General features: G+C 42.0%; 5 protein-coding genes across 13 annotated transcripts; all 5 read right to left on the bottom strand.

The window, feature by feature from the left end:
* Positions 1-3,153: 3,153 nt before the first annotated feature.
* On the bottom strand, positions 3,154-412,787 carry grm8a (glutamate receptor, metabotropic 8a). Of its 5 annotated transcripts, none has more exons than XM_070549009.1 (15): positions 411,896-412,787; positions 407,621-407,779; positions 406,707-407,467; positions 252,198-252,414; positions 125,147-125,282; positions 124,360-124,514; positions 121,108-121,245; positions 90,939-91,142; positions 59,270-59,409; positions 45,647-45,793; positions 44,804-45,225; positions 44,150-44,516; positions 12,328-12,468; positions 9,660-9,765; positions 3,154-5,082 (listed from the first exon to the last, which is right to left on the bottom strand). In XM_070549009.1, exons 3-15 carry the CDS (start codon positions 407,241-407,243, stop codon positions 5,033-5,035), a joined length of 2,760 nt encoding a protein of 919 aa, XP_070405110.1. In that variant the 5' UTR covers positions 407,244-407,467; positions 407,621-407,779; positions 411,896-412,787; the 3' UTR covers positions 3,154-5,032. The 5 variants fall into 5 exon arrangements, with proteins under 5 accessions (XP_070405110.1, XP_070405109.1, XP_070405107.1 ...); XM_070549008.1 differs by lacking the exon at positions 411,896-412,787 and adding an exon at positions 411,325-411,839; XM_070549006.1 differs by lacking the exon at positions 407,621-407,779.
* On the bottom strand, positions 296,153-300,635 carry LOC129166748 (sterile alpha motif domain-containing protein 3). The gene is made up of 9 exons (XM_070549015.1): positions 300,517-300,635; positions 299,355-299,550; positions 299,106-299,267; positions 298,540-298,627; positions 298,285-298,449; positions 297,794-298,000; positions 297,186-297,354; positions 296,945-297,024; positions 296,153-296,449 (listed from the first exon to the last, which is right to left on the bottom strand). Exons 1-9 carry the CDS (start codon positions 300,608-300,610, stop codon positions 296,153-296,155), a joined length of 1,458 nt encoding a protein of 485 aa, XP_070405116.1. The 5' UTR covers positions 300,611-300,635.
* Positions 412,788-414,626: 1,839 nt separating the features above from the next.
* Positions 414,627-476,014, bottom strand: znf800b (zinc finger protein 800b). Of its 3 annotated transcripts, none has more exons than XM_015958070.3 (12): positions 475,923-476,014; positions 432,228-432,332; positions 427,859-428,174; positions 423,690-423,785; positions 421,812-421,955; positions 419,096-419,267; positions 418,823-419,003; positions 418,569-418,731; positions 418,113-418,477; positions 416,850-418,037; positions 416,647-416,755; positions 414,627-416,354 (listed from the first exon to the last, which is right to left on the bottom strand). In XM_015958070.3, the coding sequence occupies exons 2-11, from the start codon at positions 432,282-432,284 to the stop codon at positions 416,654-416,656; spliced, it is 2,784 nt and encodes a 927-aa protein (XP_015813556.3). In that variant the 5' UTR covers positions 432,285-432,332; positions 475,923-476,014; the 3' UTR covers positions 414,627-416,354; positions 416,647-416,653. The 3 variants fall into 3 exon arrangements, with proteins under 3 accessions (XP_015813556.3, XP_015813548.3, XP_054595626.2); XM_015958062.3 differs by lacking the exon at positions 475,923-476,014 and adding an exon at positions 453,793-454,385; XM_054739651.2 differs by lacking the exon at positions 475,923-476,014 and adding an exon at positions 452,017-452,103.
* A 26,818-nt stretch (positions 476,015-502,832) lies between these two features.
* atxn7l1 (ataxin 7-like 1) lies at positions 502,833-552,786 on the bottom strand. Of its 3 annotated transcripts, none has more exons than XM_070549011.1 (12): positions 552,566-552,786; positions 552,085-552,159; positions 543,805-543,909; positions 524,180-524,378; positions 523,592-524,031; positions 518,851-518,933; positions 510,468-510,727; positions 509,790-510,006; positions 507,352-507,473; positions 505,757-506,278; positions 505,419-505,668; positions 502,833-505,342 (listed from the first exon to the last, which is right to left on the bottom strand). In XM_070549011.1, exons 1-12 carry the CDS (start codon positions 552,756-552,758, stop codon positions 505,325-505,327), a joined length of 2,484 nt encoding a protein of 827 aa, XP_070405112.1. In that variant the 5' UTR covers positions 552,759-552,786; the 3' UTR covers positions 502,833-505,324. The 3 variants fall into 3 exon arrangements, with proteins under 3 accessions (XP_070405112.1, XP_070405113.1, XP_070405115.1); XM_070549012.1 differs by lacking the exon at positions 552,566-552,786 and adding an exon at positions 524,866-525,016 and having other exon boundaries at positions 552,085-552,160; XM_070549014.1 differs by lacking the exon at positions 552,566-552,786 and adding an exon at positions 524,866-525,020 and having other exon boundaries at positions 552,085-552,115.
* A 10,166-nt stretch (positions 552,787-562,952) lies between these two features.
* On the bottom strand, positions 562,953-574,195 carry sypl1 (synaptophysin-like 1). The gene is made up of 6 exons (XM_015958032.3): positions 573,594-574,195; positions 573,336-573,512; positions 564,798-564,916; positions 564,481-564,685; positions 564,080-564,271; positions 562,953-563,373 (listed from the first exon to the last, which is right to left on the bottom strand). Exons 2-6 carry the CDS (start codon positions 573,405-573,407, stop codon positions 563,242-563,244), a joined length of 720 nt encoding a protein of 239 aa, XP_015813518.1. The 5' UTR covers positions 573,408-573,512; positions 573,594-574,195; the 3' UTR covers positions 562,953-563,241.
* Between the last annotated feature and the right edge of the window lie 853 nt (positions 574,196-575,048).

Raw genomic sequence — 575,048 nt, forward strand, 5'->3', positions numbered from 1 at the left:
TGTGTGTGTGTGTGCGTGTGTGTGTGTGTGTGTGTGTGTGCGCACATTCTTGTGATGGACTGATGACCTGCGTGCCCCACCGTACACCTGATGACCACTAGAGATCGACCCCAGCTCCCCTAAACCTACTGACGATGATGCAGGTTAGTTATTGGATGGATGGAAATGTTTCCAGCATACAAAGTTCAACGGTTGACAGTTCAAACAGATGCAATTGGTCATACAAAACACACACACACGCACGTCAGCCTACTAGAAGTTTGTTCAAAAATCACATCATCTGTTAAGAAAAGAAAAGAAGATAAGGGTCAGGACAAGAGGGCACTCCAATAAAGCCCCAAAGGTGACATAGAAGAAAAAAATACATTATTAAAATCAGTTTCTTGTGCCCACTTGTTACTGCCCGGTGAACATTTTATGATGGTCACAAAGTACCTGGTATACATGAAATAGCATGTGGTGTGTAAAATATTTCCTTTTGTGCACAAAATAAAATGTAGTGAATACAAGTTTGTGTCTGGTGAGCTTAAAATATTTTTTGAAATGCAAAATATGTACCTGGTGGACACAATGTGCACAAGTTAGTACCTAATGTCAACAACTATGTGGTGTGCAAAAGTTATGATCTGATGTGCAATACACTGTTATTATTTATTGCATGCCTCCTTGGGGACTCTGTGCAAACAAAAGTTTATCAATTTTTATTTCAGTAACATCCATGTGAAAACAAAACCCTGCATAACATCAGTAAATTATGAATATTTAAGAAAGAACAAACACCCTGCAAAGAACTGGCTGTTTTAACACTATGTGTTGTGATGCAAGTGATGCTAATTTGCATTTAAAGTGGTTTGGGAGAGGTGCCTTTTCTAAGCGTTCTCCATAAACACAAAAACACATAAAAACAAAAACTAAAGATTAAAATGTTTTTTTTACAAAAAAAGCAACTAATTAGAAAAAAAGTGGCAAAACAACAAATTCCTTGACATCGTTGTCATTAAATAACAGCATTAGGGTTAATGTTCTTGGCCAAACAAAACTACTTCCAGGGAAACAAAATTACAAACTTAGTGTTAAAGCAAGCTGCCAAAGATGAAGAAAGGGCCTCCATTTATATGTTTGCCTCTCTGCTCATGAGAGGTAATTGAGGAAAAAAATATGAAAAAGGAAACATATTCTAAATGTAATTTTGTGTCCAGGCTTGGGCTTGTTTTATGTATATTTATGCTCTCCTTGTAGGCACAGCTTCTAGGATTGAAGAAATCATTGTCATACAGAAGAGCTTCTGTTGGCCTCATAGATGAGTTTCCTCCCACGTCTCCAATCAACTGTTAGGCATGGAGCATCATCTTCAGCTGCTGCTTTTAAGTACTTGGAATTCCTGAAGACAGTATGACTGCCTGATTATTTTCTCTAGATGCTCTTCATCCAATTATCTTATAATGTCTTTCTGCACAATAAGGAGCCTAAAACTTCCATTTTATAGATAAAAGAACAATAAAAACTAAATAATAAGAGAAAGGTGTCGTTTTAATATACTTATATGTGTGTGTGTGTGTGTGTGTGTGTGTGTGTGTGTGTGTGTGTGTGTGTGTGTGTGTAAAAACCATCTTAATTTATATTTAACTGGAGTTTTTAAGAGTGATTATGTGAGAAATTGTATAAAAAAGCCTAATCACTTATCTTTAACTGTCTCTGACGTCAGGTCTGGATACCATGGCAACAGCATGCAAGAAGCTGATCACCCCTGTGGCACCGGAACATCAACTCTCTATTTGCAAACAATTCACACACTTAAACAGTCGTTGTTAAAGCTGAGAGTAATTTTGCCCTTCTGTTTTCGGCCTCCCACTTTTTCCTGTTATTTTGGTCACACTGGCAGGAACCTGAGAATGGCATTAAGAAAATCATGAAATACAAATAAATATTAGAGAACCTAGAAATATGGTTCTGCAAAGAAAAGAGTAAGAGTGCTTTATGTTTCTTTAAGTTTAGAGTGCAGATTTTGGCATCTGGAGTTTATGTTTATGTTTATGTGCTTAGCCGACGCTTTTACCCAAAGCGACTTACAATTTTTTTTTTAACCTATGTTGTGATCTGTGGGGGAAACCGGAGTACCCGGAGGAAACCCACGCATGCATGGGGAGAACACGCAACTCCACGCAGAAAGGCCGCAGTCGAGTTTCGAACCTGCGACCTTCGTGTTGCGAGGCAACAGTGCTAACCACTGTGCCACCATGCAGCCCAAGTTGAAGCTGCAATGGCAAATTTAGAAAACAAGTTAGCTTAAAATACATTCTAACATAGTATAGCTATATATATATTGTGGAGATTAAAAAAAAATACTAAACCATTTTATGGAGTGGTTCTATTGCATTTGTCTGAACCTCCGCTATTAACACGTTTCAGACCAAAAGTAACTATTGGACCATCTAGCTGTCGGTCTCGCTGAACCATCGCATTTCCCTGGGTCCCCCATTCATTTCACTCTCACATATTTAACAGAACACCACTGGTGTGAGAGGTTCTCCACTCAATAATGTCAGAGAAGTGCCTGCTACCACTTCAACTTTAGGACAAACTACCAGAGTCCCCAAAAGTAAAACACCATTTGAAATCATGGACAACAAAAGATGTTTGGACCTAGAAAATGGTGACTGGTGTTTAGCACCATCCCGTTCCATCTTGGAATGTGGGTGTCCAGTTCCGGCAGTTGCGTCTCAGGGAAGATACCCGAGGGGAGGTGTGGGTGTTCCGTTAACGTGTTTGTGTTCAAAATCTAGCTTATTCTGTAGATTTTCTAAAGCAGCTTTACGATACAATTTTTTTAAAAAATCTCCACAGATTTGAAAATAACTCATTCAGGTCAAAGACATGTTTGACACAATCCAAAAAATAATCCAGCAACTCTTTTCTTTTCTCAGCCTTAAAGTGATGATGTGTACTATTGCTGGCAATGGGGGCAGTAGATACCTAAATCACAGCAAACAAGCAGTACTTTTGTGTTGGAGTAAGACCTTACTAACGGATGGCCATTAGGGCCAAAATCCCTGGGAGTGCAAACTCCAGCAGCATGACGAGCACAACAGATTTCCTTTCATCACTGGCAATGAGCGAAGAGGTAAATGTGTAAAACAACGTTTATGAACGGTGAAAGTTTTATGACCATTTATTCCAAATCGGGAAATGCATTTTGTCATTGGCTCCCATAGAAGAAAACACAGCTTAGACTTAGACCCACTCCCATGTATTTTAGACCCGATTTTCATGGTTACATGTTGTCGAAGCACCAATATTTTTTCAACAACTGGGCATTATTTCATTCATTTTCAACAACTTTGATTGATATTACCAGAGTACAAACTACACAGTGTCTCTTTAAAAAGACTAAAATAACACCACATTTAATCATCCAGAGAAATGGAAAACGTTTGATTATCTGTTAACTTTGAATCCTCATTTGAATTCCCATTTAAATCATAAAGAAATAAAGAAACGTTTGTGGTTTTGGGCTGAAGGCTTGCCATTCACTGCATCAGTAATGGAATCTTGCATAGTAAGAAAAAAAAAGAGTCAGATCATCTGAAGTAGAATTTTCTCTCGGGCTGGAGTTTAGGCATCTTGGTGTCTTGTTTGCCAGGGGTGGAAGACAGGATCAGGGATTCATCATTCATCTTCTGGTTTCAGCGATGATGAAGGAGTTGAGCAGAAAACAAAAGCTCTTGATTTAGTCAACATCCCAACTCTCATCTACAATAAAAAGGTTTGGAATGCTGCCTCATTACACTCCGTCTGAAAATAAAACGGCTAAATATCAGAATTTCAACAGCAGAAAGTGTTTAAGTATTCGCTGATTACCAGAGTGGGTTCACTTTTCTACATCTATTATTATGAACCGTTAGATGCCGCAGGGCTCTAATTATTGGTTATTGAGAACAAAATGTGTGCGTATCTTTTAAAAACATACACTCCCTCACAATAGAGGGTAGACGAGAGGGGTGGTGTCTCACTAATGATCTAAAATCATATTTCTGGCCAATAGGAGGTTAGTTAACTCGTGTGGTTTAAGCAAAGTTAAGCAAAAGAGTGTAATTCAATGTGTTTCAGTCGATTCTTTGGCAGGACATTATGACAAGTGCGTGTTCTCCTAAAAATGTTATAAATAAAAGATACATTTCATTAATACAAACAGGAAAATATCAATTATGGCTACAACGTTAAAGTAGGAGGCATTCTTATAGCAAATTTCATTAATAGGCAAATGGAAAATGTCATATTTCAAAAGTACGACAACAAATCTACCCATTTGCAAAACATTCCTTTATTATAAATAAATCTCATTTTTGTATAAAAACTGGCATGCTTCAACCATGGCATTATACAGGTTCACAACCCAAGGTTACAACCTGGTTTGCCAAGACGGCAGGAGGAAACACACTCATCTCATTAAGCAAGGGCGATCCATTAGACAACGGTGAGACAAGAATGAAAAAATCGTCACAACCACAAAAATACTTACAAGTAGAGAACAACAACAAACAGGTTCGAGTCTCGTAGATTTTCTCTTATTTCTCTTTTTAAATATCTTTTAAATGTAATTTCTTAAATCCCTTTTCCAGCCCCACTCTTGCCCTTTTATATATAATGTCTACACAGTTTTTCAATACCTTAATTTTTTTTTTCAAACTTCTCTTTTTATAGTTTCTCGGTCCATTGTTCTGTTTTTAATGTTGTTTCTTTTTTGTTTTGTTTTATTTTGTTTCAAACAGGTAAGTTCATGGCAGGACCAATGAGCTGTGAGTAGCAGCAAAGCAGGCACACTGATTGGCTGTTTACGTGGTCCCACCTCTGTGGTTTGATGGGCAACAATACAAAATGTCTCATGCTTGGATTCCGTTGGGGCGTCGTTTGTTCGTCAGTTCTTCAACCATTTGGCTGCGAATCAACTCCTCCTCCTCTCTCGTTTTGCCCCGCCCCCAAGGGACGTCCCCCTCTCCTGCCTCCTGTCCAATCCCATTCCTCTGCAGTCTCTTCAGATGGCATGATTACTGTAGCTGACATACGTCGTCTTAGTTGATGAAGCTGCGTCGGCGGGTGAAATGAAAAAGGACGTGGGTTTTGGTGGAAGCAAAAACAGAACCAAGGATGAAATTTAGAGAAACGGATGTGAAATGAGGCACAAACAAATGAGGAGAAACATGAAAAAAGAGAAGATAAAGGCAGATTAAAGCAAATTTTGCTGCAGGGGATTAACATCGCTGTCACGTCCGTAGACGACTGGAGTTGCTCAAGCTTCAAATTTTGTGATATTTTCTGTCCCCTCAAGCATCCTCTTGTAAATGTCAGCGTCTGTGCAGTCTAACTCCACCACTCCCACTTACTTTTTCCATACAAGCTGCTTTATTATTGTTGTAATAAAGATACAAATTTTAGATACAGTTTATCTGGAACGCCAGCAACACTGGAATAAATTGTTATGCAAGATGTGGAATATTGTGCAGACCTGCTGAAAACAGTTTAAAAGAGATGAAGAAGTTTTAGAAGGACCGATTTAAGGCAATGCAAAAGACGTGCTGAGAGGAGAGCACCGTTTTATTTCAACTGTCTGCAGTTTGCACCGCGTGGCCAAAAAAGTGTTTAAACTCGGTTCAGAGACTTTATTTTCCTTCTCCCAAAATGTTTATGATGGAACAGTCAGGCCTCGACTCACTCAGTGACATCAAGGCCTGAACTTTTGTTTGTGTTTGTTTGTTTTTATGCACCCTGAAACCGTTTTTTTATGATTTAACCCCCATTCACTCTGTCACTGCCATTAAAAAGCTAACATAAACAAACTGTCACTGCGTATGGACCAGAAGCTTGAACAGACAAACTGAAGCAACTCCAGACATTAAAACCTTGTTTCACTCTTGAATTGACAGTTTGCATATTTTGAAGTGAATATCAGAAACTCTTTGGAAATGTTCTGACTGACTCATATAAAGTTAAAGTCATCATCACACACTGGTGAATTTCATCTCCGCATTGGACCCATCCTCAGGGGGAGTGTTGAGGTGCAGCTGTGGCTGCGCTCGGGAACTATTTGGTGGTTTAACCCCCCAATCCAACCTTAGTGTCAAGCAGGAAGGCATTGGGTCCCATTTTTAAAATCTTTGGTATGCCCTGACCAGGATTTGAACCCCGGTCTCACTTGGCCACTGAGAAGATTATCTTACCAGTTGTAGGTAGGGTTAGGGTTACTTGAATGGTTTCAGCTTAGAGAAACAGCTTCTTCCTGATTGGATTCGTTTTATTGCTTCTACAATGTCAGATTTCAAATAGCATTATTTTCCCTAGAATAATTCTTAATAGGTGTGTTTCCACAACCAGAATTTTAGGGTATATTTACAGGAAACTCACGACATGCGCGTGTCTCTACCTGACCAGGCTAGCCATTTTCCGGGCCATTTTAGGAATCTTGATCAGGGGTAGGATCTCAGAGTGGCCCGGTAAAAGGCCTGGTGCAGTTGATGGGTGGGAACGCTGCCGATTGGTTGTTACGCTATCAGAAATTACGTCAACTTAGTAGAAAATAAGAAATGCATACGGGGCAGAGAACCAGCATTCAGGAAAACACAAATTGTTGACACTTTTGGCAACTTTTGCGTGTTTTGCACCAATCGATGATGTAACTCACAACACAGGGGTCGCAATGTGCTGACGTTTTAGCACAAGACAGCTAAGAGGACCAGGCCTTCGGATCTCCCAATTTCCCCTTCGCTGCATTTACCCTGAAGTTCTGATGATGGAGACGCCCCCTTAATAAATCTCAGTAAGTAACCATGTCATCTGTAATAAAACTTCAAAATATCTGAACTACCATTTAAATACAGGCAGCAAGATGTTTATCGGTTAATTTATTCACCGTTTTATCTACTAGTTGATTGGCCAAGCACTTATGTAACAAAGCAGTATATTGTTCATGTTGTGACAGGGCCTAAACATGCACAAATGCATTTGAATTAAATTAAATTAAATTAAATTAAATTAAATTCAAGTTTATTTATATAGCGCCACATCACGACAAGAGTCATCTCAAGGCACTTCACATAGTAAACATTCCAAATCAGGTCAGTTCATTAAGCCAATCAGAAAACAGTTTCCTATATAAAAAACCCAGCAAACTCCATCGATCCTCATATATTTAGAGCAATCCTCATACTAAGCAAGCATTTAGTGACGGTGGAGAGGAAAACTCCCTTTTAACAGGAAGAAACCTCCAGAGGATCCTGGCTCAGTATAAGCAGCCATCCTCCATGACTCACTGGGGATCGAGAAGACAAACACACACACCAGTGGTTCTCCTCTTATCTTTCTGAGCGTTCCTTTTCTGTGGCCGTCTCCAAGTTTAGGTCCTCCACCACCTCTCTTGCCCATGGTGTCCCACAAGGTTCTGTGCCGGGGCCTCTGCACTTCCTCCTCTATTGCTTCCTCTTCAGCACATCCTGAGCTCCTTCAAAGGAATCTCCTACCATCTTTATGCAGATGACATCCAACTGTACATCTCCTTTAAGCCCCATAAGATGTCTAAGCTGCAGCTGTTACACACCTGCTTAGACTCCATTAAAACCTGGATGGCTGGGAGCTTTCTACAGCTGAATGAAGATAAGACTGAGATCCTCATCTGTGCCCCAGACAAGCTGGTTCCCAAAGTCAGAGACTCTCTTGGTCAGCTTTTTTCTCAAACCAAACCCTCTTGTCAGGAATCTTGGCGTGACCTTTGACCCAGCTCTCACCCTGGATTCTCATGTCAGTTCTCTTGTTCGCTCTTCCTTCTTCCATCTCAGGAACATTGCTAAGCTGAGTCCCATTCTGTCCCGCTCTGAACTTGAGACAGTTCTCCACACCTTCATCTCCTCACGCTTAGACTACTGTAACTCTCTTTTCACGTGTCTGAGCAGAACCTCCCTGAACCGTCTACAGGTGGTTCAGAATGCCTGTGCTCGGCTTCTGACCAAGTCCTCCAAACACACCCACATCACCCCACTTCTCCTCCAGCTTCACTGGCTGCCAGTCAACTTCAGGGTTCATTTCAAGATCCTGGTTCTGGTCTATAGGGTCTTACATGGACAAGCACCATCATACATTGGTGATCTTCTTAGTCCCTACACCCCCAGCAGGTCCCTGAGGTCCATTGATCAAAGCCTACTGGTTGTGCAACGCACCAGGCTAAAGACCAAAGGTGACAGATCATTTGCTGCTGTGGCCCCCAGACTCTGGAACTCTCTCCCCCTGAGCCTGAGATCAGTGGACTCAGTGGTCTCCTTTAAAAAGCAGCTGAAGACTCACTTGTTCAAGCTGGCTTTTGTATGACCTTCTTCACCTCTCTCTTTTTATTCTGCTCTCCCCACCTATTCCACCTTCCTCAGGATCCACTAATTTCCCTCTTTCCTATTCACTCTCTCTCTTTCTTAAAATTTTTAATCACAATTATCTATTTTTTACCCATTTTAAATATATTTTAAATCATTTTCTAAATTCATTTTTACATTTTTTGTTTTTGTGAAGCACCTCGTGATTTTTCTCTTGAGAGGCGCTATGGAAAAGATGACACACACACACACACACACACACACACACACACACACACACACACACACATACACACACACACACACACACACACACACACACACACACACACACACACACACACACACACACACAACATTTACATGCACCAACTCCTGCACACTAGTGGACTTTTTCCGTATGCATGCTTAAAGTTGACACACATCTGCAGAGTCAGGACACAGACCAGCTCCTTGTGCTTCTGTAGCAGTGCTTCATTGCAGTTGGACTTTGTCATAAATGTCAAACAACGAACCACAAATCTCAACGCAGATATTCCATGTAAACATCTACTTAGAAAAGAAGGAATTGTTTGTTTGCTTGGTGCAAATCTGTCATGACACGCAATGATTAAATATTTTAATTGCAGGGTAAGTGCAGTGAATCATTTGATTTCAAGCAAATGACCCCACATAAGGAAACAGTTAGCTGTGCGTTTATTTGTAACTGTAATACATTTTTAAATGCAGTTGCATGTAAAACGCGTTAGGTATGCTGTATAAAACGTAAGCACCATGTAAATGCAATTATTTAGGTTTTGAAGTTAATCGAACCAACTTTCTCAGCTGTGTTTGACGTGTTTTTGCTGCCAAATCTAATTTAATTCCTAAGCATGATCAAAATTTTTTACTCATTTATTATCTGATAAAGTCCAACATTTCTTCACCCCTCAAGCTTCAATCCCTCCACATTCCAATAACTTTAATACTTCTGCTTAAAGAAATTATGTCGTTAAAAACTGGATTATCGTGTTAAATAACGTATGAGTCATTTTTCATGAGGCTTGAATGCATGGACGCAATTTGGGGGGGGGACATGTCCACCTCACTTTTTCCAAAGTCAAGTTTTGACCCCTGCACTTTTTACCATCTGAAAACAATATTACGCTATATTAAATTGACACTGGTTGAGCTCTAGGACCAAGCAGAAAACAACTGTTCGTGTTGAAGCCTGTTTCCCATCAGAACATACTGTAAAGATCCCCCCCCCCCCCCCCCCCCCCCATGCTTGAATGTGTAATTAGAAAAGTTTGGTGTTCTCTTACTCACTGTTGGTCTCCATGCTCTCACACAGCTCCGTTTTAACCTCTCCGTTCGGCCGGTCCCCTCCCTTCTGGCTCAGTTTTCCCGACATGGTGGCGGCTGTCACAATCGCCTGTAAAATGATGCAATCAGAAGACCGCGAATTAGAAATGAAGACTATCAACATGGTTTATATCTGCAAAGTCATTTGAACTCATTCACTGCCAGCCGTTTCCTGATCACTAACGGCCTTCGCTGCCAATGTTTCTCACCGTTTTTACAGTTTTTTTAAGAGTCACAGAACGTTGCGCGCTAGGATGATGTCGACGCCAAAACAACCAAAACAAAGAGGAGACTCACCTCTTACATCAGGAAGGAGCCGCGTGTTTCAAGCGTTACCCGTTCTTTCATAATCCGTTGTCGAATTGTGATCGGCAGACGCTTTTCCGGTTCGCGCCTCACTTTTTTTTACAGGAACGGCCCAAAACGATCTCCTAATACATGGATGGACTGCTTCCTGATCATGTGATCTGTGACGTATGCAGATGAAGATCGGCTTCAGGGCTGAGATGTTTGTTCTCTCAGCGCGGGGGCTCTTTCCGATGCTCAAACAGTAAAAAAATGCAAATGACGACTTTAGTCGTCATTGGCAGTGAACGCTTGGATCTAAAATGACGACTTTAGTCGTCAATGGCAGTGAATGAGTTAAACAGTGGCCGCACCCCAAAAAAGACATGGATGCAACAGAAAATGTTACAAGATTAGCATATTTTTGCAACAGCTCATGGGGTGTTGTTCTCATTCCTTCTGCTTTTCCAAAGTTTCACCTTTTTTTGTTTGCAGACAGGAATGTGTCCAGGACTGCTTGTACTGGCTGTATCACTCTCCTGTCTGCTGCTACATCCTCACTCCTGCCCCACGTCTGTCTCAGTGACGGACTGGACCATCTCCCTGGTAGGTGTTTCTGTCCAACAGCAGCAGTGGTTCCAACACCGGTTTAAAAGCTGAAGCTAATCCATCATTATAGACAGCTACATTTCAGGTGAGCAGCTTTCCTCTCTTGTGGTTTTTTCCCCCTCCTTCTAGTCCTTAGGTTACCTCCTTTCAATCAGTTCAGAACGACTTATTGGAAACATGCTAGGTATAATACGTGTATGTTGGCTGTTAGGATTAGCTTTTTAAAAACATTTTGTTTTATTTTTCTAGTTATGTTGTGACAAACAATGCAGTCTGATCAGATTTCCGCTTTTGTCTTTTTTGTCAAATTTCAATGTTTCAGATCATCTAACAAATATGGGCGCAAGTCAAAATGTCATTTTTAATTTATTTAATGTATTAAGGGAAAAAGCCTTTCCAAACCAACCATGTCCCACGTGAAAAGGTAATTAACCCCCGAATTTGCTCTTATTAACCACATTACTTCAGTTTCACTCACCGTGCCCAGGCCTGCTACTGCCAGACCTGTAGAATAATAAAATCACTTCAACCTAAATACATATCAAAAACCAACACAGCATGCTTTGTTGTAAAGAAATTCAAGGAAAAGATTGTCTAAAAATACTTCAGAGCGCTTTTGATTAAGGTCAAAGGTCAGACCCCTTTTTGCTCTTTCTAATGTCTACACATTTTTTACTAAATCTTTATTTATTTTCCAGAAATGGAACTTTTGGGAAGGTGTGTCTGGTTAAAAACTAACACTGCATGTAAGACATGAAAAATCAAACATGGTGATGGTTTGGTGATATTTTGCTTCCTCAGCATCTGAACCACTTACATCGGGTCCACACTGTAGGCCTCAACGTGCAGAACGGCAGCGGGGCGGTTTACTCGCATGCTTTGCAGCATGACAGTCCACAATGGGGGGAGTCTCAGCCGCGGAACGGCATCTTCACCGGCATCCTCGCTGGACTCACAAGATAACAAATCCCTTGAGACTTCATTGTCACAGTTTGTCTATGCCATCCACCGTTAAATCAAAAGAAAGACGAAGGAAATCACGTTTGATATCTCTGATATATAACACGACTCCTTTCTGCTGTCAGGATTAAAGCCATGAAAAACACACCACTGCACTTCTCGAAAGATACTGGGAGTAAATAAGCCATTGGGTCACATCTATTGACGTAATCTACACAAAGAATCCGCATTGCTGCGATATTTTATTTCAACAATTGCCGGCGATTTTAAACTGATACCGTGTGTGATCTCCTGTCTAGTCGTGTTAAAGCGGAAAGTGATGCATCTCAGAAGTGGGCCTGTGGCTGGTTAGGATCAACCCAATAGACCATAATGGATTCCTTTGGAAGCAGCGACGTTCCGCTGCCGTCCTGCATTGCTGATGCCTCCAGTTTGGACTCGGCTTTACTGTAATTGATGCAACCATGGATTCTGACCACTTCAAATTCCTCCACAATGCTCTCATTTAATTGTTTCAAAACAGTTTATGTACTTATTCAAGATTTAGTTTCATATAAAAATGTGTTTTCTGATCTGAAACAAAGAGGTGCGGCAAAAAGTGCAAACAGACAAATTCTGCTTCAGTACAGCAGATACAGATGTGACATATCAGGCTTATGCTGCACTCAACAGCAGTCTGACAAAGTGATCCAATGGAAGGAATCTTAAACATGCAGCCCACTGAGACCTGATTACCAATTATGGAAATTGTTCTAGTTTAACTCAAATTCCATCTCACCTTAAAACTACGTTTTCGTTTGGGGACATTCTGCTCAGGGTGGAAGAGGATGATGTAGACCTTCGGCATGTAAAGCATCCCCAGTGAGACGGACGCCGACAGGCTGAGGGAGATTGTCAGTGTGGTAGTTTGGATGTACATCTGAAACCAGAGAAAAAGCAGGAAAAGAGAGGAACTTATCAGATTTTAAGTTGTATGGAACAACAAAGCTTAGAAATACCACAACGCAACAGGATGACCTGGGTCTAGGATTTTCTGTGTGATTCGAATGCATTTAATGACACTTTTAGATGCGTTTCTCCGAGTTTGGACAAAGTTTGGCATACACGAGTCCTAGCTAGAATAGAAAACCTTCTCTTTCAGGGACTGAATTGTTCTAGGATTCTCCAAAAATATGCACCTTTTTTATTTCTTCAGCTGAAAGGTGACCGAAGTAGCATTGTCAGGCAGATAACCAGACAGAAACTGTCCACTAAGGTGAACCAGGTGGCAGCTACTAGTTAAAGGGTTTAGGGGACGGAAATGATGACCTGTCCTGTTGGCAGGCAGTGGAAATTATTACCGTAGCCTACTAAATGTGTCAGTTTCATTAAATTCTATCAATTCTGCCAAGTGGGTTGGAGCATAAACACACACACACACACACACACACACACACACACACTGGTGTGGACTGAGAACTACCCACAGGTCTTCAGTGAGTTTTCAGAGTAGTTTGGAGGAGGACAGATGTAATGACGGGCTTCACCCACAATCCTGACACAGCTGACAAGCTCTCAAGGCACGGGGATTTTCAGGCGAGTGCTGTCCTCGCTGTATATAGATAAAATAAAAAACTAAAAACGAGGGAGAGGAGTAAAACACAAGAGCGATAAACACAGAAGAGGATGGCCAGGAGAGGAGAGTAAGAGTTGTGGAAGGAGGGGAGAAACGTGACCTAAAAATTGATGTTTTGGGAAGAGAAGGAGAAGAAAGCGACGTGTGGTCACGCTGATCAAGAGAAAGAAAGGAGCGACCAGAGAGATGATGCTCAATGTCGTCGGAGAGCACACAGATGTGGTGAACGATGCACTGCTTGTGACTACATCCTTGTGACAGTTAGAGGGAATAAATAGAGAGTGCTAACTCAGGCATTTTCAATATCTCAGTTTTCCATTTTACTCATAAGACTTGAACTCAAGAAGGTGGAGGAAGTGGTTGATCACAAACCAGAAATCATTCAGAAGTGGAATCAGCCGCCAGTTCTTTTTTTGTTTACAGCTTAATCCAGTCTTCATGAGGCTGTGACACTAAATCTCTCCAGAACAGGAAGCACATGAAGCCGTGTGTGGGAATTTTTACTGAACGTGAAGAGATGACCTCAAGTTTCTCAGAGATGACCCGTCCTGGGCTGTTTTATTGTGACAGTGTCCAAATAATTAAAAAGTTTGATAAAACTTCAAATATTAAAATACCGGAAAAGGGAGACAAAAGTGGTAAAATGTGTAAAGCTTCATTTAAAAAACTCACACGCATATGAGAACATTTCTGTAATTATGATTTAAAAGGAAAGCGCAGATCTTTGGAAGGAGGGGTTGTTGTTTGTTGTTGTTGTTTATGTGCTTAGCAGACGCTTTTACCCAAAGCAACTTACAATATTTTTTTAACCTATAGGGCATGTTGTGATCTGTGGGGGAAACCGGAGTACCCGGAGAAAACCCACGCATGCATGGGGAGAACACGCAACTCCACGCAGAAAGGCGAGTTTTGAACCTGCGACCTTCGTGCTGCGAGGCAACAGTGCTAACCACTGCGCCACCATGCAGCCCTTGGTTCTGTGGAATAGGTATAAGCAGTGAGAATGCTACCTGGTCAGTGCAATGATCAGAGAAAATCCTCAGTAACCAAGCTAACGCAAGAACAATACACGTTCATAACTCTTTATCTATAGATAAGTGACCCACACTAGAATAGCACCTTTCTGAGTTAGAGGACTTCAAAGAGCTTTGCTCTACAGCAGGGGTCACCAACATAAATAAATACAAATGTAAAATTTGCTGCCATTATTAATTCACAAATGCATTCATATAGATTTTAAAACAACTATTTTCCTCCAAAAACATGAAAATATGTTTATTATGCATGAAATTTAGTTTCACTCTGATCTATTGCAGTTCAAATGCCAGCATTGTATAAACCTGGTAGGCCTTTGTATGTACCGATAGCTCTCAGCTTTACAAAGGTGGGTGACCTCTGCTCTACAGTGTATCATTCATCCATTCACACACACACACATTCATATGCTAAATAATTAATGAAAAGTTGTGATTTATATTCTCACCCGTCGTCTACATTTACATACACTGAGTCCGCATCTGTTTGGGAATAATTTCCTTGTGGCTCTCCATGACTTTTTCCTTCTTTATTTTTTTAGTTCTGTCTTTATAGACATACCCACTTCAGTACTCCCACACACAGTTCAATCAACCACAAGTTCAAATTAAACCAGGCAAGGTTCAAGCGAGAACTGGATTTTGACTAGGGATGAGCCGGATACTCGTTTCAGATGAGTATCCAGTACGGGTAAAGCATTTTTGATGAAGGCGAGCATGAAATGAGTAAAACTCGTAAATATCTTTAATGGTGCTAAAGGAAAATCCTCGTTGGGTAACTGACTGTCTTCATGCTCTGTGATTGGCCAGTCACATCGAGCACCCGTCCCTCCCCACAAACAAAACTCTGTAGCCGGGAGCGCAGTCCGTCCGGCCCATCCACACACACACACACACAGTAATGGATCTCTCTGTGCTTGCTTCACTGTTGCTCACGTTTCTTCAGTCCTCCCTAGGTTTTCCTCAGCTCGCCTCTTTTTCAGTTTAATATTTAAAGTTACTTTTTTCGTAACATACGTGGTGCATTTGACAAGACAGAGCTGAAAACGGCTCGTGCTATGTCGGTCACTGCTTCCGCTCCGGTCTTTATTTTACTTTTTATTTTTACTTTCCCTCTCTCCTTCTCTCTCTCTCACTCACACACCTTAATCAACAATGTTTTGTTTAACGTTGTGTGGGGAAAATGCCAAGAGCGTTAGAAAAATATCAGTTTAATCTAATTAAAATAAAAAAAATGTGTCTGGTTCTAGTATTTCATATTTCCTAGTTCCTACTGCATGAGTTCAGATGTATTAATTCAAGCGCTTTAATATTAACGTTCTGATTTCATTGAAAAACTTGTTCTGTAATAGTTTCTTTACTATTGTGATCAAAAATATTTAATCTCAGTTCTGAGGCTGCTCTGTAAATAGATTTCAAATAACCAATACACATAGCAACTTCTGATTAATCCATATCAATTTCAGACTTAAAATAATGTATTGATGTAAACCACACCCACTTCCGGTTAAACTACACCCATTCCTGGGTTAGGCCACGCCCACTCCGAGTACAGATAAAGATAATTTAGATGGTTGAACCGATACAGACAGTGGTGTACTCGCTCATCCCTAATGTTGACTCAAAGATCTGATTCAACAAAGACATGAAAACTATATGAAAATAAAATGTTCATGAGCATCATGATGAGGCAGTACAGTTTTCATAACATTAGATGAAAGAGCTTTTGAACACCCAACATTAAATCAGGCCATCTTCGGGGCTTGTTGCACCAAAGGTGTGAGGATCACACTGGCAGCATCCAAAGGGGGGAGAAATTACAATTCCAACATTAAAGTCAAACTGATGTGAGCAGAAACTTTAGAGTGTGGAAATATCAGTGTGAACTCACATGAAGAGAATATAAAAAATAATGACATTTTTAACAATTATTTATTCATCTTTTACCCCCGGATGAACTTTCTTTTATAGAGTGACATCAGAGAGAGTGTTAAACCGAGGTAAGGAACCCAGTCTGGAGCTCCCCCACAAGCTTTAACAACAGGAATCAACTTCTTATAGGTGAGAAAAAAGGTCATGAAAGAAATGGTTCATATGTGCGTTTATAATTTCAATTAAAAATATCTATTTCCATTCAAGATTTTTAGTTTAAGGTCATGGGGCAACGGTGGCACAGGAGTTAAGTGCTCGCTCTGCAATCGGAAGGTTGCAGGTTCAAGCCCTGCTCAGTCTGTCGCTGTCGTTGTGTCCTTGCGCAAGACACTTAACCCTCCTTGCCTGCTGGTGGTGGTCGGAGGGACCGGTGGCGCCTGTGCTCGGCAGCCTCGCCTCTGTCAGTGCGCCCCAGGGCAGCTGTGGCTACATCGTAGCTCATCCCCACCAGTGTGTGAATGAGTGTGTGAATGGGTGAATGACTGATTGTGTTATAAAGCGCCTTGGGGGGTTCCAGGAATCTAGAAGGCGCTATATCAAAAACAGACCATTTACCATGAGGAATCCTGTTTTTATTCCGTGTAAATGGTCAGTGAACAGTGTGCCGAGAACACCAACCTCCTGTTTGTTTTCATATCACAAATGGTGAGAAAGCTGCTCATTGAAGAGCATTCATCATTTGGACAACCTGTTATTTTCCCATTAAACCTCATTATGTTGTTGACTATCATCATTTCTGTCTGTAAGCACAAATCACAAAACCGACGGATGAATTTGAGCGGGACTAGTCTGTTTTCATCGCCTCTCTTGGGGGAAAAGAGGGATCCTTCTTTCCTCCTCCTCCTTTATAGTAGCTACTGGCACCATTAGCAACCAGACAATTTCTCTGAAAATGTGTCAGAATGATGTTTCAGTAAATAATAAGCACCCCTCAGTTTACCCTGCTCAGCAAAATCCACTAACCCATGTAAAACCTGGTAGGGAGGAGCTAAAACCACTATAACTTTATTATGAAAGATAAAATTACACTTGTGATACAGGATCATGTTTACCAACTCTCTAATCACCTCAACCCATCATTTCTGGCTGAAGATGCACTTCAGTATCAAATCTAATATTATTGTTATCATATTCTGTTACATCAGCCTAACTACAGATGTACAATTAATACAAATTACATTTTTATTTGGGCATCAAATGATCATAAAAGTAATTCAGTGATTAAAATATACATTTTTATTATTTAATCATGTTCTGCATCACGAGCATGCTCCTATTTTGAATGATGCACACTTCCACCCAATCCAAAGGCTCAACTCACAAGCGCCTTGAGGTGGGGGGGTTAAAAGTAAATGTGGAAGAAAGTGAACAAAAGACAAGGGTGACTCACTAAGTAAAATAAAACATTCATTATTCTCAATTATGACCTCCACAAATGGACAACCCTTAAATGGATTTATTTATAGTAAACAGACACAAAAAAAGCTTTTTTAGCATCTTACTCCCTGCTTGGACATCCAGGCTTCCATTGAAGTTAGGGTTTCTGCTTTGACTCCAAAACATGAACAGTAGGATAATTGAGTTTAAATGATGCCTACATGTGTTTTAAGTCTGAATGTTACTAACATATTTATTTGTCTGATGTAAGGCACATTTAAATGTCAACTTTACTCATACTTGCAGTGGTCTCTAGTAGGAATGAGTGCCTATTAAGTATTTCTGGGGGAAAAAAAGCCCCACTACATCTGTTTGAGGATGTAGAAGTCAGCAGGAGAATGTAGCTTCAGATTGCAGGAGTATTATTTCCTGATATGGACATCTTGCCTCTGATTGGCTAACAGCAACGTGACTCTGTACCACCAACTCTGTTTGCTCTGCAATGCTGATGCTTTATCTCCATAAATAACACACGCCTGGAGGAGTTCTGCTGTGTAGCGGAGTTGCTAACGTTAACGGTTAGCTTCTACTAGTCGAGACGTTCTCTGCTGTTTCCTGGACGCTAAACCAACAACAGCCTTCTCCGTTGTGAGCCAAAACGCGTTAACGTTAAGTGACAGTGTGACGTAGACCTGTCAGGCTTTTCTGAACCAAGTCTGTTCAGAAGCTAATACCAGAAATAGGTGTAGCAGACATTTACCACATAAACTCATTCACTGCCATAAGGTCATCATTTTAAATACAACCGCTCGCTGCCACTAATGACTCAGTCCTCATATAAACCCTATGATCTCTATTAAGGTAGCGCGACTCGGGTTGCGAATGACCACAGTCACCAATTCTTGTCAAATGTCTATGTATGAATGTCTGATCTCAGAATTGTGTGTACTGAAACTCTAATTTCCCTTTGGGATTAATAAAGTATCTCTGAATTGAATTGAATTTGAATTGCATTTTTTTAACGGGGCGGGCTTGGGAACAAGCTTGTGCACCTTGAGAGTAAACATCATGGCTCTAAAACTGATCTTCAGCCGTGTGTTTCACATGTCACGTGATCAGAAAGCAGACAATCCATAATTTAGGATATCCTTTCAGGACGCCGCTGGCAGTCAGGGGTTTTCTATTCAGAAATGGCCGGCAGTTAATGAGTTAAGCCTGTATCTTAATCTCAGTGACTGATTACCAATTACTGGCCAACCCCTTTCTACTTCCTGAGCTGCTGCCGCTCTTCTTAATCATTTAATAACCATAAAACATAAAAACTCTGCCACCTGTTGACATAACTTGGTAAATGTAGTATTTTTACTTAAATTTTTATCTACTGCCTTTAAAAGTTTTTTTTTTATCAAGCTCATTGTTAATTATATTTTTAAGTAATTAATTCAAGCCTATACTGGCTTGGCATTACCTATAGCCTATCAAAATGGAAAACAGATGAGCTACATCATTTGGCTCAGAAGGAGGAGAAAATTCCCAAACTGATGAGTAATTATGTTAAATAAAATAACCATTTCAGTTTTTTCCAACATAATCCCGCTAACCTAAATTAGGAAGATTGTGTCTCCAAGTTTATTATTTACACCCAAGAAAGCCACAAGCAGCCAAACTGCCTTGGTAAAACACACTGACAGAACCATGATGGCTGGTTGCCATGGTAACAGCAGCTAATAAAGAATGACATTGCGCATACCAGCATTCAAAAGCTTGACTGTTGCAATCCTCACTATCTTTGAGCCACACAGAATATAAAGCATGTCCCTCACCGAGTCTTCAGTAATTCACACATGGCCGACTGCACAGTTTTGACCACACATTAACGGCCAGAGAGAGGAACGTTCTTCTCCCAGCTGACTTGATGATATGATGGCTGAAGCCTTACAGCTGATGTGAATGATCAGTCTGGATTAACTGTACTGAAAATGTCACTCTGGAATGTATCACACGAATAAAAAAACCACATCGAGTAGCGATTAAAGCTAATTAGAGTCACTTTCTGCAGACACTTCAAATTCTAAGAGCTGAAGCTGAAAGGATGAGGCACTAAAATGCAGAATTTTCTCTTGTTGCATGAAAGAAAAGTCTCAGAAGTTTGAATGTAGGTAAGTTTTGGGTCTGTAAATTGAAATAAAAGTAGTTTCCAAATTATGCAATGTCACGGCAAAGAAACTCAGAAGATTAAATATTGTTCAATCACTTTGATCAAAAGCTAATCTGTATAATAGTCTTATTAGGGCTTTATTTGTTCTTAAAGCCATCCTATGCAGGAAAAGCAGAATGCAGCTCAGGTGGTCACAGAGGTAGAAACCCGGGAGTGCGAGGGGTTTGGTGAGACCATGGAACAATAATCCCATACGATTTAAGAGATTCTGGTCCACCATCCGGCGCATCAACATAGTTTATAGTGAGGATAGTGTGCTGCTGACCTCTACTCATGATGTTGTGGATCGGTGGGTGGAATACTTCGAAGACCTCCTCAATACCAGTGAGGAAACAGAGTCTGGGGACTTTGGGTAGGGCTCTCCAATCTCTCGTGCTGACATCACCGAGGTTGTCATAAAGCTCCTCAGTGGCAAGGCTCCAGGGGTGAATGAGATCTGCCCAGATTTCTTTAAGGCTCTGGATGTTGTAGGGTTGCAGGGTTGCATGGACATCGGGGGCAGTTCCACTGCATTGGCAGACCAGGGTGGTGTTCCCCCTATGTAACAAGGGGGACCGCAGGGTGTGATCCAACTACATGGGAATCACACTCCTGAGCCTCACTGGTAAAGTCTATTCAGGGGTTCTGGAGAGGAGGGTTCAACAGATGCTACTGCCCCCACGACCCTAACCCAGGTAAGCGGTCGAAAATGGATGTATAGACGGACGGACGGATGGACTTCAGTGTTGCCCATCCAGTCTGTTGGGACTAAGAAAAATTGAGCTGACATACCTGGCACTGCAGTCTGGTTCCAGCATGTTTCTTGCATGTTTTAGATCATGAACACAGCTGATTGATTTTAATTTCTGTTTAATTTAGTGATGAATCACTCCTGTAGACACTAATGTAACGCACCAAAAGGTTACATTTTTCACCATCTACAATGACCAACATAGTGACCTTTAATCTGGGGCGACGGTGGCACAGGAGTTAAGTGCTTGCTCTATAATCGGAGGGTTGCAGGTTCGAGCCCCGCTCAGTCTGTCGCTGTCGTTGTGTCCTTGGGCAAGACACTTAACCCACATTGCCTGCTGGTGGTGGTCTGAGGGACCGGTGGCGCCTGTGCTCGGCAGCCTCACCTCTGTCAGTGCGCCCCAGGGCAGCTGTGGCTACATCGTAGCTCATCACCATCAGTGTGTGAATGTGTGTGTGAATGGGTGAATGACTGATTGTGTTGTAAAGCGCCTTGGGGGGTTCCAGGACTCTAGAAGGCTTCGTCTTCGTCTTCGTCTTCCTCCGCTTATCCGGGTCCGGGTCGCGGGGGCAGCATCCCAATTAGGGAGCACCAGGCCGTCCTCTCCCCGGCCTTGTCCACCAGCTCCTCTGGCAGGACCCCAAGGCGTTGCCGGACCAGATTGGAGATGTAACCTCTCCAACGTGTCCTGGGTCGACCCGGGGGCCTTCTGCCGGCAGGACATGCCCGAAACACCTCCCCGGGGAGGCGTCCAGGAGGCATCCTGACCAGATGCCCAAACCACCTCAACTGGCTCCTTTCAATCCGGAGGAGCAGCAGTTCTACTCCGAGTCCCTCCCGAATGTCCGAGCTCCTCACCCTATCTCTAAGGCTGAGCCCGGCCACCCTACGGAGGAAACTCATTTCGGCCGCTTGTATCCGCAATCTCGTTCTTTCGGTCATTACCCAAAGCTCATGACCATAGGTGAGGATTGGGACGTAGATCGACCGGTAAATCGAGAGCCTGGCTTTCTGGCTCAGCTCACTCTTCCCCACGACAGATCGGCTCAGCGTCCGCATCACTGCAGACGCCGAACCAATCCGCCTGTCGATCTCCCGATCCCTCCTACCCTCACTCGTGAACAAGACCCCGAGATACTTAAACTCCTCCACTTGAGGTAGGACCTCTCCCCCGACCCGGAGGTGGCAAGCCACCCTTTTCCGGTCGAGAACCATGGTCTCAGATTTGGAGGTGCTGATCCTCATCCCAGCCGCTTCACATTCGGCTGCGAACCTACCCAGCAAGAGCTGAAGGTCAGAGCTGGATGAAGTTAGGAGGACCACATCATCCGCAAAAAGCAGAGACGAGATTCTCCTGCCACCAAACTCGACACACTCCACACCACGGCTGCGTCTAGAAATTCTGTCCATAAAAGTGATGAACAGAACCGGTGACAAAGGGCAGCCCTGGCGGAGTCCAACCCTCACTGGGAACAGGTCCGACTTACTACCGGCTATGCGGACCAAACTCACGCTCCTCTGGTAAAGGGACTGAATGGCCCTTAACAGAAAGCCACCCACCCCATACTCCTGGAGCGTCCCCCACAGGGTGCCCCTGGGGACACGGTCATAAGCCTTCTCCAAATCCACAAAGCACATGTGGATTGGTTGGGCAAACTCCCATGCCCCCTCCATCACCCTTGCAAGGGTATAGAGCTGGTCCACAGTTCCACGGCCAGGACGAAAACCACATTGCTCCTCCTCTATCTGAGATTCAACTATCGATCGGACCCTCCTCTCCAGTACCTTGGCGTAGACCTTTCCAGGGAGGCTGAGGAGTGTGATCCCCCTATAGTTGGAACACACCCTCAGGTCACCCTTCTTAAAGATGGGGACCACCACCCCGGTCTGCCACTCCCTAGGAACTGCCCCCGATGACCACGCAATGTTGTAGAGACGTGTCAACCATGACAGCCCTACAACATCCATAGCCTTGAGATACCCAGGACGAACCTCATCCGCCCCCGGGGCTCCGCCGCTGTGTAGTTGTTTGACTACCTCAGCAACTTCTGCCCCCGAGATCGGACAGTCCATCCCCAGGCCTCCCAGCTCTGGTTCCTCCTCGGAATGCGCATTGGTGGGATTGAGGAGCTCCTCAAAGTATTCCTTCCACCGTCCGACTATAGCCTCAGTTGACGTCAGCAGCTCCCCATCCCCACTGTAAACAGTGTGAGCGAGTTGCTGCCTTCCTCTCCTGAGGCGCCGGACAGTTTGCCAGAACCTCTTTGGAACCGATCGATAGTCTTTCTCCATGGCCTCACCAAACTCCTCCCACGCCCGAGATTTTGCCTCTGCAACTGCCACTGCTGCACCCCGCTTGGCTATCCGGTACCTGTCTGCTGCCTCCGGAGACCCACAGACCAGCCACGCCCTGTAGGCCTCCTTCTTCAGCCTGACGGCTCCCCGAACCTCTGGTGTCCACCAGCGGGTACGGGGGTTGCCACCACGACTGGCACCGGCCACCTTACGACCACAGCTAGCAACAGCCGCCTCGACAATCGCAGAGTGGAACAAGGCCCACTCGGACTCAATGTCCCCCACTGCTCTCGGGACGTGGTCAAAGCTCTGCCGGAGGTGGGAGTTGAAGACCGTCTTGACAGGTTCTTCTGCCAGGCGTTCCCAGCAGACCCTCACTATGCGTTTGGGTCTGCCAGGTCTACGCGGCATGTTCCCTTGCCATCTGATCCAACTCACCACCAGGTGGTGATCAGTTGACAGCTCCGCCCCTCTCTTCACTCGGGTGTCCAAAACATACGGCCGCAGGTCAGATGATACGACTACAAAATCTATCATCGACCTGTGACCTAGGCTGCCCTGGTACCAAGTGTACCGGTGGGCATCCTTATGTTCGAACATGGTGTTCGTTATGGCCAAACTGCGGCTTGCACAGAAGTCCAATAACAAAACACCGCTCGAGTTCAGATTAGGTGGGCCGTTCCTCCCAATCACACCCCTCCAGGTCAAGCTGTCATTGCCCACGTGAGCATTGAAGTCCCCCAGCAGGACAATGGAGTCCCCTGATGGAGCACTATCTAGCACTCGTCCCAGGGACTCCAAAAAGGGTGGGTACTCTGAACTGATATTTGGCCCATAAGCACAAACAACAGTCAGGACCCGTTCCCCGACCCGAAGGCGCAAGGAAGCTACCCTCTTGTCCCCCGGGGTAAACCCCAACACACAGGCAGAGAGTCTCGGGGCTAACAAAAAGCCAACCCCAGCCCTCCGCCTCTCACCCGGAGCAACTCCAGCAAAGTAGAGTGTCCAACCCCTCTCCAGGTCTCGGGTTCCAGAGTCAATGCAATGTGTCGAGGTGAGTCCGACTATATCTAGCCGGTACCGCTCAACCTCTACCACAAGCTCCGGCTCCTTCCCCGCCAGCGAGGTGACGTTCCATGTCCCAAAAACTAGTTTTCTTGTCCGGGGATTGGACCGCCAAGGCTCCCGCCTTGGTCTGCCACCCGATTCGCATTGCACCGGACCCTGTGTGAATGGGTGAATGACTGATTGTGTTGTAAAGCGCCTTGGGGGGTTCCAGGACTCTAGAAGGCGCTATATCAAATACAGGCCATTTACCATTTCAGCTACAGCATAAATCCACTTTCTATTTGGCCTTCTAATGTCGTCAACATTCTTCACTCTGAATAAGTGAAGACTCCATGATTTTACAGTTATAAGTTAAATAATCATATGTGATGAATGAACAAGATGTTTAAATCAAATGTTTGAATACTATGTGTTGAAATCAAGGAATATGAAATTAATACTGTTCTTAAAATGATCCATTCATATCATAAATCACCATGTGTTTAATCTGACAAGTTAATCATTGTTTACGGTCATACGCATTACAATCAGCTACGCATTAAGGTTAATGTGCACCTCACATAGGAGTTTTAAGACATTCTTATTCACATTGTTAAAAACATCTTTGTATCTGCAAGAAGGCGTGGCTTTCTGAGGGATGTTGGTAAATACTCAGAAACGTGTCAAATTCTGATTTGCCAAACTTGGCCAGAAATCATAACAAAGTAGTTTAATAAAACAAGAATTACTTCCCGATTGATTCAGTTTCCAGCTGACCCTCAAACCGACCAATTTGGGAAAGAAGCCTCTTTTGAAACCATCTTCTCCTTTGACCTTCTGTCAAAGCCTCTCGGCAACGCTGTGGCTGATGCCAGACAACCGGCTCTTCTAAGAGCCAAACATCAACCTTAGATGCAAATAAGCATTCCAGCTTCCTGCCTTCACCTCGAGGGATCTCAGACTGGACGGGTCTTATCGGAACTATCTACGGGTTCCTGATATCAGAGGTTCACTCCACCGGCAGTAACCCGCAAGACCCCCCGGATCGAATGAGAATCTCCACACCAAGGATGCGTAGACTTGGCACGACAGATTGCATCTGATGCTGTTATTAATAAACAACTCTCTAGTTTGGAACCAAACAACAAATTATTTTACACCCAGATTTCATAATTTCTCTCAGATCCAAAAAATGGTTGCTACAACATCTAGCTTCCATCACAACACCTCACATCCACCACACCACATCATGGTAGATTTCTTAGTGAAAAAAGACAAGGACGATGCAAAAGAAACAAGAAAAGGATCCAAATACAAGTAATACTGGGATTCACTGTGACTGAATAGAAGACTAAACACAAAAAGCGGTTTCGTAGCAGAAATCCAATGTTGCACCAAGTTAATGGCAATGCCCTAAAGCTTGCCTCGTGTTCAACTTTCGGTCACTGTGATCTCTGTCCAGCCATCTTTTCCCCCCTCAGCTCGTCTCCCAGATCTCATTTGAAATAAATAACTGCTGGCTACTTTGTTTCATGTCTCGAGTGAGCGAGCAGGCGGAGAGAAACACGGTCGAGAGGAAAATAAAATCTAACAGCAGGCTGAAAAAGCACTGTTTATGACAGGTTCCATTTCCAGAGATGTCCTCCATCTTTCCATGTTTTCTTCAGAATTCCCTCACTGCCCATCCAATCCATCATGATCGACGGAACTCTGCTCTACACTCCAAACTGACACTTCTCTCAGTGGAGTGGGTTCTTATTACCCTTTCTGTGTGTGTGTGTGTGTGTGTGTGTGTGTGTGTGTGTGTGTGTGTGTGTGTGTGTGCGCGCGCGCGCGCGTGTGTGTGTGTGTGTGTGTGTGTGTGTGCATCTTCTTCATCTATTTGCTTTGTCTTCATGCTGCTGCCCTTGTCCATATTCTGCATTTGTTTAGTGCTGCCTCATTAAGTAAGCGGATTGACAAGAAGTTGATGAAAATCAGTCCTATCCCAATTATTTTGAGAGGAAAGGGACTTTTTAAACCATCAAACAAAAACATATCATTGCTAAATTACTTTGAATGCTCTACATTTATAATTCAAAATTTAAAATAATTACACTAAACAGAACATTCCCATCATTGCAAACCGGGTTTTGAATGATTGACGAGTCAACTTCATTACATCAGGAAATTATATCAAAGATCCATTCACACACGAGCTCAAGCCTACTGACAATTTAGAGATTTTCATCTTTGTTAAAACTATCCAATGTTGAGGAATGGCTGTTACTCCTTAAGCTGTGAGGTGCTAAAGGATGAAATACATCTTTTTAAAAAATTGTAAGTCGCTTTGGGTAAAAGCGTCTGCTAAGCACATAAACATAAACATAAACATTAAATAAAATGTGAGCGTACAGTCCCATTGGACTGAACGTTTTTATGGAAAGGCTTTATAAATGTTCAGGAAAGCTGTCATCTCTGATTACTGTCAGTTCAAACAAAGGCCCTAAAGGTTAATGTTCATGGGCCTCATTTATCAAGCTTGCTTACGCACAAAACGGGGTCGGAAAACTGCGCAAGCAACTTTCCAGGCAAGCTTTGGGATTTATGAAAGAAAACTTAGCGGAAAAATGTGTGCAACTTTAAGTTGACTAAGGACCTGGCTTATGCACATGTTGGACATGGAGAGCACCTGTCGTGCTGCTGCTGAGAAGGATACAATTATGAAATCCTGCAGCATTATCACTTGTACTGCTTCGTTTTCACACAGAACAAGACCCCCCCCACATGCACACACACACGCGTGGGCAGGCACACTCACACACGCACGTGCGCACACTCACACGCACGCGCGCACACACAGCCTGAAGAGCAGAATACGGAATGCAGAATATCAGCAGGGGGACAGATTGAGACTAATATGGGCCATTCCCGTCTGTACCTGGTCGGCCCTACCCGGATAGCTCCAGTCGGCCCCAGCCTGGCCCCGTTGATTCCAAACTTCCTTGCTTAGGTATGCAAGGAATGCAGTCAAGAGACATTTTCAGCTTCTAGGTAATCAGCATGATGATGAATGATAATGAATTGAGCATGCCTTAAGCCCATGTGGGCTGATTCTACCCACCAATCAGAGGCTTGCTCTAATGGAAGGTGTGAACTTGCTGACTGATAAGCCGGCTTATCAGTCAGCAGTGGTTGTGTTGGCCCTGGTCAGCCTGAAGCAGACCACCTCAGAAAGAGGGCTGAAAAACAGTCTTGTTGCACCCTGAGAAAAAGGCAGGCCACCAAGATATGTAAGCAAGCTATGCTATCCGGGCCGGGCCGACCAGGTACAGATGGGAATGGCCCAATAATGTCATGCGTCTTTGACAGTGTGTCCTGTCACTGTGACCCGATTTAACATGTGCCCTGGCTACTTGTACAGGGGAGATCTCCATTTACTGACTGGTTAGCGCATGTAACTTTCACCCGGCAGTCAGGGGATCAAATCCCGATTGGACCATTTTTTTTGTATCCGCCACAGATCTCACTGAAGAATTCACAACACTGACGGCTTTTGCAACGCTGTGCCACTCTGTGGATTTTCTCTTATTTGTTTTGCAAAAGCACTTCCTTTCATTTCTCCACCTCACCCACAAGTACCTCAATGTCTGCTTCTGTGTAATTGCACTTCCTTGATCTGCCTTTATCTATGGTCGCCATGTCATTGGCGTCATCATGTCAAGACATCATCACTGACGCGTCCGCCCAGTTGGAGGCGTGTGAGTCCTTACTTGTTGCTTGCTACTATTGTAAACAGCGTGCTCAGTCTCGTTCATGCGGCTTCAGCTAATCTATTATTTATGTGATCGGTTATATTACACAACTTTAGTAAATCGTTGTGTTGTGGGGTGACACACGTGATCACCGGGTGAGTAAAGGTGGAGAACAAGCTAACTTTTCACAGTTTTCCTGCTTAGAGGCAAAACCATGGAGACCAAGTATCTAGCTTAACAAAGTGACGCCTGCTCGGTTGGATCGCAGCTATATGGTGACCAAACATCACCTTCTGGAGCATTTTCATTTCGGTAAGTTACAGATGGTGTACGTTTTTTATACATTGTTTCTTTCCTTCAACTGCAACATGCACACAAAACACACACACACACACGTACCGGTGAGCTAATGCGGGTGGGCTAATACACAACACAACTTATCTTGCTACACTTCTTCTGTGGTAAGACAATTTTGATTATTTGACTAGAAAAACCAGCAAATTAAACGTTTACCTCTCATCCGGACGTTTACATCCACTCACACCACAAACAAGAAAGCCGAAAATCTATGTTATGCAGAACTGTGGCGGCAACAATATGTCATCGGTGCTCCGGCCTTGGGTCTTTCATGTGGATCAAAACCATTTATGACGTTGATTTTGTCCACAAAACCGATCCCCGACGTCTTTATTTAACCTTTCCCTGTATGTTCCGCATCCTTTTTTGGGGATTTTATAATGTTGTTTAACACTTTCTTTCACCTAAATCCGCTTCTTCTCTGCGACAGTACCGCTTGGTTCACAGTGTGTTTACACTCGTCAGCCTTCCAAAATGGCCGCGCACATCCCAGAATGCTATGCGTTGTTACAGATCCTGGACTCTCAGGCCCAGCTCTGCTCTCTTTTCAGATCAGGACCTTGGACAGGTCCTCAGTCAGGCTGGCTTTCCACCTCTTCCTGCCTTCACCACCCCAGCTGCAAGCCATCAGCTGATGAGAGCTGATGACTTTAAAAGACAGCAGCTGTCAGTTCTCAAGGAGAGAACCTCAGCTTCACACCCTGTCCTTCTCTCCATGCGCTCATGCACGTGAGCGTGTTGTGAGGTAGCGTTGTGATTTTGCACTACTTAGGTGTAGCCATGAAAAACGTAACTAAGTAACTTTTACTTTGACTACATTTTATTTACAATACTTTTTACTTTTACTTGAGTAAAACTTTTGGCAAATACTTTTACTTGAGTAAAAAATTATCACTGTATTGGTACTTGTACTTAAGTAGGTACATTTAGTACTCTCTCCACCTCTGGAAGCGGCACGCCACGCTGCCAAAGATAGGATCAGATCTTTGCCGCGAGCCGCTTCTGGGATGCAACAATTTCTGCAGTTAACATAGGGCTAGACAGGAAATCACACAGTGTTTCAGTGTAAAACCCCTGGTAATTTTCAAAATAAAAGACTATTGCAGCGATGTGATTTCATGTCTATGTAGATTACACCACTACAAGTAACCTAACGGCTTATTAGCATTGTTTGAGAGACGTTACAGTGTGTTTTTATGGCCTTCATTCTAGCAGTGGAGAGGAACAACATCCTATATGACAAAAATCAATATCAAACATGAATTCCTTCTTTTTGGCTTAATGACATAAACAAACCGTGACCTTTGAAGTTTCAAGGGATTTTGTGATCTTATCAGTCCAGCAGGCTGAGATTCTCCTGGTCTGTATACTGGCACACAACGAAAGTTGCGAGTAAACCGTTCCGCCGCTGTTCTGTGCCACTGAGTCAGTAGTGGTCTGACTCAGAATTCTCCAAATCATTTTTCTGCACTCCCCCCCCCCCCCCCACCCCCCAAATAACTTCTACTTCCTGAAACAGAAGCCACAGAGAATTTTCCCTAAAGAAAATGATTCACAAAGTATTTATTCTTACTAGAGACCACAGCACATTTTTAAGCAACAACTGTAGGCCTACTTTAAAGCATTTTCCCCTACAGTCCCGTCTATAGCCGTCCTATTTTGCTGCCACTGTTGGGCGCCGGTGAAAAGATCAAAACCTTCAGTTTATGACCACACTGGACAAAAGGAAGAAAGAAGTTCCAGCGACAACAGTAACAGCTCGATTTAAGCTGCTACTTCCTTCTGTTGAGAAGAGTATCATTCGGGCAACCGATTTTGCTCCAAAAATGACTCAAAGGTGAGACGTTTATGTGATTTTCTAAATCCTTACATGTGGAGGAAACTTCACCTTTGAGTTTCTTTTTATCTGGAGCTTGTTAAAACCTCAAGCTAGACTTCTTCTCACACATGCTCATCAAACAACACGAACATGATAAAAAAAAAGTTGTGACACACAATTCTCTAACAGTGTTTTTACTTTGTGTCACCGCAGCTTAATTGGGCCCATGCTCAGAGGCCACAAGCACCTCGTTACTCTCTGAAAAACAGCACTTGAAGACTTGTTTTTTATCCTCTGCATCTAATCCATTCTCATTTTAGAGAACCATTTGCCATTAAAACGGATGAAGTTACTTCATATGACTCAGTTCCTGCTGTTTTTCTTGTTATATCAAGTTATTATTGACTTACAAATATGTGCAAGTTTCAGCTAGAAGCCTAAATATAAAGGAATCTTGAGCTCTGTTGTTTTCAAATGCTTAAAGTAAAGGTGGCACAGCTGGAAAAAAAAACTTTTTTTTCTTTCTTTTATCAACCTGACATTGACCTTCTATGCAGAACGTAGCCCTCTGTTGGACTCACTGTGTTGAATGTAGTAACAGGATGTGGTTTCACCTTTATAAATACGATTGAGATTTATTTAGATGAGTAGCAATCACACACTTCTATGTTTATGTGCGTGCTCACACGGGTGAGTGTTGCAAATAAGTGTTTTGTTTGTTTCTGAACTAAAATCTTTACCCAAGTGGACTCAGCATGCAATCAGAAAAATAATAATTTTGCCTCGAACAAAAAACAATTCTTTTAAAAGTACAGAAGTGAATAATCATTTCTAGGAAACCACTTCACTATAGTTGATCAAGTGTTTACTTTTGTTTAGATTTTGGATTATACACTCACCAGTTACTCGCTTTTGCTTTCAGAATGGCTTCGTAACGTTCTTGGGTGTGCCTCCATGATTAAAATCTCCCATTAAACAACATCTCAAACTTTCACGACTAGATCCAAATCTAAGGGGTAGGGTTAGGGTCAGGAAGCCATCGGAGTCCAGAGAACTCATAGCCATGTTCAAAACATGTTCAAAACTGTCAGTTAAGACACAATTGGCCAAAAATCCCAGACCTTAGTTGGACTTAGGGCTGCACGATATTAAGAGAACTTGCGATGCGAAATAACAGTGATTAATAATGCAATGACGATATAACTTGCAATAAAAATAAATACTTAAGTCATAATAATAATAATAATAATAATAATAATAATAATAATAAAATCAAAAACAAAGATGGAGAAATGGTTACAAAATGGCTACAAAATAACAACAAAAATGGGGAAAAGCAAAAATTGTGATCAAAAAAGGTAAGGAAAGGGAAAAGGAAAAAGAACAAGAAAAGGATCAGTGGATCCCAGGAAAAGCAGAATAAACAGAATGAGCAGGATGAAGCTAACTCAGGTGTTTGCTAACATGGCATCTAACCTATAAGAAGAATACTTTATTTACAGAATCAAAATCCATTATATACATAAAAGACACACATACTTAACACACATATTTTAATGATAATAATAATAATAATGCATTGAACTTATATAGCGCTTTTCTAGACACCCAAAGACGATTTCACACACTCTCACATTCACACACTGCTAGTGATGGTAAGCTACTTGTAGCCACAGCCGCCCTGGGGAGGTCTGACAGAGGCGAGGCTGCCATTTGGCGCCGTCGGCCCCTCTGACCACCACTAACACAGGCAAGTTGGGTGAAGTGTCTTGCCCAAGGACACAGCAGCAGGATATCCCTGGCGGGAGCTGGAATAGAACCCATGACCCTCCGATCATGAGGCAACCCGCTCTACCACCTGAGCTACTGCTGCCCTAATGATATTGCACATCACTAAGCCCAGGATCAGTCAAATGCTTAATGATGGAGTTACCCGTAGCATTCAGCCGACACATACATTTGTAGATCATATTTCTCATCATGCCAGGAAATGCGTTGACTCTAGCTTGACAAAACGCCTCAAGAACCCACCTGATTGGCCAAATGGGTTAAGGGCTCCATTTGATTTGTCAAAAACGGCATGCTTCTGTTTGATTAACAAAATACATTATGTGCAGCAAACATTTGAGCCGACCATTTATTGCGGTTTCTTCTGTTCTTTGAGACGCGCGTGTTACGCATGCCGACATTGCGATGGCGATACAGTTGTGATGTATTGTGCAGTCCTAGTTGAAACCATTGGTTATTGTACCTCCTGTTGCCTTTTCTAAGATCTAGAACCGGTCTCCTCCTTCTCCTCTGACATCAACAAAACATTTTTGAAAACACAGTTGCTTCTCAATGAATGTTTTCTCCTTTCAGTATGATTTTTTTTAGGATGCTCGATATTGGCTTTTTTTTTTACTGATACCCAACATACTGATGTTGTCGACTCTTCGTTTCCGATAAAACCGATACTGATATATGTTGTGTCCCCCTCTAAAAAGAAAAGCTCAAATATTTTTGGTTACCCACCCCATATCTCTTACAATACATGCTTAAACGCCAACTCAATTTAGTTACAGGAAACAGCAGCTGAATCTCATTCTGCCTTAGAGTGACCCCAAGATGTGTGTATTAGTTAGTCATACATTTGTTTTTCTTTTTCTATATATTGCTGCAGTTATGGTGATAAAACATTTATAAAGATCTTCAGATAAGAAAAGCAAGCCTTGGGTGAATATTCTTGTCACTATAAAGATGACTATTCGGTTTGAACTGGAGAACTTTTGTAAGGACAAGCAAATCCTAAGTACAGGAAGATTTTAAGTTATATGCAGCGATCAGAGGTGTTCTTTCGGTTTGAAATGTGTCGTGATAAACATTTACTGTTGCAACAAACTGAAAAAGTATTTTCCATCGTAGTATTTTCCTCATAATGCTTTAGCCGAGTTAGGACTGATTTCACAGGGAGTGCTACTTTGTTCCACATCTAATGCTGCTAGCATGTCTTATTACTGAGAATTGTGGCCCAGAGCTATGAGTCACTTAAAAGAAGCAGCTGCTGTGCTCTTGTTACAGCTCTCTACATTTTCCTTGACTCCTGCATAAAGAGTGAAATGCCCACTTAGGCATCAGCAGTAGGGGTGGGGGGTTCCTATAGAAATAAATGCTACTTATTATATTTAATGTAATCATGGTGAATTAAATCCAACCAGTCTGTTTATAGGTGTTGTGATCCATTATTGAAAGTTTCACATGTCTACATGTCTCATGCCTTTTGTGTACTACAAAAGTAACTGATGCACATGCTCCATCCAGGGGCGGATTAAGGACTGAAGAACATCCGGGGCTTAACACATGCACACACACGCGTGCGCACACACACACACATGCACGCACGCACGCGCGCACACACACACACACACGTGACACGCACTAGTCAACATCATATATGTCTTGTACCACATAATTTTTAATCTGAAGCTACATATTAAGCATATTCAGGGCAGAGTATTGTTCCTGTTAGTGTTTAGTGTGAGATGATAGTAAATATTCCCTTTCTTTCTCCAACAACTTTACCTGATAGTAAGCTAACTTTAGGCAAACCAGCAGCACAACAAATATTTTCAAATAAGACTCACATACCTGAGTCAACACCAGTATCATCAAAGCTGGGGTTCTGTCGCCGTACTTTTGGTCTAAAAAACATCCTTATGTCCATCTTCACTCATGCGTTTCAGGCAGAGACTGTAGAAGAAGCCGGCTACTGAAGGGCTTCTTCTTCAGTGGTGGAGGCTCAGGCAGGCTGTATACAAACTACTGCCAGCTGCTCCCTCTCTGTTGGACTTTGGTACTGCATGTTACTTCCGCGATTGAGATCCGGGGCTTCAGCCCAAGTAGCCGGGCCTAACGCCGCCCCTGGCTCCATCATTAAATGATGTTTACCTACTATCTTACTGAATGCCTTAGCTAAAAACATTAAGTTGAAGTTGCAGAGAATGCAGAGTTCATCCTGAATTTGATAAAATTCACAGGATAAAACAGTTGCCAACAGAAGATGTTTATAATACATGAACACGCTATAGAATATCGTCACAAAACTACTTCAGCCCACTTTTGGCCTTAGGTCAGCAGTAGCTCAGGGGGTAGAGTGGGTTGTCCAGTAATCAGAAGGTTGCAGGTTCAATCCCAGACGAACTGTTGTGTCTTTGAGCGAGACACTTAGCTCACCTTGCCTCCTGTTGATGGTCAGAAGAACTGGTGGTGTCTGTGCTTGTAAAGCTTCGCCTCAGTCAGTGTGCCCCAAGGCAGCTGCAGCTACACTGTAGCTCATTACCAACAGCGGGTGAATTTGTGTGTGAAAAGGTGAGTGATTGTGTTGTGAAGCTCCTTGGGGGGTTGTGGAACCCTAGAAGGTGCTACACAAGTACAGCCCATTTACCATACAGCTTTGTCGATATCAGCATTTATTGTGTTTGATTTTGGTAAAAACCAAAGCATCATCACCTAAGAGCTAAATAGAGAAACACTTTTCCATTAAAGGGTGTACAATAATGCCGCCAAAATGACACTGAGATTTAGTGTTAGCTTTGCTCGCTAACAGAGCTAGCATAATATCATTACTGGATGTGCTTTCAAATATCATGAAATAATTCCAAAAGTGTTTTTAATGAGGTGGAGTAAGAACAACAATCCCGATAAGCTCTTCTTGGAACAACAACTATAATGTGACTTGCATACATTTTTAGCAGCAAAAGAGACCGAGACAATCATCAGTTTGTCTTCTGTTTCTTAAGAATATTGTCAAGTGGAGTTGCCATCGCTAAGCTGTGTACCACAGAGGGCAGTCCCGGTTCATCAGATCAAGAACAAGAACACAGTAAAACAGTTTGATTCTGTAGGAAATTAGCCTGGTAAACTTCTGAAAAAATGACAGCTTTAAATTATTTGGATATCTCAAACTCATCCTTTTTAGAGAAAAACAATGTTGCTTCTCTCTTTTTTACTTTATGGCTTTGTGATCTGTTGTTTGACACAACAGAGAATGAACTGAGTCTGAACAAGTTAGTTAAAAAAAACCTAGCTCAGTTCTGGGCTGCCAATTAGATTCAGTTGAGAAGATGTGTAAAAGAGGATGGTGGTGAAGATGATCTCCATCTTGGAAAACCCCTCCCACTCACTGCATTTCACTGTGAAGGCCATGGACAGCTCCTTTAGTGGAAGACGGAGACATCTCATTGATGTAAAACAGAACGCTACGGTAGGTCATTCATCCCCTCTGCAGTAAGGGTGCATAACTCCTCAGTTTAACTGGTACTGGCATTATCCTGGTACACAATAACACCAATACAATATTCAGTATGTGTTCAAAACCTGTGAAATACCAGATGTAGATTAAGTATGGCTGTGTCCCTCATGCTGCATAGTTCTGAATAATAAGAAACCCATGTTGTCTTATTATTCGTTGTCTTTTGTGGTTGAAGGTTACAACAACAGCTTACTGCCTTTGTGTGTTTACCTGTAATCTTATTATTTATCTTGTTCCTTTTCTCTAGGGGTATGTGCTGCTGTAGCAAGTGAATTTCCCCACTGTTGGATCAGTAAAGTCTATTCTATTCTATTTGTAATTGAGCCAAACATGTGAAACATGATTTCATCCTGCTGTATTATGAATCTTGAACATGAACTCGAACTCGGGGTCTACAATGACATGGCCTCACTACAGTGATGGCATTTTGTACAAAGACATTTTAATGGATTTATCTGTGCAACGACAGAGCAACAATAACTGGCCAATATGTTTCCCTGGCCTTCAAACAGAGTGGTGAAGAGGATTAAAGACACAGCAGAACCCCATTGAACAGAATGTATGAAAGGAATCAGAGTCAGGCATTGTTCCATATCTTGAATGATTTTGACATTTCTCTGATCCCTCTGATGCCTGTACATCCCACAGTCTCTCTCTGTAGTGCTCTTTTGGTTTACACTCTGATCTATGATCCACATTAATCACTTTTTGTATATATTAGCATGAATTTCTTTTATTGTCTTACATGTTTGATCTTTGTGTCCATGCAACACCTCCGAGTGTCTATAGGCACTCCCTCTGCACATATGTCCAGCGATCTGTTGTTTGACGCAAGTAAGTGAAGTTTTCTCATCATTAGTTTTTCCGTTTTCACTCATTTTTGAACACACCAAGCACACCTAAACCGTTATATATTCTTGTATTTTGAGTTTATTTAACACATCACCCCCTTTTTAAAAATGAGCCTTGGCAAGAGCAGACACTGAATATGTGTTTTATTATACACAATTAAAATTAAGGTCAATGACAAAAGAAGTGAAATTTAGAATTTGGTTTTATAAAATGTTTCAGTTTTCAATAAGGAATACATTACATACTTTTGTTTAGGTCTAAATACAGGGATCCAGTTCTTAAAGCTGTTGAACTCTTATTTAATCAATCCTGTTGTCTCAAGTAGGAATGAATGCCTTGTAAGTCGTACTCTAGGGAAGAAAAGCACTGCTGCACCATGTTCTGGAACTAGAGATGAGCTACATCTCAGCTGATTTGGAGTCCTGTTTTCTGATTTCAGAACATCTCACCTTGGATTGGATAACAGCAATGCGACTACCTGCACTTGCACTTGCAACATCAATGTTTTTTCTTCGCAAATAACACAAGCCTGGAGGAGTTCCGCCATGTGGCGGAGTTGCTAATGGAAAGGCTAAAATGGTTAGCTTCTACTAGCCGAGACATTCTCAGCCTTTTCCTGGCCGCTAAAACAACAACAGTCTTCTCCATCGAGAGTCAAGATGGGGGAGTCTATGAACATTAAGTGACAGCGTGACATAGATCAGTCAGGATTTGGAAATCCAAGAGCTTCACCATCTTTTTTCAATCAGAAGCTAAAGCAGGAGATGGATGTAGGAGTCTATCTTCATATTTCAAACTGAGTGACATAATAATCTGACAAAAGCATACAACTTTTTTTTCAGTGTTCCACACCTTGAAGCAAGGTGACCTGTTAGTTTCCCAGCTGAAGCATCTCTGATGAGTTAGTACGTTCTCCACATGCACGTGTGGGTTTTCTCTGGTCACATCTGCTTTCTTCCTGCACACCAAAAACACACCTCATCTTAAATGGAGACTCTTCAATGCCTCCAAGTCTGAGTGTGTGTGTGTAGGGCTGTTTTCTCTCTGTGTGGTCTTGTGATAAACTGGTGACTGGTCAACGGTGTCACCCCGACTCAAACAAATTGAGTTAGGAATCAGCTATCTACGTGGGAGTTAGCAGCTAAGATGCTGATTTGCACGTTGCTCCAAACCAGAATGAATTTTCTAACATCATGCAAGTTGTCATTGTGTAATTTCTGTTAGAATTATTTTTAAAACTTTTCAAAAACGCAATTTAGCTTTTACTCCAGCAGGTTTCATTGCTATAAGAGTTGTGTAAGTAAATCTTGTCTGAGACAGTATCTTTGGTAGTGTTCTCTCTCTGGGTCATATTTCCACGAGCTCGAAACTAATGAAGGATAAAGAGACGGGAGAGTCATGTCAGCACTTTTTGTTTGTATGTGGTCCCCTTAGGCTCTATTTTTGAGAAGTATAAAATGACTTTTCACTGTTTCGCTGATGACCTTCAGATCTATTTGCCACTTGGTGATGCCAGGTCAATTGGCTCATTACTGGAATGCTTAAAAAGCGTCAGAAGGGCGAGCACTTAACTCCTGTGCTACTGTTGCCCCAGAAGCAGAAACCATCACTTCTAAGGAAATAGCAAACATCTGATGCTAAATACAAGTTTGCAAAAGGTCTTTTACATTTATACACTTTATGTCATAGCAGGAATTTCAATTAAAAAATAAGCTTGTACCCTGAAACTGAACTAGAGCAGAGAGATGCTGCTCAGTCAGAAGCACAAAATAGGACAAATGTCTTTTTGTGCAGGCTTTGCTAAATTACAAGGAGGTGCAACACTCTAAATAGTACTTTCAAAAGACATAATAATAATAATAATGCAATGAACTTATATAGCGCTTTTCAAGACCCCCAAAGACGCTTTCACACACTCTCACATTCACACACTGCTAGTGATGGTAAGCTACTTATAGCCACAGCCGCCCTGGGGAGGTCTGACAGAGGCGAGGCTGCCATTTGGCGCCGTCGGCCCCTCTGACCACCACTAACACAGGCAAGTTGGGTGAAGTGTCTTGCCCAAGGACACAACAGCAGGATATCCCTGGCGGGAGCTGGAATCGAACCCATGACCCTCCAATCATGAGGCAACCCGCTCTACCACCTGAGCTACTGCTGCTGCACTCCATTTGCTTATTTGAGCCCAAGTTTGTTGCAGCACTGCTTTCACTTTTATGGTCTCTAATAATGACAAGTAAGTGTAAAACGTGCAAACATGCTGTTAAAAGATGCACACACAAACTCAGAGGAACAAAAGTTAGACACACACACACACACACACACACACACACACAAAGTGGATTTGCTGGTTGAAGCAGAATGGGTTCCTCTCCCGCTGTAAGAGTCAGGAGGTAAGTTGATCACATTAAAAACATCTGCAGAACAGGAGATGTAGCTCACGGGGAGAAAAAAGGGAAATTCATACGAAGAGAAAAAAGAAAATAGACAAGGGTGAAGAAAAAGGGCTTCTGTCCATTGCATCAGCCAAAGGACTGATGAGGCACATACAGAGATGTAGCCGAGGACAGCATACGCCCTGTGGTTAGGACTCTCCAACAAGCAGAGAAACACATGGCTGCACCACACAACCTTTCATGTGTCTGCAGGCTGCAGCACAAGCTCTGTGAAACCAACTTCCTCTGCATGGTAACATTATCCATTTCAAAACAATACTGGTCAGTAACGGTTAAAAGGAAATACACTTTCACCCTTTCAGGATTCAACTCATTATTTTCCCATCTCAGTTTGCTTTGATGTCTCTTTGAAACTTTCTTTCTAGTTCTGTTTATCTTCTGCCTTTTAAGCCTTTTGCTTCTTTTTTTCTTGATGCCTGCTGCGACTCAGAGACACGCTGAGTATTCAGAGGAGTGTTGGAGAAGAGATCAGTATGGAGACCACACTGGCTGGTGACCACACACCCTTTGCCCAAAGGTTGCAGTTGAAGAAACTTTAAGAAAACCCACAGGAAGCCCATGTCTCTGCAGACGGACCACTTTTTTTGCATCATTTTGGGGCCATGTAGCAGCGTGTTGTACTTTTAACAAATATGGTAGGAAGGGACTGAACCTTTTGACAGGTGGACACACCTTTCAGACCTATAGTCACTTTGTCAGTGGAGGGCAAAAACTGTGAGTCAGTTGGCTAAAGGAACAACATTCCTGCTAAACCCCTGTGCCAATCAGGAGTTAAAATGCATTCACAATTAATGTATTTATGATTTTATATATTTTATAAATTCAGATTTTACAAGCACTGACTGAATAAAATTAATCCATTCTGTTAATACTTAAAAATCTCTGCCACCAAGGTGTGGATAACACAAAAAACTAACAATTTAGTATAGTTTTTTTTGTGTTATCCACAATCTGTCCAATCATATAATTTAGTCTATATGATCTGAATGTAATTCGGAAACACCTTTACTTTATGTAACAAATGAGCATTCTGTAACATAAATCGTATCACAATATCCAAGAGATCCCATTCAAGTCTCATGAAATTCACTAAAACACACAAAAAACAAGACCTGTTTTATATGTTCATGTGCTGTTCTTTGTTTGTTTTGCCTGCCTTGTTTAAAAATGTCCTTGGGTGTCTTGAAATGTGTGTTTTTTTTTTATTTTATTTTGTTTCCAAATAAAATACATTATTATTGTAAAAACAGGATAGAAAGTGAATATATTTATAGCGGTCTAGTGAGTCTAAAGCAGAGTTAAACGTGTGGTTCACTGATGAAAACATTGTTTTAATGATTACTGATGATTATAATTGGTCAATGAGTTTTTCATGAAGGCTGAACATAAAAATAGACTCCTCCACCTATCTCCTGCATTAGCTTAGAAAGAGAAAATAAAGCGTAAATGGCCTGTATTTGTAAAGCACCTTCTTACGGTTCTAAACCCATCAAGGCACTTCACAACACAATCAGTCGTTCACCCATTAACACACACTCTGGTGATGATGAGCTACAAAGTAGCCACAGCTGCCCTGGGGTGACGGAAGCGAGACTGCCAAACACTGGAGCCACCGGTCCCTCCAAACCACCACCACCAGGCAAGATAGGCTAAGTGTCTTGCCCAAGGACACAGCAGCATTCTCTAGCAGAAGCCGGGATCAAACCTAAAACCCTCTGATTACTGGAATAAAAACAGATGGTGAAATTCTAGGATTTGAAAAACCTGACTGATCTGTCGCACTGTCACTTAACATTATGGAGTCACCCATCTTGACTCACAACGGGAAAGGCTGTTGTTGGTTTAGCATCCAGGAATCAGATGAGAATGTCTTAGTTAGTAGAAGCTAACTGTCAGCAGGAGCAGCTCCACCACACAGCAGAACTCCTCCATGCTTGTGTTATTTGTGGAGATCAGCATTTTAGAGCAAATGGAGTCAATGGTATAGTCATGTTGCTGTTAGCCAATCAGAGGCAAGATGTCCAAATACCAGGAGTCCAAATCCTGCTGTCTACCGATTACTTTTTTATTCTTGTAACTCAGTCACTAACTCTAACAGTAATTAGTAACTATAACAAATTACTTAAGCAACATTCCGAACACTATACACAACCTTATTAGTACAGATAATGCTAAAGCATTCAAAGAGAACAACAATCAGTTGCACATAAATATTTCCAAGAGTTTTGGTGGTAAATTGATGATTAAGTTAATCGAAACATAAATGTTGCTGTCACCTAATCCCATGTAACCTCGCTATTGCCACTTTTCCTCCCGTCTTTCTAAAAACACAAAGACAAACCTATGCACTCAGCAAACCCCTCATTAAAGCCCCATCAGCAAGTCACATCCTTACCTATTTACTCCTTTCTCCGTTAGCCAACCAGCTGCCACACACTCCAGAGGATATTCCAATTAGAAACAACACACGGAGACATGCTAATGTGCACTGGTGGATATCCCAATTAAAACTAACACACCGCAAACGCACTATAGTGCAGGAATGCATGACGTTGCTGGCGGACATGCTAATTAGCAAAGCTAACATGACATGGGTGCTACATTTAGTGACATATGCTCTTATAAGGTCATAAAAGTGCACGCAAATGGCTTCACACATGAACACACCCAGCAGCAGCCATGATGCATCAACACCCATAAACGGTACTAAATATAAAATAGTGTAGAAAGTCGGAGGCTTGCTTTGTCTTTCACACTCAGTGGCTTAAAGGTTAAAGAAGCCGCCAGCAGCAATGACAGAATCTGTTTGAAACCATTAACTAGACGAAGCAAAAGCAAACAAGTGACCCCATTATCATCTTAAACTCGTCAGACTCTACTGAGTAGATATAACAACAGTCACTTCAGGGAGGGGAGTAAAAAACTCATTTCAAAGTTGGACACAATAACTTCCTCTAACTCTCTCGCTTCTAGTGGAGAAAGAACAAGCAAAGGAAAAATGCTCTGAAACAGCCAGCAACTGTGTGATTTCCCTGATGTGTGATTAGACAGGATCACTTTGATGTGAGCTTTGCCATTCAACTGAGCCTGGCACCCTCCTTGAAAGGAAAACAGACTCAGACGTGGGCAAAGGCAGAAATGAAAAGTGCCTGACTGACAAGAAAACAGAGACAGATAGAAGAGTTCACGCCTTTTTTATTCGTGGAGAGGAGGGGCCAACCCGATCAGAAATGTGTTTGTATGGAAGTGAATGACAAAAACAATCAATGGTGTTTAATAGGGATGTACGAAGCCCGCCTCAAGTGAAGGAGTTTAAGTATCTCAGGGTCTTGTTCACGAGTGAGGGAAAACTGGAGCGTGAGATCGATAGGCGGATCGGTGCTGCATCTGCAGTGATGCGGGAGTGGTACCAGTCTGTCGTGGTGAAAAGAGAGCTGAGTCAGAAGGCAAAGCTCTCGATTTATTGGTCAATCTTTGTTCCTACCCTCACCTATGGTCATGAGCTTTGGGTAGTGACTGAAAGAACGAGATCGCAGATACAAGCGGCTGAAATGAGTTTTCTCCCTTCTTCCCAGGGTGGCTGGGTTCTCCCTTAGAGATAGGGTGAGAAGCTTGGTCATCCGGGAGGGGCTTGGAGTAGACCCGCTGCTCCTCCACGTCGAGAGGAGACAGTTGAGGTGGCTCGGGCATCTGGTCAGGATGCCTCCTGGACGCCTCTCTGAAGAGGTTTTCTAATCACGTCCAACTTGGAGGACACTCAAGGGCAGACCCAGGACACGCTGGAGGGACTATGTCTCACGGCTGGCCAGGGAATGCCTTGGGATTCCCCCAGAAGAGCTGAATCAAGCAGCTGGAGAGAGGGAAGTCTGGGCGTCCCGGCTTAGGCTACTGCCCCCGCAACCCGACTTCTGATAAGCGGCTGAAAATGGATGGATGGAAAATATCGATATGGCAATATGTCTAAATTTTTTCCTGCGATATTATATCAAATTTTTGGAATTTTCAAATGCCGTGTATCAAATTTTTGGAAGAACTTACATGCAAACATTTGTTTATTTTATTTTATTTCGGTGTAATTCAAACACCAACCACTAGTCAGCAGCAGTATGCAATGGGTTTTGTTTCCCCCATTGAAATGTAAATCCCTCTATTATGGTTCAGATGCATCTTGTTAAACGTGTTACGAATCAGTTTGGGCCGTTTATTGAATTTTCCCACAATTATTTCTGTCTAAAAAATAGCTAGTATTGTCTGACTGAATGTATCACAATATTCATATTGTTTTCCCTGTGCCGTGATACATATCATATCGCCAGAATTTCACCAAGACACATCCCTAGTGTTTAAGAATATGTTTATAGACGTGCCAGGGACAAACACTGATGCTACACGCTTTGATTTCATGCAATTTCTTCTTATCTTGGTGCAGTAACGTGTCAAAATGTGACCTGAGAAACACATACTAGCATCAGCCTGTTTATCCTTGCACCTGTGCATTAATTTACTTCTCATCCTTTTACAAAAGCAACATGTTCTGCATTGAAAAGCACCAGAAAATGACATCAGCAATCAATGACCTGCTATGAATCCCAATGAGTATGTGCGGAGTCTTATTGTTAAAACCTGAACAGTCACACTATGAAGAAACAGAATCAATAAATCCACTTCAGCACTAAAAGTGGTGGCACACAAAAGCTTGATGTTATGTATCAAATTGGCTTTATTGATATGTGCATGCATCATAAGCTGCATTACTACACTGTTAAATCCAAAGGGCACCTTCTCTATGTGTGAGAGAACATTGCAGCATTTGTTTGTGTGCAAGTGTGTTATTTACAGTCTATTAGGATCAAGTGAGAATACCATGACTGCTTATAACAGGCTCTAAGGTCAATGTGGCTGATAACATTTAAATACTCTGAGCTCTTCTTAATTATGAAGAGGAGCACATCTGTAAATCACAAAGCACTAAATTATTATTAAAGCTTGAATATTTTTTGGAAAGAAAAATAAAGGTTTTCCTGATCATACGAGTTGTGCTATTTTGTGAAGTTAAACATATTTTGATTAACCATAATATTAATTAATTATTAATTATAATTTTAACTATTATGTCTATCCATGTTCATACTGTTCAGCACCTTGGGCTTCCATTAAGGGGCTAGAAGGTGCTATACAAATAAATTTGATTGATTGAATGAACCATAATATTAATAATATTAATATAACATGTGACTGTTTTAGTTATAAAAGCCTATGGCATATAAAACAAGTTCATAAAGTCATTTGCATAAAAATTCCAAGACTAAAAGAGATTTTAGCAGTTTTACTCTCATCATTTTCAGTACCTTTCAGAATGGGCCGTTTCAGGGCTCTGTCATTTTAAGGAAAACAAGCAGGAAATGGCCACACCCACCCCACCCTCACTCAAACTGCTAGAAGCTGAGAGGCTCGGATGTCTGGGATGGGCTCAGAGTAGAGCTGCTGCTCCTTTAGCGTCAACAGATGAGGGGGATTTCTAGGCTACTTTTCCTTAGTGTGACATCACAAACAGGAACGTTTTTTAACGGGTCATTTTAGGCATATAATTACAGTGTTCATAGATGCAGTGGAGACCCACATGACAGCACAATTAACATGGAATAGGTGAATTTTGCTTAAGATTTCCTGTAAAAATCTGTTAACAAGTGACAGAAATATAGTAGATCTGTGGATTACCTCAGCAATTTTGGGTCCAGAAACTCAAGAACATGTTGGTTTGACTTAACCAAATAAACTTGTAGATTATATCTCTGATACGATGTTCGTTATATGGATTCATCTTGAAACACAGATACTCACTCTTTCTGCAGATTGTGATGTGCCAAAGAAGATGGGAATGAATGCCAGCCAGATGATGCAGGTGGTGTACATAGTAAATCCGATGGGCTTGGCCTCGTTGAAGGTTTCGGGGACGCCTCGTGTCTTGATGGCGTAAACCGTGCATGTCACCATGAGCAAAATGGAGTAACCCAAGGAGCAGATAAGGGACAGGTCCGAGATGTCACACTTGAGGACACCTCGTGCCGCCATGGGGTCCTGGGTCCGTTGCTCACCGTAGTCCACAACAATGTGTGGAGGGTCTACTGCGAACCACACAAAGACACCGAGGAGCTGAACCGAGATCAGGGAGAAGGTGATGACGAGCTGAGAGGCAGGAGAAATGAACCTGAGGAGACAAAGACAACAGCAACCTTAAAGCAGCTGTCACGTGATTAGCATTAACTAGAGAATGCTGTAAACATAATAACTAGCATCTTGAAGCAAAATATGTCACAGAGGGACAAGGATCTGACTTTTTTTATTTTTAAACATGTAATTACATTTTAGGCACACTGATGTTCTGCAGGATCACACTGCCTGTAAAGAGCATGACGGGTGAGTGGAGGACTGGTTTGGGTAAATGATGTATGAAAAGTGCAAGCAGCTTAATAAAGAGGGTGTTTGTTTTTTCACCTGGGTGCCGTTACAGATTTCTTCCCCTGTTCAAAGATGCGATGTATCCTGTTGGTTTTGGTGAGCAGTGCTGCGTAGCTGAAGCACATTCCCAAGCCCAGGAAAATCCTCCTCAGGGAGCACACACCCACATCCGGCGTCGCTATCATCAGGAACGTTATGGCGTAGCACAGGAAGATCCCAGTCAAAAGCACGTAGCTCATCTCTCGGCCGGATGCTCGGACGATGGGCGTGTCGTTGTACCGGACGAATGTCACGATGACGAAAGACGTGGCGATGATCCCCAGCATGGAGATGAAGACGGGAAAGACGGCCCAGGGAGAGTGCCACTCCAGCTTAATGATGGGGATGGGAACGCAGCCGGTGCGGTTGGAATCAGGACGCATCTCGTATGGACACATCTCACATGCAACCTCTGAAACCTAAAGGAGAAAGAGGAGATGGAAGGACAGGTGTGTTTGTTTTTCCAGCGTCACCTGCTGCTGTTTGGTTTCCTGTTTTTCTTCCTGAGCCACAAAACTCACTCCTCGTTGGTTTCTCCAACTTAATAAGAAGGATGATGAGCTGCCAAACTGTCCCACAGATATAATCATCATAGGAGACACATCTTGATAATGTGGGATGAGACCCCTTCCCTCACCTCATTTCATGCACCTCCATTTGCTTTAATAGCATCTGTGGGCTTCTTCCTGCATGTATCAATTTTAAATTGTCCTCTTCAATTCAATTCAATTCAAAAATACTTTATTAATCCCAGAGGGAAATTGATTAATTCAATTGATTGGAGAGCTTTTCTTTTTGCATTGCTTAAAATAGGATGGTTGTGTATTTTAATAGAGCTACCTGAAAGTAATATCCCTCGCAGCGCTCGCAGTGCCAGCAGCACGGTGCTCCTTTCACAACCTTCTTTCTTTCACCCGTGCGGCACGGCATGCTGCACACAGACGCCGGCAGGGACGGATCACCGGTTCTCCAGCGCATGGCCTCCACCTGAAAGCAGCACACGTGTGTCGGGAATTGTTCTTGTGTAGAAACGGAAACATTAAACCTCCATTCAGTTTTCTGGAGGAAAATAAATGAGTTAAAACATCAACAGCTATCTAACGCTAGAATGTGTTAACAATTCCTTAACCTTCTACAATAACCGTATCTTGAGAGGTTCTTGGAGGGGAATTAGGACAAGCAGACCTTCTGATCATTTTTGCTGAGAGCCTCCAAGCCAAAAACGAACTCGTCTGGAAGCCAATAATCAGATCTGGCGCTAATAAACCATCTGTATTTCCCCCAGTTCGTGTGTGTGTGTGTGTGTGTGTGTGTGTCTATGTGTGCATGTTGTTTGTTTGCGCTTGTGCCGCTCTGGCATTGCAGCAAATCCCTGAGCTTTCCGTATGTCTGGTCTATGTGAGTTTGGAAGTGTGCATCATCTAATTTGTGGTTATGTATGCAAGAGTTTGAGTAAAAGTCTGTTAGCACACCGACTCCCTTGAGCTCCATCGATTGCCATGAATGTTGAGGAGAAATGCTGCATTTCTAGCAACAAAAGCACTGATGCCAAAAAAATAATAAATAAATACGAAACGGGGATAGAAAAGTGGTTTTAATTTGATAGTAATACAACCAGTGTTTATTCACCAAGATTGGTAGACAACTGTTGATTGTTTATTTGAATTCAGACATGGAAAATAAACAGAATTTATGACAAAAACAATAAATTATGTGGCACCCAAAACAACTCATACCAAGTGTTTACCTTGCTTGGTAAACACTTGCTTTTCATGCAGCTATTATCATTATAATAGCTGCATGAAAAGCCACAGAATGCAGAAAATGTATTATTTGACGTTCATTGAAGACATTTCATGTTTAATACTGTTAGGTGCAAAGCTAATTCTTTTTCACCCCGGGAGCTCACTTATATGACTGAGGGATTGAGGGTGGAGCAGAAAACGGGGGCGTGGCCACATGTTACACCCATTTTCTTCCAATTATACAAGCTGGTGGAGATAACAGATCCAGGAGAGACACCTAGATAACCCTCTTACCAATTACACTCTCCAGCTTCTCTTCTTCCCAGGCTAGAGAGAATATATTAGATCATTTGCTGCTGTGGCCCCCAGACTCTGGACCTCTGTCCCCCTGAGCCTGAGATTAGTGGACTCAGTGGTCTCCTATAAAAAGCAGCTGAAAACTCAACTGTTCATGCAGGCTTTTACGTGACCTTCAACACCACCTTCTCCTTATTTTGCTCTCCTCACCTATTCTGTCTTCCCCAGGATCCACTGATTTCCCTCTTTCCTATTCTCTCTCTCTCTTTGCATTTTTTAATCACAATTGTCATTTGTTGCTTATTTTAAACATATTTTTAATAAATTTTCAACATCTTTTTTATATTTAAAATTTTTTGTTTTTGTGAAGCGCCTCGTGATTTTTATCTTGAGAAATGCTATAGAAAAGATTGTTTTCTTTCTTTTATTATCCCTCCAGTAAATTTTACGTCTACCCCAGGACCACGCTACCGGTCAGCAACAAGATGGCGCATGTGCTTGGCTTAGCTGCGGTCACTGGCCACTTTTTCAAACTTTTCTCCACTAACCTCCTCTTTTCCACCTTGCTCCTGTCTGCGATCCTCTTCAGTAGTGTCTCTGCTACCATCTCCTATGATCACCAGACTCTTTTGTCGTTCCGTTCTTTCACAATCGCCCAAGATGCACCGAGGATGTACCTCCCCATTTGTTTACCTGAGTGGCGTGCTGGCCTGGAGCCAAATGATTCCTACCAGGACACCTCCAGCGATGTTTATCCGGTCCCGGGAAAATGTCGGAGGAAAAAATGTAAACGAGCAGGAATCCAGGTGAGAATAAGACTTCTCCTAAAGCGTGGTTTATCTAGTAAACAACAGCATGATCTTCTGGCTTCTTGTCCTTTGTATGGTGACTTGAGCACCACTTCCGCATTCCAGTTTCTCCGTCCAAGTTTTTTAAGGTTGGTTTATCCTCATTCTTCAGTGGCGTCTCCTCCTGTTCCCACCATAAGTGGTTTTTATAAACACCGTGGATCTAACCCTGCTAATTTACGTCCTCTAACTCCAGCTGTTTCTGTAGTTTCTGATTCCTCCACCTCACTCAGCATGGCTCTATTAAAGACCCGCTCTGTTAACAATAAGTCTTTCCTGCTCAATGATTTAATTCTCTCTAAAAACCTGGATTTTCTGTTTCTGACTGAAGTTTGGCAGCAAACATCTGATTATTCTGGTCTGATTGAACTTTGCCCGAGTGGTTATTCTTTTCATAGCCAGCCCTGGGGTTCTGGTCGTGGTGGAGGCCTAGCTGTTGTTTTCAGAGACCATCTTCCATGTAGCTCTACAACCTCTGGTCACGTTGCTTCCTTTGAACTGCAGCTGATTAAAGTCGGGCATAATGACCCGTTCTACTGTGCTGTGGTCTATTGTCCACCTGGTCCAAACAGTTCTTTCCTTCAGGAGTTTAGTGACTTTCTATCCTCCACTGTGAAGCTGTCCAGACTGGTGATTGTGGGTGACTTTAACATCCACATTGGTAATCCCTCTGACCACTTTACCATGAGTTTCTCCAGCCTTATGGACTCCTTCGGCTTTACCCAACATGTGTCTGGTCCCACACACACACCAGGGGGCACACTCTAGACCTTGTTTTTACCCTGAGTCTAAATGCTGACAGTGTTTGTCCTGAGGACGTTTATATTTCAGATCACCATTGCAATTTCTTTAACTTGTCAGTTTCTGCGTCCCCACCTCCTGCTCGCCATATGGTTAGTTCTCGTTTTCTTAATGAGAGCACAGCTAGCAACTTTTCTGCTGCTTTTGATCCACCCTGTTCTTCTGATAACGACCCAAATTCCTTAACTTCTCAGTTTAATGAGCACTGTCTCTCCATTCTGGACAACATCTGTCCTGTCAGAACCAGATCAGTTCCTGCAGTGAACCCTACTCCCTAGTTTAATGACAGCCTTCGCAGCCTGAAGTGCCAATGCAGAAAAATTTAGCTCTTGTGGAAGAAAACCCATCTCCACATCCATCTGCTGCACCTAAAGGATCTTCTGTCATCCTTTAACTCTGCAGTCAGAGACGCAAGGGTTTCCTATTTTTCCAACCTGGTGTCCCAAAGCTAAGGGAACCCCAAGGTGCTGTTTAACACCATCAGCAGCATTGTCTCTCCTGCCTCTCCTACAGCCTCCATCCACTCTGTTGCAGACTGTGAGAACTTTCTGTCTTTCTTTGTGGACAAAGTCAATAAGGTTAGATCTAGCATCTCTCTTTCAGCCTTATCTCTGCCTCTCCCGACTCCAACCAGGCCCATCATCCTAGATAGCTTTGCTCCTGTTTCTTTGCCCTAGTTAACCAAACTAGTTAACTCTATGAAGACCTCTGCATGCCTCCTCAAAATCTTACCCTCATCTTTGTTTAAAAGTGCTTTTCAGTCCATCGATCCCAGCGTGCTCTCCATTATTAATGCTTCTCTGGTTTCTGGTCAGGTCCTTGCTTACTTTAAGAACGTTGTAATCCATCCACTTCTTAAAAAAACGAGTCTTGGCGCCTCTCTCCATAGCAGCTTCAGACCCATCTCTAAACTTCCATTCATCTCCAAGATCTTGGAAAAGGTTGTGGCTAAACAGCTCACAGCTGTTCTTAATCAACATAACATCTATGATAGCGTCCAGTCAGGATTTTGTAGAGATCATTCTACTGAAACAGCTCTTCTTAGGTTCTCTAATGCCCTTCTGACTCACAGTGATGCAGGGGACTGTTCTGTTCTGGTCCTGCTGGACCTGACTGCAGCCTTTGACACTTTTGACCATCACCTGCTACATGAGAGGCTGAGAGACTGGGTAGGCCTATCGGGATCTGTTCTGGAGTGGTTCTCATCTTATCTTTCTGAGTGCTCCTTTTCTGTGGCCGCCTCCAAGATTAGGTCCTCCACCACCTCCTTTACCCATGGTGTCCCACAAGGTTCTGTGCTGGGGCCTCTGATCTTCCTCCTCTATCTGCTTCCTCTTCAGCACATCCTGAGCTCCTTCAAAGGAATCTCCTACCATATTTATGCAGATGACATCCAAATGTACATCTCCTTTAAGCCCCATGAGATGTCTAAGCTGCAGCTGTTACACACCTGCTTAGACTCTATCAAAACCTGGATGGCTGGGAACTTTCTACAGCTGAATGAAAATCAGACTGAGATCCTCATTTGTGCCCCAGACAAGCTGGTTCCCAAAGTCAGAGACTCTCTTGGTCAGCTTGCTTCTCACACCAAAACATCTGTCAGGAATCTTGGTGTGACCTTTGACCCAGCTCTCACCCTGGATTCTCATGTCAGTTCTCTTGTTCGCTCTTCCTTCTTCCATCTCAGGAACATTTCAAAGCTGAGTCCCATTATGTCCCACTCTGAACTTGAGACTGTTATCCACACCTTCATCTCCTCACGCTTAGACTGTAACTCTCTTTTCACGTGTCTGAGCAGAACCTCCCTGAACTGTCTACAGGTGGTTCAGAATGCCTGTGCTCGGCTACTGAGCAAGTCCTCCAAACACACCCACATCACCCGCTTCTCCTCCAGCTTCACTGGCTGCCAGTCAACTTCAGGGTTCATTTCAAGATCCTGGTTCTGGTCTATAGGGCCTTACATGGACAAGCACCATCTTACATTGGTGATCTTCTTAGTCCCTACACCCCCAGCCGGTCCCTGAGGTCCAGTGATCAAAGCCTACTGGTTGTGCAGCGCACCAGGCTAAAGACCAAAGGTGACAGATCATTTGCTGCTGTGGCCCCCAGACTCTGGAACTCTCTCCCCCTGAGCCTGAGATCAGTGGACTCAGTAGTCTCCTTCAAAAAGCAGCTGAAGACTCACTTGTTCATGCTGGCTTTTGTATGACCTTCTCCACCACTCTCTTTATTCTGCTCTCCCCACCTATTCCACCTTCCTAAGGATCCACTGATTTCCCTCTTTCCTATTCACTATCTTTCATTACATTTTTTAATCACAATTGTCTATTTTTGCTCATTTTAAATATATTTCAACAGTTTTCTAAATTATTTTTTATATTTTTACATTTTTTTTGTTTTTGTGAAGCACCTCGTGATTTTTATCTTGAGGCACTATATAAATGATTTCTTCTTCTTCTTCTTCTCCTCCTTCTCCTTCTCCTTCTCCTTCTCCTTCTGCTTCTTCTTCTTAAACTTCCACCAGTGACATGTACCTAAGAAACCTCACCATCAGATGCCCAAATCACCTCAGTAGTCACCTTTGCATGATAAGGAAGATCAGTGGCTCATTTCCGAGCTCCCACACAGCGTATTCCAACCAAGCTCATCTCTGCTGCTTTATCAGGAACCTTGCTCATTTTATTTTGTATCCCAATTTTTGTAGCTAGTTGGCTGATATACTTTCACCTTTATCTCAGTTTTTTGGGTTGAGTTTTGACCTCAGTTTTGGTACATGCTCAACTCTCACATCATTTACTGGCACATTCACTACTCGACCATTTTCAGTCTGCTTTTAGGCCAAATCATTGCACCGAGTCTGCACATATTCGTGTGTTAAATGACATTCTGACAGAAACTGATGCTGGTTCCTTTGTTCTGTTACTACTGCTAGACATATCAGCGGCATTCTATACAGTTGACCATAACATTCTGTTAACTAGGCTGAAATCTTTTGTTGGAGTCACAGGGACTGTGCTAAATTGGTTTCACTCCTATCTGTCTGACAGGAGCTTCAGCAACAACATAGGCAATTGCTCTTCTCCTTTTGTCCCACTCCCCTGGGGAGTTCCCCAGGACTCTATTTTAGGCCCACTCCTCTTTTTTATTTATATTTTGCCACTGGGAAATATCATTGCTAAACACGGCCTACATTATCACATATACGCCGATGACTGTCAAATTTATATCGCTTTAAATCAACTACGTTCCATTACCCAGCTCTCAGAAATTAAAACCTGGCTAGCTTCCAATTTCCTGAAGTTCAATTACGATAAGACTGAGGCCATTCTATTCAAACCAAAACATAATCTGCATACTTCTGCTGCCTTTGATCTCTCCCCCTAAACCTTAATTCATGTGTAACCAGCCTTGGGGTTAAACTGGATGTGGACTTATCAATGAGTGCACATGTAAATGCCACTGTTCGATCCTGCTTCTTCCAGCTTCGTCGCCTTGCCCGACTAAAGCCCATTCTTAAGAGGCCGCACATAGAATCAGTGATTCATGCATTTATCACTTCTATACTCAATTTTTCCAACTCGGTTCTAATTGGTGTAAATGTGTCCGTCCTAAATTGTCTGCAGAAAGTCCAGAATGCTGCAGCCAGATTTCTCTCCAATGCAAATAAACGCTGCCACATCACTCCCATTCTGGCAGTCTACACTGGATTCCTGTTCAATTTCGAATTCAACACAAAGTTCTAACTTTTACTTATAAAGCCCTGAATGGTCTAGCCCCCTTAAACCTCTCAGAGCTGCTCACCCCCTACACCCCCCACCCCCACCCGGTCACTAAGGTCTGCTGATCTTCTATTGCTCATAGTCCCTAAAATGAAGTATAAAGCTCGTGGGGAGAGTGTGTTCGCCTTTGCAGCTCCCAGACTTTGGAACGCACTCCCTCTGGTGGTACGCCAGGCTTCTTCACTGGCACAGTTTAAATCCAGCCTGAAGACACTTTTTTTTTTTTTTTTGGCTTTTGGTCATTGATCGGTCTTTTATGCTGTGACTCTTCTGTTTTACTGACTTCTGTTTTTATTGACTTCTCTTTTAACTGGCTGTTTTATACATTTGTATTGTTTTTAGGTGTTTCTATTTTATGACAGCTTTTATCTGTGTTTAATGTGTATGTATGTGTATTTTGAATGGCTTTTTAGGTTTAACTCTGTGCAGTGCTTTGGTCAGCTGACATGCTGTTTTTAAATGCACTATATAAATAAAATTGGATTGGATTGGATTGGATTGGACCTTGATTAATTGTTTGTTCTCATTTTAGTTGAACTGCTTTTAAATGTTTGTTATAATTATTTATAAATGATTTCATCTCTATTGTTTTATCATTGTTGAGGAATAATCATGGCTAAAAGTGACAAGATTTTAGCCTGCAAGCCTAAAAGTCTGCAAGCCAACCTATAGTCCAGCCATGACCATTGTCATGGGGCGGGATCTACGGTTGTCTTTTAAACAGTCTCTGAACGCTATTGGATAACAAACAAGGTGACATACTCACAGCTAAATGTCAGTCATTGAGGCAGTCCTCCACACACCATCGAAGAAAACACAAATGCATACTTTTTCTGAATAAAAGACTTTAAGCGACAATGTGTATTTTCCCTTGTGATGGGGACAATACACACCTAAATCATTGCAAGCAAGCAGAATTTTTGAGTTTGAGTAAGACCTTACCTAAGGGAGGTCATTAGGGTGAAAAATCTCTGGGAGCGCTATTTTTAAATGAGTACTTCATCAGATTGTTCAACCTCCAGCAACATGATGAGCACATTGGACTCCCTTTCATCACTGGCAACAAGCGAAGAGGTAAATGTGTAAAACAACATCGTTTATGAATGGTGAACGTTTTGTAACTGCTTGTTACAAACCAGTAAATGTGTTTTGTCCTCATAGGCTCCCATAGAAGGAAATATGGTTTCTAATATGGCGTCGCCTAGAGACTTAGACCTGCGCCCATGAATTTTAGACCCAATTTTTATGGTTATATGTTAAGAAGCCACCAATAGTTTTTCAACAACTGAACATCATTTAATTCATTTTCAATAACATTTTGATGGATATTTCCAGAGATTGATGGGAAACACTACACATTGTCACTTTAAGTTACTCTATCTGCTCTTGACTCAAAGAAAATCCAAAGTCTAAATAGTCCAAAGTTGATGCTAAAGTTGTTTCAAAACAAAAAGTTGTTGTCATCTTAGTTTTGCAGAGCCTTAACAGTTTAAACCAATGGAGCGCTGTGATTGGACTGCTACGGATGTCAGTCAAGAGGGAAGCCTGCCATGCACAATCAAGGAAGCCACAAATACTTCCACTATCTAAATAAACTTAAGTCTATCTGCTCTAGAGTGAAAGAAAACCTTAAGTCTAAATAGTCCAAAGTTGATGCCCAACAGCTGTTTCAAATGAGCAGTCGCCAGTTTCACCCAGTCGCATCATCCTGCCCACCAATAGAGCACCGTGATTGGCATGCCAGCAGACTGGTCAGGGCTGTGGAGTAGGGTTGGGCGATTTGTATAACTTTTCCCACCGCCAATCGTCAGTCGAAAAAAAGACGATGGACGATTTATTCGTGCATGTGACATCATGACTCACGGACTGATTTGCGAACACAGAAGAAGCCCAAAACATAGATTTTTTTAACACAAGCACAACACATATGTTTGCTGGAAGAGAAATTTATATTTTTCTTTTTGTTTAATTTTGTATTTGTAGTCTGATAGAGTGACATATAAACGGCCCATATTAAACACAGTTAAAATGTTAAAAAGCCTTGTCTTCGTTTCCCTGTGGTGCCCACTGTTGTGGTACTTTATTTAAACAAAATGTGTGTTCTTTCTTTTATAAGTAGGGGATGGAATAAATCACTGCTGCGTTTGGACACACTCTGAGGAGGCAGCTCGCTGTCAGAGGTCACATGATCCATTTATCCCCGTCACTTTCATCTTTAATCCATCCATCCATTTTCTGAACCCGCTTTGTCCACGCAGGGTCGCGCGCGGGAAGCGAACCCCGGACCTTCTTGCTACAAGGCAACAGCTCTAACCACTGTGCAACTGCACAGCCCTACTTTCATTTTTAAAATAATGAATAATCATTCGTTAAATATAATTAATATTTAGTCCAATCAAGCTGATCAGAATCACCCAGTAACGTGAACAATGCAATTAATCGATTTCACTTAAATTAGGAGCATTTCATCTGCTGCGGCTCAAACGCACATTCCTCCTGCGCCGGGCCGTCTAAGCCTGAACCTGCAGCTTGTGTGTAATCAGTTCTAGACTTTTGCCTCAGACTGAGTCATGGCTGTTTAAATAATGTTCTGGATAGATCTGCGCTCTGCTGAAACTCAAAGCAGGTGCTGAATAATGTCGAGCGCTACTTCAGCCAAAGTTTTAAATAGGAAGCATTTCTCCAAATGAAATAACCAGAAGTCTTCCAGACTCTGAAAGATAGAAGGGTTTCCACTTTCCACTCAACGCCGCGCTGTAGTGCACGATGTCGAGTGCGTCACAGACGCTCTCTCCTCAGCATGCCGCTTGCGCGTGCACTGTCAGCAGCCAGAGGCGGAGGAAGTGAGAAAAGGCTCAGATGTACTGATGGAGATCTTTTCTCGATTGTTACCTCCGCGATGTTCTCTGTGCGTAACGTGTACAATATTTGTCAATAACAAACAAATAAATAAATAAACAAATCACCTGTAAAAAACCGTAACGGCTCTGCCCATCACCGATGGTCGATTCATTCATCCCATCGCCCAACCCTACTGCGGAGGCTACACTGGAGCGTGGCTAGACTGACATCATCTGCTACTGTCAGTCTAGATTTCTAGGCTAACAAGATTTAGCATAAATATGCTAAACCTGAAACAAGTCAACCGTGTTCCACATGCACTTGCTCAGAAGCTAGTGTGATCATGTGTACAACCCTTGTGACTTTAAGCCTAACTGGATTATCAACAAACGAATAAAATAAAAAAAACAGACATCTGTTGATTTTTCAGCCATCAAAGTGTCCAATCGTGTGTGTCCTGACTGCATGGACAGCGCCAGACTCTCCTTCACTCTCAGTCTGCCGGCACGTCCATCAGCCGAGGAGCATTTTGTGTCTATTAGTCTTCTCATCTGTCATCTGGCTTTTCTAATGAAGTCCTGGGTGGATTTATAACACAGCACTCCAGCGTGCCAAAGGAGTTTATGTGCACACTTGTGTGTGAGTGTTCAGTCTGTGACTAAGAACCTGAAACAGAGATTTCAGCTTGTTTGGGCATTCAATCTGGAGTTTATATAAGTTAATGCTGTACACTACAGATGTAAACACTACAGAACATATTGGGGGGGACTCAGCTGGAGACCTGGACTCTGGAGAGCATCTCTGCAGAGGCCTGAAAGCAACCATGCATATGCTGAAATGAGCTGAACAAATGTCCCCAAGAAGGTGTGTTGGGTTTGGAGGATCGCGGTAAACAAAGCAGCTATATAGGGCTGCAACAATACATTTGTATTGTGGTGGTTTGGGTGTTGCAAAAAACAAGTACACAACAAATACATTTGCCACTGATTATTTTTATCTAGAAACAGGCAAACCTTTTAAATAGCTGCTTATTTGGTAGCAGGTGTGACAGAAAAAAAGACTAGACTGACAAGCCATCCTATATATGTGAATAGATGGTCTGGCCACAATCCAAAAATGTCTCTCAGTCATGGGGCGGGATCTACGGTTGTCTTTCAAGCTGCTACTTACCAAATGACCAGATTTATAATGGTTCTTTCCTCCTGTGGGAAGTTTGCTGAACTCGCAGCCCTTTTCCCTCAGTTTTCTCCATGTCTGGTTCGATGACGTCACTTTCGTGAAGCGCATTTGTAGTCCTGAACTTATGTTCACACAAAACCTAAAATATCGTTTCCCCCTGTTCGAAAATAAGTGTGTGCTTGGTATCAAAATGCGTCTTTAACATTCACGGACGTCATATGTGAAATCCATGGCACAAAACAAGCGGAATTAGAAAATAGCGTTTTTAGCCCCATTGACTTGCATTCATTTGTTCATTCTTCCAGGGACCTGTGGTGCGGAAGTAGGTGGGCGTGACTTAGGCTCCGTCTTGGTTTGCAGTAACATCCCGCCCACCTGGCTGATAGAGCACTGTGATTGGTCCACCAAACCAACAGTGTGCTGTGATTGCTCGGCTACAGATTAACTACAAAGCACATAAAGCAACATAAAAGAATTAATTTTGTGTGGAATTTAGTTTCAAATTCCTTCTTTCAGTTCTTTTTAAAACACATAAAAGGTTTATTTACCTGCAACGTTTCGTTTGCGGCTGCAAACATCTTCAGGCTGACGCCGATGGTGGCGTCACTTCCTTCGTTAATCTGTGGGCAGCAGAGGACGTTGCCGCCCTCTGCTGCCCGCTCTCCCCTCTCCGATGATGCAGTCCCATGTGCGATCCAACGAGTAAACTCCATCATCCCTGTTCATGGTCCCACATCCCCGTCTCCTTATCTCGATTGCTTCTTTTATCCATCTTTTGTATTTTTTTTGTTCGGTGTTTACGATCCTTGTTTTGTCCCAGTCCATTATGATCTGTTATGGCTGACTTCTTTATTGTGCTTTCTGCTTCTTGTTTTGCTGCTCTTGTGTGTTTTCGACTTGTTTCTTTCTCGCACTCCTTTCTGTGTTCTATTGTTCGTGTGTTGAGTTGGCGTCCGGTTTCTCCTATGTGTTTTATTGCAGAGTTTGCATGGGATTTTGTAAAAGACTCCACACTTATGTCCAGCTGATATCTTGTCTTTTGGGCGAACTAGTCTGTTTCTAACTGTTGTGTATGGTTTTGTTGGTGTGTTTATGTTGTGTTTTTTCATTGTTGCTCTTATTTTTTCTGTTATGCCTTTGATGTATGGTAGGGTTATCACTGGTTTTTGTTCTTGTCTTTTTGGGTTGCTGGTTCTTTGCTTTGGTTGTTTTTTCTTTCTGTTGTTGTTTGTTGTTTTCCTTTGTTTATTGCCCATGTCGGGTATCAACAGGTCTTTAAAGCGCGTTGTTTGTCCTCTTGTTTATGGACTCTTTCTTCTGTTACCTGTTTGCTCAGTGATATAATGTTCTGTTACTGACATTTTGTGTATGGTAGGGTGTTCTTATTTCCATAATAAATATTGGTCTGTGTGTGTTGGTTTCCTATATGTGTTTATGTTTAGGGTCCCGTTGGTCTGCCTGGTCATTTTCATGTACATAAATGCTATACGGCCTTCTGTTTCTGACTCATATGTGAACTTTATGTTGCCTGTGTCATCAATGTCATTCAAGTGTTGTGTTTGTGTTTGTCCTTTTGGTATGATTTCCAGTATGTCACCTACGTAGCGTTTCCATATTTTAGATTAATTTTGCAGTTGGGGGGGGGGCAGTGGCTATGGCTATGGCATTTTGTTCTAAGTCTTCCATGAAAAACTCGTGCAGGCTGGCTGATAACGGGTTACCCATGGCAAAGCCTTCCAGTTGTTTGTATATTGTGTCATCGTATGTGAAGCAGAGTTAGCTACCAGTCCTATCAGTAGTGCTATGTCATCTGCTGTGAGGTTTGTTCTTTTGTGTAAAGTTTTGTCCTGTCTGATTCTGTTAACTATTATGCCTATGTTTGTTGGGTTGGTGTTTTTGTGAACCGGGATGTGACGTCATGTGAGACGAGTATGTTGTTATCTTCTATTGTAATCTTTCTTACACACAAGAGCAGCAAAACAAGAAGCAGAAAACACATTAAAGAAGTCAGCCGTAACAGATCACTGCTTAAGAGAAAACCATATAATGGACTGGGACAACACAAGGATCGTAAACACCGAACAACAGAAATACAAAAGATGGATAAAAGAAGCTATCGAGATAAGGAGACGTGGATGTGGGACCATGAACAGGGACGAAGAAGTTTACTCGTTGGATCACACATGGGACTGCATCATCGGAGAGGGGAAAGCGGGCAGCAGAGGGCGACAACATCCTCTGCTGCCCGCGGATAAACGAAAGAAGTGACGCCACCATCGGCGTCAGCCTGAAGATGTTTGCAGCCGCAAATGAAACGTTGCAGGTAATTAAAGAAATGTTGCAGGTAAATAAACTTTTTCTGTGTTTTAAAAAGAACTGAAAGATGGAAAAATAATGAATTGTTTTTCTACATAAACACGCTGTGTCTGGTCAGCCACAATACTGGCCGGGCTTGCGGAGGTTCCAGTAGAGCATGCCTAGACCGACATGCAAAGCTAAATTATTTTGCTTCGGCAATAACCAGATTCTAGGTCACCAGAAGACCATATTGAAAGTTTTTCAATTCAGTTGTGTGAAAAAAGTTCCCCGTTGATCTGCAGCAGCTGAGAAACAAGGTGCCGATGTGGTGACGAGTTATGTCAACATTCACCTCGCTGACAAGTTTGACGTGAATGCTTCTCATTTCATCTCATTTGTGTGTTGTCATTCATTTCTTATTATTAGTAATCATTTGTAAATGTGACTCAGCAAATAGAGGAATCTTGTAATGATGCAGCATGCACAATCATTCATCAGATAGTATTTTACATTCACCTCATTGACTGAATATCTGACTAATAATTCATTTAGTGCTTTTGTCAGGCTTTTTTCCAGCAAATGCACAGTGTGTGTGTGTGTGTGTGTGTGTGTGTGTGTGTGTGTGTGTGTGCGTGTGTGCGCGTGTGTGTGTGTGTGTGTGTGTAAAAATCTTACTTTGAGATGTAGTTTATTTGTCCAGGAGCCGATGACTCTGTACTCAGCGGCGGATCTGTTGGTGATCTGGTACTGGAAGATGTCATATCTTCCTGGAGCATCTCCATTCTCATTAAACATCACAGGTGTACTAGCACTTCCTGTTTAAATAAAAAGAAGATATAATTAAAATAGAGATCCATTGATTTGGTGTCAAGTGGGATACGTTTTAATTGACCAGAACAAATAAGATGAGATTTTGATCCTGCTCTGCTGAGAACAGCAAAACTAACATACAGCATGCCCATACCGATTTATTAAGGTCATATTTCTACAGCCAGCTTGTTTATGAGCTATGAAAACCAAACCATAATCGCCTTTAGTCCTCACTCGGAGCTGGGCTGTACCTGCTTGTGCCTCTGCAGGCTGCATGTGTGCACGCATCAACAAATTTAGATTACACCTCAGATTTGGTTTTCTCACCTTCAATAAGGCTTAACACAAACCTTTATGGTTCTCTCGGTCTTACTGGCTGCCTTTTTCTTTTATGTAGTGATACAATCAAATTATATTGCTGAATGTAAAATAGCATAAAAGAAATCCAATTGGAGTGTGCATGAAGAGAAAGCAAGACCTTATGGAAATTCCTTGGGAGCGAGAAGGTTTTGGATGACTGGCTGATGAGGAACACAAAAAGTTAGAAAACAAAGTGGAAAAAGTGTGTGGGACTGGAAACCGTAAGAGGCAGAATAAATGATAAGGAATGAGAAAGAAGCAAGACATAAATTGAAGAAAAGCTCAAGGAAACACAAAAATAAGTCTCAATTTCAGAGAAAATGGTGGGATATGCTCATAATGACTACAAAAGAATAAGCAGGAAAGATAATGAAGCTTACTGAGTGACTGAGATTAATTAAGGCAGAAAGAGTTGATTGTGAGGTCTCTAGTTTTAAATGATCTTATGAATCAGGAATGTTTCTGTGATAAATGTGCGTTCATTTCCCCTCCTACTTTAAATTCCTTCCTTAAACGTATGAATAAAGAATGATGTTGATTCTTCGGTCTCTATTGTTGCGCATGAATGAAACATGACACTAAATCACATCAGATAAAAATCTAAAAACTGAAAAAGTCAGTGAGTGAGTCAGAGGAGCCAGTGGGTTTGTCATTTAATCCATCCTCTACACTCCCAATAAGACCCCAACCAGTTGGAAGATTTTAGTTTGCCTTTAACCTTTAAAAAAATAATCATTCCAGTCTGTATTTATTGTTTGTGAAGGTTTGGCCTGTGAGCTTCCATAGTTAATGACCAAAATCAAATAGTGGAAGTAAAAAAATGGTACTCTAACAACTTAAATAATCCATATAGACAACACTGAATGATTACTTTTGGGTTTTTAACTCGTTCACACCAGTCAACAACTAACTGAAAACAATAAGATTAAAGAAAAAACATCACTTTGGACTGGTTACACTAAAGCGGTGACAGCCCAACTTTGGTGAACATCTGAACATGTATTAAATTGACATGATTAGTAGAGTATTTAAACTCTATATGCTAGAACAAAATACATAGGCATGAAAATTGTTTAAAAAAGTGATTTTCCTAAAATTGGCTTTACTAAACATAAGGTGCGCCTGCCTCAAATGTCCAAAATTTTTAAAAGTATAGAACAATTAACCATTCATTCTGAAAAGGAATAATTAACATAACATTTGTAAAGCATTTATAAAGGAAGCCTCAGAGTAAAGTGAAACCTATATATTTTTATTTCTTGTCAGATGTGTCTAAAACATAAAGAATTTAAGCAAAATGAAACATTTAAAGGGTTAAAATACTAGAAAAACTAATAAGAGGTTAAATTGTTTTTAAAAAGTATGGCTTCAAAATAAAATCAAAGAAATAAAGAAATGGCATTTTAAAAAGCAGTAACTGACTATAAAAAAATCAGTAGCTAAAAGTAGATTGTGACATAACTTTGCAATGCGTTATGGGAGATATCCCTAGACAAACAAGCGAGCATTTTGAGTGGTTGTCTATGGGTCTGAGTCACTCCCACACAAAGTCACAAAGTCGTAGTTTCATCTCCTAAAGATGTTCAAACGAGAAGGAACCAACCGCCAGTCGTTTTGTATCTCTTTTCCAAATCCTGCAAGCTGGAAACAAAACAGGCCAGGCTAAAGTAAAGTGGTGGCAGTATTCATGTGGACATTTTCACAGATTTTCACAGAGTGGAGCAGATAGAGGGTAGCATGGAAATTTGATCCATGGCAGCGGTGTAAACGAAGGGGCCCAGCTGAACGTCTCGGCCAAACAGCATGCCTACCCAAACGACAAAAAAGGCTTTTCACGTAGTAACACAAATAATTACCTAAGTAGGAAAAAAGTACTTATATATATATATATATATATATATATATATATATATACATATGTACAATTAATATAATTGAATTTTGTTTTTTGCCAATTAGCAAATGCTGTTTAGATCAGTCCTCAGCAGCACTTGCACGGTGACGTATAAAGTACGCTAGTGATTTTTATTATGTTATGTTCAAGTCCTATGATACCTTTAAGGTCAACAATAATTTAATATCCACAATAATTGATGGTATGGGGTTACATATCAGGTAAACAACCCATAAACACACCCATCATTATGTCTCCATACAATTCAAAACACCCTCCAATTTAGGAAATGTTATCATTTTGCTCATAAATGGAATGAACCAAAAGAGTAGACGCATACCAGCGCATGGGAGCTACACCAGTTTATGCAGAACAAGAGCAGCCCGTTTTCTCTGAACGCAACAGTCCCTTTGAAGGAAAAATATTATCACCCCACAGAAAGGTGGATTAAACAAAAGAACGTTTTAAAGCAGCAGGACATATCAGCAAACACACACAGCACACGTAATGACAGGAGCTTACATTATTGAGCCAATGTGTTGTAAAAATCCATAAGTGACAACTTTCCATCTGTGGCACAGTTTGAGTTAAGATATGCAAAAAGATGCTTGCTTGCCTAAGGGATTTCTGTGCATACATTTAACATAGAATTATCTTAAAAAGTGAAGGGTTCACTTCTTTTTTCCTGTACAACAGCTGAGCATACGACTCCTAAACTGAACAACAAACTCCTAAAGATTACAGAGACTGGAGCCTGTGCTCAGATGCAGTGCTCATTTATGCACACAGGCCCTCTTTAATCCCAAGGAACTACTTCAGGCAGTGCCTTTAACCTTTATTATGCAGGTCTTGCATGAATTAATTCCTAATAACACTCAAAACTATTTTTGAAGTGCAGCACTGTAAAAGACTTTCAGCCTGAAGTAACAAAAACGAGTCCTTTAAAAGTTTCTTTTTTATTATCGATACAGAGTAACTCGTTCCTCATTAAGAAAACTAGCCTCACCACTTCAACTCTCTGCAGAGCATTGATCACCAGTTGGACGGAGGACACAAAAACATCATCAGACATTGTTAAGTCCTCTTTAAATAACAATACATCGTCTTTAAATAACACCAGTTCTGCACGTCGTCTGATCAAAGCCAACTGTTTTTACATCTAGGATGAGATTCTGGTTCATTCAATTATTAGAAAACCAACCAAACTAGGTGTTTTACTGTAAGTTCAGTGATCTGATTTGTCCACAACTGCCGTTATGTATGGTTTTAAAATATATATACACTACGGGTCAAAAGATTTAGAACGCCCCAATTTTTCCAGTTATTTATTGCAGTTTAAGTCTTTCAAGTCCAATGAATAGCTCAAAATGGAACAAAGTTAAGTGGTGAACTGCCAGAGGGTAAAAAATAAGTTAAGGCTACTCAAAACTGAAAAATAATGTACATTTCAGAATTATGCAAAAGGGCCTTTTTCAGGGAACACAGCTGTTCTGCAGCAATGGAGGTTGATCAAGCCTTGAAAGCTGGTGCTACTAATTCCCACAAGTGTACCAACTTTTCTAGATTACTTACAACCATCTGCCCTCGGTCTGCATAAAACCAGTGTTGGAACATACTGTGGTACCATACCCTCGTGAGCATCAGTTGAAAAGTATTGTACTGCAGATAATAGTGTGTTGCCACAAAAATGGCGAGAAAAAGGCACTTAACAATGGAAGAGAGACAGACCATTAAAACGCTTAAAAATGTAGGTCTTTCCTACAGAGAAATTGCAAAGTCAAGGTGTCAGTGAGTACAGTTTCCTTCACCATCAAAAGGCACTCAAAAACTGCGGCAAACTGACAGGAAGAGGTCTGGCAGACCCAAAGCCACAACTGCATTCTGAGAGTTAACAGCTTGCGTGACAGGCGGCTCACATGACAACAGCTTCAAGCACAGCGTAATGGTGGTCGGAGTAAGCAAGTCTCAGTTTCAACTGTGAAGAGAAGACTTAGAGCTGCAGGTTTGACAGGAAGAGTTGCAGCAAGAAAGCCACTGCTAAGTCATCAGAATGAGAGAAAGAGGCTTGCCTGGGCCATGAAACACCGCCATTGGCCCACTGAAGACTGGAAGAAGGTATTATGGACTGATTAATCGAAATTTGAAATCTTCCGTTCATCACGCACAATCTTTGTACGCCATCAAGTAGGTGAAAGGACGGTTCCACAGTGTGTGGCATCAACTGTCAAACATGGAGGAGGAAGTGTGATGGTCTGGGGCTGTTTTGCTGGATCCAGGGTCAGTGACTTGTACAGAGTGAGAGGCCCGCTGAACCAAAACAAGTACCGTAGCATTCTCCAGCACCATGCAGTACACTCTGGCATGCGTCTAGTTGCAGAGGTTCATCCTACAGCAAGATAATGACCCAAAACATAAGTCCGAGCTATGCCAGGACTACCTCGGGAAATAAAGAACAAGATGGTAAGCTTGTAAACATGGAGCGGCGAGAACAGTCTCCAGACTTAAACCCCATCGAGCTGGTTTGGGATGAACTGGACAGAAGAGTGAAAGCAAAGCAACCTACAAGTGCCACACATTTATGGGAACTTCTGCAACAGATATGGGAAGAGCTTTCTGAAGAATATTTGATTTCTATTGTAGAAAGTATGCCACGAGAGTGTTCAGCTGTTTATGTGCTAAAGGTGGCTACTTTGATGAGTCAAAAGTTTAGAATACATTTTGGTCTATAAATTGATTCCATGGTTTCTTTTTTTAACTCCAATTGTTAATTTGTGCTATGCTTTCATTTTCAATGTGACATTAAACTGCATATTTTCCAATAAAATAAAGGCAAAACTGGGGCATTCTAAAACTTTTGACCGGTAGTGTGTGAGTGAGTGTGGGTGTATATATATATATATATTTCCTAAGTTAAGAGATCACTAAGATTTGGAAAACCAACCCAAAAATATGAAAATCTCTGTAACACCGGTGTTCTGATAATCCAATAGTATGTCTTAGAATACCATCCTTAGAGACACTGTTAAAACGTTTATCACCTTTGATAGAAAGAAACGTAAATGTTTCAGTTACATTTGTGCGCACTTCTTGTAAACTCTTCTGCTACCATTTTCGCTGCTGTAGATTCTGAGCACTGACCCCTACTGGTTAGAATTAATTTAACAACCCTGCTTGTATTGCCCTTTTAGCTGATCAATTTTAATCAAGGCTAAATCTATACAACAAAAACTATTTCAAGGCAGTGCTTTAAGTGAGCTGGTACACACTGGTACGCAGTGCCAGGACTTTTATTCATCACCTCTCAGTGAACCAGCACTTATAAGGGGAGTACTGGCAAATTTTTCCTTTTCTAGCAATGCTTCATGGGGATAAAACATGCATATTTTCATGCAGCCACGTAGGTCTCCAGTGTGTCTACAAACACCCTAAACAGGAATCAAAACTGAACATTCATACTCTGTCAGTGTTTGTGTAAGGAATTATAAGTTTCTACAAGCCATTTCAAAAGTTCCCTTATTGTGACATCACAATACGAAAACGTACCATAACGTTCCCCATCACCCATCAATCCTTAGAAAAGCTTGCACTCAGGACATAGAGGAGCAGCAGCTCTACCTAGAGCCTTTCCTACATCTCCAAACTCTTCACCTCATTGCAGCCAATCAGCGGTGTGGTGGGCGTGGCCTGCATCTAATTTGATTAAGAGTGACAGAGCCCTGAAGAGGCTTATACTGAAAAGTACTTAAACTGGTGAGGTCACTTTATGTGAGAGGGATTTTTTGCAGTGGCTTCATGCATATGTTTTGTTTAACCAAAGAAAAATTATAACTTATTTTTAAAATGTTTTGTGTCCCAATTAAAGTGCCCTAAACCCAAGGCAAATGGTAATAATGTATGAGGTACAGTTTTAGGATGCCTTCAACAGAATTATATAAGGCTAACTGTGGACTAGTTCACCATTTGCCTGTTTGAAGAAATAGGCAGAAAAGTAAGGAACTTGACTGCCAACAAATAAGGGTGACATTGACTCTCTGCTGCTTGGATGTTAGCAATAGATCCACTGGGTCTGCAGAATTGTGGGTAGGTATTTCTGTGGATTACAGCTGCAATAAGGTCCCATCACATCGACATTTGGGGCATTTTAAAGCACAGTGAACACCTCCTTTATTTCTTTTCGGGGAGACATTTCTAAGCATTCGTCTGGGGTTTATGGCTGCAATGGTAAGCACATGCTGTTTAAAAATAAGTCCAATGGCTGGCAAGTGTCACTGTAACACCCATAAAAAATTTAAAGATGCAGGTTTAGTCAGCAAGATATTAAAAAGGACCAAAAATAAGGAAAGTTTTACCGTCAGTGGTTTAAATGTTAAGGCTGATTGATGCTTGGGTAAAAATAAAGTCAATGACATTCTCCTACAGTTATACTTCGTTATTTAGCATCTTCACGTGAAGGCACATTTCTATAAATCTGTTTTTTAAAGTACCATACTCATCCTCACACACTCGTGAAATTACATCTCTGCATTTGCCCCATCCCCGTCGGGAGCGATGAGCTGTAGCTGTGGCTGCGCTCAGGAAATATTTGGTGTTTTTTTTTAGCTGTAAACTTTTGAAGTTTTAACCTCACAACCAACAACGAAATACAAACTGATAATGAATTTATGAAAAAAAATATTTGTTCTTATTGTACTTTTTAAAAAGTGAAGTTCTTAGGCGCAACCATTGGCAATGTTGAAAGTTCACAAACAATATCAAAAATACAGATAGATCTGCTTTTATTATATTTGAAAAAAAAAATAAAACTCTGGATGTTGTCTTTTATATTTTATTCCTCCAAATATAAAAAAAAGTTAAACAACAACATGTTTCAAACTTCTTTGTAAGTCACTTAACTAAAAAAAAGTGAAAACGCGAATATTATAGGGTTTTGGTTCAAAGTAGATTTTTATTTACCAACTTACCAAACATTAAATACTTCTAAGAAGGAGAAGGAGAAGGAGAAGAAGGAGAAGAAGAAGAAGAAGAAGAAGAAGAAGAAGGAGAAGAAGAAGAAGAAGAAGAAAGCAATAAAAGAAGATGCAAGAAAAAGAAGAAAGAAGAAGAACAAGAAAGAAGAAGAACAAGAAAGAAGATGAAGAAGACAGAAAAAAGAAAACAAAAGAATTAAAGAAACAAAAGAAGATGCAAGAGAAAGAAGAATAGAAGAAGAAACATGTTCCTTTATGTATTCTGTTTGCATGTTACATTACATTTTAGGGAATTTGTTTATTTAGAAATTCATCGATAAGTTCTGCCTCATCTTTTATTACCAGGAAAACAGCAGCAGCTGCTTGCAAACATTTAACAGCAACCAGGTTGAGTTTTATACTGATATAAAATAACATTCTTCACTACCTCGTGGTTTAACAAAGACAACTTTTGTTTGCTGGCTGAGATAAAAAAAAAAACATTCTCATTATGAATGTGTTCATTTACTTTAACTGCCCTGTTGTGGATGTAGGAGCAACTTTCTACAACATACTGCTTAGGTTAACCTTGAAAAGTGATTCATCTGTCACCCTGGCAACACATCTCCACCACATCCTGAAGCGACACCAAATCATTCTTCTGAAAGGATTCTTCTGCACTGGAGAAAATGTTTGTCATCACCAACTCTCAAAGACTTCAACTTGATCTTTCCATCTTCTCATGCATTTATTTTGTCAACTGACACTATTGAAGCGAAACATTTTATTGGTTAATAGAAAGGAAAACCCCTTCTTCTGATGATGATGTCACAATGATCGTCACAATTTGCACCACCTCGAGCTAACCCTAACCCAACTGTTACAAATTAATTTCAATAGTTTCATTTCCAGATAGAGCTGCTTCATCTTGGTGAGGGAAAAACTTTTTCTTTTGCTGATAAGAAAGAAAGTGAGTGAAAGTGAGCAAGCCAACATTTTCTGGGCTTATTTTAACTCTGCAGGTTTTCTCCGAGCAGCAACGAGGCATCATAACGACAAAAGGCTCTGCTGAAATGGTTTTGAGCGAGAAACCAATCCCTGCCTGCCAGAGGCACAGCTCTGTAGCGTCGACACTGAATCCCGCTCTCCCTGAGGGTATTACCAGCAGAAAATCACAAGAACCACAACTTTCTTAAAGATTTGCAAAATAAACTCATGGGTCTTGACCTTTTTTTCTATTCAACAAAAAATGCAGAATGTATCAAATGTTTTTATACATTTTATAGGAAGAATTAAAGACAAAGTCTGAATAAAGGCAGAAACAATTAAATAATAAGCGTAGAAAAAAACCTAGACAACACATTTCTTTATGGAAACTAACAGAAAGCGAAACATTCCGATCCAAAATGGAAGGAAATCGTTTGCTTTATGGTTTCTAGTGAATGTGTTGTGTGTTTGACATGTATGTATAAAAAAGCTCTGAATTCCTGAAACATGTCCAGCATATTAAACTGCGGTGCTTGCCCACTGTGCTTTGCTTTGTAGCCTAGAGGCGTTCTTTTCCTTAACATTTCACAACCAACAATTTCAGTAATAATGTATGAAAACAAAACAACCAATCTCTTACACCTGCATAAATATAACCTTAAAGTGTGTTTTAAACCTGTGGAGCTTCAGGCTGATCATATCCCAGATAGTTTGCAGCGTGTTCAGTACAGATTGTAGACTCAACAAAAGGGCTGTTCCCACCAAACAGCTCCAGGTTAGAAGCACAACAAACTAAAATTACAATTATCATTATTCCTGTCGAACACTGGCTCTCCACAAGGATGTGTCTTAAGCCCCCTCTTGTAATAACTACTCCTAAATGATTGTTGATGTCTTTCTGGCAATCCCATGGAAGTATTCACCGATGTGGTTAGTTTGATCTTCAATGAGGAAAAATCTTTTGACTGGAACAAAGGGAGAGGAGTTTGCTGGTGTAAGATAAAAAATCTGAGCATCAATGTAAAAAATAATAAACAACCAATGACCTTACTTGGGCCGCTAAACAGTCAGAATAGTTAAAAATCCTCAACAGCTCGTCATTTCAGCAGAGTGAGTTCAAGCCATCAGGAAAAGAGCCACTGGGCTATTTCCGAGTACCTACCCCAGTTCAGCTACTTGGTTGGTCTATGACAGGGGTAGTTAAGCCTGGTGCTGGAGGTCCGGTATCCAGCATGTTTTAGTGGTTTCTCTGACTCAGCACACTTGATTCAAGGCAAGGCAGCTTTATTTGTACTGCACATTTCAAACACAAAGGTGAATCACTTGTGCAGTAGCTCCTCAGGCTCTTCAAAAGCCTGTTAATCACCTGCTGATTGAAATCAGGTGTTGAAACAGTTAAAACTAAAACGTAATGGATACCGGACCTCCACGCCCGGAAAAGATAACCCCTGATCTACGAAACTGCCCACGATGCAGCCCTTTCAGGCCGGCCTGGTGTAATGGAGACACGTGCATGTCGCAAAGGTCTGGAAAATTACCCAGAAGTTTAGATAGTGGAAGCTAGCCTTATTTTGCAGGAGATTTTGGTACATTTCCGGGGCCGCCACCCACACTTTACACTCCAGTTTCCATTACACACATTACACTTGAAAAGTAGTACCTTGCTGTAAAGTTGACTAAAGCACTATTACACTATATAAACCAAAAGCTGCATTTAACAAGTGGAATTAAAGCAAAATTGCAACATTATGAAACTTTGCTTTTTCTACATATAGAAGCTTGGGAAATGGAGGAACCAATACGAAATGTGTGAGATTAATTAGCATTGCCTTTAACCTTCCAGCTGACAGAGACAGTAACAGGCAGATGGCAGCGGAGGACCAAAAGGACAAAAAGAGTACGTAAAGCCTTACACCACCTCCTGTGACTGGAGCTAGAGATACCGAAAGACAAAAGCAAAGAGGAAAAAAGAGAGGTGATAAAGAAAGGGCGGGAGAAGAACATATAAAGGCTTCAGAAGCCATAAGCTTTGCCTGGTTCACTTTAAAAACATCCATGGTGAACACCTAGTTTTCACAGGGACTAAATGTTTATGACGTGCAGATGCAAGAGCTCCACTGCAGCGTGCATTAATAAAACATGGATCTGTGTGTGTGTTCTGACTTTGTGCCAACAGGCTTCCATCTGTGTGCAGTGCATCCATGGCACTAATAGGGAAGAGCGACAAAGACGGTTAAAGAAACGCAGAAAAGAATCCAAAATGACAGATGAAAAGTGAAAATGAAGCCTGAACTTATGGCAAAGAAATGCTCATTTTGCAGCAGTCTCCTGCAGAGGAGAGTAACTAAGCCTGAGCAGCTGCTTATATTTAGTCACCACTACTTACTGATATTCCTCTGGTGCCTCCTGTCCAGAATGTTCTATTCAATAAATTCACTTTGAGTTTTGCAGAACTCTCATTTCTCAAGACTGATCTTAAAAACGATTCTCTTTGACAAAACTAATCTCCTTCCATAACAGCTGCTTACTTTTCCTCTCTAATAAATTCCTGTACTGATATTTTAAAAACCATTTCAGTCCTATTCAAAATTTCACACTTTCTTTGCCTGATTTTACCTCAGGGATGTTTGATAACGGCTAATACCCATTAGGCCAGTATAGTCTAACTCTTAATTTCAGATACAGATATACACGATGTAAATGGGGTCCTCGTAAAACAATTGAAAAATGTATAATTTAAGGTAGCCAACATCAAAAATATCTTAGTAAAATATAAACATCTGAGCAAAACATGAAAATTCTTCTATTTAAAGGAGCAATATGTCAAATAAAAAAAAGAAAAAAGGGACATAGTTACTGTTTACAATAAGTGAGCATTTGTAATTCAACACCAGCAGGCAAACAGCAAAAACCAAAGCCAGTATAAAGGAGCGACCCAGAAGTTATTTCTTGTAAATCAAGATTCTTTCGTTTTACTTTAATATCAGGTGAGGCAGGCTAGAGGCTAAAGATGAGCTAACAATGCTAACGGTGAATTAAATGCAAATAGTCAGCCCTAAATATATTTCTAGCTACTTCAGTATTACAGTGAAATGTATGTGTGAAGTGAATAATGAGTCAAACGTAGCGTTTTACTTTCTTCAATGAGCCTTTCAGAACTGGTTTATGCTTGACGCATTCACTTTCCGCGCGGTGATGCGGCTCGCGGATGGAACGCGCTTCACAACTCGCAGTGTTTATGGTTCGTGCGGCTCGTCTCTGCGGTGAGTCAATATTCTCCCAAACTGAACGGGGCAGCATGGAGCTCTACGGCATGCATCCAACACTACACCATAGTAGAAGTAGAAATTACTGTTTACAACACGGCATTTCAGCATTTTTAACAGCGTTCTCGTCTTTTCCGACAGTGCGAGTTATATCTCTCCAAGAATTATTAACAACATGTTGATCACGGTGATCTTTGAGAGCTGAAGCATACAAATGTCTGTATTTACGAACCTCTGCCGTACTAGTTCTTGCCAGTCCGCCATGTTTTTCGGCGTCCATCCGTCCGCGTGGTTAGAAATTTTCAGAGGTGCACGGTGCGGAAATTCTGGGCCGTGCGGAGGTGCGGTGGAGGGGCGTGGTTGTTAAAATGACGCAAAATGACGCAACTTTTCCGCACGGAGCCTGCGGACCTCGCGGATGCGTCAAGCATAAACCAACCTTAAAAGCAAGATGGCAAACAACTGCATTACCTCTAATGCCAGAGACACATTACTGTAATAACTGTAGTAAGAGCTCCCTACCGCCAAACACCCAAGAGGGATAACATCACAAATAATCAACTTATCAACTTACTGCATATGACTTACAGTATCTTTGTTAGTCATCTACATTCTTCTGAGGCTGATCTGTAACAGCAGCCATGAAACTCATGAAACAGTACTGAGAAAGGGATTTTTCTTTGCTTAGAAAATAGACTGCAATACCCAAATTTGACCACAGGATGTCAACCTTACTCTATTCCTACATATTTAACCTTTAACACACACAAAGATATCACAAAAACAATACGACAGATCTGTCATGTTACTGCGTGTTGAGTTAGAGGAGAAGTAACTGAAGAGTTTGATATATAAGTTGTGTCATAAAAAGATTAAAAACCGACACCAATAATTTCTGATATTGCATTTTTATGCAGAAATTGGCCAATTAAAAGGGTGAGTAGATATTATCATCGGACATCCCACAGCAGCTAGGATGCAGATCAACGCTTCAGAGGCCATGAACATTTGGGTTGGGAATGAGTCTCTGCTCCAGGGAGAGATATTCTAGTAGCTCAAGATCTGATTCATATGTGATGGAAAAGCGGGAGATTGATCGGCATCTTTGGACGACATCTGCAGTGATGTGGATGCTGTACTGAAGAAAATGTGGAGTTAAAAGCTACAGAGTGACTGGGCACAGACCTCCACAAATATGCAGAGCACAAGGTGGGTTTGCAATTTCAAGTAATTACAGAAAGCTCATTTATGGAGCCATGGTTTGTGTTGTGATTTGAAGAAAATAAGAGAGAAGAGCAATAAAACAAAGTGTGTGTGTGTGTGTGTGTGTGGGGGGGGGGGGGGGGGGGGGGTTCAAACGAGCAACCATGAAGTTGATCAAAAGAGAAACAAAAGCATGGATGCACTGGAGAAGAGGGACACACAGAAAAAAAGGCATGTGACCATTTCTGGTAGATTAAAGGCGGTGAAGAGTTTCAGTGTTTTGTGTTGCGAGTGAGCTAAACACACACAGATGATTCATTCATGTAGAGCAGTTTCTACTGCAGGTATGAGTGGAAAGTTGCAGTTAATCGTTCTTACAGCTAACCGTCTTGCTCCTTATTTGAGCCAATCACCCTCAACAACACAGTCTTAAATAAATAAAAACAATCAAAAGAAAGATGATGCAACATTTTGGCCTTTTGAGACGCATGCCAACAAATTATTATTCTGGTCTTTCTTTTCCCAACGCAGTTCAATTTAAAAGTTTTGATTCTTTTGTTTCTGTGTAAATATACCTCTGTCTGCTTGCTTTTCGTGTGATTGCTTCCAAATCTACCTAGTCTCACTCTGTTATCTAAAATTACAGCCAGCCAGTGATTCCCCTGCTGAAATTAGCCTACTGCAGAAGAAAGACAAAAGACTGAAGATAGCTACTCAGACTAAAAAATCCTAAATAATGGAAGACAGCTTCAACTACCTGTCCAAACGTTGTTTAAGTTATTATATTATGGTACGTTGCCCTCTATTAAAATGTACTGTACCTTCCAACACATTTTCCAACAATTGCTAAGTATGAAGCGTTAGCCTGCAGCTAATCTGAATCCTGAAGCCTAATGTATACTCAGTCACAAGGGAGAGACACACTCGCTCTCTTTTAATTCAATTCAGTTTATTTATATAGCGCCAAATTCTCCTCCACCTCTTCACGTGGTGGCCACCTCTAAACCCATGTTTCCTGTCATTTCTGTTGATGAATAAAAGTGTTGCTCTGTATTTTGTACTCCTTCAGTCACGGGTGGATAAAAGCTCATATTTTTGGACTTTTTCCACAATGTGTTCTTCAATCTGTTCTGTGTATGCTGCTAAATATCTTTTTACACTTTAACAAGACAATGGCAATGCTGTTGCTGCATTTACAGGAAGCAGCGTCCTGACCAATCACAAGCTTGTCTCCTTCACTTTGACAAATGTTTAAATATTTGGGCATGTCTCCGTCACCCTCTGTCGGAGAGTCCTTGCACCAACGCATTATTGCGTCACGTGTCTTCGTACTGACGCGGACTGAGAAGTGTTAATCAGCCTTTAGATGTGTGAACTAGAACAGAGTTAAATTGTGGCAGTTAAGTTTTATCTTTTTTTTATTTTGAATGGTCGGCAAACACCAAAAACCACCATATAATATTGGTGAATTTTCTTAACTTTCTGACAAAAAGTCAAAATATCAGTTCTCAAACTATGAAACAGCAAATTGGTAAGTCTTCTATTTAATTTTAGGTTTACACCAATGAGAAATGATGATTTAAAAAAGCCGTGTCATCTAAATCTCAGTTTCATGTTTCGGATGTTAAGCAGGGTAAACATGTATGTTATAAACATGAAATTATTCTAAGTAGGCCAATTAGTGAGTGTGAGTATGAATAATTGTCCGGTGCATCTCCGTGTTGGCTCGCCGACGGACTGGCGACCCGCCCAGACTCTATGACTGAATAAACGATTGGAGAATTGCAGCCAATGATACCAAAAGCAGAATGAATGAAAAAGAAAATGAATAAATCAAGAGTTTCAACAGTCACGTCAAAGCAGAAATGTACTAAAAGGCTGCAACAGGAGGTTCAAAGAGCTCGTCATAATCAAAAACCTCAAAGAAGAAAAACAAATACTTCGATGTAGTGAAAAAATACTTATTTCACAATGAATCAGAAGATCTATCAGAAAAGGACTAATTCATTTAGTAAAGGTGGTGTTAAAATGCTTCAAAGTTTCTGCAGCTATGATTGTTTATCCCATTCTTCATATGCACCTCGTTTTCATGTTTTTGGGTCTTTGTCAAATAAAGAGAACAAATAAACTTTCTTGTGCATCTGACCCATCGACACATAAATATTGGACAATGGGTTTCCATAGTCTCCAATAATACGTCTTTGTGCTAAAATGGGAGGTGGCCACCACCGCCATTTTGACCATGTCACGGGTTCCGTCAAGTCCAGACAATTCCACAAAAGGGAAGAGAGGTGGAGCTGAGGGTGGGGCTGTAAGGCTGGGATCAACTGACGACACCCGGTCGAACTAGCTACAATCTAACCTGAAGCTAACCCAAAGCTAACGCGGAGGTGGGAGCTAAGCTAACGGAGGTAGCAACCTAGCTACAACCGGAGTTAACTGTGCACAACACCAGAGCTTCTGAGTCAGAGATACGCCGGGCTGACCGCTGGGTAAAACCGGGTGGAACACAGAGGTCTCCAGAGAGCTCCACAAGCCGGCAGCTGCACAGCAGACAAGCGCCGCTGCGATCTGAGATGCGCAGAGGTGCCGCTGGGGAGAACTGGGTGGAAAGGTTTCCATCCCAGAGCTCCACAAGCCGGCAGCCCGCGCAGCAAATGGGAGCCGCGATCAGACAGAGATGCACCGAGCTGCAGGGAGGGGAGAAGAGTTCTACAAGCCGATAGTCGGAACCCAGCTCCACCAACATGTTATATTTCAACCCATTTTCTAAAGTGCAGCATTATGTTAAATGCACTGGGTTTTACCCTATTACATTTAAATTTCATGGTTAAACAGTACATGTTAAAATCTAAGCTCAGCTCGGCAGTGACCTAAAATACATAAATATAATTTTACTTACTGAAAAAAATGAAGTGGAGACTCCTTGGACGCTCTATTAGTGCAATTAATGCCACAGCAAGTCATTTTGTCCAACAATTGCACAAATAATATCCAAAACAGAATACATAAACACAGAGACTCAAAATCCTGGAGCAGTTTCCAGGCCAGACCGAGGCTCTACTGAGGCCTTTCCACGGAGCTAGCTCTGTGGTCACGTGGGTCTGATGCTCATTAATTATACAGAATTTTAGGCTTTTAATACACTTAAACAGAAGAGTGAGAAAAAAATTCACCCCCCTCAGAGTTGTCATGAGTGTAAACTAGATAATTTAAACAGAAACATGTTTTGGAACCAGGCTGTAAACATGTTTATTTCTGCTGTGAAATTGGTATTTTAAACATGGGAGTCAATGAGGATTTGCTCGCTTCTGACACCAGCCCCCAGCGGATGAGGGTGGAACTGCAATTTTTGGTACGCCCGGGATTGCTCCAATTTTTGAGCCGCATTGTGGGTGCGTGATCTGACCAAACGCTTGCTTATTTTTCCTGCTTCAGAACTTTATTTGTCTTGTATTCCAGCAGATGTCCACATTCTCCTTGCAGTTTGCTGCTTCTCTCTTGTTCACCTGTGTCACCTCATCCATAGACTCCCTGCTCTCTGTGACCCTCTCTTAACCTTTGCTCTCTTTTTCTCTCTCCAGGAAAAAAAAATTTCACCAGCTCTGACTTAAGTTACGCCCCACACACTTTTGTCCTTTCACTTTCTCCCCCGAGGTCATTATGAACAGATGAACTTTACCACCCCCAACTGGTTAGTCCTTTCCTCTCATGATCACAATCCCTCCCCGTTTATGCATACTCCCAGGGCTGTTCTGCCGCGCGTAGAGATCATCATCTCCAAGTCAAGCCCCTCTAATTAGCAAGAGCGGCTTCCACTGGGAATGTCCATCTTGTTTCTCCGCAGGAGTTACGATCCGGCTGTGAACAAAATCAATTTCACTGAATGACAAAATAACACACACCTCCATCTGCATGAAAGACAAACTAGAACTTTTGTTTTCTCTCTAAACTCTCATGTTGTCTTCACATTCCAAACCCCCACCATCGCCCTACGCCCATGGGGTCAAAGGTGACCCATGAGAAATGCAAAATCTATTTGGCATGAAAAAGAACCTTTAATTCTGCTTTTGACAGTAAAATGAGATTGTATTCAGTCGGTGGATACTACTTGTTTTTTTTTTCAACCCAGCTGTCAGCCTGCTTTAATTTCTTTAATTTAAGTGAATGTTAAGTTTTCTTCCATAAATTATTTTAAAGTTGATAAACAATCTTTTTAATTGAGAGGTGGTATCTGAAGAGCCCAAGAGAATGACAACGTGTACTGTAGAAAGTAATTTCTGCAGAACTGCCTAAAGGTATTAGCATATTCTAAAGTAGCTAGTGAAGTAATGTTGCAATGCATTGTGGGATGTAGCCCTAGACAAGCAAGCGTGTATTTTGCATGGAAGCACGTGGGTCTGAATCGCTTTGCTCATCTCAAAGTTGTAGTTTAGGCTCCTAAATATGTTCAAACGAGAATGAACCGCTGTTGCTAATCTGACTCTAGATGACCAGATGTTAGAGAGGACATTTTTTTTTTACCCTTTTTCCAAAGCCGGTTAAGGTCCGCGACAACTTGGGTCAAGCCAAAGACAGACAAAGCAAAGCAGTGCCAGTATATGTGTGGAATGAAGAGATGAGCATTTATTTGTTCTACACATTTTGCCAGAAGAGGTGGGTGGTATGTAAAACGTAATGAGTAAGAAATGAGCTCAAAGAAACTGTCATTTGAGCACTGTGAGCAACTTTTTGAGCATAAAAGTTAGAATTTTGTTTCTGTCTAATAGTTTTTATCGACGTCCAGGCACTCTGTTCGAGTCTTTTCAATTGGCTAAACGCAGCTTGTTTTTCTAACACCAACACCTGTACGGTGAAATCAAACACTGTTCTGAAGAAATTCAAAATATAAACAATATGAACAGGTGAAATGTTGGCACAATGACTTCAACAAAGAAAACAGCTGATCTGCTTAATTTTCTGAAATTTGGTGTCGCCAAGCATCTATGGTTATAGATCATAGATGGTCATCATATGGTCATAGAGATGAGAACCATGTCGCTATTATCTTAACAGACTTGTTTACTGGACAACCCGCTCTACTACCTGAGCTACTGTTGTCCCAGATATGAAAGTAAAAGAGTAAATTAAAGAGCTGTACAGACTAATGGTCCATGAAATGTGCTCGCATGGCTTCAGAGAGAACTAATGGTACTACCAGCTGACTTTAGATATGAAGTATTTGTAAACAAAGCTCTCAAGAGGTCCTTCACTAATAAAACGTTTTTTTATGCAGGCTGAACATGAAAATTGTCTCCTACATCTACTGTATCTCCTGCATTAGCTTCTGATAGAAATTAGATGCTGAATCTCTAGGATTTGAAAATCCTGACGGATCTAAATCATGATGTCACTTAATTAATTCGCTGCCAGCCGTTTCCTGATCAGTAAAACCCTTCCTTTCCAGCGTTTCTCACCGTTTTTACTGTTTTTTTAAGTCACAGAACGTTGCATGCTAGGATGATGTCGACGCCAAAACAACCAAAACAAAGCGGAGACTCACCTCTTACATCAGGAAGAATCTGCGCGTTTCGAGTGTTATCCGTTCTTTCATAATCCGTTGTTGAATTGTGATCGGCAGAAGCTTTTCCGGTTCGCGCCTCACTTTTGTTACAGCAGCAGCCCAAAACGATCTCCTAACACATGGATTTTCTGCTTCCTGATCACGTGACATGTGGCATATGCGGATGAAGATCGGCTTTAGAGCTGAGATGTTTGTTCTCACGGTGCGGGGGCTCGTTCCGATGCCCACACAGTAAAAAAATGCAAATGACGACTTTAATCGTCATTGGTAGTGAACGGTTGGATTTAAAATGATGACTTTAGTTGTCAATGGCGGTGAATGAGTTAAGATTCATGAACTCACCCGTCCTGACTCACCACAGGAAAGGCTGTTTTAGCATTCAGGAAGCAAGAGAAGTTCTCCACATGTAGAAGCTAACCATTAGCATTAGCACTGCAGAAGCTCCTTCAGGCTCGTGTTATTTTTGGAGATAAAACGTTGATGTTGCAAAGCAAACGGTCAGTGGCAGAGTTGTGTTGCTGTTAGCCAATCAGAGGTAAGGTCTCCAAAAATCACCAGATCCTGTAATCTGAAGCTAATGTGTCCTCTGGCTGAGTTGTCTGTGCTTTTGGTCCACAGAGTACAACTTACAAGGCATTCATTCCTACTAGAGATCACTGCAAATGTATTACAAATATGAGTGATGGACTTCTTTATTAGTTGTGTGAAATTGAACTTTGACTGTTGGAAAGGTGAAGCAGCAATATGTTTTAGGGTTCTTAACAGTTCTAAAATTGTCAGGGTCAAAACTGAAAGGAAAAAAACAAAAACTGAGGAATATTCTCTGCTGTTAAATGCAATTTTGAGTCAACTTTGAGTGTCATAAATGTATTTAACATTTACCTTCAAATCTGCATGCATAATGCCTTCACTACAATGGCTGCTTCTAGAAATACAAATAATATAAAACTCCAACCAAGAGCTGACAAGTAACCGGCTCAGAGAACTTTAAACCCACACTGAACGGATCAAACTCAGAGCCAGGCATTCAAACACAGCTCTCACACTGAAACTGACAGCAACAATATATATTCTTCCTTATTTCCATTCCTGCACCTGCACCTCTTTCTTTTCCTGTCACTGCTGTGAACTGTTAGGTTAGACTTTGCAAGTTAAGTTGGCTTGGTGTAAATCCAGCCAGAGAACAATCCCTGCCCTAAGAACTCAGAACCGTCCCTCCCACTCGCTGTGTCGAGCTCACTCAAACAGCCGAATCGGTGTGGATCCAAAGCAGCAGCGTGATGAAACAACACACCTGCAGATACAACCATTTTCTCATTGGCTGTTGCTTTTTTCTGTCTCCACGGGAAACCAGCAGTTAGAGCGCCCCTCAATATTTAGCTTTTGCTTCTTTGGAGTTATTAATGTCATGTCAACCTGAAATAGATCGATAACAAAAGCATCCAGCAGACCCCGAAGCGCTTCCTCAGACACTTACACCAACACAACACAAGCTATTTAAATATTAACGGTCATGAAGGGTTTGGTAAATTGAGTGCTTTCAGAGCTCAACAGATTTATTACCTCTACTTATGACCAATAAGCTGTGATACTCTTATCTAAATATAGAATATCACCCTGCCTGGTCCTTATTGTGCTTTAATCAGACGATTCTAGGAGTCTTTATTTATTAGGGGATTGTACACACTTTGTTTTGATTCAGAAAAGAGTCAGGTTTATAAAAGTAAGAATTTATTTTACTAACAATTAAAACATGACAAGTTAACTAAGCATCTACTGTGATGGATGGAACTAGATGTGATGTATGAAACCTATGTGTGAATGCGATGTTAGTCAGAACTTCCGGATGTAGGAGAGCTGAGTTCTGGACGTAAAAGAATTTGGTTTGCGTTAAGCTATTTCAGTGGGGCAAAAAAGTATTTAGTCAGCCACCGATTGTGCACGTTCTCCCACTTAAAATGATGACAGAGGCCAGTAATTTACATCATAGGTACACTTCAACTGTGAGAGACAGAATGTGAAAAAAAATCCATGAATTCACATGGCAGGAGTTTTAAAGAATTTATTTGTAAATCAGGGTGGAAAATAAGTATGTGGTCACTTCAAACAAGGAAAATCTCTGGCTCTCACAGACCTGTAACGTCTTCTTTAAGAAGCTTTTCTGTCCTCCACTCGTGACCTGTATTAATGGCACCTGTTTGAACTCATTATCTGTATAAAAGACACCTGTCCACAGCCTCAAACAGTCAGACTCCAAACTCCACTACGGCCAAGACCAAAGAGCTTTCGAAGGACACCAGGAAAAGAATTGTAGACCTGCACCAGACTGGGAAGAGTGAATCTACAATAGGCAAGCAGCTTGGTGTGAAAAAATCAACTGTGGGAGCAATTATCAGAAAATGGAAAACATACAAGACCACTGATAATCTCCCTCGATCTGGGGCTCCACGCAAGATCTTATCCCGTGGGGTCAAAATGATCATGAGAACGGTGAGCAAGAATCCCAGAACCACACGAGCCGCAGGCCCCCTTCCCCGTGTGCGTGTTCAACATGTCCGATCTCTCTCGTTGCCAAACTCAAACTGAATCATGAACTGAAACTTACCAAACCCTGTTCTCTTCTCAAAGCAAACGTGTGCGTCAGAGCAAATGTGTTTTGGAGTTTACTGTGAGAGTTTGTGTGTGTGTGAGTGTTTGAGTAAGTGTTTGAGTGTGTGAAGGTCGTTACCAAACATCCTCAAAACATTATTTAATTAAGCATTGATTCATTAGTTATTATGATTAGCTCCTCCTTGAACCGTCACCTTATCGTGGTGGAGGAGTTTGAGTGCCCTAATGATCCTAGGAGCTATGTTGCCTGGGGCACTTAGTGCCCCTGGTAGGGTCTCCCATGGCAAATTGGTCTTAGGTGAAGGGTGAGACAAAGAACGGTTCGAAGGATCTTTCATGGCGGTGAAAACGAAGAGTCGGAGTACCCGGCCCGGAGGGTTACCGGGGTCCCACCCTGGAGCCAGGCCTGGGGTTGGGGCCCGTGAGCGAGCGCCTGGTGGCCGGGCTTTCGCCCATGGGGCCCGGCCGGGCCCAGCCCGAACCGGATACATGGGCTCGTCCAACTGTGGACCCACCACCCGCAGGAGGAACATGAAGGGTCCGGTGCAATGTGAATCGGGTGGCAGACCAAGGCGGGAGCCTTGGCGGTCCAATCCCCGGACAAGGAAACTAGTTTTTGGGACATGGAACGTCACCTCGCTGGCGGGGAAGGAGCCGGAGCTTGTGGCAGAGGTTGAGCGGTACCGGCTAGATATAGTCGGACTCACCTCGACACATTGCATTGGCTCTGGAACCCGAGACCTGGAGAGGGGTTGGACACTCTACTTTGCTGGAGTTGCTCCGGGTGAGAGGCGGAGGGCTGGGGTTGGCTTTTTGTTAGCCCCGAGACTCTCTGCCTGTGTGTTGGGGTTTACCCCGGGGGACAAGAGGGTAGCTTCCTTGCGCCTTCGGGTCGGGGAACGGGTCCTGACTGTTGTTTGTGCGTATGGGCCAAATATCAGTTCAGAGTACCCACCCTTTTTGGAGTCCCTGGGACGAGTGCTAGATAGTGCTCCATCAGGGGACTCCATTGTCCTGCTGGGGGACTTCAATGCTCACGTGGGCAATGACAGCTTGACCTGGAGGGGTGTGATTGGGAGGAACGGCCCACCTGATCAGAACTCGAGCGGTGTTTTGTTATTGGACTTCTGTGCAAGCCGCAGTTTGGCCATAACGAACACCATGTTCGAACATAAGGATGCCCACCGGTACACTTGGTACCAGGGCAGCCTAGGTCACAGGTCGATGATAGATTTTGTAGTCGTATCATCTGACCTGCGACCGTATGTTTTGGACACCCGAGTGAAGAGAGGGGCGGAGCTGTCAACTGATCACCACCTGGTGGTGAGTTGGATCAGATGGCAAGGGAACATGCCGCGTAGACCTGGCAGACCCAAACGCATAGTGAGGGTCTGCTGGGAACGCCTGGCAGAAGAACCTGTCAAGACGGTCTTCAACTCCCACCTCCGGCAGAGCTTTGACCACGTCCCGAGAGCAGTGGGGGACATTGAGTCCGAGTGGGCCTTGTTCCACTCTGCGATTGTCGAGGCGGCTGTTGCTAGCTGTGGTCGTAAGGTGGCCGGTGCCAGTCGTGGTGGCAACCCCCGTACCCGCTGGTGGACACCAGAGGTTCGGGGAGCCGTCAGGCTGAAGAAGGAGGCCTACAGGGCGTGGCTGGTCTGTGGGTCTCCGGAGGCAGCAGACAGGTACCGGATAGCCAAGCGGGGTGCAGCAGTGGCAGTTGCCGAGGCAAAATCTCGGGCGTGGGAGGAGTTTGGTGAGGCCATGGAGAAAGACTATCGATCGGCTCCAAAGAGGTTCTGGCAAACTGTCCGGCGCCTCAGGAGAGGAAGGCAGCAACTCGCTCACACTGTTTACAGTGGGGATGGGGAGCTGCTGACGTCAACTGAGGCTATAGTCGGACGGTGGAAGGAATACTTTGAGGAGCTCCTCAATCCCACCAATGCGCATTCCGAGGAGGAACCAGAGCTGGGAGGCCTGGGGATGGACTGTCCGATCTCGGGGGCAGAAGTTGCTGAGGTAGTCAAACAACTACACAGCGGCGGAGCCCCGGGGGCGGATTAGGTTCGTCCTGGGTATCTCAAGGCTATGGATGTTGTAGGGCTGTCATGGTTGACACGTCTCTACAACATTGCGTGGTCATCGGGGGCAGTTCCTAGGGAGTGGCAGACCGGGGTGGTGGTCCCCATCTTTAAGAAGGGTGACCTGAGGGTGTGTTCCAACTATAGGGGGATCACACTCCTCAGCCTCCCTGGAAAGGTCTACTCCAAGGTACTGGAGAGGAGGGTCCGATCGATAGTTGAATCTCAGATAGAGGAGGAGCAATGTGGTTTTCGTCCTGGCCGTGGAACTGTGGACCAGCTCTATACCCTTGCAAGGGTGATGGAGGGGGCATGGGAGTTTGCCCAACCAATCCACATGTGCTTTGTGGATTTGGAGAAGGCTTATGACCGTGTCCCCAGGGGCACCCTGTGGGGGACGCTCCAGGAGTATGGGGTGGGTGGCTTTCTGTTAAGGGCCATTCAGTCCCTTTACCAGAGGAGCGTGAGTTTGGTCCGCATAGCCGGTAGTAAGTCGGACCTGTTCCCAGTGAGGGTTGGACTCCGCCAGGGCTGCCCTTTGTCACCGGTTCTGTTCATCACATTTATGGACAGAATTTCTAGACGCAGCCGTGGTGTGGAGTGTGTCGAGTTTGGTGGCAGGAGAATCTCGTCTCTGCTTTTTGCGGATGATGTGGTCCTCCTAGCTTCATCCAGCTCTGACCTTCAGCTCTTGCTGGGTAGGTTCGCGGCCGAATGTGAAGCGGCTGGGATGAGGATCAGCACCTCCAAATCTGAGACCATGGTTCTCGACCGGAAAAGGGTGGCTTGCCACCTCCGGGTCGGGGGAGAGGTCCTACCTCAAGTGGAGGAGTTTAAGTATCTCGGGGTCTTGTTCACGAGTGAGGGTAGGAGGGATCGGGAGATCGACAGGCGGATTGGTTCGGCGTCTGCAGTGATGCGGACGCTGAGCCGATCTGTCGTGGGGAAGAGGGAGCTGAGCCAGAAAGCCAGGCTCTCGATTTACCGGTCGATCTACGTCCCAATCCTCACCTATGGTCATGAGCTTTGGGTAATGACCGAAAGAACGAGATCGCGGATACAAGCGGCCGAAATGAGTTTCCTCCGTAGGGTGGCCGGGCTCAGCCTTAGAGATAGGGTGAGGAGCTCGGACATTCGGGAGGGACTCGGAGTAGAACCGCTGCTCCTCCGGATCGAAAGGAGCCAGTTGAGGTGGTTTGGGCATCTGGTCAGGATGCCTCCTGGACGCCTCCCTGGGGAGGTGTTTCGGGCATGTCCTGCCGGCAGAAGGCCCCCGGGTCGACCCAGGACACGTTGGAGAAGTTACATCTCCAATCTGGTCCGGGAACGCCTTGGGGTCCTGCCGGAGGAGCTGGTGGACAAGGCCGGGGAGAGGACGGCCTGGAGCTCCCTAGTTGGGATGCTGCCCCCGCGACCCGGACCCGGATAAGCGGAGGAAGACGAGACGAGACGAGATTAGCCAAAGCATAATAATCATTCATTTGATTAAAATACATTTATAATGAGTAAAATTGTAAAATGATTATTTAGCATTAATAAACAAAGGAAGTTTAATACTTTGTTATGTTATGACTACATCCATGAGAACAACATCTTCTGGCACTGCAGGTGTTCAGATGTTATGGTTTGCAGCAGACTCTTGCAGACTTCATGTCGGCAAAAGTGGGTTAAAGTTCTGCGCGACCCAGCTTTGACCCAGCCGAGTCAAATGAAACCTTTGGCACAGAAAACCCATATTTCCTCACGTTACAGGAGGAAGAAGGATACTGAGTTTCATCCCAAGAACACCATACCTACTGTGAAGCATGGGGGTGGGAACATCATGCTTTGGGGCTGTTTTTCTGCTAAGGGGACAGGACGACTGATCCGTGTTAAGGAAAGAATGAATGGGGCCATGTATCGTGAGATTCTGAGCCAAAACCTCCTTCCATCAGTGAGAGCTTTGAAGATGAAACGTGGCTGGGTCTTCCAACACGACAATGATCCCAAACACACCGCCCGGGCAACAAAGGAGTGGCTCCGTAAGAAGCATTTGAAAGTCCTAGAGTGACCTAGCCAGTCTCCAGACGTCAACCCCATAGAAAATCTGTGGAGGGAGTTGAAAGTCCGTGTTGCCCGGCGACAACCCCAAAACATCACAACTCTCGAGAAGATCTGCATGGAGGAATGGGCCAAAATACCAGCTACTGTGCGTGCAAACCTGGTAAAGACCTATAGTAATCGTTTGACCTCTGTTATTGCCAACAAAGGTTATATTACAAAGTATTGAGTTGAATTTTTGTTATTGACCAAATACTTGTTTTCCACCCTGATTTACAAATAAATTCTTTAAAAATCCTGCCATGTGAATTCAGGGATTTTTTTTCACATTCTGTCTCTCACAGTTGAAGTGTACCTATGATGAAAATTACTGACCTCTGTCATCATTTTAAGTGGGAGAACTTGCACAATCGATGGCTGACTAAATACTTTTTTGCCCCACTGTAGTTGATTATCAAAAAGCACATCAGATGCCATCTGTGTGTCTACATTACCCATTTTCAGAGACCCTCTTGGTGGATCTGAAGGTCAGGGAAGTCGGATGACCTCTGGCACCGAAGGGCTGTAAAATACCGTGGCACCGACCCTTTAGTCCAGAGATGTCTCAGGTCACGACAGACATATGGAACCATGCATCTGAGACTCTGAAGGAAACTAAACAATATCAGCTTGTTCTGCCGGAACTGTTGCGGTATCAGCTTTGCAGGTGCAAAACGGCTTTGACGACGTGTCAAAAGCTTTGATGGTTAAAGAGGTCTTGCTTCAGATGGCCGGTCTGAAGCTTTTCTCAAGAACTGAGGAATCCCAGAGTGATCTGGTTTTAATGTTCTCATGTTATGATTTGTGTAGCCAATCAGAGGTTGACAAGTTTGAGGAATATTACCAAGAGTCTCAGAAACACGCCTTCTTTGATACCGGATGCTCTGATCTGGGGTAAAAGTTATTTATGAGTCATGAGTTTAACTTTACTTTGTCCTTGTGTGAGTGCAAATTGTTATGACCTTGTCATATTAACATGCTGAAACATATAGTATTGAGCACAGATTAATGAACATTTCATTATTTTATAATTATTGTAAGTAGCAATAAACAAACGTTTATTTAATGATTATTTAACTTTATTAGATGTGGAAGTTCATCTTTAATTTTAAAATCTTTTTTCTTCTGAAGCAACGAGACTTAGATAAAAAGGTGCTCTGTGCGGGACCTTGAGGAGAGAATGTTTATTGATATGATTTCACTATCTCTGTCAGAGCTGCAGGCTCTGAGCTCCAGCTAGTGGGATGAAGGCAGGCTGATTTAAAGGGAACACATGCGGTCTTGTGTCTCCTTTTTGACCAGATGTTGAATGGCCAAACTGTACCTACAAACTGACCATTTCTGGACGTTACAGTTTGGAAACATTAACTATTGGTAAAACGAAAGGGATAAAGCATCTGGGATCTATTAGGTTCAAATGTTTATAATAATAATAATAATGCATTGAACTTATATAGCGCTTTTCTAGACACCCAAAGACGCTTTAACACACTCTCACATCCACACACTGCTAGTGATGGTAAGCTACTTGTAGCCACAGCCGCCCTGGGGAGGTCTGACAGAGGCGAGGCTGCCATTTGGCGCCGTCGGTCCCTCTGACCACCACTAACACAGGCAAGTTAGGTGACGTGTCTTGCCCAAGGACACAACAGCAGGATGCCCCTGGCGGGAGCTGGAATCGAACCCATGACCCTCCGATCATGAGGCAACCCGCTCTACCACCTGAGCTACTGCTGACTTTATGTTAAAGGCCTAAAAACAGTTACATTGAGGAGAAAAAAATAAGTATGCGCCAAGTTCTCTAAGAACAAGAACATTAAAATGAATTATTTTTATGCTTCCAAAACTCGTTTTAATGGTAAACAAAGGGTTACAGATATTAAATTCTTCTAGATTGTCCAAAAATCTGTATCAACAAAAGTCTAAGTTCTGGAACTATTGGGATGAATTCATCCAAATCTAATTAGTTTACATTTTTTAGATAAATCATTTGCATCTACATAAAATAATTCATTAACTCAAGAGTTTTTTTTCTGCTTCACTTGATATAAACTTAACAGCAAATTATACCTTTTCAGAATAAACTTGTGGCAGAAAACATGCACCATATGTGAACATCAGATAGCCTTAAGTGTGAAAGTTACATAAATCTCTTGTATTTGACCTTTCAAGCATTTTTCGATTGAAACTGAAGTATTTTAGAGATTAAAATATTGCTTTTATACACACTGTTGTGCACAAATGTATGGTGAAAAGTCTTAGGTGAGTTCTTGCTGTGTCGTATCTCTAATTCCATGCGGTAGTTTTTTTTTTTTTTTTTTTTTTTTGCGTAGCAGGAAAACAGGTAAACAAAACTGTTCTGTGTTTTAAAAAAGAACTACAGCATGGAATATGCTGAAAAGTGTTTGCAATGTTGGCTAACATGTGAGGACCCCATATGAGGATGCTCCAGCAACAAAATCGATCCAGATACAACAGATCAGAAACAACTGAAATTTAGGGACATGAGTCAGATTAGCGAGTCCAGCTCGTTTTTTGAAAACTAAAGAGCTTTTTTTAATGTTTACTTTAAAAAAAAGGGAAAATAGGAGGAAGGAGAAGGAGGGGCGACTCTGAAATTAAATGTTAGGTCTCTTCTGCATATTAAAATGTTTGAGTTTCAGTGTAAATTTAGATTTTGGAAGTGACTTTGTTCTTTATCTATTAAGGCCTGCAACTCACTCTGACTACTTCTATTTGTCAAATGCAATGGAGAGCACATGTCTGTGATTGGTCGACCCAACTACCGCCCAAGATAATTTCGGACCTGATGCCACATTGCTCCTGTTGGATTTTTTTTTTTTTACGATTTCATTCCACGGGATCAAGCTGTTCCAGCTGAATGAAAACTAGCTGTCTGTTGGCCACTGCTTCTTGCAATCACAAGCGGAAGTAAATAAACACTCATTGACCAGAGACATCATTCTAATGTTAAGAAGAGCTGCCGGAAAATGTCTAGCAACACCGTTACAGTTCCAGCATGACGATCCTGGACAGCGCTGTAACATGCCTCTGCTCTCTAATATAAAATACCGTCTTTCTCTTCTTCTGTCCATATTCAGCACCACGGACAGCGCTCCTCCTCAACTTGTTCCAGCAACATGGACAGTGGTGTAACAATGTCTACCTTGTTTCCCCCCCCCCCCCCCCACACACACACACACACCACCCCCGCACACACCCATCCTGCTGTTGTTTGCACAGCTGATCCCAATCAGTGACCAGCAGAAGAGTCTTCAAAAGGCTCAGAAGATCAAACCTGAGTGGGACTCATTGGAGCTCGGAGATCCCTAGATCACTTTGAGCATTTTCGGTGCTAGTGTTCTTGTTTTGCCATGACATTGGTTTTATTGACTTCTTAATGTGGAAATCTCATTGTGTCTGATTTTGCCAAGCTACAGAGCAGTGCTGACAGTACCTGAGCTTTAATAGTAGACCGTATTTGTGGTTAAGTTGTCAGTTGTTAAGGAGTGTTTTAAACTCTCCTTCTTTAGGTTATTAAGAGTGTCAACACCCAATAAGGGCTTTTGGGTCTGTACTAGTGTTTTGTGTTTTTCTGAGGTCGCTGTTGATGCAGTAGGCTTTAGTTAAGCTCAGTAACTTTTTGAATAAGAACTTTACCTAAAAAATACTTTTCTTTGTTTAACCGCTCCACCCTCCTTCATCTTACCAACTCCAGGTCGTAACAAACACCAAGGGGAGTTGGGGCATGTGAGGACACAGTGTTTTTTTTTTTTTTTGTCCTTACAAGGAACAACACATTTGTTGTTTTTTAAATTATGCAAGTGGAAAATGTTGGACTGCTGTTCAGATTGTAAAACTTGGATTTAATTAATAGTATCCTATTTAAGTGATAGTGATTTAAATCTCAGTCACAGTTGCAAATTTAGTTCGATTATTCAAAGTGTCAACAACACAACAGAGTAGCAAGCCTGGAGAGGGCGACAGAGAACACATATCTGTAAAGTTCAGGAACGTGCCTTTAAACATAACTTGTGAATATCGATCATATCAATGCTTTATGACATAATTGACTTTTTTGACACCAGCATGATTCAAACTATATTTTCTCACTCTTACTTAACTCTCAAGGACAAATTTCTTCAAAGAATGTTTTATTATTTCATTCCAGGCTGTATAAAATGATTATGTGATAAACTAAAATGCATTTTTCTATCAGAAGGAAGCATCAGCTTATGCAACAAGATAACAGAGTGACCAAAAAGTGGAATTCTTGTATTATTTTACCACTTTAATCTAGTTTTTACTTTTGCAGCTCATACTGGAAGCGTTCAGTGATTGGAGAGGTTTTGAAGATTCATCCTGGGATTAAGTTTGTGACCTTGCGTTTATGGGATGATTTATTTCGCCTGTAGGTCAGCAATAACTGAGCGACACACCTGAGCATAAACCTGCTCTGGAGTATGAAAGAGCAATCAGTGTCTGCCTGTGAATTGCTTTCTGACACTCCAAGCGACGGCGAATGAACGGCTTGGGAAACAACAAACATGACACAGATTTCACATACGTTCCCACACAGACATATTCATGCAGTTTTAATCTTACATCTAAATCAGACAAGTCTTCGTCTAATCTACACAATGCAAAAACCTTTCCATAGGCTCCCTGGCTTCGTAATTAATCCGATTTTATGTATTCCATGCAGTACTGGGCAGAGGTACACAGGAAATGAAATGAAGGAACAGGCGCATGGAAGGGAAAAGAGATTAATAAGAGTGTTTTCAAATAAAGAGGCTGATACTAGTTGGAAATTAGCAGGATTTGCAGGAAAATCTACGGACGATCTAGTTTCACCCCTGACTACCCCTTTGGGGAACCACTGGTATTAAGAAATGAATATATCAACATAAAAGCAGGACAGCTGGTAATTTACTTTGACATTTACCATTATAACAATAAGCCTGGCAAGCAGCCACTGCATTAAGAATCATCCCCTAAAGAAATAAGCAAACAAACACTTGTTACTGTTTGGAAAAAATGAATCATTAACCTCATCATTTGCAGCTGGGAGCCTCTGAGCCATAGCCCTCTAAAGAAGAACGTATTTCACACAAACTCTTTGTTCCTGGTTCCTCTCTCCACCACTATGCCCAGAACGACGTATTAAAGATGTCATTGATCCGTCCAAAGCTAAAGCTTAAATGTTTGGAAATGTGGGTGGAGAATCTCTAAAACCTTTGCAGAGGACTCATTGTGTCGTTGTGAACGTTGGCAAACCCATTAGGGTGACATCATCACACACAAGTGCTATGTCGGCTCCCCTGCCCGTCTCCAGAGGGAAAATTCAGCACAACCATTTTTCTGATGGCATGTAAACATAAAGAGAGCCCGTTTGTGCAGGTGAGCTTCTTTAGTGCATTCCACTACAGCATTAAAAAGGGTTTCATATCTACGGCTGAACCAATAGTAACATGGAAGAATTGGGGGGGGGGGGTAAAACCACTGCTTTTTGGATTTTAACATTCATTCATCTTTTCTCAAAAAACAACTTTTCTCAGTAAATTTGTTTTAATGCCCAAAGGCAAGATCTTCACATGCTACAGCAGTGAACCTCAATTGGCGGCCCACGGGCCACCGCCAGACCTTAACACTTTGGGATCAAATGGGGGCCAGCTCCTCTGGGGGAATCCTAAGGCATTCCCTAGTCAGATGAGAGACCCTTCAGCGTGTCCAGGGTCTTCCTTTGGGTCTTCTCTCCATTGAATGTGCCTGGAAACCCTCACCAGGGAGGCATCTTCACCAGATGCCACCTCAAATGGCCCCTCTTGATGTTGAAGAGCAGCAGATCTACTCTGAGCCCCTCCCAGATGACCAAGCTTCTCACCCCATCTCTAAGGGACAGCCCAGACACCCTGAGAAAACTCGTTTTGGCTGCTTGTATCCGCAATCTTGTTCTTTTGGTCGCTACCCAAAGCTTGTGAGCATAGGTGAGGGTAGAAACGTTGATCAACCAGTAAACCGAGAGCTTTGCCTTCTGACTTACCTCTCTCTTCACCATGGACCGATACAATGCCCACACCATTGCAGACGCAGCACCGATCCACCTGTCGATCTTGCTCTCTCTTTCTCTCACTTGTTACACACGTTTAGTTCATTTACTAAATATGAACTAAAAATGATTCAATGACAAATTTATCAAAAATTACTTTAAACAAACATCTCTCCAACGTTAAGGTCTAAGATTTATCCTCCAAGTCTTGAATCATGCTTTGCTTTATGTGGCACTGTTATTTATCTGAAAAGCCCATTCTTCTCTGCAAATTAACACAGCAAGAATTTGAGACATTACTGCAAGCATTATTGTAAAAGTGAGTGGAAGTCATCTCAGCTTAGACTTATTGAAATGCACTGAATGAATTGCAGCTCTCAAAAGTCAAATGGATGTAAGAATAATGTATGCTATCCATTTCCCTGACACTTCCAGCTGGCATTTAATTCCATTCAAACTAACATTCTCAGGGAGCTAGGGAGTGAACACAACCTACCATTGAATTTGACAGCGCGGATGTGTCCAAGCAGTTCTTTGCCATCTATGTTGTTGGCCATGCGTGGGCAGAGTCCCGGGTATCCGTAGCACAGCTCCCGGTGCATGCGGTGCAACGCATGCGCCATTGCATACACGGCATCCATCACAAACTGGACCTTCCCTTCCTGTTCGTAGCTGGAGTCTCTGCCAACTTTTTCTAAACCTGTAAAAGAAGAAAAGGATGTTAAAGGTTCCATATCATGCCATGTTCAATGCAGAATATAGGATCAAATATTACAGTTGGCACTTTTGAGATGTCAGTTATCTTAAATACGAGCAAATATATCCGTAACTCCGCCCACGTCCGCTATGACAAAACATGCTTACAGCAGTGTTTTAGGCAAGTCAGTTTCTGTATTGCTATGGTAGTCCCGTGGTTAAGGTGTCTGCCTAAGCACTAACCACTGGACTACCAAGTCTGCTACATGGTATTAGTCGCCTAACTCGCATATCCTGTGCTGGCTGCTGATGACGGGATTAGTTTCCACTGAGCTTTTACAGGATTTTCAAAGTAAAACTCAAAATTTACAGCTGAAACAGGAATATTCTTTAATGCAGTATAAAAAAAGGGTTGTTTAGTTGTCATGAGGAAATAACATCACATAGTAAAAAGCTCCAGAAAGTGATTTTTCCATTGCATGGCCACTTTAAAAAATAAAAGCATTAATTGTGTTTATATTTATTATGAGGGACGATCAGTGTCAGGAACTTTAATCAGAATGGGCACTACTGAGAAGAAAGAGGAGGAGAAAGACGTGAAAATGAAAAAGAACTGAAGAGAAAATACTTTATGGGCAAAGAAAGAGATGAAAATGTTCAAGACAGTTTGACCGGCAGACACCAGCGAGGCACTCAGCCTGATGATGACAAATAACTCCTCTCAGTCCATTCTCGCCCTGGTAGCAAAGTTACAGGAGAAAGAACAACATGTTCCTTTTTAACATCTTCTGAACTGCTGATAATGGCATTTCTGTGTCTGAGGGAATGGTCAGAAAATGTCTGGAGGGGACACGAACACTCCATACTCTTTCAGGTCTAGGGCGGGTTGCATTTTGCCAGAAACAAGGAGAAAAGTTAGCTCATCTTCTTGCTACAGCCCAATTAGAGAAATGATTTATTTGTTCAAGGGTAATGAACATTTACACGTTTACACTCGGTTTTATGCTTCTGCGACGAAGGCTTTGCAAGCACCGGCACAAAGTGATGCACGCCAAAAACCTTCAATTACAATTTCTAAAGCAGGATTTGAGTGTTATTAAAAAGAGTGAAAAGAAAACCTCTAATGTGTTTAGATGGAAATCAGTAAAAGTGTAGCATTTATTTTCTGTCTGGAGTCACCGATATAGTCCGTTTTATTTCTGTGTCATTCTCTAGCGTGGCCTCTTCATCTCTTTCTCCTCTTCTGTATCTTTCTTGCTTCTATTCACCCATTTCTTACAAAGCGGCAGTCACCTTCGGGCGACACAAACTGCATCTAAACCCATCTGGCTGGAGCTGAATTAACAGGACCAGAGGCACCTTGAATCGATATGAGCACCCATAAGGAATTAATGAGGTCCCATGGATGAAATGCAATCCCCTGTTATAGGCAGCAGCCTGGCGCTTCATATGCACGGCCATTTTCCTGTTTGTTTGTGACAGCGAGGATTTCAGAGAACAGGAAGCTGGCCCTTACATTTGATGAAAAAGCAGAACGCGTGTCAGGAAGTAAAACCAAAGCCTACGTCAAAGCGTTCAGGAGGAACTGTTTCAGGTGAAAACTTTTGCTGACATTTTCGCTGTGCTGTGATTGATCCTGCAAAGTGGGAAGCACGTTTTGGGAAGCAACACGTTTGAGGCTATTCGGACTCTCATTCTATCACAACTAAAATCTGTAAACTATTTGCACTTATTACTGACTAAATAAAATTCATTCTAGGCAGCATAGACAGGACCATGGTCCGTAGACCTAAAAATGAACATAAACAGGACTATCTACCAAGGTACGGTAATTAATATTTTTCATCATACAGAGAAAAAGTAAAAATTTAAAGGGATACTTAGCAGTTTTTTTTATTTTAATTTAGCACCCCCTAGTGTTCATTATTAATTATCTGTGGACAAACTGAAAATGAAAACCGTCTCTTCGCTGTGCGTTTGTCTTTTTAACACCTTGATCTAACAGCTGAAATGTCTCCTCGGCATTCATTAGTGTCTACAGGAGTGATTCATCACTAAATCAAACAAATCAGCTGTGTTCATCATCTAAATAATGTAGAAAATTTGCTGGAAGCAGACAACAGAGCCAGGTACGCAAGCTCTTTTTTTTAAGTCCAACAGATGGCCTGCCACACTGAAGTTGCAAGTGCGGTATTCTGGCACACTGGAGTTGCAAGTGCGGTATTCTGAAACACTGAAGTTGCAAGTGCGGCATTCTGGCCACAGAGGACGGTGGAGGTCTGAATGGCATTTCAATCACCCTGCAAAGGGTCATTTTAGCACATTTAGGCTCAAGAAAATAATTTGAAAATATGAAAAGTTGCATATATATATATATATATATATATATATATATATATATATATATAATCATCCAAGCTGTTCAACCATCACTCTGCTGTCTTGTTAAAAAACCTGCAACATAAAGGACATTAACCTTTATTTTGGCTCAAAAACTTCTCTATTTTTATCACCAACCTCGTCATTATTTAGATTCATACACGTCCACAGCTCAGCAGCTTTTCAGCTTTTCTCATTAGTACCTACATTTTGGCCACAAGCCCAATGTTTGAACTCACACTGAAATCACGTGTTCAGCTGTCTCCATTCTTGCCAACGGCAAGCGGAGAAGAAAGTAATCTTTTTTGACTTACTTTACATTTATTAGAATAGGTTCTGACCTACAGCTTTATTTGGACAGGTCAAATGGCAACATTAGGATGGGAACAGAAATGATTGACCTTTTCATGAATGGATAGGTGAATGATCACCATTTTGTGCCATTTGTGCAGCACCAGGCTAAAGACCAAAGGTGACAGATCATTTGCTGCTGTATCCCACAGACTCTGGACCTCTCTCCCCCTGAGCCTGAGATCAGTGGACTCAGTGGTCTCCTTTAAAAAGCAGCTGAAAACTCACCTGTTCAGGCTGGCTTTGAATAACCTTTATCACCTTCTCCTTATTCTGTTCTTATTCCGCCCTTCCCATGATCCACTGATTTCCCTCTTCCTTAATCATTTTCTCTCTCCCTTTCATTACATTTTTTCTTCTTTTAAACATCTCTTTTAATCATTTGTGAAATCTTTTTGTTTTAGTGCAGCACCTCATGATTTTTATCTTGAGAAGCGCTATATAAAAGATTGTCTTCTTTTTAGGGCTGCATGGTGGCGCAGTGGTTGGCACTGTTGCCTCGCAGCACGAAGGTCGCAGGTTCGAAACTCGGCTGCGGCCTTTCTGCGTGGAGTTGCGTGTTCTCCCCATGCATGTGTGGGTTTCCTCCAGTTTCCCCCACAGATCACAACATGCCCTACAGGTTAAAAATTGTAAGTCGCTTTGAATAAAAGCGTCTGCTAAGTGAATAAACATTAACATGAACACATTTTATTATTTTTTAAAACCAGCAACAACCATAGACAAATAAAAGACAAGACATCTTTTACTTTTCCCTTTGTTGAAAACTGAAGCCAAAGCCTGCGCATCAAAGATGAAGGGCAGAAAGTTCCACCTAATCCATCAACACAATCATGGCATTTCTTTAAACATCCATTCATCCATTTATTCATCAGACCCACCTAAAACTGAGTAAGGTCACAGGGATCTGGTGCCTATCTCTGGCAGTCACCAGGCGAGTGGTGACACCCTGGGCAGGCCATCAGTCCATCACAGGTACACATAGTGTCAAACAAGACAAGCAATCAGTCACCTAGTGACAATTTATTCACTAATTAATCTAACATGCATGTTTTTGGTCTGTGGGAGGAAACCCATGAATGTAAGTGGAGAACATGCTAACTTAATGCAGAAAGACCACAGCTAGGATTTGAACCTGTAACCTTCCTGCTTGTGGAGGCAACAGTGCTACTCAACCTCCTTACCACGCTACACTTCATTAAGCATCAAATAACCAACTAAAAATAGCAATATTTTTATTAAAGAATAGTTGCACTTCTAACATCAGAACTGTGTGAATTAAAGAGTGAAACGCTGGGGAAAGTGTAATTTAACTACTTTTTCTCAGTCGGGACGATGAGATTTACATAGTTGGGCAGGTTGCGATTGAACTACTGCAACTCTGTTCTATTCAGTGTGAGCAAGGGCTCAATAGCCAGGTTGCAAATGGTCCAGAATGCTGCTGCCAGATTTTTAGAGGGCAGGCGCAAGTTTGACCACATTACTCCTGTCCTGGCTGCGCTTCACTGGCTGACCGTTGATGTTAGGATTCATTTTTAAATACTTTTACTAGTTTTTAAAACGTTAAATGGTTTGGCCCCTCCTTACTTGGTGTCACTACTTCAACCATACACCCCTTCACGGTCACTCCGCTCGGAGAACCTTATGCTCCTCTCGGTCCCAAGAACACATCTAAAGACGTGTGGTGATAGGGCCTTTGCTGTGGCAGGTCCTAAGCTTTGGAATAAGCTTCCTCTGGGCATAAGGGCCTCCACCTCTGTTGCGGTTTTTAAGGCAAGGCTAAAAACATATTTTTATGACCTGTCTTTTAACCTTTCTAACTAGTTTTATTGTTTTACTTATAGCGATTTTACTCATTGTATTTTTTATCTGTATCGTGTGATACAATGTTTTATTTTCTGGACTTAATGTTTTATGTTTTTATTTGATCAGTGTAGCGCCTTGGTGGCATCTTTTTGCCTGTAAGGCGCGATTTATAAATAAAGTTGAGTTGAGTTGATTAGTCCTATACCGGATACAGCCACTAGGAGGACTGTTGCTTTGATTGGCTTCAATATTCAGGTTTCAGGTGGCTGTCTAGTAAATACTTCAAAACCACCTTCATCCAACCAATACATGTAGCATCTGCATTCAAAAATTAAAAAAAGCCACATCAGCTCAACACAGAACCGTCCCAGATTCAGAGACACATACCTGATGAATTCTTCTTGTAAGCCAAAGATGAGAATGAACATTGAGGTTGCTGATGGCATGAAAATGAATGGTTGTCATGCTCTAGGTTGGTTCTGATATGCGAGGTATGCTATGTTTAAGACAACCTTTCCTGAAAAATCAAGTGCCTTTGTCTGAGTAGCCTGCTTGCAATGCTAATTTAACATTTTCCAAATTGCAGAAACTGTGGTTTGTCCATACTAAATGTTCAAAAGTTTCCAAAGGCCCAACATTCATGTCACACCTTGGCATTACTATGGCAACACTCTCAATAATGTGATTGATGATGCCGAGTCAGGTTAAACTCGTTTTCCCAGCATCGTGAGGTGGAAAGTGCTTTGTTTTGGGGAACAAACAGCATTAGAGAGGAGCAGTGCTGTGAAGTTAATATAGCCAAGTGCCTGAGAGTTGTGAAGGATCTAAATGAGATCCAGTTTACTGCTTTTGTGGCTAATCTCAAAGCAATCGCAGCCCAGTCTGGTGAATGTAGATTTCAACTTGAATCAAGTTTATACACGTCTGTTTCCAATGTACTCCAACACCCAAATCACCTAAATCTTCAAACCAGAGAACCAGTTAAACCGAACAAAAGGAGAATTTAATATGAGGGTTGGCAGATCTCCACTGACTATTCAACATGCGTTACTTGAAGTAACGCAGACTGCTGACGCTCCGTGTGTGTTTTTATTTCTGCAGCGAGACAAACTCACCTCACACCATCAAGAGTTTGTTCTTAAAAGCTTCTATTAAATCCACCATGTTGACGTATTTTAACAAGTTTTCTCTACGCTGCAGGAGTTAAAGTTTACTTTACGGAGTAAAAGTTCGGCAGACGCGTTTGTTTATATCTGGGTGGGGGGAGGGGGGACTTGGTGCTGCACATAGACAGCTGGTGTGATCAGCTCTGAATAGAGTTGATAAAAATTTGCAGATCACGTTTATTTTTCACGGAGATCGGCCGCGGATTCCTCTTCCGGTCTGCATTCTAGGAATCAAAACTAGGAATTGAAAAAAAAAGTAACTTTGAACAATTGCGTGAAAACTAACAGTTGGTCCAGGTTCCAATCGATGCTCGATACCCGATGCCCAACGCCCAACCCCAGTTACCTCCTCGTTCTCTTAATCTGAATCTGTTTGAACAACTTTTATCACAAGTACTTTTTGGGGAGACGTGTAAAATAGGAGAAAATATGCAACAATTACATTTTCTGCATTCTGTGGTGCGTTTTGATGTCATGATTATTGCATTCAAATTATTTCATTTTTTTCAATTAGGGTCACGTGCAAAGCTGATGTGATAAACTACTGTAGTTGCGGTTCCTCTATTTGTGACACAGTTAAACATCTTGGATGCTTTACTGTACAATGTTGGATTTAGAGATTCTGAAATATTCTGTTTTAAGATCTAAACTGATCAGTCTGAGGGTTGTTGCAGTGATTGGATGCCTGGAGGTTGGGACTCATTTTTTTGAGTCCTGCTGTTACTCAGCCCCGCATGCAAAAAGGTTGTAAAACCTCTTCCTACTCAGGATGAAGTAGATTTAGAATCAGCAAACTCTCCAAGCTCCTGTCTTGCCCTGAGGATATTACAAACCTACAACCTCTCATGTCATGACTTACTTCAGACAGCCAGACAGATATGGGCTACTCCCGAATGTAGGGCTGGGAAATCCACAATTTAAAAGTAAGAAAATCAGGAGAAAGAGTAGACCTTGGGAGAACAGCAGCAGCCTGATCTGAACAGGCATCAGTGGAATCGATAAAACCAGGCACCAAACGTCAGCAACAGAGCATCAGCAGGATTTTGCAGCTACAAAGCAATAAACAAAAGCATTCAAACAGAGGTCAGCAAGTGAGATAGCAGAGGGGGAAACTGGCACTGGAGCAAGAACCTCAGCTAGGATTAAAGATGCTGGAAGGGAAAAATTATTTTAAAAAATCAAACATATATAGGAGGGCTGGAATTTATTATGAAACAGACACAATCTTCAGAAACACCTTTATAGATCATTAATGAAATTACTGGCACTCTATTTGTTTTTGATTCCAGTTCAGCTTTTTGGCGGATTGGGCGAGCAAAGAAAAGATAAAAAAACAGCTGATGCCAGCATGTTTTACAGTTTATACATCTGTATTAAACGCATTGGTAAAGAACAGTTCCATCTGAGCCAGAAGAATTGCGTAGAACGCTGCACTCAGAATAGTCTTTATTCTCTCTAATAAACCACGGTGCCTGGAGATGTCCGTCTAACGCTCAGCCGCAATCACAAACCTAATTATGCTAATGGTCCATAAAAAATGCAAAACAAGACACTGATTAGTGAGTCATTTCACAATAAAGAATACTTTTACTCAACTCAAGGTTAATACTGATGCTCTATGACGTCCTTTTAGCCACTATGTCATGGATCATAACTGTTTTGATTTTGCTAAATAAAACTTTTTCAGAGGCAAAAACAGTCCGAAGACAGGTGTCCAAATGTTTAAATGCACACACACACACACACGCACGCACGCACGCACACACACACACACACACACACACACACACACACACACACACACACACACACACACACACACACACACACACACACACACACACACACACACACACACACACACACACACGCACACACGCAAGGACTAGGAGGCCTTTAAGTTTTGTGGGATTTGCAGGGAACACATTTTACTGGGTAAGATTAAAGTTCATATATTTCATGAGGAAGACGGGGGCTGACTGTGATGGACCTGAAAGGATAAATGTGATGTGTTTATATTACTTATTCAGTATTCACAATCCTGTATTTCGGTACCGTTCACAATAGTGAATTGCGAGATTATTATCTAGAATATTATTGTTCAGTTCAGGATTACATGGGTTAAATTTGTAGTATTTGTTTTGTAAGATGAGAGTCGCTGTTAAAAGATACCTTGCCTCACCCGGGTGTGTGGGTAGGATCTGAACCCGGTGACCCCACCAGCAACAAAAACCGGTAGGGATCCAGACATTTCAAAGCTTTGTTCAATCAGCTCCAATGTAAAGTGAAACGATGTTTATCAGATAATGTTATAAATCCAGTGGGGTGAATTCTGGCAAAGTCTGTAACTTGTATTCCGTATTTTCCGGACTATAAGCTGCTACTTATTTCCCACGCTTTGAACCATGCGGCTTATAATGAGGTGCGGCTTTAGTCAACCAGAAAGGATGGATGCTGGAAAGTCTAATGAAGGAATGGTTAAAGGAGTGGTACAGAAAGTGCCCAGGAGGACTTTTTTCACAGTAAAACGGCGCTGCTTGTTTTCCCAGCTTCACCCGGGGATGATGACAGCAACACGGAGAGCGACACTGACATCGCCACAGAAAAGGTATGTGACGAAGCTCTTCTGAGGCTGTTCAACTCCGACACTGAAGATGACTTCAGTGGTTTCAGTGCGCAGGAGGATGATGAATAAACTGATCAATAACTTTTCTGTTTTGTTTGATACTGATCAGTTCAGTTATGTTCAGTTAAACTACATTTTCAATTCAGTAGATATCTGCAGCTTTTAGCCCGGTGCGGCTTTTTTGAGGTGCGCTCTATAGTCCGGAAATTACGGTACGTTGGTAAACAGCACAACGTAAGCTAACGTTCCTTAGCTAGCTAACAGTTAACTACCACTCACGATGAGCACCACCTAGGTGTGCCAAATCTTCCCACAAGTGAACTGGGATTGAACCTGTAGAAACCAGGATAAACTGGCAACATTTTTTAATTAAAAACAACTTCAGTCACCACACTTCCTCTCTGTTCAATCCTCCTATAATCCTCCTGTGCTATTTCTTCTGATAGCTGAACAGGGCTAGTTGAAGGTGTGCTAACGATTGCAACACAACAGCAACAACAAAAAACAATCTTAGGTGCTAATTTTCCCCTTGTTTAAGAAAGAAAGAAAGCTAATCTTTTACACTGCGCCTCTCATGATAAAAACCACGACTAGCTTTAAGAAGGACAAAAATATATTTTTTAATGATTTAAAAAACGAAAACAAATATCGTAAAAATGAGAAAAACACAAATATGCCATTGAAAAATGCAAAGAAAGGAAAGGAGAAAATGAATAAGAAATGGGTAATCAGTGGATCCCAGGAAAAGTGCTGGATAAGGAGAAGCAGGGCCGTATTATGATTGTAAGTGCCAACAAATAATAATAATAATAATACATTTTATTTCAAAGCGCCTTTCAGGACACCCAAGGTCACTTTACAGAAAACACGTGATAAAATACAGTAAAACAATAATAAAACCCAAACCAGAAAAAACAAAGAGAGAAACAGTTCAATAAAATCAGAGGTTGTAGGCAGATTTAAACATGTGTGTTTTGAGTTTTGATTGGAAAAGGGTAAAACTGTCAATGTTCCTGATCTCTGGAGGAAGTGAGTTCCAGAGACGGGGAGCAGAGCGGCTGAAAGCTCTGCTCCCCATGGTAGCGAGACGGGCAGAAGGAACCGCAAGATGGATGGAAGAAGAAGATCTGAGTGAACGGGATGGGGTGTGAATACTTATAAGGTGTGAGATATATGGAGGAGAGAGGTTGTGGATAGATTTGAAGGTATGGAGGAGAATTTTGAAGATGGACGTGAATTTAACTGGGAGCCAGTGAAGCTGCTGGAGAACCGGGGTGATGTGGTGGAAGGAAGGGGTTCTGGTGATAATACGGGCTGCTGAATTCTGGACCATTTGCAGTTTATGAAGGAGTTTGTTGGGGAGACCATAAAGAAGTGAATTGCAATAGTCGATACGGGAGGTGACGAGGCTGTGGACAAGAATGGCGGCAGTGTGAGGGGTCAGTGAGGGACGGAGACGGTTTATGGAACGTAGATTGAAGTATGCTGACCGAATTATGTTATTAATGTGAGCTTGAAAAGAAAGTGAGCTGTCAAGAATGACACCCAGACTCTTGACGTGAGGGGAGGGGGAGACTATGGCGCTGTCAATAGTTAAAGAAAAGCTGTCAGATGTAGAGAGGGTGGAGTTAGTGCCAACTAGAAGAAGTTCAGTTTTATTGCCGTTGAGTTTGAGGTGCACAATGCCCACCACAAAGTGCACAATGCCCACCACCTTCCTCGTCACCCCAACCCCCACCCCACCCCCTACGCCCATGCGCGAACTGATTCCTTAAAGCATCAGATACTAAATGGGAAGTAAACACCAAGTGAAAATGTGTTCCTTCTACATAAGAAATAAATTAATTTCAATAATGTGAATATTACCACAACTACCTGTAAAAGTAGTCATTTGAGATTCCTCTGTTTATTGTATTAACAAAGTTTCTTGGACTGGTACAGGACCATAGAATCTGCTGGAAATGCAACATAAAATTTAAATAAACACTGGAAAAGATGATTGGGGTATTTGGTAAAACATGTAACTCAAGGCTCAGCCCCTTCATCTTTATTGCTACCTTGTATTACTTTTGGGGTAACACTAGGAAGCCATTAATTATTTCAAACGTTAATGTTAACAGGCCTGTTAATTACTCATTAATTTCAATCAGGTGTGTAGGAGCAAAGAAACTGCTAACATGCACCGGATCTTCGCCCTCAAGGATGGGAGTTGGTGACCCCTGCTCTAGAAAAACTGCTTCCAGGCTTTATGACTTTTTCAACTCATGAGCTACTTTTGAACTAAGCAGCTCATGATGCCCATTGGACAATATGGCATTGAGGAGAGGGTGGTGATGAAAGTCACACAAAAGCAGCCTGAACAGGTGAGTTTTCAGCTGCTTTTAAAAGGAAACCACTGAGTCCACTGATCTCAGGCTCAGGGAGAGAGAGGTCCGGAGTATGGGGGCCACAGCAGCAGCAGCAGCAAATGATCTTCAGCCTGGTGCTGCACAACCAGTAGGCTTTGGTCACTGGACCTTAGGGACCTGGTTGGGGTGTAGGGACTAAGAAGATCACCAATGTAAGATGGTGCTTGTCCATGTAAGGCCCTATAGACCAGAACCAGGATCTTGAAATGAACCCTGAAGTTGACTGGCAGCCAGTGAAGCTGGAGGAGAAGCGGGGTGATGTGGGTGTGTTTGGAGGACTTGGTCAGAAGCCGAGCACAGGCATTCTGAACCACCTGTAGACAGTTCAGGGAGGTTCTGCTCAGACACGTGAAAAGAGAGTTACAGTATAAGCGTGAGGAGATGAAGGTGTGGAGAACTGTCTCAAGTTCAGAGCAGGACAGAATGGGACTCAGCTTAGCAATGTTCCTGAGATGGAAGAAGGAAGAGCGAACAAGAGAACTGACATGAGAATCCAGGGTGAGAGCTGGGTCAAAGGTCACGCCAAGATTCCTGACAGAAGGTTTGGTGCGAGAAGCAAGCTGACCAAGAGAGTCTCTGACTTTGGGAACCAGTTTAACACTCATGTCGCTCACCGTTTACTTTGCTTTCACCCTCCAATATGGTGGACCCACGTGATCAGGTGACATAGGTGCAAATGGTCAATATGGCTGCTCTCTCAGAGTTCTAGTGTTAAAATAATGGATACAACTTTTTCTATTATTTGAACCAGATTTGTAACCCCATCACATATAATGTGTATTCTTTTATCTTACTGAATTTGAAGGTGTCTTTTCTGATGTATGAGACATGCTGACAATTGTTTGCATTCAACGTTGGTCCCATTCAGCGGAAAAGCAGACCGTACAGAGCATAGAACAGTCAGCCATAGATCAAACTGGTGTGCGATAATGAGAATTTCTCTCAGCGGTTCTTATGAGATGTGAAATGACATGATGCATCATTAATCAGCATATCGCAAGAAAATGCAATCCAGCCTGTAGACAGCTAAACGACTGGTACGAGTGGTGCTAACTGGCGAAACACACTAGATCGGTTTCCTGAGATTACATCAGGTGGTGAAATTGGAGCAAAGAGTACATTTGGTTGTGTGAAGAGTTCACTACAACCCAGCTTTTGTTTGAGCTGTTTGTGCCCCGTCTGCGCTCTGTAGTACCATTAACACGAGTTTTTATAGATGAGCCAAAAAATATAGCTTTGGCTTTGTTACAAAAAAAACTAACATTCAGTCTCAATTATAGTGTCGTCACAGACATAGATACGAAAGACTGTGAAAAATTCAGGCAGAGTTACCGAGATGAACAAATTGTTTAGTTGTTAATATGCACACTTTGGGATGTATGTGCATTGCACTCTAATCCTTTTCCGAGCCAGCAGCTGCTAAATGAAATTCAGCCTTTCAGCTTTCTGTTAATGACATCAGAAACCACAGGCAGCGTGGTTGGTCGGCTGCTTAGTAAGAAGGAACTTGTACGAGAAATCTGAGTGAAAAATAAAAAGAGAGAGAGATAGAGCGGCAGGCAAACTCCAAGAATGAGATGAAAAGTGGCTTTCATGTGTCATAAAAGTCCTGCAAACCAAAATCTGCATGAGGAGGCGATCATCTCCATATCTGCCTCCAAGTCATTTTCACATTTTGTGGTTGATTACTTGTTCTTGTTGCAAAGGAGTGCAGGCTGGGTGCTGTGATCTGGTTCTAAATGCATTACACATCCTGGTTCTGTACGGGAAAAGCCACAGGGGTGGAGAAACTTGTGACATGATCAAAGTTTTGATTGAAATTTAAAAAATCGCCTGGTTTCCCATTCTGATATCTGTCATTCTAAATGAAATACAGAAGCATGAAGTAATAATGATGGATACATACTGTTTTGTGATATTTCTAAACATTTCAAACATTAAAACGTCCTTTTGAAACAGTTGTTCAAATGTAATTTATACTGCATAGCGACCCTCATGAATCTTCTGACTTACACTTCTGCACTGCTGCAGAGGTGGCAACGCCATGACTCACTCTGGCAAACAAATTAGAATAACAAGAAAGAAAATTCACCTTTTACCCTTTTTGGATGTAAACTTATTTTATTTGCAAGTGCAAAAATATTTGCAACTGGAAATTCCTAAATCAAGATACATAATAAAATCTGTGGAACAATCAGTCACACAGCCTACTGTTTAAAATTACAGCTAATCAGACTAATGATTATCTTTAACCAATGGCTTGTCTTTTATTTATTTTTATGTAATGTGAGCATGTTTGTCCAGATCTAAGGCCACAGTTCTTGCCTGGAGAGGTGGAATTCTTGTGTGGATCATCATCACTGAATAAGGGCTTCATTTGATGTAATCAGAATCTACTTTATTGTCAATACCACAGCATCCTGAAGCATGGAAATGTGTGTCTGCAGTACAGCCTGACCAAGGTTAAACACACAAAACATGTAGAACAACAACAGATACAGGCAGACCACAAGAGCAGCCGTTAAAGGCACTCGTTCGAAGTTAGATAGAAAAGGGTTACATGAGGATAAGAGGGGGGGGGGGGGGCATTTCAGAGTAAAGCCTGATTCATGCTTCTCCGTCAACTCCAACAGGGAGAGACACGCACGCACGGACAGAGATGTTTTGCCCTCATACTTCTCTGTCTCCTGGGGAGTGTTGCAAAGCAATTCCCCGCCAGGACAATAGAAGAAAGAAGAAGAAAATATCATTTCTATAGCGCCTCTCAAGATAGAAATCACGAGGTGCTTCACAAAAACAAAACAAATGTTAAAATATAAAAAAGCATTTAGAAAATGTTTAAAAATATATTTCAAATGAGCAAAAACAGGCAATTAGGATTTAAAAGAAAAAATGTTAAGAGAGAGAGTTAATATGAAAGAGGGAAATTAGTGGATCCTGAGGAAGGTGGAATAGGTGGGGAGAGCAGAATAAAGAGAGAGGGGTGAAGAAGGTCATACAAAAGCCAGCTTGAACAAGTGAGTCTTCAGCTGCTTTTTAAAGGAGACCACTGAGTCCACTGATCTCAGGCTCAGGGGGAGAGAGTTCCAGAGTCTGGGGGCCACAGCAGCAAATGATCTGTCACCTTTGGTCTTTAGCCTGGTGCGTTGCACAACCAGTAGGCTTTGATCACTGGACCTCAGGGACCTGCTGGGGGTGTAGGGACTAAGAAGATCACCAATGTAAGATGGTGCTTGTCCATGTAAGGCCCTATAGACCAGAACCAGGATCTTGAAATGAACCCTGAAGTTGACTGGCAGCCAGTGAAGCTGGAGGAGAAGCGGGGTGATGTGGGTGTGTTTGGAGGACTTGGTCAGAAGCCGAGCACAGGCATTCTGAACCACCTGTAGACGGTTCAGGGAGGTTCTGCTCAGACACGTGAAAAGAGAGTTACAGTAGTCTAAGCGTGAGGAGATGAAGGTGTGTATAATTGTCTCAAGTTCAGAGCGGGACAGAATGGGACTCAGCTTAGCAATGTTCCTGAGATGGAAGAAGGAAGAGTGAACAAGAGAACTGACATGAGAATCCAGGGTGAGGGCTGGGTCAAAGGTCACGCCAAGATCCCTGACAGAAGGTTTGGTGTGGGAAGCAAGCTGAGGGCGTAGCACTGTTCTGTGGTATCCTGTCATGTATCCGGTCCAAGACAGTGTGTTTATATTTTCTTTTTATATAAAAGAGACTTAACAGACAAATTTGTCTCTCATCCTCCTCCACCTCTTCATGCGCTCGCCACCTCTAAACCCACATTTCCTGTCATTTCCGTCCACAAATAAAACTCTTGCTGCACATCTTTTCACTCCTCCAGTCACAGGGAATTAAACGTTCATGTTTTTAGAGTTTTTTCGCGAGGTATTCTTCAAGCTGCTCCATGTCTGCCATTTGTTATCCTCGGCTCTCTTTGTGTTTTTGAGGACGCGATGGCGGCGGTGTAGACGACAGCGGCGTCCTGACCAATCACAAGCTTGCGTTGTCCGTCTCGATGGACGGATGTTTAGAAAAGAGAGCTCGACTCCATCCGTCCTTGCGGAGCTCTCCAGCAGGCCCGCAAGGACAGATAAAGGCGTTGTGTGTCTCCGCACTGACGCAGACGGAGAAGCATGAATCAGGGTTTACTCCCGAGGGGGTAGCTTTTCTATGCAAAAAACACCTCTACACAAAAGCACAACATATCTCCCAGCTAGAGGCTACCAGGGCGCAAGATTTGGATGAGAACCGCTTTGGGGCAGGCAGAGATAAGTTTAAGCTGCCGTGCAATGACTTTCTCCAAGATCCCATTTTGCACGTTAACACCGGGATCGCAGCTAGAACCTCTAGGTTGCGATTCACCTTGAGCAGTCCTAGTCTGAGCAGTCTCCACATGGCTGAGACTTTCCATGGGTACAGGTGGCACTCCAATCGCCCCTGACTTCCCAATTTTCCAAAACAACAGAAATCCTCCCACACCAAATGGATGAAATCCAGTAACTATCAGGCCAAAAATCCAAGTGTCTTTGATGTCCTCCACAGATAGCTGGGAAAGGCATATAATATTCCACTCCTTCCAGGAATCCAGAATATACCTCACTGGGTGCGTTCCATCCGGACAAGTTTGAGCCCCCTGTTCCGTTCTCAATGTTGAAAAAAATCTTGTCAATAGTGTTCAATGACCAGGTGACCAAATCCATGATTTAATAAAAAATTTGTTTTCAGAGGAGAAGCAGAGAAGCTCTATGTAGGCAGACAGGACAAAAGCCTTTGGAAAAAGACAATGGAGGAGAAAAGAGAAGTGTCGGCACTCTCCTTTAGGCAGAGAAGAAGAGGATCTTGTTCTTGACTGTTGTGGTAAAGATGGTCCTTGTTTCACTGGTTGAACCTTCACCTATGGCAGGAGTGGGGAACCCAGGTCCTCGAGGGCCGGTATCCTGCATATCTTTGCTCCAACACTTCTGATTCAGTGGTTGGTTCACCTGTTCTGCAGCTCATCAAGATCTACAGAAGCTTGTTAATCACCTGCTGATTGAAATCAGGTGTGATGATGCAGCGTTGAAACTAAAATATGCTGGATAGCGGCCCTTGATGGACCAGGGTTCCCCACCCCTGACCTATGGTCATGATAGGTGGCTCAAGACTAAAAGTGGCTGAAATTAGTTTCCATAGGGTGGCTGGACTCTTGGTTGTACTGCCTCAATAGAACTTTGGATAGAAGAAAATGCTGTGGATGGATGTGCACATGGATGGACTTTTTGTATTTCTTTTTTCCCTTTCCATGTTTATCATTTGAAAAAAAAAAGTGTAAATTAGGTAAAGCTAATTAAATGATACATTTTAGATTGCATTTGATTTTTGTTTTCTTGAAACAAAAAATGTGTAAAACGTGCACACTTCAACCTACCTCCATTTCAAACAATGTTGATTGTTACACATTATTTTATTTACTTTAATTGTTTAATGTTTGAAATAAATAAATAAACAAACGTCATGAAAAAATTTGGTCAACCATGAATGATTTTAGATTTCCTATTGAAATAAACATTGACTTGATTTGCCTGAGATAACAGCATCTAGCGTTGGGTTATCTGTAGTCATGGATTTCATTCTATTGTCATTTTATCTTTGGACACCCAAGCCATAGAAAACTAACATCAGACTTTTATTGTCTCTTTATTTGAGCACACTGAGTTATTCATGTAAGAAGTTAATGTAAGCAAAAAGACCTGATATGCCTTTTGAGCGCCCCGTTATAAGTTAAATTGGACTCCCTCATTTAAACTTTTAATTGCGTTAACTAAAATGTTCTACTTCACACCAAGATTCTAATATGTTTCCTAACTAAAGTCTGTGTCTTTAATCCTGCTTCACTGATGCAAACAAGCAACACTTACACACCTGCAGAACGTGGCTCGAATCTGCTGGCTCATTTACCAGAAGGATCCACGATGAGCTTGGTGCCAAACAAAACCAATGAAAGCTCACGCTTCACTAAGACTGCCTGCACTGCTGTATCTAATACATACACAAACCAATACACCGAGGCAGTGAGGTAAGACTAATATTACGAATGCTGAACGGCTAAGTGCTTTGATGGATGCCTTCATGGTCCGATGTGTCCGACAGAGTTTACATATACGGTGATTTATGGCACCAGAGATGACAGACGGACTAATGATTTCTACAAGTTCCCCTAATTAAACAGAGATTTAGAGCTCATTTGTTCCCTCCCCCCCGACACCAAAGGCAAAGCCCTTCTTGTCCTTTCTTAAATTAAAACTTATTTATAAGAAACAGAGTCATAAACCTCAGATTAATAGAAAATCATTTTTGATGAGCATTTTTATAGCAGCTCTTTAATTAGATTTTACCTCATTAGTTGAAGACAGCTGAAGGACATTGCTCACCATTATACATCACAATTCAACCCAGGTTTACAAATCTTTTTTGTCTATTTGAATTGACACATCTTCACTTGATGTGCTTTAGGATTAACCAAAAGGTAAGCCACCAATACACACCAGCCCCCAAATAACTTCTGTTCTGGTTCAGGGCTGGTTTTAAGGCTAATCTGCAAATGAACAAGTGGACAATCAATAAAGGAGAATAGAAAATGAGCAATGGTCTGTTACTGGTGCCAAATTTTGTAATTACATTTGCATTCCTTACTGTTTAAATGTTTTTGAACGTGGTAAAGTACACCTTCCCTAAGTCATACATCTAGCCAATCATGTAGTGTGACATCATCAACAGGCGCAAGACCCTGAGCCGGCCAGAAGGAAACACGGCGTCTAATATGGCGTCCCCTCCCAAAGACGCTAGACCCGCACCCTATGTACTTTAGATTCAATTTTTATGGTTATCTTTTATGAAACCGCCAATATTTTTCAATGACTGGACATCTTTCAATTCATTTTCAACATCTTTCGATGGATATTTCCAGAGATTAACGATGTCGGTACCAGATCGGCTCTGGGTCTGCTGATGAGTTCACATTCCAGCAAATCCACTCGGCTTTCACACTTAAGTTTTGGAAAGACATCAGCAGTTTTGTTAATAAATTTGTGTTCGTTACTACCTGCATGTTTTCTTCATAAATGTAATTTGTTAATAAAACACCATATTATCTTTGTTTTGTAAAGAATGTGAAACTACATCAAACCAACATCAGACTGCCGAAAAAGACAAAAGTTCTTATATGTGAAGCCATATCTCTCTGTATTAATGTGGAACTCATCTGCATATTTCCTTAGTTGTTATGTGAATACATTCACTCATTCATTGAAAATGTTGCTTGTTTTCATCAGAACCAAGAGCTTCTGAGGGTCACCGTTTATCAGTTGATATCTTTGCTCTTATTTTACATTTCCTTTGGAAATTCAAACATATTTTCTCTGAAAAGTGTTGAGTTTTGGACTACAGGACTGCAACCGTCTATTCATTCTGACCAATCAAAATCCTCATTGTCAATGTGCAAACGTAACTTTTACGAACGTGGTATCGTAACTTCCCCAAGTCTTCAGCCAATCATCTACTGTGACATAATTTGACGAACGCAGGACCCCGAGTTGATCTGTCTGCCCGAGCAGATCTGGTACAGACACCGGTAAAACTATACATTGTCACTTTAAACACAGCTGATCACATCAAACAACAATAACAGAAATGTTTTTCCATACATGGAAGGGATTCAATTCTTTTTTTCCTCCAAACTGGTTTATTTTTCTTAAAATGAAGAACATGTATGTTTATAACAAAACTTAACTGCAGCAGTGATGCGGACGACTAAAAACCTCGTCACAAAGACTGGCAACCCTCCAGTAAAAGTGCAGGTTTTCAAACTTTTTAGAAATAAATGTACTCAAGCTGATTTCTCTTTGGTTGCATATTTCAAAATAGTTTTTTAAATAACTACAAGTCTGTAGAAAAGTTTGGCAGCAACACCTCGAAAAAAGCTTCAATCCTCAAAATGTTGGAGGCAAAAAAAATATGTAAAAAAAGGTTTTTGGTAGCAATTTAAATGCTTTAAAGTCTACAGTTGAATAATCCCAACACTTAATACATTTAACTCTACTTCATTATTTGTGAGATTTCCTCTACCATGTTGGATTTTGTTCAACCAAAAACAAAAAGATGAATCATTTCCTAGCTCTGCTTTCCTAATAATAAATAGAGTTGCAAGTCAGTAAAACCTCTAGTAATGGTGTCCTCAGACCTTAAGAGCAAGACAGCCTAAAGCTTTTCCTGTGTTCCTTTTAATGCTGATTCATTAAAGGCTCTTCACAGTTTTACTACTGAAACCAGCTGAGAGATTTAATGATCACCGATGATGGCAGCATCCTCAAGAGACTGTTGAGGTTGGTGCAAATGTTTCATCTCCACCATGTCTTTGGACAAAAGAACCAACCGTGTCTGACTGTATTTTTTTTTTATGTCTCCCGGTTCCAGGTAGGAAAAGCGTGTTTGTTCTGAATCTTTCTGAAAATGTCCACCAGGTTATTCTGTGTGAACCAAGCGGATGCTAAAGTGTTTAATGAAACATTAAAGTTTGGTTTATTTCAAAGCACGTGAAAGATGATTATTATTTGTTACAGGAAAATAAACATTCGTTTATAGGAGGGGTAGGGAACCCTGGAACTGGAGAGCCGCTATCCAGCACGTTTTAGATGTTTCCCTGCTTCAGCACACTTGATTCATCTGTTCAGCAGCTCATCAAGCTCTGCAGAGGCATGTTAATCACCTGCTGATTAAAATCAGGTGTGGTGAAGCAGGGACACCTCTAAAACGTGCTGGATAGTGGTTCTCCAGGTCAGGGTCCCCTAACCCTGGTTTATACTGTAAAATGTTTTACACAGGTAATTGTGAAATCTGTAAATCATTTAGAGAAAATCTAATACTGTTTTGCTAGCTCTGCTGCAAAAGAAGCATGGTGTCTGACGGTTTTTCTTGATATGTCCTGGTTCCAGTTACAGTTCTGGTTCGAGTCGTTGTTGAGTCCAGTTTGGTACCAGGGTGTAACACAGGCTGAACATGAAAATAGTCTCCTACACCTATCTCCTACATTAGCTTCTGATAGAAAATAGACTGTGAAACTCTGGGATTTGAAAAGCCTGACAGATCTACGTCACACTGTCCCTTAAGATTCATGGGCTCACCCATCTTCACTCACGATGAGGAAGGCTGCCAGGCCAAGGCTGTTTTAGTGTCCAGGAAACAGCAGAGAACGTCTCGACCAGTAAAAGTTAACTGTTAGCATTAGCCACACAGTAGAACTCCTCCAGGCTTGACTTATTTGTGGAGATAAAGCATCAACGTTGCAGAGCAAACTGAGTCAGTGGTGGAGTCGTGTTGCTGTTATCCAATTTGAGGCGAGATGTCCAAATATCAGAAAATAAGACTTCAAATCCTTCCGTGTTAAGCTCCCCTCTGATGTGGCAGCTAGTTCCTGAAACAAGTGCATGTGAGCTATTGCCCCATCCCCCCCCCCCCCCCCCCCCCCCCCCGAGTATGACTTGCAAGGCACCCATTCCTTCTAGAGACCACTGCAAATGTAATAAGTGAGGCACACTTTTAACATTCCTCGCCTGTTGGACAGGGTCAGAGGGACCGGTGGTGCTTGTGCACAGCAGCCTCGTCAGTGTGCCCCAGGGCAGCTGTGGCTAAAATGTAGCTCATCGCCACCAGCATGTGAATGTGTGTGCTTAGGTGAATGGCTGGATGTGCTGGAAAGCACCTTGAGGAGTTGTGGAACCCTAAAAGGCACTATATCCCAAACAGGCCATTAACCATTCATGACAGGTAAATTTAGGCATTCTTGATCATTGATTTTGGACCCTTTATCAAGCTGAATCACAAAGCCGCTAGTAATGACCATCCCAAGTTCCAACCACACAGGTACTGCTGATGCTAAGTCCCAACAGTTGGGTTTGTTTCTGGGATTTCTCTAACATAACAACAGGATTGACGGGGATGTAAAAAGGGTATTCTATAATATCGGCATGTTTTCAAACAAGACAAGTTTATAGAGATATAAATAAGCAACCACTCAATTTTAAGAGTTAACCTAGCCTAGTGAACTAGACCATTCTTGCTTTGCAAAGATTGGTCTAGGCATGCTCCATTGGAACCTCCGCAGCTCCTACCAGGACTCTGGCTAGCCAATCACAGCTCTCTAGAGGGGTTTCAAACACATAAAGAGCTGTGATTGGTCCATAATGGTGGCCCAATCATAGTGTTCTATCTGCTTAGTGAACAAATCACAGAGCTTTATCCGCTTTGTGGGCAAATCAGGGCACTCTATATGCCTGGTGGGTGGGATGATGCAGCAGAGTGAAACAAGAGTATGTCACATTCATTGTCCAGTGGAATGCAGAGATCATTTGAAAGACAACGGTAGAACCCGCCCCACAACCGAGAGCCGTCAATGGAGCATGGCCAGACTAAATAACACATTTATTTAGTCTGGCTTGCCAGGCTAGAGTTAACCAGCATGCCTGGCTCCCGCTAGCTTGCTGCTTCACGGTCATTGACTGTAAACGGTAATCATTGGTTAAAGGGTCAATGTAACAAACAGAAATTTCCCCCGATCACACACAAGAATATCAGGCAGTATAGATTAAATATTGTGTTGTCTTTTCCCTGGAACGTTATGAATTTTTATAAACTATATAAATATTCTCCCAGTGAGGTCAGGTCACACCGCGGCCTCGGTACTCCTCACTTAGCCGTCCAGCAGCCCGAATGTTTCCTGTATTAGAGAGATTGATTTCCTGCAGAACACCACTTTTCATGAATAATGTGAGGGCACTGACTTATGTGGCTAATTTACAATATCTCTGAATTATTACTGATGCATATCACTCCTGATAGTTCTCAGCAAATGTAAATTATTTATTCGTCATTATTCATCTTCTGCTGGATCACTTCCCTGCTTTGATCTGATAGTTCTTCATTTATTTTCATTAATCCACCCCTCCTCCTTCCTACTGCTGGTGAACTTTTTATATGTCACTGAAGAAATATTTACTTTTAGTCAGCATAACTTCCATCTCACTATTCTTGCGCAAACACACTCCCAGAGATGGATAAGGAACAAACAGACGCTGATAAAAGGCAACAAAAGGAAATGATAAAGGTGGTGGGGAAGAGAGAGTCAAAATTGGATCCAGCAGCCTGAAAAATAGAAATGGAACTAGAAGAAATAAGGTTTTGACACTTTACCTCTTAGGGCAAATTTATGAACGTGTGGGAACACACTCAAATGTTCATATGTATGTGCATGTAACCACGGCATGCAAATATACGGCAACACATTTAGATCAAACTTACAGTTAACAGCTTTAAACGCTATATCAAATACAGGCTGTTTCCCATTTAAAACAGTGAACTCATCGTTTAATGGCAAATCTTTCTAATAAAGTATAAAGTTATCTACATGTGAGTTTTAAAAAAATACATGTCACTTTGCATGAGACAGATTTCATTTAGCACCATTTCTCAGCCAAATTACATCTAAAATGATTCACTGCTGAGCACAGACACAATGATGGCAGGTATCTGGAGAACACGGAGGAGGAGGGTTTACCAGGTAATTAGAACTGGTTTTCTGTAGAAGATGATAGAAATACTAAATATGGTAAAAAAAACAATTTACCGTAAATCCTCTAATACAGGCCTGCATTCAATTAATAGCCGGGTCTCATATTTTGGCCGGTGTCGGAGTTGGCGGAGGTGAATAATGGCCGGTCTCTTATTGTGGCCGGGTGGAATGTGGTAACAAGCAAGTACGGGGGTTGGTTGTGTCATCGTCTCACTTTTGATTTGCCAGTGATAGACCGCGAGGGTAACTTTAACCGTGCGGAGACAAAGAGGAGGTGAAAATATTATATCAAGTTCAAAGAGAACATGCGCTGCAGAACACTGGGGAGCAGTAGCAGGGGTTGTATGAACTAGTCGACTTCACTATAGTGACTTTTTATGCCTGTCATCGACTAGTCACTGTCACGTGATAATGACCGGCAAGATGCAGCCCTCGGAAAAGACAGCAGCCTGCTGTCAGCAGGTGACAAGCTCCTGCGCTCGGGGGGGCAACGCGCTGTGCCAGAGCGTCGGTACTGACACGCGATCGTTCATGTCGGTTATTTTCCTTTAATGTTTTCTGTCTTTTATTTGCGCCTGATGTGTTTCACTGCTGTGGAGCGGGGCACATCACCTTGTCCTTCGGTGACGCACCGATCACTGATGCGGCCGCCAAGCAGGGAGCACTCCGCTGTTTTTGCGGTCGGTAGATCTGCGTCCTGAGCACGGCCACAGTAACATTATCAAATCAGGTGTCGCCACCTCAAAAACTAATTTAACACGTGATCATTCATGTCGGCTCATTTCCTTTTATGTTTTCTGTCTTTTATTTGCGCCTGATGCGTTTAGCTTTGGAGCGGGGCGCATCACCTTGTCATCCGGTGACGCACCAATCACTGATGCGGCCGGCAAGCAGCGAGCACTCCGCTGTTTTTGCGGTCGGTAGATCTTTTAGAACTGCATATCAAAGGTAACATGAGGTGAATATATATGAACCCAGGTAGCAGTTTTTCTTTAGGATTGAGAGGAGATGCACGAAGATAATAAACAGGCAGGAAAGAAAAATAGTCAAATAAGAACAAGTTAGTTTTTGTACCTGGTGGTTGCAACAAACAGACACCATTGAAGGTAATCAGAAGTGAGGAACAGAAAATGAAATAATTATTTTAATGTTTAGAGCAGCAGGAACTCCCAGAGGCTGCAGACTCATCAGTGAGTTTGCGGCCGCTGCGCAGGGGGAGGGCTGAAGCAGAAACTACCGTTGTTAAAAGAAATGTGTTTAACTTTGAAAATGTGGGCGCAAATTTAATTGTCAAAAACTCCAGCGAACCATTAGTTCATTTTGCTCAAATAGAAATTGAGGCCTGCCTCTAATACTGGCCCTCCTTCCAATAAAGGCCTGAAGTTTGATGAGCTTGAGTCAAATACAGGCCCCGGCCTGTATTAGAGGATTTACGGTAAACTAGCTTTAAGTAGCCAGAAATATTGCTCTAAGTAAATAGTCCTGTTGCTCTGTTAGCTCTGGGTGACGCCAGGTGTGAGTGCAGCGTTATCTACTCCTAGCAGGCAAAAAGTGTCAAAAATCAGCTTTTTAAACCCTCTTAATAACATAACAGTTAATCAGTGCAGTGTGGCTGGTTTCTTTTTGTAATGATTTAAGAGCCTCTGAGGAAGTTTATTTAACCAGTATGAATTGGTGTGTGTTTAACTCAGCATCTGTGTCTGTGATGGTAACCAGTGGTTTCAGATCACACCCAGTCACGCTGTCTACAGAAAACAACTTTATTAAAGTCTCAAAGTCACAACTGCCACCCTGAACCAACACCCACACATCTGCACACAATCAGAGGTCATCTTAGCAAGAACAAAGCCACTTCACTGCAGGTAAACGTTTAGCACTTTATCTGCTTCCCGCAGAAAAACAAGTATTTTTGTCTCTGAGTACCACCACTACCTTCAGTGGCTTCTACATCTTTGCATCCATCTGACGTCCTTTTCCCAGTGACAGAAGCAGTTTAGTCACCCTGCTGGCCTCCCCTGTCTGCCTCCCGAGAACACGTGAAGCCATGTGCCTGTGCACAGCAGTAAATGTGTGTGAACTGGACTAAGACAGGACGTGATCAACACATTGACTGGTGGTGCACATTTCACCGAGACACACCAAATCACAAGTTATTGAGGAATGCTTTGCAGCATCAAACCCATAGTTTTTGCTGAGTAAGAAAAGCTCTGGCACGTCCAGACAGCAAGGGCATCAAACGATCACTTAGTAGCCTTTAGAAGACAAATTCATCATTAATAACACTCTGTGAGGTTTCAATTATTTATGTGAAACTAGGGAAATGTAGAGCTCTTTTCAAGTGTGTGTGTGTGTGTGTGTGTGTGTGTGTGTGTGTGTGTGTGTGTGTGTGTGTGTGTGTGTGTGTGTGTGTGTGTGTGTGTGTGTGTGTGTGTGTGTGTGTTGGCAGACATTTCATAAGACTGTTTGGCTATGAGGAAATAAGTTACAGGAAAAACTCCCAAAGATGAAAAATAATGTAGAATCTCAGTGGAATCATGATAATGAGTGAAGGCCGACCATGACGTTGGAACTACACACACATGACCTCAAAGCCCAAATTTCATTTGGGAAAATGTTGAAAATCTATGTTATTCAACCTGTTCTAACTTCATGGCTTCTGAATAAGTGCTGGACCTGTTAACCCAACCTACAAAACTAGTCATTCATGAATGACATGCATAGTAAAAAAAACCCTGATGATGACTCTTCATAAGGATACATCATCATCATCATCATCATCATCTGCATTTGAAACATTTACAGTTGGAAAACAGAAAACATGACAAGATGCTCTCTGTAGTATTTTAGTTCATAAAAGCTTGCAAATGATATTGTTCAGAAGTTTGATTAAAAATAACTAATTGTGTCATTTGTAGGTAAATCATCACGGGGTTGCTTGTTTTAAAGAGCAAGTCACTCCAAATCAACATTTTCTTGCTGATAAACTATATAAATGAGTGTCTGATCGTGCTGCAGACACGTGTAGTCAATAATTTGGCACTTTAGTGCATCTTAGTTCAAATTTAAATTTTCTGCCTAAAACTGTCAGCGATGCACCGTCGTCAGGTAAAAACTCAGCACTGCATTCAAATTTAAATCTGCCATCGCTATTGGCTAAGAGGTACACTATGATGTTAGATGGTACATTGTTGCGAGTCCCACATGCCAAAGACAGTGGCAAGTACGGGGTCATAAGGTGAGCCACACTGGACTGGCTTGTGCGAGCAAAATCAGCCAGCCGACAGGAGCTGGGCTGCAGGTCAAAAAAACTGTGGTCAGAAACAAGGGTCACACAAGGGTCACAGGGACGAGAGGACAGAACTAGGCAAAAGGTCAGGTTGACTGACCCAACCTCTTTGCCCCACCCCTGACTTGGAAAGATGGGATTGGAGGAGAACAGAGTGAAGACAAGCCCATCAGATCCAGAAGCCCTCTCGGGAACATTGGAGAGAAACTGAAGAATGCTGCAAAAGATGATGTAATGACCTGTGTTAAGAAGAATGCTGCATGTAGTGAAAATGACACCAAATGTTTTGTGTTGAGCTACAAAGTGTGTATCTGGTAAATGACCCCATGACCTTAAGCTGGCCCAGGAAGGGTATATAAGAACAGCTCTGAACAGCAGAGAGAGAGATTGGGAGAGCGGACAGCAGCTGGGGCAGAGGACAAGAAGAGACAGAGCAGGCTTGGAGGGGTCATCCCCTGTCCCCCTGGATGGGGGATGACAGGCAGATTTTTTTATACAGGACTCTGGAGAAGACTTGGGAGAGTTCTTGGGGAGATTCTGAGAAGACAAGAGCTAGTGTAAACTAACTCTTATTTAATCATATTGAACTAATTCCTCCGTGGGGGATAGCAGTTGTTTTTCACTTTACCCATTTTTGTATTTTGATTTTGTAATAAACCTTTTTTGAAAAAGAAACATAATCCTGATTCTTTCAGGTTTTCTCTAAAGCTTCACGTTTGGGGCCCTGGCCATAATTGCACAGAGGTAAGCACATTAATTATGGGTTCTGGAATTATCAGGACTTACTTCACGGTTTGTGACAGATTAATATAAAGAAACCTTAAGATAACGGGATTGCTTAAAAAGAAGTGAGCTACTACAGAAGGAAAGGTCTTACATATTATTTCACCTTTAAAATAAAAGATATGATTCTAACTTAGGACGCCCAAACCAGGATCTAATACTATAATACTCACCGACATCCCCATCGAACCCTGATGGATGCACCGTCTCATAAGTTCTAACGGAACTGGGTTTTAAAGGAACCGGTAAATGGGACGGGCACGCGACAACATTATGATGTCACAATACTGTGAGTGTGTGTGTTTGTTAGCGGCTCTGCCCTCTCGGTCTGCTAGGCAACAGCATTTGTTGCATTTTTCAAACAGGAAGTGGGAGTTGAGTAAGAATCTGGTAGGGGTTGACTTGCTCTTTAATGTGTTTTTGTTTTGTTTTCAGAAGATCTTTTGAACCACTGGACATGTGCGGCTACAACTGATTATTTATGGCGTCAACTCAATTCAAGATGGCTACCAACAACCTGTTTAGCAGACAAAATAAAGGCATCTATCAATTTTACAGATACTGAGCTTAAAGCTCCTGTTTTTGATAGTAATCACCAAGCTCGGATCTAGCAGGATTGTGATTAAAGTTATTTTTATTAAAAAATATTAATGCAACATACCTACACTGTGTTGACAGGCTTTGTGCTAATTGATTTATCATGCTTCAGCAAATAAAAGGTTCATTTTGTTACCTTGTTAAAGTTTCAACCAATAAAATCAGTTTTCAGAATTCTTTTCTGGGTTGATGTTTTCCAATTATGTTCCAGAAATAGAAAATAAAACAATCGCATTAAAGTATTTTATGAATGGAAAAACCAGAAGTGCACAAAAAGGGACAAACACCATTGTCCTGAGACTGCACACGTAATGACAGCAGTGTAACAACATGGTTTCCCCATCCATTCCCTCTTTCCACCTGAGGCTAACCTCTCCTGTCACCGTTAATGCCGTCCACTGGTGCACTGGATCCATCAACATGTCCATGTGGGGAAATGGGCACCAACATTGTGTGGATGAGCTTTTTCCTGCAGCAGAGCGAAGCTTCTGCTTTCATTCAGGAGTTTATCTGAAGCCACTGGAAACACAAACGTGTGTGTGAGCATGAGTTATCTGTAATCTGGTGTCTGCCACAGTTGGCTTCCCATCATGCATCAGTCTTACCTGGCAGGATGTTTTCACTCAAACAACTTTTATTCTAGCATCTCAATCGACCAGTCTGTGAGCCGTGTCTCAGGGCCTTACGGTTGTTCATTGTGCCAGCTGTTGTGATGATATAAGTTGAAAAAAATAATGTGCTCTCGGAAAATATATATATATTTTTTATTATCTTTATTTCATTCAATAAAAAAAATAACACAACAGATACTAAACAATATTCAAAAAACACAATGTATATTTGAATGAAAGGGAGCAGATAGAAGAACAATCTTATTATTTCTGCCCCCTTTTTAAACTTAAATATCAATTTATATTTGTGCAGTCCCTCATCAATTCTTTCAGTCCCGTAACTGTTCACATTTGTTAATTATTACGTCCACATCAATTGTCTGTTGTCATATCCTCTCAACACACGTGATTTAATGTGTAGACTGAACACTTTTAGAGTTCTTGCCTCTTTCCATTCTCTGTCCAGGCAATTCCACAACTTCACACCATTCACAGATATGCTCATTTCCTTCATTCTTGTTCTAAATTTAGGTTTTTTGAAGATTTCAAATCCCTTCAACGAATAACTGCTATCTCTCTTTTCAAATATATGCTGAATATTCTTTGGCAATGTACCTTTATTTGCTTTATACATTATATGCAATATTCTCCAGTTGACCAAATCATGAAATTTAATTACTTCATATTTTATAAATAATGGGTTAGATGGAGCTGTACTATGAGTGTTGTCTATAATTCTCATTGCTCTTTTCTGCAAAACAAACAAAGGTTGTGTATATGTTCTATATGCAGTTCCCCAGATTTCTACACAATAATTTAAGTATGGCAGAATCAGTGCATTGTATAGTAATAACAATCCTTCACTATTAAGTAGAAACTTTACGCTATATAATACTGCAATGGCTTTGGCCATTTTACCTTTTATATAGCCTATATGTGATTTCCAGCTTAGAGCTTCATCAATCATTACTCCCAAAAATTTGATTTCTTTTACCCTTTGAATTTCCATGTTATCTATTTCTAATATTACGTCTATATTTTCTTTGTCATTAAATAGAATGAAATTAGTTTTTTTAAGATTAAGTGTTAATTTATTTACATCAAACCAGTTTTTAACTTTTATCAGTTCAATATTTATCACATTAGTTAATTCATTTATATCAGAAAATTTCACTATTTTTACTTATCAACACCTGTCCCTGACGAGCAAGGGTATTCATTTCACCTATAATATTACAAACTGAACAATGTGGGTGTGTTTTAAGGAGATGTGGGGAGTCTCAAACAAAGTAATCGAGACTGACACCAAAATAAAATTGGACAATTTTACTTTAAAACTTTTGTAAAATCCAGCTAGCATGCATAGGTGGATCCCATATTGATAAATATGGGCCAACCTTATGGATGCCAACAGAGTTTATCCACGGTTTCTATGGTGATACCGCATAGTGGTAGAAAAAATATTCGGTGCACTTTCGGGACAAAAGTGGAACGTTTGAATGAATCCTGGAGTAAAAACTACAACAAACATGGTGGTGGTAGTGTGATGGTTTGAGACTGCTTTGCTGCTCCAGAACATTAACAAATTGCTGTAATGGATAGAATCAATAATTCTGCTCTCTACCAGAAAATCCTGAAGAAGGTCTGACCTTTGACCTCAAACAGGCCGTTTCTGATGGGAAACCCTTCAGTGTAGTGAAATAAAACTATTCTGCAGAACAAGACACTATTTATCCACAGTGGTGTAAGAAACTCAACTGGATATCACAAAGTCCAACATCTGATAGAATGTTTTGAAAAGTAAGATTCATTCCAAGTTGTTGTGGATTTTTGCATTAAACTTATTTTACTGCTTGTATTAATTACAGGTTTATAGTCTCATAATCAGTGTTGGTGAAACCATCTTATTTCCTTTAGCCTCTGTCATCACAGTTGCATGCAATAACCACATCCACTTCCACACATTCCCATCATCTGGTGTCACCACGGCGACCTTGATCAGCTGGCTGCTGACTGGCTTCTGTGGCGATCGTGTGGATGTCAAAAGTCCGAGTAGCTGGAACTGATGGACTATCACACCAGTAAAGGATCCTCAATACAAGTGTGCACAGATGCCGTGGTTAGAGAGAAGGCCGATGGGAGTCACATACCCTCCAAACCTAATTATGTGAACTAACGGCGTCAGCATCAGCCAGGGAATACTGCGCAGCACACATATGAGTATCTAAACTAGATCAACCAGCACTTACACAGGTTGTACACACCAGCATATCCAATCTGAAAACAGCACCATCCTCTGGTCATTTACAGCTGACAGCCCTGGAATAAAAGTAGGAATTTTCGAGTCTTACCTGTGCACTTTTTCAGAATTCCAGGCCGTCTTCCGTGCATTCCCAGCTTACAGTTGAAGTTTTCTTCCCAGAATTCAGCAAACCAAACGTTCCTTCTGTTGTTGGACAGCGAGCGGCTACGGAAGTACCGGTCAAATGCTGTGCAGAAACAACAGAGAAGGGCATCCGAGGAATATATTTCTCATGTAGAGGAGACTGAATCAGTGTTCCTTTTCCCAAAAATATGAGGCTTCAAGACTTGGATCCTTTTAACAGTGTGGGTATGAAGAGGATTCTAGAGCCTCAGGGTGCAAGGACTATAATTCCACTGAACTTTCAAGTGGGAAAAAAGTGTCCACAGCGGTGGAATAACTTTTGACAAGCAAAGGAACTGAATATGAGCGACTTCTGTATGACTGAAAAGCCTTTTTGTTAAGGGTATCTTTAGTTATAAAGCCAAACATTTTAAGCATAAACGCTTGGTCAGATGTCTAATTTATTAAGACATTCAGATAAAATTATGTATTAAAAATTGCAGAAATTAAAGAATTCTACAGCTAAATTAAACAGTTTGATGTCCCAATCATGTTAGAAGGAAGGTTAAACTGAAACATATTTCAGTCTCAGCTGACTGGGAGGTTGTGTGTTTTTTTTTTCTATTCACAAAAACAAAAGAGGGACGTGGTTTGTGAGGTTGCCATGTCTCCGCCGAGCTAACGCTGCTCCACCGGAATTTGTAATTTACACCAGCAGGCAAAAAGCTACACAGTTGTTTAAAGAACCGAAGCTAGTAAACATGAGCGACTCAGAAGTTATTTCTTCTATCTCTAACAAGCCACGATATCCTTTTGGTTTACTCTAATATATGGTGATGAAGGCTAGAGGCTAACGGTGAATTACAAGCAAATTTTTGGCTCTGAAAGTATTTAAAGCCACTTTTTCAGTTACCAAAACTCGATGTTTTAGTGAAATGTATGTGTGAAGGGAATAATGAATCAATCGTGGTGTTTTACTTCATTTAATGAGTTGTTCAGAGCTATAACAGCAAGCTAACAGCAAGACGGTAAACAACAACACTTCCTCTAATGTCAGTGACATACTACTGTAATAAATGTAGTAGGTGCTCTCTACCATAAAACACCCAATGAGTGCTAACACCAGACATCACAATGAATGTATCTACTTATCAGCTTATTGGTTACAACTCGCCTTCACTTGTTATCTAGAATCTTCTGGTGCTGATTCGTAACTGGCAACTGCCATTAAAACTCATGGAATGTCAGTGGAAAAGTGATGTCTGTATTAGGAAAATGGGGTGCAGTACCCATATTTGACCACTGGATGCAATTCTCACTTTATTTCTTACATATTGCACCTTTAAAGAGAAGTAGACACTGAAAAAATTGCTTATTCTTTTCTGAACCTCACGTGCACGCTAAACTAATGCACACACTCTCCAAAGCAGCACGCTGTGGAGTTTAGCAGTGACACGGTGCAGCAAGGAACTATCAGATCGACTTAGACACCATGTGCCATGTCTGTCTCTCTGTAAAGCTGACAAGAGCTGCTCAGATTGATCTTGTCTGCTGTCACAGATACGGGTTCGGTGTGCACCTGTGCAGCTTTCCTGATAGACAGACTGCTGGGAACAGTTGGGTTTACTCGACAGGAAGCACATGTCAGGTGGGATCACATGCCCCCAGCTGTGATCGCAGGTGTGATATACCAAAACTTAAATGTAAGCTTCCCTGGAAAAGTGAGATCCCCCCAAAAGTGAGAAATACAAAACAACCAAGTGTAAACAGTAGAGACGGGTGGGGCGCGGGGGGACTAATAAGAGAGCCAGGAAAGTTTTTTCCTCCGTTGACAGGATCAGTGCCAAGCATCAATGTGTTCGCTCACTGCTGTGCTAAATGATGCACGCTGCGCAGCATTTAGTTGCGGAAAAATGAACAAATTGCAGTGACAACAACTCATTCTAAGTCGACTAATTTAAATCAGCAGAGCGCGTTGTCACGTCCACTCTTAAATTGGGGACTGAATATGATACTTTAGCATAAAGGACGCTTAACAAAGATGGACAAAGGAAAATGTGGGAGTCTAACTGCTGCTGAGATCCTACCGTAGAGCTAATCGGAATAATCGTCTCTTACACTTGGGAACTACGGTGAAATGCAGCAGCAGATTTTATGAAAAGTTAACTAAAACAAGATAAGCAATTAACGCAGGAAGCGCGACTCTTGATTACAAAGGCCTTAAATTTGCTCTCTTAGCAATCAGTGTGTTCCAGAAAGGTTTTTTTTTTGTATAATTCCAAATAAATGTACATCTGACGCTGCTGCTCACTGATTTTTCTTTACAATTTCCAAAAGTAAAAAGTGATGCAATTTGCTAGTTTGATCATTCAAAGTGTGAGATTTGGGGGTTTGAAGTCTGGAAAAAGAGCTGGGTATTCCAACATCTCCATTCCCAATTTTTGGAGGTACTCTGATGATCCTGACTCTGTTGTCATCCTCGAACATCGAGTTAGTCGTTGGGATCACCGAGGTCAGAATCTGATTTTTCTCTGAACTGAGACAGGCTTTGGTGTTGAGAGGCTCTTTTCTGTGGATCTTTACTGTAATTCTCAGGTGTGAAAAAGATGATGGTTCCTCGGATTTGCAAGGGTTTCACCAGTTTCAAGAAACTTGAACATAAGTTTGTAAATAAATGACAAATGATGAATGGCCTGCCCTTGTAAAACACTTTTCTGAGTCAAAGGACTCCAAAATGCTTTACACTGCTGCCAGTCATTCACCCATTTATGGGAACAAGCGTGCCATGTTGATGCCATGCTCGTCTCTTTGAAACACATAAACTAAATAAAGTTGCAGGACGCATGTAAACCTGGATCTGAAGATTTGCAGAAGAAAGTAATAATAATAGGGAAACAGAAACCCAGAATTTTCCAACTCCCCTCACAAGTTACTAATGAGGTTTTATCTGACGTTATAAATCTCACACAAAGTGCAGTCATATTATCTTCGGATGAAAACTTACTAACCATTTGCCTGCTGCCAAGCTTTGTGATAGATGATGTAACCTTTAAAAACAAAAGGATTTGTGGAATATCCAACCTTTTAAATGTAAAATACTGGATGTGTAGAGCAAGAAATATTAGCAGGAATGCAGCAAAAGCTACCACCTTAAATTAAATCAACACTTTAGAGTACCTAAAATTGTTATCGTCTATTCAACTGCAAATTAGTCAGAGCTAAAATGACAAGTTCTTACCATCAACAGATGCTCGCTTAGGAAGAATCGTGATGGCGCCCTCTGCCACCCTCTCTTGGCCAATCACAGGAGAGATCTTGGAGCCCCAGCTGTCTGATCCCACCCACAGGAAGTGCCCAGTTTGGTTGTTTCTTTTAGCGGCATCAAGAACACGTCTGTTAGGAAGGAAAAATAGAGAATTACATTTTACTTTTATTGATACTAAGTTCTCTCTCTCTCTCTCTCTCTCTCTCTCTCTCTCTCTCTCTCTCTCTCTCTCTCTCTCTCTCTCTCTCTCTCTCTCTCTCTCTCTCTCTCTCTCTCTCTCTCTCTCTCTCTCTCTCTCTCTCTCTCTCTCTCTCTCTCTCTCTCTCTCTCTCTCTCTCTCTCTCTCTCTCTCTCTCTCTCTCTCTCTCTCTCGTGTTTGGGAATCCATGGCTGTTCTTGTGTCTGTAAGCAAAAGAAGAATGACTCTGAAACATGATATAGGTTATCATTTAATACCGCTTGATCTAAGCTGGCACTTTACTACTAAAACAAAAATAAAGTGCTGATTCCACTCTTTTGACCGTTTAATGTCAGAGCTGTAAGAAGATGATGTGCTTAAGTATACGTAATTATAAAGCTCTTCCTCTGTAATTTTAGGTCTCGTCATATTATCAGCACCAGAGCAGCTAAAACTGGACAGGTAGGTGTCACAATTTCCACTGCATTGTTAGCTAAAAAATGACACAGAAGAGAATGCATAAAAAATAGCCTAAATAGCTATGGAAATGTGCAGCTGGGGTGAAAATGAAACAGCACAAACCGAATGTCGTCCTCATTAGCGAACATGATGACTGCTCTAGCGTTGGAGGTCTCCAGCAGGCGCTTGATGATCTTGTCAAACTCCCCTGGCCTGGGCTCCCTGGGGATCTTCAAGGACTGGGCGATACACACACCACCTGGGAGAGAAACAGAAGACAGAATGCACTTTTTTATTTCACAGTCACTGATTTGCCTTTTTTATTCACTCGGTTGTAGCCGATCTCCTTTGATTCAGCATATACTCATTTCATACCACTGAGTTGTAAGTTGGTTGAAAGAGCTCGGTGTCAAGACCTCTGATGAAGGCTCTACGGCAGACGACGAGCCTGGCAGAGGCCAAAAGCAGTCAAGAAAATCCATAACAGAGAAGGGAGCAGCACCGCCTCTACCCATTTGAAGGAATGCCAAAATATCACACACACAGTGAAATGCCACATCAAAGAATCATGACAATACGAAAAAGATAAGTGAGGGGACAGAAAAACAGCTAAAAAAAAGTAACGGGATAATGGGTGCAGTAAAGGCAATACAAGCCAAGAGAGATGGGAAGAATTGTAAAAAATGAACATTTTAAAGAATATATTATAAAAAGAGCACCAAAAAAAGCATAAAAGTGACTTGAAACTTGCTTCCTATGATAATGCTTTCTTGCAGCAGAAAGTTTTATTCTGGTCAATTTGCCATTATTCGCCAAAACTTGGATTTAATTTTGCATTTATAAAACTTACTCCTAATAATTAATTTAAAGCCATATCATGCAACCCTTTCTTATTTTTAATCATTATCTTGAGCCAGTATGTGCTAAAATGACCCTTTATGAAATGTTACTCAGATCCCACTGCCTCCTGTGGCCAGAACACCACACTTGCATCTTCAGAGCTGGCGGGCCACTCCCTGCTGGTGGAGGGAGCTGTGGAGTCGAGTGGAGCTGACATAGTGGAGCTGCAGTCTGCTTTTTGCATGTTTTAGTTTGTGAACAAACCTGATTTATTTCATTTAGGGATGAGCTGTTCCTGTAGACAGGAATGAAGGCTAAGGCCTTTCAGTTGTTAGATTAAGGTGGGGCTGCACAGTGGCGCAGTGGTTAGAGCTGTTGCCTTGCAGCAAGAAGGTCCTGGGTTCGCTTCCCGGCCTGGGATCTTTCTGCATGGAGTTTGCATGTTCTCCCTGTGCATGCATGAGTTCTCTCCGGGTACTCCGGCTTCCTCCCACAGTCCAAAAACATGACTGTTAGGTTAATTGGTCTGTCCTTAGGTGTGAGTGTGTGTGTGCATGATTGTTTGTCCTGTGTGTCTCTGTGTTGCCCTGCGATGGACTGGCTCTCTGTCCAGGGTGTACCCCGCCTGATTGCCCGTTGACCGCTGGAGATAGGCACCAGCTACCCCCCACGACCCTATATGGACAAGCGGGTTCAGAAAATGGATGGATGGATGATTAAGGTGTTAAGGTGAGGAGATAGGTTTTATTTTCGGTTTAACCACAGTGAATTAATATCGGACACTAGGGGTTGTTAAAAGCAAACTAAACTACCTAGTTTCCCTTTAAAGATCAACTGTACTCCTAGTTCTACTTCATTTGCAGTGGTGGGAATGAATGCCTTCTCTGGTCTTCTCAGAAATCAGCTGGAGGGAAAAGTAGCTTCAGACAACAGGATTTGGAGTCTTATTTCCTGATATTTGAACATCTCGTCTCTGATTGGCTAACGGCAATGCGACTCTGCCAATGATTACTTAATTTTTTGTCTCCACAAATAACACAAGCTTGAAGGAGTTCTGCTATGTGGTGGAGTTGCTAATACTAATGGTTAGCTTCTACTAGTTGAGAATTCTCTGCTGTTTGCTGGATGCTAAACCAATAACAGCCTTCCCCGCCACGAGCAAAGATGGGCGAGTCCATGAATGACAGTGTAATGTAGATCTGTCAGCCTCTTCTGAACTGATTGTTATTCTGTCTATTTCTAATGAGACACTGATGCAGGAAATAAGGGTAGAAAATGTTCACGTTATGCCTGCATGTTTAACTTCGAGTTAAGTAAAAAATGAAGTACTTACTGTTAAAAAAATGTTGTGTTTTATTTGTTCTTTTGTATTTGTGTTTTATTTATTTGTTTATTAGATAAGTGGAATTATGAATGCACACCACAGATTACTTCCAGTCTCAGGAGGTTAAGGTGTTGATTGCATTGCAAGAAACAAGAAACTTCTCTGTCTTGGTGTGCAAAAAAGGATTTGTCTGCACAGTCACACCTCATTCAATATTCACTGTGTGTCTGCAGTAATTAGTTCATTCACAGCGTGCTAAACTGAGTTTTTTTTACCATATTAATTTTCTCCTCTTTCTCCTAAACAGTCTTTTTAGCACTAATCCAGACTTTATGTTTCTGCTCTGAGCTGGTAATTGGTTTTCCTGTATTTCATCTTTAGCCCAAATCAAAGCAAGTTTATTTTAAGTCCAAGAATTCACAACGACATAAAATCCATGCATGTGTGCACTTGCATGTTTTATTTGTAGTGTGTGTGTGTGTGTGTGTGTGTGTGTGTGTGTGTGTGTGTGTGTGTGTGTGTGTGTGTGTGTGTGTGTGTGTGTGTGTGTGTAGCAGAGAGAGAGTGAATGATATCTCCCTGCCTGTTCCAGCCCATTTATTGAACATCTGTACAGTCTGTCGCTTTCACTACATCACAATCCTCGATCAACATACAGTCACATTCATACTCAAGACACACACGCACACACGCACACACACACACACACACACACACACACACACACACACACACACACACACACACACACACACATACACACACACACACACACACACACACACACGAGTGCATGACTGCTAAAACAAATTCTCATTAGCCTCAAATTAAAAGCCTCTCAAGGCTAATTACTAAAGCGACAAAAGCTGCACAGACACCCTATCACCCCACCCCTCCCACGAATACAAACACCCAACAGTTCAGAAGCATGCACATTGTTTTAGGTTTTCTTTGATTTAGATTCATCAGCTCTCATTTCATTGCTAATGCAGTGTTTTCAGCGTTCACGTGATGTACAGTAAAAACTAGATTCAGTCCAACATACCCCAAAGAAGCTGTGATGAAACATGTTTCATCTGACGTTTAGTTTCTCAGCAGCATCTGTTAATTAAAGCACCTTTAGCTGTAACGGTAGATTTGAAGTCTCTTGGAAATGATCCCACCAGCTTGGCAGATGCTTCTTATGGATGTTTCTACCACCTTTGGCAGGAAGGTTCAGGCTCAACCATTTTGGACAGGAGGTATCGGTGGACAGCTGTTTTAGGTCCTCTGCACAAATGTTTATCTGGGCTCCACTCCAGGTTTTAGCTACGTTTTACTGAAGACATGTCTGTGTTTTCTTGGCAGTTTGTTTGTGCTGTTACCTGTTAAAACAATAGACAGACTACGAGGCAGACTCCATATCTTCTGTGTTCAGCACTTTAATTGAAACATTGACGTAAGAATACCAGAATGCTGCTGTCATTACCACACAGAAACTAAGTGACTCAATGCAACACACACACTCTTGTATTTATATGCCTGTGTGGACCTCCACACAAACATTTTCATCCGAAGTGGATGAAAATGGATGGATGGATGGTGTGGACCTGCGTTGACTTCCATACGTTTTAGTGCCTGACCCAGACCTTAACCCTAACCATACTAGCTCACATCACTCCTATTCTAACGTCTCTGCACTGGTTACCCATTAGCTTTAGAATCCATTTAAAGAGCAAGTCACCCCCAAATCACATTTTTTTTGCTGATAAACTATATAAAGGAGTGTCTAATCATGCTACAGACACATGTAGTCAATAATTTGGCACTTCAGTGCATCTTGGTTAAAATTCAAATATTCTGCCTAAAACTGTCAGTGTTGCACCGTCGTCAGGGAAAAATTTTGCACTGTATTTGAATCTAAATCTGCCACCGCTATTGGCTAAGAGGTATGCTATGATGTCATCTGGTATATCATGATGTCATAATGCCATTGTGAGCCTGTGTGTGTGTGTGTGTGTATTTGTTAGCGGCTCCGCCCTCTCGGTCTGCCAGGCAACAGCACTTGTTGCATTTTTCAAACATGAAGTGGGAGTGAAGAAAGTTTATTGTAGGGGGTGACTTGCTCTTTAAGAATTCTGACTATAACTTTCAGGGCTCTACATGGTCAAGCTCCTCCCCATATTACTGAACTGTTAAAGCCTTATGCTCCACCCCGAGACCTCAGGTCCACCCACCAGAACCTTCTAGAAGTTCCAAAGACCAGATACAAAAGATGAGGTGATCGTTCCTTCCTTACTGTTGCACCCTGACTTTGGAATGATCTTCCTTTACCCTTATGTAGCATTGGCAGTCTGGACACTTAAAAAACAAACAGCTGAAGACCCTTTTATTTAAAAGGAACTCCAGCTATGAGGACGTGTTTGCCCTAATAAGCCACAAGTTTTCTGCTGTACCAACATATGTTGTTAGAAACACACAAAATATTGCTGTTTATTTATGAATCTATAAAATTTAGTACATTTTTTGACATACGTAGATGCCATGTTTTCTGCACGCAATGCATTCTGGGGGTGATGACGTATATTGGTTGCTCTTGGAAGAATAGCTATTGACTCTTGTGTTTGTTTACACGCTCCCCATATTAATAATTAAGTAAAATGCCGCATTGTGCTGCTTTTGGACGTAATTTCCAGTCAGAGGACAAGGGGAGTGATTTGAGTTTACACAGCTTTCCCACTGACAAGAAGAGGAGAAAGCAGTGGGAAGATGCCTGTAGACGGACACAACTTCCCAAAGATCCACAGCTGTGTTCAACATTTTTCCCCTGATGCTTTTGAGGATTATAGTTGACCACAACTACTTAAAGAGCAAGTCACCCCCAAATAAACTTTTTTTTTTTGCTGATAAACTAAATAAATGAGTGTCTAATCGTGCTGCAGACACGTGTCGTCAATAATTTGGCACTTCAGTGCATCTTAGTTAAAATTTAAATATTCTGCCTAAAACTGGCAGTGTTGTGCCGTTGTCAGGTAAAAACTCTGCACTGTATTTTAATTTAAATCTGCCACCGCTATTGGCTAAGAAGTATGCTATGATGTAAACTGGTACATTATGATGTCACAATGCTGTCGTGAGCCTGAGTGTGTGTGTATTTGTTAGCGGCTCCGCCCTCTCGGTCTGCCAGGCAACAGCATGTGTTGCATTTTTCAAACATGAAGTGGGAGTGGAGTTAGACTCTTGTAGGGGTTGACTTGCTCTTTAAAGAGCTCACCAGAGTGGCTGGACAAGGAGCCTAAACGTCCTCGGAGAGACGAGACGCTGGACGCTCATGAGCCAACAACCCGCTCCTGCAGCTGCCGCTTCTGTCACGTTCAGCCAACCATCAGACACGCCACTCATCACGTCTGAAGCTGAACATTCACCTCTCCCGTCAGTAAAACAAGCAGGAAGTGTAGCAATACAGAGTTCTCCAAATATATAATATCTGCAAAAATGATTAAAGTCGTTCCCCTGAATATCCTAATCATCTATAAAGCACATGGCAGCTCTGGATGCTAAAATTCTCCAAAATCATTCATAGTTGAATAAGTTTGATCACACGATAGCTTACAGTTAACTTCTGCTGACAAAAATGTGAGCACTCTCCCTCTCGGTTACCATGGAGACACATTTGCCGCACACACACCACCAGTTTTGTCCTGCTCTCGCTTCATCCCGCCCTTCTTGCTCTTCATTTTGATGCTCGTTTTGTGTAACATCATCAGTGGTGTCCTCATTAATGTTTCACTCTGGTTCAAATTGAAAAGGCTGAACAGATGACATGTTTACGTCGCTGAAAAGTCCCTACAGGGTCCCAAAGCCGGCCGGTGCAACCGAGGTACAACCATATGACATCACTACCCAGAGTGCATTGCGACGCTAACAATAATGGCGACCTACGAGTTAAAGTATTTTTTACAAATTTTATAAAAATTAAGACATTAAGGTTTTTTACACCACTTTAATATAACTGATATTAACATTTATCTTAACCAATCTCAACCACAAAGTTTTGTAAGCTGGGTTCCTTTTAAAGCTGCTTTCACCTAAATCTTTTCTTATATTTTCATTATTTTTACTCAGATTTTTAATCACCTTTTGTTTGTTTTAATTTTATGACTTTGTTGTTCTGACTTGAATTGATTTCTGTTTTAAGCTCACAATGATTTTATGACTTAATGTTTTGTTTTGTTTTGATCTATGCAAAGAACTTAGTGCTTTTCTGTCTGTGATGAGTGCTTTATAAATAAAATGTACTTACTTATAACCAATACAGTTCTATTCCTCACCCTAGCCTAAACTACAAGGACATTCACATCAAACCTCGAAAACCAAATGTTAAGGTGCTCCGCATTGTGTGGACCAGCAAAATGTCCTCACAACGTGGAAACCGCATGTTACAGGTTCACGTCAAATTTGTCCACTTAAATATATAAAGTACACACACACACACACACACACACACAAACGGGACCCGCGATACTAATTCGTTCTGCCTAATTTCTGCCTAAAATGTAATTTAAAAAACAAATATACAAACAAAAAATGCCTATAAACAGAACCGCTTTAAGCTTTTTCGGTTTCTACGGCTAGTTTTTAACAAACTTACATTTAAATCTTCGTAGCTCTCCCCATTTTCTCTTCCTGTTGAAAATCCATAGCAGGCGCGCAAAGCATGCTAGGATAGCCTTGTTCTGTGAGGATACAACAGATCCGTCCTCGAAATGTGGGCAGAGCAAGGGTGCATTTGATTTGAGGACGCGAGAATGAGTATTCTTGGAATTCGGACAGTACTCGTCACTGCGCTGTGACGTCATTGACCTCAAAATGCGCTCTTACAAGAATCCTTCCCGTGGATTCGGACACACCCAGAGTCTCCAAATGCTCAGGCCACATTTGTTTAATGGTGGAGACACCACTGACTTCTCTGCACTCTTTTGCCCCGCCACTTGTGCTCGGGTATGCAATCATGACATCACTAATACCTATAGTTCGCGGCAGTTTTGGAGACTGCCCATGTGCTCTAGCATGTACCATACTCCTAAGGCAGTGTGGACCAGGCTGGGGTGGGCCGCGCGGAGTGAAACTGGTGCTAGTGTGTAAGTGGCATCACAGTAGCATTTTAGCTACTTTCCTAACTCAGTTTTTTTCTGAGGGCGAGGCAATAAACAATATTAAAAGCTTAGAGGCTTATCAGTACCTACAGAGTAATAAGGTTGTGGTTGTATTTTGTTTAAAGTGGTGGGACACAATCTTATTTACTTAAAAACAGACGTGGAGCAGAGTCAGACCCTAAAATCCCTCATCACCAAGCTTGAGTTTTAGCTTCTACATCAGACGAAATACAAACGGCAGGTTGTTCATGTATAGGTTGACGGTCATTTTCTACGCATTTGATAATGTATCATGTATGCATCATTGAAAATTATTTTTAGTGTGGAGACAGTTTGAAAGACAACTGTAGAATGTTTGGGATATTTTGTCTGACTGACAGGGCAGGGCTTAAAACCTGTACTGGAACCAGCCACTAGGGGTCCCACCACTGAAGTCCAGTTAGATTGTCTATTAATGTATAAGACTGATGGTTAAAGGAAGACATTTTTAGATGCATGTAAAATACAAGTAAAATACATCATTTCAATAAATGAAGCATTTCCGTTTGCTCCTTTTTTCTAAACTTTCTCCAAACTAAACTTTTTATTTCAGATGAAAAAAACTAGTTGAGGCCATCAGCGGCTCAAATGAATCAACAGAACATTAAGTACACCTATTTGTCAGCCATGATGTTGCTGGTTATTGGATTAAATCTGAATCAGTCGCAATGTCACAATGTTTAGAGCAATCAATTAGTGAGAAAGGCTGAATTGATTTTTTTCTTTTAACCTAAAGTAAATGTTGCCTTTTCACAAAATGATAAAGCCCCCTGCTGTGGCTGATTGTGTTTAAACAGAATCATTTATTATTGTCTAATGGCATAACATCACACGCTGGGCGCGCTAATGCGGGATCATTAAAAAAATCTTCATTTGCTCCGGACATGCAGGAGCTGCGTTGGATCCTAGAATCCGTCACAAACAAAAGCCACAAACTGTACCAGTGATGCTTAGATCCTCAATGTCTGTTTGAGCCCATTACACACACACACACTCACACACACACACACACACACACACACACACACACACACACATTATATATTATAGTTTTACCACTATGTGTTGCTCTATTCTCATTTTCACTTTATCAGATCACAAAACCTCAAGTGTTTACATTTTATTGGAACATTATTTTATGAGAAATGCAAAAGGGCCTACATGTTACAGCACACAGTAATAATGAACAGCCGTAACATAACTACTCAGTGAGTCTCCACATTGCTTCCAAAACAACGCAAGAAAACAAAAAGCAACATGTGGTCGTCTATGTGGGCCTCGAGGGCCGGTGTCCAGCATGTTTAAGTGGTTTCTTTGGTCCAACACACTAGATTCAGTGGTTGAATCACCTGTGTAGCAGCTCATCGGGTTCTGCAGAAACCTGTCAATCACCTGCAAATTGAAATCAGGTGTGTTGAAGCAGGATTAAAACCAAAACATGCCCTCCAGGCCTAGAATTGAAAAGCCCTAGTCTAGTGTAAAAGAACCAGAAAAGGAGGTTAAGTTAGACCTCGAAGGGTGGTCATTTCCTCAGGTCCAAATTTTAGAAGGATTAGTCTGAGTCAAGTCTTTTGAGAGGTAGGGCAAGTCAAGTGTGTGTGTGTGTGTGTGTGTGTGTGTGTGTGTGTGTGTGTGTGTGTGTGTGTGTGTGTGTGTGTGTGTGTGTGTGTGTGTGTGTGGTGATGGTGGTCCAGTGTTACATTTTTGACAGGCAATAAAAGTCAAGCCTCAAGTCTGTAAGAACCAAGAGATTTTTTTAGTTATTTGAAGGCCAAGTCTCCTTATGTATTTTAAAGGAATAATAGGTAGTTTAGCTTGCTTTAGCACCCCCTAGTGTCTGCTATTAATGATCTGTTTATTATAATTAAGTTAATGTTTAATTATCAAACATATCTCCTGTGGGTTTGTGTTTTTTAACACCTTAATCTAACAGCTGAAGTGTCTCCTCAGCCTTCATTAGTTTCTAGAGGAGCAGTTCATCACTAAATCAAACATATCGGCACGATCTAAAAGATGCAGGAAACATAATGGATGCCGTCTCCAGCTCCACCAGCAGGGTGCAGCCCGCCAATTCTGGAGTTGCAAATGTTGTATTCTGGCCACAGTGGTTGGTGAGGTTTGAGCAACATTTCATTAACCCTGTATAGGGTCACTTTAGCACATACTCTCTCAAGACAATTATTTAAACATATAAAAAGTTGCACAATACCACTTTAATTGTGCTGACTCACTTTAACGTTCGTGCTGTTCTCACTAATAAATTGCGCTATATTAATAAAGCTACCTTGCCTTAGAAGTCCCTGCTGTCTAATCTGCATAAAACTCAAAACCGATAAATGTTCTGAATGCAAAGCCTCTGTGGATCAAGCACTTTGCTTGGGACAATATTTTCATCAGCTAGAGCTCGGTAACATCAGAGGTGATTTCCTACACCTTTTTGAAAGAATTATAATGTGTATAATTTTAGTTAACACTTTTTGGAATTTTTTTAAATAAAATATGCATGTAGTTTTTTAGTGTTACAATTTTTTTTGGTATAGTTGTAATATTTCTTATTTTTGTTCAGAATAAGTAAAAAAAAAAAAAAGACTCTCAAATAAAAGTCCCAAAAATCCCTAGATCAATTTTAAAAACTACAGATACTGTACAAACATCCAAAGGTTGAAAAACAATTTTACAATAATTGTCTTGCTTTTGAAAAGCACTGCTCCATAAATAAGCAGATATGAAGAAATCAATATCTAGAAAAATGGCAACAGCAGCATATATATATATATATATATATATATATATATATATATATATATATATATATATATATATATATATATATATATATATATATATATATATATTTATTTATTTATTTTCCCCAATATGGGGCCCACTTACATGTGCTGGCTGGGTTATTTAAAGAGACCATGTGTATTTTTACCTTTAATCTCTGGAAATATCCATCAAAACATTGTTGAGAATAAATAAAACCATGTCCAGTTGTTGAAAAATATTGGCGGCTTCATAACATATAACCATAAAATTGGTTCTAAAGTACACAGTGCTCATCTTTGGGGGCATACCACGTTTCCTTCTGACCAACTCGGGGTCCTGCGCCTGTCGATGACGTCACATTAGATGACTGGCTGGACATACGACTTACAGAAGTTACGTTATCACGTTCAAAAACATTTAAACAGTAAGAAACAAAAATTTTAGAACAAAACCACTAAACTCTGTTCAAAACATTTTTAAAAGAACTGAATCGAAAAAGAGATGCAATGTATTTTGGCCAGGTGGTAAAGCCGTAGTTTGTTGATGTCATCGGCAGGCGCAGGAACTCGAGCAGATCGGGAACTAAAGTGCCAGAAAACTTGCATCAGCATTGCATTCTCTCAATGGAATTAACTGAAGGACCATCAAACTCTAAGAAGTCACGCCGAGGTTGCATGCTTTCTGCTCCACAGGTCACAACATTTACTGTAATGCTTTTTAAACTAGTGACAGTCATGGAGATATGGCGTAAAACTACGCTGAAATGTGTGTCCTGCACCCTAGCGCCAGGAAACTACACACTACCACTTTAAGGCTGCTTTTGTCCCAGTTAGATCGTTTAGTTGCACCAAGGTGTTACATTCTATTACTGATAATATCCTGGCTGAAATGTGGACCATACTTATGCTTATCACACATTCACCATTGTGGCTGATGGCTTTAGACGCTATTAAAACCAAACTTTTTATGCATATTTTTAAAGCTGTGACTGAATACCTTCAGCAAACCAATCTATCAGTACCCTAATTAGCCTCTATATCTATAAAGCCTGTGATTCAGCATGAAAAACTTTTATTAAGCACAGCAGAAATACCCCCCCCCCCCCCCAACCCCACCACCACCACACGCACACACACATTTGTGTTTTGTACTGCATTTATGGCACTAAGGCTTGAACACACACAAATGCTAATGCGGCCTCCCGCTGAGCCCACTGAGTAATAATGGTAGCATTAAATCAAGACGTTTTACACCATCGGCAAAAGAAAGCGTGTGTATTCTTATTCATACTTCTGAATTAAATAAGAGCTTGTAACAAAAAGAATAAAAGCTGGTGAAATCACAGCCTCGCGCTGGAATGATTCCTCATTTTACAATACAGCTCTGTCACTTCCCGACGGTGTTAAGCGTGTCTCTGCAACACACTTCATGTCAATTATTGCTCGTAGCCCAGTTTACAGCCCGGTTTTGACCATATGTAAGGTTTACTGAGCCGAACACATCCACGGTAAGAACTTAATTTGATTTTACAGCTTAGAGAGCATTTCATAGGTAAAACCTTCCTCTGCTTTCAACCCCTCATAAATATCTGCAGGTAATTTGTTACCAAGAGAAAAAAAAATCCTTACAACACTACATCATTTAAGCGCGCGCGCACACACACACACACTTCTATTCAGACAAATACTCTTTCAAGCCCTCTAAACCTCATTAGCACATGCTTTAAAATTAAAGTTGTCCTCTGCTTCACTATGCTTTGTTCGTGGCTTGCAGCGCTGCAGTTCAGCCCTTTGAAGTCACTGACCTAAAGTGTGTGCAGACGTGCTTTTGGAAGCTCACCAGTGAATGTCGGCTCTTGTGTGCAATTGTGTCAGTTTGTGCAACTATGCTGGCGTTTGTCTTTCCTTGTGTGGATTAAGTGCTGCGATAAATACTTCTGTTCAGGTTTTCTTTTTTCTGGCTCTGTGTTTAAGCTTCTCCCTGGGCGTGCTAATGAATCATTGACAACACCCACAAAACAGCTGTCCCAAGTAAAATTTACATCCTCCCATTAAAATATCCCTTAAAGGATTCCCAAGCATCAAACTGGCTAGAAAATGTAGGATGGCGCTAACCTGAACCCTCCAAACTGCTGCTGAGTCCTGAAGCCAGCCCGAGGTGGAGAAGCTTCTCAGAACACATAATGGAGTCAAGCTTGAAATTGCTTTTAATTTGCTCACAATAAAACACTGATAAGCACACGGGAGAAAGAACAAGGGTTGTGTAAGTTTGCAGAAATGATGCATGCTTAATTATCCATGGGAGAAGGCCTGCTGTGCAAAAATTGTGAGCACAATTGCAACAAACTTGTTCGTGAAGTTGATTTAAGGTGGAAATAGATGGACCAGTTTGCCTGAGTGGGTAGATATTGGAAATTAGAATTGTTCTACATAGCATGCAATAAACGGTTTCAGGTGAAGCTCATGTGTTGTTATCTATATGAAGAACAAATCTAATTGAAATGCATAATGAGTGAAATTTAATATTAAAGCTGTGGGTGTTATCACTCTCTGCATAAAACATATTTGGCTTATTATTTTAATCTTGCATCCCACAGAGATCCTCATCCTGTAATCGGCTTTATCAGCAGAGCTGTTCTATGGAATTTATAGCTGCATTCAACGGGATAAAAGTTGAACTAGATCGCAAAATCCCAGAGCCATCCGTCATAACTTCCAGAAAAATATGTAAAAATGTGTAATATGTAAGAATGGAGCAAGAGTGACATCTTGTGGTCAAATGTTGTTACTGCAGTCCTTTTTCATAAACTAAAAGTTACTTTCTCACTGCCCTTCTGTGAGTTTCATGGCTGTCGCCAGTTATAGATCAGCACCAGAAGATTCTAGAAGAGAAACCAAAATGAGTCATACACACGGAGTTGATGAGTGGATCCATGCATCATCATATCTGGTGTTAGCACTGTTGGGTGTTTTAAGGTAGTGAGCATTTACTACATGCATTATGGTAGTATGCTTCCGATTCAGGAAAGTTTGCCTTCTTACTTTTAGCTTGCTAATTGTTAATGACTCATCAAAGGAAGTAACATGCCACAATGACTCATTATGCCCTTCACACATGCATTTGACTGTAATATTGAGTTATTGGTAAATTAAAATATAAATTTAGAGCCAACTGTTTCTAATCCACCATTATCATTGTTAGCTAAACATTGGCCTCTAGCCTTCTTTACCCAATATTAGAGTAAAAAAAACAATGTGCCATGGCTTCTTAGGGGAACTAAAAAACACTTCTAGGTCGCTCCTGTTTACAGGATTTGGTTATTAAAACAACTGGAGTTGTTTGCCTGCTGGTATTGAATTACAAACTGCACTTAGACACTGAGGGCTGTGGGTGCAAGTGGGGTAGTGTGGTGGCATCAGCTGGCGTAGGCCAGACAATGCCCGCACTGCCCGCTCACCACAGCCATGGAATACACCTCATCAACATGCACTAACACTATATTGGAGCTAGTGGAGGGAGACTAGGGGTTTAAGCACACCTCTGTTGTCACTTGGCTTCCCGGGGCTGGAGGCTAGGAGGGAGATCTGGCCATCTGGGTGGGGTCTGGGGTGGTGGGATGCTTTGCCTAGCATTGGGCGGGGGAGCCTGCTCATCAGCACCCCAGCAGAAAGGGTTGAACTCTGGGAACCGGTAATGGTTATACCCCATGTGCAGCAGTACCAGGACCAGAGTGAATAGGGTGTGTATGGGGAGCATGAGTGGGTGTCCGGAGTGTATTTTTTAAAGTCTTATGTTGTATGTGTATGTGTGAGCATGAGAGAGGGAGTGTATGACAGTGTCTGTGTATGACTGTGTATGTCAGGTGGGGCCTTTGACTCCTCCCTTCTTCTGGGACTTCTTTTGATGCTATACATCTTCGTCTCCCCTTCCCCTGCCACACCCGGTGTGGAGTGTGGTGCCTTGGTGTGCCTGAGTGTTTGTGGCTCCCGGGTCAGGGGATTTAAGATTTTTGGCATCTGCCTGATCGATCCTGGTGACAGCCTGGTGGGATCTGGGTCCCTAGACTCTGCTGGGTCCCTGGTGGGGGTGGTCGCCCCTGGGTCCCTGATTGCTGGGTCCCGGGCTTGGCCGGCTTGGGGGTGGGAGGCTGCGGGCGGGCCTGTGGGCTTGCCACTGATATCTCCCGGGACACTGCCAGCTGCTGGTTGCGGCCCCCCGGGGTGATCCTCTGCGCCTCTCAAGGGGGGCGGGGGCTCTTCTGGTCATGGTCTCCTTGGGGTCCCTGTGCTCTGGGACAGCTCCTGGATCTCTGGGACTTGGAGCTCCCACCATCTCCTATGCATCTTTTTTTTGGGGGGGCACCCAGCGTCATTTTCCGACGCTTCGGGTGTGAGAATGTGTTGGTCTGAGAGATGAGTCACATCTTCAACTACACAAACTTTTTACACATCATGTGGCTAACACTGGCTTTGTGGTCATCTTGTTCTGGTTGAGGACATAAACTCAATCATTACTTCATGAGAATTTCATTATATTCATCATGTGGTTCACCGGAAGTCACTAACAAACACACAGAAAGACAAAAATATTCTTGCTTCTATTCACCTTTTGGTAGTAAACAACATAGAAATAAATGATCAGAATTTAGAGTTTCTACTTCACACACACACACACACACACACACACACACACACGAAAGCAGAGAGAGAGAGAGAAATGTTATGATACTCTATGTGAAAAAAGGTGGGGGTGCGGTTGTGATGTCACGTGTCAAATAAACTAAAATGTCTTTAATAATTTTTTTAAATGAGAGAACAGCTTCTTTGTTTCCGCTGTTCTGTTCTTTTGTGATGATCTAGCCATAACTGGTTCTGGATGACTTTATAATGTCAGAGCAGATTTACTCTACAGCGAGAAGACTTCCAGATCCTCCCTCTGTTGTGTAGTTAACTTCAACAAACCCATGACAGTGGACGGCATCGAGCACGGACACCTGTAAGGCCAAGCAGATGGATGAAATCTAACTCTGGTGTTTGTTATTAAAATTCAGAACTAAAGGCTTTTCTCTTCAAAAATTCAGGTTATTTATATTTTACTTGTTCAACACGAAAGGGATTTCTAATCATAATGCAAAAAACAAGTCTAACTGACAATCAGGTATCCATTTACCAAACCAGAATAGCCTAACGATTTCATCTGCAAAACAATACCAAAAATCTATCAAATTCACCAATGTTCACATTTTTCTTGATATTTTATTAAGGAGGCCTCGACATTGTAGCCTCCATCTTTGGCCGTGTTGTATAAACTTCAACAACTATAATTTACTGAAGTTAAGCAGGGCAGAAACACCATGCTGAGGGTGAATCATTAAGAATTCATCCCGTTTCCATCTCTGTTCTAAACATAAAGGACAGGCTGTGCCGCTGTTAATTATGCAGAAATGTTCAAAACGTGAACAGAAAGAGGAGACCAAGAATGCTGGCTTTTTAACACCTGGCGTTGTCTTTCATCTCAGAAAAAACACAAATGTGTGTGTGTGCATGCGTGTGTGCGCGCGCCTGTATGTGTGTGTGTGTAGGCTGCAGGTCTGTTCTCACCACAGGAGTCAGGGAATCTAGCTGAAGTCAGCACCTGCTTTAGTCTGAGGGGAGACATGTAGTGTGTGTGTGTGTGTGTGTGTGTGTGTGTGTGTGTGTGTGTGTGTGTGTGTGTGTGTGTGTGTGTGTGTGTGTGTGTGAAATAGAAACTCTAAATCTGATCATTTTCTATACATTATAAGAGTAATGGATTACCTGGATTACTTATGAAAATGCCCACTAGATGGAAGAAAGGATCTAGGAGAGAGAACTGACATTTGAGTTTTCCCATAACAGAAATGTTTACATTTAAAAAGTCGTAATTATAAATTAGTCAGTTAATTCTCACAGGCTGTAAAAAGGACTTTTTGTCCCATGAACAGACTGAATTCTAATGAGTAATATTTGCACCTATACCAGTTAGAAAAATTGACTAACATATCTGATAATCATATCATTTAAGATAATTATTACAAGTAAAATATAAAAGTTTGGAACTGTTTATTTGCAGGCTGCACAGAAGTAAAAAATACGACCTAGCTTCTCTCTAATCTGCGTGCACAGAGACTGAAAACTCCTTCCTTCACTTGCCAGCCAAACTGGGAACGATGAGCTCTTCCAATCACCAATACTTCCAATCAATCAGATCAATCCCACTGGCTTCCTGGTGGATGACGGGAGATTGAGGGAGGAACCGAGTGTGGCAGACAGGAGGGAATGTGTGACGGGAACTTGCAGCGACAAAAAGCTGGGCTGAAGGATGAGATGTAGAGGGGGACTGATAAGGGGAGATGGAGATGAATCAGAAGATGGGAAAGGGAAATGGAAAGGGATGGAAAGATGAAAAGATGTATAAGGTGAGGTAGGGGAGAGATAAGCAAAGGATGATTGGATGTCAGCCCACAGATAAAAAGCACAAGGTCAACGTTAAGCTCAGAGATCACAAAGTGAGAACATGGCCACTTCTCTGCCTGGTACTCGCTATTCCTGCTGTGCTTGCTGTGACTTCTCAGTCAGCCTCTTTTCTCCAACTTTGCTGTTGCAAGTCTCTTCCTCAAAGAATCAGGTTTTTCTTTTCAATTTTACCAGACAGCCACTTCTTTCCCTCCTGCACACAGTATCCTACAATAATCAGACATCCAATCACAGCAGTACCCTAAGACCGTGTGTGCGTGTGTGTGTGTGTGTGTGTGTGTGTGTGTGTGTGTGTGTGTGTGTGTGTGTGTGAGAGAGAGAGAGAGAGAGACAGAGAGAGAGAGCTGCACACAGGTAAAAAGCCTCGTCAGATCCATGTTGATTCCTGTTAACATCACAAACATGAACACTGTTGTGTACACAAACCAGTGTCAAACAAACAAACTCCTACAGCTAAAATTCAGCATTCATTATAAGAATGAGAAAAGAGGTAAATGGCTTGTATTTGTTATAGCGCCTTCTAGAGTCCTGGTGGTTTACAACGCGGTCAGTCAACACAATTCACCCATTCATTCACTGGTGGGGATGAGCTACATTGTAGCCACAGCTGCCCTGGACTGGACTGGACTAACGGAGTCTGCCACACACAGGTGCCACCAGTCCCTCCGACCACCACCAGCAGGCAAGGGGGGTTAAGTGTGTTGTCCAAGGACACAACAAAAGCAACAGACTGAGCGGGGATTTTAACCGTCGATAAAAATCAAGTCAAATTTTAAAAATATGAATTTGAAGTTTAAATAGAATTTACTCAAACTATGATCTTATTGCCATTTTTATTTTTGAGACAAATATCTGCACAAGTATGATTACGCACAGCAGATTAAAGAAATTTTTGCAGATTTCAACAAGCCGCAACGGAAATTATATTCATGTAACAAAGAAAGCATAAAAGCAGGGCTATACTGAGCTAAAGGGAAGCTGTTAGAAGTTCTGGAAGAAACCACCAAATTCCATCAGTGAGTGAGGAAACTGGTTGCTTATCGGGTAATAAATGGAGGAAGACTGTAGTCGGGGAATTAAATACACAGGAACATAGAATGCATAGAGGAAGTGGAAAGGTCAGACACTTTTCCTTCAGCAGATGAAGGTTGGATGAAGAGTCTTGGGTTTGACTTCCAGCAGATGAATTTGCATGTTCTTCTTGTGCACCCTTCTCGTGCTCTTAAATCAGCTCAGCTCCTCCTCACCATCTAAACACGTGGGGAAAGGGCGTTTTCTGTCTGTGCCCCAAAACTCTGGAACTCACTACCTCTCCAGGGTAGACAAGCGCCCCCTATCCAGGGGTGCCTCCAGAAAATTTTGATAGGGGTGGCCAGACGGGGCCAAAGACAATTTTGGGGTAGCACACCAAACTGGTCCTTGTGGTAACTGGGAGACTTTAGTCTGTGGTGATGTATTGCATTGCTCCTTTATTGTTTGAAAAAATAAAATAAAACAGAACCAAGCAAGGTGTGGAGTAAGGTGCATCTGCTCTGAGTTCTAATCGGCCTCGCATGAACCGCAAATTTATAAGACTGTCGACGGCAATCTCACTGTGCAGGATGAGTTTCTTCTTCTTGCTTCAAATCATTTCATCTCTCAGTGGATTGAATATTCAAGGAACGTGCTGCTTGAGCTGTGTCCTAACACAAAGCAACGCTATGTGGCCTTCAAGGGTAACCAAAAAGACGTAAATAACATCAAAAGCTGTTTGAAAGTCTTGAATGAGAGTGGTGAGGCCATACCACTTTTTGTCTCCCACTTCCTGGATGAGCTGCCGCCGGTGACATTCAACAGCTTGGACATCTCTAGTCTTCTGTGCAGGATGGAATGGCTGCACGGCAAGATCTGCGCTCTTGGACAGGCAGTTAAACTCCAAGCTGATGTCGGTGAGGATCTGCGTGCTGTCATTTCCACCATTGATCGCAGAGTTGCTGTGATGGAACAACATATTTTGCACTATGGAGGGGGACAGCTCAGCGTGGACACGTCAGCATCAGCAGGGGGGATCCCCAGCGCTGGTGCGCACACGGTCGACATAGCTACAATTGGGAAAACCGCCGGAGATTTGGCAGGTTTCCAGGTTTCCAGGAGAGCTTGAAGTCACTCATCGATACAGCGAAAAAAGACGGCTGCCCGGGGGGGCGTTGGGTCTGTTGCCGGGAATAATAACGCAGAAGGTACCGTCTCTCCTCTTACTTCTCCTAAATGGAGTGAGGTGGATAAAGAAGGTCGGAGTAAGAGAGATGAGAGCAACGCTGCAGGTTTAAAGCAGCGCACCAATAAAGCTGAGCGCAGGAAACCAGAGCCAATTTATGGCACCGGTGCGCTAAGTAAAATATGAGCAGTTTGGACCAAGCTTGTTCATGTTGTTGCCACCAAATTCCTTCCTGATCTTTACGCTGACACACTTAGTAATTATCTTAAAGAAAAACTTGGCCGTGATGTTCGCTGTTAACGTATTGTCACTGGAAACACCAGATTTAGCTCTTTTAAAATCAGTGTGGAATGCAAGGATGTTTCTGAGGTGTACAACCCAGAGCTGTGGCCGGAAGGATCGCTGGTGCGGCGATACAATGAGCCTAGGACGATTATAGGGCCTGCCGACATCACAGTGAAACAGGCTGCAGCGGAGTCCACTGTAGTAGCATCTGCATCATCTCATTAATGCAGGTCATCTCCTACAACATGTCATGGTCTGCGTGTTGGACACTGCTGCAGACAGAGCTCGGCGTCTGGTTGTGGATAGCTTGCTGGAGAAAAGTGATGTACTTTACCTTCAGGAAACATTCTTGTCTAGACAGGACCTGGGACAGCTGAATTCCGTTAATGACCATTTCAATGGAGCTGGGGAGTCTACCGTGGATCTGACTTCAGGGATTGTGAAAGGATGGATAGCTGGGGGTGTGGCAATCTTATGGCATAAAAGGCTAGATTAAGTAATAAATGTTGTCAGGACTGGAGCTGAGTGGTGTGTAGCTGTTCTTAAAAGTAGGAAATAAGGAGGTTGTCATCTTGGATGTCTATACACCAAATAAGTCTCTGCAGAACGAAGACTTATACTTGAATAGATGTGCTTTTATTAACTCTTTTATCCAGAAGCACCAATCCACATTTATTTTTGTGGTAGGTGACTTGAATGCTGACATCACTGATTGTCGGTCTGTGTTTGCTAAGCATATGTTCTGTGAGGATAGCAATCTTATTTTGTCTAGCCAGCTATTGTTACCACCTGACAGCTTTACTTATATAAGTGAAGCGTGGAACACTACGTCATGGCTGGATCATTGCATCAGTACTGCTGAAGCCCATGCTGGATTGAAATCCATGCAGATCACATACAACTACGCCGTGTCCGATCATGTGCCGCTTGTTATGCAGCTGGAAGTCGGTGGTCTTCAAGAGGTAATTACAAAAGTAAACAAGGGCTACAAAGTTAAGATGGAGTGGTCCAAACTCTCACAAAAGGATCTTGAGGCATATTGCTTGAAATCTGATACTGCTTTGAGTAATGTTTATATACCCAGACATGTGTACAGAGCTCAACTGTAATGATACCGCTCACTATAAGGACCTCTGTTAAATGTATGAAGGTATTATTGATGCAATTTATGGCTGCAGTAGCCCATACTTTACATGTATGATGGCTAAAAACATCAAGCAGAAGCTAAGCTAGTACATCCGACATGGGTCCAAGCAGGAAGACCCAGAGCAGGGTCGATCCTGGAATATTAAAAGCTAACCAGAGCGAGGTGTAACTATGCCATTCGCTACACTGTAAAACATGAACAGAAGTTGGGAGCAGACTCTATGGCTGAAAAGTTTTTATCTAATAATGTGATGGGCTTCTGGAATGAGGTGACGACTCTGAAAAGGACTAATACTGCACTGCCCAGTGCCATAGAGGGAGTCTCTGGGGCTGGTGATATAGCAGAGTTATGGAGACAACACTACTTTGACTTGTATAACTGTCAAAGGTGAGCCATACAAGGTAGGAAATGTTACTAGCAGAGACACCGTGATTATCCTTGTACGGTGCGACAAGCCATAGCATACTTGTCTAACAACAAGGCAAGAGGCTCAGATAACATCTGAAGTTTGCAAGCTCCAGGACTGCTGTACTCTTGGCCCTTTGCTTCTCTGGGTTTATGACCCATGGTCTGCTACATGACTCTTTCCTGTCTGTTACGTTAGTGCCTGTCATTAAAAACAAAGCTGGTAAAGTTGGAAGCCTGGATAACTACAGGCCAATAGCCTTAGCTAGTGTTATTTCTAAGGTACTGGAAAAGAGATTACTTGATCGACTTTCTCACTATATGACAACGATACACCACCAGTTTGGTTTTACATCCAAGCTGGGAACAGATCTGTGTATCTATGGCCTGAAGGAAGCAACTCATCTTTATTTGAGACAGAACTCCTCAGTGATGATGGGGTTTATTGATGCACCTTGGGCATTTGATTGGGTCAACCACTCTAAGCTTTTTTGTAAATCAAGTGAAAGAGGTGTCCTTGATAGCATTGTGAGGATTTTGGCATACTGGTATTCTAATCAGACAATGCAAGTCAAATGGGGCAATCCCACATCAGCGTCCTTTGATGTTAGCAACGGGGTGCATCAGGGAGGGCTACTGTCACCTGCTCTGTTCAACCTTTACATGGATGATTTGTCAAATAAACTCAAGAACTGTAAAACTGGATGTATGATTGGTAACAATCTGATTAATAATTTCATGTATGCTGATGGCCATCATTTCGCCCAGCAGTGCTGGTTTTCAGCAGCTGTTAAACACATGTTCTGATTATGGGCTGAAGTATGATGTGCAGTTTAATGCAAAAATGAGTGTTGTGCTGATTTGCCGAACCAAAGGGGATACGGATCTTTGTTTCCCAGACTTCTACTTGGTCGACAAGATGATAAGTGTCAGTGACAAAGCTAAATATTTGGGTCACCATCACAGATCAGCTCTGTGACGATGACGACATTTTCCGGCAATGTTGCGATTTGTATGCCCAAGCCAATATTTTGGTCAGGAAATTCCATGTTTGGTGTGTCCTTACTGTGTCTAGTTTCTAATTCCATTTTTGGTTCTTTTTAAAACACTGGAAAGGTTTCTCTTTACCTTGCTGACAGTTGTGTTTGCCGAGAGCGGGCAGCAGAGGGCGACAACGTCCTCTGCTGCCCACGGATAAATAGAGCAGGAAGTGACGCCACCATCAGCTCTGAGGAAGATTTGCAGACGGCAAACGAAACAGTCAGCAAGGTAAAGAGAAACCTTTCCTGTGTTTTAAAAAGAACCAAATATGGAATTCCACGTGTGTTCTGATGAGATAAAAATCCACCTTTTTAGAACCTACAGCACACCATTGCATAATGCACCTTTGTGGTGTAAGTATAGGAAAGCCAGCTTGCACAAGCTTAAAATAGCATACAACGATACATTTAGGACTCTGCTAGGGAAGCCTCTGTCCTGTAGTGCAAGTACATATCCTAAATATTTTACTTAAATTTTGCAAACAAACATTTCAGAAAAATACTTTTCAGTTATTTAAAATGTTACTTCAAATTTTATTTAACAAATAATTGTTTTAGTTTAATTCACCTGCTGCTGTGTTCACAAAAAACTATGGAGATAAAAACTTTTTTAAACTGCTGAGAAGCAGAAACATATGTATTTTTATTCTTATTATTTCTTTTCTCATTAATTATATTAATTTTATTTTGTTTTACAATTATGTTTTGAATAAATAAGATCATTTTATGGTTTGAGTGAACATTAACATGATTTATTAACACTGGCTTTTGCCGGGGGGGGGGGGGGGGGGGGGGGCAGCAAATTTCTAGGAGTGGCTATGGCCACCCCTTGGGGCACCATTGCCTCTATCGCTGTTTTTAAATCACACCTAAAAACACACCATTTCTGCCCGGCTTTTAACTCGTAAACCGGGCTTCTGCATCAAGTCATACTTAGTCATACTTAGTCATACTTAGTCATACTTAGTCATACTCTTTTCCACCTCGGCTGGAATTTTAAATTTTAAATTCAATTTTTGGTCTGTGGACCGGTACCGTGGGGTTCCACCCTGTTGGTTTGGTTTTACTTCCTTGTTCTTTTTAATTGTTATAGGACCTATGGGACTGATTCTGCCTGTGTTGTTTTATTAATGTGCACTGCTTTGGTTGGTCGTATTGCCGTTTTAGCGCTCTACAGTTAAAGTGGTATGGTAACTCCAAATTCTCTTTAGGTGTGAATGTTAGTTTCTATAGTGCAGCCCCCTCTTTGACCTAATGACCTCTACCAGCTCCCTCGGATTCTGATCAGAAACAAGCAGAAAATCAATCAAAGTGAAAACAAGTTGACGATGTTGCATTTTGGTTCATTGTTCTTGCATCAAGTCTTAGGCCTAGTCCACACGTAGCAGGGGTTTTTTAAAAACGAATATCCGCCCCTCCAAAAACTTGCATCCACACCACCGCGTTTTAAAAACGAACTCTGTCCACACGTACCCGGATAAATACGTTGTTAAGGACATGCCAGACCTGTAGGCGGCAGTACTTCCCCCGTTCTTAACCTCGTCCTTCGTCTGTGGTCTTCCGCAAGGAGCAGTAATTCCGCTTGCAAAAACAAACAAGCAAAAAGCGCTTGGACAATTGATGGATCGGGTAGTGACAGAGCGCAGCTGATGTCGGCTAGTGTAAACACAGGTCGCACATGTGATGTCAGCATTTTTTTTGTCGCGGAAAGTGACGTTGCGGACCTTAAAACTCCGGTTTTGTCCGTCCACACGCAGACACCCAAAATGGAGAAAACGCAGATCTTCACTTTGGCCGGAGTTTTTAAAAAGATCAGTTTTTGTGTGAAAAAACTCCGTTTTCGTGTGGATGACAGGCCAAAATGTAGAAAAATATCTACGTTTTGGCAGATCCCCGGCTACGTGTGGACAGGGCCTTACTGTATAACTCATTTTCAGGAAAAACTTGTCAACACATGACCAGAAAATAGCTCTCAGGACATGATTGTTTTAATTTTTCCCCACTCATGAGGAGACTCATCAGCAAACTCTGTATTTTTGATGATTAATTTAAAAAGCAGTGAGGTGTCTCCCCCCCCAAAGGGCAACTTAAAAATTAATGAAAGGTTTGGTGCAATTAGGTGGAACATTCATGTGAAATATTGCACAGCGTTTCCTTTTCTGTTAAAATATAGATTTCCTGTTTCATATGGTCGGTTTGGCCTGAAACTGGAAATAAAATGAGCTAAGTGGCTTAAAATCAGGATGCTGTTGTCCTCTAGAGCATGACAGTAACCTATATGTACTTATAGCTGTACACTAATGTTAGAATGCAGTCAGCTCAAAACAACAACCAGCTGTTGCTTTTTTTAATGAAGGGTGCTTCATGCAGCACCTAATGGAGCATGCACTCCCCATTAGTCATGATTTTACAGACAAAAGTGATCCCAACATTTCCCATGGCACCAGGCTGCAACATCATCTCAATCGTAGCCATCAGCAACAGAATATAACATCTAAAAGGCCACAAATAAATGACTTGTGGCAGAGTTCCTATTCAAAGTTCATCAAACATCTCTAATAAATCATCAGAATCAGTGAGGCAGACAAGCACAGACACAAACCAAATGTAAAATGAGTTATTTGTGTTGAGGGTCTGACCTCATGAGGAAATTACTATGCAGTGATTTTCTCCAAAATGACTCTGCTTAAATTGCTCTGAAAAGCAAATAATCACATCAGCGCCAAGAAACTTCATTTCCCATGATGCTTTGCACACGGAAGCATTGGGATGATGTCACCTGCCTAATACCAGAAACACGTTCTGCGCATGTGCGGGAGGCCATGGAACTTTTCCCGCAAACTAAGACTATAAATCATCAGGAAAGACAAAGAAACTTTGTTCTTTTGCCCAGGATACCTGGCGGTAAGGACACGCTTGTCGAACGCTCCGACTCCCTTGAGCACGCGGAAGCTCTAAGTGCCCAAGTTGAGCCCACGGAACCGCTGAAAACTAAGCTACAAGCCATCAGGTCTGTTCAACCGCTCGCTGCGCTAGCTGCTGAAGGGAGAACACAGAACCGGACTGAAAAATCAGCAACTCCGTCAAACTCACGGAGAATGCCGAGAACAACGGAGAAAGCGACAACTCCATCAAACTGACGGACGACGCCAAACTGCGGAGAAACACGGAGAACCGTCAAATCAAACAGTGAGGGACGCTTCACTGTTCTGGTGATCATAAACTCATCTCTTTCTCTCTCTCATTCTTTCCTTCTCCCGTTTCCTCTATAGTCCAGAATAAGCAATAAAACCGCGCTACTGCTTAAAAGTAGCTTCGTGTTTTCCTCTTTCGCTCCCAATACGTCCTTCGGGTCATTTTGAAAGAATAAACTGCTTATTGATCATTGTTTGGTATCTTTAAATGTTTTCTGCTTTGGCCACGTGGTTAAACTAAAAGATATTATTCCTTGATTAATCTTTTGTGTTGTTTCATGATCCTTTGAAATGTTTTGAGTGAATTTAAGGCTAAGTTACTTATGATTCTAAGTGCCTTGGAAGTTAAAGTGCAAGTTGCCACCCACACTTTAGCCAGACAAAGGGGCCAGCCATCTTGTACACAGACTCCATTTTAGAGACACACACACAAAACACCTTGAACATTATTTTGAATATACATCATTTTATTATATCACATGGTTATCATTCATTTATGCCACTGTTTATTCATTTGACAAATTGTTAATTAAACGTTATAAAATTCAGATTTTTGCCTCCAGTAGCTTTGTTGTGTCGAAGAGAAGTCTCTGCTCCAAGGATTCTACGAACTGCAAGAAAGACTGATAAGAGTTTTGGATTCAATTTTTCCCCGGTAGAACGGGGTGGTGCCCCGGAGATGTCTAAGAATATCTTAATTAATTAATAAATCAGTAAATATTCTCATATTTACAGAATTTATTGAAGAATCCAAAAGTAAGTTAAAGCTTACTAATTGTTCGCTCCTAATAACCCCAACATTTGTAAGTGGACATTAGAGCGTTTACTAAATATAAACTCAGACTTTCATTAGCTGCTCATCTGAACACCAACAAGGAGAAAAGATTTACCCAAACCGGTCGACCTACGGCCACTTCAGCCGCTAATTTGCTTCTGGAAGACGAGTGGAATATATAGAGGCATTATGGTTTTTGAATAACAGTAGCCACACAGGCTTATTGCCGCTGATAGCATCTGTGTGGGAAACATGATGCCTGAAAGGCAGCGAGAAGAATGAGCTCGTCTCTCTGTGAATACATTAGGGGTTTTGCATATGCCTTGGATTATCTATGAGCATGCCTCCGAGTGCGTTTCTCTCATTCAACAGGCCCTTCCTTCCATTTGGCGCCGTTAGAGGCTGTTGTGTGAATCCAACAAATCTGCCTGCAGAAAGGCAATAAAGTGGCAATGCATTTTTTATAGCAGGATCATTTTTTGTGGATGGTTGGTTTTATTTATTATTTATTAATTTTTTTGAGTTTTGAAAATAGAAATGGAAGTGCAGCAGAATGCATTATTGTTTATTTAATGTGAACGCCTTTGAGATGATAAAGTGATCCAACAGCTATTTCAAAACACCTCTTCTAAGCATTGTGAGTTTAATTGTCAAGGTCTGAGAGTTAAATCTTATGAACAATCTTCATATCATGTCATCAGAACTAGCTGTTCACGCTTGTGTCGGTTCGTGTTTTAGGAAACTTGGACTTGGTTTTCTTTAGTGAAAAGATTAAAAGCAGCAGGAAAAACTGAACTTGTTCTTCCTCTAAATCATGTTAATCAACTTGTTTCCCAGAGGAAAAATAAATGATAACTTGCATTTATTTGATTATCAAGTTTAAGAAAAATAATTGTGCTGCTTGCTGCTGAGTTACTGAAAAAGTCTGCTGCTGCTACAGTTTAAATGTGGCTTTAATTCAGAGCACAGCATATACCTTGAATATGCGTTTAAAAAGGATTCAATAAACCAGAAAAACTTACTGGTACAGGAAACACTGGGAGACAATGGGAGGAGGAGAACAAACAGGAGACACAGACAAACAAACAGCTGAACATCAGGAGGGGTGATGACGAACAGGTGAGTGAGTACCGAGTGATTTCAGTTGTGGGTGATTATCAGGGGAGCTGAGGGGAAGAGATTAGAACTCCTCCTTTGGTGACTGTTACTGTAAATTTGAATCAAACCACTTCTGACCTCAAGTGGCCAGATGTGTCGTCCGCCCAGAACTGTTATACTGTTACCTCATTGATAGAAAAGAATATTTTATTAGCCAATAAACAATTCAGACTAAAAGGGAGACCAGGCAGTTTGGGCTTGCTTTTAGCACCCCCTAGTGTCCGTTTGTAGGACTGAAAGCAAAACTCATCTCCTCGCAGTGCGTTCATCATTTTAACATCTTGATCTAACCCAAATCAGCCTTCCTTAGTGTCGACAGGAGTGATTCATCTCTAAATCAAACAAATCAGCTGTATTAAGCTTAATTTTTCCCAAGGGATCGAACCGGCACTCTGAAGTTGAAAGTGGGATATTCCAGCCACAGGGGGAAACAGGGGCTGGGTGACCTTTCATTAACCCTGTAAAGGGTCATTTTAGCACATACTAACTCAAGAAAATGATTTTAAAAATATGAAAAAGTTGCAACGTATACCTTTAAATTCCACGTTGTTGTTGTCGTCCTCGTCATTGTTGTTGATAATAATAATAAATGTAATAATTTATGCATTGTTATATATTTAGGGCTTTAATGACAACAGATACTGATTTTCTTGCAATAATTCTTTATTAGAGTAGAAGGAGTCACCGCTCATCTGAGAAAGGTGCTGGATCAAAAAGTGGAATAAACAAAATAAGAATGTGCACACTTCAATCTACGATGTAGGAGTTTATTGGTCAAGCTTTCGGTCAGAGAACTTCATCAGGAATTGCTGATGAAGGTCTCTGACTGAAAGCTTGACCAGTGAACTCCTACATCGTAGATTGAAATGTGCACATTCTTATTTTGTTTATTACAAGAATTCTTTAAAAGATTAACAAAACTATCTTTGATTTGCTGCAGTTAGACATATTTACATTTACTTAACAGATCAATCTGTCTCTCACATCAGGCACCCTTTCCGTGCATAGTTTAGATCAGGGATTCCCAAAGTGTGGTGCTGCCGCTAGGGGGTGCGCGAGGTGAAAAGTGTAATGGCTGTGGAGCTCAGAGAAGTCTGTCAAAAGTCACCATTAGCGTAGCCAGAAACTCATTTGTGGATGGGCCTAAGAAAATGTAAGTGGGCCTAATAAACGTAATTGAAAACAAGTATAATTTGCCTGTGTGTGTGTGTGTGTGTGTGTGTGTGTATTCTCCGCACATGCCCTAGCTCAGGGGTCGGCAATCCGCGGCTCTGGAGCCGCATGCGGCTCTTCCATCCATCTGATGCAGCTCTCTGTGCTTGTAAAATAATGAATGGATATTTAAATAAAATGCTTTATATTTTACTGCATTAATTTTACATCTGTAAGCCAATTCTATGTTAAGATTGTCTGCGTAAACCTGAACAGGTCCAACCCGGTCTCACTGTGAGACCGGGTTGACGCGTCACGCTTGTGCGTAATCATATAGGCGCTTTCTGAGCTGAAGACGATGTGAGATTCTGGGACTCTCCTCAGACGCCACATTGGAGACAGGAACAAGCACAATTCAGCCAAAGTTTCATCATCAGGGAACATTTTCTAAGTAACAAGTCTCTCTGAGAGACCGGGTTTGGAAAACTCTCGCTTCAGTGGAAGGAATCTTCCCGCATGCGCTCTGGTTCTGTGATGCGCTCCAAGCCCCTCTCCACATCTTCAGCTCGCTGTGCACCTTATGTACACGCTGACAGCGAGCTGCGCTGAGCAGTGTCAAGCTCAGATGTTCGGAAGGAAACCTTTCTTGAGTGATTTAGCTACATCTGTGATGTGCGAAATGAATAAAATGTCAGTTCGTCTGCATGCGTCGGGGTAATTCTTTCTATTCTTTCTCCGTCAAAATAAACGGCCAAATACGGGAACTGTCCGGTCAACACAAGCCCTGCTTTTAACTGTTCTGTTTTCTTGTGAAAATTGTTACAAATAAAACTTGATCATCACCAGAGCCAGGCGCACTGCGCCGTTATCTCCGTCACTGTAAATGAGGGAAAAACAAACTGATCGGATCCTTTTCTGACCTTCCCCACCTACAAAGTTTATTTACAACAATCAAATGTGCCAGAGCCTGGATTTGTATTCTGAACAGTCTAAACATGTTTTAAAACGAAACGTATGACAAAAGTGGCACCTGCTCAGTAAAACCACCAACAGGGTGAAAAATATCAAAATATTGTAGGCAGAGACGGGCTACAGCTTCTGGATCCAATTTATATAAATCGTTTTATTGATTATCGTCTTATGAAAGATAACTTTGACGTACACGAGCGACCGGTACTGGCTGCTGTCACCTGTTGTGAGCAGCTCTCTGCTGTCTGAGGGTAGGCCCCGCCCACAACGCCGCGGCTGCTGTGGCTCCCAATGTTTTCTTTACTGTGGGAAACGGGTAATAATGGCTCTTTGATGGTAACAGGTTGCCAACCCCTGGTTTAGCATGCCGTCTAATATATATATATCCATGCCCTGATGTGGGGCTGGGGGTGCGTCAACATGGTCGGGACATAGAAGGGGGTGCGCGGCTAAATAAGTTTGGGAACCACTGGTCTAGATGATAAGTGGATCCACAGATATCAGATCAAATTACACAAGGGTTTCACCGTTTTGGATGAAGCTACAACCCATGGATCTGCTGACCAAAATTGAATCGACTCAAAAGGGGGTTCGATTTTCCGTCCACTCTCCCTCGGTTCTCTGTTTCGGGTATCACAAGTTCTGTTGGGTGTATGTGTGTGCGTGGATAGAATTCATGTCTAAATTAGCACACGGACTTGGATGCCACTGTTCTGGTTCTGTTATGTCATGACAGTTAAAAGTGAGTAAATCCACTAACTGTTATGTTTGATCCAAAATCAATTTTTATTTTTCAATTCCTAGTGATTTTGATCATTTTTACCATTTTTGAACACTGAAGGACTGATTTGTCCAATTTTGTTATTATGCTTCTTTTTACTTACTAGTCTTTAATTCCTACTGTGGTATATTCACATATAGGTTTTATTACTAACAACACTGATTTACATTTAAGTGTTTTATCCTCTACTAGCTCGGTTACTGATTCTTTAAACAGATATTGACAGATATATTTCTGCATTTTTTCATGACAGCTGATTTCTTTTAGTCATTTCTATTATAATCAATTTTATTTTGATTTTTACCGGTTATGGGCTACAGTTTATTTTGCCCTTCCATTTTGATAACATTTTGCTCCAAGCGTTGATTTTCCCTTACTTGTATTATAGGGTTGTGTTGATTTTGTTCTTTTTTTGCAACAATTTTTCAGTACATGTAGTTTACTGCATCCATTTCTATCACCTGACCTCCGGTCACATAATTTGCTTCACATAGCACATACAGGGTTCATATAATTGCTTCACATAAAACATGCAGGCACATGTAGTGCTAGGTTTTTATTTCTTTATTTTGCATCAGATGCCATCCATGTGTGTCTACATTGAAATGCCCGGTGTCTGCTCTTCTCCTCCTCTGGGTCCGCCTGTGCTTGTCGCTTCCTGGGGAGGGTCCCTCTACACCATCGCCTGATGTGGCTGCCTGCTGACTAAGGGTTCGGTTCGTGTGGGTCTGGACGTCCTGTGATTCCTGCCGTACTTACAGGAGCTCTGCGGTTCGCCTGGGGCCTGGACTGGCCTCTGGTCATCTGTTTACATTCCTGAGGATCCGTATAAGTGGATTACTTTTTTTTTGTTTGTTTAAGGAGCTACATTGACTATTCTCTGGTGTGGGTGTTTGCTTTCCTAACTCCAGGGGTCTTTGTCTGGAAACTAACATGTGCTTCCTCAACTGAGTCCCTAGGGCCTCTGACTAGTTCCAACGACCCGTGGTTTCTGCCAGGACCCCGTGCCCTTGGAAAGGGGGGTCTCTAGCATCCAGCAATGGTCAGTTTAGGTACAGCTGACCTTCCACCATCTATTCAACGTCTGGTCAGAAAGGAGACAGTGTTACTTGTGTTCCTTTAAACAACGTCTACCTTCACACCAGCTGGGCGTCAGACTACACTTGTCTGATCCAAAACAATAACTAACTTTTGCCCCAAGGTTTTATCTGCGCCTCCAGAAGAAAGAAGACCAGCTCAAATAAGTTGCTTAACTCAAGAATATTATAATAAATCATTAATAACTCCTTGAATGATTTTAATCTATTAAATCATTAAATAAACATTTGCTTATTATTACTTTTGGGAAATATATGATGAAATGAAATGCTTCGTTAATCTAACTCACTAAGTGGATGTTATGTTTATCTAATGGACTGTGTTCACCATGTTTTGACGACAAGGTCTTCACACCTGCTCACACTGCGCAAAAACCACAACAAGTATGGCTAAGTTAAATTCATTTCACATAGCTAGACCTTCCACCAGATTAGAGTCTCCATATTAAAGAGCAAGTCACCCCCAAATCACATTTTTTTTGCTGATAAACTATATAAAGGAGTGTCTAATCATGCTACAGACACGTGCAGTCAACAATTTGGCTAAAATTCAAATATTCTGCCTAAAACTGTCAGTGTTGCGCCGTCGTCAGGGAAAAATTCTGCACTGTATTTGAATTTAAATCTGCCACCACTATTGGCTAAGAGGTATGCTATGATGTCATCTGGTACATTATGATGTCATAATGCCACTGTGAGCCTGTGTGTGTATTTGTTAGCGGCTCCGCCTTCTCGGTCTGCCAGGCAACAGCATTTGTTGCATTTTTCAAACATGAAGTGGGAGTGGAGTTAAGACTCTGGTAGGGGGTGACTTGCTCTTTAAGAAGGCGTGTTTCTGTTGCCTTGGTAACCTCTACGTTCCTGTCAGCTTCTGACTGGCTGACCAAACCATAACAAACAACTTATAAAACTAAAGCAGACTGAGAGATATTCAGTGCTGAACAGTCCTGGAGAGAACTGGAAAGTTCTGGAGATAGCTGAGACTGGCCACCTGTTGCAAATACTCCATAAACATCCCAGATTTTTACACGTCGAGAAAGAACCTTGTTGCATCCACGAAGCTGATGAGAAAAACTTCCTGCAGAACAAAGCTGAACTGTTCACTCCTTAAGAGTTATTCCTGACGCAAGTTGGTTCCATCCTGTACTGCCTGATCGACATATTTTGGACCAGGGAAAGTCACTACCTTGTGGTCTCCTGGACCTGGGTCCTCGAGGTCATTCGACCTCCTTCGACCTCCGTATCCTGACAAGGGTCATCAAAAGGGCAAGAGGAACACACAGAGAGATTGCGTCTGGGTGCATTTTAATAATAATAATGATTTCATAAGCTTAATGCACTCCACATTCATTTCACCAGAACTCAGCTTAATTGATAAGGAAGCTCTGGTCCATATCACATCTACACCTTGGTTACTTCAGCATCTTAGCTCCACTCACTCACCTTAAATATTTAATTCAGTAGTCAAGTTTTAAATGAATTGTAAAATAAAATTCTTACTTTCACAAAACTTGACTCTTTCTTGAAGTGACACGAAGCTTGGTTGATCACTGAAAAAGCAAAGAACCTAGATCTTCTGAATTATATCCTAGAATACTCCGAATAATTATAATAAAGACCTTGCAGGTTAACATTTTATATTTTTATGGGATATTACATCTTCGTGGTCATAACAGATTAAAATCATCAATTTGTAAACGCTACACAGGGCTCAGAAGAGCTTTGCAGCACTAAAGTGACATTTTCAACAGTACTCTGAGGTTCTGCTCTTGACAGCAAGTGTTTGATATTTTGGCGACTTGGACTGAACTTGGCTTCACTTAAGCAGATGGAGACATTCGGTGTGTGTGTGTGCGTGTGTGTGTGTGTGCGTGCGTGTGCGTGCGTGTGGCGGGCGGAAATAGAGCAGTGCTAGTGTTAGGGATTATGGTTATTTGTGGTTTCAGCAATTACCCAGACCAACTATTTTAAACTGCTTATGAAAAAGAAGATAAAACTCAGCGTAGTTTCAGATTGCTCTTAAGCATTTCCTTTCTCTAATTATTTATTATATACGGTAGCTCAGATTTCCCATTGCACCTCCAGCAGCAGGATGCACGTCTCTTCTTCCAGATATCCTTTTATTTTTCATCATATTTGCAATCAGTTCCAAATCGTGACTCCTGTTCTTCACCCGACACTTCAGCAGAATGAGTCATTTCCCTCCACCTAAGTCGCTTAATTGTCTAAGTCTCTGCTCCCACTGTGTTTCTGTACTCTCCACTCTGAGAAGAAAGCATTGTGATGTTTATGTCTTTGATGAGAACAGTAGCATGCAGTTTGCTGTTTATTTCATCTCTATTAGTTTAAGAGAGAGGCAGCAGGTTGCTCTTGGCGTTGACCTAACACTGGGTAAGCTTGTGGAAACACAATAGAAACCTGAAAATAAACAGAAACAAACTAATAAATGAAAGAAAAAACACATTTAGAGTGTGAGGTCGCAGCCCGTCATTTGCAGTTTTCCCCTGCTCAGAGGGTTTTGGTTTTAGTGTTTGTGCGAGAGCCTGTGGCACTGAATTGTGAAGGACGGTAAAGCCAGGTGGAAAAGGTTAGAGAGGCATGAGTCCATTGGCATTTACTAAGTACTTAATAAGGTGAGTGTGTCACAGACAAACAGGGATAGAGGATGTAAATACACTCTGGTTGAACACACGCTCACACACACGCTCACACACACACACACACACACACACACACACACACACACACACACGGGTCCTCTGCTCAATGGATGTTGTAAACACAAGAGTGCTCTAAAAACACACGTGTGTGTTTCGCTGCCAGACTGAAGGTGTCAGTGATAGTTGAGTCACATAAAACTGAGATCATCACACAAAAAAGTGTTACATCATATCTGAAAATAAACCTTTTACACTTTTTACAGTCTAACACCTGTTCCACATTTAGCCACTGGGTTCATTCTAATCCAGAGAGGGTACATTTATATTTGATGGATCCTACTTCCCGTCCAACGGTATGAATCTTACTTTAGTTGAATAAGAATGTTAAAAGGTGGTACATTTTTTAAGTGAACCCTTGACACGTCACAAAAACTCTGATTTACCTTTTTTTGGATCAGAAAACTTATAAAAAGTTAAAAAAAAAAAATCTACATTTAACTTTTAGTGAATGGATATTTTACAACTCATTAAAAGTTAGAGATTTTATGTAATTTTTACAGGCTGGCTTTCTCCTAATACTTCTGGTTTTAATTCTTAGTTTGGATTACTTTTAACTACTTCATGTTTTTTTTTTCTAAATTGGATCTAATTTGCATTTTATTGTTCTCAGTAATGTCTATGTTCTTTCTATGTACTTTTCCTGTTCAGCACCTTGAGCCCCCTTTGAAGGTGGTGGAAAGCTCTATGTAAATAAAGCATGATGATGATGATGATGATGATGTCAGCTGTGAAAAAACTGATCAAATAAATTTGGAAGTGCTGCCGTAAATAAAACAGTTGTTTTACTTGCAAAACAAGCAACTAAAGTAAGCATGCCCAATAATCCATAGTGTTACAGATCCATCATGCCCAATAATCCATAGTGTTACAGATCCATCATGCCCAATAATCCATAGTGTTACAGATCCATCATGCCCAATAATCCATAGTGTTACAGATCCATCATGCCCAATAATCCATAGTGTTACAGATCCATCATGCCCAATAATCTATAGTGTTACAGATCCATCATGCCCAATAAACCATAGTGTTACAGATCCATCATGCCCAATAATCCATAGTGTTACAGATCCATCATGCCCAATAATCCATAGTGTTACAGATCCATCATGCCCAATAATCTATAGTGTTACAGATCCATCATGCCCAATAAACCATAGTGTTACAGATCCATCATGCCCAATAATCTATAGTGTTACAGATCCATCATGCCCAATAATCTATAGTGTTACAGATCCATCATGCACAATAATCCATAGTGTTACAGATCCATCATGCCCAATAATCTATAGTGTTACAGATCCATCATGCCCAATAATCCATACTGTTACAGATCCATCATGCCCAATAATCCATAGTGTTACAGATCCATCATGCCCAATAATCCATAGTGTTACAGATCCATCATGCCCAATAATCCATAGTGTTACAGATCCATCATGCCCAATAATCCATAGTGTTACAGATCCATCATGACCAATAATCCATAGTGTTACAGATCCATCATGCCCAATAATCCATAGTGTTACAGATCCGTCATGACCAATAATCCATAGTGTTACAGATCCATCATGCCCAATAATCCATAGTGTTACAGATTCATCAGCAAAAATGGGACGGGGAAACGGGATGATCTGGTACCAGTGTTGGACGAAAGCTGACGAACAGGAATGTTTCAGCAGATCAAACAGTCACATGTGCGGAAGCTCATCAGGACAAACATCTGGTGCTTGGTTGTGACCATACATAGCTGTGAACTGAACACAAACTTGTCTGAATATTGTTTTTTAACAGAAACATGCAAATGTTGTTGGAACACTTTAAGCTGCTGAGTTTACTTTTTAAAACCTTTTGAAGTAGCAAGTTTTACTCTGGGCTATATCACCACCTTCAGCCATGGAACAAAAGACTAACTTAATATCTTACAAAGATTTGGAAGATTTCAAATTACAGGTCAGTGTAAAGAAATCAGGCTCAGGCTTCGAGTGAACTGCAGCCAGGTCGTTTTCCAGACTGCTAATTTGGCAGTTTCAGCAAACTAATCAAAACTGGAGTGGGTCTCATTTTACCATGCAGGGCCAAAAGCTAACAGAGTCGATACCTAAGGCATGAAAATCAACTCAGTACTCGAATGTTTCCGTTTCCTCTTGGTCACAAAAACAAAACTGAGAACTTTTACAAAGCTGCTCGTCACAGTGAGAGCTGAAAGAGCTCACCCATGATAACCCAGGAGCAATCCTCCCTCCTCTTGTTGATCATTAATCACAGAACTGAACAAAAACAGGGAGCATCATACTTAATCATCATTCAGATGGTCAGCCATGGTAAGACATTCAGCAAAGGCCCTCAGTAGCTCAAAGACTGCCAGACCTCTGTCACCCCTCTCCCTCTCTCTAGAGGGCCTTACATTGGTAACAAACATCATTCAGTATGATCCCAGATATGTTCACAAGATGGAACGTTGGTGTAGGTTCTGATGTGTCTAAGCCAGGGCAAACGTGGTTTGGAAAATGCAACCAGACTTTAGAAAGTAATGATTATACGTCATTGAACAATTCTACAGGGAGGGTTATGGTAGTCTTTTGAGTCACCATGCGAGTTGTTTTGGCCAGGCAGAAGGCCAACCTGAGTTTTCATGGATGCAAATATGGCAATGTGGTCAGAATTGTATCTTTTTCCAGGAACCATTCTCTGAAGGGTGAGTCCAGTCAGGTCAGGTTCGGAGGCGTCACCAAGGAAATATGTTTATTCAGCCTGAGACGCCCAACTTATTGGAGAATTAAAGTGATTATGTGCATTCTCCCTGTCAATGGGGGGCAGTACATACCTAAATAATTGCAAGCAAACACTATTTTTGTGCTCAAGTAAGACCCTCCCAACGGGTGGCAATTAGGGTCAAAAATGACAAGCACATCAGGCTCCCTTTCATCACTGGCAGCAAGTGAAGAGGTAAATGTGTAAAACAACATTTATGAATGGTGAAAGTTTTGTAACTGCTTGTTACAAATCAGTGAATGTGTTTTGTCCTCACGGGCTCCCGTAGAAGGAAACATGGCGTCGTCTAGAAACTTAGACGCGCTACCATGTATTTTAGATCTGATTTTTATGGTTAAAAAGCCGCCAATATTTTTCAACAACTGGGCATCATTGAATTCACTTTCAAAAGCATTTCGACGGATATTTCCAGAGATCAACAGTAAAAAATACACCATGTATTTTTAAGTCAGAGGCTTCCAGTAGTTTGTTACTACCATAAAGCAGTCTCTCTGCAGCCCGCAGTTCTGAACTAAATGTCTAAGTTCTCATCTTTCGTCTATCGCTGTGAAACAACAGGCAGATGCTCTCAACCAGACCAGAAAGGATTCAGAAATATCCAGTGGGAATAACTTGCAGAAGTCCTGGTGATAGAAGCAGGAAACACACCTCTGCAACACAAATGAGGCGGCCAGATCAGAGAGAAGAGACAAGAAAATCTACCAGTTTGTGCATTATTACAACATTAATCCAAGAAGTCACGTCTTAAAACAATCTTTTTTTTTTCCTCAGACGCAAAAAAATTGCACGCAAGGTTACAGTGTCATTTTGCAAAAGTGGGTGATTTCGTCTACACAGGGAGGTCAGAGAGGTCGGAGTCCGGGTCCTGAATCAAAAATTCCTGTTTATAATTTGATTTGTGTTGTTTAATCAATTTCCGTCTGGGATTAATAAAGTATTTTTGAATTATTAGGAAAGAATCCAATTAAATATGGTCTGAATTCCCTCATCTTATTGGAGGATATTGTTCCGACTTGTTTTCTTGTACTTGCAGACTTCTAACTCCTTCACATGAACACACACACACACACACACACACACACGCACACGTACACGCACACGTGCACACACACACACACGCACACGTGCACACACACACACACACACACACACACACACACACACACACACACACACACTCACACACTCAAGTACAGAAAAAACATTTGCTCTGTAATGTTTGGTGTTTTCAAAGCAGATATTCGGCATTTTTTAGTTCTTCATCAAAAATGTTTCAACTATAAGAATATGTTTTATTTGTTTAGGGAAAAAACAACTTATCAATAGTTCTCTGTAACATTTACTTCCACATTGACATTTTACAGAAATACTTTCAGGTTAAAGTTAATTCAGTCTCTTATAACTGTAATTATGTTCAGAAAAGGCGCTAATATATATTTGTAGCTGGGCTGCACAGTGGCGCAGTGGTTAGCACTGTTGCCTTGCAGCAAGTAGTTCCTTGGTTCACATCCCGGCCTGGGCATGTTCTCCCTGTGCATATGTGGGTTCTCTCCGTGTACTCCGGGTTCCTCTACCCCAAAAGCATTACTGTCAGGCTAATTGGTCTTTCTAAATCGTCCTCATGTACTTTAGTTGTTTGTCCTGAGTGTTTCTGTGTTGGCCTGCAATGGACTGGCAGCCTGTCCAGGATGTACCCAGCCTGCTTGCCCAGAGACAGCTGTTGATAGGCACCACCCCCCATGCCCATGTAAAGATACGGCGGTAAAGTGTAAATGGATGGATGGATATTTCTAGCTTTAAGTACGAGTACTGCTGAGTTTTTGTTCCTCCTCCATCTCTATTAAGAAGCAGAAAAAGAGATTTTTCTCTTACCTGGACACCCTTTGACCCCTTCATGCAGGTAGTGTGAGACTGATCTGCCCCCATGTAGCCCCCTTTGCTGCTCGGGCCAATCAAGAGGCCACAAAACACCATTATTTCAGCCGCCTCCTCTGCTGAGATGTCAGAATCAAACCATCGATCTCTCCCCTCTTTAATCCACTCACAAGACATATACATCTCCCATCCCCACCCCCACCCGTCTATCTCCTCCCTTTACCCTCACCGCTTCCTCCCTTCTTAACGCTCATTTCATTCTCCACCACCAACTTCTGCCTTGCCTCCACCCTGATCTCACCATCACTTAGAAACTATCCATCCATCTATCCTTTTCCTCAAAAGCCCTCGCGGCGAAAGCTCCATAATGAAATCTCAGCAAGCCTCATTGTGTTGATTAAAGCTGTCAGAAAGAAACTAAGAGAGGAAAAATACAGCCGGTAACAAGGGGAAACAAGGATCCAACAGTGCGTTACCAATGCCTTTGTTTCAGCCATTATTTTGACTTTCTTACATAATTTTCATTGTTCGCGTGAACACATAACACCCTCATCTCTTTTAGTCTCTCTGAATCTATAAGCACAAATGTAAGAAGGACCTGTTCCCTCAGATTGGACTTTAACTCACCTGTCACATGTCAAACATCTTTTTCATGACCTCCTAGAAAAGTGCATGTGACAACAGTTTATGCGCTCCAGGCTGTGGCTCTTATTACTTTACAAGTAATCATTATACTGTAGATGCTGTTTATATTTTCAGTTACCAATATAAAAGGACAGGAAGGGAAAGCCTTGCAGAAAATCATGCATTTAAAGGAGGTACAATTTACTCTAACAAAGAGGATGATGGGCATCAGAGCAGAGCCTGAATCAGTGCAGTTACCCTCTGCGGGAGTTATACAGACGTAGGTGTTGAACGGTGTAAAAAAGACAATATCTTGAAGAAGAAAAAAAACAACACAGCAACAATCAGTTGGGATGAAAAGTTAAATCCTTGCCTGCGCCCTTCAATAACCAATTTCCTGGGGGGCATCCTGCATTTGGACCAGGAAGTATGTTTCGACTCACTAATATAGAAAGCAATGAGTTGAAAGACAGGCTAATAGTGAATCATTACAGTGAAAATGCTATGAGCAGAAAATAGGTGTTAGAAAAGTTCAAGGCATTGGAAACTGTAGAACACAAGAAGCAGAGGAAGTCCTTTTATCGTTAAGATCAGAGGAAAAGGCGTTAAATCTGGAGAATAAACTATTTTAAGGAAAGTAAGATGGTTTTATCGGGAAATAATAACAAAATATGCTGGCTAAAACAAACAGATGACTTCATTAGGTTCATCGGTTCAATTGCTTGTAAACATAAATAGGTCATCAAGCAGTGACTCAAAACATTTAGTGTCTTGTCCATGTCCTCCTTGTCCCTGCAATACATCATGTCCCTTGACTCCGGTCCCCTCAGTCTTCACTCAGGTCTCTCACTCCATTTCCTATTCCTCAGCTGAGCATTATTTTATTTTTCTTTAGTTTTCCCCTTATCCTTGTTTAGCCTTAGTAATGTCAAGCCTCTGTTTAATATCATTTTGTATCAGTAAGTCAGTCAATCAATCATGTCCCTTCCCACCCCTAATCAAGGGGGCCCAAGGTGCTGAACATAGTGCAAAGAAGCAGCACAATAAAACAGCTGTATAATAAAAGGCAGAGATAAAAACATTTAAAAAATAAATGAGCTAAATACAATAAAAATGGGGATCAAAAACCCTCAAATGTGAACAGAAACAATTAAGAAACAGATCTAAAATACAGCTTAAGTCTTGCTTTTAAAGTGGGCAGCGATGTGGGCTGCTTGACTTCTTGTGGAAGTTGGTTCCAAAGCTGAGGACCCAGTTTTATTATAGTTATTCATTCTTCTATGGTTATTCCTGTTGGCTTGTTTACATTTAGCCCCAGCATCCGTTTTCCCCTTGTGTTCCCCAGTTTAGTTTAGTTTTCCAGTAATTATCTCGTTGTCCAGGTTTTCATTTGCTCCCTGGCTCTTTGTGTTGTGTTGTTTTGTTCAGTTTAGATTATTCTAATTATTTTCATTCAGCCTTTTAGTTCAAGCTTCATCTTAGTGTACTGCGTTCTATTTTATCCTGTTCAATCTGTTTTACCATCTCATTTAACTAGTCACATATGGCCATCATTGTAATCATCACACCTGTTCCCTGTCTCCACTCACCTCCTCAGTCCATTTAAACCCAGCCCTGCCCATTGCCCTGTCGGCTCCTTGTCTGTTTGTACCTAGCTCTGTGTGTGTTCTAGTGCTCCTTGTGCCCTGCCTTATTATTCATTAAAGAGGGACTGGCCACCATCAGAAAATGTAACTCCTCCCCTATATAGTCAGGATTTGAAAAATGCTATAAAAGTGGGTGTTGCCAGGAGGCACAGAGTGGCATGGCCAAGCGTGGGGATTTTCCATCCCGGGAGGGAGGGGGAGTGAGAGGAGACAGTGCCGATGACGCAAAATTGTACCAGCCCCAGGTAATCATTAATTTAAAATGCGGTAGCCACAGTTAAACCCACAGGGGGCAGCACTAAGACATTTTTAGGCCTAGATTCTAGATTTAATCTAGTTTACACAAACATGTCAAAAAATGCACAGAAACAGAAGGACTGCTTTTGTAAACACTCAGTTACACAGTTTATGAGCAAAAAATAAATAAAATAAAAGGATTTTTAACTGCTTCTACTGGCTGCCTCTGGGATTTACTGCATTTTGGGTTCTACTTCAAAATCTACAGAACCACTTTATGACAATTATGGCATTTTTGGTTGTCGGTACCACACTGATTGGTCTGCAAGTTTCAGAAACTGGGATTTTAACCCACAACCACCTCTAGAATTTACAAAGAAAAGTCTGAAAAATAAAGTTTCCAGTGAGTGGCAGTTGTCTTCATTTAAAATGCCTTGTTGATGTCTGAGGAGAATAAACAGCCTGCTTCTAGACAATACAAAATGCAACAGGTGCTAAAATAACCATTAATTCCAACCAAGGTCTATATAATTGTCTCATTTTCAACAACCTGAAGGTGGAAATATTATGCAAATCTCATTTGCCTCTATAAACACTTTATATGCAAAGACCTTAAAATAAAGAAACCCTGTCCATTCATTTTCTGTTAGATTTTGGTTTCAGGAATCATCTGCTTCTACAGGCCATTCGAAAATGTCCCTTATTATGACATCACAAAAAATTCAAAATAGTACCCCCCCCCACACCCCCCCCCCCCCCCCCCCCACACACACACACACACACACACCTGTTGATGTTTAGGAAGGCGTCGGTTTTCCTTAAAGTGACAGAGCCCTTAAACAGCTGATTCTGATAGGTACTGAAAATGGCAACAATAGAACTGTTGAAATGGCTTAATATGAGAATGTTTTGTTCAAAAGACTTCATGAAATATTTTGCATAGACCAGAGAACTATTAGAACTTGGTTGAAAATGTATAATCAGTCCCCTCTGAAGCTAGAAGACCACATCAGGTGCCACGTAGACTGGAAACTGGTGTGATGAGTCCTGATTTCAGCTTCAACATGGAGGTGTTTAGCTCAGAGTTTGGTGACACCAACATAACAGCATCGATCCATCCTGCCTTTAATCGCCAATTCGGGCTGCTGCTGTTGTAATGACGTGGGAATATCATCTTGACCCACTTTGGACCCTGTAGTCAAGGGCGTCAGTTTGTTTTCAGAATTGCTGGGGACAATAACCATACACTTGAGTGGGGTTTAAAAATTGCTGGGGACAATAAAGTAGGCTAGCACAGGGGTCGGCGGCTCTGGAGCCGCATGCGGCTCTTCCATCCATCTGATGCGGCTCTCTGTGCTTGTAAAATAATGAATGGATATTTAAATAAAAAGCTTTATATTTTACTGCATTAATTTTACATCTGTAAGCTAATTCTAAATGTAAAGATAGTCTGCGTAAACCTGAACAGGTCCAACCCGGTCTTACTGTGAGACCGGGTAGACGCGTCACGCTTTTGCGTAATCATATGCGCTTCCTGAGCTGGAGGTTGTCAGATTCTGGGCTTCTCCTCAGACAGGTTCCTGGATGCGTCGCCACATTGGAGACAGGAACAAGCACTATTCAGCCAAAGTTTCACAATCAGGTGTGGCAGTGTGAGTGTCCTGTCACAGTGTCCCGATAGATAATGCACCCTGGCTACTTGGCCAAGGGGTTGTCCCTTTGGCTGACTGGTTAGAGCGTATGACTCTCACCCGGGAGTCTGGGGATCGAATCCCGCCTGGGCCCTTGTTTCTCCGCCTTGCCACATATTGACGGATAAATTCAAGGATGTTGATTGTTTTGAAAGAATTACCCCGACGCACACTGATGCGCATGGATGAGCTGACATTTTAATCGTTACGCACATCGCAGAGGTACCTTGATTCCCATCAGAACATCAGAGCTTTATACTGGACACTGTGTTCAGCGCGGCTCGGAGCGCCCACGGTGGACAGTGGGCTGAAGATCTGAGGGGTTTGCAGCGCAGCGCAGAACCACGGTGCATGCGATGAGATTTCCTCCCACTGAAGCGGTCTGGAAAGCCGGTCTCTCTGAGGGATGTCACTTGGAAAAATGTTCTTTTTATGAAATTATGAAACTTTGGCTGAACAGCGCTTGTTCCCGTCTCTAATATGGAGACGCATGACACATCCAGTCTGAGGAAGAATAGCTCTTCAGCTCAGAGAGCACCTGTAGAGACATTTGATCACACACAAAGTTTATGTGGAGCAGAAGCGGTCGGGCCACGGCAGGTGAAACGTTCCTAGCCTACATGAAGTATAACATTAATATGTTACTGGGTACGCTGGTCTGGATGGTTAGACCAGTGTTTGAAGTGGAAAACACACACACACACACACACACACACACACACACACACACACACACCAATTAAAATAATGCTGATAGCGTGGACTAGAAGACAGGTGATGGTTTTATTTAAATGATGATCAGGCTGCTGTAAAATGTAATCTCCATCCACATCCAGACAGAATTATCCTCTATTCTTTCTCTATTTGCTCTGCTCTTGTCTGGGCTGACGTAGCTGATGGTGCGCGCGACGCGCCTAACTAGCGGCTGATGCACATTTTACGCATTTGGAGAGATGGGCTGGATGCTCTGCTTTTACTGGAAGATGGTCCACTTAACGCACGGGTGTGGACTACATATTAATGACAAATGAATGAAAATTAAACTGGGAGTTTTTACTTCATATTTTATAAATAAAAATGACGGGGAACACATTTATGACGTCTTTTTAAACAAAATTTTCTAGCGCGACCTGCCTGCTTCACTAAGTCACTGCTTATTAAGGTCCGTCCAAAATTACTGTGGCCCACCCAAAAATGAAAACCTGGCGCCGCGCCTGTTATTAACCTCTGAAAATTGTTGTTCTTCACTTTATCAAACTCAGACTTTGTACAGCTAATGTCAAGATGTAAAATTATGAATTCAGTCGAGCTCTTCCGTCCCTCCCTCTCCTGCTCTCCTGGAAACCCGACCTCGGCTGTCAGAAGCGGGAGGTGAAGAAGGAGATGAGGCAAACAGAGTGAGTGCGACATAAAGAAACCAGACTGGTGTGGAGGTGAGCAAAACAGAAGGAAAAGTGTGGTTGTTGAATCCCCCAAGGGTGCGACGCCCATACAAGCGACCGGTACCGGCTGCTGTCACCTGGTTGTGAGCAGCTCTCTGCTGTCTGAGGGTAGGCACCCCCCACAACGCTGCGGCTCCCAGTGTTTTCTTTACTGTGGGAAACGGGTAATAATGGCTCTTTGATGGGAACAGGTTGCCGACCCCTGGAATAAGATCTGAGCTGGTAAAACAAAAATCCTCATCAGCAGGCTTTTTTTAAAGTGGGGGGGGGGGGCACAGCTGCCAATTACAAATTTTGCCGGGGACATGTCCCCGGTTAAAATGACGCCTATGCCTGTAGTACTGAGATTGGTTTAAACACCACCACAGCCTACCATGCCACAAAGCTCAAATCATCTCCAACTGGTTTGTTTAACATGAAGATGAGTTCAGTGGCCTCCACAGTCACCTTATCTCAGTCTAGTCCAAAACCTTTGGGAACAGCAGATTCACGCCACAACTGTGCGACATCGTCATGTCAATGTGGAGAAGAACCTCAGATTACTGTTTCCAAATTTTTTGTTAAATCATGAAAAATTAAGATAGTTCTGAAGGCAAAGTGTGTGTAACCTAGTACTGGTGAGGAGTACTTAATTACAGTAAATGTGTGCATAGCACTGAATATTGACAAGAAAAAGTAAATGCATTTGGATTTTTGCCAAATGTCAACATGCACTCTATCACTCAAGCTATAATATAATAATGACTAGAATAATTTATTATGACATTATATTATTATAATAAATTATAATATAATATCATAATGATTAGAATAATTTACTATATTATATAATAATAATTTATAATAAGAATAATGCACTCTATCACTTAAATTATAACAGTTGATGCACAAGCATCCATGAAGTAAACATTGTAAAACCTCAGCAAATATGAAAAGTCATTCATCAAATGACCTAAACATCTTCATAAACTCCTCTCACAGAGCAAGGATATAAATAAAAACATCGAGCATTTTCATTACCAAGCAGACCGGGCGGGTATTTCCTCCAGAGGTCAACCTTTTAATGACTTTACATTAACACAGAGGCCAGCGTGTGACAGCTTGACGTGGTCGTATATCAACAGTATCTCTTTCAATTACAGAGATAGTCAAAAAGAAAATTAAAAAAACTCACAAGCAATCTAGCAAGGCAACCACAAGGAGTCCCTGGTGGAGAATTTGGAGGCATGTGAGGCCATGACGGAGGAGCTCGGAGTCAACCTAGCTGAGATTTCACAAAAAATGAGGCCAAATGCCCTTTAAAAAAACGAAGCTCTGAAAGTGTTGAAGACATCAATTATTTAGATCTTTCAAGCATAGATATTATAATATTAGCATCTGTCTCTGTGCTTTTTATAATGCGATAAAAATCCATGTGGTAAATATCTAATACATCATACATGTGAGTCTCAAAAATAATAGTGGTACTGTCAGATCCAATCAAGCTATAGAGGCCAAGACTGAGCCTGTCAGCTAAATGAGGAATGATTTAAGCTGAAATATGGTTAAAATAGAAAAATGTTCCGATTCAGTAATTTAGTTCTTCCAGTTTATCATGTTTCTGCTGCATTAAAAAAACATAGATTCTGTTTTAACTCACTGCCATAAAATCCGGAATTGAAACTCTTCTCCTCGCTGTGCGTTCGTTGTTTTTAACACTTTCATTTAACAGCTGAAATGTCTCCTCAGCATTCATTACTGTCTACAGGAGTGATTCATCACTAAATGAAACAAATCAGCTGTCTTCTTGATCTAAACATGCTGGAAGCAGATTCCAGCGCTAGCATGTCAGTTCCACTTTATTAAAAGTGTGGATTACTTGTTTGATCAATACATTTGCAGTGGTCTCTAAAAAGGATTGTTTGCCTTGCAGGCAGAACCCAGGACACAAATAAGCAGGCCAAGCAGGCTAAGTCTGTGACCACACAGCTGAGCTTCAGATGACAGAATTTGGAGTCTTATTTTCCATGCATGCACGCAACTCCATGCAGAAAGGCCGCAGCCAAGCCAAGTTTCGAACCTGCAACCTTCGTGCTGCGAGGCAACAGTGCTAACCACTGCGCCACCATGCAGCTAATAACACAAGCCTGGAGGAATTCCACCGTTAAGTGAAGTTGCTAATGCCAATGGTTAGCTTAAGGTAAGCGAGACATCCACTGCTGATTCCTGGACGCTAAAACAACAACAGCCTTCCCCGTTATGACTCAAGATTGGTGAGTCCATGAATGTTAATTCACAGTGTGACGTAGATCTGCGAGAATTTTCAAATCCTAGAGTTTCACAGTCTACTTTCTATCAGAAGCTAATGCAGGAGATAGGTGTAGGAGACTGTTTCATCTGTGTGCAGATGACTGCCAGATTTATTTTCCTCTGTTTCCAGGGGAAACCACTTCTAATTTTCTGGTTTGTCTGAATGATGTTAAATCCTGGTTCGCAGCTAATTACCTCCATGTGAATGAGAGCAAAACTGAGTTTATTAAATTTCTCCCTTCTAGTAAGGTGGGTGTGAGTTTAGCTCCCAATTTCGATGTTCTCTCTCCCTACCAGAAGTCAGTTGTCACCAGCCTGGGGGTGAGGCTGGATGCAGAACTCAAACTGGAAGCTCACATCAACATGGTGGTACAAGCCTGCTTTTTTAACCTGCGGCGGCTTACCAAAATCAAGCCCTTGTTGTCTCGTGCACATATGGAGTCTGTGCTCCATGCATTTGTTTTTTCCAGGCATGACTACTGCAATGCTTTATATGTTGGGCTAAGTCAGGCAGCACTGAGACGTCTACAGTAGTGATGTGTCGGTCGCGAACGAACCGGCTCTAAGAGCCGGCTCTTTGAAGTGAACGACGGGAGCCGGCTCGTCATTGGGAGCCGTCCCCTCCCCTCCCCCCTCCCCCCCCTGCCTTGGTGAAAGCTACATGTGATTGGTCAACATGTGTAACTGCGTGTCCAGACTGTCCACACACAGAGCAGTAGAGGCGGGGAAGAGGGAGAATCAGACTCAGACACACAGCAGCGCATATGTGGGTGGAGGGAGACGAGAGGGAATGAGGAGGAGGAAAAAGGCGAGCGAGAGAGAGGAGAGTGCGACGAAGACGGTGAGAAAATGAGCGCCAGCAGTAGGGAAGTGGAGATTTCTTAAAGTGTTCAGTTATTAAATCCATAGAAATGATAAATATTTGATATATTGCTTTTTTTACATTAGTAAATTATTTTACATATAGTTTAGTATTATTTTGGTTATAAATGTACTCTACGCAACAGAAAATCTGAGGAGCCACTTGGGAGCCAAAAGAGCCGGCTCTTTTTGGTGAGCTGAGCCAAAAGAACCGGCTCTCTAAAAAGAGCCGTAATTCCCATCACTAGTCTACAGCTGGTTCAGAATTCTGTAGCCAGATTTCTGACAGGGACAAGGAGGTCGGCACATATCAGTCCTGTGCTGGCCTCATTACATCAGCTCCCTGTAGTTTTTCGGGCTAAGTTTAAAGTTATATGCTATGTCTTCCAGTCTCTTTATGGTGGTGCTCCACCATACTTGGCAGCATTAATAAAATGGCATACCCCATCACGGACTAGGTACAGGTCTGAAGGTGATTGGGCTTTCTCGGTCTTGCCTCCTTCTCTCTAGAATGAGTTTCCACTTGATGTTAAACTGTCACCATCACTGAATGTTTTTAAGAGTCGTTTGAAGACTCATTTTTGTTGTTTGGCTTTCATGTGACCTGGTTGTATGCTTTTATGCTCCTTGTTTACATTTTGCACGGTGCTTTTATGCCTGTATGTTTTTTTATCTCCTTTTAATTGCCATCTGTGTTTTTACTGTATTTTATGTTCAGCGCCTCGGGCTCCTGCAAAGGCAGTGGAAGGCAGTATACAAATAAAGACTGATTGATTGATTGACTATTTTCATGATCAGACTGCATTAAAAAGTCAGAGAGACTGATTATAATCAAAAAGGCATTGAAAAATGTTTTTCAGTGAAACACACCTTTAAGACTAACAGAGACCGACCCGATACTCTGAAGTTGCAAGTGCGATATTCTGACGACAGGGGGCGGTCTGATCTGAGTGACATTGTATTAATCCTTTAAGAGGTCATTTTAGAACATACTGGCTCAAGAAAGTGATTTAAACATGGTATGCCTTTAAAAAGTAATCCCAAAGTTGTAGATCATCGGTCAATGTGGTGCAAAAGCTGGGATAGCCTACAGGTTCATTATGTGAAGCTTGTTGGAAGATTCTGTCACAAAATGAATTGATAACTTGATCAGAAAGTAATTTTGAGGATTATTGGTGGTCTGGGCCAAAAAAGGGTTGTTCATCAGAAACCAGAGATACAGGAAAACACATGACCCAGCTCGTTCTGCAACAGTCGAGATCAATAGGAGGATGATCAGGGAAGATATTGGCAACATGACAGCACGATGAGCAGCACTCTCCCTCAGCACAAAATAATTGAATGGCAATCTATCTCGGCAATAGCCAGGAGACACAAACACTCTGTCGGACAAAAGATGATTGGTTACATGCACATACACACATATGGCTTAATGCTTAGAGAACCAGATGTAAAAAGAACCCTCTGGAGGGAAAATTAAGCCTTTTGAAACTTTAGATCACGACCTAATTGAGTGATATTTAAAGAGTTGCAGCACTTAAAGTACACAAGTGTGTGCAGTGGCAAGAAGCCTTTACAAACAAACATTCTCTAAAGGGGTTTTTGGTTCCTTTAAAGAAAAAAAAAGGAAATCCAGCATTTCTTTTATTGTCTCTCTGGCAACTCTTACTCCTTGTAAGCAGCTGGATGGCTTCTGGTGAGTAAATAAAGCAAAAGGCAGCAGGTAAAAGCAGAAGGCAGGTAGAAGAGTAGGATGGTAAAAGGATGAGAAAGCACCAGAGAAGTGGGATAGAGATGGATCGGAGAAGAAGCCTCTAAAAGACACAAGATTCATTGAGCATTCACACTGTGCAGTGGAGAGCCTTGATGCCTTGCAGTAAAAGAAAGATTACAGATGTGGGGTTACAAGAAAAGATGGGAGGGAGGGAGGGAGGGAGGGAGAGAAGAGCATTAACACACACAGAAAGAGAATAGAGGTTAGCAAGGGAAGGATTAGAAAGGGATGCAAAAATAGTGGCAAAAGGTAAGGAAGGGTCTTGGGCACAAAGAGAAAGGACTGGAAAGAGATCGGCTAAATGACATCACACAGAGGGAGAGAGGGAGGGAGAGGGTGTGCAGGTGAGCGATAGGTGAGGATTGAAAGAATTACTTAAAGCTGTAATGGAAAGAAGCTGGCTCTTGGCACATGGAATGTCACCTCTCTGGTGGGGAAGGAGCCTGAGTTGGTGTGTGAGGTTGAGACGTTCTGACTAGATATAGTCGGACTCACCTCAACGCATGGCTCTGGCTCTGGTACCAGTTTCCTTGAGAGGGGTTGGACTTTCTACCACTCTGGAGTTGATCCCACTGAGGTGCCGAGCAGGGGTGGGCATACTAGTTGCCCCCCATCTTGGTGCCTGTACATTGGGGTTTAACTCCGGTCAATGAGAGGGTAGCCTCCCTCCGCCTACGTATAGGGGGACGGGTTCTGACTGTGGACTGTGCTTATGCACCAAACTACAGTTCAGACTATTCACCCTTTTTGGGGACCTTGGAGGGGGTGCTGGAAAGCGCTCCTTCCGGTGACTCCTCGTTCTGCTGGAGGACTTTAACGCTCACATGGGCAATGACACTGAGACCTGGAGAGGGGTGGTTGATCTGAATTCGAGTGGTGTTTTGTTATTGGACTTCTGTGCCAGTCATGGATTGTCCATAATGAACACCATGCTCAGACATAAAGGTGTCCATATGTGCTCTGGGCACCAAGATACCTTAGGCCGCAGCTCGATGATCGACTTTGTTGTTGTTTCATCTGACCTGCAGCCGCATGTCTTGGACACTAGGGTGAAGAAAGGGGCGGAGCTGTCAACTGACCACTACCTGGTGGTGAGTTGGCTCAGATGGTGGGGGGAGGATGACGGTCAGAACAGGCAGGCCCAAACGTATCGTGAAGGTCTGCTGGCAGAGTCTCCTGTCAGAAGGAGTTTAAATTCCCACCTCTGACAGAACTTCCAAAATGTTCCGGGGGAGGCAGGGGACATCCAGTTTGAATGGACCCTGTTCCGTGCTTCCATTGTTGAGGCGGCCGACCGGAGCGTGGTCGCAGGATCGTCGGTGCCTATCGTGGTGGCAACCCCCGAACCCGTTGGTGGACACCGGCGGTTAGGGATGCTGTCAAGCTGAAGAAAGAGTCCCATCAGGTCTTTTGGCCTGTGGGACTCCAGAGGCAGCTGACAGGTACCGGCAGTCCAAGCGGAACGTGGCTCGGGTGGTCGCCAAGGCAAAAACCCGGGCATGGGAGGAGTTCGGTGAGACCATGGAGCAAGACTTCCGTATGGCTTCGAGGAGATCCTGGTCCACCATTCGGCGCCTCGGGGGGGGGGGGGGGGGAAGTAGTGCACTGCCAACACAATCTATTGTGGAGACGGTGTGCTGCTGACCTGTACTCAGGACGTTGTGGATCGTTGGGCAGAATACTTCGAAGACCTCCTCAATCCCACCGACATGTCTTCCAGTGAGGAAGCAGAGTCTGGGGAATTTGGGTTGGCCTCTCAAATCTCTGGTGCTGAGGTCACTGAGGTGGTTAAAAAGCTCCTCTGTGGCAAGGCTCCAGGGGTGGATGAGATCCGCCCAGAGTTCCTTAAGGCTCTGGAAGTTGCGGGGCTGTGTTGGCTGACGCGGCTCTGCAATATCGCGTGGACATCGGGGGCAGTCCCACTGGACTGGCAGACCCGGGGTGGTGGTCCCCTTATTTAAAATAGGAGACCACAGGGCGTGTTCTAATTACAGGGAGATCACACTCCTGAGCCTTCCTGGTAAGGTCTATTCAGGGGTTCTGGAGAGGACGTTCCATCGGATTGTTGAACCTCAGATTCAGGAGGAGCAATGTGGTTTTCGTCTTGGCCGTGGAATGCTGGACCAGCTCTATACCCTTAGGGGAATCCAGGAGGGTGCGTGGGAATTTGCCCAACCAGTCTACATGTGTTTTGTGTATATGGAGAAGGCGTTTGACCACGTCCCTCGGGGGGGCTGTGGGGGGCACTCTGGGAGTATGGGGTACCAGACCCTCTGATATGGGCTGTTAGGTCCCTGTATGACCGGTGTCAGAGCTTGGTCCTCATTGCCGGCAATAAGTGGGGCTCCTTCCCAGTGAAAGTTGGACTCCGCCAAGGCTGCCCTTTGCCACCGATTCTGTTCATAACCTTTATGGACAGGATTTCTAGGCACAGCCAAGGTGTGGAGGGCATCCGTTTTGGTGGCCTGAGGATCAGGTCTATGCTTTTTGCAGATGATGTGGTCCTGCTGGCTTCATCAAAACGTGATCTTCAACTTTCACTGGAGCGGTTCGCAGCCGAGTGTGAAGCAGCTGGGACAAGAATCAGCTCCTATACAGGTGCTGGCCAGTAAATTAGAATATCATCAAAAGGTTGAAAATATTTCAGTAATTCCATTCAAAACGTGAAACTTGTACATTATATTCATGCAATGCACACAGACCAATGTATTTCCGATGTTTATTACGTTTAATTTTGATATTTATAGGTGACAACCAATGAAAACATCAAATCTGGTATCTCAGAAAATTAGAATATTCTAAAGGCCAATGAAAAAATGTTTGTTTCTCTAATGTTGGCCAACTGAAAAGAATGAACATGAAAAGAATGTGCATGTATAGCACTCAATACTTAGTCGGGGCTCCTTTTGCCTCAATAACTGCAGTAATGCGGCGTGGCATGGACTCGATCAGTCTGTGGCACTGCTCAGGTGTTATGAGAGCCCAGGTTGCTCTGATAGTCGTCTTCAGCTCCTCTGCATTGTTGGATCTAGCGTATTGCATCCTCCGCTTCACAATACCCCATAGATTTTCTATGGGGTTAAGGTCAGGCGAGTTTGCTGGCCAATCAAGGACAGGGATACCATGGTCCTTGAACCAGGTGATGGTGGTTTTGGCACTGTGTGCAGGTGCCAAGTCCTGTTGAAAGGTGAAGTCTGCATCCCCATAAAGTTGGTCAGCAGCAGGAAGCATGAAGTGCTCTAAAACTTCCTGGTAGACGGCTGCATTGACCCTGGACCTCAGGAAACAGAGTGGGCCAACACCGGCAGATGACATGGCACCCCACACCATCACTGACGGTGGAAACTTTACACTGGACCTCATGCAACGTGGATTCTGTGCTTCTCCGCTCTTCCTCCAGACTCTGGGTCCTTGATTTCCAAAGGAAATGCAGAACTTGCTTTCATCAGAAAACATAACTTTGGACCACTCAGCATCAGTCCAGTCCTTTTTGTCCTTGGCCCAGGCGAGACGCTTCTTGCGCTGTTTCATGTTCAAGAGTGGCTTGACACACGGAATGCGACACCTGAATCCCATGTCTTTCATGAGTCTCCTCGTGGTGGTTCTTGAAGCGCTGACTCCAGCTGCAGTCCACTCTTTGTGGATCTCCCCCACATTTTTGAATGGGTTTGTCGTCACAATTCTCTGCAGGGTGCGGTTATCCCTAGAGCTTGTACACTTTTTTCTACCACATTTTTTCCGTCCCTTCGCCTGTCTGTTAATGTGCTTGGACACAGAGCTCTGCGAACAGCCAGCTTCTTTAGCAATCACCTTTTGTGTCTTACCCTCCTTGTGCAAGGTGTCAATGATTGTCTTTTGGACAGCTGTTAAGTCAGAAGTCTTCCCCATGATTGTGGTGCCTTCAAAACAAGACTGAGGGACCTTTTAAAGGCCTTTGCAGGTGTTTTGAGTAAATCAGCTGATTAGAGTGGCAGCAGGTGTCTTCTATATTCAGCCTTTTCAGAATATTCTAATTTTTTGAGATACCAAATTTGGAGTTTTCATTAGTTGTCACTTATGAATATCAAATTTAAATGTAATGAACATTGGAAATACATTGGTCTGTGTGCATTGCATGAATATAATGTACAAGTTTCACGTTTTGAATGGAATTACTGAAATATTTTCAACCTTTTGATGATATTCTAATTTACTGGCCAGCACCTGTAAATCTGAGACCATGGTCTTGATTCGGAAAAGGGTAGAATGCCTTCTCCAGGTCAGGGATGAGGTCCTGCCCCAAGTGGAGGGGTTTAAGTATCTCGGGGTCTTGTTCACGAGTGAGGGAAAACTGGAGCGTGAGATCGATAGGCGGATTGGTGCCGCATCTGCAGTGATGCAGGCGTTGTACCGGTCTGCCATGGTGAAGAGAGAGCTGAGTCAGAAGGCGAAGCTCTCGATTTACCTGTCGATCTACGTTCCTACCCTCGCCTATGATCATGAGCTTTGGGTAGTGACCGAAAGAACGAGATCACGGATACAAGCGGCCGAAATGAGTTTTCTCCCTTCTTCCCAGGGTGGCTGGGTTCTCCCTTAGAGATAGGGTGAGAAGTTCTGTCATCCAGGAGGGGCTCAGAGTAGACCCGCTACTCCTCCACGTCGAGAGGAGACAGTTGAGGTGGTTCGGGCATCTGGTCAGGATGCCTCCTGGACGCCTCCCTGGTGAGGTTTTCTGGGCACGTCCAACCGGGAGGAAACCTAATGGCAGACCTAAGACACAGTGGAGGGACTATGTCTCTCACCTCGCCAGGGAACGCCTTGGGATTTTCCCGGAGGAGCTGGCCCAAGTGGCTGGGGAGAGGGAAGTCTGGGCCTCTCGCCTTAGGCTACTGCCCCCGCGACCCGACTCCGGATAAGCGGGTGGGTGGGTGGATGGATGGATGGATGGATGGATGGAAAGAAGAGAGGAAGGGAAGACGGAGTGAAAGAGTGAGGCTGCAAAACAAAGGGACAAGCAGCCAGGAAGAGTGTTGCAGTGTTATAAAATGCCAGCTGTACTCTATTGCAGTCTCTCCCCTCTCATCGCCACACTGAGTGAGAGATATCACTGTGGCTGCCGCCTGACACACACACACACACACACACACACACACACACACACACACACACACACACACACACACACACACACACACACACACACACACACACACACACACACACACACACACACACACACACACACCTCCCAGTTTATGACACGTTCAATGATTACTTGGATTTCCTCTCCAGGTCTTTATGAGCTGAGGAACGGAAAGCAACTGCTGCATTTACTGCCCACTTGTGGGCACGGCAATGAGCACGTCCTCATTTGTGCAAAACAGTGAAAAACCATTTTTATACACATATTGTGTTTTTTCTGCTCAGAAACAGCAGTTTATTCAAAGTGACCTATAAAGCAAAGACATCCAGCCCTTCTAATTGTTCCTCCTGGGTAAACAAATAGATGCATAGATTTACAAATAAAATCACTCGATGTGCTGCGTTGTGGCAACGAATAGCATAAAAGCAATAGCATAAAATGAAATGGAAAGAGTATTTAAGAATTAATGCTGCAGATCATTAGTTTTGCATGAAATATAAAATATGTACAGCTTATATTACTGCTGATCGTCAATCCTAAACTTTTTAGATTGGATTTCTGTCTTCAAGGCAACTGCAGCTTTAATTCATCCGATGGACCACAGGAATCAACTTTGAGAGACTTAAATCTAGCTTGAAATAGGTAATCCATCAAAACCAACAGTTCACTGCCTTTATTTTTGTTGCCAAAGTTGCATTGTCACCGAGGAGTAATGCATTTGAGCATAGAGCGACTTGAAAGCTGACGCTTTCGGGGACGATGTGACATTTTAGATCTGCGAGTCCGGTGGTGGAAAGCTGCTCTTTCCGAGCGTGACACAGCCACATTCACATCATCCTTTCCAAAATACTTATGTAGAATCACCGGCTTGACAAATGCCTTTGGTAGCGTATTATCAATTCTCACATGCCTGAGCATCCTTGTCTGCAGCTACAAGGAGAGTTTAAAATCTGGCTGACAACTTAATAGCATCAGACATGCAAAAGCATTGGTTGCTCTGGACAAGTTGCTTTACATCAAGCTATATTCAACTCTATCTGGTGTCATATTTGAATGTTTTGCCTTTCCATAACAAGCAAATAACTGAGGCCATAAAACGTTGTTTTTAACATCTAAAACTATTGTTATGAATTCAGCACCATTTGTAGAAATATCTTCATCCACATGGAAACACTTAAAAGCACCCTATACACTGTAATAGCGATGCAAGGCCTGTACATGCCACTGTAATACCGCTATGAAAATAACCGAATTCTACAGTCAGTTGTAGTAAATGCAACTACAGTTCGTTTTGGCAACCATCATTGATCAACAGTATAACAGAACTGCAAACACAAAAAGAGGGCAAGGAAAGAGAATACAGCAAAAACCAAATCATTGGTGTGGATTCATGATGGAGTGGAACCTTTACTTTGTCTAGGGTTGAGAAAATGCTCAAGCCCACTCGGCCACTAATGACTACTTTTCTTTACTGAATGCAAGCAAGATGACTAATGATGAGGTGTCCCACTCATGGACGTAGTTTTGACTTTAGAAGTGGAGAGGGACACAACCAGCATGAGGACGGGGAAGGGGGTATACAAAAACATGTGTAAGACTGCAGCCTAGAGGCTCTTTTATGCAATATCAAGAATGCAGAACTGTCAAGTACAAAGGTGGTAGGAATGGCCAATCACACGCTAGCAAGTATCAGCAGAGCCAATAGGTGAGCCTATGGACAGTTCTAATGTGAAACAGGCTTCAACACAAGTGGTTGCTTTCCACTTGGTCCCAGTGCTCAACCAGTGTATTTAATACAGCATAATATCGTTTTTGGATGGTAAAACGTGCAGGGGACTATAATTGACTTTTGCAATGTCCAGCAATGGTCAGTTTTCACCTACAGATTGACCTGCATGCCACTGGTCATCTGCAGACATAAATTCCATTCCCTTAAGTCGATTTTACATCCTAGCTTCCAACAACCCAGAAGGATACTGCAGCCTTGTTGACATTTCAGGAGGAACAAGATGTCAGGCTGTGTTCCCAAACAAAGCCTTCTTTTGAAAACACCACAGGATTGCTCACTCTCTGAATTAAGTGATTATTTTGAGCTCATATGAGTTAATCAATTGTGAAATGGAGTGATCAAATGTTATACGAATTATAATAATCTTTTGATTAATCTGTGCTTAAGTTAATAAAGTTGATTAATCTGTGCTTGATTTACTGAAGTTTGAAATGACAAGCGAATCATTATCTACACTCAGACACAAGGTTCTTTAGAGATAAATTAAAGTTAAGTTAAACGTCATGGCGCATAAATATTTTCTTAGCCACAAATCAGAGCATCCTAAATCTGAAAGAAGGCGTGATGTTCTGAGGTTTGCTTGCTAACACCCCTTAACATGGCACGTCCCGGTTGGCCAAGAAATCGTAATATGAGAATATTAAAACAGAGCTCACTGGACGGTGAGTCAGTTCTAGAGAAAGCTACGGACAGGCCATCCGAGCGAACCCTCTTTAACCCAGAGCATTTTTGACAAGCTGTCAAAAACCTGCTACACGCTGAAGCTGACACAGCAAAACGGCTCCTTCAGCTATTCAGAAGCAGCTGTTCTAGATGCAAACGATTTCATCTATCTGTTGTGATCCGGGAGACGTCTCTGGACCGACCTGGTCGTACTGCGAAATTTTCTGCGAACCTCGGTACCTTGGGGTCTGTCTGAGTTGAGAAGAAGACCAAGCAGGTTGATATTCTATATTTATATAGAATATCACAGCTTATTGGTCATAAGTAAAGTTAATATATTAAGCTTAAATGCAACAACATTTACCCTCTACACTTTGGAAAAAGTGTAGAGGCATTTCTTCCAACATGATTAAGACTTTAGACTGCCCTGTGATTATTTCCCAGCAGAATTCTTACATGCTACTCCTTTAATAAGGTACGTCTTTGATAGTTCCCCTCTTTTGTGATAAATCCACAATGACACACCAACTACATATAAGACACACAGAAATTTACTACTGGATCATTACAGAAGAAAAAAAGATAAACTATCAAAAAAAATTTGGATTTATTTTCTATGGGATGTTGATATTAGTGGAAAATTATGTGAAAATAAGTATAAATTGATCTAAAAAATATTACTGGTACTTAAGTGTCATTCTAGTGTGGAAATTCAGACACAGCTAAAACACTCGCTTCTATTTCATGTTTCCAAATATTAAAGGGCAACTCAAACCAGTTTATCCACTCACTGAGCATCCTTAATCTTTAATCTGCTTATGAATCAAGTGTTATGACTAAAAAGAGAGAAACTAAAACAAGCATCTGGGTTGGATGGGTCTGTGTTTGGGGTTCCCATCAGAATAACCGAGTTTGCATTCAAATTCTAGAGGTAAGACAGTCCAAGAGGAAGGGAAGCCCCAAAGTTTTTCACAGATGTTGCTACTATGTGCTGCAGTGTGTTTCTGTCCTGTTTTATGGCAGCCAGAAACCAGACTGTGATAGATGGGCAGAGTGCAAATTCAATGACTTCAGTGTAGAACTGTATTAATAGCTCCTATGGGAGGTCATGCTTCCTCAGTTGCTGCAGAAAGTATACACTCTGCTGAGGCTTTTTAAGGACAGAGGGGAGGTTCAACTCCCAGCTTAGGTCCTAGAAAATAAATAAAATTCTGAAGTTCTCCATGGTTAATATTGAGCTTGTTGGATAATATCCAGCAGTAGAGTATCAGGAAGCATCTGTTCTTGGAGGCCTCTATTGATTTATTGACTCTCCACCATGTTGGATAAGTTTGATAGCCTCAGCGCCTGATTTTTGAGAGCTGGGTTGAAAGAGATTGTATCACCAAAAACAAAACATTTGTAGTGCGAGAACACATCCCTGTGGAGCACCTGTGTTGATTGACCGTGTGCCAAAAGTGATTTTTCAAACATGTTTTCCATCTTTCAAACCAGTGGTGATCCACCGGCAGATGTCTGAAGAGATGTTGAGCAAAAAGCGTGATTGAGGAGAAATTTTGGAATAATGCCATTGAATACTGAAGCTGAAGTGGGGATCTAGATAATTGTATTAAATGAGATATGAGTTACGAGAAGAAATGTGGTGCTCGATGCATCTCCACCACTGTCTCTAGAGTGCCATAACTAAATTTTTTAGGTCCTTCAAATCAATTTACAGCTTGACTGACTTTTATACTCCCCACTCATTTATCTTTCTATCTCCTCTCTCCCTTTTTTCTATCTATTACAGTCACCCCACCTTATGTTCACTCCTTTTTCTTCGTTTGCTACAACTATCTGAGTCACTGCTATCTTTATTTGCTTCCATCCATCACTTTCACTCCTCCCTCCCTCCACCCTTCAGGTCCTTATCGCTGTCCATTTATTTCTCGCCATCCCTCTTTCTCTCTCTTTCTCTATTGCATTCTTATATACCACTTCTCTTGTTCCTTTCTTCCTTTCCTTCTCCATAGCTGTCACCGGCAGTGAAGTGATTTGATACGGGTTCCTCCCAGTCACTTCAACAGCAGAGCCTAGAGTTGAGAACTGCTTCGGTAAAAGATTATGAGGCACATCCATAACAGCTATTAAAGCTAATAAGGGGAAACAGCGACTCACACACAGACACACACATGGTTTCAATACTTCCCCAGTCTGGAAAGTCAAATGTGTTTTTGTCACTGACAGAAGAACTTCCATTCATGTTTGTGCCGCATCACAACCTTTTTTAACTCAATGATGATATCACATAGCAAGGCACTTATCTGTACTTTTAATATCTTTACAACACTTCTGATTATTTTTAATTAGCATTTTCTATTCAAGCTTGTTTCAAAGACAGATGTATTCTTACTTTCTATCTCCGATCACTGCTGTTGCAATATTTGTCAACACATTACCGCGGTTGCCTCCTCTAAGCAGGATGATACTGTCATTATCCTAACTAAACTTCCCAGAGTTGTCCTGTGAGTCCAATAGAGGCTCCCTTCAAAGAGCCGACTCATCTCCTCGTTGTAAGGGTTTCCTCTCAACTCTCAGAAGCAGCAAAACAGATACAGCCAGGAAAAAAAAGCAGCAAAAATGCTGTACGGCTTTAGCAGTCTTCTTCGATAAGTCAGAGCCAAAGAAGATAAGACATCTCTTCACCTGTTTTCTCCCTCTCTTTTCCTTCTCTTCCATTGTTTCTCTGACCTCCATGTACCTTTGTTTTTCTGCTGCATTATATTTTCCTCCCTCTGCTTTCCATGTGACCAATGAAGGAATACAAATCAGGACTGCAACCAGGCAAAGTCAAAGAAAGACAGAGGAGACAGGAGACGATTTAAAGGGCTAAGATCAATACAGCGTGAGTGATGGGGAGGCATTCACGCGACAGCTGATAACACAGACTGTAAATACTTTAGCAAATATTCCCCATTGCTTGACATCAAGCCCTTTTCTTCACATTCCTGTATTCTTGCTTATTTCTTACTCTATCCAGGCAAGAATTGGTCCCTTTTCTTACCTGCTGGGGATTTTCCTCCCATGGGATTCTGTGATCTTCATCCCTCACTTTCAATTTCTAATTCTGTTCCCTTCATCGGCATACATTGTCAGAATACAAAAGCCCCTCTACCTTCCTTTTCTTCCTTTTTTGTGTCATTCACCAGCTTCCCTAAACATCCTCCATTACTTGCATGCTTTTATTTTGAAATTTTCAAAAACTCAGTGTCTCATTGCAATTTTTTAGATTTTGGATTCTTTACAGATACTGGGGACAGAGTCAACTTGACCCACATATTTGTCTCGCTCTCCACTTCAGCACCAAATCAGAGCCAACCTGATAATGAATCCAAGCACTGGTTACTTTTATTGATGCTGTGTTATGTGCTTACATTTGATCAGACATTACGTCTATGGCCGTGTCCAAATTCAGTGGCTGCATCTTTTGAAGCATCCGACCTAGCTGGTCAATGCAGGCTGGTGTTGGTACAGGGTCAGCTCGGGGTCCTTCGACTGCAGATGATGTCAAAGTAGTTGATTGGCTGAACATGAAGCGGAAGTTACGTTAACACGTTATGATTTTGATTGGTCAGAACAAATTAGCGGTCGTAGTCTTAGCGGTTGTAGTCCTGTAGTCCAAAAATCAACAGTTTTTGGAGAAAATATGTTTGAATTTCTAAAGGAAATGTAAAATAAGCAAATGATAAACGGTGACCTTCAAAAGCTCGATGTTGATGAAATGGGGCAAAATAAAATATAAGAACTTTATTGAAAGACACCAAACAATATTTTTAGTCAAATAATGTATTTAGATAACAACTAAGGAAATATACAGACAAACTCCACATTAATACAAACAGATATGGCTTCACATATAAGAACAGTTCTATTTTTTGTCAGTCCGATGTTGGTTTTATGCTGTTTTACATTCTTCTCAAAACAAAGATAATATGGTGTTTTAACAAATTACAATTATAAAGAAAATATTTAGGTGTTAACAAACAAGATTTTATTAACAAAACTGCTGATGTCTTTCCAAAACGTATGTGTGAAAGCCGAGTAGATTTGCAGTAATGTGACATCATCGGCAGTAGAAGGACCCCGAGCCGATCCTGTACCGACACCGGGTCCCTCATCAACCACGAGGCTTGGATGTGTGCGGGTGTGAATGGTCAGCTTTTTTTTTTATTATTATTTTTTTTGTTTAACCGTGTTCTGTCTGGCTGCGAAGCAAACAGAATTAATGTCTGAATGTTGGTGAAAAGCCTGACAGATTTACTCTCAGGTGGAGCATCAAACCTTCTGCTTTTAATGTCACGCCTGATACTTAAAAGTTTATTGCTATTGTTTTTTGAATGCTTAATTCTGACCAGACACGAAGACAGAGGTGAAAGAGAAAGGAAGAGACAAAAGACAAAAGGAAGGTTGGGTGGGGGGGGGGGGGGGTCCCCACAAAAACAAACAATCAATGATGAACAAGAGTCTGCTTCTAGACCTGCAGAAGGAGAGAGAGAAAAAAAGAAAAAGAAAAGGGACACACAGCAATACAACGGGAGCAAGCTTTCTCTCCATCAACCTGATGAGGAAACACAAAAACATTGTTTTACTGAACAATCACGATAATAAATCACAATGCATTAAGTGCCAACCACAGCCGACAAGTGTTGATTGCACCCAAGTCCATACTTATGAGAGCACCATGTGACCACCTGTGTGCGTACCCGCGCTTGTATATGTAAGTTTTCTCTATAGGAGTGTCCAACAGAGTGTGAGGGACCACAGATCTGCCCCCAAAGATGTGTAGGAGATGGAAGGAGCTCCAAGTCTCAGAGATCCAGGAGCTGCCCCAGAGCGCAGGGACCCCAGGAAGACTGCGAACAGAAAAGCCCCTGCCCCCCCCCCCCCCCCCCCCCCCCCCCCCCGCGCAGAAGATTGTCCCGGGGGGGCCACAACCAGCAGCAGCAGTCACACACTCCCTCCCTCATGCTCACACATACACATACAACCTAAGACTCACAAAAATGCACACCAGACACCCACTCATACACACTCTATTCACTCTGGTCCCGGTACTGCTGCACAAAGGGTACAACCATAACCGGTTCCCAGAGTTCAACCGTTTCTGCTGGGGTTCTGATGAGCAGGCTCCCCCGCCCAACGCCGAGCAAAGCGACCCACCACCCAGACCACAGCCAGATGATAAATGATAAATGACCCGCACTTGTATTGCGCCCCTCAGAGTAAGGACTCCAAAGTGCTTTACACTACAGTGTATCATTCATCCATTCACACACACATTCATACACTGGTGGGGATGAGCTACGATGTAGCCACAGCTGCCCTGGGGCGCACTGACAGAGGTGAGGCTGCAGAGCAAGGCGCCACCGGACCCTCCGACCACCACCAGCAGTCAAGGTGGGCCCAAGGACACAACAGCAGAATTCTCTGTCCGGAGCAGGGATCGAACCTGCAACCTTACGATTACTGGACAACCCGCTCAACCTGCTGAGCTACTGCTGCCCCAATGGGCAGATGGCCAGATCCCGCTCCTAGCCTCCAGCAATAGGAAGCCAAGCGACAATAAAGGTTTGCTAAGACCCCTAGTCACCCTCCGCCTGCTCCATTACAGTGCTGATTTGTGTTGATGAGGTGTATTCGTGGCTGTGGTGAGTGGGCAGTGCAGGCATTGTCTGGCCTACGCCAGCTGATGCCACAACACCACCCCTCTTCTCCTCACAGCCCTCTGTGTCTAAGTGCAGATTAAAACTGGAAGTGAGCACTGGCACCTGGGATGAGGCTGAAAGATCCCCTTGCCAAATGTCATTGTATGTGCTTACTCCCAAGACCCCAAGTGTGAGTTTGCGTGGAATGTTGTTGGAAGTGTTTGAGGTGCAAATAAAATTGGGGGGTGGGGGATGTGGAAATGGGGTCCATACCTGCACCCCCTGACTTGTCCACCCCCCAAAGTCCTATGTACATGTTTGCGTGATGATGTGAGGGAGCAGGAGGAGAAAAATGTGTGGGGATGGGGAGGAATGGCTGGTTGGCCTAAGCCCTCCAGGAAGCCAGCTCCCCCACTGGCCCCAATAGGCACCTCTGTTGTCAAAATTCCACCCAGGGCATGGAGACCCCAGCCCATCTTGCCAGAGCCCAAAGCAGCAGCATTGCAGAGCTCCACGGAGGCCGAGGGAACCAAAGCAGCCCCACCCCAGTAGAATATCTACTCCCATCCCTGCATTTGGACAGCTTCCAGAATATATAAGACATAGGACATCCAGGTAAGGTTGGCTCCTCCCCCTCCTGGACATCCCCCTCCCCCATGATGGACAGCAGAGGAGCCAAGGTCTACCTGAGGTCCCTGAGCCCGGTCCAGGCTCTGCCGCATGTTCCCATCTTCTTCCTGGCAGCATACATGTCAGCACCTGACCCCCAAGGCCCCGCCCAGATCCCCACACGGGGCCGGCCAACCCCACATCCCGGGCCCCCACCCAGACCCACTCAGGGGCATTGCAGCCACCAGGCAGCAACCCATGGCCACCGCTAAGACCCCCAAGGGGCCTCACTCACAACTGCCAATAGTCCAACCCCCAAGACAACCCAAGCACCTCCAGAGGGGGGTAGCAGCACCCCAGTCCCAGACACCCCCAGTGAACTCACCTCCAGGGAACGTCCGGATACTCTAAACTCAGACCCTCCACCCCACCACCCACATCACCCTTCAGGACAATATCAATGACCCCTCATCATCGCTATGTGATGGAACTGATCAAAGGAGCCCAAAGAGATTGACTTGAAGTGGAAGCAGAGGCTGTATCAAGCGCAATATGATCTAACAAAATATTTCTATATTGGTTAATGCAGAGAGTTTCTCTATTTTTCCAATTCATGAGGATAGTTTTCTTAGCAATGCATATGGCAGTCAGAACCACGTGAACCAAAGATGTTTCAATCGGGACATCATCAGGTTTCCCAGCAAACAAAGAGAGGGAGAAGTTGGGATATGACATTTCAGACACTTTGACAACCACGAGGCTTGGATGTGTGCGGGTGTGAATGGTCAAGCTTGAAATGTATCCCTGCTCTTCCTTAGTGTGTATTCTGTTGCCTAGCAACAGTGGAGGTGTGAAACAATGCAAGTGAAGTTTTTGCTTAAAAAACCAGTCAAACAACAAAAGTCAAACAATATCTGCATAAACCTTTCACGTTTGTATGTGCAATGTTTTAATATACTTGCATTTAAAACTGTGATCCTCTCCCACTTTTTTCACCATTATAACAAGAACAACCATATTATGTATCTTGGGATGGGATGGGCACCAAGGATAAACAAGACTCATCCTTTAAGTTGGGGGAAATCAAGACGGGTCTGTGGACTGACTCTGGAGGTGCTTTTGAAGTTGGACAGCCTTCATTTCATTGTTGTAATATTATCAGAGGTGTGACCAAGTCACTGCTTTGCAAGTCACAACTAAGTCACAAGTCTTTCCAGTCAATTCTCAAGTCAAGCCGAAGTCAAAGACAACCAAGTCCAAGTTTAATCCAAAGTCAATAATGTGGAAGTCCAAGTCAAGTCCAAGTCCTTAACTTTGAATTTTCAAGTCATAATCAAGTCATCTGTACAACTTCCATTTCATGACAATAATAAATAAATTCCAGAAATAAAACTTCTTAAAGCTTCATTTATTTGCTCTAACAAGCAGAAAAAGCAAATGAAACTGGTTATAAACAAAGTGCTGCTGCACTTAGCAGAACAAGATGAAACACAGAACGAAGAATGATTTATGAATTTTGTCCATGTCATGCCACTTTTGTGCTAAAATTTCAAATATGCTCAAGTCATCATCGAGTCAACAGATACAAGTCGATTCAAGTCGCAAGTAATTGGCGTTCAAGTCCGAGTCAAGTTGTAAGTCTTTGTCATGTATCAAGTCAAGTTAGAAATCCTTAAAATATTGACTCGAGTCCAAGTCATGCGACTGGAGTCCACACCTCTGAATATTATCAGGCATCAAATGGGGCCTTTAAAGGATGTAGCTCCTGAATTATGACAGCCTGAGACGATCAACAGCAATGTTTTTCCAATTTTCATCAGTCAGGTGGAGCTAAGGGGTACTAATTAGTTTCCTCAGTTAGACTGATATAGTTCCCTTCACAGTCACTAGGTAAAACCCAAGTATTAACAAACCACGTTAGGCAGCACTGACACTTGAACAACAATAAAAATGTGTGGGACACCTGGACAACTCAAACCCGACAGTTGCTTGTTAAATCTCACTCATAGTTTTAATCATCACCTAGGCTATTTTTCACTATAAACCAGAATCAGAAGGATTTTATTGCCGTGTGTGAGAATCACAAGATTAGGAAATTACTGTGGTACTGTAAAGGCATTTTTTGTGTTTTATTTTTTTGGACAACCACTTTGGAATAACTTTCTAACATGTCACCTGTGATTTTCAGTACACCACCCTATTGGGAGCCACTTGGTGAACACCTCATACACACACACACACACACACACACACACACACACACACACACACACACACACACACACACACACACACACACACACACACACACACACACACACACACACACACACACACACACACAGCTTATCACTGGAATCGTGAGTCCCATCAATGTGTTCGGCCTCAAAACGATTATGGACCTTGAGGGACAGTGATAGTAACATGCTGTACAGATTGCTTTGAGGCTGCATGAAGCACTGGAGAAAGAAATGGGTACCGCAGGTTTTGTCTAGAACCCTTCAAAGACTCTACTTGATTTCTCATACTTATAAATATGCACTTATTGTGCAGAATGGAGAACCATCACATGTGTCATTGTAACAGACTCAGTACACAAACTGCAACTGAGCGAGGAAATATACCAGTGATGATTTGTTTCATTTCTATTAATGTACAAATTGATTTGTATCTCAGTAGAAAAATAGAACAAATAGAAACTACAGTCATTTAAATCTAATGAATCTTCTGTAAAAGAGTAATTTGTAAGAAAGACACTGTGTTCAAATTAGGTAACTGCAGTCTATCTTCCAAAGCAGTAAATCACTAGCCATTAGGACAGTGGGAGGGATACAGGTTGATGTCAAATTGCATAAACAGAAAAAAACGGTCCCAAATCTGTACAATCTGATGTAGCTGCATGTCTGTTTGCACAAAAGTTACTCTGTTGAACGGGCATTAAGAACATGAAATCTCTCTCTCTCAGGCTGTCAAGTGCCTAAATTAGCAAAAGCAACCGTACCTTGGCTTCACATTAGTTGCATCTTTCTCATCCTGTCCTTCTTTATTAGTCTTGTTAGCAATATCTGAGCTTCAAATAAATCAGCCTTCCTTCTCCATTTCTGTTAAGCCATCATTACTTCTCTCCTTGTCTTACACACCACCTTCTGCAGCAGCAGTCTAAATGAGTTGTTCTCTCCCATCCGCATCACTTCTCGTTTCTTCCTCATCTCTTTGTGACTCGACCGTTCTCAATAGGTCAAAATCCTACGTCCAGCAAAACCACTTATTTTATGTCTTTTTCTGCACATCATCCATTATCGAGTTAACACTACTCTCTCGCACCCCGTCACCACTCCAAAAGAAGAGATTCACATTGTGCTGATCAAACTGTCACTTTCCACAGCCCATCAACTTCTATCTTGCCCCTTCTTTCCTCAAACCGTTGTCTGCCTAGTTTTACATTTCACTGAATCAGAGAAAGCAGAGCTGCACACCGTCCTTGCATTTATGTTCGTCCTTCTCCAAAATGCCCTGGGTGGCAATAAAGCAGTCAGAATACAATAAGGTGTTATCATTTCATATTAAGCATGGGGAGCAATCTCTGCACACTGACCAAGTCCAGAATCAAGATTAAGGAGGCTAGAGCTGCAGGTGCACCAGCAGTTTTCCAAAGTAACTAAAATTAATATCCATTGGATAAAGGAGAGTCACATTCAGGTGTGATGTGTTAAAAAACAACAGCACTGTTGACTGAGTGACTGTGCATCTTTTACATTTGAGAAAAGCTCTATGTTAATGATTATCAACCAAATGAGCATCAAATATTTTGTTTTTCTCTGATTATTGTGACCTTATATTAGTGCTGAACAATCGTAGGATCAGGTTTAATTGCGGTTTTTCTAGCAGAAATTGCAATTTCAGTTTGATTTTCTTTAAATCACGGTTCAGCACATGTTCCACAATGTACAGTAATATTTTTTTACAAACATGACAGGAAATGACATCATACCATCAAAACATGAAAAGTTGTTTAATAATGCAATGAGGAAAACTTAATGAAGAGAATAGCTTTCAAATGTATTTAATAACAAAGAAAAATGCAGGCAGAGTTTCCCCTGCATTATTTTACCGAGGTGGGTTACCTGATTTTATTTCTCACTAAATTGCTGCTATACCACTGCACACTTTCACATACTTACTTCTAATTACTGTAAAGCCTGATTTATGCTTCTCCGTCTGCGTCAGTGCGGAGCAAACGCAACGCCATTATCCGTCCTTGCGTAGGGCCCCGGCAGGCACGCAAGTACGTACGGAGTCGAGCCCACTTTTTTAAACATCCGTCGAATGAGACGGATTACGCAAGCTTGTGATTGGTCAGGACGCCACTGTTGTTTACAGCGCCGCCATTGCAAAGAGAGCCGAGTTTAACTAGCGGCAGACACGGAGAAGCTTGAAGAATACCTCGCGAAAAAACTCTAAAAATATGAACGTTTAATCCTCCCGTGACTGGAGAAGTGAAAAGATGCGCAGCAAGCGTTTTATTTGTGGACGGAAATGACAGGAAACGTGGGTTTAGAGGTGGGGAGCGCAAGAAGCGGTGGGAGAATGAGAGACAAATATGTCCGTGTTGAAAGTCTCTTATATACACAAAAAACACAATATAAACAAACGATCTTGGACCGATACATGACAGGATACCACAGAACAGCGCTACGCCCTCTGTTGTCCTGCCGGGCAATTGCTTTGCAACACTCTCCAGGAGACGGAGAAGTAAAAGAGCAAAACGCTTCCGTCAATCCGTGCGTGTCTGTCCCTTGCGGAGCTGACGGAGAAGCATAAACCAGGCTTAACTCAGCACGGGTTTTTGCCATCTGGAAAATTCTAACAGTTCTTAAAAGAAGGGACGTTTTCAAGTCCATTTAGTGTTATTATGGTAAATCCCATTTCACTGTTGCAGGGAGCCAGAGAACCAGTCTCTCTGTCCCTCACTCACCAACGATGCTGGTGACAGAAAGAAAAGTACGAAACTATGAAAAGAAAACAAATGCAAATAGCTCGGCTCCTATAACCTGCCCCAAGACCTGTTTGCTGGTACCGCCCTAACACTTAAAACCTGGGGAAAACCCTGGATGTGTAAAATGGTTAACACAACAGAACTCGGGTCAGTCAGGGGCACTGCAAAAACCGTACTTTTGACAGTCAAGTGATCGCACCGTTTGAAATCGCAATTTCAATCGGAAAACAGAAGATCATTCAGCCTTACTCTATATCCATTATCCATCTTAAATGATAGTGAGTGAAATACAAGGCAGAGTTTGCTTGAAAAGAAAACAAGGCAAAATGTTATAATTTCTGCAAAAATAATAAAAAAAAATATTCTAATTTTTACTACATTTTTGTCCAATCTGTTACATTTCTCTAATTTTGACTGTCGTCTTTGACAACCAGGCCTACTCATACCTGTGAACCAATAGTTAGCTTGAATTATATCATTTATTGCTGTGGCATGATTTTAATAACCAGGTGTCTCTACACTGACACATGAAAAGCTCGACACCTCATGACTCTTCCCTACTGTCTACTGACTGGGAAAGAGTTTGACGTTTGACTGGTATGTAATGTATTCCAGTTCATATAACAAAGACCTTCAACATGATTAGGATAAGATTTCTCCATCCTTCCATGATCCAGGACCATTTTTCTATGGTATAAATACTTTTTGTTTTTTCTTCTGGAAACTGCAGTTCTAGTTCTAAACAGTAGGTGTCACTTATGAGAGAACACTGCTCAACAGCACACACACACACACACACACACACACACACACACACACACACACACACACACACACACACACACTTGTTTCTCCTTCCTGTAGGTTCTACAATGGAGGAGGTTTGGCTACTGTTCCCGTTGGCACTGTCCTTTCAGCACCACATCAAGGCAGCCTGGCAGCCTTCGTCCCACCTCCTTCTGAACCACCTGTTTCCTCCCTGGAGGGACCAGATGAAAAGAACCAGCAACTGATGAGAAGATGATGTTAACAGCATAAAGGACACCCAGAACAAATCCTCTGGGAGTCATTGACCTGAGCCACCTTTCCTCTGGCCCGTTGTCTCCTTTGGGTACTTTGTTGACTATTGCTCAGTTTTGCCAGCACTTTGATTGCGTGAATATTGTCATTGCGTAGTTCTAGTAGACATTTTCAGCAGTGTACATTTATTTAGTTGGCCCAGCCTTACCTTTTGTTTTTATTTCATGCATTTTTGTGAGTGATCATTTCTGTCATCAGCAACTCCTGGAAAATATATTAAACTCATACTTTTTACCTCAAGTACCATCTTCCCATAGCCATCACGTTACTGCCTGGTACCCTAGACACCCGAGTGGAAACAACAGCAGGAATGACCCTGGAAGAGTCGTATAGTGTAACAAAAACATAAAGGAGGTGTTCTTTTGTGCAAATATATCTGTACTTTCTACCAGTCTGAAGTTTATTGAAAGTGGATGGCTGAGGAAAAATGTAGATGTTTTATCTCATAAGTAAATGTATATGCATCCAACACACGGCGGCTTTACCAAACTAATTGCGTACATGAGATCTACTATTTCATGCATGTACGTTGATCCTAACATCCACATTTCCATCAGTACTTTATATTAATTCCCTGCAGAGCTTATATACATCCAGGTATTGGCAAATGAACTTATTAAAAAGCTACTTGCTGCTTTCCTTGGAGAAATCTCTAAGATTCTTTGTGAGTTATTTGATAAAAGTTTAACCATCTGTCTAAGTCTACGAGGCTTTTCATGGTCACTTCCCAAACAAAAACAGTCCTCTACAAGGTAATGCATATGATTATTTTACATGTCTGCTCAAAATACACAACCACCAAACACCACAACTTCTGGGGGATGAGGTTGTTAATTATTGTTATGAAAGAAAAGCTCATGACTGGTTTGAGAGCAAACGTGTTTTTTCTGCTGTGTTTTAATTGACAATACAAGCAGATGGGCTATTAATGAGGACTCTCACACAGATTAAAAAACGTATAGAGAATAAAAACATCACACAAAGAGAAACAGACAAACAACAACACAGACACGACACTGAAGCTTCTGTTTACACTGCTTTCAGGACCGCCTCAAACGCTTTACGAGCTGATTACATCAGTGACGATCCTTTGAGCCTTCATTAGCTCTTTCCTCTCCCTTACATCCATATGTATGCATACAACCACATCTTAGCGCCGCAAGCCAATTACACAGGCAGAAATGCCGGGCCTGGAAAACTCTTGAGGCAATTAGATGTTTATTAGCAAGAAGACCCTGAAGTCTCAAAAGATGAAGCACACATCAACAGCATGGTGATTTCAAAAAGTTTTCACATTTTTTATTTTACTAATTCACATTTTATACTTGCATCTTATAGTTGGAAGATTTTGCACCATCCTTTTCCATTTTCACTCAAAAACAGTCATGGGCATGTCTATTTAGCTCCATCCGGAGATGTTCAGTTGGATATATGTCAGTGACAAATTTTGCATTATCAAAACTTTGTTCTTTAGACCACTTGTCTGCCAGAAGATGGACCTTACATGAGTCTGACTAATGTTTCAGGCTGTCTTGAGGTTACTTCTTTCATTATGAAGGTAAGAAACGAAATGTGGGTTTCCAGGAATTAAGCTAACTAGGAATCCATCCACTGAGGGTAATCGTGCTGATGCTAACAATGGAAAAGGGTTCAATTGTTGGCATAAGTGCTAAATGAGGCGCTTCACTGAGAAATGAGAAATGTTTGCTATTTTGGAAACAAGATCAGCCACACAGAGTTTGACATGCATGCTGGAACGTCAAAATAGTCTTCCACTTCCTGCATCTGCCGCTGATGGAAAATAGATGTGGAAACGCTCGGGTCAGAAAAAGCTGATCCCTTCCATATCACAGGGAAATATTCACGGACTCACCCACCGTGCTGTCTTGATTTAGCCACTAGGAGAGAGTAGAGCCCATTTTGGCTAGCAGAAGCTAACCGTTAACAAAAGCTACTTCCCACTGTGGCACAACACATTCAGGTTTATATTTAAAAAAATAAAAATGTTGCATTTTTTACCCATGAAAGAAGAGCAAATGAAGGCAGTAGAAGAGTAGCATTCCTGTTATCCAATCACAGGCAAGATGTTTACATATCATAAAAATAAATGAGTAAGACTCAAAATCCTGCCATTTTCTGCACCAGAATCCTCTGGCTAACTCCTACTTCCTGAAACAGGAACAAGAACATAGGCCCGCTTAAAAAATGCCACATAAAAACTGGTATGTATTTACTGAACACGGTTTGCCTTTTGCCAAAATACTCTGTTGTGTGTCGAACCGCGATTATGGCCGTCCCTTTGGATCTTTCTCGCACGTCCACACAAGATCTTTAAAGCTCAGAAGCCATTAGGTCTTTTGTCACTTTTCTTACAATGGCCTTTTCTCTTTTTCAGTTTGGCCAGGCAGCCAGCTCTATTAAGAAGTGAGGTTGATGCAATTTTCCTCAATTTAAGATATAAGGAGGCCACTGTGCTCAGGGGAAGCGTCCACTGTTTGCTCACAATTCGATCTGGACTCTGCAGAACAGTTTCTGGCTCATTCTCCCTCTTTTTCTCCCCAATATGCATTTTCAGCTTTAGACTTTTTACACAGCTGTGGGCTTTATTTGAATACATGTGTCAGCAACATCTAGGCTTCTTTCTATTTCAGTACAAAAGTGTGGAATACGTCTTCTATGAAAATGATGTTCAAAAACACTAAACTGATGAGATAAGCAAGTACAACAACTGTGTGAGTATTTTAAGGCTCTTGATACACCCAACAAATGTCATTTTTAAACAAGTTTGCCTCCTGCAAACATTTGAACAACTCTTAAACTTAATCAAAATTAATTTTCCTCTTCACTGGAGATCACACAAGCCATTGTAATGTCCAGCAATGGTCAGTTTAGGTACAGTCTGACCTTTCAACATCTATTCAACATTTGGTCAGAAAGGAGGCACAACTCACAGCTCACAGACTCTCCAAATCTGAAAGATAAACAATAACTTTCTTTCCCAAGGTCCCATCTGGCTGCCTCCACAGAAGAAAGGACTCCAGCTCGAATCATTTGCTAAATTCAAGAATGATTTCCTAAATCAATATGAACTTCTTCCATGACTTATAATCTAGAAAATCATTAAATAAACATTTGTTTATTACTACTTATAATAATTATAGTGTAATGAAATGCTTCATTAATCTGTGTTCAATAATTGTTATGTTATGTTTGTGTACTAGAACCTGCCATGTGTTCAACATGTTTAGACGACAGGTCCTCACACCTGCACTCACACAATAACAAGTAAGGCTAAGTTAAACCCTGACACACATTGCATTAAACCAGTCAGAACATCCCGTATCAAGAAGGAGTGTTTCTGAGTTGTCTTGGTAACATCTCTCAAACGTGTCAGCCTCTGATTGGCTGTGCAAGTAATAACATCAAAACCTTAAAACTGGATCGTCCTGAGTGATTCGAAAGTTCAAAAGAATCACTTCAGGCTGGCCATCTGTAGCAAAACCTCTTTAACCATCAAAGATTTTGACACGTCGTCAAAACCTTTTTGCACCTGCAAAGCTGATGAGCAAACAGTTTCTGCAGAAACAAAGCTGACATGGTTAGACTCCTTAAGAGTCCGCCAGACACACGGTTCTATCCAGCTGTTGTGACCCGAGACATCTCTGGACTGAAGAGTCGGTACCACGGTATTCTACAGCCCTCCGGTGCCAGAGGTCAGCCGACCCCTGCGACTTTTGTATCCACCAAGAGGGTCTCTCAAAAACGGGTGAAGTAGACATGACAGATTGCATCTGGATGTTCTTCTGATGATAACAACTTTATAGCTTAGAGCAAACCAAATTCTTTTCACCAGAACTCAGCTTACTTTGATAAGGAAGCTCTGCCTGATATCGCATTCACACATAGGTTCCTTCATCACATTTAGTTACATCCACTCACAGTAAATGCTTAGTTAATTAGTCATGTTTTAATTGTTTGCTAAATAAATTCTCACTTTTATAAACCTGACTCTTTCTTGAAATAACACAAAGTGTGGTTGATCACTGAAAAAGCAAAGAACCTAGATCTTCTGAATTAAAACCTATAATCTTCTGATAATTACAATAAAGATAATCATGAAGAAATAATCATCGATTTGCCTACGCTACACCATTAAATGGTGCCAGTTTGTTTTTGACATGAAGTGCCCTAAATTCAAGTGTTAAACTAAAACCTCAAGGCAACCAATATTATTATTTAATTTTATTGTCACCAATCCAACAAACAGGGTAATTGTGTTGCTGCTCCAACAGCTGACAAGGAGATGAACTGCTTACCCAGATGAGGAACATGCAGAAAGAAGCGTCACTGATGGCTCAAAGGAACAAGTCTATGTTTGAGTGGCAGATGGATGTAATGCTTACTGACATAAGACCTTTGACCATGTCAATGTGTAGACTAGGCTTTGGTATTTACTGCAAAGCTGGAAAAAGCTAGCCTGGTAAGCCATACTATGTGTGTGAATATAAATAGTCTGACCACGACCGATAGATGGCTCTCAGTCGTGGGGCAGGATATCCAGCTGTCTTTCAAATGGTCTCTACATGCTATTAGACGATGAAGGAGGACGTCCACCATACACCATCAAAAAAGACGAACATACATTGTTTTTAGAAATACTGTAACATAAATGGAGACCAAGCAGTTTTGGCTTGCTTTTTGTGTCCGTTTAGTAGAACCAAAAGTTAAACGTATCTCCTGGCTTTGCTTTCATCTTTTTAACACCTTAATCTGAAAGCTGGAATGTCTCCCCAGCCTTCATTAGTGTCTACAGGAGTGATTCATCACTAAATCAAATAAATCAGCTGTGTTCATGATCTAAAACATGCAGGAAACGTGCCGGAAGCAGACTGCAGCGCCAGGTATGTCAGCAAAATTGTTTTTTCCAACAGACCAGACCAACACTCTGAAGTTGCAAATGCAGTATTCTGGACACAGAGGGTGATGGGGGTCTGAGTGGCCTTTCATTAACCCTGTAAGGGTGATTTTAGCACATACTGGCTCAAGAAAATTATTTAAAAATATGAAAAAAGTTGCAAAGTGTAGTGGAAAACATTTGTGAATTATAACCAATAAGATGTGATGATTCCATATAAATATGAGATATCAATCTGATTGATCTTTGAATGCTTAATCAGAAGAATTGAGGGTTCTTTGCTACTTTAGGGACCATAAACACACTTCGTATTAATTCAGACAGAGTAAGGTATATAGTTTATAAAATGAATTTAATTATTTTTCCTAATCATTTATACATGACAAGATATGAATAATGAGATGTGGTGTGGTGGATGTGAGGTGTGATGGAAGCTAGATGTTGTAGCAACCGTTCCTTGTATCTGAGAGAAATTGTGAAATCTGGGTGTAAAATAATTTGTTGTTTGGTTCCAAACTAGAGAGTTGTTTATTAAAAACAGAATCAGATGCAATCTGTCGTGCCAAGTCTAAGCACCCTTGGTGTGGAGGTTCTCATTTGATCTGGGGAGTCGTGCTGGTCACTGCCAGTGGAGTGAACCTCTGATATCAGGAACCCGTAGCCAGTTCCGATAAGACCCGTCCAGTCTGAGATCCCTCGTGGTGAAGGCAGGAAGCTGGAATGCTTATTTGCGTCTAAGGTTGATGTTTGCTTGGCTCTAGAAGAGCCGGTTGTCTGGTATCAGCCGCAGCTTTGCAGAGAGGCTTTGACAGGAGGTCAAAGGAGACTGTTTCAAAAGAGGCTTCTTTCCCAATTTGGCTGAATTGGGGGGTCAGCTGGAAACTGAATTACTCGGGAAGTAATTGTTTTATTTAACTACTTTGTTATGATTTATGGCCAAGTTTGGCCAATCAGAATTTGCCACGTTTCTGAGTATTTACCAACATCCCTCAGAAAGCAGCGCCTTCCTTCAGATACAAAAGGTTTTTAACACTGTGAACAGGAATCTTTAAAACTCTTATGTGAGTTGCATATTAACCTTATGAAGATGTGTGTGAGTGTAAACAATGATTAACTTGTTAAATCAAACTCATACTAATTTGTGATATAAATGGATCATTGCAAGAATATTTATTTCAAATTCATTGATTTAAGCACAGATTATCCATACATTTCATTTAAACATCTTGTTCATTATTCACATATGATTATTGTAAGCTTATCAGTTGTCAAATCATGGAGTCTTCCCTTGTTCAGAGTGAAGAATGTTGACGTCTGGCATTCATGCAGCGTGTGTAGGACCTTGGAAGAGAATGTTTGTCTGGATGTTTTGTCTTCTGTATGTAAACACGCACTGAACCGAACCTTCTGGATTTGGAAGGCCAAATAGAAAGTGTATTTATTTCTGTAGATGAAAGGTTATTATGTTGGTCAATATATAGGTGACAACTGGCCCTTTTGGAAGTTACACAATGAATCACTTTAAGTGCCTCTGTCTGCTCTTGACTCAAAGAAAAACCAAAGTCTAAATAGTCCAAAGTTGATGAAGCTGTTACAAGTGAGCCGTCACCATCGTAGTTTCGCTCCGTCGCAGTGACTTTCCCGCCCACCAAACAGATAAAGCGCCAGCCACAAAAGTAAACGGGGCTGTGGAGGTTCAAATGGAGCATTGCTAGATCGACATGCAGAGCTCACTCATTTTGCTTCGGGATAAACGTCACTCGGGCAAAGTCATGAGGGCCACACACATCTGGAGTTACAGCTGCCTATGCATCATGTCAGATCAACTGGACTGGTGAAACTGCTTTACTGTAACTTGTCAGAAGGTAGAGAACCATGGAAAGGCATTCACCTTGCAATAAAGAGTCAGCTCTCACTCTGACTGCACATGCCACCCAGAGGGCTTGGACGTTTATTCGTTGTCACCCTCTGTATACTTACCACCAACCTGTTTTCTCCTACTTATCTCAAGCAGCCGTTTGGAAGTGAAAACCCAGACATCCCTTTTACTTACTGACACTGGGACATCTGAGAGAATCCAAACGCTTTCCCAGGCCAGAAGGGATAAGCATTTCTTCGGTTTTTCAGGACTGCCTTTCCCAAGAAACCTGGAGAAGGACAAACCCAAACACTGACTTCCGTACTGTGACCTCTTCATTAAGGCTGAGCCCTGGACGCCCTAGAGGAAACTCATTTCAGCTGCTTGCATCAGTGATTTCTTTCCTCTGGTCATCCTTTGCATCTCATGACCATAGGTGACGGCTGGAATGAAGATGGGCCAGTAAATTGAAAACGTTGCCCTTTGGCTCAGTTCCTTCTTCAGCACCACAAACCAGCATTGCAGCACCCTCATTCCCGCAGACAAAGCCCCCAGCTGTTCATCTATCTCTTACTCAATACAACTACCACTTGTGAACAAAACACTAAAATACTCCCCTGCTCAAGGCTGAGACGTTCACCTAGCATTACCATAACCCTCCCACACCTTTGTTAACGACGTTTGTAATGTCCTGCTATGGGTTGGTTTTGTATTTCTGTAAGTCCTGATTTCTTTGGTCGATTCAACTCGTGCTTAAAGAGCAAGTCACCCCCAAATCAACTTTTTTTTTTTGCTGATAAACTAAATAAACGAGTGTCTAATTGTACTGCAGACACGTGTAGTCAATAATTTGGCACTTCAGTGCATCTTAGTTAAAATTTAAATATTCTGCCTAAAACTGTCAGTGTTGCGCCGTCGTCAGGTAAAAACTCTGCACTGTATTTGAATTTAAATCTGCCACCGCTATTGGCTAAGAGGTATGCTATGATGTAAACCGGTACATTATGATGTCACAATGCCGTTGTGAGCCTGTGTGTGTGTATTTGTTAGTGGCTCCGCCTTCTTGGTCTGCCAGGCAACAGCACTTGTTGCATTTTTCAAACATGAAGTGGGAGTGGAGTAAGTTTCTTGTAGGGGGTGATTTGCTCTTTAATATGTGCTTCCTGTTTGTAAACTGTAATAACTGCTGGGTGTGTGTGTGTGTGTGTGTGTGTGTGTGTGTGTGTGTGTGTGTGTGTGTGTATAACAAGGTTATTTATTATTAAAATTATCATATTGGGCATATCATCATCTAAGCATTTAATTTAATGCAATTCATTATTCAGGAAAATATAATAACAGTTATTTCTATTATTTTATCGCTGTAGTGTTTCCAGCACCAATTTTCTGTTTTACAATAACAGAGTTTGCTTAAAGTTTGAACTTTTCAATGAGAATCCAGAACTTCTGCTATAGAAAACAACAGACGTAGAATAATAAAACTCCCAGTGGCTACAAACATTTCAGGTACATGAAATAAACAACTATATCCAACATTTACATTGTCTTCAGTCATGCGTTTCACTGTGGGTTCTACCTGACAGAATCATTGCAGAGACAAACTGCAACTGGAGGAAACTGAACAAACTTGTGGCTGTTGACGGTTTCCTCTTCTTCGCTGATGCATTTTCCTCTCTGTGTTAGCCTCCAGGGACTTTATCTTTGTTGTTCTGGAAATCTGCTGCAGGCAGATTGTTTGCATGTCTGACATTTGTCATTTTGCTAAGCTGCATTCATTGTACTGTGCAATTCACCAACTTCCAAAACTTGATAGCGCCCTGAGGAAAAGCAATCTTTTAGACAAGACGACATATCAAAGCCGGATCCCAGTGAGTGTGTGTGTGTGTGTGTGTGAAGATTCAGGGCTACCATTTGTTCTGGTTACAACTGTGCGAACCCAACATCTGCTTGTATTGTTGTCTTTAAGGAGAACACACACGACTAAAAGAAAAGAAAAAAAAAACGCTGGTGAATGCAAACATTTAGAGGACGTGTTTGAACGACTCTGCGTTTAGATTTATTGACAGAACGCTAACATCTAAAGCCAAGATTGTTCTTCCGTGCTGACCCCATCAGAGACTTCACAGAGCGGGTGAAGAGCGGTTGTTATGACTTCACACAGCTCGGCATACCTGCTGACCCGTTCAGACATGCTGACATTTTAATAAAGCAAAGGCTCTGCCCGTCTCGTGTTCAACATCCCACCACTGTCACAAGTGAGGGCAGGGGATTTCATGTGTGTTGAGAGCAAAGTGAGGAAGAGATGATGAATTCATTAAAAAAATAGAAACAATGGTGAAAGAAAGTGAAAATGGGGTCGTTATAATGAGCTGCAAAAGAGCTGAGAAACCCCCAGAGAGGCAGCCATTAAGAGGGACTCCAGAGCAGCTGATTGGATGATGCCCTCATCACATGAGGAAATTCAAAGCTAAACTTTGAAGTGACAATTCAAAGAAAATGCACTTCTGATTGACTTTTATTACCTGGTTTGGAGTGAATAAACTAGTCTGTGTAATGTTGTCAGCAGGAGGAAAGCCTCAGCTGCTGATGGCTGTATTAAACAGAAAAGGAGTTACTCTTACTAAATTATCCTGGAGAAACACAAAGACAAACAAAAACCAAAAAAACCAGGAGTAATCCAACTGTGTTTGCTGCTTCTTGCTTTTAAAAAGTACTCAGGCCACTTTTTTCTCATTTCCATCTCATTTCTTAGAACTCCAGAATGAAGCCACCATTGATCAAAGCTGTTTACTATTTACAGGCCAGACAAATGAAGGGTGGAGACAGAGAGTCGATACGTTCCACTGGGATCACGGGAATGGATTTTTAACGCCTCAAACTGCACCTAATCTAAGAAAAGCTTTTATTTATTAAACATAAACTTCCTGCTTCTCAAAACCAAATCTTCAACAACCTTTTTTATAAAAACTTGTTTGTGTTCCATAGATATTTAATTCCGTTTTTTTACATAATTCATATTAGTTCAACTCTAACATAAACGGGTAGACAGTGTCCGCCCTGTAACTGGAGGGTTGCGGGTTTGAGTCCTGCCCAGTTTATCATAGTCGTGTCCTTGGGCAAGACACTTAAGCCTCCTGCAGGCGGTGGTCGGAGGGACTGGTGGCGCCTGTGCTCGGCAGCCTCGCTTCTGTCAGTGCACCCCAGGGCAGCTGTGGCTACATCGTAGCTCATCACTACCAGAGTGTGAATGTGTGAGTTCAAGGGCGAATGACTGGATGTGCTGTAAAGCACCTTGGGGGGTTGAAGAACCCTAGAAAGCACTATCCAAAAATACAAGCCATTTTAAATGTGATCAGATTTCAGAGATCTAGTAAAGGATGGAGAACATGCACTAAATGTGCAAATTAGTGAACTTAGGAAGGATAGGACATGTGATTACTCTCTGAATGGCAGTTGTGTGCATTGATTTGTAGAGAATTGTGAAAATTGTTTTTGTCTCCTTGGAGCTTTTTGGAAAGTGGCTGTCCTTTTACATTAAGAGTAAAACCAACTATTCTATATGTTATTCTCACTAGGGGTGGGCAATATAAACGATATAAGGTAGAAACAATATAAAATTGGGTAATGATAGAGTTTTTGGCTATATCGCAATACCGCGATAACACATGACGTCACTAAGATGTGCACCCTGCTGACACTGGGGCAACAGAACGGCAGTGACTGCAAGCATGGAGTAGGTGGAGGAGGAGGCCTATATGCCTCAAGTGGCATATATTTGCCACATGAGGATATTTAAAAGCATGTCATTTTGACATCTATAAACAGAGGAAATAATATATCACAATATATATCGTTACCGCACATGCTTCAGATTATATCGCAATATAGATTTGAGGCCATATCGCCCAGCCCTAATTCTCACCCTAGGGTTGTTTTTTTTAATTAACATGTTTGAAAACATTATCTATCTATCTATCCGTCTATCCATCCATCCATCCATCCATCTTTTTATCTATGCATCCATCCATCTCATAAGAACAGCATCATACCAACAGTCAGACATGGTGGTGGTATTGTGATGGTCTAGGGCTGCTTTGCTGCTGCAGGACCTGGACAGCATGCTGTAAATAATGGGACCATGAATTCTGCTCACTACCAGAAAATCCTGAAAGAAAATGTCTGACCTTTCACCTTGTACAGGACAATAAAGCAGAAAACCCCTGTAATGTGGCTGGATTTAAAGATTTACGCTGTGAGAGTGTGACATTAACAGAGATAAAGTCACGTCGAAGTCTCATTAGTCATCATCACAAACTGGTGAGATTCATCTCCACATTGGACCCATCCTCGTAGGGAGCGGTGAGCTGCAGCTGTGGTCGCGCTCACGAACCAGTTGGTGGTTTAACCCCTCAATCCAACCCCTAAAGCTGAGTGTCAAGCAGGAAGGCTTGTTAAAGTGTTTGGTATGACCCGACTGGGATTTGAACACCGATCTCCCAGTCCCAGGGAGGACACTACCACTAGGCCACAGAGAAGGTTTATATGAGAGAGAGAGGAGAGAGAGAGAGAGAGAGAGAGAGAGAGAGAGAGAGAGAGAGAGAGAGAGAGAGAGAGAGAGAGAGAGAGAGAGAGAGAGAGAGAGAGAGAGAGAGAGAGAGAGAGAGAGAGAGAGAGAGAGAGAGAGAGAGAGAGAGAGAGAGAGAGAGAGAGAGAGAGAGAGAGAGAGAGAGAGAGATTTGTTACGAGTCACCACAAACGCAGCTGTTGGTGCCAATGATATTACAACCGTTATTAGCTAGAGCAGTTTGGCTAACTTTTGAAATCAGTGAGTGCTTTTAGAAGTAATTGTAAGTTTCAACAAAATGCACATTTAAACCATCAAATAATTCCTGAGCACAGCCACTGCTGCAGCGCACCGCTCCCCACGAGGATGGGTCAAATGCAGAGATGAATTTCACCCGTGTGTGATGATGACTTTAACTCTATTTAGCAGCAAGACTAAATTCACAACATAAGTAGTTTGTATCTAATAATCCAGCTCATAATGCAGGGTTGCTCTATAACCAGTAAAGCTATTGACTGACCAGATTTCTTTTCAATCCCTTGATCATCTCTTTCCTACTCTCCACGTGTCTTACTGTGCTCATCTTTCTTCAGTTCATGTCCGTTTTTCTCTTTCAGGCTTTCATTACTTTCCCCCTTTGAGGCGTAGATTTTGTACGACCGAAAGGAGCGTCATCCCACCGGAGCACGAGCAGACACCGGCCCTCCTGAGGTCGCTGCTCCTGATAATAAAGCAGGCCGTCAATGTTTGTGTACGGAATGAGTCTGTTGATTTAGCCGATGGTGCCTGCCATATTGTGGACTCTAGCCTGATTTGTCAAACTTTTGATATGATGAGGGTTTAAAAGGATCCACACAGGAAAACTGGATCATTACATCAGCAAAGAACATTCCACGCTCTTTGATCCTCTGGAGTCCGCTATTTTTATCTAGACTGTGCACTTTTTAGTACAAAGCTTTAAAAATAAATGAGTAAGATTTAGGATTTGGGAGAGAGGGAGATACACGAAGCAATATGGATGTAAACAAAGACATTTTCATTAAACCACACATGATGCACCTACAATGTGCAAGCCCAAACAGTGAAGTCCTTTTTTATTGCATCAAATCTCTGAAAATGAAAGGATATCTCACGTTACTCTTGTATAAATGCAAATGTGAAATTATACACACAGGAAAGTTGAGGTCCACAGCATGTGGATCGAGTTTCCCTGGATAATTCGATCTCATTTTTCTCTCTCCACTGCTAATAATAAAACAGCATCATACTAATGAGATGATTTGTGGCTTTGTTTGTAATAAAATCCTGAGTCTGTGTGAACCTGGAGAAAAGCAACAGGCTGAAATGTTCTAAAGAAGCACGATTATTTTGACCCGTTCTCAAAAAGAACCATTAGATGCTGATGGCAGAGAAAACGTTTGACTCGTATATCCTATATTCCTCGACCAGCCCCTCTTGCTGCTTGGAAGAAAAAAGCATGCACACTCAGGGATTTAACACATTGCATGGTGTTATGGTACACACATATGCAAGAGGTGGTTTAGCACATGGAAGCTCACGCCCACGAGTGTAGTCACATGAAGACATATGGTCATTCCCACCACAGGGGAGGCAGAAGCTATGAAAAAATAAAAGCTCTGGCACAACCTATAATATTAGTGTGTGTTTGTGTGTTACTGCTCAGTGTGGCGTTTCCAAAACCATCATCCCTTCCTCTCCACAAGGAGGCCATTTCTCCTTTCCACTTCAGTGGACCTGTAACTGCAAACCAGACAGAGACGAAAGGAAGAAGGAGATGTGCCCCAGCTGAGAGGGGTAAGTGCAAAGAAAACAAAGCAAAGAGAAATAGCATCTTTGAACTAATGGCAAAAGGGGAAGTGGGGGGTGGGGGTGGGGGTGGGGGGGGGGGGGAGAACCAGGTGTGTGCTAGATGCAGCAGTGGAGAATGTAGGGGCGTATAAATGTGTGTGTAAGTGCAGGTGTAAGTCTGCGTAACATGCTTAAGCCTTCGGATTTGTCTCCTCAGAGCGATCCTGACAGAACAAAGGGCTTAAGGCCATCACACTGCAGGGATTTGTTATGCATATGCACTGTGTACACACACGCAGGCCTATATGCACAAGTACCGCACAGACGTTTGCTCATATTTATGTAGGAACACCTGCAAACGAAAGAGACGCATACACAGTAACAGGAAATATACCTTAAGTACATGTAGCTAAACTAAATGAGATAGAAGTGTGTGTGTGTGTGTGTGTGTGTGTGTGTGTGTGTGTGTGTGTGTGTGTGTGTGTGTGTGTGTGTGTGTGTGTGTGTGTGTGTGTGTGTGTGTGTCTTGTAAGAGGGGATTCAACCCAGCAGCAATAAGTTGTATGCATTGCACTGTAAACTCTGATTAGTTAAATTTACTTGATAAAAATGAATATCAAACCCTTGCACTTAAATATGCAGAAGTAGGTAACTAGACTATAGACTAGACTATAGACTAGTCTAGAATAGAATAGAATATACTTCGCATTGTTTATTTATCACGAGTCAGCCCAGCCTCAGCAGACTTGCGTCACTGTTATTTCTTTTTTATTACAATGAAAATAATTTATTATCTTTGGTTATTTGATGCAGGAATTGTAGTGTTATTTGAGAGCATCCCCAGACAGTTTTTGTGTCTTTGGCATCATAAAAATCCATGAAAAACTGTGAACAATCTGTCAATTTTATGCAGTGTAGCCACCGTGGACTGATTTATTTATAGCTCGTGTCAACACAGAATTAAGCACTGGTGAATCAGATCCCCTGTTTTGTTGGGAACACAGATGCTAATTTATTAAAATTACCCACTGCAGTGTATTTTTAGCATTAACATGTATTTCACTATTTGCAAGCCTTAGTTGTTGATGCTGTGTACTTTAGTTGATGGGCAGATGACTGTTTTTCTATGTGTGATAGTGCCTTGGGATAACGAGCAGAGCAATACAATCTAAATATAACTGATAATCAGGACATCAAAATAGGCCTAGGCTTTCAGATCTATAGAGCCTTTCTTGTGATCCTTACAGATGTTCACACACACACACACACACACACACACACACACACACACACACACACACACACACACACACACACACTGTTATGGGCACCAGCCTGGCCATTTGGATGCAGGAGCCAGGATCACCCAGCCCTGGCTATCAGCCTGACACCGCCCCTCCTTCTCCTCCTCCTCCTCCTCCTCTCCTCCACTGAGGAGCACAGCTGAGACGAAATCCCTCTGACGACCCACACCTGGGATACAAAGGCTCTGCCTTTAGCAGTCTGGGAGGCAGCAGTGCAGGGGTTCTGCTGTCCTCCAGGCCTCAGGTTTTGTTTTAAACCCCTTTATTTGGATGAGTTTTAACTTTCATAGTTTTAACTCCGAGTGATCCTTTGGGATCTTTGGTTTGTGTCAACTTGGTTGACTCTGTTTTAAGGTTAACTCTGTTTTGGTTTTAAGACTTTTATCAACGTCGTTGTGTTTTTAAAACACCTTCAGTTTAGTGAAACTTTTAACAAAGTTCTAACCAGGTGTTTTATATGTTGATAAGTTGTCTTAACTATTAACCTTCTTGATAATATTTTGTCTTGCATTATTTTAATAATGTTCTCCATCTGTTTGCCCGTTTGTTTTAAAACCTTTCATCAATTAAACCCATTTTAATCCACTATTATGTTTTTTTATGTTACCCCTCCTTCACATTTTAACACCTCCTGTCGGGGTTGTAACATAAATGGGGGCTTGTCTGGGATTTTTTAACTACATCAGACTGTGAAGGAATGTACAATCCCTTGGTGGTGGTATTTTAATGGTGTTTTGTTTATTTTAAGGTTTCAAGCAACGGATGGTTGTGTGGATGACTGGCGGGTGCTGCTGGAGGCCCCGCCCCCGCCAGAGGATCCACTGCTGGATGGGCTCTCAGAGCCTATGAGCCTGATCCAGCCACACATGAGGAGAGGAGATGTTGGATCCAGAAAGGTTCCCCGCAGGCAGGCTCACACACACACACACACACACGCACACACGCACACACACACACGCACACACACACACACACACACACACACACACACACACAAACGTATCAAACATTCACATCCAAAGGGGTGCTCCACATCTCATTTTGTCATTTTAATCTCCTCCATCATTTATGTTTTCAGGTTTTTAGAACAAATTAACAGTTTCAAAACAAGCAAGTCATATCCTCAGGTTTATAATACGATTACAAGTTGAAGACTGAGCTCAATTTGCTGAGATAAGCCCATACAAAGTGTGGATGTGGTTTAGAGTGGAAATGCTAATTGGATACAGGCTTTGGGTTTGAGATTAAAAAAAATTCCACATTTGTGCAAAATGATTAGCATAATCTAACATGCTGCTTCTGTTTATCCACCCATCCATTACCCCAGTTTATCCCCTAGGAGAGTCGTGTGAAGTTCAAGTCGGTACCAAGTGCCTCTGGGAAAGTGGAGCGGAGCAACCTTGGTAGTCCAAGAGTTCATCCCAAGGCTAACAAACACCTTTAGTGAACCATCAGGGCCTAAAATACTCTAAAATATCATTTTAAGTTGTGTATAAAATGCTTGTGAGGAATTTAACCAATCAAACGTCACTATTCTGTTTCCAGAGTGTCTGAATCATCTGAATTTGTCAATCAATCAGATCTGTTTTAGCTCCGTTGCCAGGAAGAGAATGGGATGTTACCATCTCTGTCATTGATGGACCCTCTTTAAGAATCATGGTGGACAGAAACGACAGTAAAATCAACCAATCATTTTGTTTCCATCAGTGGCTGAGCTGTTTAACTAAACAAGCCCCGCCCCTTTGTATGACTGACATAAGCCCGGTTTCCACGGCAGGACAATAATGCCAATTTTTGACCCCCAAAGAGCTTAAGGATGCCCATGATTACCAAGTTAGTTAGTTACACTACAGTGAGTAACTGCTGTTTTTAAAAATCGTGTTTCATAGATTTGCTATTGCATTAGGTCTGAGATCACTGAGTCGTGGTTTTTAACCCATGGAGGAAACACGAGTCAGACAGCTGAGTCATGACTTGCCACTGAAGAAAACCCAGTCAGGTAAGCAGCCTCAGAAGACCGTCAGAACCTGTTTCCTGTGGGGTGACGGTGTTAAACGCCGCACTCCGTCTGAACACAAGGGTGTATGTAAATCTCCCGAGGCGCTCCACAGACAAGAGCTTATGATGCGACCTGCTGAGATGAGAGTAAGGTGAATAATTGATGTCTGTGTAGATAAGTACCAAGATCCAGAGACAGTCAGACCAACCACCTGCAGGAGACGCAGAACAGCTGGTTTAAAAAAACAAAAGGTAAGACGACAACTTGGACTGCAGACAGAGCGAGCCTCTTTCTTTCATTGGAGGCTTCCTGTGTTCTGCTGTGCTGTAAGAACAGCTGCAGGCACACGCAGTGACCAGCAACACACACACACACACACACACACACACACACACACACACACACACACACACACACACAGCTTGTTGAGCAGCACATTGTCTTGTATTTTCTGCCTCATGAATTTAAAATAGGGTCAAAGGCTCCTGAAGGAACAGGTGCTCACATTTCTGTTGTTATTTTTGCTTTTTCTATCTTTTCTTGAGCCCAACAAATGTATTTCCTGACTCACAACAAATACGGAATATTCTCAAAGAAACCTAGTATTACTAGCTTTAATTATAAAACCTCAACTCCACGGAAAACACTTCCAGCACGTCAGCGTTTCGTGTCTCTAAAGGCGTCATAGCTGATTCCAACTGGACTCCTTGTTTCTAAATGGGCACAAAGCCAGAACACGCTGAGTTAAATGTGAAAAAGCTTTCATGAAAACAGGAACTTCTAACTAGTTATTAGAAAAATAAAATCAAATGACTCGACTCACATCATTGCTAACCCTAACCCTAAATTAGGATATTTATCTGAGAAATGATTCTAAACAAAATAAATAATTTGGAATAAAAAAATGTTAGAAAATAGTCTCTTATTACATATTTTACAAGAGTTTTATTCTTATGCAAGTACTACTTTTGTCCACGTCTTTACTTAAAAAAACGATTAATTTATTTAGATTATTTAGAACGTGAATTAACGAATGAATCTTGTAGCGTTCCCATTCATCCTACTTTGTTATAAATATAAATAAGCTGCATTTCTAATAAAATCCCTGTATGATTCATCTGATTTATTTAAAACATCTAAATATAGAAGTAAAATAAACAAAGTAAGACAACATTAAATATAGTCTAATGTATTTTGTGAAATATTCATGATACATGATCATTAGTGAGCATATGCAGTTGTTAGCACTGTGGCCTCGCAGCAAGAAGGTTGCAGGTTCGAAACTCGGCATGCATGTTCTCCTCGTGCATGCGTGGGTTTCCAACATGCCCAACAGATTCACAATCATACGTGGCTTTGGACAAAAGCGCCTGCCAAATAAACATAAAGATATTATCCACCATCATGTGACAACAACAAAATGTGTTTACAAAACTATTTTATTAAAATCGTGACATAAATAAAATCTGAATGGAAGAATTTATGAAAAAAAGTTAAACAAAACAGAAGTAAAACTCTTGTTACCATGTAGTTGTTATTAACCCCCTTTTTTGATTTAATGAAATTTGTTTTATTTGCTGAAAAATCTTAAGTTTAAGGGCTTCTAAAATAATTTTATTAGGGATTCAGAAAAATGGGAATTCTTGGCCGAAACCAATAACTGAAAATGAGGAAACCAAGGCCGAAAACCCAAACACCGAAAGACTTTATCACGTCAAAAATTAGAACTATAGCATTAAAGAGTCAAAATATTAAGTTATAACGACACCAGAAGATAGAGATGTGTAGCTTCATCTGAGCAACACTTTGGGTGTTTCCATTAAATTTTTTTGAATATTATTATTTATTAGAAGAGAAACATACAATGCTGACAGGTCTGTTCATTGTTAAAGCTCTGTCTGCTAATGGCTGACTCTGATTCTAAGGAGGATTTTTCCCCCTCTGATGATGACAGGAGCATGTCCAGCCTTGAAGGAACACCTGGGCTTAGCCCAAGCCACAAGAGACATTTCATTTAAATAAAATTAATCCTAATCCCTGTCTAAATCGGCTGGTGATGCAGCTGGTTGAAAGTGATGAAGCTCTGTGTGCAGGACATGATGGGCGTAGAAAGGATGGTAAAAACACAGATAATAGTGACAGATCTAACAGGAATGTAAAAGGAAGAAAAAGAGCCAGGCAGATGTGAAACTGAAAGTAGAAATCACATCACATAATCAATATGATTATCCCAACAACCGTAATATAATAGCTTTGAGAAAAGGTGAAAAAACTTTACTTTTCTACCATTTTTATGAAGCAAAGAGTATGTTTCCACGAGGACGGAGCGAGATGAAACGAAAACTGGGTTCACCTGAAAGCCCATTTCACCTGTGTTGTTTCGGTGATTTAGGTGTTTCAACTGAAAACCAAAAATGCACTTTTAGCATTTTTCGGTCAAAATCTTTCGGTGGCCAAATTTTTGGTGCATTTTTATTCCATATTTTTATCTGACTGACTCTTTCATACATGGATCATCAGATACAAATCATCTAAAAGGCTGTAGAGAGCAGTACAAATGAGGCTTTTGTTCCAGAATTGGTTGTTGTTGTTGTGAACAAAAGAATTGTGTTTGACAAACTGAAACTGAAAACACTGAAAGTGACTGATTTTAGGCTAAATGTGTGTGTAAAAGTTTACTTCTCAGATAAAAACCAAGCTAATAGTACAGCCACAGATGGTCCAGACCAATAAAGCCAATGCTGCATCCCATCTGCCTTAGATATCAGAACTCGGATCCGGGAATGATGCCACATCCCAGCCAACATGCATAGGTGGGCCCAGTATTAATATATATGGGTAAATCGTATGGGTGCCAAAATGGGTTTGTCAGCAGTTTCCATGATGCCCCCCACAGGGATTTGCCCACAGAGATTTTAACAAGCCTGTGAATGAGTCAAACCATCTGTGTCCCACTGAAAACCCATGTAGGACCCATTAAAATCTATGTGGGCAAATGTGGGACCATCATGGAAACCATGGACAAACCCTGTTGGCACACATTCAGTTTGCACATTTACATCCATATGGGGCCCACCTATACATGCTCGCTGGGCTCAGACTTAACTACCAGTTCCCAGTAAAAAGAAAAATATATAAAGTTTTTCTAACTGATTTGCTTTTGCAAGCTGATAAAAATGTTTCTACTTCTGTGAATTTAAACATTCACAGAGATGTTTCCATGTGTGTGTGTGTGTGTGTGTGTGTGTGTGTGTGTGTGTGTGTGTGTGTGTGTGTGTGTGTGTGTGTGTGTGTGTGTGTGTGTGTGTGTGTGTGTATTATGTGATATAAACATTCAGATGTTAACATAAATTGTGTATTGCTGCATCAAATACCACGTTTTGTATCCAAGGCAGCCATGTTGAATTTAGTGGACAGGTGAGAAAATTTAAATTTTCCGAGATGAAAGTGAAACTTTCTAACTTGGAATCAGGATTGCACAAGATTTACTAAATTATTGTCAGTCTGGGATTACACGAGAAACAAAGCAAAACTGTTTAAAAAATACTTAATTCTCTGAAATGTTTTAAGCTGCATTGGCCACGCTAGACACGCTTTCAGTAAATTTTCTGGACTGAAAACCTTTTTGTGTTTTTTTTTTAATTTTAAAAGGTTTTTTTTTTTGGAGCTTAATTTTTTTCTGATGCAGACGTTTGGTAAAGCACTGAAACCTCTGCAGCATTTTCAGAGCATGTTGTGATTTTCTACGAGGGGAAGGGATTGATGGTTTGAGTAAAAGCCTGTAAAATTTATATTCACCTCAGACTGACCCCAGCTGATCCAAACACTGTTTAAATAGTTTATATACTAGCTGTCTCTGTATTTATGAGTGGGAGTCTGGAAGTCACTTCGAGCAACCCTGAGGTGACTTTCTCTTGACCTGCAGTGTTTCTGCTAAATACCGTAAATCCTCTAATACAGGCCTGGGCCTGTATTTGACTCAAGCTCATCAAGCTCCAGGCCTTCATTGGAAGGAGGACCAGAATTAGAGGCAGGCCTCAATTTCTATTTGAGCAAAATGAACTAATGGTTCGCTGGAGTTTTTGACAATTAAAATTGCGCCCACATTTTCAAAGTTAAACACATTTCTTTTAACAACGGTAGTTTCTGCTTCAGCCCTCACCCCCCTCCCCCTGCACAGCGGCCACAAACTCACTGATGCGCCTGCAGCCTCTCGGAGTTTCTGCTGCTCTAAACATTAAAAGAATAATTTCATTTTCTGTTCCTCACTTCTGATTACCTTCAATGGTGTCTGTTTGTTGCAACCACCAGGTACAAAAACTAACTTGTTCTTATTTGACTATTTTTCTGTCCTGCCTGTTTATTATCTTCCTGCATCTCCTCTCAATCCTAAAGAAAAACTGCTAACTGGGTTCATATATATTCACCTTATGAGTTACCTTTGAACTGCAGTTCTAAAAGATCTACCAACCGCAAAAACAGTGGAGTGCTCGCCGGCCACATCAGTTAGGTGCGTCACTGGAGGACAAAACAGGTGATGCGCCCCGATCCACAGCAGCGAAAAGCATCAGGCACAAATAAAAGAATAAAAGACAGAAAACATAAAAGGAAATGAGCCGACATGAACGATCATGTGTTAAATTAGTTTTTGAGGTGGCGACACCTGATTTGATAATGTTACTGTGGCCGTGCTCAGGACGCAGATGTCTGGAGTGCGTCAACAATCAGAGCTTTGCATGCGCAAGCTGGTTAAGGTTAGGATGGGGGTGAGGGGAAGGTTAAATTGCAAGAGGGTAAAGGTCATAATTTGGTTAAATGTCCGTTTTACGGCGGGTGACAGTACCGACGCTCTGGCACAGCGCGTTGCCTCCCGACGCGCAGGAGCTTGTCACCTGCTGACAGCAGGCTGCAGTCTTTTCCGAGGACTGCATCTTGCCGGTCATTATCACGTGACAGCGACTAGTCGATGACAGGCATGAAAAGTCACTATAGAGCGGTGAAGTCGACTAGTGACTAGTTCATACAACCCCTGCTACTGCTCCCTAGTGTTCTGCAGCGCACGTTCTCTTTGAACTTGATATCAAATTTTCGCCTCCTCTTCGTCTCCGCACGGTTAAAGTTATCCTCGCGGTCTATCACTGGCAAATCAAAAGTGAGACGGATGACACAACCGCCCCCCGTACTTGCTTGTTACCACATTCCACCCGGCCACAATAAAAAAAACGGCCATTATTCACCTCCGCCGACTCCGACACCGGCCAAAATGTGATACCCGGCAGTTAATTAAATACAGGCTAATATTAGAGGATTTACAGTACTGCAATTTTGTCAAAGCAAAAAGAATAAATAAATAAATAAATAAATAAATAAATAAATAAATAAATAAATAAATAAATAAATAAATAAATAAAGATGTAAGAAAAAATGTTTGTTTTTGCTGTGGTGGGCCATCCTGTTGAGTGAGGAAAAATCACTTTCTTTAATTTTTAATTAAGCACCCTTCTATTTTTATGCAGTGTTAATTTTTACAGAGCTCACTGTTGATGATGATGTCGGAGCAAAAAGGTTCAAAACTTTTGCAGATTTAAAAAAGGCAATTTTAATATCTGCACAGCTGGAAACAGGAATTGAAGGTGAATCCACGTGCCGGCATTGCCATGGCTACCAGCCTCTCTCAAAAACTCCCTTTCAACTACTAGTGTGTGAAAACAACAAACAAGGCTGTGTATTGTCTCATGCTGCAGTTTAATAAAATGGAGGCAGTCATACTTTAGCTAAACTGCAGCAGCTTTTGACTTTACTAAATAGTGACTAACTTGTTAGATGCAACTTCAGTTTGTGAAGTTACACAATGAGCTGATATAATCAAGTACACATTCGAAATATAAAAGAAGCCAAAGACCAAAGAAAACCATTAACAGTTTAACACTTTATTCACATTTTAGAAATGACGTAAAACCAAAGGGAGCAGGTTAACAACAGAGATCCATAGCCAAGGGCGGTCTAATAAAAATATCAATGAAACATTTGATGGAGACTCTGATCTGATATTGCAGACTGGATCACAACATTCCTATTGTCAATAGTTAAAACTCAATGGGTGTAAGAACCATCAACTGTATTTATATTTGCTAAACATCTAAGCAGAACCACAGCAGGTTCACTGAGAAACCGTATTTTACTCAGTACCTTTGAAAATGATGGGTCACTCTGAATTTTTCATGCAAGCTGAACATGAGAATAGTCTCCTACACCCATCTCCTGCATTAGCTTCTGATAGATAAGACAGTAAAACTCTGGGATTTGAAAAGCCTGACAAATCTATGTCACACTGTCACTTAAAGGTGTGGTTCACTCATTCAATCAATACATTTGAAGTGATCTCAGAGGAGAGCTTCAGACAGCAGGATTTGGAGGTTTACTTCCTTGGACATCTCACGTCGGATGGACTAACAGCAATCTCTCTCTCTCTCTCTCTCTCTCTCTCTCTCTCTCTCTCTCTCTCTCTCTCTCTCTCTCTCTCTCTCTCTCTCTCTCTCTCTCTCTCTCTCTCTCTCTCTCTCTCTCTCTCTCTCTCTCTCTCTCTCTCTCTCTCTCTCTCTCTCTCTCTCTCTCTCTCTCTCTCTCCTTACATAAATATTTTTATCATGATTTTTGTTTTGTTTTTCTCTCATTTTGAACATATTTATCATTCTTTGAAATCTTTTTTATACCTACATTTTTTTAGTGAAGCACCTCCTGATATTGATCTTGAGGCGTTATATGAAATATTGTTTTCTTTCTCTTTCTTTCTTTCTTTCTTTCTTTCTTTCTTTCTTTCTTTCTTTCTTTCTTTCTAGCGCTGACTCTGTTTACTTAGAAATGCTGATGTTTTATCTCCACAAATAACACAAACCAAGAGGAGTTTTGCTGTGTGGTGGACATGCAAATGCTAACAGTTAGCTTGTAATAGGCGAAGGCATTCTCTGCTGTTTCCTGGATGCTAATCCAACAACCTGTCAGCTACTTTCTGCTCCATCCTCAAACAGATGCAATGAAGCTTTTCCCCCCAGAGAACGAAGAAGGCATTCGTTCCTACTGGAGACCACTGCAAGTGTGTTCAAATATGAGTAAAGTTGGCCTTTAGGCTACACAGAGTTAACTATTTAAACCCACCACTATAGTGCATGGGTGCTTAGGTGGGACTTTCAGCCCCACATCCTAAATTACAGAAACTTAACAGACTACCAAAAGCACAACATGGACATTGATCATTTCAAATAGCAGAGATTGGCTTAACTTTGAAAGTCAGTGGTATGAATATTTTATAATCCTTAATCATCAGGGGACTAACTACACAATAACACCATATATTTAGGCAACAATAGGAAGAAACAGCAAAATTTTCTCTTGCATTTATTTTCAAATCAAATGCTAACAGTGATGCATTTTATGGCTGTGCTCGTGTATGTTTTCTGGAATGTCAGCTTCTTTTGATGTCTTTTGTTGTGCTTCAGCTGCGAACGCCAGCTGTTTGAGCTCAGCTCAATTTCCTAACAGATGGGTAAACTATAGAAATATTTAAACAGGCGAGTATGAACAACAGGTGAAGCTAAACACATTTCAGATTTGCACCATGATTAAAAAATAAGATGCAAGTCACCTTATCTTTCGAACTTAAAAAAATACTGAATCAATTTTTATGTTTAGGAAATAATTAACCTACCATCTATGGTTAATTAGGCTCCTTAAGTCTGAATGAATTCAATTCAGTCCCAATCTTTCCCTAGAATAATATTATGTTTTATTAAATACACTAATATCAAGCCACCTAACAATTCTGAACATGAACATGAAAAGAAAATTGAATTTTGTGCAGGAGTTCACTTAAAATAAATAAAACGCATAAATGAAAAACCGGCAAGATATTCTTACAATGAAAAACACAAAAGCAGTAAACAGAGGAGAAGGAATAACACTGGGGAGGTGGGGAAGTGAAGACATAAGGCAATGTCTAAGCTTGCATAAATTCCCATTTCTCTTTTGAATAATAATGGCTTCATTCGGGAGTGAAAAATGGGGAAGGCTTGGGTAAGTGGGGAAACTTTTAAATCCATAGTTTGGAGCTGACAGAATGAAAATAAATGGCTTTGTCAGAGTCAAACTGCAGAGACATGGCTTTGTTTGTTAAAGTATCGGAAATGTCTTCAAGACCCAACCAATCCCCGTCATTTGTCAGCCTGCAGTGTCATTCTCTGTCGCATAATTGGGTCTGCACTACGTGTCACCATCAGCTGCCATTTAGATGTAAATATGAGGGTGGGCAAGGATGAAAAGCACCGTGCTTTGATGGGTGACATCCAGATGACTTAATTTTGGAGTTTTAAGAGTCAGCAACTATGTGGTTTGTGCAAGTAAGATGGAGGTCTTACTGTTCTGCATACAATTAGGGGAGCATATCAGTCAGTGCACTGTTTTTCTGCTTTTGTCACATTGCATTCAAATTGCACCCTTCATGCTTTTTCATCTGATATCAAATTAAAACGGCTGCTTCCAACCCCCACAGTTTCAGATCATGCTGTACTTAATGTGGCAATGTGTAGTTTAATCTTTAATTTTTAAAAAAATTACAAAATGATGTCCAGTTGTTGAAAAATATTGGCGGCTTTAACATACAACCAGAAATATCGGGTCTAAAATACAATATAATTACTATATAAGTACTATGTACTAGTGTGTGGAGCTAGTGTTTTTGGGGGACGCCATATTAGATAGCATATTTCCTTCTGGCCGGCTCGGGATGATGCCTTTGTCGATGGCATCACATTAGATGATTGGCTGGATAAACGACTTTACGACATTAACATGTTTGAAAACAATTCAGTAGTAAGAAACATGAATTTTATAACAAAACTGCTAATCATCTTTTGTACGTTCTTGCTGTGTTTTTCTTCTAATTCCATTGTTGGTTCTTTTTTAAACACAGATAAGGTTTCCCTTTACCTTGCTGATTACGTTGCTGCCTGCGGCTAAGCAGCTGCTTATCCGCAGACAGCAGAGGGCGCCACCATCAGCGTCAGCTCTGCTGACCGTGGATAAACAGAGTAGGAAGTGACGCCACCATCAGCGTCAGCTCTGAAGATGTTTGCAGCTGCAAACAAAACCGTCAGCAAGGTAAAGAGAAAACATATCTCGTCGTCGTCGTCGTCGTCGTCTTCCTTCGCTTATCCGGGTCCGGGTCGCGGGGGCAGCATCCCAATTAGGGAGCTCCAGGCCGTCCTCTCCCCGGCCTTGTCCACCAGCTCCTCCGGCAGGACCCCAAGGCGTTCCCGGACCAGATTGGAGATGTAACCTCTCCAACGTGTCCTGGGTCGACCCGGGGGCCTTCTGCCGGCAGGACATGCCCGAAACACCTCCCCGGGGAGGCGTCCAGGAGGCATCCTGACCAGATGCCCAAACCACCTCAACTGGCTCCTTTCGATCCGGAGGAGCAGCGGTTCTACTCCGAGTCCCTCCCGAATGTCCGAGCTCCTCACCCTATCTCTAAGGCTGAGCCCGGCCACCCTACGGAGGAAACTCATTTCGGCCGCTTGTATCCGCGATCTCGTTCTTTCGGTCATTATCCAAAGCTCATGACCATAGGTGAGGATTGGGACGTAGATCGACCGGTAAATCGAGAGCCTGGCTTTCTGGCTCAGCTCCCTCTTCCCCACGACAGATCGGCTCGGCGTCCGCATCACTGCAGACGCCGAACCAATCCGCCTGTCGATCTCCCGATCCCTCCTACCCTCACTCGTGAACAAGACCCCGAGATACTTAAACTCCTCCACTTGAGGTAGGACCTCTCCCCCGACCCGGAGGTGGCAAGCCACCCTTTTCCGGTCGAGAAAACATATCTGTGTTTAAAAAAGAACCAAAAATGGAAAAACTGCTAACCTCTTTCCAAAACCTGTAAAAGAACAGAATTGAAAAAGAGATACATTGTGGCCGAGTGGTATTGCCGGATTATGATGAAACTACAGCCCCAGAAAACTAGCATCAGCATTGCGTTTTCTTGATGGAATTAACTGAAGTACCATCAAATTCTGAGGAGTCACGCCATGCTTTCCGCTCCACAGGAAACAACATTTACCGTATGGTGTAAAACTACTCTTAAATGTATGTACTGTCCCCTGTTGTCAGGAAACTACACACTGCCACTTTAAAGCGACACTAAACAGTTTCCTGCTTCTACTGGTTGAAAGTGGAATTCCTGCCACAGCCTGCTGTAGCTAGTGCTAACAACAAGCACTAACGCAAGCCAAGTTATTCTAAATAAACCACTAAGTAAAAAGACACACTGGTGGACAGAAAATATTATTACTTACAAGTAGAAATTAGTGCTTGACTAGGTGACTACACGGAGCTCAGCACTCATGAACATTATTAACTCATTCACGTCCAGCCGTTTTCTGATCAGAAAGCCCCTGACTGCCAGCGTTTTTGTTGTTTTTTTGAAGAGTCACAGAGCATTGTGCTCTATCATCATCTAAACACCAAAAATGCCAAACGAAAGAGTTCTTACATCAGGAAGAATCAGAGTGTTTCTAGCTGTATCCGTTCTTTCACAATTCGTTGTCGAAGCTTTTTCGGTTAGCGCCTCGCAATTTTTTCACAGCAGCGTCCCAAAATTATGTCCTAATTCATGGATTTTCTGCTTCCTGATCACATGACATGTGACATACATGGGGAAGATCATCTTTAGAGCCGTAATGATTATTCTCACGGTGCGCGGGAGCTCATTTCCAGGCTCGCCCCATGAAAAAATACAATTGACAACATTAGTCGGCTCCTGGTTACGTTACGCGTACAATTTAAGTTATTGACTTTTGTGTTTAAAGCCTTACATGACTTAACTCACCCCCTATATACCCAAACATACGTTGAGGTCAGCTGATCTCCTGCTACTTCGCCCTCTCTGGATGTCCAACAAATCCCAGGGTGAACGAGCGTTTGTCTATGCTGCCCCCATTAGTTAGGCAGGCATCCTCTCTGGCTGTTTTTAAATCTCATTTAAGCATCTACTTTAATGGCTTGGCTTTTAGTCGGTGACTCGTTTATTATTTTTATTGTTTTTGCAGCTTTGATGGTTTTACTTTCACTGTTTTATTTCTTGTCTTTTGTTGTTTTTAATGAAGCTGCCTGTGCAGCACTTTGGTCAGCTCTCACGCTGTATTTTAAATGTGCTCTATAAATTTATTTATTTTTATTTATTTATTTAACTTATATTTTATATGGATAGAAACCACTGGATGTATCATCCCATTTTCGACCGGGTCCTCAGATTATACAACAAAATAGGAGATAAGACAGCAGAGTAATTTCACTAAATCAAACAAAACACACACACACACGCACACACACAAATAACTAAATAGAAATAAATAAAAAATAAATTCTGCTAAGCTATGGCTCACCAAAAATAATAGTAAGAGTCATCTTTAAAGCGCGTAATAATATAAGCAGATCCAGTATATACATGCAGACATGTCCAAATTAGGCGGTGACAGCAAAATAATCACAGTTAGGCAATAAATGCTCGTGAAGACAATTTCTGAATAAACAAATTGAAGAAATGGACCTCAGGATTGAAGGTAACTTATTCCAGTCAGAGGGAGCTTTAACACAAAAGGCAAGTCTCCCCACTTCTTTTTTAAACCCTGGAATAACAAATAACAGATGATCATTAGATTGAGTTTGATGCTCAGATATTACAGGAACTAACAAGGCTTTCAAATAAGAAGGAAAATCAGAGTGAGTATATTTAAAAATAGAAAGCAACCAATGAAGTTGACGTCTAGCTTTCAGTGAGTACCATGAAAGGCGTTCGTAGATATGACAATGATGGGTTCTGAACGGACAACGTAAAACAAAATGACAAACACTGTTGTAGATAGCATCCAGCAAATGAAGGCATGTGGAGGCAGAGTTCTGATAGATTATATCTGCATAATCGAAAACAGGAAGCAGAAGCCGAGTTGCAATACATTCCGATTTCCATGCTGCAAGGTCAAAACATTTAATAGACCGGTACAGTGTTCGTAAACAGCTGGTAACCTTATGAAAAACTGCCAGAATGTGATTTTTGAATAATAAATCAGGCTCAATCCAAACTCCTAAGTATTTTAATTTCTCAGTGGAATGTACTTCTGAGTGGTCCAATAAATGCAGTTGCAGATTCCCACTTGCACCAACTGTAGAAGAATATCTTCTAAACAGCATTGAATATGTTTTAGATTTATTAAGGATGAATTCATTTTGAGTTAACCAATTCTGCACATTATTAAAATTTGATTGCAGGATCTCATGCATAAAATAAATGCTAAATGATTTGGCTTAGTGGAATATAAAACTGCATCATCAGCATACAAATGAACAGAGCAGGATGTGCAGCGTAAAAGCAAATCATTAATAAGTATAGAAAATAGCAAAGGCCCCATAGGAGAATCCTGAGGAACTCCTCCGACAACCACATGCATATTAGAGTCAAGCATATTAAATGAGACATACTGCGATTGATGGTGATGAAACTTATTGAACCATAATAATGACAACCTTGCAAGGCCAATGGCATACAGTTTGTGTAGAAATAAATAATGGTCAACCATATCGAAAGCTTCAGTTAAGTCAAGGAAAACTGCACCACCCACTAGGTTATTGTCAAAACCCATATAAATGTTGTTAGTGACTTTAAGAAGAGCAGATGTAGTGGAGAAATGTTTTCTAAAACCAGATTGACAATGGGAAACTATTAGTATCCAAATAATCCGATAACCGGGTAAAGATCAATTTCTCTAATATTTTCACAATAGTATAAGCTATTGCTATAGGTCTATAATTGTTAAGTACCTGGCTATCACTAGCCCCTTTGCAATGTAATAATCTTAGTTACTTTCCATGCTTTCGGAACAGTGGACAGGTTAAAAAGTATTGACGGGGGAATGCAAGAACATTAGCAGGATGTCACAAATCTACCCTCTATACCATCAGGATTGATCGTATTGAGTGACGAGGCGCAATTGCCCTGGCTCTTGGAGAGTTCAGATGCTTTTTTCCTCCTCTCCTCCTTATCTTATCTCAAGGCTCTTTGTCTGTCTTTGGGTGTATGGCGCTTCTGCATTTTTTCTGGAAACTGGAAACTGGAAATTGTTCAAATGGGCCTGGTCAGTTGGTCTCTCAACATGATTGACAACATTTTTTCAACAATGAGAACGGGAGAAGGGGCTCCCAGTTAACCCTCTGGGACAGAGCCAGCTGGGCTTATCATGGATTCCTGGAAACAGTGGAACCAGATCTGCCTCTCTCAACTGTCTGTAGAGGATTCTGAAGACGTCTGGATATTCATGGTGTTGGTGTCAGGTTTCGAGCTGTTTGGCCTGAGCAGTTACCTGCTTACCTGAAAATTAATGAGCTATCAAGGAATATTGGCTCAATCCCGGAGCTCAGGTATGGATTACACCGCGCTGTGAATGCAAAAATTCATATAATTGTCGAGATGAGTCGTAAGCTTGGAACTTTGGCTGAGATTCAGACTCTGGCACAGAAGGTTGATGCCATAAAGGATAGAGTTGACGGATCAGCACGGATTGGGATAGATTAATCTACGCCATTATTGGATTCAGATGGGTTGGAGATCAACAGAACTTTAAGACAGAGAGGCAATTATCTCTGTCTGTCCCCAAAACAAGTTCTTATCTGAATCTGGTGCCCTTGAGCCTGTGAGGCTGAAGAGATTACTCGCCCTCAGAAGAAATTGGAATGCTGCCGTTGCCATGGCAACTCTGTCTCCCTATCCCAGCCTGGGCGGGACTGCGACCGGTGAAGGCCGTTGAATCGTTTCCAGGAGTCACTGTGCTTTCTAAACCCAACTACCTCCCTCCCCTGTCCAAATGGAGGTGACGAGTGCTGCTTATCGCGGCTGCATGCACTGATGTGAGGATAGTCCCCAACCCTTCCTCCCCAACTAGTGGACACTTATGTTGTGTAATGTCTGAAGTCTTTCGCATTTCTGTCTGAGGTGTTTTTTTGCATAGCAAAGCTGCCCTCCTTGTGGAGGGTAACTCTGAAGTGCCTTTTTTTCCTCTGCCTGACCCAATCCTCATATAAACCCTCTGATCTCTATTAAGGTAGCGTGACTCGGGTTGCGAATGACCACAGCCACCAATTCTTGTCATGTGTCTATGCCTATGTATGTATGTCTGATCTCAGAATTGTGTGTACTGAAACTCTAATTTCCCTCTGGGATTAATAAAGTATCTTTGAATTGAATTGAACTGAGAGACTTTATGGTTTTCAGCACATCAAGTTGGTCCATTTCAGAGAAAGTACAAAAAGTAGAGCAGCATTCAGACGTGGTGTGCGGACCCAAAGGAATGTTCGAGTCAGTCTGGGGAAATGAAGAAAAATACTTACTATCGCATTCGGCAATTATACCCTTATCATTGGTAAGCTCACCATTAATGTTAAAGTTCGTAGTTCTGGTTATAGTTGCGGTCTTCCCCCGTAGGTCATTAATTTTATTCCTAAATTGCTTGGGACTCTTAAAATCATTGTGTAAACTGTTCTTGTAGAAATTAGTCTATGCGTTCCTTGTCTGAGTAGTGCACGAATTTTTTTCACTTTCTATAATCTGACAAATGGTCAGGATGATTTGTAAGCTTTGCTAACTTCCAGGCTTTATCACATCTCTGAGAAAGAGCGATTAGGTCTCTATTAATCCAAGGTAAATGACTGCCCTGACTTTTATAATAGACCAAGGGGCGTGTTTATCGAGAACTAATAAAAACTCTGAGTGAAAAAATGCCCAAGCATCATCAATGTCAGGTATGAGGGACAGTCTACCCCAGTTCACAGATTGTAGATTCTGCAAATAGTCGTCAGCGTTGAAAGCATGCATGTCACGAATGTTTATAATTTTTGGGGATTATGTGGACTATTTAGTTTCCAGAAGCAGTAGATAATTGAACAATCACTGATACAATCAGCTAAAACCCCAGAATCAGAGATCCGTTTAGGGTGTGATCCAAGGATCCAGTCAATGGAAGAAGTGTGTACACCACTCCTAGTGGGCTCAGAGATCAACTGTGTCAGGTTTGAGCTGTTTAAAAGAATACGAACTGCAAAACTGGAGTTGTCGAGCCAGTTAACATTAAAATCACCCATTAAAATAATTTCCTTATTATCCTCCAACAATTGGAAATAAAGTGGTATGGTATGGTAAGTCCAGTAAGAACAATGCCAGGTCACCAACAGTTTGTGACTTTGTAGGCTCCCTCATAGTAGAGTAGGCCATGTCGATGTTCACGCTGGTTGTAGCTCTCTGCTTTGCTTTCAAAGACATCACTGTCTTACTTCAAGGCTCTGCCATGATGCCAACTAAAAAGCAAACTTCTTTTAGTTCTTCTTTTGAAACTACAAAAGTTAACTGCTATCCTTTGTATTAGCCATTGACACAGTAAACATCTAACAGCCATAAAGCAGGTACAGAGCTCCCCCAGGGCACCCTTCCCACAAGACTGTTAAGTGTGGTTTCTGGTTAGTAGAGGGCTACAGAGTGCTGCACAATGTTAAGTTAGTACATTTTCTACCAACAGAATCATTGAAACCCAGGAAAAGCTTAAAAAGGTCATAACTCTTTAGCGTTGCTTTAATCGGCTCATCTGGGCCAGGCGTCAGACACCCAATCCTGTTTTCCTCGTGTGTTCACGTTAAAACCAACTTCAAGGTGTGAGGAAGTTTTCAAAAGACGGCAAACAAAGGTTGGAACCCCAGAGGGGAAATTTTCACTCGCTTGTAAATCAAGATTGGTGTTTATCATCAATCACCTAGATATCATGTTGACACGGCATGCACAAACGGTTTTGGAGATAAAATACGTTGGTACCATCAAATCTGACTTCAGTTCACAAAAGCAGCACAAAAGCCTTTATGTTGAGGTGTTTGTGATCCCGTTGAAGGTTTTTTTCATGGTCTTTACAATGCAGCACGGTAAGGGATCAGAGCATAATCAGTCAAAGCTGAACGCAGGTTCACAGGAGCCAGCATGAGAAGACGATTTTTATGCCTGTAAAGAGTGAAGAATAAGCAGGTGCATAGACGTTACAGGAGAGGGAGGAAAACAAGGAGAGGTGGAACTGTGACGAGGGATTAAGTAGTAATAGAGGAAAAACATGCAACACGCAGGTCAAACAGCTCCCAGTTCAAACCCAGGTGTTGGACGGCAGATGGGCCATCTGAAACAGTGAGGCTGGTTTCAGAGAAATAAACAGACACAAAAAAAAAAGATTTGAGATCATTGATTACTTTTCCTTCATCTCAGCATTCCAACATGGATCATTGTCTAAGTAACAATGCAACCGCAAGAGCCAACAGAGTTGTAATTCTGCCCCTTCCAGACCCTGCTAATCAGCCTCTGCCAGCTCCTCATCCATCAAAGTGCTGGGCGGTGTGTGTGTGTGTGCGTGTGCGTGTGCGTGTGTGTGTGTGTGTGTGTGTGTGTGTGTGTGTGTGTGTGTGTGTGTGTGTGTCGCATCGGCTTTGTGACTGAAGAAGAGACTTTCACAGAAAGTTCTTCCACCAGAGAATTCAACAAGAGGAAACGTTTGCATGTAAAACATATTTATTACGTTACGCACCACTGATGCACCCAGTGGAAACTAAATACGAGATGTTTTAGGCAAAAGGGAAACCTTTGCTCTAGTAGCCATGATCTGGTCTAACAAGCTTCTGTACTGGCATTTTACCAGAAGATGCAACCTCATAACTCAGAGTAATAAGTTCTGAAAGTGGAGGGTCAGTTCTAATCCCAGTAACACCTGTGATCATTGTGTTGTTTTGTCAATTTCAAATGCACAAGCACTTGGCTCCACTGATAAGCAGTAATATGATGACCTGAATCAGGGCTGGACTGGGACAAAAATTCAGCCCGGGCATTTTGATTGGAGACCGGCCCATCACCTGGTTTTTTTGGAAAAGACATTAAGCCTTACACTGTTTCTGACACACACCAACGTACACTTTCTTATTGGTAATATTTATGTATCAATCTAATAAACGTAAACCTACACCATCCTTCCTATCCTGGTATTCTAAAAAAGTAGGGTTGGGGGTAAATGATTATTTTTAAAATGATTATTCTGACGATTATTTTATCGAATAGTCAACTATTCTAATGACTATTTAGATGATTAATCTAGCGATTATTTTTCTATTGCACAATTAATAAAAACCAAAAAATCTTAAATAAATTCCTCCAAAAAATTGATAAGTTGTTACTGTAAGAGAATAAACACTACAGGCCTTCCATTTTGTATAACACTGCTTTTATTGTGTTGCGGTTGTTTATGTTCTGGTGACGTGTAGAACTTGGGAGTGCAGGCTGCTGCCTGAGAGGTGGTTGGAGACGGAGTGTCTCCATGCTGCTTTGTTTTGGTCACTTATGTGCATGAGGCAAGTGGTGTTACGACCCTTCCTGGGGAGTCAAGTGTAAAGGGTTAAATTTACCTAAATATTGCCTTATTTATTATCTCTTGATGTTATTAGTCCCTATTTCTGTGGTTAATTGACAACGGTTTCCTGAAATGTTTCTCCTATTTTAACTGTAAATCCTTCTAGCTGTTATATTTATAACAAGAAACAGATATTCGGACGGAATATTTTCATGTTTATTCGAATATGATTGTGGAACACACCCAGCATCATAATAAATGAAGTAATGTTTATGCCAATTTAAGCCTTTATGGGTGACCAGGACACTGTGATCAATTTTTGGCAAGGGAAATGATCATTTGTTGCCATTTTTGAGGTGTTTATGAATGTGGAAGACACCCAGCATCCTGTGATGGCACTAATAACATCAAGAGATAATAAATAAGGTAATATTTAGGTAAATTTAACCCTTTACAGGTGACCAGGACTCTGTGATCAATTTTTGGCAAGGGAAATGATCATTTGTTGCCATTTTTGAGGTGTTTATGAATGTGGAAGACACCCAGCATCCTGTGATGGCACTAATAACATCAAGAGATAATAAAGTAATATTTAGGTAAATTTAACCCTTTACAGGTGACCAGGACACTGTAATGAATTTTTGGCAAGGGAAATGATCATTTGTTGCCATTTTTGAGGTGTTTATGAAGAGACCCAGCAACCTGTGATGGCACTAATGACATCAAGAGATAATAAATAAGGTAATATTTAGGTAAATGTAACCCTTTACAGGTGACCAGGACACTGTAATCAATTTTTGGCAAGGGAAATTATCTTTTTTTTTTTTTTGCCATTTTTGTGGTGTTTATGATGATACAGTAGGCAGTATGAGTACAGTAACATCAACAGATAATACATAAAACCCTTATTTGGTCAATTTTAGCCTCCATGAAAATCTGAGCGATTCAATCACTTTTTGGCAAGTAAAATGCCATTTTAGTTGTCTACAATTAAATCATCAATAAAGAATTTAAAGATATTTTGAGGCGTTTCTTATAGGTAAACGGGAGGGTGTAGTCTATTTGGCAAGTGACCAATCTTAATTGTATGTGCTGAAGTGCTTTTATCTTGTTACTTTTAAATAGAGCAACGTAATGAATAGATAGTAACCTACACAGTGTCATTAAAGCCGAAGCTTGATCAGTTTAAATACTTTTTTTCAAGTAAAAATGTGCCCCAAACTAGTTAACTGTGGCTCCATGTCAAGTGGACTAAAGAAAGGAAGGGAAAAAAATTAAATCGCTGGAGAATTGTTTGTTTACATTTATACAACGTTTACATTCAATACAGGGTGCCATTTTACATTATTTATTTTTTTAGTATCAAGGCTGTAACATAAAGAAAGCCAGTTCTTACCACAAACCATCTTTCAATCGCAAATATTGCAAAAAGGATTAATATATCCTCATTGTGAACGTTTAAGACAATTAGCAACACTTAAAACAACTTCCGAACTGGAAAAACTAACGTGGCAAGGTGGATAAACGACGGCCCGGGTTGTATTCGATCCCTAGACTTTCGGGGTGAGAGTCATACGCTCTAACCAGTCAGCCAAAGGAACATCCCCTTGACCAAATATACAGGGTGCAAGATCAATCAAGACATTGTGACAGGATGCTCACACTGCCACAACTTCCTCCCTCTTTCCACAAGCACGTCCTCGTGCTCCCGCGCAGGGTGCCACAAACACTGCCACACTAATATCCGCGATAAACATCTGTTTAAGTACCGGAAGAGGTTATCTTTGCTTTCTGAATGTCCATATTGCTAGATATGCTGAGTTTTAGGGCGAAATCCTGGGGAATTTTGTCTAGAAATGCAATTGCCTAACCGTGCGCGATCCCGCGGTGGCTAATCATTTTTTGGCAGCGAGTCAATTTATGGCACAACACCGGCTCGGGTTTCTCCTCCTCCTCCCTCTTTTCTTCTCCAACCTGTCGCTGGGCTGAGGCTCCATCACTTCCTAAATTGATTTTACTTGAACCTTCACTACCAAACAACTGTGAGATTTTAACACATGTGCCAGCATCAGCCTGAAGGGCCAGTTTCTTTTTTAGTCGAATTTTCTCCGCTCCTCCTTTCCGTTTTTTGTTCTCCATTTTGTAAAGCTCGTCTGTCTGTTTACTGAGATTCACAAACAACTGGCGGGTGCATCAGACCTCTGGCTATTGGTCCAGCCCAGAGTGTATTATTACCAATTGGCCAATCCACCAACTTTTACGAGGCGTCGCGTGGGGCAGCGCGGACAAGTTGTCTGCAACAACTAGAGGCCAGGGAAAAAAAAAAAAAAAAAACAGACACCGGCCCATAAAAGATGAAAGGGTCGGCCCAGCGGGCAGTTGCCCGCTATGCCCTATGGTCAGTCCAGCAGTGACCTGAATTCAAAGAAACATAATTGAGTAGCTGAGCCACTCGGCTGTCGAAGGCTTTGGAGGCAATTATTTTAAATCACCTGGAAGGCTTTTAGCTCTCAGCCTGATAATCCGTCTATGGAGTTGATGGACGTGTGCGTTAGGAAAGCCGTAATCTCTTTTAAAACATATATTAAGGTTTTTGTACTTTTACCTGTTTCATGGAAGCCTCCAGTATTCTTGCGTGGATTATTGATGAAGTAACGCCATCTGTGACCAGGAAACTGCATTTGTCCGATTTATTTAAACTAAAACTGCAGCTTTTGACATACAGTCTCCACACTCCAGCGACTCTCCAGCTTGTGTGGCAATCCCACCGGGGTTCATGAGTTCACCCTCACAAAACCTCCACACCCTCACAAAGATGGGTTGTGTTTGCAGAAATTACCAAGTAGGCTTCAGTTTGACATGCAGCTGTGTTTATATGGAGGGATGAATAAATAAATGAGAAAAGAAAACTGTAAATAAATAAATAAGGCAGCAAATGTAGAAAAAAAAGAGGAAATAAAATTGAAAATAAATAAATAAATGGGGACTAACAGTTAAATATATAAGGAACAAAATATAAATTAAGTAAATACATATATTTTGCTGTTATTTATTTCCATATTTGTTAATTTATTGTGATTTTTTTCCAGGATCGATCCTCCTTAAATAGTGACCATGAGTATTATGGGACACAGCTGATATTACCTCGAGTACTTACAGCCACTTCCTGTTTTGTGGCATATATATATATATATATATATATATATATATATATATATATATATATATATATATATACATATGCATATATATGTATGTATATGTATACAGGTGCTGGCCAGTAAATTAGAATATCATCAAAAGGTTGAAAATATTTCAGTAATTCCATTCAAAACGTGAAACTTGTACATTATATTCATGCAATGCACACAGACCAATGTATTTCCGATGTTTATTACGTTTAATTTTGATATTTATAGGTGACAACCAATGAAAACATCAAATCTGGTATCTCAGAAAATTAGAATATTCTAAAGGCCAATGAAAAAATGTTTGTTTCTCTAATGTTGGCCAACTGAAAAGAATGAACATGAAAAGAATGTGCATGTATAGCACTCAATACTTAGTCGGGGCTCCTTTTGCCTCAATAACTGCAGTAATGCGGCGTGGCATGGACTCGATCAGTCTGTGGCACTGCTCAGGTGTTATGAGAGCCCAGGTTGCTCTGATAGTCGTCTTCAGCTCCTCTGCATTGTTGGGTCTAGCGTATTGCATCCTCCGCTTCACAATACCCCATAGATTTTCTATGGGGTTAAGGTCAGGCGAGTTTGCTGGCCAATCAAGGACAGGGATACCATGGTCCTTGAACCAGGTGCTGGTGGTTTTGGCACTGTGTGCAGGTGCCAAGTCCTGTTGAAAGGTGAAGTCTGCATCCCCATAAAGTTGGTCAGCAGCAGGAAGCATGAAGTGCTCTAAAACTTCCTGGTAGACGGCTGCATTGACCCTGGACCTCAGGAAACAGAGTGGGCCAACACCGGCAGATGACATGGCACCCCACACCATCACTGACGGTGGAAACTTTACACTGGACCTCATGCAACGTGGATTCTGTGCTTCTCCGCTGTTCCTCCAGACTCTGGGTCCTTGATTTCCAAAGGAAACGCAGAACTTGCTTTCATCAGAAAACATAACTTTGGACCACTCAGCATCAGTCCAGTCCTTTTTGTCCGTGGCCCAGGCGAGACGCTTCTTGCGCTGTTTCATGTTCAAGAGTGGCTTGACACACGGAATGCGACACCTGAATCCCATGTCTTTCATGAGTCTCCTCGTGGTGGTTCTTGAAGCGCTGACTCCAGCTGCAGTCCACTCTTTGTGGATCTCCCCCACATTTTTGAATGGGTTTGTCGTCACAATTCTCTGCAGGGTGCGGTTATCCCTAGAGCTTGTACACTTTTTTCTACCACATTTTTTCCGTCCCTTCGCCTGTCTGTTAATGTGCTTGGACACAGAGCTCTGCGAACAGCCAGCTTCTTTAGCAATCACCTTTTGTGTCTTGCCCTCCTTGTGCAAGGTGTCAATGATTGTCTTTTGGACAGCTGTTAAGTCAGAAGTCTTCCCCATGATTGTGGTGCCTTCAAAACAAGACTAAGGGACCTTTTAAAGGCCTTTGCAGGTGTTTTGAGTAAATCAGCTGATTAGAGTGGCAGCAGGTGTCTTCTATATTCAGCCTTTTCAGAATATTCTAATTTTTTGAGATACCAAATTTGGAGTTTTCATTAGTTGTCACTTATGAATATCAAATTTAAATGTAATGAACATTGGAAATACATTGGTCTGTGTGCATTGCATGAATATAATGTACAAGTTTCACGTTTTGAATGGAATTACTGAAATATTTTCAACCTTCTGATGATATTCTAATTTACTGGCCAGCACCTGTATATATGTATGCATATGTATATGTATATACATACATATATATATGCATATGTATATATATATACATATGCATACATATATATACATATACATACATACATATATATGTATATATATATATATGTATGTATATATGTATATATGTATACATATATATATATATATATATATATATATATATATATATATATATATACATACATACATATGCATATATATGTATGTATATGTGTATATATATATATGTATACATATATATATATATATATATATATATATATATATACATATATATGTATGTATATGTATACATATATATATATATATATATATATATATATATATATATATATATATATATATATATATATATATATGTATGTATATGTGTATATATATATGTATATGTATATATATATATATATATATATATATATATATATATATATATATATATAATGTATTTTACTTAATTATTTTTTTCCTTTTACAGCTTTAGGTTGATGCAGGAACATCTTGGACTCCCACCTGAAGAGCTACTTTTGACGAGCTTGTTTTGGTTATTTTGTAAAGCTTTACACACCCCACTAAGCTCAATATGTAGGAAGAAAGAATGTTTGGATGCTTCGGTATTGTGTCTGCACCTCTTCTTGACTGTTTGAAACATTGTTTTTCTGTCTGTTTAAATGATCCTTCAGAGTCACCCTGCAGTCTAATTATCTCTTCGTTTTCTCGTAAGGAAACCATAAGTTGGAAGCTGTCATGGGAAAATTAAAAAAGATATTAAACCCTGCTTTGATCCTTAAAATTTTAATGTAATTTTCCACTTGTAATGCTCAAAGCTCTGAGCTCTTAGACTTTTATAAAAAAATATTTTCAGAATCACTTTTGAGTTAAACTGTTTTATTAAGACATGGCAATAAGATAATTGCACTCAGAGATGTTCACCAGCTCATGATAATTCAGTTGTTGTTGGCTGGGATCAGGTGTGAAGTAAAAATGTGTGTTTATCTATGCTGGATTATTTAATCCACCATCTGTTTTTCTTCGTCTCTCTGGTTTTAGATTTAAACAAGTTTTATCTGACTGAAAGCGTTCGCTGATCCAATGCTGAGTTGTTCCAACATTAGTTATTGCCATTTATTTAATCCGTGACCCCAGAACAGGAAGAGAAAACGTTTGTGGAGCAGAATGGAGAAGAAACTTCAAAGAGCTTTTAAGGTGTGCGACGTAGACTCCCACTGTCTAAAAACACTACCAGACAGCACAAAGATGCACATGTCCTTCAAAAATGTCTACATGCACTCAAAACCAACATGTAGATGCAAAATCTGAGCTGAAAACACACACGTAATAGAAAGCTATCTCACACTCACGTGCACAAACTGTTGCAGTACTATTCCTGAAATTACTTTTGGGGCTTTGCCAGCGTTTCTCTTGCTGATAGACACGAAGAGGCCAAATAGGGATGGAGAACAGAGGCCGTGCACACATGTGCATGCACAAGTACACACTAATACTCAATTTCTCCCTCTCAGTCTGTTCCTCTGTCTGCCCTGCACCTTCTCTTGCTCTGTCATGAGGGAATATGAGGAGTTCTCACCTCTGTCAAGAAAACCACTGGAGCTGAAATGGACACTACACACAGAGCCGAGGCACAGCTCAAGATACTGTAAAAGGCTCTAAAGCACATTTCAAATCATACAATGTTAGAGGATGATTTCTGGTGTCGGCTAACATAAACGCAAAAAAAAGACAGACATGCATTTCTGCAGAACGGCTTCAAAATATCCACACAAACCCCAAAACAAGGTAAACACTGAATTTACTTCATAGGTTAAATATTTGAAAGAAGCCCAAAGTTTAATGGGACTGAGTGGGTAATTCCAATTGGATGTTTTATTGGTGAGACTGCAGGATAATTGCTAAACATGACTTTTTCTGCTGAGTGGGGTGAGATTCACTGAGCTGCTTAGGTGATTATTACCACAATGACCTCTGGCGGAAGTAATGTCGTCCACAGAGGACTGTTAACGTGTAATAGTCATGTCTTACAAAAGCAAAGACTTTGAGCATGAGGCTAATGTCAGACAGACAATAACAAACTTCCACAACTGTTTGTGACCTCATCAGCAGAAACCGTTTATTTTTATTTCATTTTTTTAACTGGAATCACACAAAAACAGTAAAGGAGCCGAAATACTTCATCATCTGAAGTAACCATTAAACTATATTTAGAATAAATCTTTATCTGCAATGTGGAACGAGCACATCAAAAACCAACGGCGTAAACAAATCTACAAATGGATGAGAGTTTGGGACCCTTCACAAAACAAAGACAGCTTCACCTTGAGATAAAAACCGCGGCTGGTGTAATTAGTTACAAATGGATGGGTTGATGTCTGCTCTGAAGTTCCTCTGTGTGTGTTTGCATGCAAGTGTGTGTGTGTGTGTGTGAGAGAGAGAGTATGTTTGTGAGTGTGATGATAAATAGTGCGAGTCTTATGTTGGGGGTGGGTGGGTAAGTGTTATCAAGGACAAGAAACAGAGAGCTAATTCAACCCCAGAGACATCCCTCGTCAGTTGAGTGAGTCTGAGGGTGTGTGAGCTGAAGTTGTGTGTTTGTGCGGCTTTGTGTGAGCCGAAATATGGAAGATGTTTAAGATCGTCTCTTTGTGCTTCTGTGATTGAATTTTCTGTTATTTTAACATGAAAGCACAAAAACGATAAACAATATTAATCATTCACGTAAAATTGACGTTGCAATGAAACACAATTTTCATTTTCAAATGCTGAAGTAACGTTAAGTAGACTTGAGCATTGCAGTGACAAAAGGAAACAGGTGAGAGGGGAAATCATTTTGTCCAATATTCTACAGCCATAAACGAATTGCCACAAGGAGGCATGTTATAACTTATTTTCTTATGTTGTGATGCTCTATGGTCCATGTCAAACATGTTCATTAAGTTCTTTGTACTAAATTCCTCTTATATAAACCAACTTCAGCTGTTTTATTCCAGACCGTTTCAGTACCTTCCAGAATGAGTCATTTCAGGACTCTGTGACTTTTAGAAAAACTACTCGGAGCTGGCCACGTCCACCCATGCCCACTCTGGCTGCTATGAGCTGAGAGGCTCCTAAATCTGGGAGGGTCTGAGAGTAGAGCCGCTGCTCCTCCTGCAGTAGCTCTCTCTTGCACATAAGAGGTGGTTGTATTCTACATTCCCTGTTTGTGTCATCACAAATGGTGACTTTTAAATTGGCTTGTTTTAGGCCCATCATTTCTGGGTTGGCCTCTCAAATCTGGTGCTGAGGTCACTGAGGTGGTTTAAAAGCTCCTCTGTGGCAAGGCTCCAGGGGTGGATGAGATCCGCCCGGAGTTCCTTAAGGCTCTGGAAGTTGCGGGGCTGTGTTGGCTGACGCGGCTCTGCAATATCGCGTGGACATCGGGGGCAGTCCCACTGGACTGGCAGACCGGGGTGGTGGTCCCCTTATTTAAAAAAGGAGACCACAGGGTGTGTTCCAACTACAGGGGGATCACACTCCTGAGCCTTCCTGGTAAGGTCTATTCAGGGGTTCTGGAGAGGAGGGTCCTTCAGATTTTGAACCTCAGATTCGGGAGGAGCATTGTGGTTTTTGTCCTGGCTGTGGAACACTGGACCAGCTCTACACCTTTAGGGGGATCCTGGAGGGTGCGTGGGAATTTGCCCAACCAGTCTACTTGTGTTTTGTGGATTTGGAGAAGACGTTTGACCGTGTCCCTTGGGGGCCCTGTGGGGGGTACTCTGGGAGTATGGGGTACCAGGCCCTCTGATATGGGCTGTTAGGTCCCTGTATGACCGGTGTCAGAGCTTGGTCCGCATTGCCGGCAGTAAGTCGGGCTTGTTCCCAGTGAGAGTTGGACTCCGCCAAGGCTGCCCTTTGTCACCGATTCTGTTCACAACCTTTGTGGACAGGATTTCTAGGCACAGCCAAGGTGTGGAGGGCATCCGTTTTGGTGGCCTGAGGATCAGGTCTCTGCTTTTTGCAGATAATGTAGTCCTGTTGGCTTCATCAGAACGTGATCTTCAGCTTTCGCTGGAGCGGTCCGCAGCCGAGTGTGAAGCAGCTGGGATAAGAATCAGCTCCTCTAAATCTGAGACCATGGTCTTGATTCGGAAAAGGGTAGAATGCCTTCTCTGGGTCAGGGATGAGGTCCTGCCCCAAGTGGAGAAGTTTAAGTATCTCGGGATCTTGTTCACGAGGGAGGGAAAACTGGAGTGTGAGATCAATAGGCAGATTGGTGCTGCATCTGCAGTGATGCGGGCGTTGTACCGGTCTGTCGTGGTGAAGAGAGAGCCGAGTCAGAAGGCGAAGCTCTCGATTTACCGGTCGATCTACGTTCCTACCCTCACCTATGGTCATGAGCTTTGGGTAGTGACCGAAAGAACGAGATCGCGGATACAAGCGGCCGAAATTAGTTTTCTCCGACGAGTGGCTGGGCTCTCCCTTAGAGATAGGGTGAGAAGCTCGGTCATTCGGGAGGGGCTTGAAGTAGACCCGCTGCTCCTCCACATCAAGAGGAGCCAGTTGAGGTGGCTCGAGCATCTGGTCAGGATGCCTCCTGGACGCCTCCCAGGTGAGGTTCTCCGGGCACGTCCAACCGGGAGGAGACCTAAAGGTAGACCCAGGACACGGTGGAGGGACTTTGTCTCTCACCTGGCCACCTGTTGTGAGGGTGGAGATGATGGACCATGTGTGGTGGAGAGTTCAGGAGGCAGAAGAGCAGGCACGGATGAAAAAATTAAAAATGGGTTTAATGACAGGATACGGCAGGAACAACACGACAAACAACAATGATCTGACAAAGACTGGCACAAGGAGGGAGGTATAAATACACAGGGAAATCAGGAACACATGGGCAGGTTAACGAGGGGCAGGTGAGAACAATAAGGGCTAATCAGGGCAGGAGAGAGACACAGCCAGGAAGGCAGGGGCAGAACGTGACAGGGAACGCTTTGGGATTTCTCTGGAGGAGCTGGCCCAAGTGGCTGGGGAGAGGGAAGTCTGGATGGATGGATTTCTAAAACCAAACACTAACAGAAAACAGATAGATGGATTTTTTCAAGCTTGGAGTGTTTATAGAGGCAGAAGAGACCCAACTGGCCCACAAAAGGACGCAAAAGGTGGGTTAGCATAATATCTCCTTTTTATAATAAAAAAAATTCAACTTTTTTAAATAAGTTGTTAATGCGTGTCTGTTCCAGTGTTCACATGCAGCTGGTATTAAAACTGGATTAGTGACATATAGTACCCGCAGAGGGCATTCCGTTATCGTGCTATTCCCTGTTCCTGAATAAAACAACACATGCCAGCAGCAAGACTGGGATAATGACAAGATACTCCCTCATTGTGGAGGGTGAGTGGCCTGAAAGTGAACTAAACAAGCAAAGCTAAGCAAAAAGGCTGAAGATTAGTGTAGAGCCAAGGAACTAATTAAATGAATCGGGAGATAAACATTTAATTATTTGCTCTCTCTGGCTCATTTCCTTATCTTCTGCGGCGCTTTTGGAGCTTCTGTGTCACAGAGAGTTGACTGTTCTGAGCCAGTGATTTCACACCACACGGCTGTCCTACAGGTTCTCATACATGGTCTTTAATGCAGAGATTTCACTCACGCACACTCAAATCCCCTTTCAGTCTGTGTGCATTACAATGGAACTGGGAGGTTGGAGCAGGAGGTGGAAAAAAAAGAGGTCGTTACTTGATTTAATGTCACTTTTCCTCTAGTATTTGGTGCTTAGCTGCCACCTCATTTTATTGTACACCGATCCATATGTTCCACCAAATGCTGTTTGCCACGCAGAGGTGGCACAGAGAAAACATGGAACGGTTTCTATAGCAGCAAGATGTAGAGAAGCTTCATCATGGAGTTTTCTCTGTCTGAGAAATAGACCTTTGTCAGATTTTAGCAGAACCCCCAAGAGGATGCTGTTTGTAATTTAGGCATAGCTGATGGGGACGATGGTGTGTGCTCTTCTCTTATAACAAGTATAATCACAACACACTTCATCAGGTTCCTTTTGCGGCAAAAACCACAAAAGTTGGCTCCGGTGAAAATATTTACACAATGTGAACTAAACAGACTAGCTGTAATGGCTGACGCCTCAACCGTGCATGTCATAGCAGACTGGGCAGGATTTATGTTATTAGTTGTTATGGTATTGTTATTATGTAGCCTGCCGTTGAACATGGACACAAAAAACTCCTCGGCTGCTCTCTCCCCACTCTGGAAGATCTGTGTAGAGCCCGCTGCCTCAGGAGGGCCAACAACATTCTGAGGGACTCATCTCATCCGGGTCACTCGCATTTTGAACCGTTGCCCTCTGGGAGACGTTTTGGGTCATTAGCACGGACAAACAGACTGAAAAACTGTTTCTATGCAAAAGCAGTACACACCTTAAATACAGTACAGACGTGGCTTTCATCATGATCCTTCTAAACTGTGTAACTTCATGTGTCGTGCAATGATGCATTGGCGGAATGAGGATGTAAATGTGAGTGGATATGTGGTATGTGTTTTTTATTTATTAATTAATTTAAATATCTTGTTTTTATCCTTATTTACTTCTTGTTTTTAACGTTGTTATCATTTTTATGCACCATAGAAGATGGCACCACTTTTTGAATTTCACTGTACTTGTACAAAGACAATAAAGGCATTCTATTCTATTCTATTCTATTCTATTCTATTCTATTCTATTCTATCTCACCCGTGGGCAGGATCAGCAGGATGTAGTCCTCGTCTGTTTTATTCAAAGCAGAGGCTTAACTTTCATTTGGTGGAGTGAAATGTATTTGCCTTTTTTTAAAGCATGCTCCCATATTTGTTTTTGTTAATAAAAATTTAAAAAATAATCACTTTTTCAGACAACCTGGCTTCAGTTTGACGTCACGTCTGTAGTGTGTAGGGATGGAGCATTGGCTTCTACTTCTTTAAGATGCATTTAGAATTATAGTTCAGCATCCTTCAAGAAGACATGGATGTTTTTGTTTAGAAGACAAACACTGAGGAACACGACAGTCTTACTCACTCATTCACTCACTTGTTCGCTGAGCTCCACTGGCTGATGTTTAAGTCTCATTAGTTATCATCACACACAGGCAAAGTTACATCACTGAATTTGACCCATCCTCTTGAGGAGTGGTGAGCTACAGCTGTGGCTGCGCTCGGGAACTATTTGTTGGTTTAACCCCCAACCCAACCCACCCCTTAAAGCTGAGTGTCGGGCGTGGAGGTATTGGGCCCCATTGTTAAAGTCTTTGGTATGACTTAAAGTCACTGATATCAGCCTCCAAGACCTGAATGGAACAGCTCCCATTTGCTCGACTCCTCTTGCAAAAGCCTACATCACGACTCAGTCACTCCAATCATGAAATGTTTGTGCTAGCAGTGCCGACACCATGCTCAAGACAATCCTGGCTATTTTCCTCAATCCTTCCATGACGGTGGAAGGATCTACCCAGAGGTACCAGAACTCAGGCGTCCCCGTCTCTCTTCACGAAACTCTTGAAGGCCCAACTTTTTAGAGAGCATCACCTACCCCACGCTCCCCTACTCTACTGAAACTCCCTTTGTGTACTCACTATCCCAACACTGTCACCTCTGGCAGAGCCTGGCTAGTGTTCTTCCCTCTAAAGCCGGGCGTACACTGTGCGACTTTTTCACTTTTTTGAGCCGATTTTCCAGTCGTGCGAGAATCCACGACATCGGGGCGAGTTTTGCGCCGAGTGGTCGTGTAGTGTACAGGGGGTTACGAGAGGCGATTAACACCACGTGACCAGCTGCCGATCAGCAGTCGTGAGGTCGCACGGACTAATTCCCTAATAACACACGCTGTTCGTTTTTGTTTCTACACGTTTTTTTTACTCACAAAGATTGTCAAGAAAGCGTGTTTGTCGAGTTCATGTCAAATTAACCTGATCACAAAACACAGATTTACTTTCTTTATTTCGTTTAACTCATCCAACCCCCATAAATCCCTGTGTGTCCTCCTGCAGCACTGACGAAGGACAACAGGCAAAACAAGACAAAAAAGTCTGACGTGTTGAGTAAAAACTGCTATTTTTAGCATATTTTTAGGGCCAACGTGTTGCTACCAGACGTACAGTGTGAGCAGTCAGGTCGCATCCGAGAACTGGGTCGTGCAGTGTGAGCGCATGACTCGTGAGATCTGCTCTGCGAGGAAGTCGTACAGTTTGAGCTGAAGCTGAGTGCTACGAGTGACAAAAGTCGCACAGTGTACGCCCGGCTTAAGTCAGGGGTGCCCAATCCTGGTCCTGGAGGGTCTGTATCCAGCAGGTTGTGTGGTTTTTCTGCTCCAACAGACTTGATTCAGCGGTTGAAACACCTGTGCAGCAGCTCATCAGGCTCTTCAGAAATCTGTTAATTAGCTGCTGATTGAAATCAGGTGTGTTAAAACAGAGTTCAAACTAAAACATGCAGGACACCGGCCCTCCAGGACCAGGATTGGACACCCCTGCTCTAAGTAGTTTATTGTTAGCTTCTGGAGAACTTCCTTTGAATAAAATCTTTTGCTAAATACATGAACCACACTTGGCAATCGCTGAGTGGGACATGAAAGCGTGAATCTGTGGTATCTGGGTCTGCAGCAGTGCACTATTGTGGAATCCACACTGGGAACGTGGGGTTTCACTGAATCAAAGCAACTTATTTAATAAAAATCATGAAATGAATATCATCATAAAAGAATGAACTCTCAACAATGCCAACAGTAATATTCTATCATAGATTGTGCCGATTGTGCTCAAATGTAACCGGCATCTCTGGGAGTTACGTGTTGTCTTCATCTCCCAGTGAATACATTAAAAAGGCCAATAAAATGTTTAAAAGCACAGCAAAACTGAGGCTCGTCTGCGTTTTCAAAGTTATTCTCTGTGATGCTAAATGTGGCCTTATGCATGTTTAAGTACAGCTGAGAGGCTTTTTCTTTCCTCTGTTCCTCTTTCTGGAGTTGACCTTTACGTTACACGCTCATTAACCTTTCATCAGCAGGCCAGATCAGTTTCATTGTGTACAGGTGAAAAAAAACATGTTGCTTTTCTTTCATGCAGTTTATGAACAGTTATTGATGATGAATAAACATGTTTGGGACAAGTTCAGTCAGCTGTGTCTGTTACTAGTTCTGCATGAGTGGAAAACCACGGCTGGGACTGAAAACACACACACACACACACTCTTTTCCTCACGTGCATGCACGCGCACAGGTGCTGTGAAAGCCACTGTGAATATATTTGAAGATGTCTGCACGGGTAAACTAAAGGTTTTATATTATTAGACACGGGATGATTGAACACACAAAGTGAATCCATTCAGAAAATACTCCACACCTCCTTCACCGACACAATAACATCTAAGCGTACAATATATCCACATGATTGTAATTTTCCAATGAAAGTTAGACCCTCGCCATCGATTGAATCTATAAGATGTATTTATTTTTTATCATTTTCAGCACAAGCTGGCATTTTTGCTCACAGTCGCAAATATTCCGTCTCATTGAAATGACGAGACTTTACAGAATGGTCTGCTGCAGTTTTCGTCCCACTAGATGTTTAAAATTTGGTCATTTTTATCATGGTTGTGCGAGTAAGTGCACCATTCTGAAGTTATAAGCTAATTTCAAGGTGATTTTAAGCACCTCTGTGGAGCACGGACTGCTTCTTGGTGTCAAACTGATTTTGAGTCACAAATTATTCCTAAGATTTCTGTTCTTTTTAAGAAATATTCTAAACATGGCTGCATCAGGCTGTGAAAACCCAAATGACAGTTCAAGGATTCTGATTAGCACATTAAAAATCAACAGGTGACTTCCTGATGCCCACATCTGCAGCAAACCGACCTCTGAGCTGTAGAAATAACGACTCAAACGGCTGTGAGACGGCTGTGCGGGGATCATTAGTGCCGGTTAAAAGCAAGCAGGCGCTCCTTTTCCCTGTGGCAGTGGCAGGAGCGGCAGAGACCACCTACAGTACGTAATACAACTGCTTTCATGATAACAGACATGACACTGATTACATCAGCCACAGTGTGACCAGGAGGAGCTGGGTTGGAGGTGGAATGCAAAGCATCCTACAAAGAAGGTGACAAAGGCAGGCGACCAAATCAGCTTAAATAGTATGCTTGGTATAAGATTTGTCAACTCGATGCATAGAAGGCAAACAGCTGATTAAACATCTGGCACAAGCTGTAACTGGGATCTGCTGAAGTACTGAGTTCTGTACAGAGTGTGTGACCTGCCTAAAGTATGTCCTTGGTCTTAAACAAAAGAGAAACCATCTGATGCTGCAGCTGGAAGTTGGGACTAAAAAATTACAATGTCCTCTTAAAATCATGGCTGTCCATTTAAACCCCCAACCATTTCTGTTTAGTTTTGGGACATGCTGGGGGTTGTTACTCGTCTGGCCGGGAAACACCTTAGGATCCCCCGGAGGAGCTGGCCCTAAGCCCGAGCTGGCAGAGGAAGGTCTGGGTTCACTGCTTAGGCTGTTTAGCCCAATGAATGGATGAAGAACTGGACATTGAATTCTGGTCATTTGTGGATCAGTGTGTGCTTTCGTCAAATCTTGCTTCTGTCTGTGGATCGTCAAGAAAACGACCCACAGCTTTTCATAAAAGTTCAAAGTCTCCTTTGGAATTATTCTTCACAGCATCAACTATAGTCACAAACTGGAAGCACCGTGGTCAAATGTGGGTACTGCAGTCCTGTTTTTTTTTTTTTTTTTTTTCAAAACAAAACATTTTTCTAAAACATTGCTCGCTCTTGTCCGGGCCGTGAGTGTCATGGCTGCTGCTAGTTCCTGATCAGCACCAGAAAATTCTAGATGACTAGTAAAGATGAGTCATACACATTAAATTCATTATTAGACAATTACATAGTCATATCTGGTGTTATAACTCTTTGGTGTTTTACTGTAGGGAGCAACTACTACACTTATTATGGTAATATTTCTCCGGCAGTACAGGAAATGCTGTAAGGGTTACTTTATATGTACTCCTTTAACGTGGTATGTTTTTAACTTTGCATAATAATTGTCCAGTGCCTTGTTCAACAGCTGGCTGTGTGAAAGTGTTTTATAAATAAAGTTTGTTTTTGTTGACTAATAAAAGGAAGTAAAACACCTTTAATTCACTGTTAGCATTGTTAGCTCAATGTTAGCCTATAGCCTTCTTTACCTGATATTAGATTAAGACAAAAACATGCCATGGTACAAATAAATACCTTCTGGGTCACTCGTGTTTACTGACTCGCTTTTTGCCTGCTGAGCTCAGCGCAGATTTGGCTACTTCACCAACTCACAGAGAAACAGTAACTACATCCCGCTTTTGTTTTTATCCAAAGCAGAAAAACTGACAACCCTCCAGCCAGCTGAGAATGATTCTGTTTCAGTATAACCTTCCATCCAATACGATGGAGCCATTACACTGATTAGACTGAGAACAATAGTTATCTTACAAAAACGTGTAATACGTGTTATTAATAAGGCAGATTATTTGGCACATACACATCTGTTGTTTTAAGAATTACATGTTATGAAATTTAAGGATTTAGTGCACTATAAAATAATGCAAATAATGTATAAAGCTAAATTTAATTTACTTCCGCAAAGTATACAAAAGTTTTTTTTCTTGCGTAGAAACTTAAGTATGATTTTAGAGATATTAATAAATTTACTGTTCCTTTGGCAAAAAAAAGAAGTGAAAATGAAATGTAAATCTGTGATGGGGGTTAAACTATGGACTAATGCCAGTGTAAATGTAAGAACTTGTGGTACATTTTTGTTGTTTAAAAGAATGGTTTTGAAAATAATTTTTGACGGTTACAAGAGTTTATAAGTTGTGTTGTAAATGTAAGAGTATTGTGAACTTATTTGACTAAACTGTGTATATTTCTCTTCTTCTTTTCTATTTTTTACTTAAATTGTACAGATTTATGTGTTAAAGGGGTAGATTAATTTGTTTAATTGGTTAAAAAGGACAGGTATAAATATAAGCATTTTGTTTCGGCCTGAGCCTTTTCAGTTAATTTAAATGTAATGTAATGTTTTATTGATTATTAGTATTATGATTTTTGACTGAATACATTCAAATTCAGTTCAATTTGTGATTTTTTTTCACAGCCAAATTCTTACAAACTGCACCTTTAAACGAAAGACAATGTTCTCAAAAATGACTCACTCACTCAAAGAATTTATGGTGTTAAGACATCTTAATGCTTCCACTAGTGGTTTAATTTAAGTCATAAAAGGGGATAAGAAGCATCTTTGCCTTGATCACCATCCAGATGGGAGATCACTGAAGCACAACCAATAACCAGCACAGGTGCTACGGTTGGTGAGACTGCTCTACTCACACGGTGTTTTGCAGAATTCTGCTGCGCCAGTGAATTACAAGTTTATTTTCAATATTTTGTGTCAATAAAGAGTTACGCAGCCCTGTAGAAGCTACATCATCATCAATGCTTTGCATTGACTCATTCTTTCCTGCAACCTAAAATCTAAAATCTATTTCCAGCTTTCCCTGAAGCAGTTCTTGCAGCAACAACAACAACAACAACAAAAAAAGAATAATAAAGATTTTGCTGACTGCTGTGTGAGCTTGGCTGAAAAATTAGTTGTGCAGAAATCCCAACGATCTTCTCCTGGGAGCGGCACAAAACTGCAGCTGTGCAGCAGTAAATGTTAAGTAGGACATGTTCAGTTTCAACGACTATATTGGAGAGGCAAATATTTCATTTTCTCAGTACGATGCTTAAGGAGGAAGACGGGTCAAGGGAACTAAGCACCGTGAAACTAGCGTTATCATTGGAGCAAGGACCCAAATCAACACCCTCAGTGATGTTTGACTGGCGCTAATTTGACTTGTGAATCTATTCAGAAACTTTTAGGTGATTAACATTCATGTATGCAATCATGAAGGCACTCTATTTTACATTCACACTGTCAAGAAGTACCAGTGGATAATTACATGCCAATTTATACGGGTGTTTGCCGCCACTAATCAGATTGCCTTGCAATTATTACACTATAATCACAAAATAATCACCTAGAAATTCCCATGGATCTTTGTGTGGTGGTACACCGTCCTCCTGATTGCATTTATTAACTAAAATATAAACACATCTGCATGCATAGCAGTATTTTTGGAGACCAAGCTTACGGGGGTTGGAGTTTAGGCACTTCCTTGCTATGGTGGAATATTTAAGGGATTACGGAGGTGAGTTGATGATGTTTAGATGAACTGAAGCGATAGTTTTTATGCAGAAGTAATACTTGTGAATGTATTATTTCAATACAATCTCCTCTTGCTTACAAATATATGAGAAGCTGAGATATAAAATAAAATAAAATAGAAACTAGAGATTAGTGTGATTTTATGAACGAAATTTACCTTTAGTCTAAAGGAAAAAGCTATAATCAATGGGGGGGGGGGGGGGGGTTGAATATACAGCAATTTCACATGGTGATCAAAGCTCAAGTAGTTAATCACAAGTGTTAGAATTGTATACAGTTTTTTTACTTAAAGCTATGATGGCAAACTTGGAAAACGCATTAGGTGAAACTTTTTTATGCCTCTTTTATTTTTTACATTTATTTATCCAAGTGAACTGTTTGAGAACTACTTCTCCTTTACAAACATGACCTGGCCAACATGCTGCGTAATGTTGGCCAGACAATGTATACAATATAAGACACAGCACAAACATTTACATTAAATAAAGTTAATATAAAAGTAAAAGAGCTTAAATGTGTATTTTCATTATTGTCCGCAGGAACAACAGTCAACTATTGTACTTTGGATGGTCTGCTTGATTTTGGAGAACACTAGGAGTGCTATGGAAACGTTTCCAGTCGTGTGGTGCTGCACTGCTATTGTTATATAAATAAGAAATAAAAACTAGACTACTTTAGTTAACTAGTATCACATATCTCCTGTTATGCATACTTAAAACATCCTCTACTTGTATTTAAGTTCAGCTAGTTGTGCTAAACAAAAATCTCTCAAAAAGTTTTCCTTAGATCTGTCATATGTTGACATTTCAAGTGAGAGGAGAAGTAATTGAAGAGTTTGATGTATAACTTGTGTACGGAGTGTAAACCGACAGCGATTATTTCTGATATTACATTTTAGAATATCAGCTGATCAATCATCACTAATACTTACTAATAATCAAGAAAGTACTTTGTAATCGTAAGACCAGTCTGTGATGGGGGGCCTTATAATAAGTAGAACCATCACTTTCCATGTCACATTGAAGTATTCCATATAAATATGTGTTGAATCAAACTTATTAACTTGCGTCACATCAGGATTTGGGGGAGGAGGAGATTGTTGGCGAGACAATTTCTGTTTCTCTATACTCAAATACATTCTTGTGTACTTGACAAGTACATCAGGAGGTCTGTTTAACCAAGAATGGGAGGGAGAGGGCAGCATTTGGAACAGAACCATACTCCGTTACATCATAGTGTCACGGAAAAAAGAACGACCTGACATAAAAATAAAAGTCTAGTTTGTCCCTAAATGACAAAATAACAATGAATACACATTCTTTTTTATACTATTTGGTCCACCTTTGATCAAAATAGATATAATACCAGCATTTCCTACTTTTAAATCAAGAAAAAAATTTTTTTTTTCATCAAAACAGAGCTATGCTGCTTTTATTTCGATAGTGGGTTAGTTAATTGGCATTTTGTGAAGATTTTGGAAAAAAATACATACAGCTATTTTTTCAAGTACTTTACAATAAGAGACAACTGACAGGAAGAGACGGAACAAGCTAGTAAACAAAGCTAGCTCGGTTCTGGGTTGCCCAGTGGCTACAGTTGAGGAGACGTGTGAAAGGAGGATGCTGGGGAAGATGACCTCCATCTTAAAAAGAACCCTCCCACCCACTGCGCTCCAGTGTGGAGACCATGGACAGCTCCTTCAGATGCAGACTGAGACAAGATCAGACCAGATGTAAAACTGAACGCTACCGTAGGTCATTCATCCCAATTTTTTGTATATTATTTCAGAAATGGCCATTGCAGCATCAAAACGTATCCCGGCTCTAAATGCTCTGAATCAACCATAAAACCTTTGCAATACTTTGTCGCTGTTCCTTATTATATGTCCTGTTGTTCTGTATCCTGATTCTTGTCATCTTTCTGTCACACTCTGCAGGTTATTTCACAACTTTAACACAAACACCCCCCCAACAACTCCGCCTGGTCCTTCATTTTGAGTTTTGGCAGCTCTGCCATCTCTCCATCCTCTCGGTTCGGTTCAAGAGCTGCAGAGTAAACAACTGACTGTCTGCTGTCACAGCATGTCGCCCACCCATACACACCGAAAGCAAGGAAACCCACTATGCTGACCAGCACAAACACGAACACACACCAACGCTGAGGATTGCTTTACCCTTTGGAGTGGCTCACACACACGAGCACACACACACGCGTGCATACACACACACACACACACACACACACACACACACACACACACACAGCGATCTGACACCACAGAAAATATCTATGTGCTGACTGTCACTGCATCCAGCCTCGGGTGAGGTGGCTCTTGAGACGCACCAAGATGGACAGATAGACCACAGCATGCACACACACACACACAGAGAGAGAGAGAGAGAGAGAGAGAGAGAGCTGTCATCACTGCAATAGCACACAAACAATGAGGGGAAAACAGCAATGCTAGGATATACCAGAGTAATGAGAATGATCTACATAAATCAAAGAAGGGAGAGCTCGATCGACACATTCTCAAAAGAATTCTTTTCTCCTCTTCGGCTCCCTCAGTCTGTAAATATTTGTCAACATGATGTGTTTCAAAAAACATTTTTTTGAGCCATAAACAGGAGGAAACGACAGCATTTTGATCTGTCAACATCACTTGGAGGATTTCAGAGAGTGATTTAAGAGTGTATTTACACAACTTGATGCTCAGAAAACCACAGGGGCCGGGCTTTTAAGATTTAAATCAAAACAAACGAGTCTGTCACTCTAATGAGTTTTGTTCACTCAAATTATGTTCCAAGTGTGAAATCCACTCACTCGTTCATATACTAGTCCACCTAATATTAATTTAACAGCTGATCTTTACTGTAAAGTATATGCATAATTAAGAGCTTTGTGCATTTTTGACTGAATTAGCATAAAAATGTTTGTCTGGCCTGCCAGACTCATCCTCTGTTTAATTCTGCACAGAGAAAGAGTCTGGTAACTCACAGGCAGAAAGGCACCCGAGGGGCGGGACTAGGCAGTTCAAAAATAACCAATCAGAAAAAAAGATGGACATGCCAACTGTACCGCGTGATACTGTAGTTTTATAGCTGTAGTAAAAAATGGCGTCTGGCAATGGCGCAAATATCTTTTTTTTTTTTTAAATAAAGGCTTTTAGCGCATCTACTTGTTGCAGTTTTAAAGACATTCAAGTCATTAAGAACAGAGGAAAGAGCCAAAGTGAAGTCCGCTGATGTCTTCGTTGTTTATGAGAAACTGGGCGGCGCTGTGTGACGTCCGCGACGCTGTCGTTTTTTTAGCTGTAGTCAAAAATGGCGTCTGGCAACAGCAAAACACCTTTCTTTAGAAATAAGGCTTTTAGCGCTTCTACTTGTTGTTTTAAAGACGAGTCCAAGTCATTTAGAACAGAGAAAAGAGTAAATACCGCTTCAGTCGCCATGGACAACAAACTCGGCATTGTGGTGTGTGACGTACGCTACTCAGCGCTGATTGGCTCGGTTAGAATTCTCACGAGGTGGGGTTATTTGAACAGGAGAGTTCCCAGACCCTTTCTCTGTGCAGAATTCAACAGAGTCTGGCAGGCCAGGCTAATAAAATGTGCTAAAATTGCTAACTAACATTTACAATTTCCATTAAAAATGACCAAAATGGACAAGTTCTGTGTGCAGATCTAATCTATACAGACATGTATGCCATTCACCTCAGTTTAAGACAACCCACAGAGTTAAATGAAAGGTAAAGTGAAGGGACTTAACCGAAGAACAGAGTTCTCGATCCCCAGTGAGTCGTGGAGAATGGCTGCTTATACTGAGCCAGGATTCTCTGGAGGTTTCTTCCTGTTAAAAGGGAGTTTTCCTCTCCACTGTCGCTTTATGCTTGCTTAGTATGAGGATTGCTGTATAGTCACTGACACTAGTCAGTGACTTGATGCAATGTGCTGGGTTCCTTATATAGGAAACATTATTTCTGATTGGCTTAATAAACTGTGAATTGGAATGTTTATTATGTGAAGTGCCTTGAGACGACTCTTGTCGTGATTTAGCGCTATATAAATAAACTTGAATTGAATTGAATTGAAGTTCAAAGAAATCTGAGGCTCACGTTTTTAAATTATGTGGGAAAATCATTCAAAGTCCTTTTCATTGATCTGCATTGCCTACACCTAGCGCCATCAGCAGACTGCACGAGTAAGGTCACTGCAGAGAGAACTGAAGAAGTTGCATTCCTGCGGGTCGATTCTGATTTACTTTCAGAGGAAGCCAAGCCTCGTATGGTATTCTGTTTCCCCTAGATGCTACACAGTAGCAACTACGTATAATGACACCTGTTGCAAACCTGAGTGGATTAAATCCACTCTTCTTTACTATATCCAACACAAGCGTCAAATGAATGCTTTACTTTTAGCAAAAGTAACTTTCCACTCTTCAGAAATACTCATGCCCTCCTTTGCAGCGGCTCCTTGGCAGAAGCAACTTTATTGTTTGTTTAATAAAAGTTTGCTGAAGTGAAATTTATGCTTGGCACAGTGATCACTTCACTCCCAATTAGTCACGTTACTCCCAGTTAGTCACATCGTTGGCTTTATTGGTTTGAAAAACAAAGGCTTTTTCAGAAAAACTGATTATTGTCTGGATTTTGGCACTAAATGTTCCCCAAACCGCTCAAAGCTACAGCCAAACTCAGGTGGAGAACAAACAGATATGGGGTTCCATTTGTGCCAAGAACGTGTTAAATTTGTTGTTCTTGTCACCTTGTCCAGCTGTTTTCCTACTCTGTCGCCTGTCGACATGTGATGTCAGTTTTCTCTGTTGTCAGGCCATTGTCACGTGATGTTGTCATGTTCTGTTGTTGTAATCTGTTGTCCGACTGTGATTTTACCTGATGTCGTCTGAACAGGACATACATTTCAGGGTAGTTTAACACCATATGGATGTGACTGTCACTAGTTTAAAAATACATTACGGTAAAGGTTACCTGTGGAAAAGAAAGCATTCAACCTTAACATGACTCCTCAGACTTTGATGGTCCTGTAGTTTTCTAGCGCTGTACTTTCTGGACCTGCTCATGGTCCTTCGCCTGCCAATTATGTCATACTACGGCAATACCAGTCAGCCAAAATATAGTGCATCTCTTTTTTGATTCTGTTATTTCACATATGCTTTGGAAAGAGTTTAGTGGTCTTGTTATTAAATTCATATTTCTCACTGCCTACATGTTTTTGAATGTGGTAACGTAACTTCTGTAAGTCCAGCCAGCCATCTAGTGTGATGTCAGACAGGCGCAGAACCCCGAGCCAACCAGAAGGAAACATGGTGTCTAATATGGAGTCCCCCAGAGATGGTAGACCAGCGCCTGATGTACTTTAGACCTGATTTCTATGGTTTTGTGGCATGAAGCTGCCAATATTTTTCAACAAATCGACATCATTTTAATCATTTTCAACAACGTTTTGATGAATATTTCCAGAGATTAATGGCAGAAATACACATTGTCACTTTCACTCACTTGTGCAGTGACCATATGAACTGAACAAATAATTTTGGCACATTTGGAACCCCATAAACGAGCAAAAACATGAGAAGTTCTCAATCAGTCAGGGTAATTTCAGCTGTATGTCCTCTCTCTCCTGTGTCATTATCGGTCCCATGTCATGTATGAGATTGTACGGCAACATTCTCACTGTAATTAACGTCAGAAAAACCAACAGAAAATACTAGTATTCATAAAAAAGGAACGCCGGGAGGGAGGCGATGGCATTCACGACTGTAAGCCATGTTAATTACGCGCCCTGCTGCCTTCAGATGACTGCTGGGATTTAATGAACTGAGAAAGAGGAGCTTTTCACACAGTATAAAGCAGCTGTGTACTGTAAGAATCACTTATACTAATTAGAAGATGAATGAGCATTAGTCTTCTATTGCTGTGTGTTCCATTTAGTTACTTTGTGCTGGTTGATATAATCAAAGTGTTCACGCAGGAATGCATAAGACGCTGTTTGCAGATGTCACTGCAGGGTTTTATTTATATAATCTCGTTGCATCTTGTGGCCTTTACTTCAAGTAGAACAAGCAGAAAGAGGGCAGGACGTAGGCAGGAAGAAGGGGAAGAAACGCTGCAAAAAACAGGACGTGTACCTTAGTCTACAAGAAGGTTGACTTTCTGCTCAATAAGCTGCTGGATGCCCCAGTTCTGTTAATTCTCAAGCGCAATATGCAAAGATACAGTTATTCCCTGTGTGCTTATGCAATATATATACCTAAAACAAGTGGAAAACGGACCAATGATCTCTTTATGAAGGTAAGAAATTAGAAAGGAGCAACATCCTCGTCGGATCAGCTTCATGATGTGCATCAAAAAGGCTCAAGAGCTGTTTTAGGGGTGAAAATAAATAGTTCCTACCAGTTTCTCTGGATATCTGGATGAAGGCTTCCACACCGCTTTCCCCGTAGTTTCCCTCCGAGGCCAGCGTGGACACGTAGTTCCACTCCATGGCCGTGACGATGTCCATCATGGCCTGGGCCTGGTAGGAGTCAGGTGGCACAACACGGGAGAAGAAGTCATAGCGACTGTTGTCACTCAGCTCAGGAGCTGTGGAGGCATAGCTGATCTGGGGGATCTGGAAAAGCAGATGGAAAATAAACCCATCAGCAATTTATAAATAACTCCTTCTGCAACTAATTTTCTATTTGTTCGTAATACTTAACTAAAATCAGATTTGAGAATTGACAGCTTGAACAACCATAATGTCAGTTATAATATCGACTAGCCGAGCCATAATAATTTAGTTTTTGTTCATCTTTAACAAATTAAATCTTACGTAAAAAATCATCTTCAACAGTTTAGAAAAAGAGCACAAAAGAGGAAGAATCAGTAACATGAAAGAAGGATAAAGAAGTTAAGCTGCCAATTCAAAGGATTACTCTTTAACAATGGTGTCAAAAGTGACAGATGAGCAGAGATCTGAAGCACAAGAAGACACAGCAGGACAGACCGCCTCAAAAACCCACAAAAGACAGATACCAGGATGACAGGATGACAGAAGACGCACACAAGCACACGTGTCGCCAGTGATAGGTAACGTAACAGGCCGAAGGTGCTCGACGGCAGACAGGCAGATTGATTTTTCCCCTGACAGAGGGGAACAGCAAAGGGAGGAGGAGGATCTGCATCTGTCAACATTCACAAACACACACACACACACACACACACACACACACACACACACACACACACACACACACACACACACACACACACACACACACACACACACACACACGCGCGCGCGCGCGTGTGTTGGAGACAATTCTCTGGCATTCAATGGGAGTAGGACTAATCTCCCAGTCTCACCCTAAACTAGAGACACATCAGCTGTCTGTCTTCTATAAACACACACACACACACACACACACACACACACACACACACACACACACACACACACACACACACACACACACACACACACACACACACTTATGGACTGCACACAGTTTGCTGTGTTCAGCAGTTGTGTCATATTGTAGCCTGTGTGTGTGTGTGTGTGTGTGTGTGTGTGTGTGTGTGTGTGTGTGTGTGTGTGTGTGTGTGTGTGTGTGTGTGTGTGTGTGTGTGTGTGTGTGTGTGTGTGTGTGTGTGTGTGTGTGTGTGTGTGTGTGTGTGTGTGTGCGTGTGTGCGTGCGCGCGCACGCACACGACTATAACGTTTCTAAAGCTAATCAGTCACTGTCCCTAGTCCCTTCAGGCATCATCTGGAGCCCCGCCCATCCACCATCTACTCTTCGCCATTTTAAAAGGTTACAGATCAATTCTGTGGATTTTTTGACAGTTTTGGAAAGGTTGCTTAAGCGGATCTAAATTACGTCATCGAGACCAAAGCACTCATGGTGAAAATGGTTTGTTAGAGCCTCGTGTTTCACTTTAAATCAGATACTTTCCGTATATGAACACTAATCATAAACTAAAGAGCTTTATAAGCTTTACCGTGTGACGGCGGCACAGGAGTTAAGTGCTCGCCCCGTGATCGGGAGGTGGCAGGTTCGAGCCCTGCTCAGTCTGTCGCTGTCGTTGTGTCCTTGGGCAAGACACTTAACCCACCTTGCCTGCTGGTGGTGGTCGGAGGGACCGGTGGTGCCTGCGTACGGCAGCCTCGCCTCTGTCAATGTGCCTCAGGGCAGCTGTGGCTACAACGTAGCTCATCACCATCAGCATGTGAATGTGTGTGAATGATTGTGTTGTAAAGTGCCTTGGGGGGTTCCAGGACTCTAGAAGGCGCTATATCAAATACTCGCCATTTACTCTTCATCATTTGTCATTTGAACTGGCAGATCAACCACTTTGGGCCCCGGTGTTTTAATAAAACTTATTAAATTTAGGCAAAAAAAATACTTTATAAAGCTTGCAAGTGTTTTTTAGTTAAATACAAATCTGACAATATTCAAATGTAGTAGTAGTAGTATTTTATTATATTTTAGAAATATTTTACAATATATTATGACCCTCATTTACCCAATTAAATTCTTTTTTTCTTTTCCTTATTTTTGCTTTGTTTTGAGCGGCGTTGGTTGATTTACATTATGCAGAAAGAATTGAACAACAGGCTGAATGAATGAATGAATGTCATGGATTTTACCAATACGTTTATCAATAACCCATTTCCTATAGTGAAGAGAGAAGGAGACAATGAGCAGACACGTCAAACAGTTATAACTGTGGCAAGATGCCGAAGCAAATGCCCCGAACATCTGTTGACGGACTTTATTTATAGTGAGCAAGATAAGAAAGGAGGAGTGAATGAATGAATGAATGAATGAATGAATGAATGAATGAATGAATGAATGTACTGCTTTACATAAGAAAAAAGTGGAACAGTCTGCCTTATTTAAATTAAATGGTAAATAAAATTTTGAAATATTACCAATAAATTACTTTCTATTATGTTCCCTCAACCACTAATCAGATTAGGAAACCCAGCCTAATTCACATTTAGCAAACAACTGTCTACAGTTTAGTCTCTCGTTTTATATATCAGGATTTGGTCTGATAGCTGAGAGTCATCTCCATCACATATTCCCAGAACTGCATGTTTATGTTGCATAAAACTGGAAATCATCCATTAAATCAAAACCGCACACAGCTAATTATTTCAGCAGATACAAGTAATGGCCACAACTCAGTCAATTTGGTGGAAGATCCTAATATTATATTAGTACATATTTGCAGGTATTTTTTATAGTTTTTTTTACATTTTTGTTTCAAGATTTTACCAACAGGGTCACGCCTCCATTATTATCCTAGTTTAATAAGACTATGAGAGCCAGCAGTTGGCCTTTAATTACAATTCCAAACCAACGTTTCAAAGTCGTTTGGAGAAGTACAACAACAGAAGTGCAACGTGCTTCAAAAAGCTTTTGCTATTAAGTTTGATGTTAATTATAAAAGGAGATAACATTGAACTTTGATGCTGAAATAATAAGGAAAGCTGTTGCAAACTTTTAATAAATTCACAGCAATTTATTGCAATGAATGCCAGAGGCAGTCCCACTCAAAGACCTGCATCTGAATGTGTTCTGAGATCCAAGGTTTATTCGTGCCTCCAACGTCACACCTTTTGTGGCTGTGCCGGCGAACTCGTATGGGCTCGCCTCGCACGCTCCCTCTTTACTCCTGCTGGCATCTTTATTACACGAGCTGCAGAAAATGTACACAGGAAAACACACGCCGCTCCCGTCTCGTCAGGAAGACATTACAATACCTTGACATGGGAATGACAGGAACACGGACCTGGCATCGGCAGCTTGAAACAGTTTGCTGCATTCACAGTTGCCATGACAGCAACGTCACCGTGAGGAAAGAAGCAGCATTAGGAGCGCATTCATCTGGGAACTCGACTACTTCAGGAAACCTTCAGCTACACCACATAAATTAAAGATCAATTACAGCGGGTGTGTTTTAACGGATAGATGATTTCTGTTTGTGTATTTTTTCATCAAAGTCAGCAACAGAACACACAAAAGCTCTAACACAGGCAAGGGGAACCCTGGTCCTCGAGGGCCGGTATCCTGCATGTCTTTGCTCCAACACGTCTGACTCAGCGGTTGAGTCACCTTTTCAGCAGCGCATCAGGCTCTGCAGAAGCCTGTTAATCACCTGCTGATTGAAATCAGGTGTGTTGAAGCAGGGTTGAAACAAAAATATGCTGGATAGCGGCCCTTGATGGACCAGGGTTCCCCAACCCTGCTCTAACGCGTCCGTTTTCAGCAGTTATTTATCAATTCTGAAAGCAGAATTTTCTGGTGTTTGTGTTTCTCTGTTGTTAAATTGCTTCTCACTTCCTTCAGTGAACTCAAGAGTTCATAGATGGGACATCGGAGAGCGGTTATTAGTCACGTCTGCCAGGAGAGCACAATTGGAAACTTTCATAAAGTCCAGAATGTGGATGTATAATTTATAGAGTGTAGAGATAAACAAATCAAAGTCACGCCAGCACACAGAAACAACCCAGGACACAAATTGTGTGCACGCGGCTCTGAACAGTGTGTGCCTTTGTTTGTGCATTTCTCTGCTTTTCCGCTTGTTTTGCTTTTACTCTGTGTACATTTAAATATGCGAATATCCATTTCAAAGAGATCTGAATGCACTTCTGCAGGAATATGAGCTATTTTGTCTGTTTACAACAGCTAAGGGAAGGAAACCGAGTGACCTGGGCAATCCTGATACTTTGATCTTTTGTTATTTCCCCCCTCAGCTGGAAAACAGACCAACGTAGACACAAACACACCCTTTGTATACACAGCATTGTCATCTTCTTGTCATATTCCCAGAAATATTACTGAATAAGAATCTAGAGCAGGGGAGAAAAAACCCTGGAGCAGTAAGAGAGGGAGACTGGATCCAATCACGTCTTCCACATGCACACCTGTGTGTGTGTGTGTGTGTGTGTGTGTGTGTGTGTGTGTGTGTGTGTGTGTGTGTGTGTGTGTGTGTGTGTGTGTTTTTAAAGAATACAAAAAGCATCTCTGAATACATTAAAGCAATCCCACAGCTCTTGGTCAACTAGAAATGCACTAAATGAGTGTGTAGAAGCACAACTACAAGCACATCTAATGCCCTGTAACATTTGAGTCTAGTAAATCCCTCGATGTACCGTGAGGTTTTTCGAAGGAAGTGGAGCAGGAGCTGGAAAATTAACGAGTTGGTTGCCCCACATGGCCGAGGAGGAAGATTATTCCTCCAATCCCTTTAATTCCATTTGCTTTAATGAATGTGTGTGTGTGTGTGTGTATGTGTGTGTGTGTGTGTGTGTGTGTGTGTGTGTGTGTGTGTGTGTGTGTGTGTGTGTGTGTGTGTGTGTGTGTGTGTGTGTGTGTGTGTGTGTGTGTGTGTGTGACAGAGAGAGAGAGAGTGTGTACATTAAAATAGAGAAGCCTGTTGTGTTTTAATTAACGCCGTCTCACTTTCACCAGCTTATCAGTCGGGTAATGTATTGTTTATGTGTCTTGATACGTAATTGTCTGTAATTATGTCACTGAGCTGATCCTTAATGAAAACCCACTGAAGTTCCTGCTTCTGGTGGTGGGTTTTAACTGGTCAGCTCACCAGCTGGATCCAGACTGAACTATTACTAACAACTACAAGAGAGGTTACAAGTTAATCGAGCAGACAAATTCTTGTTCCAATTTGAACAAATCCTAATAAACTCCAACGTTGTTGAGATGTTTCAACAGTTACTGAATGAACAGACCAGAGCCTCTAGCAGAAAGCAGCGGCAGCAAAGCTGAACTGGCTTTGGTTTGTCCCTGGTCATTCATAAACCACCTGAGCAAAGACCCAGGTTACAAGTCTTGGTGTCATAATTGATTCAGACCTGAGCTCCACTGGTCACATTAAGGCTCTAACTAGATCAGTGTTTTATCATCTTCATCAAATAGCTCCACTCAGGGGTCTCGTGTTCAGACAAGACCTGAAACTCATTCATGTGTTCATCTCCAGCAGGTTGGACTATTGCTACGGTCTTTTGACTGGACTTCCAAAAAAAAAAGCTGTGAAGCAACTGCAGCTTATTCAGAGTGCTGCTGCTAGAGTCTTAACCGAATACATCAAATGATAAATGACCCGCACTTGTATAGCGCCTCTCAGAGTAAGGACTCCAAAGCGCTTTACACTACAGTGTATCATTCATCCATTCACACACACATTCACACACTGGTGGTGATGAGCTACGATGTAGCCACAACTGCCCTGGGGCGCACTGACAGAGGCGAGGCTGCCGAGTCCACCGGTCCCTCCGACCACCACCAGCAGGCAAGGTGGGTTAAGTGTCTTGCCCAAGGACACAACACCAGAATTGTCTCTGTCCGGAGCCGGGATCGAACCTGCAACCTTCCGATTACTGGACACCCCGCTCAACCTGTTGAGCTACTGCATCACTCCTGTTCTCCAGTAAACTACAGTCAATTTCAAAGTACTTCTACTTGTTTATAACTCACTAAATGGCATGGGGTCAGAAACCATGTCTGATCTCCTTCAGGTGTATACGCCCAGCATATGCATGTGCCCCAACTCTAGTAACTATTTAATGAAATTAAAAACTTTCATGTGTTCATCAGCCTTTGAATGAATGTTTCTTATGCCGCACCTTTTGCACCGTAACTGCTCAGCCTTTCACGTTGTGCTTTTATTTTATTCTTACATCTAATTAAATGTATTTAAAATTTTAAAATGCTGTTTTATGTTGTCACATTTATTTTAATGTTTTATGTTCTTGCTGCCGGCCTTGCTCCTGGAAAGCACATTGAATTGTGTCTGTGTGTGAAATGTGCCGTATACATGAAGCTGCCTGGTCTTGTCTTTGTCCTGAAGATGTGCGCTTTGAATTTATTGAGATGATGAAAGATTCAGGATGAAGGAAAAAAATGTGATGAACTCAGCAGGACACCATGGACATATTTTGGAGGGGGAGGGACAGGCATGTCTTCATCATTCTTTCATAGGGCAGCTTCGATCCAGTCATGATTTAGACCTATTTTTACCGACAGGATGTTATGTTATTTTTATTTTAGTGACCAGACATTCTAAAAATTGTGGAAAATGGGATCCTGGACCACCCCTGCCACCACCACCACCACTCAAGCCACATGTGTCTCCCCATTTTTCATTCATTCATTCGTTTATTAATTTGTAAAGCACCTTCCACAACCTTAGCAGAAGCCCATGGCGCTGAACACAATCATAAAACACATTATAAGAGGAAACAGTGGCATGTAACATTAAAATAAAAGATAAAAACTTCGTAGCAAGCGTTTGTAGTTCAGAACTCCAGGGGTCTACCATAATAAAGGGTATATCTGCTGAAAGCAATGCCTCTCTGCTTTCTTGTTCTTTGAAAATCTTTCCATTTCTTAAAGGTGCATTATGTAAAACTGAAGTGAGAGTGACATCCTCTGGTCAAATCTGGGTACTGCAGCCCATTTTCAAACCTGTTTCAGGGTTGTTGCCAGCTATGGTTCAGCACTAGAAGATTTTAGATAACAAGCAAAGACAAATCATACAAATGAACTTAACACATAGATAATACATTTTACATTTAAATTAAACACATGAATGTGTTAAATATTTCGGATGTATAAAGTAAGGGGCTTTTCTACCCTTCATGCAGCTGCAAATAGGCGAGTCATTTACTAAGGGCTTGTTTTCTACAATCTGGCTGCTCTTTTCCCTCACAAGAACAGAAGGGAGGACGGAAAGGAATACAGTGTCATGATATGACAGATGTCTCTTTCAAATGTATTCTACAAACATGACAATGAGCCTTGCTATTGTTCCAATTCACCATTTATGTGTTTATGAGAACCGAAGTTTGTTAAAAGAATCAGTTCACCTCCTCTCCTCCTCAGCAACCATTATGTCTCTTGCTGCTAAAACTTTTACACCTTGCAAGCAGCTGGTACACAAACCCCACACAAAAGAAAACACAAATGCAGTGCAATTTATGTATAAATGCAATAGAAAGGTGAGAACTGAAGCAAATTTTTAAAAGCAACTTTTTACACAAGTTAAGTGAAGCTTGGAGAGTTCACACCAACATTATTGGTAAAGTGGCTGGACCTAAAATGTAATGACAGTTAAAAAATTTACTTCAAGATACCATGTTGTAGCGGATCAAAGGACAAGTTTTCATCAACATGAACAAAAATTGACTTTTAATTTGCAGCCACAAACTGCGTCACACATCCAGGGACGCATTACAGCTGTCTGTCCTCCAAACCAGAGCTCTCCGCACCAGACCTGTGTAACGTGAGGAAATATGGGTTTTCTATGCCAAAGGTTTCGTTTGACTCAGCTGGGTCAAGAGCTGGGTCGCTGAGAACTTTCACCCACAGATTAAGACCTGAACACCAGCGAGTCTGGGAGAAACCATAACATCTGAACACCTGCAGTGCCAGAAGATGTGTTCCCATGGAAAAGCTAGTCATAACATAACAAACTTCCTTTCCTTTATTTTATGTTGTTAAATGATCAGTCTTATCACTTTGCTCATTATAAATGTGTTTTAATCAAATGAATGATTATTATGCTTTGGGTAATCATAACTATAATGAATCCATACTTAATTAAATAATGTTTGAAGATGTTATAATGACCTTCACACACACTCTCTCTCACAGTAAACTCCAAAACACATTTGCTGACGCACAAGTTTTGCTTTGAGAAGAGAAAGGCTTTTGGTAAGTTTCAGTCTTATGATTCAGTTCGAGTTTGTCAACGAGAGAGTTCGGACGTGTTGAACACGCACCCGGAAAGGAGCCTGCGGCTCCTTCCCCCCCCCCCCCCCCCCCCCCCCCCCTCCCACGCTGTTCCTGCCGAGCCAGACAGGATTACAACCGCTAACGCAGACTCGTCCCGAGTCTTTTGATTTTCTGAGTAATTTAAACTTAAGAAAGCGCATCTGCAAACGCTTCATTATCACGTGTACCGAGGTCATCTCTGGACCGGGTCGCAGCACGCCTTCGTCTTCTCTGCCAGCCGAGGTGTCACCCCTGGATGAAACATCGTCCTTTGACGTCCCGGGTCTAAAAGAGGGTCCGACTACGGTGAGGCAGTCCACGAGAGATGGCGTTTGATGCATCTTTTCCAACAAAACCTAAGTTTATTCAAACCATCACTTTTCACTCAGACACCTGTTTCTTCCTGAAGCAAAATCAGACGCACACACGCATTCATCTCACCTTATTCTCAATTTTCACTACATTTTGCACACACGCATCCATAATCACATCACATCACTCTCAATGTTCACACATTCAACACAAGGTCTATTTGAGCAAGTTTACAATATCAACTGTTAAAGATTGTTCAACAAAGTTGCAGATGTTGATTGTTGTTTCCTATGCTTGTCATTTCAAAATCATTAGTTTAATTTGAAGAATTAAATCTTTTAACTTTCAAACTTGTCTCTTCATTGAACTGAAACACAGACCCACGGATATGATCGACAGTTTATCGATGAAAACAACCTTTGAGTCTTCTTAAAACTATAAAATATGTAGGATGGTTCCTCTTTCATAAAAGAGCATAAACCATTACTCTACATAATTAAAAGAGCCTAATCAGGTTCACTACACCTGGTAACCGTACAAGAACACATAACATCTTCAGCCAAGGTCTCATGCAGAAGCGAGACTCCTGCATAGTTACTCTGAATAAAGTTCATCTCCCCTTAAAGTTCCTAAAATGTTTAAATAATCTGCGCTTTGATCAATGATGTGCTTAGAATGAATAGCTTTCCTACAATGATCCATTTCAGATTTTAAACTACATCAGATCAGTATGTGTTGATTTAATAAGTTCATCTATCAGTATACTCATACACATTATAATAAGGTTATTATTAATGTTTAACATTCACTTCACATAAGTGTTAAAACATTTCCACTTCACACTGAGAATAAACCGCTTAGTATCTGAGGGAAGGCGTGGCATTCTGAGGTATTTTTGGTGATGCCCTAAAATGTGTCAAATTCTGATTTGCCAAATTTATTAACAGAAGTTGATGAAACAGGAATTACTTCTTCATCTAGTCAGTTTCTAGCTGACTCCCAATCTGGCCAAATAGGGAACAAGCATTTTGAAACCATCCTCCTTTTGACCTCAGGTAAAAGCCTCTCTGCGACGGCTGCGAGCAAATACAGACACAAAGGCAAACACGCATTCCAGCTTCCTGTCGTGACCTGGAGAGATCTCAGACTAGACGGAACGTGTCGGAGCTAATCTACGAGTTCCTGGTACCTGGAGGTCCACGTCATCGGCAGTGTCCAGCTCGACCTCCTGACCCCCTGGATCTGCACGGGGATCTCCACACAAGGGTGCGCAGACTCGGTACAATTACGTCGGATGGTTTTTATAAACAAATCTCCAGCTTCTTAAAAACATACAGCCAAATAGATTTTACAACCAGACTCCACAAACACTCTCAGATACTGAAGAAAGGTTTTGCTAAAACATCTAGCTTCCATTGCATCATTTCATTCATACATTGTCTTGTTTAATAATTAGTTTAGGAAAATAGAAAAATTTTCATTTTTATAAATGATGTCCTTGACTCTGTCTGAATTAATATGAAGTGTGTTTATGGTCCCTGAAGAAGTAAAATAAACTAAAATCCTCTGATTAAACATTCAAAGATCAATCAGATTGATATTTCATATTTATATGGGATTATCGCATCTTATTGATCATTTGTTGCATACGTAGCCAATTCTTAACGCAACAATATGAGACAGTTTAATGTCCAGGGAGCGCTTTTACAGGAGGGCTTATAAACATCTGGCTAAAGTGGTGTGGCCTGCAGGATGTTTGGGGTTTTGGTTCAGAGTTGGGATCCAATGTTGTCGTCAGAAGCTAAAATGCTTATTTCTATTTAATGATGGGATGGTGTAAATATTTCATTCATAAAATCTTTCAGAATGAATTACCAGGACAGTGAGGATTCTGTGAAAGTTATTAAGGTTTTAATTTGGATTAAGAAAGTGTTGATTAAACGTGTGAAGCCAGGGAAATGGTCCAAACCAAAGTTTCTTTAAGTTATAGTTAACCAGAGCCAAAACTCAAAGTTGGAGAAAGGCAGTTAGTAGATACACCCTTCACAGCTGCACGGTGTCTTGTAACCATTGTTGACTTATTCAGTGATCCCAAAGATCTACAGGTTGTCAAAATTTTACAACATATTACAAATTTAAGACTGACAGCTCACTTATACTGAGCATTTTTCTTAGAGCAAAGTAGTTTCACTATTTAGTTTTTGCACGTGTACACTAACATTCATTAAAAATCCCCAAAGCAGCACATCTAGTCAGCTTCATGGACTGCTGCTGTTATTGAAAAACAATTTGTCCAGTCTCGATTCATCTAAACACAAATGAATCACTGTAAAACCCTAAAGTGGACTTCTCTCATCCGTGAAACAAGCCGATTCATAATTGACCTGTGTTCAACAACATCTTAGAAAGTTTACTGAAGAGAACAAGCTCATATTTGTTTTTCTTCCCCATTGGAAACGATCAATCCACACAAGAACGCTGACAACGTCTCATTTAGTGGCTAAAGTTTTCCTTTAGAACACCTCTAATAACCAATCACGAGTTTCACTGATATCTTCGGGGAGAAACTTTAGAAGTGAAACCAACAGAAACCAATATCTCAGAAGTCGTGCCACAAAAGGCCGTAAGTCTTACCCTTTTGTTCCTTAATAGCTTTGGCAATAGAGGGGAACAGTTTCATCCCTCAATAGATCAGTCTGAATCCCACAAAGGGAACTGAGAAGATAACTGACCGACAGATTTGGACCCTTACACACCTAAAGATCCAGATCAGTGGCTGTTTGCACGAGTCTTTCTACCTGTGCCCTAAATTAGATATTTCACTTCAAACTTTATGTCATCCTCACAAAGAAGACAAAGAAGCCACAAATGCAAAAAATTTTGTGTACTTCATACGGAAAAAAAGTCACCCTAAAATTCTAATAAAAAGACATCCTAGTACTGTTTTTGTCATGTAGCAAAGAGAGAACGGTGTGATTATGACCTAAAGTGGCCTTCATGTGTGTTTGTGTGTGTGTGTGTGTGTGTGTGTGTGTGTCAGGCAGTAATGGAGCTGTCGGGGGCCAGACACCGAGCATTAGGTTGATAGATGGCAGCGTTGTGAAGCTAATTAACCTCAGTGCTATACACATACAGATCGCTTCGGCATCTCACACACACACAAAGTCGGAGAGAGGAAATCTTGCATAAGCACAGTAACACGGACATGATCATTGTGGCTGGTCGGGGTTCACGATGTTTTAAATCATAGTGATGTCTCACTTCTCTGTTTCAAATCTGTTTGTTTATTTAAGAAATGGGGCGATGGTACTGCATCGCTCTGAAGAACAGTTTGCTTACTTTAAATGTGACTCAGCACTCACAGGCAGCAGCGGTTCTTATTTAATGAGAGCAGAACTGGCACTGAGAGACTTTACCAGGTTAATTTACCCAAACAAAGAGAGCTGGAGCTGAGACTTGAGCATCTTGTGCTCCTGCAAACCCCACCGTCTCTGCCCAGGACCATCCGTTATCTTCTCCTCGCTGGTTGTCTGCGTATTACTCATCTAATTTGAAGATTTTGCAGTTTGAGAGTTGCAGTGTGATGGCCGCGAAGTGCTGAATACAAGAAAAATAAAATACTACACAATTTGTGAAGACAGCATCAAAAGTAAAAAATAATAATAAATAGATGAGAGTAAGACACACACCTTTTGAGTTAAATGGAAGAAAATGTAAGGAACAGATCGTGAGATAATGTGTACTGTTCTGAGAAACTGACGTTTTTTAGAGAAGCTGATTTTAGAAAGCTAAATGTACAAACTGATACAATCGCCACATTTGGAAGCAGCATCTAAGAGATAAATGTCTAATTTGCCTGACGGGTCATTAGAAACACAGACATATATACATAGACACCCAGTGGGCTGGTGCAGCCTCTTGGAGCTGCCATAGTGGATGGCTGCCATCTTGCTGGAGTCGCCATTCCCCCCAGTGCATTTATTCCTACTGAGGAATGCTAACCCAACAAAAACACATTTTGTTAAGCTTTTTCCCCAAAACCAGACTTATGGTATGGCATGATAATTAAATTATTAATTTAATTGCATAAAATAAAATTAGAAAATGTTTAAAAAATCCTAAAACGTAGGCTAAAAAAGCCCCACAAAAGTCCCACATGATCTGTTTTCAATAGTGTGCTAGTTGTTGCAACCACAGGCTGTACAAAAAATGAGCATAGTTGCTCACTCTTCATTGACTCCAGTTGGGTTTGGAGAGTGGAACCCAACCAGTATGTCGGAGATGCTGTTACGCTCTCCAGCATTCAACATGACGCTTATGTATTCATATCTATGATTTTAAAACCCAAGATGTCAGCCATTATTTAAATTGGCTGCAAACTTCACGTTTGAAGTTCAATCTAATGCATGAACATCACCAATTTCAATGGTCTTGGTGGCTCTTTGCAGGTTTTCCAGGATGATGGATTAATTCCCCTCGACTGTAAAAATACAAAACACTTGTGTAAGCTTTCAGGATGGTGGGACTGACTTGGAGTCTTCTGACCCAGAAAAGTACAAATGCAGGCTAATTACCATTTACATTAAAGATTAAGTTTAAATACATTTGCAGTGGTATCAAGTAGGAATGAATGCCTTGTGGGTCATACTCTAGGGAAAAAAATCTCTGGTACGCCTGTTTCAGCACAAAGAATTCAGCTGGAGGAGTTATTTCCTGATATTTGGACATCTCGCCACTGATTGGCTAACAACTCTGCAACTCTACCACTAACTTTATTTGATTTGCAATGCTGTTTTAACTCCACAAATAACACAAGCCTGTAGAAGTTCTGGCTTGAGTGGTGGAGTTCCTCATGCTAACAGTTAGCTTCTACTAGCAGAGACATTTTCTGCCGTTTCTTGGAAGCTAAACCAACAACACCCTTCCCGTCGTGAAACAAGATGGGTGAGTGCGTGAACGTTGCGTGGCGGTGTGACGTCGATCTGTCAGGCTTTTCTGAAAGTGTTTGTCCATCTTTTTTCTATCGAAAGCTAATACAGGAGATAGGAGTAGACTCTTTCCCTGTTCAGCCTGCATGAAAAACTTAAAGTGACCGATCATTTTCAAAAATAAGTGAAAACTGATTACTCAGTGATCCTGGTCTGAAATACCTTGATGTAGAGGTTGTATCTCGAGGGTGTGCGAGAACAGCAGGTTATTCTCACTACAAGTTGTTTTAATGTGATGTTTGTTACACAAAACATTGGCGTTGGCAGTGTTGGTATGGATCAGTGCCAACAAATGAAACAAACGAAAAATAAAATTCTTGCTGAAAGTAAAAAGGCAGCTGCTGCTGAATGAAGACAAAACAGAGTGTAAATCCTCTAATACTGGCCTACATTAGCCAGTCCCGCTGTCAGCGGGGGTAAATAAAAGCCGGTCTCTAATAGTTATTAGAAAAAAATATTAGAAAAAAATTTGCAGCAATGTCATCAACAACAGAGCTGAGTCAGGAGGTAGCCGTTGCAGCACAGAACCTTATTTATTTTGCTGACTGGGAGTAAAAATCTCCGAAATTCGTGCGATCGGGACTAAAACAAATGTGTGTGTGTGCGTGCGTGCGTGCGTGCGTGTGTGTGTGTGTCCCAAAAGCAGTGCACCACTAAGGACTTACTGAAACTTACTGAACAAAGATGGAATAGTGGATCATAATCTCCGGCTGCAAGATGAGCAGAAACAGAACGGAAAATGCTACGGTTTGCAGTGATCACTTCATCACAGGTAAGGGTTTACTAAAGGTTTTTTATGGCTGTTAAACATTTTAACATTGACCTGAAAAGAATTAGAGACTGAGGAGGATGAGGATTAAACAGTTGGAGGATTATTATAACTTTTTTTAACTTCAAACCAAATGAGACACGAACGGTTCAACTTTGGAGCAGTAATGTGTCTGTTGCCTTTTGTTGTGAATCAATAACCTAATTATCACCAACTGTTTACATTGCACTACCGGCATGTTTGCTACGTTTTTGTTACCATACTGGGATTTAGCCTGAAACAACGGTGCTTGTAGTAAATGATCTATTCGTACGTTCAATGTTAACTGTACATTTTCAAAAAATGATCCTAGAGTTTTATAGGTTCAAATAGACATACAATTTTGATTTTATTCATTCTACTGGTAGTTTGTTTTGCTCAAATTGAAATTAGGCCTGCCTCTAATTCTGGCCTCCTTCCAATAAAGTCCTGAACCAGAATGTGCTTGAGTATATAAAGGCCTGGGACTGTATTAGAGGATTTACTGTAGTTTTTACCCTTCCAAACCATCCTGGTATTCCTGAAACTGATCTCAGTCATCTGGCCTTCAAATGTAAGCTTTGTATCAGGAACCTCTGAGATATGTTCGACAAACAATTGAATCTCGAAGCACATCAACACAGTATTCAGGACCAGCTTTTATCAACTGAGAGCCATCTCCTAGCTGTAGCTATTTCTCAGTCACTCAGACCTGGAGAAAGTCATTCATGCTTTCATTAGAATACAATTCAAAACCATCCTGTTTACAATCAAGAGTATCCACGACCTCGGTCCTGCCTATCTCTCTGACACACAAGTTTATTCTAGATCTCACACGGTCAGATCCAAACACTGGGGCGACCGCTCGTTTTTAAACTTCTATGTCCACTTTGAGGTCAAAGCTTAAAACGCACCTTTTTCAGCAGACTTACCTATCTGCTCTTTTATTCCTTTAGCTTTTTATGATTTGTGTGTTTTTTTTAATCACTTTTAAACGTTAAGGTTTTAAGTCCTGTCTTTTGTCGTAATCTCTATTTTTACGGTCTTATTTTATGATGTAAAGCCCTTTGGTCAGCTTCTGGTTGTGGAAAGCATTATATAAATGAATAAATAAATAAATATAATAACATTTTCACAATAAAACTGTCCAATCAAGCGGATTTGTTCGGCAGAACCTCGAGAAGGATCAAATCAAACGTGATGCTTGCATTTTCTCTTTTCCAGTTATACCTGTAGCTAGGTGTTGGCTTTTAAATGGAGACAAGTGACAGCTTTTACCTCAATTTGTGAAGCCTTTCACGCAGAAACCGGAAATAACTAGGAAAATAGGGATCTGTAGAGTTGCCCTATCATATTGATCTGAAGATTGCAATAATTGCAGAAGAGCACAAAACTGTAAGAGATTTAATAGTAAAAGGAAAGAGTAAGAACCAGCCCCATTCGATAGCACCAATCACTGTAAACGAGGCGCTACATGACATCACAGCCATGCATTTAGACATGCACACTGTAACAAACTCAAAATAGAAATTCCACATTGTTGATGAGCAAAAAAGGTGAAACATAACGGAGAAAAGGTGACAGAATAAAGAACCCAATAGAAGACAGAAGTGAGAGACATTGAGCGTCAGGCAGAGCAGAAGATGTGATGACTAACTTCCTGTCGCAGCAATAAAGCAACTGAAAAAACAAAAAGTGGGACAGATGAGAGGGAAATAATGAAGGTGCGTTTAGGAGAAGCCTACAGATTAAAGAGGAGGCAGGGGAAACAAAGAGAATAAAAGAGGACTGATGAGAGGAAAACTATGGGACGACAGATGCTACAGAAAAACAGAAGGGGAGACACAGGAGATATAGACAAAGACGCTGAATGAGAGGAAACTGGGATAATTGATGCAAAACAATAAACACAGGAAGGGGGTAAAGCTATGCATATTCCAAGAGGAGGAAAAAAACCCCAACAAAAAAGACCTGAGTAAAGCAGGAAGCACATTAAATGAGAGGGGTGTTTAAAATGCTAAGATGCTTGGAGAAGAAGATGACAGAGACAGAAGATAAAAAACAAAGCAGCATTCCAATGAACAGAAGTGAAAAGAAAAAGAATGGAAAGAATCAGAAAGGAAATGAAACAGCAGGAGAGCCGAAAACAGAGGGCTATTAAAAATGTTTTTCATTTAACCTCTCCATTCTCTTTCCCATTTATCTCTCCACATTTGAAAAAAGAACCTGGACTGCCATATGGAAGCTTGATTGTGTAATTAAGGAATAGATCCGTGTACATTCAGGAGTGATAAAGTTTGAAAAGCTTAGAACTGATAATGAGGAACTGAGCTTTCTTAGTCAATTTTATCTGGCAGACTGGAGAATAAGCAAGGGAGTGAATTAATGGCCCGGCGAGCCGCTAATTCCCAGGAGCTCTCCGGTGGCAGACTGTAGCAGAGAAGGTCTGATGGTGATAATGCTTCACCAGCAAAGCCACGAGACTCGCCCAGCAAGAACACTTTACCGCTGCCTGCTTTGTCTCGGGATACAACCACATCCTTCAAATGTTTTGGAGCCTATAAAAGACTCATTACCAGCAGGCTTTAAATCGAGAAGAGCACTATTTGATCAAACTATACCTGGAGTGGGAATAAAGTGTTGTTGTCTACAGGGATCTCTGAAATCTCTCCACAAGAACACTGTAATAGGTCATAAATATTAGTTTCAGCTTTAGGTATTTCCTTAAAAACTAATAAATGAGGAAGTTACCTGTTCAAAACAAGCCCAGACACTGGATTAGACCTGAACAAACAACACGGTAAGTGTGTGACCCACAGGGGTTTGAATCCAGAAGATTAAGCAGCTTAGTGTTTCAGGCTGACTAGATGGGAGGCACCTGGTGAGAGAACATCAGATTTAATCATTAGAAACTTGCAGAGGTGTGGACTCGAGTCACATGACATGTGCTCGAGTCAGACTTGTTATTATTTTAATGACTTCTGACATGACTTGATAAAATCTTTAAAGATTTACGACTTTATTCGAACTTAAACGCCAATGACTTGCAACTTGAATCGACTTGCATCTATTGACTTGATGATGACTCGAACATATTTGATATTTTTGCACAAAAGTGGCCCAACATGGACCAAAATTATAAATCATTCTTCCTTCTGGGTTTGAGCTCGTTCTGCTAAATACAGCAGCACTGTTTTAATAATCAACTTCAGTTGCATTTTCTGCTTGTTTGAGCAAATAAGTAAAGCTTTAAGAAGGTTTTTTTTTTCTGGGAATTATTTATCATCATTGTCATTAAATTGAAGTTGGAAAGATGACTTGATTATGCTTGAAATTTCAAAGTTACGGACTTGGACTTGACTTGGACTTCCACATCATTGCCTTTGGACTCGACTTGGACTTTGTCGTCTTTGACTTGGACTTGACTTGAGACTTGACTGGAAAGACTTGTGATTTGCTTGTGACTTGCAAAGCAGTGACTGGGTCACATCTCTGGAAACTTGGGACTGGAACTGGACTTGCTCCTCTAAGATTTGATGTGAACTAAAGTGGTCTCAGCTGGACTTGGCCCTTTATGATTGGGGACCTGATCTGAGCTTGGTCCTCAAAGCTTTGAGACTAGATTAGGACTTGGCCTTAAAACTATAATACGGAGTTGTTGTTTTATCCAATAGCACCACCTAGTGGCTGACAAATGTTCCGAAACTTAAAACCTTCTTCCAACTTCTGTCTTGACAGCTAAAAGCAATGCCTCTCGTTCATGAACGTGCACTCCTAGTCTAGCCTGGCCTGGCAGACTCGCCCTCTGTCTATTCTACACAGAGGATGAGTCTGGATACTCGGAGGCAGGGAGCACTATAAGGGGCGGGACTAGCCAGCTCAAAATAACTAATCAGAAAAAAAGCCAGAAATGACCACTGCATCGCACAACGCTGACGTTTTTTAGTTGTGGTCAAAGATGGCATCTGGCGACAGCCCAGACATCTTTCTTTAGAAGAAATGCTTTCAGCTTTTCTTCTTGTGGTTTTAAAGACATACCCAAGTAGGGATGGGTACCGAATTCGGTACTTTTTAAGGTACCGACCGAATTCCATAGTACCGACCGAGCACTGATTCACTTCATTTCAAACGGTGCCTCGTTTCGGTACCCGTCCATCATAACGAGAACTTGCCAAGACAGCTGCGCATGCGCAAGAGCGTTTTGTCATCGCTTGCTGTGAACCAGTTGTAAACAGAGCAGCATGGTAGAGAGAACGCAGGCTAAAGCTTGGCTCCACTTCACTAAATGTGATGGGTAACTGGATGATGAAACCAGCGACAACTATCTAAGTGAGACATCCTCATCTTAATCTGCTCCGGTAGGTAAATATAATTAGCTTGATATGTTAGCTTCCGTTTTGCTAATGGTGCGTTCGCTTTCTCCTCGGAACTCCGAATTTCCGACTAGAACAACATGAACGCGCTCTAAAGTTTGGCTTCACTTTACTAAATGTGACGGGTGAAGACGAAACCAGTGACGATCTAAGTGTGAGGCATCGTCTTAATCTGCTCCAGCAGCTAAATAAACTGTTTAAGATATCGTTAGCTTGATATGTTAGCTTCCATTGCTACCACTGTTATCAGCTAATGGTGCGTTCGCTTTCTCCTCGGAAATTCTAACTTCCCAGTAGGAAAAATCAAATGAAAAAAGACGGCAAAAGGAATGAAGATACACAGTAAATTTAGTTCACAGTAAAGATGTTTGCTTCAGTTTAATTATCAGCTTATAAAACTACAAGGGCAATGTTAAAATACAAACAGTTGTATGTTATTTATCGTGATATTTATCAAATATTGTTATATATTGTGAAAAATATATATTTAATTATAAAAGAGAATTAAAATAATAAACACTCAAAAGTATCGAAAATTGGTACCGTTAAGTACCGGTATCGATTCGTAGGTACCGGTAATTAGTACTGGATCGATTCAAATGTCAAAGGTACCCATCCCTATACCCAAGCCACTTAGAACAGAGGAAAGAGCCGCAGCAAACTTCGCTTCAGATGCCATCTTCATTGTTTATGAGAAACTGAGCCTTGCAGTGTGTGTGACGCACGCTGCTCAGCGTTGATTGGCTTGGTTAGAATTCTCAGGAGGTGGGGTTATTTGGATGGGAGCGTTACCAGGCCATTGGCTTCCCATACGGAAGCATTGGCTTAGCTGGTCACGCTACTTCTAGCTGACCAAAAGAGCTAAAACACATTGGTTTTCAAGTATTATCCTAATGTTATGCTGCTTATTGACATTTAAATAGATTTTAAAGGTTGGCAGCTCTTCATTTGTTTAGGTATGTCCTCAAACGCTCATGCACGCTCTGTGATTGACAGTTTTATGTAAGCAGATGTCTAATGCTATTGGTTAATGATGCACAGCACTCAGTTCAAATTGCATGGGACTCCACGGGATGGGGGAAGGGAGTAGCAGAAAAAATGACATCACTGGTGAAATTAGCATCCATGAAGCTCCCCACTTTGGCTTGCGGCCATGGAAACCCGCTTTGGTTTTGTGGCCGGGAGAGAGCAGAGCACGTCTCAGCTAGTGGAAGCTAATCATTAGCATTAACATTAGCAACTCCACGACATGGAGGAACAAATTCAGGCTGTGTGGAGGTAAAACATTAACGTTTCATTTTTTAGCCAAGAAAGAAAAGCGAAGGAAGGCGCCAGAAGAGTCTCATAGCTGTTAGCCAATCAGAGAAGAGAGGTTCGCATTGCATGAATATTATTAGTAAAATGTAATCCTAGTTGTAATCGTAGTCCGGGGTAAAATTCATAGCTAAATTAGCTTCATGTGACCTGTGTGTAAAACAAGTGGATTCTAAAGGCATGAGGAAGGATGAAGGAAGAATGACTTGCTGTAATCACCTTGGAGACCAGATGAAAGGCTTGGATTACGAGTCACTGGAATGAAGGTATTGACTGATTATAGATCCTGTGTAAGGACAGCTTAAGCCAGTCAACCCCACTCTAAGAATTTGCTAGTTTGCAGCGAGTTTGTTCTCAACTACAGTCAAGCTGAATAAAGGCAACAGTTCTGATCCATCACTTAAAGGGACTTTACGGAGTTTTGAATTTTTATGCTCGCGATTGCCCCCTCTGGCCAAAAGCATAACGGCAGCTTCAATAGGAGGCTCATGCACGAGGCACGCATGCTGTATGTGCACACTCCTTAACGAAAATAACAGCTGAGACGAAGCTCTGTGAAGCTGACGGGGGTCCGCTTCACAGAGCTCTGAGAGCTGACAGTCCCTTGTGTGTGTGTGGCCCGGAGGACAGAGGGCAGGAGAAAGCGCAGCTAATTAATAAAATAATTTGCTTCTGTACCTTTTCTCTTCAGCACAGCTGACAAGGGTTTATGATGGGTCAGTCTTCCTGCATGCTCAGATCATGCTCTTCCCTTGCTTGAAAAATTGTTCCAAAATGAAAGTTGAACCCACATCTTTTTTATCTGTGAATTCAATGCCGTTCGGCGAGTCTCAAATAAAAATTTGGGCATCTTACTGTAAAAAATGTTACCATTACTGTAAAAAAGAAACTCTAAAAAAAACTATGTTCACATCCAGAATCAAACCCAGGTCTCCTGCACAAGAGTCCAACGTATAACTAGATGAGCTAAACCACCACTGACATTTTTGGTATCTGTAATATTTATATCCTTGATTACAACTAAAACAACGTTCAAAGAACGGGTCGGAGCGAAAATGGCTATTTTGTTGCTAATTTGCAGGAAATCTCTATAAGGAAGTAGCTAAGGGTCCTCAGAAATGTAGCTAGGTTCATCACTAGCTACAAGTGACCCCTCACACTGCCGCCATTCTCATCCACAGCCTCGTCACCTCCCGTCTCGACTATTGCATTTCACTTCTTTATGGTCTCCCCAACAAACTCCTTCATAAACTGCAAATGGTCCAGAATTCAGCAGCCCGTATTATCACCAGAACCCCTTCCTTTCACCACATCACCCCGGTTCTCCAACAGCTTCACTGGCTCCCAGTTAAATTCAGGTCCATCTTCAAAATTCTCCTCCATATCTTCAAAGCAATCCACAACCTCTCTCCTCCATATATCTCAGACCTTATAAGTATTCACATCCCATCCCGTTCTCTCAGATCTTCTTCTTCCATCCATCTTGCGGTTCCTTCTGCCCGTCTCGCTACCATGGGGACCAGAGCTTTCAGCCGCTCTGCTCCTTGTCTCTGGAACTCACTTCCCCCAGACATCAGGAACATCAACAGTTTTACCCTTTTCAAAACAAAACTCAAAACACAAATGTTTAAATCTGCCTACAACCTCTGATTTTATTGAACTGTTTCTCTCTTTGTTTTTTTTTCTTTCTTGTTTGAGTTTTATTATTGTTTTATTGTATTTTATTAAGTGTTTTCTGTCAAGTGACCTTGGGTGTTCTGAAAGGCGCTTTTAAATAAAATGTATTATTATTATTATTACTAGGCGTTAGGAACAGCGACAAAGTGGCACTGCCTCACTCTCTGCTGCTAAAGCTACTGATAGCAAATGCTACGGGCGATGCCTGAGCGTGAACGCGCATGAAGCAGCCTGCTCGACCCGAGCAACTCTCTTTTTCTGTGATTTTACAGAAAAACAGGCAATCACAGTAAAAATGCCAGGGCTCATTCTACAGGACCAGGACATTGCAGGAGAATGTATGAAGAAGACATTTATTATTTCTATACATGTTTTGGCTGTCAAACTTCCATAATGCCCCTTTAAGCATTGGCGTCATGGAAGTTCAGTAAGTTTTTGTGTAAGAAAAAAATAAAGAAAACATAAAATCACTGCACAAAACAGAACATTTCACCTCAGTGAGGCTATAAATTAACCACCATTGGGAAGATGTGTTGGAGAGTCAAAAGCTGCAAGACCAACCACATAACCTCAGTTAATTCAGCTTTCTAGAGGAACCTTATTAAACTCTTCACTTGGAGTTGGAGACTTGCAACTGCAGCTGCTTTTGGTGAAACACCAGAGAACTGGTTAGAAAATGTTTCATGCCAGGTGGTAAAATTGCACATTTTCCTTACATTCTCAGAATATTCCGGGGCTTTTAGAACCTGGCCCACGAACAGGCAGCTGTCAGAAATTTCACCGGGCGTCATTTCACACAACGTTTGACAAACCTACTGCCAAACTCTGAGGCAGCTAGAGGCCTGGGACCTGAGGCTACAGCCTTTAATATATCTATCAATATATCACTCTCTTTCTCACACATGCATGAAGTTAGACACTTGTACAACTCTGCACCGCACATTTTGGAGCCAAACTGCCATGCTCAGAACAAATGCCCATCTGTTCACAGCTGACTTTGTGACTACAAATATATTAATAACAGGCAAAGTAACAGCTTATAAACATAAACAACCAGGTGCCTGCAGAGGAAAATATGTCTTCATCTTAACTTTACCGATCACTCAACATTTATCAGCGAGGGCGTTTTGACAGACTGGCCTAGAGCTGCACCGGGTGCCCGCTGCTGTCATTTCAACCTTTCTGACGTGTGACAAACTGAAGCGTCTTCAGCCATTTTAATGACTCCAAAACCTCTCCAAACAGATTATACCAGCAAGAAATGTGTGCCAACTATTTTTTTAAGTTAGCTGTCAAACACAAAGATGTGACATGTAGTGGATGAAGCCAAGCAAACAGGCATCAAATGGAAATATATACTTGTTGGTATTATATAAAATAGGAAGAAAACAGTAAGCATTGAATTACAGTAATTCCAAGACTGTTTTGATTAAGCTCCGCCTCCCTGCACCCAAATTATTTACAACTCTTAAACACTTCTTCTTTTTTGTTTACCTCCAGCCCTCCAATAAACTGAGTCCACTCTTAGGCATAATGCTTGCAAGCATTATTTGAATAATATATATTTCACCCCCTGCTGCACCATTTCACAAATCTAATGTACACACACAGAGCACCAGACTAATTGATCTGAGCCAGCCACCTGCATCTGATCCTGTGTCTCGTGTTTCTTTGCAGTTGCACAAAAGTGCTACCCAACAGAGTGCCATTCTGAATCGAGAGCTGCATTGTGGTTTCATGCATGAACCATCACAGGTACAAGTGTCGACATCCATTCGACCCGGACATGAGGCTGCAGTTGTCGAAAATTCTGTAAAAGACACACATCAAGTCAAAAATGTACTTTAAATAAGTAAAAAATGGAAATGCAGAAAGCATAAACTGGGGTGATGAATAAGAGCAAACATGAGTTGCATAAAGGTATTCCCCAGCATCAAAGCCATTAGGCATAAACTCTCATTGTTGAACTTGAAAATGAGCCTCATTCATCATACAATACGGCAGCAGACCTGCACAGAAAAGCACTTCCAATCGCTCTAATGAGAAACAACTTAGCAGCAAATTAACGGCTACAACACAAAGTTCTCAAACACAGTTTAGGGGTGTGTTCTGCTGTTGTGAAATAAGTGTTTAATGCATAAAAAAATCAAAGACAAATCTCAGCGGCAGTGGAAAATGTGCTCCCAGAATTGTTTTAGATGTTTACTGTGATTGAAAGGAGTGTGTGGAGAGGGGGACTCGCTGTCAGGGCGTGTGTGTGCATGATTTGGCTGTTAACCCCTCACAGGAGATCCATCACTCGCCCAGCTGGTGACCACTTTAGTCACAATATCACATCGTTTAACAGCATCAGGAGACCTTATGAAGCATCAGCCGTTAAAATCAATTAAAAGCTGTGCTGAAAGACTCGTGCCACTGGGTGTTTCAAGAAGAAAGCTGCAGCAATGCAAACAAAAACAAGCTGTGTACTGATCTCAGATAGGATTGCACAAAATGATGGGATTAAAATGTTAATGTTTGTGTCTCGGGACTGTATCAGTTGCTTGTTTAATGTGCAGATAAACCAAAATCAAACATCACAAAGCCTGCACTTATTGAACTGGGTTATAAAATGCAAAGACTTGGAATGAATGGTGCTACAAATTACCTCATCGAATCAATAAGTCCAACTTTACTTTATCTTCTTTATAAATGTGCTGAATAACAGATATGGGCTTGTGAAACCAGCACACGGCAGCCGGGGGGGGGGGGGACGGGGGGGGGGGGGGGTTTAACATTTGTTTAGAGAAAAAAAAGCATTATTGATAGCTTGATTAAACGGCATCGACATCGTGGTTGACACCACGGATGAGAACTCGGTTCTGACACCATTTGAGACACACAGAGAAGTGGTTCCCAGTGTTGGGGTCAGGGCCCCACTGAGGGTCACCAAGGGCTACCCAAGAAACAATTGCTGAAACTATATTCTTGTAGCATAATTTTTACAAATACTCTCCTAAATGGCCATAATTGTGTTATGGGGAATGAACATGGCTGAGGTGGGTTTTTATGCTCTGAATTATTTAGCGTTTTAAAGTTTTGGTTGACTTGTTTAATCAATAAAATTGCAGTGATCTCTAGTAGGAATGAATGCCTTGTAAGTCATTCTCAGGGGGAAAAATATACTTGTGCGCCATTTCTTGGAATTAAAATCCGTCCACATGACAGCTGAGCTTCAGGCTCTGTCCACACGTAGCCGGGGATCTGCCAAAACGTAGATATTTTTCTACGTTTTGGCCTGTCATCCACACGAAAATGGAGTTTTTCACACGAAAACGGATCTTTTTAAAAACTCCGGCCAAAGTGAAGATCTGCGTTTTCTCCATTTTGGGTGTCTGCGTGTGGACAGACAAAACCGGAGTTTTAAGGTCCGCAACGTCACTTTCCGCAACAAAAAAATGCTGACATCACGTGTGCGACCTGTGTTTACACTAGCCGACAGCATGGATGCCCTCAGAGCTGCGCTTGCTTTATCAATTGTCCAAGCGCTTTTTGCTTGTTTGTTTTTTCAAGCGGAATTACTGCTCCTTGCGGAAGACCACAGACGAAGGACGAGGTTAAGAACGGGGGAAGCCGCCTACAGGTCTGGCATGTCCTTAACAACGTATTTATCCGGGTACGTGTGGACAGAGTTTTTTTTTTTAAAGAGGTGGTGTGGATGCAAGTTTTTGGAGGGGCGGATATCCCCGGCTACGTGTGGACTAGGCCTCAGACAGCAGGTTTTGGAGTCTGATTTCCTGATATTTGGACATCTCGTCTCGGATTGGATAACAGCAACACAACTCTATTTGCAACTTGGGTGTTTCATTTTCACAAACGGAAACCTGGAGGACCTTCTTCTGTGAGGTGAAGTTGATAATGCTAACGGTTAGCGTCTAGTAGCCGAGACATCTGCTGCTGATTTCCCAAACGCTAAAACAACAACAGTCTTCCCCGTCGTGAGTCAAAATCTAGAGGGGCAGATGCAAAAAGTATTAGCTTCCCTTCATATTTGCTCCAAAATTTTCTCTATGTATGTTGCTGCCATGAAACAAAGAGCTAAATAATAGTACTATACAACACATGTGGAATCGAATACATCTGAAATTCCTGACCCTTTACCAAATTAGGATCAGCACTCTATAAACCCTAAAGACACCTTAAAATGACCGTTGTTCTCACCCCAACTCATGAAGCTTTTGTTTTCTGCTACTAATGTACAACTAGTTCAGGTTTATAGAAAGATCTGAAAATTTGGTGAAACTGGAATAAAAGTTGCTCAAAGTTCAAATAAAAAGTTTGAAATTGCACTGTGTGCTGCAAACACACACACACACACACACACACACACACACACACACACACACACACACACACACACACACACACACACACGATCCATGACTAAAATGAGTGTCACCTTTTATATTTTTACAGAGCATAGCTTGATGAGATGAGACCCCCCGCGGGTGTTTGTTGTGATACCGATTAAACCGACACAAGTTTTGAGAATTTTACCGTCTGTTGCCACAGCGGCGTCGGTATCTTCAAAGTGTAGGAGGGAAGCAGAAACGCACGCTGACATTGGAACATTTGTTTGAAGATTCAAACAGCAGTGGAGCAGATGGTGAGACTTTGCACTCATCTATTTCTTGCTCTCTGAAGCATCACTAAACGGCCATTCATGCAAGCCCACCTACAGGTAGCTGTGAGGAACAGCGTCTGATGGTAAACTGATGCAGAGTGATAGTACATGGCTCGCCATATGTAACACTGATACTTTACAGAACTAATTTTGTTGTTGATGTGGAGGAAATTTTCGATTTAAATAACTAATTGTAGTAAATGAATGCAACTTAAAGCAATGAAAATGCATTGAAATGGAAGAGTCCTACTTTTACATTAACTCAAATATAGATCTCGTGTGTGTGTGTGTGTGTGTGTGTGTGTGTGTGTGTGTGTGTGTGTGTGTGTGTGTGTGTGTGTGTGTGTGTGTGTGTGTGTGTGTGTGTGTGTGTGTGTGTGTGTGTCTTTCTTGTCTAACCAGTTTGGGTATTTATCAGCGCCAGTGGGAGGCATTTAAGACTGAAAAACAAAACAAAATAAACTAGAAAAATTGCATTTATTGCACAAATGCTGTTTGAATGCTGGATAGCTGAAACTGTAAGCTGAAGCTGCTGAACAGCTGAGCTGAAGCTGCTGAACAGCTTAACTGAAGCTGAAACAAAGCAAAACTGTCAAAATGAGCTGAATGTCTTGAAAGATGTAGAAGCAAAAAGCACCAACAAGCAAATAAAGCACAAAAAGTAAGTGAAGAATAGAGAAAAATAATGCTAAATAGCAAGAAAAAAAACTTTAATCTGTGAACATTGTATAAAAATCTGGACAGCTTAAATGTCTAAACACCTGTTATATCAGTTGGACAAGTTTAACAGTTTAATCTTTACATTTAGCTGAACTGTGAAATTAGCAGTATATGCTAAATTTGCTAACTGATTGCTGAAGTTGTTGAATAGCTGAAGTAAGCTGAAACTAAGCTAAACTGTTAAATGAGCTGAATGTAGTGAAAGATGTGAAAGCAAAAAGCACAAAGAAGCAAAAAAGCACAAAAAGTAAGTGAAGAATCAAGAAAACTAATCCTAAATAGCAGAAAACTCAAATCTGTGAACACTGTTTAAAAAAATTGGACAGCTAAAATGTGTAAACACCTGTTATTTCAGTAGGACTAGTTTAACAGTTTAATTTTTACATTTAGCTGAACTGTGAAATTAGCAGTATATGCTAAATTTGGTAACTGATTGCTGAAGTTGTTGAATAGCTGAAGTAAGCTGAAACTAAGCTAAACTGTTAAATGAGCTGAATGTAGTGAAAGATGTGAAAGCAAAAAGCACAAAGAAGCAAAAAAGCACACAAAGTAAGTGAAGAATCAGGAGAACTAATTCTAAATAGCAGAAAACTCAAATCTGTGAACACTGTTTAAACAAATTGGACAGCTAAAATGTGTAAACACCTGTTATTTCAGTAGGACTAGTTTAACAGTTTAATTTTTACATTTAGCTGAACTGTGAAATTAGGATCTTATGCTAAATTTGCTAACTGATTGCTGAAGTTGTTGAATAGCTGAAGTAAGCTGAAACTAAGCTAAACTGTTAAATGAGCTGAATGTAGTGAAAGATGTGAAAGCAAAAAGCACAAAGAAGCAAAAAAGCACAAAAAGTAAGTGAAGAATCAAGAAAACTAATCCTAAATAGCAGAAAACTCAAATCTGTGAACACTGTTTAAACAAATTGGACAGCTAAAATGTGTAAACACCTGTTATTTCAGTAGGACTAGTTTAACAGTTTAATTTTTACATTTAGCTGAACTGTGAAATTAGCAGTATATGCTAAATTTGGTAACTGATTGCTGAAGTTGTTGAATAGCTGAAGTAAGCTGAAACTAAGCTAAACTGTTAAATGAGCTGAATGTAGTGAAAGATGTGAAAGCAAAAAGCACAAAGAAGCAAAAAAGCACAAAAAGTAAGTGAAGAATCAAGAAAACTAATTCTAAATAGCAGAAAACTCAAATCTGTGAACACTGTCTAAAAAAATTGGACAGGTAAAATGTCTAAACACCTGTTATTTTAGTAGGACTAGTTCAACAGTTTAATTTTTACATTTAGCTGAACTGTGAAATTAGCATCAAATGCTGAATTCAGAAACTAATTGCTGAAGCTGAAACTAAGCAAAACTGTTAAAATGAGCTGAATGTTTTGAAAGATTTAGAAGCAAAAAGCACCAAAATGTAAATAAAGCACAAAAAGTGAAGACCGGACAAATCAATCCTAAACAGCAGAAAACTGAAATCTGAACATTATTTAAAAATCTGGACAGCAAAAAGGTCTAAACACTTGTTGTTTGAGTAGGACTAGTTTAACAGTTTAAATTTTAGTTGAACTGTGAAATGAGTAGCATAAGCCGAATTCAGAAACGGATTGCTGAAGTTGTTGAATAGCTGAAGTAAGCTGAAACTAAGCTAAACTGTTAAATGAGCTGAACGTAGTGAAAGATGTGAAAGCAAAAAGCACCAAGAAGCAAAAAAAGCACAAAAAGTAATTGAAGAATCAAAAAAACTAATCCTAAATAGCAGAAAAGTCAAATCTGTGAACACTGTTTAAAAAAATTGGACAGCTAAAATGTGTAAACACCTGTTATTTCAGTAGGACTAGTTTAACAGTTTAATTTTTACATTTAGCTGAACTGTGAAATTAATATCATATGCTGAACTCAGAAACTAATTGCTGAAGCTGAAACTAAGCTAAACTGTTAAAATGAGCTGAATGTTTTGAAAGATTTAGAAGCAAAAAGCACCAAAATGTAAATAAAGCACAAAAAGTGAAGAACGGACAAAACAATCCTAAACCTCAGAAAACTGAAATCTGAACATTTTTAAAAATCTGGACAGCAAAAAGGTCTAAACACTTGTTGTTTGAGTAGGACTAGTTTAACAGTTTAATTTTTATATTTAGTTGAACTGTGAAATGAGTAGCATAAGCCGAATTCAGAAACGAATTGCTGAAGTTGTTGAATAGCTGAAGTAAGCTGAAACTAAGCTAAACTGTCAAAATGAGCTGAATGTAGTGAAAGATGTGAAAGCAAAAAAAGCACAAAAAGTAAGTGAAGAATCAAGAAAACTAATCCTAAATAGCAGAAAACTCAAATCTGTGAACACTGTTTAAAAAAATTGGACAGCTAAAATGTCTAAACACCTGTTATTTCAGTAGGACTAGTTTCACAGTTTAATTTTTACATTTAGCTGAACTGTGAAATTAGGATCTTATGCTAAATTTGCTAACTGATTGCTGAAGTTGTTGAATAGCTGAAGTAAGCTGAAACTAAGCTAAACTGTTAAATGAGCTGAATGTAGTGAAAGATGTGAAAGCAAAAAGCACAAAGAAGCAAAAAAGCACAAAAAGTAAGTGAAGAATCAAGAAAACTAATCCTAAATAGCAGAAAACTCAAATCTGTGAACACTGTTTAAACAAATTGGACAGCTAAAATGTGTAAACACCTGTTATTTCAGTAGGACTAGTTTAACAGTTTAATTTTTACATTTAGCTGAACTGTGAAATTAGCAGTATATGCTAAATTTGGTAACTGATTGCTGAAGTTGTTGAATAGCTGAAGTAAGCTGAAACTAAGCTAAACTGTTAAATGAGCTGAATGTAGTGAAAGATGTGAAAGCAAAAAGCACAAAGAAGCAAAAAAGCACAAAAAGTAAGTGAAGAATCAAGAAAACTAATTCTAAATAGCAGAAAACTCAAATCTGTGAACACTGTCTAAAAAAATTGGACAGGTAAAATGTCTAAACACCTGTTATTTTAGTAGGACTAGTTCAACAGTTTAATTTTTACATTTAGCTGAACTGTGAAATTAGCATCAAATGCTGAATTCAGAAACTAATTGCTGAAGCTGAAACTAAGCAAAACTGTTAAAATGAGCTGAATGTTTTGAAAGATTTAGAAGCAAAAAGCACCAAAATGTAAATAAAGCACAAAAAGTGAAGACCGGACAAATCAATCCTAAACAGCAGAAAACTGAAATCTGAACATTATTTAAAAACCTGGACAGCAAAAAGGTCTAAACACTTGTTGTTTGAGTAGGACTAGTTTAACAGTTTAATTTTTAGTTGAACTGTGAAATGAGTAGCATAAGCCGAATTCAGAAACGGATTGCTGAAGTTGTTGAATAGCTGAAGTAAGCTGAAACTAAGCTAAACTGTTAAATGAGCTGAACGTAGTGAAAGATGTGAAAGCAAAAAGCACAAAGAAGCAAAAAAAAGCACAAAAAGTAAGTGAAGAATCAAAAAAACTAATTCTAAATAGCAGAAAACTCAAATCTGTGAACACTGTCTAAAAGAATTGGACAGGTAAAATGTCTAAACACCTGTTATTGTAGTAGGACTAGTTCAACAGTTTAATTTTTACATTTAGCTGAACTGTGAAATTAGCATCAAATGCTGAATTCAGAAACTATTTGCTGAAGCTGAAACTAAGCAAAACTGTTAAAATGAGCTGAATGTTTTGAAAGATTTAGAAGCAAAAAGCACCAAAATGTAAATAAAGCACAAAAAGTGAAGACCGGACAAATCAATCCTAAACAGCAGAAAACTGAAATCTGAACATTATTTAAAAATCTGGAAGCAAAAAGGTGTAAACACTTGTTGTTTGAGTAGGACTAGTTTAACAGTTTAATTTTTTGTTGAACTGTGAAATGAGTAGCATAAGCCGAATTCAGAAACGGATTGCTGAAGTTGTTGAATAGCTGAAGTAAGCTGAAACTAAGCTAAACTGTTAAATGAGCTGAACGTAGTGAAAGATGTGAAAGCAAAAAGCACAAAGAAGCAAAAAAAAGCACAAAAAGTAAGTGAAGAATCAAAAAAACTAATTCTAAATAGCAGAAAACTCAAATCTGTGAACACTGTCTAAAAGAATTGGACAGGTAAAATGTCTAAACACCTGTTATTGTAGTAGGACTAGTTCAACAGTTTAATTTTTACATTTAGCTGAACTGTGAAATTAGCATCAAATGCTGAATTCAGAAACTATTTGCTGAAGCTGAAACTAAGCAAAACTGTTAAAATGAGCTGAATGTTTTGAAAGATTTAGAAGCAAAAAGCACCAAAATGTAAATAAAGCACAAAAAGTGAAGACCGGACAAATCAATCCTAAACAGCAGAAAACTGAAATCTGAACATTATTTAAAAATTTGGACAGCAAAAAGGTCTAAACACTTGTTGTTTGAGTAGGACTAGTTTAATTTTTAGTTGAACTGTGAAATGTGTAGCATAAGCCGAATTCAGAAACGGATTGCTGAAGTTGTTGAATAGCTGAAGTAAGCTGAAACTAAGCTAAACTGTTAAATGAGCTGAACGTAGTGAAAGATGTGAAAGCAAAAAGCACAAAGAAGCAAAAAAAAGCACAAAAAGTAAGTGAAGAATCAAAAAAACTAATTCTAAATAGCAGAAAACTCAAATCTGTGAACACTGTCTAAAAGAATTGGACAGGTAAAATGTCTAAACACCTGTTATTGTAGTAGGACTAGTTCAACAGTTTAATTTTTACATTTAGCTGAACTGTGAAATTAGCATCATATGCTGAATTCAGAAACTAATTGCTGAAGCTGAAACTAAGCAAAACTGTTAAAATGAGCTGAATGTTTTGAAAGATTTAGAAGCAAAAAGCACCAAAATGTAAATAAAGCACAAAAAGTGAAGACCGGACAAATCAATCCTAAACAGCAGAAAACTGAAATCTGAACATTATTTAAAAATCTGGAAGCAAAAAGGTGTAAACACTTGTTGTTTGAGTAGGACTAGTTTAACAGTTTAATTTTTTGTTGAACTGTGAAATGAGTAGCATAAGCCGAATTCAGAAACGGATTGCTGAAGTTGTTGAATAGCTGAAGTAAGCTGAAACTAAGCTAAACTGTTAAATGAGCTGAACGTAGTGAAAGATGTGAAAGCAAAAAGCACAAAGAAGCAAAAAAAAGCACAAAAAGTAAGTGAAGAATCAAAAAAACTAATTCTAAATAGCAGAAAACTCAAATCTGTGAACACTGTCTAAAAGAATTGGACAGGTAAAATGTCTAAACACCTGTTATTGTAGTAGGACTAGTTCAACAGTTTAATTTTTACATTTAGCTGAACTGTGAAATTAGCATCAAATGCTGAATTCAGAAACTATTTGCTGAAGCTGAAACTAAGCAAAACTGTTAAAATGAGCTGAATGTTTTGAAAGATTTAGAAGCAAAAAGCACCAAAATGTAAATAAAGCACAAAAAGTGAAGACCGGACAAATCAATCCTAAACAGCAGAAAACTGAAATCTGAACATTATTTAAAAATTTGGACAGCAAAAAGGTCTAAACACTTGTTGTTTGAGTAGGACTAGTTTAATTTTTAGTTGAACTGTGAAATGTGTAGCATAAGCCGAATTCAGAAACGGATTGCTGAAGTTGTTGAATAGCTGAAGTAAGCTGAAACTAAGCTAAACTGTTAAATGAGCTGAACGTAGTGAAAGATGTGAAAGCAAAAAGCACAAAGAAGCAAAAAAAAGCACAAAAAGTAAGTGAAGAATCAAGAAAACTAATTCTAAATAGCAGAAAACTCAAATCTGTGAACACTGTCTAAAAAAATTGGACAGGTAAAATGTCTAAACACCTGTTATTTTAGTAGGACTAGTTAAACAGTTTAATTTTTACATTTAGCTGGACTGTGAAATTAGCATCAAATGCTGAATTCAGAAACTAATTGCTGAAGCTGAAACTAAGCAAAACTGTTAAAATGAGCTGAATGTTTTGAAAGATTTAGAAGCAAAAAGCACCAAAATGTAAATAAAGCACAAAAAGTGAAGACCGGACAAATCAATCCTAAACAGCAGAAAACTGAAATCTGAACATTATTTAAAAATCTGGACAGCAAAAAGGTGTAAACACTTGTTGTTTGAGTAGGACTAGTTTAACAGTTTAATTTTTAGTTGAACTGTGAAATGAGTAGCATAAGCCGAATTCAGAAACGGATTGCTGAAGTTGTTGAATAGCTGAAGTAAGCTGAAACTAAGCTAAACTGTTAAATGAGCTGAACGTAGTGAAAGATGTGAAAGCAAAAAGCACAAAGAAGCAAAAAAATAGCACAAAAAGTAAGTGAAGAATCAAAAAAACTAATTCTAAATAGCAGAAAACTCAAATCTGTGAACACTCTCTAAAAGAATTGGACAGGTAAAATGTCTAAACACCTGTTATTTTAGTAGGACTAGTTCAACAGTTTAATTTTTACATTTAGCTGAACTGTGAAATTAGCATCATATGCTGAATTCAGAAACTAATTGCTGAAGCTGAAACTAAGCAAAACTGTTAAAATGAGCTGAATGTTTTGAAAGATTTAGAAGCAAAAAGCACCAAAATGTAAATAAATCACAAAAAGTGAAGACCGGACCAATCAATCCTAAACAGCAGAAAACTGAAATCTGAACATTATTTAAAAATCTGGACAGCAAAAAGGTCTAAACACTTGTTGTTTGAGTAGGACTAGTTTAACAGTTTAATTTTTAGTTGAACTGTGAAATGTGTAGCATAAGCCGAATTCAGAAACGGATTGCTGAAGTTGTTGAATAGCTGAAGTAAGCTGAAACTAAGCTAAACTGTTAAATGAGCTGAACGTAGTGAAAGATGTGAAAGCAAAAAGCACAAAGAAGCAAAAAAAAAAGCACAAAAAGTAAGTGAAGAATCAAAAAAACTAATTATAAATAGCAGAAAACTCAAATCTGTGAACACTGTCTAAAAGAATTGGACAGGTAAAATGTCTAAACACCTGTTATTGTAGTAGGACTAGTTCAACAGTTTAATTTTTACATTTAGCTGAACTGTGAAATTAGCATCAAATGCTGAATTCAGAAACTAATTGCTGAAGCTGAAACTAAGCAAAACTGTTAAAATGAGCTGAATGTTTTGAAAGATTTAGAAGCAAAAAGCACCAAAATGTAAATAAAGCACAAAAAGTGAAGACCGGACAAATCAATCCTAAACAGCAGAAAACTGAAATCTGAACATTATTTAAAAATCTGGACAGCAAAAAGGTCTAAACACTTGTTGTTTGAGTAGGACTAGTTTAACAGTTTAATTTTTATATTTAGTTGAACTGTGAAATGAGTAGCATAAGCCGAATTCAGAAACGGATTGCTGAAGTTGTTGAATAGCTGAAGTAAGCTGAAACTAAGCTAAACTGTTAAATGAGCTGAACGTAGTGAAAAATGTGAAAGCAAAAAGCACAAAGAAGCAAAAAAAAAAGCACAAAAAGTAAGTGAAGAATCAAGAAAACTAATTCTAAATAGCAGAAAACTCAAATCTGTGAACACTGTCTAAAAAAATTGGACAGGTAAAATGTCTAAACACCTGTTATTTTAGTAGGACTAGTTAAACAGTTTAATTTTTACATTTAGCTGGACTGTGAAATTAGCATCAAATGCTGAATTCAGAAACTAATTGCTGAAGCTGAAACTAAGCAAAACTGTTAAAATGAGCTGAATGTTTTGAAAGATTTAGAAGCAAAAAGCACCAAAATGTAAATAAAGCACAAAAAGTGAAGACCGGACAAATCAATCCTAAACAGCAGAAAACTGAAATCTGAACAATATTTAAAAATCTGGACAGCAAAAAGGTCTAAACACTTGTTGTTTGAGTAGGACTAGTTTAACAGTTTAATTTTTAGTTGAACTGTGAAATGAGTAGCATAAGCCGAATTCAGAAACGGATTGCTGAAGTTGTTGAATAGCTGAAGTAAGCTGAAACTAAGCTAAACTGTTAAATGAGCTGAACGTAGTGAAAGATGTGAAAGCAAAAAGCACAAAGAAGCAAAAAAATAGCACAAAAAGTAAGTGAAGAATCAAAAAAACTAATTCTAAATAGCAGAAAACTCAAATCTGTGAACACTCTCTAAAAGAATTGGACAGGTAAAATGTCTAAACACCTGTTATTTTAGTAGGACTAGTTCAACAGTTTAATTTTTACATTTAGCTGAACTGTGAAATTAGCATCATATGCTGAATTCAGAAACTAATTGCTGAAGCTGAAACTAAGCAAAACTGTTAAAATGAGCTGAATGTTTTGAAAGATTTAGAAGCAAAAAGCACCAAAATGTAAATAAAGCACAAAAAGTGAAGACCGGACAAATCAATCCTAAACAGCAGAAAACTGAAATCTGAACATTATTTAAAAATCTGGAAGCAAAAAGGTGTAAACACTTGTTGTTTGAGTAGGACTAGTTTAACAGTTTAATTTTTTGTTGAACTGTGAAATGAGTAGCATAAGCCGAATTCAGAAACGGATTGCTGAAGTTGTTGAATAGCTGAAGTAAGCTGAAACTAAGCTAAACTGTTAAATGAGCTGAACGTAGTGAAAGATGTGAAAGCAAAAAGCACAAAGAAGCAAAAAAAAAAGCACAAAAAGTAAGTGAAGAATCAAAAAAACTAATTCTAAATAGCAGAAAACTCAAATCTGTGAACACTGTCTAAAAGAATTGGACAGGTAAAATGTCTAAACACCTGTTATTGTAGTAGGACTAGTTTAACAGTTTAATTTTTACATTTAGCTGAACTGTGAAATTAGCATCAAATGCTGAATTCAGAAACTATTTGCTGAAGCTGAAACTAAGCAAAACTGTTAAAATGAGCTGAATGTTTTGAAAGATTTAGAAGCAAAAAGCACCAAAATGTAAATAAATCACAAAAAGTGAAGACCGGACAAATCAATCCTAAACAGCAGAAAACTGAAATCTGAACATTATTTAAAAATCTGGACAGCAAAAAGGTCTAAACACTTGTTGTTTGAGTAGGACTAGTTTAACAGTTTAATTTTTAGTTGAACTGTGAAATGAGTAGCATAAGCCGAATTCAGAAACGGATTGCTGAAGTTGTTGAATAGCTGAAGTAAGCTGAAACTAAGCTAAACTGTTAAATGAGCTGAACGTAGTGAAAGATGTGAAAGCAAAAAGCACAAAGAAGCAAAAAAAAAGCACAAAAAGTAAGTGAAGAATCAAAAAAACTAATTCTAAATAGCAGAAAACTCAAATCTGTGAACACTGTCTAAAAGAATTGGACAGGTAAAATGTCTAAACACCTGTTATTTTAGTAGGACTAGTTCAACAGTTTAATTTTTACATTTAGCTGAACTGTGAAATTAGCATCATATGCTGAATTCAGAAACTAATTGCTGAAGCTGAAACTAAGCAAAACTGTTAAAACGAGCTGAATGTTTTGAAAGATTTAGAAGCAAAAAGCACCAAAATGTAAATAAAGCACAAAAAGTGAAGACCGGACAAATCAATCCTAAACAGCAGAAAACTGAAATCTGAACATTATTTAAAAATCTGGACAGCAAAAAGGTCTAAACACTTGTTGTTTGAGTAGGACTAGTTTAACAGTTTAATTTTTAGTTGAACTGTGAAATGAGTAGCATAAGCCGAATTCAGAAACGGATTGCTGAAGTTGTTGAATAGCTGAAGTAAGCTGAAACTAAGCTAAACTGTTAAATGAGCTGAACGTAGTGAAAGATGTGAAAGCAAAAAGCACAAAGAAGCAGAAAAAAAGCACAAAAAGTAAGTGAAGAATCAAGAAAACTAATCCTAAATAGCAGAAAACAAATCTGTGAAAACTGTTTAAAAAATTGGACAGCTAAAATGTCTAAACACCTGTTATTTCAGTAGGACTAGTTTAACAGTTTAATTTTTACATTTAGCTGAACTGTGAAATAAGCATCATATGCTGAATTCAGAAACTAATTGCTGAAGCTGAAACTAAGCAAAACTGTTCAAATGAGCGGACTAGCGTTAAAATGTCAGCTATGCTGCTACTTTAGTTTTAAGTGTATGGGGTTGGTTGGTTGGTTGGTTGGTTGGTTGGATGGATGGTTGGATGGTTGGTTGGATGGATGGATGGATGGATGGATGGATTGTTGGTCTGTTGGTCGGTTGGATGGATGGATGGATGGTTGGATGGTTGGTTGGTTGGTTGGTTGGTTGGTTGGTTGGGATGGATGGGATTGATGGATGGATGGATGGATGGTTGGTCTGTTGGATGGATGGATGGATGGATGGTTGGATGGATGGTTGGTTGGTTGGTTGGTTGGTTGGTTGGTTGGTTGGTTGGATGGACGGATGGATGGATGGATGGATGGATGGTTGGTTGGTTGGTTGGATGGATGGATGGATGGATGGATGGATGGTTGGTCTGTTGGTTAGTTGGTTGGTTGCTTGGATGGATGGAGGGATGGAGGGATTGAAGGATGGATGGATGGATGAATGGATGGTTGGTCTGTTGGTCGGTTGGATGGATGGATGGTTGGATGGATGGATGGATGGATGGATGGTTGGTTGGTTGGTTGGATGGATGGATGGATGGATGGTTGGTTGGTTGGATGGATGGATGGATGGATGGATGCAGGTATAGGACGGATGGATGGATGGTTGGTTGGATGGATGGATGGATGGATGGATGGTTGGTTGGCTGGATGGATGGATGGATGGTTGGTTGGTTGGTTGGTTGGTTGGATGGATGGATTCCTTAGGCCTAGCCAATCGATTTGATGCCTCACATGCGTGGGTGTGTTATTCCATTTAGCCGGAAGATGATTGACCTCTCTCAACCAATCAGGAATTGGGAGGGAGCGGGGCACTTTCCCATCTTCTGACGGTCAATCAAATTGAACATGTTTCTAGTTTGAAGTACAAATGGTTCAAAAAGATCAAAAACAGGAGTCTGTTATTGGCTAAACATTCAGCTTTTTAATATTCATTCCTATGAGACTTGATTAAAGTGATATGTAGCTTCTTGTGTTGCCATGGTAACAGATAACGCATTTAAAATTGAATACAAGATTCCTGAGACCAAACTGGTCGATTTGATGTGTCATTTGTGTGGGTGCTGGATCCTGATTGGACAGAAAATGGTTGAACACTTTCAACCAATCAGAGAGCAGCACTGTTTTCCCGCCTTTTCCCCTTGGCTGTTGGAGGCCTGCAGCTGTACTCCTGTTAATGAGAGAAGCCTTAAAATCTGTCCTCCAGAAGTGAAATTGGACCTGTCAAACTTCTCATCACCATTCGAAAAGTACTGCACCGATTTGAAAAATTCAAAAAGCGTGAGTGGCAGAAGACTTTGATGATCATCTGTGCCGATTTGTATGTGCCTACCATGAATTATCTAGAAGCTATGACGAGAAACTTTTAGCTGTGTGAAGCCGATCTCAGGAGAAAATCTCTCTTCCTTTAACATGGGTTTCAATGAGACAGAATCTGGGTCTCTCCTCCTTCTGAGGCTTGTAGCTAAAGAACGGTAACACCTACAGAGAAAATGAAACCCATTCTGAAAAGCTGACAAAAATTCCTACTTTTTGAGTTATAATTTGTTTTGGTAGTCCAAACGGTCTGGGGGTAGTAAAGAGTTGTTCACAGAAGATGTGAAGTTCAAAAGTTAGAGTGCGGAATCTTCAGTTTACAGTGGGGAGAGACATTTTTTTAAATTTGAATTTTCTCAAACAAGTTAACCGTACGACCACAATGTTTGGAGTACAGTCATGGATTATAGCTCAAAACGAAGGTATTTTTGTTAGCTGTAAGCCAGTGTGTGTTTCATTTCAATCGGACCTACGGTTCTCTTGCTACAATGCCAGAAATGGAGCAAGGGAGGGTCACTGCTCCTATCTTTCCCCATTATAACTTTTGTGAATTTTTCTGAAAATTTCAAGTCGTACCTCAACTTCTACCTGCGATTTTAGAAAAACCGTAAAAGATATCAAAAAGCCTCTTTAATATGTTAAACAGGAAAGTCTTGTGAGTTTGTTAAACTTTGAATGAAGTCTCTGACTTAAAAGGAACCCAGTAGAGTTTTAGGTCAAAAAGGTGATAGGAATTTGCTGAAAATTGACCAATCCCATTCATTTCAATGGGAATTTTTTTGCAGAAAAAGCTTAATAACTCAAAAAATTTTTAAGATATCAATGCCAAAAGTAATAGCCGGAAAGAGCTTAACGAGCTGAACGTTTTGGTATAAAATAGTTGAAATAGCTCAAAATTTGAAGGAGAAGAAGCGGTTCAAAAAGTGTACGGAAGCAGAATAAGAAGAAGAAGAAGAAGAAGAAGAAGAACTAGAAAAATTGCATTTATTGCACAAATGCTGTTTGAATGCTGGATAGCTGAAACTGTAAGCTGAAGCTGCTGAAGCTGCTGAACAGCTTACCCCGGCTTTCCACGGGAGCCGTCAGCAGCACGTTACTGCAGCAGCACGTCATAGCTGCTGATAGGAACCGCTGTGGTCAACAGAACCTTTTCCATTGGAGCCGTCAGCAGCCGTCAGCAGCGCGAGTCGGCCGCGTCTCAGAAGCAGCATGTCGCGGCCTTTACGCGCCGGTTCTATTTTCTACGCGCGACGCCTCTGAAACGGGTCAAGTTCGACATTTTTGGGGAAGGAAAGACAGGAAATCGGACGCGGAAAAGGAGAGAAGCTACTGAGATTTTCAGAATAAAGAACGTACTGCTTTCTGGTTGCTTTACTTTTAAAAAAGGTTACTAACTGCGCGTCCCCGTGAGAAGTTATCACCTAGCTAGCGGTCTCCGTTGTTTTTCAGGTCCGTATTGGCGATTATAAAACGGACAGAACATAAAACACAAACCATGTTGTAATTTTCTCCTGCTTGTTGTTGTGTTTACTGACGAAGTCACTCGTGTGACTTCGTGCTCGGTCGGTGACAGCTGCTCTCCTGCTGCTTCGCGTCTCGTGGGAAGGGCCAAGCAGCAGTTTACGCGAGCAAGACGTGCTGCTGCAGTAACGTGCTGCTGACGGCTCCCGTGGAAACCCGGGGTTAACTGAAGCTGAAACAAAGCAAAACTGTTAAAACGAGCTGAATGTCTTGAAAGATGTAGAAGCAAAAAGCACCAACAAGCAAATAAAGCACAAAAAGTAAGTGAAGAATAGAGAAAAATAATGCTAAATAGCAAAAAAAAAAAAAAAAAAAAACTTAAATCTGTGAACATTGTATAAAAATCTGGACAGCTTAAATGTCTAAACACCTGTTATTTCAGTTGGACAAGTTTAACAGTTTAATCTTTACATTTAGCTGAACTGTGAAATTAGCAGTAATTGCTAAATTTGGTAACTGATTGCTGAAGTTGTTGAATAGCTGAAGTAAGCTGAAACTAAGCTAAACTGTCAAATGAGCTGAATGTAGTGAAAGATGTGAAAGCAAAAAGCACAAAGAAGCAAAAAAAAGCACAAAGAAGCAAAAAAAAGGACAAAAAGTAAGTGAAGAATCAAGAAAACTAATCCTAAATAGCAGAAAACTCAAATCTGTGAACACTGTTTAAAAAAATTGGACAGCTAAAATGTCTAAACACCTGTTATGTCAGTAGGACTAGTTTAACAGTTTAATTTTTACATTTAGCTGAACTGTGCAATTAGCATCATACACTCTCAGAAATAGGGGTACCAAAGTGTACCAAAAAGGGTACAAACGCTTGTCGCTGGGGGTGTTCCTTTTTGAGGGACATTTCTGTACCCTTTAGGCTTGGTACATTTTTGTACCTTATGAAGTTGTACCATCTGAAGTACAGTCATGTACTTTCCTAAGACATAAATGTACCTTCAAACTATAGTACAGAAATGTTCCCTTGAAAAGGGTACAATAAGGTACCTATGAGGGTACCCCCCCAGCGACAACCTATTTTGTACCTAAAGAGACAAAAATGTACCCCCAATACTCCAAAATATTTGGTTATTTAACCATTTATTTTCGATAATACAATTACATCAAAGCATTTGAACAACCACAGGAATGCATCCTTCATTACATTTGTATATTGCCATACAACATGTCAGGAAAAATACATTCATTTAAAAAAAAGTAAACAATCACATTAAACACCTGAACACAGTGTTTTGACGGATCACAGAGATGGCATGCATTTAAAAAACTGTCCACACAAATGTTTTGCTCTACTTCAACAAGCCAGAATATATATATATATATATATATATATATATATATATATATATATATATATATATATGACAAAGTGGGAAATGTGCTTACAATCACATCACACAGAATACCTCAAGGACACAAACAGCCTATCATCAACTAAATAGGTGTCTAGAGCTTGAAAGTCTAACTCATTTCCTGGATTGAACAGGATCCAGTCATTGTCAACTGTCACTTGGTAAGCATGGAAATGACATTCATAAGCGCAAGGAAGTAACAGTTTCCCACACAATACCCAACAAGTATCAACATTCAAAATATACTTAATTTTAAAGAATATAGGTATGGCTTCAGCATGTACATGGCCAACTACAAAAACATCCTCAAGTTCATATTTGACACTGCTGACAGATATAGCAGACACACGCTGAAGCACTTTATCCTGAAAACGCACATCTGTAAAACTTTTGTTCATTTCCAGAGCATTCTGTAAGTCACCTGGCAGAGATGAAAATGGCACACTGACACTTGTGCTGAGTGAATGTTCAAAGTCAACAAGCAACCTATCTGAAGAAAACTCCCAGCACTGTTTCATTTGATGACGATTGCTAAGGGTTGCAGTGATGTTTACAAAGTTTTTGCATTTACTCGCTACATTTTTGAAATATTGATGCTTGCTTTCATATCTCATACACCACAAAGGGCGAAGAGGGCCATACATCAAAATCAGCCTTGGGTAGTGAATAAGGTAGTGACATTTGGGTGTTAAAACATTTCCAAAGACTTCTGTAGTCATTTCAAGAAATTCTTGAATAAGCAGGTTTAAATGAGCAAGCTCATCTTTTCTCACATTTGTAGCCATTACAAGATCTACGATTTCTGAACATAATAAGAACACATGCCAATATGGAGTGCCAGGTGGAATATGGTGAGCCATTAAAAAAGGCAAGAGCCTGAAAAGGCACCATTTTTGACTGGCTGATCCAACTATGTTAGAATGTCGAAGCATCTTTTCCGTCAGTGGCACTGGTCTGTTTGGCTTGTCATTCCTCCCAAACTTCACATTTTTCAGCTCATCATTGATTTCATTTATGGTGATGTGCTTTTCCCTGTGAGCTTTACAAATGACCAAGTTCGTTATCAAAGGAATAACCCCCTCCAGCAAGTCATGCATTACATCTGGGGGAAGAGACTGGGTCACATCAAAATAAGGCAGTGCATCAAATGTACACTTACCATACACACCGTACAAAGCAGCACTCTCTGGGTTGTTTTCCACACAGTTTATGTGGTACTCATGTACTTTGGCTGTTCTAATAACAAAATGGTCCTCACAAAAGTGCTGTTGTATCTCTGAGTGCGAGGCCATACAAAATCGGCATATTCTGCCTGTATTGAAAGACATTGAAAAACGCCCAATCATATGAGCGGAAAGGTTGTCGCATGAAATGGTAGCAAGAGCAGCATGAACTGTGTGCTCTACTTCATTGACACAGATAGTGAAACCCTCTGTGGACAGCATCTTCAAGTCAGTTATCAAGGGCTGAAGTATAGTTTCAAGCCCACACTCTTTTAAATGTGAATGGCGAACCAGTAAGGCTAAATGAATGTGATTTAACTTTGAGCGATGTTTTCCACTTACGTTTCCTATAGTATAATAAAATGCACAGATTTTGTATTTATTTCGTTTTGCACCAAGTGGGTTCACAATTTCAAATTCATCTTCATAAAAATGAAGTCTTAGAGCTTGAGGATGGTCTTTGAAAAATGAGTGGTCTTTAAAATACATGCCATCTTTGTAATCAGTCATAACATCATCATCATCTTGATTTCTGTGGTTATCCAGAACAATTTGTTCCCACACATCCTCCACCTGACAGTATTTGTTTAATACCTGTGGGATTGGAACATACGAATAACTACCAATTTTCACACCAGAATGGTCTCTTACTGTGTAACTGATAGGTTCTGTCATGTTCATTTTTGATTTGCAGTGTTCTTTTATCATAAATGGTGAACGAATTGAATCACATGCTTTCTGGAAAAAATCTGAAGTAGACAAAACCTGCTCAAGTTCTGGACAATCACTGAGGCGGAAACCACGTTTTTCCAAATGATAACGAATAAACGAGTCGTAGTTTTCTTTAAAAAAACATAACAGAAAACTAAGATCATCAACGATGTCTTGCTGAACAGTGTGTGGAAGGTTATTTTTTTCAGTACATTTGAGAATAAAGCTAAATAAATGATCTCCTAAATTATCAAGCAAACTGTCCATACTAGGTGGTGTGGGCTGCTGAACTGTGTGTGTCTCGTCCGAACTGTGTGTGTGTGTGTCTTCAACCTCTTTGTGTGCATGGTTTTCAAATCCATCTTTAACTACCTCAAGGCTATTCAAAACAGAGGGTTTGTGTTTGCGATACACATGGCGTCGAAAAGAGTGATACTTGCAAAAAGCTGCCTGGCAGTCATTTATTCCACAAGTGATGCTGAAATGAGCCTCATGTGCGTGTACTAACCCAACATGTGTAATCAACTTCCTCAGAGTAAATGCCCTTTTTGAACATTTTGAACATTTGTAGAGTGGGGGCATTTTTAATAGAGTTGGTTAAGTACCCTGGTGACACTTACTGGAAGGGGTTTGTCTCCCTGGTCTCCTATGTTGACAATGCAGTTCTGAAGAAAGACAAGTGTTTTCTTGAAGTATGCAGGGTAGGTCATGTTGAACACGAAGAAGCTGGAGAATGCTGAGATGTAGGCCTCATCCAGCGAGCGGCACGAGCAAACATCCACTCCTTCAACTGTCACAACACCGCGACACTGTCTTGAGAGGGCAGCTGTCCAATTCTTATCCTTCATTCGAATGGTTGGGTATGGACTCGTGGGAGTATTCTGCAGAAGAGGAAGAAAAACATTAGTATACAGTATGTTTGAGCAATATGTGCCAAGTGGATTTTCAACAGATTCCTCAAATTACATTCTTTTTTTGCTGCAAAACAAAACTGTCTATTCTGATAACCTGTAAACATGGCCCCTACTCCAAACAAACTTCTTGACCAATGACTGTTGTGGTAGTGTTTGATAACCTGCTAAAGTTTGACATAATATTCAGGGGCAAAAGCAATCACCCCTGACAGTGACAGTGCCTGTGAAGAAGAATTTCCCTAAGGGGACAATAAAAGTAGGTAGGCAGGTGGGCGGGCGAGCGGTCGGTCGGTGTAAACACCAGACAAAACCCAAGAGCACAGCAGCACTGTGGATTAACAGCAGTGTTTCCCCTACATTAGCTTAGCTGTGATGCTGAATCGCAGCTGAATTCAGCTCCATGCCAACAAAACACCGAGAATGAAACGTGGCCAAAGGCTATGCATGGCATCATGCATTTACCTCTCCAAGGATGATGAAATCTTCTATCTTCTCCTTGAAGATGGATGGCAAGAGGAGAAGTGCCCCCTTGAAGTCAATTCCTAGGTCATACAGATGCAAATGCACTTCATTAGATTCTGATAGCATGCAAATTCCCATTAACATGCTCTTGACATGGCACTATGGTACATCAATTATCTCTGGAAGAGACAGCAAATGAATTGTCACAAAATTTACTATTTGTATGAGGTCAAATTAGCACCTGTAATGTCTTCAGCCAGTGCATTCACTCTTGCCTCCATGTAGACCTTCTTCAGTGGCAAATCCTTGGTCATTTGAAGAACATTTTGAAGAACAGCTGTGAAGTTTTCGCTAAAGCGGCGACAGATGTTGTCTTGGCAAGGATGCATTAAATCAACCTCATCACACAACTGGAAATGAAAACAGCAGAATAGACAAAAGAATTACATTTTACATTGAGGATTTAAACTTTTGACATGTTTAACCCTCCCACTGTCCTAATGGGTGTGACCCCACGAGGAAAGTTGATCATTGAGCAGGATTGATGGTTTATCCCTTAGGTCCATGTGACAGGGGTGAGGAGTGAGCACCACCTCACCCCTGTCACATGGACCTCAAGGGATAAACCATCAATCCTGCTCAATGGCCAACTTTCCTCATGGGGTCACCCATAAAGACAGTGGGAGGGTTAAAGACACAGACTGGAGATAAATGTAAAGTGCTTTAACCCTTGAACAAACATTCTAAAGATAAAAAAAGATTGATTAATCTGTTAGTACAGAAAATAATAATCAGATTTAGAGACAAAAAATCATTAGCTTATTCCCCAATCATCTTAACAATCCTTACCCCTGTGGGTGTCCCCAGGAATGGATATCTCTTTAATAGGTCCACAGTACACATTCCTTCAGCTACCTCTCGACGTCTCCATGCAAAGGTTTTTGTCATGCGGTCTTTCACCAGTGCTGTGTCAGGATGTAGCTTCTTGTGCTGATCATTTAGTACCTTGATATGAGCATCAACGGAGGCTGCATCTTCCCCCACAAAGCACGAATCCTTTGTCAAAGCAGATATCAGTATTATCATAAGTAAAATCTGATAAGTTAATGTTACTCCAAATGTGGTAATTTGAACACCAAATGCTTTGAAAAAAAATGCAAAAATGTTGAATAGGAATTGCAAGTTGAGCTGACTTTTGTTAAATCAACTGTGAAGTTCCTTTTTCTATGTTAATGTTAAAATGTTTCTTTCAATTAATGTTTACTTTTAGCTTTACAGAGAACATATTAAGACTACATATGTTACCTTAGCTCTTAAAGGCTCAGGGTGTGAGGACTTACGAGAGAGGGCTTCAGTCTCTTCAGACAGGAGCTGCTGGATTCCTCTGTGGTCCGATGTTTCTGCGTGCGTCCAAACTTTTCTTTAACCCGGTTCACTTCTTCGTTGCTGATTAGGGGAGCCCGTCCTGCTTTGAACTTTCTCTTGAGTTGGCTATGCCAGGTGTCCTAGTTGTTTCAAATGTATATAAGAAGTTAATTATGCTTACCTTATATTAATATAATCTATAAAAGAAGCAAAAAAGGAGAGGTACTCACATAACCATTTCCGTGTACATCTCTTAAGAAAGGATACTTCACAATCAGGGCTTTGATGACCTGGATGTAGTCTGAGTGGGTTGGGTACCTGTTTCAAACATAAGAAAAACAACCCACAATACACTGATTACTCTTATCCTTTCCTGGGGGCTTTTCTGTTCTTCAATTCTTCTAATCATATTGTTATTACCATAAATAGTATGTTGGAGACCAATGTCAAATCAATGTAGCTAAAGTTGATTTTAATTTTTTTTAAATGGGCGTGGGCAAACAGCCACACCTCTCCCAAACTTCATTAATTGAATGCAGTCCTGAATTATTAAATTTACTCTTGAGCAAATTTGAAAATAAACACTTTGGATATCATAGTCCAGATAAGGTCTGGAGACACAGGATGTATGGTTTTACCACTATTGCCAGTTCACTAGAACCGTGTGTCACACCACACTCAAACGCTGGTCTCCAGATTGAGAGGCAGATGGGCTAACCATTTGTTCTCTGCCTCTCGTACAACAGCAATATTAATATTAAGAAATTAATATAATTATTCGGAAAGGAACCCTTACATTGTGTACTGTGACAGCATTTCATAAAGAGTCCCAATTATTTTGTTTCGGTACTTCTGTTCTTTCTGGACTGGTTCTTTGAGATCCAAGCGACTCTGGACATCTTGTGGGAATTTTGGAATGGAAATAACTGCAGGCAGTCTACGGCAAGAAGGTATAGAACTGCAATACAGTAGGAAAACAGCATTAACTAGCCATTTTACAAGCACTTAAATACATATGCAAATTTAGACATTTATCACAACCTACCTCTGGTTTGCTTGGGACACTGGACCTTCAGCGGTACCTTCAAATGGGTCGACCGGTTGTAAAGTGATGATGACTTCCTTGTAGCGATTTGTGAAGTCTCTGAACTTCAGCTGCTTTTTGAAAGACTTGTCAAAAAGATATGCAACCATGGTCTCAGTGAGTCCACAGTCTACCGTCTCTCCATCTACATCGTTATCTGAAATATAAAGTACAGTATGAAATAATTTTCAAATTTAGTTTTAAAGTGACATTATGGTCAATACATAATAATAATAATAATAATAATAATAATAACAACAACAACAATAAGCTATCATTGTGAATCTGTCTATATTCCTCAAAAGGAAGTCACAATAAATTATCTTGATTAATTGTTAATATAAATTAACTGGTAATATTGTGACCTGACCTGACTCGACTGCAACGATATTGTGACATTGTTTAATCACGTTGCAAGCCGGATACATTGCTGAAGTGAATTTTAAATCATCAATAAAATGTTGTAGTACACAACATTTTTTTATTTTGTGGGGAAATCCTTGCGCCGATTGCCTGTTGGCTGTAGGCATTATTCATTGCAACCAAAACAATAATCCGAGTTGTGGATAGAATAGATCCCTAGACTATCTTGTCTGTTTTTGCTGCCCACAATTTGCCTCCTTGATTTTGGTTTATTGATCCCTGATCAGCAGCTAGCTGGCATCACAGGTGTTTGCAGGCAGTGTCCCTGCACAGAGCTTACAGCTCTAATCATATTCGAAAATCTCACTAAGTAGGTGGGATGGTACAAATGTGTACCTTCCATTGTTTAAAATCCCTTTGAGCGGGAAACAAGTTGGATGTGATAAATTTGCTTAGAAAACGATTTTGTTAATAGCTATATTTACATACTAGCATGTTTTGAGAAATTATTGATTTTTTTTTACATTGTTGTACAGGGTTAGTCACTATTTATTGATAAAACACTCGAATACGGCGGGCAGACAGACATTGAACATTCCACCAACAGTCTAAATAGTCCACATTTGTACCTTTCTTTGTTTAAAACTTAGCTAACTGCTAGCTTTCACCCATGTGAAATGTAGCTCTTCGGACTTTTGCTAACTACTGTAAAATTACACGTTGTAATTTTTATAAAAACACAAAATCACACCCGACTTACCTCTAAATCTTTGCGCCTCGTCGTCTGACACATCAATGCCTTCTTCCATCAACTTTTTAAGGAGCTCCTCCGTTGATAACCCCCTGAGAGTCATTTTCTGCGTCAATGCTAGTCAGTGCGGGGTGGGGTGGGGGTGGGGGTGGGGGGGTGGGGGGGGGATAGGCGGAGCACTGGTTTTCAGCCTTTGGGATTAATGCGCGTTGCGAACTTGACACATGAAAATACAACTTTGTGGTATCAATGCGCAGTTGTTTAGAAACCGTTATGCTGTCTTGGCGAACTATATTTGTAATTTACAAAATGTAGTCACCGTAACATAAAAATCTGCTTGACATTTTAACTTCCAAAGAACCTCGGTTTAACCTGATGTTGCAAATAAAAAAAAAACCTCACAATTAATGAACAATTCTAGGATGTAGTAAAAGCAAAAAAGTAAATGGCTAAACATAACAGTAGAATGATTTCACATTTTTGAAGGCAACAACCAAGATGTAAAACATTAAAAATTATAGCTGGAACTTAATAAATTGGAAATGGACCAATTTCTTTTAACATCATTTGGTTGTGCCTGCATGCCATTGTGTGTGTATGTGTGTTTTTTTTTAAATATAATTTAACATAACTTACACAAAGGGAGGTTACAGATATTCTTTGTGTGGCAAGGTGGAGAAACAAGGGCCCGGGGGGGATTCGATCCCCAGACTCCCGGATGAGAGTCATACTCTCTAACCAGTCAGCCAAAGGGACATCTACTTGGCCAAGTAGCCAGGGCTCATGATCAATCGGGACACTGTGACAGGACGCTCACACTGTCACAATTGCATCATAGGATAATTTATGTACAGAGAGGACCAACAGATTTGATTATAACATGTAGCTTTTATGAGCACACTCACATCTCATATGAATTTTACAATTAACCAGGCCCATCTCGATTTTCCCATGCTGACCCATTACCACATTCTGCTACTGTCACTGCAGTACAGGTCAAAATGGTACAGATTTGTACTTTATTTCAAATTGAACCTTTAAAAGTACAATACTGGACTTTTAAAGACCAGTATTGTACTTTTAAGGGAACATTTTAAAAAAATGTACCTATAGGTACAAAAATGTCCTTCTCTCGTACCTCTATTTCTGAGAGTGTATGCTGAATTCAGAAACTAATTGCTGAAGCTGAAACTAAGCAAAACTGTTAAAATGAGCTGAATGTTTTGAAAGATTTAGAAGCAAAAAGCACCAAAATGTAAATAAAGCACAAAAAGTGAAGAACGGACAAAACAATCCTAAATAGCAGAAAACTGAAATCTGAACATTATTTAAAAATCTGGACAGCAAAAACATCTAAACACTTGTTGTTTGAGTAGGACTAGTTTAACAGTTTAATTTTTATATTTAGTTGAACTGTGAAATGAGTAGCATAAGCCAAATTCAGAAACGGATTGCTGAAGCTGCTGCATAGCTGAAGTGAAGCTGAAACTAAGCTAAACTGTCAAAATGAGCTGAATGAATTTAAAGATTTAGAAGCAAAAATCACCAACAAGTGTAATAAAGCTCAGAATATAGGTGAAGAATGGATAAAAAAAATGCTAAACAGCAGAAAACTTTAATCTTTGAACATTTATAAAAACTCGAAATTTGAAATGTTAAACAGCTGGCATTTGAATGAGAATAGTTTAACGGGTACATTTTTACAATTGGCTGAAGTGTGAATTTAGAAATATTTGCTGATATCTGAAACTGATAGATTAACATATGTTTAGATTTGATATGGGATGGATGAATGGTTGGATTAATGAAATAACAGATGGATTATTGGATGGATGTTAGATGGTTTATTGGATGGATGGATTGTTGGATGGATGTTGGTTGGATGGATGGATGGATGGATGGATTCCTTAGGCCTAGCCGATCGATTTGATGTCTCACATGTGTGGGTGTGTAATTCCATTTAGCCAGAAGGCGATTGACCTCTCTCAACCAATCAGGGGGCCGGGTGGGAGCGGGGCACTTTCCCACCTTCTGACGGTCAATCAGATTGAACTTGTTTCTAGTTTGAAGTACAGATAGTTCAAAAAGATTTTAAAAAAGGAGTCTGTTATTGGCTCAATATTCAGCTTTTTAATATTCATTCCTTGTTTAAAGTGATATGTAGTTCCTTGTGTTGCCATGGTAACAGATAATGCATTTAAAATTGAATACAAGATTCCTGAGACCAAACTGGTCGATTTGATGTGTCATTTGTGTGGGTGCTGGATCCTGATTGGACAGAAAATGGTTGAACACTCTCAACCAATCAGAGAGCAGCACTGTTTTCCCGCCTTTTCCCCCTGGCTGTTGGAGGCCTGCAGCTGTACTCCTGTTAATGAGAGAAGCCTTAAAATCTGTCCTTCAGAAGTGAAATTGGACCTGTCAAACTTCTCATCACCATTCGAAAAGTACTGCACCGATTTGAAAAATTCAAAAAGCGTGAGTGGCAGAAGACTTTGATGATCATCTGTGCCGATTTGTATGTGCCTACCATGAATTGTCTACAAGCTATGACGAGAAACTTTTAGCTGTGTGAAGCCGAACTGAGGAGAAAATCTCTCTTCCTTTAACATGGGTTTCAATGAGCTAGATTCTGGCTCTCTCCTCCTTCTGAGGCTTGTAGGGAAAGAACGGTAACACTTACAGAGAAAATGAAACCCATTCTGAAAAGCTGACAAAAATTCCTACTTTTTGAGTTATAATTTGTTTTGGTAGTCTAAAAGGTGTGGGGGTAGTAAAGAGTTGTTCACAGAGGATGTGAAGTTCAAAAGTTAGAGTGCGGAATCTTCAGTTGAGAGTGGGGAGAGACATTTTTTAAAATTTGAATTTTCTCAAACAAATGAACCGTACGACCACAATGTTTGGAGTACAGTCATGACTTATAGCTCAAAACGAAGGTATTTTTGTTAGCTGTAAGCCAGTGTGTGTTTCATTTCAATCGGACCTACGGTTCTCTTGCTACAATGCCAGAAATGGAGCAAGGGAGGGTCACTGCTCCTATCTTTCCCCATTATAACTTTTGTGATTTTTTCTGAAAATTTCAAGTCGTACCTCAACTTCTACCTGCGATTTTAGAAAAACCGTAAAAGATATCAAAAAGCCTCTTCAATATGTTAAACAGGAAAGTCTTGTGAGTTTGTTGAACTTTGAATGAAGTCTCTGAGTTAAAAGGAACCCAGTAGAGTTTTAGGTCAAAAAAGTGATAGGAATTTGCTGAAAATTGACCAATCCCATTCATTTCAATGGGAAAATTTTTGCAGAAAAAGCTTAATAACTCGAAAAATTTGAAAGATATCAATGCCAAAAGTAATAGCCAGAAAGAGCTTAACGAGCTGAACGTTTTGGTATAAAATAGTTGAAATAGCTCAAAATTTGAAGGAGAAGAAGAGGTTCAAAAAGTGTACGGAAGCAGAATACGGAAGAATAAAGAGAAACAGGAAAACAATAGTTTGAATGCTTTTCAGCATTCAAACAATAAAGAGAAACAGGAAAACAATAGTTTGAATGCTTAACAGCATTCAAACAATAAAAACAACAATGAATTAAAGCATGAACACCCGATTTAGCTACGGGCCATCATGTTCATGGGTGACAAGCAGCTGCAGCTCATGAGTAACAAGGTTAAGACAGAAACATTGAACATTTCCTGTCTTTTCACCCCCTGCCTTTTTCCTCTTTTAAGAAATGTCTCCCAATAGGAACTATTCCTGCAGCCCACTGGAGAAGAAACCATGAGGGATAATTGAACCGGCTCTTTTTCTCTTCCATTTGGTGTGGGAGGTGCCAATATTCTAGTCTAGAAATCTAGACAGACCTTAGCAGAAGCAAAATGATTTTGCTTTGCATAGAAGCGTCACCTGGCTCGACTAGTCTTGTGTCTTGCCAATCACAGTCCTCTGTTGGTTTGGTGGGCGGGATGATGCAATAATGCAAAAACTACAGATATGGCGACAGATCGTTTGAAATGGCTTTTTATTTAGACTTTGCATTTCTTTAGTCAAGAGCAGAAAGAGGTACTTAAGTCTTTTATTTTGAAAAGTCATGTATTTGTGTCTTTTATTAGTTTAGTTTATTTCAAACAAAGAAAACATACATAATTTTTTTTTAAATACCACAAACAGAAAAAATACATATCATCTCTTCTTCCTGTGTTTGAAAAGGAGTAGGCTGAAGTGGAAACTTTATATCCCTACCCCTTTATACAAGTAATTTTTACTTGTTTACTAAATCTAACGCAAAACCTACATTAAAACAAACAAAATGGTAAAAGTCACAAAAAAAACCACCAAACTATATGGAAAAAAACAAAAAACAAAGAAAAACATCTTTTTACAATTGATACAATTTACTTTTCTTTAGAATAAAGGACACCCACACAAATCATCGATTTTCCACTATATACTATATACTATACTATACTATACTATACTTATATACTTATTCGAGTGTATGGCTTGCTGACTGACATCCATAGCGGCGAGTACATCGCGTTGTTTGTTGTGGAAGAAGATGGGGAGACGTTTTGAAAGAAAACTGTAGATTCTGCCCCACAACTGGGCTCTGTGGGTCATGGCCAGACTATTTGCTCACTATTTACACTTTGGACACCTGAACATTTTCTCCTTTCGGTTTTATGAAAAAATCTTTCATCTGAGCTTCTTTCCAACAACTCTGTCGAACCACGAGACGAACTGGAGGCCGCTTCTTCCTCACCTGTATTTTCTCTTGACCAAACTCATTATGTGACTCATCAGCTGCTGCATTAGCATGCACATAATTACCTGGACTCTGACTCAGTGAAATATTAATTCTAATGGTTCTCCATGTGTGTTTATGTGGCGGGTGTGTTTAAGTATGTGCAGGCATGCATACAAAGTCTGACAATGTAATTAACTCACGTGGGCTGGAATGAATATTTTAAAACACACTTTCTAGGAGTGTGTGCATACGTGTATGTGTACTGTGGAGCATTAGAATGCAGCTAGCAGCTCGCCATTATGTTGTTAATGTGTCCATCTGAGTTACAGGCGGCGGTGTGCACGTAGACGTAATGCGCTAATGCAGCGCTGGCTAATAGAAAGAGCTAGTGCTGAAATCACACTCCTTCGACAGCACATTAATACAACGGGATGGGCGGAAAACGGAAGGTTGGATGGATGACATTAATATAACCAGTGGGTGCGAGTAAACTGGGGCGAGAAAGAGGAGAAGTGAGGAGGAGGAGGAAAGTGTGTGCCAAACTAAATAAGAGAACTTGAAGATAGACTATCGATTTAAAATATTTATATTAGAGTGGGAAAAAGGCAAAGGAAGGAATAATCTGGTGTAAAGACGAGTGGGAATTTCCAACTTCTGAATTTGATCTTGAGGGTTTTTATGAATGTGTTTGAGGATGAACGCATTAATCAACCGAGGCAATGTGTAAGAACATTTTGCAAAAGCAATATTTATGATATTAATACGTTTGAATCACCTGAAAGAAGCAAAATTATTAAATTTAGTTGTTAAGTCTGTGGTGATTGAGTCGCAGGACAAAGAAAGAGTTTGAAAAAGTATTTAAAATGTTGAAGATCTGGCCAAACATCTGGTAGAGCAAATTATAGCCAACTTCTCTTTTTAAAGTGTGCATAAATCTAAAATGTAATACATTCTGAAGATGAGCAGATGTTGGAATAATAATAAACTCTTCATTTCTTCAAATACGTTCTCCTTTTTTGGACATCTTCCAGGCTCCGCTATTCGACTTTTTTCAACAGAGATTAAGCTAAAATCGTTTCTTTTTATAACACTTTTCTGTCGTTCCAGTCTTCCTTCATTTCATAGATTTCCTGATCCGTTTTTCTTCTTCTCACTCATCTCATTTGACTCATTTGACAGCAGTTGCTAAATGTCACGTGCTTGGTTAAGGTCAGCTCATTTCCTCTGCAACCAACAAGTGTTCAATTAATCATCACTGGCATTTTCATTTGCTATACATGAATCCCAGTTTTCCCAATAACGGATATGGTACCATGCTGTGGTGACTCCGCGGATCTCAAATGCATCCGTGCTCAGAAGATATGCGAGTGACTTTGACGCCGAGTTTTAAAGTTATTTTGTAATGCTTCCGAGGATTGTTTGTTTTTCTCTTTAGTGACTTTCATCTCCAAGCTCCGTGTCATTCCCCGACCTAATCTGTGCTCCTACTTTTCATCTGCACTCCCTCGCTCCCCTGCTGTCTCCCCCCACTTCCCTTCCTCTCTTCACTTATTCACACCTCAGCTCAAACAGCCCTACGGGCCTCGTTCTGTCTCTTCTGCAGCTTGAAACCAGTCTGCCTGTAACTGGTTTCGCAGGACAGCACTCAGACTAACCAGAAGTCAGATGATTCTCTTTGATATTTACAAGACTCACAGGAGTAGCTGGGCTCCAAATGGACTGTATATATGGGAAATGGCCTGTATTTGATGTAGTGCCTTCTAGAGTCCTGAAACCCCTCAAGGCGCTTTACATCACAATCATTCATTCACCCATTCACACCCTGGTGGTGATGAGCTACATCGTAGTCACAGCTGCCCTGGAGCACACCGACAGAGGCCAGTCTGCCGTACACCGGCGCTACCAGACCCTCCGACCACCACCAGCAGGAAATGGGAGTTAAGTGTCTTGCCCAAGAACACGACGACAGCGACAGACTGTGCAGTGCTCGAACCTGCAACCTTCCGATTACGGGGCGAGCACTTAACTCCTGCGTCACCGTCGCCCCGACATGGACAACAGTATGGGCCCTACATGGTTTTTCCAGAGGGACTAAGATGGTGTGGCTCATACATAAGCCTGTTAAAAGTTTTTGTGGGCAAACCCCTTTGTGCCACCATGGAAACCACGGACAAAACCTGTTTGGACCCATACGGTTTCCTCATTTATATTTTATATGGGACCATGCTGGCTGGGATTGGTGCAAAATGGCCTCAGTGTTTCCTGCTAATCTCAAAAAAGTCTTTCTGACAGATAAGTGTTGAGTAATGCGAAATTTCTATAATGTTAAACCACCAAATGGTTCCTGAGCGCGGCTGTGTCTGCAGCTCACCGCTCCCCCAGGGGATGGGTCAAATGCGGAGAACAAATGTCGCACACACATCAGTGTGTGTGACAACTAATGGGACTTTAACTTGACTTTTAACTTTAACAATCATAATGTTTTAAAGAGCAAGTCACCCCCAAATCAACGTTTTTTTCCTGATAATCTATATAAACGAGTGTCTAATCGTGCTGTAGCCATGTGCAGTCAATAATTTGGCACTTTAATGCATCTTAGTTTTAAGCAGAATATTTAAATTTTAACCATCAGTGTTGTGTAGTTGTCAAGTAAAAACCTGCACAACATTTGAATTTAAATCTGCTATCGCTATTGGCTAAGAGGTACACTATGACGTTAGCTGGGACATTATGATGTCACAATGTCGTTGTGAGCCTGCATGTGTGTGGATTTGTTAGTGGCTCCACCCTCTCAGTCTGCTAGGCAACAACATTTGCGGCATTTTTCAAACAGGAAGTGGAAGAGGAGTAAGACTCTGCTAGAGGGGTGACTTGCTCTTTAAGGTCAGGGGCTGAGACTGGACTCTTTTTTTCCCTCCACCTGAACCAATCCTCATGTAACCCTCTTATCTCTTTTAAGGTAGAGCGACTCGGGTTGTGAATGACCACAGTCACCAATTCTTGTCATGTGTCATGCTCATGTATGTCTGATCTCTGAATTGTGTGTACTGAAACTCGAATTTCCATCCAATCCATCCATCCATTTTCTGAACCTGCTTTGTCCACGCAGGGTTGCCGGGGGTGGGGTTGGTGGTGGTGGGGGGGGGGGTGTTCTGGCGCCTATTTCCAGCGGTCAACGGGCAATCAGGCGGGGTACACCCTGGACAGAGAGCTAATACATCGCAGGGCAACACAGAGACACACAGGACAAACAATCATGCACACACACACACACACACACACACCTGAGGACACTTTGGACAGACCAATGAACCCAACAGTCATGTTTTTGGACTGTGGGAGGAAGCCGGAGTACCCGGAGAGAACCCACGCATGCACAGGGAGAACATGCAAACTCCATGCAGAAAGATCCCAGGCAGGGAAGCAAACCCAGGACCTTCTTGCTGCAAGGCAACAGTTCTAACCACTGCGCAGCCTACTCTAATTTCCCTCTGGGATTAATAAAGTATTGATTGATTGATTGATTGATTGATTGATTGATTGATTGGTTGATTGATTGATTGATTGATTGAAAATGAGGTGGAAAAGAAAGATCAGAACCCACAGAGAACATCTGACCAAGACACCTGTAACCTCCCAGCTGATCCCTTTTTTATAAAACAACCATTTTCATCTGCGTCATTCTCACCAATTCTCGCCATCCACTCACACTTCCCATGGTGCTTCACACTTTTTTTAGTTGCTCGTGTTTTCCAAGGCACTTGCTGCCATTCTGCATCTCATCGTTCAGCAGAATTTCCAACAAATTAGTTTGTGCTGATGCGTTATGACTTGAATGTAACGCATACTGTTGTGCTTTCTGCCAATCTTGATGGGCAGTCTGCCCTTAGGTGACATACATGCCACTAATGAGGACACTTAACTGAAGGAGCAGATTGTAGCATCAAATAAACAAACAGCAAAGGATAATTCTGTTTATTGGCATAAAGAATCAGAAAAATGATCTATTTTCATTTATTTCATTTCTTGAGAAAAGAAAACAACAAAATTGAATTTCTTAATTATTTTTTCTACTTAGAAACTGGCTTTTGGTCAAGTTTTTGCTCCCATTTAAAGGTGCCTGAAGTAAGAATAACCTCTTGTGGTGAAACGTGTGTACTGCAGTCTATGCATCAAAGCAGGTCCTGTCTGAGCAACGGTTGTCAGTTATGGCTCAGTGCCAGAAGATTTTATATAATAAGCAAAGATGAGTCATTCACAGTGTGTTGATCAGTAGATAAAACTTGATATTACAGTGAAACGTGTTTAAGGATATGAAAAAGAAGCTTGCAATATTTTTATAGCTGACTGTTTCTAATTCCAATCTAATTTTATTTCTAAAGCACTTTCTACACAACACTGTCAACCAAAGTGCTGTGCAGTTCAAAATAAACAGGCACATATAAAAAAAAAAATAAAACACACCACAGCTAAAATTATTCTGGTTAAAAACCCTAAATAAACATGGGTATTTAAAATTTAACAAGAGTGGATGCACAACAATCAGAGAGTGTTAAAAGCTAGCGAGTAGAAGTGCGTCTTGGGAAGAGTTTTGAAAACCACAAGCGAGGAGGCTTTCCTGATATTGACGGGCAGCTGATTCCACAGGTTGGGAGCAGCCACAGCAAAAGACCCATCACCTCTCCGCCTCAGCCTTGCCCTGGGAACAACCAACTGCAGCTGGTCCGCCGACCTCAACAGGCGTGGTGGATCGGAAGGCAGGAGAATGTCTGAGAGGTATGATGGGGCCAGCCCATAAAAAAATTCATATGTCAGCACAAGAACTTTTAAACAAATTCTAAAAACAACTGCTCCGGGGTGATGTGATCACACCTACAGGTGCCTGTTGGCTAACGTGCTGCTGCATTCTGCACCAACTGCAGTCTTGAGAGACATTCTTCACTCACGCCAATATAAAGACCGTTACAATAGTTCATTCTTGATGTAATAAAAGCATGAATGAGTCTTTCCATGTCCCTCTTTACCAGGACAGACTAAACCTTTGCCAGTTTCCTTAACTGGAGAAAGCAGGATTTTACCACACAGTTTATCTGCTTAGCAAATTTCTGCTCCGAGTCTACCTTGACCCCCAAGTTTGAGTGTCTAATTCACCGTTAGCATTGCTAGGTCAATGTTAGCCTTCTTTATCCAATATTCTTAGGGGTACATTAAATAACTTCTGGGTCTTTCCTTTTACAGGCTAACATATTTTCCATATTGCTGAATTTTGCCGGCCTGTGTCAAATTACAAACGCCGGCGCAGACTTGGCAACCCTACGGGCTTAAATATGATTGGCTGTGGAACCAAGATGTTTGGAGGTGGGACAGATTGTAAATTAAAACTCTGTCTCTCTTTCAGGTTTATGAAAGGAGAAAAAGTGACAACCCGCCAGCTGGCTGAGAAGGAAATCTGTTTCCCTCCAACAATACTGAGACGTTAGACTTTTATTTCACTGTAAAATGATGATTAATTGTACCTTTAACTAAATCAGGTTTCTTACACAAACATCTGCCTCAGTCAGTCAGTGCACTTTTCATGACATTTGCCTTCCGTTGCTTTGTTATTCATCTCTGCTCCTGTTGTCCTGGGACTGATGACTTTGTATTTTCTCTTATTTATGGCTGTCCCTGTCCATCTGTCAGTCTCTTTCTGAGAGGGACGTAATCTGACATCCACATTAGAACAGAGCAATTTCAAACTGACCGTATAGGTTCAGTCTGTCAAGCTATCCCCGTGATGAGGACACAAAGACGAGATCATCCTAGGACACAGAAAATTTAAAAACATTTTATAACTGCCTTTTTTCACCCTGCCCAACGGTCAGAACTGACAGAACTGAGGGCTTTCATTGCAACGATCTGGTGCTCAGGGAAAAATCAAAATGCTATTTGTCATGGTGACGGGTGAACGATGAGTGCCGCCCTGCTACATAGTTCCTCACGTAATTGAATCATCATCAACATTGCAATCTGCGGCATTAATTTAGGGGAAAGCAGCTGCTTAACTGTGCACACAAGGCACAGAATAACAGCCTGAGCAGCTTGACAGTGATTGGAGGGCGTTGCAAGGCTGCTGGTCACACAGTCCAGAGGCCCTGCAGGCAGTCAATCATGTGAATGGATGAGAAACAGCTGCTTTATTACACAAGTGCTATCAAGCCTTCCTGAGTGCTCTCTTTTGACATATTTCTTCAAATTGTCTGTGATGCAATATGGCTGACTGGAACTCTGTAAGCATGAACCTGCTGACTGGAGCTGACAGACGACAACACATTTCTCCAATTCTGAAATCTCTCCACTGGTTGCCCGTGCAGTTCAGGATAAACTTCAAAATTATGCTTCTCACTTACAAATCCTTGAACCATCAAGCTCCTCCATATCTGTGTGAACTTGTCCATTACTACAACCCTCCGCATGCTCTCAGGTCTGAAGATAAGCTCCTCCTAGCTGTTCCCAATGCACGTTTAAAAAGCCGTGGAGAAAGGGCTTTCTCTGTCTGTGCACCGAAGCTGTGGAACACATTACCACTGCTAGTGAGGCAAGCACCAACAGCTAACATTTTTAAATCATGCCTGAAAACTCACTACTTCAACCTAGCTTATACAACATAATTTATGGACCTCACTTACATCTGCACTGTTTAAAAATGGACTCCACAATTATCGACTTCCGTACTATTGAGGTTCTTTTAAAAATGTTTTTCTAATTTTTATTCACCCTGTGTCTTATTGATTTTTAGCTGTTATTTTTGGGAATTTTGTTGTATTTCCTTTTTATCTTTTATCTGTGTTCGACATGTTTGTATAACGCCGGTTTGATTAACCAACATTTTTAGTGTACAGCGCCTTGTTTGGTTGTAATGCCTTGTGAATGCGCTTTATAAATAAAATTGGATTGGATTGGATTGGATGAACCAAAGAGTCTGGCTTGATCTTTAATAGAATTTTGATTTGAAAAAACGCGATTTGAAACCATAAATTCACCCTATAATCTTCACACTGGCTGTTTTTCATTTCATAAGCTAGTTACTCTAACCATGTAATGAGATGTAAAAAGACAGAAACACTAGTTAAACATACAACTTTGGTAATTTACTTCTTTCCTTAACTGAGTCGTGGCTACCAGGGAGGGATGACGAAATGGCACCGACTGCACGCCTGTTCTTTTGGTTTCTGTTCCTCTTGTGTGATGTATCGCAAAGATCAGAAGGAAATGGTTAAATTTGGGCATGTGTGTGTGTGTATGCAGCAGCCTGCCAAGAGTTGGCTTCAAAGCCATCAGACACACACACACAACACACAGCACAGTTACAGCTGAAAGTTCACACCAACTACAGTTAAATCCATGATAACACAGTTTTAGAATTTGTTTTGGTACAATACTTCTCCATATTTTCAACCTCGGGGCATTTAGGAACAAATAATGGTGGAAAAAGATGTGTTTGTGTTTTTTTCATACCTGATCCTAAGATCAGAGGCATAGATATACAGTATGGTTGTTATTTGATGGTGATATATTCAAAAGACCGAAACCTGAGTCCAGGATCCAAACGTTTATGCCATCATTTTAAAAAAGGGGACCAAGGCTGTCCTGTTGCTGACAAAACAGTAGGAATTAACAGGTAAAATCCATTCGCCCAAGTTTCAGACACAATAAGTTTGTCACCAGTATGGAGAACAGAGATTAATCCCAAAACATTACCAGCCTAATTTTGCCACAAGCCAACACAACTCATTGCATTCACTTCAACACTTTAAGGCACACTTGGCAGTTTTGTTTGTTTTTAGCTCCCCCTAGTGTCTGTTATTAGTTTTCTGTGGTCAAACTGAAATTAACCTCATCTCCTTGCTGTGTGTTGAACAGCTGAAATGTCTCCCCAGAATTCATTAGTGTCTGCAGGAACGGTTCATAATTAAACAAAACAAATCAGCTGTGTTCACGATCTAAAACATGCAGTAAACGTGCTGGAAGCAGACTGCAGCGCCAGGTAATGTCAGGTAAGTCCTGACAGGTGGCAGCCGGCCAGTCTGAAGTTGCAAGTGTGGCATTCTGGCTACAGAGGGGTTTGAGTGACATTTCATTAACCTTGTAAAGGGTCATTTTATGACATACTGGCTCAAGAAAGTGATTTAAAATAGGAAAAAATTGCATCGTATAGCTGTAACATTGAAGCAGTTTTTTGTTGTTGTTGTTGTTGTTTAGATTATATTCATTTGTTTGTCAAATATAAAAAACTTTGGCCACAAAATCTGTTTGAATGCTTGAATTAGGTGTAAATCTCAGTTGTTTAAGTATACTTTTGTTTTTTTCTTTAAGGTTCTCATCAAAAATTGGAACAGAGGAGCTGACGACCTGAGAGCAGGTAGGTAGAAAGTAGAAAAGGGCAATGAGGATTCTCCTCCAGAGAAGAGACAGTTACAGTGAGGTTGAATGAGGAATTGTTCTGAGACCTGAGGGATTGAGTATTGAGGTACAACAGAGAATGTAAATGTAGGTAACAGATCATCTAAAAATCAATCTGTGGTCCAAAAAAGAGAGACATAAGACATTCTTTTTTTAAGTTTTATTAATTCTACGGTCAATACAAAACATGTTTGTGACATTCTTTGCACTGAGATTTCAGCAGCTTGATTCTTGACATTTTCTGTACCTCCCAGAAGGAGTCGCTTCATTCTGGAGCTGGCCACGCCCACCCAGCCCCCACTTGGGTTGCTATAAGCTGAGAAGCTCCGATATTGGGAGGGGCTCATATAGAGCTGCTGCTCTTCACACAACAGCTGCTCTCCTCCACATGAGAGGTTGTTAAATACATTTTTATTTTTTCATTTGGGCCAAATTTTGGGACTTTTTGAAATGGCTTGTTTTAGGCACATAATTCCCGAAAACAGTGAAAACAAATCATTGGACTTTTTATCCACTTTTGGAGTGTTTATAGAGGCAGTAGAGACCCAACGACAGGTGGATTTGCATATGTTCCCTATATTTCACATTTTAAATCGGACTCAAGCTTTCAAGTCTGTCCAGACCGAAATCCAGAAAGAATAATTGGGCAGGCTAGCTTTGGTGACCCAGAGCGGTCATTCTCTAAAAATCTAGCTCTTTGTTTTGACTCAAACTGTTTTCATGCAGCCAACCCTTCGGTTACAAAAGATGAGCGCAGCTTAATGTGGTTTACATGCACTCATGTAGCCAACAGCCCCTCCACAAACAACCCGGCCTCTACTAAGCTTCTCAAAACCAGGACAGACCTCTGGAAAAAATACACATAAAAAAACAGGTAGATTTCTCTGCTCACCCAAAATATTGTTCTCTGGTGAGGTTTTAAAAACTCCAGCTATTAATCACCAAACTACAGCAGTCTACTGTGGACTAAATGACTCATCTGCAGGAATCAGATTCGAGATTGCTGCCAAACCCTTAAAAAAATGAGGATTCTCAAAAGGGAACTGGATCATTTATGAACAAGATCAATATTAGAGAAATAAATTCAGGTGCTAAGAGAGGACTGGGAGAGTGAAAAGTGGCTGAGCTGTCAGGTAGCAGGTGATACAGGTGTGAGTGTTTAAACCAGAGCAGGACGGGTGCAGGTAATGGATGTGATTGGCGCCTGAGACCTGCCTGGAGACGCCAGGCGCCATCAGAAGAAACCTGATCGTGACAAATTTAAACGGTGACATTTTAAAGTTTTCTGCTTCTTTCTCATCTTCCTGACACACAAAAATATTTGCACACCATTTTCTCCCCTGCGCGCGCGCACACACACACACACACACACACACACACACACACCCTGGTATTCCTCTACAAACTTTAGTGCTTTTTTCTATTCTAATTACATATCACTGTCTCCTCAGATTCTTTGATCAGCGTGTCCGTATCATCTTTCCTGGTTCCACTTCTTGCTTTGATTCTCTTCCTTTTCCTCCCTTATCCATCGTCCCTTGGAGAGACGCTCTTCCATTTGCAGGCTATGCCAACATCTCCAATGATCCCTTACTTCCTTTCATAGTACAAAAGCAAGTGAGAGCTGTGACAGACAGTTGCACACGTTTTAGTCGCAGCTGTACAAAGAGACGTTTCACTTTCATGAGGAGAAACAAGGGTGGGGACTCTAAATTGGACAAAGAGTAAACAGACGAAGGAGAGGTGGTGTGGAAATTAGAGGCATGTCATTCAACAAGCATGTGCACCAGAGCAGAGAGAGATCCGTTTGATTTTGGTACTGTCAATCTTCTAGATCCATACCTCGGAGGATGCACAGACAAGGACACACCCATAAACACACACGGCAGCAGAAAAGGACACCAGCAAACTGTCTCACACACACTTTGCACTTACATTTCCTTGGCAGGGGAATCAACTATTAGAGTGACTGTCGGTTATTACGCCTTATTCCCCCAGTGATGGATGTAACACTTTGTGGCACTGCAAAATATGTTTTGGAAATGTGTTTGGAATTGCTTTGTGGCACTGCTGAATGCCTCTGGAATGAGATCATAACAGGCTAAGACCCACTGTAATACGATTGAGGAGCATGTGGCAGGGCACCACTTCAACGTAAATGACTGGTGTGTGTGTGTGTGTGTGTGTGTGTGTGTGTGTGTGTGTGTGTGTGTGTGTGTGTGTGTGTGTGTACGTGCGTGTGTAACATAGTGGCCTGATGATTGGATGTGTAGGTTTGCTCCTGTGGATCATGGAGGGAGTGGATTCACACAGGTATTTATATGTGGCACGGACGCTTTGGTGCGTGTCAGATTCGACATTTGCCATTATCTCTAAGTGAGGGTGTTATGTGGTTTGTCACCTGCATTAGGCTGTACTATATAAACATTAAACCAACAGGAAAACAGTTTACTTACATTTTGCACTTCTTTAATCAATATATTTTCAGTGGTCTCTAGTAGGAATGGATGTCCTGTAAGTCGTACACTGGGGGATTGGGGTGGGGGGGTGGGGGGGGCAGTGCTCGTGTCAGGACTCAACTGAAGTAGAGAGAGGCTAAACACGACAGGACTTGGATTCTTATTTCCTGATATTTGGGCATCTCTCCTCTGACTGGCTAACAACAACTCTACCACTGACTCTGTTTGCTTTGCAACGTTGATGTTTTATCTCCACAAATAACTCAAGCCTATAGGAGTTCTGCTGTGTGGTGGAGTTGCTAATGCTAACGGTTAGCTTCTGCCAGTGGAGACCTTCTCTGCTGTTTCCTGCACACTAAACCAACAACAGCCTTCACCGTCCCAAATCAAGATGGGTGAGTGACAGTTAAGTGACAGTGTGACGTAGATCTGTCAGGCTTTTCATATCCTGGAGTTTCAACGTCTATTTTCTATCAGCAGTGAATGCAGGAGCTAGGTGTAGGAGACTATTTTCATGTTCAGCCTGCATGAAAATCTCAGTGACAGATTATAATCTACTAATCTTTCAATGAACCCCAATGTAAAATAAAAATCAGCTGCAGCACTGGGCTGCTCCTGGATGTACCCGACTAACTCGGCTCTAATCAAGATGAATGTTGGCCAGTGTCGACACTTTGAAAACTGGTAAATATCACCCTAATTTAGCAACTGGCTGATACACTTTTATCATATCTTGGCATCAACTGTTATCTAGAGATGATTCAAATAGATCAGCAGCAGCTCTACATATCAACCAAATAATATACCGGTTCATCCCGTTTGGAAGAAACAGACATTTGCAGATGATTATGGTTATCTGTTATTTTTTTGTTGTTGTATTTTTTGTTTATTTATTTATTTGTTTGTTTATTTATCTGTTTGTTTGTCTGTTTGTTTATTTATCTGTTTGTTTGTTTGTTTTTTGCACTTTTTCCAAGACCTCTTGGCCAGGTCATGTTTGTAAATGAGAACATGTTCTCAAACATTTTATCTGGTAAAATAGGTTGAAAAAGAAATATATATATATATATATATATATATATATATATATATATATATATATATATATACAGATTGACCCAGCCTTTAGCATTACAGTTTATGATATAAAGCACCAAGTTTTCCATAACAACGGACTTTGTCCACACTTCTGCATTTGCATTTTGTCATGGTGCTGAGTATTATTGAATAGTTCATTGCCCAGACGCTTCTCAATTTATGCCGTGCGTGTTTTCAAGCTGCTTATGTTTTTCTGCGGCATTCAATCTGGGGTCTTTTATTTTCTCCTTGCCTGTAAACCCAGCGTGAGACACCTGCGGTAACCCCATGTGCATTCACTCAATCATGCAATGGGAAAAAAAACACTGAATAGAGAAAACAGGAAGTTTTGTAAAGTGCACAGAATCCATATTTTCTTGTATTATTCCCAGCCCTCAGTGCAGGTAATAACTGATGTAAGACAGACTCGAGAATGAATATCGCTCACAGAACAGTGTTACAGTTGCCTCCAAAGAACAAACCCCCCAGTCCCAGGCCATCCAGGATAAATCGATGCAGCTCAGCCACATTGACCCAGCTCATGGATGCCAGCCATACTTTAATCAGGCGTGGGCCTCTGCCGTGGAACCCAACTCCTCTGGATTTGAAACTTTAAGCTTTTACAAATAAGAGTGGAGACTTCTCTAACTTTCTCACGTGAATAAATATCTGTTGCACATTACGAAGCCCCAAAAAGTCTAAGTGATAATGGCATCTAAAAGTGATTGGTGTAACTAACTGGTGTACACGGAGATGGAATAATGAGCAAATAATTCATGGCTACTGATAGCTGAAAGAGTCAAACTCCCACATTCCAGCAGGTAGCCCCATATGGGATCAGCTGGCAAACACTGTACAAATGTTCTCCTCAAAACTTGTCTGCAATTAATATTGAATCAGCCATGTGTAATTTAGAACGGCTCTGAATAATGCATGACAGAAAGAGAGAAGATCCAATCATGACACACTTATCATGTAAGGAAGTATTAGAGGACGTAAGCATCTCTAATGTTGGCCCACATCACTCAATTCATTAAAATGTGGAGCTGAGGGGAGACACATGAGGCATGGCCCCAAAATTAATTTGTCACACGCGTCCTAAAGTAGGGCTTAAAGCTTTGCCGATCAATCAGAATCTACAGATGGCCCCTCGACATGCTGAAAGTTGGACTTTAAAATGACTTTCTGATGCATTTTTGATCACTGCTTGGCTTCCTCGGTACAGCGGACCGTTGGAAAAGAATGTTTTTGTGTCGCAGCATCCACACGACAGGCGTTGTTGCTCACATGATCGGAAAAAATAAATAACAGTCTCCGCGGATCAGCTCACACACGACAACATCAACAGGTCACAAGAACCTGACGTTTGATAGGAGACGCCCTTGGGTGAGCAGGATCTTAGACTACCGCCTTCAACATGACAAACAGACAAATGCCTTTGTGTGTGTGTGTGTGTGTGTGTGTGTGTGTGTGTGTGTGTGTGTGTGTGTGTGTGTGTGTGTGTGTGTGTGTGTTTCTCCTCCGAAGATACTATCTCTTGGTGAAAAGCGCTCCAACATCCACTGGAAGACAATCAAAATGCATCTGGCTGTATTTTTAACCGTTTGTGGTCGATTTTTGATCTAAAATCACTGATTTTGGTTTTAAATAAAATATATTAGGATAATAGAAGTAAAAATACTTATCAGTCAAAAAACCCAAAAACAAATGTCTGCACCTTTATTGGCCTTAGTCATTTCAAACAAATCTGAACAAAACCCACAATTTTACTGGAAGGCAAAGCCGCTCGGCAGGAGCAGCCAACGCTAAACCCTGCCACAGAAACTCCCAGCAACACTGAACTAATTAGCAGATTTATCACGTACTACACAAAAGGTAAGGAAATAAATAAAGCTTTTATTTCATTCATGCACACAAAGTATGAAATATGTTCTTTGGAGTCTCGATGTTCGTCAGCAACACCTCCACAGCTGTTAAACCTGCTCTAGTTCCAGAGTCCAGGTCTTAAATGAACAGCCTGTGACAAAATTCTTTACTGAACATATTGCATGTAGCAGGCGAGCTAAAATGGATTTAACAGAAAATAATTAATGCATGCTAAGGATTACTGGGAGGTTGCCATGTCAGCAAGCTGTTGCAGAGCAAACTGGTCATTAGTGCAGAATAGGACGGTGCTTATTTGAATTTAAGTCATCAGATTGTGATGACGTCTTTAATATTTCGATTTCATGTTAAATGGCATGTGCAGACCTCTAATGGTGTGGTTCTGGTACTACAGAAACAAAACCTGATGTCTCCTCCAAGCCTCACCTAAAGTTTCAAATGTAAACTGCATCCCATGTCTGTTAGGACAACGCCCACTATAGTAAACACTCACAGTCTGCACAAAAACAAAAATACCCCATCTGCAGCATTTCTCTAACACGGGGCATTCAGACTCTTCTGTTTGTGTGTTCAGGTGCAAACCCTCCTAACAACCTGCATCCTCCAGACTGGTTTACTTCCAGTTTAATGATGCAAGGCAGCTTTTCCTCATGTGCTGAAAAACCTTCTGTCTCCTCCAACAACTGTCCCCAGTCATAAATATTTATGAGAAAACACTGTCAAGCTAAAGATGCTAATTATCATTTTGTGCTTACTCAGCAAACCAGCTTTGCATCCTCACCTGCCATTCGAATCTCGGAAACCTTTTGCCTGAAAAAAGGAAGTTTTCATGTGATGTCAACGATCAATATTTATGCCCAAGTCACCATACGAGGGATCAACAGAGCATGCATACCATCACATGGCTGTACAGTCGGACTGTGGCGCAGGTTTCAAGCTGAATATTAAACACAGGAAACAGACATTTTTAGATCTTAGCCAGGCTCGGCATGGAACATAAAACATGATCCACAATGTGGGGAACCTGTTTTTCTCTTTTTACCAGTGAAAATGTCTTCAAACTTCTTCAGTTGTAGTTTGCTACAATATGACGACTCTTGTCATGATCCGGGGCTATATAAATAAACCTGAAGTGAATTGAATTGAGTCACATTGTTGTTATCCAATCCGAGCTGAGATGACCAAATATCAGTAAATAAGACTCCAAAACCTGCCGTGTTGTGCCACTCTCTGCTGCAGCAGACTTGTCCATGCTGATCCAAGCTCTGCTGGGCTTTTTATGCCCAAAGTACGACCTTCAAGGCATTCATTCCTACCAAAGACTACTGCAAATGCACTAAACAGGTTTCCCACACCTTTTAACTTTATTTATTTATTTATTTCAGTAAATAAACTGGTGGATCTAAAGCTGACACAGCCTGTCCAGTCTCTCATTCCAACTCAACTAATGAATTAATCAGCCTGGATTTATATTTATTTTAAGCCTGGATTTTACCACCAGCAGTGATATCTTGCTCTTCCAGATCAACCAGGGGTCATGCCCAGCAAATATTTCTTCACACTTATTTTGACTAAAATAGAATGTATACTTGACAGCAGAGTAAATATTTTTAAATACTTATGAAAAGCAATAAAATGTTATAGATTAGCCATAGTAAGAGAGCAGTAATACACATGGCAGCATTCAGCCTAGCCATTAGCTTATCAATCCAGAAGGACAGTATTTAGCTTCAATATATTTCTGAAAGGACATCTGTTGTTTTTCACACATGAACTATTACTGAACCTTTGGTTTTTTTTCCCCAGACATTCATTTATTACAGTATTTAATTCTTACACTTCTGATAGAATTGGTTCAAAAATGACGACTATGGCCATAGTGATATCCTTAAAAAGGCATGCAACCTAATTTAATGAAAATCGTGTCCTTTCAGCAGGGTGAAACAAAGTGCCACATCCCCAACAGATGGTGAGAAAGCCAAAGGGAGACAACAGCTCTGGACACAAGGTTAGACGAAGGCCAAAACCTTTGTTTCTGCATCACTGTCCTCCAGAAAACTGGAGACGTCTTAATGGACGGGTAGAATAATCACCGTCAGAACACAGGCATGACCAAACTCATCCCAGTTACACACAGGACACGCAAACACACACGCTCAAATTAGCATTCATTCTGTTTGTTTTGTAAAATATCAAAGACTTGTGTGTTTTATCTATTCCCCAAAGTGGTGAATAGTTAGTCCTTCATGAAAAAAAAAACCAAAGAACAAAGAACAAGGTGTCAGGAAAACGCTGGGTGAATTAAATCTGAGATGCATGGTCGGAATGCAAAACCAGAAGAATGAAGTAAAGATGGCTCATACCCATTGTAATCTGCTAATCCATCGTTTGAAAATCTTCATAATAAAATGGATAAAACCTTACAAGAAAAGAAAAAAGTTGTGTTTTAAAGTGTTTGCAAAACAAATACAGATATTTTTTACAATTTTTTTTTCACCCCAGTGGAATCAATAAACTTGTTTTTAAAAGGTGCTTTAAGTTAGAGTTTTACAGAGAAATAATCACTAAACAGTCAAATGTCTCAATAATATTGGGCGGAAGGTTTCATTGAAACCCATTTTTTTCTCAGCCGGCTGGGGGAGTTGTTTAGTTTTTTTTTTTTCCTTTAAAGGGGGACTACAGTTTTGCTCGCTTTTAGATGTCCGTTTGTAGAACCAAAGGCAAAACTTATCTCCTCGCTGCGCGTTATTCTTTTCAACACCTTAACCTAACAGCTGAAATGTCTTCCCAGTCTTCCTTTGTGTCTACAGGAGTGATTCATCACTAAAGTAAACAAATCAGCTGTGTTCATGATCTAAATCCTACAGGAGACATGCTGGAACCAGACTGAAGTTCCAGGTATGTCAGCTCAAGTCCCAACACACCTGACCGGCAACTCTGAAGTTGCAAGTGGAATATTCTGGCCACAAGGAGTGATAGGGGCTGGATGGACTTTCATTAAACCCTGTAAACAACAACGTTTGTGAATGTTGAAAGTTTTGTAACCATTACAAATCACTAATTGCATTTTTGTCCTCGCGGGCTCCCGTAGAAGGAAACATGGCATCTAATATGGCATCACCCAGAGGCTTAGACCTGCTACCACGTATTTTATACCTGATTTTTATGGTTATATGTTACAAATCTGCATATATTTTTCAACAACTGGTCATCATTTAATTAATTTTCAACAACATTTTGATGGACATTTCCAGAGATTATGGGTTAAAAACTGCACAGTCTCTTCAATATCTAATAATATCTAGGAAAATGTTATTGCACAAAAACATTTGTTAATTCTTTAATACTAGCGTTCACTTTATTTAACAGGTTCAGAGAGATAAAAGCTTTGAACTGCAAGACAAAAAAGATGCACACGTTTTGTTGTTAAAGCTAAATCAATAAGTTCACAATATCAGCTCAACTTAAGCTACATACGGTAAAATGTGCATCATCAAAGATAATAATGGGCTTTTATCCCTCAAGCTGATTCCAATTAGATTCAAAAAGTTAAATGTAAAAAATAAATTGTTAATTTTAGCTAAATGTTTCAACCGGTAACTTTAACAGTGCTGACCCAGTGATACGGGGATTGACGTGACACATAAAAGGGGTGACAGCGTTGTTTTTGACAGTCTCACACCCAGACTACAACACGTTTGAGATGACAGGCAGGATCTGTGACCACCAAAATGCACCAGCATGCAGTGCGGCGCCCTTTAGGGGGAAAGATAGATCAGAGGTTGCAGCATCATCACAACTGACAGTCAAACGCCACAGAAAAGAAATCTGCATTGAGCAAAAAAAGATGGGGAACACAAAAAAAGAGCGGCTTAAGAAAACTGGCAAAAAAGAACTGTAAAAATCCACATGAAGCAAAAGAAATAAAAAAAGAGAGATGACTTGCTCAGCAGCAGCCTGTCCCTTGATAATGTGCTTATTTTGGTGTTGCAGCTGAAAGCAAATAGAAGAAAAGATTTAAACCAGACTAAGATGTAGCCAAGTAAAGTCGGGAGAACCGAGGGGTGGAAAGGATTCTGCAACTTTTCTCCAGGCACTTTGAGATCTGGAGCTGCACGATGCAACATTCTTTTGTCGTTTAAACACCTCAAACTTTCAGTTTCTACAAAAGATATCGCCTGATCTCTGCCATCAAATGTTTTCACTTCCCAACACACACCCTTTCTTCACCATTCTTGGTTTCTCACAAACTCCCTTTACACTAATAATATTTCTACTCATCTGTTGAACCAATTTCCTTTCCCACGATGCCCCCTCGCAACCCCCTTTACCAGCTCTCAGCCTCTTTCCTCCCTGTCAGTGGCTATTAGTTCAGGCTGGTGGGTGATTTCCCCAGCAGGAACCCCTCTAACATCACCCCGCTTCAGGGAGGAGGGGGTGAAACACCTTCTTAAGAAACAAAACAACCTTCAATGGCTCACAATACACAGTGGCATGTCATGTCACACAGGAGCTCCGCATCATGTGCTGCTGCTGCCTGTCTGCGTCGTTTCTCCTCAGTCCCCTTAGCTTGAGCTAAACAGACTCCTCCACTTCTTATCCTGAAGACGGGATCACAAAATCTCTTTTGTTCTTTATTTTGTTGCTTTTTAACCACATTCACTGCTGCAGTAGTGAAGCAGTTAAGCCATGTCACAGTTGGAATGGTGGGATGTAAGATCTTGGTAAAAGCCTTCAACCAAGCTACATTATGAAAAAAAAAAACCAACTCTATGGTCCGATCCCCTTTCTCAGGCTCCCCCCCTAGAGTAACAGAATCTGATGGTTGCAGAAAGTGGCATAACACCAGATGCAATGGGTGCAGACAACCTTCAAAAGGTTATCTTACATTTTTGACCCCTTATTGGCTCCTTATTTGGCATTAATCCAAACGTCGCACACCTACTGAAAGCTGCTTTCCGGAGCTTTCCTCTTTCAGAAATTATGTATGATTTGTCAGAAATCCATAAAAGTGATTATCTTATGTACTGTGATATAATATAAGCAATACGTCTTTTATTTATTTTTTTGCTAAGCATGCCCCCTGCCCGGCAGAGCTCCGTGCAATAGGAAACTGAGCGCCAACCAGAACTAACCAACAGCGTTAGACAACCGCTTAGACACTTCACATTTAAGGAATACCTCGGCTGATGCAGAGTTGATGAAATTTTCACGGACAAGAAAGTCTCTAAAATATAAATATATGAGAACACAACATGACATTAGAATAATACTCGCAAAACAACGTGTTTTAGCTCTGTTTGTTGGCTACAGAAGCACATTTATAAACAGAAACGTGAAGTCACCATCTTAAAAAAAAGAGGGACAGCAGTTTTGTGTGATATGCTTGTCAGCCACTAGATGGTGCCATTGGATAAGAGAAACACTCCGGAAAGAAGCTTTAACAGTAAAACGTGTTTGTCAGCGAGCTAACAGCTTGATGTGGTACTATGGTGATAAAAAGGCAATTCTAGCTTTCTTGGTTCATTCTTGAAGGAGTTGAACTTTCATTTAATCATTACATGTGCGGTGGTCTCTGGTAAGATTGAATGCCTTACAAGTCGTACTCAAGGGGAAAAAAGCGCAGAAGCACTGAATTTAGCTGGGGGAGAAAGAAGATTCAGACAGCAAGATTAAAGCCCTTTTCAGATTGGCATTCTGGAATTTGTGTGGACAATTCAGTCCGGTTTTTAACCAGAACTGTGTTTTCAGACACACCACTTTTGTACCGGAACTTGTCCTTTCAGCTGCCTTCACACAGCAGGGAAAAGTTCCAGATGTCTGAGGGGGAGGGGGTGGGAAGGCTGTACCCGGATATTGCGTAAACGTAGTGCGGCGGGCATACATGCGTCATTTACCCAAACAAAGCTATTCAGTCAAACATAGCTGACGAAGAGATAGAATTCCTCTCACTGATTGGACTTATGTTAAGCATAATTCTGCGCACACGAAGATGCATAAGAGACCTGTATGATGAAGCTCAAGGGCTACTAAAGGAATCACAGAAGTGGTGTGAAGCGCTCCGTCGCGCGTCTAGGAGACGGTATCGTAGGAGGCGAGCTGCCATGGTTCGCCGCATGCTACAGGAGCGAGCTATCTAGGTGCGCACAGCGCCCCCCAGTCCCCTCCTCCCTGTCCGGATCTCGACCTCACCAGTCTGAAGCAGCCACCCTGTCCGTGACAAGTTCGGACCTGTTACTAGAGGCATCGTCCGGTTTAATTACGGAAAAGGTTATCCGGATGTTTGTATTCAGACACAAAGGTCTTACGGACAGAGTCCCGAACATTTCCGTTTTTCATGACCTGTCTGAAGGGTGCTTTAGAGTCTTATTTCCTGATTTTTGGACATCTTGCCTTGGACTGGCTAACAGCAACGCGACTCTACCACTGACTCCATTAGCTCTGTAACGTTGATGTTTTATTTCCACAAATAACACAAGCCTGAAGGAGTTCTGCCAAGTGATGGAATTGCTAATGCTAACAGTTAGCTTCTGGTAGTTGAGACGCTCTCTGCTGTTTACTGGACGCTAAACCAACAACAACTTTCCTCTTGCGAGTCAAGATGGTTGAGTCCTTAGATGTTAAGTGACAATGTGACATAGATCTGTCAGGATTTTTAAATCCTAGAGTTTCACATCTATTTTCTACCAGAATGCAGGAGATAGAAAACTGTTTTCATGTTCAGCCTGCATGAAAAAGTCAGAGTAACTGATTATAATCAGAAATAAAAATGTAAAAAATTTGTTTTTTTCAGTGTTCCACGCAGCTCCGTGGCACCAACATCCTTGGCAAATCTGAAAACTAACAAGTAGAAACTTCTAAAACTCAGCGGGAAACGGGATGTTCACAATCTTAGGAGGAAAATTTCCTAGGATTGTTAAGCTTTAAGTCACTTTAACGGGATGAACAAAATATGACACTGTGTCAAAATCATGACTGAAAATGTCTTAAATGCAAAGACTGTAAGACTTTGCATCACAAACATTATTTTAATACCGTGATGCTGACTTTTAAAGGCAAAATAATTACTTTTCACGATATTTGTACGTTTTGATTTTGAAACATAAAACTCAAACGTTTACAAATCACCATGTCACAATTAGGACTTATCACATTTGAGACTTATCACGTTTATAATTTTTAAACTAAGAAACATGACTTTGCATCTTGTAACTTTAAATGACATTTAAAGTAATTTTTATGACTTAAACTTCTTTAACTTTTACACAAACAAAAAGGAATGAAACGATTTATGATTTATTGGTTACAAACTTGCAATATGATGTAAAATGTTGATGAAATATGTTAAAGTATAATAAAATTAATATCACACGATTTAGTTTCCAATTTTTCTAATCTGCTTATACATTTTTCTTTTAATGAGTGCTGTATGCTTCAGTAAGATAAAGTGGCTAGCCCACCTGTTAAGAGGGTTCAAAGTCACAATTATGACTCCATATTTCATCCATCCATCCATGGTCTGAACCCGCTTGTCCACTTAGGGTCGCGGGGGGGCTGGTGCCCATCTCCAGCGGTCAATGGGTACACCCTGGACAGAGAGCTAGTCCATCGCAGGACAACACAGAGACACACAGGACAAACTATCATGCACACACACACACACACACACACACACCTAAGGACAATTTAGACAGACCAATCAACCTAACAGTCATGTTTTTGGACTGTGGGAGGAAGCCGGAGCACCCGGAGAGAACCCACACATGCACAGGGAGAACATGCTAATTCCATGACAGATCCCAGGCCGGGAAGCGAACCCAGGACCGTCTTGCTACAAGGCAACAGCTCTAACCACTGCGCAGCCTTCCATATTTCATTTTTCTGTGTAATTATTTATCTTTTTCATTTTGCATTTTCCAACATGAGATGGGATATTTCTGGATTCTGCAGCGCAAGCTTGCTGCTAATATCTGTGAGGGGAATTTATAGTGTGTAGATGTGACACGTAATTAAAAGGATGCGTGGAAATGACTCACGGGCACAGACACCTCTCGCTTCTCGCTTTTAGCCGACACTTTTCAACACTCTCGCCTGTGAAACTTGCAAACAGCAGGTCATGTTAAATGTAATTTGGTGTTTTTAGTTCTATGATGCTGTCTCTAAAATTAAAATTTATTCCCTTTTTATAGTTTACGTCCCATGAAAGCGAGCTCGTATTTAGATCAGACAATGAGGAGTGCAAAGAAGAAATTCAATAAATAAATAATTCTATTCAAGTTTATTTATATAGCGCCAAATCACGACAAGAGTCGTCTCAAGGCACTTCACATAGTAAACATTGCAATACAGGTCAGTTCATCAAGCCAATCACAAAAAAGTTTCCCATATAAGGAACCCAGCAAATTGCATCAAGTCACTGACTAGTGTCAGAGTCTTTACAGCAATCCTCATACTAAGCAAGCATGCAGCGACAGTGGAAAGGAAAACTCCCTTTCAAAAGGAAGAAACCTCCAGAGGATCCTGGCTCAGTATAAGCAGCCATCCACCACGACTCACTGGGGATCGAGAAGACAGAGCACACACACACACACACACACACACACACACACACACACACACACACACACACACGCACACACAACATATATATATACCAAGTAGTGTTTCTATGGTTACAATGTGATTTCTTAGTAAATATTCTATTTGGTGAGAGATAAACTTTATTGTGTTTATCCTAGTGAATCTATAATTAAACGGGTAAACTAGTAGTAGCACATTCAATGTCAAAGAAAGTAAAATGTTATTATCAGGAGAGGGAGAATGTTTAAGTGGTGTTCAAGCCGATGGCCCCCTCCATGCAAAACATTCTCACTCCCAGCGTGTCAAAAACAAACGCTTGGTCAGCCACCCTCCACGTCAGACCCCCGACACCAAAAGTGCCCTTTTTCGTTACTTATGTGCGAAAAGGGTTTTTTCCCTTTTGTAACTGCAGATCCCAATGCAGCGTAAAACTGACGCGATGGGATGTCCGCAGCCAGGGCACCAAACAAGCTCATTGTACCTCACCTTAACCTTATCCTCTTATTTAACCTTCCCCTCACCCCTATCCTAACCTTAACCATCTTGCTAGCGAACACGTTAGTGATGTGTCGGTCGCTCTAAAAGCCGGCTCTATGAAGTGAACGGCGGGAGCCGCCTCATCATTGGTCGAGTTTGGACCGAGCCAACGTGAGGGGGAGGTTTCAACTACCACGGTGGAGGTTAAAAGTAGAGGGTATTTGCAACCTCCCCCTCGCCAGATGGTATGTTCTAACGTTCTCCTTGGGCGGCAAATACGAAAATTGACAGTCAGACTCTGACTATCAGAGTCAGAATGCATGGGAAACAAACGCTTGATCGCAGTGAGAGTAACGTTTTAGGTAGCAAGAGGGTTAAGGTTAGGATGAGGGAGAGGGGAAGGTTATAAATAGTGAAACGTTAAGGTTTAGGTGCGGTTAAACGAGCTGGTTCGGTGCCGCATCAGCGGATATCTAATCACGTCAGTTTTACGCTGCATTGGGATCTGCAGTTACAAAAGGGAAAAACCCGTTTTCGCACATAAGTAACGAAAAAGGGCACTTATGGCGTCAGGGGTCTGACGTGGTGGGTGGCTGACCAAGCGTTTGTTTTTGACGCGCTGTGAGTGAGAATGTGTTGCTCCATGAGGCCACTACAGCTCAGCAGAACATCACTGTAGCTTCTTCTGGGGAGAAAAACACTTAGAGAAAAAATAAAGTTAACAGCTGAAATAGCAGGAAATAATACAGGTAAAGAGCAAATTGTAGAAGAAAGTAGTTGAGTGTAGAAAGTAGGCAGTATGTCCTCCAGCAGTCTAAGCCTATAGCAGCATAACTACAGAGATAACATGAATAAATGTCCACTGTAAAAATGACATGTTTTTTTGTGATCATTAGTGTGCATACAAAGTCCTGAGGCGTTCTGCTGGGTCATAGCTAAAACCCCAGTGGTAGCATACTGACATGACCTATTGATCCAGAAAAGGCTGCAGGATGGGACTGACCTCTGGAGAGAAGAAGGGTGAAGGGAGGGGGGGACACGCGAGTGCACGGTGTGTTTGAGATGTTTCTTTTTATGGTAACAAGCCTAAGAAATGTTGTAGGAACGCTGTTCGATTTACCTTCTGCACATCTCACCAACATCTCTGGTAAATAAAACTCTCGTTTTGTCTCATTAGTTTATTTTACATTCAACTATCTCATGAACATCAGGACCGAAGGCGTACATCTCATTTCTTCCTCACAAATGTTCTTTCATAACTAAAGCTCTGTGCAGAAAACAAAAATTTGCAGAGCAGGAATTTAACGAGGTGAAACTCCCATTTTCATTCATGAGGAATAACTTCTAATTCTAGACTCACATCCATCTTGTGTAGGGTGGACGGAACAGCTGAATTAATGCATGAAGTCCTGGAATGGGTTAATATCCTGATGTAGCCAAACAAGTCTGGGGTTTTCTAAAAAAAAATAACTGTCTTTTTCAAACTTTAAGTTGGTGTTTATAATAAGGAAGGGACTGTCTTTTGGCTGCATTAGCCGCCTACATGCTCCGTCTTACTGCAGGGTGTGGGACGGGCAGCTTACAGTGAGCTGCAGACATCTAGCACCTACACACACAACACAGTTTGCAGCAGAGCTATATCAAAGTTGTCTCTTAATTGGGAGAACAATGTTTCATTGAGTTTAGTTAAAGAACAATTTACTGATAGCACTAGTACTAGTAACTGCAAGAAAGTGTGTGTTGATCGTCACTGGAGAAGCACAAGTTTAGCTGCAAAGTCAATAATAAAAAATCTCTTACTAAATAGAATATTTACTAAGAAATCGCAATGTAGCCATAGAAACATTACTTGGTATGTTGTGCGTGTGTGGGTTGGTGCATGTATGCGTGTCTGCTCTGTCTTGATCCCCAGTGAGTCGTGGTGGATGGCTGCTTATACTGAGCCAGGATCCTCTGGAGGTTTCTTCCTGTTAAAAGGGAGTTTTCCTCTCCACTGTCGCTGCATGCTTGCTTAGTATGGGGATTGCTGTAAAGACTCTGACACTAGTCAGTGACTCCATGCAACCTGCTGGGTTTTTTATATAGGAAACTTTTTACTGATTAGCTTACTGAACTCAACTGCATTGGATTGTTTACGTTGTGAAATGACTTGAGATGACTCTTGATTTGGTGCTATATAAATAAAAACTTCAAAATAAAATACATTGGCTACCTGTTAAATTCAGAATAGATTTTAAGATCCTCCTTCTCCCATATAAAGCTCTTAGTAATCAAGCTCCATCATACATCAGTGATCTGATTGTTCCATACGTTCCTAACTGAGCACTTCGCTCTCAGACTGCAGGTTTACTGGTGGTTCCCAGAATATCTAAAATTAGGATAGAAGGCAGATCTTTTAGTTATCAGGCTCCTCTCCTGTGGAACCAGCTCCCAGCTTTAGTCCGTGAGGCAGACACCTTGTCTATTTTTAAGAATAGGCTTAAAACATTTTTATTTGATAGGGCTTATGGTTAAGATCTGATGTTAGCCTAGATCTGGACAAGTGGGGGAGTACAGGGAGGTGGAGTGTACAGTCGGTAAAGACGGCTCTCCCTTGCCCTGCCTCCAACATGCCCCCATCTAAAAAGGCTGGGTTATCCAGAGTTATCTCTGTAGTTATGCTGCTATAGGATTAGATTGCTGGAGGATACACTGACCACTTTTCACACTCTACTACTTTCTTCTACAATCTGCTCTGTAACTGTATTATTTCCCACTATTTCAGCTGTTAAATTTATTTTTTCTCTAAGTGTTTTCCTCCCCAGAAGAAACTACAATGATGTTCTGCTGAGCTGTGATGGCCTCATGGAGGGGCCATCGTCTAGCACACTGCTGCTAACCACTAATACATTCCTCTCCTGATAATAACATTTTACTTCCCTTGACGTTAGATGTGCTACTACTAGTTTACCCATTTAATCATAGATCCACCTGGATAAATACAATAAAGTTTATCTCTCACCAAATAGAATATTTACTAAGAAATCACAATGTAACCATAGACACATTGCTTGGTGTGTGTGTGTGTGTGTGTGTGTGCGTGCGTGCGTGCGTGCGTGCGTGCGTGCGCTCTGTCTTCTCGATCCCCAGTGAGTCGTGGTGGATGGCTGCTTATGCTGAGCCAGGATCCTCTGGAGGTTTCTTCCTGTAAAAAGGGAGTTTTCCTTTCCACTGTCACTATATGCTTGCTTAGTATGATTGCTGTATAGTCACTGACACTAGTCAGTGACTTGATGCAATTTGCTGGGTTCCTTATATAGGAAACATTATTTCTGATTGGCTTAATGAACTGACCTGAATTGGAATGTTTATTATGTGAAGTGCCTTGAGATGACTCTTGTCGTGATTTGGCGCTATGTAAATAAAATTGAATTGAATTAAAGCTAAACCAGTTTAGGTGAAGCATCATCACAAAATAATGAGGCGGTTCTTCATGTTCAGAGCGCTTAACGCCGCCATCAGCAGGTCAAACAGCACAAAACAAGTTTCAGTATTAAATGTCTTGTTGAACTGAAGTATTTAATGATCCTTACTGCCTTTCTTTGCAGAATAAATAGAAGATGAATTATACTTTATAAGTTGCTTCCCTTAACGTCGGTACTGTAGCTTAAAGTGACAATGTGTATTTTCTCTGGCAATAGGGGGCAGCACATACCTGGTACTTAAATAATTGTAGGCAAGCGGTATTTTTGTGTTCGAGTAAGACCTTAACAATGGATGGCCGCTAGGGTCAAAGAGCCATGGGAGCACAACCTCCAGAAAAATAACAAGCACACCAGACTCCCTTTCATCGCTGGCTGAAAGTGAATAGCTAAATGTGTAAATCAACAACATTTATGAATGGAGAAACTTTTGTAACCATTTGTTACAAATCAGTAAATGCATTTTGTCCTCACGGGCTTCCGTAGATGGAAACACGGCATCTTTTATGGTGTTGCCCAGAGACCTGCTTCCAAGCATTTTAGACCCAATTTTTATGGTTATGTGTTGCAAAGCCGCCAATATTTTTCAACAACTGGGCATCGTTCTCTTCATTTAATTCAACATTTTGATGGATATTTCCATAGATTAATGGTAAAAACTACACCTTGTCTATTTAAAAATGGAACTATTATTGAACAGTAAAAGTGTTGAGTAAATGAGTAATTGTGTTAAATAATGATTATTTATTTCATCGACAAAAATGCTCATGTTTGTGATTTTCTCCATAAACAACTCTACTCTTGGCTGGTTTTGAGGGCAAACCCACCGTTGTGCACTGAAACGCCAAGAAGGCCAAAAACTGTAAAAATATTTCTAAATCATCAGATTACTTCCATTTTAAAAAGCATAGAACAACTTCAGTATTTAGAAATACATCTGATGTTTTCTAGATTGTTGAAACCCTAACCCAATAAAAAGATGAGTCCTGATGCAGAAAACCAGAATGGACTTAAGCTTTCTCTTGTCAAACAATGGCCGAAACAAATATGAAGGGGTCAAGGAGCAGCATCAACCTGAATAATTGAGTACAAATAGCCATGTGCAGCACTCAGAGTTACTCTGTGGGCAGACTTTAGCGACTTGAACTTGATTCAGGTGGACATGGGTGACCGACAGAGGTCAATAAGTGACAGGTGTCCTTTTCCACCATTCTAACAGCAGCTTTGTTGGGGATCATCTGTGAAGGCCTGCTAGAAGAGCCAAGCCAAGGCGACCGATAACGATGACCTTTAAGGAGGCTAAGAAAAAATCCAGAGTCTTTCCTTCAGTGCAGATTTCCCATCCTTATCTCTGTGTCACGACCTTTGAAACAAAATGTTTTTCATGTTGTGTCAGACTCTAAAGCTGGCTCTTCAAATGACCCGAGGAAGAGGAGAAATGTAAACAGCCTGCAGACTAATCGATGAGAGCCCTGTCCCTCCTAATTGAAGCCGACACCTATAATTGGGTGAGCCAATGGTAGCGTGCTTTCTGATACCTTTATTGGCGAAAAGGCCAAGCGCTGCGTCACATACTCCCATTGATGAGAGGATGCTTATTTACAGAGGTCATCTCACCTGATGCAATCAATCTAGATTACTTTTAAATCAATAGGATGATAAAAACAAGGATGGAGAGACTTGCAGGACATTCCTAACCTCATTTTTAGTTTTCCATCTTCAGAATATTTCCTCAAGCCTTTTTATCTCTTGGGATGTGGTTACTGATTGTGAAAAGAGATGACAGGGGAAGAATGATGGGAAAGTGATGCTTATGGTTCTGAAGTGGGCGAAAGGAAAGAGGGATAAAGGGACAAAGACAAAAAGATAAACAGTCGTGTCTGAAGAGTTGGGCAAAGCCACTGGCCAGAACACAGAGTTATGATCGAGTACAAAATAACCCCTCCTGTCTCCTCCACGCCTGTGTGTGCATTGCTCTGTTTCATCACTTATCTTTTGTCTCCGTCTCTTCCACCCTCTCTTCTCCTCTCTCATCTCCTCTCTTTTTCTCCAACCCGTTTCATGCCCAAAGCAGCTTTGGTTATTTTTTTCTGCTTTCGGTAATATTGTATTACTTGATCCAAAAGGATATTTTCAAAGCTCTATCAGCCTGGAGATCTATTATTGATTTCAATAGCCAGGTTCATCTTCAGAGCCATTCAGACGACAGGGTGGAATTGAATCCATTAAATAAATAAAGCAATGTTTAACTATTTGAACCACAAACAGCGTAAGCCACAAGCATCGGGTTTTGCCTGTCTGAAGGATATGCGAGTTTATTCTGGACATCTTCAAGCTCATTGGCCTCTTTGTGATGGAAATACTAAACAAGCTTACCCTGTGTTAGCCGGTATGTGGCCCCTGAAATCACAACTATTGGCCCGTTTTCACTATCTGAGCTTCCAGAGACTTTTACAGAACCTTCACGGCATTCACATGTCTCCATTTCACTGGAACAGCCTTTTCAGGAAACAGTCAAGTACGTGCATTGGGATGTTTACTAAGGGTGTTTCTCAATGCCAAAGAACCTCGCCTTGATGTCTTGGCCCCGCACCGGTTGCCTAGGAGATACGTCATCAGGAGCCGCCAAGACGTGTTCCAGTGTTCATGTTCTACCAAGGTGTGTGTTCTCCGTTTGTTAGCCGTTTAGCTAGCTGAGCAAGGATACACAGGAGGTGTCTTGTAGCCTAGCTTTGGTCAAAAATTAACCAGAATACACGGCAGTATTTTCAAAAGGATGGAGGATCAGAAGACGGCAGCTACTTCAGGGACAATTTTCAAGTGTAAAAGTAAGTCAACAAATTTAAAATGTTTTTTTTAGATCCAAAGCAGTTACCTATGGTTGGTTAGTTGCTTAGTAGTTGCAGCTTCAGTGGCTAGCAGGTGGTAACTCGCTTATATTTTTAATTTAATAAACACAGTAAAAGGCTCGTTATATATTTATATTGAAAATTATACGTATAAAATATAACGTTATCTCCCGTGTCACATGACGTTACGTGACCGCCGCGGTCACGTGATGCAAGTTTGTTCCATTAAATCATTTTCTTTGGCCAAGGAAGGACAGTGTCCTCGTAAAAATGGCGCCTGGCCTCACAATACATCGCCTCGCAAGGCCAGGCGCCTTGACATTGAGAAACACCCTAAGAGAGTCACTGGGTGTGATCTAAGGTTAACTCATGCTGATTGGTTGGAGCGCAGTGGAAAATGACATCAGCAGCCACTAGCATTTGTAAAAATGAGAAGAGGAGACACAACGGAGAACCAAGCAGGTATTTCCCCAGCCAGCCCCAGCCACCTTCCCTCTTCCCAGAAATGTCCGGCAGCTCCTGTAGTGGAGAAGCAGCTCATTGATGTAGCTCTTCCAGTACGAAGTACAAACCCTATATTTGACTTTTCAAATGCCCACCGCTCATGCTGTATATAGCTTCTTATGTCTAGTGCTTACCCTGTATGTAGCCCCTCAGTACCCTGTATGTACCACCTAGATGGCATTTTGTATTGCTACTAACATTTCATTTAATGTATTCCTTTTCAGTAAATAAAGAGCTTTTTCATTTATCCACAGCTCGACTCTCACTTCCTTCCCTCCTCTCTTTTTTATGAAGTGCTCATTTGATCAAGTAAACTTGACCTCCCTAATTTCCAGCCCCTTTTGGCTGTCAAAGCAATCTTTTTGTACAAATCTCCACTTCCCTCTAATCCGTTCTCCGCCTCATTCATCTCTTCCACCAGCATTTCTGTCCTTCCATCACTCATCTCTGAGAGCACAGCCACTGATGCATGCCACCACACAGAGGAGGAGAAAAAAATACATGTTCTGTCATACTGCCATGTCAGTGAAATTTAGGAGCCATGTGCGTTTGTGTATATGTGTGTGTATCTCTGCTTCAAGGGTACTTTCATCATCAAATTCCATTTCCTCTGCAGACAAACACTTGTGCTGGCAGGCTGACAGACAAGAGGGAATGAGAAAGCAAACGAGTGTGTTGGTGTGTTTTTCTCCGAGTGTGTGTTAGCTACACATGGCAGGCATTAGGATGCATTGGCTCTTGTTTTGCCTTTATTTTTATTTGTTTTCCTCTCCCACAACTGAAGAGATTGGTATTGAAGTAGATATTCATATTGGATTTTTTTTTCTTCAAAAATTGCTGTGGAGAAGTTTGGCCTGAGAGGAACACACACACACACACACACACACACGCATCCTCTCTCACAAATAGAGCAAATGCAAATTCCCCAATAGAGAGGACAATTACAGTCTAATGTAAACAGGAGATAAATACTTGCCAACACACATTTATAACAAGAATCGCACTGCGGTACGACAAAACTAGTGTTTCCTCATGCACAAACACACCCACACACACACGTATCTATGGAACTAATTCAGTCCTGCAGTAAAATGATCTGTTCTGCAACCAGCTGAGTGTTTTTTTTTTTCCCACTCAGGTTTGCACCTTGCATAGATTTAGGCTCAAATCTGTTCATGTAGGAGCGCGTCCTGCATTCTGGGACAACCCCGTCGTGAATGATATAATAACCGGTCAGTGAGCTGGCAAAAGCTGGATTTCCCTTAGGCATGAGACGCAGGAAGTGCCGGGAACGCCACAGAGTAAACAGTGTGCACTCGGTGATGCACAGACACACAGGAAATACATAAATCTGTTTAAGTGTGAAAGTACTGACAGGTGGTCATAAAAATGAGCTACACACAGTTCATGAAACACTAAGAAAAGGAAACAAAACAGTAAATTGAAGGGGAATAAGTTATTTTTCTTCTGCTTGGCCGTTTTTGTCAATGACAATGATGCCTTATTGCCAGCAGGCCAAATGTAGCTAATCTTTGTTTAACCAGCCACAAGATTAAAGGATTTTTTAAAAGATTTACAGCTGCAACTGAGCTATTCAGCTCCACCGCAGAGCTTCAATTATCAGCTAAGAGAAAAGAAACAGAAGCCTGGTTAGAGGGAGAGTTTATTTCCAGGGTTGGGCGGGTCAGCTACAATCTTTCTGGTCTGCATCAAGCTCCTGATGATCCCGGAGAGAGGGTCGCTTTCAGCCAATCATCTTCTCAGCAGAACTGCTACTGCCCTTGTCTTTGGCAGCAGCAATACAGACCATAATAGTCAAGGTGAATATAGATTTAGTGGTGGATGAACAGAAATTATCTGCGATTTTGGCAAGTTTAGCTCCACCTGTTTTCACATAAGGACTGTCATCTGGGTCAGGGTTTGAATCCAAAAGTGTGCTGGTGAAGGTTCTCAGCCATCCAGGTCATGGTAATCATGAAGGGTTCTCATGAAGGCAACTGGACTTAGTTGGTTTCTTGAAGATGCTTTGCATCTCATCCGAGGTGCGTTGTCAATTCTAACTGGAATATGGGAGAGTCAAGCTTATAAGCTGTAGCTGTCTATTGTTGCTCAACCAGCAGAAACTACTCTGAATGCCCCTCCTCATTATCAGGGAGTAGGGGCATTCAGAGTAGTTTCTGCTCTTTATGCAACATTAAGACAGCTACTGCTTTTAACAGGGCTTTTCAATTCCAGGCCTCGAAGGCCGGTGGCCAGCACGTTTTGGTTTTAGCAGACAGCTTGCTTCAACACACCTGATTTCAGTCAGTCGGTGATTAACAGGCTTCTGGTGAGCTGCTGCACAGGTGACTCAACCACTGACTCAAGTGTGTTGGAGTAGAGAAACCACTAAAACGTGCTGGATACCGGCCCTTGAGGCCCGGAATTGAATAGCCTGGGCTTATAAGCTTGACCCGCCCATATTTCAATCAGCACCCGCACAGCTCTGGAATTCAAAACTGATCATCAGATATTTGAGGGATGCTGGTCATGCTGAAACTATTCTGAGGATAAACGCGGTGTGTTGGAGCTGGGAGAAGTTTAAAACTTCATGGTTGGACATCAATACCTTAAGTCATGGGTGTCCAAACTTTTCTAGATGAGGGCCAAAATCGGCAAGCCATAAAAGTAGGATTTTAACACTTTATTAATGCTAAAAATACTTTATAATATTTTCATTTTAAATTCTCATATTTCCTAAGTGGGCACATTAATAAAAAGTCTGACCATAAAACTGTTGGAAAGTGTCAATTTACATCATTCTAGAAATGCAAGAGGGGGACACACCGAGTAGTTCCGAGGGCCAAAAAATGGCCCCTGAGCCGGACCTTTGATATGCCTTAGGTGGTTCTACCCTTGAGTTTTTCCATCTGAATTTAAGCAGTGAGCAGCGATACAACGTCTACATAAGTTAAAATAATGCAAAAAGTCATCTGGTTCAGTCCAACTCTGTTGACAGAATAAGTTGAAGAGCGTGAATGATGAAAAATACCGTTTTTATTTAGATGCTCCCTAATCATTCATTAAACTATACTGATGCTGACATTCAACCTGGGCAGGTATCTGCTATTGCTCTGCAAGGTTGCTCCTGAAACAGAATATGAAAAAACATATAATTTAAAAGAGGATGAAAACACCTTTTGTGTGTACTAATAATATACTTCCCCTGCAAGCTGTAATAAATAATATGCATTTGTTTGTTTAAAGTTACTCACAGTCTGTGCTCATACATCCATTCACTCATAAACAAGTGGGTGTCTCCATTCCCCTTGTGGTCTGTTCAGCTTCAGAGAGTCAGTGAACCATCATTTTTCCAGCTTGACATTTTGCTTTGGAAACCTTTACCTTGTTGTCCGACGTGCAGCACACTGCTGAGTACGCCATTCCGAGGAGAAGCATGTAGCATCTGTTTAAAAGTTTTGTTGTCCCATTTTGAATTGTCCGCGTTTTAATGTACGAACCCAAAGTTTTGAAAAATAAGACATTATCAGTAGATAGTTAGGTTTTACACTCACAATCCTTTAGAACAGCTTTAAAACAAAGAACTGGAGGAGATTTTAAACTCTTGGGGAAGCTTCGAAGATTTCAGAAGAGAATATTTTGGCACGATTTAGAAAATATTTGCCAAAAACAGATATACATGAAAAAGAAGCTCAACTAAGTCTTTCATGAGTTCAAAGAGAGATCGTAGACAAGTGCATCATTAGCCTGGCACAGAGTGCTTCTGTATGTGCCAGTGCTGGGTCTTTTCTCTTCGCATGAAACAAATCTCCCCAATTAGTGTGTTGAGAGAATAAAACAATACAAAAGTGTAAAAACTAATAAAACAGTTTACACAAAGATGAGGGAGCAGATTGGATGGGATTGGCACTAGCAAAAAGGTTTGTTTGTAAATACTGTAATTGCAAACTGACAACAGTATAGAAACCATCTGAACACGTTTCATAGAAAATGCTACTCATGAGATTAAAAGTGGACGAATGGTAGTAATTTAGGTTATGCATATCTTTAAATATAATATTTTATTCTGGAAGACAAAGTCTTTTAAAAAGAAAACGTCATTACAAAAAAGAAATATGTTTCACTTTTACGTTTATTAAAGGGGACATAACTGTTCTTAAGTCATAATAATTCTGTAGTCAATAAAAAACTAAATCTTGCACAATCTGTCTCACATAAACCAATTTTAGCTTTTTTAGTCTTAGTATTTTCAGTACCTTCCAAAATGAGTCGTTTCAGGGCTCTGTCACTTTAAGTCAATGTTTCTCAATTATTTTCTGTAAAGCCCCCCTTGGATACATATTACCCCCCACCCCCACCCCCAGGAGGGGTGTGTGTGCATTCTCTGATACGGGTGGGGTTGAGGGGTGTGATGTTGTCAGGTATCCCTGAGCAGGGTGGGGAGTGTGTTGTATCTGGTATCTGTTTGGAAATTATTTGATGAGGAATCTCTGAGCGGGGGTTGAGGGAGAGACCGCAGCCCCCCCACCCCCACCCCCACCCCCCACCCACCCACACACACACACACACACACACACACTAATTGACAACCACTGCTTTAGGTAAACAAACTGGAGCTGGCCACGCCTACCCATGCATCTCTCACCCACCCATCCTCCACTCAGGCTACTATAAGCTGAGACGCTCCCATATCTTTACTCTGAACCCCTCTCTAGCGCATGGGACCGGGATCTATGCTCATTCTGAATTGGCTTGTTTCAAGCACATAATTCTTAAACCCAAACACAAGAAAATGGAAGGATGGTTTTTATTCACGTCTGGAATGTTTGCAGAAGCAGTAGAGAACCACACGGCAGCACAAAAGGCTCCACATGATTCGTTATGCATAATGTCCCTATCCATCCATCCATCCATCCATTTTCTGAACCCGCTTTGTCCACTTAGGGTCGCGGGGGGACTGTGCCCATCTCCAGCGGTCAACAGGCAATCAGGCGGGGTACACCCTGGACAGAGAGCCAGTCCATCGCAGGGCAACACAGACACACAGGACAAACAATCACACACACACACACACACACACACACACACACACACACACACACACACACACACACACACACACACACACACACACACACCTAAGGACAATTTAGACACACCAATTAACCTAACAGTCATGTTTTTGGACTGTGGGAGGAAGCCGAAGCACCCGGAGAGAACCCACGCATGCACAGGGAGAACGTGCAAACTCCATGCAGAAAGATCCCAGGCCGGGAAGCGAACCCAGGACCTTCTCGCTACCAGGCAACAGCTCTAACCACTGCGCCACTGTGCAGCCCGCATAATGTCCCTAAAGTCAAGAGCATGAAGAACCTATTTACAGGCAGATTTAAAGGTGTTATAGAGGTGAGGCAGTGAAACACGACAACTGTCATTCACACAAAGCTGACTTTGCAACACTTTTATTAGATCCTGTCAAACCAAATAAATGGAGCAAATAGAGTCAGACTGGGCTTTTATTGTCGAGAAAACACATCTGGAGAGTTGCCCAGAGGCTTGTACAAGTACCTGTAACTTTCCTAAAGTCTGTCATGTTATTTCATTTGTTCTAAAGTAACTGACTTTAAAATAAATAAATCAATAAAAAAACACAATCCTGCTCGAAGGGAATCAAAGAGTCAGGAAAATCCCTGAGTGGTGCATTTTCTGCCTCTAAGCAGATTTATTACAGCCAACCACAACCATCAACCACACACATGAACACCTGGAGGCCCAAATCTGTGTTAAATGTGTTGAAAATTAAAGAAGGCTGTAGATGTGGTCAAGGTTGAGAAAAATAAGAGACATGAATGTGGTGACATGAGAGTGAGACATCCTCAAAAACAGCAACACTTTTTTTTTACCTTTTTCAGAAAAGGGAAAAATAAAGTTTTCCTCCAGGTTTTATTCAGTTGGTAATAAAACTGGAGTAAAGGAAAAAAGATGCACTTTAAGTAATAATTTATTGTCTAGGCGCACAAAATCATTTTTTCCTCCTTTTGGAAAGTTAATTTTGACATTACAAGTGTCCTGAATCAGTGCTTTAAGACAGTTTATACCATTTTATGTTAGAAGGTCGAAATTCAGTCTTTTGACAGCAGGAACAAGGACATCCTGACCCCCAGCACAAAGCAGTCAGGTTAAGAGCAAAGGATTTCGTACGTGAGAGAACAACTGCAGCTGAAAAGGTGCTGCTGTTTACTCTGCTCTCGGTTTCAATTTGCATGATCAAACTGACAAAAGCGAGAGTGCATAACTTTGAAGATGCTGAGCAAAGAAAACCCCCTATTGCTCACTGTAACAAGGAGACGCTGTTCCTCTTATGTCCTCAAAACACCCCTCACTCTTAATTCTGCTTCATCTTTCTTCTACTTGTTCTAATCTGCTCTTAAGACTTTTCAAATCTTGAAGATTTCAGTCACGTTTGGGGTTTGGGTGTCAAATTTCCATGAGGTCAATATATTTGTTCTGCTATGAGGAGAAGCTCCTCGAGAAGGTTCACATCAGTAACAAACCACCAGTAAGTCAGGGGAGCCGGTGCTGCTTTTAAATGCAACGACAGGAGCTGATGTGATCCGCTGATAAAGCAGATAATGGATTCTTTCTAATCCCTCAGAGTCCAGTCAGTGCAGCTGCTGCAGGATCACTTTTGCATCTTAATAATCTGCGAAGAGATTCTGTCAGCTGGACTCGACGACACCGATGTGATTTTCCTCCGAGCAGACCGCGATGTTCTTCTGAAATTTATTTGCCCGTTGTGTTTTGCCTCACTTTCTCCCTTACACACACTGATTACCGTATTGATTAGAGGTCTGTTAGGAGGAGGAGGTGGTGGTGTATCTTAACTCCCAGCACACAGAGAGGAGAATGTGCACAAGGTGACTGATACAAGCAGGGGCGGATTTAGGACTGAAGAAGATCTGGGGCTTAACACACACACACTCGCGCGCGCACACACACACGTGACACGCATTAGTCAACAACATCATATATATTTGTCTTGTACCACATAATTTTTAATCTGAAGCTACATATTAAGCATATTCAGGGCAGAGTGTTGTTCCTGTTAGTGTTTAGTGTGAGATGATAGTAAATATTCCCTTTCTTTCTCCAACAACTTTACCTGATAAGCTAACTTTAAGCAAACCAGCAGCACAACAAATATTTTCAAATAAGACTCACAAACCTGAGTCAACACCAGTCTCATCAAAGCTGGGGTTCTATCGTTGTTCTTTTTTGTCTAAAAAACGTCCTTATGTCCATCTTCACTCATGCATTTCAGGCAGAGTGTAGAAGAAGCCGGCTGCTGAAGGGCTTCTTCTTCAGTGGTGGAGGCTCAGGCAGGCTGTATACAAACTACTGCCAGCTGCTCCCTCTCTGTTGGACTTTGGTACTGCATGTCACTTCCGCGATTTAGATCCGGGGCTTTTCATTAAACATCCGGGGCTTCAGCCCAAGTAGCCGGGCCTAACGTCGCCCCTGAATACAAGCAGATGTTCCTGTAAATGGACGCCAGCTCTAATAAAGAGCATAAATAAAGCACCAATGAGTTTTTCAGGCTGGGTCAGATGTTGGATTTTTATACATCTTTGACCCAAACATTCACTCAAATTTACTTATTTTCCCCGTTGATTGACTGAAATTGATTATGCATATTCATAATATGAAGGGTTACATTTACAGCTTTCAGATTCTCTCAATAGCAGCACTCTTTCACAGGACGTCTGGGTTACTGTGGTTATTTAATTGGAGAATTTGTATCAAAAAAAGACTAAAAAGCTTTTTTTTCTGCAAAGCTCAAACTGGTGGCAGCTAGAACTATAAATGAAAACAAAAGCTCGAGCAGCAAAATGAGCAGCAGGCAAAAAATCCAGTTTTCATTAAGAAAACTCTTCTAAATCCTGTTCGTAATGACTTTATTTTTTAAAACCTTTTGATCTCCAAAGGAGAAAGGACCACTGGGTGCTCACAGAATCTTTTAAGTCAAAATAAAATTGGATTTTAATGACTAAAATGAGCCTCAATGAGCAGAAATGTGACAAAAATAAAGATGAATATTTTAAGGAAATTATAAACTTGCTTCAAATTGAAACAACAAAAGTGCATAGGAGAATATTTTGAAACCAGTAAAACTGGAAGTGGAAGGTTTACCAGTGTGCCATCAGTCACACAACCAAAAACACAAAACAGAGGTGGAATCTGGTTCAAGTTATCTCAAACCTGGATACAGTTGTATGGTGCAGATCTTAGCTAGCCTAGAAATCTAGACAGACAGTAGCTGAAGCAAAAGGATTTTACTCTGCATGTCGGTCTAGCCATGCTTCATATGAGCCTCAGCAGGCCCGACCAGTCTTGCGTGCGTGTGTGTGTGCGTGTGCGTGTGCGTGTGTGTGTGTGTGTGTGTGTGTGTGTGTGTGTGTGTAGGATGGCTTGCCAGGCTATATCTTAGCAATAAGGGACATAAACCTTCACATCTTAGACTAAGACCAGAGAAGGGTTGGAGGTTTGATCAGAAAACCTATTACCTCGCTGCACACAGCCTTGTTACATAACTTTAAATGTGGAGGGGCCTGATGGTTGACCTGTTAGAAGATAAGCAGTTTGATCACAGGCCCTGCAGGTCACAGGTCAAAGTATCCCTAGGAAAGCAGTTTCACGCTGGTTTTGACTCCTGAGTGGTAGGGTCAGGGTTAGCCCTCTGCTCTTTGAGGATAGGTCAGAGTGGAGGAAAACTTTCTCCAAGAGGATTGATGAATTAGTAGTAGAAAAAGTAATAATAGTCATTGTTTCTGTTTGAATTAATAAAGTGTGTGTACTGTTAGCAAGCGGCTCTGAGCTCAACCACTTGGACACTGACAGACCTTTAAGGGGAAGTGGACAATCATTGGCCAGTTGGTTATTTTGAATTTGCAGATAAAGGTAACGTTCAAATACGGTCCTCTGCAGCCGATGACCCTCAGAGTCAGTTTCCGACTCTCGGGGAGAACAAGAGAAAGAAGACTACATTCTCGTTATATTGGAAAAACAATCTGTCGTAATCTGCAGAGAGATGACTCGCATCACAATCCCACCACCGCAATTCATTCACTCCCTTCCCTTGTTCCCACTAGCACAGCTCACCGCCCACTCACAGACACACACTCCCAGATACTTAGACAGAGATGCTCTTTTATCTGCAGTGGAGCTCCTGGGGGTAGTGTGCGTGCGTGCGTGTGTGTGTGTGTGTGTGTGTGTGTGTGTGTGTGTGTGTGTGTGTGTGTGAGTGTGCGTGCGTGCGTGCGTGCGTACTAGTATGTTTTCAGTGCCACCAATCAAAGGAGGATGTCTCCTGCAGCAGCTTTAGTGTGAGGTCTCCTAAGAAAGCAGCACCCTAGACTGCTTAACTTGATTTAGAACAGAGAATTTTAAAAAGGACATTACAACAGAGGAAAACTATTGGTGGCACTAAATGATTAACAGTGGAGCATAGACCTACTTCTGATGGGTTCCTCTGAGACCTGGCATGCATCCATGGTGATTAGATCCCAGGACAGCAGGCTAAGTTTTACTCCCCAATGGGATTTGAATAAAAGAAAGAAAATGATTGGCTAAGAGGTGTATTTGAAATGAGAGCATAAATGGCTCTCTGATATGCCCTTGAGCAAGTTTTAACCGACTTCAGCTATCCCTTTTATAAATGTATTATTAAACGGGATATTCAGGATTAGGAGCACGGCTCTGAATATTCAGAGATGTCCTGCACCTATCCACTCCCCCGTTAGCCACTGCAAGACTTCAACTGAATGTGCGTGAACCTTGATGCACTTGAGAGCAGGGTGTTTCTGATCCTCGGTCACATTTCCATCAGATGAATTTAAAATTCCAGCCGTTCTCACCTCCTCACCATAAAGACGCTTACATTTGAAGAAAATGCTGCAGAACTGTATATCAACGCTTGTTAAGGTTAAACGAGGGACTGGAGATGAGGCCGTGCTTTATCGAAGGCCATATGATTCTACAATGTGATGACATCTTACTTGTCTACTCGTTTTTTTGAGCTGATGGAGCAGAAATCAGGCAAAATCTCATTGACAGAAATGCTGAATTTAGCTGTCATTTTTTTTAATACGCACACTCCACCTGATTCATTCTAGCTATCAGTAACACCATTTTTTTCTGAGTTTCACAAATCTGTCCCTCAGACACACACACACACACACACACATACACACACACACGCTCACACACACACACACACACACACACACACACACACACATTGCCTTCTCCATGTGGCCAGTGGTTTAGATATCGAAGCACTTTCTGTCTCAAATCACCAGACAATCAATGAGCTTACTTCAGTTAGCCGAGTCCCAGCGTCTGGTAACTCCAGTGTGTGTGTGTGTGCGTGTGTGTGTGTGTGTGTTACCAGATAGGTGCTTTCAGACCTGGAGTCCAGTCCCATATCTGATGAGGGCTAATTGAGTGGCCTTCAAATGCACACAGATACACACTATGGGGTGTGAGGATGACACACACACACACACACACACACACTCATGTATTTTTTATACGTCTCCTGTGACTGTCTGGATTTGTGTCTGTGATTACTCAGACTCTTGTTATGAGAACAGGCAGACAGGTTAGATGTTGTATTAAAATATTTTGCTACTTATTGAACTATTTTCTATGTACAAACATTTTTATAAGAAACACTATAAAAGAAAGTTTGGGCTAAATACTTTTTTCCACAGGCTTATAAATAGTGTAATAGTGACAATTCACCCAATAGAAATATCTGAAATCAGAAATATTCACATTTAAATTATTAGCACCCAGCGTCATACTGCTTAAAGGTACAATGTGTAAGAATTTTACAGTTAAATAATCACTAAACATCTCAATCATGTTGGAAGTTTAGATGGAAACAGGTTCCCTTCTCAGACCGATGTGTGGAGACCGGTTTTTCTGGGTTGCCAAGTCTGCGCCAGCATAAGCCACAGCCACATTTTTTTTAACTCTAATATCAGTTGGCCGGGGGTCGGCAACCCGCAGCTCTGGAGCCGCATGCGGCTCTTCCATCCATCTGATGCAGCTCTCTGTGTTTGTAAAATAATGAATGGATATTTAAATAAAATGCTTTATATTTTACTGCATTAATTTTACATCTGTATGCCAATTCTAAATGTAAAGATTGTCTGCGTAAACCTGAACAGTTCCAACCCGGTCTTACTGTGAGACCGGGTTGACGCGTCACGCTTGTGCATAATCAGAGGTGCTTTCTGAGCTGAAGATGTGAGATTCTGGGACTCTCCTCAGACGGCTCCTGGATGTGTCGCCACATTGGAGACAGGAACAAGCACTATTCAGCCAAAGTTTCATAATCAGGCAACATTTTCTAAGTGACAAGTCTCGCTTCAGTCGGAGGAATCTTCCTGCATGCGCTCTGGTTCTGCGACGCGCTCCAAGCCCCTCTCCACATCTTCAGCTCGCTGTGCGCCGTACGTACACGCTGACAGCGAGCTGCGCTGAGCAGTGTCCAGCTCAGATGTTGAGATGGGAATCTTTTCTTGAGTGATTTAGCTACATCTGCGATGTGCGTAACGGATAAAATGTCAGCTCGTCTGCATGCGTCGGGGTAATTCTTTCTATTCTTTCTCCGTCAAAATAAATAGTCAAATACGGGAACTGTCCAGTCAACACAAGCTCTGCTTTTAACTGTTCTGTTTTCTTGTGAAAATTGTTGCAAAGAGATATAATTTAACTTGATTAACACCAGAGCCAGGCGCACTGCACCGTTATCTCCGTCACTGTAAATGAGGGAAAAACAAATTGATCGGATCCTTTTCTGACCTTCCCCACCTACAAAGTTTAATTACAACAATCAAACGTGACAGAGCCTGGATTTGTATTCTGAACAGTCTAAACATGTTTTAAAACGAAACGTATGACAAAAGTGGCACCTGCTCTGTAAAACCACCAACAGGGTGAAAAATATCAAAATATTGTAGGCAGAGACGGGCTACAACTTCTGGATCCACTTTATATAAATCGTTTTATTGATTATCGTCTTACGAAAGATAACTTTGACGTACACGAGCGACCAGTACTGGCTGCTGTCACCTGTTGTGATTGGTTAAAGCAGCTCTCTGCTGTCTGAGGGTAGGCCCCGCCCACAACGCCACGGCTGCTGTGGCTCCCAGTGTTTTCTTTACTGTGGGAAACGGGTAATAATGGCTCTTTGATGGGAACAGGTTGCTGACCCCTGCAGTTGGCTAACGCTGAGCTAACAATGCTTATGGTGAATATGAAAAAAAATAGTCTGCCACTTTTTCGGTTACCAACAACTTGATAGTACAGTGAAATGTATTCATCTACTTATCAGCTTACCGTGTATGACTCGGCTTTGCTCCTCATCTAGAATCTTCTGGTGCTGATCTGTAGCAACAGCCATGAAACTCAGGAAAGGGAGAAGGATGTATCACCCAGAGTGGACTTGTTCGTTTTGAAACATGGACTGCAGTATCCAAATTGGACCACAGGAAATCATTCTTACTGATGCAAAGGGTGGTAATCACAGGAACTGTGACAAGGGTTGGTGGTAATATGGTGTGACGTGATGGAGGTTCTCTGATTTGTGGCAAAGGTCACATTTGCCCAGCTGGGTCCAACAGTACTTTTGAATCCACAGATTAACCCAAAGAGCCACGATGTCTGCTCAAGATCATAACATCATATCTGCTGTTCTGTCCCAGAAGGACACTTCAAGTCACGATGATAATGATTAGATAATAATTAATAAACTCATTGATTTTATTACTGTTTAATATAATCATCATAACATGATCACTTGGTTCAATATAAAGGTATTTTAATTACATGAAATGGATTAATATGCTTTGGGTATAATAATAATTATTATAATGATTACAAAGATGTGTTCAGCAAACAAGGTTAAGTTCACCTTATCCAGCTAACACAGAGTCCAGATAAACAATAACTGCAACACATGTTTTGACGCATGATCAAGCTTTCTTCCGGAGAGAGTGGGAGTGTCCTGAGAGCTTTTGGAAAAACTGTAACCATCACAGATTCACGTCCAGTTCTTGAACCAAACATCATCCTGAGGACCCAGGGACGGCCGCCCTGACCCTCTGCCTGGTGTTCTAGTCACGCCGACCAGAATAGCTAAGAATAAATGTAACTGTAACCAGCTAACGAAGACTCTACCAGAGTCATTGATTTCTGAAGTTAAGTTAAGACGGGAACGTCCATCTGCCAAACGCTTTACAACCCGTGTACCCAGGACCACTCTGGACCAGACGATTGGACACTTGCGTCTCCTCTACCAGCCGGAGTGTCATCTTGGATGAACCACATCCTCCAGATCTCCAGATCCACAAGAGGGTCAGCTGTTTGGGTGAGGTAGAACACGAGAATGTGTTTGATGCGGTTTCTCTAAAAATAACTCAGTTATCCGCAAACATCAATTCCATCCAGAACGCTTTCATTCTCTCTGAAAGAAACCTTCTGAGAACTTCATTCACGCATCCAAAACTCACCATTCTCGTTTTAGCTCCATTCAGTCACAGGTTTGCTTTTAAACAAGTTTAATATCAAAGCTGTTGAGAACTGTCATTAAAATTGCCATCCATGAATTGTCATTTTATAATTGTCGTTTCAAATCTTTCCAGTTTAAAATTGTTAGTAATAAAATTTCTTCATTTTTAAACTTGCCTCATTATTGAAATGGAACACAGAAAAGGTATAATATTTCTGGTTATTTGAAAGCAAAGATCCTAGCTTCAGATTTAAAATAACTTTTGCTATTAAATTTAATTATCTGAATTAAACATTAATCTTTGGATTAAAATTAGATCAAACAGGCTGATGTATGAACTTAGATCGATATATAAGTATCCGGGATATTTATATATATGATATAAGCTTCATAGGTTAATCTGATTGGTCATTTTTCGAAATCTCCGCTGCATAGCAACAGAGGTGATTTCAGTGTGTAGATTAACTCTACAATGGTAATCAAAAGTAACGGTGTTGCTTTATTACCATCCTTTAAACCTACTGAGACTTTTAAAGTTTAAGTCCCGTTAGTCATCATCACACACTGGTGAAGTTACATCTCCACATTTGACCCATCCCCATTGGGAGCGGTGAGCTGCAGCAGTGGCTGCGCTCAGGAACTTTTTGGTGGTTTACCCTGCCCCCCAATCCATCCCCTTAAAACTGGGAGCGGGGAGGCATTATGTCTCTGTTTTAAAGTCTTTGATATGACCCGACCAGATTTGAACCCCGATCTCCAAGTCTCAGAGCGGACATCTTTAATTTTCGTGCCAAAGTAAAACAACTTTCTGTTTCAGTTGAACTGGTATTGTACAAATTCAGGGGCTGCACCCTTTCAAGGCCCCATTTGAAGGCCAATTATGACACAGCAAAGCGATAAGACTATCCAAATTCCAAGGCTTCTCTGAATGCAGCATGCAAATGCATCCTTTTACCTGAATTCCCAGGATTCCCATTTCCAGGATTCATTGTGGGCCAAACGGAAGTCTTTCATTCTTATACTAATTGTGGACGAAGTGGGAGAGGATTACAGTTTTAGGTATATCAGGACATGCCCTGAGGTAAAAGAAGGAAAAAATCTGAAGGCTGCACTGTCCTACGTCACAACCACTCACTGTGCAGTACTTGTGGTTGATGAAGGACCCAGCCTACAACTACCAGGTAGGCAGGAATCTTCGAAGGATGCTGCCCCTGACTTTGGAAAAGGCCAAGGATCAGGCTCAGTGTGTGTCACATCTAAAATAGTCCTGCAGAAACAGTCATTATTGTGCCGTTCAGCGTCTCTCTGACAAGATGTGACCTATTCAATGGTTTATCTGCTTTGAAGACATTAAATTCCACAAATGCAAAGTTGTATTTTTTACTTGTGTGCAAATTGTCACATTCCAAATGAGACTCAATGTTTCTGCTGGTAGTCCATCACTTTACAAATCAATGATGCTGAAATCAAAATGCAGTGGATGTAGCAAACAGTTTGATCCTGAAACAACCCAGACACTGTTCATGTTAAGATTTCACTGCAGCTGAGCATTTAGAGAACTATGCATCAACATTTTCCTTTAAATCATAACTGTCCCAGTTTATACCAACGATATATAATCTGCAAAAATACCATCAAATTCTAGCTTTTGAACAAATCTTCTCCCAACTTTCATTTAGTCTCATTTAACGGATTTAATTGTGGACGCCACCAAACAGAACCTTAGAGAGCATCTTCTTCCTTTTCCTCTCCTCCTCTTCTCGGATTCTCTGAAATGAAGGAACTTTTTACAGGCTCTCATAGAATTCCTTTAATGAACTAGATTTGTCCGTTTCTCATCACGTTCACTTTTAATTTCATTTTTAAGAGCTACAGTGAACAAGTAAAAATGTTTCCATCATTGTAAAACTCAACTCCAAGCTCGTATAAAGCGCTGACCTTAAATCAACCCTCAGAACTGCCTTCTCCGTCCCAAAAAGGCTGCAGACCCACTTTATTTGCTCGGCACACAAAAAATGTCCTTTTCAGAACAAAAAACACATTTGAAATCTAATCACTGTCTGTTTTTAAATGATATTTTTCTAGAAAACAATTTCTATCTGAAATTAGCAGTAAAAATGTCCCGCTGTTGTCAGTGAGAAATATAAAATGTGTTCTATTTCCCACTTATAGACGCAAAACCACATCATCTGGACAAAAACACGCCACTGAGCTACTAAATCTCCCTCCCTCCCTCCTCAAAAGTTGTCCACCATGCTACTCTTTAAAAATATTTCACAAATGCTACCAGTTCTGCTTCAAGTTTGGTTTTAATTTGCATAATTCAGAGATTACATCAACTAATCCTTCCACCCAAATGAAAACAAAGTTTGAAAGAATGTTTATGACAAAGAAGATTCAGTCATGGCTCAATTTCATCCAATAAAACAAGCTTTAAAGTCGAAAAAGAGAATCTGACGTTGGACACAAGCTCCGTTTAGTTTCCCAACAAGTCCAGCAACGGTGACTGAGTACAAACTGATTAGGCTTTTGTGTGATTTTACCACCCAAAAGATGAAGATGTAAAAAGGAGCCTAAAAGATGCTAATATAATTATCTCTAAACAGTAACAGCTAATAAAGAAACTGTTAGTTTTTTTTTTCTGCCAGCCACGATTTTCACAACAAATCCAATTTAGCCAAGTGGTTTTAACGGAGAGCTTTGGAGACAAAGTAAACAATTTTAGTTCTTATCTAATTCAAAGCAACTCAATTATAACTCAGTTCTGTCTTTGATCTAATCAGCTTTTTTATAACGTCCTGCCCTGAAACTCAAATACTATCTTATTACCGTCCAATCCTATTGAATAAGAGCATAAACAACTTAAATCAGCCTAACTGTATTTATAGCATGATTATTTTGAATCACTGTCTAGTTAAAAGAAACCTAATCTTTAATTTTCTTTCCCAACAATGAAATTCACCATTTACTCCAAATAGACCTAAATCTAAGGTTGGGTCACTGAGGTTATCGGCCCCTAACCAGTTCTTCCTCTGGTGGCCCTCTCCAACTCCTCTCTGTAGTTTCCAGTGTGCTCCCATTAAAGGACATGTAATGGTTCCAGTGAGTTCTGAAGTATTCTCTCGATGGAGTGTGTCCAAAAACCCTCCAGAGCAGGAGTGGGGAACCCTGGTCCTCGAGGGCCGGTATCCTGCATGTCTTTGCTCCAACACTTCTGATTCAGTGGTTGGTGCACCTGTTCTGCAGCTCATCAGGCTCTGCAGAAGCTTGTTAATCACCTGCTGAAGGAAATCAGGTGTGATGATGCAGGGTTGAAACTAAAATATGCTGGATAGCACCCCTTGATGGACCAGGGTTCCCCACCCCTGCTCCAGAGGAAGGCGACCAGGAGGCATCACCTGTCCAAAACACCTCAATTGGCTCACATGGGTGCAGAGAAGCAGCAGTTCAAGAAGAGTGGGAGTTTTAACATGAGGAAAACGGTAAATGATGATTCATCCAGCAATCGTTGCGGTTATAAGTCTCTTTAACTTGTATTTTATGGACAAAAAGCTAGAAGGTTCAGGAACTAGTAGTCTACACCTTTATTTTTCCCTATATGTACTCTATAAAGATACGAGACTTCATTTCCTGTGCCTATTTTTTGTGACAGGCAAAGCAAATGAAAAATACCCTAAGACAATCAGTACAAGAGCCCATAAAAACAATCAAGATCTCTAGACATCACACGTCTAAATAAGAAACTTGAAAATGCATGGAATGTGGCTGAAAAGTTCAAAAGTATTTGACAGCCAGAGAGGTGAAATTGAATTGGCTACAAGAAGATAGAAGAAAATACTTTAAACCCCATCAGCATGAGCGGGGGAGCTGGAAAAGCCAGATATACGTATCAATTTGAAAGAAATTTGACAACCGCAGAGACCAAAAGCAGATTGCGTCTTATGGAAATGCAAACAAAATGAGCGGGGCTGTGCGCGGCATTATTTAGAGGGGGGAGTACCGTTGACGGACACAAGGAATTTCATTAAAGCAGCAAACATTATTCAAAGAAGTTGCTTTAATTCCAGGCAGAAATCAAAGGCTGACAGTTGACAGATGCACTCTTTTAAAGCACACACAGCTTTACCAGCAGAATCTTCCTAGGCTTCACTCACAAACAATCCCTCATAATGAAGAACTTGCCACACACACACACACACACACACACACACACACACACACACACATTTTTAAACAGGAAAGAAAGAGAGAGTGAGATACTTTCTGTGGGACAAATTCATTTAGACGAGCCTGCTGAAAACTTCTCACCTTTATTTATAGATATCTTGATGTGGAACACAAACTCATCCCCTGAAATTCAGTTATCCATGCATTCACACCAAGAGACACACACTCTAATGGGCATAAGCGAGCAGATTAAAAAGCACACGGATGGGAAGAAAATCAAGGAATTTATAGCTTCAAAGTCTTCTGAGTCACCAGGGTTTATGTCGGAGGAAAGTGCTGCTGTCTGACATTTGCAATGATACGGGCACTTTTTCTGCTTGTACTACAACAAACTGTGGGATACTTCAACAGAAGTGGCGCTCAGTCACATAAATACACGCACACCCAGAGATAACGAGGAGAGATGGCCGAGAGAGCAGACATGAGAGATATTAAATAGAACGGAGTGACACATCAGCAAGATATTGAATGATAGCCATGAACGATAAATCGAACGGGAAAGAAAATCAGCCACGAAGGGAAGCAATAGAGGTGTTGGTGTGTAAATGACAGGAATTTGTTTTCAGCCAACCAAAATGGCTGAGAAAACCTCGATCTCTGCACTGACTGACTGGTCTGAGATATCAGTTTCTTTTGTTACAGCATTTCATTTTCTAGCTTGACCACTTGTCTTCTCCAAATCTTAGAAATAGGCATTGAGTGGTACAACTTTAACTTCATCAAATAGGTGTCAGATCCTGTTCCGTACATGTTTTACTGTCCTCTAATGGAGGATCTAAAGGTGGTGAGGACCTATTTTATTTCTACGACATCTGGAAGATCTTAATACATCAGCAGGTCACAGACCCCTCCCACTTCAGTCACCACCCGTCTGAAGTCCTGCCAGCAGGTAGGCGCTACCAGGCACGCAGATAGGGTGGGGGACGGGTGGGATCTGCCCCCCCCCCCCCCCCCCCAAACCCCAGATTCAGATCGACCCCGATCCGTCCCCCGCACTAAGGCCAGAAAGAAAACAAAATCGGAGGTTATAAGCGCTTGAAGTTCCGTTTTCCAATTACATTGAATGCAGCATGACGTAAACAAACACCGACTCCAGAAGAGCAAAAGTGGTTGCAATTAGGATGCAAGATGAAGCAAAAAAGGCAAGCAACGATTACTGCGTATTTAAAAAAGTCCAACAGATCTGTTTGTTTATGCGTGTTGGTTATAAGCCGCCACCGTAAAAACGAGCCACACTCTAATATTCCATTAGTTCGCTTTTAGCTTTCAAGTAGCACTGCGTAGCTTTAACTATTTTCCTTTGAAAAAAATCCATCGAAATGTTGAAAATTAATTAAATGAGGCCCTTAACAAAATATTGGCAGCTCCATAACATATAACCATAAAAATGGGGTCTAAAATACTTGGGAGCAGGTCTAAGTCTCTGGGCGATATTTCTTACAACAGGGAAGACAACATGCATTTACTGATTCATAACAATTGTTTACAAAACTTTCACCATTCCTAAACGTTGATTTACACATTTACCTCTTCACTGCCAGTGGTGAAAGGGAGTCTAATGGTCATCCGTTGGTAAGGTCTTACTCGAACACAAAAACACTGCTGTACTGCCCCCATCACCAGGCTAAATACACACTGTCACTTTAATTATGGCACACCATCACTGTAGCAGTTTCAATAAGGCTTCTGCAATGTCGCAAGATTTATTTCTATTGATGCTTGGGTCTATTGTGCTGACAGCAATGGTTCTTGAACTTTACACATAAAAGAAAAACACTCAAGCTTTGTCCCTGAATCCATTAACACACACACACACACACACACACACACACACACACACACACACACACACACACACACACACACATATTTAAACAAAAATCAGCCATATCTCTCCAATAAACCTGCAAATCCAATTCACTGTGTTGGTAGATAAACCTTCTCTCTTCCTGTGGGCTTTTAGTTAACGTGTGTGTGTGTGTGTGTGTGTGTGTGTGTGTGTGTGTGTGTGTGTGTGTGTGTGTGTGTGTGTGTGTGTGTGTGTGTGTGTGTGTGTACACTTGTTATTAATCCAGTTTTACTAGTAGGAGGTGGTGATGCCCTGAGGCTGTACTTTCCTCTGATGAGATCTTGACAGATAAGGTTTATTCCTCTATCTCTCTGTCAGTATCGCTCCCTCGTTCTCTTCACTCCTTTATTCCTTATTGCTGCTTCTTTCTCTAATTCCTTGTTCTATCTCCTGTTCATCAGTTGAGAGTGCTTCATCCTCTCTATCCAACCTCACTCCCACCATCCTTTCCTCTTAGCCACACCTTATCTGCTCCTGTTACTTACCATCCTGAGTGTGCCTGCTTTCATCCTTTTATTTTAGCTTTCCACTTCATTTAAATCTTCTCGCTCCTCCTGCCTTCATCTCATTTTCCACCTCCTTTTCTTTCCCGCTACAGGTGATTAGTGGCGTTGAGGTCAGAGCGTGTGAACTCTGTGAAATGAGCAGCTTTACTTTGCACCCGGTGGCGGGTGTGCAAACATGTGCACACACCCACACAGACACACACTTCACCTCACAGCGTGGGAGAAAAGACAATTTAATTGTCTGCCTTCTTCCACTTGCTATCGTGAACTTGACAGCCAACCTTTCCAAAGTGCCGAGTGTGTACTCCTCACAAGACAATATCTCCTGCCCTCCAGTTCCCATAAGTGTGCACATCCTACATACAAGTGCTGCCAACACTGACACGCTGAAGATCTCGTCTAGTCTGCTCCCTGGTATCACCAATAAGATCTGACTTTTCAAACAGAGGTTTAAAAGAAGAATGGGTCCCAGGCTTTAAACTCATAGGTCTATTGTTATACACCATGAGGTGCCACAGTGAGAGATCCGTCACATCAATCAATGTGACACCGTCGCCCTTATTATATTCAGTCACTGAGTTTTTCATGCAGGCTGAACGTGAAAATGTTGTCCTATACCTATCTCCTCCATTAGCTTCAGATAGAAAATAGATGGTGAATCGCTAGGATTTAAAAAGATTGACAGATCTACGTCACACTCATTTTATAGTATTGGCCTGCAGGTTCCTTTACTTAGCATATATTAGACACTAGGGTGTCTTCTTATGAATGTGACTCCCCCACTTGGAGAAGCGTTCTCTTCCACCAAAAAGATAATGAATAAAAGTTGCCAGTGGGTCAGATTCTTGGGCATCTGGGAGGGACCCAGAGCATCGGCGCTGCTCCTGCATGTTGAGAAGAGCCAGTTGAGGTGGTTTGGGCATTCAGTTAGAATGCCTCTTGGACACCCCCCAGGGGAGATGTTTCAGGTACATCCTTCTGGCAGGAGGCTCCAGGGTCTATCCAGAACAAGCTGGAAGGATTATGGAAGTCCTAAATGAGGTGTTTGTAGAGGTAGCCCAGGAAAGGAGTGTTTGAGCTGCCTTGCTAGAGCAACAAACTACTCCAAAATTTAACAAAGCTTGGAGACTACCAACCTGAACCTCTAAAAACTTTAATGCTTTTTAAGATTTAAACATTACGAGCATATCTAACTAATTCCTATTAGCCCCTTATAACAATACTCCAGCAATCCCGCCTGTATAGAAATCCACCATCATCTAAACTTAGCCCCTAATACTTCATCCTTTATGACCATTACATTAAGTATTTTCTCAAGAAAAGCATCCCAACTTATGGCTTTTCTAGAAAACATGCTATTAATTGCACCGTTCAGCTGCTGCTTTTTGCTCATATTTTGTCATCCAGATGCTCAACAGTATTTTCATGTGTTAGACTTTTTACGTTTAGGGGTTTGGGTGTCAATTATTCTAAATATATAGCCTGACAAGACATCCTATGTATGTAAATATACAGTCTGGCCGCGACCCATCGAAAGAGCTCGGTTGAGGGGTGGAATCCGTGGTTACACGATTAGAGAGTGCTAGGACCAATCAGAGCAATGAAAAACGTAACATATTCATCATTACAGAACAGTCAACAAGGTAGTCCACCATACACCAAAGAAGAAGAAACAAATTTCTTAATTTTCTGAATAAATGACTTAAATGTCTCTGAAAATTCTCAAGTCTAAATAGTGGAACATCGATTTTAAAGCCGTTTTAAACAAGTGCCTTTCTTTAGCCAAAGCCATCTTTGTAGTTTTTCTCCATTGCAGTTCTGGCACCAGTGTAGAGATGAGCGCTGTGCATAGATAGATCTAAAATTATTTGAGCCAGTGGTAGACCTGCTAAGAAGAAGAAGAAGAAGAAGAAGAAAGTATCATTTCTATAGCGCCTCTTAAGATAAAAATCACGAGGCGCTTCACAAAAAATGTAAAAATATAAAAACGCATTTAGAAAATGTTTAAAAATATATTTAAAATGAGCAAAAATAGACAATTATGATAAAAAATGTTAAGAAAGAGAGAAAGTGAACACGAAAGAGGGAAATCTGTGGATCCTGAGGAAGGTGGAATAGGTGGGGAGAGCAGAATAAAGAGAGAGTGGTGAAGAAGGTCATACAAACGCCAGCATGAACAAGTGAGTCTTCAGCTGCTTTTTAAAGGAGACCACTGAGTCCACTGATCTCAGGCTCAGGGGGAGAGAGTTCCAGAGTCTGGGGGCCAGAGTCTACACACTACACTGAGGCTACAAAGGAGCGTGGCTAGACCAACCTGCAGAGCTAAATATTTTGCTACTGCTATGGTTTGTCTAGATTTTTAGGCTACTATTGAATTTAACTGAATTAATTTACTTATATTGTGTCAATTCATAAGAGTCATGTCAAGGCACTTTGACACAAAGCAAACATTTCAATCAAACCTACTTATCAGTGCATTCAGTTCAATTCATTGTTTCTATTTGTTAAAAATGTTCTACCTAAGAAAACCCAGCAAATTGCCAGTCAGAGACTTTACAGCAATCCTCATACTAAGCAAGCATGTAGCGACAGTGGAGAGAAAAACTCCCATTAATGGGAAGAAACCTCCAGAGGATCCTGGCTCAGCATAAGCAGCCATCCACCACGACTCACAGGGTGTCTGAGGCGACAGTGCGCGCGCGCGCACACACACACACACACACACACACACACACACACACACACACACACACACACACACACACACACACACACACACACACACACACACACACACACACACACACACACACACACAACTAAATAGATGAACTAGTATTCATACCTTCTATGTTAAAGAAAGTACAGGAAAACGACAATATATACGAAACTAACTAATTACAAATTACAAAAGTCGTTTGTGTTTGAGATCAATCATAATGTGCTGTAATTTTGATACTGGCCCCATTGATATTACAATTTTGCTACATTTCCAGTATGTGCAGCCCTAATAAAAACAGAATTGGTTGGCAAAAGAACATGAAAAATTAAAGCATTTTAACACATTTTAACAAAAGTTATAATTCTTAGTTATTATTTAAGTCTAAAATGTAATGAGTTAAATCTTCTCTTCCTCTATGATTTTTTCTAATGGAATGAATAAAACCTGTTAGTGATCAACTCTGGGTACACTTACTGTAGCTCACCTGCCCTGTAAACACATCTCTGTCTTTTGAGTAACTCTAGCCAACATGTGTTAAAGCATTTTCTCAAAACTTGTGAAATTATAAATGTTTAGGTTTTTCCGTTTGTCTGCATTCTTTCTTGTATTACAGCTTTATAGAGAAAACAGACGTTCACCACTCAATCTACTGTAGTTACCCTCTGAAGTTTAACTGCAGTGTCGGAAAGGGACAATAAAACACAAAATAATGATGTTTGGAGATAAAACTCAAAAGACTGAAAGCTCAATGTCACACTAGCTGTGTGTGTGTGTGTGTGTGTGTGTGTGTGTGTGTGTGTGTGTGTGTGTGTGAGTGTGTTAATCTGAATCATCGCTGAAGGCCAATGTCAAATTTCGTCCCTGCACACGTGTGTAGCAGCAGTCTATCCATTGTGAGGCTGCTCCCTTGGACTACATTACCATCACCCAATTTACGGCCGACTGACAGAAGTGAGGGTGTTTGATTAGTGCGTGCGGCGGGCTCTGGTGCTAGTGTTTGTGCGCATGTCTTTTTGTGTGTTTGCCTCAGTGGTGCCAGTCAGGCATGACAGGAGGAGAGAATTAAAAGCCGAAGGCACCAAGAGACCTTCTCACATATGAATTGTGTGTGTGTGTGTGTGTGTGTGTGGGTGTGGGTGTGGGTGTGGGTGTGTGTGTGTGTGTGTGTGTGTGTGTGTGTGTGTGTGTGTGTGTGTGTGTGTGTGTGTGTGTGTGTGTGTGTGTGTGTGTGTGTGTGTGTGTGTGTGTGTCTTTAAAGAGAATGACCTTCTCCAGATTTGTGTCACAGACAGTTGGTTTTGGTACCAGGCCTTTTAACTTTATGGGGGTCCGCGGGGAGCGTATACTGCTGTCTGGAAGAGAGTTTTAATGTGAGGATGCGAGTGTATGTCCACAAACTATCAGCATTTATTTGACCAAAGCTGCTCTTCCCGCATTAGGTCTCCTTAGCTGATTTGGTACTAAATGATGACACATTTTTTTATATTTTAAAGCAATTCTCATTAGTATACTGACTTAGTTCACTTATGAAAACACACAAGTGAATGTAACAGTTAAATTCACTTCTTTAAGATGTGCAAACAGAAAACTACTGAATATACAAACAAAAGAGAAAGGCATTTAAGGTGAAGCAGAATAGCATGGATGGTTTCATTTTGTTGCAGCATATCTTACCATGATCATCTCTTCCTTATGCAGCTTTTGAAGGCCAATAGTCATTATTTTCATTATTATTAAAAAATAATAAAAAAATACATTTCTGTGCAGCACAAAGAAGATAGAAGTTTTATTTTGCTAAAGGTGGAAAACTTCCTCCACCTTTGGAGGAAGTGTTTACCTCAAGCGTAGGTAAGCAAGAGACGAACCAGCGGATCAGGGATTCGTCTTTAGGCTGTTAAGAAAATAAAAGGGCTGAGAGCTCTCGGATGATTGGTCCATCTATAATCCTCAACTATGGTCATGAGATTTGGCTCGTGACTAAAAAGAGATCCAGGATACAAGCAGCTCCTTCCATTGGCTCCGCCAGAGATGAGATGAGAAGCTGCGTGGAACATTTGGGACAGGGAAGCCTCCTGCTTACTTGTGTTTGAAAGTTTTCCGGGTACACCTTAAACTTTTGAAGAGATTACAAATGCTTTCTGACCTGGGAACACGTTGGGATCCCCCAGAAGATGCTGACAAGTGTCTTTGGGAAAAGGAATGTCTGTTTAAACATTAGTGATTTTCTTCTTCCTTTAGCTAAATCTCTGACTTTCATGATTCCTTAAGTCAAAAGCCAGTATTTTAAATGTCTGTATGTTTTTATGTCTCATAAAAAAAAAACTTGGAATTATCCCAATTGAAACGCTAGTCCACTATTTGTTGTCTGCCCACATTTGATTTAAACAAACTCCCTTTGTGGTCAGGACGAAGACTCACTTTGTATTCAGCTGAAGTCACACAGGTCCTCTTCGACATACATAAGCAGAAACACACTCTGTTGGAAACTCTCTCACACTCGCACGCCGTCTCCGAGCCTCCGTAGACCCAATTAGACAGCCATAATTACTTCCAGACAGGAATGAGAGGGTGGAATAGAAAGCAGGTTCCAATTTTTAACCCCAGATTAGGTATTTCATTTTATTAACAGCCCAAAACATGACAGCGAGTAGGGAGGGGGAGGACAAGACAATGTAGAAGATAACAAAAAGGAGGGAAAGGCAGAAGAAGATAAAGAGGCAGAAATTACAAAATGTGTGACATTGATTTTAAATAGCATGGATTGGAATTTAACCAACACTGCTTTAGAGTAGGGTTCAGTTTGGGGCCTCCATGGATCAACTTCCACGGGTTCTGCAAGGTGTTGAGATTCAGGGAATTTAGAAGGCAAGGCAGCACCTTGGCCTCGTTTTCTTCCTACAGTCTGATGTATGGTGAGTCCAAAAGCAGAGCTGAAGGTCTGATCCCACAACTTTACATTTAAACAAGAAGATTGTGCTTCAGATCACCTGTCTGTGACTCGCCAATGAAAATGTTAGTGGAGCCGTCTCTGGATGCAAGTCACTCTAGGTTCGCGAGGAGCAAGAGTTGAGTGCAACATGCACACGGAGCCACGGACACACGTGAACTTTAGTTGCACTTCTCAAAACCAGAAATAACGCATGAAGAAAACAAAACCGGCCCTTTAGCTGACCAAAAAGTTCTCAGGATCAAATTGAGCTGGTTCATGTAATGGGTTTTCATTGGATTGGGTATTTCGTTCAGAGTCAAAGTGTTTATTGAGTAAGAGTTTAGATCAGTGTACACTCTCTAGTCTTACCCCAGCTTTCCACCCGATGTGTAAGCAGCACATAACCCGTTTTCCCCGTGACCTCAGCTGTGCAGAAGCATCTCAGACCCAAATCGGCAGCAAAAGCGTTCCATGCAGCTGGTCCTGAAGTCACGAAATCATCAAGGAGGGACTTTTATTTTGAAAGTCGCCGTATGGTTTACACTGCTAATTTCCCGTCTGACCCGATCTAAACTGCTGAGCGTGATGTGTTCTGGAAGTGTGGGGCATAAATGGTCCTGAAGTGTGAACGTAACGGAATGATGCAACACTACGCGTTTGGGGAGCCATCTAAGACGAGCAACTTTGCGGTCAGTGTGAACAAACCCACAGACTATAGCGGCAGCAGTTTTCTTTTTACTACGCCATTCGGATGTTACAACACTAACACATGCGGTGGAAAGTCAGGGTTAGTGTCCATCCAGCAGGAGCACCATAGGCTCCGCCCAAGTTCAACGGTCAAAATAAGGTCTATGGGATTTTTTTGTCTTATTTTAATTAGGTTATTCTAACAGTGAAAATAAAATGAACGCACGATAGAAATGAGATTGTACCCTAGCTTTAATTTGTGTTTGTTTTACTAGGTGGGTTACACCAAATGATGCTAAATTGGGATCTCTTTCTTTAATTTTCAAATTCTCCGGGTTGAGGTAAATTGAAAGCTAGCTGAACAAAAACGGACAATGAAACACCGACTGCTATGCTAATTTCCATTCATACACCATAAAGCACACACACTCAAACCTCACGGTCTTCATCTACCAAAATAAAAGATCTCTACCGTAGAAGCCTGACAAGGGCTCAGCTTGACACATGATCTGTATCCCTCCCTCTCTCTGGGTTGTTCAATACAAAGTACGCACACACAAACAGCAGACGACAACCATCGCTGGGCGTGTGTCCATTTCTTTTTGAAGATTTCATTTCCAAGTTTAACGCTCCGCTTGTCAAATGCATGTAAGCTGGTGTTTCCCCTTGCCTGCAGTGAATGTTTATGTATGAGCTCATTTCATCAGCTTCGGTTTCGCTGTGCTGCACAGTCTGTTTGTGTTGTGCCCAGAGACTCATACCTCAAGGCAGTCTGTTATCACCAATAGCCTGCTAAATTAATCAGTGGCCCTCAGGCCTCTTGACCAGACCCCGGAGACGCACACGTCATGCGTTTTGCAACATTGCAGAGACATCACTCACGCAGTCAAACAGGTCTAACAGCACCCCTCGGAGAAATACTGAGAGCAGGTGAGAAATAAAACCTGACATGCGGAACAGAAAAGACAAATATGGTGCTGGGAAGGTTGGTTCAAAGTTCAGCTCAAACTGATTAAAGTTTCTGAATTTTATGTTAAAAATTCTGACAAATTAAATCCTGAACTGTCCAAGTTTACGGATTTCATTACTTTATTGATTTCTTTACTTGTTGCTGACTTCAGTATATTAATACGGCTTAATTTACGATAAAAAGATTCGGCTTTATTTTTTTGTTTCTCGGTTTCAGAAAAAAAATAACTTTAAAGCATGAAAGAAATTGGCTGTATTCCTCAGTTTGGTCACATTCAAAGATTTGCACGTTTTCGTTCAAGTCCAGAGTCACGCCAGAGTTAGGTTGTCCAACTTCCTGTTCTGTTGTGTTTTCATGCACAGATGTGGAGTCACTAATTGGGTTGAGAACACTCCCGCGGGGTGCATGAATCTTTTAGTTTGGATGGTGAAAGCCTTCAGTTTTTTTGTTTGTTTTTTTTAGATATAAATAGTTCAAAGAAAAAGCTGGAAAATACATTCTATCAAAAAGGGGTCCTGAGAAATGTAGAAAAATAGCCTGATCTCACGACACAGCAGACTCCGATACTTCAGTCAAATCATTTCAAACCAAAACTTATTTATGTGGCACACTTTAATACAAAAAACACCAAAATTACAGCAAAAACCACATTTTTATATGCAAACATGTAACTAAACTGATTAATATTTTTACATTAAACATTTGTGTGTGTATACATATATATATATATATATATATATATACATATGTATACATATATATATATTACATATATATATATGTATACGTATATATTACATATATATATATATATATATATATATATATATATACGTATATATTACACATATATATATACGTATACATATATATATATATATACATATATATATACGTATACATATATATATATATATATATACATATACATATATATATATACGTATACATATATATATATATACATATACATATATATATACGTATACATATATATATATACGTATACATATATATATATATATATATATATATATGTGTGTGTGTGTGTATTTTATATATATATATTTATATATGTGTGGACTCGAGTCACATGACTTGGACTTGAGTCAGACTCAAGTCATAATTTTAATTGCTTCTGACTTGACTTGATAAAATCTATAAAGACTTACGACTTGACTAAGACTTGAACGCCAATGACTTGCAACTTGAATAGGCTTGTATATGTTGACTTGATGATGACTTGAGCATATTTGATATTTTAGCACAAATGTGGTATGACATGGATAAAAATCAAAACATTCTTCGTTCTGGGTTTGATTTATTGCTAAATGCAGCAGCACTTTGTTTATAATTGTAATGAATCAAAAGGGTCAATTTTCACCATCGAATTAATACAGTAACCTTCCATGCACGCCAGAACTGCTAAGTCACGGATACACCAGCTGGAGGATCCAGACGCACAAATCAACCTTTTGCCCACTTATTGTTCTTCAACGCAGACATAAATAAACTGTCAAGGTCTCACCAGACGCAAAAGCCTCATCTCTGCTAAAAGTCATGACTGCTGAATTCCTCATTCTGAATAAAAGTGAATCCACTTGAATCCTACAAGACTCTTGCAACTCATGCTATAAATAATCATATGTGATGAATGAATAAGATGTTTAAATGAAATGTTTGAGTAATCTGTGCTTAAATCAATGAATTTGAAAGGAATATTATTCTAACCCCCAAATTCCACTACCTCCGCTCCGCCCCCGCCCTCCACAGCCGCTCGCTTCTGAACTCAATTTTTCTTGGTACCCGCTCTACAACGGCTCCGCTCCGGTGCGGAGACCTGAGGTGGGCAAACAAGCATGCGCGGGATTTTCGAGATCTTGCGATACAGTCCGAGCAATAAACGCGGAAGTTAGATCCAAACACCCGTTGTGTGGGAGAAGCATCAGCATGAACTGTTTAATCTGCCCATCATTTGTGTTGAGAGATCAGCAGTGTTTGGATCAACAAAGTGTGACTACTTTCATAGTGGAAACTGTATTTATGGCTTACTTTTGTGCATTTAAACTTCAGCCGCCACTGATAGTTGTTAAAAGTTGTTAAACCTGTGCATATGAAACAAAAAACGCCTTTTGTTTATCGATTTATTGTGAAAAACGGCAGTTGTGCTCGCTCCTTTTCCTGTTGGGCGTTTGTGATTTCTGTCCATTTACTGCGGAGGTGTTCCGGCGTCCGGAGAAAATAGGATTGATTCTATTTTTGCCGGACGCCGGAACAGAGGGCGGCGCACGGCGCCGCACTGCCGGAGCACAGCCGCAGTAGTGGAATTGCTCTGATTGACTACAACGGGACCGATTTTGCTCCGGAGTTCGTGTCGGAGCGGAGCGCAGCGGAGCGGAGGTAGTGGAATTTGGGGGTTACAATGACCCATTTATATCACAAATCAGTATGTGTTTGATTTAACAAGTTAATCATTGTCTACACTCATACACATCTTCATAAGATACAAATTAAGGTTAAGGTTCACCTCACATAAACTTTAAAGATTCTTTATTCACAGAATTAAGAAGGAAGGAGTGGCTTTCTGAGGAATGTTTTGGTGAAACCTTCCATACGTGGCACATTCTGATTTGCCAGAATGGCCGGAAATCATAACATTGTGGTTTATTAAACCAGGATTTACTTCCCGATTAATTCAGTTTCCAGCAGAACTCCAATTCGGCCAAATCATGAAAGATGCCTCTTTTGAAACCTCTCTTTTGACATACAGTTAAACCTGTTTGCACGCTGCAAGCTGACACAGCCAGACGGCTCCCTAAGAGCCATATTCACTTTGGACGCAGACAAGCATTCCAGCTACTGTTGTGACCTGGAAACATCTCAAGTCTGGATGGGTCGTATTGGAGTTTAATCTAAGAAATCCCGGTGCCGTGAAGTCCACCCGACTTCTGACAGTCCGGATCTGCTGGGGGTCTCCGCCAGGGTTTGTAGACAACAGATTGTGTCTGGTGCTGTTTAAATAATAATCAACTCTCTAGTTTATAGCAGACAACAAATTCTTTTACACCCAGATTTCATAATTTCTTTCAGATACAAAGATTCTGATAAACATCTAGCTTACATCACACCACTTACACATCACATTCCATCACCGCATATCCACTCCATTACATCTCATTATTCATATCTTGTCATGTAAATTAATTGGTTTAGAAAAGAATTAAATTCCTTTTTAACTATATACTTGACTATCTGAATTAATACGAATTGTGTTTATGGTCCCTGAACAAGTAAAAGTATCTAAAGTCTTCTGATTAAACTTCAAAGATCAGTCAGATTGATATTTCATATTTACATGGAAAATCACATCTTATTGGTCATAATTAATTTGCAGTCATCACGCTATAAAGTGTGACAGCTGCATAATCTAGTTCAGCTGCACTTTCTGCTTGTTTGAGCAAATAAATGAAGCTTTAAGAAGCTTGATTTCTGGGAATTATTTATTATCATTGTCATTAAATTGAAGTTGGATAGATGACTTGATTATGACTTGAAAATTCAAAGTTAAGGACTTGGACTTGACTTGGACTTCCACATCATAGACTTGGACTTGACTCGAGACTTGACTGGAAAGCTTTGTGACTTTCAATGGTCACACCTCTAATACACACACACACAGAGAGAGAGAGAGAGAGAGAGAGAGAGAGAGAGAGAGAGAGAGAGAGAGAGAGAGAGAGAGAGAGAGAGAGAGAGAGAGAGAGAGAGAGAGAGAGAGAGAGAGAGAGAGAGAGAGAGAGAGAGAGAGAGAGAGAGAGAGAGAGAGAGAGAGAGAGAGAGAGAGAGAGAGAGAGAGAGAGAGAGAGAGAGAGAGAGAGAGAGAGAGAGAGAGAGAGAGAGAGAGAGAGAGAGAGAGAGAGAGAGAGAGAGAGAGAGAGAGAGAGAGAGAGAGAGAGAGAGAGAGAGAGAGAGAGAGAGAGAGAGAGAGAGAGAGAGAGAGAGAGAGAGAGAGAGAGAGAGAGAGAGAGAGAGAGAGAGAGAGAGAGAGAGAGAGAGAGAGAGAGAGAGAGAGAGAGAGAGAGAGAGAGAGAGAGAGAGAGAGAGAGAGAGAGAGAGAGAGAGAGAGAGAGAGAGAGAGAGAGAGAGAGAGAGAGAGAGAGAGAAATAGCCTCCAAACCTAATTCTACATGACCAAATAGAGATAGATGGTCTAAATGTTTAAATATTAATCCCTTCATGCTTGTGACGCTTATTTTATCTCTTTTGAATGCATTAAATCTTGATTTGCTGCCCAAAACTTTTCTTTTTTTTAAGGGAAAACGCTTTAAAAAAAATTGTAACGTAATAGACCCCTCAGGCTCCATCACCTGTCCATTCTCAAAAACACTAACCTGAGCACGACTCACTCCGACATGTAAGTTCACTGCAGATGCTAACGTCATTCATGCGTGACACTTTGAAGTCAAAAGGAGAAAAGTTGCAGCATGTTTCCAAAAACACATTTTATCGTGTGGTGTGAGAAAGAAGCAGAATTATTCAGTCTACATCAGCGTGTTTTGTGTCCGTCTCCGTGCAGAAGAGGAATTCATGTAACTTGATTGGTTACGAACACATTATCACTGCTACCAGCACACGAAGGAGGAGGAAATTAACGTGGATTCTGTGTGTGTGTGTGTGTGTGTGTGTGTGTGTGTGTGTGTGTGTGTGTGTGGTTCAGTTTTCACCAAAATACAACTTTTTGTCCTGGAAACACAAACAAAAAACACACTAGTGATCCACAGATGAAAGCATGCATGCAGTAGCTCAGGTGGTAGAGTCGGTTGCCTAGTGATCGGAGGGTCATGGGTTCGATTCGAGCTCCCGCCAGGGGTATTCTGCTGTTGTGTCCTTGGGCAAGACACTTCACCCAACTTGCCTGTGTTGGTGGTGGTCAGAGAGGCCGACGGCGCCAAATGGCAGCCTCACCTCTATCAGACCGCCCCAGGGCGGCTGAGGCTACAGAGTAGCTTACCATCACTAGCAGTGTGTGAATGTGAGAGTGCATGAAAGCATCTTTGAGTGTCCTAAACAAGCGCTATAAGTTCAAAGATTATTATAATAATTATTATTATTATTATTATAAAAGATCTATACAGCTCGCGAACATTTACCTGCAGCTCTCTGGACCTGCCAGGAAGTCTTCAAGTAACAAAAAGGAGGAAACGCTTGTGATCTCATCTACTGCTAATATAATCCAAACAACCAGGGTTGAGATTTATTCATATGGAAATGTTTATTGGGCGATAATAGGGATTCTGTATCCTGCAGGTGCAGCAGCAACAACGTACCTTTGAATTTTGTCATTAAAAACAGCTGCCAAGTTTATCCTCGTTATGTTCAACATCACAAACTGATACAGTAATGTTTGCTATGTTTATTACTCAGTAAAACCAGATATGTTGTTATTCTTATTGAAATCCATTATAGCTTTATTCTATGTATTACATATAAATACTTGTCTTCCTCTTGTCTTGCCCTAAAACAGAGTGAAAACATCCCATTTCTGAGTCGGAAACACATCAAAAAAAGCACAGACTAACACAAGTTAAATCATAACAGCACTGCATCACTGATCAGACAAGGAATTCCCATTAGTTATCAAGCAGAAGCGCCCCACTGGGAGAAACACAAGTTCAGAGCATGAGCAGGCATCAGTTTTTACCACCAGCTTTCATGTCTCCTTCATTCTGTGCAGCCAAAAATAAAAGATTTAAGTTAAGCCGATGTTATGGTTAAGCACCCAAACTATAATTGATTCCGTTTTATTTCTAGAGCTCCTTCAGCTCAGTTTTGAACATATGTTTACTTGAGTGCACTTACAGGATTTATGCATTCTAACATAAATAAACCTGCTAATCTGACAAAACCTCACAGCAGCCTGACATTTTATGAGCTAAAAATGCAGAAGACGCCGAGACGGACTTTCAAATCACAGACTCTGACAGCTGGAATGGAAAAAAAAAACATTTATTTCAGTTAACAGCTCGAAGGTGTTTGCATTTGTCTCAATGCATATTATTCCCAAGACTCAGCTCCAGTGTGGGATGTGTGGAATGCATTTTTAGTTTGGTAAAAACTCTTGTACAGTGTGCTCATCCCTGCCTTAATGTGTAAATCAATGTGTGCACAACATTTTTTTCATGAGTAAACCTTGGCAGGTGTCCAGCTCCACTTGGACGGAGCTCAGTGAGAGAAGGGAAAGGCTTGTCTTAGTGGTTAAATCCCCCTCTGAGACAGCGAGTGAAACACGCTCCAAGAGTTTTTATGTATTGTTGCAAAGCAGCTTTTTTTATGGAGTCGAGCCACGGCAAGCACTCCCAACGGCTTTTTGAACCACGGCCCTAACAGGTAGAATGATGCATGAGCTCGGTCCACTGACAGACCATCACACACGGTGTCGGGGATTTCTAATAGAAAACCAATTACGGCAGCTTGTTGGACAATCTATTAGATAAAAATATTGATTTTCAACAAGCTGTATGCAAATTTCGACTCCAATTATGCAAATTTACCTTTAATTGCATCAGTAATGTTCACTTATGCTCATCATGAACTACTTATTCCATCTGCTGTGCTGCTTTATAACATAATAAATGTACTTAAAGCGTTTCAACTTTCAGTCATTGTCTATTCTGTTAGGCATCACAACATTTCAGCATTTTGTTTCTGATTATTTTATTTTAGGGAGGAATTAAAGTTTCTTTCATATCTCACACAGGAAAGCACGTCTTCTTTCCAAGAGCAGAGATCATTAGAAATTTTCCTTTCAGAAAAAAAGTGTTTCACATTTTTGGGAAAATGAGAAAGTATTAAAAGATATGGAACTTAATGAATCTTTGCAAGTACCCTTGCTGCAGAAACCACTTCAGGTTTTTAAGTACGTGGACCGCTGGCCGCCAAAAACAAAAGTTAGGCAATAATATGTTTACCTGTCTGTGCACAGGGCTGTGTTTGTTAGCAAAATACCTTATTACCACTGGAAAGATTAAAATGAAATTAGGATAAATCTGGGTGCCTTCCTGAGTCAAACCAATTCAAGATGGCCACCACAGATAGTTCTACACATGGACATGAATATGTAGACACCCTATTGGCCATTAGGGAGCGTAACGGTGTCACCGACATGTTGAATGGGTTCCTCACTCCAAACCCAACCGGTGTCAATGCATGGTGGGAAACTAAGGCTGTTTTCAGTACGGATGCAACAACCGGTGTACTTTTGAAAACAGAAAATGTGGGACTATTACTATTATTGACCTTTCTAGCTTACGTGTTGGGATTTTATATTTTATTTCTTTTGTTGAATTATCTTTAAGTTTCAATTATCATGCCAAACCATATCTCTGATTTTGTGAAAAAGTATGATAAAATGTGTTTTTGTTGGTTAAACACTTTCCTCAATAGAAATAAAAGCACTGGGGGCAAATGGAGACCCACCCAAGATGGTGGCCGGCCACAACGGCAGCTCCAATAGGCAGTGCCAGTCCACAAGGCCTCTATGTTTACAACACATTCTCACACCCGAAGCATCGGAAACTGACGATGGGTGACCAAGAATGTGTTCCCGACGCTATTGGGGCTCCCGACATGCTGGGAGGGCCCCAACGCATCGGGAGGCAATGCGTTGTGCCAGAGCGTCGGTTTCAGACTATTTTACAAAAGTATACTTTGATTCGTCTATAGTAGGGATGAATACCTTGTAAGTCATACTGGGGGGGGGGGGGGGGGGGGGGCACAAAAGACAGAGGTGCATCTGTTTCCAGGAAGTAGAATTGAGCCACATCACAGCCGAGCTTCAGGCGGCAGGATTTGGAGTCTGAATTCCTGATATTTGAACATCTCTCCTCTGATTGGCTAACAGCAACACAACTCTACCACTGACTCGGTTTGCTCTGCAACTTTGATGTTTCATCTCCACTAATAACACAAGTCTGGAGGAGTTCTACTGCTAATGCTAACAATTAGCTTTTTACTAGTCGAGACGTTCTCTGCTGTTTCCTGGACACTAAATCAACAACAGCCTTCCCCGTGGTGAGTCAAGATGGTTGAGGTCATGAATGTTAACGGTGTGACGTAGATCTGTCAGGATTTTCTAATCCTAGAGTTTCACCGTCTTTTTTCTATCAGAGGCTAATGCAGGAGATAGGTGTAGGAGACTTTTTTCATGTTCAGCCTGCATGAGAAAGTCAGAGTGACTGAATAATCAGGTACAATAATTTAAATGTTTTTTTCAGTATAGTCACACTTAAATAATCTTCTCTCGAACTGAAAAATATTTCATGCATCTTAAATCAAACGTCATGACATTTCAAAATGTTTCCTACTGACTTGATCTTTTATGAATCCATCATTTATAATAAAACATGGAATTCAGTAGGAAATACATTTGGGGGGAAATGGAATTTAATTTGTGCAGCTTTTCTACTGATTATGTTTAGGAGTCTGGCGTGTTTTGTAACATTCCTAATTCATGAAAAGAAAGTTAATTTAGCTCTGAAAAATGATGCTTTAGAGCCCATGGTCAGAGCGGCTCACTGTTTCAGCCAAACGGCCGTTAGGAACTTGTTGCCATCTTCATGAATTAAAAGGAATAAATCCAGCTAATTGAATCATTACGACTTTTGGGACCGAACTGTTTTAATTTGTGAAACAACACGACTCAATTGTCACCTGTGAGGCAACACCGAGGTGAAAACTCCACACTGCAACACCAACATTCATTTCCTGGTAATGTGTGGTTTTCTAATACTGACGGGGTAGATAGTGGCAGGTGTGTAACGATGAGGTGAAGCTAGCTGCTCATATGCCTGGTGGTTCTGCAGCAGGCAGGAACGTAATCGTCTGGTTTAACATCACACTCATTTCAAGCTTCAGATTAATGAAACAGCTCATTGTCATGCTGTTGCAGGTAGCCTGCTGTGTCTGGTTTTCTACCTAATGATTTTAAAGCCTTTCAGTTCCTATATTGATGCTGCAAAAGAATGCATTCTTTTATTTACCTGCAAAACGGTAAAAATCCCAGTAAATCACATGAAGTCAGCGGTGCTCTGATTAGATTTGTTTCCAAATAAAATAGTTACGGTTTTTATTTCACTTCAAATCCAGTTCGGACCAAATTCTTGAGTCAAACGAGGCCTTTTGCACTCAGTTTCTAATGTCCCACAGCAGCATTTGGAGAAACTGTTACTGAAAGCAGCATCAAAAAAGATTTTTCATCATAAGGACCACAGAATGCGATCACAACAACTCGCTTTAGTACTAAAACTTCTATCATCCATCCTTCCATTTTCATCCGCTTATCCGGAGTCGGGTCGCGGGGGCAGTAGCCTAAGGCGAGAGGCCCAGACTTCCCTCTCCCCAGCCACTTGGGCCAGCTCCTACGGGATAATCCCAAGGCATTCCCTGGCCAGGTGAGAGACATAGTCCCTCCACTGTGTCCTGGGTCTACCTTTAGGTCTCCTCCCGGTTGGACGTGCCTGTAAAACCTCACCCGGGAGGCGTCCAGGAGGCATCCAGACCAGATGCCCGAACCACCTCAACTGGCTCCACTCAATGTGGAGGAGCAGCGGGTCTACTCCGAGCCCCTCCCGAATGGCCGAGCTTCTCACCCTATCTCTAAGGGAGAGCCCAGCCACTCTTTTGAGAAAACTCATTTCGGCCGCTTGTATCCGCGATCTCGTTCTTTTGGTCACTACTCAAAGCTCATGACCATGGGTGAGGGTAGGAACGTAGATCAACCGGTAAATCGAGAGCTTCGCCTTCTGACTCAGCTCTCTCTTCACCACGACAGACCGGTACAACGCCTGCATCACTGCAGATGCAGCACAAATCTGCTTATCTATCTCACACTCCAGTTTTCCCTCACTCATGAACAAGACCCGAGATACTTAAACTCCTCCACTTGGGGCAGGACCTCATCCCTGACCCAGAGAAGGCATTCTACCCTTTTCCGAATCAAGACCATGGTCTCAGATTTAGAGGAGCTGATTCTCATCCCAGCTGCATCACACTCGGCTGCAGACCACTCCAGCGAAAGCTGAAGATCACGTTCTGATGAAGCCAACAGGACCACATCATCTGCAAAAAGCAGAGACCTGATCCTCAGGCCACCAAAACGGATGCCCTCCACACCTTGGCTGTGCATTCAAATCCTGTCCATAAAGGTTATGAACAGAATTGGTGACAAAGGGCAGCCTTGGCGGAGTCCAACTCTCACTGGGAACGAGCCCGACTTACTGCCGGCAATGCGGACCAAGCTCTGACACCAGACATACAGGGACCTAACAGCCCGTATCAGAGGGCCTGGTACCCCACACTCCCGGAGTAAACACCACAGGGCCCCCCGAGGGACGCGGTCAAACACCTTCTCCAGATCAACAAAACACATGTAGACTGGTTGGGCAAATTCCCACGCACCCTCCAGGATCCCCCTAAGGGTATAGAGCTGGTCCAGTGTTCCATGGCCAGGACAAAAACCACATTGCTCCTCCTGAATCTGAGGTTCAACCATCCGACGGATCCTCCTCTCAGAACCCCTGAATAGACCTTACCAAGAAGGCTGCGGAGTACCACATGGTTCAGTGCTTGGACCAATTATTTTTACTATATATATGCTCCCAATTGGTAAAATCATTAGACAGCATGGGATAAACTTCCACTGTTATGCTGACAATACTCAGCTATATTTATCCATTAACCCCGATGAACCTAATCAGTTGGGTACATTACAGGCTTGTCTTGAGGACATAAAAAATTGGATGACTCTAAACTTTTTGCTTTTAAATCAAGACAAGACGGAAGTTCTCATCTTTGGACCAGAAATCCAGAAAAGGAAATTGCTTAGCCAATCACCTGACTTGAATGGCATTACATTAATCTCCGAGAACAAAGTAAGGAACCTTGGTGTTATCTTTGACCAGGACATGTCATTCAAATCCCAGGTTTCACAAGTTTGTAGGATTTCCTTTTTCCACCTTCGGAATATTGCTAAGATTAGAAGCATACTTTCCAGGAGTGATGCTGAAAAACTAGTTCATGCATTTATTACATCAAGACTGGATTACTGTAATTCATTACTCTCAGGAAGTCCACAGAATGTAGTTAAAAGTCTTCAGCTTGTCCAAAATGCTGCAGCTAGAGCTCTGATGAGAATTAAAAAGAGAGATCATATCTCTCCTGTCTTGGCTTCCCTACATTGGCTACCTGTTAAATTCAGAATAGATTTTAAGATCCTCCTTCTCACATACAAAGCTCTTAATAATCAAGCTCCATCATACATCAGTGATCTGATTGTTCCATACGTTCTTAACTGAGCACTTCGCTCTCAGGCTGCAGGTTTACTGGTGGTTCCCAGAATATCTAAAATTAGGATAGGAGGCAGATCTTTTAGTTATCAGGCTTCTCTCCTGTGGAACCAGCTCTCAGCCTTAGTCCGTGAGGCAGACACTTTGTCTACATTTAAGAATAGGCTTAAAACATTCTTATTTGATAAGGCCTATGGTTAAAATCTGATGTTAGCCTAAATCTGGACAAGTGGGGGAGTAGAGGGAGGTGGAGTGTACAGCCGGTAAAGACAACTCTCTCTTGCCCTGCCTCCAACATGCCTCCATCAAAATAGGATAGATTATCCAGAGTTATCTCTGTAGTTATGCTGCTATAGGCTTAGACTGCTGGAGAATACACTGACCACTTTCCACACTCTACTGCTTTCTTCTACTATCTGCTCTTTAACTGTATTACTTCCTGCAATTTCAGCTGTTAACTTTATTTTCTCTCTAAGTGTTTTTCTCCCCAGAAGAAGCTACAACGATGTTCTGCTGAGCTGTGGTGGCCTCATGGAGGGGCCATCGTCTAGCACAATGCTGCTAACCACTTAAACATTCTCCTTCTCCTGATAATAACTTTTTGCTTTCCTTGACGTTGGATGTGCTACTGCTAGTTTATCCATTTAATTAGAGATCCACTAGGATAAATACAATAAAGTTGATCTCACCAAACAGAATATTTACTAAGACATCACAATAGAACTATAGACACATGATTGTGTGTGTGTGTGTGTGTGTGTGTGTGTGTGTGTGTGTGTGTGTGTGTGTGTGTGTGTGTGTGTGTGCGTGCGTGCGTGTGCGTGCTCGGTCTTCTCGATCCCCAGTGAGTCGTGGTGGATGGCTGCTTATACTGAGCCAGGATCCTCTGGAGGTTTCTTCCTGTTAAAAGGGAGTTTTCCTCTCCACTGTCGCTGCATGCTTGCTTAGTATGAGAATTGCTGTATAGTCACTGACACCCGTCAGTGACTTGATGCAATTTGCTGGGTTCCTTATATAGGAAACATTATTTCTGATTGGCTTAATGAACTGTGAATTGGAATGTTTATTATGTGAAGTGCCTTGAGACGACTCTTGTCGTGATTTGGCGCTATATAAATAAACTTGAATTGAATTGAATTGAATTATCCCCCTGTAGTTGGAACACACCCTGTGTTCCCCCTTTTTAAATAAGGGGACCACCACCCCAGTCTGCCAGTCCAGTGGGACTGCCCCGATGTCCACGTGATATTGCAGAGCCACGTCAGCTAACACAGCCCCACAACATCCAGAGCCTTAAGGAACTCCGGGCGGATCTCATCCACCCCTGGAGCCTTGCCACAGAGGAGCATTTCAACCACCTCAGTTAACTCAGCACCAGAGATCTGAGAGGCCAAATCAAAGTCCCCAGACTCTGCTTCCTCACTGGAAGACGTGTCGGTGGGATTGAGGAGGTCTTCGGAGTATTCTGCCCACCAATCCACAATGTCCTGAGTAGAGGTCAGCAGCACACCATCCCCACTATAGATAGTGTTGGTAGCGCACAGCTTTCCCCCCTGAGGTGCCGGATGGTGGACCAGAATCTCCTCGAAGCCGTACGGAAGTCTTGCTCCATGGTCTCACCGAACTCCTCCCATGCCCGGGTTTTTGCCTTGGCCACCACCCGGCCGCGTTCCGCTTGGACTGCCGGTACCCGTCAGTTGCCTCTGGAGTCCCACAGACCAAAAAGACCTGATAGGACTCTTTCATCATCATCATCATCATCATCATCATCATCATCATCATCATCACCTTTATTTATAAAAGCACTTTACAGACATATATTATGTCACCAAGGTGCTGAACAAGACTAAACTAAAAAAGATAAAAACAAAGAATATATAGGAAACCAAATAAAAACAAAAAACAGCAAAATACAAAGCATCACTTAACACACAGATTTAAAAGCCAGATTATAATAATGGGTCTTCAGCGCCTTCTTAATAATCTCTACTGATGTGGAGAGTCGCACAGATAATGGAAGATCATTCCATAATTTCGGGCCTGCTACCGAAATGCCCTAACTCCTCTTGTTTTGAGCCTAGTTGTGGGGACTAGAAGCATGTGGTGACTCTCTGAGTGGAGCGAACGACTAGGTATATATGGCTGTAACAAGTCAGATAAATATTCTGGTGCCATCCCGTTCAATGCCTTAAAAACCAATAAAAGAATTTTAAAACGCACTCTAAAAGCGACCGGTAACCAGTGTAGCTCTGCCAGGATGAGTGTCACATGATCATATTTCCTTTTCCCTTCTAGGAATCTTGCCGCGGCATTTTGCACAAGCTGTAGACGAGCTACTGTACTTTGTCTCACCCCAATTAAGACAGAGTTACAGTAGTCTAAACGAGAGGTGGTAAACGCATGCACAACAGTCTCAAGGTCCTCTTTCTTCAGCTTGACAGCATCCCTAACCGCCGGTGTCCACCAGCGGGTTCAGGGGTTGCCACCACGATAGGCACCGATGATCCTGCGACCACAGCTCCGGTCGGCCGCCTCAAAAATGGAGGCACAGAACAGGGTCCATTCAGACTCAATGTCCCCCTCTTCCTCCGGAACATTTTGGAAGTTCTGTCAGAGGTGGGAATTGAAGCTCCTTCTGACAGGGACTCTGCCAGACGTTCCCAGCAGACCCTCGCGATACGTTTGGGCCTGCCTGGTCTGACCGGCATCCTCCCCCTCCATCTGATCCAACTCACCACCAGGTAGTGGTCAGTTGACAGCTCCGCCCTGTCCAAGACATGTGGCCCCAGGTCAGATGAAACAACAACAAAGTCGATTATTGAGCTGCAGCCCAAGGTATCCTGGTGCCAAGAGTGCATATGGACACCTTTATGTCTGAACATGGTGTTCATTATGGACAATCCATGACTGGCACAGAAGTCCAATAACAAAACACCACTCGAATTCAGATCGGGGGGCCGTTCCTCCCAACCACACCTCTCCAGGTCTCACTGTCGTTGCCCACGTGAGCGTTAAAGTCCCCCAGCAGAATGAGGAGTCACCGGAAGGAGCACTCTCCAGCACCCCCTCCAATGTCTCCAAAAAGGGTGGGTAGTCTGAACTGTAGTTTGGTGCATAAGCACAGACCACAGTCAGAACCTGTCCCCCCACACGTAGGCGGAGGGAGGCTACCCTCTCATTCACTGGGGTAAACCCCAACGTACAGGCACCAAGATGGGGGGCAACTAGTATGCCCACCCCTGCTCGGTGCCTCTCAGTGGGAGCAACTCCAGAGTGGTAGAAAGTCCAACCCCTCTCGAGGAAACTGGTTCCAGAGCCAGAGCCATGCGTTGAGGTGAGTCCGACTATATCTAGTCGGAACCTCTCAAACTCACACACCAACTCAGGCTCCTTCCCCACCAGAGAGGTGACATTCCATGTGCCAAGAGCCAGCTTCTGTAGCCGAGAATCAGACCGCCAAGGTCCCCGCCCTCGACTACCACCCGTCACACACTGCACCCAACCCCTTTGGCCCCTCCCACAAGTGGTGAGCCCATGGGAAGGGGGACCCACCTTTTCTCTTCGGGCTGTGCCAGGCCGGACTCCATGGGTGAAAGCCCGGCCACCAGGCGCTCGCCAACATGCCCCACCTCCAGGTCTGGCTCCAGAGGGGGGCCCCGGTGATCCAAGTCCGGGCGAGGAAACATGGTTTCCATTTATATAATTCATCATAAGAGGTCTTCAGGCTACTCTTTGTCTGATCGCTCACCTAGGACCTGTTTGCCATGGGTGACCCTACCAGAGGCAGAAAGCCTCAGACAACTTAGCTCCTAGGATCATTGAGACACTCAAACCCCTCCACCACGGTAAGGGGGCAGCCCAGGGAGAGGTACAACTTCTAATTATCTGAATATGTGAACTTATTTATTATTAAAGCAGGGGAGAAAATTCAATACATTTTTTATTACAGGTGAGTTTTATAGATCCCAAAGGGGAATTCATTATTCTAGTATAATAACTTTTAAAAAAGTAATAAATGTCAACATTTAAAAATAATAATGCATTAAAAAAAAGAAAAAGGTCCCGGTGACATTTTGTTGGAAAAGTTTTAGAATCATACTTTTGATAAGCTTCACAAATACCCAAATAGTCACTTCCAACTGACTTAGATTTTTGTAAAAAAAAACTCAAATCTACTAGTAGTGCATCTTTTTGTCTTCTCAATCCCTAGTGAGTCATGGTGGATGGCTGCTTATAGAGCTCCGGACCTCACGTGACTCTCAGTTAGTAGACGCCATATTGGCAGGACAAAAAGATAAACAAACACGGATCGTAAACATGAACATGAACGGGATCGGCTTGGATTTTACTTCGTAGGAGTTTACTTCACACTTTAAAACCAAAGAAATCATTTTATATAGTCAGAAATTAAAAAGACTAAACATCTCCGACCCTTACCGTGCCCCTGGGATACTTTTTAAAAATGCCAGAAGCTGTCGGAGCGGACGAACTTACCGTACCTGGCCGGGGAACCCCTTGGGATTTCCCCAGAGGAGCTGGCCCAGGTGGCTGGGGGGAGGGAAGTCTGGGCCTCTCGGCCATGCTCTCGACGCTACTGCCCTCGTAACCCGACTCAGGATAAGCGGATGAAAATGGATGGATGGACAAGTAACAGATTTACACGTAAGTAGTTTAAATGGAGTGCTGTGCTGTTTGAATGTATGAACTGAATGCCAAGAGAAATAGGCTGATTTTTTTTCCGTGAATAAAATAAATGTGTCAGGCAGGAGCGTCTCAGGATCTGTCTGAGATCTGTCTCGGTGAGACAGATAATAGCAATCCAAAGTGCTTTTTATGTGTGATCTGACAATTGATCAACCATTGCTTAAAAATTAAATACAGCTTAGCCAGTTAATTGCTGTGATCATAAAACACGTAAACGTTTTACGTCACGTTTACTTGTTGCTATGAGTAATAAGACAGAAAAAGCCACGCCAAAATAAGTTTAGGAAGCCCACTAAGAATCGTAATAAAAGCATTTAAAATAAGTAACATATACAGTTGAGGAAACGTTGGTTTAAGTACCTGATATGAAGTGGTCACTGCATAACTGAAAACCTTTACTCTCGGGATCCCACAGTTTCATTTTAGCCCGGTCACTAGGGCATTTTATTACAATGATCCAAGGTTTGCGGCGCTCCGGATCTTGGGGAATCCTGTAGATGGCTCATTCCTTATGTCGTCCACGTCTGTTCTGCATCCTGGGGCACAACAGGAATCTACCATATTTCCCATTTGATTGAGTTTTCTGACAATAACAAATAGTCCAGCTGCGGGCTTCTGCCTGCCAAGATGGCACCATTTCGATTTGAACTGTTGCATGTCGGGAGAAGTGACGTCAACTCCCGGAGCTCTATTCTGAGCCAGGATCCTCTGGAAGTTTCTTCCTGTTAAAAGGGAATTTTCCTCTCCACTGTCGCCGCATGCTTGCTTATGAGGATTGCTGGGGAGTCTAGGACACAACAAGTCAGAGCCTTGATGCAATCTGCTGGGTTTCCTTAAGTCTCTTTTAGAAAACAATGCCGCCAATTTGCAACAACGCCATGGCGGCATCTGGGAGTCTTAGGGCGTTTACAACTGCTCAGACTGGAGCAATTGTGTCTTATTTACCAAAGATTACACAATGGCTGTATAAAGATAGTGTGGGGGAGATGATCTCTGCGCCGTCATGCTCTTCCATTTACCTTGGACCTAACTTGCTTTTTATCATGATTGAAGCCAAGCTCATCACATTTTTTCAACAAGCCGCCCCTAAAGTCTCTGGTGATCTGAGCTCCAGCTCTAACAGACAGAAACTCCTGGAGCTCTGCATTGCTCCTGTTTATCATGTCAGCTGATTTTGTTTACAAAAGCAAAGCTTTCTACCCTTGTTTACTTTCATTTTTAATACAGTTGCCGGCCGGAGCTCGGCAGTAACTCCCCACGTGATCATGACACCTCCCTCTGTTGTGCCAAGGTGTAATTTGCATTCACAAGCAATGAAACTACCGTGTGTGGTGGCACGAATGTCACTAAATTCCCGCAACATCATGCCACCACGGTGCATTCATAAGACACACCTAAGCGGCAGTATTATGCTGATTTTCCGACATGGTGTGTCTTCTAAAAAGGGCGATAGAAAAGTGATTGGAATAATCAACGGAACTCAATAAGTATATTCAATTGGAATGTTCACTTTGTGAAGTGCCTTGACACGACTCTTGTGATTTGGACCTATATAAATAATCTGAATGGAAATGGTGATGAAATTGTCTCATTATTATTATTATTATTATTATTATTATTATTATTATTAGGATCATCTTATTTTCAGGTTAGGTACTAATCAGACATCAGTATGAATCAACCACAAACCATAACACTGCCACCACAGGTTTGAATGTCAGGTCTGTGGTTCCCAAGATGGCTTCCAGACCACACTGTGGGTCGTGAACCACCAAGCTGGGATCCGTGAGCTGATCTCCAAATAAAACTGAACAGATATTTCTCATTACTGTAAGTGAAATAAAAGTTAAAAATTATAATTATAAATGAAAATATGATCTGCTTCATAAGAAATCTGGATTTTGATCTCAAATATAAGCAAAATACCCTTCGTCTTTCCTGCATATTTTTTATTAGTCGTTTTAAAAAGCCACACTAATTATATTTAAGGACCAGCTGTTTAGTTTTGTTACCTGGATTTGTTTCTGCTTTATTTGTGGCTAAATACTCTTACTTTTACCACATACAGCTGCAATTATTTAGTTTCTTGAAACTTTTAGGTAGTTTTGATCTAAGCAAGATTTATAAGCAGAAAACACAACTACAGGAGACGACCGCTGATTATTTTCCTTTTAGGTTTCATTACACCCAAGACCATCATTCAGCCAGAGTTTAGGTTACAGCTTCTTTCTGTCCTCCAGTGTGCTTCATCTGAGTCAAATAATTTTAGCAAAGTCTAGTTGAACTAGTCAAAAACGTTAACACCCCCAACACTAACTGGAGCACATTTACATAATGGACGTTAGGCAGATCAATAATACCCTTCACCGTTTTCGTTAGTGCTCTCTAGACATCAATGTTTGTCTGCTCTTTTAATCTCTAATTTAAATAATTTTTACTCAGTTAATTAAAGTTATGAACAATAGCGGGGGGGGGGGGGGGTATTATTTATGCGAACATCCCATAAATCTGTCTCCTAAACCAGAATAACAGGCATGCATTCGGAATGAGAAAAGCACCAACAATACAGACAGGAAGCTCTTCATGTGTTCCTCCTCTGGCACTTTCTGACAGACTGCAGAAAACACATCAAAGCTTTCCTAAATGCCATCCTAATTATCACTGAAATATCAAAATATTAAGCAGAATACCAAAGCCTGGAGGTTTTTCCCTCCTTATGACGTAACCTCTCCAACGCATCAGACCCGGATCAGAACTGGAGAGGAGTCAACAGCGAGTCAGGTTGTGTGGGCGTGATTCATCCTGATTCACGGCTGATGAACAAACGACGCTCATAAAAAATAAAAGTAAGCTTCAATGAAATTGAAAAGCTTAGGTTAACTGCTTGGATTTTGAACAAAAAGTCAGAATCATAGTTCTGACTTTTTTTTGTTGGGAGTCTGAACTTTTTCTGTTGCCCTAATCCTTTCCCATTCACATTTCTTCAAGATTAGAAATGATCTTTTCTCAATTGGCCTGCAAAAGTCTGAAGTTTTACTCTGGTGGTCTGAGAAGGGAAACAGCTTTGGGATTAGGATTAGATCCCCGAGTCTAGACAAATAATTCAATTAAATTCAAGTTTATTTATATAGCGCCAAATCACGACAAGTCGTCCCAAGGCACTTCACCAATACAGGTCAGTTCATTAAGCCAATCAGAAAAAAGTTTCCCATATAAGGAACCCAGCAAATTGCATCGAGTCACTGACTACTGTCAGTGTCTTTACAGCAATCCTCATACTAAGCAAGCATGCAGCGACAGTGGAGAGGAAAACTCTTAACAGGAAGAAACCTCCAGAGGATCCTGGCTCAGTATAAGCAGCCATCCTCCACGACTCAATGGGGATCAAGAAGACAGAGCAGACACACGCACACACACACACACACACACACACACACACACACACTGTATCAATAGGTAGGTAAAGTCTGAAACCAAAGGAAAACCATTTAGCGGTTAACAGATACGTAACTCCAGGACTAACAATAGTGTCAATATGAACCAATATATTAAAGACCAACTTCATCACTTTTTTCAATATATGTGCAGTGTCTATCGATTAGGGCTGCAACAAACGATTATTTGGATAATCGATTAATCGGATGGGGTCTCGACACGATTAATCGATTAATCGGATTACATAGGGACATTTTTAAAAACTGCCAGGGAAACGTTATTTTTCTCCTTCCTTCACTTTATTAAACACAACATTATTAGAAAACAGTTCAATAGCAGAAAAACAACATGCCATCACCTAAATTGTCTTATAAGGTGTATAGACAGAGACCCTAAGCTACATCCATCTGTGACCTAAAATGCTTGGTCCAAATTAAACAGCTTAAAGAGCAAGTCAACCCCTACCAGAGTCTAACTCCACTCCCGCTTCATGTTTGAAAAATGCAACACATGCTGTTGCTTGGCAGACCGAGAGGGCGGAGCCGCTAACAAATACACACACACTCAGGCTCACGACAGCATTGTGACATCATAATGTACCAGTTTACATCATAGCATACTTCTTAGCCAATAGCGGTGGCAGATTTAAATTAAAATACAGTGCAGAGTTTTTACCTGACAACGGCACAACACTGCCAGTTTTAGGCAGAATATTTAAATTTTAACTAAGATGCACTGAAGTGCCAAATTATTGACGACACGTGTCTGCAGCACGATTAGACACTCGTTTATTTAGTTTATCAGCAAAAAAAAGTTTATTTGGGGGTGACTTGCTCTTTAAGGGCAATTCTCATGTTTTGTTTGATCTCATCTGTAGACATTTATTATAATTGGGGATGTCAAACAACTAATTTTTAAATGTAATTAAACATAGGCTGTGAATTAATCAAAATTAATCACTATTTCCAAAAATGACTGAAAAATACCAAATAAAACAAAAGTAAATGAATGCCATCCTCCTTGCGATGATGCCCTGGGCAACTGCCATAAAGTCACATCAAGAAATGCTGCTGATCATTCCAATGATCCCAAATAGACTCACATTAGGCCACATGAAAGCAACTGAACCCAAAAATATATTAACCAGTATATAACTGCACTCTCACACAACACGCCTGCAGCAACAGTTAGGACTCCTCCCTCCCTTTTAAAAGCGTTTTTGCTTCTGAGGACATTGTGGTTGTAAAACCACACGCTAGTAGTCTGGCCCCGGTGTGATCAACCAGTTTCTGCGGGAATGTGACGGCGGAACCGGTTCGCAGCGGCGCGAGTCCCCCCCCCCCCCCCCCCCCCCCCCCCGACTATCAAATAGCGTCGCGCTTACAATTTTATAGACTTTTTTTACGAGCTTAGGGCATGTCTAGCCTGTGTAATAATCTGGGGCTTGGGTGAATCACTTTTGAAAAGTTTTTAACTTACCCGGACACCGAGCTCTCTCCTTCCTCGCTGATGATTCTGACATGCTTGCGTTTAAGACGCTGCATCATCACCGTAGTATCCCCGTGCCATGCTAAGTCTGACCTACAAACGTTGCATGTCTTCGCCTGATTTAACTGAAAATGCTCCCAAACTTTAGAAGTTTTAACTTTTTTGGGGTCTCGCTGCTTCTGCCATGTTCCTCTTACAAACACCTGCCGGCTCTCCACCGGTCTACGCGCAACGGCGGGCGGGAGGGGAGGGGGCTTTTGGAAGAGTTGCGCAACACAACGAATCGATGACGCAATTCGTTGCCAACGCTTTTAGTAATCGATTTTCATCAAATTCATCGATTCGTTGTTGCAGCCCTACTATCGATCTCTGTTGGAAAACAGTACTGGTGCTCCTGTTTCAGGACGTAGAAGTTAGCTGGAGAGCAGGGGAGTAGAAGTCTTATTTCCTGATGGACATCTTGCCTCTGATTGGCTAACAGCAGACTGACTGTTTGCTTTGCAATGTTGATTTTTTTAATCTCCACAAATCACAAGCCTGGAGGAGTTCTGCCATGTGGTGGAGATGCTAATGCTAACAGTTAGCTTCTATTGGCAGAGACGTGCGGATGAGTTCATGAACGCATGAACTGACAGACCTGACTGGCGTTACTAGTCTGAGTGTTTCCTCATCTGTTTTCTATTGCCAGCTAAGGCAGGAAATAGGGGTGACCGATCATACAAGTAAAAATGGGTTTCTCCGTGAACTTGGTCTTTAACATGTATAATCCGCTATTAAACACAATCCACAAACACAACTGGTGAACACTCTCACCCTTTGTTACATCACCCATCAGTGTTTCAAGCGTACACACAGATGTTTGGGCTGACACTGGAGAATTTTGACTTTTTCCCCCAAACTCAGATTAACCTTTCCATTTAGAATAATCAGTGCACTACTACTACTATTACTACAACTACTACTACTACACAAGACCAAATTTACCTTCAGTGGTAAAATGCCCTTTTTCTGTACATTTGGTCTTAAATACCAGATTGCATCATTAAATTCACTCAATCTTGATTAAACCTGATGTAGAGATGTGGCCTAACCTGCTGTCTGGATGTTTTATTCTTAGAAAGGGGACTCGGAAGTCAGCCTTTGACCTCCTGCTTCACTTATCTGCTCTGTGCAGCTTGATCCAGCTCACAGCAAAAATAGACTCCTCACATTTTTAGGAAAGCTTCTGAAACAAACTGCAGAATTACCTCAGTAACTTCACCTCATTGTTGATCAGAGCTAAAATTGGCTAAGTCAGGGAATAAAAAAAGAGCAAACCAGTGAATATCATGAATCTTTTTCTATGTTTAGCTCAGGTGTGCAACTAATTGGTCTGCCGTTGGGACAGAAACACGGGAGATGCATCTGCAGCACCGGCAGCAGACGAGTTTCATACGACAAAAAATTCTCCTGACTTAAGCAGCAAAGTCTCACGCTGTACCTCATTTGAAAATTAGATCAATCAACCTGGAAAAGTCAATATGCTACACCACCTGATGGGGGAACTGGGAAGATGAAGGAAGACGCAGGAGGAAAGATGAAAAGGAAGAAAAGAAGCAGGGGATGTGAAAGGAAAAATAGGGAGGTGATGAAATAGTGGGACAGAGAGGAACGGGAGCCCTGGAGAGGCAGAGGGGGTTTGAGTGTGAAGTCAGATCAAGGGGTAGAGAGATAAAATTAGGGCTTGATGGAAGGAGGCAAGAGGTCGCACCTCCTCTACTCTGAGCTGTGATTATTCCAAAGCACACACACGCACACACACACACACGCACATCTCCCGCCTTTGCTCTGTGTCCCTCTCTCATTCTTTCAGTTTTTTACTCTCCAGACATGCCCCCCCCCCCCCCCCCATGTCTTTTAATTCTCATCTTCCGTTCAGTTTTACACTCCGTGTCCTACCTCTCTTCGTTCCCTTCCACTGCTTTCCCATTCATCCTCCATGCATAATTCAAGCCGGGTTTTCAGCGTGTCGGGCGTGGCCATTAAAAATACATGGGGATGCTGCGCCGAGGCCCTTTGGTGCTGCTTTACCTTGGAGCAGGACTGCTGCAGCCTAGGGCAGAGAGGCCATAAGGAAGGAGGGAAGGGGACAGGAAGGTGGCAGGAGCAGCGAGAGGAGGATGGGAGTAGGTGAGATCAAGGGCAGCGTTAGGCCCAGCTTCTTGGGCTCAAGCCCCGAATGTTTTATGAAAAGCCCCAGATCTAAAACGTGGAAGTAACATGCAGTACCAAAGTCCAACAGAGAGGGAGCAGCTGGCAGTAGTTTGTATACAGCCTGCCTGAGCCTCCACCACTGAAGAAGCCCTTCAGCAGCTGGTTTCTTCTACAGTCTCTGCCAGTGTTGCCAACTCGGCGACTTTGTCACTGTTCCTAACGACTTTTTGACCCCCCTCAACGACTTTTTTTCCAAAAAGCGCCTAGCGACAAACTTAGCGACATTTCTCAGGACCCGTTGCTACTTTCTGTAGAACTTTCATGTAGATATTCCCTACAGATTAGCGACAAAGAAACCGTTTGCACTCTGAACCGTTCTTCCGGGAGTAAGGAAAGAGAACGATAATCTGCGCATGTGCACGAGGACTGACCAATCATAAACCGTTTTCGGCCGGTCTGATTCGCTGAAGCTGCAGAGCTGGAGACCGCCGATTTACGTCTGCTGCTTTCATATTGCTGCAGGCTCACGCTTCTACTAGAGACGGCGCGGGCGTCAACCTGCCATCTCTGGTTCTGCAGCCGTCAGACACTTTGGTTTTTCCTGCATTTGGCAAATAAAGTCATCGGGAGTTTCAACTACCGTCCCGTTTACACACGCAGCTCTGTGGCTCATCTGAATTTCCTTCAGTGACACAGGGATGGTTATACTATGAGACACCCGCTCCCTTTTGCTCGGAGCGCCGTTATTATCACGATGGAGAGAATACACAACAGAGAAGTTGAGAAACTATGAGGTGTAAAAAAACAGCTTTTTAGGAAAATGTCTGTGAGAATGAGGAGAGCAGGAGGTCTGAGTCATATCCTACAACAGAACTGTTTGGATCACCACACCATATCTGTTTTAATGCCACTTTATTGGTAGTTTTGGAATTTATTGTACACATCAAAGCAATTTGGGCCATTTTAATCATACTAATTAATAACTTTAACATGTAACATAGTATTTATTTTCCTCCCTTTTAGTCCTATTATATATATATATATATATATATATATATATATTAGATGCCATAGGGAAAACGAACGCTAATGTGGCGTGATGACGTCATCAATATGTAAATAAGCATGTGACGTCATCTGGCGACATCTAGTGACTTTTGGGGGGAACTTCAGCTACTTTCAGTCAAAAACAGTTGGCAACACTGGTCTCTGCCTGAAACGCAAATGTAAAGATGGACATAAGGGTGTTTTCTTAGACCAAAAGTACCGCGACAGAACCCCAGCTTTGATGATACTGGTGTTGACTCAGGTTTGTGAGTCTTATGTGAAAATATTTGTTGTGCTACTGGTTTGCCTAAAGTTAGCTTACTATCAGGTAAAGTTGTTGGAGAAAGAAAGGGAATATTTACTATCATCTCACACTAAACAATAACAGGAACAATACTCTGCCCTGAATATGCTTAATATGTAGCTTCAGATTAAAAATTATGTGGTACAAGACAAATATATATGATGTTGACTAGTGCGTGTCACGTGTGTGTGTGCGTGCGCGCACGTGTGTTAAGCCCCGGATCTTCTTCAGTCCTAAATCTGCCCCTGGGTGACATCATGAACAAAATAAGGGGGTAGAGAAACAGACTTGATAAAAGTATAAAGTACACATTCACTTCTATTCAGCAGTTATTTTTTTCCTTTCTTATTTTATATTGGAGTTACCTAACTGCAGCTTCAGCAGGTCAGGTTTGATGATGCACAGATGCCGAAAGGCTAAAAGAAACCCTCAGCTCTGCTTTCCAAGCTAATATAAATGTATTCTATTGATTTTTCAAGCGAGATCATCACCTTAGTTCAATATAACACACAGAGCAGAATAATAGAAGTTCTGAAAAAATATAATACTAACTCAAAACACAAAGAATGGGATGTTCGAGTTTTTTCTGTTGAGATTATTTCAAGTCAAAATATTACAGGGTTACAATTGAAGAGGAGTGAAGTGTACAAATATGTTTTCAGGCCTGTTTGGAGTCATTGATTCTGTAAATGTGCAGGTTTTTGCCAGAAAAAAGTCACTGAAAAGGAGAAAACTTCCAAGCCCCCACAATGCGGGTGAAAATTTGAGGCCAACGCGGAAGTGACAAAAATTGCAGTTCAACCCTCATCCACTAGGGGCTGGTGTCATAAGCGAGCAAATCCTCATCGACTCCCATGTTTAAAATACCAAATTCACAGCAGAAATAAACATGTTTACAGCCTGGTACCAAAACATGTTTTTGGTTTAAATTATCTAGTTTACACTCATGACAACTCTGAGGGGGGTGAATTTTTTTCTCACTCTTCTGTTTAAGTGTATTAAAAGCCTAAAATTCTGTATAATTAATGAGCATCAGACCCACGTGACCACAGAGCTAGCTCCGTGGAAAGGCCTCAGTAGAGCCTCGGTCTGGCCTGGAAACTGTTCTGGGATTTTGAGTCTCTGTGTTTGTGTATTCGTTTTTGGATATTAGTTGTACAATTGTTGGACAAAATGACTTGCTGTGGCATTAATTGCACTAAAAGAGCATCTAAGGAGTCTCCACTTCATTTTTTTCGGTAAGTAAAATTATATTTATGTATTTTAGGTCACTGCGGAGCTGAGCTTGGATTTTAACATGTACTGTTTAACCATGAAATTTAAATGTAATTGGGTAAAACCCAGTGCATTTAACATAATGCTGCACTTTAGAAAATGGGTTGAAATATAACATGTTGGTGGAGCTGGGTTCCGACTATCGGCTTGTAGAGCTCTTCTCCCCTCCCCGCAGCTCGGCGCATCTCTGTCTGATCGCGGCTCCCATCTGCTGCGCGGGCTGCCGGCTTGTGGAGCTCTGGGATGGAAACCTTTCCACCCAGTTCTCCCCAGCAGCAGCTCTGCACATCTCAGATCGCAGCGGCGCTTGTCTGCTGTGCGGCTGCCGGCTTGTGGAGGTCTCGGAGACCTCTGTGTTCCACCCGGTTTTACCCAGCGGTCAGCCCGGCGTATCTCTGACTCAGAAGCTCTGGTGTTGTGCACAGCTAACTCCGGTTGTAGCTAGGTTGCTACCTCCGTTAGCTTAGCTCCCACCTCCGCGTTAGCTTTGGATTACCTTCAGGTTAGCTTATAGCTAGTTCGACTGGGTGTCGTCAGTTGATCCCAGCTTTACAGCCCCACCCTCAGCTCCACCTCTCTTCCCTTTTGTGGAATTGTCTGGACTTGACGGAACCTGTGACACAGTCAAAATGGCGGTGGTGGCCACCTCCCATTTATTTTCCAAAAATGTGTTATTGGAGTCTATGGAAACCCATTGTCCAATATTTACATGTCAATGAAAACTCCACAAAGAAAGGTCAGAGTCAGTGCTGTCTCCATGCATAGCTAACCCTAACCCTCTTTCTAATTCAAGTACTTCTCTGGGTATTTTCTATCAGGAAATAGGAGTAGAAGACTATTTTCACATTTAGCCTCAACCCCTTATCAAGGCTAAACTCATCTTGTGGTGATTTAATAGTCGGCTTAAGTAAAGAGTGCAGAATGATGGCAAAACACAAAGGCAGGGTCATTGTTTTCAATAAAACCCTATATGGTTTGTGGTGCTGTAACCAGCAATTTTCTACAACTGCATCTACTCCCAGTTCGGACCTTCAGGCTTCCATAGAAGCTCTTCTCTGCTTTTATAGCAATGCTGTCTGTCCATGTTTTCTTCTTACAAATGACTGAATTAAGTAGACAATTTGATTTATTGGGTTGGCACGCTGTGTCTTCAGTGATGTGGGCGTGGTACTGGTCTGTCGTGGTGAAGTGAGAGCTGAGCGGGAAGGCAAAGCTCTCGATTTACCGATGGATTTATGTTACCCTCACATATGGTTTTGGGTAGTGACCGAAAGAATGAGATTGCAGTTGCAAGCAGCTAAAATGAGATTTTGCTGCAGGGTGTCTGGGCTCTCCATTAGAGAAAGAGACCCTTGTCATCCAAGAGGGGCTTGGAGTAGACCCTCTGCTCCTCCACATAGAGAGGAGCCAGTTGAGGTGAATCGGACATCTGATGACTCCTCCACGCCTACCTGGTGAGGTTTCTGGGCACGTCCGACCAGAAGAAGACCTAAAGTAAGACCCAGGACATGCCTTGGGATTCCCCCGGAGAAGCTGGCTCAAAAGGCTGGGGAAAGGGAAGTCTGGGCCTTACTGCTTAGGTTACTGCCACCACAACCCAACCCCAGATAAGTGGATGAAGATGGATGGTTAGCATATACATTTTCTAAACTAACATGAACTGTTCAGTGTTTCCCCTAGGAATTTTTCCAGCTGTGGCGGTGGGACCGGCGGGTGGGGGGGGAGTATGATGCGTCTCTAAATGAAGTAAAATTTTCTAGTGCAGAGTGGAGACAACCAATAGAAGCACTGATTTGATCTCATTTCAGAGAAAAACAGAACAGGTCAGATGCACCTAATAAATAAAATCACTAAAAAACTCAGGAATCAGTTTCTTTGCTTCACTGTTCTGGTGCTGAAAATATTACTAATGCGGATCAAAGGAAATACACAGATGAATGCACCTCTTATTTATTATTTAAAGACTACATTTACTGCAGCTGGCAGAGGCAGAGATTTTTTCTATTGATACACGGAATTTACAGAATCATTGTAAATTGTAATAGGGGAAGACTGCAGGAGGGAGCGGTAAAATACAGGGGGTCCCCAGCAAAAACAAGAAACTTTACGAGTCTGATGAAACCCGCTGGTTTTCCATCAGGCAGTCACGGGGCAGCTCCAACGACCCTGTGGCTGTGCTGGGTCAATGTTGTTATCGAGCTCAGTCCGGCTCGGCAGAGGGCGAACGAGCCGAGGCGACGTCGTGCTCTGCTTAAGAAGAGGTGTTATTTTCCCGCTTCAGAAGAAGCGTCCAACGTGTTTTTACGCTTCCTCCGAGACATGTCACGTCGCTAAGTTGTTAGCGCTGCGCGCTAACGCGTCAATAGTGCAACGTAGCCTGCTGGAGGTTTTAAGGGTTCAGATGAAAACACCCGACCTCTCAGGCTGCTCACACATCGATCTTAAGTTGTCGCTGATGCGCTCACGCCGTAATACAGTATTAGATGCGGTTAAAGTCAGACATGAAGAAATAAATACATTTTACATGAATAAGTGATGCTTAGCCTGGTGGGGGGAGGAGAACCTGGCCTAATAAGCACTGGAGGAAACCCTGTCAAGATCGTCAGCACTCTTTATCTTAATGCTACTGAAACATGTAAACCAAAAAGCATTATATCCACTGCTACCCTTCTAATTTTAAACTCAGTAGCTTATGCTGTAACTTCACCTTGCCCTGCCTGCTCCTCCTTGCTGCCCGCCGGCTGTGATCACAAGCGACAACATAGTAGTTCCCGCTGCTTCTTCGGGAAACAGCGCAAACAAAAACAAAAAAAATTGGGATCTTGTAGGCGTGGCGGTGGGATTTCAGCCGTGGCGGGCCGCCACGGCTACGCCTATGTAAGGGAAACCCTGCTGTTAGCTATATTTGATATAACCGTTATCCTCAATAGAACTAAAAATAGTGAGCATTTATTCTAGTGAGATAAAAAGTAATTTTCATGTCTTAATTTAAGTAATGTGTTTTTATCACCACTGAGGAGGGTAATGTCTCCCTAAAATGTGAACCCTGAAATGTTGATTAATAAGGATTTGCTATTGACCAAATTTATCACAATTATGTTTTATAAGAAGAAAAATGCCTTATGCTGTTGAATTGGCTTGTGATCACATTATCCTCATGTTCTATTAGTTACACGTCAATGGTTATCTCACCTTCGCTAAAACAGAACCATTTGGGTCACAGGATCTCTTAAATAAAATTATCCTTCCTGAAGTATTCACAGGATAAAACCTTCTGTTGTTGACTAAAAACTCACACCGGTGATGTAAAAAGCTGTGGACTTGCAAGAAATGTTGTGCCAAGTGTGACCAGACACCTGCAGGCAGAGAGCAGACCCTGAATGAAGGCAAATGGAAGAAAGGTGGGGAAGAAATTATTTGCATACTCATAGAACCTGCATACTAAACAAGACAAATGACAAGGTCTTTTCTCCTGATGTTTCTGAAGATTTGTTTAGAAAAATAAGATCATTTTCTTAATGAAACAAAGAGGCTGAAGATTTACCACAAGCATTGGTCAAAAGTACAGCAGTGATGGGCAGGGAGGAGACGGCTCCTAATGGGCAATAAACCTCAGTTTAAAAGCACACTTGACATTTTTGGCTTGCTTATAGCACCCTCTAGTGTCTGTTTTATAGAACCAAAAGAGAAACTTATCTACTTACTGTGCACTAACACCTCAACACCAGCTAGCATTCATTAGTGTCTACAGAAGTGATTCATCACTAAATTAAACAAATAAACTGTGTTAATCTAAAACATGCAGAAAACGTGCTGGAAGCGGACTGCTGTGCCAGGAAATCAGCTCCATTTTTTTCTAAGTTAAACAGGTGGTGGCCCGCCACTCTGAAGTTGCAAGTGTGGTATTCTGGCCACAGAGGGCGGTAGAGGTCTGAGTGACATTTCATCAACCCTGTAACCCATTTTAGCTCATACTGGGTCAAAAGAATGTTTCAAAACTATGAAAAGTAGCATAATATGACCTTAAGGAGGAAAACTTTCTCTACCCAACAGAAACCAACTAAACCTCTCAATGAGAGGACTTTTCTCACTTTATTTTTTCATCTTTAATTAGCTTGAAAGATACTGTTCATGATAATAAATGAAACATATTGTTTAAGGGATGGAAAGTTGATAGTCATAGCTGGAATGTCATGTTCTATAAAAAAAACTCTAAAAGAGGACATCTATTTTAAAGCACGTGTCTTAACGCCTACCCTAAGAGAGGTTGTTGTTTTTTTTTAAAGGAGGATTGATCCTGGGTTTGGGCTAATGTTCTTTCCATGTCAGTTTGTTTCCCTTCCCCGTGTCTTCTCGCCTTTCTTTCATAAATAAACGATCGACGTGGTCAGGAGAGCTGCAAGCCGACAACACCTCCGAGGCAGATGTAGAGAGATGGACTGAGGCACGCCAAGAGCAAGAAAGCACAGAAGTGGAAACAAACACTTAACCTCTTTTTCTCCCCCTTATTCCTCCCACCTGTGCCCTGTGATCTAATGTAACACCGCAGCAAGATGGAAAAACACTTCTTACAACACACCATTTATCCCTAGAGTTCTCCGATGCTCTTTAACCGAGCGCTTTTCCTCTGACATTTACCGTTTCTCTGCCTTCCCCGCGTCGATCACTTTTACTGCTCTACCGCTTTTTCTCGCCCTTTGCTGCAGCATCCTCCTCTTTCAAGAGAAAAAAGAAGCAGAAGTTACAACAACAAAAAGAAACAATACAAATAAGAGAGAGCACGTTCTGATGGCGCCACAAGGGAGAGATGGCAGATTAGAAGATAAATCTGAATAAAAAACGGGAAAAGATGAAGAAAAATGAGAGAAACGGCACCATTTCCCCAACATGACTTGTTTTATGCCCACCGCTTCATCAAAACATCACAAACGCTCCTAGCTGAAATTTAACGTCTCGTATATCAAACATATACACAATATTCTCCACTGAGCCACAGCTCTGCTGCAGCTGCTGCTTATTAAAATTCGGTCCATGAAGAATCCATTTCCTCCTCCCCAACACCCCCAGTGAGTTTCACAAAGTCTCATTTTCTCTACATATCTGTCCTACTTTTCACATTTATTTGAATAAAATAGAATACTGTATCTTGGAATACGTTTCTGAATCTTTGAACTATTCAGGGACTCTTGTTCCAACTTTAGAACGTCTCGTATGCATCGGAACATCAAAAATGTATCCTGGAATATAACAAAATGATGCTAATGTGAAGATTTTTCTTTAAAAATATAAAATTATTAAACTCTTTACTCGCTCAATTTTATTAGTTTTCCCAATTATTGCTTAAGATTTATTTTTTATTTAATCTGCACTCAAAGTGAAAACCACCTCGACTTTTACTGCAGAAACACCCTTTTTCTTCATATTTTAAAGACAGCAACCCAGACTTCAACTTAAATTTGTTCAATCTTTTCATTGCATTTATATTTAACTTGATCATTTTTGTGCAATCTTACTTTTAAAAAAAAAGCATATTGAAAAGCATATTTGAATTTGAATTTGGCCCTCTTTTGTGTTGATTTTATCTCACAGTTTTCATTGGTTCACTCTATCCCTTGTTTTACACATTTGTCTTCTACTAGAATGTTTCACCTTTTTTGTAATTTGTATTTTGTAATTTGTATTTTGTAATTTGAATTGCTTTTATTTTCTGATTTATTCACTTTATTTAACTTTGTACTGTACCATGTTCAGCGCCTTGGGCTTCCTGACAGGGTTGCGGAAGGCGCTTTATAAATAAAGCTTTGATTGATGGATTGATTGATTGATAAAAGGTAAATAAAACATTTCTGCTGATGGAGGAATGAGCACCACCTCCAGTGTGTATTTTGGGACCAGCATGGACTCGGATAGAAGATGGAAAATCAAACGCAGCTACACCTGTGGACACTCCAGTCACAAAACTCTCAAAGTCATTTTTGGAAAGTTCGACATCAGACTTAAACAGATCCATCATCAAACGGATCCCCCAACACTTTGGCTGCACCTAGAAACACAACACTAGAAAACACACAAGCCCAACCAGCCATTCCTTCCCATCCCCGCATATTTCTCTCCTCCTGCTCCCTCACATCATCACACAAACATGCACATAGGACCTTGGGGGGTGGACAAGTCAGGGAGTGCGGGTATGGACCCCATTTCCGCATTCCTATGGCAACCTGCCCCCCAATTTTATCTGCACCTTATACACTTCCACTGACGACATTCCACACAAACAAACAGTTAGGGCCTTGGCAATGAGCACATTCAACGGCACTTGGCAGGGGGATTTCTCAGCCTCCTCCCGAGTGCCGGTGCCCACTTCCAATTTTAAGCTGCACTTAAGACACCGAGGGCTGTGGGTGCAAGTGGGGTGGTGCGGTGGCATCAGCTGGCATAGGCCAGACAATGCCCGCACTGCCCGCTCACCACAGCCATGGAATAAACCTCATCAACACACAACACTATATTGGAGCAGGCGGAGGGAGACTAGGGGTCTTAGCACACCTCTGTTGTTGCTTGGCTTCCTGGGGCTGGAGGCTAGGAGGGAGATCTGGCCGTCTGGTTGGGGTCTGGGGTGGTGGGTTGCTGTGCTCAGCGTTGGGCGGGGGAGCCTGCTCATCAGCACCCCAGCAGAAAGGGTCAAACTCTGGTAACCGGTGATGGTTGTACCCATGTGCAGCAGTACCAGGACCAGAGTGAATATGCGTGTATGGGGAGCATGAGTGGGTGTCCAGTGTGCATTTTTGTAAGTCTTGGGTAATGTGTGCATGTGTGAGCATGAGGGAGGGAGTGTGTGACTGTGTTTGTGTATGACTGTAAATGTCAGGTGGGGCCTTTGACTCCTCCCCTTTCCTGGGACTTCTTTTGATGACATACAGTGGGGCAAAAAAGTATTTAATCAGCCACCGATTGTGCAAGTTCTCCCACATAAAATGATGACAGAGGCCGGTAATTTTCATCATAGGTACACTTCCACTGTGAGAGACAGAATGTTAAAAAAAATCCATGAATTCACATGGCAGGATTTTTAAAGAATTTATTTGTAAATCAGGGTGGAAAATGATGTTTCTTGGTTTGAAACTATGGAAGATTTTTGCCATTTGGGAGGGAAATAAAAAACACAAATAAAGCTAAAAATCAGTAGCAGATAAAATTTAATACTGTTTCCAAAGTTGAAAAATGTGTGTGTGTGTGTGTGGGGGGGGGGGGGGGGGAATAGTAAGAATTATTAGTCACAAATTAGAAATCTTGACTGAAATTTTCTGCAAAAACAAAAATTAAAATTGGTTTGTCTCAAACTTCTTTTCTCTGTTCGCCTAGTTTGTTTATCTCACATGAGTTCATTACTGCAGCATCATTCCACACCTGATAGGGCCGAATTCATGCATGCTGAAACTGTTTCACTGAACAGAAGAAATCTGTCAAGTTTCGTCCAAAGTTGGGGCACAATTGCTTGAAAATAAGTAGCAGAAGAGCCCATAACAGAGTATACAAATACAGGAGAATAACGGCCGAAGATAAGACAAAAAAATGTGCTTTTGCTTTGCAATTATCCACACTTCCTGTGTCTTTGCTGGTGGATTCAGTATCTCTATCCAGCAGCACACATTTAGTTTTTTCAAACAGAGGTGTGACAAATGCCTCTAATGTCTTTCTTTTATGAAAATCTGGCAGGGTGCTGATACTGTGCGTGCTGGTCCAGACTCCATAGAGGGCGGTGGAGGTTTTCTACGGGTGTTGACTCATTGGTTATCACTGGCGACACATGGAAACCAGGATCCCACCAGGGTAGTTCCTTTCACCCAGGAAATATTCACCGGATACTCGGTGAGTGAAGTTTCAGAGGAAGAAATTGGGTTGATCCCCATGCGGTGCGTGCAAATCAGTGCACTTTTATTGTTTCGATGGATCAAAGCGGGGGAAATAATGCACAACAGGTGTTTCTTCAAGACATTCAGACTTGTCGGACAAGCTCAAAGTGAAACTACTAACACTGTTAATGGCTTCAATTGCTTTCCGTGGGGGTGAATCATATCCGACATCCATTATTAGTGGAATGCAAATTTGAAAAGTCAAAATGTGTGAAAGGTTTCCAAAGTGTAACAAATGGTACGTATTGTCCACCTGGTGTGTGTGTGTGTGTGTGTGTGTGTGTGTGTGTGTGTGTGTGTGTGTGTGTGTGTGTGTGTGTGTGTGTGTGTGTGTGTGTGTGTGTGTGTGTGTGTGTTGACCTCACTTACCAGTCATCTTGGCTTCCATTCAGCGGATGAAAGAAGGGCGAGAGATAGAATCTCATTCTATGTTTAATGCTCTCTACACACGGGTCTTCTCTCACTCACTCACTCACTCACTCACTCACTCACTCACTCACACACACAGTCAGCTGAAGCCAAACGCACACATTTGTGGCCAAGTGGACACACAAAACACACATTTCTAATGACCTCTTGTTTTCCATCACAGATCCTAATTAAACTTTAAATTACTTTCCCGTCTCATCAAATACTGAATGCCTCTGTTATTGTTAGTGCTGTGTTGTGTGCGGTCACTTTGTTTTTTCTAGATCCATACGCACATTTCACTTTGCTTTCTCTACTTCTTATACAATTTCACTATTTAGACAAGTTGTGAAATTGTGTAGGGAAACAGGGAAACGCAGACATCCCTCCCACTCCAGCTGCTCCTGGTGGATCCCAAGGCATTCCCATGCCAGACAGAATGTATAAACCCTTCATCAAGTTCTGGCTCTGAAATGTGCCCAGAAAACCTCCAGAGGGATGGAGTAGGTAGGACTCAGGTGTTCAGACCACCTCTGCTGCAGCTGGATGAAGGAGCTCCTCTCCTAATGGCCCTTTGACTGAGCCTGGACATCTCATGAAGGAAGCCCGTGCATTTCAAAAGCTTGCTGACTGTTCAGATCAACTCTTTTGATGAACCCCAGCAGACTGAAGCAACAACCTAAGTGATGCAAAGAAAGCACCCATCCACTGGTCCATCCACTGCTTCATCTCCAAACCCTTGAGGTGAAAACCTTACCCCTTCCAGATGAAAGCACTCCACTCTTTTCCATTGACTCTGAGGTCCTTTTTAGCTCTTCCCCAAACCACTTAGCCCCAGCTCTTTGTTTTACTCATTCATGCTAAACTTGAGCTTGTTGCTATTCTTTTTTGATGAATGGTTAGTTCTGTGGTTCTGGTTCAGAGTGAGTGCTGTCAGGGCTTGATTTGTATTTCTCCATTGGATACGTTTTAAACAACAGATTTTTAAACTTGAAGCTAGAGCTCTATCGTTGATCTCGCTGATTGTTGGGTTTGAAACTTGACCATTAACCTTCTGTTCTTATCTAAAACAGCAGAGCTTTGCCTTATTTAGCGGGGAGTTTTGCTACTTCTGGTGGACTTCATCAGAGCTTTGGTGAGGTCACATCTGTTTCCGTTTATCTGTGAGCAGGGCGACATGGTCCTCTACCCGCTCCCTCCTTGTTGATCGTCACATCCCATGAATGATCAAGTGTAAACTCCTTCATGGGACAGCAGTAGCTGGAGGTAATTGTCCAGTAATCGGGATCTAATTGTAATTCCACGTTCAACCAGTGGGAGGACTTTATTCACCATAACAGTCACTGTGGTGTCTAATCTGATGTTTTCCAACGTGTTTTAATTCATTTTCCTAACCCATTGAATAGTTCATATGGAGGATGTTTAACACAGACTTGATTGTAGCAAACTCAAACCCAAGCAAATATTTTTAATTTCTTATGATTAAAAAAAACTAATAGATGTAATTTTAGCATTTCAAAGAATTCTGCTTTTTGTACCATATTTCAATCTCACCAGACTTTAAATTAAGAGCATATTGTTGGGGTAAATTATAAATGGGATAAGATTAAAACCACCTAAACACGTTTTGTTCACCCAGAACTGCTTTTACAGAACACGGAAAATGGTCTTTCTAAGGACTTTGGCAGCAAAACTGACACATAAAAGATTCATCATTTCTATTTTTGAAGATTGAAGTCACAACTTGGCCCAGCTGACCTCTTTCAGCTTGGATACTTGCTGCTTTTACCCAAGTTGTCAAAGCAGTAGCTGCAAATTTCACCCCCAGACTCGGCTTCTTTAATTAAAAGAAGGCAATTCGGCAGTGGTGTCTGAAGGAAAGGGAAGTGCATCGGTTCTCTTTGAATTCTGCAGGGATGAAGGAGCTGGGCATGACTAATTTAATGTGTAAAATGAAAGCTACTTACTTCAGGAACGCCACAAATGGTGGCACGCTCTTCCTCCAACATCACCCAACAATACGCTACACTAAACAACCAAACTAGGCATTTAAAACTGGAAGAAATGGTTTAAAACTGAAATCCGAGGTCACATTTTTTATATTTCTCATTTATTTTCCCACTTAAAAGCAGAAAATAGAAAATTGTGACCCATTTGTTTCATATTACTACAATTATCTGCTTTCTTATTAAGGAAATCTACTCCATGCATGCTTTTTCTGTATTTTTACTGCTTTTCTTGGTTTCCATCTCATTCATCAGCATGTGCTTAACCTTTACCCATCATGGGACCAGTTTGACCAAATTCATGTTTTAGGTTTTCAGCCTGCCGGCGTTCCATCTCAGGTCAACGGATTTGCACCATCCAGCTGCAAACAAACCCATTTCAGCCTGGCGTTGCACGCAGCTGCTGTTAATGAATCATCTCCAGGCAACACTCGATAGATGGAGGCAATAAATAAATTTCAAAAAGACAATTAAGTGTCTCTTCATTAACCATTTGCTCATTAAGTCTGCCTTCGTTGGTGGAGGTTGGATGATCGTGTCCCGCCCCGCCGTAGCAGCCGTGATATTTCACTGCAGCAGATGAACGAAAGACCCACTCGGGTCTTAATGATCCTTCCAGCTTGCTGTTTGGCGTGCTCCACGGCTTCATTATCATCACCCTCTTAATGTTTCCATGAAAGAAATCAACACCACATCATTACACCCCAGAGGATGCCACAGTCTCCTCTGCTCTTGTCTTTCGAGTCTTTTTTCCCTTCTGTCCAGAACTTATTTCCACTACTTCTACTCGCGTCGTAATGCCTTCTTCCATTCGCCAGTCCCCTTCACAGTTTGTCCCCTCTCTATCTGTCCCTGTATTATTTCACTAAAACGACGCGCGGGATTAGAACGACGCTGTAGATCAAAACTAAGCCTGACCTCCAGAATAATAGCGAGTCAGCGAGGAATTACGTGTGAACCGGCGTCTGAAAGAAATCACAGCATTGCCTGTTAATTGCATTCTGATGCAGCTGTTGTCATCCTCGTGAAGCTGAGTGCCAAATTGATTTGTGCTTCACAATATGCTGAAAAGGAGGAACAAGAATTGGTCCAGCGCGGCTTTTAAATGTGCAAAAAAAAAAAAAAGACGAAAAAAGGAAATCTGCCCTCTCGTCTGCTTTATGTTCCGACAGCTTCAGCAAACGTTTACTCCCTCCCATCTGCATCCTGCAGAAGGTGTGTGATTTTATTAGCTTGTGCAATATTTCATACATTTATGTTTTGTAGTGCCTCATGAGACTAAAGATGCTCATGCCAAATAATAAGGAAAGCAAAGAATATGCCTCAAACCATGGAGGGAACAGGGAGCAATCCGTGCAAAAGAGGGAATGCATCTGATCGCACAGACGAGCCAAACATTTCCAGACAGATACACGAGCCAAAGTAGAAAAACAATGGAAGAATTTGTTTGCTGGAACTCTTTCTCACAAACACTGGTAAATCTTCGCCAAAGGTTTATGAAGGTACCCAAGGATACCGATAAGCCCATTTGCAGGTCAGTCCAGCCAATGAACGAACAACTTTATGTCTGGGCCAATCACAGCACTCAATGTTCGTTAGGCGGGCTTAACATCAGCGCTTCCACAGAGAAAATATGATCAAATATTCCACAAAATAAAATGGTCTGGGGTTGCTCTGCTCCTTCAGGACCTGGAAGACTTGCCACTGTTGATGGAATCATGAATTTTGCTCTCAGCAAGTGAATCCTGAAATAAAACGTTTGACCTTTGACCTTAAGCAGGCCGTTTAAGTTGGAAAAGCCTCTAATGCAGGCAAATTTAAACAAATACAAAACAAAAGCAACCCTTGGACCATTCGGTTGTCGATCTCACTGAACCGTCACACTTCCCTGGGTCCTCCGCTCATTACGCAATCGCATATTTAGCAACAGAACACCACTGGTGTGAGGTTCAACCCTCAATATCAGAGCAGGAGAAACAGCCGGCTGCTACCTTCAACTTTAGGACAAGCTACCAGAGTCCCAAAAAGAAAAACACTGTTTGGACCTAGAAAGTGGCGACTGGTGTTTAGCACTATCTGGTTCACTGTGCCAAAGTGGGTTTCCAGTTCCAGCAGAAGCGTTAAAGTGAAGATACCCGAGGTGAGGGGTGAGTGATCCATGACCGCATTTGCATTCAAAACCTGGCTTGACTGCAGATTCATTATAACAGTTTTAATTAGTGAAACGATGGTTTAAAAACTACATTTTGTCTTTACTCAGATCTCCTTTGATACGGATTTTCTCTGCTGATCTGAAACTTGTGTGTGACCCAGAAGAGCAAAAACACAAAAAATCTGTAACGAGCAAATACGATTTCACAGCACTGTTGCTGCGAAATCCTGCACCCACCGGTACCGGCTCAGCATGGCGGAGCGTGGGAAAGCCTGCTGCCTCCAACCTTGGCATGGAAACACACAACTTTATTAAAAACAAGAAAAGAAACACCACCAGAGACAATAAGCCAGCTACTCCAGAGGAAACAGCGTGGTGTGTGTGTGTGTGTGTGTGTGTGTGTGTGTGTGTGTGTGTGTGTGTGTGTGTGTGTGTGTGTGTGTGTGTGCATGTGCGTGTGCGTGTGCGTGCGTGTGCGTGTGCGTGTGGTGTTTTCTAAACTCCCTGAGGTAAAGTCGTTCCATTTGCTCTCACCGGGGGACAGCCATCACTTATCAATTTATGAATTGAATTTCATTTTCTGCTTGTGACACACAGCGTGCGAGTGTCACTGCAGCAAAATGTGGCTCCGGGTCCATAGTAGGATTTACCGGTGACGGCAGACAAAGCCGTACGCACGCTGGAAGCCCATTAGCCTCAGCGCCGATGCAAAACCTCCTTTCTTTTGTAAACGAAACACAATTTGTCAGACTTGGTGGTTTTTGCATCTTTTCCACGTTCTCCAAAGCAGTTTTGCAGACTTCATGAGGTCTCCATCTGTACAGACATAATCAATGTGAAGCAGTTAGTTTTGTTGGGATGAGTGGTTACGGAGAAATATCGAGTATTTAGGAGGAAAAAAATACCTCCCCTGAGATTGTTGACAAGAGAAGCAGGGGAGGTGCAGGAGACTGGAAACCGCTTTTCCATGATGATTTCAGGTTCTGTACCTTAATGTTAACACAGCAATTTGTGAAATCCCAGGGAAACACCTTTCTTATATCATAAAGATCAATAACGCCTCATTAATTTCACTCCCTGTAGATCTGGAAAGCAGCACTTGCCACAAATCTGATGTTAAATATAGTTTGTTTTACACGTCCACCAAGCTGTGTGATGGCTGTTACTGCCTCTGAGGACCAAGTTTGATCGTTTTTTCAACATGTTTGCAGTAGACTCTGGTAAGTTGATGTCGGGGGGTGGGGGTGGGGGGGGGTGGGGGTCATGGTCATGCTCCTGTTTCAGGAACTAGAAGTGAGTCAGAGCAGAGCTGAGCTTCAGATTACAGGATTTGGAGTCTTACTATCCGATATGTGGACATCTCGTCTCTGGTCGGCTAACGGCAACGCAAATGTACCACTGGCTCGGATTGCTCTGCAAGTAACACAAACCTGGAGGAGTTCTGCTGTGTGGTAGAGTTGCTAATGCTAATGGTTAGCTTCTACTAGTCGAGACGTTCTCTGCTGTTTCCTGCATGCTAAACCAACAACGTAGCCTGGCCTGCCAGACTCCTCCTCTGTTGAATTCTGCACAGAGAACGGGTCTGGGAACTCTCCTATTCAAACAACCCCACCCCGTGAGAATTCTAACCGAGCCAATCAGCGCTGAGTAGCGTACGTCACACACCATAACGCTGAGTTTGTCATAAACATTGCGACTGAAGCGGAGTTCGCTGCGGCTCTTTCCTTTGTTCTAAATGACTTGGACACGTCTTTAAAACAACAAGTAGAAGCGCTAAAAGCCTTTCTTCTAAAGAAAGATGTGTGCGCCATTGCCAGACGCCATTTCTTTACTACAGCTAAAAAACTACAGTGCCGCGCGGTACAGTTGGCATTTCCGTCTTTTTTCTGATTTTTGAGCTGCCTAGTCCCGCCCCTCATGTGCCTCTCTGTCTCCGAGTAACCAGACTCTCTCTCTCTTTGCAGAATTAAACAGAGGACGAGTCTGGCAGGCCAGGCTACCAACAACAGCCTTCTCCGCTGTGAGTCAAGATGGATGAGTCCATGAATGCTAGTTTTCATCGGCGGCTAATGCAGGAAATAGGGGTTGAAGTTTTTTTCCCACATTTAGCCAACATGAGACACTCAAGAGTGACTCATTGGATTTAAAAAAATAAAGCGTAGAGCACTGTTTCTCAGTGAAATTGCTCTTTAAAGATGTCCTGTATTTGATATAGCGCCTTCTAGAGTCCTAGAATCCCCCCCCCCCCCCCCCCCCAGGCACTTTACAACACATTCAGTCCTTCACCCATTCACACACACATTCACACGCTGGTGGTGGTGAGCTACATCATAGCCACAGCTGCTCTGGAGGACACTGATGGAAGCGAGGCTGCCATACACTGACACTGACCCAAGGACACGACAGCGACAGACTGAACGGGGCTCAAACCTGCAACCTCCTGATTACGAGGTGGGAACTTTTCTCCTCCTCCTCTGCCAGTCAGGAAAATAATCAAAACAAAAGACAACGAGAGCGAATTTAAAATTGGTTACAGTTTGCAGAGAAACTTTTAGTTAAATTTTAATCTGAAAATTCTCGACTTCCTGTGCAGAGCAGACTTACTGCCCACGCTCTGGGACTCTGCTCCTTTGATTTAGCCAATAATAAAATAAAGATGAAAGATTATTTTCTCTCTGCTCTGCAGAGGTGAGGCTACTCAGCAGGTCTGAAGTTTTTCTTGTCTGAGTGCGAGAGTGAAATGAGCTTTTCTGAGGTTCTTCTTCTTCTCTTAATCCCGTCTCCGCCATTCATAACCGTCCGTGACCCCTCTGGGGAGCGCTCACTGATTTAGATAATCCAGCGTAAAGTGTTTGTTTAGATTTTTTTCTTAAACGCTGGACCCGTTTCCTCATCTTAGTTGGGTTAAATTATTAATTGGAGCAAAAATGTTGAAAACTGGTCCAAGAATACTGAGTGAGAAAGTCTGCTTTAGAGATGCACCGATTCTGGCTTTTAAAGGTCCGATACCAATTTAAGACTTTTGGACAATACTGCCGATACCAATTTATTTCAGATGATGAAAATTAACAGAACTTTTTTTTTTATTAAGTAATATGGCACTGCTAAATAAACAAATAAAGTATAAAAAAAACAAGATTAGGCATTACATTTTAAACTGTTTACCAATAAAGGGTTAAAACATCACAGTGGTAAGTGTAGCTAAAAGCCTGTGCTGAACTACATGCCAGCCTGGCCCTAACCACTGGACCAGCATGTCTGTTACAAAACGCTAATCTTAAGTAATTAGTCAGAATATTACCACAATGTCCAGGTTTCAGAACCGAGACCAGACCAGACTAAGGAGGAGAAATGCCGGATGACTCAAGTGGGATACTTTCTCCTGAATGCAGGAAAACTCTTCACATCATCAACCAAATTGGAGCTGAGGCAGGAAAATGCAAGAATGCAGCCAAAGACGGCTTTGGGGGTATTTGACATGAGGAAAGGACAATACAACATGATAAAAAGATTTTCTATGAAACGGCCTCTTAAGAGTTATGATAAAACACCTGTAGTTTGCTAATTAGCCATGGTTATTTGAAACCAACTTCACAGAGAAACAAGCACGATGAGACAAGATTGGAAGGTTGACTGAAGACGTTTAAAACCTCTGTATGTCCAGATCCCTCCTAAAAAAACTGCTTATGTTGAGTTTTGGATGCTTGGACGCTAGACCTGAATCCCAGCTACACCAGCACCAAAACACAACATATACTGGTCTATGCTGGTTTTTTCAGTGATTTGCAGGCTGAGCATTAATAGATCTTTCCATCACAGAGGAGGTCTTTTACCTCTCAAAGTTCAACTAGAAACAACTAAATGAGTCCGGCCAGACTGGCTGACTGGTTTTCCTGGTGAATTTGAACCCTGGAAACTTCCCCTTGATCTCCCAAAGGAGCCAAGCAGAAGGGTATCCACAGCCTCACAGATGTAAACAGCTTTAGACTCAAACAACCTGAACAGGTTCCCGTCACTCCCGATTCCCAAATCTGATGTAAATGATCCCCAAAACGTCCAGGCTTAGGAGCTCGCTTAAAACCGCGTTTTCCTTTTTCCGTTTAGCTGCTGTAAAAGCTCCTGATTACCAGAGTATCTTATCTCCTCCCTTCTCGGTATCATCCACGCCATGTGGAACGCTAATCTTCAAAAGGAGAATGAGCAACAAAAGAAACATCAACAGCTCTTGTTGGGCGTGATTTCTCTCAGCTGTGACTGTCAGCAAGGGGCTCCCTCTGCTGCTAAACGTGGAACAAAAAGAGGAGCTGAATGCTCACACAAGCTGCTGTTTGAATCTCTGTCATCTGCTGCGAATGACACACACACACACACACACACACACACAGCATCTTTGCTGTACTTGCTTTCTGGCCTCCCTTTGTGTTGAGTGGGCGACTAACTGTGACTGGCGCTGCCGGATTAGCCCGTTTAAAAAGCCATATGTATTTTTTTATGTAATTTTTTGGGAATGCTTTTCTGTGAACATGCGTGAGTCCTATTTTCAGAACAGGGCGAGTTATTCGTGTTAAAGCGTGTAGAGAAAGATCCAGTTTTGTGATGCACAAAAGGCACAGCCACAGGCGAGCATGTGACATCGCACACACACACACTCATATAACGTACGTGAACCAAACAGACACCCACACACAAATTATCGCCGGACGTACAATGCTGACATGCAACACACCCACTTGGAGCAGTAGCGTACACGCAGACACACGCGAGGCTCTAAATCGTATTAGGCAAATGAGAGCGAGGCACCACGGAGGCAGAAAGGCTCTGTGTTCGAGCGCTGCCGCTGTGACAGATCCTGGAATAAATCATGTTTAGTTGTTGTTGTTGTTGTTTAATATGCAAATCTCCCATTCAAAACTGGTTGTTAACATGAGCGCTCGGCAACACACACACACTCGCACACAAACGCTCCCACATAAGAACAGCATATGGATTTTTTTTTGGGAGTGAAAACAATGTGTGGTCTCACACACACACACACACACACACACACACACACTGAAAAAGTGTGGGATAGATGTGAAATGCCACAGGCGTCATTACTGGACTCATATTTCATAATCATACAGGAATCCATCATCTCTCTGTAACTAATGACGACAACAGAAACACTCTCAGTAACACACACACACACACACACCTGAGCAGGAACGGCTGGATTCATGAGCCTCAGGAAGGACACACACATGAATAAAATAAGACTTTATGAGCACTGATGAGGATGCTCAATTAGGCTCACACGTGTGCTAGAAAACACACAGACACAAAGCAGCATCCTCGAGGTGCACACACACACACACACACACACACTCAGATGTACACACTAACAATCAAAGGCCGCAGGAAATGAAGTGGCTGTTGACAGATCTTCAGCTGTAATTGATACCCCTGCTTGGCAGCCATTTTTATTTCGCTCTACTACAAGCTAGTGATGATCTAAACTGTGCACACACACACACACACACACTTTCTTACAAGCATCCCTTGACACATCGACACATCTGGTCCTCGCACACATCTGAGCGGAAGATAGAAATCACACTTTGGGTTTTGGAAACGGCAAACGTGCAGGCTATCTCCACCTCCAACCAATGAAGAAGGAGGTGTCACTGCTGCAGAAAGCGATAAGGTTTTAAATGGCGGTCGTCACTGAACTTTATCTTTGCCAGTGCCTTTGGGTGAAGGGGCTGGAAGTGCAACTTTTGGCTATCCTTCAGCACGGAGACGTGATATCCACACTGCAGGTCCGGATGTTCAAATTCTACATTTGTGGTCAAATGTGGTGTGTTTTTACTGATTGTTCACATTATGATGTAAATGTCACGACCGTGCAACCTGCGAGCGCCGCACGCAGCAGACTGCTTTGTGTTCGGACCGTTTTGCCTGCACCTGGTGTGAAAGTATCCAAGGACAACAAGTAGGTAGCAAAAGTGGAATCTTACCTTAAACAGGCGGAGGATGTTGGCCACCATGATGGACACGGAGCTGGACGAAGCTCCGATCACACCAACGATTTTATCAGGTTTAGTGAAGATCGGGGGGTCTCCGTTAGCGCAGCGAACATCTGAGCCGTCCCGTTCTATCAAGGCCTGGACGAACGTCAGGGACTGCTCCAAAGCGTACGTGTCCCTGGAGCAGGTATCCAAGATCCGGGCCCCCAGGGTGATGTTGGGAAGCAGTTCGGGGTCCTTGTTGATCAGGTCGATGGCGAACATCATGGCCTCCAAGCGATGGATGCCCTTCTCCTTTTTAAGCTCCCCACATGGCGTGCCGCGGTCGCCACGAGTGTGAACAGGAAATAATCCTCCGAGTATGATGTCACCATCGAGCCGGATAGAGTGAGCGTATTCCGGAGCTGCCTGGGGGTCCGTGGGGACTCGCTGGGGGGAGGTGACAGGAAGGAACCAGGTGTAAGAGGTGGCCAGGAGCAGGAAGATGGTGGAGGAAGGGCAGGAAGCTGGGCTCCACTGAGCTTCCATGATCACAGAAGACAAAGTTGATTTTTGAAAGTTCGATAAAGCTGGACCTCCCTACTGGTCAACGAGGAGGGGGTAAAGAACCCCAGACGTGGAGTTATCCGAGCCCCATGAGCAAATCGTGTTCCAGGGAAGAAAACGCATAAACCAGAGGGATGCAGCAGGTAAAGCAGCTTTCTGGCTATGAGGTAGAGCGCCTAATCCACAAGTCACATCTTCTGCTGATCCTGTTGGGGAGAAACAGAAACGACACGTTTTAGGAGACGGACATCAAGCTGCTGCAGAGCTAAATCCCAGATAGGCACTTGTTCAATGGCACGCTCAAACACTTGAAGGGGTGAATATGAATAATTCTCTTCCCCGTTTCAGTTTGTAATCACCTCCACACACTCATCTCCTGGCAGATCCAGAGAAACAGCTGTCAGAATGACAGCAGAGGACCTCGTGGCGAGCTCCTCGGGCTAGTCGCTCCACTACCTGCTGCAGTGTCAGTGAAGGAGAAGAGGAGAGGGGTGAGGGAAGGAGGGAGGAAGGGAGAGCTGGGGGAGACACGGGAAAAAAAAACATGGGAGAGAAACAGAGACAGCAGTGGAAAGAGTGTGTGTTTCTGCTGCAGGTTAAATGAGCCCAACACACACACACACACACACAGGTAGACTTAGGTGGTATTTCCTGACATTAGCACCATTAAATGTTGATACGCCATGTTCACTTGCACCCACTGCAGGAAGGGTCCACCTCCACCGCTGCCAGGTGTAATGCCACGCTCTGCACGCTGAACCGCACGGTAAGCAGCCATATTGTTGAGCGTTGCAACCAGTTAGCTTGGGCCGCCTCCGAAAATTGGTTATGACAAACTGGTGGATTCCTACATGGTTGGACTGCTAATGCGCTTTCATTAGCCGAGGCCCCTGGGAACTTATTTTCTCATTTGCCTCCCCTGATCTCAAATCCTCGATTTTTATTTTGTGCACGCAGCCTGTGCGAGGAGGCAATTTGTGTAAATTTGGCACCCTAAATAAATATTTAAAGAGGGGATAATTAATCCTCAGCTTGACAACCAGATTTAGAGGGAAAACCCATTAGAAGCCAAGATAAATTGCATATAAATATCAGAAACTTATGAGTTGTTTAAGTTTATTTATCTCCTTTTAATTGTACTTTTTTCACCAATTGACCCAAACATACCAACTCTCCACTCAGATATCCAACATTAAGTAAAAATATAAAAACCCCTCTTGACTTTTTGGATTAAACTGAAGCCGAGCTGCTTCCTCTGAATTCACGTACCAGCACTAATATGTTGTTTAATCTAGACCAAACACAAAGTGTCGGTGGTGGGTTTTATGGGAAGGCGGTTGGAGGCGGGCTGTTGGCTGACGGGGGCTGTTAAGTTTTGTTACACCCAAGAGGTTGGACGACATTTCACAGCATGGATTAAGCAAACAAAACAGCATTTAACGCCGAGCGTTCTGCAGCTGTTGGGTTTCATTTTGTTGCTCCTCTGCAGAAACGGGCTCGTCTGTTCCCTTCAGTTCCTGACTTTAAACGACGGCTGACTCAACAAGCTGTTGTGACCAACTGGATCCTCTCTGATGGGAAACACCCCCCTGAGTATCAACCGACAGCAGGGTTTCTGTCATCGAATGGTAACGGCGGTATATGACGCCAGTGCAAAGAGCCCAAAGTATGACTCCTCTGAACTCTGGAGGTGAACATCCAACAGGGTGTTTGAGGTTTGTTGGAACAAACCGATCCCAGCAGGTCGTAACCCCCTTCCCAAAGAACCAACAGCGTCCGAGCACCAAGCACCACAGCAAACATGCAAAGATCCCATTGATTGTTTGGTTGAGAAAGCAGAACACAATAAAATGAAGGAACTTTGTGACAAACCAGATGCTAGGCAGGAAAACTAACCAAAACAGGAAGAAAAGGTCATTTTCTTTTAGATTTTCCATCATTTTTAAACAATAACAAGAAGTAAGAATGCTTATACCACAACTTAAAAACAAAGTTCACTCATTTTTCCATTTGCTGTGGTCTCTAGTATGAATGATGGCCTCGGGGGGAGCTCTGGCACTCCTGTTTCAGGAAGCAGAGGTTAGACAGAGCAGAGGTCAGCTGAACATGGCAGGAGTCTTATTTCCTGATGTTTGAACATCTCGCCTCTGCTTGGCTAACAGCAACACAACTCTGACTCTGTTTGCTCTGCAACGTTGATCTTTTGTCTCCACAAATAACACAAGCCTGAAGGAGTTGCTAATGCTAACGGTTAGCTTCTCCTATCCGAGAAGGTCTCTGTTATTTCCTGGACGCTGAACCAACAACGGCCTTCCCCGTTGCGAACCAAAATTTTCAGAGTGACGTAGATCTGACTGTCCTTTCTTAATCAGAGCATTTCTCTGTCTATTTTCTATCGGTGGCTATAGCAGGAAACGGGTCAAAGATCATTTTCACGTTTAGCCTGCGTGTAAAACTCAGAAATATATTTCATATTTCAGAAATAAGAAGTAAAAGTGAACTTGGTCTTCAACCATTCTTATAAAAAACCATCTGAGCTGACCAAGATGAAAGTTGATCAGTCTGATGAATATGTGATCTCCTGATCCTGTCTCTTGAAACCAAACCACCACGGATCACTCCTGGCACGGGTCCCTCTTCATATCTGAGCCTTGCCTGCATCACCCTGCAGGAGATCCTCTAATCTTTAACTGCTTCTGTTCCTGCTGGATCAGTTCCCAAAGTCATTTTCACACAAAAAAAATCCTTTTTTTATCCAGACTGCAAAGAATGATGCAGGAAGTCCTTGAAACGTTCCTAAATCTGGCTCAAAGTTGCTCCAAACCAAGCATGTTCTGGGCTCCGGCTCCACCATCACAGCGTGAAATACACTCTCAATGAACTTAATTTGATTGTGTCCCAATTAATTCATTAGTTTCTCTTCACTCTAAATGGAATCAGGTCAAAGCCACTCGTACAGCTCCCATTATGATTTAAGCCCCTGATTTATATAGGTTAGCCCCCTCTGATCCATCTGAAAACACTTAATTCTACTGGCTGCATCGTCACCTTTTCCCTGGAAAAGCAACTAAAATGCAAGTTTTCCCCAACAAGACTAAAAACCCAGACATCGAGATGAATAATAACATCCAACAAAAGCACTCACTCAATCCAAACCTCTGCTTTTGTTGCATTTTATGTTTGTTTTGCAGGAATTTGCAGAAGCCGGATGTAAACCTGACCTCGTCGTCTTAGTTTCTGGTTCTCCTGCAAGTTTTTGATCCTAATCCAAAAGAATGAATGGATTATAAGAGGAGAGATCCCCTGCTGTAATGGGTCAAATATGAAGAAGATTGAACCCTAAAACGCTGCAGCTGGCCGTTGAGGTTACATCCCTCCAGCTGCTTCACTTTAATCATTTTCTCCTTTAATAAATTTCCATTTTGCCTCCTTCCTCGCTGCTGTATCACATCACCTTCTGCATGCAGGCTCCGTCTGTCGGGGGAAGCACTTCTCCTTTCACAAAGTGATAGCTTTTCTGCTGCCCTGTCCTCTCCCTCATCACTCCCTCCTCCTCCCCCTGCATCTGGTCCAGGAGTTGTGGTCAACCTTTCCTTCAGATCTCTTTGCTTTTATCTCATAAGCCAAAAAGACACTCTGCACACATTTCATTCACCCTCACATGGAGATTATTTCACAATTCACATGCAAGAAAAAGAAAAAAAACTGTTTTCCTCCAATTTGGGTCTATTTAAACCATTTCCCCCACACAATTAAATGCATCTTCCTTCACCAAGAGGAGCTACACGCCTCTGATGGGTGAAGTCGTGCGTCTGGAGATAAAAACGCAGCCCGCGGTTCAAAAATGAGTGTGAGTGAGATCAAAGTCTAGGCGTGTGCGCTGATTATGCAGCCCCACAGCTTCGTTCCGTGGGGTTCTGATTGCACCCTAATTAAGAAGGTGGTTTTAGGGAGGGAGAGCAAATGTCACTCTCATTATTCTGCTGTCCCCAGCATGTCAACCACACACTTAATCTGCGAGTGGGATTATTTGTCCAGATGTGAAGTCATTTGGGGTACTCACCAACTGGAGGAATGCAAGGAGCCACAAAATAAAATCACCCAGAAAAGAGAGAGGTGACAGGGGAAATGTAGAGAGCCCAGAAATGGAACAATTTAAATCTCTTCAACAATGTAGATGAGAGGAAGCTCCTGCGTCTCCACCGTCTGCGCCTTAGGTAACTTCCTTGCGGAGCTCAGCAGTTTCACACCTCAGGAAAATAAATAAATAAATAAAAACCACAAAAAGCAGTCCTCCTGAGGAAAGATCCCCCCAAACCACAGATTGGTTTGAAGACATCCAAGACGAAAACAAAAAGGCGCTGGGGAGAGAGGTGGGGACAGCGAGGGATGCTTCAGTATAAAAAGTGATCCGTCGTGACCAGCAGGGACGCGTTTACGCGCAAAATCCAACTATTAACTCCGCACTTGTTTAAGGAGACAATAGAGGGAGGCTGTCTGCGCTGAGGATGACCAAGAATGAGTCTCACAGAGGAGGGGGAGGGGGGAGGAAAGCAAAAAGGGTGAGTGAGGGAGAGGGGGAGCACAGGAATTTCTCATGCACGATGCTGATCAATAATGTTAGTAAAACCCACCTGATTCTCCTCCATATCCTCTCAGCCACTTTGCGCATAAGGCCCCCCCTCCCCGCTCTTCTCATTCAAGTCCGCTCCGCGGACGCGCGCGTGCACGCCTCGATCCCCATCCGCTCCTTTCGGGCTTCTCCGTGCACGACTCCGCCGCTGACTGGGGGAGCCGCTCTACGTGAAGGATAGCTCCGCGCGCTCCAAATCATCGCCTAATTGCGCCACCGTCCTCCCGCCGGGTCCGCCCACTCCATCAAGTTTATTACTGATCAATCGGATCGATTCTCCTCCCTGTTGTGTTGTTGTTTCCGCAACAGAAGGCTTTGGTTGTATGAACACATTAGGAAGTCATCAGGAGTAGGCTCGCGCGGGCGTTGCGCCACACTCTTAATTGGCCGAACTTCAATCCATTTTCACCAGCCCTCGTAGGGAGCGGGGCGCCGCGGCGCTTTGCGTGAATGGAATTAAAGAAATGAAGCGCGTCCCATCTGCTGTGTAATAACAATTTGATAAGATGTGTGGAGTCAGGAACCAGACAATCCAAACAGACACGGGTGCCCTCCTCTATGACAGCGATGAAAGATGTGCGCAACACGTCCAATTTGTGGATTTGCCGCCGCAGCTGAGGGTGCGGAGGCGCGGTGCCGTGCTGCCATCTGGTGGCCAGAAGGCGTAACTGCAGTATGGATACCTGTTCTTTTAAAGGGAAACACAGGAGATCTTATTTAGCAAAAATGATCGAATTAAACTTACAAATAAAGCCTTCACCTCTCATACTTTAATACTAAACACTAATACAATGTTTAATATCTGAATCCAATAAAACATCAACCTTTGTTGAGGATCTGGGACCCAACATTCTCATGGTGGTTTTATTGTTAAATGATCCATCTAATATCCACCTCCCCAGTATCACTCCTCCGTCATGAAATGTGATGGAAGATGGACCAAAGATCCAGACAATGACACTGAAAAAACAATAACCTCACACTTGAACTGAACATAGGGAGGACCGTGGGATCTAACAGTGAACTGAAGAGACAAGGGCAAGTAATGGAACGAGGAGCAGCTGGTCTGATTAACAAATGGACAGGTGTGGAAGGTGCTGAATGACTAGAGGGCTGAAGGGGAAGAAACAGGGATATAGATAATACCAGAAGCCAGAGAAAAGATCTGAAATGACAAGGAAGCAACAGAATCAGATGTTTGAACCACCTCAGATGACTCAAGAGCAGCTGCTTTAATACAAGCTCCCCCTGGATGACTGCTCCCCTCAGATAATCTCTAAAACTGAGTCCAGTTTAAGGAAGCTCATGTCGTTTGGCTACTTCTCTGAGACAAGGAACTCTCATCTAAAATGGAAGAATGCAGAGTAGCATTTTTTAACTCTCTAATAAACTAGTTTGCTTGCCGAACCCTTAATGCTCCCTCCACGGGGTTTTTATACTTCCTGGTCACAATGCAATGTTAACAAAAGGTAAGGTTTAAGTTATTGACTTTTGTATTTAAATCACTCAACGACCTGGCACCTCCCTATCTCTGACCTGCTCACTCCATATGTACCACGCGCATGTTGAGGTCGGCTGACCTTTTGCTACTGTGCACGCGGATGCGATACAAATCGCAGGGTGAACGAGCATTTGTGCATGCTGCCCCAAAGCTGTGGAGCTCGTTGCCCATTGGGAGTTCGGCAGGCTCCATCACTGGCAGTTTTTAAATCTCATTTAAAGACCCACTTTTACAATTTGGCTTTTAGACAGTTACTCGTTTTAGTATTTTATTGTGTCATTGTTTTAATGTGTTCTTAGTATTCATGTTTTATCTGCTTTTGACTGGTATTTTCTGTTTTAGTTCCTTAGAATGGTCGCGTTTTGTTTTAGCCTGTGCAGCCCTTTGGGCAGCTCCCATGCTGTGTTTTAAACGTGCTATATAAATAAACTACGGTATGGTATGGCAAAAACAGTTACCTAATTTTGGCTCCCCCAATCTCAGCCTTGAAGGCTGAAGATTTTAAACTCCTGGAGATTACTGTTGCTCCGCCCCTTTTTCCATTCCCCACATGGGCTTGTGAACTGCTTGGATCAGTTCGCCAGGAACTCGTATCACATCTTAAGAGGAGACACTGTCTAAACTGGGAGAAAAGTCACGGGCTCACTTAGTGATGTAAAACGCATGAACTCAACATTTCAGACCCCCACGCACCCCCCCCCCCCCCTTCCATGCTTCTACGCTCTCCTCCTCCCCTGAACCCTCCTTCCAACTCCATGACAGCGGAGGTTGAAGTCCACACTGACCTAGCTGCGAACTCCCTCGGCTGCATCCCCGCACCCTCCCACATGTTCGATTATGTTGTGACTGTCTGAATATGCACATTTATGTTGATGTTTCTCCTGCAAGCCAACTCTGTCCTCCACTGGGAGCAAGGTAGGGGTTCCTGTTTTTCTCCCATTCTTTCTTCATTCTTCCCAGCTTCACAGTTCAGGTGGCTCGGGCATCTGGTTAGGATGCCTCCTAAAGCCAGAGAACGCCTTAAGATTCCCCCGGAGGAGCTGGCCCAAGTGTCTGGAGAGAGGGAAGCCTGGGCCTCCCTGCTTAGGCTGCTGCCCCCGTGACCAGATCCAGATAAGCAGAAGAAGATGGCTGGATGGACAAATACAACTCCTAGACAAGATTAGAAACAGGAACAGGATATCTGAACGTATCCCATCAGCATTTTGGAATAAAAAAAAAGCTCAGCATAGATTAATTAGTACATGTTTATTTATGAAGTTTGAACATTCTGGTCACATCTGAAAGGTTTTTCTACTTCAGACGTTCTCTAGAGAACAAGATTAATAACATATCACAACTTCTGATGAAACAAATGTCAAGATTAAAAAAAAATCTAAAATAAGTTTAGACACATTTGAACAAAAACACTTTCTCCTTCAAATGGAATAAGATTCAGAGAGAGAAAACAAAACAACTCATAACGAAACACAAGCTTGCTTCAGGGTTCAACAGTGACGGGTCAGAACTAGGTGGGCATGTTTGAAGCGTATGGTCAACCAATACAAGTAAATAACTTTTATAACTAGTATTTATACCATCCCACGCAGGATGAATCCATATATACACATCCAACTTTGTTGCACAAGCAGTTTCTGCTACAAAAATAGTTTGGTCTGCCTTTTTCTCTGATTTTGTTCCATTTCATGGCTTTCTGTTTGAAAATTAAGACATACCTACATTTGGTCGCTCCTCCTCTCCCAACTCAGTGTTTCTAAGACTACATTTAGGGGCCGTTTCCAAACACCCCCTGGCTGGACTACATGAAAGCATATCTTATAAGGAAATGACGCAGAATTCCATCAAAATTCTTATCAGTAGAGAAAAGTTTAAAAAGTTTGTTTAAATATGTTCCAGTGTTTATTTCATCTATATATATATATATAATTTATTGAAGTAAAGCGTTGAGTGTAAACGTTTTGTTTTCACCTCAACAGTGGATGTGTTTTATTTCCAACCCTTCACACCGGCTGCTCAGGCACCAAGGATGTGTTGCTGTGATGCTAGGAGGTGAAAGATGAAGGTGGTTGGTTTCTAAAAGCTAGGGCAGCATGGCTGTGAACTGTTAACTCCTCCTAATCATCTCCATTCACTAAAACCTGTTTACTATCATTTAATAATAGAATCTGTTTTGTTTGGAAGGAAACTCCTCTGAATGGTTTTCGTACAGCATCACAGATTCATTTTTTATAAATAGAGGTGGAGCAGGACACACAAAACATCAATAACATGTAAAACAGTCCCAGGAGAAAAGATGGAGGGTATCGTTAAGTGTGAGAGGACAGCATGTTGGGTTTACAAAAAGAAACTTTGGCTTTTGCCCTGGACCTCCAGACCTACAGCAGGCATCACAGAGTTGGTTTAGCCCGACCGGGGAACATTTCATTTAGAAAATAAGGTATTTTCATTTCTGAGGTGAAGTCTTCTGAATTGAAATACAATCAAAAATAATCTGGTGAAATAATTTGAGAAAGGAATGTGGAAGGAGGGAAAAGGTGATGACACGTTTCAGGGAACTGGTCGTATTAAAAATAAAACCTCTGATTTAAATGTGTGACGGTAGAAATCCTAATGAGCTGATGCTGCTAAAGGAGGACAGAAACAAGCATTATTCTTTATTTTCTAATTTATATGTTTTGCGTGGAGCTGCTAATGAAACCAGGGTGCCAGAAGCAAAGCAGTAAAACCAGCTGCTGCAGCCTGGCTGGTTTCCTGATGAAGCAACGCAACAACGCTTTTGGTTCCTAAGCAAGAGGGGAAGAATTCCAGCCTTCCATAACGCTCCTTTTGTTTTCCTTCATGTTTCCGTGTGTGTGTGTGTGTGTGTGTGTGTGTGTGTGCGTGCGTGCGTGTGTGTAAGAGTTCTCCAGTTTTGATTTGTTTGTCGCTCGTTTTCCTTCATTTGTGGCAGTTTGTGAATCTGGAGAAAAAACAAAGAGACAACGATGAAAATCTTAGATGTAAAAACGGTAAGAAATCAGATCAATTAATTATTGAAACTTTAATAAAAATGGAAATTTCTGATGAGTAACGTGAAAAATAAGGAGGTTTAGGGGCACAGCTGGTGAACATGTCAATAGTAAACAAAGCAACAGGACAGATGTTCACCACACCTGATCTCATGCTGGTGGATTCAGAGCGCGCAGCTACGGTCGGGGGGGAGAATCCAGCTCAAGTGAAACAGGAAGAGAAGTAAACAGGTGTGTTCTAACCTGGGATTCACCAGATCAGGGACTTGGAGCGGGTGCTGACTCCTTTCCTCCTGCTGGCTGCTGCTGTGGCTGCATTCCGATGGCTCCGCTTGTGAGACTCCAGATACAGCTGAAGAGTTTGTTATTAAAAAGCAGTTTTCACTTAAAAAATATCTAAAAACCAAATAAAGACAAGTATTTCTGCGAGCGGCATAAACTCTTACCTTCTTGGCGAAGGCCCGCCCACACTGGTCACACGCGTGGAGGGAGAAGTTCTTCGTCACACGGACTTCGGTTGACGACGTGCCGGTACTGTTGTCTGATTGGACGTCGTGCCTGCGGGTGTGTGGGGTCAGGATGCTGGACGGGGTGGTGGAGGAGGAGGAGTTGCGGGTGTGTGAGTGCTTCTCACTGCGGCGGGTCAGCGGGGGGCTGACAGGGCGGGGCTGGTGAGCCGTCGTATGTTGTCTCTCCTGCTTGCGAGTGATGGGGGGAGACGGGGCGAAGCCTGGAGACGAGAGCTCCTGCTGTTTCCGAGTGACGGGGGCAGGAGGAGGAGCAGACGAGGAGGAGGAGGATGAGGACGAGGACGAGGAAGAGGCTGAGGAGGAGGTTGGGGCAGATATGGAGCACTCCTGTTTGCGGGTGACAGGAGGAGATGGAGGGGGGGACGAGGAGGAGGAGGAGTGACGTCCGTTCGTCACCTCCTTGACGCTGCTGCTCGTCCTCTTGTTGGTGCTGTTGAGGACCACCTCGGCCAGCCTCTTCACCGCCCTGCTCTCCAGTTTGGGCATGATCTTTGCCAGGTATGCAGAAGACTTCTTGTGGACCACGGTCACGTGACGCAGCACGTCCCGTTTGCGGCGGGACTCGTAGCGACAGAGGGGACAGCGGTAGAACTTGATGAAGATGTCGTTGCCGTCTGTGTGCAGCTCGATGTGTTTGGTTAAGTTCTGACGGGAGCTGAACTGGCGTTTGCAGAGCTTACAGAACAGCTGCTTGAAGTCGAAGCCCACTGACAGTTTGGTCATTTTGGCGGCCATGTTGCCACTGCACACGCTGCCACCACGGGAGGAGGATGAAGACAAGGGTGGTGCTACCTTTGGGCTGGATGGAGCTTCCTCCTCCTTCACCTTGGTGGGATTGTTAGAAACTCCTTTGGTGGTCTCGCTGCTGTCGGCGGGAGACGGCGCAGGGCTGCTGTCAACGTCCTCATTGTCCTCTTCATCTGAGGGCTCCACTGCTTCCTCCTTCACTTTGATGTTGTTGCTAAGGGCCGGTGCAGTGGTGCTGGTACTGCTGCTGGTGGTGGTGGTGGTTACCATGGTAGCAGGGGGGGGCGTGGCAGCAGACTTGTTCCCTTTGATGCTGTAAATCTTGTGAACTATACGCATGTGTCTCTTCAGCATGAGCTAAAAGACACACAGACAGTCATCAAGAACAAAAAAGAGCGACCTAAAGCTGCTGATGGGTTCCATAAAACTCACCTGGGAGCTGTAGTTCCTCTTGCAGAGCGTGCAGCGACACGAGGTCGAGTTGGTCTGTGGAGAGGCTGGAGGCTGACTCGGGGCTTTTCCTTGGCTTTGGGTGGGCGTGTTCGCCTTCGGGGTCACGGGCGCAGACTTCGTGCTCTGGCTACGTGTTGGAGAGGAGTTGTTGCTCTTCCTGGGGGGCGTGGCTTCCAGCGAGAAAGGCTGGCCGGGCCGCGAGGCAATGCTGGGAGTGATGGTGTCCCTCCGCAGGCCGCGGTGCACCTCATCAAAATGGCGGCGTACGTTGGCTTTGGTGGCGAAGGTTTTGAGGCACACGGGGCAGGATTTCCCAGTCGGTGTGCTGAGAGTCCGCGGCCGACCTCAAACACCATCAGAAATTGTTACTAATGATAAAGTTCTTTGACAAGTGAAAATAAGTACCAGAAGTATCTTATTTAGTATAAAACACACCTTTGACCATGGAGAGCAGGCTTGTGGGAACGGTGCGTGTCTCTGTGAACTTTCTGAGCTCCTCCAGCTTCGTCTGATGCATTTTGCGGCAGTGGCGCCGGATGCTGCGGCGAGAGTTAAAGTCTTGACCGCAAAGACAACAGGAGATGGTCACATCCTCCACCTGAGTGGGATGAGAGTCAGAAAACAGATTTACTCACCATCAGAAACAAGACAAAGAACCATTCCTGGGTCTGTAGTGTTTGGTCTCCTACCCCGCTGTTAGACTCCTCGTCTTCAGGCTGCGGCTGCTCCTCTTTAGCCTCCTCTTCGGCATCCCACCTCTTCTGGCCATGGTTGTGTCCTGGACTCTCTGAACCACTCGGCTGGTTGACCTGAGTGTTTTCTACACTCTCCGTAGCTTCTCCTTCCCAGGCTACCGGACTCTCCCTGGCACTTTGTCACCAACATGGGGAAAGACTAACCAGTTTATCTCTATGTTGTGTTTATAGGAATGTAAACCAGTAACATACTGGTTTGCTGCTGACCTGGTGTTGTGTGAGGGATATTGGGCCAGCTCTTCTTCTGTGGTGAGATACTGGAACACCGCCTTGTTGGTGGTCTGAATAGGCTCTAGTCGGACCACGTAGTCAGGTCTGGGATAAATGGCCTCCAGTAAATCTTTCATGGCGACACTCTGTCGGTCATCCCCCGGAGGACCTGTTAGAGAACATTAGCACATTTAATATGGTTTTTGTCCGTTTCAACACTAGGAACATAACTCGTTTCAGGCTTTGGATAATAATGAAGTAAAAAGCACCGTGTAGAGTAAAGCTAATAGTTCAGATAGTTTTTGCATTCTTCTTTAAGAATTTATAAAACGTTTTCTTCCTTTGGACAACAAGCTGTTGTACTATGACAAACTACAGAAAAGTGACTTTGCTGTCTGTTTATTTTTGTTATGAAGAGTTGGAGATGGATTCAGGCGCTCCTCGTGTCCTTGATGAAGTCGGTACGATACGGAACACAGCTTTACATGGACAAGCACCATCTGACATTGGTGATCTTCTCACCCCCAGCAGGTCCCTGAGGTCCAGTGACCAAAGCCGGTTGTGCAGCACCAGGCTAAAGACCAAAGGTGACGGGTCATCTGCTGCTGTGGCCCCCAGACTCTGGAACTCTCTCCCTCTGAGCCTGAGATCAGTGGACTCAGTGGTCTCCTTTAAAAAGCAGCTGAAGACTCACTTGTTCAGGCTTTGTTGTGACCTTCATCGCCACCCTCTCCTTATTCTGTTCTTTCTACCTATTCTGCCTTTCCTAAGACCCACTGATTACCCCATTCTTCCTCTTTTTTTTTAAGTTTTTGTTCTTGTGAAGAGCCTCGTGATATTTATCTTGAGGTGTTTTCTAAAAAAAACGTTTTCATTCTTTCTAAATGGTATTAGCAAACACAAACAGAATGGAACATTCCACCCGGCTTTCGCTTCACTTCCTGTTCAGCTGCTCCTAGCTGAGAACGTGCCATTGGTTTGACGGATGGATCATGAGAACGGGACACGGTGATCGGAGAAGGTTTTTCCAGGATTGTATGTTTCAAAGTCCATTAAGGTTTGAATTTTTGGCAAAACATTAAATTTAATGGTTGCCATCGGCATGTAAACAGAATTTCAAGCAATGCTCCAGAAAGCATTCTCATGCTGCACCTGCAGGTCACAGATTTGAGTTTGGCCACACGGCTGCAGGTCAACCTAATAAAATAAAAAGTGAACAGCCAGTTCCCATGCAGCAACAGCTGTCCTGCTAAAATGTCTTTGACCCACGCGGAACCCCAACCTGCCTACCTGGAGCAGCTGATTGTACACAGGCTTCAGACAACAGCGGAAAAATCTAAGCAGACAACTTAAAGAGCAAGTCACCCCCAAATCAACTTTTTTTTCTGATAAACTATATAAATGTGTGTCTAATCATGCTGCAGACACGTGTAGTCAATAGTTTTGTACTTTAGTGCATTTTAGTTCAAATTGTAATTTTCTGCCTAAAACTGTCAGCTTTGTGCCGTTGTCAGGTAAAAACTCTGCACTGCATTAGAATCTAAATCTGCCATCGCTATTGGCTAAGAGGTATGCTATGATGTAAACTGGTCCTTATGATGTCACAATGCCGTTGTGAGCCTGTGTGTGTGTATTTGTTAGTGGCTCTGCCCTCTCGGTCTGCCAGGCAACAGCTTTTGTTGCATTTTTCAAACATGAAGAGGGAGTGAAGTAAGTTTCTTGTAGGGGGTGACTTGCTCTTTAATCTCATAGGAGCCAGTCACCCCCTCTCTGTGTTACAGAACAACAGGGTAACATCAAAAAGATGGAATGCTGTTAGAATGTGTGTGCGTGCGTGCGTGCGTGTGTGTGTGTGTGTGTGACTTCGTGTCATGGGTGACAGAAATAAGTTTAGCATCTTGTAAATTTGGTTTGCCACCGTAAATGTCTACGATGATCTTTTTATTACGTAGACCGACAGGAAGGAGTTCTGGAATCCTCTGTCCAAACGGCGGTCTTTGTTGCAGAGATGAACATTAGAATGGATCACACCCAACAGCACGTTGTAGTGGAAATGATGACCGCGATTAAGTCATTTATGAACAAACGACTCATTAGACCGGCAGCTGTAAACTGGTCAGAAGCTACTTCATTGTGAAGAGGACAACATCGTTACGATCTAATGGAGATAAGATTATGATAGAAACGGGTTTTACGGCAGTAATTGTTGGGATTGATTTCTCTTCCAGGAGGAGAGGATGGATGGATGGATAACAGAGACTCTGATGGGCTTCGCCGTATCCTGGAGTGGGTGTGTGTGTGCGTGTGTAAAGGCGAGAGAAAATGATGAGAGAATAATAAGTAGGAGACAGATGGTGTAGAAGCGGACGACGGACGCTTGCAGTGACAGAATAAGAAAGTAAAACTCGACAGAGTCCAAGGAGACGATGAAGGCAGCAAGTGAATGTGTAGATTTCAGAGTTCTTTGAGCCAAAGTGGAAGTCAAGTTTGATCCCAGTCTTGTTTGGGGAGTCACAGTTGGCCCATGCGATCCTTTCAAGTGTTTGCTTTGAACATTTTCTGCCTTGGCCTGCAGCTCTTATTTATCACCCCCTTCTTCTTCCTGAGATTTGGACATCTGTGCTTTTTGATGTTCTGTGTGCTTTTGTCCTTTGATTTTAGGACAAAAGCTAGAATTAGAAATGTGTACGCATGAGCATCCCGAGTCACTAACCATCAGAATCAGGCAGCCGTGATAAGCAGTAGTACTCCTTGTGAGTGATGAGGTTGGGGAGGCCTCTGAACAGGCTGCGACACACTTTACACTCAAAGATGGTGTCCACTTCTCTCAGCAGCATGTGCCTCAGCTGGCTGGTGCCTGCCAAACAAAATAAACAGCTAGATTAGGTCTTCCAGCATCCTGCCCTGCCTCCACAGCTCATTCTCAGCATCCAGGAGTAGTTCCACAACCACAAACACGCTCCCTCTAAAGGTCAATTCAGAATTATTTAGCAGACAAAGCTAATGCATAGGCAAAACAAGAGAAATCTTTGAGAATAAGAACGATCAGCTGTTCTAGGTCACGTCACTACACTTTAAATGATTTGTAATTCCTACCAGCACTTGTGGAAATGTTTATCGCACAAATCTAAAATAAATATTCACATCAACAGCAGTGGATAAACACATGGGACCGACCAGAGTATCTGGCAGCAGACCCAGACAACTGGACTGTTTCTGGGTCATGTAGAGGTGGGATGTTGTGCTAATTTATTACCATAGAGGCTTGTTCAGATTTTACTATTTTTATTATTGCAGCAACTAGAACAAGCTGGTATCTCCAAGTTCAGTTACTGACGTGGAAACGGTAGTTGGTCGATCACATATACACGAGGGTCCACGCTTGTTGGGGTTTAGTGTGTTTTTGGCTTGACTGACGAGAGTGAAAATAAGTAGATCCATTTAAAATCCATCCGTTTTCCCCTAAATTCATTTATCTCAGTTTTTACACTTCGGAACGCCATATTTTATTGTCTTAAAGTATTTGTTTAGAAAAATAAAAGCTGAAAAATCAGAGATTTGTTTGTATTTCATGAGGCTCTAATGAAGACTTAGTAGAGACTGGGTCTCTAATGAATAGAATAGAATAGAATAGAATGCCTTTATTGTCACTATACAGGTGTAAAGTGAGATACAGAGCATCTCCTACTCAGTGTAAAAAACATACTGGGGGGGGGGGGGGGTACAGTTCTGCAGCGCTATGTACATATGGACAGTAATGTTATGTATATACAATTATTGCACATGGAATTTGATATAAATAGATAATGGTGGTCAATGGAGGAAGTGGGAAGTGGGGGGCTGTGTTATCGGTGCATGTGTGAGTTCAGGGTGGTTATTGCTTTGGGGAAGAAACTGTTTTTGAGTCTGAGGGTTTTTGTATGAATGCACCTGTAGCGCTTCCCTGAGGGAAGCAGTCTGAACATGTTGAAGCCAGGGTGGGAGCTGTCCTTGATGATGTTTGCTGCCCTACTGAGGCAGCGGGAGGAATAAATGTCCATCATGGAGGGGAGATGCTAATGCTACATGTTTCCACGCCCATCCATCAACCATAACCTTGCATGACTGCAGCTTCATTCATAATTTATTCTAGCAAAGCTTCTCAAACACATAACGGGTCTGCCGTCTTTCCACTTTTCTAATGATGCATAATAATTATCTGTATAAGCTTCTTTTGCTTTTCCTGAACTAGAGGCTGATCTCGGCTTGCTCGGTTCAAGCAGGTAGCGAATGAGGACCTGGGGAATCCTCGCAACATAACTGACCTCATCTCGTTTCAGAACAGATGGCAAAACCATGCTTTAAAAGCACGCAGATAATCAGGAGAATGAAGGAATAGATGGGAAGAAGGACCAATTAAATCGTAAATAATTAAGATGGGCTTTGGTTTATAGAGACGGAATCCAAGCCTCCAGTAATAAATCAAGCAACAGTCCATGGCCTCCCAACGGTGTGTATGAACCACAGCACAACAAAAACAGGAAACACGTTCAAAAGAAAAACATGAGGCTGAGAAAGGAGGCAGTAAATAAAATCAGAGAGGGACGCAAACCTGATCGGAAGCATTCAATTATCTGCTGAATCCCGGACTTGGAGGTCTGTAGAGGCTGCTGGAGCAGAGGAGGATCACCAGGCTCAGCACACAAACCTACAGGGGGGGAGAGAGGCAGCGCTCTGTCAAAGTCAGCTCCTAATTACATCAGAGTGGGAACGTCTCGGAGAAACACAGCCTCACATGGAGAGTCTGGACAGCTGCTACGAAGCCAGGCAAACACATACACACACACACACACACACACACCAATCATAACATCAGTGTTTCAGCAGCAGAAAACTACAAAGACAAAATGACAACAATCTTTCCAAAGGTCATCTCTCAGCGGGGTTTGTCTCAAGGGGAACTGACAGAAAACACACAGCGAGCCAGAGAGTCACGCTGGAGAGGATTTTGTCCTCTGAGGTCAGCGCTGGTCAGAAACAACAGCCTGACTCAGAACACACTTAATGACTCACGTTACTAAATGTTTTGCTTTTTTTGCAAGAAGAGGAAGGGTTTGGATCACTGACCAGCTTCTGAGCACCAGATTCACACCACTATAGAAAAACCAAATTCATTAGATCATAAAGTACTCGTCAGTCAGTTGCACCCAATGTAATGAAACTGTGGAGGTGTGTGGTACCATGGGGAACAGAGGAACACGTGTCCCTTTTAACAGGAAATGACCTCCAACAGAACTGAAGCAGGATCCGAGTGAGTGTCCTTCTGCCTGGACCGGTCTGAGAGGACCTAAACAATCAGAAAGTAACCCTGCTCCTACAACTGACTACGTTTGGAGTCAACCCAACCAAAGATGGCTGCCTAACCCTGTTGACAAAGTTAAAGAAGCGGCCTCCTGGCAAAGACTCACCTTTTTTGTTTTAGCTTAGCTTTTAGCTGATTTTTATTATTGATTTATTCATTTATCTATTATTTTATTTAGTTCATCCTTATGTTTTATTCCATCAGTTTTACTGTCTTTTAGAGACTCACCTTTTTAGCTTAGCTTTTAACAGATTATTTGTATTACTCATTTATTCTTTTTTTTAAATCTTATCTTTATACCTTCATCAAAGTTTTACCATCCTATATTTTAACCTTATTTTATCCTTTCCAGTGTTTCCTCTGTGGAAGCCCTCTGTCCCAGGGGCGGAGGTCGGCTGTGGCGGCCTGGGGGGAGGTGGGGGTCTCAGCCCTCTCTCCCCTGGGTGCCCTGTGTCGGTGATGGCTCCCCTAGTGATGTTTCCTTAACTTGGCTTCTCTGGCTCATCTGAGCTCAGCCCAGAGTGTTTTATTTTCTTTCTTATGTCATGTGTGTGTGTGTGCGTGCGTGCGTCTGTGTGCGTGTGTCAGAACATGAGCTCAACCAGTCCAGTAATCGGAAGGTTGCAGGTTCGATCCCGGCTCCGGACAGAGAATTCTGCTGTTGAGTCCTTGGGCAAGCCACTTAACCCACCTTGCCTGCTGGTGGTGGTCGGAGGGACCGGTGGCGCCTGTGCTCGGCAGCCTCGCCTCTGTCAGCGTGCCCCAGGGCAGCTGTGGCTACATCGTAGCTCATCATCATCAGTGTGTGAATGAGTGTGAATGGATGAATGATGCACTGTAGTGTAAAGCGCTTTGGAGTCCTCACTCTGAGGCTCTATACAAGTGCGGGTCATTTATCATTTATCATGAGTGTAATGAGGGGGTATTGTTTTTAAAATGCTTTTACATTCCTGGGGATGGGAGGGAACGTGGGTATGTGGGGTCTTTTGAGCTGCATTTCATGTATGAATTGTGACATATAAATACAATTATTATTAATCACAGGTTTGCAGTCTGTCGCTTTCGACGGATATTTAGACTTTTTGTTCTACTCTGTTCGTCCTTGCGTGCCTGCTGGACAGCCCTGGAGACCACGGATAATGGTGTACTAGATAGAGGTACTTCTTCAACGGTGTATAAAGAACCGTTGACTGATTTCCATCACTATGAAAAAGTTGTGATGTTCGTTGGTCTGACTGATCCTTGCACTGTCCATTTGCATGCAGAGACAATCTGAAAGACGATCATAGATCCCGCCCCAACGACTCAGCTCTGTCTGAGGCCTTTGCAGATGAAACTCTGGGACGGAGTCGAGGACCAAACTTAATATTTTTTGAAAAAGTGACGGCAAATTTGCACATTTTCTTTATCAACATATATGCAATTTAGAACGTTTTAATTTGGAAGCAAACTTATTTTTGCATTAACACTGAATGCGGAATAACCAAATTACACAAAAGCAAGTCAATTTTAAATAAAAGGCATCAGTGGTATTCATTACTTGTGGTAAATCTATTCAGGATTTATGTTTTCTTGTTGTTTGTTCATTTTTTTTATTTTTTATTCTCCTTTTTTCCTCCTGTAATAAGTGTCATCGCTGCTGTGACGTCTAGCTTTCCCCACTGAGGAACAATAAAGGGATTTTCTATTCTATTCATATATCTGCAGCCTTTCCACTTCCTGTTTACTGTAGGTTAAATCTTTTCTCACGGGCCAACAACAAAATAAAAATATCATTTTATCTTAAATCAAAATGCAACATCTCACCTGTTAACTTTCATGTTTTGGAGCAGAAAAAGAGCATAAAACCAACATATTTAAAGCTCAGTGTGCTCCACTGATTTACTAACGGCGCAAAGCATCATGGGCGTTGTAGTCTTTGTGGTAAAATTGACCAGCGGGTCATTTTTAATATATTTTTGATATTTATCTCGTGGGCCACATAAAAGCAAGTGGTGCTCGCTGCAGAACCACAAAGGCGGAGCTACACCAGAAGGTGGGGCTGCTCCAGAGTCACCCCCCGCCCATTCCATCAGAGTCAGTCCAATTCCTTCCAGTTTTCAGACTTGATAGCATTCTGGAACATTCTAGAGCGAGCACTCTCTCCATAAAAATGCTCCTTGGGCCAGATCCTTGTGTCTGACACATGTTCTCTAGAGCAAAAGGCAGCATCTGAAAACATCTGATAATTACAGGACTCTTATTTTGTTTTCAGTAGCTTAGACGTTATGTTGATTGCATTAAATTTGTTAATGCATAAAAAAGTAAATACTGCAAAGAGCAAAGTATCTGCCTGAAAACATCTTTGCATTAAAGTGTTTACTCTAGTTTCTGCATTAATTACACCAGCTGACTGTGGCTGAAAGCCTCAAAACTACAGACTAAAGTAGTTCTCTCAATTTACCTGCTCTATAAACAATATTAACCACTTCATTTATGTGCTGTTTGACAGATAGAAAATAAACACACAGTAAAACAAACAGTGGCTGATGCTGTCCGCCTTCTCTGACTAAAGAAACTACTTCTACTGCAGCAAAGGCCTCGGTTCCAGGCTCCATACACCAATCAGACAATAGAGGAGGCCACGTCTGCTCAGCTGTAATGTGACCAACGTGTTTGTGTGAATGTAGGTGATAACCAGTTCAGACTGATGCACTAAGTGTGTCAGGCTGCCTCAGCCCTCCCCATCTAGAAAAAACATAGACCAAGGTTATTCAGGAGACTGGTGTGGGTAGTTCAGCCCTGACTCCATCCATCTCACGTCCGTCCGTCCGTCCGTCCGTCCGTCTGTCTGTCTGTCTGTCTGTCTGTCTGTCTGTCTGCGGTCAAAGTGTGAAAAGGGAACAAGCTTCTCATGAAGAGAGGAAAAAAAAGCCACAGGAAATGTGAATGACAATTGTAGGACGGGCTTAAAATAAGTGATGGAGATTATGTGCGCCAGAGAGCCTTTTTCATTCCATCACACTTCCACCTCTAAGCTGATATAATCCCAGCGGTGCAGGTTGCCGAACCCGGTAACCTTTGACCTCCACAGCAATCTGTGCCGGAACAACCAGACTCAGGAAGAAATGACCTCACAGAACCAATTTCTTTTACGACTATTCTCACTCAAAAAGTATAAGAGCAGGACCGTTGGATAAAAGCAAAATCATACTGACTTGATTTTTAAATGTTGCTAAAGCCACATTAGGAGCAGCAGTACAGATACTTAAATAATTGGGCTGAAGTTTGTGCGCACGGTGGTGCTTAAGCCAAAAACACTCGGAGCAGTTTTACTCCTAATGCTCCAGCGGTAAAACTGCACGGGGTGGGGGTGAGGCGGTTTTAGCTTGAAGGTGAATTAGTCAAACTGGGAAGAAAAGCAAAAGGAAGAGACCCACCTGTGTCGTGACCATGACTGTGAGCGGCGCTCAGCTCCTCAGTCTGGCAGCTCTGCTCCATGGTCTCAGCGGTGTGGCCCCCCTCTCTTTGGGGCTCAGGCAGCAGGGGGGGAATGGGTCTCCACAGAGGCTTGGCTTGGGATAGGACGGCTGGATCGCTCTTCCTACGGACTTCCACTGGTGCCTCTTGGTGGTCCCAGCTGTCTGGGGCAGCAGGAGTCTGGAGATGGGTCTGCTCTCCTCTGGGCTGTCCCTGTGGGGGGCACTGTGGGTCCAAAGGGAGCTGGCATTTCTCCATCTCACTCTGACCACCAGTCTGAGACAGAAACAGGAACATGGGAGGAAATGCAATCAAACTGACTGATGCCGTACAAAGGTAAGGACATCCTTTGCATGGCATGATGTAAACCAAAATGTAAAGGCTCGTTTGGTGAGAGATGCCTGTAACACTGATTAGAAGCCCGGGATGTTTCTAATCTGAACCCAGTGTTTTAAAATGATGCAAACTTTCATGCCTCTCAACAAAATTAAGACCACTGATAGTAAAACGTGAACCTGTCCACCAGGACACTTTCTAGAGGAGGAGAGGTCACAGCAGCTGGGTGTGTCATGGTTTGTATGAGACTGTCACGTCTTCTGAGCGTCTAAGATATTTGCGAGGGAACATTACCCCCGTCATCCACAACCACCCTGGAGCAGACAAATGACTCCACTCCAAACTCCTCCGAGTGTGTGCACACCCTGTTGTGTCTCTTAACCAGACCTTCCTTCCCTTTCAGTCGCTAATCTTTTCTCCTTCCTTACAAACCAGTTTATCCTCGTTTTCTCTGTCTGTGTCGATCTCACTAACTCCTGGTGTCCCTGCTGTCCTTGAAGATGGACAAATGACTCCACATTAGGCACATTACAGTACATCACCACAGGACTAAACACTCACATTACACTCTCATGCATTAGCATCACAACCCTTTTAAATAAATCTTTACTCAATCTTGTGGCAATCATAAGAAAAAATGTCTCAAATCTGACAACTGACCTCATTTTCTACAACAAAACTTAACTAAAGAAATCTAAGTGTAATAGTTTGGTGCCAAAAAAGAGGAAGCAACAGGGAGTCCCCCACAGTTAACATTAGGGTTCAATCGACTATTCAGGATTTATGTCACATGTAAGGTAGAAGATGTAAAATTAAAATATACTGATTTATTATTATAATAATTCTTATTTTTATTACTGATCAACTTTATTATTCTGGAAGAACTGTTATTCCATTAATTATTGCTCTTAGAGCATAAAATATAAAGCATGAAGACTCTCATGTGTGTGAAATGCATCGTGACCTGAGAAAAACAGCAGATCGTGCTAAGTTTTCAGATCACCAACCAACTTTTTAGTGCATCTCTAATTTTACAAGTTCAACATTTACTTTAAAATACAAATGACTTGTTCTTTTATTACAACTGGATCTTTTACAAAGACCTGAGTGAACGTTCTGAACATCTAAAAGTAAACATACATTTATTAAAGCTGATTGGGTAACAATTAAAGACTATTTTACACCAAATAAAGGGTACATGGTCTGTATTTATATAGCATATTTTAGGGTTCTACAACGCCCCAAGGTGCTTTACAACTAACTATCCCTCACCCATGCACACACACTGGTGGTGAGACAGACTGAGAGACTCGATCCCACAACCCTCTGGTTACAAGACGGGCACCGTCTGCCATTGTCGTCCCAACAGTAAGTAAAACAGATTGTAATTCAGCTGGATGTGAATCTGTGGTGAAAACAACGATAGAAAAAGTAACCTTTAAGTGGCCGAGTCGACTAACCTGATCTCACCTGACTGAGCTGCACCGACAAAAAATACCTTCAGGCAAAAAGACTCCAGACCAAGTCTGGGGCTGTCGGCAGTGACGGAGCAGAAGAACTCCTTACATGTTATTTTTTAAATTCATAGTGTTCCTGGATAATTTCTTATTTTCCTCCTCTTTTTTCTATTGAATTCTTATTTTGTTGTTGTAAAATTTAACTTTTAAACTCTGATGTTTTCTGTAGTTTGGGTCATTTGATTAGATTCATTCTTCACCCAGTCACACAAACGATTAGTAAAAGCTCAATTTTTATCTGTAACAAACATTCATTTAACATCTTCATGAATTTATGTTTATGTATTTAGCAGACGCTTTTGTCCAAAGCGACTTACAAGTGATAATCAGCATGTTGCCCTTGAGGCTAACAACAACAATAACAACAACATTGACATCAATCATGGAGAGGAAGGAACAAGGAGTGGACAGTAGAGAAGGGGGGATGGGTGCAGGGAGGGTGCTAGTTAAGAAGATGCTCTCTGAAGAGCAGGGTCTTCAGGAGTTTCTTGAAAACTGAAAAGGAAGCCGCAGTTCTGGTAGTGCTTGGTAGGTCATTCCACATTTGTGGAACGATGCATGAGAAAAGTCTGGATTGTCCTGAGCGTGGTGTAGGCACTGCTAGCCGACAATCCTGTGATAACAGGAGCGGCCGGGCCGAGACGTAAGCCTTTGCAAGAGGATTCAGGTAGATGGGAGCCGTACCATCTCGGACTTTGTATGCTAGTGTTAGCAATTTGAATTTGATGCGTGCTGCTAGCGGTAGCCAGTGGAGCTCAATGAACAGAGGGGTGACGTGTGCTCTTTTAGGCTGATTGAAGACCAGATGCACCGCTGCGTTCTGGACCATTTGAAGAGGTCTCACAGTACTGCCTGGAAGACCAGTTAGAAGAGCATTGCAGTAATCGAGGCGGGAGATGACAGTAGATTGCACCAGGAGCTGGGTGGCATGTTGTGTTAGGTATGGTCTGATCTTTCGTATGTTATACAGCGCAAAGCGGCATGAACGGGCAACAGAGGCAACATGATCTTTAAAGCTCAGGTGTTCATCAATCACAACACCCAGATTTCTAACTGCCTTTGAAGGAGCCAGACATAGGAAGTCATTTTGGATTGAGACATTGTGCTTTATGGATGGTTTTGCTGGGATGACAAGTAGTTCAGTTTTAGATAGGTTGAGCTGGAGATGGTGGGATTTCATCCTTTTGATATGCCAGAGAGACAGTTTGATATTCGTGCTGAGATAGTGTGGTCGTCTGGTGGAAATGACAGATAGAGCTGGGTGTCGTCTGCATAGCAGTGGTAGGAGAAGCCATGTGATCGAATGATCTCACCCAGTGAGGTGGTGTATATGGCAAAGAGAAGAGGTTCTAGTACAGAGCCCTGGGGGACTCCTGTGGCAAGATGGTGCATGGTAGAGGACTGTTCAAGCCAAGATACACTGAATGATCATCCTGTGAGGTACAATTCAAACCAGACATGTGCTTTCTCTGTGATGCCCATGCTAGAGAGTGTGGACAAAAGGAAGCCATGGTTGACAGTGTCAAATGCAGCCGATAAGTCGAGCAGGATAAGCACGGAGGATTTGGCAGTCGCTCTAGCTTCTTTTAAGGATTCAGTCACTGCTAACAGAGCAGTTTCAGTGGTTGCCCTTTTTGAAGCCAAATTGGTAAGGGTCAAGCAGACAGTTTTGTGAGAGGTATTCTGTAATCTGCTTGAAAGCCACCCTTTCAATGATTTTGGACAGAAAAGGGAGGAGAGAGATAGGTCGGTAGTTCTCCACATGATTTGGAGGAAGAGATGTTTTTTTTTAGCAGCAGTTTAACCTGAGCATGCTTGAGAGAGATGGGAAATGTAGCGGATGTCAGTGAAGCGTTATCACATGTGTGACTGCTGCGGCTACTGTAGGAGCAATAGCTTGGAGCAGCTTAGTCGGAATGGGGTCAAGTGGGCATGTGGTAGGGCGGCTGCATGTGAGAAGCTTGGACACACAGTCCTCAGTGACAGGGGAAAAAGAGGAAAATGAAGCAGTAGGGCCTGAGATGGTTGGGCTTGAAGGAGTTTGTGGTAGTGAATGTTAAGGAGTGGCCAGTTGAGTAAACTGTTTGTTTATAGCTGCCACTTTGTCAGTGAAGAATGAGGCAAAGGTGCCAGCTGATAGATTGTTGGTAGGAGGTGGAGATGGAGGAATGAGCAGAGTTTTGAATGTTGAAAATAGTTTCTGAGAGTCAGTAGAGCTGAGAATTTTGTCAGTGTAGAACGCTTTCTTTGCATCAGTGATGCTGGCAGAGAATGAGGACAATAATTCCTGAAATTTCAATAGATCACCAGGATCTTTTGTTTTGCGCCATTTCCGTTTTTGACATTAGGAATCAATTCACTGATTTTTCTCACGACTCGGCATTAAAAATCTGAGGTTTCCATTAAAATCAGCTGAAATGGGGCGGTGGAATGAGAGGACTGAACAGTGACACGTGGGTGTTTTGTCTCCCAGTACCTGTCTGCGGAGACACTGAGAAGTCTTCCTCCCAGGTGACTTCTGGGCCTTCACCATGCTGCCAGGGCTGGCCTGCTGCTCCACACGTTCACCACCAGCATACACCTGTAACCACAATAGTCCGCGTGAGCCAAGCAGAAACTTTAAGTGTTTCTCCACCAGGCATGACTTCCAAACGTGAGCCTGAGCAAAAAAACAGAAGATGACAAAAATGTATTTCATAAAAGGAACAAATGTGTTTATGTATTGTCTTTTTTCCATTTTAAATCCATTTTGTAATAAAAAAGGTTGTTTTTCAAATTTTTTTTCTCAATAAGCATTACCTCATAGAAAAAAAATCAACAAACTACATATCGGTGCGATGGTGGCAAAAGAGTAAAGTGCTCGCCCCATAATCGAAAGGTTGCAGGTTCAAGCCCCGCTCAGTTTTCGCTGTCATTGTGTTCTTGGGAAAGACGCTTTACCCTCCTTGCTTGCTGGTGGTGGTCGGAGAGACCGGTGGCGGCAGTGCTCGGCAGCCTCGCTTCTGTCAATGTGCCCCAGGGCAGCTGTGGCTACATCGTAGCTCATCACCACCAGTGTGTGAATGGATGAATGACTGATTGTGTTGTAAAGTGCCTGGGGGGTTCCAGGACTCTAGAAGGCACTATACCAAATACAAGCCATTTACCATAAAAAACAAATTTCTATGCATTTCCTCTGAACAACACAACAAATAGGAAAGCAAAAGGACAGTAAAACCTGCACAGATCCGTGTGAATTTAAATTTCTGTTCTCTTCCAACTAACATATACACTCACTGGCCATTTTATTGGGTACACCTGTCCAACTGCTCATTAACGTAAATTACTAATCAGCCAATCACATGGTGCATTTAGGCATGTAGACATGGTCAAGACGATCCGCTACAGTTCAAACCGAGCTTCAGAACGGGGAAGAATGGTGATTTAAGGGACTTTGAACGTGGCATGGTTGTTGGTACCTCTCCGAGTATTTCAGAAACTGCTGATTTTCTGGGACTCACACACAACCATCTCCAAGGTTTAAAGAGAATGATCAGAAATAGGGAAAACATCCAGTGAGCTAATAGAAAGGCAACAGTAACTCAAATAACCACTCGTTATAACCAAGGTATGCAGAAGAGCATCGCTGAACTCACACCACATTTAACTTTGAGGCAGGTGGGCTACAGCCACAGAAGACCACACCAGGTGCCACTCCTGTCGACTAAGAAAAGAAAATTGAGGCCACAATTCACACAGGGTCACCAAAACTGGACAACAGAAGATTGAAAAAATGTTGCCTGGTCTGATGAGTCTTGATTTCTGCATCTTCTGATGGCTACTTCCAGCAGGACAATGCTCCATGTCATAAAGTTCGAATCACCTCATATTGGTTTCTTGAACATGATAATGAGTTCATTGAACTCAAATGGCCTCCACAATCACCAGAGCTCAATCCAACAGAGCACTTTTGTGATGTGGTGGAACAGGAAACTTGAATCATGGATGTGTGGCTAACAAATCTGCAGAAACTGCGTGATGCTGTCATGTTAATGTGGATCAAAATCTCCGAGGAATGTTTCCAGGACATTGTTGAATCTATGCCACTAAGGATTAAGGCAGTTCTGAAGGCAAAAGGGTCCAACCCGGTACTAGCATGGTGTACCCAATAAAGTGGCCAGTGTTTACACACACACACACATACACACACACACACACATATACACAAATATACATATACATATATTACACACACATTTTAGGCCAGGTGTAACTCCATACAAACTGTGTGTGCACATATATAAACTGAAACCTGTCATGATCTGGGTTTCTGTTTGTGCTGAAAACACATTAAAAGACTTTTTAAATGCCCATTCACATAGATTTAAACGTATATTCAGCTGTGGTCTTTTACTGAGGTAGCTGGAATTGTTTTTGAAATTTTACAAAAAAAAATATTTTGTTCGTCTTTTCTGCTGGCATTGGCAAAAGTAAAAGGCTTTTGTGAGAATTTCAGAAAATAATTCTAACTAAAATCATCAAATGTAATAAATATCAACATTCCCAGATTAAACTGTGTGTCTCTGACCTCTAGTGGTGGTTTTTGGTAGAAAAGGTTTAATCTGCTGAAATACAACAACCAAACACCACATATCCATGCTGCCCTGCAAAAACTTTTTTTCTTCATATTTTAATGTTTTAAAATTTTTTATGTGAGACTATTCTATGTAAGGTGCCAAAAACAAAGATTTAAGTGCTAAAATGTTCTGGAGATGTTTCGGCTCAACATCGACAACATCTTACAGGTTCAGTATAAGAAGGTTCAACGGTAAAATAAAGAGCAGAATCTCTTCTAATGAGAGAAAAAGTCCTGAACAAATATCTATTTCTAAGAAGTCCATCAGGAGTTGCAACAAAACAGAAAACATACATTTAGCTTTACTTTTCTCCAGCATGCTTTAGAAATCCAGAAACTGAAATACTCATTAAATGGTCTTTCAGAGATGTTTTCGTCCTTCAAAAACAAACACGAATGGAAATAACTAACCTAAAACGCAAACTGGATCGCAAGCCTAAAGAAAAATGCCAGAGTTTACAATAAATATAAAAATAAATCTACAATAAGGAAATGATCATGACGTGCAGATTTGGGTCCAGACAAAAAAAATCTGGTTTGAGAGCGTTAACAACATATTTGATGCTTGTGTTGTCAGTAAAGTTATAAAATAAAATAACAATGTCTCACAGTGGGGCAAAACATCCATCACAACAATGTAGTTCTGCTGAAAGTCCAGCAGAGGGAGACAAAGCCTGCACTTTAAATGTTCGACTCCTAAAGTTTTGTAGTTTTCAAATTCCAGGAGTACAAGGAGACTTCTCAATGTTTCACGTATCAAAGTCCAGTCCAACAAGGGGAAAGGGTTTACGGACTTTTTTACACAAAGTAAACCTCTAAAAGTCAAAGATACAGGTCAAGCTGCTCCAGCTGCTAAATCTAATGTTTCATTTAGTAACAGCTGTGTAAATGATGACCCAACAGCTCTAAATCCTTCCATGAGGCAGGTTTCCAATCCCTGAATGAAAATGTACAAAATAAACCATAAAGAAAACAAAAAATTAAACTTCTGTCTATTCATGTTCCACTTTCTCCTGTTGAAACTAGGGGTTGTACGAACTAGTCGACTAGTCGACTTCACGGCTCTGTAGTGACTTTTTATGCCTGTCATCAACTAGTCGCTGTCACGTGATAATGACTGACAAGATGCAGTCCTCGGAAAAGACAGCAGGTGATGAGCCCCTGCGCGTCTGGATCGAGGCGGAGGCAACGCGCTGTGCGGTACTGACACCCGCTGTAAAACGGACATTTAACTAAATTGTGACCTTTTCCCTCTTGCAATTTAACATTCCCCTCACCCCCATCCTAATCTTAACCAGTTTGTGCATGCAAAGCTCTGATCTTTGACGTGCGCTCCAGACATTGCGTCCTGAGCACCGCCAAATCAGGTGTCACCACCTCAAAAGCAAATTAAACACACGATCGTTCATGTCGGCTCATTTCCTTTCATGTTTTCTGTCTGTTATTTGTGCCTGATGCGTTTCGCTGCTGCGGAGCGAGGCGCATCACCTGTTTTGTTCTCCGGTGACACACCCCCAAGATTCCACTATCTCCACTCCGCTCCGGCATGAACTCCGCAGCAAAAATGGTCCCGTTGTAGTCGGCCGGCGAGCAGCGGCACTCCGCTGTTTTTGCGGTCGGTAGCTCTTTTTAGAACTGCAGTTCAAAGGTAACTCATAAGGTGAATATATATGAACACAGGTAGCAGTTTCTCTTTAGGACTGAGAGGAGATGCAGGAAGATAATAAACAGACAGGACAGAAAAATAGTCAAATAAAAACAAGTTAGTTTTTGTACCTGCTGTTGCAACAAACAGACACCACTGAAGGTAATCAGAAGTGAGGAACAGAAAATGAAATAATTATTTTAATGTTTAGAGCAGCAGGAACTCCGAGAGGCTGCAGGCGCATCAGTGAGTTTGCGGCTGCTGCGCAGGGGGAGGGGGGAGAGGACTGAAGAAGGATGCAGAAACTACCGTTATTAAAAGAGATGTGTTAACTTAGAAAATGTGGGCGCAATTTTAATTGTCAAAAACTCCAGCGAACCTACCGACCGACCCCCCCCCCCCCCCCCCGACCCCCCCGCTTCCGGCGTATGACGTCATCAACGACTAGTCGAAGTCGACTCGACTTTCATTACTTGACTGTCGACTTTAAAAAAAAATAAAGTCGTGCAGGCCCTAGTTGAAACAGAAACAAGTTTATTAAATTAAAAGTCTGTTTAGCACTGAAAGCAAGATGAATCAAAAATAAATGTCCATTCAAATGTGTGGCGTTAGACAAGTTTTGAATCCTACTTTTGCTGTTGATGAGAAAGCAGCGGAGCACAGAGCAGTACCTCAGCAGCAGAGGCTCCTTCACATGATGGAGCTGCTACTTATGGGCCATTCCCATCTGTACCGGGTCGGCCCGGGCCGGGTAGCGTAGGTTGTTTACATATCTGGGTGGCCTGGTATTTTTCCGGGCCAACCAAGGCTCATTCTCAGCCCTCTTCTCGAGGGGGTCTGCTTCAGGCCGACCAAGGCCAACACACCCACTGCTGACAGCAAATTCACACATTCCATTAGAGCAAGCCTCTGATTGGTGGGTAGAATCAGCCCACATGGGCTTAAGACAAGGATGTGTGGAATCAACCGGGCCAGGCTGGGGCCGACTGGGGCTACCCGGCCCGGGCCGACCCGGTACAGATGGGAATGGCCCATTACAGGCTGGAGTGGAGCTGCGATTGAAGAAGAATAGACATGAAAATGCCAGTCTGTCAGGAGCACAATGTCCTAAACTAATGATAGTGGTTGTTGCTGGTGTCACATTTCATGTGTGTATAAACTGCAACGCCACAACCCGGATGCATATAAACATCTGCACCGAGAACCAAACAGCCCATAACTGGACTATTTCAGGGGAAAAAATCCATTGCTTAAAACTGTCTAAAGTTTATGAACCAAACATTATACTGTTCTCTAGAGAAAAAGGTGGACTATTAAATGATATTGTTCCTAACTCTAGTTACATCAAGCAGAAAAGTTAAAATAACTAATGAGAATAAAAGGGGTTGGGGGTCCTAACTTGTCTTGGACACAGAAAAGAGGGAAAAGGTTGATCTAGAATGCTCCCACTCATTATCCTTCACTGCTTTATCTCATTAGGGTCACAGAGAGCTGGTGCCCAACTCAGGTGGGTCATTGGGTGAGAGGTGGAGGACACCACTGAACAGGTCACCAATCCATCACAAGAAAACACTGAGACAAACAACCATTCACCACAACCATTCAACGGACCACACCTGTGGACAATTCAGAGCAGCGTCTTGGATTAATTTCACATGAATGTTTTTATTGTGTGGGAGGAAGAACATGTTAACTCCACACAGAAGAAGAAGAAGAAGAAGAAGAAGAAGAAGAAGAATCATTTCTATAGCGCCTCTCAAGATAAAAATCAAGAGGCGCTTCACAAAAACAAAAAATGTAAAAATATAAAAAAGCATTTAGAAAATGTTTAAAAATATTTTTTAAATGAGCAAAAAGAGACAATTGTGATAAAAAAATGTTAAGAAAGAGAGAGTGAATAGGAAAAAGGGAAATCAGTGGTTCCTGAGGAAGGTGGAATAGGTGGGGAGAGCAGAATAAAGAGAGAGTGGTGAAGAAGGTCTTACAAAAAAACACAAAAGTACCACAGCCGGGATTCAAACCTTCTTTCTGCAAGGCAACGGTGCTACCATTTCCTCCACCATACCTCACATCTACAACCTAAAAACCAGATAGAGGACCATTTATAGTGCTGGTTTCACCAACCATCACTATAAATCATCATTTTATCACATTTAAAGTGTTCTACAACTTTACCTTTGAAAACAGCTGTTTGGGCCTCTATAACGCTAATGAAACGTTTCTGGGGCTGGTAATGGCTCAAGAGTCCCGTTTAAGGGACCTAAACAACTCCACAACAAAGTACCACGATGGAAATACTGTCTTGCCACGCCCACTTGGTCATGGTATGAATATTAAATGAGCTGTGTACTGATTAGCCGGTTTAGCCCGATGGTTCTGTGACACTGCCCAAATCTAGAATCTCTGTAGATCTGTGTACCATATCCAGATAATTCAGTAGAAAAACTGTAGATATCAAAGTCTGAATATTCTGAGTATATCCTGGAACGTTACACGTGTGCTCTGACATCCTCTTGTTTTCTTCTCGTCCAACAAGGACGTTAGCAGTAACTTGGGCTAGCATTGTTCTGTGGTTAGCATTATGTATACATTTGCTAATGCTGAAGTGGGTTGGAGCATTTAGACTTAAGGGTACGCGTCATAGCTTTTGATATGTTAAACCAGCTTTTCTCAGAGCAAACCATTTCTCCATGGCCATTACAACATTACTAGTTAGCATCAGAAAGCAGGACAGAGCTGGCGCAGACTTTGACCTATGCTACATTAGAAACCCTACGCTGTCTATATTCAACAAGCTAAATGCAGTTGGGAATTCTAGAACCCATTAAAATGTTGCAGATGTATCAAGTTTCATTTTAATGCTTAGTTTCATAATGGGAACAAACTACCCAAACCAGCCTGGCCTTAAGAAATAAAAGTTAAAGGAGCATTATGTAAGACTTTTACAGTGAAATGATCACTAAACAGTCTAATGTCTCAATAATGTTGGAAGGAAGGTTAGATTGAAACAGATTTCCTTCTCAGTCAGCTGTGGGGTTGTCACTGTCAGTTTAACTCCTTTCAAAAAAACTAAATAGAAACGTAGTCACTAAATAAAATTAGTGAGCCCGCAGGGTTGCCGAGTCTGTGCCGAAACAAACACTGCATTTGTAATTCAATATCCGCAGGCACAAAGTTCCAGAGCTGTATAAAGAACCAACGCCAACCCTAGCCCCCAAATTCCACTACCTCCGCTCCACTCCGGTCCGCCCCCGCCTTCCGCAGCCGCTCCCTTCCAAACTCAAATTTTACTATACCTGCTCTACAACGGCTCCGCTCCGGTGCGGAGACCTGAGGTGGGCAAACAGGCATGCGCGGGATTTTCGAGATCTTGCGATACAGTCCGATAGGGCTGTCGCGGTAACCGCAAAAATGAAATATCGCAATATGAAGAAGCCCACCGTGCTGCATCATGGGCCACCGCGATTACTGAACTTGGTTCAACACAATGATGCATGTTGAGAAGGATGGCTGCACTGGTATCAAAACGAAACGTTACTTCGCTCCTTTGGGAGCACTTTGGTTTTCAGTACGTCAGCTGCTGCGCAGCCAGAGTCCTTGGCCGAGACAGAGCTGCCACCAGTGGCAAAAAAAATAAATAAATAAACGCTTGGAGACCTGCTGAAGTCCCGGACAAGCACTGCTTCTGCAACCGTCCCGAAGAGAGTTTGAGCCGAGCTGGAGCTCACTCGCTACCTGCAGGAGGAATGCATCCACCCTAAAGAAACCCCCTGACATGGTGGAGCAACAACCGGGAGAGATTCCCTTTGCTCGCCAGAGTCGCACGCAGGTACGTGTGCGTGCAACGAGCGCACCATCCGAGAGGGTTTTCAGTGTTGCTGGAAATGTTGCCACCCCTCTCAGATCCTCTCTCAAACCGTATATGGTTAACATGCTGGTTTTCCTTGTAGGTAACAAGGACGTGACCGAGCTATAAATCACCGTCATTCGTGTGTGTGTGAAAGTGAAATGATAGTGTGGCCGCCCCCCGGCGCGCGCGCGCCCGGTACATGTAATTTTTTTATGCTTGATTTTAAACAACTAAACAAAATGGGGACTTGTTTCTTATTTGTTAGATGCTGCAGCCAAATTTGCATTTAAAAGTTTAACCTCCTGAATTTTGTTGTTTTTAAGTTCAGTCGGACTCCGACTGTCGGAGAAACAAACGTTACGGCGATCTGTGTTGTTACTGCCCTTTGATCTGCATTCAGTAAAGTGTTATTAAAGAAGGCATGTCAATTTTTAACCTTTTTTAAATGTGTAAACATTATGTTTAGATAGTACTGCAATAAAAAAAGGGGCTGCAATAATATTGCACACAGCAATATTAAGCCACCCTGAATCACCGCAGGGGGAATTCCTCAACCGCGACAGCCCTACAGTCCGAGCAATAAACGCGGAAGTTAGATCCAAACACCCGTTGTGTGAGAGAAGCATCGAAATGAACTGTTTAATCTGCCATCATTTGTGTTGAGAGATCAGCAGTGTTTGGATCAACAAAGTGTGACTACTTTGATAGTGGAAACTGTATTTATGGCTTATTTTTGAGCATTTAAAGTTCAACCGCCATTGATAGTTGTTAAAAGTTGTTAAACCTGTGCAAATGAAACAAAAAACGCTTTTTGTTTATCGATTTATTGTGAAAAACGGAAGTTGTGCTTGCTCCTTTTCCTGTTGGGCGGTTGTGATTCCTGTCCATTGACTGCGGAGGTGCTCCGGCGTCCGGCAAAAATAGGATCGACTCTATTTTTGCCGGACGCCGGAGCAGAGGGCGGCGCACTACGCCGCACTGCCGGAGCAAGGCCGCAGTAGTGGAATTGCTCTGATTGACTACAATGGGACCGATTTTGCTCCGGAGTTCGTGCCGGAGCGGAGCGGAACGGAGGTGGTGGAATTTGGGGGTAAGCTAACCCTAACCGAGTTAAAAGGAGCAACCCAGAAGTTATTTCTTGCACCCCTAAAAAGCCACTGCATCTTTTAGTTTTACTCTAATGTCAGCTGAAGAGGACCAGAGGCTAACGTCGTTGAGCTAGCAATGCTAACAGGAAATTAGTAGCAAATAGTTGGAACTAAAAATATCTCAAGCTTAATGACCAACGACTGGATTTTACAGTGAAAAGTATGTGTGAAGTGAATAACCATTAACAACTAACAACTATGCTTCCTCTAATGCTGGAGGCATATTACTGCAATAACTGTAGCAAGTGCTTCCTACCATTCAACACCCAACAGTGCTTGCACCAGATATGACAATTTATCTATCTACTTATCAACAAGCAGGGCAGACACTGTGCGACCTTTTCACTTTTTTGATCCGATTTTCCCCTCGTGTGCGAATCCACAAGATCGGGGCAAGTTGTGCGCTGAACGTCGTGTAGTATACAGGGGGTTCCAAGAGGCGATTAACACCACGTGAGCTTGCACTGATTTCTGGTGTGTTTGATATTTAGCTCATCCCTTGTGAGTGCATCGCACTGTTGACGCGGCGCTGCAAGTGGCCGTGACCCAAAAACTACCAGAACCGCTCATGGCGCATGCGCAAATATGCATCAACGCAGGTCACCAGCTATTTCCCTATTAACACACGTCGTTCGTTTTTATTCCCACACTTTTTTTTACGCACACAATGACAAGAATTGTCAAGAAAGCGTGTTTATGTCAAATTAAACTGATTACAAAAGATTGATTTACTTTCTTTTTCCTCATCCAACCCCTACAAAGCCCTGTGTCCTCCTCCTACAGCACTACTGAAGGACAACAGACATTAATGACACAAAAAAAGTCCAGCTTGTTGTGTAAAAACTGCTATTTTTAGCATATTTTTAGGTCCGACGTGTTGCTACCAGATATACAGCGTGAGCAGTCAGGTTGCATCCGAGAACTGGGTCATACAGTGTGATCCCATGACTTGTGAGATTTGCTCTGCGAGGTACAGTTTGAGCTAAAGCTGAGTGCTACGAGTGGAAAAGTCACACCAAGCTTTACTTTGTATGACTCGTCTTCGCTTGCCATCTGGAATCTTCGGGTACTGATCTTTAACTGGCAAGAGCCATAAAACTCATGAAACAGGTGTGATAGATATTTTCATCGTTTAGAAAAATGGACTGCAGTACACAATTTGACCACAGAATGTCAATGTTTCCTCATTCTTAGATATTGCACCTTTAAACAAACAAAACTCTGTTGAGGAGAGAGGGACAAATTTCCTCCACAGTGATGTGACAGACTCATCAGTCATCACAAACACTTGGTTGTAGTTGTTGGCACCGAAGGTGTTACAGGTTTAGGGGAGAATTGCTCTTTCACATATTTGAATAGTTTCATTCCATTTTCAAATGTAATAATCACTTAAAAAGTGAGTTATATAATTACTGGGGTTAATTATATGAAATCTGTTTGCTGGTTGAAAACATTTAACTATGATACTGGTGGGAAATACTTTTAACAGCAAAGTTTAAAAAAACAGCATTTGAAAATCTGGGAATTACAGCAATTTTGATTAAAGTCTTATTTTTTAAAAAAAGTTAAAAAATATGTATATTAGCCTCTGGAAGGTGGCTACATACTGAGTCTGAACAGCCATCAGCTTGACGTGACCCACCAGAACCTATCCAAGCCCGACAGAAATAACTTGTTTTATGGGTACAGTTTAACACAAACTCATTTAGCCACACACTAATCAGCAACACACATGACTCAAGGGACTCTCCCGCTTCCATGGCAACAGACGGACATGGCTAAGAAGTAGTGAGTACTGTTATGACTCAGGTAATGAAAGTGAAGGTGTCCTGGGCTGAGAAAACATCTAGAAAGAACAACATCCCTCTGCCTCCTAATCAGTGCCTGGATTAAAGCTTTCTAGATGCTTTACTGCATCCGTTTCAAATGACTAGCCACTGCTGTCCAAGCTCAGGTAAACAACAATGATACATCACCTCAAACAGAACAAGTTAGTGCTGAATATTTTATATCCAGTGAGCCAGAAGCATTCAATTATGGGAAACACGTTTTTACAGAAAAATATCATTTTCCTGGAAGGTCCATGAAGCTGTGGAAATATTTTTCAAGTAACAAAAAGACTCCTTGTTTGACATTTGCTGAAAGACCAATTTCAGAAGATCAATGAAGAAAGAGGAAAAGAAAAAAGCCTTTCTATCCTCGGTTGTTAGAGGTGTGTTTGATGGACTTCTGATGATCAGGGTAGCACAGGAACAATGGCTGAAACTGGAGAAAAAGTGAGATAAAAACCTTTTACCTCTGAGATAAAAACTTAAATAAATTTGTGTCCTCAAGACTTTCATTTCAGGGAATGTGTCAAGTTAAGCCTGACAACAAAACATGTACGGCTAACATCCTGATATTTAATCATCATCTTCTCCAGAAACCAACAAAACCAATCTCCTGACTTCAGGACTCTGTGCCCTCACCGTTCCCACAATCCTGATATTCTTAAAGCACCATTTTTTCCTGCGTGCATTTCTAACAAAACAAGCTTCAACACTCAATATTTAACACATCTGATTCACAGATTTATCTGCCTGAGATTATTCAGGCTAGTCAGGGAACAATTTGTTAACATGTTTGCTTTTCAGAAGAATGCTGTAATTTATGACAAATCATCTTTGAACCCTTGATTGGCAACTGAAGACTTAGAAACTTCCTCTCTATTCCTCCATAAAATCTGGCTTTCTTTCTCATACACTGATTTAAGTAATCACCAAAAACCTTATTTACTTTGAAAGTGTGTGTAAATAAAACAAATCCCTGTACAAATAACTGGTTAACTCTTTGGTTCTGGTGCCAAGAGATGTGAGGCAGCAATCAATGTCTTCTGATGTTTGTTTGCTGTGGCTGAACGAAGGCAGACACACAGGATGACACACTCTGACACGATGCAGACAGCTGGCAGACACACCAGTAATGCCAGTTAGTACAGCGATGTGACCAACTGGTACAGTTCCCCATTGCCTGAAATTAACTTTCTCACAATCACTGAATGGTAAAGTTTAGGAACTTTGGCACTAAAATGGGGCATTTGTATTTTAATTTAGGCTCAAAATGATCCGAAAAACTTCATAATTGACAGGAAAAATCATTATTGTGATTAAAGAGGACCTTCACTCTGTTTGTTTTGCAAAGCTGGTGTTTCATCTCCTCAAATAATTCAAGCCTGAAGGAGTTCTGCAATGTGGTGGAGTTGATAATGCTAACAGTTAGCTTCTACTAGTCGAGACTAGGGCTGCAACAATGAATCGATAAATTCGATGAAAATCGATTACTAAAAGCGTTGGCAACGAATTGCGTCATCGATTCGTTGTGTTGCGCAACTCTTCCAAAAGCCCCCTCCCCTCCCGCCCGCCGTTGCGCGCAGACCGGAGAGCCGGCAAGTGTTTGAAAAGAGGAACATGGCAGAAGCAGCGAGACCCCAAATAAGTAAAAACTTCTAAAGTTTGGGAGCATTTTCAGTTAAATCAGGCGAAGACATTCGTTACCTGCAACGTTTGTAGGTCAGACTTAGCATGGCATGGGAGTGCTGCAGTGATGATGCAGCGTCTTAAACGCAAGCATGTCAGAATCATCAGCGAGGAGGGAGAGAGCTCTGTGTCCAGGTAAGTTAAAAACTTTTCAAAAGTGATTCACCCAAGCCCCGGATTATTACACAGGCTAGACATGCCCTAAGCTCGTTAAAAAATTCTATAAAATTGTAAGCGCGACGCTATTAGATAGGGGGGGGGGGGCTGCGAACCGGTTCCGCCGTCACATTCCCGCAGAAACTGGTTGATCACACCGGGGTCTGACTACTAGCATGTGGTTTTACAGCTGCAATGCCCTCAGAAGCGAAAACGTTTTTAAAAGGGAGGGAGGAGTCCTAACTGTTGCTAAAGGTGTGTTGTGTGTGAGAGTGCAGTTATATACTGGTTAATATATTTTTGGGTTCAGTTGCTTTCATGTGGCCTAATGTGAGTCTATTTGGGATCATTGGAATGATCAGCAGCATTTCTTGATGTGACTGTATGGCAGTTGCCCAGGGCATCATCACAAGGAGGATGGCATTCATTTACTTTTGTTTAATTTGGTATTTTTTCAGTCATTTTTGGAAATGGTGATTAATTTTGATTAATTCACAGCCTATGTTTAATTACATTTAAAATTAGTTGTTTGACATCCCCAGTTATAATAAATGTCTACAGATGAGATCAAACAAAACAGATGAGAATTGCCCTTAAAGAGCAAGTCACCCCCAAATAAATTTTTTTTTGTGCTGATAAACTAAATAAACGAGCGTCTAATTGTGCTGCAGACACATGTAGTCAATAATTTAGCACTTCAGTGCATCTTAGTTAAAATTTAAATATTCTGCCTAAAACTGGCAGTGTTGTGCCGTTGTCAGGTAAAAACTCTGCACTGTATTTTAATTTAAATCTGCCACCGCTATTGGCTAAGAAGTATGCTATGATGTAAACTGGTACATTATGATGTCACAATGCTGTTGTGAGCCTGTGTGTGTGTGTATTTGTTAGCGGCTCCGCCCTCTCGGTCTGCCAGGCAACAGCATGTGTTGCATTTTTCAAACATGAAGTGGGAGTGGAGTTAGACTCTGGTAGGGTTTGACTTGCTCTTTAAGCTGTTTAACTTGGACCAAGCACTTTAGGTCACAGATAGGTGTAGCTTAGGGTCTCTGTCTATACACCTTATAAGACAATTTAGGTGATGGCATGTTGTTTTTCTGCTATTGAACTGTTTTCTAATAATGTTGTGTTTAATAAAGTGAAGGAAGGAGAAAAATAATGTTTCCCTAGCAGTTTTAAAAAATGCCCCTATGTAATCCGATTAATCGATTAATCGTGTCGAGACCCCATCCGATTCATTGATTATCCAAATAATCGTTTGTTGCAGCCCTAGTCGAGACATGTTCAGCAAGTTGCTGGATACTAAACCAGCAAAGAAATCCTGAGATTAACTGTTTTTTCTGCTCTAAAACTTTGAAAGTCCACTTTAGCTTCTTTGATAGTTTGTTTTAAATCTTCCCTAAAACTTAATTTCTTTAGAATGGTTGTTAGCTGTTAACTTGGACAGGGATTTCAGTGTTTTTGCTGCTGTAAACCCTATCCCACTAGTGTGCTGCACGATTTTAGGTGGTCCTTCTGTTTCATCATGTGTATTGCTAGTTTCTTTTATTGCGGTTTTATAGTTTAATCCACTGCTAAATGTTTTAGTTTATTCATCTGTTTTGTTTAATTGTTATCCTTCTTTGTTCAGCCCTTTGGTAGCCTGACATGCTGTTTTAAATGTGCTCTATAACTAAATGTGACTTTTTGACTTTAAACCAACAACAGCCTTCCCTGTCGTGAGTCAAGATGAATGTTAAGTGACAGTGTGACGTAGATCTGTCAGGCTTTTCCTATCCAAAAGTTTCATCGTCTAGTTTCTATCAGGAATTAGAGCAGGACATAGGTGTAAGAGACTATTTTCATGTTTAGCCTGCATGAAAAACTCAGAGTGACTGATCATTTTCAAGAATAATCAGTAAAAAAAAGTGTTTCTCAGTGAAGGACCTCTTTAAAATCGCATGGACAAAAAGCTCTTCTCTGCTTTTATAGCATCGTAGTATTTTTTTGTTCGTGTTGCTGCTCAATCAAAAATAACAGGTTTAGTTAGTGTCCTAGTTAGTGCTGCTGTGTTTAGTTGATTAGACACAATTAAATCCAAAACCAAAATCGTCAATAATAAAATAAAATAAATGTTTTTAAGTTTTGCCGTTCTCTCAAATTCCTGATGTACCCTCGGCTGCTTCGTCTACCTTTCTGCCCTTGATACGCATGTACAGGAGTGGTCTTTGGGGTCAGCCGTGGTGTCACCGGAAAAGCCAAAACAATCCTGGCAAACCGGCAACGGAGATCAAAAGTTTGGCAGGATTTTTTTAAAGCTCAAGAGAAGCATATGCAATGAAAAATCTGCAAGGTACAACCTGCCTGCCACATCAGTCCGACAGTGATGTAAGAGCTTCCTAAAGGGAAGAACACCATTTTTAGTTTCAGCTGCCTTTCATTTTTTATTTTTCTCTTTTGCTCTACAAGTTTAAAAGTTTATAAGATGTTGTTTAATAACAAACCATCCTAACTGTCTTGAGTTTTACAGGCAGCACAAACCACTTGAAGATAACACTCAAAGTTAGAAACTCACAATGATTTTATTAGAGTAGCTGCATGCTGATGCCATAAGCTACAGTGTATGCATGATCCGATTAGTTAAAAATCGCTAAAATAACTGGAGATTAGCCGGTTATCAAAAAAATTGTTGGTGGCAGGCTTATTCCTAATTAGGTCTGATGCAGGCATTTTTATGGTATTGATTGTAGTAATGTTAATTTTTGTCTCTCAATCTTCTCAGAAGTTTTGATGACAGCTAAAGAGCCCGTCTCTGCCACCTGCTGTGATTAAAAAACTGTTTGCAAAGTGAACTCTAGCTACTTTACACAATCTGAAATATTCTTCTACAAAATATCTTGCTTTAAAGACACACTTAGCTAGTTTGGGTATACATTCCCATAGTCATTCATTCAATTCAATTCAAGTTTATTTATATAGCGCCAAATCACGACAAGAGTCGTCTCAAGGCACTTCACATAATAAACATTCCAATTCAGGTCAGTTCATTAAGCCAATCAGAAATAATGTTTCCTATATAAGGAACCCAGCAAATTGTATCAAGTCACTGACTAGTGTCAGTGACTATACAGCAATCCTCATACTAAGCAAGCATAAAGCGACAGTGGAGAGGAAAATATACAACTATATAAGTAAGTTCAACTTAGGTATCTAGTGCTGGGAGTATCCCTTGATGCTTTTATTTTGGTGAGTCCCACCACAGCATTCTTTTTGCCTTTTCAGTTGAAAGAGCACCATTACAGTTGAAAGAGCCAAGAACCATTACGCTACAAAAGGATAAATAAATTTAGTGTGTCTCCCAATTTGTGAACATGATTCTAATACTGACCAAAATAATCAAAACTATGGTTTCCATAATCAGTGAGTTGTAAATAATGCTGCTTCACCAAACTTAAGGTGGGACAGTTACAGTGGTGTGAAAAACTATTTGCCCCTTCCTGATTTCTTATTCTTTTGCAGGTTTTTTCACACAAAATGTTTCTGATCATCAAACACATTTAACCATTAGTCAAAGATAACACAAGTAAACACAAAATGCAGTTTTGAAATGATGGATTTTATTATTTAGGGAGAGAACAAAATTCAAACCTACATTGCCCTGTGTGAAAAAGTAATTGCCCCCTGAACCTAATAACTGGTTGGGCCTCCCGTAGCAGCAATAACTGCAATCAATCGTTTGTGATAACTTGTTACGAGTCTTTTACAGCGCTCTGGAGGAATTTTGGCCCGCTCATCTTTGCAGAATTGTTGTAATTCAGCTTTATTTGAGGGTTTTCTAGCATGAACCGCCTTTTTAAGGTCATGCCATAGCATCTCAATAGGATGCAGGTCAGGACTTTGACTAGGCCACTCCAAAGTCTTCATTTTGTTGTTCTTCAGCCATTCAGAGGTGGATTTGCTGGTGTGTTTTGGGTCATTGTCCTGCTGCAGCACCCAAGATGGCTTCAGCTTTAGTTGACGAACAGATGGCCGGACATTCTCCTTCAGGATGTTTTGGTAGACAGTAGAATTCATGGTTCCATTTATCACAGCAAGCCTTCCAGTTCCTGAAGCAGCAAAACAACCCCAGACCATCACACTACCACCACCATATTTTACTGTTGGTATGATGTTCTTTGTCTGAAATGCTGTGTTACTTCTACGCCACATGTAACGGGACGTTTGCCTTCAAAAAGTTCAACTTTTGTCTCATCAGTCCACGAGGTATTTTCCCAAACGTCTTGGCAATCATCGAGGTGTTTCTTAGCAAAATTGAGACGAGCCCTAATGTTCTTTTTGCTTAACATTGGTTTGCGTCTTGGAAATCTGCCATGCAGGCCCTTTTTGCCCAGTCTCTTTCTTACGGTGGAGTCGTGAACACTGACCTTAATTCAGGCAAGTGAGGCCTGCAGTTCTTTAGAAGTTGTCCTGGGGTCTTTTGTGACCTCTCGGATGAGTTGTCTCTGCGCTCTTGGGGTAATTTTGGTCGGCCGCTCACTCCTGGGAAGGTTCACCACTGTTCCATGTTGTTGCCATTGTGGATAATGGATCTCACTGTGGTTCGCCGGAGTCCCAAAGCTTTAGAAATGGCTTTATAACCTTTACCAGACTGATGGATCTCAATTACTTTTGTTCTCATTTGTTCTTGAATAGCTTTGGATCTTGGCATGATGTCTAGCTTTTGAGGTGCTTTTGATCTACTTCTCTGTGTCAGGCAGCTCATATTTAGGTGATTTCTTGATTGAAACAGGTGTGGCAGTAATCAGGCTTGGGGGTGGCTACAGAAACTGAACTCAGGTGTGAAACACCACAGTTGGATTATTTTTTAACAAGGGGGGCGATTACTTTTTCACACAGGGCAATGTAGGTTTGGATTTTGTTCTCTCCCTAAATAATAAAAACCATCATTTCAAAACTGCATTTTGTGTTTACTTGTGTTATCGTTGACTAACGGTTAAATGTGTTTGATGATCAGAAACATTTTGTGTGACAAACATGCAAAAGAATAAGAAATCAGGAAGGGGGCAAATTGTTTTTCACACCACTGTATAAACCTTTGTTGACACTTGACAAAATATCAAACCCATCCTGTATTTGCATTAATACATTTTAAACTCTGGGGATTATGTCCCGTTTACAGCACAATTAGTTCATGTAAGTAAAGATTAGGAAAAATTATCTCAAAGGCTGACACAAAACAAATCCAGCTGTAGTTGGAAATCCAAATAACTGCAAATAAAATGGGTAAAGCTAACAAGTTCCATCAAAGGCAAAAAATAAACACCATTCATTGTGTCTGCTGAAAGACGCTCAGAAGGGTTGAACTAAACAAGGTCTGATGGTAAATAAGAGCACTAGCAACCAATCTGCTGTCACTTATTAGACTACAACAAATGTCGCTCATCAGCGTTTGCTGCACAGAAGGAGATTGGGTCAAGAAGTCTGAAACAAACGCTGGTTTGCTCCAAACTCCCTCACCTGACCAAGCCACAACACCCTGGGTCAGAAGAGCTGGAGCTAAACATCAACAAGAAAATTTATGATAGGACTTTCCAAGTGAGGGTTGTAGGGAATGTTGCTGTGATCCCAGCAATCACACAGGCCCGGCACATCAGAGCAAGAGATGCAGCAGCAGAGTGGAACAGGAGCACGGACACAGATTTAAATAAATATAGCATGGAATCTGCATGATGGCCATTTTCAGGCCAGGTGTGGAAACACAGCGCTGAAATCATACAAACATATTTAACTACAAGCAGAAACTATACGTGGGGAGCAATAAAGAGCAAAGAAAAGCAACAACACATAAAATCCTCTTAAATCACTGCTAAGTGATGTAAGATATGACAGCAGATTCAATGGAACCATGTGTTAAGACACTTGTATCTCTGTAGTAGATGTAGTAGTAGCTTTGTCTTTACAGGTCAAGCTGTGGTGCAAACAGAGTTCACATACACCACTGACACAGCAACATATCACTTAGGGTCAGGCTGGCGGGATGAACAGAGCTGACCTACTAACTAACTGAGCAGCAGATGCTGAGCTGCCCTGCTAACTGGATCTTTCACCACACGTGCTTTACTGACTGACTGTGTGACTAGCAGGTTAACGGCTTTGCTGAATGACTTTTGCTCAAGTTTGACAAGCTGACTCAATGGCTGAACACAATACGACACCATTAAATCGACTGAATCATGCTGTTGCATCACTGAACTGTTGCTGTCAGGCTCCAAGATGATAAAAACCATGATACCCGCAACACTTCAGCAAGGAGGAATCAGACTGTCCTGCTGCTGATGTCTCAAGTTAACTTCAGAAAAGAAACATTCTGATAACCGCAGAGATTTAGATCCTCTAGAACAATTATGTCCGTTCTCTCTGTTGAATCAGAGATTATTCGATGTCTGATTAGTCTTCCTCACTAGAATTACACCAAACATGATCTCTGAGGAACTAAGTTAAGTTTTAAAGTTGCAACAATCTAAAGGAAGAATTCAACATAACATTAGGGCAGCATTTCTCCCACTGAGTATAACTCAGGGTAACGAGTTTTTGTTTAATCTGACCTTTTGGCATAATGCCTGGGTAAGCTACAGCAGAGGTCTCCTACATTTTCAGCTTTTGACCCATAGACCAGGAAAACTTATGAGCCCAAAAATCCCAGGTTAAACTGTACGAACGCTGCTAACAAGCTGTTAAAACTAGAACATAAAAAATACACAGGTTAAAGTATAGAAATTCACTTCTAGCATTTATTATTTTTCTGTTTGATTTCTGGAAATCCTCTCCAGACCTCCAGCTTGTGTCCCACGACCCACAACGGGGACCTGGCCACAACTGTTTTGAGTGCCACTGATCTAAATAAGATGCATTATTACCTCATAAAAACACTGCCGTCATCCTTTACGCTGAACATGAATGTATATTATAGTTTAAAACGAACGTTTTCCTTGTGAAAGCTTAGAAAGACACTTCTGTGATTTTTCGGCGTCGTTTGGAGGTCCCGTTGATGAAACCATGCGCAGTGCCCAAAGGCGCAGCCACAACAAATAAACCCTTCCTGGATTTACTCCCAAACCCGAATCATCATGAACGCGCTGCCTCTCCGGTGTCCGATCCCTCGGCCTTCCTCTCTGCGCTGGTAATAAAGTTTTTACGGTCAAATCATCACGATCCAGCGGAGACAGTGAAGAGCGAGTCCTGAAAGGCCACATGCACCGAGCACCACGAGCACCGGATATGCTCCTCTCCTCTCCTCTCCGGCTGGCCTGTGAAGCGCTGAGGCAGGATTAAGCCGAGTGTTCACGCGTCCACTTACGCATCGCGGTGGAAACCCAACCGACCCGAACAAACGAGGCGATCTTCCGCGTTCAGTCCCAACTCGGTACACCACTTCAGCGTGGAGGCGCACGGCGATTGTTGCCACCCGGGTCCTTGTCTATTGGTTCCTTTTCAGGTGGGGCAGCGTCAGCACACACACACACACACACACACACACACGCACGCACGCACGCACGCACGCACGCACGCACGCACGCACGCACACACACACACACACACACACACACACACACACACACACACACACACACACACACACACACACACACACACACACACACACACACACTTGCAACTCCATCGCCCCCCATGGGCGTGCGAGGCCGCGGGCTGTGACGCAAATGGCACTGAGTGTTTGCAAATAACATACCTGTTTTAATTCACTGCCATCGCTGCAAAACGGGCTACAGGTCCCAAAATGTTCCACTGCCCGATGAGTTTGCAAAGGCGGATGACGCGGTTGCATAACTCGTGAAACTTAATAAAAACGTGCACTGAGAGCGGTGTGCTGCCGGTGTGGATGCGTTTGGGCACTGGTTTCGATCTGGTTCGGCTGACCTGCATCACAACACTCTGGATCACGACACTACATCGACTTTTGCGCCACAGCCGGAACCGAGAGGAGCGGATACACTGGGACTCCGGTGGCCTCGCCGAGCGAGGACGCATGCACGTAGCTGGCGGTGAGAGCCAGCCAGGGCAGCCGGAGTGGGACTGGGGACCACATTCACAGGCCATAAAGGGCCCGCTTGAATACTATTGTGCTCTTTTATCCAAGAGTCTCCCAACTATTTACAAAAGGTTGGCCAGCGCACACACAAAAACATGCGTCGAAATGGTCGGCGGTTACAGCAGCTGCCACCGTCCCCTCTCTGCGCAAAGCAGCAGCACAATCATTGCGCAGCGCTGGACTTCCCCAGTTTACAGCAAAGTGTGTGATTCGTCCCAAAAAGACTTTTATTCTTGTCTCATTCAGGCTGTGCTCGTGTGGTAGGCAGCGAACCAGAGCGCAAGGCTGTCGCCGTTCTCATGGCACGATTTGCATCGCCCCCATTATCCTCGAAAATCTCCTTTTACACGCTTATATTGTCGGGCCAAAAACGCCACTATTTCCAGCAACAAAGGCGCAGCTTCGTTTGATCTGAGGTAAAGGCAAGTCCATAATGCACCTTTTCAAGCTGGAGACGAGAGGCCCCTCGTAACGTTTGCAGCATGGCAGGGGAGTGCGGCGTAAAAACGAGCTAACCCGACTAAAATATACACAAAGACACGGAGCAGCGGTTCCACAAACACATCCACCAACAAGATGGAGGGCACACTAAACCATCCGCCGTCTGGTGGATCCACCTCCAGCCGGGGAGAGTGCTATCATTACGGATGGAAACCGCTGCGTTTTGCGGCTCCGTGCCACCTTTTCCAAGAAGCAGCTTGGCGCACAGGACCAGTGACCCTTCCATCTTTGCGCGTCCTTCTGCCAAGCGAGATCACGAACAATCTGCCGTTTTTACGGCTCGTGGTTGAATTAAAGACGTCGCTGTAGGTGATTCTGCCTTTGAGGAAGTGAACGCTTCGTGTAAATGCTGCTACAAGTCTCTGAAACTATTCCTCTCCCCGCCGCGGCCAGGCAGAAACAAGAGGGCGATGACGCCATTTTCTGCAAAAACAACCATGCTCGGGAAGCCAGAGCGAAGAAGCTTTAACCCGCTCCGCAGCCCTCCAGCCCGGCTCACACGCGTCCGAAACGAGTCCTTACCTTGTATTTCTCAGCCCGGTGGTGGGATTTTGTGATTGGAAGGATAAACCGAGCGATCGTCGCTACTTCGACTCCGGAGGTTGTTGATTTCGCCTCCCAGCGTCTCCGGTTCCCTCTGAACAAGTTCCTCTGCGAGCCGCTGTCTTTGTGCACCCAGAGGAGCCACTCGGCATTGAACCAGTCTCTGCGCAAAGGTGCACCCTCTACGTCCGATTTCTGCCACAAATCCCGCACCTACAAGGCGTCATTTTTAGAAAATATGGAATAAATGTAATGTTTTCAATAAAAAAGTTGAATAAATCGCGCTTCTTTCAGCCAAGGCCACGTCTGAAGTGGTGATTTATATCGCCAAAACGCGCAACCTTTTCAGGATACGCTTCTCCTGAGTCCAAACGCAAACGAAAGGAGGGGAAGTTACTCCCTCAAAAAGGCGAATTCAGCAAATAAAAGACGTACTTTATATTAATATTTGAAACAAATCAAAAAAATTCAGTTTTGAACATTTACATCTTAGTGATTTTGAAATTTGTGGGAGAAAGTCAGCCTTTACTGACATCTTCTCGCCACATTTATCTGATTTACAAGTCATAAAAGTTGTATTTCTTTTACTCTCATTACTTTCTAACCTATGTGTGTTACTGTGTGTTTTTTCTCTTAATTTAAAAATATTTCAGTTTCCAAGAATGAAACTTTGATTCTAAAGTCATCAGAGGTGGAAAAATGTACCAAAACTACCGCAAACGGTTGAAATTTTTAAGTAACAAACAAGAAAAGGCAGAAACTAAAACCCTACAAATGCTTTTACATAAAAATAGTGCAGGCACTGCAGTTTTCCAGTAAAAATTCGACTTAGACAGAATTGCCTGTGAGCATTAACAGAAATCTAAAAACACCTTGACAACAAAAATGGAAAAATATACAAAAAGAATACTAATATTTTTTTCTTGATACTATTAACATACAAAAACATGTCTTAAAGTGGCAAATCAGGTATTTCAAAACGATTAATGTGGAAAAACATCTGCTGTATACAGCTCGTTGAACAACTTTATCTTGAGAAATTGAGATGATTTCCTACTGGTGACAAAATAATGAAAATCAGAGAGATGTTAAAGAGGTCTTTCATACATCTCTTCTGATCTTAAATTTGTTAAAAACGTTTGTGCAAATGTTGTTTCTTTAATATTTAAATGCAGTAAAATGTATGCACCTTTGGAGCTAAAACGCTGTAAATTCAAAATGCAAGCTGAATCAGATGTGTTGTCTAATTTCTGCTCCATCAACCTGAAATAAAATTGAAACAGAAATTCACAGATTCTGTTTGTTTTTGGTCTGCAGAGTCACCAAGTAATTTGAGATTTGTTGCTACCTGCTCCCTTCAGGGAGGAAGAAATAAGAAAAATTTTATTAAGTCGATTATGCTTAAATCAGCAGATATCTTGGCTCATCTCTTCTAAAACATTATTTACACGGACTAAGTTTAAATGATGGCAGTGATTCATTTAGAAAATTCCATTTTCAAACTAGCAGTTAGCCAATTATGGTCAAAACAGATACTTTTTAAAACGGAGAAGACTTAATGTATAGCATACCAAAAGGTCTGTGCCACCTCCGACCTGCTTTACTATGTAGATTAGTTAGTTCTAACAAAATCTGGTATGCCATAATCTCAGACACACACCCTTCCCTTTGCATGTCGCAACCCACTTCGGTCAGCAATGTATTACCGTTGGTAATGGTATTGCTAACCGCTAACAATGCTAGCCTGAGCTACTGCTAATGCTAGCCTTTGCTAATGCTAATGTCCTTCACCTCATTTCCATTATAAGAGTTCCAGTAAATTTCTGGTGGGGGAAAAGTGACCAAGAGGTATGATAGCTTAGTCCTCTCAGCCGTTATGTCTCCATACAAAATCGACCCTAAGACGTCAGCATTTTGCAACAATTTCGGCAGTGTGTGACTGATCAGCACCAAAACGCATTCACAGACATTAATATCTTTAAAAGTTTTATTCTTTACACTGTAATTTAATCAATCTTTGGGACTAGCAGAGCAGCTGTGTGATTTAAAAAGCGGCATTCAATGACCAGAAGAAGTACTGCGCTCTGCAAGACCACAAAGTGATAAAAAGCATTGTGTGGGGATTTCTGCCACATTTCAGCGTGAGCACTGCTTCTTTCCTTTCTTTTCACGCCACTTCACCAGCAACTCCTCCAGTTTTACAAATGTTGTTGGCGATGCCTGCCAATATATTTTCCAACTGAGTTACAACAAATCAGCTTGAGTAACTACAAATCTCACCCAGTGACTCTACTGGGCCATTTCCAAGTACACAGCCCTGTTCAGGTGCCTCATTGGTTCCTGAAATGGTCCAGAAAAGGGTCCATTGGAAGGTCCGCTAAAATTACCCAAAAGTTCGAATAGTGGAAACGGGCCTCTTGTTGCACTTGACAAAAACAACAAAGAAGAATGTTGGAGCACCACTCACGTTCCATAATGTACTGGGACAATCCAGACTATGTGAATACCACATAGATCCACAGTTTATGGTCCTTGTTCTTTTCCTCGTTTGTCTGCAAACCCTAGTGCCCTTGTTTATGAAATGTTTTAAAAGTGTCCTATATTCCATCCTGCGAATGAAATTTATAATATTCGTACAAACAGAAAAAATCCTGATTTATGCACCATGCACTGGCCACTCCTACCCATGTTGCTCCGCTCATAAATCCCACCTGTGCGTACCCAAGTGCACGTATCCATTCACAGTCATTTACAGAAACACCTTCAATTAACCCTAATTGGTCACACCAAATCCTAAGCTTATGAGGAAATTCTCTGTGTTCTTCCCAAAATAAAAAGAAAACTTTTTTCAGCGTGAGGAACATATTTCTATCTATTTCTAACTTTTTTCTAAACTATTTAATTACAGGTCCCAATAGTTAGTGTAATCTTTGTCCCAGGCATTTTGTGCCACCCCTCTCCCTGCTTTCACATAGGGATGCACCGATCAGGTTTTTTGCTGCCGATCACCGATACGATATCAAAGAATGCTGATCACCGATACCGATCACCGACACCGATCACGTGGATTGGCCAGAAATTTTCTACAACATTATAATGAGTGCTACAAACTACATAATCTGGGAATAAAGCAAATGTAACCTAATATAAAAATGGTCTGTATTAGGGTTGTCACGGTGTGAAAATTTAACCTCACGGTTATTGTGACCAAAATTACCACGGTTTTCGGTATTATCGCGGTATTTTTTTAAACGTGCTACATTTTCACACAATTAAACCCTGTATGTCAGGATATACAGGTGCTGGCCAGTAAATTAGAATATCATCAAAAGGTTGAAAATATTTCAGTAATTCCATTCAAAACGTGAAACGTGTACATTATATTCATGCAATGCACACAGACCAATGTATTTCCAATGTTCATTACATTTAAATTTGATATTCATAAGTGACAACTAATGAAAACTCCAAATTTGGTATCTCAAAAAATTAGAATATTCTGAAAAGGCTGAATATAGAAGACACCTGCTGCCACTCTAATCAGCTGATTTACTCAAAACACCTGCAAAGGCCTTTAAAAGGTCCCTCAGTCTTGTTTTGAAGGCACCACAATCATGGGGAAGACTTCTGACTTAACAGCTGTCCAAAAGACAATCATTGACACCTTGCACAAGGAGGGCAAGACACAAAAGGTGATTGCTAAAGAAGCTGGCTGTTCGCAGAGCTCTGTGTCCAAGCACATTAACAGACAGGCGAAGGGACGGAAAAAATGTGGTAGAAAAAAGTGTACAAGCTCTAGGGATAACCGCACCCTGCAGAGAATTGTGACGACAAACCCATTCAAAAATGTGGGGGAGATCCACAAAGAGTGGACTGCAGCTGGAGTCAGCGCTTCAAGAACCACCACGAGGAGACTCATGAAAGACATGGGATTCAGGTGTCGCATTCCGTGTGTCAAGCCACTCTTGAACAAGAAACAGCGCAAGAAGCGTCTCGCCTGGGCCAAGGACAAAAAGGACTGGACTGATGCTGAGTGGTCCAAAGTTATGTTTTCTGATGAAAGCAAGTTCTGCATTTCCTTTGGAAATCAAGGACCCAGAGTCTGGAGGAAGAGCGGAGAAGCACAGAATCCACGTTGCATGAGGTCCAGTGTAAAGTTTCCACCGTCAGTGATGGTGTGGGGTGCCATGTCATCTGCCGGTGTTGGCCCACTCTGTTTCCTGAGGTCCAGGGTCAATGCAGCCGTCTACCAGGAAGTTTTAGAGCACTTCATGCTTCCTGCTGCTGACCAACTTTATGGGGATGCAGACTTCACCTTTCAACAGGACTTGGCACCTGCACACAGTGCCAAAACCACCAGCACCTGGTTCAAGGACCATGGTATCCCTGTCCTTGATTGGCCAGCAAACTCGCCTGACCTTAACCCCATAGAAAATCTATGGGGTATTGTGAAGCGGAGGATGCAATACGCTAGACCCAACAATGCAGAGGAGCTGAAGACGACTATCAGAGCAACCTGGGCTCTCATAACACCTGAGCAGTGCCACAGACTGATCGAGTCCATGCCACGCCGCATTACTGCAGTTATTGAGGCAAAAGGAGCCCCGACTAAGTATTGAGTGCTATACATGCACATTCTTTTCATGTTCATTCTTTTCAGTTGGCCAACATTAGAGAAACAAACATTTTTTCATTGGCCTTTAGAATATTCTAATTTTCTGAGATACCAGATTTGATGTTTTCATTGGTTGTCACCTATAAATATCAAAATTAAACGTAATAAACATCGGAAATACATTGGTCTGTGTGCATTGCATGAATATAATGTACAAGTTTCACGTTTTGAATGGAATTACTGAAATATTTTCAACCTTTTGATGATATTCTAATTTACTGGCCAGCACCTGTATTGTCCTCAGTTTATGTCTAAATTTTGCCTAAAATGTGTTATTTTGTAATTATGTTGTTTATTTGTTTACATTTTTTCCCTTTAGTCTTTAAAATACCAATATTTGCCCATAACTTCGTATTTTATGTCTGTTTGATGTCATCTTTTTTAAAATATTAGATCAGATGAAACTCAGTACTCAAGTAGCCTTCTAATCAGATACTTTTTTACCCTTACTTGAGTAATAAACCCTATATCAGGAAAATATTGTCCTCGGTTTGTGTCCTTCCAGCGAGCTTTGCAGATTTGGGAAAATGTCATCAGGCAGTAATCGTTGTTAAATTCATAATTATTCTCGGAGAGAGACCAACTCTTATCTGCCCCTGGGAGCCCCGTAATGCATAGCGTCATTTCAACATGGGGGTGTCCGCGACACGGTTTATATGCAGGTAGCGGCGCTGCGGCTGCTTTATATAGCGACTCGTTGCATTCTCCCTCAACCCAAATCCTCGGATCACGCATTTTAGCTAAAACGCTAACGTTAACTTGCCTTGCGTTGACTGTAGAGTTGTGGGTGATGGTCACGCAGATGTGTCATGAGATTTGAAGCGTTGCTGCCTTTCACAGACACTTTTTCTGCACGTGCTGCAAACAGGATAGCCGTCTTCTATCAGTGTTGGGCAAGTTACTTCAAAACTGTAATGCATTATTTATTACTTGTTACCCTCATTTTAAAGTAATTCATTACATTACAATATTACTGATTTTAAAATGTAAGGCATTACACTACTTTTGCAATACTTTAAGTTGCTTTCACCAAAACAACTTCAATATGAATCTGGTAATGTGACGCTCAGTGAGCTCATGACATATATGTGGAAGGTGATGTGGTGTCTGAGCTAGGATTGCTGTTAAAAACAGTCAGCTATAATAACAGTGCTTTAAAATGATTGTTTATTAAATAAAAGCGACAACAATCTGTACTCTCAGCACGCTGCCATCTTAGATTAACTGATCAGGGAGTGAGGTGGTGGGGGCTCCAAGCCTATATTTGCCTTGGTCCCCAAAGGCCTTGATACGGCCCTGGATGTGGGACTGACTTCTGGGGAGATCTGATTCTATCACATGTATAAATATTAAATGCTTATATATTATTGCTTTTCACTGGTAAAAATGTGTATTGGGGAAAAATCTACCAACTTTTTTCTTTTCAAGCACTTTGTTTTGTTTTTTTGATTTTATTTGAATAATTTCCTGCCCTTTCTCTCTCTAACCTTCCTGCATACTGCATGTTTTCTCCGTCTTCCAGAAAAACTGTTTCCTAGACTTCCTACTTTCTAATGATCAGCCAAAGGGATCTTCGCATGCGTGGCGCTCCAGCAGTAATGAGTTGAAATCACCGGGGCACAGATTATGAACTCAGCTGAGGCAAAGCACGTCAGAAAAGCACAAAATACCAGAGAATATGCGCTGATATGAACGATCGCAAGTGAATTATTTTGTTTTATTGGAGCGATTTTGTGAATGTTACAGCGGCCGCGTGGAGGACGCAGCTGGAGTAGTTGAGCCGGTACCGCTGCGTCCTCTCTGCCCGCAAAGCTGAGTCCATAAATGACGTAATATATGCAGATACTGGATCTTTCTTCGGGTTTCCCGCAATTTGAATTTTTAAGGAACACATCTTGATTCTGGGTTTAAAATGCATTTTAATTACCGCGTTACTGACAATTGTACCGAGTAAATATTACCATTTTCTTTCCCTGTAATGCCTTACGTTACCACATTACAGCAAAAAGCAATGCTTTACAGTAATTAATTACTTTTGTACCGCATTACTCCCAACACTGTCTTCTATAAACTGTCCCTCGGCATTCTTCAAATATCCAAAAGATGCCCGTACTTCCCACTTTGTCTTCTTTGAGGGATATAAAATGTCCTCCTGAGCGCTGCCATCTCCTCCTTTGGCCATTATTTCAGCTTTAGATTAAAGAAAGTTTTGGTTGTAAACAACAAAGCGCGCTGTGCCGCCGGCAACTTCAGCAGATGATACGGTGGCTGGTAAGGATCACCGCGCCTACACTGCAGCCACGGTAAACCCACCGAGATAATATAGTTTTTTTTTAAACAAGACGGTTATTATTATTGTCAACTTTTTTTACCGGGGTTTACAGCTACACAGGTTACCGTGACAACCCTACCTGATCGGTCTGCTTTGATCTATTTTGAAAACTCCGATCAAAACCGATAGGGGCGCTATCGGCCGATTGGGATCAAATGCCGATCCATCGGTGCATCCCTACTTTCAGAGCGATCGGAGGTGTGCTGCAACACACACACACACACTCTTCATGGCTGTTAACCATTGCCTTCAACGTATTTTATCAGCTGGAAACCTGTAAAATTTTAAATGACGACCTGCATAGGGCCTTTTAGAGTCAGAGGACTCCAAAACTCTGTACAATAGTGTATCGTTAAAGATTAAAGTCCCATCGTTGTCACACACAATGGTGTGGTGAAACTTGTCTTCTGCATTTGTCCCATCTCCGTGTGGAGGAGTGAGCTGCAGACATGGCCATGCTCGGGAACTATTCAAGCAGAGAGGCACTGGGTCCCATTTTTATAAAGTCTTTGGTATGACCCGACCAGGATTCAAACTCCGATCTCCCGGTCCCAGGGTGGACACTCTACCAATAGGCCACTGAGCAGGTAATATTTCATCCATTCACATGCTGATGGTGATGAGCTACAATGTAGCCACAGCTGCCCTGGTATACACTGACAGCAGCAAGGCTTCAGAGCACTGGCGCCACCGGTCCCTCCGACCACTACCAGCAGGCTAGGTGGGTTAAGTGTCTTGCCCAAGGACACGACAGCAGAATTTTCTGCCAGGAGCCGGGACCGAACCTACAACCTTCTGACTGCTGGACAATCCACTTCTTGGTATTCTTGCCCCCCAGCCAGGAGCTAGGGTCGGGATCTTGAGCAGGTGATATCATGCTTCAAGGGGTCTACAGTTTCCAACCAGTTTTGTGATAAACTAAAGCTGTGGTTTACTGAAAAAACATTTTTATTGTTATTTCTGATTAAAATGGGTCACTCTGAGTTTTTTATGCAGGCTGAACATGAAAATGGACCTCTGCATAGGTTATGTCAATCTTACAACTCACTATTCAATTCAGTTTTGATTTTCGGGGTGATGATTCAGTTAAGAATCGATTCTCCATCAATTTGCTTAGTAACAAAGTAAAAACTAGAGTATAGACTAGAATGTGTGTATAAATGTGTGTATGTGTGTGATCTGAAGAAGAGGAAAAAAGGAGAATACAATATGTGAGTATATGTGAAACATCTTAAACTAATGAAAACGTTTTATAACATCCAGTAGCATATAGTCACATAAACCAGTAACATTTATCACTGACCATGAAGACTAACGGGCACTAACAAGCAGTGGTGGCTAGTGAATTATTTATTTTTTTGGTGGGGCACATTTTTGCAAATCAGCTTTCAGATGAACTCTAATCACATAAGGGATGCCAAATTACCATTCCTATGTGTCACACAACCTGAACCCGATGGACCCAGTACCGGGCCCATGGGCATTCTGGCAACAAAGTTGTTACAAATACATGCTTAATATTCCCCATTACATGTAAACTGCACATGTACTTAATGGGAAGAGGCTCATCTAAATTATAGAATAATTTTCTACACTATATCAATAAAGACACACAGCGACAGTGCAATTAATATGATCCTATCCACAGACGCAGAAGTTTAAATTAAAGCCCGGGCTCTCCTCTTTTGAACAACCTGCTAGATAGTTTCCAGACAGGCTTTAGACAACACCACAGCACTGAAACTTCACTTATTAAAGTATTAAATGGCATTAATCTAAATACAGATTCAGGCAAAACATCTGTCCTGATGATGCTCAATCTCAGTGCAGCTTTTGACACTGTGAACCACAGCATTCTTCTAGATAGGCTCATAACCTGGGTGGGACTTTCAGGCACAATCCATAGTTGGTTCCAATCTTATCTTGAAGACAGGAGTTATGTTGTTTCTATTTGTGATCACAAATCAAAAAAGATCACCATGACATGTAGGGTCCCCCAAGGCTCAATTCTTGTACCACTGCCCTTCGATTTCTACATGCTCCCCCTGGGTCAGTGTTTGGGGCAAGTCAATGACTGGTTGCAGTCAGACATCCTCCAGTTAAACAAAGACGAGGCTGAAGTTATTGGGTGTTTCTCAATCCCAAGGCACCTGGCCTTGCAAGGTGATGTCTTGTGAGGCCATCCACCTTGCTTATGAGGACATTGTCCTTCCTTGGTCAAAACAGTCAAAAGAAAACAGTTTAATGGAACAGACTTGCATCACGTGACTGTGGTTTCCACAGTGGTCATGTAACGTCACGTAACATGGGAGGTAACATAATATTTTATATGTATAAGTTTCAAGAGAAATATAATGTGCCTTTTACTTTTGAAATTGTCTATATATTGATTAAATTAAATGTTTAGGTGAGTTACTACCTACTAACCACCAAAGCTACAACTACTAAGCAACTAACCAACCATAGATAACTTTGGATAGCTTTGGATATTAAAGAAACATTTTAGATATCAGCTTGATAGCTACAACTATCGACTGTCACGTTGACGGTGTGGATGAAGGTGGACCATGTGTGGTGGAGCAGATCAGGAGGTAGGAATGCAGGCACGGATGAAATAAAAATGGTTTTAATGGCAGAGCGGGAACGACAGAACAAAACAACGCTGACAACAAACAATGATCCGACAAAGACTCAAACAAGACAGGAGGTATAAATACTCAGGGAAACAATCAGGAACACATGGGCGGATTAACACGGGGCAGGTGAGAACAATAAAGACTAATCAGGCAGGGGAGAGACACAGTCAGGGAGGCAGGGGCAGATTGTGACATCAGCGACTTATATTTAAACTTGAAGTTTGCCCCTGAAGTAGCTGCCGGCTTCTGATCCACCATCCTTTTGAAAATACTGCACTGTATTCTGGGAAAGTTTTGACCAAGGCCAGGCTACGGGTGTTTCTCAATGTCCAGTGTTGGGAACGTTACTTTAAAAAGGTAATTAGTTATAGTTACTGATTACCTTGTCAAAAAAGTAACTCAGTTACTAACTGAGTTACAAGATCATAAAAGTAACTAATTACCAACAAAAATAACTACTTAGTTACTTTTTTTCATTAAAGAATGCAAGAATTACTACAATAGTAAAATATAAATGACTAATGACCGGAACATAATAAAATGTATGTCCAAATGTTTTCTTTAAAAACCTGAATAATTTAAATAAATAAGCACTTAACAGGAGGAATTACTAACAGGAACATTGCACTAATCTAGACTATTAAAAGGTCACTGTGTGATATTTAACAAGACCCCAATCAGCTAAAATTTAAAATTGCAAATAGAAACCCCTGTAAAGTTTCCCGAGCCTTTAAATGGACTCTTAGTCTAGTTAAATTACAGAAATAAATGTAATTTTGCACAGCATTTTAATTTTTTCAGCTTCACATAATTGTGTGTGTTTTAGCAGCATTTCTGTTGCTGGTAGTAACGGTTAAATAAATAAATAAATATCCTTTAAAATGACACTAGAAGAGGCACTAGAAGATCTGATGGAGGACTTACATTTACTAACTTGGGTCAGACCCAACCACAGAAGAGCTGAAGCTGGGTGGTAAACACACACAGGTAGTTCTGATAACACCTGAGCTCCATGACGTCTGAGACTAATGTGTTACAGCGGGACTAAAGACATGGTCAGAAACATGTTACAGCTGGATGATCTAGGAAGGCAGAAGATCAGGACGTCTGAGCAGTGAACAGGTGAGCGGACCTTCGGGACGTCCTGCTGTCACGCTAAGAAGGGCACGGCTGCAGACCCGCAGATTCGCTGCTGCAGATTCTCACCTGCAGCAGCGAATCTGCGGGTCTGCAGACGTAGACTATTCATCACGTCTTCCTCGTTCTTCACGGGCCGTGGTGCGCTTGGATGAAAACATCTGCCTCTTTAGCTCCTGATCAGCTGATGACAGCTTCAACACACCGCGCTGCTTAACGCACGCATTTTCTTATCAGTAACAGAAATGACGTTTTGATAAAAGAAGACAGTACTTAGTTTGCTCGTTACAGAAAGAATTTTTTTTTTATTAACGCGGTTATTTTAAACGGTGTTATTCCCGTCATTGCTTTGTTGTGTCTACAGCATGCAGCGACTGAGACAGTGAGGGTCTCCGTCCACCCGGCCAATCATCATCGTGTTTGTAAGTGCGTTACCGACACCTCTCTCTCCCTGGCTGCAGCTGAAGTGTGGCGGTAAGAAAGCCTCACACTGTTGCCCAACATTCGACAAGCACATAGTAATGCACAACCCTCCATCCCCAGTAAAGGTAACGGCGTTGCAACGGCGGGAAAAGTAATTAATTAGATTATTCCGTTACCTATAAAAGAACGCCGTTAGATACGCCGTTATACTTAAACGGCGTTACTCCTAACACTGTCAATGTCAAGGCGCCTAGCCTTACGAGGCGATGTCTTGCGAGGCCAGGCGCCTTGCTTACAAGGACACTGTCCTACCTTGGTCAAAGAAATCGGTTAAATGGAACAGACTTGCATCACGTGACCGCGACTTCCACGGCGGTCACGTAACGTCACGTGACACGGGAGATAATGTTATATTTCATATGTATTAGTTGCAATATAAATATATAACGAGCCTTTTACTTTTTAAATCGTGTGTATGTTCAATAAATTAAAAATATAAGCGAGTTACTACCCGCTAGCCACCGAAGCTGCAACTACTAAGCAACTAACCAAACATAGATAACTGCTTTGAATCTAAAAAAAAAACATTTTTAATTAGCTGACTTACTTTTAAACTTGAAAATTGTCCCAGAAGTAGCTGCTGGCTTCTGATCTGCCGTATTTTTGAAAATACTGCGGTGTATTGTGGGTAATTTTTGACCAAGGCTATGCTACAAGACACCTCCCGTGTGTCCTTGCTCAGCTAGCTAAACGGCTAACAAACGGAGAACACATGCCTCGGTAGAACATGAACATTGGAACCGATTGGAACATGTCTTGGCGGCTCACGATGACGTATCTCCCAGGCAATCGGGGCGGGACAAGACATCAAGGCAAGATTCCTTGGCAATGAGAAACACCCATTGCCTTTGGAAATAAGAATGACAGGATGAAGGTTATCACTCACCTTGGCTCCAGAGGAATAAAGACAAAGACCCAGGTTAGAAATCTTGGTGTCATTATTGATTCAGACCTAAGCTTCATTGGTCACATTAGGGCTATAACTAAATTAGCGTTTTATCATCTTCATCAAATAGCACGACTCAGGGGTCTCATATCCAGACAAGACCTATAGAAACTCATTCATGCATTAATCTCCAGCAGGCTAGACTATTGCAATGGTCTTTTGACTGGTCTTTCCGAAAAAGCTGTGAAGCAACTGCAGCTCACGCAGAATGCTGCTGCTAGGGTCTTAACAAGACCCAAAAGAACTGAGCATCTTACTCCTGTTCTTAAATCTCTTGATTTCAAAGTACTTCTACTGGTTTCTAAATCACTCAATGGAACAGGGCCAGAATGCATGACGGATCTCCTTCAGGTATATATGCCCAGCAGGGCTCTGAGATCCTTAGGAAGTAATCAGCCGGTAGAACTCTGGGTCAGAATCAAACAAGGTGAAGCTGCTTTTAGCTACTGCGCTGCTCACAGATGGAATCAGCTTCCTCATAACCTCAAATGTGCCCCAACTCCAGAAACTTTTATATCAAAAATTAAAACCTTCATGTTTTCATCAGCCTTTGAATTAATGCTCTTATGCTGCACATTCTGCGATGTATTTGCTCACCCTTTAACTTTAACTGGGTTTCTTTTTAATTTTTAAATTGTATTTTCTGTCACGTTGATTTTAATGTTCTTGCTATTCTTGCTAATGGAAAACACATTGAATTGCCTCTGAGTATGAAATGTGCTATATAAAGCTGCCTTGCCTTGCCTTGTACCACTAAGTACCGCTCTACGTGCAAAACTCACAGAACAAACTGCGAACGCAGCAGCAAAACAAAGCTCATTTCATGAAGTCAAAGCATAAATCCAGTCTAACCTTTGCTGGTTTATGGCATTGACATATAAAAAGGATGGACATACCCCGCACACTGCTTTGTGGGGGGCTGGTTTGAAACCAAATGGGAGGTTCCCACCACCACCACTTCGGCCGTGTCACAAGTCTCATCATGCCCAGACAATCCAAACATGGGAAAAGAGATGGAGCTGAGAGTGAGGCTGTTATGGTTGGAACAGGGTTGCAACCAAATGAACCAGTGTATCCACTAGCTAACTTAGTTAACCCAAGAAGCTAAGAATGAGCTCTGGGGTAGCCCACTCGTGCGGCCACCTGGCTTCAGTGCAAGGCTGTCATGTTGGTAGCTTGCAGAGCTTTCATATGGACTGTTAAAATACAAGCAGAGCCTCGGACCACTGCGATCAGAGACGGGCACCTTGGCCGCTTATGATAAATGATAAATGATTTGCACTTGTATAGTGCCTCTCAGAGTCAGGATTCCAAAGCGCTTTACACTTCAGTGTATCATTCATCCATTCACACACACATTCACACACTGATGGTGATGAGCTACGATGTAGCCACAGCTGCCCTGGGGCGCACTGACAGAGGCGAGCCTGCCAATTACAGGCGCCACCGGTCCCACCACAAGCAGGCAAGGTGGGTTAAGTGTCTTGCCCAAGGACACAACAGCAGAGTTCTCTGTCCGGAGCCGGGATTGAACCTGCAACCTTCCGATTACTGGACACCCCGCTCAACCTGTTGAGCTACTGCTGCCACAATTATGTGAGGTCATGCTTTGCCTCGGTCTGATGCTAGCGGGATATTAGCTACATGCTAACTCAAGTTAATAGAGGCTTCTCGGACACCAATAATGAGAGAAACACGATAAAGTGACTCCAAAATCAACTGAAGGAGCAGCTGTGTTTCTGTTGTAATGAATAAAAAGCGTCCATTTTCACCATCGAATCGACACAGTAACCTTTCACGCACGCCAGAGCTGCAAAGTCAAGGTTACACCAGCTGGAGGATCCAGACCCACAAATCAACCTTTTGCTCACTCATCGTTCTTCAACGCACATATAAATAAACTGTCAAGGTCTCCCGCAAAAGCCCTTATCTCTCTGTTAAAAGTCAAACTGCTGGATTCCTCACTCTGAATAAAAGTGAATCCACACGAATCCTACTAGGCTTTACAACTTATAAGTTAAGTAATCATATGTGATGAATGAACAAGATGTTTAAATCAAAAGTTTGAATAACCTGTGCTTAAATCAATGAAATTGAAAGGAATATTATACACATCTTCATAAGATACAAATTAAGGTTAAGGTTCACCTCACATAACGTTTAAAGATTCTTTTTATTCACAGAATTAAGAATCTTGTATCTGAAGGAAGGAGTGCCTTTCTGATGGATGTTGGTAAATACCCAGAAACTTGTCAAATTCTGATTTGTCAGAATACGCCAGAAATCATAACATTGTAGTTTCATAAAACAAGAATTACAACCCGAATAATTCAGTTTTGAGCAGAGTTCTGAACCGGCCAATTCGGAACAGCATCCTTGAGACAACTTTTCTGACATACAGTCAACCTGTTTGCACACTGCAAGCTGACACAGCCAGACGGCTCCATAAAGCTGGGCGGGCACTGTGTGACTTTTTCACTCGTAGCACTCAGCTTCAGCTCAAACTGTACGACTTCCTCGCAGGGCAGATCTCACGAGTCATGTGCTCACACTGCACGACCCAGTTCTCGGATGCGACCTGACTGCTCTCACTGTACGTCTGGTAGCAACACGTCGGACCTAAAAATATACTAAAAATAGCAGTTTTTACACAACACGTCAAACTTTTTTGTCTTGTTTTGCCAGTTGTCCTTCGGGAGTGCTGCAGGAGGACACACAGGGATTTATGGGGGTTGGATGAGGAAAACGAAATAAAGAAAGTAAATCTGTGTTTTGTGATCAGTTTAATTTGACCTGAACACTACAAGCACGCTTTCTTGACAACCCCTGTCGTTGTGTGTAAAAAACGTTTAGTAATAAAAACGAACGTGTGTTATTAGGGAAATAGCGAGCGAGCGGTGTTGATACATGATTGCGCATGCGCCGTGAGCGGTTCTGGTACTTTTTGCGTCGCAGCCGCTCGCTGCGCCGCTTCAACCCTCACGAGGAACGAGCAAAATATCAAACACTCCAGAAGTCCGTGCGAGCTCATGATTGCTGATCGGTAGCTGGTCACGTGGTGTTAATCGCCTCTCGTAACCCCCTGTATACTACACGACGCTCAGCGCAAAACTCGCCGCGATCTTGTGGATTATCGCAAGAGTGGAAAATCTGCTCAAAAAAGTGAAAAAGTCACACAGTGTATGCCCGGCTTAAGAGCCACATCCACTTTGGACGCAAACAAGCATTCCAGCTACTGTTGTGACCTGGAAACATCTTGAGTCTGGACGGGTCAAATCGAAGTTAATCTACTGGCTTCAGGTGCCGTGAAGTCCACCCAACTTCTGACAGTCCGGATCTGTTGGGGGTCTCCGCCAGGGTTTGTAGACACAACTGATTGCGTCTGATGCTGTTTTATTAATAATCAACTCTCCAGTTTAAAGCAGACAACAAATTCTTTTACACCCAGATTTCATAATTTCTTTCAGATACAAAGATTCTGATAAACATCTAGCTTACATCACACCACCTACACATCACATTCCATCACCGCATTTCCACTCCATCACATCTCATTATTCATATCTTGTCATGTATAATCATTAGTTTAGAAAAGAATAAAATTCCTTTTTAACTATATACCTGTCTGAATTAATACGAAGTGCGTTTATGGTCCCTGAACAAGCAAAGAACCCTATAATCTTCGGATTAAACATTCAAAAATCAATCAGATTGATACTTCATATTTTTATGGAATAATCACATCTTATTGGTCATAATTAATTTGCAGTCGTCACACTATAAAGTGTGACCGCTACACTGTAAACTCCCTCAGAGAGCACCACAGCTGAGCAGCACAACTAAAACCTAGCATGGAAGTCAGGCAGACGCGTGGTGCGTTTCGGACACCTCAAAAAATGGGAGCTTGTGGCCGCATGAGCGTAGCAGCTGTACCCGACAGAGACAGAAGGAGCTGGGTGCCTGCTTCGCTGGGCTTCCTCCGCAAGGATGAAGTGGCAGATTCATGGACCTCTGATCGCAGCACTGCTGCTGTGCTGTTAGAAGCATGTTACCAAAACTTGTCAAAATTTCTGCAGCTTCGACCTCGCAAATCTTTGACTGCAGTGGAGCAGCAAAGCCCCAAAGCCTCTTCTAGCTAATAGCTTACAAGTTTTGGTACCCAATCAGCCAGACAGCCCCATCAACTCTATATTTCAACTCATCATTGAGCAAGCAGTATTTTCCCCCATTCAATCAGTGAAATAAGTACAGAAATATAATTTTACTTACTGATCAAAAAGAAGCAGAAACTGCTTGGATGATCTGTTAGTGCAGTCAATAACCACAGCTTGTCCTCTTTGTCCAAATATTTCCATGAGTAACATCCAAACACAAACACACAGAGGACACAACTAAAGTTCAGAGTCGAAAAGGCAGAACATCTATTAACCCTCCCACTGTCCTAATAATGGGTGTGACCCCACGAGGAAAGATGACCACTGAGCAGGATTGATGGTTTATCCATTGAAGTCCATGTGGCAGGGGTGAAGTGGTGCTCACTCCTCACCCCTGCCACGTGGACCCAAGGGATAAACCATCAACCCTGCTCAATGGTCAACTTTCCTCGCGGGGTCACACCCATTAGGACAGTGGGAGGGTTAAAGGAAAGTTTAATACTAAAATAAAATACAACAGCAAAGTACCAACATGTGACAGCACCTTACACATTTTCATTCTGGGTCAGTTGAAGTGAAAAAGTTGATGGTTGTTCTTCCTAACCATATTAATAAAACTTGCCCGCAACTCCAGCCTCTTTCATAAAACTACAGCGTCACTTTGCTGCGAAGCCGAGGCAGCACCGGGGAGCCTTTTGTCATTTAGAAGTGATCAGCCATTGCTGGTAATATGGCACTATCGCGGGGTCACCCATAAAGACAGTGGGAGGGTTAATGTGAGGCTGAGGCCTTCACCCGGGGCTAGCTCCCATGCTAGCTCTGATGCTCATTAATTATTTAAATTTTAAGCATGTCACACTTTTACTTACCATTCATGGACTCACCCATCTTAGCTTGTGACAGGGAAGGCTGTTTTTGGTTTATCATCCAGGAAACAGCATATAATGTCTCAAGGTGTTTCTCAATGCCAAGGAACCTTGCCTTGATGTCTTGGTCCTGCCCCAGTTGCCTAGGAGATACGTGATCAGGAACCACCAAGGCGTGTTCCAATGTTTATGTTCTACCAAGGCGTGTGTTCTCCGTTTGTTAGCTGTTTAGCTAGCTGAGCAAGGATACACGGGAGGTGTCTTGTAGCCTAGCTTTGGTCAAAAATTTCCCAGAATACACCGCAGTATTTTCAAAAGGATGGCGGATCAGAAGCCAGCAGCTACTTCAGGGGCAAACTTCAAGTTTAAATGTAAGTCAACTACTTTAAGCTATCAGGCTGATATCTGAAAGATTTTTCTTAGATCCAAAGAAGTTAGTTATGGTTGGTTAGATGCTAGTAGTTGGTTAGATGCTAGTAGTTGCAGCTTCGGTGGCTAGCAGGTAGTAACTCGCTTACATATTTATTTAACAAATATATACACAATTTAAAAAGTAAAAGTCTCATTATATATTTATACTGTAACGTACCCAGTGGTCAAATTTTTACCTACTGTACAAATTGACCAGAAAATAACCTTTCATTTGCAGACATAAATCTACCATTTATCTGGCCTCCAAATCCAAAAAATTCTGCTCAGTGTTTTAAAACATTCTCATTCCCACAAAGAGTTAAACTCCGAGTAGCTGAAGGAAGGTAGGACGTCTGAGAAATGTTTTGATAAAGCCCTCAAACGTGCCACATTCTGATTTGCCAAATTTGCCAAATTTATCAACAATGTCGTTTTAATAAAACAGAAATTACTTCCCGATTAAATCAGTTTCCAGCTGACTCCTGATTTGGCCAAATCAGGGAAGAAGCAATATTGACATCCAGTCAATAGCCTCTCTGCAACGCTGCAAGTGATACAGACACAAAATGGCTCTTCTAAAAGCCAACAACAATAGCCTTAGACGCAAACAAGCATTCCAGTTTCCTGTTGTGACCTGGAGATATCTCAAGACTAGACGGGTCGTATCGGAGCTAATCTACGGGTTCCTGGTACCTCAAGGTCCATGTCCATCCCGACCTCGTGACCCCCTGGATCTGACTGGGGATCTTCGCATAACGATGCGTAGATTCAACAGATTGTGTCAGATGGTTTTCATAAACAAATCTGTAGTTTAACAAACATTCAACCAAATTTATTTTACAACCCGAACTCCACAAATTCTCTAAGATACTGAAGAAAGGTTTTGCTATAACATCTAGCTCCCCCTCCAGCATGCCACACATCACATTAAATCACTTCATATCCATTACATTACATATCATTACTCATACCTTGTCATGTATAATTACTATTAGTTTAGGGGAAAAGAAATGAATTCATTTTTGATAAACTATATACTTGACTCTGTCTGAACTAATACAAAGTGTGTTTATGGTCCCTGAATAGGCAAAGTAACTAGAATCTTCTGATTAAACATTCAAAGATCAGTCAGGTTGATATTTCATATTTATATGGGATTCTCACATCTGATTATCACATCTGATCATTTTAATAAATATGTAGTCATCAACGCCACAATACTGAAACTTAAATGTATAAAATATAACGTTATCTCTCACATGAGGTTACATGACCGTCGTGGAAGTCGCGGTCACATTATGCAAGTCTGTTCCATTTAACCATTTTCTTTGACCAAGGAAGGACAGGGTCCTCGCAAGGCCAGGCGCCTTGACATTGAGAAACACCCTCAGCCAGTAGAAGCTAACCGCTAGCATTAGCAACCATACCACACAGTAGAACTTCTACAGGCTTGAATTATTTGTGGAGATAAAACATCAACATTGCAGAACAAACAAAGTCAGCAGTAGAGTTGATGTCCAAATATCAGGAAATAAGACTCCAAATCCTGTCATCTCAAGCTCTACTCTGATATGGCCTTCTAGGACCTGAAAATGGTGCAACACAGGAAAGATAGAGAAGAAACGTAAGGAGTGTTGCTTCAATCGGGAAAAAAAAACAAGTTATGTTTAAGCTAAAAGGAAGTCCCTGATGGCGTGGAGATGGTATCCACACCCACTTTATAACTAAGTTGCATAATCTTTGTGAAAACAAATGATAGTGCCATATTACCAGCAATGGCTGATCACTTCTAAATGAAAAGGCTCCCTGGTGCTGCCTCAGCTTCACAGCAAAGTGGCACCGTAGTTTTGTGAAAGAGGCTGGAGTTGTGGGCAAGTTTTATTAATATGGTTAGGAGGAACAACCAGCAACTTTTTCACTTCAGCTAACCCAGAATGAAAATGTGTAAGGTGCTGTCACATGTTGGTACTGTTGCTGTTGTATTTTATTTTAGTGTTAAACTTTCCTTTAATCCCGATGAGTAAATTTCATGCTCAGTGGCTGAAACTGAGAAACAAGCTTCCGCCAATGCTGTTGTTTATTCCGCTGGTCCATTCCCTAAAATGTCCGTGCAGCATCAGTGACTTTAATGTTCCTTCTACGCTTTGCTAGCCTGATCAAAGATGATAAAACAAAGATGGGCATGGTCCATTGACGGCTCAAAAAAGTCTTAATATAATGTCAACGCCGTTTCAAACGAGCCATAGCCATCTTTGTTTTATCAGTAACATCCAACCCACCAGCAGAGTGCTGTGACTGGTCCACCAAACCAATGGAGCGCTGTGATTGGAGGTGCAACAGCGTAATATTAACATATCATCACCTGTGAAAAAACATGGAACACTTTTCACCACTTTCCTGCTTGAAGGCATAACCACTGAGTGTCTGACATAAAGTATCGTCGGCTTGCTTGGATTGCAGTTGTAAGGTGACTAGACATAATCTTCCAAACTATCCTGGTCTTTGAGAGTGTACTCTGCATTTTTATTCTGGTAAGCTACAGATAATATACATTTTTTATACATTGTTTCCTTAGTTCAACCCAGACATGCACACCGACAGAAACTTAGGCAACACACAGACCATTAGGCTAATGTGGGTGTGCTTCTTCTATAGGATGTCAATTTTGATTGTTTTACTAGAAAAATCAGCAAATGAAATGCATGCATCGCATCTGGATGTTCATATCTGCTCACACCACAAAAAAGATAGCCGAAAATGTTCACTATGCAGAACTGGGGCAGCAACAAGTTGTTGTTGGCGCTCCAGACTGGGTCTTTCATATGGATCCAAACTGTTTATAATGTTGATTTTGTTCATATGGGGAGTGTAAGTCCCCTCCCTTTCCGGTTGGCTCATGGGTCGCTGAATACAAGTCAACAGGGCTAAAAGAGCTATTTTCTAATCTGCTTTGCCTTACGCCCTGAATCACACATATGTTGTACTTCAATTTAAGTCCAAAGGAATAATGTGTGTTCGACCACACCTGTCATGTACTTTGAGATTTATCCACTTGTAAATGTTCATAATTAGCACGTCAAATCAGACGCCTGTACGTCATATATTTGACGTCACCACATAATGTCCTCTCCCCTAGCGTAGCTGCTACTTGCCACATGGCCAGATTTATGGTGGTTCTTTCCTCCAGAAATAAGGATTTGAAATTCGCTGAACTTACAGCCATTTTTCCTCTATTTTTCTCCATGTCTGGTTCAATGACGTCACTTTGGTGATGCGCATTTGTAGTCCTGGACATATTTCACACAAAACCCAAATTAACGTTTTCCACTGGGGAAAGAACGCCAAGAACGTGCTTATTTTTGATCGGGTCCAATAAAAAATATGCGCGTTCTTGGCATCAAAATGCATCTCTAAAATACACAGACATCATATATGACGTCCATGGCACATAAAAAGTGGAATTAGAAAATAGTGTTTTAGCCCAATTGACTTTAATTCATTTTTTCGTTCTTCCAGGGATCCATGGTGCACAAGTAGATGGGCGTGACTTAGGCTCCCAATATCGGTCCCTGGCTTCCCTATTTAAAGTATTCCTGTATATTCTGCATCCTTTTTTTTATTATTTGAACATGTTGTTTATTACTTTCTTCCTCTCAAATCTGCTTCTTTTCTGCAATGTACTGTTGGCTTTCATGGTTTGCTTACACTTGTGAGGATATCAACATGTCTGCCACAAGTCATATTGACATGTATGGCACCCAGATGCATCGATTTTAAATAATGAATTGACACACCCCTAGTAAATACCGCACATTTTGTGCCCCAACAACGTTTCATACACATAAGGCTCAAAGAACAGCTTCCTTATGTAAAAGAAAAAAATTTCTAGGTCAGAACTAGCTGAAATAAATGCAGGGCTTCCACAACAGAAGATATTATGTTTTCAATTAATTTTGACTTTTGGATTGCAAAGATTCTCACACCCTCTCAAACATTCTTTAAACACAATCAAAAGGGAAATTGTGATAAAGTATTATGTTTTAGCTAAAAGTAATTTATTCACCAGCAGCTGTGTTAAGAAAGAATAACTATAGTAAACCACCCTTGCTAGTGTTTACTAAAACGTTTTTAAGTCTGTTCCTTAATAACTTTCCGTTTCCCACATTATTTGATAAAGACTTGTAAAGAACTATCATCTGTTCTCATATAAAACAAAATTTAACACACAAAAGAACGTTTTACTGAAATAAATTCAGTTTTCAGCTTGATGTTCTCATTTGCTAGTTAGCATAGCTGCTATAGCAGAGCTAATATAGGCTAGTTATGCTAGCATGACTCATTTATTTTCAGAAACCCAACAGAATGGACTTTATTATGGCTAAATAATGATTTTTAAAACTAAGAACTTTAGTATACACAAACACTCATTAAAATGTAATATTGTGCTAGCTACATAAGAACTTGCTTACCTTGTCAAGCTGTTGAAACCTGTTAGCCAAAGATTCTCAGCAAATAAGACCAGTGACATAAGTGACCTGTCAAATAAAAACAATCATTTAAGTTTCTTAATTAAATATTCGTTCCTAAGTTAGACCCGTTTAAACAGTTATCTGTTAATAAAGAAACTAGTAGTTGGGCCAATAGGTTACAGGCGGATCAGACTTTAATAAAAGGTCTGCTACTGGTTTAATCAGAATCAGGTGTGCAGGAAATTACTCCAAGTAAACGTTATGTTTGATAGCTTTACTCTAGTAAAATTAATCAAGAGGTTAAAATGCTAAACCTAAGTAATACCACTGGTGTTTGTTACAGGCAGGATTAATAAGTGTTTACTACACACAGCTTTGGAATGATTTACTGTTACAGAGTTTTTCTAAAGTAGCACAGCAAGAATCTGATAATAATGCAAAACAAAATCTGAAAATTATCTATAAAATCATTCTATTTAGATTTAAATTACATTAAATTGAATTTTTTTATTATTCCATTTGTTTATTTGAAAATAAAAGAAAGTAAGCAGAAGTGGGTTGTGGTTCAAGTTCAGCACGTTACTGTCAGCCAGGCTCTCAAAGTTTAGATATTTGGTTTATGTTGTTTATTGTTTATGTATTGTTTATATTGTTTATGTCAGCTCTCCTCACTTTTATCTCCCAACTTGAATTTCTGTCTACAATTTTTTTCTTTTATATAAAACCAGCAGAGTACTTCGAAGACCTCCTCAATCCCATTGGCACGTCTTTCTGTTAGGAATCAGAGTCTGGGAACTTTGGGTTGGGCTCTCCAATCTCTGGTGCTGAGGTCACTGAGATGGTCAAAAAGCTCCTCAGTGGCAAGGCTCCGGGGGGTGGATGAGATCCATCCAGAGTTTCTTAAAGAGCAAGTCACATCAAAATCAACTTTTTTTTTTACTGATAACTATAAATGAGTGTCTTATAGTGTTGTAGACATGTGTAGTTATTATTTTTGCATTTTGATACATTTTCTTTGAAAACTCTAAATTCTGTCTAAAAACGTCAGTCTAGCGCCATCTTAAGCTCCAAAGTATAGAACACATTTATTTTGAGTCGGTTTTAGCCAATGGCCAACGAGAACAATGCTACAAATTTCAGAAAAGTACTAGTAGCGGCTCTGTGGCTAGGTTATGGGCCATTCCCATCCGTACTTTGTCGGGCCCTGCCCTGATAGCTCCAGTTGGCCCCAGCCTGGCCCGGTTCATTCCACACATCCTTGCTTAGGTATGCAATGAATGCAGTCAGAGATATTTTCATCGTCTATGTAATCAGCATGATAATGAATGACAATGAATTGAGCATGCCTTGAACCCATGTGGGCTGATTCTACCTACCAATCAGAGGCTTGCTCTAATGGAAGGTGTAAACTTGCTGACTGATAAGCAGCAGTGGGTGTGTTGGCCCCAAGCCCTCACAATGCGGGACAGAAATTGAGTCCAATGCGAAAGTGAAATTGCAGTTCCACCCTCATTCGCTGGGGGGCGGGTGTCGGAAGCGAGCAAATCCTCATTGACTCCCATGTTAAAAATGCCAATTTCACAGAATTAAATTCAATTCAATTCAAGTTTATTTATATAGTGCCAAATCACGACAAGAGTCGTCTCAAGGCACTTCACATAATAAACATTCCAATTCTGGTCAGTTCATTAAGCCAATCAGAAATAATGTTTCCTATATAAGGAACCCCGCAAATTGCATCAAGTCACTGACTAGTGTCAGTGACTTCACAGCAATCCTCATACTAAGCAAGCATAAAGCAACAGTGGAGAGGAAAACTCCCTTTTAACAGGAAGAAACCTCCAGAGAATCCTGGCTCAGTATAAGCAGCCATTCTCCACGACTCACTGGGGATCGAGAAGACAGAGCAGACACACACACACACACACACACACACACACACACACACACACACACACACACACACACACACACACACACACACACACGCTCGCACGCACGCACGCACGCTCGCACGCACGCACGCACACACACAAAGACAAGTAATGTGTATATAGTTATATTGTGATGTCCTAGTAAATACTCCAAGAAGAAATAAACATGTTTACAGCCTGGTACCAAAACAGCCTGGTACCAAAACATGTTTTTGGTTTAAATTATCTAGTTTACACTCATGACAACACGGGGGGGGGGGGGGGGGGGGGTGAATTTTTTTCTCAGTCTTCTGTTTAAGTGTATTAAAAGCCTAAAATGCTGTATAATTAATGAGCATCAGACCCACGTGACCACAGAGCTAGCTCCGTGGAAAGGCCTCAGCCTGAGCCTCGGCCTCGCCTGAAAACTGTTCCGTCATTTTCAGTCTCTCAACTTAGACCATTAGTTGTAGCGTTTGTGCGTTCTTTTTTTGGATATTATTTGTGCAATTGTTGGACAAAATGACTTGCTGTGGCATTAATTGCACTAACAGAGCGTCCAAGGAGTCTCCACTTCATTTTTTTTCAGTAAGTAAAATTATATGTATGTATTTTAGGTCACTGCCGAGCTGAGCTTAGATTTTAACATGCACTGTTTAACCATGAAATTTAAATGTAATAGGGTAAAACCCAGTGCATTTAACATAATGCTGCACTTTAGGAAATGGGTTGAAATATAACATGTTGGTGGAGCTGGGTTCTAACTATCGGATTGTGGAGCTCTCTGGAGACCTCTGTTTTCCACCCGGTTCTCCCCTCCCCGTAGCTCGGCGCATCACTAGCCCTTTTCAGACAGACATTCTGGAACATTTGCGGACAATTCAATCCGGTTTTTAACCGGAACTGTGTTTTCAGACACACCACTTTTGTACTGGAACTTGTCCTTTCGGCTGCGTTCACACAGCAGGGAAAAGTTCCAGATGTCTGACGGCGGCGGGGTGGTGGTGGTGGGGGAGAGAATCGGACTCATGTTAAGAAGAAGAAGAAGAAGAAGAAGAAAATATCATTTCTATAGCGCCTCTCAAGATAAAAATCACGAGGCGCTTAAGCATAATTCTACGCACACGAAGACGCATAAGAGACCTGGATGATGAAGCTCAATGGTTAAAGGAATCACTGAAGCGGTGTGAAGCGCTCCGTCGCGCGTCTAGACGGTACCGTAGGAGGCGAGCTGCCGTGGTTCGCCGCATGCTACAGCAGCGGGCTATCTAGGTGCGCACAGCGTCCCCCAGTCCCCTCCTCCTCCCCCTCCCTCTTGTCCGGAACTTTACCTCACCAGTCTGAAGCAGCCACCCTGTCCGTAACAAGTCCGGACCTGTTACTAGGGGCTTCGTCCGGATAAATTCCGGAACACGTTATCCGGATGTTTGTATTCAGACAGAAAGGTCTTACGGACAGATTCCGGAACATTTCCGTTTTTCATGGCCTGTCTGAAGGGGGCTTCTGTCTGATCGCGGCTCCTGTCTGCTGCGCGGGCTGCCGGCTTGTGGAGCTCTCGGATAGAAACCGATGTTTTCAACCCGGTTCTCCCCTCCCCGCAGCTCGGCACATCTCTGTCTGATCGCGGCTCATGTCTGCTGCGCGGGCTGCCATCTTGTGGAGCTCTGGAATGGAAACCTTTCCACCCAGTTCTCCCCAGCGGCAGCTCTGCGCATCTCAGATCGCAGCGGCGCTTGTCTGCTGTGCGGCTGCCGGCTTGTGGAGCTCTCAGGAGACCTCTGTGTTCCACCCGGTTTTACCCAGCGGTCAGCCCGGCGTATCTCTGACTCAGAAGCTCTGGTGTTGTGCACAGTTAACTCCGGTTGTAGCTAGGTTGCTACCTCTGTTAGCTTAGCTCCCACCTCCGCGTTAGCTTTGGGTTAGCTTCAGGTTAGCTTGTACTGTAGCTAGTTCGACCGGGTGTCGTCAGTTGATCCCAGCTTTACAGCCCCACCCTCAGCTCCACCTCTCTTCCCTTTTGTGGAATTGTCTGGGCTTGACGGAGCCTGTGACACGGTCAAAATGGTGGTGGTGGCCACCTCCCATTTTTCTTCAAAAATGTGTTATTGGAGCTTATGGAAACCCATTCTCCATATATGTATATGTTGATGGTTGGCCCTAGTCAGTCAGCCTGAAGCAGACCATCTCTGAAAGAGGGCTAAAAAACAGTTTTGTTGCACCCTGAAAAAAGGCAGCCCACCAAGGTATGTAAGCAAGCTATGCTTTCTGGGCCGGGCCGACCAGGTACAGATGGGAATGGCCCATTATATAAGCACCGCGGTCTCAACCGGTCTCAACCAGCCTTGTAGCAGTAGAGGCTCGGATCGGCTGCGATTGAATTGTGTTGTAGTTAGCGTTAGCATTAGCATTGAGTCAGAGTCCAAGCATAACTTCTAGTATTATAGTTATTTAGTTCTAGTAGCTTGGCTGTTAGATTTTGTAGTTAAATGTTTTTACGTGTTACTCTTTCACCAACTTGATGGAGTTTGAACTGGGTTATGCTGGTTTGAAGAGCATTTCACAAATTAGTCCAAGCTGTTCCAATAATTAGCCAGATCCCGCCGACTGCCGCTTCCTCCAAACGGAGATTTTGGGCCCAATTTGAGGTGAGTAAGCTAAATAATTACTTTTAACAGCTTCTAAAGATCGTTCCCTACCTCTAATTTTGCAGCTATATTTGCTATATTTGGAATTACAAAGTAAGAGAGATGTGGACGTGGTTCACGTAATTTAGACCATAAGTCCACACTGCAGCAGTGTGTTATAATGTCACAGACTGGTTCGTGTTAAGTTTTTGTGCCAGTTAGTAATATCAGTGCTGATGCAGAGCAGGAGGGACGCTGAAGATGCAGCTCATCCATCTGCTAAAAAGCTGACCAGGTTCTGAACTGGTGCTGAGTCCGGTTGTCATTACAACTTGTCTGAATCTGGACCCTGAGTTATCTCTGAGAGCAGTCAGATCACTCACTAGCCGTGTTATAAAGCACATATTTGCACTGTTTGTTTTGTACATGACCTAAGTTACTAAACTCCCACAACAACGTGATGTTATTATTTTCAGGCTAAATCTGCCAAATAAATCTGCTGTCAGACTGATGTAGTCCTCCACCAGCCTGCACCAGTCCAGACTAGAAGTCTTGCAGGTGAGTTATTTTTAACCATCTGTCTTTCTTTACCTTCTAGTTTTAACATTATGTAATTATTTAGCTTATTGTTACACACGTGTGTTGCTGCTCTTTAAAACAACTATAAATATATTTGCTGTTCCTTTATATTTCACATAGCCTCCCAGCAGCTGTGTGTGTGACACTGGGACCATGATGGGAATTCCACCCAGAGCAGCTACTACACTCCTGAACAGACTCAGGTGTGGTGGAGAGCTTCTGAGCAGCTTCCATCTGAATGACAGTACAAGCTCTATGAACGGATCCAGGCAAAAACATTCTAAACAATAATATTGTACTCTGTATTGTTTTTTTTTTCCTTACATCTCAGCCTGGCTGGTCACCACTGGAGAGGAGTATCTTCCCAGACTCTAACATCCCGTTTTACCTCAGGGCCTCCTGATCTAACAGAAAACCCTGTAGCTCTATCCTTGCTCTGCTTTCCACATGTTTCTCATCATCTCTGGAGTACCTCCCACAACACTGTGAAGTTGCATATAATATTTTTTCAGGCTAAATGAACCCAAGAAATCTGCTGTCAGACTGATTGTTGCAGCTACAAATGGTTCAGACTAACATGAAGCCTTGCAGGTATAGTAAAGGTGAGTTGTTTTTAATCATCATGTACAGCCTTTGAGTTTTAACATCATCTATGTTTTAGTTTCATAGCTTATTGCTACACGTGTTGCTGCTGTGAGCTTTGAGCTAGATTACATCATGACACGTGGTGCGGCTGTGGCACAGGAGTTAAGTGCTCGCCCCATAATCGTAAGGTTGTAGGTTCGAGTCCCGCTCAGTCTGTGGCTGTCGTTGTGTCCTTGGGCAAGACACTTAACCCACGTTGCCTGCTGGTGGTGGTCAGAGGGACCGGTGGCGCCAGTGCTCGGCAGCCTCGCCTCTGTCAGTGCGCCCCAGGGCAGCTGTGGCTACATCGTAGCTCATCCCCACCAGTGTGTGAATGTGTCTGTGAATGGGTGAATGACTGATTGTGTTGTAAAGCGCCTTGGGGGGTTCCAGGACTCTAGAAGGCGCTATATCAAATACAAGCCATTTACCATTTACCATTTACATCATGAAGGAGACTACTGATTCTGGTCCTGTGACACTTGGTGGTGACGTGTGAGCTGATTCACTTGGTAAATAACTTTTACATTAAATATTTTGTTTTTGCTATCAAAAGGAAATTAACTAACAACCTGCATTATTGTAGGACACTCAGCAAAATATGGATGCTACACCATGAGGCAGGCATGTGTTAATATTCTATAAGAGCACATAAGGTGAGCAACACTACAGATTATTATTATTATTATTGTTCACAGTCCTGGATTTGTTTTCTTTCTGCATCTCATAATTAGCCTGGCTGATCACCTGATAACTCCTGTCATCTGGTTATGACAGCATGAGGATGTCCTCACACACCTGTAACCTATCAGCTCATCTGGCAGAATAGAGAGAGAAGAGATAACACCACATCTCCTCTTCCTGGAAAGCCTTCAGCCATCCTTCGATGACTGAGAACCTCCATCAGCTCTGTCTCCTGTCTGCCTACAATTATTATAATAAATATTGTGTTTGACAAGTTCTTTGTGCTTCCAAAATGTCTCATTTTAATTCCAGTTATTATATTTTAATGGATATTTAAAAATTACTTGTATTGAATTATCACTTTGTTGCACGTTTAACTAGCTCTAATGTGATTAATTAAACTAGCAACTCACTGTTAAAAGCTCGTTTGAAATTCAGGTGTGTTTAAATATTTATGGACATGAACAAAACCAGAAAATATATATAAATTAAGATTTATTTAAATAATATAACAAATAACTGATGAGAGGGGGAAGGAATCATTCGAAGGCACATTCTTCTGGAAGCTCCTGATCCTGACGACACCACCAGAGGAGACCACCTGCAGACACTTGAGGATCACCTACGACCAAGAGAAAGCTGGTATCAGTAAATAATTAAATCAGGGCAATTTTAGGTGGATGTTTGTGATTGTGTAACAAATGAACACACTTCAGAATTTTCTCATGGGGTATTTTTATAACCTTCTCTGCAGCAGAGAGTAACTTTAGCCCAGGGTAGGTGGCCGTGTCCTAGAGAGCTGCTATCCAGCACGTTTCGGTGGTTTTCCTGCTTTAACAGGTCAGAGTAGCTGTTCAGCTGTCACGTTTCGAGGATGTTTAGGACCCAAATATGCAGATACCCAGGAGGACAGGAGGCAGGAGTAGATATAAAGAAAAAATCTTTTTATTTGAGGATGAACAAAATAAATCCAAAGGCAGCGAGCCTAAAGTCCAAAACTCCAAAGCAGGAGAAACAAAGCTCACCAAGAGCACAAAACTGGGATGAGACAAAAAACTCACACAGAGCACAAACAAACGCTGACAGAATACAAACAGAAGACACATAAATGAGACGCAGAAAAAAGACACATGAGGGCGCTATGAGACACAAAAGGGGAATCTAGAGAGGGATGGAGGACATCAGGAGACACATGGGGAAAGACGCAGACACAGACCATGACAGTACCCCCCCCCCCCCCCCCAAGGGCGGATACCAGACACACAAAACCAGAACAAGGCAAAACCACAAACAAAAGACAAAGACAAAACAGGACACGAGAGACCACAGGGCGGGAGAGGAGGGACCAAACAAAAAACAACCCACAAGGGCGGGCGAGGAGGGAACAGGAGGCGGGACCATGAAAGTCTCGGGGGCCGGTGACAGGGAACCAGGAGGCGGGACCATGAAAATCTCGGGGGCTGGAGACAGGGAACCAGGAGGCGGGACCATGAAAGTCTCGGGGGCCGGCGACGGGGAACCAGGAGGCGGGACCATGCAAGTCTCGGGGGCCGGCGACGGGGAACCAGGAGCCGGGAACAGGAAACTGGGGGGGCGGCGACGGGAAACCAGGAGGCGGGACCAGGGAAGTCTCGGGGGCCGGGGACGGGGAACCAGGAGGCGGGACCATGAAAGTCTCGGGGGCCGGCAACGGGGAACCAGGAGGCGGGACCATGAAAGTTTCGGGGGCCGGCGACGGGGAACCAGGAGCCGGGAACAGGAAACTGGGGGGGCGGCGACGGAAAACCAGGAGGCGGGACCAGGGAAGTCTCGGGGGACGGGGAACCAGGAGGCGGGACCATGAAAGTCTCGGGGGCCGGCGACGGGGAACCAGGAGCCGGGAACAGGAAACTGGGGGGGGCGGCGACGGGAAACCAGGAGGCGGGACCAGGGAAGTCTCGGGGGCCGGGGACGGGGAACCAGGAGGCGGGACCATGAAAGTCTCGGGGGCCGGCAACGGGGAACCAGGAGGCGGGACCATGAAAGTTTCGGGGGCCGGCGACGGGGAACCAGGAGCCGGGAACAGGAAACTGGGGGGGCGGCGACGGAAAACCAGGAGGCGGGACCAGGGAAGTCTCGGGGGCCGGGGACGGGGAACCAGGAGGCGGGACCATGAAAGTCTCGGGGGCCGGCGACGGGGAACCAGGAGGTGGGACCATGAAAGACTCGGGGGCCGGCGACGGGGAACCAGGAGGCGGGACCATGAAAGTCTCGGGGGCCGGCGACGGGGAACCAGGAGCTGGGAACAGGAAACTCTGTGGGGCCGGCGATGGGAAACCAGGAGGCGGGACCAGGGAAGTCTCGGGGGTCGGCGACGAGGAACCAGGAGGCGGGAGCAGGGAAGCCTTGGGCGCCGGCAACGGGGAACCAGGAGGCGGGAACAGGAAACCCTGGAGATCGGGGGCTTTGGAGGAGGAGGACGAGGAAGGGACTTCAGCGGATGAGGAAGAGTCTCTGGAGGCAGGGACTGAGACTGGAACAAAGTCCAGAACAAAAGAAAGAACACTTGGGACTCGAGAGACTGGGACACTTGAGACTGGGACACTTGAGGGGTCTGGGACACTTGAGGGGTCTGGAAAACTTGAGGGGTCTGGAACACTTGAGAGGACTGGAACACTTGAGGGGACTGGAACACTTGAGACTTGGGAGACTGGAACACATGAGACGTCGAGACTTGAGACGGGGATGTCGAGACTTGAGACGGGGAGATCTCTACTTCAGAGCTGGAGACGGGAACGTCCACTTCAGAGCTGGAGACGGGAGGCGTCGACCTTGAGACAGGAGGTGTCGACCTCGAGACAGGAGGCGTCGACTTAGAGACAGGAGGCGTCGACCCTGAGACTGGAGGCATTGACCCTGAGACTGGAGGCGTTGACCATTGGACTGGAGGCGTTGACCCTTGGACTGGAGACATCGACCCTTGGACTGGAGACGTCGACCCTTGGACTGGAGGCGTCGACCCTTGGACTGGAGCCGTCGACCCTTGGACTGGAGCCGTCGACCCTTGGACTGGAGCCTCGTGGACGGGCTGGACCGGAGCCTTGTGAACGGGCTGGACCAGAGCCTGTGCGCCCTCCACCGCCGAGGCAGGATGCGATGCGTCCTCTTGGACCACCACCGAAGCAGGATACGATGCGTCCTCTTGGACCACCGATGAGGCAGGATGCGATGCGTCCTCCAGGACCACCGCTGAGGCAGGATACGATGCGTCCTCCAGGACCACCGCTGAGGCAGGATGCGATGCGTCCTCTGGGACCACCGCTGAGGCAGGATGCGATGCGTCCTCCGGGACCACCGCTGGAACTGGATAAGGTAAAGGCAGGTGGAGCTCAGACTTGGACTGCAGAACTGGGACCTCTTGGACAGGCTGAACAGCTCAGGTCTCCAGGATGAGGAGGAGATTGGGCTGAGCTGGAGATGGTGGCGAATGGAGCTTGGGCTGAGGTGTAAGTTCAGATGACACCTGAACCGTTGGTGATGCTCTGACCACAGAAGACCTCTGACGGCGGTTGCGGCGGCGTCGACGTGGGGGGTCATGGGTCAACGGAGGTGTGGAGATGGCAGAAACAAAAGGTGAGGAGGAATAACAACCCACCAGGGATGAAGAGGCAGCGTTGTCGTGGTGTGGTGTGGTGATTTGGCCCATCAGAGGTGCTGAGACAGCGCCAACTGGTTCAGGGGAGATAAAGACGAAGCCGGTTCTGATGGTCAGAGACGAGGAAGTGTGGCGCTTGGAAGATGCTGAGAGAGCGGCTCTTACAACGGCGCTTGCTGACAGATTGTGATCCACTGAAAAGGAGGGAGCTTGTGGGCTGCTGCAAGCGTCCCGCAGATCTTCTGTGAAATCCCAAAAAACCAACTCCTCTAATGGATATTGCTTGAGGTAACGGCTGGCCCATTGCAGGGCTCTTCCCCTTAGGTGGAGCACAGTCTTAATAATCCGTTCTGTGTCCAACATGTCCAGGCCATGAAATCTCAACAAGTCCAAGACAAAAGTCCGACAGGAGTCCGGGTCACCATAAAAATTGTACATCCAGGAAATCCGCTGGGTCCTGGTAGGTCGGTCCATTCTGTCACGTTTCGAGGATGTTTAGGACCCAAATATGCAGATACCCAGGAGGACACGAGGCAGGAGTAGATATAAAGAAAAAATCCTTTTATTTGAGTATGAACAAAAATAAATCCAAAGGCAGCGAGCCTAAAGTCCAAAACTCCAAAGCAGGAAAAACAAAGCTCACCAAGAGCACAAAACTGGGATGAGACAAAAAACTCACACAGAGCACGAACAAACGCTGACAGAATACAAACAGAAGACACATAAATGAGACACAGAAAAAAGACACATGAGGGCGCTATGAGACACAAAAGAGGAATCTAGAGAGGGATGGAGGACATCAGGAGACACATGGGGAAAGACACAGACACAGACCATGACAGTAGCTATTTGCTGCTGATTAAAATCAGGTGTGCTGAAGCAGATAAACCTCTAAAACATAATTGATAACAGCTCTTTTAAGGCTGTGGAACCAAACCCTGCAGCTAATCTAATTCCATGGCTGGTTCTGTTGGGTCGGCTCCGGTAGTTTCAGGCAACTCACGAGCTCAAAACAATAAGGCTCAGGTCTGTTTGTCTCCTCCAAATAGGCTTGGTCCCGTTCTTCTCGATTGTCTGGGTAAGGAGGGGGAGAAACGTCCTCCACTTCTAATGACTGCTCAGAGTGAAGGGAGCTAGCTTCGTCTCGTTACCCATCCGTCTTCGTCACTGCCGCAACTCCGCCCTCTCGGTCCGCCAGGCAATGCCTACTAATGTTGTAATTTTCAAAATTGATATGTGGGTGGAGAAGGACTCTGAGGCAGGCTTGCCCTGCCCTTTAAGGCTCTGGATGTCGTAGGGCTGTATTGGCTGACGAGGCTGTGCAATATCTCGTGGACATCGGGGGCAGTTAGTCTGGACTGGCAGACCGGGGTGGTGGTTCCCCTATTTAAAAATGAGGACTGCAAGATGTGTTTCAACTACAGGGGGATCACACTCCTGAACCTCTCTGAAAAAGTCTATTCAGAGGTTCTGAAGAGGAGGGTCCGACAGATTGTCAAACCTCGGATTGAGGAGTAGCACTGTGGTTGTCTTCCTGGCCGTGGAACACTGGACCAGCTCTATACATTTAGGGGGTCCCGGAGGGTGTGTTGAGGTTTGCCCAACCAGTCTACATGTGTTTTGTGGATTTAGGCATTGTGAAGTAGGTGTTCATCCGTGTTCCTCAGGGGGCCCTGTGCGGGGTGCTCATGGAGTAAGGGGTACCAGGCCCTTTGATACGGGCTGTTAAGTCCCTGTATGACTGGTGTCAGAGCTTGGTCCACAATGCCGGCAGTAAGTCGATCTTGTTTCCAGTGAGAGTTGGACTCCGCCAAGGCTGCCCTTTGTCACAAATTCTCTTTATAACTTTTATGGACAGGATTTTTAGGTGCAGTCAAGGTGTTGAAAGGATCTGTTTTGGTGCCCTAAAGATTGATTCTCTGCTTTTTGCGGATGATGTGATCCTGTTGGCTTAATCAGAAGGTAATCTCCGGCTTTCACTGGAGCGATTTGCAGCCAAGTGTGAAGCAGCTGAGACCGTGGTCTTGGGTCAGAAAAGGGTGGAATGCCCTTTCTGGGTCATGGATGAGGTCCTGCCCCAAGTGGAGGAGTTTAAGTATCTTGGTCTTGTTCACAATTGACGGAAAGATGGATCATTAGATCAACAGACGGATCTGTGCTGCGTTTGCAGTGATGCGGGCATTGTACCGATCTTTTGTGGTGAAGAGAAAGCTGAGCCGGAAGACAAAGCTCTCGATTTACCAGTCAGTATACGTGTCAACCCTCACCCATGGACATAAGCTTTGGGCAGTGACAGAAAGAATGAGATACAAGTGGCCAAAATGAGATAGAGATAGAGTGAGAAGCTCTGTCATACTGAAGGAGCTCAGAGTAGACCCGCTGCTCCTCCACATCGAGAAGAGCAAGTTGAGCTGGCTTGGGCATCTGGTTAGGATGTCTCCTGGCCGCCTCCCTGGTGAGGTTTTATGGTTGCGTCCAACCGGGAGAAGACCTACAGGAAAACCCAGGACACACTGAAGGGACTATGTCTCTTGGCTGACCAGGGAATGCCTTTGGATTCCCCCGGAGGAGCTGGGCCAAGTGGCTGGGGAGAGGGAAGTCTGGGTCCCCCTGCTTAGGCTGCTGCCCCTGCGACCCAACCACGGACAAGCGGCCGAAAGTGGATGGATGGACAAAACCAGCAACTTTTTTTGTTTACCTTCAGAGGTTAATGATGTAAATTATTAATTGTTAAATCAAAAGTAAATCATAACTGCATATTACTACTATTACTATTATTTTGGACTAAATGAAGCCAGGGATTTATAGAGCAGACGTGACGGTGAAATTACAGTATCAGCATGACTTAATCATCACCTACAGGGTTGTTTTTACAAGATGAATTTGTGAACTTGCAGAAACTTTTATTTAGTCTCTTCACCAAAACATTGTCATTTTTTAGTCTACAACATAGATATTTTATAACTGAACACGAGGTTTTGGCAGAAATTGAGGCTAAAATAAATGTCCTACTAGTGGCTGGTTGCAGTATGACATGACGGCCCCACCCCCTCACGTAATCAAATTAGACTTTGTTCTTGTTAAAGAAATGAAAACATGCTTAGTTTTTTCTTCTTTTACTTTTAGCTGTAATCACTTATTTGATGCTCGGGGAAAAACATGATTGTGTTTAGGGTGTGTAGACGGAGCAACTGTCTCCACTTCCTGAGTGCACGGGTTTAAGTTCCAAAAAATCCAACATGGCAGCACCTGAAAGCGAGATATGATTGGTTTACTTAAATAAGCAACTGAAGAAAGGGGTTACAAGTGATTTATATTTTTATGTGTTAATGGTGTACAGCAGGGGTCTCCAATCCTGTTCCTCAAGGGTCATATACTGCATGATTTAGTTGTTTCCCTGCACTTACACACCTGTTTCAGTAGCTAAATTACCTGTTCAGCAGAACATCGGTCTCTGTGGAAGCCTGTTGATCATTAAAATCAGGTGTGGTGAGGCAGGGAAACCTCTGAACCCTGATGCACAGTGGTAATCAAGATCCAGGACTAGACACCACTAGTGTGCAGCGATGACTGCAGCGTGCGCAGTCATATCCAAAACAGTCAACTCCAGTCACAGCACACTCTAAAATCAAAATGTAGGGATTTCATTGCATTCCTCTTGAATTGTGAGCAAAGCATGACATGGATGATTCATGAAAACTTGAAGAACTTTAGCTGTGCAAAAATCTGCACAGATGTAACTTTATGAGAGTATTAACAGACAGAAAACCATTGTGTCAGTAAATCATAGAAAATGTGTGTGTTAGCTGTAACCCTACATGACCTTTGGACCCAAACACACTGGCCTTACACTGATGAAAACGTTCCTGCTAATATTCTTGCAAAAAACCTGAGAGCAAGGAGGCATTCTTGCACATTTCTTTTTAAAGTAATCCATCAAGATTATCACTACATCCATCAAATTCTTACACAAATCAAACAAAGACAAACACTTAACAAAGTGAATAAATTATGGGCTGGGTAGAATCTGAGGAGTCCCATAAAAGGAGGATAATCCCCAGCAGCTCTTTCCTTTAGACTCACAAGAGCCCTCAACAATAGGTGCCCACCACTATCGCCTGTGCACAATTAACTAAAGACCAGTATTATTCTATTATCATAAGAATGTGTTAGTGATGGGGGAGTGGGTGAGGCAGGAGGGGGGAGACTTCTCAGCATTCATGAAGCTTTTATCTTCTCCATTACATGCAGGCTGCATTTATCCTACCACCTAGTGGCATGTGTGGACACTTTCTGTGCAGGATGGTCATTTCTTTCTCTGGTCATTTAAATATCCTGTTCATGGATCAGAGTGTGTGTGCACGTGTGTGTGTTTGTGTAGGAAATGGTGATGTCTTCTGTTTTCTGCGCATTAGTCCTTTCCAGGTCCCCGGGTTGCTTCTGATCTCCAAATGTGGCTGCTGAGATTTGTCGGGTAAATGACCACAAGGTGTCAATGTTGTGTTTTTGTGGCATTTTGTTTTTTCTCCATTAATGAAAAATCTATGGAGAAAGCAGGTTGAAGTGTCTGCTGGATGTCACGAGCGGATAAATCTAATTGGGGTATGGATTTGTCTGGGAAGCGTCAGAAAAAGGGTAGCTGCTGGAACAAATTAAAACATCACTGGGTTTAGTGGTTTAGTGGAATTTCCGATCTTTTAAATTGTCATAAAATTGTAGTTTTCATCAGCCAGATCCATTATCTTTTCTCACGTTTGTCTGAATATTTTCATTTACAGTCTCAAAATGTATTCTGGGAATGTCCTTTTCTTTCATTATAACTTTAATAAAAGTTAATTTATGCTGAAAAGAGCTAGCTTGGATTAAAATTAAACAGATCAGTTCAAACTCACAAACTAGAGATGCAACGATTCTGCTTTTGATGAACCGACACTGATTTCTAATTCCTGTATAGATCTGACCTATTGATGCCAATTTAGGTTAATAATAATGTATTTAATGGACTAAAGTAAAAAAATAAATTAAGAAAACACTTTTGATTCACTGCAAAATTATGGTTTTGGAAGTTTTTTTAAATGCCAGGAATATTTATTGCTAACATAGAAAAGTGCTGGAATTTTTATTGTTGTCTCAAGTTGGTGATGTTAGGAAAAAAAACCAGCAGATTCTGAAATGAGGAGAAGAGGATGAGCTGATCGGGTAGAATTTTGGCTGATTTGGATCACAAGCTAATCTTTCATAGTTATTACATTAAGTGACATGGGAACCTTTATCTTGATAAGAGTCAGAAATTTTGATAACGATAAATTTTCAATTTATTGCAAAGCCCTAATGGTTATGACAGAAAACAAAAATAAACAAAAGAGTGTAACATCCAGCAATGGTCAGTTTTTAGGTACTGTTTGACCATCCAACATCTGGTCAAAAAGGAGACACAAGACTGCATGTGTTCCCTTTAAACCAGCCTGCCTCCATCCCACCAGCTGGAGCTCAGAGCCTGCAGCTCTGACAGAGATAATAAAATGTCAACAATAACATTCTCTCCTCAAGGTCCCTCACAGCACCCTTTTATCTAAGACTCCTTGCTTCACGGAAGAAAGAAGATTTTAAAATTAAATATGAACTTCTAAAACTTATAAGCTAGATAATCATTAAATAAATGTTTGTTTACTGCTACTTACAATGATTTAAATAATGAAATGCTTTCATTAATCTGTGATTACATTGATTGATTGCATGTTTACTTGACAAAGTCATAACCATTTGCACTCACACAAGGACAAGTAAGGTAAAGTTAAGCCCATGACACATAAAACCTCTCTAAAACTGAACTACTTGTCATCCCAGCAAAACCATCCATACAGCACAATATCTCAATCCAAAATGACTTTCTATCTCTGGCTCCTTCAAAGGCAGTTCGAAATCTGGGTGTTGTGATTGATGAACACCTGGCCTTTAAAGATCATGTTGCCTCTGTTGCCCATTCATGCCGCTTTGCGCTGTATAACATACGAAAGATCAGACCATACCAAACACAACATGCCACCCAGCTCCTGGTGCAATCTACTGTCATCTCCCGCCTCGATTACTGCAATGCCCTTCTAACTGGTCTTCCAGGCAGTACTGTGAGACCTCTTCAAATGGTCCAGAACGCAGCGGCGCGTCTGGTTTTCAATCAGCCAAAAAGAGCGCACGTCACCCCTCTGTTCATTGAGCTCCACTGGCTACCGCTAGCAGCACGCATCAAATTCAAATTCCTAACACTAGCACACAAAGTCCGAGATGGTACGGCTCCCATCTACCTGAATCCTCTTGCAAAGGCTTACGTCTCGGCCCGGCCGCTCCGGTTATCACAGGATCGTCGGCTAGCAGTGCCTACATCACGCTCAGGACAATCCAGACTCTTCTCATGCATCGTTCCACAAATGTGGAATGACCTTCCAAGCCACCAGAACAGCGGCTTCCTTTTCAATTTTCAAGAAACTCCTAAAGACCCTGCTCTTGAGAGAGCATCTTCTTAACTAGCACCCTCCCTGCACCCATCCCCCCTCTCTACTGTCCACTCCTTGTTCCCTACTCTCCATGACTGATGTCAATGTTGTTGTAGTTAGCCTCAAGGGCAACATGCCGATTATCACTTGTTAGTCGCTTTGGACAAAAGCGTCTGCTAAATATATAAACATAAACATAAATAACATTTTACCCAGATCAGAGCCTCCGGTATCAAAGAAGGCATGTTTCTGAGATTCTTGGTAATAATCCTCAAACTTGTCAACCTCTGGTTGGCTACACAATCATAGCATGAGAACATTAAAACCAGATTACTCGGGTTTTCCCTCAGTTCTAGAGAAGCTTCATACCGGCTACCTGAAGCACACCTCTTTAACCACCAAAGCTTTTGACACATCGTCAAAACCTTTTTGCACCTGCAAAGCTGATACAACAAAACAGTTCCTGCAGAACAAGCTGATTTGTTCAACTCCTTAAGAGTTATTCCTGAGATGCAAACTAGTTCCAACTGTTGTTACCTGGAGGTGACTCTGGACTGACCTGGTTGTACTGCAGTTAATCTACAGACTCCGGTACCTGGGGTCTCCACCTCAAGTATGGACCCAGAATCCCTGAAGGGAGCTTTTACCCAAGCTCTTAATGACAAGATACAGGATCAGCTAGCTTTCTGCCCTGAGTCAGAGACAATGGAGGACCTAATCAGTCTTGCCGTTCGCATAGAAAAGAGGCTAAGAAACCACCCAAAACCTGCTCACCCATGTTTTCAGCCAGCTCTCCCAAACCAGTTGGTCCGTTCCACATCACCCCCTAGTTCAGTTCATGTTTCAGCCCCCCCGGACGAGCCTATGCAGATAGGCCGGGCCAGCCTAACCCCGGAGGAAAGACAACATCGATTCTCCTACCGGCTTTGCCTATATTGTGGTAAGCCCGATCACTTACAGTCTAGTTGCCCGGTTCGCCAAAAGGGAGAGCCCCCAATAATTCCGGGAGTATTGGTGGGTGGTAGTCTGGACGGTAAATCCTCCCGGTGTGCTCTAACTTGCTCTGTTTCTTTCAATCAGGACTGTTTTCCCACTAAGGCCTTGGTGGATTCTGGTTGTGAAAAGAGTCTTCTGGACCAGACTATTGTGGACCAACTCCATATACCCACCACTCCGCTCTCCACGCCTATCAGGGCATTGTCGCTGGAAAGTAACTCATTAACAACAACACCCACCAGACAGCGCCCGTCAAATTACAGGTTTCAGGCAACCATCATGAAACTATAACATTGTTTGTGTTCCCTTCTCCCCAATCACCGGTTGTTCTAGGACATAACTGGCTAGTCACCCATAATCCCCACATTGACTGGAGAACTAGTCAGATTTCATCCTGGAGCCCGTATTGTTTGTCTCATTGCCTCCTGTCTGCTAACCTCTCTGCCCCGGTTCCAGTTTCCAGTTCACCGACTCCTCCCGACCTGTCTCTGGTTCCATCCGAATACCATGACCTTCAAGCTGTGTTTTGTAAGGACCGAGCCGCCTTTCTGCCACCCCATCGTCCTTTCGACTGCTGTATTGATCTTCTACAGGGAGCCACACTACCCTCCAGCAGGTTGTACAGTTTATCTAAACCTGAAAGTGAGAGCATGGCCACCTACATTTCTGAATCATTAGCTGCTGGTATAATTCGTCATTCCACCTCTCCACTGGGGGCAGGATTTTTTCGTCTCTAAAAAAGACGGCTCCCTGCGCCCCTGCATTGATTACAGAGGGCTTAATCAAATCACAGTTAAGAACACGTATCCTCTGCCTCTGTTGTCTTCAACTTTTGATCCTGTTCAGAAAGCTACCATCTTCACCAAGCTGGATCTCCGTAATGCCTACCACCTTGTCAGAATCCGGGAGGGTGACGAGTGGAAAACGGCTTTCAAGACCACCCTGGGCCATTACCAGTGTTGGGAGTAACGGCGTTTAAGTGTAACGGCGTTCTTTTTTAGGTAACGGAATAATCGAAATGACTTTTCTCACTGTGCAACGCCGTTACCGTTACTAGGGACGGAATGTTATGCGTTACTAAGTGCTTGTCAAACGTTGAGCAACAGTGTGAGGCTTTCTGACCGCCACACTTCAGCTGCAGCCAGGGAGAGAGAGGTGTCTGTAACGCACTTACAAACACGATGATGATTGGCCAAGTGGGTGGAGACCCTCAGTGTTCTCACTGTCACCGCATGCTGTAGACACAACAGAGCAGTGATGGGAATTATGCCGTTTAAAATAACCTCGTTAATAAAAAAAACATTTCTTTCTGTAACGAGCAAACTAATTAATTATCGTCTTCTTTTATCAAAACGTTGTTTCTGTTACTGATAAGAAAATGCGTGCGTTAAGCAGCGCGGTGTGTTGAAGCTGTCACCAGTTGATCAGGAGCTAAAGAGGCAGATGTTTTCATCCAAGCGCATCACGGCTGTGAAGAACGAGGAAGACATGATGAATATCTACGGCTGTAGACCCGCAGATTCGCTGCTGCAGGTGGGAATCTGCAGCAGCGAATCTGCGGGTCTGCAGCCGTGCCCTTCTTAGCGTGACTGCGGGACGTCCCGAAGGTCCGCTCACCTGTTCACCGCTCAGACATCCTGGTCTTCTACCCAGTGGTGTGTCCAGATCTTTTAAAATGGGGTGGCCCAGGTGAGGCATAACTATGTGCATGGGTTGCACCAATAGTTATGCTTTTTTTTGTTTTACCCCAAGCCTTTTGTGGACAATGAAAAGCCTATTCAAAGGTAAAGTAGTGTGGTGGCACCTGGGGTGGCCAATCAGATTCCAAGGGTGGCATGTGCTACCCCAGGCCACTCCCTGAACACGCCCCTGCTTCTACCTTCCTAGATCATCCAGCCTGTTTCTGATCATGTCTTTAGTCCTGCTGTAACACTGATGCATCAGTCTCAGACGTCATGGGTGCTCAGGTGTTATTAGAACTTCCTGTGTGTGTGTTTACCACCCAGCTTCAGCTCTTCTGTGTTTGGGTCTGACCCAAGTTAGTACATTTAAGTCTTCCATCAGATTTGTGCCTCTTCTAGTGTCATTTTAAAGGATTTTATTAATTTTTTTAACCATTGCTAGATTACCAGCAACAGAAATGCTACTAAAAACACACAATTATGTGAAGCTGAAAAAATTAGAATACTTTGCAAAATTACATTCATTTCTGTAATTTAACTAGACTGAGAGACCATTTAAAGGCTCGGGAACCTTTACAGGTGTTTCTATTTGCAATTATAAATTTTAGCTGATTGGGGTCTTGTTAAATATCCCACAGTGACCTTTTAATAGTCTAGATAAGTGTAATGCTCCTGTTAGTAGTTCCTCCTGTTAAGTGCTTATTTATTTAAATTATTCAGGTTTATAAAAACATTTGTACATACATTTCATTATGTTCCAGTCATTAGTCAATTATATTACACTGTTGTATAGTAATTCTTGCATGCATTAATGAAAAAGTCACTAAGTAGTTATTTTTCTGGGTAATTAGTTACTTTTATAATCTTGTAAGTCAGTTAGTAACTGAGTTAATTTTTGACAAAGTAATCAGTAACTATAACTAATTACTTTTTTAAAGTAACATTCCCAACACTGGCCATTACGAATATCTTGTCATGCTCTTCGGCCTCACCAATGCCCAGGCTGTCTTCCAGTCACTGGTAAACTCAGTACTCAACGATTACATAGATACTGTAATGAAAGTTGCAGTGGGCAGCACGGGCAGAATATCTGGCCCTCCAGTCAGAACCCGAAAACACCACCAGTAGGCAATAACTTATAAAAGGATACGCTTTATTGCACAATATACTAAAACACAATAATAGAACCCAATAATAAAACACTATAATAAAACACTATGGCCAAAGTCTTCACTCCTAAAATCAGCTGTCCAGCATAAACAAACAAGCAGCGCTACTTAGCTGTCACGGATGGTGTGACCCCGCTCCCCGGGGTCTGAGCTTCCAACGCCGTCCAATGCCCCGGGATGTAGCTTGCAAGGACGGCGGGTAAATCCACAAAGTAAGTCCACTGCCAGAGTCCGTAGCGGCAGATGTCGGCGTGGTCTTGGCATCCACTATGCCCAGCCCTCGCTGTCTAAAGAAGGCGACCAGCCTTCCCTCCTGACGCTGGAACTCTAAACACCTGTTTAACTATCTTCGTCGCCGGCAGCCCTAAACAACTGCAAATGACTCCACCCCCCAAAGTCCGATGCCACAATGACAGGTCGACCACGCACACCTCTCAGTAGGCCTGTCACCTTTTTATCCTCCCTGGCCTCGTTATCCATAACGAGGACCAGCTGGTGTCCAATCACCACACCCTCAGAGCCTGGCAGCTTCCGTCTTCTGTCCATCACAATACGTTTGTTACTGTTTACCTCGATGACATTCTAATATTCTCCAGTACCCTCTCAGAACACCGCCATCATGTCCGTGCAGTCCTGCAGCGTCTTCTGGAAAACCGCCTCTTTGTGAAAGCCGAGAAATGCGAATTCCACGCTTCATCAGCCCCACCTTATGCCTGTGAGCAACAGGTCTGGCCCTCCAACAGGGACATCAAACTAAAGGACACCAGCAGGAAACTCTCCCCTCGGTTCATTGGCCCCTACACCATCAGTGAGGTCATCAGCACCTGGTCAATTCGTTTCTCATTGCCCCCCTCACTCAAGATCCACCCTGTTTTCCATGTCTCGCTCATCAAGCCTGTTTCGTCCAGTACGTTGTGTTCTGCCCCTGCCTCTGATCCTCCTCCGCATATCTGTCTTGCCGATGGGAGCCTGGGTTACCGTGTGCGTTGTCTCTTAGAGGCCAGACCCTGTGGTCGGGGTCGCCAGTTCTTGGTGGACTGGGCGGGTTATGGTCCAGAACATTGGCAATGGATCCTCAGCTCCTGGATCGATGACCCGTCCCTCATCAGAGAGTTTGATACTTCACGCGCCTCCTCCTCCGCCTCCTCCTCCTCTCCCTTGCCACCAAGTGGCGGCCCTTGAGGGGGGGGGGGGGGGGGGGAATACTGTCATGGCCTGTGCTGAGATGACCATCATCAAAGTAATAGACTCATTGGATCAACCCTACCTGCCAGCCCCGTCGCTCGCCCCTGACCGCCTGCTCTCCAACCCTCACCTGCCAACCTGGACACCTTGGACTCTGGTGCTCAGCTCCCAGCCATTGCCTCTGCCTCTCACCCGACCAGCTCAGCCAGCCTTGACTTACCTTCCTCTCAAGCTCCCCCAACAACCAGGAAACCAACTCCATCGGAACCACCTGAACCCCGACCTTCATCTACACCTCCACCGAACAAAAATAAATAAGCTTTTACTTACCTTCTGCCTCTTGTGTGATTCTGCATGTCGTGGGTCAAAAAACTACAACCCAACATGACAGCGCCATGGATTTCACATATGATGTCCCTGAATTTTAAAAACACATTTCGATATCAAGAAATTGTTCATTTTCAAATGGCAGCAAACATTATTTTATTTAGCGTGAAAAGACGTTTAGGACTACATCATTGATACAGACAAGGACAGGAAAATAGCTGTGAGTTTAGCAAGCTTCGAAGCCTTCTTCCAGGATGACAGGAGCATTAAACGTGGAGAAAAACAACATAAATCAGGCCGTGTAGAAAGTAAGTAGCTGCGCTGGGGAGGAGTTTCTACTGTGACGTCATAGATTTGTAGTTGTTTCACTTACACAGTTTTACAAGCTAACGAAGTACATGACAGTCAAAACCCACAAAAACTATATTCATTTAAATTAAATTACAACATATCTATGATCCAAGGCGTAAGGCACTGCAGATTAGAAAATAGCTTTTACAGCCCCGTTCACTAACATTTTTTCTTTGTTTCGGAGACCTATGAGCCGATCGGAAGGGGCTTCCTATACTTGAATAAAGTTGACTCTAAATGCAAAAGGCCCCTCCTCTTAAGACACCAAAGCAGGCCCAAATCATCAACCATCCACCACCGTACAGGACAACCAAAATATTGTTTGTGCTAATTAAAGACTGTTACGACCTGGCTCGTGGGATCGCAACATAAGGAGGAGGTTTGAACACATTGTGGGAGATATTTTGCACTTTAAAATCAGCTTCTCAAAGGTCTCACCAACTGCCACATAGGCAGGAGCTATCAAGGGGATCTCTGATCAGTCTCATCTGTTTGGAGTTGCACCAAACAGTCTTTAATGCTGCAACCACAGGTGCAGCCATTCATGATCATGACAGGCTACTCAAAGCTAGACAAATGGTGACAGAGGGACGTGGGCATGGACCAAAGCAGCCAATCAGCTGGCTGCACTGGCACAGCAAAATTTGTTTGTCAGATGGGTGCATTCTCTACACTGACACTCTAATTTCCCTCTGGGATTAATAAAGTATCTTTGAATTTGAAATTTGAATTGAATGCTTTCTCTCTTTCAGGAGCTGTAACACCTCCCCCTTTAAAAGAGTTCCTCCTAGGAAGCTGGAACAATGACCCATAATTGAAAAACCAGCTCGCACTCTGCTATTTTTGCGGTCGGTAGATCTTTTTGAACTGCAGTTTAAAGGTAACTTATAAGGTGAATATATATGAAGCCAGGTAGCAGTTTTTCTTTAGGATTGTGAAGAGATGGAAGATAATAAAGACAGGACACAAAAATAGTCATATTAAAAACAAGTTCCTTTTTGTACCTGGTGGCTGCAACAAACAGACACCATTGAAGGTAATCAAAAGTGAGGAACAGAATATGAAATGACTCTTTCAATGTTTAGATCAGCAGGAACACTGAGGCTGCAGGCACATCAATGAGTTTGTGGCCACTGCGCAGGGGGAGGGGGGCTGAAGCAGGGGAACAGTAAAGATGTAATAACTACCGTTGTTGAAAGAGATGTGTGTTAACTTAGAAAATGTGGGCACAATTTTAATTACTTGTCTCAGTAAAGACAGGAAATCCTGAATGCTGTTTTGAAATTTTCATTAAGATGGAAATCTCTGATCAGCCAAATTTATTTGAGTCAATTTAGGATGAAATGTTGCAATTTGTTCAATATGTTTGTTGAGAAATGTCTAATTTCATTTGATATTATTGGTTCTATTCAATTGAAGTTTATTTATATGGCGCCAAATCACAACAAGAGTTGTGTCAGGGCACTTCACATAGTAAACATTCCAATACAGGTCGGTTTATTAAGCCAATCAGAAAAAAGTTTCCTATATAAGGAACCCAGTGTCAGTGACTTTGCAGCAATCCTCATACTAAGCAAGCATTTAGCGACAGTGGAGAGGAAAACCCCCTTTTAACAGGAAAAAACCTCCAGAGGATCCTAGCTCAGTATAAGCAGCCATCCACCACGACTCACTGGGGATCGAGAAGACAGAGCAGACACATGCATACACCAACACCAACACAAGCCCACCCACACACAAACACACACAACATATATACCAAGTAATGTTTCTATGGTAACATTGTGATTTCTTAGTAAATATTCTATTTGGTGAGGGATAAACTTTATTGTATTTATCCTAGTGAATCTATATTTAAGCGGGTAAACTAGTAGTAGCACATTCAATGTCAAAGAAAGTAAAATGTTATTATCAGGAGAGGGAGAATGTTTGTCAGGGTTGTCAAACTCAAACTCTCATGCGGCTGAAATGAAAACTCTGGGACGGAGTCGAGGGCCAAACTTAATATCTTTTGAAAAAGTGACGGCAAATTTGCGCATTTTCTTTATCAACATATATGCAATTTTGAACCTTTAAATTTGGAAACAAACTTATTTCTGCATTAACACTGAATGTGGAATAACCAAATTACACACGAGCAAGTCAGTTTTAAATAAAAGGCATCAGTGGTATTCATTACTTGTGGTATAATCAGCATTTTTAAAATCTATTCAGGATTTATGTTTTCTTGTTTATTCATTTTTCTTATTTTTTATTCTCCCTTTTTCCTCCTGTAATACGTGTCGTAGCTGCTGTGACATCTAGCTTTCCCCACTGAGGAACAATAAAGGGATTTTCTATTCTATTAATCTATCTGCAGCCTTTCCACTTCCTGTTTACTGTAGGTTAAATCTTTTCTCACGGGCCAACAACAAAATAAAAATATCATTTTATCTTAAATGAAAATGCAACATCTCACCTGTTAACTTTCATGTTTTGGAGCAGAAAAAGAGCATAAAACCAACATATTTAAAGCTCAGTTTGCTCCACTGGTTTACTGTGATGCTCACCTGTTCCAGCCAGATACCTGCATCATGGGGTTGATCTGAGCTGAGGAGGAGACTCCTGTTGTTTTGTTCATCTTCATCATAATAATGACAACATTAGATGACAACAGGTGCTCACATAGGTTTGTGCTGCTGAACATGTCTGAGCAGCTTGACCACGTTGTTGTGTGTCGGGGAGGAAACACAATGACAGCAGCCACAGAGTCATGCTGGTTTGAGCGTGTCACTGCTCACTGGAGTTATATTAGCTCTGTCTGGACGTTAGCTGGAAAACTTTCTCTTTCAGTCGTGAACACAATACTGAGCGGCAAGAATCTCCGTTTCTGGGCTTCAACGTCAGAAAATAGCTGAGTGAGAGGAGTGTAGTTTGTCCGAGACAGCGGAGCTGCTGACACCGGCAGCAGGCGCTGGAAAAAACACAAAGGAGGGGGCGCGTCGGCTCCGCGCTGACGCCGCAAAGCATCATGGGAGTTGAAGTCTTTGCGGTAAAATCGTCCAGCGGGCCAGTTTTAATATATTTGTGATATTTATCTCGCGGGCCACATACATATACTCCGCGGGCCGCATCTGGCCCGCGGGCCTTGTGTCTGACATATGTGGTTTAAGTGGTTAGCAACAGTATTCAAGCCGATGCCCCCCCCTCCATGAGGGCACCACAGCTCAGCAGAACATTGTAGCTTCTTCTGGGGAGAAAAACACTTAGAGAAAAAATAAAGTTAACAGCTGAAATAGCAGGAAATAATACAGTTAAAGAGCAAATTGTAGAAGAAAGTAGTAGTGTGTGGAAAGTGGTCAGTGTGTCCTCCAGCAGTCTAAGCCTATAGCAGCATAACTACAGAGCTAACTCTGGATAACCTATCCTATTTAGATGAATGCATGTTGGAGGCAGGGCAAGGGAGAGCCGTCTTTACCAACTGTACACTCCACCTCCCTCTACTCCCCCACTTGTCCAGATCTAGGCTAACATCAGATTTGAACCATAGGCCCTATCAAATAAAAATGTTTTAAGCCTAGTCCTAAAAGTAGATAAGGTGTCTGCCTCATAGACTAAAGCTGGGAGCTGGTTCCACGGGAGAGGAGCCTGATAACTAAAAGATCTGCCTCCCATCCTAATTTTAGATATTCTGGGAACCATCGGTAAATATGCAGTCTGAGAGCGAAGTGCTCGGTTAGGAACATATGGAACAATCAGGTCACTGATGTATGATGGAGCTTGATTATTAAGAGCTTTATATGTGAGAAGAAGGATCTTAAAATCTATTCTGAATTTAACAGGTAGCCAATGTAGGGAAGCTAAGACGGAGCATTTTTAAGCAAACTATTTAATAAAAGAAGCAAAATGACTAATCTAATCTCACTACAACATCAGATAACGTAAAGATCTGCAGCTCTAGATGAACTACATCCTCACCAGAGATCCCTTCATGAACCCACATTAGGCTTGAAATGTTATCAGAATAACCTAAAGTTGTGACTTGTTTTATTGGCTCATAGCTGCTGCTTCTGAATCACAGTCTGAGATCCTGTTTCAAACTTCAGAAGTGACGCTTTTTAGCTGTTGAGGAGGAGGATGTGGTTAAAAAACATGTGATTCTTTATGCCATCGTTCAGAAAAACGGAGACTTTGACAAGAAAATGAAAGAACTGCCTGCATCGGCCTCAATGGGGGTGCAAGATTTTATCCATCAGAGGCAGAGTCTAAACAGCATTTTATCACCAGTAGATGTAAATAAACAGCTAAATATGTAAACAACAAAAAAAAAAATCAATCTTGCCTGAAACAAAGAAATCCATCACAGAAAAATTAACCCTTGAGGACTGTTTTGTATTTTAACTTAAAATGTTCATTCCAGAACCATCCTGCCAATTTTTAACAGAACTATTTAAGATTACAAAATATATATAAATAAAGTTTTCTTGCAGGACACGACTGAGATTTTGTCCTTCATGATACAAAAATATTTTTCATAAATAAATATGAGCTGCTTGAACAGAAAATGTTTCATCAATACTTCCAGTAACTAAAAAACAAACAAACATTCATCCATGGCGGGGATTTCCTCCAATGTAAAAAGCTGCATTTTGGATTTAAAAATAACACCACCTCACTTTCAACCTTTTAATAAAAACTAATAAGACCATTTTTACAGCATGTATAACTTTGTTTTTAAGGGGAATAAACCAGCAAATTCATACAATGCATCTGTTCACATATTCAACATTATGTCATTCCTTTGTGTGTGTGTCAGAAAACTAAACATGCTGGTTTAGGGGCAGGATGAGCAGAAATATACTTAAATATAGATTTATTTAATCCTATGAAGTAACCAAAGTTTATTTAACAACAAGACAAAGTGCAAAGACAAGAAAACGAAAGGGAGTTGTTCAAAAAAGTAACAAATTTTATCTTAAAATTCAATTTTATATTAAATTCAGCTGCAAGAAACTAACTTATAAAATATATCAACTATAAGACATGTGAGGCAGTGGCCCAAACTATTTAGTGTATCCTCTGATCTGTTACAACTTTATCTTTAGTGTCTGAACACAGAGTTAGTTGTCGCTGAAGCTGTTGTACCGGGTCAGAGCACCACAGAGGCAACATGCTATCAGTTACTCTTCCATTTATCAGTGACTGAACACGAGGTGGGCGGGGCACAGAACACCAACTGAGGAGCTTCACTTTTGACCTTTAGCTCAACGTGTGACCCAGTATAGTAAACCAATGAACAGCAGCCATTGAAATTCCCTTTAAAACTCAAGTACTGTATATTAACTCAACAGTTTCCAACTCGAAGCCTCTAGAGGAACGACCATGCTGCAGTTCCACCGAGCAGGGGGTGAAACGGTACCTGGGGGTTAAGTAGGTGAAATCGTTTTGACCCACTTTTGACTTGACAGATCACCACAACCTACATGATCACACCGAGACGAGACCCATCGGCCTTGGAAGTTGAAATAGACATAAAAACTGTGAAACTTTAGGTTCCAACTTTAGAAAAAAAAAGTAGAAACAAGTAGAACAGCGAGAAAACAAGAGTTGGGCCCTTTTATACGAAAATACAATTAGGCCTGGTTTCACAAAACATTACGTAGTAAATCTACTACTTTGGATATTAAGAACCCATTACACACTGGTCCATTATCTCTGCAGCAGGCTGGGAAAGGCGGGAGGTGAGCGTGATCAGCTCCTGACACAAGAGTCGATCTCTACGGAAATCCAACTGAAACTTAAGTAAATATGGGACCAAATTTAATTTATACGACAAAAAGTTCCAACATAATCTAAAAACTTGAGCTGTTTAGGTTGATCAAATGTCTGTTCGCAGACAGGATTACATAATGAACAGAAATGGTAAATGATCGTTAAACTAGGGCTTATTGTCGGTAGCTGGTAAGTAAAAAAAAAAAAGCTCATCAACAGCAACAGTTCACAAAGTTCACAAGCAGCTTTTCTTGGCTGGTAATCACCAATATGCTGCTACTAATCTATATATATTTATTTGTTTTGAGAAACCAGGCCGATCTGATCATTATTGTTAAGCACAGTCCAACGTAGGTGGGATAAAAGTCCCACTTTGACTTCCTATTTAGTAAAAGGGGAGAATCATTAATAAATACAAAAATAACAACAGATATGTACAAATAGGAACAATAATACTTGCAACATTTCTTCAAAATGCCATAAAAAATCTCTTTTCTTTCCTGAAAAAGTCTCTGTAGTTCAAAACTCAAAGCTTACTTAGATAAACATGTTTAAGAATGATAAATTATACAAACAAGGGAAAAAAAACCAATCCACACCATAGTAATAACTCCATTTTGGATGCTAGTCCAGAAAAACGATCCAAATAAAGTCAAACTTCATTCTATGTTGAAATACAGACGTGGCATCATTGGTAACACTTTCTCCTTCCCTTGTGCGATCGTTCGTGTCTTTTGCGTGTGGAACCGTTGTGGTCGGCCAAGGAGGAAGCGAGGAGAACCGAGGACAGTAAGTGCACTTTGAACACAGGCATGCTGGGACCGAAAGGGAGACGATAAACAAACAAAGCGGTTTGTTAGAGAGAGAAAGAGGCTAAAAGGGGGAGGGGACTGGATAAAACCCAGCCAAACTTGCCGTTATCGCTCCTCTTTTTGACCAAAATGAAAAGGATAAATGGGGGGGGGGGGGGGGGGTTTGAAGTGGCATAGCTTAAGTCCCACAGTAGTCCTTTATCCATCTGTGTGTCTTTTCTTTGCCAAAAGATTAGAAACTAACAAATCTACAGTGGCGGTGTTATCAACGATGCCCGGTACACTTGGGGCAAGTTCCCTTTTCAGAGAATATAAAAAACGTGTCCTACAAAGGAGACCACAGCGAGACAGAGCAGCTTTCTATCGAGGGACAGCTGACCGTGGGTAAAAACACTTCAGAGTCCCAACGTCCGACTGGGTCACCTCAAGTGTCGTTGGATAAACGGGGTGGGGGTGGGCAACGCCAGCGAGATTGAGCAGTCTGGTCGGTGCCATCGCTGGAAGAGTGGTGAGGTCAAAGGTCACAAACGGTGGAGGTCTGCACAGCTGCCCAACATTCTGTCTGTGGAACTGCTTCCTGTCAGTGGTGCAACTTGGCCTGAAGAGAACGATATTGGAAATAAGCTAACGGCGTGCTAATATTTGGCACCTGAACAAGTCTTTCTCACACCCACCTGTCTCGGGGACTCGGGCTCAGAAGCCTGGCTCCCTCTGCTGTCGTCCCCTTTCCCAAAGAGGCTCTCCAACCCGCCTGGCCTGCTCAGCTTACTGGCCTTCCCTTTATAAGAGCTGGGACTCCTCCTCTTCCTCCCCTCGGCTCCTCCCCCATAAGCTAAGGGTCCTGTGGGGGGTGCCACGTGCTGATGTGGGGCAGACGTGGGTTCTCTAGACGTGTTAGGGATGCTGCTTGTGCCAAGCTCACGACTAAAAAGAAGCACAGGGGAAAAAAAGTCTTATTTTCTATTTCACACATCAACACTTTTTTTTAAGATCTTGCCAAGAAATGTTTTACCAGTTCTGTGAGTTGTGGGTTTGAGACCCATCCACTCTGGACAGCCAGTCTTCAGAGAAGCTCAAAAGTCCACTGTCCCCGTGACCAGGTCCCTTTTTCCTGGCTGGGGAGGCAGCCGCCACCCCCAAGCCTTGTAAGGGTGGATGGAAGCTGCTACCGTTCCTCTTGTGATCATCCACAGTCTGAAACAAGGAAGAAGGCGAGGAGGAGGTGGAGGAGTGGGAGGAGTTTTTCCTCCTATTCAGCCCTATGATGGGGCCCTCCAAGTCTTTGGACAGGCGACCGGCTTTATGTGAGGCGTTACGGGCTTTCCCCGACGAGAGAGACGGGGCGCGGTGCTGAGGGGACTCTCTGACGTTAAACACTCCAGCTGCAGAAGCAGACTGAGAAAAAGTGGCGGTGTGGGTGTTGGAGGGGGAGCTGAAGGTGGGAGAACTTGTGGCGATGGGAGAAGGAGCCTGCTGTGAGGAGGTACCTGACAGGGATGGAGAGGGGAGGCTCTCAGCAGCCAGAGGCACCTTCCTGCAACGCACAGGACAAGATCTGTCAAAGCAAATTTCATCGAAAATCTCAGGTTACTGTGGATGTTTTCTGGTCTGACTCCCCTAAGTCTAGTTTACAAATTCATTCATTTTGTGTTTGGGCTGCAACAAACCATCATTTGGATCATCAATGAATCAGTGAAAATTTAAAAACTGGGAAACATTTTTTCTCTCCTTTTACCTTAGCAACAAAACATGATTAGTAAACAGTTCAATAGCATGTAAAACAACATGCCATCACCTGAAAATATCCATAATTAAACTATGATCAGTAAAATTTTATGTATCTAATTAACATGTTCAGTAGTAAGCTACTGGAAATGCTAACATTTACTTTATACTGCTAACAATGTAATGGTGACATATCTATTATGTACGGGTTAACCATAATCCAGTTTAAATTATGTTCACTGATAGATGCATTTGTGAATTGTATGCTACAGTGGCTTGCCGTATACCCTCAGCGGTGCTGAGCAGAGCAGACTCGAAGCAGCAACCTGACTGCAGCAGTTCTGCAGACAGCTTAAAGAGGATAAATAAACAGGCTGGTGGGGACTTTTCTTCCGCTTGTAGAGTTTAGATATTCTTAGTTTTGGAACCCCACTTGATCGGGAGCCTGCTACCTGCTAGCATTAGCTAATCTGCCTGTAGTTGCACTTTTGATCCCAAACTTTGGACTGTTTCTGCCTCTGTGTCTTTGCTGGTTTCTCCGTTTTCCTCCACAGCACCTAGATTAGCACAGTGAGCGCCAGTAAAAAGCATCTTCCTTACACAATAACAAGAAAATTACCTTTGTTCAGCAAAGTTCTGTGGAAAAAAAGTAACTTGAAAAGATGTCGCACAAGCGCTACGTCTGAAATTAGTCTATCGCACACAGACTTTTTGCATCGCACATGCGACATATGTCTCTTGTTCTGATCTGCTCTGCTGCTGCATACAGAAGAGCTGTGCGCATTGACTGTTAAATAAAAGTTGCACAACACAACAAATCAACGACGATTCATTGTTGCAGCCGTATTTTGTGTAAGAACATCTTAGACCAAAGTCACGTGCCTCCACATCTGTGCGTTGAGGTGTTTCTCCACCATGTTCTGGAGCGCCAGCCTCATCCTGTCCCATCGCCGGTCAAACACATAGTATCCCCGTCCCATGAGCCGGCTGCTGAAAACGCAAAACTGGAGGGAGACACGATGGGGAGAGGGGAAGGAAGAAATGAGAAAAGTGAGAAAGGGTGGTGGAAAAGGACTGCCTTCTTACATCTGCATAATACTACATAAAAAGGAACATCCTGACCCAAAGTGATGCAGACTAGTCCACTCGTAGGCTTGATTTTTATAAATCTTTATTATCAGCATGTTCATTAAAAACATTAAAATAAACAAGTTTTATAACATCCAGTAGCACGTATTCATATAAACCAGTAACATTTATCATTACACAGGAAGACAACCAGGAACTACTTCATCAAGCGTTGATTATGCACGGTGGAGTCTGCATGAGGCAACACACAAGCGAGCGTTTAAACATTATAAATATAACGGAACTAACTTCTTGGCTCATAAAACACATGCAGGATAAAAATGAAGGTAACTCTCTGACGTATTTCAGCAGATTGCAGCGTAGGAACATGGAGCAGAGCAGCTGCAGCTAGCGCTGGCTGTAGCAACGATGCATTCAGGGACGCTCAAAAATACAGCAGTTCACATAAAGGCTTTCAGACAGGGTGGATGTAGAATCTTTATGAATAAGAACCACGATTCATACGTGAATATGTTTTTTCAGGCACCTCTAGTATTCTTACACGCCCGGTCGATCGGGTGCTGCCAGAACTTACAGGTGAATTCATACAAACCTCTAGGCTAGTGTTCCGACCTAAACTCCGCACTCAGCTTTGCAGTTTTACTTTTTTTTTTTTGAGATGTTGTTGCTTCAGTGAGTCTTTTCGTCATGACCGATGGCTTTTGTCTTTCTTGTGCCTCCCTCTGTGCGCATGAAGAGGTAACAGGTATGGGGGCCTGCAGCGGCCAAAACACTTCAGAGATTCCTGCCGTGCTTTCCTTTATAACATTACTAACTCAGAGCTGCATGACCCACGCGAGTGTAATCCTTTGTGTAGTGGCTGTATTTCTGTCATTATTTATCTTTTCATAGGCCAGAAAAATTGACTATACAATCATAAAATATATGACAAGTCCCTTTGTTCTTTGCCAGATATGGAATATAACTAGTTTAACATAGATTATAAAAATAAAAGTGCCCGTGTGACATGTGACATTTGGACTCTTAACTGATTTTTTTGCACTTGCACATCACCAGCTCAGTGGCCTAGTGGTGTGAGTGTCCCCTCTGAGACTGGGAGATCGTGGGTTCACATTTACAGTCGGATCTAGGGCTGAACAATTCTGGAAAATAATAATTGAGATTTTTTTCTTCAATATTGCAATTGCGATTTATTTCACGATTGTTTTCTCAAGGTGCTTTTCTCATATTTTTCAATTAACGGAAGCAAAACAAAAATCTATGTAACTTGAACTGAATATAAACAAGTTTATGTATTTACATATGTATCTACATTTTACATCAACAATTTTGTTTGTCTACATAAACACTTACAAGTAAAGACAAAATGTTGTATTTGAAGGAGCAATGCTTTGCAGCCAGGAGCGCATCCCTTGAATTAGCATAGATGTTGGCATCAACTGTGAAAATTGATTTGCAGGAAAGAAGTGTGTCCCATTTATTGAAGTCTTTTGTGTTTGGAGTTTCTGACGTCTTGTCCACGCAGAGCTTCCGTAGTTCAGTTACATCCATAGCTGCTAGCCAAAACTCAGTGGCGTTAAGAGTCTCTTGCAGTTTTCTGGCTTTACTAAAATATCCGTCTGTGCTTATTTGATTGATGGCAGTTTTTACTTTTTATTAGACTCCAAATGTAATAATTTGGCACGTTCCTAATTTGTAATTTGTAATCATGTAATTGGTGATATTAGCATTAACATCCCATGTATATTAGCATTGTGTTAGCCAATCCCTGCCAGTCAAATTACAGCCTTTGCGATTAGAAAATCTCCTTTTGTCACCTCACAATTTAATTGCATATGCAATTAATTGTTCACTCGGGTCATTTGACAGACTTTAAAAATGGGACCCAGTGCCTCCCTTCGATTGGAGAGTTAAACCATCAAATGGTTGCCGAGCGCGCCCGTGTCTGCAGCTCACCGCTCCCCCAGGGGATGGGTCAAATGTAGAGAAAAAGATTTCACCAGTGGAACTTTAACTTAATGGGAAGAAAAATATCTCGTATATTGAAATGCAGCTAAAAATATTGAAATAATCTTTGGTCCATATTTTCCAGCCCTAAATTAAGCATGTTTTTTGTACTTTGAAATTTGTAAGCCAAGAAATCTCAAAACACCTAAATGCCACAAGGACCAAAGAAATGTTGCTCTTATTTTAGGACGCGTGAAATATCTGAAGTTTAAAATATGTTTTACCTCTGAAGGCCGTGGGTGATGGCTTGAGTAGTGCAAAGCAGGTCCGTCTGTGTCGTCTGGGGTCTCTGCTTCTCCCTCGTCGCTGGAAAGCCGACTGCCGTCTCCCACTGCTGACACCCAGCTGTGAGGAGACGGCTCTGGGTGAGGTGCTGGGGCGGCAGGTGCTGGTGGAGGCAGAGGACTGGAACTGGAAGTGGAGGAGGATCCACTTGGAACCCTGGAGTGGTCATATTAGAGGGGATGAGAGTTGGATTAGAGGGATGAAGTGAAATTATGTGAAATAAATGAAAGAAAAAAAGTTTCAATAATAATTTCCTTTAGTGTTATTCCAAATGTTTGCTACAGCTAATGCACAGAAAACAGAAAATCACATTCTGATCAAACACAGGAAATTAGTCATAACACACTCAGAAGGGTTTAACAACACCCCCTGGTGGAACAACATGGAAGGACAACGTGTTTCTATCAGGCTTCAGGTCCTTTTGCTATTACAGAGGCCAGTGTGCTTCTATTAGGAAGAGTTGTGCTTTATTTTGTATTTTAAAAACGTATTTTGGAACAGATCAAATGATTTAAACACAACAGATCTTAACATTAAAGTATTAATTAAATTACAGTTAAAATAATGTAAAACATGAGACTAACGAACAGCTCAGACTGCCATCAACATGGCCCTACCTTGGTATGTACGAGTTAGCAAGTCGTAGCTTCAGCGATGAGAGTGGTCGTTCACTCGGGCAGTGGGACTTGCTGGGGCACGTCGTCTCTGAGGTTGTGATATTCTGGTTTCTGGTCTCCTTCCCTCTCTGTGCTCCGTCCTTTTCTTTCTCCTTCTTCAAGGCCTCCCTTTTCTTGGTCAGCCCCTTGTGCTCCGCCAGGAGGACGTCAAAATGCTTGGATCGGCCGGGAACGGCTCGCCGCTGGGTTAAAGAATGCGTCTGATGGGGGAAAAATCAGTTTTAAGGTTAACTGAACAATTTTCTGCTCTCACAGGAGCTTGAGACGAGGCTTTTTTCTCACATCAGAGCTCACAAACACAAGTAAATATTCCCTGAGCCCCATCAGCTTGGAAACCCTTCCAGGTACTTAAAAAGGTAACCAGCCGTCAAATGTTTGATTCTCCGACGGTTATTTAAGCAAACAGGCTGCTGGAGCTCAGGTATAAATCAGCAGTGTTGCTTTAGTTCATTCATAGAAAACTCTAGAACATCCTACTCAGTTAAGAATGTGAAAGGTGAGTCCTATGTAACTCTGAGTGACAAACTTATAAAGCATGGATCTGACCAGATATCCCATTTCCTGATGGTGGAATGGTTTCTGAGCAGGTAACAGACTAAGACTACAGAAAGTTTAAAATGCTGAGCTAGGTTCTTCACCAATTCCAAGACGCATGCACATCACACCCAATCTTGCTAATTTACACTAGGTCCCGTTAAATTTAGAATTAATTCAAAGTCGCTTTTTGTTTAGAAGGCCTTGAATGGCCCGTCTCCATCTTATCTGAAGAGCTGCTGACTCCATATTTACCCACACGTTTCCTTCGACCGGCCGATCACTGGCTACTGGTTGTTCCGAAGGTCCGCTATAAAACACCTTTTCTCACGCTGCACCCAAACTCTCCATCCAAACACGTTTGGCTCCATTCCTCAGATGGACTGAATAAAACCCTATCCTTAACTTTAATAGAGGCGACGGTGGCACAGGAGTTAAGTGCTCGCCCTGTAATTGGAAGGTTGCAGGTTCGAGCCTCGCTCAGTCTGTTGCTGTCGTTGTGTCCTTGGGCAGGACACTTAACCCACGTTGCCTGCAGATGGTGGTCGGAGGGACCGGTGGCGCCAGTGCTCAGCAGCCTCGCCTCTGCCCATGTGCCCCAGGGCAGCTGTGGCTACATCGTAGCTCATCCCCAGCGTGTGAAAGTGTGTGTGAATGGGTGAATGACAGATTGTGTTGTGAAGCATCTTGGGGGGTTCCAGGACTCTAGATGGCGCTATACAAATACAGGCCATTTACCATTTAATTTTAACACTTAACAATTTAAAGCAAACAAAGTTCACAGGACTGGAAGACCATCTCCAATTATGCATTATAACTGGCCTGCAGGGGAACAGTAGCTTGGAATTCTAGACAGTCGAAGCAAATTTATTCAACTCTGCGTGTCCCGTCTAGCCACTCTCCACTGTAGCCTCAGCAGGGCCATGGGCCAGATCAGTCTTGTGCCTTGCCAATCACAATACTCTTATCGGTTTGGTGGCCGGATGATGCGACAGAGCGGAACAACTAAGGTGGCGACGGTTTGTTTGAAACGGCTTTGGCATCAACTTTAGACTATTTAGACTTGGGCTTTTACTTGAGTCAAGAGCAGAAAGAGGTACTTAAGTCCTTTATTTAGAAAAATATGTGTTTGCGTCTTCTTTGATGGTGTTTGTCGGACTGCCTCGTCGACTGACATCAAACCTACAACCTTACTGGGCAACCCGCTTTACGTCCTATTAACACATCATACAACCCAGTCTCGTACCCTTCAAAAGAAATATGACTACTTTTTTTATTAAAATATTGCTTTCAATTTAAACACTGTACCTTCATTCTGCACACATCTAAACACCGTGTGGAGGAATTATTTTTAAAAATATAGCTTTTTATTGAATTGTTCCATATTCAACATTTAAACAGACATAGTCCCTCCAGCGTGTCCTGGGTATTTCCCATAGGTCTCCTAGTTGGATGTGTCCAAAAACCCTCACCAGGTAGGCGTCCAGGAGGAATCCTAATCAGATGCCTGAGCCTTCTCAACTGGCTTTTCTCGATGTGGTGGAGCAGGAGACCTACTCCGAGCCCCGAGCTTCTCACCCTATCTCTAAGAGAGAGCCCAGACACCCTGCAGAGAAACCTTATTTCAGCCGCTTGTATCCGCGATCTCTTACTACCCAAAGCTCGTGACCATAGGTGAGGGTAGGAACGTAGATTGACTGGTAAATTGAGAGCTTCGCCTTCCAGTTCTGCATCACCGCACCAATTCGCCCATAGATCTGCTTATCGGTCTTTCCCTCACTTGTGAACAAGACCCTGAGATACTTAAACAGAATCTTTTGTAAACAAAACTAACAATCATCTCAATAAACATCTAACTAGGGCTGCAACAACGAATCGATGAATTCGATGAAAATCGATTACTAAAAGCGTTGGCAACGAATTGCGTCATCGATTCGTTGTGTCGCACAACTCTTCCAAAAGCGCCCCCCCCCTTCCCGCCCGCCGTTGCGCGCAGACCAGAGCAAGTCAGATCAGCGCGAGGGAGAGCCGCAGATCAGCACGAGGGAGAGCCGGTACCGGCAGATCAGCGCGAGGGAGAGCCTGCAGACTTGCGCTGCTGCGAACCGGTTCTGCATTGTTGCACAGCGATCCAGGCAGCTGCTTCCAGCGCACGGTCCATTCTCAAAGTGGCGCAACCAAAAAACTATAATTAGCACACGATCGTTCTTGTCTGCACATGTTCTCTATTTTCTGTCTTATTTGTGCCTGAAGCGCTCTGCTGCGGAGCTCATCACCTGTGCTGCGGTGATTTCACCTCACGCAGCATCGAAAACGCGCTCTCCGCTTTGCAGTCAGGAGATCTCTTTGATCTGCTCAAAAGTAACTGATGAGGTGAAAAAGTAAGAATCCAGGCAACAGATTTTCTGGAGAATTATGAGGAGATGCAGGAAGATGAGAGACAGACAGGACAGGAAAATAGTTAAATAAAAACAAGAAAACAAAGTAAAATGTAGGTAGATTTATCTCCACTACACGTTTTTACCAGTAAAAAACAATAAGTTATACACATGTCATAGTTATACATCTGATACAATTCAGATCACCTTCAAAACTCAGTCACACACCCAGGGCCGTTTCAAGACATTTTGGGGGCCAAGGCAAAATGCCCCCCCCCCCCCCCCCCAATAACTGGGCTCCCCAGAAGCCTCTGTGTAATTCATACCCTCTCCAGGAGTATTAGTTATACAGTGTTTGTAAAAGCCCCTCACACATTACTGACATGTTCTAATATTATCAGATGAAAAACTAAATTATCAGACATGCTGTCTCATCTGCTTCTTTTCTAAACTTGCAAAAAGTAACAAAACCATTTGAAAGCCACTATTTGTGGATTATCTGAAAGTTTCCATGGAGTGTGTGACAACTTATTTTATCATTGATCCTATCGTCTAATCTCACAGCTGAAACAAGCATCCTTAATAATCTGTGCACAGGAAGCTTACCGATGCTGTAGTAAAACAAAAGGTATAATAATTTATTATTAATAAAACCTTGTTGCAGCACTAAAGCATAAAAATGAGATTTTGCATTAAATATGCAAAATATTTACATATGAATTGTTTTAGAGCCCTTTAATTGGCAGAATCTGATATTAATTTAGTTCTTACAAAAAATGGGTCCCAACATGGTTTGTGTGGTGTTGCCATAGTGTGACGTCATAGGCACAGATCCCCTGTCCTCTTGTTTGGAAATGGAAATATGATCACCCTACATTAAACAAACTGTCCACCCGGGCTTTTGCGCTGCACAGAGACGCTTCGCTGCCTATGACTCTGAACGTCAGTTGAGAGTCAGTCTCATGCAGACTGACCAATGAAGAGAGGGCCTCAAGTTAAGACCCTCTCCTCATTGGTCAGTCCACACGAGGTGGGTCAAAGGTTACTCTGGGCGGGTTACGTGTTGTCAGGCATTCAAGTATTGAGTATATTTACTGCATATTACAGTAAAATATTCTGTATGTGACCACATTATGGTGATCCTCGGGTCGTGATGATGGAGCCCTTGAATATTGTTGCCCAGGGTACAACAAAGTGTTAATCTGGCCCTGGTTCCGCCGTCACATTCCCGCAGAAACTGGTTGATCACACCGGGGCCAGACTACTAGCATGTGGTTTTACAACCACAATGTCCTCGGAAGCAAAAACGCTTTTAAAAGGGAGGGAGGAGTCCTAACTGTTGCTGCAGGCGTGTTGTGTGAGAGTGCAGTTATATACTGGTTCATATATTTTGGGTTCAGTTGCTTTCATGTGGCCTAATGTGAGTCTATTTGGGATCATTGGAATGATCAGCAGCATTTCTTGATGTGACTTTATGGCAGTTGCCCAGGGCATCATCGCAAGGAGGATGGCATTCATTTACTTTTGTTTTATTTGGTATTTTTTCAGTCATTTTTGGAAATAGTGATCAATTTTGATTAATTCACAGCCTATGTTTGATTACATTTAAAATAAATGTGAACAGATGAGATCAAACAAAACAGATGAGAATTGCCCTTAAGCTGTTTAACTTGGACCAAGCATTTTAGGTCACAGATAGATGTAGCTTAGGGTCTCTGTCTATACACCTTATAAGACAATTTAGGTGATGGCATGTTGTTTTTCTGCTATTGAACTGTTTTCTAATAATGTTGTGTTAAATAAAGTGAAGGAAGGAGAGAAATAACGTTTCCCTAGCAGTTTTTAAAAATGTCCCCATGTAATCCGATTAATCGATTAATCGTGTCGAGACCCCATCCGATTAATCGATTATCCAAATAATCGTTTGTTGCAGCCCTACATCTAACTAATATAAATATAATATAATCTAACTAACTGGGTCAAACCGTGACATCTGAAAATCGTGGTAAACGTTTGTGGTCTTCTTGTTTGTGGAAATTACAGAGATTGACTCATGAGTTTGGTCCTTCATGAGAGGTGTGTGGGGTGTGACCAAACTCATTATGGGCCAACCTTCTAAACCAGCACATATATCAATGTCTGACAGCTGGAGTTCATAAATTACAGAGAAAACAAAAAACTGGTCTCCTTTGGTACCATGCTAACAAATTAAGTGAACACTTTAGAGAAAAAAAATCAGCAAAGTGAAATCCAACCGGATCATTAAAAAAAACAACTTGAAAGTTGATGATTAGAATAAGGTTGTTAGAATGAAACAGCTTAAAAATCCCAGTTTTTTTCTCCACATGGAGAGCTCACCTGTGTGATTTCTGTTCCTCAGCATCATAACCTGCAGCGCTGCCAAAGCTGCGTGAGACACCAGCTCAGTTGTTGCCAAGCTACAAACTCGGCTTTCCTGGGGATCTCTGGGGATTTCCTACCTGCCTCCGTTTTCTATAAATCCAACTTTCTAACAGTCAGTTAAAGAAGACACGATTTCTTTGGAGTAATAATCGTGTGTCTGCTTCTCTGTTATTATAAAGAAGCTAGATGCATGATAATGACATTAGGCTGCAGAGTGTGTAGACTGGCATCATTCAATTCAATTCAAAAATACTTTAATAATCCCAGAGGGAAACTGATTGTAAACCGTACCAGCAGTGATGTTTTAAACCAGCTGATGCAGCGTTGGGCTGCTCTCTTTCTCTCACTACACCTACAAGTAAATGTATAACTGGACCTGACAGTTAAAGCATATTAGCAGCTGCAAGACTGAAGGTTTCTAGAAGGACTCCAGTACTTAGAACTATCATGTAAATGAAACAGCAGGATGCTGCACTCAGCCTTCCTTTAAGCCGGGCGTACACTGTGCGACTTTTTCACTTTTTTGAGCCGATTTTCCAGTCGTGCGAGAAGCCACGACATCGGGGCGAGTTTTGCGCCGAGCGGTCGTGTAGTGTACAGGGGGTTACGAGAGGCGATTAACACCACGTGACCAGCTGCCGATCAGCAGTCGTGAGGTCGCAGGGACTTCTGGTGTGTTTAATATTTCGCTTGTCCCTCGTGAGGGTATCGCACTGTTGAAGCGGCGCTGCGAGCAGCTGCGACCCAAAAAGCATCAGAACCGCTCACGGCGCATGCGCGCGCAATCCTGCATCAACGCCGGCCGGTCGCTCGCTATTTCCCTAATAACACACGCTGTTCGTTTTTGTTTCTACACGTTTTTTTTACTCACAAAGATAGTCAAGAAAGCGTGTTTGTCGTGTTCATGTCAAATTAAACTGATCACAAAACACAGATTCACTTTCTTTATTTCGTTTTCCTCATCCAACCCCCATAAATCCCTGTGTGTCCTCCTGCAGCACTCCCGAAGGACAACAGGCAAGACAAAAAAGTCTGACGTGTTGAGTAAAAACTGCTATTTTTAGCACATTTTTAGGGCCGACGTGTTGCTACCAGACGTACAGTGTGAGCAGTCAGGTCGCATGCGAGAACTGGGTCATGCAGTGTGAGCACACGACTCATGAGATCTGCTCTGCGAGGAAGTCGTACAGTTTGAGCTGAAGCTGAACGCTGCGAGTGAAAAAGTCGCACAGTGTACGCCCGGCTTTAGAGTTGTAGAGCAGGATAGAGCTCGTGTTACCAGGACAGTTGCTGCTGGTGTTGAGATGTGGACAAGCTTGCATGCCAAACAAATAAACCTTTGCAATAGAGGAGAAATATGCTCTATGACAGTTAAAGAAGTCAGGCTTTTCAAGCTTTTATTGTTTTCAATCACTTATTGGTCTTTATTTTAGCATGTGAGCAAAAATTTTGAAAGTTTGGAGAAAAACTACCTTCCCTACATTTGTAACTGTGTCGTTCTTCTTTAACTTACAGTGATAGTTCTGTTTAGGTGAAGGAAAGTCTAAAATACAATTCAGGGGCTGATTACATCACAGTGTAACAGTGAAACAGCAGGACTGCCAAAAATCAAAGGATCCACAAAATGTGGCTCACAAATGAATCCTAATTTTCCCCAAAGTTCGAGGATGAGTCTGGTGTATCCTTACTGGCCCGTCATATGGATTCATTACGGGCCGAATGGGAGAATCTCGTTCTAGTAACCATGTCGGACGTAGCATCCTCATCGTCATCTCACTGGGAGAGGATTATGGTTTTAAATGCAAGTATATTCATATCTGGTGTTACAAAAAAAAAAAGAAGCTTAAAGCTGTTGTGTTGTTAGGCTTCCTTCATTTGCATTTTTGTTTTTAAAACATAACTTTTGTCTACATTTGTTAGGAAATTCCTCATACATGAGCTCGTATGGCAGGTATTTCTTCATGTATAGCGGCCATATTTTAAAAATACAAATCAGCTTCTAAGTGAACTTGGTCTTTAAAGTAACTAAAATACCAGAATCAATATTAGCACTTGAACTTTCTAATGTTTTGAGAAATGCTAAACTAAATTATTTTACTACTTTTGCACTGGACAGATTGCCACCACTTTTTCCAACAACGTTTAGAAACACACACACGCAAATTTAGAAAAGCTTCCAGTCCGTTCCCAAAGAGGAGCTGAGACGTGTTCATCTGTGGCACCGAGAAAGCCGTCGAACTTGATTTATTTTCACTCAAAATGCTGCCTCACACAGAATCAACACTTCCCTGCAGCTGAACTTTCCTAGTCAACAAAAAGAACGTTTCTTCTCACACAAATTGCCCTTGCTGACGACTTCTTGTAGCTTCAAACGAGAAATAAAAACACCACAGGAGCTCAATTTGATATGTGGGAAAATAAAAAATAGTCCATCGCTTAAAAAAATAAAATTCCCTCCAGTCCTCAAACAAGTCTTCATTCTGCAGATTTCTGAAGAGCCTTGTTATGATCTAGTTTATCTCTCATATTATCATTTTGGTTTCTAATTATTAAGGCATCCTTATCCAGCTTCATGTCTGAAACAGATTATGGTACAGAGGACTTTCACTCTGACCAACCCTCCCCCATCCCAACCCCTAAAAAAATGCATGAACAAACTAGCTTGATGGATCTTTAATGACTTAATAATCAGTCTGTTTGAAAAGATTAGTAAAGCTTGGTGGAGGTAATTAAAGGGCATTGAAGCTAAAAGATGATGTAGCCTCATCTAACATCTATAATTACTTCATCAAGAGAAATCTAGGCCCCTGTAATGCTCCAGCACTGCTTCCCAGCATTAACAGGAAAATTGGATGTGATCGTAGCTGTGGCTGGAGTCTCTACATGTTGATCTAGCGGGTCTCTCTTTAATATCATTACTGCCAGGACCAAACATGTCTCAGTTAGGAGGAAGGATCACAAACTCTTGTTTATCTTCTGCAGAAATGAGAGACGTGTCGTTTCGTTACCTTGCAGGTGAGAGACCGAGTGCAGGATCGCTTGGTCTCGGGGTCTGGTACCCCGCAGTGCTTGTCAGGATCAAACACCCTCCCTGTAAAACACACATTCAGCTCAAAGATCATCATTGGCTCATTTCTTCCTTCAGAAATCAGATTTGATGGGAGTGTGGGGTGCAGCATGAATACATTCATTTGCCTCTTTCAACACGATTAAACTTATTCACATAACGATTTCAGCTGCTCTGCTGTTTGAGGTTTCTCTGATGGGACTATTCTGTGTAAGATCAATGACTCCGTTTCGGGTATCAGACGCATTAACCGCACGGTCCTTCATGAGGTGACTAATCGTTTCTGACAGGACAGACTGGCAGCTTGGCAACAGGCAGCAGCAGACCGACAGCTGCGTAAACTCTTTCTGCCTTTATGAACGACCACTTAAGGGCTTCGCGTTTTTCTAACTTAGAGGACGCATTAATCTTGTATTTACTGCTTTTAGAGTTTGTTTTCTGCTTAAATCTGATCAACGTCATCAAAACCAATCAGCAATCAAAAAGCATAGACTCCAGTTATGGTCAGTTTTATATTAAACTATTAAATTTGGTCAAATGTTCTCAGAAAACAAAGCAGATGACATGAATTGCTGAATTTTATAGAATTCAGATCACAAATGTTTAAACCACAGCTGTGTTTTATGGTTAAGCTTTTTTAAACACACCTGCAGCTCAGTATTCATCTAAAATGGAACACAGTTAAAAAATTATTTTTGGCCACAATTTAATCTACCAGACCAGTTATGAGAATTAATTAGAATTCTTGATTACTTCCTTTATTGGATAAATATTTGATTAATTCATCTATATCTCCCGCCTCGATTACTGCAATAATCTTCTAACTGGACTTCCAGGCTGTACTGTGAGACCTCTTCAAATGGTCCAGAACTCAGTGGCGCGTCTGGTCTTCAATCAGCCAAAAAGAGCACACGTCACCCCTCTGTTCATTGAGCTCCACTGGCTACCGCTAGCTGCACGCATCAAATTCAAATTGCTAACACTAGCATACAAAGTCCGAGACAGTACGGCTCCCATCTACCTGAATCCTCTTGCAAAGGCTTACGTCTCGGCCCGGCCGCTCCGGTCATCACAGGATCGTCGGCTAGCAGTGCCTACACCACGCTCAATCCAGACTCTTCTCATGCATCGTTCCACAAATGTGGAATGACCTTCCAAGCACTCCCAGAACAGGGGCTTCCTTTTCAATTTTCAAGAAACTCCTGAAGACCCTGCTCTTCAGAGAGCATCTTCTTAACTAGCACCCTCCCTGCACCCGTCCCCCCTCTCTACTGTCCACTCCTTGTTCCCTCCTCTCCATGATTGATGTCAATGTTGTTGTTGTTATTGTTGTTGTTAACCTCGAGGGCAACATGCCGATCATCACTTGTAAGTCGCTTTGGACAAAAGCGTCTGCTAAATACATAAACATAAACATCTATATACATAAAAGGCTCACTCGTCTAAAAGAATTATAGATATTGAGATATATTTAAAACATGGTTGAAGTGGTGGAAAGACAAAGAAAATGGAATACCCCAAGGTTCTACGTTTGGAACATTTTTTTTTAATGTGAATGACCTGCCAAAAAAAGTCCCAGCAACACACCTGGATTATGTTTTCACTGGATGCAATAGAATAATGTTATTATATGTTTTAAAGAAGCCATTAAAATTATTCATTTTGTTGATTTGTTTTCAATATTCATTTTTTGAAAGTTTCACTCAGTAAGTGATGCTGAAAAACATTTTCAGTTAATTAATGTAATTTCTGTAACACTTTTTTTTAATCAGCGCTTTATGGAATATAGACCTATACTAGACAGATACTGCCTTAAAAACAGACAATAGAAGCTTTATTCCTCTGCACAAACTAGCGTCCAACTTACAACCTCTAGTCAGCAGGGTGTCTAGGACCGTCGCTGTGAGAAAGGCTGTAATCTAATCCCGGCCTTTCCTGTAATCCTTGTAATCTTTCTGTGCTTGCTCTAATGGACAACAGGTCCAATCCAGGCAGCAACAAAACACGTGTTGAGACGTAAACAAACAGTTCACCAGCAGGAGGCTGCTGGAAAGCCAGACGAGCAGAGAGAATGATGGGAAACTAAACAACCGAGACACAAAAAAAGATGAGATCAAAAAAAAAAAAAAAAAAAAGCAACAAAAAAAAAAATTCCAAAACGTTCTTGTAAATTACAGACTGTAAATACACACACCGCCCTCCATTAGCTGTAATACTTGACTATTACCACTTTATTTCTGGGGGTGGGGATATTATCTATGTTTAGGTGCATCGCCATGCCGACAAAAATAAATCTCAATCACTTTTAATATGTTTAAAATTAATTATGTTAATGGTAATTAATGATGTAGAGGGATGTAAAAGGCAGAAGTTTTCAGGGGCAGAAATTGCTTGATGTGATGGTTAGGAATGTAGAAAATATCAATACACTAAAATATTGTGGTATTTGGTCTTATGATACTGAATCAGCCTTTCTCATGCAGGATTTGCTCTTATTCTGTTCTTCTGCTACTGATGCTTTTTACACCCAACACCTGTTCTTTTGTCTTCCATTTGTGGACTTTTCCATGATAGATGTACCTTCTCAGTTGATAGGTGTACCTTCTCAGTGGCCTAGTGGTATGCGTGTCCACCCTGGGACTGGGAGATCAGGGTTCAAATCTGGTCAGGTCGTACAAATGCCTTTAGAAATGGGACCCAATGCCTCCATGCTTGACAGTCTGCTTTAAGGGGTTGGATAGGGGGGTAAACCACCACATAAATCCTGAGCGCAGCCATTGCTGCAACTCACTTGCTGACCATGGGGATGGCTGAATGCTGTAACCAGTGTACACAGACATATTTATTTGTAAAAAAGTAGAAATGCTTTCTGAACAGTTTAACCAGCTGGATGAAGATGTTCTTCTTCACCAATTGGATTATGAAGCAGCTCCTCTGCTGCAGAAGGAACAAGAGAAACTTCTCTACCTCCTGCTGCCTGACATGCAACTCCATCTATCCATCCATCTATTCACCTCTGTTTATGCAGGGGCAGGTTGCAGGGTCAGCAGCCTAAGCAGGGAGGCCCAGACTTCCCTCTCCCAAGCTACTTGGGCCAGCTCCACCGGGGAAATCCCAAGGCATTCCATAGCCAACTGAGAAACATAGTCCCTCCAGCGTGTCCTGGGTCTTCCTTTAGGTCTCCTCTCGGTTGGACGTGCCTGAAAAACCTCACCAGGGAGGCATGAACCACCTCAACTGGCTCCTCCCAATGTAGAGGAGCAGCGGGTCTACTCCGAGCCCCTCCTGGATGACCGAGCTTCTCACCCTATCTCTAAGGGAGGGCCCAGCCACCCTGCAGAGAAAACTCGTTCTGGCCGCTTCTATCCGCAATCACATTCATTCGGTCACTACCCAAAGCTCGTGACCATAGGTGATGGGGTGTAACGGTTCACGGGGGAGTGTGAACTGTTTTGGTTTATTTTTTTGTTAAATAATGAATTTTTATTTGTGTGATTTAAGTGCAGCAGATAAAGGTTCCTATGCAAGTTTCCGTACGAACGCAGCTTTGAGTGACGCATGATGGCAGCACGTGCCCGATCTCTGTTTAAAAAATGTAATCTGCAACTTTTGATCAATGTCTTTCAGAGCAGATCAAACCAGCTGGCTGTCGCTGCTCCTGTGGAGCCTGTAGAGATGCTGAACGAAGCGTTGCTCTGCCCCTCCCTCCCTCCTCTCACACTGTGCAGCAGCAAATATGGAAACAAACATGTCTGCTGAACTTCCCCCCTGGGACAACTGATGTAAAGTTTTCATTCTACAATAAAAACTACGGCACAGAGGAAGCTCGTTATTTAATATGAGTTTTAAAGAAGAAACTGGGCGGTGTGAGGTGAGTTTTTAAGGCTCGCTGCAGAAATAAAAACACGGAGCATCAACAGTCAAACACAACACTTGTCTGTAAGAGCGTGAAACTCATAGCTGCACAAATAACCTGCGAATAATCAAAGACATGCTAGATCAGCAGCTTGTGATGACACCTGGTTCAGCTCACTATAGGAGCCGCTTTAGATGTCAACTAAATAAATATAATAATGATAGACCGAAAATGTACCAAAACGAGTTGTTCAAAACACTGAACTGAACCAAATACAAATTTAGCGTACCGTTACACCCCTAATAGGTGGGGGTAGGAACGTAGATGACCGGTAAATGAAGAGCTTTGCGTTCCAGCTCAGCTCTCTCTTCACCACGACAGATCGGTAAATCGACCGCGTCGCTGCAGATGCAGCACCAATCCGCCTATTGATCTTGTGATCCATCTTTCCCTCACTCTTGAATGCGACCCTTCAACTCTCCAACCTAAAACAGTAATTCTCTAATGCATGCCATGACGACGATTACCCGGCACATTCCACCCATTATCCCACTGTTGCTGTGGACACAGAACAAAGTTTACACACACCTGCTGTACTACAGGTTCAACGCATGTGAAAAAAGGTGCCATTTAAAATTTCTTGTCTCAAGATCAGAAAAAAATCCAGTCATTAGGCCTTGAAAGGGTTTGAAAGTATTATGTTATTAAAAAAAACACAAGTTTTTTTTCTTGAAGAAAAATATGAATAAAACTAAAATAAATAAATAAAATAAAATTATAACTGGTTCGGTTGTTTAGACAAAAAATAAAGACACTAATGTCTCACCTGAGAGTCTCTTGTGCGACCTGGCTGGAGAAGCTTTAGCTCCGTTCTGCTGCTTCTTCTCCATTGGCGACAGCGATGCCAATGCTGCCAGAGTAACAGGTCGGTGAGAGGGTGAAGGCGATGCAGAGGACTTCCTGTCCAGCAGGGAGGGAGACGGCGTTGATGACGCCCGCCTGTCCAGTGGGGAGCGCGCCGGACTGGGCCGCCTATCCAGAGAGGATGGGGACGTGATGGAGCGCGGTGTGGGCGGGCCGCTGCTACAGCGACCGTTGGCGAGTTTCTCGCCTGAGCGCTGGGAGGCGAGGGGGTTGTAGGAAGAGGATTTGATTGGGGAAAGGGTGGATGAAGAGGACGAGGAGGGGGTGAGGCGCACGTGAGAAGCTGAGTCTGTTCGGCTGAGACAGGGCATCTTCTCCAGACTTACAACTGGCAGTGATACGCTGGAAAGGAGGAGAGTAAAACAAGCATTTAAACACAGCAAATTCATTCTTCAGAGGCAACTTGACATCTAATCAGAGTCCGACTCTTTCTAAAGTTCCTCTGGAGGTGTAAGTACAAACATATTAAAAAAGTGAAGTGTGCACACACCAGGTCTTGTTCCGTGCCCCCTTTGGTGGGTACACAGCGAGCGGTGCCTTGCTGAAGCGGGAGTGAGGGTAATCTTTGGGAACCCTGAATGGCGGCGTGGCTCCGGGGCTGGGAGCCACAGCAGGGGCAACTGCAGGTGCTTTGGCCTTCATGGGAACCAAGGGGCCCCTGGAGGGGATCGGGGAGCTGTGTCGCTTTTCTGAAACAGGTCAAGACAAAAAAACATATTCTGTAGGTAATTTCAGGTAAAAATATCTGTACAAAGGAAACCCTTATAATCACACAATGGAAGCGGACATTCTTTTGGGTGCACAAAATTGGTAACATTCAATGCCTTTTTGACCTACTCGTATTTATTCGTTTCCAGATGGCTGTTATAACAGAAAAGAAAGAAGCTGTGCCTCAACGTCTGTGTCCAAATCAATTTCTTGCACTTTTCTCTAATTAGCAACAAGCTCGGCTCTGTCTGAAGCTAAGTGTCCTCGCGGGATGAACTCCACCGTACTGCTGTTACGTGAAGTTCAATCAAGCATTTTGTCGAACACCTTTTTGACCCAGATCGGATCCGTAGGTGAAAACTGCTGAGACACAGCGGGGAATTGCAGAGCAGAGTAAATCACAAGGCTGTCACGGAGGAGGAGGAGGTGGGGGGAGAAACTGAAGAGAGGAGAGGAGCTTACACTTACGGTTTTTGCTATGCATGTCTTTGTGGGAGAAGGAGGGTGGGTAGGGGGGTGGGGTGTGTGGTCCAGGCCTGTCTCTCTCTCTGTCTCTCTCTCTCTCACTCTCTCTCTCTCTCTTTGTGTGTGTCTGTCTCACAGGGAAACTATACCCCAGCTACCTGAATGAAAACAGAGGGGTGAACACGTCGTAAACAGGTGTGAAACACACGGAACACACACTAAAATCCGGCTTTGCTGAGAGAAGATGTACTGTGAGCTGTTCTGCTTCTCGAATTGTGTGAAAGAGTTGTTCATTTTTAATGAGACTGGCCCAATAAGCAGACCTAACTTCCTGTCGGCCAATCAGAGATGAGAAGTGCAGGAAGTGGCAAAAAAATAAAAATAAAAAATAACTGTGATATGTGCCCCCAAATAGAGAAGATCAGTTAGCATTAATAGCTAAACGTTGAAGTTACGACAAGCACGCTGCAAGTTCCTGAGTATATTTTACTTTGAATTAATATTTCTGACTTTGAAATAGAAATATTGCCTATACTGCACACAGAAACCCATTTATCAGCAGGGAAACTACACAACTAAACTGTACATACCGTAAATCCTCTAATACAGGCCCGGGTCTGTATTTGACTCAAGCTCATCAAGCTCCAGGCCTTTATTGGAAGGAGGGCCAGAATTAGAGGCAGGCCTCAATTTATATTTGAGCAAAATGAACTAATGGTTCGCTGGAGTTTTCGACAATTAAAATTACGCCCACATTTTCAAAGTTAAACACATTTCTTTTAACAACGGTAGTTTCTGCTTCAGCCCTCTCCCCCCTCCTCCTGCACAGCGGCCGCAAACTCACTGATGTGCCTGCAGCCTCTCGGAGTTCCTGCTGCTCTAAACATTAAAATAATTATTTCATTTTCTGTTCCTCACTTCTGATTACCTTCAATGGTGTCTGTTTGTTGCAACCACCAGGTACAAAAACTAACTTGTTTTTATTTGACTATTTTCCTGTCCTGCCTGTTTATTATCTTCCTGCATCTCCTCTCAATCCTAAAGAAAAACTGCAACCTGGGTTCATATATATTCACCTCATAAGTTACCTTTGAACTGCAGTTCTAAAAGATCTACCGACCACAAAAACAGCGGAGTGTGCGCTGCTCACCGGCCGCATCAGTTAGGTGCGTACCCGGAGGACAAAACAGGTGAAGTGCCTCGCTCCACAGCAGCGAAAAGCATCAGGCACAAATAAAAGACAGAAAACATAAAAGGAAATGAGCCGACATGAACGATCGCGTGTTAAATTAGTTTTTGAGGTGGCGACACCTGATTTGATAATGTTACTGTGGCCGTGCTCAGGACGCAGATGTCTGGAGCGCGTCAACAATCAGAGCTTTGCATGCACACGCTGGTTAAGGTTAGGATGGGGGTGAGGGGAAGGTTAAATTGCAAGAGGGCTGTCACAATTTGGTTAAATGTCCGTTTTACGGCGGGTGTCAGTACCAATGCTCTGACACAGCGCGTTGCCTCCCGACGCGCAGGAGCTTGTCACCTGCTGACAGCAGGCTGCTGTTTTTTCCGAGGACTGCATCTTGCCGGTCATTATCACGTGACAGCGACTAGTCGATGACAGGCATGAAAAGTCACTATAGAGCGGTGAAGTCGACTAGTGACTAGTTCATACAACCCCTGCTACTGCTCCCCAGTGTTCTGCAGCATAATCAGCACGTTCTCTTTGAACTTGATATCAAATTTTCGCCTCCTCTTCGTCTCCGCACGGTTAAAGTTACCCTCGCGTTTTATCACTGGCAAATCAAAAGTGAGACGGATGACACAACCCCCCCCCCCCCCCCCCCCCCCCGTGGTACTTGCTTGTTACCACATTCCACCCGGCCACAATAAAAAAACGGCCATTATTCACCTCCGCCGACTCCGACACCGGCCAAAATATGATACCCGGTCGTAAATTGAATACAGCCCAATATAAGAGGATTTAGTTATAAATGGATCATTTCATCAACCAACTTTTCCATTAATGCAAAAAAGTAATTTTTAGCGTAAACTTTGATTATTTTTATTAGCATCACCTTCAAAGAGGATACAGTTAAGGGTTACAGTTACTTTATTTTGTGATTTAAACTTCAACTAGTTTAAATCCTGAAGCAAAAATATATTTTAATCCTAATAGAATAATGCTGTAAAAAATCTAAATTGGCCATTAATTCGGTCAAAAATGTAAATTGTTTAAAATAAGTAATATTTGAGTTCTGTCTTGGCTCTTTGGGCAAAAACATACCAAAGCTGCTGCAGCATGACTTCTTCTTTCCACCAGACGTGAAAACGATGTGTAACGCAATGGCAGCGTTTTACTCATGAGCTCCCGCCCAACCGGGAGTAAAAGTGTGCCACGCCGCTGGCCCAGCAAAGTCACAAAATCACGGGAGAACCGCAACACCACATGTGATTTCAGAAGTCCACACAAAAACAAGAAGGGAGAAAGACAGCTGTGTGTATCCAAAAAAGTCTGGTTTATTTACTGATCGGTTTACATCTGCTACGAGGATTTAGCAGAAAATTTAGGGATGGACAATATATCGGCATCAATATCGGTATCGGCCGATATTAGTCATTTTTTAACATATCGGTATCAGTTTGATAAACAAAACCGGGTAGATATTAACAATGGATATTTTTTCCATCTCGTCTCCATTTGTTTGCCTGTTTCAGAGGGTGAGGGAGGTGATGTGTAATTGTTTAGTCATGTGAACAGTGAATAAAATCATCTCAGAACCGTAAATGTATGTATTGTGTGTGCATAATAATGTAAATTCGGCTTTAATAATTTTCATTCTTTACAAAATCTGCTGATTTTAGAAGCATTAATGTCAGTTTATCGGTATCGGCAAATATCGCTTATCGGCCATAACAGTGATCTTAATATCGGAAATTGGCCCAAAAATGCCATATCGGTGCATCACTAAGAAAATTACATACGTTTACCTGCATGTGACTTTTATTTTAAAAGTTTCTTTACACCATACCAGTTTTTTTATGGGAGCTGTCCAAAGTGCTGCTCCGGCAGGATCAATTAAAACCGAATAAAGGCAAAAACAATGAGGATAAAAAACTACTGAACAGTAATAACAGATGAAAACAATTAGAACAATAAGAAACACATTAAAACAATAAAACAATAAAAGTGGGTCTTTAATTACAAAACCGCCAAAGAGGGAGCCTGCCAAACTGTAACGGGAAGCGAGTTTCACAGCTTGGGAGCAGCATTGACAAAAGCTTGTTCACCCCTAGATTTGTATCACATCTGGGGAGTGCAGAGCAGCAGGAGATCAGCTGACCTCAACGTGCGCATAGGCACATAAGGGGTGAGCAGGTCAGACAGATAAGGAGGTGCCAGGTCATGAAGCGCTTTAAAAACAAAAGTCAATAACCTAAATTGTAAATGGAAGGTGATGGAGCCAATGGAGACATGCCAGGACCAGGGTGATATGGTTACGTCGGTTCGTGTTAGTCAGGAACCTAGCAGCAGCATTCTGGACTATCTGCAGCCGCTTCAGGGCAGACACAGGAGTACCTACAAGGAGTGTTTGCATAGTCCAGGCGAGAGTTGATAAAAGCCTGGATGACTGATTCCAGGTGCCTCCACTTCAGGATTGGTCTTAGACAAGTTAAGCGGCGTAACTGATAAAACCAAGACCTCACCATCTGTGGGGCCATTGAGAGGTCGGCATCCAGCTTTACCCTGAGACTAGTTACGTACTGTTTAGGGTTCAGAGTTAAAACGATAGACTCAGACTTTAACTCATTTAATTTTACGAAATTGGACACCAGCCAGCCCTTTGCATCAGCCAAACATGCAGGAAATTGTGAGCCCACGTTTTTGTTTTACACTGCTTCAAGTTTGACATCCTATCTGGCCCGACCCAAACTTGTTTGACATGTTCTGGAATCATAGAGCATCAAAAATAGACTCAAAACATAATGATAGCATCCCTTCGCTTCTGGGACACGTCCAAAATTTTACACTTTGCTGCCGGTGTAAAGGAACTCGTCCACTATAATGGCTGCTAATCACCACGAAGTGCGTTTCGCTGCTACGACGCTTTCACATCTGGTGGAAAGAAGGGGTTACTCATCAAAATAAGAGCATCAAATTGTAAATTGTGTTTTTTTATATATATGTTATGCCTGCCACCTTATTATTGTCGAAGGAGGAGCTGCATGACTCAAATCACCTGCTTCTCCCTTCAGCTGGCACAGCTGCACATCATCAGCTGATCATCCACCCTAGCAGCTTTAAAGGCAGAGCTGCCAGAAGAAATTCTGTGCCATCTCCCCTACATGCTCCTTGTGTGTTTTTGGCTTTTAATGGGTTTTAGTGAAGGAGCTCACATTCTCTGAAAGTTTTGTGCTTTTAGAACTTTAAAACAGGCGAGCGACCAGATGGCCGCTGGTTCCCTCCCACCTCAAACATTTGAGTGTGGTCAGTGGACCTTGTGTTTTAGTTTGAGGTTAGCTAGTAGCTTGTTTTTAAATGTGAAACCTGAGCCAAGAGATGGGTACCTTTGACATTTGAATCGATCCGGTACTGATTCCCGGTACCTAGGAATCGATACCGGTACTTAACGGTACCAATTTTCGATACTTTTGAGTGTTTATTATTTTAATTCTCTTTTATAATTAAATATATATTTTTCTCAATATATAACAATCTTTGATAAATATCACGATAAATAACATTCAACTGTTTGTATTAACATCGTCCTTGTAGTTTTATAAGCTGATAATTAAACTGAAGCAAACATCTTTACTGTGAACTGAATTTACTGTGTATCTTCAATCCTTTTGTCGTCTTTTTTCATTTGATTTTTCCTACTGGGAAGTTAGAATTTCCGAGGAGAAAACGAACGCACCATTAGCTGATAACAACGGTGGCAATGGAAGCTAACATATCAAGCTAACGTTATCTTTTAACAGTTTATTTAATTGCTGGAGCAGATTAAAACGATGATGCCTCACACTTAGATCATTGTCGCTGGTTTCATCTTCACCCAATCACCCGTCGCATTTAGTAAAGTGAAGCCAAACTTTAGAGCGCGTTCGTGTTCTAGTCGGAAATTCGGAGTTCCGAGGAGAAAGCGAACGCACCATTAGCGGAAAGGAAGCTAACATATCAAGGTAACGTTATCTTAAACATTTTATTTACCTACCGGAGCAGATTAAGATGAGGATGTCTCACTTAGATCGTTGTCTGTCGCTGGTTCCATCATCACCCAGTTACCCATCACATTTAGTGAAGTGGACCCAAGCGTTAGCGTGCGTTCTTTCTACCCATGCTGCTCTGTTTACAACTCGCTCGCAGGGACCGACGACATAACGCTCTTGCGCATGCGCAGCTGTCTTGGCAAGTTCTCGTTATGAAGGACGGGTACCGAAACGAGGCACCGTTTGAAACGACATGAATCGGTGCTCGGTCGGTACTATGGAATTCGGTCGGTACCTTAAAAAGTACCGAATTCGGTACGTTTAAGGTACCTTTCAGTAAGAATGGAGCATTGTGAATTTTAAATCCTTTTATATTAAAACCGTGTTTGAATTTTACCATACTGCACATGCCTTTTGTGTTACACCCTTATCCTTCATTTTACCACCAACACCTGGTTGTAACAATATAGTTGTAGATTTTGAACAGATACCTTAGGAAGTATTTATTTTTGATCACTAATAGACCTTTGAACAAATGATTATGGGGAAATATCGCCAGATGCTGACACGTCTGACATCAATCTTTCTTGTGCCGACTGTTTACAACACCGCTACAGGACGCGTCGGGAGTTTAGCCAGAGAAGCTGGGAAAGTGCATCATTCAGAAGGAAAGACAAAATAACTGACAACTTTAATGAAAAGCATCTTCATCAGTGACATTGCTTTTTAATTGTTAGGGGCGGAATTAGCAATTGAAAAATAAATTAACTGATTAACAGAAGAGGAAACTTTTTTGTAACATGCATTGGGCATCGATTGGAACCGGTTCCAACTGTTCATTTTTCCTGGAATCGCTCAACGTTTTTTATTTCGATTCCTAGTATACTGACGGAAGAGGAATCCGCGGCCAATCTCCAAGAAAAATAAACATGATCTGCAAATTGTGATCAACGCTTTTCAGAGCTGATCACACCAGCTGTCTGTGTGCAGCACGAGTCCCCCCTCCCCCCACTCAGCGCAGCGGCCAAATATAAACAAACACGTCTGCCGAACTTTTCCTCTGCGATGTAAACTTTAACTCCTGCAGCGTAGAGGAAGCTTGTTAAAATATGTCAACACAGTGGATTTAATAGAAACTTTAAAGAACAAACTCTGGACGTGTGAGGTGAGTTTGTCTCACAGCAGAAATAAAAACACACACGGAGCGTCAGCAGTCAGCCGCAGTAGCTCACCAACACTCGTGTGTGTATGTGTGTGAGCGTGAGCGTCAGAAGGCTGAACAATAACCTGTAGAATAATTAATGTCATCATGCTAGAGAAGCTTCTCTGTGGTGGACCACACCAGCTTCTGCCAAAATAAATAAATAATAATAATAATAATAATAAATCACACACAAAGCTGTGAACATTTTAATTTCCAGTCTGAACTATTTCTGTTGAGTTTTAATGTTTAAAATCAGTTAGGTTGTTACTGACAGCAGCTGCATTTAAGTTTCACTTTCTGTTCTGACTGAATGCTGCTGCAGAATGGAGCTGTAGTTCTCAGTCATCCTGGACATGATCATCCTGAGTTTTGGCTGAAAACAGCTGGACGTTTCTGGATATGTTGCAGACATTTAGCCTCTCATCCCAGACATTGGTTGTGGTCAGAAACAAACACACTGGTTGTGCTGCAAGTCTTTTTCTTTTTTTCTCCAAAACATGTTTTTGTCTAAATGAAGGTGATGTTATTGTTCATAGAGTTAGAACTCATGTTGAAGTAGGGCTGCAGCTATCGAATATTTTTGTAATCGAGTACTCCATCGAATCTTTTATTGATTAATCGAGTACTCTAATAAATTACTCTTTTGCATTTTTAAACCATTTTATGAAATAGCATGTTATAAAATATGAAAGACCTCTTGAAATGAGAAAGCAATTGCCAGTTATTCTTCAAGTTTTATTCAAAATTAGTTTTCAAAACTTCAGCACTTCAACTTTACTTCACAGTAAACAAATGCGAGCGGCTGCGGCCCAAACAGCACCAGAACCGCTCACGGCGCATGCGCAAACATGGCTCGCCAGCTGTTTCCCTATTAACACACGTCCGTTTTAATTTCTACACTTTTTTTGTCTCACACTAACAAGGATTGTCGAAAGCATGTTTACCGTGGTTATGTCAAATTATACAGATCACAAAACATTTATTTACTTTCTTTCGTTTTCCTCCGCCACTCTCATAAATACCTGTGTCCTCCTGCAGCAATCCTGAGGGACAATGGACATCAACATCAACACAGTAAAAAGTCCGACGTAATGTAAAAACTGCTATTTTTAGCACAGTTTAAGTCCGACGTGTTGCTACCAGACGTACGGTGTGAGCTGAAACTGAGTTCTACAAATGAAAAAGTCGCACAGTGTCTGCAGAATATATAGAAATACAGGCTAAAATGCATTATCTTGTAGAGGCTCCGAGTCCGCTTGCAGAAGTGACATTTACAGGTGATGTTTCCTGGTCAGGTTGCAGCATGGAGGATGTGGTGTTGTGGTAGGCTAAATCCATTTTACCGTATTTACACTGGAGTACGTTTTCCGCCTTACGACGTGAAAAATGGTCCCACACCTTTGACATTTTGTGTCTTTTTCACACTCCACCGGGGTCCACATGGCTTAAAAGAACGTTAAGTTGCGTTCGCAACTCGCGTGTGCATTCAGTGCAGTGTATGTGCGTCACTTATTTCAGTCTGGGTGAAACATGACCACGGGCGATTGCAAAGCCATGAATTAATTAAACATGAATTAAACGAAGCTTCGAGACAGAGAATTTGACTCGAGGATTTTTTGTACTCGAATTATTCGAGGTACTCGAGGAATCGTTTCAGCCCTATGTTGAAGTTAAGATTATTTCATCAAGTAGGACCTGTGGTTAGCTGGCTCATGTAAAACATGTCATGTCTTGAAAGAATCGGAATTGGGAATCGATAGGAACTGGAATCGAAACGAGGAATTGGAATCGTTCAAAATCAAACGATGCCCTACCCTAAACATGAATTTAAAAGAAATGATATGGATGCCTGAATGTCCAAAAAAGGAGTCAATGCACACAACATGTTATTTCAGAATTATTGATGCTTAGAAATAGAATCCTATGAGAAATTTTCACTGGATATTGGAAAATAATGACTGTGTATTTTATGTGTGGGTGTATTTAGCTCTCAATCTACCATCTGTACTTGAGCTGCCTTTTGGAAATGTCACAGGTGGGGCATCCCTCAAAAGTGGTGGAAGTGGATGTCATTAGGAAGACAACATTTTTTACAACCCTTTTGTTGTTAATTACATTTCTTTAAAGATAATTTGGAGCTAAAATTGAAATACTCTTGATTTATGACAAGAACAGTAAATTTGCATTCCTTTAGACTTTAGACCAGTGCTGGTAAGTGGTTTCCATTCAGCGTCTTTCTCAGTGCTAATCTAAACTCCTCCTGTTGAGATTTATATTTCATGGTGTGCCCAGCGAGCAGCGTGAGGCTCTGATCCTGAAAGACAGCAGTAAAAAGCTCCAAGCAGCAGGACAGTGTAACAAAGCTGAGTCCAAGCTTCAAAATGTTTGTTCAGACCGCTGGTTTATGAGCATCTGATGGCAATAATTAAAACAGAGCAGGTGCCAGTGTGTATTTGAGGGTCTGACATGATGTAAAAGCCCATTTACTGCAGCTGCATGCACGGCTCAAGTCAGAAGCTGTAAGCAGAACGCACGCAAAGCAGACGGTGCATGTTTTATGTGTCCATTTGGTGTAGAGCCATCCGTAGGAGGTGTGTGTGTGTGTGTGTGTGTGTGTGTGTGTGTGTGTGTGTGTGTGTGTGTGTGTGTGTGTGTGTGTGTGTGTGTGTGTGTGTGTGTGTGTGTGTGTGTGTGTGTGTGTGTGTGTGTGTGTGTGTGTGTGTGTGTGTGTGTGTGTGTGTGTGTGTGTGACAGGTGTGTAAATAATCCAGCGGAAGCAGACAAACGGGGGACAGCTGTATTCAGAATAATGGTTAAAGTCCAGAGTTGCGTTTGCAGGTATGCGACACAAACTTCTCATGTCCTTCTGTACCGACTCACAGACCTGGCTCGCATCTTTTTAGTCAAACCAACTTCAGTGTTCATCACTGACTGAAGTTGGAAAGCTTTTTTTCTGACTCAGGAATTACATTTTTCTTTACGAGCGATAAAGTAAATGGAAGAGAACTCCAGCAGCTCACTTGCCTAAAATGTTATGATCTGGTTATTTAACTTATCTTAAATTCATTTTCATTTAATGAAATAATCATTGCAGTTCACAGAAATCCATCACTGTTTGTTTTTATTGACAGCAGGTGTCTTATGAGCCTGATTTACAAGGAAGATTAAGGAATATGCAACCAGTCAATCACTTAAATAATTGAAAAATAATGAAAACATATTTTTAAATAACCTTTAACATACCTGTATCTATACATTTTTTTAATAAATCAGAACAATAAACATTTAGAAATTATTAAAATATATGTTTATTATAATTATTGGTACTCATGCAAATATTTATCATTTTTAAGGCAGAAACAGAAACTTGGCAGCTTTTGGTTTATTTGACTTTAACCCTAGTGTTACGTGATAAAACTGCAAACATTTCACAGAAAATGTGCCATTTTTCAGAATAAAATAAAAAGCTAAATAAAAGTAACAATATTATCCATTTTTGTAGAAGAGCTGAAGCAGAGCCACAACCGGTTGGAAGCTAAGCATGTTGAAACATGGACAAGGTCACTAAACCACTCGACCACAAGGGCACCCTCCCTGCTACGCTCTTCTGCATGCCTGTTGTTATGGCAATGCTGACAGCCTAGCCAGCTGCTGATTGGCCTCTGATTCCTCCTGTGGGCGGAGCCAGAGGGTGATCAGGAAGGAAATTCTCAGAGCTCAGCTGAGTTTGTTTACGTTGAGAAAGAGAGAAGATAAACTAGCATGATAGAATAAAGTGAAGCATCTTCTAGTAACAGCTGTTCCTAGAACCAACTGGTTCTACTGGTAACTGGTACTGGTTAAAAGGAAGCATGGAAATAAATACAGACTACAAAATCCAATGATGCTTCCAGGAATTAGGAAAATCAAAGAGCACGTAACACACACCAATGACAACAGAGCTTTCACTAGGTCCGGTGATCAGAGCAGAGCTGCTAAACTCTGGATTATTGACCAATCTGCTGTACCACTGTGACCACCGCCACATCAATGAAGAAAATTCTTGCTAAAATCCCTTATGAAAAAAAAACCTCATTATAGATGGTTGAAATACCAATTTCTGTCTGAGGGTTGGTCCATCCAAAAGACAAAACACCCAAACAGAAGCTCAGTGGCGTCGTTTATGCAGTCCAATGTAGTGAGGACTGTCCAGATCTTTACATTGGAGAAACTAAACAACAATTAAACAAGCACATGGCACAACACCTCTTCAGGTCAAGACTCTGCTGTCCACTTACACCTGAAGGACAACACACCTTTGAAAATGACAAAGTACATATTCTAGACAGAGAAGATCGATGGTTTGAGAGGAGTAAAAGAAGCTATCTATGTCAAACATGAAAAACCCACTTTAAATAAGGGAGGGGCTTAGATTTAATCTTTCCAGTACCTATAATGCAGCTTTGAATCTCATTTCTAAACAGTTTCAGGCTAGGTCTCAACTTCCTGTATCTAATCAACATGACTCCCTTGCAATAGAGGCTAACGACTCATCAGGGGATGGAGAGGAGGGGTACCCAGAGTAGTTTCTGCTCGTTAAATAACAATAAACAACTAGCTCATAAGCTTGACTTTCCCATATTACAGTTAGTTAATTAACAAGCTCCTCGGATGAGAAGCGAAACGTATTCAAGAAAGCAAACAAGTCCAGTTCCCTTCATTTGAACCCTTTGTGGATTGGCAAAAAGTGGCTACAGCATCCAGCTGAGGAATTGTATCCACCCTACAATGACTTTGCTGTGTTTAATCAGTTTTAGTCCAACCCTAACTAGATAAAAGATGTTCACATAACTGAACTGTTTACTTTCTCATTGCCAATGATGTAATTTTCTGTGTCCTCCATCTTTTATTTCCCTTCTGGGGTGCTTCTTTTTTCTCTTTTTACCAGCAACGACCTACCTGTTACCTGTAGCAAGAGGCTAAGCTAAATAAACATTGACCGTTAGCGCATTCAGCTTCTACTGAGCCATCTGTGTGGTTCTGTTCCAGACCCTGATTGGTCCAGCACCAACCAATGCTTAATATGATTGGCTGTTCATCTATCCTTTTTATCATTCCCCATTCTCACAGGAAACATTATGTCAGAATATATTTAGCTTTTGTTTTATCACCCAGTTCGAGTAGAAACCCGCAAAAAGTTAAAGGTTTAATTGATGCTTGGCAATGGTGCATCCAAGGACCTAAAGAAGCTAAATTAAATAATAACAGAAACGGGATTTTCAGATTGATCGACTGATGAGCTAATCACGCCAAATATTGACCCATTCTAACCCACAAATATCACATTTAAATGCCAAGATTTTTTTTAAAGAATACACATCTGCTGCTTTCATTCCTGATTTTAAACAAAAATAATCTTAAGATGAGAATCGCTGTAAATTGTTCTTTTTTGGCCAAATCTTAAAAATAAAATCAAGCACAAATTCATGCTAATGTTGATCTTGGGCAATCTGTCAAGGCTTGTAGTGAGTGCTGGGGCAACTCTCAGTGTAAAAACGATAAAGTTCAAATGGGACTGTTTCCAAAAGTTAAGCAGTTGTAGACAAACATCTATTCCTTAAGTCAAAATCTGTCCTGTAGTTATTGAGATGTTTCGCTAAAACAAACATGCACATACCGCGACGCTGATTTTTCATAGTTTTTAAAAATGAGTAAATGTTTCCTATAGAACATATAACCTCTACTAAAAAGTTGCAGGTTGTCATGGTGATGAGGGTAAGACATGGACTCTGTATTTTATTGTGAAAAGAAAACAAGCAATTGTGAATTAAAATAGACATTAAAGATAAAATGGCCCTGAGAAAAAAAAAAAACTTATTTTACTGCATGTTCCATTTTAAATCCTTGAAAAACATTAAAGCATAGGGCTGCACAAAATATCGCAAATATATCGTTATCGCGATATCAGCATGTGCAATATGCATATCGCAAAGAACAGATAAATATCGTAATGAATGGTCAGCTCTAACATTTTCTACACATTATGCATTCTGTCAATCAAATGGAAGCATGATGTTTTTTTAACACATCAAATAGAGCTCTTCACTCATTTGGCCTATAGAGCTCCGGGAGTTGACGTCACTCCTCCCGGCATGCAACATTTCAAATCGAAATGGTGCCATCTTGGCAGGCAGAAGCCCGCAGCTGGGCTATTTGTTATTGTCAGAAAACTCAAACGGGAAATATGGTAGATTCCTGTTGTGCCCCAGGATGCAGAACAGACGCGGACGACATAAAGAATGAGCCATCTACAGGCTTCCCCAAGATCTGGAACGCCGCATACGTTGGATCATTGCAATAATGGGCTCGACACACGGGGGGCGACAAACAACCGCAATCAGCGAATTTTGTCGCCGTCGCTTTTATTACCTGACACACGGGAGGCGATCCACGGCAGCGGCCAGCGGCAAAGCAGTCTACGCGTTCTGTTCCATGGCGAAATCGAAACTTCCGTTGTTTTGTTTGGCTGTGTCAGGTTAGAGGGAATTAAGGTTATTTAAGTGGTTAATAAAGTGGTAGATATGATGTTTCACAAGGTGCTGCTAGAGCTATGTGAAATCTTACTTCTGATTTTACTATTTAAAACATAATAACAATCAACTTCTCCATTTTTGCTCGGAGGTGTGCGGAGCATCCTGTCCGCTCATTGGTCAGTGAATGAAACCTCCGTTGATTGGTCCTCGTCCGAGCGACAGCGATGAAAAGTTGAAAATATTTCAACTTTCTGGGATCACGTCGCTGGGTCGCCTGTGCACGACACGTGCACGAGCGCAAAATTTCACATACACGTTTTTCGCGTTTCGCTTGGTAGGAGGGAGACCCGCGATTATCGCTTTGTCGCGCACGTCTCATTGAAAATGAACGGAGGAGAGGCGATGTCGCCTCCCGTGTGTCGAGCCCATCAAACGCACTAGTGACTGGGCTAAAATGAAACTGTGGGAGGGATCCCGAGAGTAAAGGTTTTCGCTTATGCAGCGACCACTTCATATCAGGTACTTAAACCAACGTTTCCTCAACTGTATATGGTATTTATTTTAAATGCTTTATTACGATTCTTAGCGGGCTTCCTAAACTTATTTAGGCGTGGCTTTTTCTGTCTTATTACTCAGTCACAGCAACAAGTAAACATCATGTAAAACGTTGCCTCGTGATTTCTGTGTTCTGCCGTTTACGTGTTTTATGATCACAGCAATTAACCGGCTAAGCTGTATTTCATTTTTAAGCAATGGTTGATCAATTGTCAGATCACACATAAAAAAGCACTTTGGATTGCTATTATCTGTCTCACCGAGACAGATCTCAGACAGATCCTGAGGCGCTCCTGCCTGACATATTTATTTTATTTAAAAAAAAAAATCAGACTAGTGATTTCTCTTGGCGTTCAGTTTATACATTCAAACAGCACAGCACTCTATTTAAACTTCTTACATGTAAATCTATGTTATTTGTCCATCCATCCATCCATTTTCATCCGATTATCCGGAGTCTGGTCGTGGGGCAGTAGCCTTAAGTCGAGAGGCCCAGACTTCCCTCTCCCCAGCCACTTGGGCCAGCTCCTCCGGGGGAATCCCAAGGGGTTCCCTGGCCAGGTCCAGCAAGAAGTCCACTCTGACAGCTTCTGGCTTTTTTAAAAAGTATCCCAGGGGCACGGTAAGGGTCGGAGATGTTTAGTCTATTTAATTTCTGACTATATAAAACGATTTCTTCGGTTTTAAAGTGTGAAGTAAACTCCAACGGAGTAAAATCCAAGCCGATCCCGTTCATTTTGTTTACCTTTGTTGCCTGCCAACATGGCGTCTACTCTTTAACCCCGGGTTTCCACAGGAGCCGTCAGCAGCACATTACTGCAGCAGCACGTCTTGCTCGCGTAAACTGCTGCTTGGCCCTTCCCACGAGACGCGAAGCAGCAGGGGAGCAGCTGTCACCGACCGAGCACGAAGTCACATGAGTGACTTCGTCAGTAAACACAACAACAAGCAGGAGAAAACTACAACATGGCTCCAAAAGGTTTGTGTTTTATGTTCTGTCCGTTTTATAAACGCCAATACGGACCTGAAAAACAAGGAGACCACTAGTTAGGTGGTAACTTCTCACGGGACCGCAGTTACTAACTTCTTTTAAAAGTAAAGCAACTGGAAGGCAGTACGTTTTTTTATTCTGAAAATCTCGGAAGCTTCTCTCCATTTCCGCGTCCGATTTCCTGTCTTTCCTTCCCCAACAATGTCGAAATTGACCCGTTTCAGAGGTGTCGCGCGTAGACAATAGAACCGGCGCGTAAAGGCCGCGACATGCTCCTCCTGAGCCGTAGCCGACTCGCGCTGCTGACAGCTGCTGACGGCTCCAGTGGAAAAGGTTCTGTTGACCACAGCGGTTCCTATCAGCAGCTATGACGTGCTGCTGCAGTAACGTGCTGCTGACGGCTCCTGTGGAAAGCCAGGGTAAGAGTCACGTGATGTCCGGAGCTCTATTGGGTGGGTTCTCATAGGTTAGATGCCAGCCCCCGAGGCGGACGGCACTTACGTTTGATGGTTAGCAAACACCTGAGTTAGCTTTGTTCTGCTCTTTCTGCTGATTCTGCTTTTCCCGGGATCCACTGATTGCTTTTTCTTGTTCATTTTATTTTTCCCTTTCCACACATCTTTTGCTTTTCTCATTGTTATGATTTTTTGTCATTTTTTAATTTCTTTGTGTTTGATATTTTTTTCCCCGAGTTGTTTTTATTTATTGCAAGTAATATCATCATCGCAATATTAATCACTGTTATCGCATATTGCAGGTTTTCCTAATATCATGCAGCCCTATTAATACATAAATATAAAAAGTAAAGAAATCGAGCGGTACTTAATTGTCCCACATCTCCGCTAATAGTCTGCATGCAGCCAGCCCACAGCAGCAATAAAAGCATCACTCACCACCAGTAAACAAAACTAAACAGGCAAATGTCTTCATCAGCCAAATAGTAGGTGAGATGAATAAACACACACACACACACACACACACACACACACACACACACACACACACACACACACACACCAGTTGAAAACACAAAAACAAACAGCAACCTGAACACTCATGAAGTCAGAAGTGAAATCAAACTAAAAGGAAAACCAGAATTGATTTGATCTTCCTCCGAGCTCAATACATCCACAGTCAGAGCACGCACACGCACACGCACACGCACACGCACACGCACACACACACACACACACACACACACACACACAGACACACAAGACCCCCTTCATCATGTGCTTAACTAACTCCACACAGCAGGCCACAAGCAGGAGGGAGGAGGTTAGCAGAGGAAGACGAAGAGAAGTGGAAACGAGAGCAGATGAGGAGGGGCTGGACTACGCCGTGTTCTCCAAAAACATGGTGGACGCTTCATTTATTTACACACGTTCCTCCAAACACAGCATTTCCTAGCAGGCTGTTCTGCTCAGGGTCCAACTGTACACACAGAATGCTGTTTGATAGCGAGAGCTAGCTCTCTTCTTATAGAACTCATGTTATAGTCTCTTTAACATCCTGATCAGATTTAAAGTACACCCAGGGGAAACACATGCAAAACTTGGTGCATTGTTTATCATGACAATTTTATAAAATGATAAAAAAAAACATCCAACAAAAATAACTTAGGTAAATTGTGGAGCCAGACAATTGGAGTTTATTTTTCTATAATTATAACTGTCTGTTGGAAAACGTTAACCAGAGGCTTGGCACCTGCTGTTTAATAAATAACAAATATGTAAGAGACGGATTAGCAGGATGAAAGCACGGCAATAAGTGAGGCTAGGGCTGGGCGATATAACTAAATATTAAGTTTGTCTGATAGAAAATGTCTTGTTTTCTTTTAAGCTCTACCGTTTACACCATGCTTAGGCGTTTTACGGCAGTATTTTATGTCAAGATGCACCTTACGGCATGCCCATGCACGCTAGCCGTGCATTAACAAACATGGAGGCAGATGATAGCAGACGCTGCAGTAGGCCCACCATATAACCACAGCTTCTGCAGATGGAAGGATCTGCAAAGGTTCCAGTCTACACGGTCGAGAAACGTGGGTTTTGTGAGTTGGTGCAAACAATCCATCCAAGATATGAACTATGAATCTAACTAAAAGAAATGATGCTATATCGCTATCTAAATAGTTTTCAGGAAATAAAACGAGCTATATCAGGATATGAATTTTTTTGTCACATCGCCCAGCTCTAGTGGTGACTAGGTGAAGACCCTTGAATGTTTGATTTTTTATTTTTTTAAATGCTGAAAGTTTGCTTGTGGGCTCTTATTGTTAAAGATCTTAAAAGGAATCCATGTCTATGTTTGGCTAAATGAAAGCAGTCAGGATGAGAACCAGTAGGGTCTGAGCTGTTTGCTACCCAAACAAAAAAAGTTGAATGTGATCCACCATACACTTGGCTAAATGATTTAGTTAAGATGGAACAGTTTTTTCTGTAGATATGCAGGAATAACAACAATCATCATTATTGACTGTGCAATAGACCACATGATGCCCAATAACCAGCTTAAAGTCCCATACTCATCATCACACACTGGTGAAATTACATCTCCCATATGACCCCTATGATGCCCATGGGGAGCGGTGAGCTGCAGCTGTAGCCGTGCTCGGGGGTTTAACCCCCGATTCAACCCCTTAAAGCTGAGTGCCAAGCAGGGAGGCATTGGGTCCCATTTTTAAAGTCTTTGGTATGACCCGACTGGGATTTGAACCCCGATCTCCCAGTCCCAGGGTGGACACGGTACCACTAGTCCACTGAGAAGGTAAGCTTGCTTTGCAGATTTGCCATTGTACCTTTGACAAGCTAGCATGAGGGATTTAGTTTATTTCTCACTTAGGCTCAGAACATCAAGCTTGTTTTACTCTAAGATGATTTAAATAAACAAATCCATTAAAAGGAGTGGGACTGTGATGTGTGAAACATAGTAAATCTTATTCTGGGATTACATAAATTAAATCCGGTCACACTAATGTTCAAATGCAGCAATCTGGGCATGTATAACTATTGACCCCCGAGGCAGCTCCTCTCCTCACTCCTGTATAATGTAAAGCTCGTGCTTGAGAGCTAAGAATCCTCGATGGATGGATGCTCACAAAAACAAATACAAGGCTGCAGCCACGAGTCTAAACTCTTCTCGAGGTTGCCGTGTTTCAAGCGGAATCCCCTGCAGGGAACAATGGAACTGCATTTGTGTGCACAGTGCAGAGACATGATGGAAATGTGCAACAATAGGAGGAAATACAGAAAACGATAAAAAAAAGTCCATCTCGACAGGGTGAGTAATCCATTCAGCAGAGGTCAGTAGGAGCATCTTTTTATAAGTTATATGACACAGCTGCTGGGTGCAAAAAACTTTTTTTAAATAAAAAAGAAAACTCAGAGAATACTATTTTTATTGTAATGGCTGACCTAAGAGGGACTACAGAAATACATTTAAACGATTGTATTATGAGCAGCAGATCCCTTCGTTTTACAGCCCTCTTATTTGTGTGTGTGTGTGTGTGTGTGTGTGTGTGTGTGTGTGTGTGTGTGTGTGTGTGTGTGTGTGTGTGTGTGTGTGTGTGTGTGTGTGTGTGTGTGTGTGTGTGTGTGTGTGTGTGTGTGTGAGTGTGTACGTGTGTATACGGGGATGTGCTTCAGACCTGTTGTCATCCAAGCAAAGAAACAGAAACGCTGCCAAAAAGAGAGAGAATGGGGGTCCAGCAGGGGGTAGGAAGTGGGACAAAACAACAGCGGCTGCCAGGCGTTTGTGTGTGTGTGTTGTCTTCACAATATCATTGACCTCCATTGGTTGGAAAACAGAAAGTGGGGATACGTGAGTGTGTGTGTGTGTGTGTGTGTGTGTGTGTGCACGTGTGTGCGCGTTAGGCGTGACCGTGTCTCCTCTTCTTCCCACCAGCCCTAACAGAAGGCTGAAGCAGCAGCAGATGCGAGAGCGCTCAGTGGAGCGACAATCAAAAACAAGCAGGAAGTGGACGGACAGGGAGGACAGCCAATGAGAGGCGGCTGCACGGTGATGCAATTTCAGTGGCTGATCAATAACAAACTACTTTCTGTAGATTTCTTATCCAAATGCACACAAACTTTCACATCTGGAAGCCTCTTTCAACACAGAGCTTTTACAACTAGATGCAATCCTGATCACGACCGGGCAACACGTCGGTTTTCTTATTAAGATTACGGTCTCCATAGCAACTACAATCATTTTAATACAAGTATGGCAAGCATATTTAGGAAAAACACATTCATCATGGTGTGGATCCATGTTAATAAGGGAACATAAGCAGCTTTCCAGTTTTTAAACAACATTCCCACTAAAATTAGGTGAAGGGCACATTCTCGTGTTTATTTTATTTGAGCCAGCCTGCATTTCTGATCACCATCATAACAGAGGTCATACATGTGTGTGTCTGTAATAGTGAATGATAAGCCGCCCTGAGGTTGTGTATGTGGCTGTTGGTCTCTTACCGTAATGTGTGAGGATGCCCTGAGGAGTGACCACCTTACTGCAGACATGGCAGACAATGAGACAAAAATCCTCCAACACTGGGAAGTGGCTGCAGACCGGCATCTCTGAAAGATCAATGGTACATAAATGAGGCTGAAGAATCAGAAAACACTGCAACAGACCAAAAACATAATATTGTTAATAAAAAATATATATTTATAATACGTGGATGCAGACCCACACAGCAAACTCTCCTGAGATTTTCACCCACAACCATTTGTAGGGTTTACTGATAAAAAACTACTCCGTGCTCAGAAGTTGTGTGGATGAAAGTGCCTCGTCGAAGTCGGAGAAGAACGGGTAGACTGGTTCTAGATGATGGAAGGACAGCAGGAGCTCAAACGTCCACCATGTCCATCTCTATTTGATCACAGTGGTTGATCACAGTGGAGCCAACTTCTGATGGCTACGTCCAGCAGCATAAAGCACCATGTCACAAGGTTTAGATGACTGTTTTTAAACATGTGGACAACCCAGTGCAGAACCTTTGGTATGTGGTGGAACGGCAGATTCACATCATCGAGCTGATAAATACGAGGAACCGATCATTTCTGAGGAAGGTTTCCAGTCCGACATGAAGAATTAAGAGGATTTTGAAGGCTAAAGGTCCACCCCAGCTCCAGTAAATTTGCCCATGAGTGTAAATAAAACACCTCTTGAACAGCCGTGAATTCTCAGTTCATAAAAAGTCCCTCCTACACAAGAGGAAGTGTCCATCGACCAACGCTGCAGCGACATTGATCATAGAACATATGCGGAGCGGCTGAGCAGTGGAATCTGTGTTTTACTGGATCCATATGTGCTGCTTTTATTATATGGTGATCAGAAGAACCTCAAAGTGGAAGTCCAGTGTGACGCAGTCGCTACTGACTAAAAACTCACTACGGACACATTGATCAAGATGATCGAGACAGAACCAAACAGCCAGCTGACAGAGTCTCCTGACTCAGACTACTGTTTGAGTTAGTGGTACAACATCACAAACACACGTTTATAATAAATATTAGGAAAAACAAACAGATTTATTAGAGAGCAGTTATTATCGCTTCTGGCTACCCTTAAGAGGGCCTAATCTTCTTGAACCCAAACAAGCTCCGCTGAGAGAAATCACAGCACTTATTAGCACCAGGTTTAAGCCGGACACACTGAGAGGAGCCAGGGTGTGTGTGTGTGAGTGTGTGTAAACATATATTAGAGAGTGCGTGGGTGTCTGAGTCTTGTACGAGGTCATCTTGACAGCCGAAGAGTCGAGTAATGCTTAGAGCCCATCAGATGAGACGGCTTGACTGTTAAGGACACAGTGTACCATGCTGCAGAGAGTGTGTGTGTGTTTGTTTGTGTGTGTGTGTGTGTGTGTGTGTGTGTGTGTGTGTGTGTGTGTGTGTGTGTGTGTGTGTGTGTGTGTGTGTGTGTGTGTGTGTGTGTGTGTGTGTGTGTGTGTGTGTGAACATCAGAAGACTGTGACTGATATGATCAATGCGTGCTTACATACAGGAAAAGGTCAGAGCTGGTTTTACTGCATGAAGGGCAGCGGAGAGACTGCAGGAAGATAAATTTCCTTTTGCTTCAGCAAAATGTGATTTTTAACTTTCTTCATGCTTTACGAGCAGAAACTTCAGTTTTTCCATGACTGCATGTGAACCTAACACAGAAGGAGGAGGATGAGAACATGAAGTAGGTTTTTTCTTAAAGAACAAGTCAACCCCTACCAGAGTCTAATAACTCCACTTCCACTTCATGTTTGAAAAATGCAACAAATGCTGTTGCCTGGCAGACCGAGAGGGCGGAGCCACTAACAAATACACACACACACAGGCTCACGATAGCATTGTGACATCATAATGTACCAGTTTACATCATAGCATACCTCTTAGCCAATAGCGGTTGCAGATTTAAATTCAAATACAGTGCAGAGTTTTTACCTGACAACGGCACAACACTGCCAGTTTTAGGCAGAATGTTTAAATTTTAACTAAGATGCACTGAAGTGCCAAATTATTGACGACACGTGTCTGCAGCACGATTAGACACTCGTTTATTTAGTTTATCAGCAAAAAAAAGTTTATTTGGGGGTGACTTGCTCTTTAAGTGCCTCTCAAGATAAAAATCACAAGACGCTTCACGGAAGAAATTTTTAAATTATTTTAAAAATATACAAAAAAAGGGGGGGAAGGGGAAATAAAGGAATGACGAGTCTCATGTTAGTGAACAGAAACGCACACATGCATTAGATGCATCAACCAATGTCAGCTGGTGTTCAGACTCTCACAACAGTCAGCATGATTACCCTGTGAATGCATCACTGCCAATACTAAAAGCATCATTTAAAAATAAAACGCAACTATTTTTCTTAACAGTCCGTGAACTATCACAAATTTATGCTAGCAATGACAAATCTTCCAGGTGGATGTTTTTACTTCATGAAGCACACTTTCTGAGTTAATTAGATTTTTAAAGTAACCCCATATTTTTAATAAGAAAAGTCTAAATTGGGTAAAATCGAGATCGGCAGAACAAAGCTGTACCTGAACCCACAAAACCAGAACGTGTGCATCTCCTGCAAAATCACGTTTCATACTTCTGCACAAATGGCATTTTAGAAACGTCTGATTTTGTGTCAACGGCGCACTTGATGTCATCCTGAAACCACTCAGGCACCCGCCTTGTGTAATAACGGTTACTACGATATGTGCAATTGTGTCAGAAACCTGACAGAAAACAAAGGCGATTTAGTTTCTGGGTATTTTTGTCCTCTTTTGTCCCACTTCTGATTTTCACCCCGGCTTTCCACAGGAGCCATCAGCAGCACGTTACTGCAGCAGCACGTCATAGCTGCTGATAGGAACCGCTGTGGTCAACAGAACCTTTTCCATTGGAGCCGTCAGCAGCGCGAGTCGGCCGCGTCTCAGGAGCAGCATGTCGCGGCCTTTACGCGCCGGTTCTATTTTCTATGCGCGACGCCTCTGAAACAGGTCAAGTTCGACATTTTTGGGGAAGGAAAGACAGGAAATCGGACGCGGAAATGGAGAGAAGCTCCCGAGATCTTCAGAATAAAGAACGTACTGCCTTCCGGTTGCTTTACTTTTAAAAAAGGTTACTAACTGTGCGGCCCCGTGAGAAGTTATCACCTAGCTAGCAGTCTCCTTTGTTTTTCAGGTCCGTATTGGCGATTATAAAACGGACAGAACATAAAACACAAACCATGTTGTAGTTTTCTCCTGCTTGTTGTTGTGTTTACTGACGAAGTCACTCGTGTGACTTCGTGCTCGGTCAGTGACAGCTGCTCCCCTGCTGCTTGGCGTCTCGTGGGAAGGGCCAAGCAGCAGCTTACGCAAGCAAGACGTGCTGCTGCAGTAACGTGCTGCTGACGGCTCCTGTGGAAACCCGGGGTTAATCTGACAAAATAAAACAAACCTAAAGTAAAACAAGCGTTAATGTAACAAAGCTTAATGGTCGGTCGAGTATGGACAAGCGTGGCTGATCATTCAAAGGCAAATATCAGCTGATTAATCACTGTCGCCCACAAAACTACTAAAAAAGTCAAATCAACAGCAGTTCAAACTCCAAAGCCAATGGCTGCCAACAAGTATTGGCTTTTTTCTTCTACTAGGACACTTTCATTTGGAGAACTGAAAAGTGAGCAGTGGTAACTTTTGTTTTCTGGGATAGATTTCAGAGGAAGTTGTGTCACTCTGGTTGTGAGAATGTCCTGCAAGGGAAAAGAAACAAAGAATTTATCATTATGTCAAATTTTAAAGTCTGCAGAGACACAAAAGAGCGTTTGTTCCCTCTGCTGCTGCCACATCAATGCAAACTAAGTGTTTATTTCTCCTCCCTCAACTTTGTGCATGTGTGTGTGCGCGGGTGTGTGTGTGTGTCTCAAGTCAATGACTAGAGTCCGCCAAATAACTGACAGGCCAGATAATAAACTACAAAAAACAATCAGTACCTGGCGAATAAGCACGCTCACAGCTACAGAAACAATCCATCACCGAGGACGGAGTCCGTTTAAAATAATAAATAAGGTTCCTGGCATTCATCTCTTCTTTGCCTTACACTGAGTCAAACACACAATAAAATCTCTCAGTTTCTGCCCAAAGATTTCCTTGACTAGTGTGAGCTGAAGCTCCATCTAAGTTGTATGTTGAACAAGCAAACCTGACAGTTATTGGTACGGCACCATCATGTCTGATAGGAGCGAACAAGCTAGGAGTTCAGTTGGCAGACTGATAATGCTGCACAGCACACATCAACTCAAGTGTCTTTTCTCCCTTTTTCTCATAAAAACGTTGAAATTCTGATCCGACTTCAACAGCTTAAGAGGAATCTGAAGAAACTTAACTCTTCTAAACAGATCGACTTGCAACCGCAGGAAGCTGTAAAGCTGTTAACAGGCAGCACCACGTGGTGCTAGCCATGATTCAAAAACTTCTGCGTGCATTTTCAGGGACAAAACCTTGTGTCACGTCTAAATTCTTCATGGCAAACAAATAAAAAGGCAAACCTTTCTAATTTTTGACTCCTGCGGTTGTGAGAATAACATGACTTATATCGGCCCGAATCATTTAAATGCAAACAATGCTGGAGCTGGCCTGATGACTAATTCTGAGTGTGCAAGGACAACAGAGACTTGCCAAAGGCTCTCGACTTAAAAGGTTTGAAAACAACAGAAGCAGCTGGGCTGATAGTGGAAACAGAACTGGGCCGTGGCGTGCCGAACGCGGTCTCCTCCTCCACAAATGCATCTGTGGGACATGTTTAAAGCACGTCTGTCTAAGTATAACACTGCGCTGTGAAATACGAACTGAAGCAATGGCACAATAGCTGGATGGGTTAGACGATCGGAACTAAAAATGAATGTTAAACACACAAATAGCTACATTACAACTGTTAGTAGTGAGATGATGAAAGTAGCTGGCGGTCAGACTGTTTCTACTGGCTGTCGTCATCTCCTCTGTGTGCATGTGTGAGAGTGAGAAGAGACGGATGCCATCAATAACCTGGACACAGACGACTGTGCGTGTGTGCGGAAGAACTAATGTTTCTCCTGAATATCAGGGGCTTTTTTTTCTGGTGTTTTTGGAAGACGTGTGACTGTGTGTTAGCGTATCAGTCTCAGCAGGCCCCAGTGTCATGTTTCCAACAGATCAGCATTTCTGGGAAAGCCGTTGCCGTCTGGCTCTGACTGGGGAGGAGACAAGGCATGTGCGCGAGCGTGGGAGGAGATGAGTGGTCGGCGTCTGACCAGTGAAAATAAGAAGAGTTTCCCCAGCTTCGAGTGTGCGTCACCGCGTTCCTACGAGGGTTCCAGCGCATTCTAACTATCGAGTGGTGACTCAAGCGTGTTACACTGCAGCCCACGCTCTAGCGGGTATTAATACACGATGTGTGGAGGTTCTCAGCTTGGTGTGACCGAATGAGGGGTGTGAGGGAAGCGGGTCACATTATGGGAGAACCCCTAAATGCCCAATGATCTGCAAGAAAAAAATCCCACATGCAACCCTTAAAGCTACAATCTAGAGTTTTCCTCCTTTCAGGAATAGGTATGATCCTTTACAAAATCATAAAAGTGATATTCTGGCCTTGTACTGTTATATAATGTAGGTAATACTTTATTGTTTAATCGCTACGCCCCTCCCCTGTCCCGTAGATCGCCATGCAATTTGAAATGACCACCATTCAGCATTAGCCAATAGCGTTGGACACACGCTTACATACGGATGTCATTTAATCCCACAATGCTAGCAGCAGCTTCTACTAAGAGAGGCGTTCTCTGCCGTTTCCCAGAGTCTAAACCGGGGGTCGGCAACCTGCGGCTCTGGAACTGCATGCGGCTCTTCCATCCAGCTGATGCGGCTCTCTGTGCTTGTAAAATAATGAATGGATATTTAAATAAAATGCTTTATATTTTACTGCATTAATTTTACATCTGTAAGCTCATTTTAAATGTAAAGATTGTCTGCGTAAACCTGAACAGGTCCAACCCGGTCTACTGTGTGACCGGGTTGACGGGTCACGCTTGTGCGTAATCATATCGGCGCTTTCTGAGCTGAAGACGATGTGAGATTCTGGGATTCTCCTCAGACGGCTCGTGGATGCGTCGCCACATTGGAGACAGGAACAAGCACAATTCAGCCAAAGTTTCATCATCAGGGAACAATTTCTAAGTGACAAGTCTCTCTGAGAGACCGGGTTTGGAAAACACTCCCTTCAGTGGGAGGAATCTTCCTGCATGCGCTCTGGTTCTGTGACGCGCTCCAAGCCCCTCTCCACATCTTCAGCTCACTGTGCACCTTATGTACACGCTGACAGCGAGCTGCGCTGAGCAGTGTCCAGCTCAGATGTTCAGAAGGAAATCTTTTCTTGAGTGATTTAGCTACATCTGCGATGTGCATAACAAATAAAATGCCAGCTCGTCTGCATGCGTCGGGGTAATTCTTTCTATTCTTTCTCCGTCAAAATAAATAGTCAAATACGGGAACTGTCCAGTCAACACAAGCCCTGCTTTTAACTGTTCTGTTTTCTTGTGAAAATTGTTACAAAGAGATAAAATTAAACTTGATTAACACCAGAGCCAGGCGCACTGCGCCGTTATCTCCGTCACTGTAAACGAGGGAAAAACAAATTGATCGGATCCTTTTCTGACCTTCCCCACCTACAAAGTTTAATTACAACAATCAAACGTGACAGAGCCTGGATTTGTATTCTGAACAGTCTAAACGTGTTTTAAAAAGAAACGTATGACAAAAGTGGCACCTGCTCAGTAAAACCACCAACAGGGTGAAAAATATCAACATATTGTAGGCAGAGACGGGCTACAACTTCTGGATCCACTTTATATAAATCGTTTTATTGATTATCGTCTTATGAAAGATAGCTTTGACGTACACGAGCGACCGGTACTGGCTGCTGTCACCTGTTGTGATTGGTTAAAGCAGCTCTCAGATGTCTGAGGGTAGGCCCCGCCCACAACACCACGGCTGCTGTGGCTCCCAGTGTTGTTTTTACTGTGGGAAACGGGTAATAATGGCTCTTTGATGGGAACAGGTTGCCAACCCCTGGTCTAAACCAACTACAGCCTTCTCTGTTGTTAAGTGACAGAGTGACATAGATCTGTGCGGCTTTTCTAATCCTAGAGTTTCACTGTCTATTTTCTATCAGAAGCTAATGCAGGAGATATGCGTAGGAGACTATTTTCACACTCAGCCTGCATGAAAAACTCAGAAATAATTATTTAAAAATGTTCTATACCTTTAGATTAACCCAGTATGGTGGATTTTAGCCAACTATCGCTCATCTTATTCTGTTCCTGTCAACAGCGTATGAACCTTGACAGAATTATAATGTCATCTAGATCTGCTCAGACAAAAAACTAAAACTATATACAATTATAATCATGATAAGAAATTGTTTTCACTGAAGGGAAAACATTAGAAAAAAAATTAAGTTTAAAAATCTCAAAATCATGTGACGCACTTGATTTATTTTTGTTTTTTGGCAAAATGCATTGATTTGAAATTTATAAGAATGTCGTTCTTCTCATCAAAAATGGGACATTTAATAAAGAACCAACTTGGTCTGTTGTTTAATCAACAGAAAATTTTACTTGCATTTGAGATGTTTTGTAAATTTTTATTTGAAGAAAGTTTAGATCAAAAGGACATAAATTAATTCATTAGGTTTGAGCTAGAGAATAATAAACACCAACTTGCGTTACCTAAATAACATCGCAAATAGGAAGAATAAGGTTTATAATAAAGACCATAATGTTTTACATATCTGTTCTTTTAAAAATATATATTCATTATTTATTATTTATTAACCCTAACCCTATACAAAGCAGTTTACTTCGATACAAAATTCTGATATTTTATCTGTTAAAGGTGATACTAAATAGTTACCTAATAGTGAACACGTTTTCTGTGGAATATAGGAAATGTATAAATATGTTTTCGCATTTTAATCACGTGTTAAGTTTGAAAATTTATATTATTAGTCAGGGTGATGTAAAATAGGTAAACGAGCACAGGAAAAGTTATGTCCACCCAAAATTTAGCAGCTAAAGTCTAAATGCATTTATATTTTTAATAATACATCATTTAACTATGAGCTGCGAAGCCCAGTAACTGTGTTTTTCGGGTGAAAGCTGGTGTAACGGAACCGTAGGAGCATGTTTAGCAAAACAATAACAAACCATCACCGTGTGCTACGTGACAGCGGTGGCACTACGAGTTCCTTACCTTCTCTACCGAGCTTCACGGCTTCACCGGGGCAGCGGAGCTCGTTGTCGGCGTTATCCGAAGGGGAGGCTGCGTCTGAGTAAACAAAACACCTGCTTAGGGATTCACAACAAACTTTGGGGCCATGCGTGGAGCCCTGCTGCTCCATAGGCTACCAGCTTAGCATTAGCTTGCTAGCGCTTCGTAAACCACCGAGTGGATCTGTCAAAGCTAACAAACTTACCGCTGGACAGTTGGGCGAATCATGACTGCACGCGACAGCGGCGCGAGCCGCTGGTACTCCGCTCACGCGTATGACCATGACTACCAAAGCAACCTATTTAATGTTGCATTTTATTGAAATAGTCTGACAGTTACTTTGCTTGCGCTTTGACAGACCCTGCTGGTGGAGCTTACTCAACTCAATCACAGACAGTTTGAACCACGCACTCCCGACAGTTTGGTCAGCGAAAACAACAGCACTGCCGCCGCGCGAACTTACTGTCAACAAAACGTAATTTAGCTGCACTGGCGAAGAAGGACCAAGGCTTGCAAAGGAAGGAATCCGGACTTGGTATTTGGCGATCCAGTGTCGCCATTGCTCTTCCTTCTTGTTGCTTTGCTGAGAACCGTTTTTCCTCTCTCCTTCGCACGCAGCAGGCGAAAAACGAAAGAACGAGATACGATGACGTCATTGTCGGCGCCCCTCGGGTCAGCTCGGCTATTGTCGGAAAGTGGAAAGGCTGTGTGACAGGGCTGCTGAGCGGTTCAAAAGTTCATAGTGTACCACCACGGAATCAGAGCTGTGCAGCAATCATTAAATTAATTACACGTAATAAATAGTTTAACTTCAATAAATTAAAGTTTAAATAAAATAATTAATTAAAAATATATATATATAAATGATCAGAGTTTAGCAGGAATATTGTTTTCAGAGAGATGTCTTTTTTCCTAACATCTGTAATCCAAATCCTTATTTATAGAATCTTGTAAAAACGTTAAATTAATATTTAAACTTTTAAAATACACATGTAACTTCATGAAATAAATTAGGCAAACATCTTTGCTACTACATCTTAAGATAGCAGTTTTTTTGTCCATTAGCAAAATAAGTGCAGCACAAATCAATTACAAAAATATAAAATAAATTCCTGGATAAATGTCCTACAAAAAACAAAACATTTATTAGTTTAAATAGAATTTTAAATGTAACTTGCATTTTTTTAACACCAACTCTTAAACCTGAACCTAACTGTTAATGGCAGATGGAACATTATGGTTTGAGGGTAGCTTTCTAGCATGAATGCTTTTGGGGGAAATCATGATCAGTAGGTAACATCAAGGCAAAAATAATAACAACAAAACAAAAACAGGTTGATGAGAAGCAGAGATCATATTTAGGAATACTGACCAAGCTAATATCAGAAGCATTGCCAGCACCAGAAACATTTATGAACTGAGCTGGAAGAAGAAATCACACAACTGACCCTCCGCTCATACCCTTTATTATTAAGGTTACAATACCTTACTGCCTGTGTGTATGTACTGTACTTATATTACTTTTCTTCGAATTATAACCCTTGCTGCTGCAGTGGGATCAATTAATTCTATTCTATTCCATTACTGGGCATCATTTAATTAAATATGCAACAAATCAGGTAATAAAATCAATATTTAAATCCTCTTTAATTAAGTCAGCTTTGCTACCAAATACCGATTATGTTTTTTTTCCCAGCCCACCCCAGGCAAATGTTGGAGCTCAGAACAACGAAGCAGGAGAAACTCGTTGCTCTACACTGACCACTGACCTCTGGTGGCTGAAATCTTTAACTGCATCTCGTTCAAGGAGTTAAACTGTTAGTGGGTGTAATAATAATAATAATAATAATAATAATAATAATAATAATAATAATTAATCATTAATAATTAATACTTAATCATTAATACTTAATCATGGAAATTAGGAGGAAATAGCTTTGTTAAAGGGGGGGGGGGTGAGGAAATTACACTAATTATTATCAATCAATCTAAGCTTTATAAAGCACCTTCCGCGACCCTGTCAGGAAGCCCAAGGCGCTGAACATGGTACATGAGAAAAAAAGGTAAAAACATTAAAGTAGGAAACAAATGGGTAAAACAAGAGATAGAGACCAATGAAAGCAGGGAATTAAAATCTACATAAATGAAGGCCTAACTCAAATACAATCAGAGAATGCCAAGCGGAGGAGGTGGGTTTTTAGGCAACTCTTTATATAGACGCAGTCCCTCCATGTGTCATGTGACAATCTTCTGCACACACACATAGTCTCTCAGACACATACATTCATACATGTGGTTTATCGTTCACCTGGTCCAAACAGTTCTTTCCTCCAGGAGTTTAGTGACTTTCTATCCTTCACTGTGACCCTGTCCAGACTGGTGATTGTTGGTGACTTTAACATCCACATTGATGATCCCTCTGATCACTTTGCCATGAATTTCTCCAGCCTTATAGACTCCTTTGACTTTACCCAGCATTTCTGGCCCCACACACACCAGTGGGCACACTCTAGACCTTGTTTTTACCCTGAGTCTAAATGCTGACAGTGTTTGTCCTGAGGACTTTTATATTTCAGATCACCATTGCATTTTCTTTAACTTGTCAGTTTCTGCATCCCCACCTCCTGCTCGCCGTATGGTTAGTTCTCGTTTTCTTAATGAGAGCACAGCTAGCAATTCTTCTGCTGCTGCTGACAGCCTTAGCCTGAAGCGCCAATGCAGAAAATTGAGCGTTTGTGGAAGAAAACCCATCTCCACGTCCATCTGCTGCACCTAAAGGATCTTCTGACATCCTTTAACTCTGCAGTCAGAGACGCTTGGGTTTCCTATTTCTCCAACCTGGTGTCCAAGAGCAACGGGAACCCCAAGGTGCTGTTTAACACCATCAGCAGCATCGTCTCTCCTGCCACTCCTACAGCCTCCATCCACTCTGTTACAGACTGTGAGAACGTTCTGTCTTTCTTTGTGGACAAAGTCAATAAGGTTAGATCTAGCATCTCTCCTTCAGCCTTATCGCTGCCTCTCCCGACTCCAACCAGGCCCATCATCCTAGATAGCTTTGCTCCTGTTTCTTTGCCTGAGTTAACCAAACTAGTTAACTCTATGAAGACCTCTGCATGCCCCCTCGACATCTTACCCTCATCTTTGTTTAAAAGTGCTTTTTAGTCCATCGGTCCCAGCGTGCTCTCTATAATTAATGCTTCTCTGGTTTCTGGCCAGGTCCCTGCTTACTTTAAGAACGCTGTAATAGAAAAACGCTCTCTCTAGCTTCCGGCACCGTCTCGGACGGCAGCCTGTCTAGCATGCTCTCTGCAGTTGAAAAACTACTTTCCCCTTTCTTTCTTTTTTTTGTGTTTATTTAGTTACTTCTTGTGTAGTCGAGAAGTTTTTTCTTTTTGTGCCATGTTTGGATGCGAAACTCGGCGCAAAACAACTGAGATGACCGCGACGCCACGCTGCCCCTTTGTCTATAGCCGCGACCAGTTGCTGGGGCTAAGACAGCACAGCCATGCCGGTGTTCAGCATGAGATTCCCGCGGTGATCAAGAGGAACTACCGTGGCTGCAGAGCGGGGAAAACGCGAAGACTGAGGAGGAAAAGATTCCGTCCTGCTCTCCCGTCTGTGGTTACTGGCAATTTCAGATCGCTGGTTAATAAGATGGAGGAGATCGCAACGCTAACAAGGACTGAGAAAGTTTTCCGAGAATGCAGTGTTACGTGTTACACGTAGACATTACTGCACAAAAACATCCCGGACCAGGTGGTGGATATAAACGGATTTACGTGTGTGAGAGCGGACAGGGACTCTGGCAGTTGTGAGAAGAAGAGGGGAGGAGGACTCGTTCTTTATGTTAACAACTGCTGGTGTTCCCCCAGTCACGTTAAGGTGAGGATGGCTGTGTGTAACAAACACATAGAACTGTTGGCGGTCGGTCTCCGACCATATTGTCTACCGCGTGAGTTTTCCCTCGCCATTATCATCATTATATACATCGCTCCTGATGCCAACGCGGCGCAGGCGTGTGACGTCATCAGCTCTGCGACAGCGGACGTACTAATTTGTAGTCCCTCTGCGTTTGTGGCTATAACGGGCGATTTTAACCACACAAACCTCTCCACTGTTCTACCTACATTCAAGCAGTATGTGGACTGCAAAACAAGAAACAATAAAACACTGGACCAGTTTTATGCCAATGCTGCTGAGGCATACACCTCCAGCCCTCTCCCTCCCCTGGGCAGGGCTGATCACAACCTGGTCTCCCTCCAGCCCCTTTACAGACATGCCGTCCAGAGACAACCTGCAGCCACAAAAACGGTTACAACATGGACAAGGGAGTTGGAAGAGACTCTGCAGGGATGCTTTGAGTCAACGGACTGGGATGTTCTTTGTGATTCCAATCAGGACAATATTGACAATCTGACAGGCTGTTACAGACTATATCAACTTCTGTGTTGACACGGTAGTCCCCCCAAAGAACCATACTGTGCTTCCCCAACAATAAGCCCTGGGTTTCCAAAGACATAAAAGCAACCCTGAACAAGAAAAAAAAGAGCTTTCAGAAATGGTGACAGAGATCAGCTGAAACTGGTGCAGAGGGAGCTGAAAGCCAAGATTGCTGAGGGGAAAGAGTCCTACAGACGGAGGCTGGAAAACAAACTGCAGGAAAACAACACCAGGGAGGTGTGGAATGGAATGCGGGCTGTCACTGGCCTGAGACAAAAGAGAGGTGTTGGGATGGAGGGGGATGTCAAAAGTGCTAACAACCTAAATCTACACGTCAATAGGTTTGACTGCCCAGCGTCTCCTGTCTCCATAGCCAGCTCTTCCCATCATCTCCTTCCATCGCCCCCCTCTCCTGCCTCCTCTGACTGTCTCACCCTGCCCCTCTCAGCAGATGACATCAAAAAATAATTGGGCAGACTCCACCCCGGCAAAGCTGCTGGTCCTGATGGTGTCAGTCCAAGGGCCCTTAGGTGTTGTGCTTCTCAGCTGTCTGGAGTTTTACAACGGATCTTCAACATGAGCCTGGAGATGCAGAGAGTTCCATCACTCTGGAAGACATCCTGCCTGGTTCCTGTCCCTAAAAAGATCAACCCGTCGACCGCCAGTGACTACAGGCCAGTGGCTCTGACCTCACATGTCATGAAGACGATGGAGAGACTCATCCTAAAACATCTGCGGCTGCTGGTGGAGCCTTAGCTGGATCCCCTGCAGTTTGCTTATCAACCTCGTATCGGTGTGGAGGATGCCCTCATCTACCTGCTGGACCAGGCATATTCTCATCTGGACATTGCTGGGAGCACTGTGAGGGTCATGTTTTTCGACTTCTCTAGTGCCTTTAACACGATCAGACCATCACTGCTGGGGAATAAGCGCACGGAAATGCAGGTGGATGCCCCACTTGTAGGTTGGATTACGGACTATTTAACAAGTAGACCACAGCATGTCCGACTGATGAGCTGCCGCTCAGATAACCTCCTGAGCAGCACGGGGGCGCCGCAGGGGACAGTCCTATCACCCCTCCTCTTCACCCTTTACACATCTAACTTCAGGTACAAGTCTCAGTCTTGCCATCTGCAGAAATTCTCTGATGACTCTGCCATCGTGGGCTGTATCAGGGATGGTCAGGAGGTGGAGTACAGGAGTGTGGTGGACAGCTTTGTTGAGTGGTGTGAGCGAAACCACCTACAACTTAACATCACATAGGAACTGATTATGGACTTTAGGAAGCAGGCCCCACTTCCTACTCCTGTCACCATAAGAGGGGCTGACGTTGAGATCGTTGAGGACTACCGCCGGTACCTGGGGGTTCACTTGGACTGTAAACTGGACTGGACTAAGAACACCAATGCTATCTTCAAAAAAGGGCAGAGTCGGCTTTTTCTTCTGAGGCGGCTCAGGTCCTTCAATGTTGGTAGGAAAATGCTGACCATGTTCTACCACTCGGTATTGGAGAGCGTTGTGTTCTTTGCAGCTGTGTGCTGGGGCAGTGGGGTGAAGATAGCTGATGCCAACCAGCTGAACAAGCTGATTAGAAAGGCTGGGTCTGTCCTGGGTGTTAGACTTGAGAACCTGGAGGAGGTGTCTGAGAGGAGAATGCTAAAAAAGCTTCTCTCTATCATGGACAACCCCTCTCACCCCATGCACGCCCACATGATGGACCATCAAAGCAATCACAGCAAAAGACTCATTGCCCCGAAATGCAGAACTGACCGCCACAGGAAATCCTTCGTACCGGTGGCAATAGGATTGTTTAACTCTTCCTCACGCTGTAGGTGATTCTCCTAATACCTTTACCTAGGTTATCCTTTTCCCTCCCAGACTGTGCAATATTACCCAAGAGTTCTTATTGTAAATATGTTTTTATCCCCCCATCATATCATATGCTGCTACTACCCCTAATTCTATTAGACAATACTTTAATCCCTTTTGTGAATCGCCTGCACCGACGGCTTCATTACTTATTCACAAGGATGCAGTCATGTATTTATTTGTAGAGATATTCGATTGTTTGTTTTGCACTATCCTACAGGGTACTACTGTAGATCATTTTTTACTGTATATATTGTATATCATATTTCTATTTCACCTGTTCCTTTGTCTCTCCTACTGCTTTGAGCATGTACATGACACAAGAATTTCCCTCGGGATAAATAAAGTTGTTCTTATCTTATCTTATCTTATCTTAATCCACCCGCTTCTTATAAAACCGAGTCTCGACCCCTCTCTCCATAGCAGCGTCAGACCCATCTCTAAACTTCAGTTCATCTCCAAGATCTTGGAAAAGGTTGTGGCTAAACAATTCACAGCTGCTCTTGATGAACATAACATCTATGATAGCTTCCAGTCAGGTTTTCGTTGAGCTCATTCAACTAAAACAGCTCTTCTTAGGGTCTCTAATGACCTTCTGACTCACAGTGATGCAGGGGACTGTTCTGTTCTGGTCCTGTTGGACCTGACTGCAGCCTTTGACACTGTTGACCATCACCTGCTACTGGAGAGGCTGAGAGACTGGGTAGGCCTATCAGGATCTGGTCTGGAGTGGTTCTCCGCCTATCTCTCTGAGTGCTCCTTTTCTGTGGCTGTCTCCAAGTTTAGGTCCTCCACCACCTCTCTTACCCATGGTGTCCCACAAGGTTCTATGCTGGGGCCTCTGCTCTTCCTTCTCAATCTGCTTCCTCTTCAGCACATCCTGAGCTCCTTCAAGGGAATCTCCTACCATCTTTATGCAGATGACATCCAACTGTACATCTCCTTTAAGCCCCATGAGATGTCTAAGCTGCAGCTGTTACACACCTGCTTAGACTCTATCAAAACCTGGATGGCTGGAAGCTTTCTTCAGCTGAATGAAGATAAGACTGAGATCCTCATCTGTGCCCCAGACAAGCTGGTTCCCAAAGTCAGAGACTCTCTTGCTCTTGGTTTATATGCCAAACCTTCTGTCAGGAATCTTGGCGTGACCTTTGACCCAGCTCTCTCCCTGGATTCTCATGTCAGTTCTCTTGTTCGCTCTTCCTTCTTCCATCTCAGGAACATTTCTAAGCTGAGTCCCATTCTGTCCCACTCTGAACTTGAGACAGTTATCCACACCTTCATCTCCTCACGCTTAGACTACTGTAACTCTCTTTTCACGTGTCTGAGCAGAACCTCCCTGAACCTTCTACAGGTGGTTCAGAATGCCTGTGCTCAGCTTCTGACCAAGCCCTCCAAACACCCCCACATCACCCCGCTTCTCCTCCAGCTTCACTGGCTGCCAGTCAACTTCAGGGTTCATTTCAAGATCCTGGTTCTGGTCTATAGTGTCACGTTACGGTGTTGGTAGGACCCAAAATGCAGAACCCAAAATGACACGAGGCAGATGGTGATATAAGAAAATACCCAATATTTGGATGAGCCGAGAACTAACAAAAATAAATCCAAAGGCATGGAGCCAATAAGTCCAAAAATATCCCATTTCTAAGCTAAAGACAAAATACTGAAGACTAGAAAAGACTGGGATTCAAAAAGCTAGAGACTAGAGAAGGCTTGACAGAAATACCACAATGGTAAATGACCTGTATTTGATATAGCGCCTTCTAGAGTCCTGGAACCCCCCAAGGCGCTTTACAACACAACCAGTCATTCACCCATTCACACACACATTCACACACTGGTGGGGATGAGCTACAATGTAGCCACAGCTGCCCTGGGGCGCACTGACAGAGGCGAGGCTGCCGACCACCACCAGCAGGCAAGGTGGGTTAAGTGTCTTGCCCAAGGACACAACGACAGCGACAGACTGAGCGGGGCTCGAACCTGCAACCTTCCGATTACGGGTCGAGCACTTAACTCCTGTGCCACCGTCGCCTGGTACAATGTACCGACACAGGACAGAGACAAGACAGGGCTTAAATACACAGGGAGGAGTAATTAGGGAAAATGGCAGCAGGTGTGTGGGGTGAGGGCTGGAGGGACGACAGGTGACAATAATTTATCTTAATGGGGGAAACAGAACCAAAGGAGGACCGATAAACCTAAAACACAAAAACTAAACCTAAAGACTGACGGAAGGACTCACACATACACACACTGACACACATAACCTCACACCTACATACACAACTGGGGAATGGACATGCACACACACACACACACTGAGTTGGGGAGGATACGCACATGCACACGCACACGCACACGCACACACACACACACACACACACACACACACACACACATACACTCACACACACACACAAACACTGAGCGGAGGACAAAGAGGCTGGAGCTGACCTGGGAGGACTGATCTTAAAGGGTAACAACATAAGACACTTTAACTGAGACGCAGACAAAAGACACATGAGGGCGCTATGAGACACAGAAAGGAATCTAGAGAGGGATGGAGAAACATCAGGAGACACATGAACGAAGACACAGATGCAGACCATGGCATATAGGGCCTTACATGGACAAGCACCATCTTATATTGGTGATCTTCTCAGTCCCTACACCCCCAGCAGGTCCCTGAGGTCCAGTGATCAAAGCCTACTGGTTGTGCAGCACCAGGCTAAAGACCAAAGGAGACAGATCATTTGCTGCTGTGGCCCCCAGACTCTGGAACTCTCTCCCCCTGAGCCTGAGATCAGTGGACTCAGTGGACTCCTTTAAAAAGCAGCTGAAGACTCACTTGTTCAAAGTGGCTTTTGTATGACCTTCACCACTCTCTCTTTATTCTGCTCTCCCCACCTATTCCACCTTCCTCAGGATCCACTGATTTCCCTCTTTCCTATTCACTCTCTCTCTTTCTTAACTTTTTTTAATCCCAATTGTCTATTTTTGCTCATTTTAATATATTTTAAAATATTTTCTAAATGCTTTTTTATGTTTACATTTTTTGTTTTTGTGAAGCGCCTCGTGATTTTTATCTTGAGGCGCTATAGAAATGATACTTTCTTCTTCTTCTTCACACTAAAGATAACTCTCCCCACACAGGGATCTCTGAGGTCACAGTCAGACTGTCATAGGGAAACACTACATTCATCTTTTATTTGTCTCGTGTGATAAAAGCCTTCATTTCTTTACTTGTATAATTATGAATTCACATATGCTGTTTGTTAACCTTATATTACATTACTGTGGAAAAGAGAGGGGGGTTAATGGTAATATGGATATGCATGCAAGCACACAAATTGTCACAAACAAGTAAAACATTTAAAAAATATATTTTTATTAAAAGACACTGAAATTATACAAGTCACATTCAAGAGAACAAATTATGTCTCATTACTAGGATAATTCTGCAGGCTAAATGATTAAGGATCACTAAAATAATGATTAAACAACACGTTGGATGATGGTTAAAGCATGGAGGCAAAAGCAGTAACACACACACACACACACACACACACACACACACACACACACACACACACACACACACACACACACACACACACACACACACACACACACACACACACACACACACACACACACACACACACACACACACACACACACACACACACACACACACACACACACACACACACACACACACACACACACACACACACACACACACACACACACACACACACACACACACACACACACACACACACACACACACACACTTTTTCATTTAACTTCAGTTAAAGCTAAAAAATTGCTGCATCATAAATTTCTTCATCCTCATCATTTCCTTCATCACCATCATCATCACCATCATCATAGTTATCCTCTTCATCATCATCATTATCATGATCATGATCATCATCATCATCATAATCATCATCATCACACAAAAGAAAATCAGGTTCTCCTAAAACTAAACATAAAACTAGTATTTAAACATAGTCAGATCACTGTTTGGTGTTGTGTAAAAAGTTAAGATAAAAAGATAAACAAGTTCCAAAATAACAGATCAAACTGTAAAAATGTGAAAACAAAAACACAAGGATTGCTTTGGGAGAATATTGCTAGAGCTCCAATATTTGAATGATATAAATCCCAACTGAATAGTACAAAAAAAGAAAACAACAACAAAGATGCTGTGGCTGAAACATGATGACAGAAAAAGACACAAAATACTGGAGGATGCATCATTTATCTCCCAACTGCGCTCAACGTTCTTCACTCATTTAAAGTCAGAAAACATTCCCATTATTTAAGACATTTTAACATTATTCATCCTGATCAAATATGTCAGGATGTTTTTGCACCTGCAGTCACCTGCCACTTGGTGGTAATAGAAAAAAAATTCTACTTTTTGTTTTTTACAGAAAAACACACAAAATGCAGACAAATCAAACACAGATTTTGTTACAAAAATGTAAATGTACCTGCTGGTGACTGCAAACGTTTGGAACGTGTTTGAAATTCCTAATTGGAATTCTGGAAATCTTGGATTCATAGGATGGTAACACGTATGAAGCCTTTGCTGTAATATAATCCTAATCCTGTTTAATCCAGGTCTTTATGGTGACACAGAAGCACTAATCAAGCCCTCATTTTGCCCGTCTTTATTGCCTTAATGGGAATTTTTAGACACAAATGCATCAATTAAATATTTAAATCTATGGTGAGAGCGTGATTTTCTTTCTCAGTTATTGGGTGTAGATTAACGTCTGCTTCATTACGATAATCTGTGTTTCTTGTTTGTTAGATTGGCGCTGGGACCTGCTGCCTTCCAGGTCCGGGTTGAGAGGATAACTTCTGCGAGTGCCAACGAGTCTCCTTGTACACAAACCAGGCGTTTCCCGCCCACACTAACATGTTGAGGTAGCCAAACACCTGGAAAACACACAAATGGATATAAATATAAAAATTAAAGGGGAACTAGGCAGTTTTGGTTTGCTTTTAGCACCCCCTAGTGTCCGTTTGTAGAACCAAAAGCAAAGCCCATCTCCTTGCTGTGCCTTTGTCTTTTTAAAACCTTAATCTAACAGCTGAAATGTCTCCCAGCCTTCATTTGTGTCTACAGGAGTGATTCGTCACTAAATTAAACAAATCCGCTGTGTTCATGATCTAAAACATGCAGGAGATGTGCTGGAACCAGACTGCAGCACCAGGTATGTCAGCTCCATTTTTACAAGATGGAAGTGAGATATTCTAGCCACAGGGGGCGATAGGAATGTAAAGGCTCGTTTTAGCTCATGCTGGCTCAAGAAAATGATTTTAAAAAATGAAATAAATGCAAAGTATCCCTTTAATGAAACTAATAAATATTGGACACATTTGGTCAGAGAACCTGTGAAATAATGTTACTCTGCAGCTCCAGAAGCGTATAAATATTTGATTTAGAGCAGAGGTTTGGTGATAAAGGCTAAATGTGAAGGAATCTGCGCACAAGTAAAAAGAGCAAATAAAATATTTCTCCCTGGCTGCATCCTGCAGGCAATGAACCAAGGCTGAGCTATTTCCTTTTAAACTCAGTGTTTTGAGTTTGGCTAACATCATAAATAAATGGAGTTTAATCCCTGGAAGACGTCGGTCTCACCACAGAGATGTTGAGGGTGCGCATGTTGGCAAACTCGGTGACCTCACAGGTCACGTTTCTACCCTCGCATATCTCCAACGTGGCTCTGATTCCGCTGGTATCCGTGGCGTCCTTCACATGCTGCAGGCCTTTTGCCCACGCAGACGAGCACACCAGCCACAGGAAGACCAGCACCGCTGTGATCACAAAGTCCTGGCAGAAAAACAAATTTGGTGCATGTTGAGAGCTGACTTCCATCAGCTGGTCCTGGTTTTGCATCCCAAAAGCACAGAGTGCATTCTGGGATGTGTAGTTTTAATGGTTTCATGTACTGCACATCCACTGGCCAGTTATAACATGAGCCAGAATCACATAAATCATCATTAAATTGTAAATATTTTTATAATTGTGCGTTCACGTACAAAAATGGGTCCAAAGTCAGAGTCCTTGTAGACGTGCATGTAGCCTAAGTAAACCAACAGCGCTACCATGCAGTACAGGAAGCAGACCACTCCAATCCCTACAAAGAACTCAGCCGAGGATGCCGAGTCTCCCACCAGGTAGGTCGTAGTGATGGAGCGATTGCAGATGCTGGTGTTTCCCTCCACCAGGGGGACTTGGCTCAACCTGGCAGAGACACGAGAAATAACAAGCAAAGGGGAAAAAAGGGGGATTTAATTTAAATTGGATTATATGAAAGAATTCTCAGAAAGAAGCCTGAATGCGTTCATATTCTCACCTAAATGGGTAGTGGAAGTTAGCGTTGAGTGTTTCATTTGCGCCGTCGCCGCAGAAGAGAGATATGATGTTGGTCCCTGAGAATCCGCCGCAGCTCCCAAAAGCAAATATGGCCGTCAGCTGTTTGGACAAACACCACAGAGGAACATGGTTTCAGCACACATGGGAAAGTATTAAGGAATAAAAAAAATGGACAAAGAAAAAATATGTATGTAGATATAGAGTACGGGCCAAAAGTTTGGACACATCTTCTCATTCATTGTGTTGTCTTTCATGACCATTTACATTGGGAGATTCTCACTGAAGACATCAAAACCATGAATGAACACATGTGGAGTTATGCACTTAACCAAAACAGGTGAAATAACTGAAAACATGTTTTATATTCTATTTTCTCTAAAATAGCCACCCTTTGCTGTGATTACTGCTTTACACACTCTTGGCATTATCTTGATGAGCTTCAAGAGGAAGTCACCTGAAATGGTTTTCCAACAGTCTTGAAGGAGTTCCTAGAGGTGTTTAGCACTTGTTGGCCCCTTTGTAAATGGTCATGGTCATGAAAATAAAGAAAACAAACTGAACGACAAGATGTGTCCAAACTTTTGGCCTGTACTGTATATGGAGTGATATTTTAGCATAATTAAGTATTATTTCACTATTAATCCTCAGAAATACAACCAGAACCAATAAAAGCACAGTGACTCATGCAACTAGCTCCAGTGTTTCTGTCTGCCATCTTAAAAATGTGGTCTTATTAATGCTGCTGTTCAGCTTTTGGATTCCTTTCTGCAGAAAAAGCATCTGATTCAGTTTTCCGACCATGTGACACTAATTCCCTTCTCTTAACCCCAACAACTAAATTCTTGTAGCGACTGCAGCTAAACCTGCAGGCCTCCGACGGCAGCAACAATCCCAGTGACAAGAATCTCCTTTATCCAGATTCTCCCTGATACAACTTCATAAAAGCACCGCGGGCAATAATATAACATGATGATCTTCAAATTTGTGCAAGTTACTGGAATGATCTCACATTTATTTTGGCCACAGCTCAACTCATTGTTCTGTTTTTATTACCACGAGGCTTTCTAGGCTCTTATTTAGATAAACAAGCCCAAACCATGATGCTACCACCGCAAACCTTTAAAACCAAAACCCCACATTTCCTTTTTTTCCTAAAAATTAAAAAGATGAAGTTTAGTGTGTTCATACAATCTTCAGTCAACCGCAGCAGCTATCTACTTCCTGCCTTTGCTCCTCGTATAGTTCCTCTGTGAATATTAACAACACACAAAGCCAAAGTTACTCTGAGCCGCAGTTCTGTTGATGAAGAACTTGTCGATGCTTTTTGTCTGTATGGACCGGTGGACTTTAGATTGTTTAGAGAGGATTCTGAAGGATTTTCCTGCCAATGACTGATTTAAAACATCTGACCCCATTTATGTCTCAAAGCTACGTGATGCTGAAAAACCAAATTGAATTAATTCATTTAGTTGGTTTAATTGACTTTGGCTATTTATAAGACTTCTTTTATAACTTGTCTTAACCCTTTAAAGACTGATAGTTGAAATAATTATCAAACATCAGATTTAAAAATGAACTAATGTTAATAAAACAAAATCATCTATTATATTTTTAAAAATTTTAATTAAAGAGCAAGTAACCCCCTACAAGAAACTTACTTCACTCCCTCTTCATGTTTGAAAAACGCAACAAATGCTGTTGCCTAGCAGACCGAGAGGGCGGAGCCGCTAACAAATACACACACACACACACACACACACAGGCTCACAACGGCATTGTGACATTATAAGGATCAGTTTACATCATAGCATACCTCTTAGCCAAAAGCAGTGGCAGATTTAAATTCTAATGCGGTGCAGAGTTTTTACCTGACAACGGCACAACACTGACAGTTTTAGGCAGAAATTTACAATTTTAACTAAAATGCGCTAAAGTACAAAACTATTAACTACATGTGTCTGCAGCATGATTAGACACACATTTATATAGTTTATCAGAAAAAAAGTTGATTTGGGGGTGACTTGCTCTTTAAATAAAATTGCATTTAAAACTTCCAGAACTTGGATTCTTCACCAGGGGCAGAAGACACATTTAGAATTTGACACCAAGGCTGGCCTCAGCCTTAATGGGGCCCTGAGCAGTTTTCCCTTCAGGGCCCCCCACATAAACAAGTCAACACCAGATGAGTCATCCCTATGTGCGTAACATACCCCATAATATTAATGTCTTTTGTAATTAGCTTACATATCAGTGTTTTTATGGCTGTTGATTCTAACTTTACAGGAGTAGCAAACCAACAAAATTGCTCTAATTAATTTGCATTTTGAAATGCAGAGTGGTGTTCAAGTGTGGTTTATTAATTCAACTATGTGAAAGCAACAGCTACTGGGCAGCAGTAGCAGTAGCTCAACAGGTTGAGCCGGTTGTCCAGTAATCGGAAGGTTGCAGGTTCGATCCCGGCTCCCCTTGGGCAAGACCCCCTTGTGGCGCCTGTGCTCGGCAGCCTAGCCTCTGTCCGTGCGCCCCAGGGCAGCTGTAGCTACATCATAGCTCATCATCATCAGTGTGTGAATGGATGAATGATACACTGTAGTGTAAAGCGCTTTGGAGTCCTTACTCTGAGAGGCGCTGTACAAGTGCGGGTCATTTATCATTTATCAGCAGACAAACACTGAATTTACAGTAAACAAGTTATGTTTTCTTATGTTTTATCTTTTGTTCTTAAAGTGGGAGTCAAGGCATGGGTGGTGACCTATTTCAACCAGACTTCCTGTTAGATAAATACCTGGGAAAAGGTGTTGCCTGGAGGACTGAGAGAGCGGCACTGAGGCAATGATTGGCATTACCCCCTCAACCCCCCCCGCATGCGCGCTCAGAGTTTCTCAGTCGGAAAAAAGAGTTGTTAACAAGCGCGTGCACATGAGCACACACGAACAGCAGACTCACCACTCAGGAGAAGAGCAGACACAGAAACTGACTGCAGGAAGGAGGATTTCCTGTTCACGTTTTTCTTAAGGAGGCGAGCGGCTCCGAGTGCCAACATGTCATAGGGAGGCTAAGTCTCCTCGCTTTCCGGTCGGCTCATGGGTTTACAGAAGAACAAAAAAATGCAAGTCAACGGGGCTAAAAGAGCTATTTTCTAATACCTTTGCCATACGCCCTGGATCACACACGTTGTACTTCAATTTAAATGCAAAGTAATGATGTGTGTTTCGACTACGCCAGTCACGTACTTTGAGATTTATCAGCTTGTAAAAGTTTGTAATTCGCATGACTACAAATCGGACGTCGGTACGTTGCATAAATGATGTCTCCAAATAATCTCCTCTCCTCTAGCGTAGCTGCTACTTACCACGTGGCCATATTTCTGGTGGTTCTTTCCTTCTAAAGGAAGGATTTGAAGTTTGCTGAACTTGCAGCCATTTTCCCTCTGTTTTTCTCCGTGTCTGGTTCGATGACATCACTGTGACGTGCATTTGTAGTCCTGGACTTATTTTCACACAAAACCTAAAATAACGTTTCCCCTCGTTGAAAAATAAGCACTTTCTTGGTATCAAAATGTAACTTTAAAATTCACGAACATCATTTGTGAAATCCATGGCACACAACAAGCGAAATTCTGATTTGCCAAACTTGGCCAAAACTCATAACATTGTGGTTTATTAAAACAAGAATTACTTCCCAATTAATTCAGTTGATTCTTGAACCGGCCAATTCGGGAACAAGCATCTTTTGAAACAATCTCTTTTGACCTCCAGTCAAAAGCCTCTTTGCACGCTGATACAGCCAGACAGCTCTTTTCAGAGCTACTTCACACCTCAGACATCTAACCTGCAGACCCAGGGTTGCATCTTTTGGCCGGGGAAGCTGGACTCAGAGGAAGCTACTAATCTCTGAGTATTGTGGTTTTGACGTCCGGTGACCTCACCACTCGGAACGCGGCCCTCCGGACTGCTGAGAGCAACTGATCCCAAGGGTATCGTACGCCTGCACACTGGAGTCTGATGAGGTTTTTAAATAAACATCTCTTTAGTTATTAAAAACAACAAATTCTTTTACAACCCAGACGTCACAATTTCTCTCAGATACAAAGAATGGTAGCTAAACTACTAGCTTCCATCACAACACCTCACATCCATCACATCACATCTCATTATTCATACCTCGTCATGTATAACCCTTAGTTTAGGAAAAATAGTTAAATTAATTTTATAAACTATATACTTGATTCTGTCTGAAGTAATACGAAGTGTGTTTATGGTCACTAAAGAAGCAAAGAACCCTAGAATCTTCAGATTGAACATTCAAAGATCAATCAGATTGATATTTCATATTTATATGGAATCATCACATCTTATTGGTCATAATTAACATGTAGTCTTTCCTGCTACATAGAAAATAGGGTTTTTAGCCGTATTGACTTTCACTGACTTTTTGTTCTTCCAGGGAACCATGGTCCGTAAGTAGATGGGCGTTAATTAGGCACCCCATACCTGTCAGGTGAGTAGTTGAGCAAGGTGGAGGTGTGACGAGACTCAGCAGGAGTCCAGTGCAGTGCAGCCACGTAGTATTGTACTGACAACGCCACCCCGCAAGTGCTACGGCAATCAGCTGTGGCTGATTCTAATTCAATGTGGCACAGAGTTTTTACCTGAAGATGGACAGAAAATTACTGTTTTGGTATTAAATATTAAGTTTAAAATAAGTTGCAATAAACTGCCAAAATAATGATCACACATGTGCACAGCACTATTATACACTCATCTATACAGGTTATTAGCAAAAAAAATCGTTAATTTAGATGTTACCCCCAACCCCATCCGCCACATGGGGGCCCTACGCAGGAACATATTTCAAGAATGAAGGTGTTCAGCTGTGTGGTGCAGTTGCTAATGCTAATGGCTAGGTTCTACCAGCTGAGACATTCTTTGCTGTTTCCTGGACGCTAAATCAACAACAGCCTTCCCTGTCATGAGTCAAGATGGGTGAGTCCATGAATATTAAGTGGCAATGTGGCGAAGATCTGTCTGGATTTTCTGAACCAAAAGTCTATTTTCTATCAGAAGCTATTGCAGGAAACAGAGGTAGAAGATTATTTTTACGTTCAGCCTGCATGTTAAACTCAGTGACTGATTATTTTCTAAAATTATAAGTAAACGGCTTTTCAGTGAACCTGCTCTTTAAAGTGGAGCCTCAACTCAGACACATCAAAGGAGAAGAGTTGAGATAGTCCAAGCATGTGGTGACGATGATCTCTTGGCACTGGAAGGTCTTCCATACACATCCCAATCCCAAACCCAGGATCGGCTTTGCGTTTCTCTTTTTATCCCTAGCTGAAAACCAGGAAAGTGTTCCTGGGGAAAAGGAAGCCTGATCTCCTCTGAAGCTGCTGCCCTGGTGACCCAGTTCTGCCTACGAGGCTAAAAGATGAAGGCTAAAGATGTTTGGAGGCTAGGAAACTTGAGGCAGAATGCTTTAAAGAAACCAAAAAATAATAAGGTGGACCGCAAAAGCCAAGCAAGCAAACTGTGTCAGAATTAAAAACATTTTTGGAAAAATGCCAGCTGATAACTGTTTAAGTGATGAAACAGGAAGTGGGCAACCTTAAGAAGAGAAGCACATGCCCAGCTTCAAAAAACACTTCAAAGTGACCTCTGTGACTCGTTCTCATCAACACAACTGAATCACACATGCTTACAGGAAAGGTGTCTCCCACAGGGACACACACACGCCTTGAGGTTTCTCTCCAGATGTTGTCACTTCCTGTTTACTGCCGGCCTAAAAACCACAGTTAGCTACTTCTGCTACACTCTTTTAGGCGACTGTCCCTCTCACAGAGCGAGGTCAGGGGGAAGCAACAGGACCCTCCTCACACACATACACGCACGCACGCACGCACGCACACACGCACACGCACACGCACACGCACACGCACACGCACACACACACACACACACACACACACACACACACACACACACACACACACACACACTACCAGAGGCCTGTTTACATGCTGCGTAAATCTGCAAGATGTTTTTACACACCTCTTCCTCCCTATAGACCCAAGTTGTGATCTCTGCAGAAGCAGTGCAAGCCACAGTCACTGCTGTAAGCTTTCATCGGTCCAACAGAAGAGGAGAAAACACATCTTTATTTTCTTCATGTTGGGTAAAGGCTGCTGCTTTCAAGCATGTGCTCAGTCAAACGCTTCTTCCTGTTTACAACTGCATGGAAGATAATATCTATGGAAGTATGGGTGTTCAGATCACGCCACTTGTGGAATAATTAGACTGCTGCTTATCTGCAATTGAACCTTTTAAATGAAGAATCTTTCCTTATGTTTTGCATATTGTTGTGCTGCCAGTTCTATAAACACTCCAAATGTGAAAAGAATTCATCCATTCTTTTTCTGTCCTTGTTTTAGAAATATGCCTTAAACAAGGCATCTCAAAAATGTGAAATCACATTAAAAGAACCATCTCTCACGTGCAAGAGACAACTTCTGAATGGGGAGCAGCAGCTTTACTCTTAGCCCCTCCCAAATATCGGAGCTTGTAAAGTCCAAAAGGGTGTCTGTGATTCCTTTGTGTTATTTATGATTTTCACCTGCAGACAATATAATTATTTAGGTAACAGAGCAGAATTGGGATCACTACTGACTGATTTTAATGACCTTTTCACACACAAGGCTAGTTGGTACCATTCACTTACAATGTTTTATGCTAAGCTAAAGCTAAAGGAGTACTGCCACATCAGGAGAATGACTGGACTGGGCTGGTTACCCCCCCTCCACACACACACACACACACACACACACACACACACACACACACACACACACACACACACACACACACACACACACACACACACACACATCTAACAATGGGGAAAATGGCAACAGAAGAAATTTTACTTAGGGGTGGAATATCCCTTTGAGATGACAGAGCCCTGAAGCGGCTCATTCTGGAAGGTACCAAAATTGTCAAGAATAAAGCTGCTCAGATGTGAGAGGGATTTAGTGTAAAGAACTTCATAAACATGTTTTGTTTTGACCATAAAACTATTTAACTTAAGAAAACAAGTCATAACATGTCACCTTTAAAATAAAACTCAAATGTTTCCTTGAGTTGCACCAAAAGCAGAGATCAAATGTGAGCAAATTAAGAGTTTCCACTGAATTAGGAGCAGATCCCGAATCTTTTCAGAGGAGCTACTGAAGACCTCGGGATGACACACCAAAACCAAATCAAAAACCTATGAGTTTCGCTTTTTATTTTACAGGTAATTTGCACTGAAACATGAGATGTAACAAATCAAGAACACCAATTGAGATGGAATTTCCGAATGTCTCAAAGGTTCCTTTCCTCGTCATTTCATTTGGAAATTTTCTTAAAAAATAACCCTGCAAAACATTTTCTCTCCAAATAGCAACAGAATCATCAAAAGCATCTGGAACCCGTTTCAAACTTGCTTCCATGAGTCAGAAAGTGTGAAAAATTCAGCATTCCAAACTTAGGAAAAAAGTTCTTATAATGACAACAAACTGACTGAATGAAGGCAGAAATCTGAAGAAATGAAATGTGCAATATTTTGCAGTGTCATCCCAAAAGTTGCAAATACAAAAGCTCCTCTGCTCTGAGGAGGTTCTGCTAGTGTTATTGCACATTAACTGTCCGTGCAAGCTTCAGGAAACACTAACTTTCACGTCTTCTCCCAAACAGTTGATTTATAATCTCCCAAACAGTTGATTTATAATCTCACAAACAGTTTTTGACGTTGGTCAAACTTAGATATTATTATAAATGCTTAGTTTAGTTTAAATTAGTAACAACATTATTTTAAACAATGGCTGTATAAAGAAAACACTTTAGGCATGTTTAAGGTCAGATGACTGTGTGTGTGTGTGTGTGTGTGTGTGTGTGTGTGTGTGTGTGTGTGTGTGTGTGTGTGTGTGTGTGTGTGTGTGTGTGTGTGTGTGTGTGTGTGTGTGTGTGTGTGAAAGACAAAGAGAAAGAGCATCATGAGAGAACAGAGCAGCTGAGGGAAAGTGTGACCAGCAGCTTTAACCCAGCGGATTTCTCTGACCCACTTATGAGGAGCAGGATTGATTTATGGGACTTTCCTCAAGAAATGTCTGTAGCTTTTTTATTCTGATAAAGGCTCAAACTGAGACGTTTCACCATCAACCAGTTAATTATTGGTGAGAGGTGCACTAATCTGTAACTGTGCTATCTGAAGGGCAGGCCAGCAGCCACACCAGACAGCCTGAGGCTCAGTTTAAAGCATGCAAAAAGAAAAATCATTCAGAAAAGACTCTTTTTTAAAAGGATTATAATCAGCTGATCGTTACTCGTTACTTCATGCAGACTCTGATTATTAAAGAGGCTCAGATGAGCTGAAAACTTTTCTCAGATCTTCCGGAGAACTCTTAAGTTGCTTTTGCTAAAAACCAAGGAGGGTCAGGAGCTCCCAGTCTTCTGGCATATGAAAAAGATCAGAGATCCTAACTTACCCACTCCACCAGTTTAATAAACCCGAGAGGCTCCTTTAAGGGGGACAAGTTGAGTCGAAAACCGGTCATCATGATTCGGATCCGAAGTTTTTATCCAGCTTTTTCCCAAACTGTGGATGAACAGGGAGGAAAGAGTGGGAGTTGCTTGACACGGTGACGTGGGTTTTCCTGCAAGCGCTGCAAAAAATGAGCAGACCGAGTTCATTCAGCGAGTTTTTCAGCTCGAGTCTAAAACAAAAAGATTCCTGATCTGCTTACTGCGAGGTTAAAACCACACATCAGGGAGCGGGTCCTGAGGTCGCGTGGGGATTTTTTCCAGCGCAGTTTGAAGACTCGACACCCTGGCTCTGCTCTGCCTGGTGACGCGCACACGAAGCTGCGCGTAAAAGTGTGCCAAACGTCCCCACCACGCGCTTCACGTGGTGAAACGCAAATAATAGGTTTTGATTTTCCTCAAACGATTAAAAATAACGCAACAAATCTTCAAATGTCCTGCAATTGTTTCAGAAATGGTTAAGGGGGTTTACAGGGAGGGGAAAATCATGCAAATTGAAAACAGGAGATTCGGTTCCGCAGGGGAGTGAACTCATTCGGAGACTGAAGAGAAAGAATCTGTTTCCATTGGATGGGAGGATATGGAGGTTGCCTCCTTGCTGAGTCTGCAGCTGCTGACTCGGTCATATGACTAGGATAAAGGTGGAGGGGGGTCAGCCGCTGCGACTTGGAGATAAAACTTTAAGAACTTTATTCAAAAACTGCTCCTTTAAAACATCTCAGCTCCAGGACAATTAGATAAAGATGCATCAACCCTCCCCCTTACGCTGTTTCAGTTAGTTGTTTAGTTAGTTGTTTATTGTTTGCCTTTTGCAGTCTCTCTCTCTCTCTCTCTCTCTCTCTCTCTCTCTCTCTCTCTCTCTCTCTCTCTCTCATCCAGATGTCAAACATCAGCCATGACACCCCCCAACCCCCGCGCAACTCTGCAGACTTCTGCAAAAAGCAGGTAAAATGGAGGTCAGGGAAATCCCCAATATAATAAAATAAAATAACGTGATTCTGATTCAGTTGTAATCATTGAATCTGATGCATGAACAAGTTCAGCATTTATGATTCGACAAAAATCAGCAGCCAGACTTATTTTAACCATATAGAAAAAACTTAGAAAGATTTTCTTAATATTTTGTTTCAAGTGACCAAAACGTGACTCTCTCTATCTATTATTCCTGCTAGAAATGGGGTTAGATTAGTTAGAATGTAAAATTTGAACAGGTCAAAGGTCAGATAGCAAAGTGAAACTTGTCAGAATGTCATGGTCCGTGGTGAGCTGTCTGTCAGTATATGTGTTTGTCCTCTCTGCAGGTGGGCGTGTCTGAGAGCAATCAGCTGCAGCTGATCCTGTCATCAAGGCCTAGGGGATTTAAGGAGCAGTGTGACACAACACCACTCCACATGATTACTCTGTTTCGGGTAGATCTAGCCACTTGACCTGTCTGCTGTTTGTATTTTGAGATAACCAGTCACCCTTGCTCCTGTTTGTACCTTTGAGATAAACAGTCACCTGAAAGCCTCAAACTATCTCCCCTGTTCTCCTCCAGGTTCCCACTCTATCTCCCTTCTTCACCATACCAGCCCGGATTCCCGCACTCAGGCTCACATTGCTATTCCCCTGGCCGTCCGCTCCCAGCCGCTCACCTGCCTTCATCAACATCCTCACCA

Source organism: Nothobranchius furzeri, chromosome 1 (assembly GCF_043380555.1).
Source record: "Nothobranchius furzeri strain GRZ-AD chromosome 1, NfurGRZ-RIMD1, whole genome shotgun sequence".
Lineage (NCBI taxonomy): Eukaryota > Metazoa > Chordata > Actinopteri > Cyprinodontiformes > Nothobranchiidae > Nothobranchius > Nothobranchius furzeri.

What these genes read in the sequence shown, in the direction of transcription:
- LOC129166748 (XM_070549015.1), bottom strand. Translation starts at nt 300,610, where the DNA reads ATGACTCTCAGGGGGTTATCAACGGAGGAGCTCCTTAAAAAGTTGATG. An exon ending in ATGTACACGGAAATGGTTAT is followed by an intron (nt 298,450 to 298,539) that starts GTGAGTACCTCT and finishes TGAAACAACTAG; the next exon opens with GACACCTGGCATAGCCAACT. An exon ending in AGAGACTGAAGCCCTCTCTC is followed by an intron (nt 298,001 to 298,284) that starts GTAAGTCCTCAC and finishes GCTTTGACAAAG; the next exon opens with GATTCGTGCTTTGTGGGGGA.
- grm8a (XM_070549006.1), bottom strand. Translation starts at nt 407,243, where the DNA reads ATGGAAGCTCAGTGGAGCCCAGCTTCCTGCCCTTCCTCCACCATCTTC. An exon ending in GCTAATGAGGACGACATTCG is followed by an intron (nt 124,515 to 125,146) that starts GTTTGTGCTGTT and finishes CCTTCCTAACAG; the next exon opens with ACGTGTTCTTGATGCCGCTA. An exon ending in AACGAAAACGTAGTTTTAAG is followed by an intron (nt 9,766 to 12,327) that starts GTGAGATGGAAT and finishes ATCATTTTACAG; the next exon opens with GCGATTGTGACAGCCGCCAC.
- znf800b (XM_015958070.3), bottom strand. Translation starts at nt 432,284, where the DNA reads ATGGTGAAGGCCCAGAAGTCACCTGGGAGGAAGACTTCTCAGTGTCTC. An exon ending in CTCAGTGTCTCCGCAGACAG is followed by an intron (nt 428,175 to 432,227) that starts GTACTGGGAGAC and finishes TTTCTGTCTCAG; the next exon opens with ACTGGTGGTCAGAGTGAGAT. An exon ending in AGAGGAACTACAGCTCCCAG is followed by an intron (nt 418,038 to 418,112) that starts GTGAGTTTTATG and finishes TGTGTCTTTTAG; the next exon opens with CTCATGCTGAAGAGACACAT.
- atxn7l1 (XM_070549011.1), bottom strand. Translation starts at nt 552,758, where the DNA reads ATGACGTCATCGTATCTCGTTCTTTCGTTTTTCGCCTGCTGCGTGCGA. An exon ending in CGTGAAGCTCGGTAGAGAAG is followed by an intron (nt 543,910 to 552,084) that starts GTAAGGAACTCG and finishes TTGATCTTTCAG; the next exon opens with AGATGCCGGTCTGCAGCCAC. An exon ending in GTCGCACAAGAGACTCTCAG is followed by an intron (nt 518,934 to 523,591) that starts GTGAGACATTAG and finishes TGTGTTTTACAG; the next exon opens with GGAGGGTGTTTGATCCTGAC.
- sypl1 (XM_015958032.3), bottom strand. Translation starts at nt 573,407, where the DNA reads ATGATGACCGGTTTTCGACTCAACTTGTCCCCCTTAAAGGAGCCTCTC. An exon ending in TTATTAAACTGGTGGAGTGG is followed by an intron (nt 564,917 to 573,335) that starts GTAAGTTAGGAT and finishes TTGTCCAAACAG; the next exon opens with CTGACGGCCATATTTGCTTT. An exon ending in AACTTCCACTACCCATTTAG is followed by an intron (nt 564,686 to 564,797) that starts GTGAGAATATGA and finishes TGTCTCTGCCAG; the next exon opens with GTTGAGCCAAGTCCCCCTGG.